The sequence below is a fragment of the Anolis carolinensis genome, chromosome 5 (assembly GCF_035594765.1).
Source record: "Anolis carolinensis isolate JA03-04 chromosome 5, rAnoCar3.1.pri, whole genome shotgun sequence".
Taxonomy (NCBI): Eukaryota; Metazoa; Chordata; class Lepidosauria; order Squamata; family Dactyloidae; genus Anolis; species Anolis carolinensis.
In genome coordinates this window covers 28551332-29095258 of record NC_085845.1, presented here as the reverse complement: position 1 = coordinate 29095258, position 543927 = coordinate 28551332, and the positions used below count along the sequence as shown (strand labels likewise).

Genomic DNA, 543927 nt, shown 5'->3' with positions numbered 1-543927 from the left:
TCCCCCATGTTTTGGAAAGGTTTGGAGTGGCTTTGAAGGTTCAAAGGAATCAAATCGCTGTGGTTTGCTTCATTGTTTATATTTTATGGAGATCATTAACTCTTACTTTGTGAGGAAGCTATCTTTTTATGATGAGTGGGGATTCTGGAAATGATAATTTCAAACAAGTTCAAGTATATTTTGCCTAAGGACCCAGGTAGAATACCTGGCATATTCTGCTGAGGCTAAACAAGATCCTAACTGAAACCCAGGAGAGGTTTGTTAGAAGGCAACTTTCTATGAGCCAATGCTTGTCACATCCAAGCTAGTTAAGAAGACCATAGAGTCCCAGAATTTCATTCTTTTCTTTTCTCCTTTTCCTTGGAGATCCATACATGTTTTGTTTAGACCAGAATATTTCTGTCAGCTTTCAGTATACCAGCTCTCCAGGTTGGTTTATTTTCACCCAGTATAGAATTGGAACAAAATGTGGGACTTTTAAATCAGTATGGATGCATCTTTAGTGTGTAACCCATAAGATTTCTTGCCAAGAGAAACACAGGGTGCATCAAAACTGTAGAATGAATGTAGTTTGACATCAGTTTAACTGCAATAGCTCAATGCTATGGAATTCTAGGAATTGTAGTTTTTAAAAGGTGTTGGCTCCACCAAACTGCACTTTCCAGGATTCCATACTATTGAGCCATGATAGCTAATGAGGTATCAAACTGTTTTCTACAGTTCTACAGTTTTATATGTATTCACAGTGGTATAGATAATAGTAATGAAAATAAAAGAAAAATTCTACTCCTTTTCACTTATCTTAAATAAGGCATCAATATGTCCACTAGGAGATGCTGCTGCACACCAAAGGAACTTGTAATAATGGACTTAAAAGTCACATTATAACATTTTTAGTAATGCTGAATAAGAAAAGAAAACAGAAGGAAAAATTTAATGAAGCATTGTACAAATCAGGGGGAAAGCAGACATTTTACCAGTTTTTTAAAGTACTGTTCCTAATGTTTTTTTTTAATTCTTTACTCAAAAAGGAATCTTTCCCATCTTTAAATAGAATAAACTATTGAAGAATCTTAGTATGTAAAAAAGCACAGAATATACCCGAATGTCCATAGCTACAGAGGATTTTCCCTTTTCTCCTGAAAGCTTTAATAATAGTAAAGTATTAAGTGGAAAGTAAGTAATAGTAGTACTGTAGTAGTAATAGAGCGAGCCCCTAGTGGTGCAGCGGATTAAACTGCTGAGTTGCCGAACTTGCTGACCAAAAGGTCGGCAGTTTGAATTCGGGGAATGGGGTGAGCTGCTGCTGCTAGCCCCAACATCTGCCAACCTAGCAGTTTGAAAACATGCAAATGTGAGCAGATCAATAGGTACCACTCAGATGGGAAGGTAACAATGCTCTATGCAGTCGTGCTCGCCACATGACCTTAGAGGTGTCTACGGACAATGCTGGCACCAACCTGCAGAGTCAGGGGAAAATCTTTACCTTTAATTAGTAGTAGTAAAATCAGTCCTCCAAATTCACTGGGGCCAGGAAAACAGAACCCCCATGAAAGTGAAAAAACTGCAAATAAATACTAATTTTTAAACTAATAGAACATCTCTCAAGAAATCTTTAAGCCCCTACTGTCAACCTCTAGCAGATGTTGCCTGTTGTTTTCACATACATGTGAGAAATCATGCAGAAATACTTGTTCAATGGATGTAAACAGGGTGGGATAGTATGGATTGATGGCTCTATGTCTGCAAACCAGCTGTGAGAATTGTGTGACTCTATAGATATGGTTGGATACAACTATCATTAAGCCTAACCAGTGTAGGCAATGCTAATGAATATAATCCAACAATGTCTGTAGGGTGCATGATTCCACCCTCCTTTGCAATAAGGAGCTGTGCGTGTTTTGCATTAGTGCTCACAGTGGTTATAGATGTCTTTCTTGTTTCTTTTAGACTGAAACAAGCTATCACCGACGGTTTGTCCATCATGAAGCAGGCACAGATGCTGTTTGCTAGGAGATGGACACTGGAAGGCTTTGAAAGGAAATATATTTAAGGAGGGATTAGAAGGAGGAAATGAAGGAAGCTTGGCATGTGAGGAGCTCTGATGAAGCATTTCGGCTAGATCCATAAATGACTAGAGAGCATTCAGAACAGCTTCATCAAAGGAGTTACAGGACACTTGATCTGCAAGTGTCAGACTCGGAAAGTCCCTTTGCTGGTTGTGTTGTCATTAATGTGTGGATCCACAAAGTTAGTAATCCAGCGCAGTGAAGCTGGAAAGAGACATGGGCAGATCCCTACTTTTTCAGAATGTGTAAAAATTGAGAAGGATTTATTGGTTGTATTTATTTATTGCATGTATTGCACTTTTAAACCACCCCAATAATCAGCAGTCTCTGTAAAGTCAGTAAAAAGATAAAATTCAACAATGCAACAAAACAATAAAGACAATACAAGATAAAACCAGCAAGCAGCTAATAATCATTCAAAACCAAATGTAAAACCAGGAGCAAAATAAGAGTGCAAAAGCAACCAACAGTTTTAAATGGATGGAAAAATAAAATGATCTTCCTCTAGTTCCAGCAATGTCATAATGTAGGCACTATGCAATCCTTAAAAAGAGAAAACATTCCACAGACAAGAACCATCACTGAAAAAGTCATTCTTGATACGTTTAGCCAATCATGTTGCCTGAGATGAGGACCTTGGGGTAGCTTTCAGTCTGAGATCCACTCAATTTACTCACTCCTGATTTATACTCTAGTCTTCAGTGAGGGAGGCACACAGAGTTGCTTGCAAATGAATAAAAACAAGATGGTGCACACTCTGAGGGCCCTTCCAGGCAGGCCCTATATCCCAGGATCTGATCACAGGTTTTCTGTTCATCCCAGATTATCTGGCAGTGGGGACTCATATAATCCAGTTTAAAGCAGAAAACCTGGAATCAGATCCTGGGATATAGGGCCTGTCCAGAAGGCTCATGAAGCTTACAGAGCATGGCACAGAAGGAAAGAAAGTATGGGGAGAAGGAAAATGACATGGTTATCCGAATGGCCAATTCCAATTAGAAAGAGATTGTACATGGTTAAAAAACAGATGTTTTTCTGTTAGCTTCTTGTCATCCTAACCACTGCTGGTAAGGCCCAAATGACCCTTACTCCAAGAGCTGAGAGCAGTTAGTTCAATCTCTGTGAGTATGAAGCAGAACCCCAGCCAAGGTGATAGAATTAGCAGCAGTCAGTGGAGATTCAATTCTGTGATGCCTCTTAGGTCTTTTCAATAATATGACTCTACAGCTATCCTCTGTAGCAACTTACAGAAGCCCAAGAGAAAGGAAAGAAACACTGAACAATGGTTTGTGAGAGAAAAGTGCAGTTTTATGTGTCACTGTATCATCCCCAACCAACCATCAACAGTTTTTGATTGACTTTCCTGGCCAAACCAACATTAGTTGTCCCCAACCCCCTCTTCACTTGTGGAAATCATTGTGGAGCTCCCTTTTTTCCTTCAGCACAGAAAATGCCAGTTTGGTCTAAAATGGCCCGCAACCTTTGTTTTGCTCAAGAATAGTAGTCATTTTCAGTGTTCTCCCCACAACTCTGAAGACGGAAAGGGTGGGAATCCATGTGCCATGGCCTAGATGATCCCAATTTCCCGCCTACTTGTCTAGCTTCAATGTTGGGAGATAATCTGGCTACTTGTCATGCATGCCACACTCTCCATAGCAAACATGGTGACTGGATTTTTTTCAGTCTATTGACAGGACCTATTTAATTTCTGTGAGTGGTGTTGCATAGAGGGTAACTCTGTCCCATTTTGAGCCTTCCGTGTATTTTATTTATACACATTTATAATTCTTCTGTCAGGAGACCTAATGCGTTTTATTCATTCTTCCCATGGCTCAGTGTAACCACTTTTCATTCTCCATTTACATTCTGTGTATACTTCACAGCTACCAACTGCTCTGTTGGAATGAGGATAAGGGTTTGTAAGGAGTCTCTCTTCGATTACTACAAACAGCTCTTTGGTCTCTTGCCAGCATCTTTAAGGCTATCCCACTGCGCACAAACCACTTGTGTTTCAGATCCTCAGGTCTGTCCTTGGCTATCCGATTCCATGCACTTGCTTCCCAGCAAGGTCTCTGAACAACATGATAGCACAAAACAGAGCTACGGGGCTTTAAACAGTTAAAAACAGGTCCTCTTATCTTAGCATGAAAACATTGCAGAAGTGAGGATATTGGCAGCAGCTTCTGGTCTGGTGATTTCATTTTCAGATACCATGGAAAGAGTGTCAGGTTTATAGCGCAATGCATTATAATGTAGTATTTAAAGGAATGCTGTGTTCCACCATAGGGACTGAAACACCATAAACAAAACAGTGATATCTTGATAGGTTCTTGGTCAAGCATCTTTATAAAAATGGGAAGGATGTTGAATTTCAAAAGACTGCAATACTTTCGAAAGCTATTCACTCAAGAGTAGTCCAAATGGCATCATAAGGAATGCTTCAACACAAGTTTATTTATTTATTATTATTTACAGCATTTATATTCTGCCCTTCTCACCCCGAAGGGGACTCAGGGCGGATCACATTGCACACATAAAGGCAAACATTCAATGCCATAACATAGAACAGAGACAAGACGCAGGCACGGGCTGGCCTCGAACTCATGACCTCTTGGTCAGAGTGATTTGTTGCAGCTGGCTTGCTATCCAGCCTGCGCCACAGCCCGGCCTTCTGGATTGCGCCTTTACATACAATGTTCACTTTGGTAGCATGTTTGTGGTTTGCTTCTTACACAGAAGATTATCCAAATAATTTTGTAAAGAACAGTACTCCACAACAAGCAAAAGGGAAAAAGAAAGGTTTGAAAAGGCAATTTGAATTGTGTTTTTATAAGCAAATCCCAATAATCTAACATAGCTTCCAGGTATTTTAGGAGTAGGAGATTCTTACACACTTCCTAACTTGATAATGATGATCTTAAGGTAAAGGTAAAGGTTTCCCCTGATGTTAAGTCCAGTCATGTCTGACTCTGGGGATTGGTGCTCATTTCCATTTCTAAGCCGAAGAGCCGGCGTTGTCCGTAGACACCTCCAAGGTCATGTGGCCGACATGACTGCATGGAGCGCCATTAATGATGATCTTAAGTGTAGATTATATAGCAAACAGATGCCATTATAAGGACTATTCATTTGTATCAAGGATGAGGAACCCTGTGAACTATCCCTGTTTTAGAAAGAGTGATTTGCTATGGCACAAGATCAATAGTAAGTTGAGCTTGTCCCCTCAGTGGGGACTTTTCTCAAAGTAACACTCTATCCATTATACAACACTAACACTCTTATACTCTGCCACCATATGTGCTATTATGCACTTTAACTGTGATGTATGGAAATTATGCAAATGTCACAGCGTTGCTACCTAAGACATTGCTCTAGCTTTAGCTTTATGGCTGACTTCCCACTTCCATAGGACAGTCCTTATAAAAATGTTTGTTTCCTCGAGAGCTCCTAGGCCAGAATTAACAAAACAATGTGTCTAAACAGGCTACAATAGCACAGCCATCAGCAGAATCCCTGTTTGAGTACCCACACTTTTTTTTAGAAATGAGGACCAATGGTTGTATACCTATTTTCATGTATAAAATGTGTAAATAAATCCCTTGGTGTATTTATGAAGTGGTACATTTATGTCACAACTGATATGATGTGTGTAATCAATAAATAGAAGAGCCCAATGTTTACGAGGACTATTGCCCATCTGGAAAAGCCCTGAATTGACCAGAATCATGTATTCCAATGAGCAGAGCTAGTGCAAGACAGACTGCTACTTGAGATAGAGAATGAGACAACACCTCCTCCCTAATTCACATAGAAAAGCAAACAAGACTAGGTAAAACATACTTTTAGGGTGGTACAGGGACAGCATCCGCTAGCAAACTAGTTTTGGGGAGGGGGGAGGATCAGGTTGTGCAGCAAACACTGCTTTGCTGTGTACCAACAAAGTCCCCAATACAGTAGAGTCTCACTTATCCAACATTCGCTTATCCAACGTTCTGGATTATCCAACACATTTTTATAGTCAATGTTTTCAATACATCATGATATTTTGGTGCTAAATTCGTAAATACAGTAATTACTAAGTAGCATTACTGCATATTGAACTACTTTTTCTGCCAAATTTGTTGTATAACATGATGTTTTGGTGCTTAATTTGTAAAATCATAACCTAATTTTACATTTAATAGGCTTCTCCTTAATCTCTCCTTGTTATCCAACATATTCGCTTATCCAACATTCTGCTGGCCCGTTAATGTTGGATAAGTGAGACTCTACTGTATCTGCCACCTGAAATGGTTGCCTCACTCTGACTAATGGTAGGGCTGGCCCTGACAACCATCTGGAGCTCTTTGTTGCATTGGGAGTGTTTTACTAACACTATTTATTTTGTGGAGCAAAGTTATGTGGTGGCATTATCAGAGTTGTGATCCTGGGTTTCCAAAGAATGTTGTTATTCCTCACTGTCCTTTCCATTCTGTCTTTTTGTCCTCATGGGTCAGCAGTGTCCTATATAAACAGAATGTGGTGATGCTCCACTAACACAATCCAACAATGCGGAATGAGTTCCAAATCTACCAAGAAGACATACACTGAACACAATAATAATTTAATTAATGTAAGTACATTTATTCAAAGTCATCCTACAGCTTGGAAAAGGTTGGGTTTTTTTTGGCCATAGCTTCCAGAATCCTTGAATTATTATGGCTGTAGCTGAGGAATTCTGGCTGAAGGATTTTCAAAATTGTGGCTAAAATAGCAATAACAATAAATGTTCCTGCTGCTGCTGCTCTTTCTAGACTTTTGCAAAATCCTTCAGATTTCAGTGGCATCAAAACCAAGTGTCTCTGCCTGAGATTTTCATAAGTATATGGAAGAGACAGATATCAAAGAGAGGTTTCATACCATGTGCTTTGATTAAAGCAACTCTTCATGTGGTCCTTTTGGGCTGTGCCATTTTGCCAGCAACCACTGGTGAAAGGGAAGGTGCGTAGGATGTCTCAAGGTGCCCCACACGTCCTCCCTCCTTCCCCCATCATATGGTGGGGATGGGGCAGGGTATCTTGGCACCGTGTCCCTGTCCCCATTAGATGGGAGAAAGAGCAGCAACGCGCATTGCCCTGCCATCCTTTCCACGTCATAAGGGGAAAAGGAGAGGAAGCGCAGATAGTTCAGTCAGAGCTACCCAAATGGCACTTTCCTCCCCGTGTGTCGTGTGATGGCAAATGGCAGGTCCGTCCTTGCAGCTAATAATAGCGGTAAAACGGCAAAACGGCAAAAATGCCCCATGTGAAGAGCTCATATGTCTTTGCAGTTTGGTTTACAGGCATGTTGCCCTATGCTGAGCCTGAATTGGTTGATGGTTTATGCCACCGAGTTTCTCTGATATTAAGGATCAAAAAAAATCACATGTGTTGTTTTTTCAGGGAATAACTGCAAAATCCTGCAATTGGAAACACTCCAACAGTAGAACCCTGTCTTAGATCGATTAAGCTTTATTGTGGTATGGCATTACCTTAGTAAAATGATTATAAATGGTAACTACTGAAGTGGTTTGTTTTGTCTTATGTTTATCTTATGTTCCCTTGAAGCCAGCTTATCTGGAGAGTAAATAATTGTACAGATTTCCTTTAGGCAAGATATATTCTTTGCACAGTGGCCATTTCTGATATCTCAGTCTCAGTAAATATGAACAGATTGTTCAAATGTATCCTGCCGTGATGAGAAAAACTTTAATTCTGTATATTCACATGGTACAGGCATCACACCCAGAATCCGTAACGTGTGTATGTGTGCATATGTTTGGGTCATGGATAGGCTTCATTTCAATGAGTAGCGAGCTTCTGTGAGCATTGATGCTGAGAGAAGAGTGTATACAGTGGGCCCTTAGTGTCTGCTGAGGTTTGCTTTCAGGACCCCCATTAATGCTCAAAGCTTATTATATACAATGACATAGTAAAATGGCGTCCCTTATATAAAATTGCAAATGATAAGAGGCTGCAGTAGGGCATGTCTGCATATCAGCATAGTAATTGGCACATGGCAAAATCAAGGCTTGCTTTCTGTAATTCCTCTCCCTGAATATTTTTGAGCCAATATAAGAATTAAATACATGGATGACTTTAAGAACAACTTAATTTTTGGGGTGGCTTTCTAAAAACCAATCTATGCTAAGACCTGAATAATATGTTTTGTTTCCTGGCTGGAGACATTAATTTAATAGTACATTGTAGGTGGTGTGGAATCAGATCTCATCACACATTGTTCTTGCCTTTTTCCCTGAAAATCACCCATTTTCAGATTTATCACATAAGTGAGTGCAGTTCCCGCCCACTCCATACAAAAAACCCTTGGAAAAAAACTTTGAGGATATTGGGTTTTCCCCTCCAATCCTGCTACTCTGGAATAGACCCAAGGCACTGATCTTAACTGGACACCACTTTGGGGATACTGAGCTTTCCTCCCAATCTCAGTACTTTCCATCATGGAAATCTGAACCTTCATAAGCTATCAGTCTTTCTTGGACTTTTGAGACACTTTCCTGATTATTTATGATGGGCGCAAATAGGAAGTCCCCTGCATTGTGGGATGGGTTCCGTCATACATCGTTATCTTTCTGTTTTAACAGTGTCTAGAACAAGGAGGGTGTGTGTGGGTTAACATTCTAAGGGGATAACATTCTAAGTCACGTAGAAGGAATCAGTTGTTTTGTATTTTTTGTGCCAGAACTGAAAAAGAAATCAACAGCTTGGCTGGATGAAAGGAATGAGAATCATTTGCACACTGAATATTATTATGATTTTTTGTGACTTGGAATTATGGAAGAATATTTAGCACACATTTCTTAATAGCTGGCAAATAGCAGAGTTAAAGTCTCTTTTGAGGAAAGGGAATGATGTAGATCTCTGAGTGTTTAATTGCTCTTACTGTTTTCTATCAGAACTGAGAATGGATGTCTAGGAGGAAAACTGTCTTAGCCACACAGTGAACTGCAACACATTGGGTTCAAGTGCTGTTTCTTTTCAAGGATTGAAATGTCTTATTTTTTGGACTATAACTCCTAGTATCTCCCAACCAGCATGAACACTGCCCAGGGGGTTCTGGCAGAGAGATTCTGAGAACTGTATTTCATATAAAGGGAATTCTTGGAATTTCAGAACTTTTTCAATCTTTGGACTCTCACCTGACTTATAACTCCAAGATATATTTCCATAGTTCTCACCTTTATTTCAAACCATTTGCATTTAGCAATTTGAGTTTGTCTTGTTCTTGGTTAAATATCATCACCAATTATTGTCTTATTTTCAATTGACACCTAAAAAATAAATTCAGCAAATAAAGAATTAAATGACAACTCCAAATTTCAATCTTAAGACTTTCTAGCACATATGTGACTTGGCCACTGATTTAAATTTGATTTGTGTGATATGGTAATTAGTACATTTATATTTCAACTCTCCTCCAATTATCTTACGGTCTCATATATGACTTTCCTCCTTATTTTATCCTCACAAGAGCCATGAAAGGGAGAATGACTGAACTCAAAGTTGCTCAATGCGTTATATGGCTTGTTTAAGACTTGAACTTAGATCTCCCATATTGCAGTCTAAACCTCTAACCACATTATGAAATCTAACTCACTACATTTTGAAATCTCATGTGAAAATCACAGAGGCCTATATGTGAGAAGCAGGTTTCTCCGAAATTCAACTACATAAATGATTTTAGTTGAATTGAAATTTTGCAAAGAACACATTATGCATACAGAGATGTGTATGTGTATATGTGTGTGTGTGTCTTTGTGTGTGTGTGTGTGTGTGAGAGAGATAGATATCTGGACAGTTGCACTGCTGCTGTTTGCTTTTTAGTTAATATAATTAATTATTATTTTATTTTTCAAGTATACTTTGCTTCTCATTACTAACATCTTATTCACACTACTGTTTGCATAACTTCATACTTTTCCTGGGCAAAATTGTGGCTACTAGGCTTCCTGAGTGAACACTCGAAGTTGTTGCCCAGATATTAACTTTTCCATGCTCTTGTTTGTTATTAAACTCTTTTGCCTTAGCTGTCTGGGGAAAACAGAAGCTCTGGGTTGCTGACCTGCTTCAAATGACTGTCGCCTCTCTGGTGAACCTGACAACTAAACGGGTGCCTTGTCAACTTCATTTGTGTCATTGTCTTTTTTATTACCCTCCACACTAGTGCGGATGCACATGCATGCCCTTTTGAACAAAAATATGCCTGAAACCGATGAGCGCTTTCATGAAGTTTATACCAAACTATTCTTTTCTGTCCCTTCAAAGACAAGGAATCAGCCTAGTCAATGTCAAGCTAGTTAGTTGCATGCCATCAGCAATGTCAAAGTTGGTCATAGTTCGTGTAGAAGAAAATATGGTAAATGGTGATTATAATGATGATTATGATAATATATTTTAAAAATAGACCCTTATTCATTACCTTCCCTGGGAAGCCACATTCGTCTCTTCCTTTTTTTTTTTTAATTCATGGCACACTTTTTTGTTTCTTGTTTCAAAGGATTTATTGTGTGGATGGGATGCATTACATGTAGGTTTATTGTTTTTGACATAGGAATAAAGCTGCAGAGTCTTCTCATCATGGTAGGGCAAGATGGCTGCAATCTTTCAAACAAATAGTTCCAAGAGGTTTCTGCTAGGCACCTCAGGTATTGTTTATTGACACACAGACCTGTCAGTTACAGCACTGGATTGCTCTTAGCTGCCCTCCTTGCCTGCCCCCTTGCTTTGTTTCTCCATTATCAGGAAAAAACTCCAGAGTTATTAAGTAAACACTAGTTTATTTTTTAAGTTTCCAAAATAGTACATTTCATCTAGAAGCAAAGGTCTGTTTTCCAATAGCTGAAGTTTCAGTCTTCATTTTAAAGTAACACTACATTAGCCTTTACTCATTTCAGACCCAAAGGTAGAAAATACAGCTATATCCAAAGCATCAAAGCATAATTGTACAGTCCTACTTTCAAGTTGGACTGTACAAGATTTCATAATCTATTTTGATTTAAATCAGTTTTTTGTTTAAAGAAGCTGTTATGCATGCTCTTCTCCCAGCAATACACATTTGTCCCTTTTCAAAAGGTTAAGGAAGAACACCCCAGTATAGGCTTAGGAAAAAGTGTTGTATAGTATTTGAATCCATTTTTTCAGCTGCTTTTAGAATTTTCTCTCTTCTCTTTCCAGTCTTCTTCTTTGTCTTCAGTGGACTTCATTTGATGCAAACAGGGTTCAAAGTGCACCAGTAGTTTCCAGTTAATTAACTCATTAGGAGAAGAGAGGAGGAAGCAGAATCTCTCCTTCCCAGTCAACCGAGTCGCCATCTACACTGCTGTGTAATGCAATTTCAAACTGCATTATTTGGCATTATAGGTGGGACTTCATATGAAAGCAAATTGTTGCAGCCTCTTCGACTTTATACATTCTTCCTCTGTTTTAATCCCCCGGATATCACTTTGAAAGAAAGGTGAGATATAAAGTCAGTAAATCAATAAAAAACATACTATTGTTCATTTTCATTTTTATGTAATGTTATTGTAAGGTATTTTGAGTCCTGTTTTGGATGGGAAGGTGAGAATACAAATCCAGTTAAAACATTTATAGCAGGAAACGTGAAGGGAATGGAAAGCTGTGGCTAAAGCATGCTGCACAGATGCCAATTCCCAAACCAATTATACAACTTTTCCATAAACAATGGGAAAATTGATAGCATAATGCACAAGACACTGCAAATTTGCAGGAGACATATAGAAAGGAATGTGGGCAATCCATAAAACCGTAACATTAGGTTCACAATTGCCTCATATGTTGCATTATTGCAATGTGAATGCAGACCATGTATATGCTGGCTTGAATTCCATTACTCATTCTACGACCACATCAGAAGGAAGGAATTTAGCATCCTAGGATGCTTTCACCCCATCTTCTGGGCGGAGCACCACGCCGGCCACCACATGACATTGTGTGATTTCCAGTTGAGACCCCATCTCCAACTGGGATGAAAGTATCACCAGAGGCTTTCTCCACAACATGGGAGACTTCCCGCGTTGTACTGGGATCCTCTCCTGAAGAACTATGCTTCTTCCATGTGATGGGGAAAGCGTTGCCAAGAGTAAGTTGTGTACAGGGCAACAGATTTGCCCCACTGCCCCTCTCCTTTGAGGCCCTTAGCTAGATAAGACCCACTTGCTGAATGAATTGTCTGTCTCGGTCTCTGTTTGGTGTGTTTATGGGCATTGAATGTTTGCCCTATGTGTGTATAATGTGATCCGCCCCGAGTCCCCTTCGGGGTGAGAAGGGCGGAATATAAATACTGTAAATAAATAAATAATAAATAAATTGTTGAATGGTAAATCTAGACTTATGGAAAACCTGCTTATTCATTAAGTTTGTTGTACTTGTGACTTGGAATTATTCTATTGTCTCTGAAAGGCAACACTTTTTGTAAATTTAAATTAAATTTTCTCTGCACTTTAGTTTGTAATGGATGTTGAAATATATGAATGGCATTTTGGAATTTACTTCAGTAAAAATATCCCAGTTCTTGCTAAAAGTCTCATAGGTATTCCCATTCCCAATTATCAGTTATAACTTCAATAATTTAATAGCTGCTTTTCAGCTGCAATCTCCACCATAAACCTATCTGTCTCAGTAAGGGTAGTAGTATATAAATGGATGACAGATAATTTGAGGTCTTTCAAATTATTCACTAGAGGGATAATTTTGTGTCATGTACTTTCAGTAATTTTTGCAGCAAACATAAAACAACGTAGGAAATGGACAGCCGATAAAAACATCCCCATTGTACTCATTTTCCTTTTACAATACACATGGTATAAAACTGCTCCTGTGTTAATCTACTCCACAGCTGTTTTCCAAAGTTGTGTAGTAAGTTATCCTCCCTAACCACTGGCATCTCTGAATCCTTTCTAATCCCTTTCCTTTCAGCCTAACTAAGATGGAAGAGCAGCTATAAGACATAGTTGAGATTGTGGCAACACTGTGAATGGAACCAATATGTGATTATAGTTATCATCTCCTCTTAATTCCTCCTTTTCGTGAATAGTCGGTGAAACATACACATTGTGGCTTTCCTTTCTATTCCATGCCTGCTTCTGTGATGATGACAAAAAGCAAGAATAGTACTATTTTCTCATTTCATTCTATCATTTTCTTCTCCCTGAGTGGAGGGCTTGATACCGGACTCTACGTAATGTCTACCCCAGGCAGACACACCATCGTTTATTAATATAGGCCATCACTGGGAAATATGAACAATGACTTATTGTGTAAAGGACTGTTGATGCTTCAGCTTGAGGCCCCAGAATTCCTCTCCCTGGCCCCACAGATGACCTATAGGATCGCTTCGATTCTTTTGAGCATTCTTTGTTGTGTGTTTCTATTAATAAGTGCACACATTTGCCTGCCAGTATACCCAGAATCCACCTCTATGTTTCAGACAATCTACAGCCAAGCTGTAGCAAACATGTGAGACTCATAGTCTGGAATACTTCTGGTTTCCCCCTCCAAAATATATATTTGGCCAATAGAGTAATGAAGACCACTTCCAGACCGTCATTCATTTTATATCCCATACTTACATCTTTAGAGTGTGCAGAGTGATTAATGTAAGTGTGAAATCCTTTTTAATATCCTTTCTTGAAAACTTGAGCAGGTATAGGGTTTCAGCACTGCACTCTTTTCTGTAATTTAAACTGAGTACTAACTTGTTATAGCAAGTCTGTAATAAATAATGGATTTTCCTGGGACCGAAATCCTGAGCAAGACAGACGTGCTGTATTATAAAAACCTTTATAGGATAGACACATTGTATTTATTTCATTGTTAAAAAGTTTTGCAAATGCATATTTTGGCTTTTTACCTGGAACATCGGATAGCTCTCATCTAATAAAAAACATATTTTTACTCTGCTACTGATTGTGGAATTAGAGTGAGTTGAAAGGAATACTGTGAATCTGGTTGCACAAGGGAAAAGTGTTGGGGGAATTTGTGGCAACTAACTTTAAGAACTAGATATTTGTTTCTGCTCCTTAACCTTTGCCATCTTTGTACCTTAATGGACATGGGCTCTCATAGACTTTGCTTGGGTAAGCACACAAGCCATCCCTGTTTGAAGAGCAGATTTATTGTGCGTTAAACTCTAAATTCCCTTGTCTAGCTTCTGCAAATGATATCACAAGCAACTTAAGTGATATTTCTCATACACCAATGTTGCCAGCATGCCAAACAGAACACTTACGTTTGTTTTGGAATAAACATGGAGAAAAGAATATTTACATTTCTCAACACAACTCTTAGGACTCAGTGATCCAAGTGACTAATGATTTCTTCTTTTTTTGGCAAATTTTTTATTTTATGAGGAGAAAAGACACACACACTTAGACTGTGAAGATTTCATTTCAAATACTCACATTTACTCGAGTCTAATGCACCATCAAATCTAACATCCTGAAATTAAAAAAAGTATTTGCTGGCGAATGTAACGCGCAGCAGCAAAAAGTGCATTCTTTGTAATTTGGTCAAAAAAGGTACACATTTCAGTAGCTGCCTGCGTAGAATTCCTTCTTTAAAGACGAAAGTGTCGGAACACTAAAGCGTTCAGTAATGGAAAATAAAACCTTGGGGTGCATCTATGCTCTCTAGAGTGTATCTATTTTAGCTGCCCTGGCTCAATGATATTGGGTCATGGGTGCTGTAGTTAGGGAACATGGGGGCTGCCAAATAATACCAATGCCTCACCAAACCTCAAATCCCAGGATTGCATAGCATTGAGCCATGGCAATTAAATTAGAGATGATGTCTCTCAAAGAGGAGCTCCAGTTCCTCCTCCTGAAAAAGCTTCCCCTTTTGCTTTGGCTCAGCACTAAGATTGCTGCATGATGCAAATCTAATGCACACCCCAATTTTGGCAAGGCCGTTTAGCCAAAAAAGATGAGCATTAGATTTGAGTAAATACGGTATCTAGAAATTACAAAAAGTAAGCCTGACCTATTAGTAGGACTCAGGAAGTAGCTATTTTGTTGTATCCATTTCTATCCCACCTTATCCCCTATAATGGGATCCAAGACAGCCTACAGATTATTAAAACTAGTACTGTATGAAAAGATACAAACATTCCTCCTTAGCTGTCTTTTTCTATGGATTAAGGCAGAGAACAGCAGATTAAAATATAGCAATAAATAAACATACAACACAGTTAAACATGAACACCAATTAAAAATACATAAACAGTCAAAAGAGTATTAACATCAGTCAGAAAGCATAGATATTTAAAACAATTGATCCATAATTTGAAAACACATCATTTAAAAGTCATTTAGATAGACCTGCAGGAAGAGATTGGTCTTTAATGCTGTTTTAAACTCAGACAGCGTATCCAGCTGTCACATCTCTTCCAGCAGGTCATTCCACAATTGGCGGCAGCTAAAGAAAAAAAAATCCTCTGATTAACAATTGCCAGTTTGGTCATGACTGCAGTAAATGTTCCCCAGAAGACCTGAGTGTATGGGACAGATTATGTGGAAGTAGATTATCCTGCATGTAACTTGGACCCACATCATGTAGGGCTTTAAAGAAAACAGCAAAACTTTGTACCTTGCCTGGAAACTAATCAGTGGGATGATTTTAATATAGGTGTACTATGATCACCCCAGTAACCAATCTGGTAGCCATGTTTTGCACCAAAACTTGGTACAGAGGGGGTCCAATGTACAAATCCAACATTGAGATTACTATGTGTGCACTACCATCTTTAGGTTCTCCAACAATAGGAATGGTTGCAGCTGTATATCACCTGAAGCAAGAATACAGATAGATTTTATTTATTTACTTACTTCATTTATACCCCACCTTTCTTACCCCATGGGGAACTCATAAATAGATAGATAGATAGATAGATAGATAGATAGATAGATAGATAGATAGATAGATGATAGATAAATATGACTTTTTAATTAAACATAACATACAATTAGAGTTTATCCCCTTAAAAACAGGTTCCTTCTGATTGAATACAGTGATTCCAACATTGCTGCCACTCTTTATAGTAGTGGAGGAAGTTGTCATGGATGGTACCCCTGAAGTGACTGACTTGACCTTGAAGGAGCTGCGGGTGGTGACGGCCAACTGGGAGCTCTGCCATGGGCTGCTTCATGAGGTCACAAAGAGTCAGAAGTGACTGAACAATAAACAACAAAGAACTTGTCACTTGAAATGTTGTTCAATGCTCTCATCACAGCTGCTTGGACATATTCAAGTGTCCCAAATGATGTTCTTTGAGATGAGTTTTGAATTTTGGGGAAGAAATTTCAAAGAGCCAAGTCAGGACATACGGTGAGTGGGGAAGCCTTCACACAAACAACCACATTGTTCTCATTTCTTGAAGGATGCTGCTCCAGACTCCTCTGCATTTTCACCTGTGACAAGACACAAAAATTGCTACACATTTTGCTAATATACTGACTTATACAAAGGCACAGACTCAACTGAGGAAGATGCCTGAGTTCCCACGTCACGTGCCTCAACCCCCACTTTTCTTTCCTGGCCATTCTGTGCTCCGCAAACCCCTCCCCAACATTTTCAGTACTTTTGGGACTGACCATGAAGATGATCATCCAGCATTCTCAACAAATTAAACCCTGATATCATCCTACATTTAGCCTTTACAGTATCTTCCAGCCTCAAATGTATTTGAGACCCATATTTCTGGGTCTTTCCACCACATGTGAAAAAATGTCCCAACACTGTGTTCATATTTCCACCATTTGTTAGAGCTGCCCATATACATCTTAGAAAGCCTTTCTGGTGTCATATAACATCTGTACATTCTCCCCCACTAAATCATTACTGTGCGTTTTCCCCAAATCACTACTCAAAGTAAATTTCAAACTCTTTGTCCATATTCTCTCCCATTGTTTTAACTGAATTTGTGTTCCTATACTTTGAACCCATTTGACCAGACAATCTTTCACTTCTTCCTCCTCGACTTTGTATTTTAACAGCAACTTAAAATTTTTGGCAACCAACTGTTTAAAACATTAAAACTTACTTTGCTTAATGGAAGGATTGCCTCTGTATGTCACTCAGAGTGTTCCCCCAAATATATTGTCAGTTAACTTCATTTTACCAGCATTAATTGTATGGTTAAATGATAAGCTATTTATTTCCTCCCCTCTGTAATCTTCTATTGTTACACACTTGTCTGTTTAACTTCTAGTTGTATATTGAAAAGTTTTCACTTTTGTGATTATTTTGTTATCTACCATCAAGTTGACTTTGACTTATGGCGACCCTATGAATGACAGACTGTCAGGTGTAGACAAGACTATAGCATAGAGGGGGTGGGGAAGAGAAGTCCTAAAGGGATTGTATCATAAAATACAAATTTCTCTCTCCTTTCAGATTGGCAAGTGATGTTATTGCTTGGTACAAAGTAAGAGGCATCAGAATTCCACTGAATGAGGTGTCATCCAAGACATTCACTTGCACTTACTAATATTTCTTGTTTCAGTTTGATGATTTGTGAAGATCATAGTCACTGATACTTCCTTTTTGATTCCAGATAACAAAAGTGTCTGGTTAATCCCCACTTCATTAAAAGAGAAAAGGAAAAAAAATCATCTAATGTTTTCTCCGACAGTCTTTCAGAATTAACGGAAGGGGTGTCACCAATGACATTCCACAGCTGTTGTCCTGTTTACGAATTGTAATACAGGAAGACAGTCTATCACTGTGGGACATATGGAGCATGTATGTTACATTTAGCATTCAGCAATGTCTTGTTAAATTTCAGTTTTATGGCCTTAGTTGATGTTTTTTTTTTAAGTATCCATAAGGCTTTTCTAAATGGGGCTGACAAGAGGGACAGGTGTGTCACAGATTCAGCTTGGTGACAAGTTTTCAAAATCAGCCACATTCTTTGAGGCACAAAGTAAAGGAGCAGCTGGTGGCTAGAGAGCCTCTCTCATTCTATTGGAATTTTTGTGGCACCAGACACATTTCTGTGGAATCGGACTAGTGTTTGATCTTGTCAGGTGGACGCTTTATAAACCTAGTGCTCTGGCACTCATCTGGTGCAGTCTTGTGTTGAGGATGCGGGCTGAATCTTCTCAACTCTTATTAAAATCAAAGGGCTTTGAAAGTGCTGAGCATGTTGAAAAATCCACAGTCCCCATGTTATCCAGGAAAATGTGACATGATAGAACAGCAGATCACACGGGTGCTATTCCATGTGTATGAGATCATTTATGACAGTTGTTTTAGCACCATTGCACTTCCCGCTGTGATTAATATCATCAGTAAAATTCAGAGGCAGGGTTTGGGTGGGGTTGGTTCTACAGGACAAAGACACCTGACAAGATACAAAGAGCCAAATGCTCTGGCTAGAGTCAGGTTGGCAGTTAGGTTTCAGAGCAAGAGATGGGGGTCTAAAAGGCCAAGGACAGCTGAGGCAATGGTAAGAACAGATTAAGATGGCTGAGATCCTGCAACAGTTGCAAGATCAAACATCCCCTGTTCTACGTGTGCAAATTCCTCTTCCAGTGCTCAAGGGATGGAATAGTCTGGACAGACGTCTAGACTGGGTGACTCTTCACTCAGTTGAAAAATGGATGGTAAACTCTACCACCCAATAGAAATGATGTGTTGAGCTTTCTTCTTCCAGAAGCATATCTTTTGACAGCATTATAGTGCAACAACCTTACCTATGTACCTGCTGTGGAGATGGCGGCATGGAGATCCTGTCCACGAAATGCTCTGGAGTATTTGCCCTAAAAAGTGTACCATCAGTAGCCCAACATTAGCTTTTGATAGATTCTGGAGCAGATAAGAAATGAGATAAAGTGGGTTGAAGTCTGTTTAGACACTCTCGGAACTACCATCAATAGGTAGGGTGGTTGGGGAATCTGACAAGTGTTCTACAGCTCAAAAGGATCCATTGCTTCCCTTTAGTAAAGATGTCTACAATAAAGTCGGGATTGGGGAATGACTGGAGGAGCGATTCTATATTTCATGAGTTATGGTTGTAAAGGAAGTAGCTGCATGAAAGGATGTGGCTGGACCTGGTCTCTTCTTCCAAGAACAAATTGCAGGGGAGTTGGATTTTGGAACTTTATTGCCTTGATGTGTACTCATGATTAGAGATGGAGCATAATTTCATTGAATTGCACCACGAAATACTTCTCACACCCTCCAAAATACATTATGAAACCAAGTACACCAAGCCTTAAAAATTCATAAATTGGCAATGCTTGAAGGGCATTGAATAAGTAAAATGCATACAAAATTTTACATCTAATGACTGCAAACTACCAGGGATATAAAAACAAAAACCTCCTGTAATAAGCTGTTACTCAGAGTATTCCCCTAGAGACATTTTCCCACAATTCTATTATTTTCGGGAGTAGAAGTGATAAATCACAGTGTTGTGATTGCATGCTTGATCACCAGAAACTATAACTTTCCCTATTGGCCATGTTTATTGAACTCTCATATCATGCCTTGAGAATACAGTGCAACCAAATATTCATAACTGTTTGGCTGAGTAAACAAACACAGTAATGTAAAAGCAAAACAGGATATATCCAAATAGCTATGTCATCAAAACCAGATTACTTTATCATGTTTCTCTCCATTTTTGTATGGCTTTTGCCATACGTTTGGATTTTGCAGTACTGTGTAAATGTCCTGACTACACATCTTTTGAAGGGTGCCTTGAGTAATGATCCCAAAATATTTTGAGAAGGAAGGAAAAAGTTTCCATCTCAAAGTTATCTAGAGATTTTACATGGTTATATAATAAAGAAAATCTGTGTCAAAATATGGCTATATACCAATCTGAAAAAGTATAGTTGTTCAGGAGGGCAAACAAACATATACACAAAAGTTATTATTCCATTGTATGAGTAAATAAATAAATAGAGAAAACTATTCCTGACACTGAAATCATAACTATTAGATTTAATGGTGTAGCTACACACCTCACAAAATTCTCATCCTTATGTTTCCTAAGACATATCTAGATTAATTGAAAATATGCCAGATTTTGTTCCCATTTTTTGCTGATATTATACCGGCTTAAATAAAACAACCAGGAAGCTAGTATGAAACAAATATACAGTAAATCCTATTATACTGGGAGTTGGCAGACAATATTCTGGAACAAACAAAATGCGTATATATTTTTAAAATAAAATCAGAAAGGAGATGAACAAAATATATACTCTTGACTTAAGAAACAAAGAATATGGAAGCCAAATCAGTTAAGTTCATTTGCAGAGGATCCCATTGAGCGTATGACTGGTCAAAGCAGTCTGGGGCTAAGCTTAATTAAAAAGCAGTCCAAGTGAAGTGAAAAACAAGTCAGGGATTAACCAAAGAGAAGAATCCAAAAAGCATGCTAAGGGTTAGAAAAATGAGAAAACAAGAACTATCATGATGTCAAAGGTATTGGAGGTGTTGTCCTGCAGCACAGGCAAGCTGTGGCCTGGCCAGCTATAATTCAGCACAGTTGGTCTTATTATCCCAGTATATGTTCTTTTTTAAGGCAGTCCAGGGCCTTTCCTGTACTTTTGATGCTGTTGTTTTAGTCTGTGATGCTCCAAAGATGAAGTATATTTCATCCATCTCCCTCTCTTTAAGGTAGTGGTCCAGAGTCTGTTTCCAGGACAGGTGACTGCAGCCTGTTATCTCCATTGGCTGTGGTTGCAACTTATCTCTTCTCTTTCCCCAAGTAGGACATGGCACCACCAATCCTCTGTGTCCTTCCTTTGTGCTATTCAGGCTCCAAATGCACAAAATTCAGCATTTGAAGCTTGTCCAACATTAGATTTTCAACTGTGCAAGTTGGAGGGATTTGTCTCACATTCCATTATTTCAGGTGGGCATCTCACCCAGCCTAATGGGAGGTGTATCACTATTTGTAGATTATATTTTTCATATATGGAGATCATGCTGTGTAGAGTAAAATTATGGACATATATGGAAGCAACCCTGTATAAGCTTTAAATGTCATTGTTTAACCCCACCATATGAATTTGGAGGAAAAATCATAAAAACTGTTCCCATTGTTCTGACAACATAGTTGAATAACCCTCTTAATTGCCTTAATGCATTTATTTTGGAAAATGAGCTACTCCATGCAGAGGACCAAACTCTTTCGAAACAGTGAAATGATGCTGCTGAGAAAAGAAAGAATAAGATTTTGGTTAAAATCTCAAGAGAAATTATAAGGTCCAAGAGGAAAAATTCCTGCATTGAATTAGCACCTTTTACAGTTACATCACTGTGCTCATCTGCAAGACAAATAAGGAGACTGAAAGAGACTCTTGAAATATAAACCAGAAGAGTGCATAATTTCTTTGTCAGATGATGCAAACTCAATAGCTACAATAACACAAAAATACAAAATTGGCGGCAGGCTGTTCATTGGCACATGCATTTCGTTTTGCAAATTAAAAAAGCAGTTGATTCTCAATCTGTCCTCCTTCGGTCTCTGTTGAAGGCTAGACTATAGATTGTGTTCTATCAGTGGATAGTAAGTGCTATAGTACAACTCTATATAATTATTTTATGATATAAATCATAAAAGAATGAGTGTTAGCTGAAAATAGATAAGTAAAGACCTTTTTGGTCTTTGCTTTGTGTCTTATTGGAGCTGGAAGAAGTCATCCCAATGCTTCTTTCTTTTTTCACTTCCAAACACTAGTTATATAACTTGACTGTATAGGAGGAAAATATTCTTGTTCTTATGGATCTTAGTATGTATAGATGTGCCCTCCCCCAAATTTTCCCTTTCCCTTCTTCTTAAAGAGCAGCAGCTGTGGCTGATACAGTCGCCCAGTGGATGAAAGGACAATGAATCTCTGAAGCCACATCGTTGCTTGGTAACCACCTGCTAGGAAGCGCAGAAGTGGAACACATACAGTGCCCTGGAGGCTCAGGGGCATCACATCTCATAGACAAATGGGTGCCTTGCAGTTGGCCTGAGGATCAAGCGTGTCAAGCACAGAGCTCTCTTACAAGCAGCCTCATAGAGATATATACATTGAACACAGCCATACTTCAATTATGTTGGAAATAAACAGCAAGAATTACTCTCCTGTGTCATTCATTCACTCATTCATTCATTCAACGTATTTCACATCTAATAAGAACGAATTCTACGAGTGACATACAAAAGAATACCCCCCTCCCCTTTAACAATCTACATAATCATTTTTGAGAATAGCAACATGTAAGGGATATTGCCATCCTACTGTAGTAGTGCATTTTTGGAGGCATTTGTCATGCCTGAACAAGGGTCAGGAATCCCATTCTCAGAGAAAGATTCCAGAAATGAATTCTTCATCAGTTGCCAGGATTTGGATAGTCCAAAGGTTATCCTTACACACTCCTTATGAAAAGGCTAGTTCTGCACAACTATGAAGAGTAAATCTCAGATGGGGCCCCAGAAGAACCTGCCTTATCCACAGAATCAGAGGATGAGGCTGAATGACCACCTCAAGAGGACATTGGTATCTGAATGTGCAGGAGTAGGCAAAATACATGGCTAAGGCTAAGGAACAGATGTATAGAAGAGATAATGTCTCAAAGTATTGAAAAAGATGAATTTATTTTTCCAATGAGCCCAACGCATTTTATCCAAAGTACACCAGGCTCCCAAAGAGTAAGTGAGCTTCTCAGAGGTAGGGGTTCTTTTGAAAATAGAAATTCTGTAGTCTTCATCCAAATACGAATGGACAATATTTCATTGTAAACAATTGGCTTGGGACGGAAGGATCAGTGAACATAAGCTTTCAGTTCTGACTTTTCCAGTTCTGCAACAATGGAATCAGTTGTTGGATGTCTTCAACTGTCTGTTGAATCTGCCTGCTGTAGATACTGCTGTAGGCAGAATTACCTAGAGACTCAGGACAGCCCACAACTTTCAGGCTACCTGAGAATATTCCATGAGAAACATGATGCTGGTTTAGATATGGGACAATAATCTCATTAGAGGCTGCATTTTCTTTTAAAACTTTTATTAGAACATAAAGGGTTCCACCTCCTGGAATTCTATACATGTTCTTGTGACTGTTCACATGTTCTTGAGAACAATATGGTGAACACTGAACAGCACTTTCATAAGAACATGAAGCTGTTGGCACTGCTCATGGTGCATCATACAGAGATAGGAAGGTCTGCAGAACAAGAACAAGAAAGTAAATGCATAAACAAGAGGATAGGAATGAGGGACAAGAATAATGGAGAATATGCTGAGAAGAGGGAAGAAAGACAAAATAATGGAGAGTTAGAAGATGAAAAGGAGATGCTGAACACAGTAGTATGAAAGTCTGATAGCTGCAGAGATGATATGCAGGCGAGGACAAGACAAGAGATGAGGAGCAACATGGATATGGACCACAGTAAGGTAGGTAAAGGTTTTCCCCTGACATTAAGTCTAGTCGTGTCCGACTCTGGGGGTTGGTACTCATCTCCATTTCTAAGCCGAAGATCCAACTTTGTCCATAGACACCTCCAAGGTCATGTGGCCGGCATGACTGCATGGAGCACCGTTACCTTCCCGCTGGAATGGTACCTATTGATCTATTCACATTTGCATGTTTTCAAACTGCTAGGTTGGCAGAAGCTGGGGTTAACAGCGGAAGCTTACCTCGCTCCACAGATTCGAACTGCTGACCTTTCAGTCAGCAAGCTCAACAGCTCAATCATTTAACCCACTGCGCCATCAGCGGCTCCAATGGACCACAGTATCCAACAGGAATTAGAATGAGACAGACCACAAGCAACTGAAGTGAGGTGAGTTTGTGATTTGTCCAAAATGTGCGTAAGATTCATGAAGTCAGAATTCATATGTAGAATTTGCATTATTCTTCAATCTTTTAGCAAGAGAGAGATTCAGGTTCTAGTCTCTAACGAGCTGTGAATGTCATTGGAAAGTCTTGGGCCAATTATTCTCACTCAGCCTGACTTACCTCTCAGGTTTCTGTATTAGGATAAAAGTAATAAGAGAACTATATATTTTGCCCTTTTTTATCAGAGAAAAGGTCAAGTAAAATATAAATATTAAAATAACTAAATAAATTCAGTGTTTTTCTCATTTTTTTTAAATAAAAAAATCCCACAAAGGAATTGAAGGAGTTTAATTGAAGGAGTTTCAGTGTTTAATTGTAAATTGAACCTATTCACATTTCCTGCAATCGGCAATTTAAAATTCTAGAGATCCACTTAAAAATCATACATATGGATATGAGTGTGCCTAATTATTAATTTCAGGGTCAAATGTTTCCATAAGAGGAAGTTAATATAGGAACTTTTATTTTAATACAAGGTTATGATTGTTTAGAAATAAGTTTGTCTAAATGAAAAAGGTAGAGCTTTATCTGTCTTTTTCCAAGTGCTGCAACAGTTGTTGCTGTTTCAGATATTAAAGAAGTGGAAAGTTCCCTTTGAGCTTCAATAATGAGGTATGGCTGATATGAGGTCAAAACAACTAACCCTTCTATAGTGAAGAATGAGAGAAAACTACTGATGAAGTCCAACTTCTGTCACTATCTCATATATCCAGCCAGATGTGTAAAGATTAGCTTTTTATCCAGCGTGGAACAATATTCGAAGGTAAGCTTTGTTCAGACCAGAAGTCTTCCTAAGATGCTTTTGGTTTTCATGGGTCAAAGAATGTTATGGGTGTTGTTAATAGAGGCTTTTCTTTCCAGTTTTATCTTATTATTTCTTTTTATTGGTTTTTCAGAAGTACGTCCTGGAAAATGGAAAGAAATAATGGAGGTCATTAGAGGAAGAAGGGCAAAGATAAGAAGACCTGGACAGCACTACAATTACAAACCGAATGATGAGTTGTCTAACTGCTGAAATGTTTGTTTCTCCAAAATATTTCTCAGTTTAAGGTTATTGTTCTTACTTGTTATCGGTGATGGTTGTTCAAGAAGTGAAGTTGGTAGACTTTGTGGTTCTTGCTTCAAAATATGTGAGGGGAAGTCATAGGAGGAGGGAGCAAGTTTGTTTTCTGCTGCCCTGGAGACTAGGACGTGGAACAACGGTTACAAACTACAGGAAAGGAGATTCCACCTGAACATCAGGAAGAACTTTCTCACTGTGAGAGCTGTTCGGCAGTGGAACTCTCTGTCCCGGAGTGTGGTGGAGGCTCTTTCTTTGAAGGCTTTTAAGCAGAGGCTGGATGGCCATCTGCTGGGGATGCTTTGATTGTGATTTTCCTGCTTCTTGGCAGGGGGTTGGATTGGATGGCCCATGAGGTCTCTTCCAACTCTAGGATTTTATGAAAACATCTTGTATCTAAGCAGGGCACCTGGTGCATCTGGCTTATAATTTATTTTCAATAAGCTTAGGTTTTCTGAATCTTTGTGTGCTTATTTTTAAACTCATCAGTTCCCTTTCAGTAGATTGGAGGATGAAAACTGGGGTTTCAAAAGCTGTTTTTTTCACTTTACAAAGCTCAAAAATGGGATCAGAGATAAGAGAAGCAAATTTAGGGATGAGATTTTTCACCTTTGTTCTGGTAAATAATACAGTGTAAAATAAAATGCCAGCTAAGGATTAACTTAAGTATAATAAATATCAGCTTATCAGTGAAAACATAAGTAAGAAAATTCAGACATAATAAATATGATATATGAGTGCTTCCCCTCCCCCCTTATTTTCCTATCTCTGCACTGGATCTTCAGGACAAATCTTACTGGATTCTTGCAATGTTTTAGGTGGACTCATGGTCTAACTTACTGTTAAACAACTGTATATGTTCATGTTTGGTCAAATGGTGCAAAATGAGTTTTCGTGACTGATCCTTCCACCAAACACCACCAGCACCATAGTGAAATAAAACACAGATCTGCTTTCTGCCAACAGCTGTTGACAATTTTACCATATACATTTTACCATCTATTTCGGCAGGCCTTCCCGGTCAATTTTCAGTTGTGAATTTTAATTTGCATTTTATCAGTGGATTTTAACTTGTATTTTAACTCTATGTAGCTTTTTGTATGTCTTTTAATAATGTTTAATTTCTTGTTTTAATGATGTTGTATGGCAACTCGAGCTACAGGGAGAGGCAGGCAATAAATTCTTCTTCATCACCATCATCACAATCACCCCCATCATTATTATGTAAAAGCAGGGGGAAATGAATTGAACTGGAAAGCAGATGACAAAATGAATAAGGACACATTATTTACCCAAGCAATTTTTTATTTTAATGTTGTTAGAGCAGTTCACCCTATTTACATTTTAAAACTTAGAAAATGTTGCATACTTTGTTATGGGTCAACTCTACAGGATTTGGATTTGCATCAGAGTCCAGATTATGTTAGTTACAGTTTGTGCTCAGTATGAAAACAAATAAGGACTCAAGGTTATATTTGAAAAAAGCAGAACACTTGCAAATGGGGGAGATGAGTAGGTCTTAGTGTACTTTAGCATTTTTCTCACAAGTTTTCAGGTTGTGGCCTTATAGTAGATTCAAGTATTTTATTGGCTTTTTCCAGCTTCAAAGCAAATCTGGAATTAGAACTAAATATTTCTCTTTCACATAGTTACCTGACAATAGGGTCATAGAATAATAGCCAATGTGTAAAACAGATATGTGATAACTAGTCTGAAATATTCACCTTTGTGTTTAACATGTGGCTTACTCTTCAGATGTTTAGATAACCATCATAATTCTTTGGTTTCACAACCAACACCTTGCCTGAGTATTAGGCAGGTTCTTTTTCTATCTTTCTATGCTGTTGTCTAAAATGAAAGGTTCAATCAGAGGGTGAGCATAGATTATTTTATAATGTATTACTATAAAAAAAATCTTAGGACACCATATGTGGTTCTCACCGGCTTTATCTTTAAAGCAACCCAAGGAGATTGGCTAAAGAGACTGAAGCCTCTTCCACACAGCTGAATATAATCCCACATTATCTGTTTTGAATTGGAATATATGGCAGTGTGGACTCAGATAACCCAGTTCAAAGCAGACACTATGGGATTTTCTGCCTTGATATTCTGGGCTGTGTGGAAGGGCCCTGAGGAGTGAAATTTTGAGTCCAAGTCTCTGTGGCCTCATTCAAACACTTCAGCTCAATTTCCCCACCTAGTATTTTTCAGATGGATTACAATTTGCACCAATCCAACACAGCTGGACATGTTGGAGAAAGCTGCCTTAAAAATCCTAATACTACACTGACTCTCCAAAACCTGTGAAAGAGCAATGCTTCAAGTGGAAGTGTCTATAATATATCCCACTTTCTCATTTACTTCTAAAATATCCCAGTTTCTCTCTCCTGTTCTCACCTTCCCTTTTTGTCTTGGCTTATTTCTATAACTGAAACTGAATCCAAAGTGCAAAAAGGATTTGCATTCAATTCATATGGTTGGGAAGGAGATGGAGGCTCCATTTACACTGCCATATAATCCAGTTTCATAATGCAGTTTAAGTGCATTGAGCTGCATTACATGAGTCTATTTATTTATTTATTTATTTATTTATTTATTTATTTATTTATTTACAGTATTTATATTCCACCCTTCTCACCCCGAAGGGGACTCAGGGCGGATCACAATGTACATATATATGGCAAACATTCAATGCCATTAGACAAACAACACAGAGACAGACAGACACAGAGGCTATTTAACTTCCCAGCTTCTGGCTTTGTGAGGGTATGCTCGATTCTGGCCACAGGAGGAGCTGCTGCTTCATCATCCACTGTGACTATGAGTCCTTTTTGATGGAGTACTTCCTCGTCCAGTGTTGTAAATCAGTTAAATTAGCCTCCCCGCATAAGCGGTCCCTAAATTTTCCTACTTGACAGATGCAACTGTCTTTCGGGTTGCTTAGGTCAACAACAAGCAGGGCTATTTTTTATTTTAATTGTTGGGTGCTCACTCCGACACGGGCTGGCCTTGAACTCATTACCTCTTGGTCATAGTGATTTATTGCAGCTGGCTACTAACCAGCCTGTGCCACAGCATGTGGCTTACTTTTCAAATGTTTAGATAACCATCATCATTCTTTTGTTTCACAACCAACACCTTGCCTAAGTATTAGGCAGGTTCTTTTTCTATCTTTGTATGCAGTTGTCTAAAATGCAGAGTTCAATCAGAGGGTGAACATAGATCATTTTATAATGTATTACTATATAGTGCAGTTCTATGGAGCTAAACTGCATTATGAAACTGCATTATATGGCAGTATAGATGAGGCCAGAGTCTTGCCATTCCTAGTAGTCTCAGGCAAAACAAATTGCTGTCAAATGGCATCTTGGAAGGTATGAATTCCATTTTGTACCATCTCATGTCCTGCTTTGATTTTGCCTGGCCAATGGTCAACCAGGGCACTTCCACACATGACAGAAATGCATGCCAAAGCAGGTTTTTAAAACCTGCTTTGGCGTGCATTTCTGCCCCCCCCCCAAAGACCTGGACTTTCCAGGGGGTGTCTAGACTCCATCCTGGTAAATACTGGGGTGATATCCAGCCACCCAAAGCCCCCCAAAACAAGCCTAAAATGTAAAAAAACATTTTAGGGCTTATTTTGGGAGAGGGAGTGGGTGCCTTTTGTTTTTCGGGTTCATGGAATCCAAAAAAACCAAGATAGCTGTGTTAATTGTGCCCAGGATGCCACACTGTCCCTAGTCCCAATCCACACCTGGTAAGGCCTGGGTTTTACCCAGGTATCTAATTAATTCAGGACATAGCAGGGAAACCCTGCTTTGTTCTGAATTAATTCAGGTTTACTGGAGGCATCATTTGGATGCCTCCTGTAAAATCAAGAAAGGTATCGGGTTAAAGGCTGTCTGCATGGTCCCCCACTGTTGGAATATGACCCCAAAGATCTTTCTCAAATCAAGGTTTTAGGTTTTAAAAACATATCCTCCCTATGTGTATAATACAGTGTCCTTAGTATTATGTCAGCAGCTGTGCATACTTCCCTTGCAAAGTGTAATGTATCAACTTTCACAGTGGAATCAGTATTACAAAATTGCATGCTCTTGTTCAGTTTTATCTGATGGTGGCGGAGCCCCCAGATGGCGTACTTGCTGACCTGAAAGCTGCCAGGTTCGAATCCCACCTGGGGAGAGTGTGGATGAGCTCCCTCTATCAGCTCCAGCTCCATGTGGGGACATGAGAGAAGCCTCCCACAAGGATGGTAAAAACATCAAAACATCCGGGCGTCCCCTGGGCAACGTCCTTGCAGACGGCCAATTCTCTCACTCCAGAAGCAACTCCGGTTGCTCCTGACACGAAAAAAATAAAAATAAAAAAAAATCTGATGGTGGCATAGAGAAATGAAGTAGGATTACAAATGCAAAATGTCAATAATTGGAACCTCTCCCTATACCCCTTTCCACTGAATTGCATGAGCAGGCAAGTCAGATTTCAAAATCAAATCATTTTCTGGAAGCACCTCATTACCATCAAACTTTCCTTCAAGAGGTGGCTTTCCAACACACTTCTGTTAGTTCACTCTCAACCTGTTTCAATTGGTCTAGTTTTCTTATGGATATCGTACTTCAGATGAGACCCATATGATTAGCAGTGTGCTGTTCCAAAGTTCATATTGCCCTTATATTTTTGGAAATGACTATTAATTACAACTTTGCCCTTTCCTTCCCCTTACACTAACAATAAAAGGCAAACTGAACACCTTGGCTATGTGATATGGCTGTGTTGCCTTTATTACCTCAGTAAAGTCAAAGGTGCCTTTTTATTTAGGGATTATCTATGACAACTGATATCAAATTTCCTCTGCATATTTACCTTTTATTGATTATAGTTTCACATTCTTCACATGCTAAAACTGCATTATTCAGAATTACTTTTAAGCACACAAGGTAAATGCAATTAGTAATTCTATTTTACACGTGTTTCACTGTATTTTTGCTGACAGTTGAAAAGCATTACCTTTTAATCCATTATTTTTTGTCAACGACAATTAGTAAACTGCAGTCAGAGGTAACATTTTAGATACTACAGCTCCCAAAATCTTGGGAGTTTGGGGAGTTGTCGCCTGAGCAGTAACTTTTCAAAGTTCTGGGTCCAATAAACGGTATTTTTTTAATTCATGTGAACAATAATCATGGATAACAATTGCTGGAAGAAATCCCAGAAAAATAATTCCAGGAATTAAAAGCATATTGTGTAAAAATGTGGAGCCAACTTAACATGCCTTATAAGGAACTATGAAAATATCTTGCAGCAATCATAAAGAAAAAACAGGAATTTTACCCCACTCCCCCTCCGCCCCCATAAATCTCCAAGAATATACTGCATTAAATTTCAGAGGGTTTCCCAAAATAAATTTGAAGTGTTTCAAGATCAGTTGTTTGACATGGCATGTAGCAATAAATAAAAAACCTACCGGTTCTCTCCTCTCTATATGTTTCAATAAGGCACCATAATGCATTTGAGTGTAATTGGAGAACAAGTTAGCTCTTTATATGGTGACTGTGAAGGAACAAGAGTGTTAGGTGGAGATACATGATTTCATTCCACAAAAGCCATGTTTTCAGTCATAGTAGCCCCATATTTTTCTTATTTGAGGGGGCAAAACGGGGCTTTGTCCATCCCTCTGTTCAGTGTTCACAATCTGATTAGAATGCAGTTGAATAATATTTCATTAGTGGGAGACAGTAGCCATCACTGTATTCTGGGCAGCCCCCTAATCTAACCCCCCTAAGGGCTAAGGTCCATCTACAATGTAGAATTAATGCAGTTTGACATCGCTTTAACTGTCATGGCTCAATGCTATGGAATTGTTCCGTCCCCCAGGACGATGGTTTGCCTTACCTATTGGTCGTTTGTTTGTTTTCCCTCCTTTGCATTTTGTTTCAGCCTCTGGCTGCAAAAGCCTAGGAAAAGTGGCTTGGAGTCTGCAAGAGCTGGCTGCAGTTTTCTTTGCAATGATTGGTCAAAGAGTACAACATCTTAGGACCGCCCTTTTTTACCAGGGTCTAGTCTCCATTTTAGAGTTTCATTCTGGCTATAGTCTTCCAACGTGCTGGAGCTGTGCAAGGCTAACTGGGACAAATCATCCTCAAAACCAGGCCAATCTAAGCCTATCCAAATTAGATAAGTATTGAATTATACTGATCTGGAATAGGAAATCTAGTTAGAGGAGCAGGGTTATTCCATCGCTTCTAGAACTAATCTTTGCTGTAAAGATAGGGAAGGAAAGAGTTTCTCCTTCTAATATAGACAGCGTGATTAGGGTATAGTGGTTTTATAATCACCTTTGCCTTCTGGAACCAGGGATAATTCTGCAACTAAAACCTATGGAAATTTGTTTCATTTTCTGCAACTTTAAGATCTGTGCCAGGTTTACAACCTTGTATGAATAAACATCCTTTTTTGAAGTTCTCCAGACTCAGTCGTTCAATATTTTAGGACAGCTTATAGGGATTTGCAGTTCGCCCGGATAAAGGACGGCACGTTTCAGCTTTATAGTTTTTTTTTATTGTCTGGCGGACGGCACAGTTTTGAGGACGATCAGCGGTTTTCCGCTTGAGCTAGCCTGCACGGCCATAGAGACTTTGATTTTGTTGGTCTGTTGCAGTGAAGCTTGCTGCCATTCCTTCAGCCTCTGCAGTATCCTGCTCTTCAGCTGCGGCTGTTTCTGCAATTGCACGGCTGTGCAAAACCCAGCAATCTACCCCGAGCTCCTTCGGTGGCAGGTATCGAGCCGCGGAGCTCCAGCAGCAGTCTTTGGGCTCACACAGAGGTGGTGAGTCCAGAAGCACCAGGCCGGGACCCAGATAAGCCTGGCAACTCCAAAAGAAAGTTCTGGCTGAGTCTTCACAGTGGCTAGGATCTCGGCCGGGACAGTCGCCCGGCGGTGGTGACCTGCCTCATCATCCTGCGGTGGTGACCTGCCTCATTGACCTGCGGCGGTGACCTGTCTCATCATCCTGCGGTGGTGACCTGCCTCATTGACCTGCGGTGGTGACCTGTCTCATCGTCCTGCGGTGGTGACCTCCCTTCACAGCGGGGAGGAGGCGTCTCTTCTCTCCTCCTTTCCAAAGCCAGCCTCGGTGCTCCTTCGGCGGCAGGCCTCGAGCCGCGGAGCACAAGGTGCTTGAAAATTTGGCGAAGTCGCCATTTTGGCAGTTTACGTCACTCGGGCAAGGGAGGTATCAAGTGGCAAGTTGCTGTCAGTTGGCATTTTGCAGCTTGCCTACCAAAGTTTGGCGCCAAAGGTCACAATCTTTGTAAAGTATAGTTACTTAGTGATATATATTGCTATGGTTAAGTGCTGTGAATTGTATTATATATTGAATTTGCTTTTATTGTAAATTTACTTGCAGGTATATTGCATTTGCCTTTGTTGTAAATTTACTTGCTATTAAGAATACATAATGTCTATGCAATTTCAAGATGATGCAGATGGTATACCTCCTTCTGAGGCTGAAAGTAGGAATGAAAGGCCCCAAAGGATAAAGCACCCTTCAGCCAAGATGCTAGCCCATCTAATAGATGAAAAGGAGCTCCTCCATGTGAGGTTAGGTTCGGCATGGGAGCGAATTGTAACATTAATGGACAGAATTGAGAGCTTGGGTATTACAAGGGTGCCATCCATATTACAGACAGACCTTGAAGAGACCTTCGGTATTTGGAGGGGTTTGGTGTCTAAGATAGTCCAGGTCCTCGAGCGCATTAACGCCAAGGATTCAGAGTTAGAAATAGTGAGTGTCTTAGCTGACACTAATGAGAAAGAAAATAAGGTGAGGGCAATTCTAGATGCCTTGGAATTTAGTTCTCCATCTGTTAATCTAAGGTCTGAGCCAAAAGGAAATCAGTCTTCCTTATGCAGCCATGAGACCAATTTTTTAAAATCACCTGCTGTGGCACTTAGTCTTAAGTCCAACCGCTCTAGCCAGGTATCTAAGCTAAGGGAGTGTGCATCATCTAAACATAGCCACTCTAGCAAGTCTTCTGCTGCTGGGAGTGCCATCTCTTCCCTAGCTGCCTTGCACATTAAGGAGGCTGCACGTCTAGAGCTAAAGAGCAAGGTAGCGGGGGCGGAGGCTGATGCTAAGGCAGCTGATCTCACCCTTCCCTTTAAAGAAGAAGAGCAACGACTGCAAATAGAACAGGCCCGTAGACAAAGCGAAATGCAAATAGAACAGGCCCGTAGACAAAGCGAAATGCAAATAGAACAGGCCCGTAGACAAAGCGAAATGCAAATGGAACAGGCCCAAAGGCAAGGTGAAATAGAAATGCTTAGAATAAGGATGGATGCTACTGCCAAAAAGGTAAGGGCTGAGACTTTGGCCAAGGCCCTAATTGAGCCACTCACAGAAGAAAATGTAAGTCAGTTGCCGAAGCAGGACCCTTCTTCCAAGGTGCTTGTGCATCTTAATAGCTTAAACAGCCAGTTTTCGGATGAGGAACAGGAAGACTTCTCTCCTTACCCAGAGCAGGGCCCCAAAGTCACTTTTGAGTTTCCTGCAGAGCAGAGCGTCATAGCGGGGAGCTCACCCTTGCCCGAGCTACCTGTGCCTCCTGCTAAATCCCTAGGTCAGTCAATCAGGGCCTCAAGGCCAAGTGCTAGTTGGCCCTTACAGACAGCTGCACAGGGAGCCACCGATTCGTCAGTGGTCGATGTCATCCCTCCAAGAGGCCAAAGGTTGACGCAAGGTGCACGGTGGGAGTCCACTCCACAACAGCAAACTCCTCAATTGTTCCCTTCGACGCCAGAGTCCCAGCTTGTCTCCATCATCAGAAGCCCCAGAAGAGATCTTAAGGACAAGGGTGTCGAAAAGTTTTCGGACAAGCCTGAGGAATTTCTTCTCTGGAAGGCCACCTTCCAGAGAGCAATCAGAGACTTAAAGTTATTGCCTGAGGAAGAACTGACTCTTCTGGCTGCATGGTTGGGCCCAGCCTCATCCTCACAAGTTAAGAAGATCTACGCAGCCCACGTAGCCGATCCCGACAAAGCCCTGGAAAAGGCCTGGGCCAGGTTGCAGCAGAGGTATGGGGCCAGCACAGAGATTGAAGCATCTCTTATGGACAAGCTCCAAAGGTTCCCAGCTTTGAAACTCAAAGACTTCAAACTCTTGTGGGACCTCAGCGATCTCCTTACGGAATTAGAGTCGGCCAAGGAGAATCCAGAACTGCCCGGTTTGAAGTGCCTCGATCAGCACCTGTCCCAGAGGCAGATCTTGACCAAGCTGCCCTTCACTTTGCAAGAACGCTGGGGACAGGAGGTCTTCAACTACAAGGAGGCCCACTCCCAGGCATACCCTCCATTTTCTCATTTGGTCCAGTTCATCACCAGGGCGGCCAGAGAAAGGAATGATCCGCAGACGGGCCTCCCCACCTTATACCAAGGGACCCAGCCAGAGAAGACACCTAAAGTGGAGAAAAAACCATCCAGAGAGGCCAAAAGACCGGTTAGTGTTAAGGCTGTTGAAACTCAGCACAGGGCCAACGAATCCAAGTCAGAGGTGAAGGAGGTGCTCTGCCCCATTCACCAAAAGCCTCACAGTTTGGCCAACTGCCGGGAATTTGGCAAGAAGCCTTATAAAGAAAGACAACAGATTGTACAGAAGCTGGGCATATGTTTTAGGTGCTGTGGAGCAACTCCTCACTTTGCATCCAACTGCAAAGAGGACGTCAAATGCGCAAGGTGTAATAGCCTTAAGCATTGCACCGCGATGCACAACTCTGACGCTGTCTCCCGCGCCAAAGGGGACACGTCTTCCAAAGAAGGGTCATCTACTGAAGCCACCAACATGCAGACCGCGTCACGGATGCAGGAGGATGCTCCATCGGTCGCCTGTACTGAACTATGCTCTGACGTGCACCAGTTCAGAGTCTGCCATCCCATCTGCCTAGCAGATGTATATCCAGCCAGAAGACCTTGGCTTAAAAAGAGACTTTACGTGGCTTTGGATTCACAAAGCGACGCCTCCCTGGCGACTCCAGAGTTTTTCCAACTGTTTGACATAAAAACCCAGATGGTCGACTACACCATGTCCACCTGTGTAGGGAAGAAGAAGTTGCAGGGTCGCATAGCATCCGGCTTTGTTGTCTCCTCTTGTGACCAGAAGAGACTGTTCGAGTTACCAGACCTCATTGAGTGTTCCTCTATTCCCCGGAACAAAAGGCAGATTGTCACCAGAGAAGTCGTGGAAGCCCATCCTCACTTGCGAAAGCTGAAGAACGCCTTACCTGCTTTCCGTCCAGATGTGGACATTGCCCTTCTGCTTGGTGCGGACTGTCCGAACTTGTTCTATGTGAACGACCAAGTTAAGGGACCTCCAGGGGCGCCCATTGCTCAGCTGCTACCACTAGGCTGGACAGTTACAGGCCCAGTGTGCATAAATAGGATGCACCCTCCATCGTCGGTGGGCACTCGTCAAGCGCACGTGCTTCAAGGCAGTCGCCCCACACTAATGCATAGCTGTTTGAGTCATATCTCGGTCTATTGTCAGGGGATAACACCAGAGTATTCTTCCATCTTTGAAGTCTCCGAAAGGGATGAAACTACAGCGCTTTCCAAAGATGAACAGAGGTTTTTAGAGATCATGAACTCTCAAGTTTCCCGGAGTCCCGAGGGAAATTGGATAGCCCCTCTGCCTTTTAAAGCAGAAAAACCCACTTTGCCAAACAACAGGCATGTGGCAGAAAATAGACTCTGGTCACTGAAGAAGAAGATGCAGAAAGACCCCAAGGTAAAGGAGCAAATCGTTGGCTTTATGGAAGACATGTTCCAAAGTAACTACGCCGAGGTCTCTGATCAAAGTGAGGTCAATGAAGAAAACTGGTTCCTGCCTTTCCATAAAGTCACGCATCCCCAAAAGCCTAACAAGGTCCGAATTGTATTCGATGCCAGTGCCGCATGTCAAGGCATTTCTCTTAATAATGTTTTGCTAAAGGGACCAGATCTTTTAAACAGTTTGCTCGGAGTCATCTTGAGATTTAGAGAGAAAGAGTTTGCTGTTATTGCAGACATCCACAAGATGTTTTACGCCTTTTTAGTTCGTCCTGATCATCGCAGGTACCTCAAGTTTTTGTGGTACGCGGACACTCAAAATTTGTGTGACGTTCGGGTTTTTCAGATGCGCGTACATGTCTTTGGAAATACCCCGTCTCCAGCCGTTGCAAACTACTGCCTCAAAAGAACCGCAGATGAGTTTGGGCACCAGTTCAGTCCAGAAGTCGCCAGCATAGTTAACCACAACTTCTACGTGGATGATCTTCTGGTTTCGTTTGACTCCGTTCATCAAGCCATCCAAATAGTGCATGAGCTGCAGGCTTTGTTAAAAGGTGCCAACATTCGCCTGCACAAACTATTATCCAACAGCAGACAAATCTTGCAAGCCTTTCCCTCCGAAGACTTAGCGGAAAGCAATGTTCATGAGTTATTCAAAGGGTTAAGCTCCCAGTCTAGTTTAGGACTTCTCTGGGATGTAAAATCGGACCATCTTTCGTTAAGAGCATCTAAATTTCAGTTTGTGAACACTAAGAGACAGATGCTTTCCGCCATCAATGGGATATTTGATCCCTTAGGCATAGCTGCTCCTGTCCTGATCACTGCTAAACTTCTGTTCAGACAGGTGATCCAAGAAAAAATAGGATGGGATCAAGAGCTGTCTCAATCAATAAAAACGGCTTGGTCAAACTGGACTGCCCAAGCTGAAGGCCTGGAAACCATCGCAGTTCCCAGACAATTTGCGCCCTGTAAGGTAATGATAGAACCCACCACAGAACTTCACATCTTCTGTGACGCATCTGAGCGAGCTATAGCAGCTGTGGCATACATGCGACAAAAGGACAGAGATTTTTGTCACGCAGGATTCATCATGGCAAAGGCTAAAATAGCTCCTATGGGAACTTCAATACCCCAGCTGGAATTGTGTGCAGCAGTTCTTGCTGTCCAGCTCTGGCGCATCATCCAGCAAGAGATAGGAGACTTGTTTCAAGATGTCAATTTCCACACGGACAGTACAGTTGTGCTTGGTTACATCAACAACACAACCAAAAGATTCAAGGTGTATGTGGCTAATAGAATCAACAACATTCTATCCAGTTCTACGCCTAGCCAGTGGCACCACGTCGCCACCAACAACAACCCAGCTGACATCGCTTCCAGAGGAGCTTCAACTCAACGAGTGTTAAGTTCAAGTTGGCTGACAGGCCCCAGATGCTTGACCGAAGTCAATTTTCCATCAGCCTTTTCTCCCACCGATAATACAGAATTGCCCGAGTCCGTTCCAGAGGTGAAAGTTTGCAAGATGACCACAGAAATCAAGATGGGCCAAAGATCTTGCCTGGAACCACACCGTTTTGAATGTTTTTCGGAGTGGCACAGTCTTCTTAGAGCAGTTGCTAGGCTTATACATCGTTTAGCTTGCAAAGATAGTGAGCCTTTACAGGTCCAGGATATGATAAAGGCTAAGAGCGTCATATTCAAGTCAGTACAGAGATCTGCTTTCAAGCAGGAAATAGCTAGGCTAGAGCAAGGGCTCAACATCCCTAATCAAAGTCTTCTAAATGAGTTAAACCCATTTCTAGACAAGGAGGGTATTTTGAGAGTTGGAGGAAGGTTAGCCAAAGCTAAACTCAAGGCATGCATAAAAAACCCCATCATCATACCCCCTAATAGTCACACTGCATTGCTGCTCGTTCGGCATCACCATGAAAGGATCCATCATCAGGGTAGAACTCTAACTGAGGCAGCCCTTAGAAATGAAGGTCTGTGGGTAGTTAATGCCAAAAGGTTGGTCAACAGTTGTATTTTCAAATGTGTTAAATGCAGGCGCCTTAGGCGAAACTGTCAAAGTCAGTTGATGGCAGAACTACCTCAGGATAGGACTTTGACAGACCCACCCTTTTCCCATGTGGGAATCGATGTGTTTGGTCCTTGGGAGGTTGTCACTAGGAAAACCAGGGGTGGTGTTGTAAATAACAAGAGGTGGGCAGTTTTGTTTACTTGTTTAGTAATACGAGCTGTCCATATAGAAGTCATAGAAGGGATGGACACTTCATCATTTTTAAACGCATTAAAAAGGTTCATAGCCCTCAGAGGGCCAATTAAGTCAATTCGGTCGGACTGTGGCACCAATTTTGTAGGTGCGACCAAAGAACTCAATTGTGTGTCTAGGTTTGGGAGAGACCCAAAGGTTCAGAACTTTACGAATACTGAACAAATTATGTGGACTTTCAATGTTCCTCACGCCTCCCACATGGGTGGTGTTTGGGAGAGGATGATTGGTATTAGTCGCAAAATCCTTAATGCCATGCTTTTGAGTCATAGGTCATTGACGCATGATGTTTTGGTGACACTTATGGCGGAAGTTACCGCAATTATCAACAACCGGCCGCTGGTTCCCCTTACCAGTGACCCTGAGAACTTACAACCACTGACTCCTGCACTTATTTTGACACAAAAGGTGCCAGGATGGAAGGACATCATGTTGCCAGTTCCGGACGGAACTCACCGTGCCCTGTGGAAACAGGTGCAGTCCTTGGCCAACCACTTTTGGAAAAGGTGGAAAGCTGAGTACTTAAGCCAGCTTCAAGCTAGAAGAATCTGGCAAAGCCCACAGGACAACATTGAGGTTAACAACGTTGTGTTGTTAAAGGACAAAGACTTGCCCCGCCATGCATGGCCCATGGGCATTGTATTAAAGACCTTTTCTTGCCCGGATGGTAAGGTCAGGAAAGTTCAATTAAAGACTTGCAACAGAGACAAAGTGTCCATTTTGGACAGACCAATTAGTGACCTCGTGTTGCTTATTGGAGATGTTTAAAGTTCTAGTGTTTGTATTGTCATATGTGCAAAGGTGTTTGTATGTTTTTGAGTGGTAAATTCCCACATCCTGGGAATTTAAGCGGGGAGTGTTCCGTCCCCCAGGACGATGGTTTGCCTTACCTATTGGTCGTTTGTTTGTTTTCCCTCCTTTGCATTTTGTTTCAGCCTCTGGCTGCAAAAGCCTAGGAAAAGTGGCTTGGAGTCTGCAAGAGCTGGCTGCAGTTTTCTTTGCAATGATTGGTCAAAGAGTACAACATCTTAGGACCGCCCTTTTTTACCAGGGTCTAGTCTCCATTTTAGAGTTTCATTCTGGCTATAGTCTTCCAACGTGCTGGAGCTGTGCAAGGCTAACTGGGACAAATCATCCTCAAAACCAGGCCAATCTAAGCCTATCCAAATTAGATAAGTATTGAATTATACTGATCTGGAATAGGAAATCTAGTTAGAGGAGCAGGGTTATTCCATCGCTTCTAGAACTAATCTTTGCTGTAAAGATAGGGAAGGAAAGAGTTTCTCCTTCTAATATAGACAGCGTGATTAGGGTATAGTGGTTTTATAATCACCTTTGCCTTCTGGAACCAGGGATAATTCTGCAACTAAAACCTATGGAAATTTGTTTCATTTTCTGCAACTTTAAGATCTGTGCCAGGTTTACAACCTTGTATGAATAAACATCCTTTTTTGAAGTTCTCCAGACTCAGTCGTTCAATATTTTAGGACAGCTTATAGGGATTTGCAGTTCGCCCGGATAAAGGACGGCACGTTTCAGCTTTATAGTTTTTTTTTATTGTCTGGAGGACGGCACAGGAATCATGGGAGCTGTTTTTTTACAAGGTATTTAGCCTTTCTTGTCAAAGACTGTTGGTTCTTCACTAAACTACAGTTCTCATAATTCCATAGCATTTAGCCATAGCAGTTAAAGTGTGTCAAACTGCATTACTTCTACAGTGTAGATGCACCCTTATCGAAGTGTAAAGTAGAAGAACATCTAACAATCCTATCATTACTGCTCACAGTTATCTAATTGTGCAATGACAGGATCACCACCCAGTAAGATTTTACTTCTTGCTATTTAACCTGTTCAATTGATTAGGATTTACGTACTTCATAAGAGTAGATTATATCCATAGTCTTTAACCCTAACAAAGTTTAACTATACCATGCCTCATTTATCACATATGTATTTCAGTACCTTGTATGTCACTGTTGTTGATTTTTAGACCATTGGCACTCTGAAAACAGATCAGATTGGGTTTTTTTATGCCACTTTGAAATGCATCGATAATGGCATTTTGTAAATATAAATACATTAATGAGTGACATATAAAGCACCAAAGGAAAATGCCAAGATGGAAGAAGGTGCAGTTATGCTTAGTGTTTAAAATTATTTTCCTTCTGTCTGAATACTTGTGTGAAAAAAATGTTCATGTTAATGGTCCCAAAATGTATGACTTTTTGGAACAACACTGTCACCCATATATTCTTATGAGAATTCTGTCACAAGAAGATGAAAAGTCACTAGGCGTTTTAAAGGTCTCGTTATTTTCAGGTATCTGACTGCACTTTTCATGAGGAGTCATTAAATAAAAGATTCAGCCTCTGATTCCTACTTGACACTCATTTTACCCATCAGGCTGTAAAAGTATTGTGTTTCACAAATGGGAAGAAATTTAGTACTCTAGTATAGGAATGGAATGCATGATATGGCTTTTCCACTGATAAAATATGAGGTCCAAATGAGTCATGACATTTATCTTGTAGTTTAACAGTGGATTGCTAATTTTTGTTCAACTAATAGCTGGGTGTCTCTGAGTCCCCACAGAGCCACCCTGAGTCCCCACAGGGAGATGGAGCATGATGTAAATAAAGTGTTGTTGTTGTTGTTGTTTATTAACTATATTCACAACATGACACTGTGTGTTTGTGTATGAGATTTTAAAAAAGAATTCACATTTTAGCCGCACTGCAGTCCTGATCAGAATCAAATGTCCAAGCTTTCTGTTCATTGTGAAAGGAAAACTCCTGTTGGCATCATTGCATAAGTTGTAGTATGAATGCAATATCTGTAGTGCTCTTTTTGGCATTGTTGGCAATAGCAGAGGTAGGGAATCTTAGGAGAGCTACTGTGCTGTAGTGGTTTGAGTATTGGACTAGGATTCTGGGATACCGGGGCTTGAATTCCTCCTCAGCCGTAGAAGCAAGCATCTCCAGAATTTTTTTTTTTGTCAAGAAATCTGTATGATAGGGACACCAGAAAATGGATCAGACTTAAAAGCTCATAATAATTTCAACGGAGAACCTCAATGAAGCAGCTCAGAAATTCATGTGGCCACATCATATGCTATGCTAATTTTATATATATATATATATATATATATATATATATATATATATATATATTAGACATGTCCAAAAATTGTTTTGAATTGTATATCGGAATTATTTTGGATTGTTCTCGCTTTTTGATACACATTCCGAGACATTGTCTCACAGCGCAACCAGCAATGTAATTCGAACCATTGTTGGCCCATTCTCTAATTGTCTCTTAATGTTTCGTTAATTCCCCCCCCCCCCAAAAATTTGAAATATATTTTTAAAAATATTTTTTAAATTTTTTTTGTTTCTGCAACCTACCTAGAATGGGAGCTTAGCACAGCCTAACATGGCTGCCGCTCCCCGGCCAATCAGAAGCTTCCACGATGGATGCAAAAGTGGGGGCTAGGGTTGATGAGGATAGCTCAAGAAATGAGGGCGGGCGAGCCCTGTAAAGTCCCCCCCCCCGGGTTCCTTTTTTTTTTTGGCGATTGCGCATGCGTGTTTGCCATTTTAGAAACATTTAGAATCATTACGAATTTTCAGAAATATCCGAAATTTTTGGGTGAAAAAATTGGAAATACTTTCTATATCGAAGCGCCAGCGCCCCCTACTTTAGAAACGAGAATTGAAACATTTTTTTATCGATCGGACATGCCATATACACACACACACACACACACACACACACACACACACTTTACAATAATATATAATAATATAATATATTGTATATCCATATAATATTGATAATATTATATTGCAATATGATATAATACTAATTAATACAATATAATAATATTATTTATTTATTTATTTATTTATTATATAGTACATATATTATTACATTTATATTATTATTACAATATATTGATATAGTACATTATAGTGATTTAATGCCAGTATTGTGCTATGCTAATAATATAACTTTGTATGTAAATTTAATTGTAAGCCGCTCTGAGTCCCCTTCGGGATGAGAAGGGTGAGATATAAATGTATTAAATAAATAAATAAATCAGTCATAGGATCATAACTGTGCGTATCCCAATATATTTTGTTCTCTGGAGCAAAAATGAAGTTGAGCCCTGTACAATTCTGTGTACCAAAGTTGGGAACTATGTGACCTTCTCAGCAGCTCCAAAAATTATTTGCCATTGACTATGCTGATGAAGGCTGCTGGGGATTGCCATTTAACAACATCTGAAATGTCACACAATTTCCATCTCTGTCACAAAAGAAACAAACTAGAGTTTAACCATCTTTTTTCAACTATGATGGTAAGACAGAATTCTGTCCATAAGCATCAGACAAACTGGGTGTGTTCCTACACTGGGATCTACATTGTGGGAAATAATTTCACCTCAGTCATTTTCAGTAAGATGAGAACTTTAACACCATTCATGACCCCTGAAAACTCACTAATAGTCTTCAGTAACCACAGCTGAGTATCAAAACACATGTTTTGCATGTAAAATGTCCCAAATTCAGGCCCTGGCATTTCCTCCAAATGGCTAGGAAGCAATTATTTCTAAAACATAGATGGAATTAGAAATGATGAAACAGAATAGAAATGGCTAGAATGGAAATGGCGCAAGTCTTGAGGTAAGTACAATGAAACACAAGTAACAGCCAAGTCTATCATAAGATTATGATGACAATGAAGAGGCAAAGGCATTTCTGCCACTGTTGCATCCTTGAAATGTCATCCAACAGATATGTTCTTAGAGGTTACAGCTTGCTCCAATTAGTCTTAACAGATGATATCTCAGAACATTCAAGAGTTTGCTATAAAATATTTCTGAAACCCTTTATAATAAGATAATAATAAAACTTTATTTATATCCCACCCCATCTCTCAGTGGGGATTCAGGGTGGTTAGCAAACATAGAAGTCTATTGCTAACAAATGTATAAGTCTCTTTAAAGAAAAGAATTACTTGGGTAACCATCATTTTGTCTACCCCTTTTCTGTGGGTATTTTAAAAGATGAAAACTAAAACATTGTCTAATTGTAATTGAATCCCCAAAACCAGGTAACATTTGGATTCTTAGAAACTCCCCAAATTCACAAGAAACAAAGATATAAAGAGAACATGAAGGGAATAATTCTCTCCCGCAGCTGGGCCAAATTCCGCTTGCTCATCTTGGTTAATAGCTGTAGGCCTGGTGGAAATCATGCAGCCCTTTAGCAATTGTTAGGCTGCAGTATCCCATGTTTCTGCATTGGTTGGGCTACTTAGGGCACTTGGGAGTTTATCAACACCTGATGACCTACACAAACACCATCTCTGCTGCAAAGGAATGACTGGGTGATTCCTTGCAGAGGAACTGATCCAACTACATTGAAGAATTTACTCCTTAAGAAAACAGTCTCTGGAGCAGTACAACCGTAGCTGCGGTTCCACCTCATATCTTTTGCATTTTCTTTGAATTATTTTTGGTCTGACTTGAAACAGATTATTTAAGTTATCTGGCTCTCAATTCAAACCTGATTTGATATGTGTGTTCTGTTGGGGCTGATAAAGCACAACATTTTTAATTCTTCTTGACGTCTTGGCATCTTTTGAAGCCATTGATCTTGGTATCCTCGTGAACTTGCTTTCTGGTTTCAGAATAAATCCCATGCTGCTCTAGAGGCTAGGACATGGAGCAATGGATTCAAATTGCAGAAAAAAGGAATCCACCCATACATTAGGAAGAACTTTTTGATGCAATGGAATATGCAGCCTTGTTGCTTGGTGGGGTCTCCTTCTTTGGAAGGTGGTGTCAGGGGTGCTTTAATTGTGTTTTTCTGCATGGCAGGCAGTTGGACTGGATGTCCCTTGTGGTCTCTTCCAATTCTATGATTCTATATTTATATAAAATATTTTATTTGTATTTACTTATTTATAAGTAAATATAAATAAAAATAAACGTGAAGTCTGGTGATAACTCAGTTACTGCAGAATATAACTACCATATGTAACATTTATTGATGTGCCCCAATTCATGCACAACTGATGGTTCTAAAAGAATTGGTAACTGTTACTAACCAGGTGCTGGTATTTACCTGATTAAATTTGAGCTTGAGACTCGGCACCTAAAATGTGGTAATTACTGAGTTAAAAGGGGTGTGTGTGGCTACATGACACTAGTGGTAAATCTGTGCTGATTCGTTGCAGTGGAAAAAAAACATGTTAGAAAGTTCTGCCTATATCCCTGTTCAAGCCAGAAAATGTGCATATTTGCATCACTGTCTTTCTCTGCATCCACAAAAAACACATGATTTCCTTCCTTCCGCACTGTAGAGACTGCTCCAACACACTTGTGCTTTAAAAAAGCCCAAAATAGCTGATCAGCTGATTAGGCTGTGGAACAGACACACAGGTGGTTTAAAGGAAGCACAAGCGGAGAGCAATTAGAACTCTCTGAAATGCTTTTATTTTACACTTTACAATATTTAGCAGAACTTGAATAAACAATTGGGGGAAGAGAGAAATGCAGCAGAAGTTTTTTTTTAGTTCACTCCATGATGTGCTGAACCTCATATGTGCATATGCAAATCTGCTTATATTTATATTAGAGATATTCACATGTGCGCATATACAGTCCAGCGGATAACAGTGATTCTTTTTTAAAAAAACATTCCACTGGATGTCCCCCATCCACCCTCCATCTTGTTCCGATACAGAGGAAGCCTGTGAGGACAGTGGGGGACCCAGTCCCGAGACTAACAGGTCTGTGTGAGAAGCTACAGTCAGGTCCAGTGCCCTCAAATACCTGAAATAGCAACTTCTTCCACATCAGCCAGCCTACAATGTAAGACTACTGTGTCCCTTCCCCATGTGCCTTTTCCACTGGTGTTTGATAATCATCTGTGAGGGGAGTTCTCTCTCAGTAGCAGTATTCTGGTTAATCAAATGCCTTTCCAAAGGTATTTGCTTGGCAGCCACATTGTTATTCTTTAGGTGTAAGGCAAAAACCATTTTCATGTTCCCAAGCACCTCAACTGATTTTATCTAATTTCTTTGGAACAAACCTTAACCACTTTTCATTTTTCTCCCAGTGACTTCCCATTTGTTTTATGCTGTATTATATTAATGTCATGTTGTACACCACCTTGCAATTTAAAAGAAGGGTTTATACATGTTTTATGCAAGCAAGCAAGCAAGAAATATACTAACTTTTTATGTATTTTGGGAGAAGTGTTGCTTGAACTGATGATGGCTGAAATATATGAGCTAGCAGGATAAGTACAGTTCTGTATGTATTGTAGATGTCAAATACATGTAACCTGCAGAATTACTACTATTGCTGAACATGGGTGGAACACAGAAATGTTTTAAATTATGAGAGATGATTTTGTCATCTCCCATCCGCACCAGACTTCCTTGGTTACTCAGAGATTATCTCCCAATAGCAAGGGTGGGTAGAGAGTAGTTTTCCGAGAAAGATTCAGTGATGGCTATTGGTTCCTATTCCACTGGGTTGATATCCCTGTCCTGGTCTTTAGTCTGAACTTTGAGTGAACTATCCAAGGTGCTGAATTCTATTCCCCAAATAGTTTCACACCCAATGCCTAGCTCAGGCATGGGCAAACTAAGGCCTGGGGGTTGGATATGGCTCCCTGGACACTTACCTCAGGCCCTTCTCATTTTCCCTGTCCTCTCAGCATAAGGACATAGTGACCAATCGTATCCTGATGAAGAAAGGACAGGGGAGGGAGGCATGCAACGGCTGAGAGCTCTCAGCCACTGCATGTCTCACCCTCCTCCTGGCATAAGGATGGTGTAAGCGGCCCTGTCCTTATGCCAAGAAGATTGCCCAAGAAAGGCACGCAGTGGCTGAGAGCCCTTCGAAGTGCTCTCAGTCATTGCCTGTCTCGCTCTCCTTCCGGCATAATGCCGAGAGGCCCGCCCGATAATTGTGGTGAGGAGGATTGGGGAGGAGGATCTGGGTAGTCACTGCATATCTCATTTTCCTCCTAGTATAAGTATGGGTGAGCAGGAGGACAACCTGAGGATGACCCGGGCCCTGGCTGCCTCCTCCTGCCTCCACCCTCTCATAGGCCCTCTCCCTCCCTGGACCACCCTACCCAGTGCATCCCATTCCAGCCTTCTCAGTCGGGCCCACAATGTGACCCCATGGCAAAAAGGTTTGCCCATGCCTGGCCTAGCTCATACTAAAAACCAGACTAGAGTCACACACACACTAATATGGCAGTTGGTGTGTGGTTTGTATACACACATGCAAACATATGCAAGACACACACACACACACATATATATATATAAATTAGATATGGATTAACACAGCTGCCAGTGTTTTTGAACTGTTTTTTGTGGATATGGGTGAAACAAGTAATCAGGATTAATTGCTTCTTTTAAAAAAAGAAGCTTCCAAGCTCTGCTTTTTGAGGCTATTCATTCGCACATGAGGAGTAATCATTGGCTTGCCACATCATTTCCTGTTCCCTTTCCCAGTGTTTATACTAAAGTCATTTTCTACATAAAGCACGAAAGGGCTGGACCTCTAGAGCTGGAAAGCAATACTGCCCTTGACCTGGGGGTCTTGACCTTCCCTCCCAATTGGCTCATAATTGTCCTCTCCCTGCAATTGTCTGGGGCTATGTACAAATGCCTTCTTCAAGTGTGGATAATTGTTGATTTCAAAACAAGGCAGAGTCTTCAGATGATCTCTGCTAATTCACATCAGCTGTACATTCATTCTCTTGCTCTCGCTCTCCCTTCCTCCCACCTCTTTTGTGTTAGTGAAAGAATTGTGCTGGGACAGGAACGGCAAGGTCAGCTACCATAACTATCTCTGGAGATGCCAGAAAATAGTCATGCATCGCCAAAACTGTTTTTCTGCCTTAAAGCATCTGATACAAGAAAGTTGTGCACTTTTTTTACAGCCAGGGCATAGTTATTTTAATTCCCCATTTGAAATGCCTTGTTAGATTCAGGATCAAACAATAAGACCAGATCTTTTGAGAAATATGTCTAAAGTTAAATGAATTTGGCCGGTTTTATGAAATATGTGTTTTATGACATCCTCTCACCAGAAATTGACCTGTTTTCAGTCTGTCACTCCAGAGTATGCAAGAAGATCTGGAAGGGGAGTGGAAAAAGCTTTTTTTTTCTTGGTAGAGATCCAACTCCCAGGCTTTTACTAGAGATATTTAAGACTTGGGACAATTTCACTGGTTAATGGAAGGGTGGGAATACTTGTTCTTTAGGATTATTCTTAAAGTGTTTAAGTAACGTGACACAAAAATCATAGATCACATATAATATTATTTACTTAAGTCCTTGAAGGCACAATTCTGGGAATTATGTGGCTTTCTAGATGTTGAACTGCCTTTCCCAGCGTTCTTGATTATGGACTATTCTGGTCTGAGCTGATGGGAATTTCAATCTATCTGAGAGCTACACAATTCCCATTCCTGGCATAATCAAACAAAGCTCAGAACAGGCACGAAATCATTCAAATCCAAGCAAACCATCTTGATAACACCTTCACTGTCAAAATAGAAGGTGGATTAGTCACTTAGAATTAGTGTTAATGAAGGGCTTATTCAGAAGTTACTTTTTCCCAAAACGAATAGCTTTTTCAGAAATAACACGTATACCAGAAAGCTTGGAAAATTACTTTTTAATCCTGCAATTATTTGCAGTTATAATATCCAAACCCCATAGACTAGAGTTATAGTGATGATTAAAAAGGAAACTCTTTAATTTCGTATTTCTCAGAGGTAACCTAAAATGAGGGTTGGGTTGATGAGAGATACTGACTTCCGCCTCCAAAAGCCAGAAATAAAAGGAGAAGCCTTTGCCTCATTTGTGTTTGTATGTCTCATTGTATTTGACTGTAAAGGCATTGAATGTTTGCCTATGTATGTAAATGCTGTAATCCACTCTGAGTTCCCTAGGGGAGAAGGGCAGAGTATAAATAGTGTATTAATAATAATAATAATAATAATAATAATAATAATAATAATAATAATAATAATAATGGTTGCTTTAAAAATCTGAACATTACAAGAGGCTGTCCTGTGTTATAATACAATCTTTCCTGGCAACTTTTCATTACTTCACAAAATCTCTCAAAATTACAACTGTGACACAATTTAGCAATACCTTAGCTCTTGTAACCACCAGCTAGTTCCATGTTCTGGTTGATCATATAGAAATAATCAGATTCCTTCTCCAGTTTCCTCAGCCTTTTGAGGAAAGAAAGAAAACAAAGTCTTTTATGCCATCCTTGCTAAGGAGGGCCATCTATCAACAGTATGAAAAATGTTTGGGTTAAATCTGATTGTTTATTGTGGTCTTCTACTGAAAAACCTCTCTCCCCTTTTTGTGAATGAGTCATAGAATCATAGAGTTGGAAGAGATCTCTTGGACCATCCAGTCCAACCCCCTGCCAAGAAGCTGGAAAATCGCATTCAAAGCACCCCCAACAGATGGTCATCCAGCCTCTGCTTAAAAGCCTCCAAAGAAGAAGCCTCCAAAAGAGTCTCACTTCGGTGTCCTGGGCCTTATTAATTGCTTTTTTTTAGGTTTTAAAAATATTATGCAGTATGATGCATGTCCTGTGGAACTAATGCTCGTGATTTCATCCATCTGCATTCAACAAAATATGACTTTTCTTGGAATATATTAGGTCATCCCGATGATCCCATAGTATGCTTCTTGCTGGAAGTTACCATAAAGTCTTACTGGAGGACCTAGCAAATTATTAGAGAAGATACCTCTAGGAATTTTCAAGATCTTCAAGGATAATTCTGTCCTAACTTCTAGTGGAAGTAATTCATTCTACTAGAGTTCACTGTTATCCAATCCATGGTTTCCTATTAGCATGGTAAGTTCAGGAATGTATCCCCTACAAATATGGAGGTCATAAATATACAAAGAAAACCAGCTATATACTATGTAAAAATAGCAAAAAGAAATAATAAAAAGAGTGAGAAATTTGTGGGGGGGGGGGGGAGAGAGAAAAGTAAAAAGTAAAAGTGACTTTCACTCTGTTCCACAGCTACTATAACTAAATCCTAATTACATCTCCTCAATCTTTTTTTTATCACTGAACGAAAACACACTGTTATTGCTTTTGACTTCTGGTCTCTTCCAATGTTTGTTTAATTGTGGGTCTTTTTCTTTTGCCTTTAGTTGTTATTTGCTGTCAATTCACCTTCAACTTACGCTGAAGCTAGGAATTAGATGCAACACCCATTCAAATAAGCATTATGCTTCACTCACACAATGACAGTCTTCCCTGTGTGCCAAGAATTTAAAAAAGCCTTTCAGCTTGTTGCCATGTGTTCCTGTTGACACATGTCTAAGTCACACCAAAGCATACACACAACACTTTAGAATGTGAAGTACAGTACACTTTTTATTTATTTACTATATTTCTACCCTGCTCTTCTCACCCTGAAGGTGACTTACAGTTTGGCCACTTCTGTGCCACATTACAAATATAGTGTATAAATATGATACAATACAAATCAAAAGACATTTAACATAAAATGCACTACAGCTGTATTTGGGTCTGTGAAGAGGAGTAAAAAGTAGGAGACAAGAAACCAATGCTTAGAATAATTAGGTGATATTTGTTATTTTGTTATTTGCCATCGAGTCAGTTTATGGTGGCCCTATGTATGAGCCCCAGTCGTAGATCTGGTCTTGGAAACTCAGGGCCATGGCGTCCTTGAATGAATCCACCTGTCGAGTGGTCTTCCTCTTTTTCAATGAATCATGTAAGATTCAATGATTCATGTGATGTACCTTCCAAATTACCAAGCATTATTGTCTTTTTCAATGAGTCATATCATTTTACAGTGTGTCCAAAATATGTTAGCCTCACTTCAGTTATATTGACTTCTAAGGAGAATTCGGGTTTGATTTGCCCTTGAGCCTAAATTTGCGTTTTTAGCACTCTGCCTACAGAACTCTCCTAAAGTACCACATTGCAAAAGAGTTTCCCCCCTGTCATCAGAGTTCACTATCCAGCTTTTTCAGCTAAACATAGAAAATAGGAATATTATAGCACAGCTGATTCTTACTACGGTATCATACTTTTACACTTTCTCCTTCATAGCTACACATCCAAGTCCCAGTGTGCATCTATGCTGTAGAAGTAATGCAGTTTGATACCACTTTAACTGCCATGGCACCATCACCTTTTGGCAGAGAAGGCTGATAATCTTGTAAAACTACAACTCCCATGATTCCAGGGCATTGAGCCATGACAGCTGAAGTGGGATAAAACTGCATTAATTCTACAGTATATATGCACCCTTAGTCTTCTTTCAGTTTCTCAATAAGAGTTTCCAATCTTCAGTTTTGATGTCATCATTATGTGCTTTTCAGTTACGCTAATCATTTGTGATAATTATTTGCATTCACTTAATAATGAACTGTAACTCTCTTTTGTCTTTGCTATATTCAAATGACTTTGCTCTATGTAAGATTCTTTCTATGTGGAGGAGAAAGAGGATATACATTTTATACTTGTTACTCAGCTTCCTGTGGCACAGCAGGTTAAACCGCTGAGCTTTTGAACTTGCTGACTGAAATGTCGGTGGTTCGAATCCAAGGAGCGGGGTGAGTTCCTGCTGTTAGCCCCATCTCCTGCCAACCTAGCAGTTCGCAAATGTGAGTAGATCAATAAGTACCACTTCTGCGGGAAGGTAACGACGCTCCATGACCTTGGAGGCGTCTATGGACAACGCCAGCTCTTCGGCTTAGAAATGGAGATAATATTTGTGTTGACCCCCAGAGTCGGACACAACTAGACTTAATGTCAGGGGAAAACGTTTTCCTTTACCTTTTTAATTGTTACCCAGGAACATACAAAGTTGCTTATATTGGGACTAAACATTGGTGCATCTAGATCAGTCCTCAACATGGACTAGCAGTAGTTTTGAGCCCAGCCTAGAAACGCCAGGGATTGAACCTAGTTCTTTCTGTCTGTAACACGTGTGCTTTTACCCCTGCATCACTATGCCTCTCCTGACCCAATTGAGAGAAGCCAAATTAACATGTACTGGGATCCATTCTCCCGTTCTGCTGCACACATCTGGCTGGTTGAGTCAGGATAGAGGCTTATGAATTGGGAACAGAATGGATTTTTTGTTTTGTTTTGGGTTTTTTTGCTCTGCAGAAATGGTGAGCTTTTGTCCAAAGAAAGCGGCTTTGAAAATGACTGTGTGAGGTAAAAGGAAATTTCTCAGGTTTTGGCCAGGGTTTTAACAATAAGCAAAGGGCTTCTTAATAAAAAACAGAATGTGTACAGAAAACAGTGTGTTGAAACAGTCCTTCCATCCCTCTTCCTCTGCTTCTGTAGTTCCAAAGAATTACAAAGGAAACATAAGGGGACCTGGTCTACAGAGGATATCTGTGTGGGGGGTTGTTAATTCACAGATGATGCAGAGTCCCATGGATTAAAATACAATTAACTCTGACAGCTGGATTTGAATGTCAGTGAAGTACCCACACACAGGCAATCCACAGGTGTGAATAAGATGTTATATAATAAATAAATTCAGCTCTCTAGCAGGAAATGCAGAGAATAGATTCACCTCTTGCATTTGTAAGCTCGTTTATTCAGCTACCTTAACATTTGCCACCTGCGACAATCTGACAGATAAAATGGATGCATTCCAAATGTATTAATCCCTTGGAACAGAGCAGAAGTGAAGGTTGACATAAACAAAACTCACAGGGCTTTTACCTGAAGCTGTAGTAGTATTTCAGAAATTCTTGTGTGTAAAAAATCTTTAATTGGAGATTTGCTCTGGTGAAAGTTTGCACAAGGCTAATTTGCATAGGAAACGGTATTTTCTGCATGGAAATATTTCAACACAGAACTATTAATTCCTTCACATAAAATGCTTTCAGCATGGACAGAGATTTCAGTTGGGGATTTGTTTTCTATATACTTCAGACATAGATTGCATAGAAAACTGCATTTTCTGTGCAGGAATAAATATTTCCATATTGAATTATTATTTTCCATGCTGAAAATGTTGTCTTCTGTGCAAAACAACCACACGTCAGTTTTGCACAGAATAAATCCAGAAAAGCTTTCAGAAACGGTGTGGCTTTTGAAGACTTTCTCACAATGTGAAGAAAACTGCTGAAATTATTCTCAATTATCTTCAAGAAGAAACTTAGAGAAGAATTGTATCCTTAAGGGAAAGAATAAAGCTTATTCACCCCAGGTGACTTCATGGTGTATATAAAAGAACTTCTACAAAATCAATCTGCAGAGAAAGCAAGCTAAGAAGTAAGCAAAATTTCGATCTAGTTTAACCTCCCACCTCCAATAGCCTGTTTGAAAGCTACAGAGAACATGGAGGGTTTTTTTTAGAAGAAGATGATCTACTAAAGAAATAGTCTGCTTTCATTCTAAGCATATGTCTGGCTATTCCAGGGAGTATAAATCCTAAAAATTATTTCCAGAAGAGACACTAGGGTTAACAAAATCACATTGTACAGATGGTGACAACATGGAAGCAAGACCTCTGAAGTAGAGGAGTTCCCAACCATGTAGACAAATTCACTGTGCCGATGATTGATACTCATGCTAATATTTGTTACATTCAATTAACTTAATATTTTATTGTTTCTAACAGTAGTACCTTCAGATGGCATAGACTATAGCTTCTATTATCTCTACCCTACATGGGTTTGGTTTTTTTACTACAGTTTCCAGAATCCCAAGTAAATATAGTTAGTGCACCCACTCATTCTGAGAGTTGTACTCTAAAAATAACTTTCCTGAGCCAGGAAGCAGTAGAAAGTGGGGAGGATGCAGTGGTCCAGGATACTGTATTTCGTCTCGCCAGCCATTTCTTATTTTTCATGGCTGCCACCACTACCAGTTTCTTGCCCAGGCATTCAAAAAGGCAAGAAGCAGCTCCATGGTATAGATTAGAAGGGTTTGGTGCTTCTTTTATATCCTTCCAGGATGGATGTAAGTTCTTGCCTTTCATCAGAGAAGCAGATGGTTCTTTTTCTCTTTTTATAAGCATTAAGGTGCAGTACTTACATTTTCCCATGGGTAAGTCAACCCAGGCCTTTGGGGTAGATTTTTTTGACAGAGGATGGATCTACACTGCCCTATATCCCAGGATCTGATCCCAGATTATCTGCTTTGAACTGGATTATATGAGTCTATACTGCCAGATATACTGCCTCTGGTGTGGGTTGGTTCATGAGGTCACGAAGAGTTGGAAGCGACTGAATGAATAAACGACAGCATACTGCCAGATAATCTGGGATCAGATCTTAGGATATAGGGCACCTTAGATCCAGCCTAACACTTCCAAATATATACATGGGTATACAATAGATAAGTTTCTGATCTGATTCAGCATAGCTCTTCATATTTTCTTATGATTGTATTCTTCCCCATTTGTGTTCCTGCTGTTGTAATTACAAATATGACAGGCTCTGAATTGGACTTGGAATTAATAAAGCTGTTATCAGATATAATGATGACGCACTCTGAGCTGAATTCTAAAAGGGGATTGAGATCAAGCATCACTCATTGATGTACACTATGTACTCATTTGTCACTTAAATTAACAACACCTCTTTAAATTGTTTCATTAGTAATGGCAAAATTTGTTGACTTCTCGGAGTTGTAGCTGTAGTCGTTAGTCATAATGCGGATTAAGGTTTCTCTTTGCTTTTTCCTCTAAGTGTAACATATTCTTTCCTTCTTTATAAAACAGTTTCTTGGTGTCACTGATTGTGAACTTGTTGCTAAGGCAGCCTTTCACACAGATGAACATGCATCTGTGTTTTGTACTGATGTTTTATTGTTGAATTCAGTCCAAATATAGTTAAGTGAACACTTGAATTTTACCTGGAAACCATCAGCTACAAACCATTTTTTTTGTGCATTTGTGTTCGGAAGAGTCAAGACAAAGGAATTCCTACAGTGTGAACGAGTAAAACATGACATACATGTATATGTCTATATATGACATATAGAGAGCAATACATGACATACATGTATATGTCTATATATGACATATAGAGAGCAATCCTGATTACTTTGAAATGTACACTATTTCTGTTAAAACTCTCCATCCCTGTTACCTGGTTGTATTTGGGGAAGGAGCATGCTATGTGTCAAGATTAGAGAGGTGTCTCAATGCAGGAGAAAGCTTCTGTTCAGTATTCATACTGTCAAAGTAGTTTTGGGAAACAGGAAACATACAAAAGATTCCAGTTTAAAGTGTCTCAGGTAAAAAAAAAGATTTGATTTTTGTGTGTTTCTTGTTCAATATCCCTGTTCAGCTTGAACACAAAACCTTTTTGTTGCTGGAAGTTATTTACCAGTCAGGGCCAGTCCTACTATTAGGCAAGATAAGGTTTTCACCTTAGATAGCAAATGTGGAAAACTTGTCAATTTTTTGGCTGTTTCTCATGAGCTCTCAGGGATTCTCCTTCAAAAGGAAGGCAAAGGTGGATATGTGGCACCTTGATTTAGGATAACCTCATGAATTTCATAGGGTTTCCTTAGAAAAATAAGACTCAGAAATGTTTTGCGAGTTTGCTGTCTCAGATATAATGGTGAAAACTACCCTGCCATTTCAACTGAGGTCTAATTCACAAGTTATAATCCTGCTAGTGGGCAACCTATATATCATATTGTTGGAAATAGCAACCTTCCCAAGCCTCCACTAGTTGTTTGTTGTGAATATAATTAAGATTGCTTACTGTATTGTATATGTGTATATTGGTTTGTAGTTTTTTCCTTGGCTCTACGTTGTGGGAGGGGCTGCAGATCATGTGGTCAGAACTGGGCTTGTTCAGGACTCAGACTCCATTTTAGAAACAGTATGCTTCAGACTTCAAGAACAGTTTAGTTTAGACTTCAGTAGGAACAGTATGCTTAGAGACTCAATTGGACTTTCAGGCTAGACAGAGCCTCTATCTCAGAACAGATAAATGCTTTGGACTTTGGACTGTTGATTATAAGAAAGATACCCTGTGTTACCTACACAGAGAAACTACTTTAAATCTACTTGTAACTGGATTGATATGCAAAGTACCTGTATGCTGAATACATGAAGTTTGTGAGCAAACTAACTATGCTGCCTTTAACGAAGTCTACTTATTTTTGTCTCTTGATAGCATGATTTAAAAGCAAATATATTTAAGGGAAAGTAGGGGTTTTTTTGGCAACTAAAAAAAGGACACTTCTGAAACTCCACTGAATATATATATGCTTGTGCATTGGCATATCTTTGTCCCTAACAGAACAAAGATATATCCAAGTTTATCAGTCTAACAACTAAGAAACCTGATTGCCTTGCATGAGTGCCATTTTCTCAAAGAGGTTATGACTCTTAATAGGTGATGCTTTTTACCAAAAGGTTATGGCATCATTTTTAAAAGGTTGTGATTTCTAACAAGGTCATGCCTTTCCAAAGATCATAAAATTTCCAAAAGTTTATGGAGATTTCCATTTTCCAAAACATATAAGTGCAGTAGACAGATTATTAAGGTTGCAGATTGAACAAGTGGAGAGTACACATTTTTGTTGACTTTGCAGAAGAGGGAATTTCAACAAGTCTTGCTTTTTCACCACTATGAAACAAGCAAAACTTGCTGAAATTATCTCTTCTGACACAGGCATTAAATGTACATGAGCCCTTCGTAACTTTTATTCTGGCAACTCTACAGAGCAGAGAGCTGGATCTACTGTTTGATGTCTCTGTTGTTTAAATCTGAAGTATTGATGGCTAGAACCTTTGTCCCCCTTCCTCATCCACTCTCTAGCCCTGTACTACCAAAAAACCGTCTCTAGAAAATTTCCTAGCATTCACTGAGCCATTTTTAGGAAACACATGAGTGCAGTGTGTGTACTCTCAGTGTGAACAAGAGAAACTTCTTGTTCTCTGGGATTCAACTATTAGTGGAAGCCCGTTGTTGAATTCTGTCTCAGACTAATAAGGCTTTTTTATCCTTGATTTTTAGAACTGTAGTCAAGCAACATCATTTGCTCCATCTTGAGCTTAGAAAGAATGGGGTTGCATTCTGTGTGCTTCAGATGCGCGCTGAAGTACAACAAGCACAGTGAACAACAGCTTCTCCTAAAATTCCTTTCTGAGCATTAATGAACAAGAAAGCAGACAATCTTCCATCACCAGCTGTCCCTAGTTTGTTAAAGAGCTATAAGTTTGGCCAACAAAATGGAAATGATCAGAAGAGTGGAGATTGAGGAAGGAAATGTCATTCCTGGATGCATTTTGGAAGAAGAACTCAGGTTCTCTCTGGAAAATTAAATATGTTTTTGTTTACTTATGCAAAGCTTATCTGACCTGATTGTTTCATTTGTTCCTGCGTGCATATTTTTAGTTTTGAATAAAATATTTGTTGAAACATGTTGAACTGTTCTTTTTTGCGGTGCAGGAACTTATCCGTATTCTTTTCATGTAATTTTTTAAACCTCTGTTATCGAATTTTTGGTTAAAAATTGAGCAATGCCCTGAAACACAATTATTTTACTGAGGTATACCTGTTCTGTTTAGGAGTGATACAAGTACATACTTTTTGTTTGTCTATAAAACTTTTCTGGCACACTAATTCCTGTTTTATTACAGTTGGAGAAAAGAAACACTAGTGTGTTATAAATGAGTCTGTCTGCTAGAAAGCTCAATTTCTGTGCTAATTTCTCCTGTTTCCTGTTAAAACTACATTAACATGTTACATTTTTTCTCATTGTAGCCTTGACATAATAAATCTGGTAGCTGATTTACCAGATGCTATAGGCATGAGTTGCTACAATGGTGTTAAGAGATTTCACCCTAAATTAAGTGCAAATGTTTATCAAAGTATCTGAAACCATATGTGGCCACTGCCTGGTTTTTTGCATTTCTGGATATTATTGCTATGCTGATGCTGAAAGCTCCAGGGATGTTGATGCCTTGGGGCTATTGCAGTGGTCCACAATTAGTTGTAGTCAGACATCTTAGCTTGGGCTACAAAATCAACATAGTGTCATAGGTCTTCATCTCCTATTGGTTTGTATGCTTTAACAATGTTTGTTGCTAGCACTGTTTTCAAAAGGCTAGGCTTTCATTCCTATAATTTGCACTGTTTATTTGTAAAATTACAAATAATTGTTATTTAAAATTATTTGTAGAATTACAAGAGTCTTATCATGAGCAATGTTCAGTTCCTTTATTAACTTTACAAAATTACTTCCAGTTGTCCTATGACAGTTGTAAGACTAAGGCATGTACAAATAAATTAAAAGGTGAGGTATACTGGATTAAATACCAATAGAATCAAAAAAATATAGTGTTGGAAGAGGCCACATGGGCCATCTAGTCCAACTACTTTCCATATACAGTAAAAACACAAACAAAGCACCCCCAACAGATGACCATCCAGCTTCTGTTTAAAAGCTTCCAAAGAAGGAGCTTCCACCACACTCCAAGGCAGAGAGTTCCACAACTGAACAGGTCTCACATTCTCCTAATGTTCAGGTGGAATCTCCTGTCTAGTAATTTGAACCCGTTGATCTGAGTCCAGGGCAGCATAAAACAAGCCTGCTCCCTCTTTCTTATGACATTCTTTCATACATTTATACATGGCTATCATGTCTCCTCTCAACCTTCTCTTCTGCAGGCTAAATATACCCAGCTCTTTAAGATGTTCCTCATAGGGCATGGTCTCCAGACCTTTGATCATTTTAGTTGCCCTCTTCTGTACATCTTCCAGCTTGTCAATATCTCTTTTCAACTGTGGTGTCCAGAACTGAACACAATATTCCAGGTGAGGTCTAACCAAAGCCAAATAGAGAGGCACCATGACTTCCCTTGATCTAGACAGTATACCCCTTTTGATGCAGCTCAAAATCCGCGAAGACTCCAAGATCTTTTTCACATGGACTGTTGTTGAACCAGGCATCACCCATTATATATCTTCACATCTAATGTTGCCAGCTTGCAAATCTGAAGTGGGCTTCTGTGCCCTTGATGGTTGTGTACAAGGGGTAATTTCAACTAAACTCACTTGTCACAGTACCAAGTAACAAACAACATCTGCTGAAATTGTCTCTTCTTTATATGCCTTGAAGTTGCCTGTCAAGTTATGGTGACTCCATGAATTTCAGAAGATTTTTGTGAATATTCAAAAGTGCTTTTTATCAGTTCATTCCTGTGCTTAGCCTCCAAGATCAAATGTGATACGGTGCCTTTAGGCTCATCTATACAACCATTAAAGAACAGGAGCCCACTCCAGTTTTCACTCTGGCAAGTTTATCCCCCAACCAGGAATCAACATACAGGTTGGCAGGGATGAAGGTCTGCTCAATCCCTCTGCTCTTAGAGTCCAGGCCAACCATCAGCCATCCCAAAATTGATTTGAAATTAGCAGTGTAGTCTTCTGCATATCTCCTTGAAAGATTCTTTGAATTCAGTGAGTTTGCCTCCTAAGGCTTGTCTATATTAACATTTTCTTTGTTTGGCAGCATAGTTTACTGGTGCACGTTGACCACTTTAATGCCACACGCATCACAAACATCATGGTGAGATCGCCATGACTAGTCACACATTTCTTCCTGGTGAACTCACCTTGCTGTTAGGAGATTGACCACATTTCCAATATTTCATATTTATTTTCAGTTACACACACACACAGCCTGGGAAAGAACCACTTCCTGGTCATAATACTGCCCACCAGAGTTTCACCCACCACTAACTCACTCCTCATCCCAATGACAAAGCGAAGTGATGCCATCTGAATGTCACACATCAATTTCATTTGTAAGCTGTGGGGTAGACTTTGGGGCCAATGCTATGAATTTTGATATGATCCATGGACAAGTTGAGGGTTATTCTGCAGAGAGGGAAATGAGCCAATACTGTCTCATTGGGGCAGCAACCCTTGGCCACAGCTGCTATTTTCCCTATCCAGACATTTCAAAATGTAAGAAGTGGCATCATGGCAGAGAGAGTAGAAAGGGTCTGTATTTCTTTTATATTCGCCTAGAATTAAGCTCTTACCTTTTGCCAATCTGCTCAGCGAAGGAGATGGTTCCCTTTTCTTTCAAAAAGAATGAATGAAAATACAGTTGTCACATTGACCTGTGGATAAATTGACTTCAGTTTTAAGGGTCCTTAAAAAAAATTAAAATGTCTGTTCTTATACATTAGTATGTTAGATATGTAAAAGTCTACATTTTCTGTAAAACATTCTTAGAATAAAAGACACTTTTAAAAACTGGAATGAAATCGAAAGAAATGTATTGCAAAGGAATCCCCACAGCTGGCATGTATTAGAATTAGAGTGCATACAAGGTATGCGTTTTTTTATGTAGCCTCTCCTTTAGTAAGTACCTTTAGTAACTGAGCAGAGAATGTGTTCTCAAAGGCTATCATGGCCGGAATCATTGGGTTGCTGTCATACATCAAGTTCTTACCATACATCAGAGGAACCACTGACTGCATAGGGAAGCCGATGAGAAACACAACCTACAAACTATCTGCAGACTCACTAAGAAAATCCAACCAATGCTACATTCAACAAAGGACAAGAGGGATCCTCCCACCTCTGCAGGAGTCTACCGTATACCATGCAGCTGTGGGAAAGTCTACAGAGAGATCACCAAATGCAGCATTGCCCAAATACGAATCAAGGAACATGAAAGGCACTGCAGACTAACTCAACCAGAGAAGTCAGCCATAGCAGAGCACCTGATGAACCAACCTGGACACAGAATATTATTTGAGAACACAGAAATGCTGGATCACTTGAACAACCACAATGTCAGACTACACCGAGAAGCCATTGAAATCCACAAGCATTTGGACAATTTCAACAAGAAGAGGAAACCATGAAAATGAACAAAATCTGGCTACCAGTATTTAAAAACTCCAAAATCAGGACAGTAAATCTAGAACACTCAAAAAGCAGAAGAATTCCAGACATGAATAAATCAGGGCCAGCTAACACCTCCCAACAAAGGATTCCCCCAGGCAGTAAACAGCCAGATCTTGAAACTGAAAGGCTATTCAATGCTAATCAAAGTGGCCAACTGAAACATTCACACCGGCCTCAAACAGACAAGAGTTCTTTCTACCATCCTGGGTATTCCACAGATATATAAACCCCACTTGCCTAGTTTCTAACATACCTCATTACCTCTGAGGATGCCTGCCATAGATGCAGGCAAAATGTCAGGAAAGAATGCCTCTGGAAGATGGCCATACAACCCAGAAAACTCACAGCAACCCAAGGTATGGGATTTTTTATGTAGAGACAAGCCTCTCCTTTAGAAAGTGCCTTTAGTAACTGAGCAGAGAATATGCATCCTGAGTGACTATGGGTGCTTAACAACCATGCTTTGTAAACAAACATGCCCCCATGTTCCGGACATGAAGCCTTCAAGAACATATAGTAAAGGTAAAGCTTTCCCCTGACGTTAAGTCCAGTCATGACCGACTCTGGGGGTTGGTGCTCATCTCCATTTCTAAGCCAAAGAGCCGGCGTTGTCCATAGACATCTCCAAGGTCATGTGGCTGGCATGACTGCATGGAGCGCTGTTACCTTCCTGCCGGAGCGGTACCTATTGATCTACTCACATTGGCATGTTTTCGAACTGCTAGGTTGGCAGGAGCTGGGGCTAACAGCGGGCACTCATTCCGCTCCTGGGATTTGAACCTGGCACCTTTCAGTCCGCAAGTTCAGCAGCTCAGCGTTTTAACACACTGTGCCACCAGAGGCCCTTTAACAACATATACACCCACTTTATTTATTTTTCCATTCTAGAGTAAAATACACTTTTTAAAAATCGGATTGAAACAAATAAATTCATTGCAAAGGAATCCTCAGAGATGGCATGCATTAGAATCAGAGTGCATACAAGGTATGGGATTTTTTAATGTAGAGACAAGGCTTTCCTTTAGTGAGCAGAGAATGTACATCCTGGGTTGTTGTATGTCTTTTGGGCTGTGTGGCCATGTTCCAGAAGTATTCTCTCCTGACGTTTCGCCCACATCTATGGCAGGCATCCTCAGAGGTTGTGAGGTATGGAGGTATGAGGATGCCTGCCATAGATGTGGGCGAAACGTCAGGAGAGAATACTTCTGGAACATGGCCACACAGCCCAAAAGACATACAACAACCCTGTGATCCCGGCCATGAAAGCCTTCGACAACACAATGTACATCCTGCGTGATTATGGATGCTTAACAACTATGGTTTGTGAGCATGTCCCCACTTCATTTTTTCCCATTCTCTAAAACATCCCAACTCTCTCCTTTCCCACCGCTGAGCAAAACTTGGAGTGACTCCCCCCCCCCCCCCCTCTTTCCACCTATTCCTTCCTCCAAGTAAGAGTAAGTGTTCCAGTCCCATAAGGTCCAGAAGAGAACCTTGCAGAAGCAGCAGCCGGCTGAGAAGGCGAAAGAGCTGTCGGAGGCTCTGCATATATTATGCAAAGCAGCCGAATCCCCTGCCTGCCTTCCCGGCCAGGGCGAGTGGGGGGCGCCCGCCCCTCGGTCTAGGTGAATACATTATGCTAATGAGCCCCCGCGAGAGGTCCTGGCAAGCGCTGGAAGGCGGCGTGCGCGGAGAACAGTCCGGAGAAGCCAGCAAGCGGAGGAGGCGACGGCTCCTGTTCCTGACAGCCGCTCCTGAGATCGCCTCGGCGGGCAAAGAAGGGGGCTGCAAGGACCGGCGGAGGAGGGGGCCGAGACATCGCTGCCGCAAATTGAGGTAGAGGGGGATTCTTGGAGTGCACCAAGAACTAGAAAGAACAAGAGCGGAAAGAAGCAACAAGTCTGTCTTTGCGCGCCATCGAGGGGAAGAAACTCATACCTGGGAATAGGGAGCGGGCTGAGATATAGATTGGGCGGAGAGCTCTTCTACGAAGGTCCCACGTTTGTGGGGCAACCCTAGGAAATCTTGCCATGAAGCCTGCGACGCGCGCCGCATTTCTGCACTGAAAGTTGCGCGCCTGGCTTGGATTTTCCGCTTTGCCTTTGATTGCTGTTCCCGGTCTTTTGGTGGCAAAAGAGGAAGAGAGGAAGGAGTGAAGGAGGAAAGGGAGCCCTTCCCTTCCCATCTCAGCATGGTGAGCAAAAACCCCGACGCCGGGGGTCAGGATGCCAAGGGGAAGGCGGGCTGCTTCGGGGACCAGCGCTGCTGCCCCAACTGGACTGCGCCCCTGGCCTGGCTCCTGCCCGCCCTCCTCCTCTCTCTCATCTCCATCGCTGCCTCTGTCTATCTGGGAGTGAAGACCGGTGACCTTCAAGTCAGGGTCTCCGCCATCGAGAGTGCCCGAGGGGACATATCTGCTGATGCTGCTTCTTATCTGACACTGCCCGGCTATTCTTTGGATCAGCTGAATTCACTGGTACAGGACAAAGTGGAGCGGCTTCTGGCTCAGGTATGTGCTGCTCACTGAGGTTGAGCCTAAGGCTGCATCTACACCAGTGGTTCTCAACCCCTTCATACAGTTCCTCATGTTGTGGTGACCCATCTCCCTACCATAAAATTATTTTCGTTGCTACTTCATTCCTGTAATTTTGCTACTGTTATGAATTGTAACATAAATAACTGATATACAGGATGTATTTTCATTCACTGGACCAAATTTGGCACAAATACCTGATACGCCCAAATTTGAATACTGGTGGGGTTGGGGAGGGGATTGATTTTGTCATTTGGGAGTTGTAGTTGCTGGGATTTATAGTTCACCTACAATCAAAGAAAATCCTGAACTCCACCCATGATGGAGTTGAACCAAACTTGGCACACAGAACTCCCATGATCAACAGAAAATACCGGAAAGGTATTTAGGTTTTAGAGTTGTAGTTCACCTACATCTAGAGAGCACTGTGGACTCAAACAATGATGGATCTGGACCACACTTGGCACGAATACTCAATATGCCCCAATGTGAACACCGGTGGATACATTTGGGAGTTGTAGTTGCTGAGATTTATCGTTCACCTACAATCAAAGAGCCCCCTGAACCCCACCAATGATAGAATTGGGCCAAATTTCCCACACAGAACCGACCCCTCTTACACCCCCTCATGACCCCCCTCAGTGGTCCCAACTCCCAGGTTGAGAAACGCTGATCTGTGCTGTGGAATGAATGAGGTTTGACCCCACTTTAACTGCCATGGCTCTCTGCTACAGAATCATAGGACTCATAGTTCTGCAAGATCTTTTGCTTCTTTGCCAAAGAGTGCAACTCCTACTAGTAGGATTGAGTCAAAATGGTGTCACACTGCATTCGTTCCACAGCGCAGGGCCAACCTAGGGCATCCCAGGAAAAAGGTGGGCCTGGGACATCCCATTTTGCCAGCCAGCCAGCCCAGGAATGTGTGTTTACTGGAAGCTTACTGGCCAGTTGTATATTTGACCCTCTAACTCACAGCCAAAGACAGCAAATAAAAGTAAGACTGTGGCATAAAGAGAGAGACAAACTGGGTAAATATTGAGGGAAGAGGTGTGGAATAGGTGAATGTTTGTTTTGGGATGTGTCTGAATTGAGAATTAAAGGAACTAAGGGATCCATTCAGAGTTTGTCCCAGTTAAGGGAGACATGCTGAGATTAATGGGATTTACATCCCAACTTCTTCAAGTTCCATTATTTTCAAAAAGGTCACTTTGAGATAGGACCAGTGTTGGATTTACCCCCAAAGCCAGCTAATACCTCCCCACAAAGGATTCCCCCCAGGCAGGAATCAGCCAGGCCTAGAAGCTGCAAGGCTTTTCAATGCTAAACAAGGTGATTAATTACAACATTCACACCTGCCTCTAACAGACAATCATTTTTTCTCCCATCCTGGACCTTCCACGGATATATAAACCTCCCTTTCCTAGTTTTCAATATACCTCACAGCCTCTGAGGATGCCTGCCATAGATATGGGCAAAATGTCAGGAGAGAATGCTTCTGGAACATGGCCATACAGCCAGGAAAACTCACAACAACCCATATAGAATTGATTTTAGATGACTTGATAGGGACACAGTTCAGGGCAGAGGTCTCTGTGGCCTGTGTGTCTTGTATGCCAGAGAGACCATCTCTTCATGGCTAATGTTATGTTGTTGATCATATTATGTGCCTTCAAGTACAGTCTAATTCTATTATAGAGGTTTTTTGGCAGGATTTGGTCAGAACAGGTTTGCCATTGCTTTCTTCTCTAAGGCTGAGAGAGTATGAGACCTGCTCAAGGTCACCCACTCAGAGATTTTCTTGGCAGAGAAGGAATCTGAACCCTGGTTTCCCAGAGTTCTGGAGGCCATCAACACTGCAGTGTGACACCAATTTAACTGCCATGGTTCCATGTTATGGAATCTTGGGATTTGTAATTTGGTGAGGCACTGGAAATCTTTGGGAGAGAAAGCGAAAGATCTTGTAAAACAATGACTCCCATGTTTCCATAGCATCAAGCCATGGCAGTTTTTTTTTTTAGTGTCAGGAGCAACTTGAGAAACTGCATGTCATTTCTGGTGTGAGAGAATTGGCCATCTGCAAGGACATTGCCCAGGGGAGGTTACTCTCATGTCCCTGCATGGGAAGCTGGAGCTGACAGATGGGAGCTCACCCCGCTCCCTTGTTTCGAACTGCCTATCTTTCGGTCAGCAGTTCTGCCAGCACAAGGGTTTAACCCATTGTGGCACCGGGGGCTCCAGCCATGGCAGTTAAAATGGTATCAAACTGTATCAATCCTATCTTGTGGATGTACTCTTAGTCCTGCACTCAACCCACTATTCCATGTTTTCTCTCAATGTTACTTTACAAGACAGTAATGCTACCAGAGTGCCTCTGTCCATGTACAGTGTGCTTTTCTCATGTTTTCCCATTACCAACCACTGTAACACATACCAGGTTATAAAGGATGATGATGTTCCTAAGCGATGTAGCATCTGGATAGAGCAGTGGCTTCTTTCTTCATAGAAATGAGGCCCTGGCTGGCACTTCCTTGAGGAAATTCATAAACGTAAGGCTTGCTGTGATGCTTTATGAAGTGCTGTGAACCAAAAGCAGGGTTCTGTTGTATTCCATGGAAATGGAATAAAGTGGGAACCTTATAAAACCAAAGACTTGTAAAAACAGACACAAGCTACATTATCAGGGAGCACTGTGTACATTTCAAAGTGATTCTGTTCCCGCTGAATCCTAAGAGAACACTGTTTTTCTTTTCTTTTTTGAAAAAACTCAATGTTTAATGTTGTGGCTCCCAAATGCTTTGCTGAGATCTTTGGAAAGATAAAAGAAATGTTCCAGGCTCAACCAGAAACCCATGCAGACATGTGGCAGTAAAGTGTGGATCCAAGTTTCAATGGGCTGCCAGGATCAGTCTCCGGGGACAGTTTGGCAGGCTGCCGCTAGAATTTTATTGGCAGCAGTTACTCCTATAATGTGCTAGTATTTGACCTTCATGTATAAAATATTCATTGCTCTCTCATCTCTAATTTACAGATATTCACCCCAAATCAAATTTTTCAGCATTTATTCTGTACTTCTCAAATGTTGTCAGAAAGGGTTCAGATGGAGGATCTAGAACACCAGTGCAAACTAATACAAAGAAAAGCTCTCGTTTTCATGTCTCTGTGTGTAATGTGTGTGAGGGATGATCGAAGCCATTAGTTGTCTGCGTGAATGAATGATGCAATTTGAATGAAATCCAACTGCAGAAGCTATTGCCAGTTTAGTGGGTTATGAAATAGCAGTAAATCATGATTATGCACACACAACTCATTTAACACTCTTTCTCAGTTTCTGCTGCAGAGCATTGACACTATTTACTGTATTTTCAATCAACTCCTCTCTTCCTTGCAGAAGTCCTATGAGCATATGGCAAAAATCAGAACAGCAAGAGAAGCTACTCCAGAATGCAACTGCCCACCAGGTAAATGGGAACAGCTGGGAAACACTCCCTTATAACCAGACAACATCTGTGTATTAGCAGTTGTTGAACACAGTGTAGATATGTGCTCCTTTGAAAAGTTGGGTGATGGTGAAGGAGGGTTTGAAAGTAAAATATTAAAATAATTTTTTGTCCTCCGGAGGTTGGAATTGGCAGCAGAAAGGGTGACATGATTGCAACCATCCACTTACCTGGAAATATGTCCCCTTGAACTCAATGGGGCTTTTACTTGTAGAGATAACCTTATTAACATATAATGGCAGCTCTAAGCTTAGTATGTGGAAGAACTGGCACTTTTGAGCACAATATTGCCATGGTTCGTTCAGGAAAAAATGACTGTATTAAAGGGTTGAGTGAGTGTCTTGAAATCGTATAACGTGCTTTAAAGTCCTGGCTTAAATTGTTTGAATCTCTACAATATGATCTTAAGCATGCAAATTGAAAATTAAATCACAGTTGGAGTCCTCCCTAATAACTTCATTTTTGAGGTGCAGGCTGATATTGTAATCCCATATTTACTTACCTGGGAATCAGTACCTTTTAATTTAGTCTGTTTTCTCCCTAGAGTAAAACTGTATAGCATTGCTGTGCGCAGCTGAAATCACACACACAGTTGTTTGGGATGAAACTCCATTGAACATAATTACTTTTAATCAAATGATCGAAAGACATGCATTTAATAGAACTATTTGGTCTGCATCAGTGGCTGTTCCCTCCTCTTGCCTGACTGTTCTGAACAGACCAATATGTTAAATACATCAGACAGTTAAACACAGATGCAAAACTAATTTTAGTGCTTGGTTTCATTTTGTGTTAAAGAATATATAAACATTTGGGTTACTGTTTCCTTCATCATTATGCAGGGATATTTTACCAAGTGACTGCATGTCTCATGTTGTATGTCATTATTCAGATTATGAAATCACTACTGAAATGCATTAACTTCACTGGAAATTCTTTGCAAGCAAAGCAACCATTTAATTTTGGATTCTCTGAACACAGGGTCAGTATTTTGTAACAGTTTATGATTTTCTTGCTACATATCTCTTTGTAAAGGGTTTAAGTGATGCAGTTTCTGCTTAGTTTTCTGCAGTGTGCTCTTGGGTGTATTAGATGTTATCAGAGGAATAGCCTGTTTTCTCCAAGCTTCTTGAAACTAGCATAGCCTTTAAAATAAGTTGCAGGTACTTGTATATGCTGTGTCCCATTGTACGTTAAAGAACAGCACAGAATATGGGATAGCTGTGAGTTAGTTCTTTGACCTTCTAAATTTCTGGCAGCTGGTAGGTTTATCAGGTACTTATTGGGAACAAATTGTCTCAGGCCCCTTCCACACAGCTGAATAAAACGCCCCACTTTCTGCTTTGAACTGGAATATATGGCAGTGCGGACTCAGATAACACAGTTCAAAGCAGCTATTGTGGGATTTTCTGCCTTGATATTCTTGGTTATATGGCTGTGTGGAAGGGCCCTTAGTTGTAGGACCCCCTAAACATGCAGTTTTTGGGGAGCAGGTACAGAGTTTTGATTCTGTTCTCAAGTACCCTTGTGGTCCTTTGTAACGGAAACTACTACATCTAAGAAGATGTTTTTACTGCAAAACAGTAATACAGTACAAACCACTTATCCAGGGATTCCATATACATCACTTCACTCACACATGCTCAAAAATTGCCCTTTGAAGTCTTTGTGGGCCTCACTAGGGACCTCATCACATTAGCTGCTAGATTCACCATGGATCGTAGTGAATCCTGTGGGGTCTGGTGTGGGGCATGGGGAACCCGTTGCCCCATGCCCCACATTGCCTGGCATCCTCCTTATCATTTTCCATGGGGGAAAGCACCTGCCACCCTGCTTCCCCCCATTCTTGCCAATGCAACACGGGAAGCCTTTCATGTCGCCATGGTGGTGGCATACAATGCTCCCTCTTTACTTTTACTACGGTGCCCCCCAGAAGTAGTTTGACATCGTAAGAAGGGAGCCAGTGGACTCTGTGGCACAAGTGGGCCATTGCATGCCATTGAGTTTAGCCCGTCTGATGAGGTTGTAGGTTCTCCAGTACCTTCTATGGCATGCTTCAGACCTAAGAATAGTCAATATTATCCCTGCTATCCATGGTTTCAGATACCCATGCATGTGTGTGTTTGTGTATGTCTTAGAACCTATCCCCTTGGATGTGGGGGTGGATGGGTGGGGTGGGGGTCGTATGGTATAAGGATTTGTGGAAGTGGGGATAGACAGTGAGCCTGACACCAGATCATGTAATATGTCATGAACACTTCATCTGTGACTCATAATGCAGTGGCCGCTACAGGATGATGGAGCCTCTGAAAATTCAATTATTTTTGGACTTTACCCAGTGATATATTTTGCCTAAAGTGTAGTAATCTGCAGCCAGTTGTGCTTCTTCACCTATATTATTGTTGTTTATTGCCATTAAGTCATTTCTGACTTGTAACAATTCAAAGGTGAGCCTAACATGTTTGGTTGCTCTGGCATGATTTGCCTCCCTTGGAGATTGAAATAGCATGACTTGTTTAAGATCACCCAGTGGGTTGTTTCCAAGACTTAAATCACTGTTCCAAGCTACCTGTATGCAATGCTATACATTTGTTAGAATCATACTTTACATCTCTAGATGTATATGTCAAATTTCTTGGGTTACACTAAACATGCAGTGTCTGAATTGGCCTTTACTGTAATGACTAGTGCCAATATTTGAGCTTCTTGTTATCATTTTCAACAGTGTTGACATCTCTTTGGAAGTGAGCTACAGCCAGAGACTCATTTTGGTAATCATGTTGGTCCTACAGACAAACGAAACAAAGCAAGTGAGATGATTCAGTTTATTGGCCCAACTACATTTCCAAATCATGGAAGCATAAACATTCAAGTAACATAAAACTCTTTTTAAAAATCCAAAACAAATGTTTTATGGCAGGTGACTAATGTCACAAAACATTTGTTTTGGGAGAAAAAGAGTTTTGCTTTTTTATAGAAGCAGAGGTGATTGTTAGATCAACATTTATGTTTGAAGATTCACTCTGTATAACTTGAATGGATACTATATTCATCAGACAAGGATACACAAACGTTTTGCTAGGCTTTGACTCAATAATTGTCTTTCATAAATGTTACCATCTCAAATGTTGATTTTTTTTCTGATGAAGTTTTCTTATGAAGTTGAAGAATGAGTATTTCCACCATTGTGCATCAGGCCTGAATACAATTCAGAATTATAGAATAGTAGTGTTGAAAGAGACCACATGGGCCATCTAGTCCAACCCCCTGCCATGCAGAAAAAGTAGTCAAAGTACGCCTGACAGCCATCCAGCCTCTGTTTAAAAGCCTCCAAAGAAGGCGCCTCCACCACACTCTGAGGCAGAGAGTTCCACTGTCGAACAGCTCTTATGGCCAGGACCATCTTCTTAATGTTCGGGTGGAATCTCCTTTCCTGTAATTTGAACCCCTTGCTCTGAGTTAAGCTGCTTTATTTCATTTGGGAGAGATAAAGCAGGGTATATCATAATAATCATAATAATATAATAATAAAGTAAATTTGCTGGAATTAATGAACCTAAGTATGCCTAACTGCATTAAATTTAGATCTAAGCATTTATTACTGAAACAAATTTGTATTTCAGGTTCAGCCTCCCTTATCTAGAAGTCTGAAAACCTATTAACTCAACAACTTTTGCAATCAGCCACCATCTCCTGCTTTCAAGGTGGTGGCTGCGATGGTCCTGTTAATTCAGCTTTCAGATCCTCTGTCTCTCTCCAGCCTTGTGAACGTAAAGCTGGAGAGAGACTGCGGCTCTGAGAGACAAATGAAGAGGCACTCCACAACTATGTTCTTGAAGGTATCTGGTTAGGTATCTCAGTATGCGTATGCACATTCAGATATGCCAAAACTGGTCATATGGAATGCTTCTGGTCCAAGCATTTCAGATAAGAAATAGCAATCCTATATCGATAAATGTTTCTGCCCTATTTTGAAGCCCCTATGCAGCTTCTTTATACAGTTACATTTATTCTACATCTTGCTCTTCTTCTTTGCCACCACTAGAGCTCCACATTATACCAACTATTACCTAAGCATCTCCTGCCCCTTTTGATGTTTTGTTATTGTTTTGGCACTATTAGATTTCTAGGCAATAGGACATATATCCCCCAAATGATGGATCAGCGTGCATGTTAAGAATGGCATGTGTTAGGGATTGAAAAAATTTAATTCTAGGATTTTCAGATCATTAGGATTGAAACATTCTTACAAAGAGGATTTAGACATTGTTATGAGATGAGCAGTGATCTTTTGATCAGTAATCATTCCTAAAACAGGTTAATGGTGTCTATGCATGTTCCTGTGTGCATGAGAACTACATTTCAGCAATCCTGTCACAGATTATATTTGAAGTGATCAAGTGTCCCTCTGAAAAATAGGTTTCCAGACATATGTTAATTTGTAACATGTGCACACTACATATGTTAATACAGGAATTCTTGCTATTGCACAAATAATGAAAGCAACCTTCCAGAGAGAGTTTTGAACCCAGGTAAACTGATTTATGTTAAGCAGATTCACACATCAATACTAACTGACTACTGTATCATCTCTCCCAGCCCTTCAAAACTTTTAAGACATGGAATATTATTTGCATTTTTCTGGATCATACTACATTCTGTCCCACAACTGTATAAATATACTTGATGTCTGAGACCTTAATACCATGTATACAGCATCCGAAGAAACGAGTTTATATCCAGAAAAACTCATGTGACAATAAAAGCCAGTTAGTCTTAAAGGAACTGCCACATTTTCCCCTCACATTGCTCCTTTTTATCCAGACAGGTTGAGGATTTAAGAAATATTTGGATAAAATTGGTACAAATAGTGCCCCATTATCTTTATGGAAAACTTAGGAGATACATTGAAGAGAATCCTTTATAGCTGATGGTCGTTCTGATGGGTATTTGCTGCTTAACCTTCCATCATGTAAGGCAGTCAGTTATAATATTTTATGTATGCCAAGTCTGCATAGGAGTCAGATTTCTGTACAGTTGCTAATGGTCTAATTGTATTACCTGTTGTACTAGCAAACAAATGCTTGTGAGGGATAGTACCAGCTGCTTTCACTACCATATCACAAACCATGAATGCTTTGCAGGGATTTAACTCTGACATTGCAGACAGTACAAATGTGCTAGGGCAGGGAGCCTTCAGCGAGGGAAATAAATGGCTTATGTGTCATAGTTGATAATAAAACTAAAGTTCTAATCTTGGCTGGGAACTGAAGCTTACTGGATGACTTTCAGTCTAATTTACTTTATAATGTAGAAATGGAACCAAAATGCTACTTGGAGGAAGGAAAATTGATAATTAAAATTACTGAGTGATTGCTATTGAGAGACAGGTTTGATTGTTTATCTAAAATTGGACAACTGTTCAACCAGGGCACCACTTAAAATAGAGGAGTTTTAATTAACTGTTCAAATCCATCCATACTCAATTTATGTATGCTTCTATAAAAGCACAACTGTCTCTGTCACAGTTGTGAAAATATACACATTCTTTGAAAAGGGATATTTAAGACCAACTAAGAGATAGGAGTTGGCAGTATAAGCTTTCGTAGACTTAACTCTACAAGTGAAGTGCCTAGGAATAGCTGTGAATGCAGGCTGCATGTGCGAATAGTAATAGAAATGCAAGCCTTGTGAGAATGATGATGAGATAACAAGTTCAGTTTAAATTGTGGTTGTGTCTCTTTGCTATTCACACACACAACTTGTTATTTCCTAGCTTTGAAGGCCTGTAGAACTCTGGAAAGCTTCTGATTGCCTCTGGGTGCCTTTGCTGTGTAAGGCAAAGGCCTGTGTGACCAAGGAGAAGGTTTCTCTTCTGGAGAGGGCACCTTTGATGATGACAAAGGACTCAGCAATGGCCAAGAGCTCTCCAAGGCTCTTTGCCATCTGCAGTGATAGCTATAAAAGTCTAAGGAAGGATAACTATTCAGTGAAGCTGAACCAGGTTCAACCTGACTGGATAGTCTGGGTTCATTTTCCATCAATTCTGCAGTTTGGGGAAGAGCATGTAAACAACTCCATTGAATCCAGACCTGGTCCCAAGCAGCAATGTTCTGGACCAGTCTCAGATTGTCGTGTACGTGTAGATCAGGGGTCCCCAAACTAAGGCCCGGGGGCCGGATGCGGCCCTCTAAGGTCATTTACCTGGCCCCCGCCCTCAGTATTAAGACTTAAAAGGTAAAGGTTTTCCCCTGACGTTGTCCGTAGACACCTCCAAGGTCATGTGGCTGGCATGACTGCATGTCCAAGCCTCGCTTATCCAAGCCTCTGGATCATCCAAGCCATTTTTGTAGTCAATGTTTTCAATATATCGTGATATTTTGGTGCTAAATTCGTAAATACAGTAATTACAACATAACATTACTGCATATTGAACTACCTTTTCTGTCAAATTTGTTGTATAACATGATGTTTTGGTGCTTAATTTGTAAAATCATAACCTAATTTGATGTTTAATCCCTCCTTATTATCCAAGATATTCGCTTATCCAAGCTTCTGCTGGCCCGTTTAGCTTGGATAAGTTAGACTCGACTGTAATTGAATATATTGTGTATACATACCGGTATAATATTGATACTAATATTATAATGTAATACAATATAATACTAATAATTATACAATATAATAACATTAATTATACATTACATATTAAATGTAATATTACTATTATTATTATTATTATTATTATTATTATTATTATTATTAACTTCATTTGTACCCCGCTAGCATCTCCCGAAGGACTCGATGCGGCTTACAAAGGCCAAGGCCTCAACACACAATATAACAATACAAAACAAAAGGCAAATTAAAACAATTAAAACAGTATAAACAACAAGCAGTAAACAATACGCTAAAACACAATAAAACTGGGCCGGGCCAGAGTAATGGGTACAAGATTAAAAGTGCTGATGTGACAGGTGAAATATTACAGTAGTGGTATAGGACAATATAGTAATACATAATGCTAATAATATATTGTCTGTACATACAACTTGTAAGCCGCTCTGAGTCCCCTTCGGGGTGAGAGAGGGTGGGGTATAAATGTAGTAAATAAATAAATAAATAGTTGTTGTTGGGTTGTTGTTGTTTTTTTTTTTTTGCACTACAAATAAGACATGTGCAGTGTGCATAGGAATTTGTTCGGATTTTTTTTTTCAAATGATAATTCGGCCCCTCAACAGCCTGAGGGACCATGAACCGGCCCTCCACTTAAAAAGTTTGAGGACCCCTGGTGTAGATGAACCAAAGAGAAATTCAGTTTGAGGAAATTAGAAGATACTAAGAAGATAAAGTAATATTTTATTTTGAGAAAAAAGCCAAACATTTAAATTATGGTTGGCCATCCACATTTTTGTGTTGGATTTGTGGATTTGATCATTCACGGATGTGATTGAAACATTGTCTCTAGGAATCTCTGGGTCCTTCAGTTCAGTTCTGTGGAGGTTGACCATAGAATCATGCTGAAGGAGCTAGAGTAGAGCTTTCCAAAAGTGTGGTGACACATTTTTAGAAATGTATCATTTCATGACACAACAGTAATTCAGTTTTACTAGCAAACCAGAGGTTTAACCAACCCCTAATAAGAGCTTCAGATACATACATAAATTGTAATAATGAAAAGTATGGGGACATAACACATCTCATGAACATATTTCATTTATCTATATTATTAAAATATATATGATTTATTGCTTATTTTGCATAGGCCCCATATGTTTGTGATGCTTTGTTTGGAAAGCTCTGATTTAGAGATTCTTAGAGAGATCTATCTCTTGTAAAAACAGCATTTTCCCCACTTCCATGGGGGTCCTGTGCCTCAGCGAATGTGGAGGGTCACCTTTACAAGGGAAATAAGCAGCAAGAGCCTTGGAAACTTCTTTCTTTTATATATTGAAATTACATTTTAGTAACTGATATCTTTAAACCTCTTTTGATTGTGCTGAACTTAGTGATGACAGAACATCTGTTTATTTCAATGGAAACAATTGTACAAAAAGCTCACTCAACAGTATATTAACAAAAACTCAAATGTCCCGTTCCCTAGTTAACTCTCTGTGGTCAGAGAAAATCAGAGGTGAACATATATTCTATTGGGAGTTTGACAGGAAGGTTAAAAATATGGAATTCTCAACATGGGATGAGTCAGTTTGCAATAGATACTAAAACTCAGTATGTGGTCATTTAACTGAGCTGTTCTGCAAACAGCTTTTGTATAACTTAATGGATAAAATTACATACAATTATTAATGTTTCAGCAACTTTAAAAAATCCCTTTAGAGTGTAAAACAGCCCATTCATTTCTATGCTGAGATAGTTTGTTCCAAACAAGCTAAACAACAGCGCCAGCATTTTGAAAACCATGTATGCTATTTCTAGAGTTTAAAAAAATACCTGTAGCTTGGAATAATTTCCGGTCTGTAGACGCTGTCATCATTCTGAATTGCCTCTTTCTTTTACCATCTGCATCTATTTTGTGCTGCTCCTCCAAGATTCCCATCATTTTCCAATTGAAGTGTTCTCGTGCTTACTGTGCAATTTGACATGGTAAGGCACCCAAGTCTGCTTCACTGTGTGCTGATGCATGAAAATGTGTATAATCAAGTAAATGTTGTAGGCAAGGACAAACTGAAATGTTCACTTGGTGTGCTCTATGTCCATAGCTTATGTTTAGAGGAAAATAACACTGTATTATGAACATACTATTTAGACTGATTAGTTGTTTGTGGCAAGAAATGTCTTTTTTAAAAAAAATACCATTATAAGCTTATATATATGCACATTTTTCGGGTTGCTGTTGGTTTTTGTTTTGTTTTTTAACAAAAATAACCCAAGTCTTGCGGCATTTTAAAGAATAATGCACATGTTTAGTGGATTGTCATCCACTCCATAAGATGCAAGAAATATTATGCCAGGTTATATATGTGTGTTTACCTGGCTGGAAATTGTTTTGCATTAAATTATTGTTGTGGAATTGTTCAATGTCCTGTTAGTGGAATTGTTTCCTGCTTCTTGGCAGGGGGTTGGACTGGATGGCCCATGAGGTCTCTTCCAACTCTACTATTCTATGATTCTATGATTCTATGCTTCTATGATATTGTGCATTCTTTTTTGCTGCTTTAAATGGCTTTAAATAGGTAAAATTGACTTTGTGTTTCTCATTGAGATACCACAACATAGGGCCGAACATCAATATTTTGATAAATAAAATGCATGTGAGAAAATGGAATATAGTGGGGCCTTGGATTTTGGTTTCAGGGAATTGAAATCTGTGGGAGCTCAAGTTTGATTAAATACAATGGTGTGGTAAATTGTGTTATATATAAAAAATGGCAAAAACGAGGTTGGCCCTTTAGATTATAAAATATTTTCAAGCTGTGGATGGTTGAATCCGTGGATACAGAATCTGTAGATACAGTGGACCAACTGTATATACTTGTAACAGATAATATTCATGCACTTGATGAAATGTTATAATAACCGTGCAGGTCTTTAAATTGCACAAAACTCCTTGATCTTAATGTACGTGACAGAATATAGGAAAAATACCGATGGGATTAAAAGAGTATACAGTCTCAAAAGAGGCATGGGGAAACAATGGAGAAAGGAACAGGAATGACAAGTAGTAAATGTAAGGAAATACAATTAGACATCTCAAAACTAATACTGAAGACACCATGCTTGTCTCCATGGGTCTAGTCACCTTTGCATTGGATCCTGATTCTCCACATAACATTCCAGAACTTCTGGTGGTCATTATGAGGTAACCCGGGTTAACTTGGCTTAGTACTTTGTTTAAAAAGGTTGGAGGATGCTACAGAGTTTGCCTGAAACTCTGAAGTAATCCAATGGCTTCAGTGCAATGTGGACAGCAGGATCTGATTTGAACCAGTCCATTGTCAATATAGGTCACCACCAACATCCCTTTTTTCTTTTCTTGTTGGTTGTATGTGGCTGCTGCTGTCAAGCAGCTGCAGAGTTCTTTCAGAGCTCCTGGCCATTGTGAGTGACCCTTCTGACATCAGAAATTGAGCCAAATGACCAGGAAGAAAAAGGGGGTCTCCCACAGAATTTTATGGTTGTTTGCCAATGCAACCTTGAATTGACAGGACCATCTGGACACCAATCTCCTGCCACCGCAGGTTCAGGACAGTGTACATGGATGTCTCCAGATCCAATCTGGAGCATTTCTGCCGCAGACTGACCCCAAATTAGCCAGGGTAGTTTAGATGAGACTTTAGCAATACACCCAAGGTGGATTTTGATGAAGCGCTTTGAAGGAAGAACATATATACCCATCAAGGCAGAATAAGAATGATTGTGATACAGAGCAATATGTGGGATTGCTAAAGAAGAAGAGCGGTATACAAATTAAATAAATAAATACAAATAAATAAGAGAGATTGTATACAAGAATATAATGAGAAGCAGGTGCTGAAAGATAATGTAGAACAAAGGCATGAAGGACATATCAGTAAATAGCCCTAAATGCCAATTTAACCTCAGTTGAATGAAAATCCTTGCTAGTGCAAGGTCTATAGTTTTGTGCAAGGCAGCCATTGAGCTGTTTGCCACAACCACTTTGCATAAATGTGTTTTAAAATGATGTCTTGGATACCAACCTTGTACCAACTCTGAAAATGTGCAACTGCTGCACGTCTTCAACTTACACAATGGCATAAAAGGAAACATGTTATGGAAGGGAATCATATAGTAAGAGTAAAAGAAAAAGCAAATGGTTGTTAACAAGACATGAGAATGACTTTTGGAAAAGGGCCACATTAGATAGAGCAGTTGTACTCTCTTATTTTAAAAATAATTTGTATTATTTCTAGTGTTGAATCCAGCAAAAGTGTGAGAACAATTTTTGATAGGAAAGGTGAGTGAAAGGATAGAATAGATCAAAAATAAAATTAAAGAAGAGAGAGAGAGAGAGAAAAACACACAACTCCCACCGACAGTTCACCAAAATCCAGAAAGCAAACAAAAAGAAGAGAAAAAAGTATGTATGTGTATATATATATATATATATATATATATATATATATATATATATAAAAAAAATTAAAATGAAAAATATTACTCATAAAAATGTATTTATAAAAAAAGAAAGAAAAATATAGTATATAAATGTTTGACTACCTCCTTCTGCCTTTAATGGTATGGGTATAAGCCTATAACCCTATTAAGCTCAATAGTCTTTTCCTCCCTTTTTGATATTCCTAATGCATTTAAGGTTATTTATTTGCTCTTGTTTATGTGATCTTCAAAAATTGACCAATCTGTCATTTTTATATCTTTACCATTACTCTGTTTTAATAAAAAAGTCAGTTTATCCATGTTCTTTATTTCCAGAATTTTGTCTAACCATTGTGTTGTACTATAGTTGTTAAGGTGGGAGCGGACTGAGAAATAAACCAGAGGTGACGTTTTTTCTGTAATTTCCGAAAAATAACATGATTGCTCAACCAACATAGAGAAGAAAGCTGCTTGACTAGAAAAACTTAGTGCATAAAGAAGAAAATTTAACAAATTCATCTTTTTATTTCCTTCTAGGCATTCTTTCTTAAGTAGTGCAAATATTCAGTTTTCAAAAAGAGATTAAGGACCGGTTTACAAAGTGATTTTTAATTGAAATATAAACAAGGACATGATGTTGACAATTCAATACTATAGCAACACATTTCTAGTTTTCACTGTTCCATAAAGACTGTTTCCTGAAGCACTACAATTAAGGAGATTTAGACAAGAGAAAACAAATCAATTTTAAGGATTAAAACTGTCCAAAAATTGATAGCAGCAGGGTATTGGCCAAAGCTAGACTGTGTACAGTGCCCATTCAAAAGAGGAGATAAAGCAGAAGTTGAAGAGATGAGAGACCTGGAAAAAAAGCACAGTCTGCAAAGCAAATCATATATCTCTTCTTTTTATTGGCAGAACAGTTCAAATGTAATTTTTCTATTCATAGCTGTTTGGTTATCATGATTCTTTTTAATAGTATGAGGTTTCCGTATTAGTGCTGTAAAGCTTCCTAAATAAAGATGTTTATTGATGTGTAGTATCGTACAGCCTTCTCTGTAATCCGTTTAAGGCTACTTATTTTTTCCTTTACCATATAAATAAATGGGCTTTATTGGCAAGGATAAAGCCTTTACATTATAATCACCATGATAGAAAAGTAATGTTGAAAAGAATGTAAAATGATCTGGCTGCATGTTCCAGTTATAACTTTGGGGTAATTCTCATCTGCATAGAATTGCACTAACATAGTTTTAGAATGTCTTTAACATTTTTGGCATTTTTCTCTGGTTTGGTAGAAAAAAAATTGCTACCAAACATTTTTAAAATGCCTTTCTTTGGCAAAGAGACCAGGACCAACTTTGTCATGAAGCAGCTTGCAGCAGGCCCCAAACTTCATGGGAGGATGCAATGAGCTTTAATTCTCCAGGTTTGTATGTTTCAAAAATGATCTTCAGCTGAGGGATACCAGTGTTGGCTTTATTTTTAATGTTTAACTTCAGATGCAAAAAATGCCTTAAGGAAGGCCAGAGTGTTTGAAAGAATAAAATAATTGATGCCGCTGTTTAGAGCTGCTTGAGCTTTTTTATCATGTCCTTAGCAAATTCCCAATCCAATCAGCACTGCTGAAAGGATATTATTTTAAAGCAGCATGCTTGTATCTTACTTTCCCTTGATTATTTCTTTAGATTAGCTAGCTGCATTTCTTAAAGGCCAGAAACCTTAATGAGGCCTGCAGCACAGTATATTTGTGTGTTTGAAAATCTGTAGAGTTCGTTACTTATCTGAAATTGTCAGAAAACAAGCTGCAGTTTGAAATATGGAAGAAGACAGACACAATATGTAGAAATAGAAAAAAAAAAGGTTTTCATTGGCCTGAACCTGCCCCCCTCATGGAAGTATCAGAGCAGCATAGATAACCATTTGCAAATTCCCTATCTAAAAACACTTTGACAACACAGCCAGCATGGAGTCCTCATCATATGATGCACATCTACTTCTGGCAGGGCTCCATGATGGCTATGTCAGCAAAGTGTACTATGACTGGGAATTCTGAACATAGGAGATTACCTGTCTTCAGATTGGAAATCATGGTGACAGCATAGAAATACACCAGAAAGGTACATTTCCAGTGTGTGATGGGCAAAGCAGGTGATGCGAGCAATGTGGGACGCTGAGTGATGGATTTGCCTCACAGTCCCATGATTTGCCCCAATATGCTCCACGTAAAGGACCTTCCAGTGATTAAGTCATTCCCATCAATTCCTCTTACCCTGGCTGGGAAAAGTTAACAAATTATCCTGATATCAGATGACAGCTTTGAACTTCTTTAAAAATATGCATAATATCTGCCTTCTCCCTAAAATTACATTGATATGATTCTTTCTTTGGGACACTTTATGAAATAACAGGGCATTCACCTGGAATAGTTGTGATCTAGATAATATGTTGTGGAAAGTACAGTAGAGTCTCACTTATCCAACACTCGCTTATCCAACATTCTGGATTATCCAACGCATTTTTGTAGTCAATGTTTTCAATATATCATGATATTTTGGTGCTAAATTTGTAAATACAGTAATTACTGTAACATAACATTACTGTGTATTGAACTACGTTTTCATTCAAATATGTTGTATAACATGATGTTTTGGTGCTTAATTTGTAAAATCATAACCTATTTTGATGTTTAATAGGCTTTTTCTTAATCTCTCCTTATTATCCAACATATTCGCTTATCCAACGTTTTGCTGGATAAGTGAGATGTTGGATAAGTGAGACTCTACTGTAGATTCTCCTAACATATTACAAAATTGCTATCATATTTGCTGCATTGGTTATAACACATGTCGAGCATTTTTGGTCTTCCATTATATTATTTTGGCTTGCAGTTTCCATCAGCTCCACCCAGCAAGGCCAAGAGCTTTCCAAACTGTATGTTGCGACATGTTGGTGTGTTGACTGCAGTATGCATGTGTGTCACATGACTATAACAAGGAACATCTGAATCTATGTGAAATAAGCAATACATCTATAATTTAAAAATATAAATAAAAGGTTTTCATGAGATATGTTGGGTCCCCATACATTTCATTACTGCAAGTTATACATGTGTCTGTATTTCTTATAAGGGGGTCGTTTAATCTCTGATTTGCTAGTAAAACTGAATTACTGTGTTGTGAAATGATGCATGTCTAAAAACTGTGTCACCATAAAATGTTTGGAAAACTCTGACTTACGAGAATGGTTTCTGAATTATATATCGAATGAAAAGTCTGGAAGTTGTCAGAATAGCAAAGTGAAACAGTTATCTTGGAAAACCCCAGTAATAAGGACACCTTCACGCTATTATAATTTTTGGCACTATCTTTTACTTCAATCCGTCTTGGATCAGTGACATCTGAGCCAATGGAGCTCATAAAGAAAACTCACTGCCCTGGGAATTGTTGACTGATGGTATGTTTGAGCTTATATTTGCTAGGAGATTCTTTCTCATTTGTGGTTCATTGTTGTTAGCATATTCTGTGTTTTTCTGCTTTCATTTAATCTGCTACTCCTATGCTTTTTACCATGTCTTCTTAGTTTTATCGTATTTTACATTTTACTGAGATTGGAGCCCTTTCTTCTGTCCCATGCTCCCCAAAAATGGTATGGCATGGCATATATATGTGTAGAAGAAAATATGTGTGTTTTAAAGATGTTATCATTATGTTATCATTGTAGTTCATGAAATCTATACATGGGTGTTGGTAGTGGAATCCCAATTCTATCCAGAAATGCATTGATTTTAGGCTATGAGTGACATTGGAATCCCACAGAATGGAAAGTATAGGACTTCAAGTTCAGAACACTATCACAGCATGTTCATCATGTTTGTCTGTGTATTTTTATCACTTTGAGCCTTTCTTTTCCCAAGTGCATTCTATACTGCTTTCATATGTCCATTCTATTTATTTCAATCTGTGTTTTGAAGGGACTGCTGTCTTGTTTACCACCTATATTATATTGTCCTTTAAAGGTCACTGTGCAGTAATCATTGAACCCAAAAGCTGTCCTACTATCCTTACCGAATTAATATTTAGTATATTAAGTTCTGGGTTTTATACCATGTTTTTAATCTAATGATTTATGGATGTTAAAGGGAGCTTATTTTTCATAACTAGTAATATAATTTGCAAGTGGAATAGAGCGTTCAGTATACTGAAAGATAGTAAAATTTGCTAGATATAATTGTTGACACAGTTGATATAACACAGAAAAATTTAGTTGTGCTTTAAGGCTTCTGTACTAAACACATCCTTATCATTTCACAGATGAAAACCAGGACACGTGGCCAAGCAACAGAGTGTGGCAAAATTAGTAATATGTAAGAGTACGCAAGCTAGGAGATGCCACAACTGTTCAATGTGCACAAACTTTATTTCATGCACAAAGCTATTAAAAGTATTGTATAAAATCACCGCTATAACTTCTATAAGATATATATGAAAAATAAATGAAATTTGTGTTTAGCCTTGGGTCCCTTCCTGTAAGGTATCCATTATATCTGAAATCAAAAACAATCTTGGCCCCAAGTATGTTGGATAGGGAACACACAAACTGTATTTACTTACCTGAAGCCTATTCATACTGCATATTTATGGTACTATTATTTTACTTTAACTGTAATAGTTCCATCCTATGGAATTCTAGAGTCTAGTTTGGCAATGCCCAGTCAATGCTCTGGCTGAGAATTCTATATGCCCTTCCCTATGCTGCCTATCCTAGGATTCCATGGGAAAGGATGGTGTTATAATTCTGTTGAAGGGTGTTACATATTGGGGCGGGGTGTTATCAATATGCTGATGACACCCAAATATATTTCTCCATTTCTTCAAAAACAGCTTCAACTAAGGATAGTGTGTCCTCTCTGAATGAATGCCTGAGAGAGGTAATGGGCTGGATGAAGAAAAACAAATTGAAACTGAATCCAGACAAAACAAAGGTGCTTGCCATCAAGGGTCCTAATTTGGGGAAGGAGGTGCGTCAACCAGTTCTGGATGAAGTTTCACTCCCCCCAAAAGACTGTGTTTGCCACTTGGGAGTACTCCTGGACCCGTCTCTCGGGCTGTGGCGCAGGCTGTTGAGCAGCTGCAATAAATCACTCTGACCATGAGGTCATGAGTTCGAGGCCAGCCCCTGGCAGGGTGAGCACCCGTCAATTAAAAAAAAATAGCCCCTGCTCGTTGCTGACCTGGCAACCCAAAAGATAGTTGCATCTATCAAGTAGGAAATAAGGTACCACTTATAAAAAAAAAGTGGGGAGGCAAGTTTAACTAATTTACGACCTGGAATGAGGAAGTGCCGTCAGAGTGGATGATGAAGCAGCTGCTCCCCCCTGTGGCCAGAGTCGAACATCCCCTCAGGAGAAGGTTAAATTGCCTCTGCGTCTGTCTGTCTTGGTCTTTGTTTGATGTGTTTATGGGCATTGAATGTTTGCCCTATGTGTGTATAATGTGATCTGCCCTGAGTCCCCTTCGGGGTGAGAAGGGCGGAATATAAATACTGTAAATAAATAAAATAAAATAAATGTCAGCTCAGGTAGATGCGACGGTTAGGAGTGCTTAATATCAGCATCGGCTGATATACCAGGTGCGCCCCTTCCTAGATTTGGAAGACTTTAAGATTGTAGTGCATGCACTAGTAACCTCAAGGTTGGGTTTCTACAATGTGCTTTATATTGGGCTACCTTTGTACCAATTTCGGAAACTTATTTTGAAATTATTCTAAATTCTCTTGGCTTATATTTCGTGGTGGCGGCTTAGTGGTGGTGATTTCAAGTCTGGATACAAAAGATAAGCCACTAGAAACCACTGGAAGTATTATGGAAAGCTTTCCTTTTCAACCCCACTCCAAAATATCTTCAGCCTCCTTTGGGAAGAGAAAGCCTATTTGGAGTTTCTTTTGCCCATGCATTCATGTCACACAAATACCTCTGGTATGCAAATTGCCCATATCTCTGAGATAATTCTGTCGGTAAAAGGCATCGTATGGCGCTTGCCACTGATCCTGCTTGAAACTGAAGTGGATTGGTTTATTTATTCTGTTTAGCCTAATCAGCAGCTATTAATAGCCCTTGGATTTAGAGTAATGGGTTCATGATTGTTCAGGCTGTTTGGGAAAATTCAGGTTGGCATTAAAGGGCATTTGTTTCTAACTGAAGCCTGATTGCCATTGCCCCACCTCCTCAATAATTTTCTTTCTTTCCTTTGGGTGCCTAGCCATACCCCCTCTGACTGCGCTGTGCCGTATGTAGCGCATTACAAAGGCGTTACTCACATCCCTTGCTTGCATTGTGACCAAACACACTAACCTTTTTGTTAAGCCATGATGGGTAACCTTGGTTTAAACCTTGTGAAATTTCTCTGTGTAGAGAGAACGCCTTGAGAGGAACTTTGTTTTACACACAAGGCATCAGTTCAAAGTCTGGGAGAGTCCTACGGCATTCAGTGAGAAGAGGCTTAAGGAGGGAAACTTTTCACAGTGAATCGACAGATGCTACTTGAAATCATACAGAAGATACAATGGCCCTACCACTTACATACTAATTGATCTGTATGGCTGGTACATGATGGGAATATACAGTTTTGATAGCCATAACAGTGGGGCATTTGTATAGTTCTATTGGTCTCGCCCTCGATTCCTTTATGCTGAGACTAAAACTGCCATATTTTTTGTCATGAAAGAAGTTTTGATACAACATTAGTTTCATAAACTTGTGTTTGTGTGTGCTAACGTCCTTTCTGGGAATAAAAATAATTCCTTATTTAAAATGCGATCAAAGGTGATGTTTCTGAGAATTGATCATTCTGCATTCTCATTGTTTGTATTTTGCAGTGCTATAATTAATTGTTTCAATTATACTAATACATTATACCCATAATAAACTGTTTTTTTTAACAGAGAAGTTTAATTATGTACATATATAGAAATCATACAAGAACAAATTAACTTTAGTAACCCGAAAAACAATAAATACTTACCACTCAAGAGGACTGTTCTTTTAAAGTATAGCTTTAAATATATTGCATTTTTCAGTTGTGCCTGTTTGCTTTTTTTATATTTCCAAGACCATTCATATGTAATATTGCAGTACTATAGAGGTTTAAAGCTGCACTGTGCTACACATGATAGAAATAAAAGAGGATTGCCGGCTGTTTTAATTCATTTTAATTTTATTATGGGAATTTTTGCACCATCCACTCAACAATCTCCAGGGATAGATTGCAAATAATCAAAGTAAAAGGTCTAGTAAGAATAATAATAACACTTTATTTGTATTCTGCCCTTTTCCTCAAGAGGACTCAGAGCGGATTACAGTATATAAACAGGCGAACATTCAATGCCTTGAGTACAATCAACATATATTGAGACAAATACACAAAGGCAATTCCAAGCTGAATAGCCTGCGTTGTTTGTAAATACCTCCTGGTTGTGTTGCCGGCAAGGCTGCTTGGAGCATCCTTTTGCTTTTTACCACCAAAGCAATACCTATTTATCTACCCACATTTACATGTTTTTGAACTGCTAGGTTGGCAGGAGCTAGGGCTAACAACGGGAGCTCACCTATCCCACAAATCCAAACTGCTAACCTTCAGGTCAGTAGATTCAGCAGCACAAGAGTTTAACCCATTGTGCCACCGCAGCCCTTTACCAGCACTAAAGTGAGAGATGTGGCATTAGAGTCTCAAGTGACAATGCAGCCAAAGAGAGTATTCATAGTCAAGGTGTTTCTATCAAGAAGGTAAAATATGACAAAATACGAACTCCACAAAAGATGTTACCTTGATTGGCCAACCAAAATGGATTTAAAAATAAGGAATCTGGGGAAATGTTAAAAAATGAAACTTTTAAAATAGGGGAATTTTTAAAGGAGGCAGCAAATGAACTTCATTCTTTAGCAGCAAAGGACTTCATTCTTTAAGGTTTTTATATCCATAAAAGGTAAAATATTTTCATTTGGACTACAATCTGCAAGTTTTACCTATATCAACTAATGGTTTTTCCTAGATATAACAATATAGCATCTTGAGAATTTCACTGTTCCTCGCCTAAGAATGGGGCAGTTAGCTTCACACAGGTCAGGCCAACCTGGAAAAGGAAATCATTTTTCTGTTGCTAATGAACATGAATTTTTATTACTAATTTTTTATTGTTCTTTAGCCGGGTTCTTAGTGGTCAAGAAGAAAAAAATGGCCAAGGGCTGTGACTCTAATATTGTCATTTTTCTTCTCCTATTTGACTTTAAATGTCTTTTCTGATGAAGAAGCCCATAAAATTTTTCAAGGTTGCAAAATACATTTTCTGCATTTGGTTGGCTAGTAAAGCTTTTCCTCTTGTGTGGATTATGTATTTTGATGCATGGCGAATATGGCCATGGCATCATGACTCCGGAAATTACCCACAGTATATCAGATGGCAAAGACTTCCCTGAAAATGATTTCTGACAAAACCCATATATGATCTCATTGTACCCAGGAAATAGTTTTTCATTGCGATCTTATATGATGTAACGGTAGACAATTTGATGCGTTGACGATGTCTTGGACTATTAGCACCCATAGGCCAGAAGTCGAATGGTCAAGTAGTGTGAGAGTTAGCATGAAACATTTGGGGAGGACCAGGTTGCATCCATTTGATAATAAAATTTTTATATTTTATATAAGGAGAATAAAAAAATAAATATAAGGAGAATGGAGCCCCCAGTGGCACAGCAGGTTAAACTGCTGAGCTGATGAACTTTATGGCCGAAAGGTCAGTGGTTCGAATCCTGGGAGTGGGGTGAGCTCCCACTGTTAGGGCCAGCTTCTGCCAAACTAGCAGTTCGAAAACATGCAAATGTGGGTAGATCAATAGGTACTGTTCCAACGGGAAGGTAACGACGCTTCATGCAGTCATGCCAGCCACATGACCTTGGAGGTGTCTCCGGACTTAGAAATGGTTTTAGCTTAGAAATGGAGATGAGCACCAACCCCCAGAGTTGGACATGGCTAGACTTAACATCAGGGGAAAATCTTTACCTTTATCTATAAGGAGAATAATAATCAGTTAACCACATTGTGAATAAGAGAAAATGTCAGAAAAGGGAGGATTCTACATATTTCTGTCAAATCTGTATTGTCATCTAGTAAGAATTACAATTTATATCTAGCAAATGGTAATGTATGTGGTTAACAGGACATTTCTAAATATCTTTTGCGGTGTGGAAATAGATCAGTGTGCCTTTTTTTTGACATCTCTGAACAAAATTGAATAATTTCATTCTGAATGCCACTTGCAAAGTTCAGCCTCGGGGAGATGAATAGTGAAGTCTCTTGGATTTGCAGTGATTATACTTCATCAACAGTTATTATCTATTTCTTGCTATGACCTTTTTGATCAATGGGTTTTAAAATCCCCACTACGTAGTAATTGCTGCTCGGGATAGCAGACTCTCAGGTTAGTATAAATCCATTAGCAGTTTTTTATGGTTGGGTTTCAGTGGTTATTTTATCAATGTCGGAAAGGTAAAATGAGTAGTGATTAGACATTACTCTTTCATTTAAGGAAAGCATGCAAGGAAGGAAGAAAAATGCTTCAAAAGATTCTTACTCATACAACTTCATTGACAGTAACTTTGTTTCGTAACATTGAAGAAATCCTACAAGAGTCTTGACATAAATGAATTACCTTGTTGCAGAAAGCTGTGAAATACTTCTAGAGGTACTTATTTGGGTTTCCTCTTAATAAAATAAAATGGGAGCAAGATGTGCAAATTTAAACCTCCCTTTTACACATATCTAAATGAGAAGGGGCAACAAGGTTTTTTACATTCATAGCTTCAAAGGAGTTAAAGGATGGAGCGTGTCCTGGTAAGACCTCCTGTCTTGGTGTCTTTTTGAGATGTATTGTTATAGTCCCAGTTGCAGGAGTGGCTTCCTGATGGATTTCTGAAATCTTAATGGTGCTATCTCCAAGAAGAGAGAAGTCATGGCTTCCTTTTCCTCCTACTCTCTTTTGCAAAATATTCAATATTGGCCAGTTCTCCACCATCAAAATTCTCATTTACATGTTCTGGATGTAGTTAAAAGATGGTGTAGACCCATACTTTGTTTTTGCATGTGCTTCTATATACCCCCAGTGATGTACTGTGATTGATGGCAAAATTCATCACAATTTTATCCTCCATTTAGGCTGAGGTTGTGGGAGGATAGTTTTATTGGCTTTGCTGGCCAGTACACTAAATCTTGAAAGCAAGCACCATATCTCCTCTACCATTACACTTGCCAGTTCTGTCTCATCTGTTCTCTTGAGCTAATGGTGTTTACCAATGCAAGTGTGAATACTACATTGGTGTAAATTATTTGGGCCAACATTTTTATCAGGGCAAACTCTGGCAGAAATGTACTATAGAGTGGTACTGGAGGACATAGGATAGGAAATGCTTAGAGAAGGCATATTTTTTCAGATGTGGGAATATAAAACCATGGGTAAGGGGTTGTACTATACATGGCTATCTTTCTTCTGTGTGATATTACTGAACCTTATATACACTAAGAGCACACATGACAGCATGTTAAAAATCAGAATTCTTCCTTGATTGTCATTTTCCATTTTAAAAACCTTTCAGTTGTTTCCTGAGGAATGTATCTTGCACTTCTGATTAGCTCGAAAATAATTATCTTTCAAAAGTTTCCTTTATAAAATAACCACTGTCTTGCTTGTCTTATTTATTATTGTTGTCTGCCAAGATTTTTTCCTGTAAGTAAATGGATGTTATATAGTTCAGGTTTACATGACCTTCCCATCTCCCACTAGTCATCTCAGTGTCTTACCAACAGCTATGTATGTAATATTATATTGTCTGAAAAATTATGAATGTATGTTTGTCTGACAATGTGTGATAGTTCCCATGAACAAATGTTGATAAGTGAATAATTTGCATTCAAATTTTGTAACCCTTTGCGCTGAAAGGTTAGGAATGTCTAACAAATCAAAGTATAGGATGAAATAGTGTATATTTTGTGGTGACATTTGCAGACAGAGAATAATGATTATTCTTCCTTTTCCTGGCACGTGACAGGAATAACAAAGAAAATTATCAGGAAAACCCTTGACTCCATATAATTTCACATAGTGATAGCTTAACTATGTACCACATTTTAGCATGTTTTGTTGTTAGGATCCCCTCTCTAGGCTGATTTGAAGCTCCAAACCCTTGGGCTCCTGGCAACCTTGTCCTTTTCTCCTCAAGACCCCTCCCTAGATTGGGTACTTGGGCCACAATGTGATCCTTATATGGACGACTGGATGTATTGTTCTGTGAGTTTTGCCATGGTAAGCATGATTAGAATTAGAACTCAACGGAACAGCCAGACACAGTTATGAAACAGAATGAACAAATAGAAGTTTGTTAATACACATCTAGATCACACAATACCTTCTGAAGTAGTTCAACATTCACAATTCCCCAAACTCTGTTCAGTTCTCCACCCACCCCACAGTTGACTGTATAATCCCTATTATTTCCCTATTCCCTATGTCCTTTATCCCCAACTTCCCTGTCTCCCTACAATCTTATAATTATCTCTCTTTTTGTCAGACACAAATCTCAATGTTGTGTCATTTATCCCTGTAGGTCCCACTGAGCTGTGATTGTCTTGCACCAACCAAACCCTGCTGAATGCTTTCTTTCATAATTGCACATTATGTTCACATAATTATTCAAGATGTAGTTTAGGTTTGTGCTCATGATTTTGTAGCAGAAGCTGTTTCTAAAGAGATGCCTTCTTTGAACTGGATTATCTGTTGGGCATGTGTTTATATCGGGCTGTCTGTGGCATGACGTATCACATCTTGAAAATAATAACAGAAGGTAAATGATGTAGCAGCAAACACTATTTAATAAATGCCTTTAGAAATACAACACAACTGAAGGAAGAGTCAGCAATATGCCTTTTATGGTGAGATTTTGACACCCCAACGAATTTTTCTGTCAATACAATGCTCCCCATTCCCCCAAACTTACAAATGGTAGCCAACAGGCATGTAGCTGGGGGGGGGGGGGGCTTGAGGGGCTTCAGCCCCCCCCCCCATTTTCAGGGTGGTCCGCAAGAAGGCCATAGATTTATTATTTAAAATTTTATGTCTATTCATATCATGATCTGATCACCAAGCTCAATATATCCCATGTGCATGGGGGTATTGGGATAACGATACAAAAGATTTGCTAGGGTAGATCTTGTCTCACCCAGACTCAGCACCCCCCCCCCCCCCAAAAAAAAAATCAAAATCATGGACAATGAGAGAGCTTAGAGTAGGCTGTGTCTAACAGATTAATTCTGCTCTCTAAGCCTTTACTGTTGTTCCTTATCATTTGACATCTGTTGCATAAACATCTTGCCCAAGTGTGTATCCAGCCCTGGTTCCTGGATGCACTTTATTTCTAAGAAAATGGGTTCAATATGCTAGGAATCTCAGTTGTTGGGGCTCATTACAGTCATCATAAAAGTTCTAAATTATGAATAGTTTTTTGAAAACTGAAGTTTTTAAAGGCTTTCTTGGACTGGAAGGTAAATTGCTAAAACTACATTGCTTCCGTCAGGAACAAAATCAGTGCAGAATTACATCCCTACTGTGATGACAGTGGACCTGATAGAAAAATTCCCTAAGGATCACACATCTCAGATAGGCTGATATAGTGAGATAAAAGTTATCCATGGTGTCTAAACCCAAAGTCAATCGACTCACCATGTGATTGAGATTGCACACCTATATAAGGAAAGGGAACACAGTAAGGAAGAAGTTTGTTCTTACATGCAATTTTTCCCCCTGGAGATTCTCATGGTAGTTGTGACCAAAATGCAAAGACGGATTGTTATACCATGCCCCATAGTGGATGTCTTTGAAGACTGTTCAGAATCTGTAACTGAGCTTACTATAAAACATCATGGCTATTTTAAACCTAAATGCTCTGATAGGGAGTGTCATTTATCATTATGGTATAGGATCACCCAAGGGGCTTTGTTCTGGGTTCTGTCTTAATCCAAAACTATGCTAGTAGCTTCTTTCTTTAATTTTTTTTCTATGTCAGGAGCAACCAGAGTTGCTTCTGGAGTGAGAGAATTGGCCGTCTGCAAGGACGTTGCCCAGGGGACGCCCGGATGTTTTGATGTTTTACCATCCTTGTGGGAGGCTTCTCATGTCCCTGCATGGAGCTGGAGCTGATAGAGGGAGCTCATCCGCACTCTCCCTGGGTGGGATTTGAACCTGGCAGCCTTCAGGTCAGCAACCCAACCTTCAAGTCACAAGGCTTGTATCCCCTAGGCTATCGGAGGCTCCGGGTCTTTCTTTAATGATGGAACTGAATGTGATGGAACATCCTCAACTCCAAAACAAAACCCTTCTCCATGCCCCTGTATTCTAATTTTAGAAAGTCATTGAGAAATTCTTCATTCAGCAAATCTTCACTTTAAATTGATAGGCAGCTTGAAGATATACACACACATATATATTAAAAAACCAAGCGAAATACATTGTTTGGAAGTATGCCCTGTGTTATTACTTTGAAATATATCCCACTGAATTTTTGGATCCCCTTCCAAACAGCTGTGCATAGCTGAATGAACATCTTTGAACACAGGTATATATATGTACTGCTCAAAATGTATTCCACCTTTTGTTGGCATCTCAAACAGCAATTGACAATAAAGCAATTTTAAGAGATGAATGATTCACAACAGCAAGCCAGGCTTTTGCCATAGGAAATTGGTAAATAGTTGGTTGAATGTAACCCATTTACAGAAGTATAGTTATAGTACAGCATTTGTGTTCTCTTAAATCTTTGTGGCTGGACTTTAAAAGTGCTTTGTGGAAGGCTGTTACTTTTTTTTGGCACAGAATGTGTATGTTATATTCCAAATAACATGTCATTCTTTGATCAGGCTATTATAATGGGCAAAGAGTTATGGAATCATCATGCAAACAGAATCCCACTGATTGAATTTTCCTTTCTGAACAAGAGGCAATATAAATTGTCTTGGAATTGGATTATTGGTGATGTTACATATATCTGCCAAATTCAAAAAGTATTGTAAATTATTAAATCAATATTTTAATTTACAACAAGAATATTATCACAAAAGGTATTTTCATTCTCATGAATATTTCATTCTTTGACTTTTAATTACTAGTGAAGGATTTAGCCAGTTGATGAACAGATGCATAATATTTTATTGTTTTTTATAGTGCTTTTGGCCATAGGCCTTAAACATGTGGACTTTTTTATTGCTAAGAACCAGTAGCAAATTTTTTTCATCATACAACTAGGGACCTCATCAGACAGGCAGGAGGAAAGTGGAGAAAACAATCTTCCTTCATTCCCTAATGTCTTTCCCTATCTTCTGGGATGGCCTCCCATCCCACATGGTTTCCCGTAATTTCCCTGTCCTTTCCTTGCTTTGTCTTCCTGTGTTTCAGTTAGGAATCGGGTAATTAAAACCTTGTGATGGCAAACTGATGACTTGAAGGTTGGGTTACTGACCTTAAGCTTCCCAGTTCAAATGCAACCCGGGGAGAGTGCGGATGAGCTCCCTTTATCAACTCGATCTCCATGCAGGGACATGAGAGAAACCTCCCACAAGGATGGTAAAAACATCAAACATCTGGGCGTCCCCTCGGCAACGTCCTTGTAGACGCCCAATTCTCTCACACCAGAAGCGACTTGCACTTTCTTAAGTAGCTCCTGACACAAAAAATCTTGTGTAATTGTGAAAACTGAAGTTTGGGATAGAATTAAAAAGAGGAGGAAAAAACTGCATCAGATACAGATTATTGACAGAGATAGAATCTCATTCTCTAGTGGTAGTTATCTTTTTAAAAAATAATCAGAATTGAGATTTAAGCCATGCAATGATAGGTCCATCTTTTTCCTCTCCTGACTAGCATGAAGAAAAAGTGAAAAAAGGGAAAGGCAATTAGCCATCTCCCAACATGTTTTAAAAATAGATGTACAGTAGAGTCTCACTTATCCAACATAAATGGGCTGGCAGAACTTTGGATAAGCGAATATGTTGGATAATAAGGAGGGATCAAGGAAAAGTCTATTAAACATCAAATTAGGTTATGATTTTACAAATTAAGCACCAAAACATCATGTTATACAACTAATTTGACAGAAAAAGTAGTTCAATACGCAGTAATGCTATGTAGTAATTACTGTATTTACGAATTTAGCACCAAAATATCACGATGTATTGAAAACATTGACTACAAAAATGTGTTGAACAATCCATAACATTGTATAAGCGAATGTTGGATAAGCGAGACTCTACTGTATAACTTTCTCATTAAAAAGTGGAGGCTCGAGAAAGAAAAAGTCATCCTTGGATGCATCTTGGAAAAAGCTTTCAGGTTGTCTCTGGAAAGGTCATAATGTTATTGTTGTTGTAGGTAGCTTGGTAGGTAAACGGGCTTACCTGATCTGATAGTTTTATGTGATTTATATAGATTGTAATAAAAAAATATTCTGAAAAACATTAAATGGCTCTTCTTCTTTCCAAATTTTCCTTCACAAAAAAGAGCTATTTCCCAATTATTTATCTCTTTGGTACCAAATTTTATGTTAAAGGAGTAATGTCTAGGAACACATGTAAATTATATGTGGAGTTCAAAAACAATTATGTTTTTCTCCTAAATATACTAATATCCAGTGATTCCTGCAATGTTACTTTTAAAAAAAACCCTTAGTATGTAAACCGAGTTCTGGAACCAAACCCAAGTGGAGACCAAAGGATCACTGCATTAGCATGTGAGATATAGTTTGCTGCACAGTGTGTTCATGTTGGCCTACACCTATTGCCAGATGCTTGAAGTGTCTATTTCTACAGATTACAGAATGTTGGTAGGAAAGACAATAAATTCCAGCAGAAAGAGTTCTAATTAATAGGGACCTCAATGTTAAGATGAGTTCGTTGTTTTATTATTAAAATTGTTTAGTTGTTTTTCTTCCAGCATTAATGAAAAGAAGAATAATGTTGCAATCTGAAAGGCTATTGTAATACTAGATATGCATTGAAACAGAACTCATTAGGTTAGCGATAGAGAAAAGCAAGCTATCAAGGGTGGAAATTAACCTCCTCCATCTGATCTCGGCAGTCATATGTCTTCCCAACCTCTGCCAACCTAATGGAAAAAAGTATCAACCAAGGTCACTAACACAAATGGACTCTTTCTTTACACTCTACAGTGTTAACATTTGGTCCTGATGGTAACATGGATTCCAAAGCCCATCTGCACACCGTAAGCAGTTACGAATTTGACATTAGCCTCCTTGGTCCTTCTTGAAATGTTAGCCCTTCTGAACCACAGCATTCCTTGGGTATCAGCTAAATTTTACTGTTAACTTCATAGTGACACTTCAGATGTCTCCTAGGATTCTGTGGTTGACAGACATGTTATTGACATAGGATAAGATATGATGCTTTTATAACAAAGTTATTTCATGCATTTCATTACATTGCATGGGCCCCCCCAGTGGCACAATGGATTAAACCCTTGTGCCTGCAGGACTGCTAACTGAAAGGTTGGCGATTCAAATCCGGGGAGTGGGGTGAGCTCCCTCTGTCAGCTCCAGCTTCCCATGTGGGGACATGAGAGAATGGTAAAACATCCAGGTGTCCCCTGGGCAACGTCTTTGCAGATGGCCAATTCTCTAACAACAGAAGCTACTTGCAGTTTCTCAAGTTGCTCCTGACACAAAAAAGTTGCTTTCCTGAACTGTAACTTCCAGAATCCCTTAGCCAGGATGGACTATGGCTATGCTGGCTGGCATGCTCTGAGAGTTGTGATCTGAAAGGTTGCTGTTTGGCACTTTGTTTATTCTTTGCTTTAAAACATTAAAGTGATTTTCCTTCAACTAGTCCACACTGCTTTTTCTTTTTTTAAAAAAAAAACCCATATGTAACACCTTGGACATACCCAATCTCATTTAGTGCTTTGATGAGAAACCACTAGAAATACTAGCATCTGAAGGTAGGGCTATTTATTTATTTTATTTATTGCATTTATATACCACTTATCTCATCCCCGGGGCAACTGAAAGCAGTTCACATCAAATAAATGCCAAAATTCAATGCCTCACAAATAACAAAACAGTACATTATACACCTGAAACAGTGGCAAATCATTGTAAATTAGACCATAAAAACTATAAAACATCTGGCATGAACATAAAACAATTCAAAACAATTCCATTTGTTACACTATTGTTGTCAGTAACTGAATGCTTGTTTACATAGTGAAGTTTTTTTTTGTTTTCTAAATACCGGGGGGAGGGGGCCGATCTAATCTCACTGGGGAGATTCCACAGCCGAGGGACCACCACTGAGAAGGCCCTGTCTCTTGTCCCAGCCAATCTCACCTGCAATGGTGGCAGGACCGAGAGCAGGATCTCCCCAGCTGATCTTAGTGCTTTAACTGGCTCATAAAGAGAGATGCGTTCTGAAAGGTAAGCTGGGCTGGGACCATTTAGGGATTTATAGGCCAAAGCCAGCACTTTGAATTGTGCTCGGTAGCAGACTGGCAGCCAGTGGAGCTGACACAATAGGGGGGTTGTATGCTCCCAGTATGCCGCCCTGGTTAGAAATCTGGCTGCCGCCCGTTGGGCTACTTGAAGCTTCTGAACAGTCTTCAAAGGCAACGCCACGTAGAGTGTGTTGCAGTAATCTATTTGGGGTGTAACAAGAGCGTGGATTACTGTGGCTAAGTCTAACCAAAGACAGAGTCATGCCCAAAACTTTGGAGGACTAAGGTGGCAGCCTATCTTCCTACCTATATATTAGGATAACCAGATTTTTTTTTTCGTGTCATGAGCGCCTTGAGAAACTGCAAGTCGCTTCTGGTATGAGAGAATTGGCCGTCTGCAAGGACATTGCCCAGGGGACGCCCAGATGTTTTGATGTTTTTATCATCCTTGTGGGAGGCTTCTCTCATGTCCCCGCATATAGCTGGAGCTGATAGAGGGAGCTCATCCGCGCTCTCCCCTGGTGGGATTCGAACCTAGGAGCTTTCAGGTCAGCAACCCAACCTTCAAGTCACAAGGCTTTAATCCACTACGCCACCAGAGGCTCCTAGGATAACCACATAGCCCCTATCTTGATATGGCACTCTTGCCTATTTGCCATTCCTTAATATGCACGCTCTCTTATCTATTAAGTCCTTTAATATGAGGTTTCTAGACTGGAACTCAGCTAAAAGCTTTAGTAGTCCTTACTGTATAAGAATGTGAATTAAAGAGTCTGCTGGTCAAAGTTCACTCCAGCCATAGATTATAGCTTTCAGTCCCTTCTTAGGCTCTGCTTCTAATTTTAACTGCACTCTGGTTCCAATTTTTAATGCCACCTGATGATGTATTCTTAAACAGTTCTCCATTTATGACATGGCACTTGTTCTTCAACTTTGACTTTTGTCCTCTGTGTCATTTGACCCATAGTGCATTGAATCATATATTTTGCTTGTCTTCTGTGACCATGTCATCCTGGTTTCCATTTCTGATTTTTAAAGAGTTAGTGTTTTTGAAAGTGGGCTTTATGGTGATGCAGTTGCAAAGAGTTATTAAACTTTGATTAAGCTAAGCATTCCAGACTCAAAAAGACATTTTGTTCCTTTAAAAAATGTACATAATGAGGAACAGCCTTTTGCTCATCAAAATTCTTTGGTTGGGGAGAAAGGAGAATTATAGAATAGCTTTCAAAGCAGCAAGTTGTTTTGAATTAATTTTAAATGAGGGAATGAAATTTACATAACAAGATTGTAATGATATAAAGACATTAATTTAGAAATTCCAAGGAAATGTTTGGGGAAAAAGGCAGCAGAGATGACAAAATGAACTGAGAATATTGATGGAAAGTAAGATGAATTTTACAAGGTTAAAGTTCCATACATTTTTGAATTTGTATCTTTGGCCATGTACCTCGCCATGTGAGGTTATATTTATTTATACATCTGTCTGGATGTTCCCAATGCGCCCAACTGTTCTGCATCTTAATTTGGTTAACTGTGTATACATTCCCAATATAGGCAAAAGATCTCTTGATAGAACATACTTTTCTTTCAAACAATGTATTGTTTACATTTTTAAAGGGAGATAGCAATGATCAAAACACAGAATTCATATGGGACTGAATTGTATTGGGGCCATGGCACATTTTTTAAAAGTATGACTTTTACTCCTTCTGCAAGAAGAATTTAATGTGCTTTTTCAAAGTAATTATTGCAATTTATGGTGTAGAGTGAGAATGATGAATCTGTGGCAAGTTTAGTACCAAGTGTCAATGGAAAAACAACCATCAATTCATCACCCTGAAAAAGCAACAATTTCAAACTGGAATTTTAAAGACAAGCCATAGATCAAATGACCAAAATTGATTATGTTCAAATGATAAATTTGTCCCTTATGTTAATATGAGACTCTTGACTGGAAGATTTGGAAATTGTGTAGGACTTGGTGTTAACCTTTTTTTCTGCCTTAAATTCTTTTTGTGGAACTGTAGCCTTCTTGTCATAGCATTCTTATAACAAGAGTCTTTGATCCTGAAGATGATGTTGTTAAATTCAGTAAGGGATAATAAAATCTTATGAATGGTGTAGGTTGTAACTTGTAAATCTTACCTTCCAAGAAATCTTAGTGATTCATTAATAGCATTACTAAATGTGCTCCTGTCTCTTATTTCTCATACTATATATTGCGGTTGCAGAAGATTCATTTTTCAGACTTTAACAGAAAGCTGTGCTCTTTTGAAACTGGAGTTTAGGCAATGAAACCTAAGTTTGTTAAGTTAAAAATCTTGTTATTTTAAAGTTTTTAATCATCTGTGCTCTGAATTTCTTGGGATGAGAAGTATAAACATTTCTATACAGCATAACAGAAAGCATCTTACACAATTGTGCACTTGCATTTATTTATTCATTCATTACATTTATATACAATTTTTCTTAAGTGAGTGGAAGTCAGCACATATAATTCGCTTTCTTCTTTCTTTCATTTTCACCTTTCCCCGAAAGAAGGAGGTCACTTTCTGGAACTACAGATGTATATGCAATGGTGAATACAGTTGCAAACTGCTTATGTTCTCTCCCTTTTGAACTTACCTCATATTAACTCAAATGCTTTCTATCTGTTTATCCATCAGGAATAAGGTTTACTGGGCTTTTTCCCTCTACAGTTAGGGATGGGTTTGGCTATTTTTTCTTTTTTGAAAGGGCTAAGGAACTGCCAGGAGCCCCCGATGGCGCAGTGAGTTTAACTGCTCAGCTGCTGAACTTGCAGACCGAAAGGTTGGCGGTTCAAATCCAAGGAGTGGGGTAAGCTCCTGCTGTTAGCCCCAGCTTCTTTCAACCTAGTAGTTTGAAAACAAATGTGAGTAGATCAATAGGTACTGCTCCAGCGGGAAGGTAACAGCACTCCGTGCAGTCATGCTGGAGGTGTCTATGGACAATGTCGGCTCTTCGGCTTAGAAATGGAGATGAGCACCAACCCCCAGAGTCAGACATGACTAGTCTTAATGTCAGGGGAAAACCTTTACCTTTAAGGAACTGCCAAAGCCATCTCTGAGAATTCCTTGTCCCAGAACGCTATGAAAATCACAGGGTCACCATAATTCGACAGGTGACTCATCTAGTCACTTAAAGATTTACTAAAATCTTTTCACAAGTCACCAATCAGATAAGATTTTAACTGGTTACCTGCCATCAGGTAACTGTAAGGCTCAGTTGCACCTGGGCAGTTTTTTGTTCTTGCTATGACTTACACAACCTTTCCTTATTGTTGACATATATTTATCTAATTGTTGATACTTACGTGGCTTAAATGCCCAGAACTGATATCATTTTATACCTGTCAACTCTATAAAGACACAGATTGCACTTATTTCCTTTCCTCCATTCAATATATAATTGAAGGGCCTTAAATTTAGCAAAATATATCCCAAATATAGTATACAGTCTATAACACTTTGGAGACAATAGAGTCCTAATTAATTCATAGCCTGAGTAAAATTTGACTTGGGTCTTCTTAAATCACGTTTTTAGCCACTATAGTGTGTCAATATACCTTTTATACCTTTCAGATGTGTTTATTTATCGTATATCTGAACACATGGCTGAAAGCTTACCTCTAAACTGAGGTCTCTATTGTATTTCATCTCTGAAAAAGAGGGATCTCTCCCCCTCCCACCGAGTGCCAAACCTTAGCACTCTTTTGAAATCCAGGCAAATGGTGCATAACTGTAGTTTCCACAACTAAATTTATGAAGGGCAGTGTGAAATTGAGCAAAGCTGCAGTGATATGATAGGAGACAATGCAGAACTAAGAAAATCCTATTTCTGAAAGTAATATGCCTGTAAATAGGATCTATTTTTCCTCCACCACTACCATGAGATGGCAAAGCTTTGTTGAACAAATTGTCTGCCATGATGAAAGGAATCTGTCTGAAGAAATGGAAGAGCGGTATATGCTTCCAATTCATTCTAGCCATTTAGACATACCTGCAACTTTCTTTGTATTTTTTTTATCCTGACACAAAAGCTTTCAACAGCAACTGCTTCTGTGGATGTGTGAGGGCTTCGTCTACTTTTAAAACCACCTTGAATAATTGTAAGACTTTTCATTTTTATACATCTAAAGGCCCATAGTAATTGCAGTTGATCGTTTAGTTCAATAGCATGGAGCTTAAAATACATATTTCACATACCAACTATTGCTTTTAGTATATTGCCATGAAATATGTTTTATGCAGGTTGTGTAGATAAATCATTATCAGGATAAAGGCTAAATCAATTCCATAAATTAGTGTGTATGGAAATAATGTGATGAAGTAACAGCACAGTAAAAACTTCATTAACACTGGCCAACACACATTTTCGTGTCTCATAATGTTAGACCTGTTTCTGGGTCTATTTGACTTGGCTAATCCAAAAATGACACCAGTTTTACCCTATCAGCTCTAGTTTTTGAGATACAGAACATATGCCATATACCAGCCTTTGTCCGCTATCTCATAAGAAATCATGATAACCATATCGAAGAAATTAGAACTAAGGCAGTCTGCTCAATGCAATTTTCTGAATTGGTGCCCCAAATAACCCGAGGAACAGGCCTGAAAACCAAGACTTTATTTCTTAGGCTGTGTAATTTGGGATTTAATTAAAATATTTTCTCTAGGAATCTTTAGGCCCATTATTGTAACTCTGTAATCAACTTCCAGCAGAAGTTGATCAAACATTCATGTTGATCTATGACCTCATCAGACAGGGTCCACCTTCCCTTTTACCATGGAGTCCGTCAGCTCCCATACAACACACGGCTACTTCTGATGGGGCTCCATGATAAAAGGGAAGGCGAACCAGCACATGCCACCATGGCAGCAACACAGGAGGCTTCCTGTGTCCAATTGAGATCAATAGAGAGGATAAGCCGGACGGGCAATGCTTCCCCCTGCATGATGGGATTGCTAGAGATTTTCCCACAGGGTTATGTGTGGTTGACTATAATGACTTACAGGACAGAATTATATGACCTGTGTCTAGCATAGGACATTTGTTAATTCCAGTGTAGTGGTATAAGCATCTCATTTAGCTGAATCTACAGATAATATTTTTTGGCAGTGTAGGAATACATCTTCACTTTTAGTGTCCTTTGGTAATGCCTTCAAAAGAAGTTGCCTATTTAGAAATGATTGCCTCTTTAATGACCTTGACTTCAGTGTAATCAGTAGGGAGCCCCCTGATGGCTCAATGGGTTAAACCTTTGTGCCGGCTGGACTGCTGACTACTAGGTCAGCGGTTCGAATCCGGGGAGAGTGGATGAGCTCCCTCTGTCAGCTCCAGCTCATGTGGGGACATGAGAGAAGCCTCCCACAAGGATGATAAGACATCAAACATCCGAGTGTCCCCAGGGCAACGTCCTTGCAGATGGCCAATTCTCTCACACCGGAAGTGACTTGCCGTTTCTCAAGTTGCTCCTGACACAAAAAAGTGTAATCAGTATAAAGCCAAATGTAATTGGCTATGAATTGTGCCTTCATCATGTTCAGTAGAGTTTGTTATTACTGCCACTTAAATATTATTTATGCATCGGGCTGAATGGTAGTATGTACAGTGACAATACCGTCTGCTGTCCATGCATGGGCCATTATCTCTGAGAAATTCAGTATCTTCTGAACTGTTAAACTAAATGAAAGCTACAGTAATTGTTTATAAATATCTATTGGGATGCAATCCATTTAAACGTTCATGGGCTTAAGGTTGATGACAACAGGCAATTAGAGTATCCCAACAGCCTCATTAATTGAAAACTATCATAGCCTCTATTTTCATTATTTCTCTAGATTTAAGACTGAAAGTGATTTGAATTTGAGGAAGATGTGTGTTCTAGGTATACTGGACATCATAACACTTTTTAAAGGAAGAAATTGGCTACTTCAGCTTGTTCTTGTCAATGTTGAATTTGTAATGCCTCTTTGCAGGCAGGCAGCCATGAGAAGAGGTCATGCTGAGTGGTAACTTTTTGGCTGGAAGTTATGATTTCTGTTAATTTTGTTTAAGAAAAATCTTTGATATTCACAGATGTTCAATGATATTCCTGTGTTGTGAAGTCTTATGGGGCAATAGTGTAAATGGACACTAAGCCTTGTAAGTTCCAAAGAGAGTTATACTTCAAGGTTGGAAAAGAAACACTCATCATTTATCACTTAAGGAGCCAAAGATCTTATTCTGTATGCATTCAAATGTGTATCATTTAGTAATTGCTTCCATTTGGACACATTGTTTTGTATTAATCGGTTGCATAGGCTGATTAAGAAGCATAATTTCTGCTTATTGCATCCTGTTTAATTTCATTATAAACTGGCCTTATTTTTCCTTCTTTCTTTTATTTCTTTGTTATTGTATTTTTAAAAGACAACAGTAATAAAACAGACTAACAAAATGAAAACAAAAACTGTTGTTCTACTGAATATTTTGCAGAGTTATTACATGTGGAGCATGATGTCCTTGTCCGTTTGTCTTCTTTTTCAAGAATGATGATGAGTTTTTGTTGATCTTTTAACAATTTCTAAAACATCCCAGTATGGTTATTATTAATATTATCATCTCTGTATTACATGTTGGGGAACTGAGGCTGAGTATATGACTGAACTGAAATAGGGAATGTCTCCTTTTATCCCTCCAATGCTAAGGTATGCATTATAATACAATTACGATATTTTACATAAAAGCCTGAAGATCATTTTGAAGATCAAAAGTGGCTGATTTTTGCATTTTGCACCCAGTAGATTTACACAGTTTCTACACAGAGAAAGCAAAACCCGCATTGACAATAAAACAAGTTGAGACGCTACTAGCACTGAAGCACTCGCATCCAGCAACATTTAAAGCATCGTCTAATATATATTCAGAATAATACAATACCGACATCGTTCTTTTGGTAAATGTAAGAGGTGGGGGGGGGGGGGGGTAAAGGGGAAGCTATTTCTAAAGGGAAATTGTTTAAACACCAGATTTTTACCTCTGCAGGGATTGTATCATACACCTACTTTGTGCTGGCTTATTAAGTCTTCCTGTTGGCTAGAGGCCCAAAGCTATAAAACTACCATTATGTATCTGAATGCAAAGTAGGAGTGTTCATGCTTATGATTTATGGGGTGGCTGTCGATTATTTCTGGTGTGTAAGGTTGGCTGAAATAGGGTTAAATATTTGAACTCCAAAGGAGAGTGGTTGAAGGGCTGTTTGCATGATTATATTCCAAATGCATATAGACATCACACATGGTGCAAAGCTGAGGAAACACAGGGCACTTCCTCAGCTGTTTGTATATCGGAGGATCAGCCTGGGGAAAAACATGATAACCATGTGCAAAAAAAGAGAGTGGTATTCTACTTAGGCACAATGGTGATGTCACACCCGTAGAATGTGGTGTGTATAAGGAAAGGGGAGAAAAACCCATCTTCTATGCATATTCCAGACCAGAATGTAACTTGTGTTTTGGCTTCCGCCTCCTGATTGTTAAGAAATGCAAGGCATCTTGTACACACAGGCATACACCTGATATTAAAAGAATGGCTTTCAAAAATGAATTTGCATACTTGAAATATGAATGACATTTCCAAGGTAGAGAACAGAGGTGAAATCAGAGTTGTCAAGAGCTTCACTGATTTTATTGTATCAACAAGTTTAAAGTATTTCCTGTGCTGTAAATAAGAATTACACTCTAATTAAAACCACATGGGTTTGAGGGTTAGAAGAGAGAGAGAGAGAGGAGAAATCAGAGTGGCAGTACTTCTAGCATTATAATTCCACCACATTGTAACATACAAAAGAAAGCGAGGAGGATCTAGCAGCACCTTTATGTAGTCTGAGCTGTGTAAATTCCATTCCCCTTCTTCAGATGCTCAATATATACGGTTGTCTTTTTGGAAACTGCTACAGTAGGAGGCACCTTGTTCAATAGGAGCCTTGAGTGACTAGGATGAAATGTTACGAGTCATTGCAAGAAGACCATTTTGCCAACCACCTCCTTCCCAAGAACCAATGTGCCTGGCTTGGGCTTCTCTGAGGGTGAGAAGAACATTCAATTGAGCTCTTCTAGATGGCAGAGGAATGGGTCTTCTGCCACTGGGTGAAGTTTTCTTTCTGGTCCACCTCACCACTAGAAATACTGGCCACCAGTACTGTCAGACTTAATCTGTGCTGGTTGGTTATGCATTTAATATAGTACCAACACTTACTTTGGCACAACTTTAGGCAGTTTTGGCATGCGACCAGTTTCATCTGGAAGAGAAAAGGGACAAGTCTCCCTTAAATAATTGATTAGAGTTTTCTTTATGGCACCTTGTGGGTGAAGTAAAAGGGAATCATGCCAAGTTCAGGCTTAGGAGACCCCAGCCTCACTCCCAGGTGGCAGGAAACATGCAATGGCTTCTCTCCATGTAGCACCTCAGTACTGTCATCCCAGATATTTCCCAGCCATGCAGTTGAGTATTTGACTTACATTGGCTGGCACTCCGGTCAGCCAGTGTTTGGATCTGGATATGTGCTAGTGCCAACCTCTGAAGGTGTAACTTGATGCCTCTCCTGGCAAAAGTTGGTTCTTTGTGTGTTCTTTAGGGAAGCTGTGATTTGTCATTGATTCAAAATTCATTTCTCTGCTATACATATTTTTTACTTCATGTATATTTTAATCTTTGTTACTAAAATATAGAATAAGGCCTCAGAATTTTGAATTTTGGACTTACTCTGAGAATATAAAATATGAAATCTTGTAATACTACTGATGTTTTGAACTGAGAATACTCAGATGACTGAAAATGTCCAGCTCTTTCACCCAATATCACTTTATTTGAGCAGGAGATAAACTGCATAGTTTTCAGCTTCTCCAATATCATCTTTTTTATGCAGAAGTTTAATTCTCATAAGTGTTCTAATGAGTGAGAATCTCCTTAAAAGTTCTTCACTATTGATGATGTTGAAGCTAAAGTGTGGTGTCCTAGCACTGGAAAACAAGGATGCTTCTGTATGATAGAATTAATGAAGTTTGACACCACTATCACTGTCATGGCTCAGTGCTATGGAATCCTGGGATTTGTAGTTCAGTGAGGCACCAATATCATTTGGCACAGAAAGCTGATGACTTTGTAAAACTACAGCTCCCATGATTCCATAGCATTGAGCCATGGCAGTAAAAGAGGTGTCAATCTACAGCAGGCAAGGGCAAAGTTTTTGCCTTGGGGCTGCATTGTGGGCTCATCCAGGTGGACCGCGCCAGGAAGGAGGGTGGCTGGGCACATGCTGGATGGGACAGGCCCAGGAGGGGAGGACCTGGGAGAGGGCAGGGCTGGGAAAGGGTGGGGCAGGGTGCGAGTCATCCACAAGTTGTCCTCCTGGCATAAGGATAGAGCTGTTCGCCCCATCCTTATGCTGGGTGGCCCTTTCAGCAGTATGCTAGGAGGAGGGTAAGACACGTGGTGGCTGAGAGCATGCCACAGTGCCTTCCTCCCCTGTTCTTTCTGCATTAAGATGTGGTGGGCAGCCGCATGCTCATGCCGAGAAGACAGAGAAAATGAAGTCCTGAGGTAAGTGCCCGGGGGCTGCATCTGGCCCTCAGACCTTAATTTGCCCACGTCTGATCTACAGTGTAGAGGCACCCTTAATCTTTAATTTTGGATGTTACAGCAATACCTATCAATTTAAGAATGGATATTTTATGCTTTGCCAGTAAGGTTGTCAGCTCTTGAAAGTCACAATTCTGAGAGAGCAAGGGGTTTGTAATCAAAACAGAGCTTGGAAAGTTTCTTCTAAAAGGTTTCAGCAAATATTCTGAATACCTCTTGCAAGGTGGCATGCAGAGAAAATTTGTTAAAACAATACAATATATAAAACAATTGTAATCCCAACTGCAGTAGATCTACTGATTCAATAGGATTTCCACATATTTCACTTGACTGTTTTATCTAGTGAATCAGTGGGTTTGCTCCAGTTGGGGCTACCGAACTAGAAAATTACTGTAAATGCCTTTGTCTTTGTGAAGCAGAAATGAAAGGCACCCTATAGACATTGTGAGAAACCAATGGGAAATATTTACTTTTTGTGCAAAAGCTGGCAATATTTTTCACAATCTTTCAACTTCCTCATTGACTTTAGATGTGAATTTATTGTTAAAAAATGCAAATGAAGAACTAATTTGTGGTGAATGATACAGGCTTGAACTATTCTTTAAAATAAACTGAATCTAATGATGGGGCAATGAATGGTGGAAACTAGTGGACCTCTAAAATATGTGAGATGGAACAAGGAAGGGAGGGGGATTGTCTTTAAAGTAATTGATGTAATAGCAACTGATGTATTAATTAATAGTTAGTGAAGAGGAATGTAGCAGAGCATTGCTGTTCATTTAATTGTAGTGCCTTGGGGCAATAGTCACAGACCAAAGCTTCATTGTCTTGCAGTGTTCTCCAGCATCACCGAATGAAAGAGATGGGACATGACCCCAAACATTTGCAGACAATCTGCAAGGGAAAACAGATGACACAGCAGGCAGACAGAAGAAAATTGGGAAACAGTGAAACATTAATAATATGGAGTAAAACAGCTGCATAGGAATAGTATATTGTTCATTAAGAACCAAGGGAGTGTTTGGTGAGCAGAAGGTAATTATACTAATCTTCATTTAAAAAAGTTCTCTATATAAGGATATGTATGTGGTGTGGGTGAGGCATCACTTGGTAAATATACAAAGAACACATATTCCTGAGCACTTTATTCATGATATATAGCATGACACCTGTATCTCTGAGGCTATTTTCCACAATTGTATTTATTCACATCTGACAAAATATGTCCTCTAGACATTTTCTAGGTCCTCTAGTGCGGCTATGTGGTATTTTTGGGCCCCGAAGCCCTTCACTGTAGCAGGATTCACTATTATACAAGGTTTCATGTATCCACACAAAGTCTGGGAATGTATCCCTTGTGGATATGAGGGTTATACTGTATAATATATACTGCTCATCTTTAATTCATGAATGATAATCTGTGGGAATCTGTGCCTTCCTACCATTTCTTTTACCACAAAGAAATTCATCTGAATAACTGCATTCAGCAAACCAGACTTATTATTCTAAATACATCACACTCAAAAAATGTATATGTGAAGCTATCTAGTTACCTATACAAGAGACAAATGTTTTGTTACTAGTCTCCCAGGACAATTCTATGCATTGTGAATAAAACACGACACATTGTAAATTGCACTGGCTTTACATGATTGATCTGATCATACTAGATTCCAGTTTATATTACAATCAGGTTCCCTTTGTAAGTCAGTAGTTTGAGTCATATGGCAATGCTTTAGCATACCTTATTTATCTAATAGTCTCCTTTTAGGAGCTTGAAACAATGATACCTTATTTTTTTATCTTCAGTGAAAATACCTAACCACAACTTGCAATGATCTTCAAATCCTTTCCTCTACACAGAGTAAAAAAGCAATTACACAAACAAGGCAATTGTGCTTGGCCCAAGATGGATTTAGATGTCTGGTTTTCTTTCCTGCTGATATTTGCACAGTGGAATCTGTGGACTAGGGTTGTCTGAAAGGGTGCAACATCTGTTGGAATATGATGCCTTTACCAAGCTGTAAAAAGCTTGCTTCTTGGAAGTGCAGGAGAATCAAAACAGGCTCACCTTAGTCCAGAAGAGTGGCAGTTTAGAAGTTTCTAATAACAAGCAGAGGAAGGAAGATGCTGCTGCTGAGAAGGGACAACCTGAAACACTTTCCTGAATGAAAATGTAACAAACAACCAATGTGGTCGTTAATCCTTTTAAGTTTGAGGCTACAGGGAGCTATGATGGGTATCTAAGATGGTAGTTGACAGCCTGCATCTCTGTCTTGTCTAGAGAACCTGTAGGCAGTCCTCAACTCCATCAGACCTAGTCTGTCCTGTGATGAGTGTAGTGGATCATTCACATCTGTAGGATTAAAGATTCACCATCTCTAGGATAAGGATTAGCAAAAGTGGTAGGAGAAGAAAGACAATAGGAGAGAGGTTGCCTTCATGTCCTGCTTGTAAGCTTCCCAGAATCACTTTACCAACCTTATGGCCAAAGGATGCTCACCTAAATGTAGCTTTGAAGTAATTCAACAGGTCTCTTCTTTTCTTCCTGTATCCTTAAACTCAAAGTGAGCTCCTATGCATAAAATTACTGTCATGTTTATGCAAACTAAATTGAAAATGAAAATCATCCTTTACTTTTGAAAGATACCAAAAGAGTAGTGCATATTAAATAATTTAGGTTTGCTAAATGATCTGAAAGCCTGAAACATGAGTTAATATAAACAAAGAAATCATGGACTCAGTTTCTCAGTGCTAAATTAGCTAAATGAGTCCCCAAGGGGAGATAGGGCAAGATATAAATAAAACGTTGTTGTTGTTGTTGTTGTTGTTGTTGTTATTTGTTGTTGTTGTTATTATTATTATTTATCCCATTTGTTCAGTAGATCTAGAATCATAGTTGGAAGAGGCCACAAGGGCAATTCTGTCCAACCCCATGCCATGCAGAAACGCACAGTCAATCCTCATTAGGATTAGCCATTAATTTAGGTTGTGTACCCCTATGTTATGGAATTTAAAAATCTGAATGCATCTAGACATAAACCCAGTTTGGGTCCCATTACAACAACTAAATTTATATAAGTGAAATTTACTGTTCAATAGTTGATTGAGTGGATCTAATCTAATTGGGATTAAGAAAATATTCGTTGTTTCTAATGCTGTTACAACAATAACAAACTACTGTTGATTAAAGAAGTGCTTTACATTTCTGGTATGAAGCATGTTGGAAGTTTGTTGACTCCCAGGATGAACTTGAAAAATTATAAAGTGAACCTGCATTAGTTCATTCACAGCCAGGTAACTCAAGTATCTTCTCTAATTCAACCCATAGAGAACTTCCTCTTTCTTACTTAAAGGAGTAATTAGGGCTTTCCTTTATGACTTTGAAATCTTAGAAGGAGATGCATGATGGATATCACTGAACATACTTGAACTTTTTTTGGAACATTCTTTTCACATAGCATTAGTACCAGCTGCTCCTTTGGCTCTGCCTGAACACTTATGTTCTGTTGCTGTTCCTCCAAGTGTGCACATGCCAGACTTAGAGCAAGGCATCAATGCAACTACGGTGTTGAAACTGTATCGCAAACAGCATCATAAGTGGATACTTGGCAATATGTTTTTGTTTATGTGAGTGTTTGCTGAATTTCCCCTTCAAGTGATTTCTGCATCCCAGATTCATTACTGCAGAATCCTAAACATAATATAGAGAATGTGGATGTTTAAAATAAAATAAAGCTGATTTAATTTAACTAAATGATATTTATATTTTTAAAAGACATACTAGAGTGTCACTATCTTTTTTTCAATAACAACCATTTGGTACATCCTCTTTTCTTTCAAAATCTTTCTCCTTTGTGAAACCCTTGCATTTACCACTTAAGCCTGATCTCAATTTCCAACTATAGGAATGTAGACATATGCATGTTTGTGGTTTTTTGCATTTATTCGCTACTATCCTTTTCCCTTATCTTCCTCTTTCAATTACCATACAAGTAGAAATCTTTTTTATCATCGATTACTACTATCATGATTTTTATACATGTTGGGAATTGCATTACAGGTCAAGCATACTTACAGGAATATAGGATTTCAGAAAAGAATCAAAGCTTCCAAATGCCCTAGAAAGCTAAATATAGAACTAAGCCTACCATTATGAAAAACGAGATGGCTGTTTTAGGCAGTTCATTTTGGTGGTCATAAAAAGGAAGCAGATTTTTAAAATGTTATTATTGTTGAACTGTTCTCCTAGGGAAATATACTTGTGGGATTTTCTGGCTCGGGTGTTGAAACAACTTGGCCAGCTTCAGACACTACGTAGCTTGTGTTGGGAAGTGCCATTTGTTAATCTGCTTCAGACAACAATATGTCTTGGGTCAGACAGCCAATAAAAGCCTAAGTTGAATTTTCTGCCTTAAATAACATGTCATATACGTAAGCAATAAGATATTCCATGATCTTACCAATTTGCCTGCTTGTCTTTTGCCCCTTTTAGTCTTAGTTCTTCTTCTCTGTAGGTTTCCTGAAGCTGAAAAGTTTTGTCAAACATCATATAAAATTTAATGTTAAAAAATAAAGTTCTAGTACTTTTGAAAAAAATGTCCATTTTAGTTTTTTCTTCTTCTGGGAGGTAGTAGGAAGCAAATACTGGTATCTCTACTTGTCATGTGTGCTTTCAGTGGGTCAGGCTTGTATTCCGAATCCACTAAAAGGTACATCTGATACCATTTCCCAAGAAGCATTGTGCAATACATAGGGCAGAGTTGTCAAACTTGTGGTCCTCCAAGTGTTTTGGACTTCAGCTCCCAACATTCCTGGCCATTGTACAATCTGGCTAGGGCTTCTGGGAATTGGAGGCCCAAACATCTGGAGGACCACAAGTTTGACACCCCTGTACTAGGGATGTATTACATATTTAAGGAAGAACATTCAAGACATTTTGCTGCCTGAAATGGCACACTCTTGGCACACATTTATCACCTCACCTCAAAGACAGAGGATATAGAGGCCAGGTCAGGATATGATCTGTCTTTCGGCAGAGTGGCCCTATAATAGCTGCGCAATGAACTACAATTGTGCAAAATGTTCTAATTATTTACATAAAAGTTGTTTTAAAATCAATAGATTTCCCATTTCCAGAATCTTACACTCAAATTAGCACCCCTTTCTTACTAAAATGCTTCAAACTTGCATTCCCTACTTTCATGTGTATATATGTGCCTTCAAGTCGCCTGAGGAATTTCATAAAGCTTTCCTAGGCAAAGAATACTCAGAGGTAGTTTTGTCATTTCCTTCCTCTGAAATATAGCCTAACACACCTTATTTTCATTGGTGGCTTCCCATCCAAGTATTAAGTTGAACCGACTTAGCTTCCAAAATCATAAGGGATCTGTTGTCTTTAAGGTATTTCAGCACTATGTACTTGCATATACATAGACAAAATTTCATTTCCTCTTTTCAGCTAGAGTAAACTTAATATAATATTTTATTTTATTTATACTCTGCTTTATTTCCCCTGAAGGGGATGCAAAGCAGCTAAATCAATGAGATTTATATAAGTACTGACTTATTCAGAATTTGATTCAGTGGATCTACTTTCATGGTACCTAGCCAGGAACCTAGCTTTCGTTTTTCCATTTTGCAAGATTCCCACTATTCTCCTCCACACCAATGCTTACTTTCCTTTCTTCCACTTTCACTCTTGCCATCTCTTACTCATTCCATTCTGTGTTTGATAGGATTAGAATCACTTATACCAAAAACATGCATGCACATTTATGGATAAATGTAGAAGTGGTAGAAATTACTTAGCCAGCAGTTTGGAATAATAGCAATAATATGAGTCAATGAGGAAGGCAGTCCAGTGTGACATCCATAGAGAGAGGGAGAGAAGAGCAGTTGGTAAGAGTTTCAGTATTCTGGACAAGCAAGGGGGTTATGTGCAGGCTTACAGGACCATGGACAGATCAATAGGTGCAATGACTTCGTTCTAGTAGCACATTCCTGATGACAGTGCATTGTATCTTTCCTGGTCCTGACTATCTTTCCTTGGTTGCTTATCCCTTCTCCTGGTTGAGGGATGGATAACTCAAAAAGTACTAGACTCACTAGCTCTTTGTTACATTCCCTGAAATAATTCCAAGCACTAGTTTATGAGAGGTATCTGGCATGATGTATTTGAGTTCTTATGTGGATTAGATTTCAGGATACTGGAATAATAAAGCTCAAGATCTTGCTTCTGCTCCATGGATGAAGAAGAAATGGGCATGATCAGATTCCTCCCCTTTGTATAAAGCATGTTGGGTGAGCCCACCGCTTCTCCATTAACATCTTTTTTTCCTAGTTGCAAACATGGTGACATATGTCATGGATTACAGAAGACAATTTCCATCACTCCATCTAATCACATGAAAACTGTAAGACAGTTTTTCAATTTAAAAGTCTGTTATGTATTTTCAAAAATCAAAGTCTATTATGTATTTTCAAATACACCCGAAAGGCAGATTTGATTTCCTCCCCCCTGTAGACTACTCACATATTATCTTCAGTAAAAAAAAAAAAAACCCTTAAAAATGTTTCCCTGAAGATTTTCTCCATGCCAGGATTCATAGTAATTACTAGACTAGCAATCTCACTTTGAAGAAATAATTTTTCCATAGTTTTAAATGAGAAGGCCCCCGTGTCTCTTTTAGTTATCAGAGATTATATAATTCTTATGATTATTTATTTGTCAATTTTCTTCTTTTCTTAAATTATTTTTTCTGTTCTTGTCACTTTTTGTTATACTAGTACAACATTCTGCTCATTATTTGCTTTTCACTCTAAACAGTGGGTTAAATTGGTGTAGTAATATGAGGCAGTTTTGTGGTAGTTATGCTTCATTGTACTAAGTAAGATGTTAAAATGTTACTAAATCATAACTATAATTTGAATTGACTATAATTTTTAAGAAGTAAAAAAAATTATTTAAAATCCAAACTTATGGTTGGTACAGCAAAGACTGATTTCCAGTTAAAATAGAAGCTAGACAGCTTCCAGACAGATTTTTTTGGAGGGGTGGGGAGTACATGACATATTTATACAAAATGGGCATATAAGACTTTCTTAGCACATGTTTCTAATTCACTCAGAAACATAGCTTGTTCTTAACACAAGGGAAAACAATTAGTATAGGATGCACTGATGGTGAGTAGCATACCTCATATTGGGCTTTTTAGAATAACATAAAATCAGATTTCTGCTGTATAGCCATGTTAGTCTGTGTAAGCATCAATAGCTACAGAAGGACTCTCACAGTGCCTTTGAGACTTATGGAAGGAAAGAGGGTTGTAGCTTAAGTTTCTCATCAGACTTGTGTCTGATGACATAGACTGAGTCTACAAAGGCTTAAGTTCCAATGAATGGTTAGAGTGTCTGATAATTTTAGTATTTCTATTATGAACTAAGACTCGAATAACTTCAGGTCTCTCCAAGAGATTCATATGATATTAAGACTGGTACAAACCCATGGTGCAAAATAGGATTTTATTGACTGGTGATGGATTCAGTACGTTATTTCTTCTATTTATAGGGAGCCTACATAGCCTCACAATGTGTGGTTGACTGAGACCACCAGACAGGACACACCCTTCGGACAATCATGGTTTCCTTAGGGAAATATACTGTATATACTCGAGTATAAGCCTAGTTTTTCAGCCCCTTTTTAGGCCTGAAAAGGCTCCCCTCGGCTTATACTTGAGTGAGGGTCCTGGCCGGCTTCTACTCAGGTCGGCTTATACTTGAGTATAAAGGTATTCAGAGTTGGACAGTCTTATCTTATTAAAGTCTTATTATCTTAAATTACAGTTTTATATAAATATTCAAAAACATTTAACCTACTGATGCCTCAAATAATGCAATTTTATTAATATCTATTTTTATTTTTGAATTTGACCCGTAGCTGCTGCATTTCTCACCCTCGCCTTATACTCGAGTCAATAAGTTTTCCCAGTTTTTGTGGTAAATTTAGGTGCCTCGGCTTATATTCAGGTCAGCTTATACTCGAGTATATATGGTACATCTTAATTCATTTCTTAAAGTAAGATCCACAGGATCCTTATCTGTCCCTAACTTCTATAACTCCCTAGGTTTCTGTTCTTGTTCTTGAAATATTCAGTCCTACTCAAGGAGGCATATAGGATAGAAGGGGTGAATTACTCCACTCTGTGCATCAAAAAACATAATCTCTCTAGCAAATGGGCAAAATTTTCATATTATTCCCTGAGGTGATATACCAATTTAGCTAAAATGTTTGGCTGTTCTTATTTGGTGATGTCTATTGTGGCTATATGCCTTCAAGTTGATTCCAACTTGTGGTGCATCTCTCATAAGGTTTTCTTGGAGAGATTTTTTCAGAGGATTTGCTGTTTCCCCCTCCTGAGGATAAGAGAACATGACTTTCCCAAGGTCACCTAGTAAGACTTTAAAATATATATCTGGGCTAGGAACCTCTTGGTGTGTGTGATGTAACTATGAGTTATGTGAGCACAGTGGTTCTCAACCTGTGGGTTCCCAGATGTTTTGGCCTACAACTCCCAGCTGTTAGGATTTCTGGGAGTTGAAGGCCAAAACATCTATGGACCCACAGGTTGAGAACCACTGTGCTAGCATTAAGCACTGTTTTTATATTGCATAAAGGGGTATCCAGTACCTTGTTGCTCAACAGTTTCTTGCATGACTCCCATACGGTTACCAGTACAGATCTACTTTCCATTCAAATGGTCATTGATTAGGAAGGGGGTGGTGCTGGCCAAGAGAGGTCTGTTATCCATCTGGGAGCCATTGATTCCCTGAATGACAACGTAAGTAGAACATGACCTATTACCTTTAAAGAGGCTTACTCTCCTAAATTTAAGCAATACTAAACAAAAGCAGCACTTTGAAAGGTGCTTCAACTATTTCCAATGGTGATTATAAATGTCCTACCTGTCTGCACCAGTATACCATTTTTACACTTTGAAAAATTCAGTAAGAAGGTCATGCATTCAGATGAACGCGTAATCTTTTTGTAGTAAACATACAGCTAAGTTTTAGAAACCAATTAGAACCAGATATATTATTCAGTAATAGTAAAACTATTGTTGGAAAAATAACTGAAATGTTTGTGGACAAAGCTGAATAGTGAATGCAAACACTGATTTGCAGTTAATTAATAGACAAAATGTCCACATTAGCAATATGAATTATTCATCATAAACAATTTGGCTATTCATGGCATGAGACTAAAGATCTGCCGTTTGTATTAACTTGAATCTTCTGATCTAGAAAGACATCTGTTTTACCGTGGTAGTGTTTTCTCCATGGACTTGGGTTCATAGTCCAAGCCGGCACAGAGCTAGACATTCATATTTGCCTCATTTGAGATTGGATTGTCACCCCAAAGAGGATCAGGGGTTGACACAATCAGGCACCTTTTGAAAGCCCAGGAACTCCAAAGGGGCTCATTGCTAATCCTGCTAATCTGGACCTCTGCGCCTCTTATTACATCAGAGCTGTAGCATAGTACAGGCTTTTGCCAACATAAATGTAAAGCACTGGACCTTGGAAGATCTAACATATTAAACATGGAAAGGAGATGAATAGATGCTCTCATAAGTGCTATAGCCATGTAGCCATGTTCAGGGGAGGAAACTAATAATAAGCAGCAGTAAGTAATCCCCAAATAGTGGTAGGGGAAATATTACCAACTGTCCCAAGTGAAAAACCAGGTTGGCAACAACTGACTGTACATTTATTATTATTTTTTAAAAAGCTTTTCTGCCAAGCAGAGCGTACAAAGCTTTATTTATTTATTTATTTATTTACATCACTTTTACCCCGCCTTTCTCCCCGAGGGGACTCAAGGTGGCTTACAATAAATAGGCAAAAATTCAATGCCTAAAAACAATGTACAAAACAACAATTCATATAAGACAATGTAGAAAACAACAATTCATATAAAAACAGATACCATTACAAAATAAAATCACATTATATAAAATTTTAGACATGTCTAAAATTAGAATCTGTTCATCCAGAATCCTCAATAAGTCTTCGTACAGGTCATGTAAAGTCCATGTTCTCATTCATTAAAAGCTTGCGTGCACAACCATGTTTTTAAGGCTTTCCTGAAGCCTAGGAGAGTTGGTATCTGCCGTATGTTGCTGTTTGCTGTTTGTGTTTGCATTTTAAAGGTGCAAACAGTTGGTGCTCCACAATTGCAAGTTTGACTTTTCCAGATTTGAGTATTTGTGGATTTGATTAAAATTTTCTCTCTAGGAATGTTTTAATTTTTAAGGCAACGTAAATTCACCCAATTAGAAAAAACAGACACTACAAGTGAACACACCGATACTAAAATAAGCTCAGAATTCTCCCTCTCCATAGCTTTTCCCTACCCCATGTATCCAGAGCCATAGCCAGAAAAAATTTTCGGGAGGGGTTTTGAAAATTTCGGGGGGGGGGGTGTTGAACCCCTAGCACCCCCTCCCCCGGCTACAGACCTGTCAATATCTGCTTGAGATAGTGCCTGGAGGGACTCTTAATGTTTTGTGTCTCATAGACTTAGCATGGAGATTTGGTTAACCAGTTAAAATTCATGAGTAAACCAGGTTTTTTTTAACCTGAAATTTGGGGGGGGGGGGGTGGTTTGAACCCCTAACCCCCCCCCCCTCGCTACAGGCCTGCCTGTATCCCCTTCCTTTAGAACACTTCTCTAGGAATCTCGAGATCTTTCATTGTTATTCTGTAGTCAACATCTGGCAGAGGTTGATCACAGAGTTGTGCTGGAAGAGATTCCTTGAAGTGTGTACCCCCAGGTTTTTCAAGATAGAACATTTTAGCATTTGCATTTATTCCACCTTCACAGGGGTCCTGGGCCCCAACTCTAGCAAAATCGAAAACAATTTTGGTCAGTTAAGAGAAATAAAAACTATAGGCATAATATAGTTTTGACTATTCACAGAAAATTCTGCAAGGATAGATCCAACCTGAATTACCTTGGTTTTGAAGTGCTTCATATAATTGCCAATGTAGCTTCCTAATGTAGCTTTGAGATCTCTACTGAAGGTATTACATTCTAAGCTGACTCTCATGAGACATAAGACCTCATCAGATGGGGTTAATGTAGCATCCTAGGACACCTCGTCTAATGGATGGAGCCCGACATTGGACATCACACGACATTGTGTGACATCCGGCAGAGGCCTCACTCACAATTGGGGTGAAAGCGTTGTTGGATGTTTTCCCCCAACATGGGAGGTTCCCCGTGTTGTTCTGGCTCAAATGCAGCCAGCTTGGTGCCTCTCTGCGAGGGCAGCACTTTCCCCTTGTGATGGGGAAAGTGTCATGGAGAGGGAGCTGCTCTTGGGATGACAGATTCTCCCCGCAGCTCCCTCTTTTCTCGCAGAAGCTTTCTGATGAGGTTATAAGAAGTACTTCCACTAGCCTTTCATTAGTAATGGACTAAATGAGAGTGAACAAATTGATACTATATACACAAGACAGTGCTCCTGGGCAGATGAAAGGCAGATCATTTCTATGTCTAAAACAACTGTTGGTGCAATTTCCCATTTAGAATAGCAAGATCCAAGCAGTAATGAAACAAACAAAAAACACTGAAGGAAAATGTGTACTGTTAATAATTTTCAGAACAGACCTACTGTTATGTTATTATGGTCTCTGCTGCTGCAAAAATGCCCCACAGTGAAGGGCCATTGTCTGTACCACGACACCAACACCAGAACATGTCACACAATATTGCAGATATTTCCCAAATAGAACAATGGTTCCATATTGTCATTTAAAAATTGTCCAAATGACAATTTCATAGAATGCACACGTTGTAAATCCAGTTCTTTGTAGACTTTGCAAAAAAGAAAGAAAGAAAGAAAGAAAGAAAGAAAGAAAGAATAATGCTAAAAGGATTAAATTGCTTTTTTCTGATGCATAAGGGCTAAAGGTAACTTTCCAAGATCAGCAGAAGAGGTTAGAAAGCTATTTGTAGTGAATCTGTGTAGGTCATTTCTGTTATTTCCTGGAACCATCATTCAGTTAGTAGTGTTAGAAACATCTAATCAGGAAGTGTGGATATTCCTGCTCAATTAATTGTAACATACATAAATAAGCTATTGAATACCATAATCATTTTATTTGACTGTATTGCCAATGTGTCATGCTTGATGCATAAGGTGCACCAAACAGAAGTCTGAAGCTTGTTTTGACTTAAATTGAAATTGATTATGCAGTTAGATATTTCTCCCTATCAACTGCTGACATTTCCCTGTCCAGGCATTCAAAGAGGCCAGAAGCAGCACCACAGCAGAGAAAGCAGAGGTGATCTGTGCTTTTTTTCCCCTCCTGGTATGAACTAAGGTCAATGCAGGTTTTCTGGACTGATTTTTTGGTTACATTTTCTAGACTTATACATGAGTTTATAGGGTATATCTAGGGAACAAAGGTTGGAAGCCAGTGATTTAGAGAGAATTGGAACTGTTTTATAGGTGAGGGCAACCCATATTGTCCTCAGCTACAGCATAGCATACTGTCACGATGCCAGGGTTCTGCCGGTACGCAGGCAGAGGTGAACCAAACAAACACCCAGCTTGTGTCAAACTGTTTAATTAAAGCAGAACTTACTGTCTGGGTGTTTTCAAAGTCCCAATGTAAAACATAAAGATAGCACACAGCCACAGAATCAAAACAAAACTGATAGCAAATGCCAATGCAAGTACAGGAAGACACCATAGTCCAAAAAAGGTCCAGTCCAATAGTCAAACACCAAGAATTCAATGAGTAAAGTCCAAGGATCAAGAGTCTATACTGTAGTCAATTGCCAGTCCAGAGGCTCCAGATTTCAGGGTTTTAAGAGTTCAGGAAACAGAATCAGGATACAAAAAATCCATAAACCTGGGAGGAGGGGGGGGGGGCGGGATGCAGCAGCATCCACAGCCAAAGTAAAACAAATACTTTTCTCCCAAAGATCATTCTCCAGGCTAGCTCCTTATATCCAGTACAACCTAGCTGCAACCTGTCTCTTTACTTGCTTTTACCTGTAACTCCTACTTACAGATTACTCAGCCCTGTAGAACTAAAACTTACATTAATCTCTTCCATCACCAACTGCTAGGCCTGATATCCCCAACTACCATCAACTGCAGAACATGATACATGGCACATACCATGTCTATTAAAATACAAATTCCATGAAAACCCTTTGGAATCTTTTAAATGTGTATATTCCTGTCCTGTTTCTTCCCAAATGAAAGCTCACCTTTTTGTAGGAGCTATATACAGTTAGGTGATTTTCATGGGATGGAATTAGTAACATCACTATCAGGTGTAGGCCACATACATATATTTGACTTTATAGGTGAAAATAAAAACCATAGAAGATTTTAAGGCAGAAAGTATAGATTGGTTTGCTGGTCAGGTTTTACTCTTGCAATGCCATCTTGGAAAAAAATGTTTTGATATCACTTTACCAAAGGAAAATGGCGCCTTCTTGCCTCATATAAGAACATATATGTTCAGAAGTTCTTGGAAAGCCCACCCATATAGTTTGGTCACAGTGAACAAGCTCTATGGAGCTATTTCATAATAATGCCATAACATAAGGAAAGAAATGTGCTTTCCAATACATATTCTCCATTCATTCCAGAATTTAAATACAAATAATAATTTTGTAAGCATTCCTTTCCTCCCACTCCCACACAAATAAGTAATGGCTGAAAAATAACCATTTATAACATCTTGCAACAACCGTTCTTTTTCAACAAGTCAACAGTGGAGCTCAATGTATTCTTGTTCAATAAAAACTTTAATCAAACATGGTATTTACTGCTTTTAAACTTAAACGTGATGGATTGCCTGAGTATGTTCAGTTTGTTTAATGTAATTAAGATTGCATGGTTTAATGTATGTGTTTTAAACTCTAACATTCCAAAAGTCACAGGACGGCCTTTGTATGAAAGCTGTTTGTCTCAAATAAATGGCCATTGTGCTTTAAAAACCTGTTTTCCACTGTCATTTCTGAACGTCTCTTCAATGTGAGATAAATGACTAATACAAGTACCGAATGGGAATTGGAGGCCTGTTTATTCTCAAGGAGCCTTAAAGCTCATGAAGCTTTGTCTGTTGTAGCCCAAATTGGTTTTTTTTAAAATGTAAGGAACCAAATAAAGAAAGCATAGTTCTCGGGGCTGACATCATACACTAATATCTACCAGACAACTCAAGAGCTCTCATGATGTGTGTGTGATGCATTTTCTCTCTTTTCCCGCTTCCATAGACATACAAAGATTCCAAATGATAAATCCTTCATACGTATTTTGGAAATGTTTTGAGCAAAGAAGGATATGTCACTCAACTTTCTTATTTTCTTCCTTTTTTGACTACTGAAATTCTAAAAAATACAGAGCATATTCTCGTGAGACTTGGAATTCACTGCATTTGGTAGCACTCAGTGGGAAAGATTAAAAAACAAGCAGTGAGAGTAGTGGGGAATGAGAAATCTACGGTTGCTGTGTCCACACTTTGTTATTTCAACCAAATCTCCAACTGGGCCTTTCTCAACAGGTGCCACCCAAATGTGCTGGATGAAAGCTTCGGCCCTTTCATTGACTCAGGGATCTACTGCTGCTTCCCAGTATATGCTGCCTGAAACGGTTGCCTCACTTTACCTCATGGTTGAGCCAGGCAGCAGGCTGGGAAGTCTGTCGTATTTGATGTGGCTTATGAGGTGAAGTAAAGAATCAAAAAGTCAGAATGTTCCATATTTAAAACATAGATCTTTGATTTGTAATTTAGGGTTTTGTTTATACAGTATTACATCTTCCATACTGCATATTGAGAGTCTAGATCTAAAATGATAGCTAGAACATGGAAACATTACTCTTTGAACTAAAACTTCCATAAACCCTAAAAAAATTAGTATAGCCAGTGGCCATACTGGTGAGGGAATTCCACAAACTGTAATAATAATAATAATAATAATAATAATAATCATCATCATCATCATCATCATCATCATTTATACCCCACTGCATCTCCCCAAGGGACTCAGGGTGGCTCACAACATGAATAAATACAGTAAAATACACAAAAAATAAAATAACAAATAATAACACATCAAATCAATAGAAAAAGAAACAAGATAAGAAAAACACAAGTAACCAACATTAACAATAAAAATTACAAAACATCAGTTAAAACACTGTCATTCCTATGAGGTCCACATTAAAGTGCTGACTAAGCATCGCCAAAAGCCTGTTTAAACAGCCATGTCTTCAAATCTCTCCTAAATGTCGTAAGGGTGGGTGTAATTCATAATTAATACATTTTTTGTAATACAAAAAGGTCACTTCTCATTTTTTTATTATCATGACTGTATCTCTAACACATCTTACATGTTATTCATATTAAGACATTCAATAAAATTAGACTATTTTAGCTTTTTTTGTGTGTGTCAGGAGCAGCTTGAGTCGCTTTTGGAGTGAGAGAATTGGCCGTCTGCAAGGACGTTGCACAGGGGACTCCCAGATGTTTTTGATGTTTTTACCATCCTTGTGGGAGGCTTCTCTCATGTCCCCGCATGGAGCTGGAGCTGATAGAGGGAGCTCATCCGCGCTCTCCCCGGGTGGGATTCGAACCTGGCAGCTTTCAGGTCAGCAACCCAACCTTCAAGTCACAAGGCTTTAGTCCACTACGCCACCAGGAGCGTATTTTAGATTATTCAAATTGACTTAATTACATTAATGTTATCTTTGCTAAATATAGCATGGTATAGATACATACCCTTTCTTTCTGTTTAATTGCAAGGTATTAATTTTTCTCTTTTGAAAGAGCAAGCAATTTTGAATTGGAAAACTCCATGGGAGCAATTGGAATTGCTGCTGTGATTAAAGAAGTAATATCCCTCAAAAATGGTCTGAGGCCTGATCATACCTAAATCATATTTATTATGGTCCTGAGTGAGATTATAGTATGTTATGCATGACGTTCTAAACTCCATCTTTCCTGGCTATTTATTTAAGCTAGTGTTTCTTAGACTTTGGTCTCTAGTTGTTTTTGGATCTCAGTTCCCAGAACCCCTGATGATTGGCCAAGGCAGCTGAGGCTTCTTGGAACTGAAGTTCAAAACACCAAAGTTTGGGAATCGCTGGCAAACCTTTTGAAAAAAGTCTTATATTAGAACACATGCACACATATAGAGCACTCCACAGACTCAAGCAAGGAAGCCAAGGCCCCAAGTCTGCAGATCTGAGCTGAGCTGTTGGTTGGTAGAGGTCTCTCACGTGTGGGGTCACCATAACTCAAAGGCAACGACAGCAATCAACAACATCATCACAGCTAAAAATTATTTGTACAACAGCTAGAAAAACTCCAAACATTTCATTTACGTACATACACAATGGTAAAACAATATAAAATATCATTAAAACACAGCACAATCTTATAGAGTTCTTTGCCACAAGAATGATAATCCAAAGGTTTGCCTGAATAAAAATTTCTTTGTCTGCTGACAGAAGAAAAGGAGAGAAGGGTCAGTCCCACCTTTCAATGACAGGCATTCCTTATTATGGGTGCAGCCATTGAGAAGGCCCTGTCCCGTGACCTCACCAACTGTACCCATAATGATGAGTGAATGCCTTGGTGTCAGACTTCAGATCCCATCATCTGAAACCACTGTGTATTCCAACAACATCTGGAAAGTCACATTTCACTCATTCTCTGGTTTAAGCAATATAAAAGACTTACACAAGCCAACAAAATCAAACTTTTTGTAATCATCAGAACTGAGAGTAGCACAGTTTAAATCAATTTTTATGCTGATTTTAAATATTTCTTTATTTTCCCCCATCATGTCAACTTTTTAAAATATGATGAATGGTACATTTCAGTGGACTACTGTAAAGTCTGCACATTTCATATCCTCTTTGTGTAACACAAGCCAACAAGTATTTTTCATCAGATATAAATTTAGGTCATTTTAATAGAATTTTTTACACTGAATTCTGATCTATGTTTATTTTTTCTCTATCATGTATAGTTTTTGCAATGAGGCTAATCGAATAATTAATGCATTTACACACTGATATCAATAGAATCTAATTGATAGCAGTGGGTAATGCATTTATTATTTGATTAGCCTCATTACAAAAACAACATATGATAGAGAAAAAATAAATACAGATCTGAATTCAGCACAAAAAAATCTATAAGAATGACCTAAAATTATATCTGATGAAGAATACTTGTTGGCTTGTGTTATTTTAGATAGACACATGAGAGAACACTGTAATGGAAAGTTATATGAAAACCATATTATTATCATTATCATTATTATTATTTATGATGATGACGAAATCATGTTCGTTTGACCTGAAGATCAATGCAATTTCTAGGAAACTGTATTTATTATTATTATTAAGATATTTATTTTTTGAGAAGAAATCAACCCAATTCCTAGGAAAACCTATTATTATTTATTATTATTATTATGAAATCATGTTAGCTTGATCCAAATAAATCAATGCAATCTATAGGAAATTGTATTTATATTATTATTATTATTATTATTATTATTATTATTATTATTATTATTATTATTAAATTATTGATTTTTTCAATCAAACAATTAATGCAATCTTTATGAAATATGGCTATGTGCCCAGGCTTTCAACGAATAAATGACAAAAATGACAAAGACGACACAGACTGACTTATGGATATAGCATGAGGTTTTTTGGATGAATGCATCTGATCATATGTTTTAAATTTATACATTGTATTTTATATTGTATTTAATAGTCTTAGCTGATTTTATGTATTGTTTGATATTGACTTTGTGTAGGCATTGAATTGTTGCCATTGTTGTAAGCTGCCCTGAGTCCCTTCGGGTGAGAAGGGCGGGATATAAATGCTGGAAATAAATAAATAAATATGGAAGTAGCAGAAAATGCCTGTCATTTTATTCTAGAGAACATAAATTAATATTGAAAAATGAGCTTAAAATAATGAGAGTGTGAGTTCAGGTCAATGGACGCAACTATCTTTATTTCTCAGCACTCTCATATCAGGCTTTTTATAAAGTACCATTCAGCATTTTAGTTTTATGATGGATTATCTTTCATCAAGATTCCAGATGAGGCTTTAAAAAGGGAGGCCATATGTTTCAGTTGCACTGTGTTATTATCAGTTGGGGGCTCAATTATTTTTTCTTTTCTTTTTTATTTCCTATTTCAGTGTTGCAAAAAGCCCAGCACATCAGTCTTAGAGTCTTATTTTACTTCTAATTGTTTCAAGAAAACCTAGATGCATTGTCCCTTTTAGTAGAGTGGAATCATTTACAGCTGGCACTATAAACCTCCTCCCTTAAGAGGGGACAGGAAAATAGGAAATGGAGCCAGCACCTCAAGTACTTCCCTGCTCCAAATCATACAAGGGTCAGACCAGGGAAAATCAGTTCAAGGGACTTATTTCCTGTGGCTCTTTTCCCTGGATCAGATCATTCACAAAAAATGTGAGAGAGTAGGGAAGACTTGCAGGTCTTTGTAGGACAGGGAGAAAAAAATCAGAATTTACTTCCTTAGGAATACTGATTTATGGGGAGTGGTAAATCCTTCAGATTCTCTAAAATCCTGAAAAACAGAAGGCAAATAGACATAGTTTATAACAGAGTGAGGAAAGTTGTTTTAAAAGATAATTACCTATTATTCGTGCTTTAGGTTGCCCACATCTGTTTTTAGTTACCACACCTGGAATCACACTGTGTCCAGTTCTGGGCATTGCAATTTAAGGCAGATGTTGATAAGCTGGAATGTGTCCAGAGGAGGGCGACTAAAATAATCATGGGTCTGGGGAACAATTAATTTTATTTATTTACCATATTTATATCCCACCTTTCTCTACCCTGAGGGGGACTCAAGGTGGCTTACAAACAAGCCCTATGAGGAGTGGCATAAAGAGCTGGGCATGTTTAGCCTGCAGAAGAGAAGGCTGAGAGGAGACATGATGAGGGCCACGTATAAATATGTGAGGGGAAGTCATAGGGAGGAGGGAGCAAGCTTGTTTTCTGCTGCCCTGGAAACTAGGACGTGGAACAATAGCTTCAAATTACAGGAAAGGAGATTCCACCTGAATATTAGGAAGAAATTCCTGACTGTTAGAGCTGTTCAGCAGTGGAACTCTCTGCCCCAGTGTGGTGGAGGCACCTTCTTTGGAGCCTTTTAAGCAGAGGCTGGATGTCCATCTGTCGGGGTGCTTTGAATTCAATTTTCCTGCTTCTTGGCAGGAGGTTGGAATGGATGGTCCGTGAGGTCTCTTCCAACTCTATGATTCTATTATTCTAGTCAGAGACAAAGAAATGGAGAAACTATTGTCAAAGTTGTATCTTTGGCATACTGACTCCACAGTCTTGGAATAAATGCAACTTTCCTTTTCGTTATTTCAATTTCACCTCATCATCAGAGCCCCCGGTGGCAGTATGGGTTAAACTCTTGTGCTGGCAGGACTGCTGACTTGAAGGTTGGGTTGCTGACCTGAAGGTTGGCGGTTTGAATCTGGGGTGAGTGTCAATGAGCTCCCTCTGTCAGCTCCAACTCCATGCGTGGACATGAAAGAAGCCTCTCACAAGGATGGTAAAACATCAAACAGCCAGGCATCCCCTAGGCAACATCCTTGCAGATGGCCAATTCTGTAACACCAGAAGTGACTTGCAGTTTCTCAAGTCACTCCTCACACACACACACACACAGAAACCTCATCACCCACAAATGAACATATTATTCTTTGTTGGGTTATAACACGAATTGTAATGTAGTTATTCATATGTTATCCTTATGAATACCATCACAATTTTAATTACAATTAAGTTACTTCAAACTGGTGATTTTTATAACTGGCTGGATAATTCTGAATATGCGTTGTACCATTTTATGTTGTATTGAACAGTTCATGTGATTTCTTTATAACTTTCATCCCAGTGAATTAATAAATATAGTCAAAGAGTATTTTAAAGGGGATGCAAGGCTAGGAAGTCACTGGGTTCTATTTAAGGATAGAGTACCAAGGATCAAGGTAGACACTTTCTCCTTATATTTTCAGTATTTTAATGAAAGCACAGATTTCTTTCACTGGCTATAAGTACCGTGTATTAAGTCAAATCAGTATGACATTTTCAAGCATTTTGCAATATGCTTACTAAATTTCAGGGAAGAAATGATGCATTGGGTTTCAATGTTTGCTTAATTGCGTGAGTTTGAAAGCTGATATATTTTATAGTCTTAAATCCTGGCTACTAACAGCATTTCAATTATAACTAAATAAAGTGGAGAGAAAAGAGATTATTAAGGTTACCAGGATAGTGAATGAAGCATGTGATGCTTCAGTGCTGTGGGAGAAATAAGATGCTGCAGGCTTTTGATCCATAAGATCTCTGGATGCTGTGCATTGCAAAAATGTATGTCCCCTGCCAGGTAATTAGGAAATTTGGTGATAGCAGTCCTACAGTGTCACACTGTACTACATGGCTTCCTATAAAATCTTTATTCTCTGTTTCAAAGGATTGCACCCAAGGCAATAAGAGAGAGTGGTATTTTCCCCTTCATGGGTTCATTTAAACTGTGCTGTATTTGATCTTTCAGTTTAAAGCATGACCAAGCTGGACATTCACTTGCGTGCACATGTGGTCTCTTTTCACTGCCTTTCTTTCAACAGGATGCACATCAAAGTGTATATTCTTTTGAAAGTGATACAGATAATGTAGGCAGTCCAGATGCCCATTTGGGTGTGCACCTAATTTAGCTGTAGTGTTTCCGATCCAGCAAATGATACATGCAGAAGAGGAGGAGAAAAGGAAGAAAGCATCTCTCCCCCTTTGTTCTGTCTCTCAGGGACAACAACAAACCAAAAAGCAACGAAGGACACAAATTGCAATACCCCAAAGCCGCATTTCCCTCTGTGGAATTGTGCTTGCTTTTCTTATTATCTCACTGAGGTACTTAATACTGCATTTGCCAGAACAGGGTGTTGGAAAAGAAGAAAGTATGTGTTTTTACGCTTTTGAAAAACTCTTGAATGACAGTGAAATGCTTAAGTGTCAAATCTAACGGGAACGCTAAAGTTGTCATCACAGTAGACTGTGGAGCTCACTGAAGCTGATGATAAGAGGATTTCATAAGCATTTATTGTTTCATTGCCTTGGTGCTGAAATAGGCCTTCAAACCAGTCATATTAAAGAAAAAAAGAGACATCAATACATAGGGAATACTGAATTTGTTAAACTTAATCAGGCTGAAAAAAGTACTGACAAGGGTGATGGAAATGATCAAGTGATTTGTGTGAGGAATCACTAGTGTGTTTGGCCTGTATAGTTTAGAAAAAAGACAAAACACAGATGCAATAGATTTTTATATAAGCAGGAATATTGTAGGTTGTTAACTGAGAATTTTCCCCTCCAAAATACTAGAACTTTGAATAACTTCTTACAATCATTGTTTGTTATATGAATAGCATTGTTGTTGTCACACCAAATGCAAAATATACCTTTATTAGGTCAATCAGTGAGCACAAAAATGACATGCTAGCTGCTGAGGCTTACTGGCTTCTTAATGCAAAAAACATAATTAATGTACAGTGAAGAAAATGACTTTGTTGACATCAGAAAAATATGCACCTATACTTCATCGCTTTTGGATATCGTAGCAGGAGTTGCAATGCAGGCAGAAAACAGAGTCCCCCCTCTCCACCTTCTCTCCAAAGTGATGTCAAGAGGACAATGGGAAAAGACAAAAAAAAAAATCATACAATTTCCATTTTCCTTTGTAGCAATAAGCTGTCTTCAGTTGAGATCTTATTTGACTATGTTCAGTAAAGCCAGAAAACCACTATTTTGGCAGAATTCAGCCCAGGCAAAGTGTAATACTATATAGACCAGTGGTTCCTAACCTGTCGGCTGTGGCCCAGCTGTGGACCACAAGAATGAAAATCTGGTCTGTCAACTTCCTTCCTCTTTATTTATTAATTTAATTTAATTATTTTATTTCCACTCCTTTCTGAATCAGCCTCCCAAATAACCAAACCAAATCTGAAGTTGACCAAGGGTAAGGTTGATTCGTAACCCCTTTGGTACTATTGTTGGAGAGTAGTCCCTGGTCAAAGTGGTCCCTGGTCAAATGGGTCCTGGTCAAAAAAGGTTGGAAATCACTGATATAGGCATACCTGGAATATGTTGCTTAAACAAGTGAAGAGGGGGATGCAGTAGCCCCCTGTCTCCCCATCATTATTTTGTTTTCATGAAAGTAGTAAGTCTGAAGAAGAGAACCCTTGAATCCATGGAGTCTCTGCCCTTGAGCAAGAATGTGGGAGGATATCTGAGATCTTGCATATGTGGAAAATGCCCATGGATAGAACGGGTCTCTGTTGCTTTCACATTAGCAAAGTGACATTAGGAGAAGCAGGACTAGTGTGTTCTCATCTTTACAAGTTTCATGTTTGGTTGGAGACTTCTATGTCAATTGTATACAAATCTGTTCTATTGCAGATTTTAAGAGCTGTCCAATTGGTGGTTGGGTATCAGCACTTTGGATAGCACTATTAAAGTCTGGAGTAAAATTGAAAGAAAATTCACTGCAATTCTGTCATGAAAGTCGGTGGCCATTGTAAAATATTTAAACAACTTCAGAATTCTTGAGTATACATCAAACTGAACCTATTATGAGGATAGAGTCTGACAGTTTGGTTAGCCCCTTTAAAGTTTCTGCAATGGTTTCACTGCTAGCAGCTACCACTATTTACTGTGTGGATAACATATTGTGATGGACCCATTATTTGTGAAGCTCAGATCTATATTGTCCTCATTTTCTTGGAAGAAATGTGAGATACCAATGTTCCAAATAAATGAATACTTTTTGGGGGAGTAAATCAGTTTATAGTTTAAAGGATGGCATAGGGTAAAATAAAACTATGCAGATATCCACTGCTAATGGATTTCAAAAAGCTACACTTGCCTCTCACTGCAGATGACTAGTTTTTCCCTGTGTTTTTTTGAAACTCTTTGGGTTTAAGCTGTTTTGGGTCCATTTGGCATGGACCACTTCAAATATAAGTATAGAAGTCCATTTATTGCAATGAAACCAAGTCAATCTGAATTGGGGTTCTTAATCTCAATTAGATTACTAATCCTCCTCAAGATTAATTACAAAACTGTTTTCTTATAACTGCTAAATCAACATAGCATGATGTAAAGTAAAATAGACAAAAGACAGAGGGAGGGAATTATAAGATATGAAGAAGAGCTGCAAGTTAATTTGGGAAAATTAACTATCTTCTGAAAATGACACATCTTTTTCAGTGAAGTCATCAACCTTTAAAAAGTTAAGATTAGCTGCAGGCTGGAGCAAAGGGGAGGATGCTTTTGGGCTATGGTACTGGAAGTATTAAACTTATTCAACTGTATTTTATAGCCAGAATAATCCAGAACCTGCTCCTTGTCATATAAGGGTACGTTTTGTCCATGCAAGACAATATCTGTGTTGTGAGTTTAGTTGAGAAAAGGTGCATGGAAGCAAAAGATTAATCACTTTTCCTGAAAAACTATCACCATGATCTGGTTTTGATCTGAGATCAGCATGGCATGTGGCTACGGTCCCATTTGCACTGAATTTTAGCCTAACTTTCAATGTTTCCGACTATCCAAAACCACAATTTTTTAAAAGGAAAATTGGATTAATTGACTCTATAATAACCTTTTGGAAATAAGGTGGAAAGAGTGCTGGGGCACAAAGCTACTTTTAGCTGCTGACTATGTCTCCTGCTATTCATTCAGGGTTTGGTGGTTGAGTATGGTATATAACTGCACTGTTGAAGACCTTGATAAATATTTCCGCTCCTGGCTGTTTACTTTATCATGCCAACCGATTACCTGAAATGTAATCCTTTGACTGGGCAACATCACATGAATTCAGTGAAGACTTAGGGCCGCTGGCACATTTCATTTCTCTTTTTGGCTGATGGAAACATTTGGCATTTCACTCTAAAGTTTTTCCTTCATCCAGTAAGGAAGTAAGCAGAGCATAATTCAGGATGCTGGTATCAGTGATAAGTGTCATGGCTTTTTGAACAGGATATAAACTCCTTTGCTTAGATTCAAATAGCATTTGAATCTCAACAGCCTGTGTATAGTCGTTTCTCTCCATTTCTCACATACTCTACTTGTTTAGTTAACCATGACAGATACTGGAAGAAAATAGCTTATTTGATCTAAGGACAAATTTATTTTACTGCCTCAACTCTGTAGAATGATAGACATGCTGTTCTAAGCAATATATACACTTGCAGCTTCAATGTTTTTGTTGTGTCACCTCTGTTCCCTTTTGTGGCTTCCTCACGTATCCACAGGATCCGTTTTGCTTGAAAGGGAAATGGAAATCACTTTCAATGTTTCTTTTCGTGAGGTCTTCAAAAGAGGCAGTGAAAAAGGTAAACAAACATAAAGGCTGAAAAATCCATACCCTTTACCTGAATGCTGTAGGAACAAAGAAAATAGCTAAGGATGTTATTCCTTATCCCAAGTATGAAAGAAAGGATTGTCAGTTCAACAAACAGGTAACACAAAAAGGGCTTATCAAATGCAAAGCGAGCAGCAGAGTGTTACTAAGGATCAGAGCTGTCAATGGATTGAATCATATCATAGTTTTTCCTGGTTACAAAATCTGGCTCCCAGAAGTGGCTGAATTATAATGCCCATCATTCCTCACTATTATGTTGGCTACAGTTGACATGCCATGTTTCGCCTCTCCCTTTATGCAAATCACTCTCTCTTTCCCTCAAAAGTATGGAGGGAGATAATACTAATGTGACTTACAAGGTTGTTAGATTAAAATGGGAAAGGGCTTGTGAAATGCTCTAAACCAGGGGTCCTCAAACGTTTTAAGCAGAGGGCGAGTTTACAGTCCCTCTGACTATTGGGAGCCTGGACTATAGTTTGAAAATGCATGAATGAATTCCTATGCACTCTGCACATATTTTATTTGTAGTGCAAAAAACATGAAAGAACAATACAATGTTTAAAATAAAGAACAATTTTAACCAACATAAACTTGCCAGTATTTTAATGGAAAGTATGGGCCTGCTTTTGGCTGATGAGCTAGTCAAGTTAATTAGGATTGTTGTTGTGTGCCTTCAAGTCATTTCAGACTTAGGGTAACCCTAAGTCTAAGGTTTAGAGAGAGGGCTGGCTAAATGGCCTTGGAGGGCCACATGCAGCCCACAAATCTTAGTGTGAGGACCCCTGCTCTAAACACTTGAAATAGTTGAACAAAGGCAATATTGTTAAAGATGACGATAAACAACATAATGTGAGGTCTTGCCAGCCAGTTGAAAAACTATTAGCACTATGTGTTTATAAAACATTTATATCCCACTCTTAAATATTTACGACCATTCAAACCTTCTCCATAACCACATTTAATCTTAAAGTACCCAGTATTTCAGTACTGAGCTAGTTCTAATTAATAGGAGAGGGCACATGGCAGCCAAATAGGTGTGGAATGGGCCCAAGATGGTGGAGGACAGCTGGCACTGCACCTATTTGTCCTCAAGGTCCATGGAAAATGTTGTCCTTTCAACCATTTTGAAAAAGATGAAGAACATCCAGGAAATTAAGGACTTGCTATGGTCCTTGAGCAGAAGAAGAATTGATCATAGAGAGTTTGAGCGAAAAGAAAAATCGTTGCATAATTGTGACTGTCATTCAATAAAGAAATTATTTGAGTTTACATAGGATCTACACACTGTTTCTTAGTGAAAAGTAGCAAGATAAATCCTGTACCTACCCACTTGATTGGGAAGTATACCCACTGAATTCACTGTAATGTATTTCCACATAAATATGCATATGATGTTGGGTAAATAAACTAGGTTGATTGATTCTCCTTCCCAACCTTTTTCTCCTAAGCACCTTTGCTCTGGCCACAAGGGGAGAGGAAGAGCAGCCAGGCATAGCTTCATTGTGTCAGGACTTAATTTCCCCAGCTCTCCTTCTTCCCAGTTTTCCCTTGTGTGTTAGGACTTGTATTGATGTTGAGCCTGGGGGCAAAGACTTGCAAATGAAGACTGGGAGCCTTTTAAACTAAAGAGTAGGTATAAAGTCTTTAAACAAACTTACAAAGAGAATTGAACTGCACATAGACCAAATGCTATTGCCAATTTGCATAGCATCAAATCATTCTTGCGATTATTCTTGTGCAAATGTTTATGGGAACCTTGAGACAAGAGATTATGGCATGTTGATGTTCCTGAAAAGAAAATTTATGTTCCCTGGGCACACAGGTATGGAATTGCTAATGTTAACTGTTATCCAAATTGATGTGTTATAACACATATGAACTCCAGACAGTTCCTGTAGCACTCAGCTCTTGAGAGCATGTAGGCATTTGCTGAGCAGCATGAGGAAGGCAATGTTTATTTGCATGGTGCATGTCTGTTCAGGATGAGCTTTCCCCAGTGATCACTCAAGCTAAATATGAAAGCAATTGCTTGTGGAATTCAGCCATTGCACTTCATTTTGGAATAACTTTCAAGCAGAGAAAAGAAATCCTGCAAAATATTACTTACTACAGCATTCCATATATCATTTCACTCTTTTGGAGCTTTGTGCCAGATTCAGATCATAGTAAGCTTCTGGAGTATTTTCCCTTTGTAGTAAGTCTCGGATATGTAGCCAACATTTTTATACTACTGGCAGAAGTCATGTCCTAACTAAATATATATGGCCATTTGAAAGGTTTATATACATATATAATAAGTATATATATTATAGATGGGATATAACTGGAATTTTAATCTGATTTTTTTCTTAGTGTTTTTATGCTCATTTGTCATACCATATGATAAATGACTTAGTGGAAGTAGGGGGGAAATCTACCTTTCAGCAAGATCCATATAAAGAATGTTGTGAGGCAATGTAATATTGCACAGATTTGCTCTTTACTTTATATTGCAGATTCACTGAAATCTCTAAGAGCTGGGAGTCTGAATTTCAGTGGCCTGGTGTGTAACATGATAGGTAAAAATGTACCAGTCTCTTTTATAACTGTAGTCCTCTTCCTTATTTTGCCATTAGGATACATATGGAAGATAGACTTAGCAAAATACTGAAACTTGATATTAAAGAGTCTGCCAGACAGGGAAGTGGGACTTTGGAAACCATTCACTTAATATTTTTCGTTCTCCAGATTTTTCTCAGTGGATTTGTGATAGCATGTAATTAGGCGTTATTACGTTTTTGATAGCAAACATGTTTCGTATGTTTAGGGCTGGGATTTTAAACTTGTTAACTGATACTGGTTCTGCTGACTTTATTTTAACTTGCTCAGAGAGAGACTCCTGCTTTCCCCAATTTAGTTTTGTCTAACTCCATGGGTTCCTACTCACTTACACCTGCACCTGAAACACTTTCTCTCAGATAGTACTCTGTTTGCAAAAGCAAAATATTTCTTATTCACAACCTTTCATGTTTTCTCTTTTTAGTTTACTTAATTGATTTACACATGACTTCTAAGTTCAATAAATAGTTCTTGGGATGTATATATTCTCTTGCCCCCAGTCCCAAGTCCTGGTGCCTACCATTGTAGGTGACACACTTATTCTCCAAACCTTTGTTTGATAATACCCCTCGTTGCTGCATTGATAGCTCTCATTCCACATGTGAACTTGACATAAAACAATCTTGTGATGATTTTGCTGAGTTAAAAAGGGCAGAAATACGTGTCAAGTACCCAGGTGCATATACTCCAGACAATATTCCAAACTTGCCTTTCTTAGTCCTTCTGTGCACAGCTTTTCATCTTCTACTGCTAATGTCTCTCAAATGCCATCAAGATTTATGCAGGATTCTTTGCACATTTGTTAAAACCCTTGTTTCTTTGTTTTTGGCTGTTAGATAAAGTGAAATTTTCTGGAGGCTTAAGGCCATTTTAAATCTGAGTCTTCAACACTATTGCAGAATGTTTTAAGGAACACTTCTGAACACCTCTTGCCAAAAAACTCTGTGATAGGCTCACCTTAGGATAACCATAGAAACAAATGAGGGCATACAAGGACAGCAAAAAGGTCCTCACCGATGGGATTTCTCACCCATTTCCTCATATGTTGGCTTCAGGCCTGTAGCGAGGGGGGGGGGGTTAGGGGTTCAACCCCCCCCCGAAATTTTTCAAGTTATAAAAAAATCTCGTTTACTCATGAATTTTAACTGGTTAACCAAATCCCCATGCTAAGTCTATGAGATGCAAAACATTAAGAGTCCCTCCAGGCACTATCTCAAGCAGATATTGACAAGTTTGTAGCGGGGAGGGGTATGTGCTAGGGGTTCAACCCCCCCCCCCCGAAATTTTTCAAGTTATAAAAAAATCTCGTTTACTCATGAATTTTAACTGGTTAACCAAATCCCCATGCTAAGTCTATGAGATGCAAAACATTAAGAGTCCCTCCAGGCACTATCTCAAGCAGATATTGACAAGTTTGTAGCGGGGAGGGGTATGTGCTAGGGGTTCAACCCCCCCCCCCGAAATTTTCAAAACCCCTCCCGAAATTTTTTTCTGGCTATGGCCCTGGTTGGCTTGCATGTATGTGGACCTCCCATATCTATTCTCACACAGAGATGGTTCAAGCAGTGGTGCATATTATAGTCAATAGGCACAATTTAGATACTCTAATGCATGCATGGGCAGACTTTGGCCCTCCAAGTGTTTTGGACTTCAACTCCCACAATTCCTAACAGCTGGTAGGAATTGTGGGAGTTGAAGTCCAAAACACCTGGAGGGCCAAAGTCTGCCCACACCTCCTCTAATGGTTTGCATTCGTATATGCCTGGACACAGTTAAGACCATCATTCAAAGTGCAGAAGAATATTATTCTGGCCATTCCGTATTGGGCATTGAGGGTGTTTTAGTCTGAAAAGTTGCTTTTCCAGGCTGTGATGCCTCTACCCTTTCTGCTGTCCTTAAGTTCTCAAGAAGCTGACTTTACCTTAGATCTCTTCATACAATGTTGTTATGTTTCTACAAGTCTACAAGTTGACTTAAAATGACCATCAGGTAAACCTTTAATACGGTTTTCTAGGCAGGATTTATTAAAAAGGCCTTTTTTTGGCTTTGCCCCCTTTCTGAGGCTGAGAACATGTAGTTTGTCCAAGGTCGCCCAGTTGGTTTCCACAACCAAGTGGGGATTTGCATCCCAGTTTCCAGAGACCAATACTAAAACCACTATACCACACCGGCTCTCATAGGCAGCAGAATCCCATATTTGTGAAGGATACATTCTTGGACTTATTGAGGATAGCAAAAACTGTAGGTAGTAGTGAAGTCTACGGAATTATTAACTTCTGGTGTGAACATACTATAAAGTTACACTGGAAGACTTAGAGCATGCCTACAAAGAGGACATCATTGTAGACATTGCTAAGTCCTCCTGTGCCATCTTCCAGTGAAATGTATCATAAGGTCATGCTGAAGGACCCAGGGCATACTTAGAGAGGACATATTTTGTCAGTTCTGGATAAATGAAACCATGGATATTGATCCCATGGATTAGTGGTTTGCCTTGTTTATATATGAGATTTCTTTGGTCAAAGTCAATGAGTTTTTGATTACTAGATGCCTAACTAGGACTACTTTTGAGAGTTTAAAAGTGTTGTGGGTGGTTTAAGAGGGCTGCTGTTGCCTTCAGCCTCTGTTGATAGGGTTGATAGTGGCTTTAAGCAGTACAGTAGCTAGGAGCTGTGATATTAATTTGTGACAATGTTGCTTTGGAGACTTAAAAAATCAGCAGGTGTATTTGGTGGGAATCATAGTTTTGGAGAGCTCAGTAGTCATCCAGAAATCCCAAGTGCTGATAACAATCCTGCTGGAGATGGAAAGGGGATAGCCATTCCTACCATAACTACCCAGATGGTATCCCAATGAAAACACGATACCTGGATTAAATAGACAGTTTTTAAAAATTTGTTCTTTGGGGCTCACAGAATGAAAGTAGTGGTCAGAGTCTAGATATTGTAGTACAAAAAGTAACATTTCGACGATCTCACTGGATGGATCATGCTAGATGGAACAATTCCTTTGGGAGTAACTGTTTTGATGTTGAGAGAGGTTTATAACCTATTTTACTAAAGCCTTTGGTTGGATAATATGTAAGAAGTCTGAGTATGTTGGGAAAGTAAAAAGAATCTAGCTTTCTTTCAAAACTGAAGTAAACTGGCTTCAAAGGCAAAGGTAATTTGAGATACCTGTAGATCTTTAAAACTCTGTTTTACATATTTTAAAAGCAGTTACCAAGGAAATAGAATGTTTTTGCTTTAATGGTACTTCAAACATTGCACAGTGAATTTAAAAACATAGTATATCAGCCTTAAAAATAAGCTCACAAAAGTTCCTAGCCTGCAATTTCTTTATTTTTTAACTAGACGGCTGGGGGATTACAAAGGATGGAGAACCTGAATATCACTGCTGCCTGCGGATGATTAAAAGAGACAGTCTTCCAATAGCAGTTTTCTTGGGTTTATACTGACTACAGAGAAGGGCCAGAGCTATATGACCCTTCTCCAATAGCTTTATTATTTATTCTCTTGTATACTGTTTGGTCAAGTTCTTTACAGGCAATTCTTGGTCCCCGGTGGGAACCAAGACATTAAAAAATAGTTTCAACAGACAACATTATTTATTATTTATTTACAACATTTATATACCGCTTTTCTCCCCCTGAGGAAACTCAAACTGTTGTCTGTTTTCCGGGCTGTAAGGCCATGTTCCAGAAGCATTCTCTCCTGACGTTCCGCCCACACCTATGGCAGACATCCTCAGAGGCTGTGAGGAACTCAAAGCGGTTTCCAACATTATACAGGCAAAATTCAATGTCGTACATACATGTGAAAACCAAAGGATAATGGCAAGACAATAACATATAACTGTAAATTAACCTAACCAAATTAAAACAAACATAAAATAACATTTAGACATAAAGCATAAATTTAAACCTCGATAATACAATAACATTTATATTAAAACCCACTGATAAACAACACAATTTTAAAACATTATTATTATTGTTATTGTTATTATTGAGCCCCGGTGGCGAAGTGCGTTAAAGCACTGAGCTGGAGACCGAAAGGTCCCAGGTTCAAACCGTGGGAGCGGCGTGAGCGGCCACTGTTAGCTCCAGCTCCTTCCAACCTAGCAGTTCGAAAACATGCCAATGTGAGTAGATTAATAGGTACCGCTCCGGTGGGAAGGTAACGGCGCTCCATGCAGTCATGCTGGCCACATGACCTTGGAGGTGTCTACGGACAACGCTGGCTCTTCGGCTTAGAAATGAAGATGAGCACCAACCCCCAGAGTCGGTCACGACTGGACTTAACGTCAGGGGAAACCTTTACCTTTACTGTTATTATTATTATCCCAGTTTTATCTCAAAACAATTAAAAAACAATGCAGTTTAACATCTCTAGCATATAAATATTAAAATAAGATTACACATAAAAATAGGTTACAATAATTTAAAATATTAAAAAGTTAAATTAGTTTAAATACTGTACTGCACCTTTCTGGCTCATTCTTAACAATGTTTTTCTATTAAAGCCTGCCTGAATAAAACGGCTTTATCTTGCTACTATAAGGACAGTAGGGATGGTGCCATTCTGGCTTTCCTAGGCAGGGAGTTTCAGAGTCTAGGAGCAGCCACCAAAAAGACTCTCTCTTGGGTCCCCACCACCTGTACTTGCAATTGTGGTGCCACTGAGAGAGGGGTCTCTCCTGATGTTCTCAGGGCCTGGGCAGGTTTGCACAGGGAGATGCAATCTGAGCCATATAGGGCTTTATTGACCATAATCAGCCCTTTGAATTGTGCCCAGAAACAAACAGCCAGCCAATGAAGCTGTCACAACAGGAAAGTTGTGTGCTCCCTATAACCAGCTCTAGTTAGCAACTTGGCTGCAGCTCTTTGGACCAGTTGAAGCTCGTGAACATTCTTCAAAGGCAGCCCTGGGTACAATGTGTTTCAGTCATTCAAATGGGATAGAAGCAAGGTATATACCACCATGGCCAGATCCAGCATCACAAGAATATGTATGCAGTTGGCACACAGGTTTTAAATCACTTCCCTTTCCCTTTCAGCAATCACAGGAGTTGTAGTTTTACAAGAACTGAAGCTTTCTCTGCCAAAGAGTGCTGGTGCTTCATCAAACTTCAGCTCCCATGATTCCATGACTTTGAGACATGACGGTTAAAGTGGCATCAAACTGCTTTAATTCTACATTGTAGATGCACCTTGAACCAACCTTCTCAAACTTGGTAGCTTCTAGATCAATAACTTACACAGAAATCTATAAATTAAGTGTAAATACAAGGTTGTCCTGTAATACAGGATAGAATAATAATTACAAACTGATTATTATTTATAATTCAAGAAACGTAGGGAATAAACACATTAGGACTGTTTTACAACAATGTACCAAACATTATATTCATATTTGAATGTTTTCCAGAGTAATTGATAAGTTCTTCCATAAACCGTGGTCAACACTTTAAATAGATTCAGTATTGTCCCATGCAAGTAAAAAGTCTTAGGAATGCGTGATCAGGAAAACTACAAGGGTTCCCGGGTGTTTATAATCCTTGTTTCAGGAGTATCCCCTCTTCAGGTTTCTTTTGAAGGTTTCTTGAAGATATGTTCGTAACCTTCTCTTCCAAAGCTTTATAAACTAAATTTTAAAGAGAAAACATAATAGATATGCTGTTGCCAGCACCCAGTAACAATAAACAATTCATAATGATTTTGTTATAAATTATTAAACAAAAGAAAAACACTTACTTCCACTTTAGGAGTTTGTGGCTCTGCTGCAAACTTTCACTATAAGACAATACTCAATCTATTTAAAGTGTTGACCACCGTTTATGGAAAAACTTATCAGTTACTTTGGAAAACATTCAAGATGAATATAATGTTTAGTACATTACTGTAAAACAGCCCTAATGTGTTTGTTCCCTACGTTTCTTGAATTTTGAATAATAATCAGTTTGTAGCTTCTAGATCAGACATGGGCAAACTTTGGCCCTCGAGGTGTTTGAACTTTAACTCACAGAAATTCCAGCTAGCTTACCAGCTGTTAGGAATTGTGGGAGTTGAAGTCCAAAACACCTGTAGATCCAAAGTTTGCCCATGTCCGTTCTAGATGCAGTGACCTATAACACCACCATCCAAAAATCATTCAGAAAACATCAGCCTTATCTCAAAATTGGAAAATCAACTAAAGAAATATCTACCGAATGTAATCATAGGGAAATTGCTATATTTTTTATATGGGAAGCTAGATGAAGTAAGGCTCCCACTTTCTGAGATCGAATTTATCTAGAGCAGAGTTTCTCAAACAGTGCTCCTCCAGATGTTTTGGACTTTAGCTCCCACAATTCCTAACAGCTGGTAAACTGGCTGGGATTTCTGGGAGCTGAAGTCCAAAACACCTGGAGGAGCATGGTTTGAGAAACACTGATCTAGAGCAACAGAACTCCATGTCCATTCACATGGTCTTCCCAGTCCATACTGTTTCCTGTCAACCTGCTCCACTGAAGCATGATTGAGAAGACACATTGAAAAGACTGCACTGTAAGTGTGAGAATAAAGTCCAGACTTTCCCAAAGTAAAGAAGATAAAGTGAATCTTCTGAGGATATGTTTGACTCAGAGACAATGCATATTTTAACTGAAAAGGAAGCTGAATTTTCCCAGCATTAATAAATGCAGTATGTGGAATATAGTGTTGAAATGTAAGCCACATGGTGAAAAAAAAAACTGCAGTGCTATTTCATTTTATGTTCTGTTTCCAGAATGCATGAAATATGAAGATGATCAATTTTACTGGTATCAGTAAAATACAGCAGCCATAGTCTGGCACAGACTTAAGTGGAGAGCCTTATTAAAAGCAATACACCAGAGTAAACTAGAGTGCAGCTGATGGATTAAATGTGGGTTTGGTTGCAATGAATGCTTATACTTCTTAACAGAATTCATGCAGGACAAAATATGTTCCTCAGTGAACTATCTCAAACATGGTTTAGAGATCTTTCTCTTTTAAAAAACTTTATCATTTTCTATTCTCATAGACAACATGAGTTAGCTGAACACTTAGTTGATTGTAATTATTTTGACATGTCGTTTTATGCTTTCATATTGCATCCATAAACTCAAATTGAGCTGTGAGTACCAAATAGAATAGATCCATTGAATCAATCAAAATTGGTTAAGTCAATCAAAACTTAGATAAACTTAATTGATTCAATTACTTTATTCCAGTTAGAATTAGCAACTTTGATTTTTGTTCTGTGTATTCTTATTTAAATGATGTGGAAAAATTGATCTTCAGGTAGTAAAAAAGGTAAAGATTTTTCCCTGACATTAATTCTAGTCGTGTCCGACTCTGGGGGTTGGTCCTCATCTCCATTTCTAAGCCGAAGAGCCGGCATTGTCCGTAGACACCTTCAAAATCTTGTGACTGGCATGACTGCATGGAGCGTCGTTACCTTCCCACTAGAATGGTACCTATTGATCTACTCACATTTGTATGTTTTCAAAATGCTAGGTTGGCAGAAGCTGGGGCTAACAGAGGGAGCTCACCCCACTCCTCAAATTCGAACTGTTGACCTTTTGGTCAGCAAGTTCAGCAGCTCAGCAATTTAACCCACTGAACTATTAGGGGCTCCCTTCAAGCAGTAGTTATCAGCTAATATCCAAACCTTACTGGTTGTAGTTTAAAGATATTAACGATGACCTGTATTCTTCTATATTTATTTTTATTTCCTTCCTCCCCAATATGTGTCTTTTTTAAAACAAAGAACCTATGTGAGAGGTATCCGAACAGTCCATATATCATAGGCACATTATATGTGAATGATTGTTTCTCTGTTTTTAACATTTGTTGGATGAGATTCTGAAGCACTCTGTGCTCTGAAAGCTTTGCCTTTCCTTTCCCATTGTACATGGCTTACAAGATTGTTCAAGTATAAGAAGAACAGAGGAAGAGCTATGTTCGAAACTTAAAGTGAAAGGCAAACAGAAGAATTTTTTGGAGGTTTACAAAATGTGCATACTATATACCACATTTCCCTTCCCCTACAGACTTTAGCTCAATGAAAAACATATGGAGTGACTTGTTGAGTTGTCTTTGTTCCGTGCTCCATCCTTGTTATGGATTTGTTTTCTGAATCTATGGTTCTGAGTGTTTCTTGCTGAATGCTTAGCAGGCTTGGAAATATCGCAGCATGTGGGACCCAGTAAAACATGAACTTCATTTGTTTTCCTTGGCTTCTGTGTGTCATGATGTGTTCAAGATGACCGGCTCTGCAAAACTGTAAATTTTAGTTAGGTCTCAACTGAATCCTGAACTTTGTCCTGTTAAGCTCAGGATAGTTTGTAAGTGGTTGATATGATATTTAGCTCCATCCCTAAGGATGCATTTAATTCAGTATTAAAGATACGTGGATCACAAAGGTTGGTGGACCTTAAACTGAAATAAGAATTTAAGATGTAGTCCATATCCAGCTGAAATCAATGTCCAAACACTTTTGTCTTTGTGGCTTAATTAGAGTATCTAAGGGTGCATCTGCACTGCAGAATCAGTGCAGTTTGATATCACTTTAACTGTCATGGCTCAAAGCTATGCTGGGATTTGTAGTTTGGTGAGGCAGCTCTGCAGTCTTTGGCAGTGAAGGCTACAGACCTTGTAAAACTACAACTGCCATGATACTATAGAAGTGAGCCATGGCAATTAAAGTGCTGTAAATTACATTAATTCTGCTGTGCAGATGCACCCAAAGAGCTCTCAATGTTTAATGTCAGGGCATTATTCCCACACATTGGGTAGCAGTGACAAACAAGAGTAACCAGATGAAGATGATATCCAGTTATTGCCTTTGTTATCTTTAAATCTCATCTATGTACTAGAAATGTGAAGGGGAATACATAAAAAATCTAGAAATAATAAGTTTTCGCATATTCCCCAAAGCCTTTTTTGAAGGAAAAAGTGAAAATTATAGAATGTATCTCCAGTTAGAATCATGAATAAAATATTTTGTGCTAAAGTAGTCACATATTTAGTGATCAAAATACTTTCCATAAACTATGTGAGGAGACGTTTGTAAGACTTTGTACAAATGATGTCTGCCATCCTGTTGGTTAGTCCTTACTAATTGGCTGTCTTCAATTTGGAGAAGTCATTTTTGTTAGCCACAAGTTCTTAATTCCCTTAGGCAAGGAGCAAGTTAGAACTGTGTTGTTTACAGTATAATGCACATTTAAATTATAACATTAAGACTGTGATCAAGTAATTTCTTAGTTATGAATAAAGCCTACTGAATTCATCGAGACTTTCTTTTGCATAAACACATATAAATATGATTTTTCATACAGAAAGATCTTCATGTAGTGTTGTTTGCATGAGTCTATTCAGTGGTCTGAACATGGTGTCAAAGAAAAACCAGTGATGTTCTTCTGGAAAATAGTTGTTCTCTGTCTCAGAATAAATAGTGAGAGATTTTCAATTTAATATTAACAGAAACTAGAAAATGATGAGTTATATGTGAGGGAATTTCTGTATTCATTCCACTAGCAATGCTATGATGCCTAGAGTTCATTAAAATGGCTGTTTTTTGTATTTTTTGTATTTTAAAAAAATTACAAAAGCAAACATACTCAGAAATGTCTGGGGAGGAGAGTCTGGGAGGAAAACACAATCTGTTTGGTGGCTAATGAGCCTTTGGCCTTTTAGAGCAGCTGCCCAGCTTTCAGTGTTTTCCATTTCTGTTTCATGTGTGTGATGTGTGCCTCTTAAAGCCAAATGGAGAGAAATTGGGCCTTGGTGCCTCAGCTGTTGATGTTCGTTACCCAACTTAGATAATTAGGATTTTCTTCAAACCAGTCTTCAGGATTTCTCAAAAGGATTTTGTTTTGCTTTCCATCTCCAGATAAGGTCAAATGTATAATTTGAGAGCAGGAGGACACAGTGGAGTGTTTTGTTTTTCTTGGGTCTCTTCTAGTCAGATAAAAATATATTGAGTCACCTCTACCTACAAAAATGGACTACTCTTGCAAACCAAGGAAACTGCATAGCTAAATTAGCAGTTTGCAGAAGCATCTTCTTGGGGAAAATGATTAAAAATGGGAGCCATCCAGTATGTGAAGTGCATGATGCCTATTGGTCCTATGACTCACCTATGTGGTTATTTCTATCCTTACAACCTGCATCAGATATATACAAAGCTTACATACATTATCCATGTTGATACAGAGCCTGAGGGAAGAAAATTCAATCAATACATGGAACAGCAGGCAAGATTTCAGACTCATTGCCTTCACTGATTACCTCTGCATTTGCTTTCTGTATGCTCTGTAGCATCTATTTCAAGCAGAAATTGGTGACAACCAGTTTTTCCTTTTTGGTAAAAAAAACTTCCTCAGATCCTTTTGTAAATTCCTTTTTCAAGTGTGAGAAAGAGCAAAACTGATAGATTTACCATCCTGGCTAGTTGAGCAGCTAGCTATTAGACATCTGACTTTGAAACTCCGTGTATATTACTTGCCATGCTGAATTGCTGTCCCTTTTTTTGGTTAAGCTTCTCATCTAAAACAGTCATTTTTATATTTGATTTGATTTATATGACATCATTTTCTCTGAATTGAGGCTCATGAGAGAGAGAGATCCTTTACATCAGTGGTTTCCAACCTGTGGTCCGTGGACCACCAATGGTCCAAAGAACTAAAATATGGTCTGCGGCCTCACTGTTACTACACCATTGCAACGAGAGCGACTGTTCTCTTGAAACCCTCTTATAGTGCTGAGGCAATGGGGATGTCTAGAGGGGAGAGGCTGACTACCCACGAAAGGTGTGACAACAAGCCTCCTGACTGCTGCTTCTCCTCCTCCCCCTCCCGAGTGGAGCTGTTCCATGCGGCGCCTGGAAGTGGGGGCGGGCGGCTTGGCGCCTTCCTTTTTAAGTCTGTTCCTGGGGTTATTTGGGGTCCTGATTGAGAAAATTGCATTGGACAGACCACATCAGCTCTAGAGTATTAAATATGGTTTTCTGTGGGCGAGCAGATGGTGACTACTGAATGGCATATGTTCTTTATCAGAAACTAGAGCTGATGGGGTCTAGCCAATGCAATTTTCTTAATCAGCACCCCAAATAACCAAACCAAATCGAAAGTTGACCAAAAACTGATTTGTAACCCTTTTGGTACTAATGTTGGAGAGTGGTCCCTGGTTAAAGTGGCCCCTGGTCAAATGGTCCATGGTCCAAAAAAAGGTTGGGAAGCACTGCTTTACAAAGTGAAAATAGCTGGACCTGTTGAATTTGCTTGAGACTGATAGTTGGAAATTTCATTGTTTGCTTCCAAGAAGAACTGACCATTATTTGCAAGTCTGACTTCGATTCTTTTTAAAGTACAACTGACATTCACTCATTCTACTTTCCAAACCTAGCTTCATATTTTCTACTGCACTTACAGTAGCTCTGCAACTCATGGAGGAAACAGATTTCCCAGATCTATTTCAGTTTGGTTTCTAGCCAGATTGTGAGATGAAAACAGATTTAGTTGTGAATGACCTAAACAGAGAACTAGACAGGGGGAATGTGTCCCTGTTGATTCTGCTAGACCTCTCCGCAGCTTTTGATGCCATCAACCATGGCATCCTTCTGGGTTGCCTCTCTGAGATGGAACTTAGAGGTACTGCTCTACAGTGATTATGTTCTTTATTAGAGAGACATTCTTAGAAGGAAATCCTGTTCAACTTCTTTGCAACTGGCCTGTTTTCTCCTCTATGTGGTTTAAAGCATACATGCAACTGCTGAGAAAAAGATTTTTGGAGTTTGAGGGTCAGGTGTGACATGTATGCTACCTAGCTTTTACTCATTTCGACTATACATGTATGCCAGGCTGTTTCACTTCATGCACATAAGATTATTCTATTTTGCATGTGTATATCATTAGTTTGGATTACAAAGTTTGCTGATACATGTTCGACTCTTCTTTTTTGGATGGGGGTGTTATGAAATCTATTTCCATTCTTCCCTACATCTGCTACTAAATTTTCTCCTAAAGAAGTAAAGCCCAAGAACATGTCTGCGTTGTTAAAGAAGACATATCTGTACTAAGAATAGATAATCCAGTGTGTTTGATCAGTGTATTCAGACCCGATAATCCAGTGTGTTTGATCAGTGTGTTTCTTAAATTTTGGTTTCTTTCTTTTGAAATTAAAAACTTCATACAGTACTGATATTGTGCTGTCGTTTAGGATGACTTTAAAGACAGATGGCATCATCCCCTTTTGTTGCCTGCTTTTTAAAAAAGCTTGTAAATTCTTGAGCTAATGATTACAGCAGAATTAAAGTTTTCCAATTCATTATCTGATAACTTTGCATCACAGAAGTTCTCTGTTGTAGCCATTTGTGGAAATAGGATCTAGTTGAGGTAAAGCTCAGGAAAAAATGGATGGAGATAAAAATGACAACATTGAGCTGTGATATTTATCACTTATAATACCTAGCTGTCACCTGCTAGGAAAGCACCCATACCGAAGCGAGACATTTGCTTTATTTATTGATTTTATTCAGTCACTGCATATCTTGACACAACTTTCAAAAAAAGTATTTTTAGTCATACTAAAACATTCAGAATGTACATCTGGAGTTACATATTTTCTCTCTTGCAGCAATACAGATTAAAATGCCATAATTTATCGGGTTCAGTGAAGATTGTGTGCCTCCACATGGAATGTAGTAGCTTTATTACATTTGACTAATAAAGCTCATTTATCTGGCTTGATAGCTTATCTTTGACCATGGTTAATATGAGATGCAGAGCCCAAAGCACTGGGATCTGGCAGAGTTAGTTGAATGTGATAGATAGCCCAATGTCTGGTGACACTGATCAGAGGGATGTATGCTTGGACATACTAGATAATTCTCTTTGAAGGTTCTCTAATCCAGTCAATTAATGTAGCCCTGAAGAATTTTTGTATGACTATGCAGCCATTGCTAAATCCCAAGGCAGTTGTCTACTCAATCAATTGTTCGTTGTAAATGTTTTATGTTAAATCCTATTTTATTTTAACGTGTTTAGCTTTTTTAAAATACTTCTACAAACAAGGTGGAAACAATTATCCTGTTTTTCCTCTTTCTATTCAATGTTGTTTACTGTTGAATCTCCCTGCTGGCATACCTGTTTGTTATTCTCCTATTGTATTTACTCTGATACTATGGGGTTCTTAATATTCCTTCCATTGACATGTTTCATACCAGAGCCATCAGTAACATTAGCAAGTCGGTTGCCTTAGTCAGTAAATCTGCAGTGTTGGGAAAGGTAGGAAATAGTTGTTTATTTACCTTGTTGTTATTATATTTTTGCTACCAGGGATAGGGAGAGGTTCATTTGGGATTTTCTACATCGTGTGCCAGAATAACTTGACTGGCTGTGTCCTTAAACTTCCTTTAAATGGCATTTTCCTGGGTTACTGCCAAAAATGTGGCAGTTTCCCTTGTTGCTGAATTTTTTAGGCCCATTTTTCGGGGTGTTATTGCGTGGCTGTAAAAACAGCCCTGGGCTGTGCATTCACCACTTCCTGCTTACATCCGTCCCAGTCATTCATGTTAGGATATAATGTAATTTTAGCATGAGGAGATGGTACAGGATCCCTGAACAATTATCAGCATGATGATAGAAGGATGTCCTCTTATAAACCATACCTGTTTCTTTTTTTACAGATGAACATGTACAGAATTAAGATGTCTATGACAACATGTCATTCCAATGAAACGAAAGTTTGTCGCTCAAAATAGTTCCTACCATTTATCAAAGAGTGAAGTTCTTGAGGGGTTTCAGTCATGTAATGTTTGTCTTTAACAGTTTTCTTTGTTAAAGCAAGGAGTTAAGCTTTATTTGGCTATTTGTTTTTCTGAGCATGATGAGGAAGTTAAGAATGCATAACTCCTCCAATTTATAGCCAGCTTCTCCATGTTGATGCCAGTAAAGAATCTGCAACTGTGTTCAAGTGGATGTAATTATACTCTGTAGTTGACAAACAGGTTAGTGCAAAAGGATTAATGGAATAAATCCATCTCAAAAACTAGCTGTAGAACAGCCCAGCCTTCCAGGAAATACAGTAAGGGATTTGCAGATCATGATCCTTAAACAAGGAAATTACAAAGGAAGAATTGAAAGAGAAACTGATGGATTGAATTAATTTCGCAAATTCCAATCCATTGGCATGGTTTGAATGAGGACAATGGCTTCATGGCCCACAACATATATTAATACAAGAATCCTCACTACTGTATACGCATACAAAAGGAATCCTTAGAGAAAGTTTTGGACCCAGGGAAACTGACTTTTGGTAAGCAGATGTATTGCTTTCACACATCTACACTAACTGACCACGGTAAAGAAATGAAAGACCAGTATCACCCTGCTGAGCTCTTTGAAAATGTAGGGCAAGGGACAAGATTTGCATCTTACTGGGTCATACTTCATTCTATCCCATTTCCACAACTGTACAAATATACTTTATAGCTGATGTCTTAATATCACTTAATATCCCCCTTTCTCCTATTTCTAGGATTTGTGTCTCAGGTATAACAAGTAAATAAAATAAAAATAATAAAAAGTAAAATTTCCCAGTAATGTGAAAGAAGAAATGCATATTTTCCCATTAATTTTTTTTATTTGCTGTGATGGAAGCAAGTATAGGTAAATCTATTGCATCATAGATATCAAGGAACATGGTGTGTGAAACCATTATGCGAACTAAAATGTATTGCATCTGGTGGCTGCATATTCAGTTTTCACAGTAGGATAAAGTTTCCAAAGTCAAAAGAAATTGTAGCAAATGGTTGAGATCATGACAACATATCAGAGGGCTCATATGACTGTAGTGTAACCAGGATGGGGCCAATGGTGCATAGTTTAACCGTACAGGGCTTTGAAATCAGTAGGGCCGGTTGGAGCTGTCCAAACAGTTGTTGTGTCAGGTGCAACTGGGGCCAGTCAAGTTGGATTGCCTGGAAGGCTAGCTATGACGTGGTGGAGGATGTGCTGCTCTTGCCAGCTTGGAGAAATTCCAAGATCAGCTGTCTGGGACATCAATCTTGCAGGATGCAGATGGTGTCACCTTTGGTGGTCATGTTGTAGTTAGAGCAAACTTGGGAGTCTCTGGCACATGCTAACGAGGATTTGAGGATATGACACTCTGCATTCCTAGACCAGGGTGGCAGAAGACATTCTAAGGATGTCAAGCATTGACCTTCCTCTCATAAATGACTAAAAGAAGTGACACATTAGTCATGCTGCAGGTTATAAAAGCTGGGGACTGTCAAGAAGTGATCTGAAAGTTCCTTTATTTGGATTCTCTGGATGGTTAGGGCAGTATGCAGCTCAATTACCCATTGTAAAAATGCTATTAAAAACAGAATGGAAGTAGAAACAACAATAAATGTAGTAAATACAGCTGATTTTATCCTTTCCAGGGCTTACAATAGGTTATTGCTATAAGACATGCTATGATAACAGCATACCACAGACCAACAGATGGTTTCAGAATGAAAGCTTCACTTACACACAACCTGTACTAGTTATGTGAAATGACTACAAGTAGTTACTAAATCTCCCCAACAGTTGCCTGACCCTGTCGATTAAATCCTCTAATAAAATAGCTAAGCTTGCCATGTCTCAGTTATGGGAGTTTAGAGATACATGCCAGGTTGCCTCTGTCATAGTGAGCAATATCAGTTTGTCCAAAGTGTGTGCCTACATTTCTAACTTGGGTTTCTCCTTTAAACCCTCCCTGCATGTTTGTTTAAATGGAAACAAAGCGGAAGGACATTGCAAGGTACCCAGCGGTGAGATATGATATGTGTGGGAAATATGCAGAGAGAATCGATTCCTCTTCAGAGTATTATCTCCATTGCCAGAAGCAAAATGCTTTTATATATCAATTGCTGAGGAACATGAAGAGGAGGATATAGCACTTATATTCTGCTTGTGGCTCTTCCATTGTTGAGCACTATGTGAACAGAATGTGGGACAAGATAAGCTGGACAAGACAGACATCATATATGGCTTTTCTGCAGTCTTAATAGTTCATATATGTCCTTCTTGTGGCCTGTGTTATAGCTATATATGAGAATACTCTAATCCGTTAAGATCGTTTTGAATTCTACTCCTGTCTTCTGGAGTATTAGCTATCTCTCCCAATTTGGTGTTGTCTGCAAACTTGATTATCGTGCCTTCTAACCCTTCATCTAAGTCCTTAATAAAGATGTTGAACAGAACCGGGCCCAGGACGGAACCCTGTGGCACTCCACTTGTCACTTCTTTCCAGGATGAAGAAGCATCCTTTGGGTTTGTTCACTTAGCCAATTACAGATCCCTCTAAACATAGTTTTGCCTAGTCCACATTTGACTGGCAAACAAACTAGTAAAATGGGACAAATGCAAGATACTCTACTTAGGCAGAAAAAAAAATGAAATGTAAAGATACAGAATGGGGGACGCCTAGCTTGACAGCAGTAGGTGTGAAAAAGATCCTGGAGTCTTCATGGACAACAAGTTATATATGAGCTAACAATGTGATGCAGCAGCTAAAAAAGCCAATGGGATTTTGATCTGCATAAATAGGAGTCTAGTGTCTACATCCAGGGAGGTCATGCTACCCCTCTATTCTGCCTTGGTCAGACCACACCTGGAATACTGTGTCCAATTCTGGGCACCGCAGTTGAAGGGAGATGTTGACAAGCTGGAATGTGTCCAGAGGAAGGCAACTAAAATGGTCAAGGGTCTGAAGAACAAGCCCTATGAGGAGCAGCTTAAAGAGCTGGGCATGTTAACCTGCAGAAGAGAAGGCTGAGAGGAAACATGATAGCCATGTATAAATATGTGAAGGGAAGTCATAGGGAGGAGGGAGCAAACTTGTTTTCTGCTGCCCTGGAGACTAGGACATAGAGCAATAGCTTCAAACTACAGGAAAGGAAATTTCACCTGAACATTAGGAGGATCTTTCTAACTGTGAGAGTTGTTAAGTAGTGGAAATCTCTTCCTTGGAGTGTGGTGGAGGCTCCTTCTTTGGAGGCTTTTAAGCAGAGGCTGGATGGCCATCTGTTGGGGGTGCTTTGAATGTGATTTCCTGCTTCTTGGCAGGGAGTTGGACTGGATGGCCCATGAGGTCTCTTCCAGCTTTATGATTCTATGATTCTGTACCTCTATCAATGAAGTAGACGTAGAGGTGAAAATAATCTGTAAAGAGTAGGCATATATCACAAAAATGAAAAGCAGTTTTGAGGCTTATGCCAGTGTTTTTTCACAGGACCTGAGGTTCACCATATGTAAAGACTTCCATCACTGCAACCACCAAGAGTGAGGGCTTTCAGTTGTCCTCACCTCTGCCACCAATGTAAAGACTTCCTCCTGTCCCGTTGCTGTAGGAGACCTGCGAGAGGCCCTTCAGGTTCTTGTGCAAGTTCTGTCTCCACTGGTCACCATCTTTCTCACTTCTCTGCTGCCAACAGAGAACCAATCCTTACGTCCCCTGAGGACAAAAATTAACAGTGTAATACAATAAAACAGATTACTGCAATTTCACACCTTTAAAATAAGCACTTCACTGTCACTCACACTCTTCTCCTAGATAGGCATTTGTTCCTTTTTATCTAAAACTAAAGGTAAGTGTATGCAAAATGATGCAACCAGGTTAGGCAAGCCTTTCATAAATAAACGGAAACATTCTGAACTTTCTAAAGAAGATTTGAAAGTTTCTTGAAAAAACAGACCATTGTAAGCACACCACTCCATGTATCTGAGGAAACAGTATTAAATTTAGGAAAGTAAATGCTACCAACTTCTTTCAGTTAAACTCAAAGGTGTTAAAAGATCTCTTTGCATACTAATACTCCAGACTAGCATGGCCATGTCTTTGAATTCTACAATTTCCTTTTTTGTCTTCTTTTTCACATTATGGTGGAGACATAGGAAAGGAAAAGCTTTTCATCTTTCCCTTTATGCTCTTAGTTCTTAAGAACGTTCAAATTAATTCTTAGACTGCAACGTTCACTTTGTAATACGTTGCTAGATAGTGGAATAATGATATCATATCCACGGTTGAGTCCCTGAAGTATTAAAGCAGTGGCTGGAAATAATAGTACTAAAAAACAAACAAACTATGTGAAATTTATAAAATCCGTTTTAATGTTGATCTGTCAGACATATTCCCCTGGCAGTGGCTTGGCTTGATAAAATTGCCCTTGGCTAGCAACACAAGACAGGCAAAATCTATGAAAATGATTTATTATGATGCTGGTTACACAGGCACGGGTTGGAGAGTTATCTTTACCCCAAAGGACTTATGCACAGTTTGGGAAGCAGGAAACAGAAGCCTTGTTTGTTTGTTTTTCCTAGGCTGCTTCTTTCTGGCTAGTTGCCCTAGGTAACATTTTGAAAGGAAACATCCAGGGTTTTCAATAATGAAGATTGACAGCTTGACCATTTCATTTTGCATCTTTCCAATACATTTTGCAAGTTTCCAATACATCAATTTGCATTTTAGACCAAGCAATTAGCACATAAATTGAACACCCGAAGATTGGTTATATGCTCCTTTGGCATAAACTTCACACATTGGTCATTTGCTCTCACTTCAGGTCAGTTCTCAGAAATTACTAGTTGGGAAGTCACTCCCAGTCCTCATTTAGAAATACAAATGAGCAAAACAAATGCTGCTATTGATTTTTGAGCTGCTCCTTTGCATTTGCTGGGCTTGCCCTTCTTTTTCTAGACTGAGACCTGTGAACATACTGACATAGAATCATAGATGAGAATTATAAAATCATGGCATTGGAACGGGTTCCAGTAGTCACTGAGGCTGGTACCTGCCACTGTAGTAATGCACAGCTAAAGCATTCCAGAGAGGGTAGCTATTGAACTTCTGTTTTAAAACTTTCAATGAAGGAGAGTCCAGCATTTTCCAGTGTAGTCTATTCCTCTGCTTCTTAAACTATGGGTCCCAACCCCCTAGCTCAATGCTGTGGTCCCAAAAAGATTGGCAACAATAAAAGTTTTTGGAATGTCACCTATGATCTCATCACATTGGCAAATTTCCTCATTGTAGAACACTTCACTGATGCAGCTTGCACGGAGCCCACCGGCTATCAGCACATGACGCACAACTACTTCCAGCTGGCTCCATGGTGGTTGCGTCAGTAAAGTGTTCTATGACGGGGAACTCTGAATATGGGAGACTATCCGTGTTCAGATAGTAAATGCTGGGGGCAGCGCGGGAGCAAGCCAGAAAGACATTCCTTTGGGTATGTGATGGACAAGCGAGTGACACAGGGTGCTGGGTGAAAGATTCACCCTGCTGTCTCATGATTTACCCTGCTGCCCTATGGATTCCCCCACTTTCCCCTGCATCAAAAGCCTCCATGTGATGAGGTCCCTAGTGGCTGTAGACATTTCCACAAAACTGTTGTACAGTGTCTCAGTGGACACTGCAAAAGATGTTTAAGTTGTACTTCATAAAAAGGAAAATCAGCCTGGTTAGCAAGCCTTTCAAATGCTGATTCGTATCAATAAATGTTTGGTTTTTATATCTGTTTTATTTACCTGGTTCCCCGGGATCATGTAGAAATTTCTTGGGCAAAGAGGGGTCATAAGTGGAAATGTTTTAGAAACCCTGGTCTAGTCCATTGCCAAATATCTCTTAGCAACAGGAAGGTCTCCCTAATGTTCCCCCCCCCCCAAAATCTCCTTCTTCATTCTTCCCTTCAAGTACATTGGCAAACATTATTTATTTATTTATTTATTTATTTATTTATTTATTTATTTACTTACAGCATTTATATTCCACCCTTCTCACCCCGAAGGGGACTCAGGGCAGATCACATTACACATATAGGCAAACATTCAATGCCTTTTAACATAGAACAAATACAAGACAATCATAGGCTCCAAGCGGGCCTCGAACTCATGACCTCCTGGTCAGAGTGATTCATTGCAGCTGGTTGCAGCTGGCTTGCTCTCCCGCCTGCGCCACAGCTCGGGCCCTTATTATTATTATTATTATTATTATTATTATTATTATTATTATTATTATTATTATTATTATACTACATTGTATGACACAGCAAACAAGATAGGTATGCTGGAATTCGTATCACAAAATCACAAGTCGAACACTTCCCAAGTGTCTAGGACTGTGTGATGTATTTTCAGATGATGTGCACAGATCCCAGTAGGGTGGCCTTTTGCAGTTGGCAGATCGTAATTTATTATTATTATTATTATTATTATTATTATTATTATTATTATTATTATTATTATTGCTAGTGTGTCCCCTAACTAATTACCACCCGTACATTAATGAGAAACCAGTTCCCCATTATGAATAATTTGTTTTGAATAATTATCTATGCTAAAAGCTAATGACCATAATGATAGTGTCATACCTTAAATTAGAACATAATTGTTCTTTAACTGACATTGCTTTCTTTGGATGAACTTTCTAACAAGACAGCCTAAAAGGATTTTCAAGGTTTTTTCCATTTACTGTTCTCCACATATGAGAGTGTGCAAATCAGCAACAAAATGAAAAAGTGAGAAAAGAGCCATGGAGAGAGCAAAGCAAAAACACAAAATTAAACTGCTGGAGCTGTGGTTCTCCGTCCTCATGAAAACATCCCTTTCTTCGAAGGGCAAGTTTGAAATGTCACTATTCTGGAACACAGCTCTCAGCAGCTGCAAGGCAGCATGACCATTATCAGGGATTCTTGAATTGAAATCTCCCAACAACAACAACAACAACAACAACAACAACAACAACTTCTTTATATACCACTCCATCTCTTCAAGAGGACTCAGGGCAGTTTCCAACATGAACATAAAAACATTCAGTTGTCAAAAAACACCACACAACAAAGTTCTAATCTTGTTCAAAAACCTGCAAGAATCACCAATATAACTTTTCCATGCTCTACTTTATACGGAAGGGAAGTTCTGAAGTCCAGATAAGCTGATTGACTTCCTGTCCATTTAGTGTCACAAACATTGACTGAAACTGCAAGTACCCTTTTCTGGCAGCTCTCCACAAAATCTAAGGACACTTTTTGCTACACTTTCTAAATCATGAAATGGACGCTGGAGAGATTGTGAAGTGTGATTTTGCCTAATTATCATGATTTATTCATGCAGGTTCGTGGGAGACCAAGGTACAAATTATTGTCAATAAATGTGAGAGGAAGAAATTAAACGACACACTGATGTTAGTGATCTTTCGCACCATGAATATTAGGATGTCCTAGTATTCTAAACATTAAGTGCTGTTTTTGAATTGCATTTTGTTTAGATTATGTTAATTTTTGAAAAGTCACATACTCCAGACTGTACTCAGCTTTATCGAGCTGGCATCCTGTAGTGAAGAGAACAAACACTAGCTCTCTTCAGATACAGATTTAACAGATTTCCTCTTTTTGCATTATTTATGAAATTAATTTTGACAGCTGGCAGTATTTTTTTTGAAACCCTAATGTTTGCTGTGGATGCGTGAAAGCGTAGTAGCTACTTGTTTGGCAATTAAACAAAGAATAGCATTATCTGCCACATCAAGCTCTAAAGTTTTCAATAATTCAGAAAATGGGTTTTTGTTGTGATGAGCTGTCACATCCTCATTAACATGGATCTGTTCTAAATTAATCAAGCAGAGACAATTAATGGACTACCAGGATTGTCACCTCCAGTTAACTTACAAGAAATAATTTGATCTGAACTAAAGCATTCAGACAGTATTGATAGCAGATGGTATCCACAATGATAATCTTGAGAGAACCAAATTCTTCTCTGGTTCATAAATCATGGAGCAACATGGATTCCTACTTGAGCAAACAAATTGCAAGAACCTTAGGACCATCCTTTCCCCCCGCCCCCAAAAAATGGGATAAGAAGTTTACCCCTTAAAACTGGGCTCTGTAATTTTTAAACATATGGAACTGGGGTTTGAACTTGGCTTGATCATGGCTCATTCTCACTAACCATCTTTAAAGTCAGAGATGAGTAACTTGACAGTCTTGAAGTAAACCATGTCACAATTAAATTTTAGCCTCCCGGACCTGGCACATGTGTATGACTTCTGAGCAGGCATGTTTAAGGTGGTGCTGTGAGAAACAGTCAGTCATACTGTCTTGAATATCATGGAAATAATAATTCTGCATTAATACATTTACTCTAAAATGAATATAACTTCAGAAGGTGTTTTACACTGCTGTAGACTCTAAACCAAGGGTGGCAATTGTGTGACCAGCACAATGGATTAAACCCTTGTGCCAGCAGGACTGCTGACTTGAAGATTGACCTGAAGGTTGCCGGTTCGAATCCAGGGTGAGCGTGGATGAGCTCCTTCAGTCAGCTCCATCTTCCCATGTGGGGACATAAGAGAAGCCTCCCACGAGGATTGTAAAAACATCAAAACATCCAGGTGTCCCCCTGGGCAACGTCCTTACAGATGGCCAATTCTCTCACACCAGAAGTGACTTGCAGGCTCTCAAATTGCTCCTAGTATGAAAAAAGTGCTTCCCAACCTTTGGGCTTCCAGGTGTTTTGGACGTCAGCTCCCACAGTTCATAAAAGCTGGTAAGATGGCAGGGATCTCTGGGGTTGAAGTTCAAAATACCTGGAAGCTCAAAAGTTGGGAACCACTATTTTAGATGTTGTTGGATTGTCTATCTATGCTGGCCACTTAATCTGGGGCCGTTCTGAAGCAGAAATGTTCTGGACTGGTCCCTGAACTTTCATCCCCCCCCCCCCAAACACTTAAGTCGTAATACTGAAGCTCATACTTATTTTCAAAAATGAATCAACTGATTTGGCCACCTCTGATACTTTTGTCACATCTCTTCTCCTTTAACATAGAGTGATATCGGCACTTTTAAAAGATCATTATATAGACCAGCGTAAAGTACGAATTATAATATGTAAAAGTAAAATATAGACTACCAATAAAGTCAGATTCTTTGTCTTTGCTTTATATCTACTAGTTGTCCTAAACAACCAATGACTGGTTGAAATGGCTGTCATTACATAATGGGAATTTATTTCAGTAATTGTGACTTTTAATGCAATCGTCTGGTGAAGGAACTAAGTGTAATCTAACTTCTTTATGATGAGGAAAACATCAGGAAAATGTGTATAGGAATACTTGTTTAATTTCCTCCATGCTTCTACGCCTACTCAGGGAAATTATCAAGAATCGTCTGGGAAAACTATTAATCATAATGACCATGTTAAATTGTTCCCCCCACTCACTTAGAGGTCAGGGCACTAATTCATCAGCGGTCATTCAGGTCAATAAGTGGGTCACACTTCCCTCTCTGCTTGACTACTGGCTCACTGTGCTAGTTGTCACTGGATTTACAATAGCCAAATTATCTGGTAAATTTAAGAAAAGTGGTAAATATATACAGATGAGAAAATACCAGACAACAAAATAATTAATAGGTAGAGATTTATTGATAAAAACAATTTATAAGAAATGTTCATTCAGTTTATCTTAATTTGTGTATTGATTCTAGAAAGGTATCTAGATTTGGCTTTGACCTTTTTAAGATAGCAAAAATACGTTTACAAATTAAAAAGGAAAAAATGTTCATAGTTCCAGTATGCAGGATTCATGCTTTCATATAAAATTTGAATAATGACTCAAATCTGATGAATCAGACCTGATAAAATAATGCCTAGTAAATCCAGTACTAGTTATTAAGTAATTAACCCAACTGTCATTCTTGTTAATATTACAAAGGACTTATTTTTAAAAAGCACAAAAGAGATTAATGTGTATGATTAAGATAAAATGAATTTCATATATAAAGGATGTTTAAAATAATAGTTTCAGATCAAGGAAAAATGTTTAAGATACTTTTAGACCACACTATTAATTCATAAGATTTCTAGGAAGCATAGAACCAAACTTAATTGAGCATAGTTTGGGAATTTATTTTGAATAATAATAACTCTAATGGCATCTGTAACTGAGCAGTGATAGTATAATGCTGTGGGATTCAGAGCAAAATCCCATTACTTCTTAGCTACATATGGCTTCAGTGCATAATTATATTTATTTTTCTTGAATGTAGCATTCCAGAATTGTCAATACAGTAATAAAAATCTATAACAATTAAACATTTACAGCAGATTAAAATGCCTGGGAAATACAAACATTATTGTTTGTTGCCCATAATCCAGTTGATTCTTTGGTGAATACGGTGGAATTTTAACTTTTGGTACTGTTTCATTATCTGGGTGGACTCCAAAAGGGGAGCTAGATAGAGAAGGATAGTTCATTTTATTTGGGGGAGTTGAAGGAGGGAACAATTTTCTCCATTTTGCTGTTTATTCTCTCTCTCACACCCCCCCCCCCTTCCTATATCATAAATTATGGTTGTTTCGATGACAGTGACATGAGTGGAGGGAATAACAGGAAATCAGGGGGAAATGGTTTAACTCCTTCAACCCCCCCTCCTTAAATGGAATATCTTTCTCTCTCTTATTGCCTCCTTGTGACCCCCTGACCAGATAATGAAACTTTTGATTCCCAAGATTAAATTGTATAAATATATAATTCTCATTATGAAAGAAGTAGGGATGTGAACATCTTGCCTAAACTCATTTGGGGTTGTTTATGCCTGGTTGGAGATCTGGAGCTTAGCACCACTTACTGTCTTGGCTATAATATAAACTTTATTTTTGATTTACAGGTGATAAGAATTGAAGCCATGGTTTGAGCTTCCAAACATAGAAAAAACAAGTTGTGGTTTTAGACAACGTTTTGGAATTTGCTTCCTATCTAAAGATTTGGTTTTTTAGAGTCAAACTCATGTCCCATGTGCAACTCTTCAGGTGAATGAACTTGCACTTTGATGTTTCAGCAGCTTCTTGTAATGTCAGACATAGCATAGTTTGAGATCTTTGGTAGTGATTATCATGATGTCTCTCAAGACAACAATGTTTTGCACACAGGTTATAGTTCAAACTAATCCTGTATAATAGGGAGAAACAAAGTTTGAATCTATTTTAGAGAAATAAAATATTTTATACACCCTAAGGTGATGCCCCTCCTTTTTACATTGAATTAAATCCCTGTTCCCCTTCTGCTGTATTTCAAAGTTGTTGAGGTTGTAGGTTAAATACTGCTGCTTCACTTGGCTTTCATACTCAGTCTCAGTTGTTCTTAGTAGAGCAGTGGTTCTCAACCTGTGGGCCGTGGCTAAGAACAAAAATCCGGTCCACAAACCTCCTTCCTCTTCATTTATTTTATTTTATTAATTTCATTTCCACTCCCTTCCGCAGAGCTGACAGTTGCATTGGATAGACCATGTCAGCTCTAGATTATTACATATGGTTTTCTGTGGGCACCCCAAGTAACCAAACTGAAACTAAAGTTGACCAAAAACTGATTCATAACATTTTGGTACTAATGTTGGAGAGTGGGCCCTGGTCAAAGTGGTTGTGTTTAAAGTGGGCCCTGGACAAGTGGGCCCTGGTCAAAGTTGGTCACAGGACAAGTGGGCCCTAGTCAAAAAAAGGTTGGGAACCACTGTAGTAGAGGGTATACTGAAGTGCCTGCATACTGAGAGTACATGCTTAGAAACAATCTAGGTGCATACTGACAGTGCTAAATGTGTCCTAAAGCAGGTGGAAAAAAGAACCCATTGTCATAACTTGGCTCTTTTCTTTGCAAGACTTTACCTCAGTCTTTATTTATTTGAAGATGGAAAGCCATCAGTTCATCATTAATGTCTGAAATGGTCAGGGATTTTTGAATGCCCCAAATAAAAAATTGCTAAAGTTTTTTGTATGTGTGTTCAAGCACTTACAGAAGCCTCTCTGAAGGCTTGCTTTCCATGTCCTTTACCTTGTGAAAGGTAAAACCTACTTTCAAAGAGATGATGGTAGCTACTTCAATGATGCATGGGTGGGAGCAACCAATGGGAATATTCTCTCAAGCCTTACCAAGCAAGTCTGTGATGCTGGTTGGGCTAAAAGAAAGTCTTCTCCTATAGACCTTAGGGATCTGGTAGGTTCATATGGGGAGATATGGTCTTTCAAATATTAGATTAGAGTGAAATGGAAGTCCTGTCATGCACATCCTCTACCTACAACATCAACACGACTGATATCATGAGATTGCTCATGTTACATGCATCATCTCAGTAATTCTAGAAGAATGTTGGAGGTTGACCAGTGTTATTGTCTGATACTACAGACAAGGGCTGATGCAAAGGGGCATTTTATAATTTGCAAAGCCCTTGAGCAATAATACCATCTCTCTGGAGCTTTACAACAAAGGCAATGCAAAAAACAAACAAACAAACAAACAAACAAAAACCTAAACCAAGCGAAATAAGCAACTATATTGTATATTAGAAAGGGAGCCATCCATATATGTGTGTGTGTGTGTGTGTGTGTGTGTGTGTGTGTGTGTGTGTGTGTGTGTGTGAACATCTAGAAAGGAAGCCATGCCCAGACAGGTGAGACAAAGAAGCCATATACATTTTATGCCTTCTGACCCAGGGTGTTTTGTTAGAAAAAGAGCTTTGCAAGAATAGCTTTAGAAAGGCATTCAGTGAAAGGTGGCCTCACAAGGGCACAACATTGCATAGGGTTTTTTTTCTTCTAGTGACAGGTGGCTTGTCAACATACCATAACTGTAACTTTATATGGAGGCATTAGAAGCTTTAGTACACAGGCTGCAGCATTTCAATTATGCCCTTGCCTTTGATACTATATGACAGTGTCAGGAATGGAATAGGATTATGAAAACATGGCATATGTCAGTGTTGGCTGCATGGATTAATGCCACCTTGATGCTTTCTTGTGTTGGATGCACGCGTGTAACAAGAAGCTATAGCAGAGATCGTTATACTTATTTATTTTTGTGAGTAATACAGGTAGCCCTTTATTAGTGAAGTAGATAGGCTACTGGGCATTATTTCTTTAATAGAAACTTTGTTACTAGAAGTAGGAATAACTTGGAAATACAGCAGAGTCTCACTAATCCAAGCCTCGCTTATCCAAGCCTCTGGATAATCCAAGCCATTTTTGTAGTCAATGTTTTCAATATATGGCGATATTTTGGTGCTAAATTCGTAAATACAGTAATTACAACATAACATTACTGCGTATTGAACTACTTTTTCTGTCAAATTTGTTGTATAACATGAAGTTTTGGTGCTTAATTTGTAAAATCATAACCTAATTTTATGTTTAATAGGCTTTTCCTTAATCCCTCCTTGTTATCCAAGATATTTGCTTATCCAAGCTTCTGCCGGCCTGTTTAGCTTGGATAAGTGAGACTCTACTGTAATAGAGTTAAGTTCCTATATCAGCAAAACACTAGTAGCTCAATGTGTTTTAGCAAACTTTTCATTAAAAATTACGTTATACACATGTGAAACGAAATAACCAAGCCTCAATTCTTCTCAGTGCACTCGGTCGCCCCCGGCTGATGTCATGGCATGTGATGTCAGACGGGTAGGATCCAAATCATGGCCAGAGACTGTTATGACACAAAGGGCAGGGGGAGCATCCTGTGTGCTAAAGCCTCATCAACCAGGGAAACAAGGATAGCAGTGGAGACAGTTGTGGCCAACTCCATTTTGGGGCAAAATCCTAATTCCACCACAGAATTCAGATTTCCCTCTGACTTTTGGCTAACATAGGGCAAGGTTGTTCGACCTGTATCACCCTAAAAAATGGGATCATAGCATGGTAGAAATGTTTAAACCCACCTCAGTGTTTCTTCTGATGCCAGTAATTATGAGACCCTCCCAATAGCAGCTGTATGTTAAGAATAGCTGGACATTAAAATTACTTATTTACTGCTGTTAATTTGTTAAATTGACTTCAACTTACAGTGAATAATAGACTGCCAAGTCAGCTATCAGGTGTTGTAGATGCAGAACTGACTTTATTCACTTATAAGGCAGATTTCCTAATTCCCCATTGCTTTCCACCTTTCCAAACATTATTGTCTTTCCTAATGAGACATGTATTCTCATGCTATGTCTAAAATATGATACTCTCAGTTAAGTCATTTTGGCTTCTAGATAGAATTCAGACGTAAAAATAGAAAATCATATTTAACATCAAATATAGGCTTATCCTGAGTGTTTTCCAGACAGAAATGGGAAAAATCCTTGAAAACCTGGACAATAATTAACAATTAGTAGGCAGTAGTGAACTAGGTGAAGCTGATGTCTAAATATAATACAGCTTTCTCTGTTCCTATGTCTTGGATACAACTTTTTATAATTTTAGCCTTTCAATAATTTCTATGGAATATTCATTTTTGTTCTCTTAAGAATATTGAAAGACACCCTAAAATAGTAAGACTAATATTTGTTTTATTATTGGAGAAATACCACAAAAATCTGGCAATGGACACCTACGCAGCTGTAGCAGAAGACAAAACTTCCAAATTATCTAAGCTGTTCTAATGAAACTTAATATATAGTTTGTTCATATAATTTTTATAAGATTTACCTTTAGAGTATCCTTTAGAGTAATGAATAGACCCATGGCATGAGTTGTGGATTTTATAATTGGAATGGAGGAGGAGGTTATGGTCTTAACTGAAATGTGGGATTTTGTTGATTGTTTTTTGTCATGGTTTATCTATTTTTTTCTCCTGATTGAAGGATTGTAATGTTTGTATTCTGTTTGTAAGCCGCTTGGGTCCACGTTGTGGAGAAAGGCGGGATAGAAATATCCTAAATAAATAAATAAATTAATTAATATGCATCTTTTACAACTGCATCAAGTACAATACTCTTCCTCCTTTCCTTTCCTTTCCTTTCCTTTCCTTTCCTTTCCTTTCCTTTCCTTTCCTTTCCTTTCCTTTCCTTTCCTTTCCTTTCCTTCTTAATACAAAGCATTTTCCCAGGATTGGATGTTTAAAATAATGTACATCAATATTTGATAAAGCAACACAAATTCCAAATATTATTATATCAGCTTCCCAGGCATTCAAAACGTGAAGAATTGCTTTCATCTAGTGCAAGAAAACAAATGCAACAACAATGGTAGTACCAGAGAATATATGCAAAACTTCAACATAAAAACCAAATAGTTTATGATAAAATGGATGTTTATTTGCAGTTATGTCCTTCTGATTAGGTTTATTAATACTATTATGCCTTAATATTGTCCTATCCATGAATAGATAGCATTCCACAATCATCAGCCTGGATGAAAAGTTACTGCTTTTTGCATGTTTATTGAGTAGGTAGGTAGCCCTGTTTTGTTCAGAAGGAAACACTTTGAAGTAAGTGAGCGAGCACAGAATTGCACCCATAATCTAGTACACTGTCATACTGCATTCTCTGCACAAGGAAAACTGATTTTTCTTTTGGCTTGAGGGAATAAAGGAAAGTTTGACAATAACTGAATTCCAGATAAGAGCCTATACTGTCAGTTTGAACATGGTGCTTATTTGCCTATGGACAAAACATATTGACCATAGATCAAAGGTGCTTGGTAGGATATGAAGTTGTAGACAAATAATAATAGGAGGAAGTTCAAAAACAAGCGAATCGGATTTAGGAGTAAGTTTGTCATCTGTGGTATTTATTTGAAATCACAGGTATTTCCCTTAAACATATATAACCTTTAAATGAAATTGCTATGAAAGTAGGCTTGCCATGTACTCTTGGATGACGTGTGTATTATGTGCACCAGTTCTTACTAGTATTTAGGTTTGAGATATCCTACAGGGTCAATCTCAGATCAGGTGGAGACCAAACAAAAACCAAAGCTGTATGATGGGAACATATATAACACACATTTGATTATTTTTTAGAGTGAACTTGGAAACCTTCTATGAGTTGCCCCCAATTACTACTTTTTTCAGTACTTGTAGAGTTGATTTTTTACAAGTTTTTCAAATGTACCGTTGCACTCTTATCTTATTCTAAGAAGCTTTCAAAAGCTGATTCTCAAAAGGTCTTTAGCTTTTATCCTAAAGAAACAAAAGGCCTTTAGAAAATGCTTCCAGCTTTTACTTTCACTTGACACCTACACAGTAGGTCAGCTTGTGTCCCAGAGAACCATGTCTAAATGGTTTCTTTTATGGATTCCTAATTGCTTTTCTTTCTCAAGAGGGTCAGGCTGAAATTCATGTTCTTCAGACTAGCTGGCAGGGTGAGCTGCGTTCTGCCTCTTGAGATACGGAAGGCAGTGATTGGAAAGTCAGTTTAGACCTAATTTTCATAAACACTCTCGCTTGCGAAGAACATAGCTTGAAGAAATTCTCACTGGCTTGTTGTTCTGTTGAAGTAAAGCAGTCTCATTCAAAAAACATAAAAAACTGTTCCATTAGATTTCAGGTTAGGAGGTGAACTTGAACTTTTTATTTTATTTATATATATAGAAAAGCCATGTGACACCCTAGAGATCAAGGCAGGCATTCTCAAACTGTATCCGTCCAGCTGTTTTTGATGGAAATGGCAACCTTATTCAAGCTTTCTCTAGTAATGTTTATCTATGATCTTGTTGCTTACTGTTTTTTTATGTATGTTTTGGTATGCAGCTTCCTTTACTCTATGGTTCTTGAGAAGTTATAAAAGGAGATGCAGACCACATGCTTTCTCTCTCCTTTTGACTATGTGACCTGTTGATAGCTGTTTTGTTATAAGACATGTCCTGGCCAGAATTATCTCAAATATATCTGAAACTGGACTGATAGGTTTTCTATCTGTGTGTGTTGAACACATGAAGGTTGTGAGTAAACCATAAGTTATTTTTTTAAATCAAAGTCTACTTCATTTTTGTCTCTTGAGTACATGATATAAGTTGTTTTATGGGAGAGTGTGTATATTTGGCACTGAAAAACACTTTTGAAGCATTGCTGTTTTTATGTATTGGCAAATCTCTGTTCTTCTAACAGATCAGAGATAACAGGTTATTCAGTCTAACAACTGAAACCACTGCCTTGCATAATTATATTTGGTTATATATCACAAGAGAAGATTCTACTCTTAAGAAAAGCATGGTCTTTCAGAGAAGAGCCAAAAGGTTATGAATGCCATTTCCCGAAGGTTTTGGCCTCCAACTCCCAGAAGCCCTAGCCAGTTTGTTCAATGGTCAGGAATTCTGGAAGTTGGAGGTCCAAACAGTTTGAGGGCCACAGTTTGAGGATGCCTGGACTAAGGGTTTGTCTGTACTAGCCACTTAATCCACACCAGTCAGGAGGTGGCCACTTATGCTATCCTTAAGCTGCCGTGGCAGGGGGATGCAGACCATCCAGACCAGCTAGAGAAAGAATCCCCTAACTCCACCACATGTCTCCTCGGGGAATAGACAAGGGTCATTTCATGTGCTGAATCTTCCAAGGCCACCTGTACTTTTTTCTGAGAAGAGACACTGTAGCTCTTGTTTCAGTTCCTCATCATCGCTGATAATGAAGAGAGAGATTCTAATTGATTCTGTAGTTCCAGACTCACAGAATGATCCTTTCAACTGTGAAGAAATGCCTTTTGGTTTGAAAATGAACTGTTTGGCTGCATTTAATGCCCTCAAATGTTCTCCGAATCCATTGACCTATCCCAGCTTAAGTTAGGTAATATGCAACCACAGTACACCAAATGAGTGACAGAAATACTTGTCCAACCGTACAATTCAGTTAAATTGCATGCCATAAGTTCTTGTTCTGTTAAACATCAGAGCTGATATATAGTGCTCCCAGTCTACATTAGATCCCTTTACACTCAATTTGGAAGTATTGATTCAGCGGGTGTGACAAAGAATAAGACTCAGGTCCCCATTTACTTTTTTTTTGTGAGGGGATACCTATATGTAGTTGAACATGTGGAGATCGGGTGAGGCTGGATGAGAAACTGCACAATAATGAGAAGAGTAGAGATGGTACTTTTCTTTCATCTTCCTCATCTTTTTTTGTATAGTAATATGGCCCATGAGTTATAGTGTCTCTAAAACATTATGATTAATTCAATTACACAAAAAGTACTATTCACATTCAGCAGAAGATTTAGGCTCAGCTGAGTAATACAAGAACCTGAGTGAAATCCCATATATTTGCAATGACAGCCTGGCTGAAATGAGTAACAAATGAAACTAGAGAATTTATAGCTTTGAGGCCACAATGAGAACTCCTGCAGACTTAAGCACACACCTCAGACTGTGAAAGGGGAGAAACAGAGAATATGAATATAGGAAATTTCCATGCGTCACCTTTGCAGTATGTTCTTGTATAAGCGATTCAAGAACTAAGGTTAATTCATAGTCTTTGGTCTACTTACTGAGCCAGCCAACAAACTGCTTATTATGATGAGAGTAGGGGTGGTTGGTTGTCATTGCACACATCCAAGTGGAGAGTGTGAGATGACCTAAAGACTACCGATTTATTAAGCTGGCTCAGAGCAACAGAGAATGAGTCTTTCTGTAAATGCAAATGTACTACTGCATCTTTTAAACAGTTGTGGACTTCATAATTAGTTTTCCAGTGGAAAGTTTTTAATCGACACAGTTATAGCATGCATTAAGGACATGTTTTATATAAAATTATAGCTAAACACTTGCCATAGTGTGACAGGGAGATCCCTGTTGGTAAGTAATTTCTCCTGTAAAACATGCAGCAGCAGGGTAATTTTTTGCTGTCTGGAATGTGAAGGGCTATGAAAGGCCATTTGTATCAGCAGAATTTCTGCTAACTGCAAAGCAGTCATTTTATTCATCCGCTTTACACCTTGTTCCAAATTGCACATTCAGTACATGGCTACAGAGAGAGCTGCAGCAGTTTCGGGGAGGGAGAGAAACATGTCATAGAGGGACGCTCAATTTTTCAATGACCTTCCCAAAGTTGACTCCAAGAATTTTCCCCAAATTGGATTATTGACAGCACCATCCCCACATTATACAGTTACACTATATATTTTCATTTATGTTAGCACTTTATTTATTTATGTTCCACATAAATAAATAAATTCATTTCTAGTGCAGGATACAAAGTGTTATATATTAGCAATTAAAACAGAAAAACCAATCACTGAAGAATATTTTTAAAAAGAGGTTGTATGCAACTGTGTTAAAACAACAACTAAAAAAATTGAAAACATATACAGGTTCCAGGACCACCCGTAATAAGTGAAAATCTGCAAAGTAGGGATACTATTATTTTAATATTTATACATTATTTTAATATTTATACATTATTTTAGTAGTTATACACTATTTTAAGTCTTTATCAACCAATTGTGTGTTGATAAATCGCCTCCTTCTCCCCCCGTTGCCACTTGAGCTCCCTTTCTCTCCCTTTGGCTTCTCCTTCCTCCCTTCCTTAGACTGTAAATTGTAATTTTTTATGATTTATAATAGTATTTTAGAGTTTATTGACAAACCGCGAAACAGCAAATCCGCAAAAAGTGAGCCGCGAAGTAGTGAGGGAACACTGTGTATGTATGTATATGTGTGTGTGTGTGTGTATACACATATACACGCATATATATACACACACATACATATACAACATGTGCTATCAAAATACCTTTACATGTGTATTATGTACCTTCATGTCATTTCTGTCTTATGCCAACTTATTACGGGATTTTTTTGTCAATATTTATTCAGAGGATTGCCATTGACTTTGCTTGAGGCTGAGAAATTATGAGTAACTTTGGTCATCCAGTGGTTTCAGTGCCCAAACAGGGATTTGAAATATAGCCTTCCTGAATAGTAGGAAATGATCACATGAGGCAAGCAAATCTCATTGGCTGCAGAAAAACAGGGCCTTTGCTTTGGACTTATCACATGATGTTCCTTCTTTCTCATTGCTCTCCCAATGGGAAACAGCTTAGAAAGTATTTCTTTTACTAAAACAAATAATTAATTGGGTTGCTGTGAGCTTTCTGGGCTGTATGGCCAAGTTTCAGAAGCATTCGTTCCTGACGTTTCACCCACGTCTATGGCAGGCATCCTCAGAGGTTGTGAGGTCTATTGGAAACTACTCAAGTGGGGTTTACACATCTGTGGTATCTCCAGGATGGAGAAAAGCCTCTTGTCTGTCTGAGACAAGTGTGAATGTTGGAGCCAGGCTTTGAAGCTGCAAGGCTATTCAGTGCTAATCAAGGTGGCCAATTGCAATATTCACACTTGCCTCAAATATACAAGAGTTCTTTCTCCCACCCTGGACATTCCACAATTATATAAACCTCACTTGCTTTGTTTCCATCAGACCTCACAACCTCAGAGGATGCCTGCCATAGACGTGGGCGAAACGTCAGGAGAGAATGCTTCTGGAACATGGCCATCCATCCCTGAAAACTCACAGCAACCCAGTGATTCCAGCCATGAAGGCCTTCAACAAAATAATTCATTAATGACTTTGTTTTCTAAAAGAAACACCTTCCAAAGGTTTCCTACCAGTCACTCCACCTCCCATTGAAGATCCTTCTGGTAGAACATCTTCATTGATAGAACATTTTACTTATAATTGACCAGTCAGGCATCTGAAGCTAGTGATGAAAATCAGCTGCACCTAATTAATATCTGGAAATCGGATAAGGATTGATTAAAGAAAATAGGCTGGATGATATCCGATTTCTCAAATTCCTGTTAGCATAAAGATACATTTCTCAATAGGATGTTGAGCTTTAGGAAGATAGAATTGTAAAAATGTAAGAAGAGGCATGCTGGCTGAGATGAAAGGTCTGTCTAGACAGGCATTCTTTTAAGACAGTAGCCTCCCAATTGTCGACAAGAAGCACACAAGTAGGACATGAATGTAAAAACACCCTCCTGAGTATGTTCCCTAACAACTGAAATCCTGAGTCGTACTGTCTCTCTTACACAAGAAAGAATCATCCAAGCATGTAGAAAGCACTGTCTTCTCTTTAGGAAAAACCACTTCTACTTCCAAACTGACAGGGAGCTGGTTAGAAGGAATAATTTAACTCTGATGGGCTTGAAATGGAAATTGTTAATTTATTATTATTTATACTGTACAGCAGCTATCATCTCAGAGCTATGAAACTATTTGTTAAACATTTGTTTGTAGGAGATAGGTGCAGGCACTCATGTGGAACCTTCAAAGAAGTAAAACAACCTTAAAAACAGCATTAAATATATATGAAATTTCTGTGAAAGGGCTTGCATATATATAAAAATAAGCAGGACGCCTTCTCTCATCAAGCCTAAAAGTTTTCAATCTTGAAAAGATAAGTTCATAGCTCTGACACAATTGCAACATTTAATATGTGTTCCATCTTAAATAATACATGGTTATTTTTTATGTACTGCAAAAATGCAAGAATTATTTGGCGGCTTACACATGGGGCAAAATGCCCTCAACACAAAAAAATAGAAGCAATCCATTAAAACAAAAAATAATTAAAATAAACTTCCGGTAGTGGCAAGATGGCGGATGCAGCAGAACGCTGAAGCTCTCTCAAAACTTTAGCGTTCTGACCTCTCCTATCGCTTGGCAGGGCTCGTCCCTCCCCCCAAAACTGCTGGACGGAGGCAGTAGGGAGCAAAACCGAAGACCCTGTGTGACCCTGTGTGAGTCAACAGGTGAAGGTGGGCAAAGTGAGGAGAAGGTACCTTTCAGCTGGCAGGGGCAGAACGCCGCCACTATTTTAAAACACCCAAGAAGCAAGGGGAGGAAATTCCAAAGAAAAAAGCGAAGCTGCTTTGCGAAGGTAATTTACCCGTTCGGGAGATGATTGGAGTAGATCCCGGGAGTGACTGGAGACAACTTGGGACCGGCGGGTCGTAGAAGGTGAAGGACCGTCGGGAGGAAAGAAGTGAAGGGCGCGAAGGGCGCTCGGGAAGAGTTAGTGGGACTTAGCTGGCCCAAAAAGAGTGTACGGCGTACAGTGCGTGGTGGTGAGGCTGGAAAGCGAGGGCTGGAAAGCGAAACAAAGCGAAAAAGCGAAAAGCGAAAACATAGTGGCGTGGACACGGTAGAAGGAAACTAGGCTCACTGAAGGTCGATATCTGTCTGGATCTTCTGGACTCGGCAGAGAAGCGCCCGATGGGGAGGCTTTGAGCGGCAAGCGGCGAGAGGTGCCTCGGGAGAACGGGAGCCCCCACAGGCGCGGAGCGCGAGCGTGAGCGCGCGCGTACGTGCACAGTGACGCACAGTGACGCACGCACAGTGACGCACGCGCAGCAGCGATCACGGACGCGGACGCGCATGTTACACAGAGTATAAAGCAGAGCGTGCAGCTACATGGAAGAGAGTGGTGTGGTAGGTGAAAGGAGAAGATAAGGATTGGTGTGGTAGGTGAAAGGAGAAGATAAGCCAATCTGACTGTGCCATGGTAAGAACAAAGCCGATTTAAAGCGGGAAGCAACTGCTGGAGGGACGGAATAGCGCTGTTATAGAAGAGCGAGAAGGGTTATACAAACGAAAGACTATTCCCATAAAGAAGTGAAGAGTTGTGAAGAGAAGACATCAGGGGTCTCGAAAGAGGCTGGGACTGGTCTATGGTTAGGTATTACTGATAGCAGTGTATGGATGGATATCACATGTGCTGTCTTGTAATATATTGTATTGTATTGTGCGGTTTTGTACTGCTCAGGTGGGATCAGCAAACTTCAATTGGGATTTGGACTAGAGAACCTATAGGACTTCTAAAAGATTGGCAAGGTTATATCAGGGGTACAATGGAAATGGTCCAGTGTTTATAAGTTCTCTAACGAAATATCAAATAATAGATAGCCAACAGATAAAAGCGCAGACAAATTAGTTGGGGGGATTGAGTGAGTAGGAGGAAGCAGAAGGATCATAGTGAGTAAACAAGATTAGTTAACTTTAGTTTTATTCAACAATAATTTTACATTTAGATCTGACAGGCAGGGGTCAGTAGGATCTCGGAGATTCAGAGATGAGTGCTGTTAAGGGCAAAATGGAGAAAGAAAAGGAGAAGGATAAGGAAAAAAGAGGGGTAGGAAGAAAAGATTCGTTGTCGGATGAGTACAGTATTAAAGATGTAATGTTTGAAATCTTAAAATTACAAACAGAGGTGATTAAAATTCAGGAAAAGCAAGATATACAATTTAATAAAGTCAAAGAGGAGATGTTAAATATGAGGAAAGAATTGAAGGACGAAATTCAAACACTGGTGAAAGAAGAAGTCAATAAGCTGAGGGAAGAGTTGGAAATAACGAAAATAGAAGGTACAAGGAGGGCTGAAGAAAATAGATTGATTCGTAATAATCAAATAGAAATGAGAAAGGAAATGAAAACACTCGATAAAGAGATTAAGGCAATTAAAACGCAGCAGGAAATTATGGAAATAAAAGAAAAAGAATCATTTCTCAGATTACGGAATGTACAGGAAGGGGAAAGTGAAAACGTCAGAGATGTATGTGCAGATATTATAGCCGAAATAATTAAAAAAACAAAGGAGGGGACAGAGCAAGAGATAGAGAGTGCATATAGGGCACAGTCTAGCTACTCAAAAAAATATAACACTCCAAGGGATATTGTGATACGTTTTAATAAGAAGAAGACGAGGGATGATATTCTGTTAAGTAACTCCAAGACCCCAACATTCTATAAAGGGGAAAGAATAGCAATATTAAAAGAATTGCCAATTTCGGTCTTGGAAAGAAGACGCAAATACTTATTTCTAACTGATGAACTAAAGAAAAGGAATATTAGATTCAGGTGGGACAGAATTGATGGTTTGATGTTAACGTGGGAAGGGGCGAGGAAATGGATAACAAAGTGCAAAGTCGTTCTACGAGAAATATCTGAATAAGGAAAGCAAGATAGACAAAGTTAGCAAGGAGGATAGAAAAGAAGAATATCAAGGACAAGGTAAAAACGAGGATGAACAGAGAAGTGAATGGTTTATGAGTGATAAGGATGACTCAGGGAAAATGAAAAAAAGAATTCGAGAAAAATCTCCAGAGGACCTTATTAACTTAGCGGCAATTAATATGGAAAACAAGGAGAGAGGAGAGGAAACTAAGAGAGAAGATGGCAGTTCATAGGCTTAAAATTTACTCAAATAATGTAAATGGTTTTAATTCATCGAATAAAAGAAAGAAAATTTGGCATCATATAAAAAAAGGGAAGTATGATCTAATCTGTTTGCAAGAAACGCACATAGTACACAAACACGGAGCAAATTTAATTCAAAATAGTTTGGGAAATATGTATTATGCGTCGGACTCAGTAAAAAAAAGAGGGGTAGTGACATATGTGAATAATAAGATTGTATCGGACATATCATTTAAGGATCCGGAAGGAAGAATTCTAGGTATCACACTAAAAATAGGAGATAGAAGAATATTAATTTGCAATATTTACGCCCCAAATGGCTGTAAAACTAAATTTGTCAGCAATTTATACCAAAAGATTCTTGAGCATGAATACGAGGATTTAATAATAGTGGGGGACTTTAACGGAGTCGTAGATGTGGAGCTAGATAGGTCAAATACAAAGGGAACACCCAAAAAGGGGGGAAGCGGAAAGCTGCCCCCAAGCTTTATCCAAATGAAAGAGGACCTAGGGCTACAGGACGTCTGGCGACATAGACACAGTAGAGAGCGGGACTACACGTTCCTATCGCAAAGACATCTGACATGGTCCAGGATTGATATGGTGTGGGGGACCAAACTGATAGCATCACAAGTAGTTTCCATTCGAATACTACCAAGATTATACTCCGACCATGCCCCTATCGAAATTATATTGGAGGAGAAAAGGCACTCAAAGGGAGAGTATAGATGGAGGTTAAATAATATGTTGTTAAAAGAGCCTACGGATCAAAACAGGTACAGGAAGGCTCTGACTGAATACTTTCAATTGAATAAAGAAAAAGACAGTGATATAAATTCTATTTGGGATGCAAGTAAAGCATATATCAGAGGACACTTCATACAACAAAATATAAGAAAGAACAGAGACAAAAGAGAGAAACAAAAGGAACTAGAAGGAAGGATTACTGTCTTAGAAGAAAAGATTAAGACTAATCCGAAAGACAAGGAGTCAACTTTCAAATTGGAGGCTGTGAAAAGGCAAATAGAAAGTTTACAATTAGAAGAAATAGGAAAGAAAATGACATACACAAGGCAACAAAATTTTGAAAGTGCGAACAAGATAGGAAAATGGTTAGCGAGAAAGATAAATAAAAGGAAACAACAACACTACATTGACAAAATTCGAGAAGATAATAACACATACTTGGAATGGAAAGTAATAGAAAATCAATTCGTTATGTACTACAGGAAACTATACACTGATGATAATATCTCAAGGGAAAAGGTTATGCAATATTTAGGGAGGCAACATATCAAGAAAATATCAGAAAGTCAAAGAGAACGTTTGAACAAAAAAATAGAAATAGAAGAAATAGAGAAAGCCATTCAAAGACTACCCCCTAATAAAGCCCCAGGGCCGGATGGGCTAACATCTATCTACTACAAAACATTCTACGACATATTATGTTCTCCTTTACAAAGGGTTATGAATAGAATTCTAGAGGGGGGCAACGTCCCGCAAACATGGGAAAATGCTAATATAGTATTAATCCCAAAAAAAAACACGGATAATGTTAAAGTCTCAAATTATAGACCAATTTCACTGACAAATGTAGATTATAAAATCTTTTCCAGCATTCTGGCGGATAGATTGAAAAATGTTTTGGTTGAAAGAATTCATGAGGATCAATGTGGATTCTTACCTGGCAGACAACAAAAAGAAAATATAAGATTACTTCTAAATGCTATTGAGTATTATGAAAAAAATAGGCAAAAAGAGGTAGCCTTCTTATTTTTAGACGCCGAAAAGGCATTTGACAGTGTAAACTGGTTCTGCATGTTTGAAATAATGGCAGAAATGGACATAGGGTTTTTTTTTATGAACGCTATAAAAAAGATCTACTCACAACAAAGGGCAAGAATTATAATAAATGGACAACTATCAGACACAATAGAAGTAGAAAAAGGAACAAGGCAGGGGTGTCCCCTATCCCCTCTTCTTTTTATCTTAACAGCAGAGATTCTTCTGGAGGCAATTAGGAAAAGCGAGGATCTGAAGGGACTGAGAACTAAAAATAATAGTTTTAAAATACGAGCTTATGCAGATGACATAGTGTGCATAATTGAGGATCCCATGAATCAGATAATGTCATGGATGGAAGTTATTGAAAGCTTCGGGGAAGTAGCCGGAATAAAGATAAACAGGGATAAAACTAAGATTTTGACAAAGAATATGTCACAAACACAAAAAGCGGTAATACAAAAAAAAAACAGGGATTGAAGTAGTCAAAAAAATCAAATATCTTGGGATCGAGTTTACTGCAAGCAATACCCAATTGGAAAAAAACAACTATGATAAAAAATGGAGAGAAATGAAGAAGAAATTAAAGAGGTGGGAGTCATTACCGATTTCTCTCCTAGGAAAAATAGCAATAATAAAAATGAAGGTCCTAGCTGAAATTTTATTTCTATTTCAGAATTTACCTATTCTGAAAAATAAGAAACTATTGGGTGAATGGCAGAGAGAAACGAACAAATTTATCTGGGGCAGGAAGCGCGCAAGGATTAAATTTCAATATATGAAGGACGATACACAGAGAGGGGGTCTGGGAGTTCCGGACTTTCAATTGTATTATGACGCTGCTGCACTAGAATGGGTTAAGGATTGGGCCACCCTGAAGAAAACCAGGCTTCTGGCTTTAGAAGGCCAGGACTTGAACAAGGGCTGGCATGCTTATCTATGGAAAAGGGAAGGTTTTAAAGAGAGGAACTTTAATAACCATTATCTTAGAAAAGCACTATTATTAATATGGGAAAAATACAAATCTAGATTCCTTAGTAAGACTCCATTATGGCTATCGCCACTTGAATTAGAACATAAGAGAGAGATTCCCAGGGAAAGGTGGTTGACATACAAGCAATTGCTAAAGATAGACAACTCTGGAACACAACTTAAACCCTTTGAAGAGATTAAACAAATTGAGCCATCCATAACCTGGCTAAATTATTGGCAGATCAGGGAACGTTTTAAAGCAGACAATCAAATAGGTTTTGAGAAAAGTAATACAGTTTGGGACAAGGTACTAAAACTTGAGACAAGAACAATAAAAATGCTATATCAGCAACTGCTAATATGGGAAACCGAAGAGGTCTATGTCAAAGAAAATATGATTACATGGGCAAGGGAGTGCGGGCACACCATAATGTTGGGGGAGTGGGAAAGATACTGGCAAAAGAAAATAAAATACACATATTCAACTTCGTTAAAAGAAAGCTGGTATAAAATTTTTTACAGGTGGTATATCACACCAGTCAAACTAGCAAAATTTAATAAAGGAAAGTCGGGAGACGAATGTTGGAAATGTAGGAAATCAAAGGGGGATCTCTATCATATGTGGTGGGGGTGCAAGAAGATAAAAGGTTTCTGGAGATCAATTCAGAAAGAGATGGAAATCATTTTTCAAAGAAAGTTTGTATTAAAACCTGCATACTTCCTATTAGGTCTAACAGATTTCTTTAAGGACTTGAACAATGAAAAACTGTTCATATACATGATAAGTGCAGCCAGATTGGTGATTGCGAAGAAATGGAAAACATCGGAAGTCCCGTCACTGGAACAATGGATACTTAAATTGATGGACATTCAGAATATGGACATCTTAACGCAGATAATTTCACAAAACACTCACAAAAGAATGAAAACGGATTGGAGTAAACTATGTACATACTTAAAGGAAAAAAGGAATTTGGACACATAAAGGCGGCATTCTCGGGGATTAAGTTTATCGTCACGGGACATGAGAATAAAAGAGAATTTTTCGAATGTCAAACGCAGAGCAGGGGAGCTGGAAGGCCATAGATGGTGGGGGGTATAGGGGAAATGTAGTTGTGTATCGTATGTTCTATGTTTCCTTATCATCTTTTTTTTTTCTCTCTCTCTCTCTTTTCTCTATGTCTATATGTGGTTCGCATGTGTTCCCCTGTTTTATTCTATCTATATAATAATAAATAAAAGGATTAAAAAAAATAATTAAAATAAGAACATTATAAAATATAAACAATCTATATAAAACACGCACATGCACACACACCCCGGTGACGCAGTGGGTTAAACCACGGAGCTGCTGAACTTGTTGACCGAAAGGTCGGGCGTTCAAATCCTGGGAGTACTGTGAGCTCCCGCTGTTAGCCCCAGCTTCTGCCAACCTAGCAGTTCGAAAACAGGCAAATGTGAGTAGATCAATAAGTACCGCTCCCGCAGGAAGGTAACGGTGCTCCATGCAGTCATGCCGGCCACATGACATTGGAGGCATCTATGGACAATGCTGGCTTTTTGGCTTAGAAATAGAGATGAGCACCAACCCCCAGAGTCAGACATGACTAGACTTAATGTCAGGGGAAACCTTTACCTTAGATAAAACACAATTAGATAAAATAGCAGAATATAAAACAGCATTAAAAGCTTAATCAAACAAGATGCAACAAACCAATTGTACAATGGGTGTGACCATAAAGTAAGGTGTTAAAATCTCTCTTTTTTACACCTCCTCCCCATTACCCTGTTGGAAAACCTTAAAATACAGATAATTCATTTTAATGAATAGGATTACACGGACACATGTATTTTGAGACTTATTATTTTACTGGAATGCATATTGCTATTCTATACTTTTTGAAAAATCAAGTTATACTTGTACTATAAAATTCACTCTTTGGGCGGAGCCCCCGGTGGCCTAGGGGATAAAAGCCTCACGACTTGAAGGTTGGGTTGCTGACCTGAAAGCTGCCAGGTTCGAATCCCACCCGGGGAGAGTGTGGATGAGCTCCCTCTATCAGCTCCAGCTCCATGCGGGGACATGAGAGAAGCCTCCCACAAGGATGGTAAAACATCAAAACATCCGGGCATCCCCTGGGCAACGTCCTTGCAGACGGCCAATTCTCTCACTCCAGAAGCAACTCCGGTTGCTCCTGACACGAAAAAAAAAAAACCTCTTTGGGCAAAGGACTGTAAACATATAAGATATGCATGTGATCTCACTAGAACTATGGCATGACAAAGAAAGAATTTGCAAAACAAAACAGTGGAGTGTACGATTTTCTAAATGGATTTTAACAGTGGCTTCTTGACGTTGCTAGAACATTATTCATGAAATGTATGCTATGCTTGCTAACTTCAAGAAGCAGAAAAGTAAATTCCTGCCATGAATCTTCCATCTTATTAGCAATAAAATGTCTCTGAAATGAAACCATGAAATGTTATTGTTACAATATAAACATAATTGTCTATATCACAGAATGTGCATTTTAAAAAGTTGTATCCAAAGCATGTTTATTGGAGGCAAGTCATAATGAGTTTAATGGGACTTATTCTCTGATAAATGACTGTTCCAGCCCAAGATAATCTGTTGCTTCCACTCATACGGTGTATTTTGCAAAACCATATCTGGAGCTGAAAGAACATTTGGCTACAACTTAAAACTTGGAAAGTGACGTTTTGGACTCAAACTCCCAAAACACTCTATCCATTCATCCCTTAACAAACCTGCTTCAGGAATTTTGGAGGTTCTAATTCCAAAAATAACCTTTTCCCAGTGTTGCCATATTTTCCCGAACACAGCCACAATAGTTTTATTTTAATGTCAGCTAGCTCAAGGTGGCTTATAACATGAAAGAAACAGAACAGGACATAGCAATGAAAGTTCAATGATAATACCACACTGTAAAAATGAACTTTAAGAATAGAAATTATAACAGTCATACATTCAGAAGAACCATTAGATAAATGCAGTAAGCATTTTAATGCCTCTGAAACAACTTTGGAAACACATATGTGCTTGCACTTATTGATGAGATAGATGTATATTCTGCACGCTCAAAGTATTTGACAAAACCATCTTCAGTCCTACATTGGTTCTTATTTCCATTTTTAGTGAAACCTTTGAAAAGAGTACACTGCTGCACTGCCATTGTGCACATTGTCTCAATCTCCCCAAACGATAAGTACTTTCCTTTCACATAAAATGTCATCCAGTTCTATGGTTTCTGAGGAGCCCCCCAGTGATGCAATGGGTTAAACCCTTGTGCCGGCAGGACTGCTGAATTGAAGGTTGGGTTGCTGACCTGAAGGTTGCCGGTTCGAATCCAACCCAGGGAGAGCACGGATGAGCTCCCTCTGCCATCTCCAGGTCCACGTGCGGACTTGAGAGAAGCCTCCCACAAGGATGGTAAAACATCAAAAACATCTGGGCATGTCCTGGACAACATCCCTGCAGACAGCCAAATCTCTCACACCAGAAGCGACTTGCAGTTTCTCAAGTTGCTCCTGACACGAAAAAAAAACCAGTTCTATTAATGACATGGTACAAAAGGTTCCAGGTGCATGCAGCTCAAGGGTTTAAATATGGGTGCAGGAGCACAATTTCTGACATCATTGTAGTTCACAGAGACCTCCACAAAACCACTGTGTGTTGTAAATGGGATTTACATTGAAGTTTGGAAGTCAGATTTCCAGAAGAAATAGGATCAGAGGATTTCAAGCCACACATGCTGAAATCCCTTCTAAATCCTTTGCCGGCTGGACTGCTGTCCTGAAGGTTGGGTTGCTGACCTGAAGGTTGCCAGTTTGAATCCACGTGATGGGGTGAGTTCCTGTCTGTCAGCTCTAGCTTGCAGGGACATGAGAGAAACCTCCCAGCAGGATGGTAACACATCTTAGCGTCCTCTAGGCAACATCTCTGTAGACGGCCTATTCTCTCACACCAGAAACAACTTGCAATATGTTCTCGAGTCACTTCTGACACAATAAAAAAAATCCCCTAGTAGGCATATGACCAAATTGTACAGCTACTTCCAGAATAAGCCCCTGTTCTGTTAATGCTAATAAAACCATTTTTTTGGGGGGGGGGGGGTCTTAGTTCATCTCTGAAACCCAGAATTTCAGACTTTAAAGAGCTGAAGAATCAGATCTGTGAATGTCATTTACTCCTACATTTATCTATTTTTTGTGTTATATCTTTCAAAAAAAGATGAATCCTTCAAGTTGCATGGCTCTCAAACCTCAAGAGCGATCAGATTGATTCAGGATTCTGAAACACATTTCAAACCCATCAATACAAAATATGAAGTCCTTGAAGTGGATACCTTGAACTATGCATTAGTGGAAATTGTATTCTCCAGGATTCCAGCTATCTTTATACATAGCTCCAAGTTCAAGTGTATTTTTTGAATGGATGATGTTTGCAACCAACTTATAATTATTGAAGAAATGTTTTAAAGGAGTCATTCAACTTCCTTCAAAGCAGGTGGGATTTCTCCCCCTCATAGAGAAGTATTCATCACCCACCCTCAACAAGTCAACCAGCCAAGCCCCTTTTCTGGATGTCATTAGCAATGGAGGGCAAGGGTCAAGCAAACAAGTGGTAGGTCATGCCCCTCCCAGAACCTCAAGACACACCAAGTGAAAACCATCTCACAAAACCTAACCATCTGGTGCTCTGGACTTATTCACTGATTGAATTGTTTCAAGAGTAGAGTCTTTCAGATTGGATGTGAGTAGCTTTATCCTCAACATCTTTTGAAAATGTATCTGAACATGGCCTCAAGGCTTCCTGTATCATATCACACAGAGGGGAATGAGTGTGCCATATCTCGTAAAAAATGATCTATCAGATGACATTGTGCCTATTAATGTATTCAGCTACATGCTCTGTGGGTTGTTTGCCACTTATATTCTTATTCTCTCTCAAGTTGTGTCATCACATCAAACTGCAATGGGAGATTGCATTGAGAAGAAAATGTGTCAACCAACCAAGTAATCTCTGCATTCCAAAAATTAGGGCTCTCCAAGAACTTCAAGGAATCTCACAGATCCAACTAATTTCTAGATGCTTTGTTCCTGTAGAGCAGTGGTTCCCAAACTTATTTGGCCTACTGCCCCCTTTCCAGAAAAAATATTACTCAGCGCTCCCTGGAAAGGAGGGTGTGGCTTAGAGGGGTGGGCGTAGTCCCTGCTCAAGAGGGTGGGGCTGAGCCTCTCCCCTAGTCCAAGATGCAGGGCTGAGAGGGGGCGGGGGAGGTGGGTGGGGCCACAAATGGGCAGCCAGGACTGGGATGGGCAGAGTTATGAGCTCTGAGGCAGTCCTGAGCTTTTATCCCTGTCCTGCGTTGCCTGCCAGGACACGGGGGCAGGGCTAGAGGAGGGGGCGGAGCATCTTCCCAAGTGACTGACGGGGCTGAACCTCTATACCCTGCCCCCGTGGTCTAACAAGCGCCTCAGGGGAGGTATACAGAGGCTAAGCCCTGTCTCATGCTCTTGGGAAGAGGCCCCGCCCTCATCCCTAGCCCCACCCTTTAGTCCTAAAAGGCCTCTCAGGAGTAGTATAGAAGCTCAGCCCTGTCTCGGGCTCTTGGAAGGAGGCCCCGCCCCCTTCCCTAGCTCCGCCCTCTGTGTCCTAACAGGCGCCTCAGGAGAGGTATAAATAGATTCTCAGCCCTGTCACGGGCTCTTGGGAAGAAGCCACACCCACTCCTCTAGCTCCGCCTCCTGTGTCCTAACAGGCACCTCAGGTGCTCAGCCCTATCTCCGGCACTTGGGAAGAGGCCCTGCCCCTCCCCTAGCACCGCCCCATGTCCTAATAGGTACCATCACCACCCCCCTGGATCGCTACAGCACCCACCAGGGGGCGGTACAGCCCACTTTGGGAATCACTGCTGTAGAGGAATAGCCACTTCAGGTCTACATCTCTGATAATGACTATTATACATGGCATTCCCCATTTTTATAATCTGAATAAACATTGCCTTTTAAGTGAATTTTCTTAACATTTGTTAGTTCTAGTTTAGACTCACATCATAGAATAGTAGAGTTGGAAGAGACCTCATGGCCCAACTAGTCCAACCCCCTGCCTTAAAGCAGGGAAAATCGCTTTCAAAGCACCCCCAACAGATGGCCATCCAGCCTCTGCTTAAAAGCCTCCAAAGAAGGAGCCTCCACCACACTCCGGGGCAGAGAGTTCCACTGCCAAACAGCTCTCACGGTGAGGAAGTTCTTCCTGATGTTCAGATGGAATCTCCTTTCCTGTAGTTTAAAGCCATTGTTCCGCGTCCTAGTCTCCAGGGCAGCAGAAAACAAGCTTGCTCCCTCCTCCCTATGGCTTCCCCTCACATATTTATACATGGCTATCATGTCTCCTCTCAGCCTTCTCTTCTGCAGGCTAAACATGCCCAGTTCTTTAAACCGCTCCTCATAGGGCTTGTTCTCCAGACCCTTGATCATTTTAGTTGCCCTCTTCTGGACGCTTTCCAGCTTGTCAACATCTCCCTTCAACTGCAGTGCCCAGAATTGGACACAGTATTCCAGTTATGGTCATAGAATCATAGAATCATAGAATAGTAGAGTTGGAAGAGACCTCATGGGCCATCCAGTCCAACCCCCTGCCAAGAAGCAGAAAATCGCATTCAAAGCACCCCCGACAGATGGCCATCCAGCCTCTGTTTAAAAGCCTCCAAAGAAGGAGCCTCCACCACAGTCTGGGGAAGAGAGTTCCACTGCCGAACAGCCCTCACTGTGAGGAAGTTCCTCCTAATGTTCAGGTGGTCTGACCAAGACAGAATAGAGGGGGAGCATGACTTCCCTGGATCTAGACACTAGACTCCTATTGATGCAGGCCAAAATCCCATTGGCTTTTTTAGCAGCTGCATCACATTGTAGGCTCATGTTTAACTTGTTGTCCCCGAGGACTCCAAGCTCTTTTTCGCACGTACTGCTGTTGAGCCAGGCATCCCCTATTCTGTATCTTATTCCATTTTTTCTGCCGAAGTGAAGTATCTTGCATTTGTCCCTGTTGAACTTCATTTTGTTAGTTTTGGCTCATCTCTCTAGTCTGTTAAAACTTCAATATTCTTTGTTTTATACTACTTAGAGGACAATTTTTGGATGGTGGAGAATTATTTAGTGGGTTTCCAGTCTATAAAGCTTGCTGTGTTAATGATCAAGGTTTATGTAGGAAACATCTTATTTTGACTGCTTTATGTGTTGAGTGATGACCTCATCAGATGGGGGAGAATTCAGCACTATGCACTGGTCCGCCTAACCCAGTGGTTCTCAACCTATGAATCCCAAGTGTTTTGACTTACAACTCCCAGAAATCCCAGCCAGTTTACCAGCTGTTAGGATTTCTGGGTATTGAAGGCCAAAACATCTAGGGACCCACAAGTTGAGAACCATGGGCCTATCCTTTTATGATGGAGCCTGACGGCTTCCATCCCATGATGCACTGCAACTTCTTGCGGGGCTCCATCATGAAAGAGAAGGTGAAATGGCACATGCTGCTGCTGCAGTAACGTGGGAGGCTTCCTGTGTTGCCTTGGACAAATGGAAAAAACCAGGCAGCAGGTTCTTCTCCCCCCACCCATGGGATGGGAACTCAGGTGAATCGGGTAATGTGGGGCAGGGGATACTGGGTTCCCCATCCCCCTGGAAGGGCACCACCACAATGGAAATGGAATCCATGGCGATTCCAGCTGCACGTTTGATGAGGTTGTGAGTGTGATAGTTCGGGTAATCATCAATGCAGGTTCCTTTCCTTCAATCCTTCTTTCTTTCTTTCCTTCCTTCTTTCATTTATCTAATTCTGATCGTTATTTTTCTACCACCTATTTGTAGAGATCTATCATTATAAGTTGAGAAAATGTATATATGTAGGGCATATGAATAAAAAATAAATGTGACAAGAGAGACAATTGATCTAAAATTGACACAATGGACACTTAGCCCTTGGTATTTAAATTATCAGCTGTTACATAAGGAAAAAAAGGGGAGGTTAGTTTTAATCTCTCTGAATGAAATGCAGATGTGAAGATTGGTTAGCCTACCCCTATTAATTTGCTGGATTTTTTAAAAAAGTCACCTAAAAGTTGGAGCCAGGTGTGAAAAATCTGTTGGGTTAACAAGATCAGTTCCTGTGAACATAATAAGGCTTCTCGTTCTATGAATATGTACTTTGAATGCCACTCTGATTGAGTGAAACTAGACTCCTCATTGTATTCTTTGCTGGATGTTCAAAGCTATGCTCAAAAGCTGGAGCGTTTGGCTTTCTTTTTGATATCTCTGTATATTAATTTTAGCAGTTTGTAAGGTGGGTGCAGAGGTTATATCAAAGACCATTTTGGTCCTCAGTAGAGCATTGTGAGATTAGAAAATGAAATTTGCACTTTGAACGTACTCTTTCCAGAGGTGAAAGAAGAGGGAGTAGATTCTGTACCTGGTTAATACTAGATTATGAAAGTCTTGGAGGCGTCTAGGGACAATGCCAGCTCTTTGGCTTAGAAATGGAGATTAGCACCAACCCCCAGAGCCGGACACGACTAGACTTAGTGTCAAGCGGAAACCTTTACCTTTACTATGAGCAATAAAAAGAGTACATCTAAAAAATACTCATTAGTTAAACAGAATGATGGCTTTTCTTCACTGCCTCTTTCTGTCGTGCTAATGGACAAACTCAATCTGTTTCCTTTCTCCTGTTATTTTAGTATTTAATACAGAGTTATTTCAGACAGACTCCAGCTTAAAATAATGCTATATTAAAAAGCAAACACCCTTTTGCCTTTGATTGCCTTTTTATTGTATGTATATCATTTTACGACTTCATGCTAATTTCATATGGAAAAATACTAATTATCTGCGGAATCTGCAGGTTAAGGATCGTGTTTTGACCTTGACACGGTTCTGTGTGCCAGAAATCCCTGATGTGAAATCTTAGAGCAGAGTGTTTTGTTTTGGGTCTGGGCTCCCCTTCCCCCCATCAAATGAGTAGCAAAATGATAGGAAATGAGGAAAGGAAACCCCATATATCGCAACTGCATGGAAACCCATTTCTGTGTATTTAAGGGAAATTGTTTGTCAAGACATGGTATGCTTCACTGGTGCCTCATGACAGGTTTGCCATGGAGAGACACAAATTAAATTCTTTCAGTTGCAGTTTTGAAGCTAAAAGTGTTTGACTGATTCAGACTCTGAACGGTGTTTAAAGAATAAAGTGAAAAGAGCAGGAAGTTCTAATTGGCGAATTACTCCTTGTTATTTGGTTTGGCTTCCAAGTTGGGAAATTACAATAATGAGGATCTTTGTGGGACATGCCCTTGAGCAGATCCAGGAGGCCTTTTCTTCAATTACTATTTAATGTGAAGATAGCCCAGCAACATATTGTAACATTTAAGCCATCACTTTCTATTAAACAAATATTTTAATGTAATGATTTTAAAAAAAAAAAAACCTCAGATGCTTTTATGGCTTATTAAATGACCAAAATGAAATGCAAACAAAACAGAGGATCCCCTTCTAACCAAAATGTATAAGACTTTAAATTAATTTGTGTTTTTCTAAATAATTAAATGAAAATATTATGTATTTATAATGAAAACGTGCTATGATCTGCCAAATCGTATGCTTCATAAGAAGGCTTACTCAGTGTGCAAGAGCTCACAATGTATTTGCTGGCAAGATTTCTGTCAAACTTCTGCTACTCCTTTGGTGTGTAAAAAGCTGGGCAAGTAGCTTCTTGTCTTATGTCCAGTTGGTTTTCTGTGAAACATATAGGCATGTACCGGTATGTGTGTGGCATAATATTTTTATTACTACTGTAATAGACCTATGAAAGAGACTTTACTACACAATAATATTTATGACTGTCTGCATATACAATGATCACCCATCATTGCATTTGATACATATACTGTACACTAGGGATGATCATACTTCTACCATACAGTGTCTTCCTTGTTTTTTATTAGAACATCAGTGTTCATTAAAAAGGACCTGGTAGAAAAGACATATGCTGAGAATTGAAGAATTCTGAGCCAATAAATTGTTTTGAGAATCAAAAATGAATACAGTCTCTCCACACGAGATAATCCACTTAACTTTAGTTTAACAGGATAAAACTCAACCTCAGATAATATTTATTTATCATGTCAGAAGCATAGTGAGAATACAGCCATAATGTATTAAAAACCACAAACAAAGTTAAAAACTTGGTATTATAGAAGCTGGGCCCTTCAAGTGCCTCTGGTGTCACTGCAAGAAGGTTTTATTTATTACAATATTTATATCCCGCCCTTCTCACCCAATAGGGGACTCAGGGCGGCTTACAATAAAACACATATATGAAATTGTACAATACATTGTGAGTCAATTAAAAAGTTATTAAATTACATCAGATATTCATAAAAACATAAAACACAGATGGGCATGTTCGAGTCTAAAGGACTGGGTCTGTCAATTGGGTTCCAATGTACATAATAATAATTAGTGCTGCTAATTCTTATTCGAAAGCCTGGCCCCACAACCAAGTTTTAACTTTCCTATGGAAAGATAGGAGGGAGGGAGCCTGCCTGACTTCACTGGGGAGGGCATTCCATAGGCGGGGAGCCACTACTGAAAAAGCCCTGTCTCTCGGCACCGCCAGCCGCACCTGTGAAGGTGATGGGACCGCGAGCAGGGCCCCACCTGATGATCTTAAGCTTTGAGGTGGGTCGTAGTGGGGGACACGTTCAGACAGATAAGCTGGGCCAGAACTGTTTAGAGCTTTATAGGCTAAAGCCAGCACCTTGAATTGTGCTCGGTAGCTAATCGGCAGCCAGTGGAGCTAGCGTAACAGAGGAGTAGTACGCTCCCTGAACGCCACTCCAGTTATTAACCTGGCAGCCTCCCATTGGACTAATTGAAGTTTCCGAACAGTCTTCAAAGGCAGACCCACGTAGAGTGTGTTGCAGTAGTCTAAACGGGATATAACAAGAGCATGGACCACCATGGCCAAGTCCGACTTCCCAGATGGCGCACAAGTTTTAACTGTGGGAAGGCTCCCCTAGCCACCGCCGAGACCTGGGGTTGGGGGGCGCAGTAAGTCTAAACCTGATCAGGTGATGGTTAGTCCATGGCAACGGAGCGATGGTGAGCTCCTCCACACCACCACCTTCCTCCCATCCCTGACAGAATACCAAGTCCAGTGTGTGTCCCGCACTGTGGGTGGGGCCTGTTACTAATTGGGACAGCCCCATGGTTGCCATGGCGGGCATGAAGTCCTGAGCCATACCTGAGAGGCTGGTCTCGGCATGGACATTGAAGTCCCCCAGCACTATGAGCCACCGGGACTCCAACGCCAGGCCTGAGACCACCTCAGCTAGCTCAGGCAGGGAGACTGTAGTGCAGCGGGATGGTCGGTACACTAACAGAATCCTCAATCTGTCCCGGTCTCCTACTCTCAAGTGGACACTTTCAGGTCTTCCATTGTGCATGTGGCGGGGCTCAGGTTGCATTGTAGTAAGTAGTCTGTGGTTTGCTCTTCTCCACACTTGCATGTTGCAGTCTCCACTTTGTAGCCCCATTTCTTAAGATTGGCTCTGCATCTTGTGCATCTCAGATAATAAAGTAGATGTGTTGCTACATTACTTCTTTAACTGAGAATTTGGTATCAGAGGGAGAAATAACATGGAAAGAAAAGAGATAGAGCCCCACAGCACAAAAAGGAACAGCAGTTCAGCATATTTATCTAGAACTGACCTTCAACAAATTAAGCAAAACATTTCAAACCGTTCCAGAGAGCACTGAAGCTTCAGCAAAATTCATCCAAAGATAGTTTACAATTTCATCAGTCTCTACTTTAATTATGATTTCAATTGCCAAACATATAGATCTTTCAATGTTCAGGGCAAGGCAGGCTTTCTTGTCTTCCTTTTCCAATCTTCCAATCCCAAAATAATACTAATTCTAGATATAGATATACCAAAATGCACCTTTGATTTTTATTTTTATTGCCCTCTGTGAAATACATCGCACAATGTTAAAACAGTGGATATGGGTCTTAATGAGACATGCCGCATTTTCACAGGATGTCTACACCCTACACCACTGGAGAAATTATATTTCCTAGCCGATATTGCACCACCTGACATCCGTTGGGAAGTAGCAGCCTGCAATGAAAGGACCAAGGCACTGATATCTCCGGCCCATCCTCTGTTCGGATATTAGCCAGCAAGGCAATGCCTTAAATCAAGAAATAGCTTCCTAAGATCAACACCTCAGCAAGCGAGAGTCTAAAAGTGGCAGGCTAAAACCCAGAACCTCAATCCATGGCTGATACCAGATGAGAAACTGGGTGACTTGGAAGGCACTGAACAGACTGCGCTCTGGCACCACAAGATGTAGAGCCAGTCTTAAGAAATGGGGCTACAAGATGCAAGTGTGGAGAAGAGCAACTTACCACTTACTACTTATTACAATGCAGTCTGAGCCCTGTCACTTGCACAATGGAGGACCTTCTTCCAGCGACAACAGAGGCACTCCAAGTGGCCAGCTTCTAGTCAAAGGAAATCTAATATAATGCCAAGTTTTTAACTTTGTGTGTTTTTAAATACCTTATAACTGTATTTATATCAATTTGCTTCTGATACGATAAATGCATTTCCGAGCTTCTGATTTCTATATCCAGACTTATAGATTGATGATTTTTAACTTTCTGAGGTGAGACAGACATACTCGTTTTCCCATTGCAATCTACCTTCTGCCTATCCCAAAAGAATACTAGTCCTAGGCCATAGCTTTAGCAAAATTCACCTCAATTTCTGACCTCAATCCAAAGAGATGGACAGATAATCTACAATGTTTTGAATTAACAATGACTTCAGGGACAGTGTGCAATATTGTTCAGTAACCTGCCAGGTGAAGCAAATAGAACTTGTACAAGGTTTGTGAGAGGTCTAGCTATGCTCAAGGGAGCTCTACATTTCCCAGTCTGTGGTAATGTTTTCTAATCTGCCAGCAGGATATGAAAAGTACAAATTGCACTTAATGCATTTTTGTTGACAGAGTTTGAAAATAACACATTGTAAGTAACACTGTAATGAAAAAGTACTGAGGGGCAATGTCATCGAATAACTTAATGAAAACAATGAAAAAAAATGACAAATGTTTGTTATTAAATAAATGTTTCTTTTGGAAGGATGAGAGTCCTCTTTTCAGTTTTCATTATTGAAAATAAAGAAGTCAACAATTCATTATCGGCTAATAATCAACTAATGAGCAATATGTTGCAATTTGAATAAACATTCCAAGTTCTAAATGTTGAACTGCTTCAAGATAAACATATGTTTTGGGTGGGGGGAGCATTTATCTATTTATTTATGTTAGTTATATCCTTCCTTTCTGCCAAAATGGGATCCAAGAAGACTGTAATACATATATGGCTTCTTCATGCTGAATCTTTGAATTTGACATTTGGATTTCTTGTTTTATATACATTTTAATATACAGTTTTAAGTGTTGTTTTAAATGTATTGTAATATTTTTTTCTCCTTGACACAAAATATTTAATATTTTTTATGCTGCATTTAATATTTTAATGCATTGCTGCATTTTTAATTGCATTGTGCCGTGTTTGCTGTTAGCAACATTGAGTTCCTATATATTGGGGAAAAGGTAGGATAAAAATAAAGTAAATAAAATAAATAAATTTCCTTGCAACCATAGTATGTAACTATCAGAAAACATCAGTGGGGCAAAGGGTTAAACCCTTGTGACAGCTGAACTGTTGACCTGAAAGTTGGCTATTTGAATCTGCGAGACGGGGTGAGCTCCTGTCTGTCAGCCCTAGCTTCCCATGTGGGGACATGAGAGAAGCCTCCCAGCAGGATGGTAACACATTCGGGAGTCCCCTGGGCAATATCTTTGTAGACGGCCGATTCTCTCACACCAGAAGCCACTTGCAGTTTCTCAATTCGCTTCTAACATGATAAAAAAAAAACATGATAAAAAAAATTAGAAAACTATGTCATTACCAGTTTGTTGCTGTTGTGTGTTATCAAGTCATTTCTGGCTTATGGCAACCCCAAAGCAAACTAGTCATGTGGTTTTCTTGGCAAGATTTTTTTCCAGAGCAGTTTTGCTTTTGCCTTCATCTGAGGATGAGAGAGTCTGACTTGCCCATGTTGCGTTGCCAGCACTCAAACCACTACATCTGTGACACCCCTGGCTGCGAGAGCACTGGAAACCAATACACCGAGGCCAAAAAACAATCTAATATCTTTATTAAAGAATTAAAGCGAAAACAAGCAGAAGATATAGTTCATCAATAGACCTTTCAGGAAAGGTCAAATATAGTCCAATAATATATTGTCCAATGTCTAATATTAGAGTTTAAAGTGTGTAATCCAAAAACTGAAACACACACAAACTTCCAAGCAGTTTGAGTGGGGAAAACGTCCAAGTCTTTTACTAGAGTTCAATGTAAGTCCAAGGCAAGGTATTGAAGACAAGGCTGGAATCACGGCGAGGCAAGGCAAGGAAACACGGCTAGGCAAGGCACGGCTAGACTGGAAGGTAGTGGATCCAAACGCGGTCCACACTTGGCTGGAAGTGAAGTTAATCCTCCAACTGACACGTTGACTCCGCACTGGCTAGCCAGCGCACAGAACTTTTAAGGAACTTCAAATCTTTTCACAGAGCAGGTGTCCAAATGCTCTTTGCCCAAGGGAAAAGAGCTAAAACAACATCTTCAACCAGATGCGATCCTCCCTGAGAATTCTCAGAGGAAAACAGGTTAATCAGCAGATTCTCTAGCTGCTAATCGCGCGCTCCTTCTCCTGCCAGCTTTCTCAAACCTACTAGTTTCCCAAAACATTCGTCTATCAAAGGGAGGGAACTGGTGGGAGAAGGCTCCGTTTCAAGGGCCTTTTTAATGAGCTGTGGACTAGAATTGTCAATAGGGAGCATCTGGAAAGAGGCAGAGTCTTGCTGAATCGGCACAAACCCCATGTCCTCGTCACTGTGGTCCATAATGGAGACAGGATCACGGCCCAAGGGTTCAGGGGACATCACAACATTGTACTTGCTCTCCATTTTCAGAATATCTTTGTATTAATCTATGGCATAATTCATTGAAATAATTTGGAACTGGGACATTTTAAAAACAGCTGAAAAGTGGGGTGACAGGCTTAATAAAGACTGTCTGCCAAACTGGGATAGTTGGAGCGTATAATGATAAAGTACACAAAAGGCAAGAAATGTATTCATGGAGGCAATGTACTTTCTCTTTAACATTATGGAAATGCTAACATATAGGGCAAAGACCACTATGCAATCTGATTTGTGACCACTCAGAAGTAAGTTCTATTTAGTGCTTAGTCCTAGGGCTGAGTGTGTATGTATATAGCATTGTCACCTAGGTAGGGTATGTAGAATGCTGCATACTAAGGCTAAAATAAATACAAAAATATTTACATATTTTCTGTTAGTATTAATAGTCAGGGATCATCCGTTGAAAATCATTAATACCATAGTAGTTACAAAACCTAGAAAAGTAAGTACTTTATCCACAAGACACTAATGAAATTTTGTGCCATTGATTAGGTTTATGGTCTCTGACTTGGATTAAACCCTTGTGCCGACGGGACTGCTGACTTGGTTGGGTTGCTGACCTGAAGGTTGCTGGTTTGAATTCACAAGACAGGGTGAGCTCCCATCTATTAGCTCTAGCTTGCAGGGACATGAGAGAAGCCTCCCAGCAGGATGGTAACACATCTGGGCATCCCCTGGGCAATATCTTTGTATTTGGCCAATTCTCTCACACCAGAAGCAACTTGTAGTATGTTCCCAAGTCCCTTCTGACATGATAAAAAAAAAAACCTGACTTTAAATCTGGCATATTATAGAACTTGGAAAATTCTTTTTTGAGATTAGAATTGCCAGAATTCTCCCACGAGCATGGCATGGCCACAGTATTAGAAAGGTTTTTTCTTTTTGTCTCTCTATCATCTATCTACCGATCTATCTACTTAGTATTTGCTAGCAGGAAGAGGTGAAACCAGGGTTGCCAATCCAGCAAAGCTGTGGAAGGTAGAAAATAAATAAATAAGCCTAAGGAGTCATCCTTGGACTGTTCTTATGTGCTTGTGTATTAAGACGTGAAGAATATCTGAAAAGCTTTTTAGTCCCTCTTGACTGGCTTGTATATTATCCAGGAAAATTACTGGCTCTGTTATTGGATTTACTCCTACACGTTTGCTGAGTCAAAACATTTAAGAATGAATACATAGGTTTGCTTTGTAGTATGGGCAGTTACAGTGTCTGATATAAACAAATGTCAGACTGGCAGTCACTCTAATGTTGGTGTGATTTGAGAGATTTTGCAGAGACCTTTAAGCTATTCATTACGAGCTCTGAGTTTTAGAGTCTAATTAATAACAATGTTGCTCAAGCCTTCTACCAAGAGCTCTGAACACACAACTTCCTACTGTGCAAAAGAAAAGAAAAGAGCAGCATTAAGAAAATATTTATTAAAATAAGTATGTATCCAAATTTATTTCTAAGTTTCTCTGTATCTAGTTGCATTCTTCATTAAATTTAATAGATATGTCTGAGGATGATGGAATTTCGAAATCAAGAAATAAATGAGATTTCATTGTTTCATAATGATAGCCAAACCAAGTGGGGTTTTTTTTTTAGTACAATATTAGCTATTTTCTTTCCCTCTGTCAAGCTTTTGCTGATAATCAGATGCTATCCCTAATTTCTGTTCTGGCTGTTTTCCAGAATCTGTGTTACAAAATTAGATAGCTCTATACTAGAAATGCACATATTTTAACTACATAAGTAGCTCAGTGATGTCTTGTTTAGACTGGAAAAATCAAAGTTATCCTTTGAATATAAAAAAAGGTGATCGTATTCTATTGTTATTTCTGTTTCTCCATTTTATAGGATTAATGGTAATGCTTATATAGCCAAAATGACCTTCACAAAAGAGGGAGGCATCAAGAGTCATAGGAGTAAAACAGCATTTTTCAAGATACTTGAAAACAGTAGAAAGAAAAGGGGTTCAAAACTACCCAAACAATAGGGTGGGAAATATACTTTAAGTGTTTGTATGTGCACCAAGAATAAGAGGGAGCATGGAATGAAAGCCAGTTCAAGGCCTGATCCCAGAGCTTGGATCATTACTTTTGGAAAACAATTAATAATTGTTAATATTATGTTGTTATGTTCTTTCAGATTGACTCCAATTTATGGTGACCTTATCACAGCATTTTTATTATCAATATTTATTTAGAGGAAACTTGTCATTGCCTTGCTCTGTGAGTCAGAGTGTGACTTGCCTGGGCTGTAGCCAAAGGGGGGGGGGGTTAGGGGTTCAACCCCCCCCCCCCCCATTTTTCAGGTTTTTTTTTTAACCACTGGTTTACTCATGAATTTTAACTGATTAACCAAATCCCCATGAGTGTCCACTGAACTTTACCTGTCTTGAGTGTCCACTGAAGTTTATCAGTGGAGCCTGATTTATAAATTATTTTGTGTTATATGGAACTACTCTTCATGATTCGCTAAAAAAAAAATTCAACCCCCCCCCCCTTTTGAATTTTTTTGTGGCTATGGTCCTGCTGAGAACACTCAATAGGTTTCTATAGCTGAGCAGGGATTCAAATCTTGGTCTCCCAGACTCTTAGTCCAATGCTTAAATCACTGTGCTATCCTAATTCTCTTTAATATTGATGATATACATTGGTAAAATAATAGCTTGTTACACTTAAAAAATATAAAATGGCCAAACTTCCCCCAATGATTCCCAAAAGCAATATTTCAAGAGGAACAGAAAAGTTCTATGCCGAAATGTATAGTTATCTCCCAATGGTATCACACTACAGTAGAGTCTCACTTATCCAACATAAACGGGCTGGAAGAATGTTGGATAAGCGAATATGTTGGATAATAAGGAGGGATTAAGGAAAAGCCTATTACACATCAAATTAGGTTATGATTTTACAAATTAAGCACCAAAACATCATGTTTAACAACAAATTTGACAGAAAAAGTAGTTCAATACGCAGTAATGCTATGTAGTAATTACTGTATTTACGAATTTAGCACCAAAATATCATGATGTATTGAAAAGATTGACTACAAAAATGGCTTGGATAACCCAGAATGTTGGATAAGCGAGTGTTGGATAAGTGAGACTCTACTGTACTTTTGAAAGTTAAGTATTCCAGGACAACATGATAGTCTGGACAGCTGTATTTGCTTTGATTCAGCCTTATTCCTGTCCAAATGGACACCACCCTGATTAGCACATGGGAAGAAGATGGTTCAGTCCCTTGTCACTTGCCATGGAGCTCTGTGTGAGAACCTAGCTCTTGTTTTTGTGATGCCATAATGGGGTCCCCTCTTTCTTGCTGGTCACACTGGTGCCCCATTATGAAATCACAGATGCAATAGGTGGAGTGGCAGTGACATGGAGAGGGAAATAATGATCCACTGGGATCACTACTCTCTTGGTCTGTCTGGATGCCAATGTGGATTTGGTCGGGTGCATCGGGCCCTGGCTGAAGTGGCCAGTTAAGTGCCAATTCCTGGAGTTTTTCCATGAAAGAAAGACATAGTTGTAGCCAGTGGAAGTAAATATGGTGCTGGTGGGGATGTATGTGTCTGTGTGAGACCACTCTTTCTCAGAATCTAGCTTTGCTAGAATAATCTATGCAGGATGAGATTCTGGCAGCTGCAGCCCAAAAGAGGAACATTTCCAAGTTCTGCACTCTTTCCTCTCTGGTAGCAGTGCTGGAGGACACTCATTGTCTGAAATTGGCAGTACAGCAATAGAGATGGAGAGCAAGACAGCAGGTCAGGGCCTTGGTAAAGAGTGCAGAATGTACACTTTTGTTTTAAAAGATAATGTTAGAAACTTCCTAGTGTTGGCTACTGTTCAACAGTGGAACAGACTCTCCTTTGGAGGTGATGAGCTGTTCTTTGTTAAACAGAAGGAGGAGAACCATCTCTTGAGCCATCTCTTGTCACAGATGGCACGCTTAGTAGAAAATATACATTAGTTATATCTCTCTTAGAAATGTGGATCTGTAGCAAAATCTCCTGTAGCAAAATCGAAGTAGAAAATCATACAAATTAATTTATTAGTATCACCACCAACCCATCGGTACATTTCATCATGGTGTTATGCCCTGAAGTGCTGAAGATCTCTTTGCAGAAGGAAATAATCACTTGTATGCTAAATAGATTACAGAATTTACTGGAACACCTTTTTATTGCTAAACCCATTAGTCATGCGGCGACATCAAAGTCTTCCTTCCTAATGGATAGCTGTCTGTTTTTTCTGTTCCTTTTCTCCGCATGGAAGCCAGTAAGGAAAGCATCAGTTTACAAAACCCTTTGATACCATGTAATATAAAACACAAACCATGTTCATCAGATTCAGTAATGTTGCTGCTATTGATGGGAAGTCCAAGGTGACATTTCTCTCCACTATATTCCATAAAGTTTTAATTTTTTTGTAAGTAGGGAGGAACCTAAGGTTGATTTATGAGAACATTTCAAAATGACAGAATTTGGGAAACTGCAAAAAGAAGCATTACGGAGAACTTAAAGGTCAAGATCCCCAAAATGCTGCTACTAGTTTATTTGCACTTTTCTTTTCTTTTCTTTTCTTTTTTGATAGGGTTGTCTGTTCTATGTCATGAGCTTTTTATTTTAAATTAGGGAGCTTTCAAAAGCAGCAAAAAGTATGTTGTTCAAAAAAATTCATTTGAAAAATCCCTCTCAACATGCATAAAACAACTTAGTGGCATCTACCACATTGTAGGAATATATTCTCAGCCAGCATCTTTGTTTCAAACATGGAATATTCAATTTAGATTGAAGCTACCTGCTCCATTGAGCTCTGTGTCAACCTTCCCTTCCATGCCTGTGGAAATTAGTTTCTAGAGCAGGGGTTGACATTCTGTGGCTATCAGATGTTTTGGATTTTAATAACCAGCAGCCCCAGACATGATGACCAGTAAAAGATAAAGGTAGTCCCCTGACATTAAGTTTGGTCATGTCTGACTTTGTGGGTTGATGTTCATTTCCATTTCTAAGCCGAAGAGCCGGTGTTGTCCGTAGACACCTCCAAAGTCGTGTGGCTGGCATGACTGCATGGAATGCTGTTACCTTCCTGCTGCAGTGGTACCTATTGATTTACTCACATGCTTTTGAAATGCTAGGTTGGCAGACCCTCGGGCTAACATCAGGAGCTCACCTCGCTCACCGGATTCAAACCGCCAACCTTTCAGTCAGCAAGTTCAGCAGCTCAGCAGTTTAACCCACTGCACCATCGGGGGCTCATAGTGACCACTAGTTGGTGATGATTTTAAAATCCAAAATGTCATGAGCTCCAAAGTTTTGAGAGCCACTGCACCAGAAGAAATCATAATTAGAGGGAAATATGGTAGGTATAAAAGTAAGACTCCTGTGCCAAGTGAGTTTCTCTTGCAACTGCTTTCACAAGCTACTTTTCTCCTCAAGGGAGATATCTGTTTTTCTTTTAGTGAGAAAAAGGAGAATGGCTGGCAGATATTTCTATCTCCTCTCTGTTCTTGATTGCATTATTTAGTATTGGCTTTTCATTTTGAAAAATGAAATGCAAATTGTTTCATTTGTTTATTGTATTGACGTCCCCTGCTTTTCCTCCAAGGAGTTCAAGGCATTTGTATGGTTCCACTTCCCCAACTTTATCTTCACAAAAAAACCTTGTGAAGTAGTTAGCTTGGGAGAGAATGACTGACATAGGTCTTTCTAGTCCTATCCTGGTTTTAATATAAATTATGGAGCATGCTTTATGAGTTCTTCAAACAGTTTATGAGTGGGTGTAAAATTAGGATCCACTGGTTGATCTCTGGGTATTTGCAGTAAACATTTCAGGATTTTTTTATTCCAAATTGTTTAACCATAGCAACAACAAAAAGGCTTTTGGGTGGGCAGTTCTAAATTCTCTTTGAAGAAAGAGAAATAGAAGTGGGTTTTATCGCACTATTCTGTTCTAACCAAGATAAAAGAATATACTGGATTAAGCATGTAGTCATTCTGACACTTAATTCCATGAGTTTGTTCCCATCTTCTACAGGAGTAGCTTCAACTTGGAGCAAAGCTTGGGGTGATATGGATTGAATAAGAGCCTTTTTGAATACAAAAATTGTGTGCCATTACTATGTTATAGGATGTCCCCCACCCCGTTACAGTGGCTGTGTGGTGATACTGCAATGCTTTGAATGTGCTGATTCATTAATCCCAATCCCATGTATACTACACATTTTGGATTCCACATCTTTGAACAGTAACCTGTATGTTTGAAGCTGGTTGTGCATCGTAGGCTTAAAATCTTCACTTCAAATTCACAAACTTTAAATATCTTACACAGTAGTGCAGTTGTCTTGGAAAATAAGTTCTCAGTGTTGGAAGATGAATATTACTGCAGGATTATGTATATGAACTGCAGGATTATCCAATATGGAACATGGGATGTTATCATACTACTTTTGTGGTATGTAATGGAACACTGTTGTGGTATGATCCACTGATTCCATATGGAATGTAAGAAGACAACATGAGAAGCTCAGATAGTTAGGGCCTGTCTAGCTTTGCATACTGATTCTAACAAAAGTCAATCAAATGTCTGTAGGGCTTGACAGACACAGAGAATATGTTTTCTTTTTCCATTTCCAGGTAAGATGCACATGTATGCTCCAGAATTATGTTAATGTGGGATTTGTGTATTGATAGTGTTTAAATGAAATTTGTGTCATGCTTGTATTGCAACTGATTGCATCATCCAGAATGTACCATAGTGTGGAAAGAGTTAATTGCCAAGAAGCTATGATGACCTTGATGTGTGGCTGGAACTGGGGAGTATCCAGACACAAGTGTGTGTGCATTATTGATTGCGTCAGTTCAGTTGAGATCTGTCTGCCTAGGAGTCGAGTTCTGTCTGCCTGTTTGAGTCAAGTCCTGTGTTTCTTCTGTCGTCTGTAAGTCTGTTTGTATTGATACAGTAAAACTTTGTAAATAGTTTTACCAAAGTCTCTGAGTGTCTCTTCGTTCTGCGCTCCACTGATTCCATCCAACTACTGCTGCACTGCTAATACTCTGACAAATTATACAGGGTGGATCTCAGCTTTCTAGGTGGAAAATGTTTTGAAATATTTAATATTTCATAATTCTGGATAAGTGATGGTAAACCTGCAGACCCATATCCAGCATAGGAACCATTATATCAGTGATTTCTGACCTTTGGTCTTCCAGGTGTTTTGAACTTCAACTCCCAAAAATCCCAGCCAGTTTATCAGCTGTTAGGAACTGTGGGAGCTGAAGTCCAAAACACCTGGAGGGCCAATGGTTGGGAAGCACTGCATTATATTATTCAGAGCTGAACCATTATGTTATTCAGAACTTGAAAAATACTGCAACAGCCTAGAATCTCCTAGCAGTCATACTGATGAGTGAAATTCTGAGAACTGTCTTTAAAAAGTAACTTTCCCAACCCTTTATATTACTATATTTGGTTATATGTGGCAGTGAAATCACGAGCAACTTGGCAGATCATAAACTGGCAAATATTAGATGAGTTACACATATTTGGATTCTCTACTATAACCATCTGAAGTTTTTGATTCCCCATAGATTTATTAAATTTTGTTAATTTTTTTTTTTGCTTGATATTGGATTTTAGCTATTGGCATGTTTCTTGTATGTCAGGTCACTAATGAATGCAAGGTGTGTAGGTTAAACTTCAAAGAAAGGAACTGACAAAACCACCTCTGAGTAATCCTTGCCCAATTAAACCCTTTGAAATTCATGGGGTCGCCATCAGTTAACAGGCAGTTTGACAGCACACACACAAATGCACATGTTAATGGAAACAACTAAGCAAATCTAAGTGGAAAATGTAGCTCATAGACCCCTCATGTTTTGGACTATAAACTCTGTACCGTATTGAGGACGACATGCCAGCTATGAACACAACATATTTTTTTAGAATTCAAATTCCTTTACATGCCATTTTGTTTTCTCATCTGTTTTGAAGATAGTAAACTTTGAATACGTTTAATACAAGTCTTCATTAATGTCCTACAGATTAACTTACCAAGGAGACTGAGGAAAGGAGAGAGGAAGCAAACAAGTAAAGGCAATTTTTGTTTAGTGATTCACTGCTGAGGTACATTACAGTTGAGCCCTGCTGAGTGTTGGTACAGTGCTTCAAATTGTTTCCCATAGTCCTTGTCATCATATCATATTGCAGTGAGCAGGATCTAATCATGGCTTTGGGGGGGGGGGGGGGATAGATAGAATTTTTTCCTAGTTGTGCTTTCCCCCAAACAGAGTTATAGAGTAGTGGCTTCCATCATTGCATTTTTGGCAGCAAACTGCACTTCTGTCAGATGTTCTCAAATGTTTCCTTCCTGAGCCTCTCTATATAAGTGATGAAAAGTACATCATGAGTTGACACTTTCACTAGTATTTTAAACAATTTAATTTTCTCCCCAGGAAGGGGGTGCTTTGAATGTGATTTCCTGCTTCTTGGCAGGGGGTTGGACTGGATGGCTCATGAGGTCTCTTCCAACTCTATGATTCTATGATTTGTGTTGGTGGCAAGAAATCCTCATAGAATCCCGCAAAGAGCTGTTGCTACTGTCGTTTCATGAATTTATACTCAGGTTTTCCTTGTAGTTCTTCAGAAAAATAAAAAAATATATTACAAATTTATAATTAATTACAACATTTTAAATTGCATCTATTAAAATACAATAAACAAACATTTTAAGAGTTACACATTTCTACCTGGTGTCTGAAAAAACAGGTGGATGTCTGACAGTAGGACTTCCATAATGGGAGTACCACCTGTTATTGAGAGTTCTTTCTGTCTGAAGATTTAGAATAGCTGGAAGGAAACGTGGGCAAATGTTATGAAATGTTGGCTTATCAGTCCTCAGTGCCATAACAAGGAAAAATAACTTTTTTTAAGGAAGTAAAGTTGTGCATGAGGTAGGCAAAAGTATGAGAAGACACAGAAGCAGTCAACTCACTACATAGGCAGTCAATTCACCATTTCTTTATTAGATCTGTCCAAATGAGTGGCCCATCATTGGAGTTGGGAATATGTAGTTTAACTACATATTATGTGAAGAAGACACTTCCTTTTATCATAACTGAATGAATTGACATTTGCGGACTCACTTCAATGCCTATAATTGTTTTGTTCACCCTGAGTAAACAGTGAGTGGAAGTGTTTTTGGCAATTAGGTGAGTGCTCCAACACAAACTATCAGTTTTCCACCTGCTAATAGATAGATAGAATAGGAATGAAGAGAGAAATTAAGGAGAGCTTGGACCAAGATCTTTAATAAGATCTCAAAGTAATGGATTTCAGATCAATCAGGCACCAGTGTATGAAGAATGTTATGCATATTGCCTACCGGGAAATATTGCCATTGGAAATACCAATGATAAAGAATATTTTATGTATGAAATGTTGCACAAGACTCATTTAGTAGTTATCTGAATTCTTTGCAGGAAGTCACTATTCTCATTTTACATATCAAAAACGTATATCGAAAGAGATTTGGTTTAGAAAAAACAGTCTATGTACCTTTTCATTGATCTAAACAGAGAACAAATTATATGTACAGATTCAGCAATAATCTAGTCAAACATATTATCCAGATGTGATGAAAAAAATGAGGAACATTAATGCAGAGTGATTTGAGCAAAACATAGTTTTCCTCAAATCAAAGTTGCATGCTTTACCAGTGTCATATTCAAAAATGATTTATTTGTTATTAGGTGTACAATTATTACTTCTATAGTAGTAAACCTAGAAACTCCCTATAGTGAATTAAGGTCTCTGTGTATTATTGTGTTTATAAATTCAAGCATCAAACTGCAGGAATTGCCTCCTCTTAGATGTGAGATGTTTATGTTCACTGTATCCAGTACTGTTTATGTTTACATCATTGTCCCTGTCGGATTGTGTATGTGAATGTTGGGAGGATTCCACCAGAAGACGTTAATTCCTTTCCCAGTAATAACATAAGGAGCCGTATAAGATCGGTCCAAGATTCCACCTTTTCTAGCTTCCTGTTTTCATTGGCAATCAGTGATGTTCATCTTATAGACATGGAAAGATATCAGACAATAATCTTCTGTTTGTTCCACAGATGGGGAAAATGTAGGTTTTTACATGTTGGGCTACAACGTCACTTTCCACTGAAGTTTAACAACATCTGGAGGTTACCAGTTCTGTTTGAAATAATGATCAGCTAAATTCTGGTTTAAAGATAAAGAATCACAAGAGGCATGGGTTTGGTTCAGGATTAAATTTAAAACTTACAGTCTTTCCATTTACACTGATTACTTGTCCACAGTCATCCTTGCTTTGCTGAAATTATTATATTTCAATTTAAATTGTAGTGAGTACTTATCAGTAAATTAAGATTAATTCAGTATTTGCAAATGTTATGCAAATCTAAGGGTGCACCTGGACAGCAGAATTAATACAGTTTGACAAACAAGTCCTTACGATGCTATGGAATCATTGGACTTGTAGTATTACAAGGTCTTTAGCCAAATAGTGTTGGCACCTCACCAAACTACAACTCCATAGTATTGAGCCACAGCTGTTAAAGTCATGTCAAACTGCATTAATTCTACGGTGTAGATGCAGCCTAATAGAAGCTACTGTTGTCTCTTTTTGAGCAGGGAGATGGGATGAAGGCCATAGCGCTGCCCTGTTTTTTGTTTCCCAGCAACAGTTTATTCACAAACATACTGCTTCTGAACATGTGTATTTAATTTTCTACAACACAGTTTCCATAAGTATTCTGCTTTGCATTATTTATACATTTTCTTACTTTGCAGAATTTAATAATATTTTATACAGATTATATGCAAATTATATTCTAGTGGTTGATCTACACCCTTGCTAGAAATAATGTCTATTCATTGGGGTTTTTTTTTTTAAAAAAAAAGAACATGAATTAGAAAGTAGAGCTCAGTCACTTGTGATCTTGATCCATCTTCTGACCCTCTTTCAGCATCCAAGAGGAAACAAAAAGGATTAAATTCCCAAATGGATCAGCATTTATCGATGGAAAGAGTTCTGGGCCCCATTGGAAATCTTGAGGAAAGATTTCAGGGGATGTGGAAAAGGAAAATATACATAGAAATCACCCCTATTTTTTTACCATCAATTCCAATTGATTTTGATAGGAATTGGGTTTAATAGGAAGTGTGTTTCTATCATCAGTTAAATTTTGCTAGGTTTGTATGGAGTAGTCGCAGTTTTGCTTCTGAACAGCTAGTGAAAATGCACTGTCTTTTCAATTGACTCCCTCTGCCCCAAAGCCATTTGCGTCATTGTAATGTATTCAGCAGTGACACATTTGGGTTCAAAGTAGTCATTTGTGTATACATATTTGTTTCCCTGTTGACTTTAGGAATGCCATCATCATCTTCATAAATGGCTGGTGGAAACATGGTCTGGCATTTCTGATAACACCATTTACATTTTCTTTAAAAAGCAAGGATAGGTTTGCCAGATAGTGCCTCCTCCTCCTCCAGCTTATCTCAGTGTTGCAGGAACATGCCTCAAGTTCTTCAATGAGATTTTTTGTGCACATTTTCTATCCAGTATGCTAATTTGGTATCATATTTTTCATCAGATGCCAAAAGACAATTGCAAAATTTTAAGAGACAACTTAATGATGCAGTAATTACTTAACTTCACCTGCAAATCATTTCCAGCTTCATAAATAGAGTTGGGATTGAAAACCTCATTTACTTTTTAATTTTAAATTCCAGCCATGCATTCAATTGGTAGCGATTAGTGTGAAATATTATTGGGAGGGGGAAACAGTTGTCAGTGGCTCTTATTTTTTTGGTGGTGTCAGCAGTGAATTGGAGAGAGTAGTTTAAAACTGAGGAAAAGTTGTCTTGTAACGTAAGTTCTTCATTAAAGAAGATTTAGTAGCAGAGAGAAACAGTATGCCTCTATTTTATGCAGACCAAAAAGCTGAATTTATTTATGGCTTTTTTATTACTCTGAGCTGGACCTACAGTGATGCTGATTCTTGCACCAGATTATTTTCTGGAAATCTGTGGTTTAAAAGACTAGACTATAAAACAGATGGCCCGTAAATTAAACCACTCTTTAATATTGCCTCTCTAGAGTGAAGAAGCAATGGAACCTAAAATCTCTTTTCGTAATATTATCTATCTGAAGCCCTATAGTTATTGGGAAAAAACTTCAGCTATGATTTCATTATTTGGATGAATATTCCTTCCATTTTTGGACAGTAATTTCATATTATAAATTAATAAAAAATCAGGAATACATATTTCTTTTTGTCAAAGATGGGAATTCTCTATTTATGGAGAGTAATGGTACTTTCAAATACTGCATTTTTCCCAGGTGAATTTCTTTTAATGCCTTGCATATACCTTTAGAAAACCAGAGAATGAGCTGGCAAAGTCTAGTGGTGTTTTCCATACTCCTGGAAATATATTTTAAAAATATTTTTCAATCAGGTGAAGCTGGACAGCAACCATAATCATCTTCCTAATTGTAAATGATATCAGGTATTCAAGGGCAGCTATATATGAGAAGGTACTGTCAAAAACTGTGGGGGGAAATCCTGCAAAATTAACAATTTATATGCCACTCTGAGAACTGTCATCCTCACCCTCATTTATCTACATAGCACCATCACCACCCTCAGATTTACAATCTAAATAATGCATGAAACAAAGGGAAAGGGGAACTGCAGCATGGGAAAGGATTAAATCTAGTACATTCTGCTTCTAAGACCAGGGCAGTGGAAGCTGGAATAGAGGAGAAGACTTTTCATCTACTTCTTGCTCTAGGCATGGTGGGCTGTGCCTGCCTTTTCTTCTTTGCCTCTGAGGCCAGGACAGTGGCAGTTGGGATGTAAAGGAGGCCTTTCATTTTCTTCTAAATGTAGACATGATAGAGCTGGGCCAGCCTCTTCCAGCCTCATCAGACAGGGTGATTTTAGCACCCTAGGATGCTTATTATCATTATTTGATACACCACAAGATTAATACACAGCAAACAAGATTACTATGCTGGCTGTTGTATTGGATCACAAGTCACTTATTATATTATATTTATTATATTTATTTATACCCTGCTTTATCTTCCTCGAAGGGGACTCAAAGCTTTCACCCCATCTGGGGGACATCATGTGACGTCCGGCGTAGGCCATGCGCCCAACCAGGGTGAAAGCATTGCTGGATGCTTCTCTGGCAACATGGGAGGCCAGGTACTCCCCGCTATGCCAGGGCCTTCTCACAGTGACGACGCTTTCCCCATGTGATGGAGAAAGCGTCGCTGAGATGGAGCAGCATGCAAGGTGACAGATTCACCCCATGATTCCCTCTTTCCTCCCCAGAAGCCCAGCGAAGCAGGACGTTTCACCAGGACTTTATGATGAGGTTCTTCATCTCTCCCTTCAAGACCAGGGCAATGGCTGTCTGGGTAGAGGAGATGACCTTTCATCTGCTTCTTGGCCTAGCCATGTTGGAGCTGTGACTGCTTCCTCTTCTCTACCTCTGATATCAGGGCAGTGGGAGTTGGAATGGATGGGAAGGCCTTTCACCTGCTTCCCTGTCTATGCATTAAGGATATGTACCTGTCTCTTCTTCTCTGCCTCCCAGACCAGGACAGCAACAGTTGGAATAGAGAGAAGTGACTTTCATATGCTTTTGCTTTTTAGCTGAAGTGTGGGGCGATTTCAGCATCCACATTTTATTTCTTAAATGTTTTTCTACATTGTTGATCGTAGTCATTTCTTTGGATAGATCTGGATGAGTTCTAGTTTTTCTATCAGATTTCTGTTCTGTTAAGGCCTTTGCAGAATTGTTAAGTGACATGCTGTTACGAGTCAGACGCCAGCCAACATAAATAACTCAGTTTATTGCAAAAACAAACAAACAAACAAACACACACACACACACACACACACAAAAGAACCTAAGAAGCAACCAAAAAAGGGCTCAAAACACTTTCTCTTCAGTGTGAAGTAACAATGTCCAAAAAGAACTCAAAAAACCCAAACTCAAGATATAATCTGGATTATCCTGGGAAATAATCCAGATTAAAACAAACTTAGTTGAAAAGGCTGGGAACTCGCTCCACCTGCTGGTTGGAGCTAAACAAACACAGGAAAGCTACCAGCAATTACCCACAGTGACCAACGGCCACACAATGCCCCAAAACGTAGTTACAGCTAAACCGTGTCGTAAAGGAGAAGTCACAGCCGCCACATCCGGTCCGCGTCGTTAGGAAGAAGTCACAGGCATCGAGTTCCAGTTCAAGTCGTCAGGGAGAAGTCACAGTCACCGAATTCCAGTCCAAGGTAAACACAAAGAGCCAAAGCGACGGAGGCAAGCTGGCAGCTAATGCATAAAGCCAACACAGGACAATCCAGTGCAAACCCACACAATGCCAGCCCCCGTTGCCACTAAAAACCCGAGTTAACACTTAGGTCCCAAAGCAGTCTTCCAAACACGTCTTCTGAAACAGAGATCCTGAAAGCGCCCAACAAACACCTTGCTGATTGCAAGGCCACATTAGCAACAAACTTACTTTTATTTACAAGTCCTCCTCAGAACTTGAGCCAGCTAATGCCCCATCCACAGCTGAACCTTGGTGCTACAAATCCTCATCAGAGCCGGAGCCGCCTAACGCCCCATCTCCAGCTGCTGCCCCTCTACGATCTCTCCAGCCAGTCCACCTTCTATCCATACCCATAACTCCCCAGGATCCATCTGTATCATCTCTGTGCCATCCCTCAAATGTACCACTGCTTGTGGGTTCCTCAAGAATCTCCCGGACTCCTGAACCTTAGTCCACTCCATCACTTCACTCCCAGTCTGACATCCCATCCTCCTGACTCCCAGCCCCATAATCCCCTTCAAAGCCCTCAAAGGTATCATCATCAGTGGGCTCCATAAGTATTTCCCGGATTCTCTTCCTTTGTTGCTCCTCATCAGAGTCTTGCTCATGAGCAGTTTTCCTGCCTCTTCTAATATAACTAGTAGGATCTCTAATCGAAGACTCCATCACAACACATGCTCAATTCTATCCTTGCTGCTAAGAATCTAGAAAGTCCTTATCTGTTCACTTTTTCCTGAACAGAATGATTTAGGCCTGCCAGAAGTTTTCCCTGCAGATTTTGCAGACCAAAAGCCAGTGGGAATGGGGACACTGTAATCTGTTAATGTCATTCTTTGGGGACAAGTGAGAGTATCCACTGGGCTCCTGCACAAGATCTGGGCTGGTAAAACTCATGTGAAAACTAACTTCATGCTAGATCAAAAGTCTGTTTTTTATTAATTCCAGTACATACAATGGGTTCAGAGGACTAATAAAAGTCAGGCCCAGAGTCTTAGTGCTTTAAAATTAAAATTATTCATAACGGATGTAGAATTCCCTCAACCTAAACACTTTCCCCTTTTTTCCCACTGTCTCATCTGACTGATCTGTTCTGTGTTTAACTTGTTATTTTTCCACTTTCTTTGTCACAAAGACCATTCCACCTAAAATGGAGAAAGTTAAAAACTTCAATAATTCATTTTATTAATAGTTTCAGACTTCAGAGTCCAACTTGGTGTGCACAGCATATTCCTCCATATTCTTATTTAATGCCAGTAATTGGAATTCATATCATGCAATAATATTTTGATAGAGAAGTTTATGGTTTCTGGAAGCCAACCATCTGCAACACGGAGGGAAAATGCATTGTGTATCAGAGCAAGAATAGAAAAATACAGGAGTCCTGAATTGAAAAATCAGTTCTTTGCTGCATTAAGATTATCTGATCAGCAGGATGTCAGTTCTGATGTCAACAACTTCATGGGGATATGTGGAAGATGTTCCATTAAATACATTCCCTTTGTTTGCTTAAACATTATTGTGGCTATTACCATATATACTACTATATAGGTCACTATCAGATATGAGCAAATGGCTCAAAGAACCAAGAGAGAAGGTAATAGTTCCTTTACACACACACACACACACAACTTACAAATGATTCATAGTTAAGAACAAAGGTGAAACAACAGGAAGTGAGAGAAATCTACCTCTAGAAAAGGGACTTCACACCTGAAAAAGTTATCATTGGGAAAAAGTGTCCCACTGAAGCTTTATCCCCAGTCCTTGTTAACACAACCAGCCATTTTTTTCAAAATTCAATCATCACAGGGACAGAAAGTGAGGTGAAATCTTCTGAACAGGGGCACAGACAGCAAAACAAACACCACTGTTAACCCTTCCTTAAGCTATCTAAATCATGTGTGTGTGTATTGCTGGAGTTACACTTTAAAATGCATGTGTGCTGATTTACATACAAATTCAACTTATGAACAAACCTAGAGAATATATCTTGTTTGTAACTTGGGACTGCCTGTTTATATAAAACAGTTGAGGTATAGTACCTACATTGATCTGTCAACCTAAGATTTTTTATTTGACCCAGGATATTAAAATTTTCTTAACATATATATGAGAATATGTAGTACTATTAATATAGCTGAAATAAAACCAGCAATAGTGATTAGAAGGATACAAAATGAAATCCCTTTGAAGAATAACTGTGTTGAGATGTTCATGTATTACATTAATCAAACAAAAATTGCCACGATCACTTAAAAGCGTGCTACTGTTTGCAATGAACCTTGTTCAGGCATTTAGAAATTTTGTGCCAATATGAGAAGTGTGATTTTGACGACATTCATGCTCTTGGGTGACACTCTCTTTGCTTTCCTTATGCTCAGGTCAAAATCTGAAATGAGGAGGCTCCATGCTAGCATATGAGAAAAGAGAAATAGAGGGCTGTATGGGTTTTGTGTGCTGATATAGGCACATGCTCTGTTTTCTTATGAACCAGCACTGTGGAACATATTCATCAGTTTTCATTACTAAGCATAGTATGAAGCTAGAGTGGTAGAGGTATCTATCATTGCATTTGAAATTTATTTTAAAGAAACATATTAACAGCCCTATATGGAATTTCTGTTTCAATGTACAGTAGAGTCTCACTTATCCAGGCCTCGCTTATCCAAGTTTCTGGATTATCCAAGCCACTTTTGTAGTCAATGTTTTCAATATATCATGATATTTTGGTGCTAAATTCGTAAGTACAGTAATTACAACATAACATTACTGAGTATTGAACTGCTTTTTCTGTCAAATTTGTTGTAAAACATGATGTTTTGGTGCTTAATTTGTAAAATCATAACCTATTTTGATATTTAATGGGCTTTTCCTTAATCTCTCCTTATTATCCAAGATATTCGCTTATCCAAGATTCTGCCGGCCCATTTAGCATGGATAAGTGAGACTCTACTGTATTTTTAAAAGTTGGCCTAGCTCTCACAACAAGGATACATATATACACTGAAGTAATTGGGAACTCCCAGTAATGTTTAATACAGTGGTTCTCAACCTGTGAGTCCCCAGATGTTTTGGCCTTCAACTCCCAGAAATCCTAACAGCTGGTAAAAATGGCAGGGATTTCTGGAGTTGTAGGCCAAAACACCCGGGGACCCACAGGTTGAGAACTATTGGTTTAATAGTATTGTTAAGCCCCTCTCCCCATATGTGCAGTTATCACTTTCCTATGTTTAATCTCTTTGTTCAGGAATACTGAGATTTGTATATGTTGCAAATAACTAAACTGGTCAAGATGCATAATAAAAAGTGGTCAGTTATTTTGCCTAATGATATCTATCCCCATTAGATAGCATAGTGCTGCCATTTGACAGTGGGTGGATTTGCTAATGAAAGTGCTAAGCATGTTCAAAAAATTTGAGTTCTTCCAAAGAATGTTAGTAGGATAAATGAATATTAGTAAGAGTTCTATGTGACAATGTTTGGGAAAACATTAATCTCAAAAAATAATTCAGACCTTTTACTTTACACTGAAATGAATTAACCTTTGTACACTTGTAATCATCTCATTTTTAGTGTGTGTGTGTTATAAGGATTTGGGTGTTGGGACACTGGGAGACCATGATTCTAATCCCTTCTTGTTCATAGGGAAACCCCTTGGGGAAGTCACACTCTCCAGCCTCAGAAGAACACAAAGACAAAGCCCTTTCAGTAAATACTGCCAAAGAAACTGCATTATGTGTTCAGTTTAGAGTTGACTTACATTAGAAATTACTTGAAGGCACACAACAGCAACAAAGTAGTCAGTCAAAATTCTTGAAAATTTACATCTAAACTCTTTGAACAGTTGGGTGCTTTTTACAAACTTTTCATGAAGTCTTCATTTGTGGGCAAGGCAACATTTTACCAATAGAAACAGCATTGTCCTTTAAAAAAATACAGTAATAGTTCCATCCAAAGTATTTAATTGTAAAAGGAAATAATAAAAAACTTTAACAACATAAAAGGAATATGTTCCATGTGATATATTAAAAGTTTCCGTCTAATGACATTTCAACCTTATTTTAATGTTCTGTGTTTTTATAGGGTGAGGTGTTGTGAACTGTTGCTCTTATGCGTTTCCCACTAGGGACAGAAAAAGAAAAACTTCAGTCATAGTTTAAATGGCTTAGTGTGTGTGAAGGGAAGACCCAGGAGGACCACAGAGTGTCTGAGTTTCTATGGGAGACAGCCAGATGTCAGCGCAATGAGAAATTTGTGTCTGTTTTTGTGCGAAGGATAATAAACAGATGGAACATTTTACTGGAGAAGGTTATTGAAGCAAGGAGTACAAACGAGTCCAAAAGAAACTGAGATGTGTTTCTGGAAGCAGTTGAGATAGGTAGGTTGGACTTTTTAGCCTTCTCCTTCTGCCAAGTTAAGTAGCCATGATAAGATGAACCGGAATGAATATTTCTGACCTAACTTTTTCCTCTTTTTCCTCAGCTTCTTGAATCTCTGAGTGACTTATTAATTGGGCACATATGAGTTATAATTATGATCTGACCTGGTAACCTATTTAAGAGCCATTTTAGAAGTAGACTCCACTTTAGTTACTGAGCCTACAAAACCACTCAGAACTGTTGCACATGTAATCAGCTTGAATTTTGAGTTTTTCAATTTCATATTAAGTTTTTACCTGCACAGAACAATATGTCTTTTTATTAAATTTCATACTCAGACTTATCTAGGAAATGATGTTGTGACTGTTTGTCTTTCCATCCTCCCCTTCTGTATTTTCAATTAAAAATGTGAATCCTCTTCTTCCTCTTCCTCTTCCTCTTCCTAGCTCGCCAATGCCCTCTGGGTTTTGCCTCTGAGGCATTTTAGACCCAGATGGCATTTCCAAGTGGAAAAAATGCCTCGGAAGTCAGCTTTTTGGATCACTTATCTGGTACTAAAATGGCCAAGGGGCAGGAATTTGGCAAAATTAAAAGTGCTTGTTTTGACTTGTAAAGCCCAATATGGTTTGAAGGACAATATTGTTCTGAACTGGAATTGATAAAAAAAAAATAAGTCATGGGCTGCACTTCCCCTACTTTTAATTTAACATGAGTCTCTTTTAAAAAAAACTTAAATAAAACCTTTAAAATATGACATGGAGTTCAATAAAATATTCATCTGTTATTGTCTGGTTAAGGTTGTTCATATCCTCTCTAAATTATGTAGTCGTTGGAATATTGGACTAGGATGTTGGGAGACCAGATTATGTTGTAGTAGGATGTTGGGAGCTATAACAGTTGGGTGACCATTAGCAGATCACAGTCTCTTAGTGTAGGAAGGAAATATATCTTACCAACAAATTCCTATTATAGGGTCTATATGGTGAACTTGACTGTAGCTGCTACATGGTTTTGATTTGTTTCCTGCAAAGTAGAGATGGAATCCAAGAAACCAACCAACTAACAAACCATGGATTCTGTCTCTGGATTGTTGCAGCAGAAATTGGACTTAGTCAGGCAAAATAAACAAACCGAATCAATGCTCAATAATTTGTGTGGCTGTTTCCTTGGCAAACAGGAATGATTCATTATCTTTATGGTCCTGTTGTTTATCCCATTGTTTCCCTATAGTAGGAGTGAAATCAAAGTTGTAATAGGTTTTATATATTTCGTATAGGGCATGTTTATACAATTCTTTTGCATCATTATGATTACTTTTGCTAGCACGCAACAATATACGAAAAATTCGTCTGCTATCAAGTGACTTGGTTTGATTGGTTAAACAAAAAGTTCCTTCCTTTGGCACATGAGGGAACAGGCCAGAGACATACGCAGAGGTCTGTATGTTTTTTAAAATCATCTATTTATGAAAAGGTTTAGGACTGAATATAGTTTATTTTCTGTTTTTATTTAAAAACCACAATTGAACACATTTGGGGAGAGAAACGGAATTGGCTATATACAGTTGTCTTTATTTCTGACATAACCTTTGTATTACCTCATCTACTTGCCCAGATTTGTCAAGAAGAATTTCTTGAATTTCTCTCATTGTTTGGATATGACAGAATTTATACACACATGATCAAATACAGGCAAACCATTTGGCTTCTTGGAGATTATCCTAGTTACTTTCAGTATAACAAACATAATGCAATCATCTTAACAGACAGAAATCTATAGCAAATACTGGTGTGTATGTACAAGCCCCTAGTGGCACAGCGGGTTAAACTGCTCAGCTGCTGAACTTGCTAACCGAAAGGTTGGCGGTTCGAATCTGGGGAAGGGGGTGAGCTCCTGCTGTTAGCTCCAGCTTCTGCCAACCTAGCAGTTTGAAAACATGCAAATATGAGTAGATAGATAAGTACCTCTCTGGCGGGAAGGTAACGGCACTCCATGCAGTCATGCTGGCCACATGACCTTGGAGGTGTCTACGGACAGTGCTAGCTCTTCTGCTTAGAAATGGAGATGAGCACCAACCCTCAGAGTCGGACACAAATAGACTTGATATCAGGGGGAAACCTTTACCTTACTATGTATGCCCGTGTTTTTGTACCAGTAAATATTTGTTTGAATAATCCATACAAACCCTGTTTTCCTTCACATCACTTGATTTTACTGCTGAAGCATGTTGTAAGATATTTCTTTTTATATATTCTAGGTTTTAAGACTTTAAAAGGGCTAAAATGGATTCCTCAACAATGTCTTACAATTACTAAGAATGAATTCCAGCACAAAGTTATCTGATTTTTTTCTTTTGCCCAATTGTCTTTTAAATCTAGAGTTCTTAAAAATGGGTTATTATTATTGTTAATTTGTTCTTCCTTTAAGAAACACAAAGCAACATAGATCGTCTTCAAGGCTTTATATGGCTGACACAGATTGACTCTCCCCAGGTCACATATTTGCCTTTGTGAGTGAACCAAGGATATGAGTCTCAGTCTGTCAAACCTTGCTATAATGCTCATGTTGGCATTAGCCATATCTACTGCAAGGATCATCACTTGACTTGTTTGAATGGTACCATTTTCAGTGGAAAAGCCAGGACTGGAATTTGCCACAATATTATCAAATTTCTGGATTGCTGAAAAAGATATTATAATGCTAGGAAATGTACAAGGCAATCAAAATTATTGGGATATTGGAATTACTTGCCTATGAAGAAAGGTGGGGCTTTTTAGCGCAAGAAAAAGATACAAGGATACATAGTAGACATGCAGAAAATGATATATGTTGCAGAAAAAGTTAATAGGGAGAATGTCTTTTTAATTATTTCATATTTCTGAATGCTAGACAATCTACTGAACCAGAAGGCCTGGAGATGCAGGGCACACAAAAAGATGCATTTCTGTACATAACTGTTATTGTTGGCCTTCAGCTTATTTCTGACTGATGGAAGCCCTATTATGGGATTTTCCTGGCAGAATTTGTTCAGAGGGGGTTGCTCTTGCCTTCTCTTGAGGCTGAGAGGCAATGGGTTTCCATGGCTGAGTCGGGATTTCAAACCCTGGTCTCAACACTAAGATCACTTGACCCTGCTGACTCTTTAATATATTCACTTTGTATATAATGCATAAACTTAAATATTGGCATTTGCAGCCATAAGAAGTAATTACGGTTGCCGACTTGAATAGCTACCATCCAAGTGATTGGATGAACTCATAGATGATGGTTATAATCAGTGACTATTGCCAAGATCTTCATACACACTTTAGTACCAGGCACAGTCTTACTGTGTCCTGCCTGTGGATTTCTCTTGGGCAGATGAATGTCTCAGTGTGAACAGAATGCTGCATTTTGGTTTGGTTGAGCACAGTGCTTATGTTCTCTGTCCCTATTGTGTTTCTTACAAACAGGTGCTAGTGATCAGAGCTGGATGAAAGCAGCATTCCAACTCAGGCTAAGAACTTGAAATAGCAGAAGTTCTTTCAAGTGATGGCAATCAAATCTGGTGTAAAGATGGGATCAAAGCTAATGCATTATTTAAAAATAATAATCTTAATTATTATTGTGGGAAAAAGAGAAGTGGGAAACGATACATCTGTTAGAATGTCTGTGATAATTAGTTCAGATTTGAGGATATTTCCTGGCATGTTCAGAAACTTTAGTTAACAGTGACTGCAGCTGGTGGTTATCCAAATATCCTAAATCAATGTCTCTGGACAAGGTTTTGCTGATCCTTAGCTAAGCAAGCTGTGGTTCTTTAAACACAAAGCATTTTTGCCAGACTCTCTGAACTCTGGTTTCCCAGACACCCTCTCTCTATTTCCTGGTGTAATGTTCCTGCATTACTCACTTCTCTCCAACAATCACAGACCACCTCAGGTTTGCAACAGTCACTTGTATTTCTGTGTTCAGACACTTTCCAAAACAACAGCTTTTAAGTTCTTCAACCCAGGTCCAGACTGTGACTATTTTAAAGAAAAGCATCGTGCTATAGCACCATCATTTTTCTCAAGGAGTTAGTGATTGTGATGAAGGACTACAAATGCTGTACAAACCAATGAAAAGCCCTTTTCACATATTCCACTGAAGAATGATAAAGTGTCTTGTTGTGGAGGAGCTTTTCTTAAAATTGATAAACCATCTGTGCCCCTGCGGATGCTGCTGCCTCATTATTTCCAATGAATGTCATTTACTGCCTTGGGAATGAAATTTTCTTTTTGCTAAGGTTGAAATTATTTCAGTTAATGAAACCTGCCTGGCCAAAACTGACCAATAATTAAAAATAAATATAGTAATTGGAGTTACAATTGAACAATAGCCCTGGCTGCACACTAAAGATTTTGTTCCTGTCAGTATAGATAACCTATTCCTAGAAAACAGGAAATTTCAGAAATCATCCTCCATGAATATGGGGGTGGTATCTAATGACTCTATATGCAGGTTAATGTAATACTGTAGTATCCACTGTACATGAGGGTAGAGTTTCATATAATCTTCTAATGTAGGTTTGGATGTGTGTTGATATGCATCATTAAATTAGCTTTGACTTGAGGTGGCCTTGTTAATGAGAGATCTCCAAAATATACTGTTCTTAAAATCATTATTCAGGTCTTATAAGCCTAAGCCCATTATTTCCTTTATTGAAGTAATCAATTTGTAATGTAGTCTTCATCTTTACTACCATTGTCAACATCTTTAGGTTGGAGGCATATGGATGTCTTGTCTGTATTGTCCTTTCATTGACAGAATTGGAAACAAGTTATTACACCTTAAAGAGCAATGTAGTCTAGCATATATCAGACAGGTTACAAGCTCCTTAACCTCAGCAGGCTGAAATCAAAAGCAAGGTAACAACAACCTCTGTTAGAACTCCAAAATGATGATGATAACATCGTCTGTGTTCTATCAGAGGAAGACCTTACAAGCCAGTTTAAACACCTTTGCAGAAGCATGTGAAAAGCTTGGTCTTTCACTGTATATATAAAAAACCAAAGTGCTCTTTCAGTAGGCTTAAACTAACCTCTTTGCAATGTCAGAAATACAGATTAATGGCGTAATGCTAGAAACTCTTGACCACAGTAAGGTAAAAGTTTTTCCCTGACATTAAGTCCAGTCATGTCTGACTCTGGGGGTTGGTGCTTATCTCCATTTCTAAGCCGAAGAGCCGGCGTTGTCCGTAGACACCTCCAAGGTCATGTGGCCAGCATGACTTCATGGAGCGCCGTTACCTTCCCGCCAGAGCGGTACCTATTGATCTACTCACATTGGCATGTTTTCGAACTGCTAGGTTGGCAGGAGCTGGGGCTAACAGCGGGCGCTCATTCCGCTCCCGGGGTTTGAACCTGGGACCTTTTGGTCCGCAAGTTCAGCAGCTCAGTGGTTTAACACACTTTGCCACCGGGGCTCGTTGACCACAGTACCTCTCCACAAAATACAATAGCATCTGAGCTTTGCATACATAGCATTTTTTCAAATCATGCATAGTGCTTTTTTAGGATTGGGACATTTGTAAGGATATCAAGATGCTATTGTCCTTCCAACTCTATTGTACACTTGCAAAACATGGAGTATTTACAAACGTTACTTTTGGCTTCTGGAAATATTCCATCAGTGTTGTCTTAAAAAAAAAATCCCGCAAATTTCTTGGAAAGACAGGAGGACAAACATCAGCATTTTGGAAGAAGTCAAGACCACCAGCACTGAAATCATGATTCCCTGCTATCAACTTGCTATACTGGCCATGTTGTTCAAATGCTTGATCATAGTCTTCCAAAGCAGTTACTTTAGTCTCAGTTTAAGAATGGAAAATTGAATGTTGGTGTACAGCAAAAGAGATTTGAAGATGGGTTTAAAGCTAACCTTTAAAAAGTGGTATAAACAAACACTAAGAACTGAGAAGCCCTAGCACTTGAACATTGAAACTGGAGAGATCAGCTGTTACCAATGGTGCTATGAACGGAGGGTGAAAGGGAGAAACATGCAGAGAGGAAGATGCATCAAACAAACCTTTGTCCTGACCGCCTTCCATCTAGAGATCTATGTCCTCATTGTGAAAGACCATGTGGATCCATAATATGTCTTCACAGTCATTTATGGAACCACTGCCAAGACTCTACCATTGGAAGACAATCACACATGGCCACAAGTGATCACCCATGATGATGACTTTAGCACAGTTCCAGACTAACATGACTACTATTTTTAAGTTTTTTTAATGTGAAAGATATTGCTTGACTCTTTTTCCTTGCTGCTGTTTTTGCTACTTTCCTTTTCTCTAGTCTCCCTCTGCTTAAGGAAAATTATAAGGTTACTTTGCTAATATCTGGAGTGCTTTTCATGTATTTTGTTTTCCAGTGGGAAGTGTTCTTAGAACAGATATTTAGGGAAATAAATTTTAAAGTAATGACAAGGTGGCCTTATACCTAGGTGAAAATGCATGATATTAACCAGAAAATATTAAATGAAAGGGTGCGTGGCAAGAGCAGAATATACACATTTATAAGAAAACTTAACTCTGTCATAGGGCATTTGAACAGCTTGAGCCCATGTACTGTTCTACTGGATTATTTAGAGAAAGCTATATTCCAAAAACACAGCATGACTTAATAGCCCTTGTGTCAACAGCAGCTGCATGTGTACTGGCTTCATGACAAAAATGCTAGTTTGGGATATTACTCAAAAAAGTGAATATGTTGCATTACTTGTTGCACCTGACATTGTTAGTGCTAACATTACTTACTAGAGAATGTTGCCTGCCATCCCAAGCCGAGTTCACCCTAAATCTGATACAAGATGTAGTTGTTGAAAACTGTTGAAAACTCTTATTTTCCCACCTCCTTTTCCCACCCACCTCCTTTATGAAAAACATTAAGCAACATCATTTAAGCAGTGCAGTAATCATATGACTTATCTGAAAAGCTAAAAGTAGCTTCCAGACTTTCAAATAATATTCATGGAAATGCACTGCACCAACAGCACTAGTGCCATGTGATGGCTTATGCTTATTCAAAATATTGATGCAAATATTGATGCTTTGCATCTCATTTCAAAGGATACATATTTCTTGGGAAAGTGATTCCTATTTTGGGGATATGTAATCTATGAAAGGGGATTTGCAAAAAAACCCAACAACCCTACACATACTTAAACGCAATCTGGACCATTTTATTGTGTGTCTGGCAGATCAATACAACAAGGTAAGATTCAAGGTGTGTGTGGTAATTCTGTTGTGCCTTGTCTTCTTAAGTAAGGCACAGCGAAAGTGTGGATACCTTCTCTGTACATTTCTGTGGGTCTTTGCTATGCATTGCAACCCTCTAGAGCAGGGGTCCCCAAACTAAGGCCCGGGGGCCGGATGCGGCCCTCCAAGGTAATTTACCTGGCCCATGCCCTCATTTAGAATATAATATTTTTATATCAGTTTTAATAATATAATATATTGTATATACATATAATATTGATAATAATATTATCATTTTATACAATACAATACTAACAATAATATCATATAATAATATTAATTATATGTTATATATTACATATAATATTACAGTAGAGTGGTATAGTTCAATATAGTATAATGCTAATATTGTGCTATGCTAATAATATAATATATTGTATAATAATAATAATAATAATTTTATATTGTTGTATTGATCCCGCCCCATCTCCCCGGAGGGACTCGGGGCGGCTTACATGGGGCCATGCCCAGACACGACAGCACAAATAAGATAAAACATTAAACCGAGCAGTAAAACTTCAACATGATTAAAAACAGTCATAAAAGTCAATATACACAATAATATTAAAATCCCGATTTGGGTCAAAAGATCCAGGCCAAGGTGCAAAGCACTATTGTATGTACATATAGCTGCTCAGAGTTCCCTTCGGGGTGAGAAGAGTGGGAAATAAATGTAGTAAATGAATAAATAAATAATTTTGGACTTAGGCTCGCCCAAAGTCTGAAATGACTTGAAGACACACAACAACAACAACAATCCTAATTAACCTGACTATCTCATTGGCCAGAAGCAGGCCCACGCTTCCTATTGAAATCCTGATAGGTTTATGTTGGTTAAAATTATTTTCATTTTTAAATATTGTATTGTTCTTTCATTGTTATTGTTGTTGTTTTACACTACAAATAAGATATGTGCAGTGTGCATAGGAATTTGTTTGGTTTTTTCCCCCAAAATGATAATTCGGCCCCTCAACAGTCTGAAGGATTGTGGACCGGCCCTCTGCTTAAAAAGTTTGGGGACCCCTGCTCTAGAGAAATGAAGAACCACAAAAAACTACCCAAGCTGGTCCTTTCTATCCTAGACTAGGACCAACCTTCAGATCCGCTTAGCAAGAATTTATGTTAGTACTGAAAATGCTCCTGAGGATAGTGGCTTGCACCACAGTGGCCTTCTAGTGTTGACAGGCAACTTAGGGTCCTTGCAGACAAAACAATTATGCTGAACTTCAGGATTCTGTTTTGTTCCTCTTGAGTTTGACAAGGCTAAGGATTTTCCTTGTTTCATGATAGAAGTGGATAAATGTCCCAACCACTGTTACTTACTCTATGCAGAAAGGAAGTGGCTTTGAAGTCCTTTCTACTTTTCATAGTCCATATATACTGTCTAGAACTTTGAAATGTACTATTCAGGGAATTACTAATTACTCTGTTTTTATATTGGAATTAGAACTTGGAAAAGTAACTTTGGGGGACTGTAGTTTTGGGAACATCTGAACCAACAGGCTTCTGGAAGTTACATTACAAAAAAACTAATTCCTCCAAGATCTAATGGGAATACGAAGTGTTGTCATGTAGAATTCTGCAGGAAAAAATGGTTTGGCTAAGCAAACATTTCTCACACTTTCCTAAAACCATATCTAAACTTTTAAAATAGCTAAAATATGGACAATGTAAGATATTGCCAAAACATGGTTTCTCGGTATGATCTGCTACAGATTATTTAATTGGACTGACAATCTGATAGCAAATATAAACCTTACATTTCAAGCCTTATGTATATGAAACATGCTTATGCCTTTTGGAAATAGTAATAGGAAAATAAAGCAGTGAGGAAAAAAGCAATTTCAAATCTCCATTATTTTATGTGGACATCGGTAACTTTAATGGAGTTTCTCTCTAGTTTACCATTCCCTAATGAATATACATATGTATGCATTACACATATGTATTACATATATGTTTAGATTTATTTTAACACTCAAGCTAACACTTCCCTACAAAATCTATTGACCTCCAGATATGTTGGACTACTACTCTCACTGAAGCACAATATACTTCTCAAGGTTGGGGTGATTTTAAGAAGAATATATTAAAACAAATAGGTTTGACTGGTATTAAAAGGCCATCTAAAATAAGTAAAACAGAGAGGGGAACGGAAAAAACAGTGGGAGTTTGATAACCTTTTGATAATTGTAGGAGAAGCTAGCAAAACATGTAGTCGACATGGTGCAGCAAAATGTAATGCGACAATCATCCCTTCTTGATATGATTCTTATATGGAATGTCACAGGTGGTCTTCCCATGGGATTATAATTTGTTCTGGGGATTGTCCTCAATTTACCACTTTAGGTCCTAGCTCCTGCTTTCTGTCTTTCAAAAAATATACTCATGTTACAGTTCACTGGCTAGCTTGTGCTTTTGTGTAAAAAATGAAAAATAAAATTCAGTGTATATATTGAAAAGACGATACTTACTGAGTCACTAATAAGTGAATTAGTGGAGCCATTTCTAGAAGCAAACATCGAGTTGTCAAATAGTTTAGCAGTATTCTCAGATTACTTTTGAGGGGAGGGGAAGATACTGGATACTAGGCATGTGCGATCGATAAAAACAGCGTTTCAAAAGTCATTACAAAATTAGGGAGCACTGGCTTTTCGTTTCTAAAGTAGTTAGTGAAAATTTCATTAATAACTAGAGTAATGAAATTTCATTACTTTTTCATTGTAGTAATTGTGCATAATTAATTACTATAATTGGGGAAATTTCAGGGGCTCCTTTCTCCCTCATTTATACAGCTACTAGCTGTGCCCGGCCACGCGTTGCTGTGGCGAAGAATGGTGGTATGGGAAATAAAGTATTGAGGAATTGGTGGTAGTTAAGGTCAAGGGTAAACGTTTTCCCCTGACGTTAAGTCCAGTCATGTCTGATTCTGGGGGTTGGTGCTCATCTCCATTTCTAAGCCGAAGAGCCGGCGTTGTTCGTAGACTCCTCCAAGGTCATGTGGGATGACTGCATGGAGCGGCGTTACCTTCCCGCCGGAGCAGTACCTATTGATGCACTCACATTTACATGTTTTCGAACTTCTGGGTTGGCAGAAGCTGGGGCTAACAGTGGGGGCTCTCTCCGCTCCCCCAATTCAGCGCTTTAACATGCTGTGCCATCAGGGGATATTATTTCCTAAAGGTTGTGAATATACAATATTTCTGATTGTTTTTTGTTTTGTTTTTTTGTCTGTTGGAGGCAAGTATGAATGCTGCAATTAGGAAAAATGATTAGGATGTAATGGCCTTGCAGATTTAAAGCCTAGCTGTTTCCTCCCTGAGTGATTTTTTTGTTGGGAGGTGCTAGCTGGCCCTGATTCTTTCCTGTCTGGAATTGCCTTGTTTTCAGAGTGGTGTTGTTTGCGATATTTTATGTGCTTCTACTGTCTGTGGCCCTGAGAAAACAGAGGATTGGCCAGACTTTGATGATGGGAATACTTTGTTGGGAGGTGTTAGCTGGCCCTGATTCTTTCCTGTCTGGAATTGCCTTGTTTTCAGAGTGTTGTTCTTGATTTAGTGTTCTGATTTTAGAGTTTGTATTGTTCTGTCTTATTATACCACATTAATTTTTATATATTCTGATTTTAGTGTTTTTGAATACTTGGAGCCAGATTGTATTCATTTTCACGGTTGACCACAACACAATAATAATAATAATAATAATAATAATAATAATAATAATAATAGTAATGATAGTAATGATAGTAATAATAATGACTTTGGTAATACATAGTGCTTCACTGCCTTCTCAGCTTCCTTTCTGGAAGAATCCTTTCTTGGGAGGTGTTAGTTGGCCCTGATTGTTTCCTTTGTGGAATTTCCAATTTCCTTGCTTTATTTACTTTCTTTATTTTTTTATTACTGTCCTGGTTTTAGAGATTATATTGTTCTGCATTATTCTATCCTAGAAATTATTTCATATCAAAGTAGAATCTCACTTATCCAACATTCGCTTATACAATGTTCTGGATTATCCAACGCAGTCTGCCTTTTCATAATCAATGTTTTTGTAGTCAGTGTTTTAAATTCATTGTGATATTTTACTGGTAAATTTGTAAATACAGTACAGTAAAGTCTTACTTATCCAACATAAGTGGGCTGGCAAAATGTTGGATAAGCGAATATGTTGGATAATAAGGAGGCGTTAAGGAAAAGCCTATTAAATATCAAATAAGGTTATGATTTTACAAATGAAACACCAAAACATCATATTAGACAACAAATTTGGCAGAAAAAGTAGTTCAATACGCAGTAATGCTATGTAGTAATTACTGTATTTATTAATTTAGCACCAAAATATCACGATATATTGAAAACATTGACTACAAAAATGCGTTGGATAATCCAGAACATTGGATAAGCGAGTGTTGGATAAGTGAGACTCTACTGTAATTACTACATAGCATTACTGCGCATGGAACTACCTTTTCTGTCAAATTTGTTGTATAATATGATGTTTTGGTGCTTAATTTGTATAATGATTACCTAATTTGATGTTTAATCAGCTTTTCCTGAATCCCTTCTTATTATCCAATATATTTACTTATCCTGCTGGCCTGTTTATGTTGGATAAGTGAGAGTCTACTGTATATTGATAATCTTATATTATCTGCTTAGAACTGGATTATATGAGGCTCCTTCTTCACAGCTGTATAAAATGCACACTGAAGTGGATTATATGGCAGTGTGGAGTCAAGATAATCCAGTGCAAAGCAGATAATATAAGATTATAAATGGGTTCTATAGCTGTGTGGAAGGGCCTTGAGTCTACACTGCCATATAATCCAGTGCAAATTAGATAATCTGTGGAAGAAGTCTAAGTGAGGCCTAAATCTGCCTGTCCCCTAACTGAAACCTGGCTGTCCCTTGGTTGCTAGGCAACGAAGTGGGCAGAGATTAGCCCTCTAAACTGGCAGCAATTGGATAAAAACAATTATTGCTCTCCCTCTAATTAGGACTTTATTTTTCTTTTCTTTTTGTTGTATCAACCCTGAGGCATGTGTGATGGGTTGTGTTGTCAAATTTCGAGGTTGGGGGGCCTGTAGTTTTGTTGCTTTGTCCGCTGCCCTGATGCCATCACTCTTTTATATATATAGATTGGGGTGAACAACATTGCTTTTTCGAAAATATAAGAGCTATTTCCTTGAATTTTCTATACAATGACACAAGATAACAGGGAATCATGCCCCCAAACTTTCAGAAATATCCATACATCTGATTTTAGGTATTTTAAAAAAGTATTGACTGAAACATTTTTTAAAAGCCACAACAGCTATCTCATTGAATGTTTCTCATATATTAATAAATAGAAACCAATATTAACCAATTCTACATTTTCATAGAATCCTAGAGTTCGACCCCCAAGGGCCATCTAATCCAACTCTCTTCTTCCAGGCAGAAGGGCACCATCAAAACTGTCCTGGCAGATGGCCATCCAGCCTCTAAATCAGGGGTCCCCAAACTAAGGCCCGGGGGGCACATGCGGCCCATCAAAGCCATTTATCCGGCCTCTGCAGCGGCAGCTCCCTCCTCCTCCTTTCCCGTCTCCTCCCTCGCCTGGTGCGTGCCTTCCAAATTTTTGCTTGTTTACAATGGTATTTTAATTATTATTTAATTAATAATTAATTATTAAGGGGTGCTTTGCTAGTGCCTTTGGTGCACAAAGGCAGAAGGAGGTTGGACTAAATGGCCCCAAGAGGTCCCTTCCAACTCTCTTTATTATTTTTATTATGATTATGATTAACATTGAGGCTGTATTTATTCCTGTTTTACTTCAAAATAAGATACGTGCACTGTGCACTGCATAGGAAATTGTTCATAGTTTTTTTAAAAATGATAGTCTGGCCCTCCAACTATCTGAGGGTCTGAGGGACCGTGAACTGGCCCCCTGTTTAAAAAGTTTGGGGAGCCCTGCTCTAAACTAATTACAGTAGAGTCTCACTTATCCAACATAAATGGGCCGGCAGAATGTTGGATAAGCGAATATGTTGGATAACAAGGAGGGATTAAGGAAAAGCCTATTAAACATCAAATTAGGTTATGATTTTACAAATTAAGCACAAAACATCATGTTATACAACAAATTTAACAGAAAAAGTAGTTCAATACACAGTAATGCTATGTAGTAACTACTGTATTTACGAATTTAGCACCAAAATATCACGATGTATTGAAAACATTGACTACAAAAATGCGTTGGATAATCCAGAACATTGGATAAGCGAGTGTTGGATAAGTGAGACTCTACTGTAATATTATTCCCCTGTTGAATTGGAACAGATCCCCAAGGGCTATCCATTTTGGGATTTCTTCCCAGCCCAACACTGATTTATTTACTAGAAGTATCAGTCAATAATCTTTGCAGATTCAACAGTTTATTGGAATTCTGGCTGGCTGCTGCTATGGAGGACAAATCTCTCCCCTCTTCTGATTGGGGCTTTCTCATGCAAGCAGAATTCTGAGAAATGTAGTTTAGGGCAGGGCCTCTGCATTCTCTGCCATAGGGTTCCTTGCCTTCTCAAACTACATTTTCCAGTTTTCTGTGCTTTCTTTCCCAGTGATCTCTGCTTTCTCCCTGAAGTTCCTCTCCTAATGGTAATTTAAAGAGGAAAGGCAGCCCTTTTGGCTTTGCTTTGCTTCCTTGTGCTGAAAATAAAACTGACTTTGGGAGGCAAAATGGCAATGAAAAGTATTGGGTACGTTTTGCGTCTTAAGTTTTTGGCACGGGCCACACCCACATGTCGAATATTGCCTCGTAAGTATAAATGTAACAAATTTGATACAACTTACAAGGACTAAGGAAAAATGCACACCTCTATTGGATACCTACATCTCAGTTTGACTTTTCTGTAATGCAGGAGTGGAAAAAATATAATCCACACAGCTGTGTTTGCAGCCATCACTTCCTTTGGATATAGTGAAATGAACTGACCCAAAGAAAGGATGATTTGTTTGTTTTGAAAGCCTCTTATTTTAAATAGGTCACAAACTTTTCTACATTGTTGAACATTATAATTGCCAGTTTTTCAAAACTAGAATTAGAATTCCTGGCACATCTGTGTTTTTTCTTTTTCTTTTAAACATTTTTTTAGCTTTCTATCTGTCACTCATCTTGATATTTTAAAGGCATAAAGTTGTTCCACATCCCACTGCAGTTGCCCACCTATGGTATGAAATGGATGCTCTCAGTATTCAAAATTTGCCCACCATAATCCTTATGGAGATGAAGGGGGTTTGAATATATTGCATCTGTTCTTACATTTGCACCATATAAACTATATTCTCAGATGTTTCTAGATTAAAGTTAAAACAGTGTTTTAGATCCATTTTAACCTGCCTAGGTTTGAAGACAGTCTGCAGTAGTCTAGCTTTCAGATCCATCTGTTTTTGGCCTTGTCTCAACTGTTCCCTATCTTGATAACCAGAACTTGGAAAAGCTCTCTTTTTGGATGATCGCTCTGAAAATAGTATGTGTTTCAGTGTTTCATGAGAAGTCAGTAGCAACTTTCCTTTCAACAAATCCTCCCAAGAAAACCAAGAGTCACCACAAGTCAGAAATGACTTGAAGGCACATAACAACAATAATTCCTGAAGACGCCAGGTCCTGTCAGATCTTGAAAGCGAAATAGGGGCATGTCTGGTTAATATTTGGATGGGGACTGCCAAGTGCCTACCAGAAATTGTATGCTATATTTTGGAGGAAAGTCTGTTTATAGTTGATTACAGCATTTCAATATAAGATATGAAAAGCTCTGCTATAGATATGTCCTTGAAAATCCTGATATCAACTTTTTTCTCAGCTAGTCTCTAAGGTGCTACAAGATCCCTTTGCATCCATTTGTTCGCAAACATACACCAGCCTTTTCAAAGATAAGAAGTGAGGTGTCTTTGCTTAGTCGGGATTAAACTAGTTCCTCTGGAGGGAAGATGTTAAAACAAGGTTTATCTCGAGAGCAGTTGTCTGTTACACGTTGAATACAGAAAGCCCTGTCACAGAATTGGAGTGGTAGGCTATCAACTGATTTGTTGTTTAAAGCTCTGCTTCCAAGAATAAAAGCTTTTAGACACAATATATTTCCTTGTTAGAAGTTGATGAACATTACAATATAGTTAGCTTGCTTCTTTCAGCGGATATTTGAGTGTTAGAAGGTGCACTATGTAATTCAATTGGTGACTGGAGTTGTAGAAAGGATTTATATTCTTCTTCCCTCGGTAACACTGTATATGTGTTCACACACGTACACACAATTGCCCATAATGGTATCATTAATATTGTCCTTGGTCAATTTAAAGTGAGGAAAATTCAATTTTGGAAAGCAACAAATCATTCTTGCACTGTGCTTCAAAGACATGATTTTTTAAAAGCTGTCACCCAATGTTACAATACCCCAATAAGAATGAATGATGGCAGCTGGTTGAAAAAAAAAACTTTGGAATAGAATGTAAGCTGTATAAATTCTGTTGGACTTGCAACATATGACATGTCATGTTTGAAACCAAAGTAGCAAAACAGTATGTCTTTATAAACTTAAAGATAAATGATACATGAGCAATTTCTCTCATACCAACAAGCTGCTTTTAAAAGGGAGGCACTCCAATTTTTGGCACTTTAATAGGTGCTTTTATAAGTAGTATTTTTGTTACTTACACATTTAATAGATTAGAAATGCTACTTTAATTTAAAACAAACAAATCTTAATTCTTTCTGGATAGAGGTAGGATCTGTTAAAGTCATACTTCTCTCTCCCATTCAAGCCCCATTGAAGCAAATGGGAGCATTTATATAGCATTTCTGTTTCTTTAAATGAGAACAATACATAAAAACTCAAAGCTGAGTAAATAAATTTGGGACATCATATACATTACTTATCAGTGAGCTACTTACAGAGAAAAAACTTGAAAAGAGAATAAAGCAAATCTGTGAGCATGTAAGTGATTTGCAGATGAAACACTCTGATAGCAGCTATAAATAAATGAACAGAAATTTAGCAAGTTCTCAAGGTTTGAAAAAACATGGAAAGTCTTGGATTAATTTTGCCGTGTGAACCATTAAATATTTGTATGTAGGTTATGTATACACAGAGAGAGAGACACATACAGGAGGAGATGTAATTGAAGCTTTGTGATTTCTTTCAGTTTTTACAGGCACTATATCATATAAACGTATAGTAATTAAAAGGTGCTTTGTTTGTAACTAAGATCAACTGCATAGGATGGTATGACCAGATTTCTAAAACAGTGTTGCTTATAGTACGGTACTTGCTCACTTTTCTAAAACTAATACTATTGCTCACTGGAGAACTAGTCAACTAAGATGAAAAGCTGGACCTCTTATAAGCACTTGAAACAAGTAACCAGACCACATGTTTTAAATTAGCCAGAATTTGTGACTGAAGTACATACGTCTACAATCCTAAGCACACTTAATAGAGTTAAGTCCCAAGGAGCTCTGTTTGACTTCATGCTTAAGATTATATTGGAAATTCACCAGGAAAAATACTTACCTCGTTTCCAATATTCCAGTAATTTTAAGAAAGAGCTGGTGCTTTTATGTCTACCATCATAGAAATAACAATAATGTGGCTAGGATGCCCCAACTTATTCATGGTTTCGCTTCCATGTCACCTCAGTAAAAGATTAAACTTTGATCGCATAGGGTTGTGCTAATCACATTAGGGCTGTTGAGAGTTGGCACAGGGCCCATGGTAAGATGCATGACTGGGCCTCTCCTCCCCATAACAAACCAGATGTTACTATTCACTGTGGGGCTTAATAGTCCTGGTCTCAGGGTGTATGTTGTGGTTTGTCACATGTAAATCATATTCATAAATGTTGGCAGTTATAGAAGCCTTGGATATTCTGAAATTTACCAACATATATTGCAGCCATTCTGGTCTCTTGAGATACATTTATTTTGTGATGTACCATTTACTTTTTCACTGATTCTGGACCCCAGAAGCCCAGACCCTTCAGAAGTATGGGCTCCAGGGACTCTGCTATCTCTCCTTATCCAAAATCATATTACAAGAATTGCAAGAACTGTTGGATCATACGAAAGGTCTCATCTATCTATTCACTGGTTCCTTGTCAGATGCTTCCATGAAACTCACAAGTAGACCATGGAAGCAATAGTATCTCCTGTTTCCATTCTGCTCAAACACTGCTGCCAGGAATAGTTTTTGAGCACATCATGGTTACTGTGTTCACACAACCATATGTTCCCACAGCTCGGAAACATTATTTCTTGGGCCTAAGAATGGTCATTGGAAGTGCTAGGACTTATCTAAACAAAGAACATTTCCAAACTCTGGAAGAAACAGCTTGCTAAATGTATTCAGGGAGCATTTCTCTCCTGCCACCTTTTTGGAATAAGTAATGCTGCAGCTTTTATGTGGATGTAGATCACTATCATATAGCAACATATTAAACAACTGTTGAGACAAACATGTGTAAATGGTGACAGCCGGCCTAGAAAGTAATTATAGTTTGCATGCCCCCCTTGGTCACTATCATGCTTATCAAAGTTTTAATAGATGCAACTGAACACTTTTCTTAATATGATTTGTAAAGCTTCCCAATATCTCCATCACTGTTACTTGTAAGCCATCTGTACATGTCTTGAACTCAAATGCTGAAGACAGGAGAGCAAAAGAGTTCCTGGAACAGAAATAATCATTCTGTGCCTGACAGATGAGAAGCACTCCTGTTGTATCCACAGGGATTGTGCAGGAGCACCAGAGACCTTGCACCTGTGCAAACTATTATCTGAGTAGGTGGACAGTAACTATTACAGTCTCAGATACTGGCAGCTGATCATGTTGGTATTAGCTAGGAAGGGTGGTGTCTGGATGCCTTGAAGCACTTTCATCTGCCATTATGTTTTGTGTTTCAGCTGCAGGTTCTTAGTTTCATGCCTGCAATAAATTCAACAGGACATGATGAGGAATGGGAAAGGGGGTGGGTGGGGTGGATTGTGTAATCTCAAGAGCCATATTGACCCAGTATATGCTGCATTATTACAATGAAAGCAGTTCATAGAAAACAGGAATAATGTCACAGCATGAATTGCTAAAAGCTTTGCTTAGGGATGAGGTTCCAACCATGTTTCTTGCATTTTCTGAATATCACAGCACCATCAGCTACATGGGACATTTTGTTCAGTCACTGGGTGGTTGATAGACAGCTCCATATTTGGCCTTCAAGCATTAATTACGCCTCAGTGCTGTGAATGGTGAAACTGTATAGCATGGATTTGGAGAGACTATAGGTGGCAGCAGGTGTTCCATTACTCACTGTCTGATAAGCCCATTCTTGAGTCCTCCTTCCCCTGCTGTCCAGTACAATGCAGCACACTGTGCCTGTAGCCCATGTTAGCATTATGAAAATGCTGGGGGAAATTCTATGGCATTTTCTTGAGAAGGTGTGTTAAGATATGTCACTTTAGAATCTACACTCCCTGGCACAAACTATTTTAAGGAAGAGCTCTCAGTATCAATCACAGAATCCCCAGCCAGCACAATCCATGGTAATTTGGTAATTTAGAGACCCTCTTTTCTAATCAGTTCTAAGGTTCTCCTGGAGGTCAACAAGCTAAAGTATTGTAGTCTGTTGTTCTTTTCACTGATTTCTAGACTTATGACTAGATTTCACCCACAGCCTTCACAAAATAGTTATTAATTTTCTAAAACAGATACAAGTCATGAAAGTCAATGAATCTATGCAGATAATAAATAGATGGTGCCCATAGTGTCAGGATTCATATCCAAACAAATGTCATGTAGTTGTGCAGGCATGGGTATCATTATATTAACTTGCATCTTTGTCCCTGTGCTAGAGAAAGTAAGAAATGTAATGAAGTTCTCTAAAAGAAATGTGCATTTTAAACTTTTTTGGAGCACGTACTTGAATTCTGTCAGTCTCCTGATTTCTTGTGCTGAATCATTAACAGATGATTATTGTTCTAAAAAGCCTCTTTAAGATGCCACTGAGCCTCTCTTTCAGAGTTTGTTGTCTAGACAAAAATGAATACTTGAAGGAAAGGAAAATTGCATTTTGCTTTCACATAAAGGTGTATGATATATTTAATACATGGATAGCAAGGTAGATCTATAGAATGGGTAGATGGAAGACTTTCTTTTATATACCAGATTTGGGCTGTGCTTTTTTTTAAAGGCGGAAAGAAAGGTTTGGCAACAGGCATTCTCGGTGCATGCTGTGCTAGAATAGATTGCACTCATAATTAAATACCAGGGCATACCTTTCGTTGGGTACATTGACTCTCCTATGCAGTTGTGGAAACTAAGTCTTGAGATGGTGTCTCTATTTTTAAGAAGCTTGCAAAATAGTTTCATTAATCGCCTGCTGGTGCTACAATAGAAAACCAGCAGTAAGCAGTGATTACTTGTTACAGAACTGATTAGACCTTGTACAGGTCTACAAGGACTTGCTGTTCACCTGGAATGAGAATAGCAAACAATTTTACATAATCAATAGATAGCACTGATAATTGCCTGGTTTGAAGTATCTGCTCTATGCAAACTGTTTTGTACTGATGTGATTGGAAGCAAATACTCTTTGAAAGTTTTTTGTGAAAAACTTGTTTCTGCTTGGAAGGTTTTAAAAAGCTAGAATGAACAGGAAAATTGTTCTCTTCTGAAACAGGGATGGTTCAGGATGGATGTTCATCGAAACATACTCTCCCTCAATTCCCAAGCCACCTTTGATCCTCCTGTAGTTTTAAATTGGATTTTAAGCACATAGAGCTAAAGTGTTGATCTCAGAATGTAATATAAAGGAATAGGATAGAACAAGTTTGGTGGATTTAGGCAGGCTTGGATCTAGACATTGCTTGGATTTAGACCAGCTGTAAAGCCTTTCTATACTAACATGAGTTAAAAATTTTCCTACTTCCGTCCACTTTATTGAGCATTATAATATTTACCATCAAAATACAACAGCCTCAGTTTAGTGTTCTTGTCTGGGTTAAACCCTTGTGCCGGCAGGACTGATGACTTGAAGGTTGGGTTGGTTACCTGAAAGTGGCTGGTTCGAATCCAACCTGAGGAGAGCACGGATAAGCTCCTTCTATCAGCTCCAGCTCCATGTGGGGACATGAGAGAAGCCTCCCACAAGGATGGTAAAAACATCAAAAATATTCGGGCATCTCCTGAACAACGTTTTTGCAGACAGCCAGTTATCTCACACCAGAAGCAACTTGCAGTTTCTCCACAAAACATTGGGAAACCATTGTTTCTCTGCATTGTGTCTTGACATATATAAGTTTTACATTTCTTTGAGATCAAACTGTATTTCAGAGTAAGTAAGGAGTTGGCAAAACCAGTTGTGAGTATTTCTTGTGTAAGAAAGCCCAGCAAAATTCATGGGATTGTTGTAAGTCAACAGGTGGCTTGAAGGCACATAAGCACATACATCATTTCTCATGATCTACACATTCAGAGTCTTTGTATGTGCAGTTTTATTTTTACTTCTGAATGTATAGGCTGCTTTTCTTTTCTCTCTCGCTCAAATATGAAATGAAATGTGGCCATTGAAAATAATAAATGAGTAAGAAATAATTCTACTTGTATGGAAATCTTCACACATATCTGCACACAGCTTTTATCATAGGCTCTTACAACTTAATCATAGTCCATTAATTTTTGTCAAGATTTATGTTTATACATCTAGCATGTAAACATGAACCAGTTATGTAGATAGTGTGTTGTGACCTCCATCTAGGCCAACACATGAATGTTGAACACAGGGACAAAGTGCAGTCTCCATGTCCCCATAACACATTGACCCTATGCAATTTTTAAAAATGTGCGAGAAGGGATTTGTCAATGGTAACTGGTGTGAGCAATTGAATTATAATTAAATATATCTGAGAGAAAGAAAGTTTTCTTAGCCATGGTGAAAGGGTAGATGTAACTAGCTTTTGCATATCTGTTAAAGTAGTTTATGATTTTGTACTGAAACAGGTTATTGTACATGAAAGAGGTTCCTTTTTCCAAAGTGATCCCCTCCCCCCAAAATACAATTGGAAAGTTTGGAGTTAGAAAATTATGAAGAACTGGGAAGCAGTAATAACAGGAACAGTAATAACAGTGAGTGGCAACATGAAGTTCTGTTAAAGCAATTACATACACTGAGTATCAACTATATGAATGAGTTGTTGAGGAAGAAACTTGGACTGCTTTCAGCAGCAATGTTCTGGACACATCCAAGTTCCAAATACTGCTCTCCCATGTCTTTCCCACCCATTCCTAATATAGCTACTGTGGGCAATGCATAAATCTAGGCGTAACGCTCTATTAAAATAACCTGAATTCATTATGAGTTTCATACTGAGTTGCAAAAACTCTGGAGAGTATCGACTCTGGCTGTGAAGGTTATAAATGACCTTTTTACGTTTACTTGTTTTGTCTACCCATCTATCCGCATCCTAAAGCACTTAATCATAGTACAGCTTTCAACATGGTTGATTATTATATAGTTGTAAAAATGCATGAGGGATTTTACTGAGTTGCCTGGTTCCGTTTTGAGATGGTTTCATTCATAACACACCTGACTGTTACAACAGATGTATCAATAGGTGGCCATTGTTCTCCAGGAAGAAAAAGTAATTAATAGCAGAATTCTGGAGGCTTCTGATCTATGTCTGCCTCTTTAACATTTACATCTAGATATTGTCAGATTATTTGCAGTCAATATGGTTTTTGTTATTAGTATATAGCTATAGCAGCAGTACAAGCTTTTTCGTATTGGCAGGCAGCATGACAGAAGAAAAATATCACAGAATTATTATATTTTTATCATTTTCAGTGATAAAAAATTGTTCTTGAGTGATATGTCATACTGGTATATTTTGTAGATGCAAATCAAGTATGGGCAATTGCAACAGGTTTAAGGGTCAATTTTCTGTTTTGCGGTGTCCATGAGTAATACATGAACTATTCTGAAATGCCCTACCCAAGCCTGGAAGTATCCAGAAGACACTCAGAAATAGTTATTTTTAATGTGTTAAACAGCGCAGATGGCCCTGTAACTTATTTAAATGGTAAATTGCCACTATTGGGTTTTAACTTTTTAAAAACCAGTATTCACAATAGATTTCTGGCTACTTCCAAGTTTGGAAATGGGCATTCTTGGGTATTCTATGTGCCTACCAGAGTATTTCGCAAGCATAAAATTGGCCCCTAAATCTGCCAGTTATAATGCTCCATCATACTTGATTTCTGCCACTCTGCCTACCAGCACTGAAGGAAGATTTAACTTTTTTTCACCAAAGAACAGTCCCTGCAGAAAAAATACTTTTGATAGGAGGTTCTGCTCTAGAGCTACATTTTGTGCATTGTTGCCCTTAATCGAATTTTGCAACAACCTCTCTTTTGCTTATAACCATTAGTGGATTCCTTTACAGAAAAGTTTTGAAGATCATAAAAGAATTTCTTCTTTTAGGTGGTGTGTTCCTTCCATATGGACCCAATTTCAAAGCAATATGCCAGTATTTCACAATAGCAGGATGTTACAATTACACAAAAAGGTTGCAAAAGGTTTAATGAATTATCAAGTTTTAATAAGCATTTTGAGCCAGCCATAAATCTAATGAAGCTCCTTCCCAAATGGTAAAACTTCTTTAGGTCTTATGTGGCAAGGTTGCCATCTTGCAAATGACCAAGACTAGGGGCTGTTTGTGTGCTGAAAGACATCTAATGGTAAATATTTGAAATTCAGTGCCTCACCTTTTTGACTGGTAAGAGATTCATTTATGGGTGATTAGGTTGCAGAGATAAAGTGATTTCTAATCAAATTCATCTTTTTGAAATTCCCTGTGTACACCATCGTATGTGATTATTATGTGAATATGACAACATCAAGAGTAATCAGACTTTAATGTTTTCAGTTCTGTTCTATATTTTAAAACAGGTGTCTCAAGTCACCACGCAAAACCCTATTACAAATTAGTGCATGGACAGGTATATGCTAAGAATTAAGGAACAGCATATCATTTGCTCAGAAATGTGAGAATATTACTGCTATGCCTCAGTTTATTGAAGTAGATGTTTTCCTGAGCTTTATTTCTTTAACAGATACTTTGATGCCAGAGGTATACATAATGTGGGGAAGAATGGGGTAGGTTCCTACATCATAAAACAGAACAGCAGTTCAACATGTTTCAGCAAAGTTTTGTTCAAAACTAACATGCTCACGTGAAATGAAACCCTCCAGATTTAGATGTCTCTTGTTAGTAATCATTTTAATCTTCTACAGGCAACTTGAAAGCATCCCAGTGTTGCACCCCAAGGCAGCGTCAGCACTGGAAACTAGACAGAGACCAATAATCATATAATATCTTTATTAAAGCAAATATAAATTCAGGAATGCATAAGTGGAAAGGATGAGTGGGGAAATAGTCCTTTGTGAAAAGGTATGAATAAGTCCAAAAAGATGAAGAGAAATGTCCAAAAATCGAAACACGCTCAAACTGTTGGAAGGTTTGAGCGGAGAACAACAAGGAAACAAGGCTGAAAAACAAGGTCCAAAATCACTACAAGGTCGTGGAAATCAAGGCAGGAATGAGACAAAGTGAAGATCAAACTTGATTCAGGAACAAGGCAAGAGAGAGGATTTACTCTGGTTCTACTTGGGAGTCACGGCTCGGCTTAGCCTCCAGGAACAGGAAACTTGGCTGGATAAACACCAGGAGCTAAAGTCGGTGAACTGTTCTTAGGTATTTGCTACGTTGACACCGCAAAATGTTTGCAGTGCAAGACACTTTTATGGAACGAAGATCAGATCCCAATGAAGGGAAACCAAACTCCCCAAAAGTTCCCAAGGGAATCTTCTTATCCACAATCCCCTCGCGATGCCACGTAGTTACTCCTTCAAATCCCTTGTTTTTCTGAATGCAGAAACTCCCTTCGGTTGAAGTGCACGTTCTCTGGGGAACTCTGGACATCTGGTTCAGCCACGGGAGTCACATCTCCATTATCTCTCCCAATTAAGGAAGCATCTGAACTATCAACAGCTGGCAGCTGTAACTGAAAGGAGCTCTGTGGACTAGGCAAAAGGTCAGAATAAGCTTCATCCTGGTCAAAGTTCATTTCTGAATCAGGTTCAGAAAACAAAGGTGGCTGGGGTATGACACCCAGGATGATTTTTCTTTCTTTCAACAGTTCCATTTTTATGTTTTTCATTTTGGTAGTGAAGCATTTATATTAATGCTCTTTACAACATGCCAGGGTAACTGGTTAGGCAGGCCAGTCTGCTTTCCTCCATACTCTTCACAGAGATTCAGTAATTGATCCTGGAGGTAGCAGTTTACCTTGCCTGTTGTATGTAAGCCCAAACAGCTATAGTAGGACCACCATTCTTTTCTAGACCAAACTTTATTTCAGAAATGCTGCTTCGGGGCAACATTGAACGTCTGTGTTTCTCCTTCACTATCCTCCCGGTGTCAACTCCCTAAAACAACTTTCAGTCAGACAAAAGACAAAAAAAAAAAAAAAAAAAGGAGGGAGCTGGATTTGAATCAAAACGATTGTGTAAAATGGACCTTCTTTGACAGAAACTGTTAAATGAAGTATCCTTGTACCCCTCTCCACTTTTCCTTTAAAGCAATATGATTTTTTTGGGGGGGGGGTGTTAATTACTACTATTGTTAGCATTTTCCAGTGAGCAACGATCAATTTCTTACAACATCTGCAATGCTGCTTACAAATCTACACTGATGACTGGCTGGTTTCCTGTTCCTATAAATGATCATGTGAATAAATATTGAGCAAAAACCTTTTGAGGAGAGTGTCTGCAAATATGGAGCACAAATCCATTTCCACATTTTTGGATTTTCGATTTAGTGCATCCATTGTACTTAACTCATTTCTTTTTTTATATATTTTGTTTGTTTTATCTGTCTGGCTCCTTTAGTGGATTTTTTTTGTCAAAAATGATCATACCAGTATATTAAAACAGTATGACCAATTCATTGATTTTTTGAAATCCATATTATTTCACAAGAAAGACCTTGATAAAAGAAAAAGGTCCAAGCTACAACTGTGAAAAGACAATAATAGAGCGGATTAAGTTCTCAGTGTCCAACACGTGGATACAGATGGCTGTCAGAAGTTCCCACACTGGAGATCTGCCAAGCTACCAGAGGTACAGCTGGTGAGAGATAAGTAACTGAATGCATCCAATCTTTTGTGCAGCATTTTGAATTTGAACATAAAGGCTTTGCTGGATCACAACAAAAGGTAGATCTACTTCAGCAGTCTGTGTCCCACCAGAGTATTTCACTTGTTATTTGCCTCCCCAGCAATTGCTGTCTAGAGGTATATTGCTTCTGTACCAGAGCTCTGAAAAGTTACTTTTTTGAACCAAAATTGTCCCAAGCCAATTGAAGTTTTAATTAAAAAGGTAACTTTTCCCCAAGCTGCACTCTATATGTGAAAGTTCCAATTAGCTTGTCATGGTTAATGGACCAGACAACGGCCATGGAATTCTCTAATATATGTTTTTAATAAAGTAAACCTTCTGTGTGAAAGTAGGTGTTACATTCAAACTATTTTTGTATTTTTATCACTCCCTGCCCCAAACACATTTCCTCTTCATGAAAATCACTTTTAGATTACTTTGCCTAAGGAACTGTTCTGGACAGGATAAAATAACTTACTTTCTATGACAAATAAGATTTGGGTTGCTGTATGGGAAAATCTATTTTGAGGTTTCTGATGAGGTTTGTTTCCCACCCTTTCTCCACAGTATGATCTCAATTTAGATTAGGGTCCACTATCACAGGGACTTCAGAAGTGTTTTTATGTAGAGAGTACTCAACTTAATAGGAGGTTCATTCATTATTAATTTTGATGATTTCAATGGCATCACTAAGGGAGAGAGTGCTGACTGCACTGAGTGACACCATCAAGGGAAGTGACACTAAAACGACTGTCTATAAAATTTTTGCAGTGTTTCAGAAGAAATGTGTTATTTTTCTAAAATATCCCTGTAGTTAGATATTGCCATAAAAAAATCTGCAACCCCAGTTTATATGTAGTGTATCAGTATACCTACCTCCATGGCTAAAACTCTATTCTAGTATGCTTTTTGGATGCTCTAATACACATGCACAGTCGTTATTACCCAATTACAATGATTCTTTGAATCATGTGGTTTTGTCTGCATGTGCTACAAATATGTACTGGTGTTTTTATTGCTGCTGGGTTTTTTTTTCCCATATGACCTCTTCACATGGGCTTCTTTTGGCTGGCAGCGATGGGGTTTTTCAGGTTCGGCCACAGAACCCAACAGCTCTCATTATACCCATTACAAGTACTTTGAGGGTGGTTCCATGGCTGAACTGAAAAAAACAAAACCCTGCAGCTGCCAAAAAAAAAAGCTGGTGGTGCACAGTAGTTTATTGAGGCTTGGCAGGGGGAAGCCAAGATGGTGTTGGACGTGTGATGACAGGTCCCCACGCCCTGGGCAGGCTTATGGGACTGTCATTTTGGAGTGGAGACAACAGCAGTGAGTGGAGAGAGACAAGAGGAAGCCAGTGTACCAGGAGTATGAAGTGTCAGTTCTCAATTACCCTTCAAAACAGGGTGGGGGGGGGCAGCCCCATGGTGGTGGTGGCAGCTTCCCTTCGTGCTGGGGCCCCGGGTCCAGAGATGAGAGAGTCATCTATCTGCCTTGCCCTCCAGAGAGACTGGGGTGGGCAGCCAAGTCTGCAGGTGACCTCCAAAGTCCTGGAGGAGTGGCCTCCCTGCGCTGGCTACCATTGCTAGGCAATGTCTATGGGAGGCTTGGACAACAACGAAGCCAGCAGGCTTCTCCTCCTCCAGGGAGTGATGCCTGAAGCAGAGATGGAGGGGCTTAGGCAAGCTGATGCTGTGAAAAAGAAGGAGACATAGAAGGGTCAGTGCCATGGAGGAAGGAGCCTGTGTGTGTGTGGAGGTGTGTGTGTGTGAGGGGGGCCTTCTCTCACCAGGGGCAAGGGGCTGCCATCCGCACAGAGCTTCAGGGCTAAGGGCATGGCCCCATGTTAGCCGCCCCGAGTCCCCATTGGGGAGATGGTGGCGGGGTATAAATAAAGTTTTATTATTATTATTATTATTAAGGCATTTTAGGCAACCTTCCTGGCTCTCCTTCCTTCCCCATGTGATGAGGGGAAGCTGGGACGGAGCGGGACGTGGGGCAACAGGTTGCCATGTCCCCATGAGCAGGCACTGCCAAAATGCAGCGAGACTGGCTGATTCCAGTGGTATATGTGACAAGGTCCATAGTCACTGATTTTGTCAAATTTTCTGATTATTTTTAGCTGCAATATTGTGGTATGGTCTAGTATGGAAGGAGATCCAAGAGGGTGATAATATGAAGGACCACAGTATATTATACCAACCCTAGTAACACTACTGAACTACAGTAGAGTCCCACTTATCCAACATAAACGGGCCGGCAGAATGTTGGATAAGCGAATATGTTGGATAATAAGGAGGAATTAAGGAAAAGCCTATTAAACATCAAATTAGGTTATGATTTTACAAATTAAGCAAAAAACATCATGTTATACAACAAATTTAACAGAAAAAGTAGTTCAATACACAATAATTAAGGTTTCCCCTGACATTAAGTGACCGAATCCGGGGGTTGGTGCTCATCTCCATTTCTAAGCCGAAGAGCCGACACCTCCAAGGTCATGTGGCCGGCATGACTGCTTGGAACGTCGTTACCTTCCCACTGGAGCGGTACCTATTGATCTACTCACATTTGCATGTTTTCGAACTGCTAAGTTGGCAGAAGCTGGAGCTAATAGCGGGCACTCACTGCGCTCCCCGGATTTGAACCTGGGACCTTTCAGTCTGCAAGTTCAGCAGCTCAGCGCTTTAACACACTGAGCCTCTAATGCTATGTAGTAATTACTGTATTTACGATTTAGCACCAAAATATCACAATGTATTGAAAACATTGACTACAAAAATGCGTTGGATAATCCAGAACGTTGGATAAGCGAGTGTTGGATAAGTAAGACTCTACTGTACTTGCAGGTGTGTGTGACATCAGCCCTAAAAACCTGCAAGTACATGCTTTATAAATGAAAATACACAGTACATAATGAATTGCATTCAAATAGCATCCATCATAACAACTAAATGAAGCATGAAACAATCTGAGCACCATCAAAAGAGTGGAAAAAGAACAAGTGAAATATTTCAAAACAGAAAACAAAAATAAAATTAAAATGTGAAGCAAATAATAAAATACGTTAAGACCCTATCTAGTGAGTACAAAGATGCCTGTATTGTCTCCTTTCACATCCATTTCTTGACTACACTACTTTAAAAACAAATCTGTGGAGATATGTTAGAAGATACCAGTTCACACACTGAATCGCAAAAGAAAATGTAAAAAATGTGTATTTAATAAGTTTGAGATGTAGACAATTAATTACAAGGCATAGAATAGTCAGTGAAAAACAAACCATTTTTCTCATCCATAAACATCTAATCATCTCATATTAAGACTCTTACAAACACACAGTGGATTTAAAAGTTCAATGTAGCCTGCTCCCAAATCAATGTGCACAGTATAAATGTCACACAGCCTTTGTTATTCCTGGGGGACTCAACTATAATAACTGTACTAATATTAGTGTGTCTGCCCTTTCTCATTTTGTAATTTTCTAGTCAATAATTCCTAAGGAGACTCAAATTCTTTATTTATTTATTTATTTATTTATTTGTTGCAATACTTATATCCTGCCCTTCTCACCCATAGGGGACTCAGGCGGCTTACAATAAAACACAATATAAAAATATTACAGACAATTGAATCAATTAAAATTAAATACATTAAACATTGATAAAATATACATATAAATACAAAATTGGCGCATTTCGAGTCTGATATCTGGTCTGTCATTGGAATCTCGATGGTCCAATCTGCCTGACCAGTCTTAGTCCCCCCCCCCCCCGCAACTTCTCACAGCTGAATCTGGAGGAGTGGGGTTTATTTCTCCCATGTCCCCCTTTTCCAGGGTTCATGCACCATGGTTTTTAATTTCCTCCTTTATATTTAAATAATGTTGAAAACCCCAGTGGTACTTATATTATATATACTCACACTAGCTTTGCCCGGCCACGCGTTGCTGTGGCTTATGGGAATCCTTTGTTGGCCAGGTGGAATAGCAGTGAATAGCCTTGCAGTTTCAAAGCCTGGCCGTTTTCTGGAGTAGCTGGAGCTTTTTGTTGTATGAACGTAGAGGCATGGATGAGGGGTTGTGCTGCCAAGTTTAGTGTTTCTGGGATGTGTAGTTTTGTTGTTTTGTCCTAGGCCGAAATTTCATTACCCTTTTATATATATAGATATAAGTCAACCTCATGTATAAATTGAGTGCAGACTAGTGGGCAAAATTATGATTTTGGTGTGACCCATGGAGAAGTTGAAGGTTATTTCATGGAGAGGGATGACCAACTACCCCTTGTTGCCATCACCACTGCCATTCAGGAAGCCCAGAAGAGGACCTACAGTGGAGAGAGTAGTGCAGATTGGTACTTCTTTTCAGGTTCTCCCAGGATGGACTACGTTCTCACCTTTCACCGTCTCCTCAGGGAAGGGTATGGCAAGAGCAGTCCTTCCCATGGACAAGCTGATCCAGGTTTCTGGAGCTGATTTTTTAAATAATGTTTCCACACTTATTTTTTACCATATGTAGTATATTTGGATAGATGTTTAAGACTGCACTTTTGCTGTTTAATTGCAATTTGCATATCCATTCCATTTTACCTTTGGCTCCCAAGAACTCACCTCTGCTATTTCCTTCCTTCTTTCAAAATTCCTCATTGTCAGACTTTGAGTTTATGGGATTGTTTTCTTTTTAAAAAAACATATGTTACTTAACAAGGCTTAACTATAGAGATAACAGATAATAATACAACATTTCTTTTGAAAACAGGGAACTATTTCTCTAGGAAGGAAAGAATAGGTATAGTAGTCTAAAATGGATTAATATTTCTTAATGACAGTAACAATGATTTGTACAACAGTGCATAAAAGTGAGAGATAAAGAATATGAACCAGACTGTAAGCTGTCACTTCGAAAGTCTGAAGTCTGAAGTCCATATCATTTAATTATGAATGATGGGACAGAATGTGGTGTATGCTTCCATTTATATCTTTGCAGACTTGCCATTTACTTCAGATTGGATGGGGAGCCTGTTTCCTGTTGTCTTTTTGTTCCAAAGCTGCTGGCTTTGTTTAGCCCAGGGAAAGGTCAAATTAATGGATTTTAATTTACTGATGTAATCACAAACTCAGAGGTTTTTCCCCTCCCTAGTTTATTAATGAAGTTGGAGATTATTATCAGTTAGATATGGATCACAGTTATACTGACTGAGGCTGATGGGATTTGTAGTGCAACACTGAAAACTGAACCAGAATACTGTCCCAGGTTCTTGGTTCATGGACAAATATAACACTACCAGACTTGGAAAAATTACTTCTTTGGACTGCAAAGAAAAGTTGAAATAGTTGTAGGTCAACTTTCCAAAGCTCTAAATGTTGTTCATATAATTTTGTGGTGATAACCTTTTGGATCTTGAGATCTGCCTCCCCTCTTCTCTCATCTTGTGTTATTCCTTTCTTGTGTGGCTCTCAATTCATGATTGTTATGTAATAAGGGGATTAGTGGACATAAAACTTTTTAAAAGCTCACTTTTGCAGCTGTCACTAAGCTCCTTTTGGGTGATATATTTATTATGATAGAAATGGGAGGGAGGATGCTTTTGTGAAACGTTGAAAGTAATATGCCTCGCTTGGCTAAAGCAGAGACTTATGCTAAATGGATAGGCCTGCCTCTGTGGGTTTCTCTGAGATTATTATAGTGCCAGTGTTCCTGACTTACTGAGTGCTGCCTTTAATCTTAAAATATTGGGTTTCACTCTCACTGAAATGGGAACCCGCTAAGTTCAGTGTCCACTTTAAATTGTTACCATCATCACAAAAGTATTGTCAATCCTGGCTTAAAAATAAAGCCAGAATATCAAATTTACTGTAAGCAAAGATACTTCAGCTTTACAGAGCAACAGAATAGTTAACAAATATTGATCCATGGCAAAATAAATATACCTTTAAAAAGTTTGTAATAAAAGATGGTATCAAAATAGAATGAATACATATTTATGAAGTATTGCAAACATGTGTGTGTTTGCAGACATTTCTTTACCCGGATGGAAGCTGGCAGTACAAATGATGCCCGACTAATTAGAAAATTTGGAACCAGCAGGAACATTATTTTGCTTATGTATAAAAAGTATTTTAAAGCATATTCTATCTAAAGCCCACAAAGGCTCCTAAGTGGGCTTACAGTCATAAAATGCATAATTTACATTATGGCCATAAAAATACAATCATATTACAATCTTATCACTTCATCACATGGGCTTCAGGAAGCGTCCTAGGATTCTACCAGGATGCTTTCTTGATAGAGCCCGATGGAGCCCATCATATGACATAAGGCTACTTCTGAGGGGCTGCATAGAAGAAGCAGCCTTCTTCCCAGAAAACACGGGAAGTTTCCTGTGTGCTCATTGAGAAGAACGAGGGGAAGCCGGGTGGCGACACTTCCCCTCCCCGTGGGATAATGTAAGGGGAGATGCGGGTGATGCAGGGCACAGGGCAATAGTTTTCCCTGCTGCTCGCTGGATTTACCACACTGCATGGCGAATCCCCCACTATTGCCCGCCATATGGACCTCAGTGTGATGAGATCCTTAGAAACAAATACAACAACAAAGAATAGAGACTGTTAACAGATAATATTGAACTGTGCATCACAGATAACATGGCATAAAACTAAGAGGGATTAATGTCTTTATGATTCTTCAGCAAGTCATAGTGGAGTACAGACTGAATATTGGTAGGGGGACAATGACTTAGGCCACGGGTGTCAAACTGATTTTCACTGAGAACTACATGAGCCTTATCATTGCCTTCAAAGGGCCAGTTGTAATTGTAAGACTGTAAATGTAACTATGTTGCCCTGATATTGAAAACCTCATGAGACACAGAAAATGATGTGGTGGGCCAGATTCTTTTGACCCGTGTGGCCTAGGCTGTATCTACACTGTAGAATGAATACAGTTTGACATCACTTCAACTGTCACGGTCCAATGCTATGGAATCCAGGGATTTGTAGTTTAATGAGGCACCAGCAATTTTTGGCAGAGAAGACTAAAGACTTGCAGCTCCCAATGGTGGTTTTATCTTCCATTTTGCATGTGGCACATCACATGTTAAAAGACAAATGAATTGCACAAAATAGAATGTACAACAAAGATTTTTAAAATCGTAACAATCCTTTAATTTTTATGTTTTTAATATGTCACTGGAATAAATTGATAAAAAACATATATAGGCTGAAAGCCATTTGTGCTTTCTCTATTACAGAAGTGCCATGTATTGAGCATTTTAAGATTTATTTCTTGTATAGCACATTACAATATTTTATACAGCACTCTAAACAGAAGTGCTTGGAATGAAGTCCACTTACTTTTGTTGAAACATTTGCCTTCTTGTGCAAAGGTATGAGAGGACTGCTAATTTCATATATGTATTTATTTTTTATTGGGTGACATTGTCTGTGTGCAGTTTCCATTAAACTTATCTGGCAAATCTGCCTCTAAATCCCTGATTACCAATGCAAATCGATTAAGCAGTTGCTTATGGAAATGTAAATGAGGCTGTTGGTGTTCTCTTCTTACAGCATGTGCTTCAATAAGGAAAGTATTTGCTATGGCAGAGTAGTAATACAATGGAATGGCAAACTGAAACTATGAGAAGGCTTTCATTCCATGGTAGTATAGAATGACTATGCCTGCTTATTTCAGCTGTCCTTGAGCCATGTCTATCAAGTATGTGACAGCAGCTATTTCTGTTTGCCAAGAGGGCTATGTGATCTTGTTCCTTTGTGTGTCTGCTTTTAAAAAGGCATATACACTTCAGAAAACTTTTTCCAAGGGTTGGACTTTTGAGGGTAGATTGCTGGATTCTGCCATGCAAACTATTTCCAAGCTTGAATTTCAGTGACGATTTTCTTTCTTCTGGTTCATATCCATTTGAGATTTGTTCTCTCTGTGTCTCCAGGGCTGAGGACACGATTCCTGGGATCTGGATAATTTCTGCAGGGCATGGGCCTCTGGAGGGCAGGACAGGGAAAAAAATCACTGCAAAGGAGCAGCAGTAACAATAGTATAATGTCTGCTGAGTATAATGTCTGTTGCTAAATTTAGGAATGGGGAGACTTATCATGCATATTGCCCTAGGCCTAATGCCAGCTCTCAGTGGCTGTGCATATATAGTTACCTGAAACCTAAGGTCATTAAGTAAAGTTTTCTCTGAATTCCTCCCTCAATCTAAAGTCTGGAGCTTGATGATGAGGAAGTTGGCATTTTGCCATTTATCTACTGACTCTAATTTGCAAAATACCCTAGAGCAGGGGTTCTCAAACTGTGCTCTGTGGAGCCCTTGGGCCTCTGTGGTTTCATGCTGCTTCTTGCTTCCTTCTCTTTCCTCCTCCTGAGAAATGCAGGGCAGGGAAATTAAATCAATTTAATTGTTAGAGGTTGACATGATTTAATTGATTCTATGACCATTACCTCATGAGGTTGGTGGCATCCATTTGAAGGTCCCTAGGCAAGAATGGAAAACCTCACCATCTCAAAACACCATCATGAAGTCACTGCAACCTAGTCTTCAACTAGTCTCATGATGAAGTGTTACTTTTCAAAAATTGGGAACTTCAATTTTTAGGAAGCTGAAAGCCCTTTGATTCATATAAAAGCACTTCAGCTTTTTTATTATGTGTCCATATGAAAAAATAAGTTTGGGAACTGTGACATATCACTGTGGGTTTTTTTTTTGGGGGGGGGGGGTCACTTTGAACTGCTTCACTTTCCCATGACCATAATGTTAGTCATTTCAATTCCAGTGATCAGACAGGAATTTTGGCTGCAAAGTCATAACTTTCCTCATTCGCTTCCTTTTTAAACATTAATTTTATAATTCACAGAACTGCAGCTTCACTGCTGATTCCAGCCATTTCCAGAATTCCTCTTTTTAATTAGGCATTTCCATACCATTGGCTAACTTTCCTTTGTTCCTTTGCAAATAATCCAGCAATTTGTTGGAAGCAAACTGCTGCAAACTTCAGGCTGAGCTGAAAGCAGACCTCTGCCTTGCAGAATATACAAAAATGCATCTTTTCTTTTTTTTAATTAATATTTAAAGTATTTAAGCAGACAGTGCTTCTGAATTTATGGAATTATCTAATTGTGGAGCCCTAGTCTCATGGGATGTAAAATTCTTTTTTGGAAAAGTGTTTGCAGATTTCTTCGAGTGCTTAAGGAATGAATTGGTGTGATAAGAAGAGTATCCTGGTATGCTCCAGCAAAAAACAAGATGGTTTTTCAACACTAGGACCCATGTTTAACGCCCTATGTGTTCATGTTCTGTGTTATGTTTCTCAGAAAACTAATATAACAAAGTGACTAAGAGATAAATTGGTATGTAACTAGAGTCTTGAATAATAAGCCAAGAAACACTATTTTCTTGTCTTCAGAATTTGCTACAACAGTGGCCTGTGAGAAATACAGGGACAGGGGCTAGGACTTTCATGCATACCTGAAGCCATAGGTAATTTTCCACATACATGTGAATCTGCAAGTGATAGCAAATGCTCTACTTTTACTCCTAAAGCAAAAATAGAGCATTTGCTGTTCTCGCCCTGCCTGCACCTCACCTCCTGCTCTGTGGAGGTAAGAATTACTGCTTGCATTTTTTCTCATAATTTAGTAAAAAAAAATACCGAGAGTTTGACATTCTGATGTCATATGTTCTATTGCAACTTGATTTGTGTATTTTTTTAATTTTATATTTTAATTTTATTTTATATTTTATCAGTCTTCAACAGCATCTTTACAATTGGTTAATAGCAGGCATTTTTTCAGATATGTAGTTTGTCCATGGCAACATTATAGTTGCAAAGTTCCTTCCAAATATTATTTCTGCCAAATACTTTGCCCAACTATCTTCTGCATATTAATAACCTTCCTGTTGGACTGCAAGTATGACAACAGCTGGCTATTAATTGCATTTTAATCAAGATTTTGGCGACAGCAGTACAAAAATCAAATAATCAGATTCTACTTTAGCTGTTGTGCATTACCAATTATATCTAAACCCTTTATCACAATTCATAGGTTGCTTACCCAGTGTCCTTGCCACACACAGGAGGAATTGACACCCAGCAGTAGCTTCCACTACAGTAGATAAAAGAAGCAAGTTCTCATAAATCCATTCAACAGCTCCCACAACTATTTTCTACATTGGTAAATTGGTGGTTATGCAGGTGGAGCAGAAGGACGGTGCATATTTGGTGGTTATGCAGGTAGAGTAGCCAGGTCTTGATTTCAAAAGAAATGATGGTTGAACTGTGGCTCCTCAAATCCTGAAGCATTTTCAAGTTGGACATTGCCTTGAGGGATGTCTCAGGAAGATAAATCCCCCTGACCTTTCCAAGAAGCAAGATCATTAAAAGGATATCCTTCCTACTCCAAGATCTCATTCAACTTTGGATTGTTTCTGCTGGGAAAAACAGTAGGACATGACCATTACTTTTGCAAAAGGCTTTTAAAACTGTAATGGCCGGAAAACAATACTAGCTCTTGATATTTTAGTTAAAATACTGGTACACTAATATAAAGTTGTTCTTTCTTGTTTTGCTTATTTGGCATCATTAATCTTTACAACACCAATTTGGTCCACTAAGGAAGAAGTCACATCCTTTTTTAGAGACTTGAAAATTGAAAATGACATTTTAAGGAAACAGATCTCTCTTCAGCGCTTAGTGAAGGAAAAATATGGCTTGGCCCAGAATTTGCTAACTATTTCTAAAACACATTAATTTTGTATTGGACTGGGAAGTGCAATACATTGCTTTCTACATGGAGTATAGTACGTGATAGAGCGCAACTGTTTTGCATACACAAAATTCTTGCCTTATATATACATGGATTTCCCTCATTTCCCTACAGGTTCTTTGTGCAAAACTTTAACCAGAAGATAAAAAAATAGAAAACAAAATCTGGCATTTTTAGCTAAATTGGTTCATTACCTTGATTTAACAAGCATGATTTATGTGAGCAAGCATCAGGCTGGATTTTTTTTTAGTTGAATTTACAGAGCAACCAGGCAAGTATCCAAAGTATCCAAAGTATGTTACGCTGTCCACACTTCAGGTACAAATACAGTAGAGCAAGTACAGTAGAGTCTCACTTATCCAACATTCTGGATTATCCAACGCATTTTTATAATGTTTTCAATACATCGTGATATTTTGGTGCTAAAATCATAAATACAGTAATTACTACGTAGCATCACTGCATACTGAACAACTTTTTCTGTCAAATTTGTTGTATAACATGATGTTTTGGTGCTTAATTTGTAAAATCATAACCTAATTTGATGTTTAATAGGCTTCTCCTTAATCTCTCCTTATTATCCAACATATTCACTTATCCAACGTTCTGCTGGCCCGTTTATGTTGGATAAGTGAGACTCTACTGTACTCCACATTTTATTGTCTGCCTACTACATTGCCTGATGTTACTTTTCATATTTTCTGGCACGTAATACCATCTTATGAGTTATGATTGAACATACTTATGATCTCAAAGAAAGCTCACCTACAAAGGAATACAAATTTAAAAGCAAGGTTTTCAACTTGAATTCACTAACCATTATCACTTAATTTGAAGAATGATGAAAGTATTGAAAACATTTGAATCCACGTTTCAAGGCATCTTATTTCTTTTCGAATTTGCTGGGTTTATCACTTCCTCTTCCTGGCTAGGTTTCCTTATGTATTCCTTCCTTCTTTTTAACAAGTTCATTGTAAATATTCAGGTAATTACTTTTGATATTCATTGATGGGATTGTGGAGCTGTGGTCCAGAAAGTTATCTCTAAGCTCTGTTTATTAAAGGAAATGTTGAGGCATGATTCATACCTATTTATGTTATTTCTATGTAAGGCTAAAATCATAAGCACACCAATTTGGGAATAAATACAGTTGGACCTAATCAGATTTATATCCAAGTATGTTTGTGTGTATATATATATTCTTACACTATATAGGAAAGTAAAATTACACAAGAGTGTAAAAAAAGTGCTTCCTCTGATAGAGAGGCAGGAAACATTACTTTGAAATTGGTGAGTTTTTGTTCAGCCTAGATTTAGTTTTGTATTTCTTTTGACTGCTGCTTTGATTATATGCCAGTAATGTATGCTCAAAGTCATTTTTAATTCAACTGCACTGTTACAAATCAAGAAATGTTTACTTTTTAGGTCCTCCTGGTAAACGGGGTAAACGAGGAAGAAGAGGAGAGATTGGTATGTATTTCTAAATCTTATTTGTTGTTTGTGTTTGTATTTTGTAAAACATGTTTGCTAGTAGCTTGCTGCATTAAGGAATTCAATTCAACGAAGGTTAATGGAAAACAATATTCTAGGAGCTGGATGGGTACTAAGATAGAGTTAACTAAAACTAACATTTATAAGTAAACTACAAACATGAGACAAAAGAGTAAAAGCAAACCAACCACCCCCTCACCTGGGATATACAAGTATTAACTACTACGATATATACATTACAGTATATAAACTACTATCCTAACTAGAAATGACTTCCAAATAGGTTTTCTGAGGTTATACTCTTTTTGTCCAGCCATCCAACTTCTTTCTCAACTTAACTGAGTGTTACACTGCTAATAAAAGATTCAAAATTAATAGTTGCTATTTCACCTTCATTGTTTTTCAAAAAAATCTATTATGGATTTTTAATCTTTCAAAAAGTTTAGTAAAGATTAACTCTAATCAAAATTTACAATGGCACATATCTGCTAGCACACTCACGTTCAGCAGCTATTCTTCCCCAGAAGAGAGAGTGTTGTTCTTCCACCTCTGAGTAAACAGTAGTCTCACTGCTATAATCATAGATTGAAATAGGTTCTTGTGATTCTTTTCTAGGTTGTTTGTCCATCAGTCCCAGTTTGATCTTTCAAATTATCTACATTAACACATGTATTTGCATCAAGTATTTTTTGACCACATATTACTAAATGACTTAGGAAAACCATTGAAGATCAAAATTCTCTGTTATATTCTCATTGGTTCTCCATATAGTCTTGCTTTCTTAACCATTTTTCCTTCCCTGCTGTTTCTTATCTACAGAAATCTTCTTATGTCAAGAACCATAAAAGTACAAGAGGATATGACTTATACAATGACGATTATAAATCTGTATTCACAAATGCAGTATTCACAATCTGTATTCACAAATGCAGATTTTCCATTTCTGCATATCTTTTATTTCATGCCATGTTTTCACATATTTTTTAAAAAAATAACATGGAATTCATATTTGTAATTGCAATGTCTAAATCTTTTACTTTTTTCTCAATTTTAAATCCCATATTCCCCATCCATTCTTAATCTGTTTAATTTATACTTTAACCAACATTACTATTTTTTGCTTATTTTTAAAAAATCAATCAATTCTCATTTTTTTAAAATCTTTGTCATTTGCCTTTTTGCAGAGTCTAAGATTTCCCAAAGTAATCACCAAATCATCTGCAGGAGACCTTAGTTTGTAAGATTCTTTCTTTAACTCATATCATACCCTAAATATCTCTATCCACAACTTCAAGTAGTGGTATAAACAAAAGAGGTAATAAAGATCACAATTGTCTTGTTTCTTTTTGTATCTCACATGGAATAGATAACTCTTCATTTAATATTATATGTACGTTCTCCATTAAGCTATTTAATAAAATTGTCACCATTTTTATTTAGAATCTTACAAGATTCCAAATAAAAATGTTCAATTCAAGTTGTCAAAGGCCTTTTCTGCATCAAAAAATCAATGCAGCCTGTTTCTCATTATGCCATTCTAAATATTTCCATGTACATTTTAATATCTCTAATATTTTGTAAAAGTCCACATTGAATTTTGTATGTAAAGACTATCAGGCAAAAGCATTATGAACAACTTACAGTTGTTATTCATCAATGATATTGGTCCAAAATATTTTATCAGTTATGTCTTGATCTTTTTCAGTTTCAGTGTAAAGGTTCCTATTATCTGTTATCTGAAATCTTTCCTATTTATAAAATTGAATTCATCATCTGTTTTCATGGCAGAAGCTACTCATCTTTGAAACAGCTATAGTAAAAGGCTGAAAGCCTGTTGGAACCAGGTGTCTTTCCTAAAGTTGAATTCTTAATAGCTTCACTGATTTCTCTTACAGTTATAGGGGTATTCAAAATTCATCCTAGTCCTCTGAAATTTTGGAGAGTTCTGTCTAAAAAATTATCTTCAAATGTCTTGTCCCTTATAAAACACAGGATCAAAATGGTGAAATGCACTTCATTTTTTCTTATTATCAGTCATGATAGTGCCCGCTTGTAGTTTCAAAATATTTTCTTTTTCTCTCTTTTCATGACTTATATGTCAATAAACTTTTGAATTTTACATATATTAATTTTCCCATCTCCTCCACCATGAACATTTCTAACTATGTCTGCAACATCTTAAACTGATTATCAATTGAGGCATTCTGTGATTTTTTTAAATCTCTGCAAGAATTGCTCGAATCTTTACTTGCTTCTCTTTTTGAATTTTTTCATTTCCTTTTAAAACTATTTTACACTTCCTTTTGTAAAATAGAGGTAAATATTCTCCATACAAAACTATTCCTTGTTCTCTTGAGAACTAAAACCATTAGGTTGTGATCTGAAAAGATATTTGACAATACCACAATTTTTTCACTCATGTGGCTGTGACCAATTCCTGTTAAAAAAAGACAAGAAGTGAACTGAAAGTGATCTCTTATCAATTTCTGTTGTTAAAGGAATCTTTAAAAGTGAGATTTTTAAAAGTGGCAAAAATGCCTACATAGTCCCTAGAGAATATTTTGGGGTAATGAAAATGTGGTGGGGAGATGCATCCCTCTAAGGTCTCCTACTATGCTAACACAAACTATAGACTTCCATACTTGCCATTCTTTTCTCAAGGGCCATTTCTATGGCTGCAACCCCCATAAAAGACTTAATGTTTGAATGAAGCCATCTTCTCTCCACACTGATGTGAGGAGGGGAGATGAGGGAAAACCGTAGTGGTCGGTGCTCCAAGGTCTCAAAAGTTGCTCTATTCAAGGGAAATTTATTTACTAGAATACACTACAGAAGGTTTCCTCTAGTGAGGAAAGTGCTGTTTCCACTTTCACAAAAAAGCATAGTGCAGGACAATTTTATTCAAATTCAGAGAACTCCTGTTTAAGTTCCTTCACTAGACCTTTTAATGGCTGGCTAGCTACAGCTTGCATTTTTATTGTTTGAATTCAAGTTGTTTCTCACTTACGGTGTCTGTAAAATGACCCTATCACAGAGTTTTCTTGACAAGTTTCTTTGTGGTCATCGAGTGGGTTTCTGTGGCCAAGTGGGCATATGACCCTTGATCTCCCATAGTTCACCACTCCAACTACTTCATTCACACTGGATTTGTCTTTAATTGACAAATTCACACCCCCACATTCCATGTGATGAACACCTCCCATACATGATAGTGCTGCACTGTAAAGAGACTTCTGGTAACACCTCCACTTGGAAGAGTACCATTGTACTCAGAGTGCAATTAATCCAAGATAATTTCAAATTTATTTTGATAAATTAGTAATCACAATGCTGTTTTAAAAAGCATCCATATATTTTTAAATAATCCACATTGTATTTTTGCCCAACTGTTATAACTAGCACAATTGCGTTTTTCTCATTTTCCCACTTTCCCTACCATCCATTGTCCTGCTTGGAAAGCCATTCTAGAGACTTTCTTAACTCTATGCAAGTGCTGGGCACTCTAGAGATGAGGATGGTTTAATCACCTTCCAGTTCTTCTGATGGAAACAGTTCTGTCGGTGGAGCCATCCTGTTAGGTATTAGCAAAGGCTGCATTTGTACAAGATGCTAAACCATGCTTTGCATTCTGAGGATAAGCTACAACGGGACTTGTATTTGTACATGCTGTCTACTGTGATGTTTTTTTTTTCCAGCATGACCTCAAGGAGGATTTAGAAACATTTTGATTCCATTTTATATTAACTACAGCTTGTCATTTAATTTAAACCCCAGTCAATTATAGTTCACTGAAACAAGTCAACTTTTAATCATAATGAACAAACTTGGCTTGTTTGAATAAGCCATTGTAAAAATTAACTGAAATTTACAAGTTTGACACAATACCAAACTTGGTTAAACTCAAATGGAAGATCATTTGTGAGATCTTCTTTGTGTCTCTGTCAGAGAAGAGGAGGAACAAGGGAATGAATAAGCACAGTGCTCTCTGTACTCTATTATGTTAGTGCTAAACCAGAGTTTTGTTTTATATGGGAACACTAGCCCTGTGAATTTGATGTAACATTTCAGTAGCCCTTAAGTGTTATAAACACATGGCATTATTAACAAAGGAAATGAATTTGCTTTCCGGTAGAAAAAGAGTCATTACCTTAAAAATCTCTTCAGGACCACTTACTGGCATCAAAAATTACTTAGGTTAACTGGACAATAAAACCACATTGTTAAAAATGAAAGCGTAGCTATATTTAAAACAAACACCAAGGACAGCAGCTGCTGTTATATGCCCCCTTTGCTATGCGGTGGAATGAGAAAGAAAGGGGAAGCAGAAAAGCTAATGAAAGTCATTGATTTGATGGCTACAGCTGCTGTTCTTAATAAGCCTGAAAGAAATATTAGATGTGATTTGCAGACATTTGATTATGTTCTTGATAACTGTTGTACAAAAACCTTTGGGTGTAAATAATTGGAAAAATGTGCCAATACTGCTTTACAAAGTGTGACATTTTTGAATAAGGAAGTATTTTCTAAGTGGGCCTTTAAAGAAAACAGTAATAAAAAAGTTTTGTTCATTTTAGTGACTAATTGAACTTGCATATCATTGCAACAGTAAACAGTTTGAGACTTATAAATCTAAACAGGTCTGTTTTATACCTAGAGTGAAATGCAGAAATGCACACCTAGTTAAAGCAAGGTAGATATAGATAAACCATAGCTTATATTTAAAACAACTAAAACGAGACAGCTTGGATGCTACTGGATGTAGCATCATAAGCTTTATTATATCATGAAAGAATGAAAATGCCGCTGAAAGTGTTGCCATCAAAGTAATTGTTGTATGGATATGATGAACTATGACTATGTTTCTGAACACTGCATATGAATCAATTTACAGCCCTCATAAACTTGCATATATTTATCTTTTTTTCTTTTTTTCTCTTTTCATAGGACCCCCTGTAAGTACATCTCATATCCTATTGGATCTTCTGTATTATCAAGAATGGGGCAGAAAGTCTTAAAGAGCTGGTAAAAAAAACCCCCAATGACTCATATGTTAAATATGACAATTACCATGCAGAATATGGATGAATTTATTGATCTTATAATTTAAAACACAATGAATTTTTCAAAACTATTTTATATTATTTTATATCAAACAACATTTAAAATAGTGTTTGAACATTTTCAATCAGTGCTGGATATGACATGCCAAACATCTTTGCTATGACTCATCCCATAGTAGGCAACCAGTTCCCTTTCGACCCATATATCTTTTGTTATGTATGATGCACTAGTGTGATGGCACAATCTGTGAGATTAAAATATGAGAAAAGTAACACAAACTGAATCACAGCATGCCCAGAGCTCTTTAAATAGTTTGTGGTGATGAAGAGTACACCATTTCCATAACTGGAGTTGTATGATTAGAACCACTAGCAAGATTTTTCTAGGCAATTGTAGCTTTCCTTTCCCTTGTAATTTCTACCCACTCTTTTGCCCTTACTGACAGTTTAAATAATAAATGAATGTACAGAAGATACAGTAATCAGAACATGTCTTATTCTCTCTCTTCCTGGGAAATTAGGCCCAGAGGGAGAAACAGGTAAATGAGCAACTAGTAAATGGGAAGAAGGCCAGTGATTCTCAACCTCTGAGTCTCCAGATGTTTTGGCCTTCAACTCCCAGAAATCCTAACAGCTGGTGAACTGGCTGGGATTTCTGGGAGTTGTAGGTCAAAAACATCTGGGGACCCACAGGTGGAGAACCACTGATTTAGGCCATCCTTTAGAAACCTTTCTTGATGATCCATCTTGATATGAAAGCATATCCAAATTCTATTCTCTTAAGAGTTGGAATTTCTGTCTGTACCTGAAAAATCTGTCATCCCATCATGCCACACTGCACCAATTCTGAGTAGTATTATTCATTGTTTTCTCTCTTGAAAAATTAAGGATTTTAGCATATGCAGTGGGTTGACTGGTGCCAAAAAGATCCATTTGTGGACATCAGGAAGATCACAAAACATGGAACAAGACATTTTTGTCCTTTTCAGGCTGTGTTCTCAGTGGGAAAATTATTTTATCATACTGATGCCCATAGAAAGCTGGTGTTTCCTTTGTTAGTGAATTAGTGAATCTACTCCTTGCTTCAATGCCAAGGAGCTATCCAAGGTGCTAATCCTAATCTGAGGATGAAGTAGATCCACCACCAAACATTACCAGGCATAAATAGTGGCATATTTGGGACTAAGTTTGATTCCATAAAAAAATTAGGCACTGCATTCTTACATTGTAGACAAAAGCCAGGCTCATAACTGTTTCTTTATTATCATTTCTGATATATAGTTAAGGCTTTTGTTTGCCTCCCCCCCCCCTTCTCATGTGCAAAACACCTGTGGCTGCCTGAATCCCACATAAAAGACCATGTATTTTCATGTGGGTTGGGCACGCATATTGTGGACTTTGATTGACCCTTCTCAATGCTAAAGTCTTGTTTTGCTAAGACTGGGTTACTACAGGTGCCTCGCAGATGCATGTAAAAATCACTTAACTGTTAGTAATATTCTTAAAGTTAGCATCTCGATTTAAAAAAGGAATCTTCTTCTTTTTCTTTCATGTTTGCTATTTATAGGCCAGTATTTTCATTTTAGATTAATAAAATTGTAATCCTATACATCTAAGATATTTGCAAGATGACATTTCAATTACAAAATTCTAATACAAACCATTTCTGTTTTTATTGGTATGAAATTCATTTTTAAGTATGTCAACATGGTTTTTCTTAAGTGTATATAATAATTTCAGTGTTCCAAAATGTAAAGTATATCAATTCAGTTTTCTCTGTGCTATGAATTTGATTCTGCCTTTAATACTATATTTAAGTATCTTGAGCACAAATGTCATGTGATTAGTTCTTGATTAATTAAGCTGATGAAATATTTTATTTCGTAAACTCAATTTATTTCACTAAGATTTACTTATGAATAAACATGCATAGGATCTGGTTATATTTTCTGCAGCTTTTGGTTGGAGGAAATCTTGAATTTTGAGTGCCTTCGGATATGAATTATGATATGAATATACTTACTAGTTTAAGATGAAGTAGCTAGTTGTAAAAGAGGATAATAGGGATGGAAAGTTCCCTTTCCTATTGATGTATACAAAGTATGTATATTATGTCACATATCACTCAATGTATGCCTAACATATATCATTACATTTCATCTCCTTCAACCAGGGTCAACCAGGGCGAAATGGCTACCCGGTAACTGTCCTGCCATATATTTATGGAATGCATGCTCCACTTTCAAACCATTATTTTCTCCCCTGTCTTTGTCTGTGGCTGTATACTTTTCAGTGAGTTATAGAAATTATCCTTCCTTGTTGTCTCCAGTTGAATTCAGAATGACACTTTCTCTGTATTTTACTTAGCAGATCTTTACCCAGAATCTAGCAAGTAATGCTGATTCCATAATATATGCTTGGAAGATGATATAATCTTTATTTGAATTTCTCTTTATTGAACTTGCATATTCTTGAATAGAGGTGCCATTTTTCCATCATGATATAAAACATTACTTAAAGTACATTCATCTCATTTATCAGTTTACTTTATGCAGATGTCATTTGGCTGTCTCATTGAATCTCCCTTGGTAGGATTTTACTGAGAAATTATCCAGCTTAATTATATGTGCAATCAGCCATGTTAACCCCAGTGCTACTTGGAACTAGCAGTTCTTTGTAAAACCTACTAAAATTGCACATTTTATAATAATTTACCTCTGTGCTATTTACACGTGCATGTTTAATTTTTTTTCTAATAATTTTAAGTATATGGAATAATGCATCTCTCAAGGGTAAGAATAAAGAATACAACATATCCTTTCATGTGGGATATGCTGTATTGTGTCATCCCTGTGTGAAATTTTCAGTGTAAATGCATTACTAAATACGTGTTAAAATATAATAAAAGCATTGCTGATCAATATCCTATCTAGAGCTACCTCTCATTTCCCAAAATGGGCATGCAGGGACAGAACATTTTTTGTGGACAGGATTTATAGAATCTCTCGGCAGCATGGCCATTGGCTAGTGGCCATGGTGGCTAGGCAATCTGGGAACTGTAGTGTAACCAAGGAACTTTCCTGAACACTAGCCATCAAGAAGTCCAAAAATAGGATAGAAGGACAATAGCTTCTGATACTAAATAGACTATGTATCCATCAAAAAGGTCAACAATTGTTTACTAATAAATGATCAATATATTGCTTGAGACTATAGGCAACTGCAAAACGTAATGTGTTACAAAACTACAAGCAATTTATGTGTGTGGTATGTGTGATCTATCTAGTAAAGAATATTATACATACACAGCCCTTAAATTACACTAAGTTAGGGAGCTTGTTTTAAAAACATCCTATGAATAACAATACATCAATAAGATATCTTTTAAAATATCCAGTATAACTGTAATGCTTTTAGTTATGTAAATGAACTGAAGCACATCACAAATAATTTCCTTTTACATTTTTTTGGTATGAATGCAAATATTATAAGAAATCCTACTATCAATATTCCTCCCCAATAAATTTTCACAATCAAGAATTCTCCACTAATAATAGAAAAAAGCATAACCACCCCACCATCCCACCTTTTCGCCTTACTGATATTATCTGATAGTGAGAAACACTTCATATTGTCCACCTTCTCCAAACCAATAGTCTCCTCTGCTTTGTTTTTAAAGAAAAAATAATATCCCAAACATTATAAACTGTCCTTGTAGGGACATGATCAAAGCTCCCTGATCATGTTGGCTTTTCTCCACTTACTAGATATCTAGAGTGTTGCACCTCAGCAGGGTTCCACCTTGCTCACAGCACCCAGGAAGACACCAAGTGTAAAAGTCAAAATAATTTTAGAAAGTATATATAAAAAGGGTAAAACTCTATGAAGTAAATAAAAAATAAGCTCCAAGAGTCAATATTGTAGGCAAAAGTCATAGGCAAAAAGCCAAGCCAAACTGTTTACAGAAAATAAACCACAGGCAGCATACATCCCAGAATAAGGTTTTAAACTGGAGCATGAAGGCAAGATAAATCCAAAACAGAAGGATTAAAACAAGGGGCACAACAGGAGCAGAAATCCCAGAATAATCCATGGAACAGAGAGCCAAAAGATGAGCATGAAACATGAGTCTCCAACCCAAACTTGAACAGAGAACAAGACCAACAACCCTCCTAAGTTTAGTGATGTTGGAAGATCTAAAATCCTCTCACAGACCTCGCTGCTTTAAGGGCTGCAAAACATGAACACATTATTCTGCACCCCGCTTGTTCCTATCTTTCCCATGAAGTCTCTCACTTTTTCTGCACCTGATTCCCTCCTTCTTCAGAGCCAGCCGGAAATGTTTATCCAAATCCACTCTTCCCTCAGATGAGTTCATAGTATCTCGACTGCAATTACTAAGTGAGAGTTTGCCTGCCTGACTGCTGTATTCCAAAACATCAGTATTTTCACATGGTTGCTCTAACAGCACCTCCTGTTCCCCCCATTTTGGCTGTATCTGAATCCAGCATTCCCCCAGCTCTGAAACTGCATCTCCCAGTCTCCCAGGCCCTGACACCACAAACCCCTCATTGTCATCAGGCTGAACCACTACATAGAGTTGTTGAAATCAGAACCAGAAAGATTACAAATTGAATGCAAATCATTTCAAAAAATTTCAGAATTCCAAACATAAGGATGCATTTGTGCAGTGCAGCATTAAGATTCCTCTGAATCATTTTAAATTAACCATCCAAGTGGCAAATGTATCTTCCTGGAAGCCAGCATGGTGATTCTAGAGAAGGCTAGGAAATTGTGCTAAGCCTGGTCAATAGACTAAGAATGCCAGGAGCCCGTTTGACCTACACAATTCCAGGATTCCTCTTTAACTTATTTCAAGCTGCTTTGAGTCCCTTTTGGTGAGATAAAGCAGGGTATAAATAAATATAACAACAACAACTGCCATGGTTCCATCTTGTAGGAAATTAGGATTTTTAGGCCCTTATACACTACCATTTAAAATCTAAATTATCTGTTTTGAACTGGATTGTATGGCAGTGTAGATTCACATAATCCAGTTCAAAGCAGATAATGTGGTTTATCTGCTTTGATCATTGGATTATATGTCAGTGTAGAAGACGAAGTCACACTGTTTCAGCCTTTCATGCCAATGTAGAAGAGGCCCACAATTGCTAAAGGTCACCCAGCGCTAAATAAACATTCTCTGTACTTCTGTAAAATCTATTTGATTGGGAAATCAAAAATAAATAAAGCAGTGGTTTTGGACATGCAGTGCAATGTGTGAAAAACCTACCATACTTTGATATAGCTTTAAAGCATGCCTTAGTACTTGATAAATGAAGCTTTGTGTTTATTAGTTTGTTTGATTTGACACAGCTATTCTGTTTTGTGATTGGCAGTTACCAATATTATTCCATCTTTCTGCTTTCACAGAAATTAACATTTATTCAAACTTGTTATAGGTGTTTGCAAATGAGCGGATTAGACTGTGCTGAAGACAGCTATGATCATTCATGAATGTAATGTCTTTCAACAACATAGTCTGCACATATATTTCTAATGAATGACATAATTAACTTTATAAAGAAATCATTGAAACCATCTCTTTAGAATGGAACTTATCAGCTTTAGGTAGTCTAAGGCCATTAGCCAGACCTTACTATATTCCCATATAGGAAATGATCTAAACATTTCCACTTCCAGCTGTGTGGATCCGAGGTTCTCCGGCTCCTTGCGATCAAAGATCACTCATTTTTGAGGTTTTGACCTTGAAGTGTGTGGAGTGCAATCCGGTATTATTATCATGAACACACATTAATGAAGTATAACTCTCTGGAAATGACCAAAAGCATGTGGTGTTTTCAGATTCTGCAGTGAGTCTACATAAAGCTTACATGGTAGAGTTTTGTTTTGGGTCACCAGAATTTGATTTTTCCAATTTTTGTTTAAATTGCTTTATTAAATCCAATTTTAGTCGTAACAAGAGTAGAGCCATTGAAATTAACGCAACTTGTTAATCAACATCAATACAAGTCCCATTGATATAAGTGGATATGAATTAGCAACATTCTTGCATTTAATCCAATATTTTAACTAGTTTGTTTATGTATCAACTTGTTTTTAGATGGCTTTGCATTGTTTATTTGCTGTCTTTTTAAATGGATCTTCTTGCTGTAAAGCATTTTGAGAATTTTTTATAATTAAAATTAGGACACACATACAACGAATGAATGAATGACAAACAGTGTTTTGTAATGAACTCAGTGACCCCAATGTTACTCCATGATAGCCTTGAGATCTAACTGTACAAAAAGAATTATTTCCTGTTTCCAACCACTATAGTGCTACCTAGTAACCTGATCCTTCCCTATACATCAGACCACCAGGTCATGATTTTGTTTCTGGCAGATGCCCAAGGAGGAAGAGAAAGGTGGATTTAATTCCTAAATTGCCGTGAGACGGACCTGTTGTTGGTATAGAGTTCACAAGTTAGTGGAATTGAGAAACTGCATGTGATTTTCTTCCTGCTGTGTCTTTCAAAGGAGCTCCCCTATAAAACGGAAATGGGGAACACAGCCATGCTATTTTGAGTTATTTGGATAATTTCAGAACTACAGCTACTTTTTTGCTATCTGCAATCATTTACTTTAAGTATTGTGTTGAGGGTGAAATGCCACATGTTGATTTTTTTTTTTACCAGCAGCATAAAATGGAAAGAGATGTGTATTGGAAGAAAATTGTTCATACACAGATTTGTTGAATGAGGACAATAGTTTTACTCTGAATCACAAGGAAGAGTTTTATTGTAGATGTTTTATAATTCCAAATGAGTATTAAGTCAGAGCCAAAGAACTGAATGTTGTTCCCCAGAATAGCACTTCACTATTCCATTTTAGAAAAAGAATTTCCAGATCTTGAAAAATCAAGCAAAAGAACATGCAGTTTTGTTCAGAAACATAGTTTCACCATGTTTTAACAGGAAAAAAAACATTGGAGATCCAGAGTCCAGGTTAATTTATTGCACACTGACCTTTCAAAGTGTGTTGTATGTCAGTTGCTCTGAGTATTTATCCCAGTGGAAATGGATTTCATTGGATCATAAAATGGGCTTATCATTTAATAACAAACCAACCAACTGGTTCAAAGAAAGCCTAAAGGTAATGATAAAGAGAAGGTTATGATATTTATTTATAATCCAAGAAGACAAATGTTGATTTCATTTCTGATTTGCGGTGGCTCTAATACAAACCTTTAACATGGTTTTCTTGGCATCATTTGTCCAGAAAGGATTTACTCATGCCTTCCTTTGAGGCTGAGAGAGTATGACTTGTACAAGGTCACCCAATGGGTTACCATGGCCAAACAGGGGCTCAAACCATGGTTTCCAGTACTCAGACCACAAAACCATGCTAGCTCTTGAAGGACAGTTTATAACAATGGGAACCAACTTGTCGAAAATTTACAGGATACAAAATTTTTGAATGTATTTGAAACATGAAAGAGTGAAAACCTGTTGAAACATGAACATTTAAATAGAAAATAACAAATAGACAATCCAGTACATTGAGCATCTATTGTTTACCAGTCCCCAAAGGCAGTAAAACAAAGAATTCTGAGCAAAGATGATAGCCATGTATAAATATGTTAGAGGAAGTCATAGGGAGGAGGGAGCAAGCGTGTTATTTGCTGCCCTGGAGACTAGGTTGCGGAACAAGGGCTTCAAACTACAGGAAAGGAGATTCCACCTGAACATTAGGAAGAACTTCCTCACTGTGAGAGCTGTTCAGCAGTGGAACTCTCTGCCCCAGAGTGTGGCGGAGGCTCCTTTTTTGGAAGCTTTTAAATAGAGGCTGGATGGTCATCTGTTGGGGGTGCTTTGAAAGCGATTTTCCCTGCTTTAAGGCAGGAGGTTGGATTGGATGGCCCACAAAGTCTCTTCCAACTCTATGCTTCTGTGATTCTAAGATAGCAAAGAGGGTGCAAACCAAAGTTCTTTGGATTCACCAAGCATCAGAATTCCAGTGCCAAATTATAAAAAGATAAAATATATTATAGGATATTCACTATGAATGTTAGGAGGAAAGTCACCCATTTTCTGTTATTTATATAATGTTTTGAAGGCAGGGATTCACAACAGCTAATTTTGAACTGTAACAGAACATGCAAGAACAACTTCCAGTTGCAAAATAAAGCTATACATGGGTCCTAAAACACATGACAGAGGGCAGAGACAATATATCATTTAAGTGTAAAGAGTCAAGAACTGCCTCATTCCTCACATTGTAAAATTATGTCTGTATCATAGCGGAGACTACTAGGGGTGGTGGTGGGGGGGGGGTTAAACCCTTGTGCCGACTGAACTGCTGACCTGAACTGAAGGTCGTCGATTCAAATCTGCAAGATGGGTTGAGCTCCTGTCTGTCAGCTGCAGCTTCCCATGCGGGGACATGAGAGAAGCCTCCCACATGATGGTAACACATCTGGGCATCCCCTGGGCAACGTCTTTTTAGACGGTCAATTCTCTCACACCAGAAGTGACTTGCAGTAAATTCTCATACTGCTTCTGACACAATAAAAAAAGCAGACACTACTGAGATTTCATGGCCAACACTGTTAAGAGAGCTTGGCTTTCCCTATTCGCTAAACCCCTTTTTAAAGTATTTGTTTTCTTGCTTGATGTCCTTGCATTTTCATGGTCTATAACTTAAATCTTATTAATTTATGGATGTGACCCTATTAATCATATTTTCTAGAAATGGTGTTTTGATAGTAACAACCTAGGTGTTTTATCTACCCTTTTCTTTTAATCTTAAGGGAGATATTTTATTTAGGGATGAAAGTAGTTTCTTATCATCTGTCCAGACTTAATGCATCATTAGATTCAGAAAAAGTGAGGCAGAAGGAGGGTTCTCAGAGCACATATTTCAATGTTAATATAATGCTTCAGATATATGTTACAGTAGGAAGCTTGTGAAGTGAGAAATTATTCTTTATACCATCCGTTCATTTTAATTTGATAGCAGCTGAATAAATGGGTTCAAATCATAATGAAGTCCACACCATTAAATATAATCCTGCTGAATGATACATTTAGAAAGGATAGGTTCAGAATTTGAATGAATGTGATTTAAATTTTATTGTCAGCAGAAGCACTAGAATATAAAGTGTAAGGGACTGTTATGCTGTGAAAACACTTCCCCCAACATACAGCACTGTGATGGTACTCATTCTGGTATTTCAGTTCTTTGCAGAAATGAACCTTGTTTTAGCCAAAGTGACATATAGTACATTTGTTTGGCTGAAAGAGCATTGTGCTCATAGCCGAGTATGATTGCCTTCCAGAGGTGAAGTCTTGGTGGTGAGTCTGTAAATGAGTAGGAAGACCTATTCTAGATCCGCATGGTCTTTCACAATGAAGACATAGTGTTCCAGTTGGAAGGTGGTTACAACAAGGCTTTTCTTGACCCGCATTCCTCTTGGCACATTTCTCCCTTTTGTATTTTATTCGTGCCTTTTAAAGATTCATAGCAAAGTTGGGAACAGTTGACTTTCAGGGTTGTTGTATGTATTCCGGGCTGTATGGCCATGTTCTAGAAGTATTCTCTCCTGACGTTTCGCCCACATCTATGGCAGGCATCCTCAGAGGTTGTGAGGCATGGAGAAACTAGGCAAGGAAGGTTAATATATATCTGTGGAGAGTCCAGGGTGTGAGAAGAGTTCTTTGTCAGTTGGAAGCCAGCATGAATGTTGCAGTTAATCACCTTAATTAGCATTGGTTTGTTCAGAGTCATTAGCCGTCCCTGGAGCTCCTCTGCCCTCAGAGTGCTGCTTCCCATCTACTGTTCTGATTTTTGGGTTTTTTAATACTGGTAGCCAGATTTTGTTCATTTTCATGGTTTCCTCCTTTCTGTTGAAGTTGTCCACATGCTTGTGACTTTCAGTTACAACAGGGCTTTCCAGTTCTCTGTGTTTATACCATTTTTAAAAGTTAGATTTAAGCTCATATTTAAATCTCTTTTGTTATACTTCGACATTCTGTTTTCTGTTCTTAAGTTGAGAATAAAATAACTGCTTTGTGAGGCGGTGGTTGGACATGTGGACCAATTCCACATTATTAAGTCATGGCAGATAAAGTTGTGTCAAGGCTGCAGTGTAGATGCAGCCTGGCAGTTCTGTTAGAAACAAAGGGTCTTTGCAGATGAACAGAAAAACGAACTGACAATTGGGAGAGAAGCAGTTTTTTTGTTTTTGTTTTGTAGGCAGGAAGCACACACCTACAATGGACATCACATCCCACACACTCTGCTTCTTTGGTCTAAGATGGATTATTTTTTCCCCTAACAGTGAAAGGATAAAGCGTTGGCAAAAAGGTTTTGCGTAGTAAGAAGATAGGCTAGGTGGCATCCTCCCATTTTAGCCAAGATGGGTTTATGACCGGTAAAGCCATATTAGGAGGCAGGTGTGATAATGTCCAGAGATTGATAGGTCTATTGTTTGGAGTCTTAAAAGGAAGGATGGGATAAAAATGAAATGATTAAATAAATAGTAACCCCAAGGACGAGCAGTTGAATTAATCACATTGGCTATATCTATTTGCTCCCCTGCACTTGTTTCCAGGGTGTCATGGGCTTTTTTGGCATAAGGTTTTCAGACAGGAGCCATTTTGTATCACGTTATGTCCATTCATGGTACCTAATTGATTAATTAGTTGGTCCGTTAATTATTTAATCATTACAGATATTAAAAGGATACTTTAAGGACCGTGGATGCTGTTACAACAAGGAACATGGTGGCAGCTGTAGAATTAGGAGATTTTTGCCCCTATTCTATGTAGAAAACCAACATTCTTGATTTCACTGAAGTTTGCATACCATTCTCTAGAAATTAAAATATAAAAGGATAAAAGTTTAGCCCTTAACAAAAAAGAGATGTCATCTATCTCTCACTCTCTTTCTGACAAACACACGCACACACAATTATTGGAGATAATGGGTATGCACTTTGCAATGCTTTTTGGTTATCAAATATGAGATATCAGAACAGATTGTTGCTTAATATTGGGTTAAGTGTACTAATGGATTTACTCCAGAGAGGGTAAGAAGAGACAGTTCAGTCAAAATTATTCCAGGAAAGAACAAAAACCTAATTAATCAAAGTCATTGTGCCACAGCTGTTGCAACAATCCATCTCCTGCTGAATTCCAGCCAGCTAATTTTTGAGAAGTGCCATTTTTCACAGTTTATTGTTTTCTCATCAACAAGACACTACTCACATCAGATATATGCACAGATGACATTGGCATTGATGAATTAGTCATGTGCTTTCTATTTAAGGATATAAGAGCATCAATTTCTTCAAGATATAGTTCAAGTACAGGAAGGAAGAAGGCTGTTCTCTGCTTTAAAATTGCTACATATATGCTCACTATGTCCATGCATCTGCCAAAAGACAATACAGATATGATAAATTAAGTCCTTCACAAAAGCATTTATCACTATCCTGGTCTGGGAGGTCTAGAAACTGTAGTGCATAAAAGTAACTTTCCCAAAGTCTTCTTCAGGATGTATGTGTTCTAAGACTGAGCACTATTCAGTCAAGCAAAAGTGACCTTTTGTTTTATTCCAACCTGAAACTTCTGTGAAGAAATCATGCTTCCAATGTAAATGAGGGGAGAGTAAGAAAGGAATATGAATATTGTGTTTAAGCCAGTGTTTCCCAATCTTTGTGCCTCCAGGTGTTTTGGACTTCAGCTCCCACAGTTCCTAACAGGTGGTAAGCTGTCTGGGATTTCTGGGAGTTGAAGTCCAAAACACCTGGTGGCCCAAAGGTTGGGAACCACTGATTTAAGCTGAAGAAAGTAATATCCATTCAGTACTTACAGTTCTTTTGCCTTTCTGTTTTCATGACTGTCCCCAAATTAAATACAGTAGAGTACGGTTATCCAACATAAATGGGTGGGCGAAATGTCGTATAACCAGAATTTTCGGATAATAGGGAGGCCCTATTATCCCCCCCCTGGCAAGTGTGGGAGTTGCTGGAGGGACTAGCCTTGTCCCTCCGGCTTCACCAGAATTGAAGGCAACACGCACTCGGCTTCTCCAAAGTACAGGCACTGGCCAGAGGGACGAGCCTCGGGTGCTTGCCGAAGGGAAGAGTCTCCTCCCTCCGGTAAACATGTCGGATAATATGGTAGGTCGGATAACTGGAAGTCGGATAACTGGAATTCTGCTGTAGTTGCTTTATTTCATCAGATGAGTCATTGGTCTTTAAATGTTTGCTCATAAGCAAAAGCAATATTTCTTAGGCAGAAATATTAAGCATATGTGTATTGTAGTAGGCATTATAGGCAGTTCCTGAGTACCAAATATCTGATTTACAAAGGACTCATAGTTAATAATGGGGGAGAGACAACAGGCAAGCTGGCAAGAATACCACCTGTGCTTCTAAACATTTTCATGTCTCAGGCATTCATAATTTGAAGAGATCTGCTCAAAGGTATTTTTGTAGTGCTGTAGTAGCACTGTTGATAGTCACATGAAGAGAAAGGGGCATTTCTCTGTATTCATGATGTACTTTGGCAGTTTTTCAGTGGCATATTGGATACATGTGCCTGGAAGACAGAATATTGCATATACAGTAGAGCAGGGGTCCCCAAACTAAGGCCCGGGGGCCGGATGCGGCCCTCCGGGGTCATTTACCTGGCCCCCGCCCTCAGTTTTATAATATAATATATTGTATATACATATAATATTGATAATAATATTATAATGTAATACAATATAACACTAATAATACCATATAATATTATTAATTATATATTCTATATTACATATAATATTGCTAATAATATTACAGTATAGTGGTATAGTTCAATATAGTAATATATAATGCTAATATTGTGCTATGCTAATAATATAATATATTGTATGTACATATAATTTGTAAGCCACTCTGAGTCCCCTTTGGGGTGAGAAGGGTGTGATACAAATGTAGTAAATAAATGCAGTAAATAAATAAATAATAAATAAATACATTTTAGACTTAGGCTTGCCCAAAGTCTGAAATGTCTTGAAGGCACACAACAACAACAACAACAACAACAACAACAACAACAACAACAATAATCCTAATTAACTTGACTATCTCATTGGCCAGAAGCAGGAGCACACTTCCCATTGAAATCCTGATAAATGTATGTTGGTTAAAATTGTTTTCATTTTTTAATATTGTATTGTTCTTTCATTGTTGTTGTTGTTGTTGTTGTTTTTGCACTACAAATAAGACATGTGCAGTGTGCATCGGAATTTGTTCGTATTTTTTTTCCAAATGATAATCCGGCCCCTCAACAGTCTGAAGGATTGTGGACCGGCCCTCGGCTTAAAAAGTTTGAGGACCCCTGCAGTAGAGTCTCACTTATCCAAGCTAAACGGGCCAGCAGAAGCTTGAATGAGCGAATATCTTGGATAATAAGGATGGATCAAGGAAAAGCCTATTAAACAAATTAAGCACCAAAACTTCATGCTATACAACAAATTTGACAGAAAAAGTAGTTCAATACGCAGTAATGTTATGTTGTAATGACTGTATTTACTAATTTAGCACCAGAATATCACAATATATTGAAAACATTGACTACAAAAATGGCTTGGATTATCCAGAGGCTTGGATAAGGGAGGCTTGGATAAGTGAGACTCTACTGTACTTGCAGCAAATGCAAACTAGTGACTCTTTTGGAAGAGAAAATCTATACACCACTATTACTTGACCTCAAATTTTCCATTTTGTCCAGTTTTGGCTCATATGTATGGATGATACAACTTAATATTATGTTTCTTCAGTCTTTACACAGCTGTAGAATTCATGCTTAACTCCCAAGAGATATTCATCTGGCATAAAATGGATGAAAAATATCTGCAGGTGTTTACTGCTATTGATGTCTTCAACATTGTCCCTGGCAGTAAGATCTAGCATCTTAACTACAGCAGAAGTAAACAAAATATTTAGGTTCTCTTAGCTGGGTAGCTACTTAGCCAAGACTTCCTAGTCTTTGATAAATGCTCTTGTCACACAAAAGAGGAAGCAATGTTGTACACAAGTACAATTTGGTGAATATGTTACATTGTAGCTTCTCTGGCAAGGTTTGTACAATGCTAATGCTTTACCCAGCTGGATAAATGGCAGAACGTTTCAGGCAAGAGGCATCAGTGTTCCTCTAAAGACTATTTCACCATCTAGGAGCCAAAATATAAAGCAGAATTTATGGCTGATTGAACTTGTGTGCTGTATTTAGACAGTACAGCTCATATGAAGGAAATATCTTTGGAAGGTTGTTGTTGGTGATGACCTGGGAAGACCATCAGAGTTTCCTCATGGGTATTTATTTACTCACTTCATGTTTACACACTCAAATCAGAGAATATACATATATAATAGTGTGACACTGTGTTTTAACCTCATTGTGCACCAATATGATGAGAGGAAGATGCCGTTACCTTTTTCTTTCCCTCTTACTTAAAAATTTAGTACTACAGTAGAGTCTCGCTTATCCAACGTAAACGGGCCAGCAGAACGTTGGATAAGCGAATATGTTGGATAATAAGGAGAGATTAAGGAAAAGCCTATTAAACATCAAATTAGGTTATGATTTTACAAATTAAGCACCAAAACATCATATTATACAAGAAATTTGACAGAAAAAGTAGTTCAATACACAGTAATGCTATATAGTAATTGCTGTATTTACGAATTTAGCACCAAAATATCATGATATATTGAAAACATTGACTACAAAAATGCGTTGGATAATCCAGAACGTTGGATAAGTGAGTGTTGTATAAGTGAGACTCTACTGTATCTTAAACATCAAATTCTTAAAATTTGAGGATTATCTGAGCTATCTGAATTCCCTGTAAATTGTGATGTACAATATTTTGAAGGGCCACTTGTACCTGCATGAATTTATTGATATTACTGTCTGTTTAATAGTGAGAGTAGTGGTATGAGTCTTGGAATACAATTCTGAAGACCAGGGTTTGAAAACCCAGCCATGAAACCCTTGGGCAAGTCACACTCATTCATGTCAGAGGTTTTATACAATAATAAAATAAGTGTATAAAGCTGGACTTTTAATAACTCCAGCTATGGAGCCAAATACACAGATAGGTATAGTGGACTTCTACAGGAACAAGAACATGCAGACACAGTTGTTCTTTCCAAAAATATGCAGGAAGGTTTTTTCTTCTTAGTTGCAGCGATATATACAGCATGAGAATGTACAATATATACAAATGTTACAGTTTCTCCCCCCCCCCAACAACACTCTCCCAGCTTTCTGCAGCAACCACCATCCGTCTCTCATCAGCCCTCATTAAGGAGAACACAACTTTTATATCCCTCCCATTGCATCAGCCTCCACATCCTAATTACAGTAACAAGCCTGAGCTATTAACCCTGTTATCACTTAAGAAATGCTAGGCAATTTACAAGTCCTGACAGGTCAGCCTCAGAAAAAGGCAATGGTGAACCTCTTATGAACAAATATTGGCCAACCCCCCCCCCCCCCCCCCCGTGATATGTTCACCTTAGGGTCACCATAGGTTAGAAAGGACTTGAAAGCACACAACCTTTGCCTTTCCAAGCGAGCTGGAAAATACCCTGCTTATTAGACAGATGAGATTTTGCAGAATGAAGAAAAGAAATTACAAATTTTTGGTAGAGCTGTCTGCTGAATACTCCCCTAGAGATGCCAAACATTATGGAAACCACCGTGAAGAAGTATAGACTAGGTGTTAGAAAATATGACAACTCCTCTAATACTTCCCAATTAACTTTGTTGGTAGGGACTGTGGAGATGTGTGGGTCAAAAATATCCAAAAGCCATAGTTGCTGAATATCAAGTAACACCATTGATGACTCTACCTGATTAGTCCCTAAACCCATGAATAGAATATGTTTGGGATTTTAAAGAAGAATCTAACACTCTTGAGATGCTGGAGTTGAAACCTTGAAACTTTTGTATGCAGAGCATGTATTCTAATATTCCATGTTGCAATTCAGTTAATAAGCTTGTTTTTTCCCAATTTTTATTTTAACAGCAGTAAGTTTTAGATTTCAAAAGTGGCAGAAGGTTTTATTAACAGGAATAATTAGGCATTAAGATTTACCAAGAAACTATTCTTTGAAAGGCAGACAGCGGGAAGAGGGAGGTTGATGTGCCTAGAACACATTCACTGTGCACTTAAATTCTAAATCTGTAACAAAGAAATCTCATCAGACTATTAAGGCATCACATTAAAGTAACTAGTTTGAAGGCAGTCTTGCTAAACATATAATTACTTAGGTAGAAAGAAGAGATGGAGATAACACATTTTTATGGTTTTGTGATGAAGAGTAACAGAGTAAATTGTGAACTAGCAGGGAGAAGGTAACAAGAAAAAATGTTCCATCTTTAACTTACCTGAACCCAAAGTGAATAATTTGAAAAGTCTTGCTTAACACAGAGAAATGCTTTTAAAAGTGGCATTTTAATACTAATGTAATACCATGGTATAAAGGTGAATATTGCCCTCTTTCTCTTTTTAATCTCTTAATAAATTTCCTTTCATTGAGGCATGTGGTTATATCAAAATGCTAAGTGTTGTCATGGTACAATGTATGAGTATTTTGTAAATTCAGATAATTTGCTTAGATAATAACCCTGTTCCATTTACTGATCAGTTGAAGGGAGTGAGGTATATGAGAAGTGCTGGTTTATTTCCAAGGTAGATAGAGGCTCTGAAGTTATGATAAATGTGGACCTAAAAATAGGAGAAATACTGCAGAGATGAAGACTGATAATACAGGGGCAGCTGCCAACCTTTTTTTTTCTAGCAATGCTTCTGTAAGAAATCCAACAATTAAAAATTCATCAGTCTATCAAAGAATCCACTTTACCTGTTGATCTCTGGCCTTTTTATGCAGCATGACATTGCTGTTAGAGGGGTAAAGTGATAGATTAAATTTTATCTACTGTATTTTTGCTCTTAAAGCAGAATTCGGAACTTGGAAAAGTACTTTTTTCAATTACATCCCAAAGATTTCTCAGCTAATTTAGTCACAGGCTAGAGGATTCTGAGAGATGTAGTTTATAAAATCTCATATTCCCAAGTTCTGATGAAAGTTAAGAAAATGCTGCTAGGAAGAAAGCTATGAGAATGAGTGCCTTAAAAGTTGCTAAAGCAAGAGGCAGTGTCAATATTATTCCAATAAAGATTATGAGAAGATAGGATGAAGGATTCTTCTGGGTTGCAGATTTCTCAAGCATAGTTCAGTCTTATGCCTGCCTACAGAGACAAACACCCTACTGAATTCAATGTGATGTGTAATTAGTTAAGAGAGTGAAACTCATTGTCTTTCCCTCCAAAGATACTTTTCCATCCAACCATACCAGAAAAATTAATCAGGAAAAAGTTTGTAGTCAGATTTTAGCAAAAAAAAAAATAAATAAATTATGAAATGTAAGCATCTGAGATAAGTAGATGATGGATGAACTGAATGGCATTTCATCTTGAATTTATGCCCCGTCTGGCATAAATCTGCCCACGTGAAGCAAGTGAATATAGCACTGAATGAGACATGCAGAATAAACACAGGATGTCTTAAACCTACACCTGTTGATAGACTCTATAAGCTAGTTGGCATTCCCCCCCCTCCCCCACAACCCACTATATGGCTATCAACCTCCTCCCAGTAGATTTAAATCAAGGAAAGGTTTCATGAGAATTCGAGTCCTTTCAATGTTTCTCCAGAAACAGCAAGAATATCCTTATGGGCAATAAAATCAGGCAATTCCAACTGGGTGGTCCCCCATGAGGGTCTTCTTCCAGGGGCAAACCAAGAATGGGCAACTTGGAAATCCCCAAACAGACTCAATTGCGGAGTTGGCAGATCAAAAGACAATCTGGCAAAATGGCACTACCTAGAAGAATCCTCCACCTTGTGCGACTGTGGAACAGAACAAACAACTCAGCATCTGTATGCTTGCCCACAATGTCCTGCCTCATGTACAAAGCATGTACATGTTTAAAGCTACAGAAAATGCAGTTGCTATTGCCCGTTTTTGGTCAAACTATTTAGCAGCTTTTGAGCCCTTTATTTTATCTGTTTTAAACGTATCTATTTATGCCATGCTTTTGACACAAAATAAAATCTTGAAATGGATGTTCATCTTCCTCATTTCTCAAGTTGTGTGCCATAATAATAATTGACATTGCAATCTACCTAGTGCTGGATCTCCATGTGTTAATGGGACCTACTATACGGAAGTAGGTGAATGATTGTTCTAGGCACAGATTACCTTTACACACTTTGGTGGGAGAAAGCATAATTAAGAGCAGTGGGACATACCTCTGACTAGACATAAAATTGCACTGTAAGATAGTCTGTAATGGACCACAGTGTTAAAACACACTGGTGTGAGCTATTATGTAGCTGGCTCGCGCCATAGAGTCATTGAAAGGGCTTATCCCAATTATTTGCCTAACAGATAATGGCAAAGATAGGTTAGTAAATATCCTTTCAGAAGACTATAGAAATAAGTCTCTCTCTCCATCCAAGAATAATTCATACATCTTCCTTTAGTACCTATATAATTGCCCAGGACAATAAACCAGCATAATTCTAAGCCACATTCATAGCCTTGTTTGATTTTACTGGAATGTAGTCCTTAGTAAATATGTTTAAAGTGGGAGCCAATCTTTAATTACTGTATTTGTGTGAAAGGGCCAGATTTTCCAAGTCCTCTAGGGCTCGATTTTCGAGTGTTCAACATCCAAATTTACAGACATGCTTTCAAAAGAGTAAAGCTTCAATTCAAGGTCAGATTTTTCAAAAGTGGTTGGAGCACAGTAGCTTCCTTTATGTCACTCTGGGCATGTTGTCAGAAATGCTCTCTGAGCCTGAGAGCTCTTTTGAATTCTAGCCCCAATTGTGGTTGCTGATCTGTGAATGTAATTATGCAAAAGGCGTCAACAAAACGGCTACCAAGTTATGCTATTATTTGTCATTATGTTATAAGACAACTTAAGATGTGTTGAGCTGAGAAGCAGTTTTGCTGTGCTTGGTCAGTTCTTTTCCAAATATTTTAGACGTTAGTACTCATGGAGCATTGCTCTTTTTCATGACACTTGCCCTTAAGATTTTCTGGAAAACCCACATGATAGCATGTAAACAGCTTCCTTCTCTAATTTTCACATTATTTTTCCCAGCTGTGAGATTTGTAGTGTCTGTTCTCTTTTTAAAATATTAGACTTTAAATACTATCATCTTAAGCAATCTTTTCAGCAGTATTTTAAATGTTACAATTAAAGCTGCTTTACAAGAGATAAAAACATGACATTTGTGAAAATCCTTTAATTGTTTATTCTGCATATTGCTCATGGTCATCAGAGTTAATGAATATTCAATAAATAACATGCTTGTGAATCCACTTCGTAGAACAGTAGAAAACTCAAGGAGTGTAATGCTTACCCAGGTAGGATTTCCTTACATGGGAAATGGTAGGATTTTCACTGACATTATGTTTTACTCTGTTTATTTAATAAATATATAGCTTGACTGTTGGTGGAAAAATATAGCTTAAATACACCAAACAATAGCTCCAAATATATTGATCTTGCATGAGGGGTGTTTCACATTACACATTTATAACATTGTGATTCCACTTTTACCACAATGGCAAGAGCCTATGCAATTTTAGGTTTTGTAGTATGGTGTAGACACGTCTCCATATCATTACAAAGCGTAAATAAGCCATGGTACTGTAGCCTTTTCCACAAACATAAGAGGGGGTAGTGAACTGTATGACCTTAAAGTACTTCAGGTCAACATCTTTACTGCTAAATCTGACACAAGATGTGTTTCTCGGGGCCCTTCTACATTTCCTTAAACCCCAGGAGGAAGCTGGTTAAAATAGCCTGCTGCCTTCTGGGTTTCAACCCCCACCCCCACCCCTGTGATGACTCATGGGCCTTGTAGTCCTGCTTATGACACTGTAATGCCTGATGATGAAGAAAACTTGGGTTTTTTACCTTCCCAGTCTGAACTGGAATTTTCTCAGCCAGATCTTTCCCAGGCAGATCTGGGAACCTTGCACCTGCAAGAAAGTTGTGACCCAGAAGTATGTCAAACAAATCCGGAGCCCACTTCTCCTGTGTTCTCCCGCCATGAGTTTTGTAAACAACAGAGAGGTTTGGAAGCTGCTTCGCGCAGGAGTGCGAGGATAGCAGCCAAGAATTCAGCCAATTAAGTCTCCTTTTTCGTGAGAATCCTTAAGGAGTCAAACATCTGGTCTCAAAGATTAGCTTTCGTTTCTGGTTCCCAGAGAACTGTTTCGGCGGGAAAGTTAGACTCTATATAGGTGATTTACCCGCGAAGTAACTTCGCGGAGTCAATTCGTCAACCTCCGGAGCGAATTGTGTCTGGACAGCGCGCTCCGTTTCAAGCCTCGCTACTGCTCAAGCCTTGCCCTGCTTTTCAGCCTTCGCTCCTGTTTTTGCCTTTGTTTACCTACGGACCTTGCTTGTTTCCCAGGACTAAACATTGCCTTGTATCACGGATTTTACCAAGTTCTTCCACGGACCTTGTTCTTGTTCCTTGTTACCTTGTTCCACGTTTTAAGCCTTGTTTCAAGTATCAAGTTATTTCCTAGCCTTGCTCAAGTTTATGGACTAAAGGACCTTGTCATCTCCCCTCACTTTGCCTGGCAAAGTGAGTGTTTCGGTTATTGGATTACAACTTTGGACCTTAATATTTTATATTGGACATCGCTTTTTTGGGCTAATTGAGACCTTTCTTGAAAGGTCTGCTTTTGGACAATTTCATATACTTGCTTTTATTAACTTTATATATTCCTTCAATAAAGATATTAGTTAGATTCTGGCCTCTGTGTTTGGTTATTGGTGCCTTTGCAGCCTGGGTCCTGACAGTTTGACTCCGCCACCCATAAGCACCAATTAACCAAGGCCAGAATGTCGACCGGAGCCGCGCCGGCTGGGCAGCCGCTCAGCTACACCATCAGCAAAGATGAAGTGGATCGCATCCGTGACAGACTCAACGCGCAGGATGGAGAAATAAAAGGATTGAGGGAGCGCGGAGTCCGCCTCCCGGCCATGGCGTTGCCAACTAAGTTTTCTGGAGAAGCTTCCAAGGTCCAAGTTTTCCGCCGCCAGTGCCAGGCTTACCTAGAGGCCCGTGCCGCCGAGTTTCCCCAAGAAGACATCAAGGTGGCGTGGGTTTACAGCCTTCTAGACGGACCAGCGGCCAGCTGGGCGACGGCCCTATTCGATCAAGCCTCTTCCCACCTAAGAACAGCGCAACGCTTCTTGGATCACCTTAAGGAGACCTGGGGAATCGAGGACAATTTGGAGGCAGCCGGCCATAAACTCCGGCGCCTCTTTCAAGGAGACAGACCCATGTCTCAGTACATAGCTGAGTTCCGAGTGCTGGCCCACAGCACCGGCTGGAACGATGTAGCCCTCAGGGGGCAATTTCGGGAGGGTCTCAACATTGAAATGCTGGAAGAAATCTCCAAGGTGGACCCTCCCCAGTCCCTCGAAGCACTCATTGACCAATGTTTACGGGCTGAAGTCTTGATTGCCAACAGGAAACAATGGGTACGTGGTCAGAGCGGTAGAACTGGGGCAAAACCCCCCGCTCCCGCCAGCGTCCAGCCGCGTCCAGTATGGAGACCCCCACCACCAACCCCATACCCCAGAGGGAGCGAGGAGGTGCCGATGCAGTTGGGCAACGTGCGACCCAGGTTAGATGCCGCCGAGAAGGCCCGTCGCCAACGCTTAAATCTCTGCTGGTATTGCGGAAATGGGGGCCACTTCGCCAGAGAGTGTCCAGCCAAAGGGAAGCCCGCCGCCCGTCTTGCGACGGCGTCCTCCACGGAGACGAAGGCGTCTGAGGCGGCTGGCACACAGCCGGCGGGGGAAGCCAACGACCGGGCGTAGAGAGGCTCGCCAACCCGGTCAGAAAACCCATTCAAGAGCCGCCAACCGGGGTCCTGTTCCTTCTAGTGGTCACCTTATGGTCAGCAAAAAGGGGACCCGTCATGATCCACGCCATGATAGACTCCGGAGCCACCAACAACTTCATTGACAGAGAGTATGCCGACTCTCTGGGATTACAATATCATGACTTCAAGAATGCCCGTGTGGTGCAAGCCATAGACGGCCGCCCCCTCAAGACGGGGCCCGTAAGCCAGTGGTCAGAACCCACCAGGATGTGGATAAGGGAACATATGGAAGAGATTTCTTTCTTTGTTACCGAGGTTCCCCATTTCCCTGTGATTTTGGGAATCCCGTGGCTGACTCTCCACGACCCAAACATCTCCTGGTCCAACAGAGAACTGCAGTTTGCTTCAAAGTACTGCCAAAACCATTGCCTCGTAGCCAAAGTCTGCCATGCCACAGAGACCGAGCCCATCATCACCCTGCCCAAGAAGTACTCCGAGTATTGGGATGTATTCAATGAAAAAGAAGCCGAGAAATTACCCCCACATAGACCTTATGACTGTGCCATTGACTTGGTGGAGGGGGCCCCGATCCCGCGAGGGCACCTATACTCCCTGACTGAACCGGAGCAAGAAGCTCTCAGGGAATTCATAGAGACAAACCTTCGCAAGGGATTCATCAGACCCTCTCAATCCCCAGCCGCCTCCCCAGTGATGTTTGTGAAGAAGAAGTCAGGGGAATTACGCTTGGTGGTGGACTACAGAGCATTGAACAATATCACCAAGCGGAACAGTTATCCCCTGCCCTTAATCTCGGATCTACTGGACCGACTTCGAGGAGCCAAGGTCTACACCAAGCTGGATCTTCGAGGGGCTTATAATCTAGTTCGCATCAGAGAAGGGGACGAGTGGAAGACTGCCTTTCAGACTAAATTCGGATTATTCGAGTCCCGAGTTATGAATTATGGATTATGCGGAGCCCCCGCAACGTTCCAGCATTTTGTCAATGATATTTTTCAGGACTATCTAGATCGGTTCTTGATAATCTACCTGGACGATTTTTTGGTGTTTTCTAGATCACAATCAGAACATGAGAACCACGTCAAAATGGTGTTACAACGTTTGCGAGACTTTATGCCAAGTTGGAAAAATGCGCTTTCGATCTACAAGAGGTAGATTTCCTTGGTTACCGTATCTCGCCTCTAGGGCTCTCCATGGATCCAGCCAAGGTTTCAGCAGTATTGGAATGGCGGGCGCCAACTAACAAGAAAGAGGTGCAGCGTTTCTTGGGGTTCGCGAACTATTACCGCAAGTTCATTCCAGATTTTGCCCGCTGGTCTGACCCAATCACTAGCTGCATCCGTGGAAAACAGCCCTTCCGCTGGACTGATCAAGCAGAGAAAGGGTTTCAGCAACTAAAGAAATTATTCACGTCCCAGCCAATTCTACAGCACCCAGATCCTGGAACCCCTTTTGTTGTGCAAGCGGACGCCTCGGATGTGGCAATTGGGGCTGTACTCTTACAACCGGTGGGAGACCACCTTCATCCCTGTGCCTTTTACTCCCGTCAACTAACCACACCAGAGAGAAATTACACCATTTGGGAAAAGGAACTACTGGCCATAAAGGCAGCCTTTGAAACTTGGAGACATTGGCTAGAAGGGGCCAAATTTCCCATTGAAGTCCACACTGATCATCGAAATCTAGAACATCTAAGAACTGCCCGCAAACTAAATCAGAGGCAGCAACGTTGGGCTTTATTCTTTGAACGTTTCAACTTCCAGATCCATTATGTGACCCCAGCCCAAACCAAGCAAGCAGACGCCCTGTCACGTAAACCGGAATACGCTGCAGGACGCAAGGAGACCTTTGAATCCCAACTACTACAACCCGAGAACTTTGCCACGCTCACAGTGGGGAACACCAAATCCACTCCCATTGGTTCAACTTCCTCTACTCCAGGACCCATCTGTGCTCAAGAAATCAGGGCTAGTCAGCAAGCAGATACCTGGGCGCAGGACCAACTTCGTCAAGGTCTGCATTTCCCCTTTTCGCTTAAAGATGGACTGCTTTGCTATAGAAATCATGTTTATATCCCACCCGGACCGAGCAGGGAAAAAGCGCTTCGTCTGTGTCATGACTGCAAACCAGCAGGGCATTTCGGACTATTTAAAACCATGCATCTGATCCTAAGGGATTTTTGGTGGCCCAAGATCCGCAAGGATGTGGAAAAATATGTCAACACCTGCCCAGTATGCCAACGCTCCAAGATAAGAAGGGAGAAACCCTCAGGGCTTCTACATCCCCTTCCTACCCCATCTCGCCCATGGGAAATAATTTCTGCGGATTTCATCACTGACCTACCACCTTCCTGTGGATTCACCACGATCCTAGTGGTGGTGGACCTTTTCACCAAGTTAGCCCATTTCATACCCTGTGAAGGTCTCCCCACGGCCAAAGAGACTGCAGACCTATTCCTTCAACATGTTTTTAGACTACATGGATTGCCCAAGAGTTTAGTCTCAGACCGTGGATCTCAATTCACCTCTCGTTTTTGGAAGGCACTACAAAAACTATTGGGCATAGACTCTCGCTTATCTTCAGCTCATCATCCTCAAACAGATGGGCAAACGGAGCGCACCAATGCCACCTTGGAGCAGTATCTTCGCTGTTATGTAAACTACCAACAGGACAATTGGGCTTCTCTGTTACCACTGTCAGAGTTTGCTTATAACAATGGAGTTCAAGCTTCTACAAAAGAAACGCCGTTCTTTGCAAACTACGGCTTCCACCCACGTTTCTTTCCCCCTGTCATTGAAACTTCAGAAGTTCCCGCAGCAGAGGATTGGCTGCAGGAACTCACAGCGGTACAACAACTTTTGCTCCAGCAACTGGACCAAGCCAAGGAGGACTATAAACGCCACGCTGACAAACATCGCCAGCCGGGCCCCGAAATCAAGGTAGGAGATCGGGTTTTCCTGTCCACTCGCTTTCTGCCCTCCCACCGCCCTTGCCGGAAGTTAGATGCCCGTTTCATTGGCCCTTATCCAGTGGTGGCGCAATTAAACCCCGTGACTTTCAAACTCCAACTTCCGCGTTCAATGCGCATCCACCCAGTGTTTCACCGTTCCCTGCTCCTTCCGGCGGATGGTGTGCGTCCTGATACAGACCAACCGGCTCCCCCTCCTGTTTTGATGAATGGGGAGGAGGAGTTCGAGGTTGAGGACATTTTAGATTCTCGCTTTCACCGCCGCCGCCTGCAATATCTCATTGACTGGGTGGGTTTTGGCCCTGAGGAGCGCTCTTGGGAAGACGCCTCCACAGTTCACGCTCCTGATCTAACCCGTCGCTTTCATCAGACCTATCCCACCAAACCGCGGCCTCGCGCTTCGGGGAGAGAGTCCCAGTTTGGGAGGGGCCCTGAGGAGGGGGATAGTGTGATGACTCATGGGCCTTGTAGTCCTGCTTATGACACTGTAATGCCTGATGATGAAGAAAACTTGGGTTTTTTACCTTCCCAGTCTGAACTGGAATTTTCTCAGCCAGATCTTTCCCAGGCAGATCTGGGAACCTTGCACCTGCAAGAAAGTTGTGACCCAGAAGTATGTCAAACAAATCCGGAGCCCACTTCTCCTGTGTTCTCCCGCCATGAGTTTTGTAAACAACAGAGAGGTTTGGAAGCTGCTTCGCGCAGGAGTGCGAGGATAGCAGCCAAGAATTCAGCCAATTAAGTCTCCTTTTTCGTGAGAATCCTTAAGGAGTCAAACATCTGGTCTCAAAGATTAGCTTTCGTTTCTGGTTCCCAGAGAACTGTTTCGGCGGGAAAGTTAGACTCTATATAGGTGATTTACCCGCGAAGTAACTTCGCGGAGTCAATTCGTCAACCTCCGGAGCGAATTGTGTCTGGACAGCGCGCTCCGTTTCAAGCCTCGCTACTGCTCAAGCCTTGCCCTGCTTTTCAGCCTTCGCTCCTGTTTTTGCCTTTGTTTACCTACGGACCTTGCTTGTTTCCCAGGACTAAACATTGCCTTGTATCACGGATTTTACCAAGTTCTTCCACGGACCTTGTTCTTGTTCCTTGTTACCTTGTTCCACGTTTTAAGCCTTGTTTCAAGTATCAAGTTATTTCCTAGCCTTGCTCAAGTTTATGGACTAAAGGACCTTGTCATCTCCCCTCACTTTGCCTGGCAAAGTGAGTGTTTCGGTTATTGGATTACAACTTTGGACCTTAATATTTTATATTGGACATCGCTTTTTTGGGCTAATTGAGACCTTTCTTGAAAGGTCTGCTTTTGGACAATTTCATATACTTGCTTTTATTAACTTTATATATTCCTTCAATAAAGATATTAGTTAGATTCTGGCCTCTGTGTTTGGTTATTGGTGCCTTTGCAGCCTGGGTCCTGACAACCCCAAACCTTGGGCCTTCCCTTGAGGAGTGGTTAGATGCCATCCCAGGTCAACCAGAGGTTGATCTGGGATGGCATCCAGCTCTCCATTCCCCCCAAAACCTAACAAAAATGACATCAGGAGATGGGGTGCGGAGGGGAAATCCCCCCCCCCACTTCCTGGCATACCATTTTCATGGGTTAGGACAACTCTGCAGAGGGGCCTGTGCTACTGGCAGACCCTCCCTGATAAGTTTTGGGGGGCTGGAGGGGAAGGGCAAGCACCCTCCCTCTCATTTGGGCTGCAAGAGCCTGAAGAACCAGGATGCCTGTGGGAATTGACTGCACAAGCAATCCCAGGAGTCAGTCCCCACAGGCCCAGCACTTGGAAAGTCCAGACCTTAGCTTAAGGCCTGGACCTTTCCAGGTGTTTAATTAATGTAGAGCAAACTGGGAAAACCCAGCTTTATCCGTATTAATTCATTTTTAACTGAGACATCATTTGTACTGCTCAGATATAAACGAGACAGGCCCCACGTTTTGGGTCTGTCTGGAAGGGCCCTCAAAAGGATGTTGGTCAGAATGAGATCCTAAAGTCTCAATATTTATTTTCTTCAGTAAAATTAACCATTCTAACACTACTGCAAGAAATTTACTGATAAAAATAGGATTTTAGAGTGTGGTAGAAACATCAGCCAAAGGCAGAAGGGAGATACTTGAGATACTCAGTCTACTTGAGTTGATGGCTTAAATATCAAGAATCTTTGGGATAAAGTTCAAAGATTCAAATCAAACCATAACTTCAACAATGACTATTCTTCCCCTGTATTTAAATGTCAGGGTCATGATTGCATTGTATATAGTTGAATAATGCTGGGAGGAAAGCAAAACTCTTGAAATATTAAAAATAGGGCAAAACACTGGTTTTTTTCTTTTAAAAAAATCCAATGAGACCCTTAGATGCAAACCAACTCAATTAATATTTTATTGTACTATTTATTAGCTCCAGCTGTCAACATACATTATTTTGTAGAATATGTGACATTTAAAACAAGTCCTCTGTTTACTTCATTTGTTCTTTGAGTAATTTGGTACTTGTCTAATTTCAAATGATTAATAACAGCATGATGAATGATGAATAGCAGGTAAGATTCTGAATTACAGCAATAGAAAATCAGATCTAAAAATTTATACCTCTCACTTTCTAAACTTAGCTGTTGCAGCATGCTTTCAAGTCTTAGTGTCCAATTTATGGTGATCCTAAAGCAAACTTACAACAGGCTTTTTGGGCAAGATTTGTTCAGAAGTGGTTTGCCTGTGAGACTGAGGTTCAAAGACTGAATTTCCCAAGGTCACCCAGTCCGTATCCATGGTAGAGTGAGGATTCAAACTCTGGTCTCCACAATCTTAGTCCCATGTTCAAACTACTATATCACACTGGCTTATACTATCTGTCTGTTGTACATTCAAAGGTATCAAACGGTCATATCCATAACCAATAATCAATGATACAGTAGTCACTGTCAAGTATGAAAGATTTCAGAAGTCGTCCAAATTTTAGGTTGTTATCCTTCATTTATGCATTATTTTTATATTGTATTGTATCTGGGAGTAAGTCTAACTGAAGTGAATGAAATTTCCTCCTGAGAATATATGCATAAGATTGGACTGTTAGACATTCAAAAATGAACAAGAGGACAACCTTTCTATCCTAATCGGAATCATTTTAATGACTGCAACTAAAAATTGAATTACATCCAAGAACTGAGAGCCATGCTTGCACTTGACATTTGCTCCCAAAACCATAATTGCAATAACAGCCCTACAGTCCTGGACTTACATCATCCAGCTACCTAATTGTTCAAAAAGAAATACAAAATCCAGATGCATTATTTCATATATTGCGATGCAGAATACATTTATGGCTTCAAGTCTAGCTTTCCTGAACTCCTTCTTCTTGCGCACAAACAGCCACCTGGTAACTTTCCAACATCCTGTTCTGATTAATACCTTTCTATATTTGCTTCTGCTGCTGTTCTCGTCTCTCGGCCTTGGTGACGAAGATGCCCCGAGGAAAGAAATAACATCTAACTGCTGCCATTCAGCAAATAATAGCCTAAACTATTCCACAAATTTGCAGTAATTTGATTTAACAGTTTTATATTGTTTTGGCTTTTTGGCTATCCTAGGGTCCAATTGGTTTGGATGGAAAGCTGGTAGGTGCCTTTTTTACCCCTTCCCCCAAACTGGGCCTTTTCAGGAACTTTTCTATTTTCTTCATGATAATACAGAATTTAATATAATCCACAATTCGCTACTGTCAAGAGACATATTTCTATGTACAATTGTTAGTTCCAGTTAGAAAAGACCCATTGAATAAATAGGAACAGGTTTAGTCTCTTTGAGCTAGCAACCCAACTTTGAGCTAACTGTTGGGTTGCCCAAATTCAGCTGAAAATAATCATTCAGAATTTTTGGCCAGTTTGATAGTCTTCTTTTTTTCAAAAGCCAGAAGATAAATCTAAAACATTTAATGCTAGAATGCAAATACGATTTGACATCTCATATAAAATTTATGAGGTTACTAAATTCCAGAAGAATGCTAAATGTGTAAAATTAATTTGTTTCCTCATTTGTGGAAATTATTTAATAATGATTGACACTTATTTATAAATAAACAAACTGAAACCCACCCACAAATAATGTAAAACCAGTCTCTGCTTATTTTAAGGGAAGAATTTCCAAAGAAGCATTAAAGTCAAAGCTTATTTTCTCCAAAGAATTTCACTACAATTCTGTTTTCAAAACTTTTGAGATAACAGAAAAATTGGCTGCTTTAGTTTACACCTGTTAACAGAAAATTATGGTTTTATTATCTACCAGTGATAAAAGTTGAGATATGTCTTAACAAAAGCTATATATTCTGTTAGTGACTGTTGGCTCTCATGCCAGTGGAGCACTAAATTCATCCTTGCTTTTAGACTGAATTTTAAAGATGTTACTGAAGTTGCTGAAAGCCATCTTCAAACAGGTGCAGAATGTTGGATAACTTCTTTAAGGTTCAAACTGTAATCCACTGACACACTGAAATTGGAGCCATCAACCTGCAGTGGCGTATTCCAAACTGGAATAAATGTGATACCATAAAATTGTCTATAAAATGCTATCTGGTCATTAAAATCTTTATACCTAGCTTCAATTCTCAGCAAAGTGTCCTTTGATGCCTTGAAACAAATCGTTCTTTATCTTCAAGTTATTTCTGATTTGTATATTAGTATATACTGGCAGTATACCCTAAAATATCTCAGGAGTTGGCTTCAGTAGGATATATCTTCATTGTAAAACAGTGAGACTTTTTAGTCATTGAATAGTATATGGTGAATATTTGTCTTTTTACAACATTGCAGCACAGAGAACCCAACCATGTCAAGTTCCAAGTTGCAGGGATGTGGTTGGAAAGTGTTTGCAAATATTTATGTATATACACACACACTAAAATAAAATTACTACATTGTAGTACATTTTATGTAATGAATTTGAGCACCCGTGGCTTTTTTTATCCATGGGGACCTTGAACAAAGGCTCACCGTACTTCAATGTATTGATGATTAATTCCATGTGTTATTCTTTTTGCCCTAATTTAACCATTTCTATATTTCTATACTGTGGATAAAGTAATTTTTCACTGGTTCATATACTGAAGGAACATATAAATCATTTCTATCTTCCTGTTATAATATTTATATACTTTATTTTCTGATGGACCATCTCTTTGGCTTCTTTCCTACTTCTGAATTTTAAGAAATATGCAATGCTTGATTTCATTTTTTTTTTTGCACAACGTCAATCTGGAATATATGGCCAATTTATATTTGTTTCACTGAATGTTTTTCCAGTGCCGAGTAATGTTAGAACCTCAGTTAAAGTGCAAGATAGTGATCTTAATAATCTAAGAAATCATACCTTATGAAAACAGTATATACAGTTTCTAAGACAAATGTCCCGAGCATGTGATATGATGTCACCGTTGTATGTGACAATAATATTTACAGAAATAACAAATGAATCTAACACCTAATTAGAGACCTCTTAGATCTTGAGAATTACTTGGTAATGTTAGATCCCCCCCCCAAGAGGGGTTACATACAATCTACAAGCCTATAGTTGTCTTATAAACTAGTTATCAATATTTACTTTTTGCAACGACATAATTTATAGGAATATGTTTTAAGGCCCTGCTGCAAAGCGCACTAGTTCCAGCTTAAGATGCAAACTCTAGAATATTGTGGTTTTGGGTTCATAACTTGCTATGTGAATTCCCAAGTAGTTGTAAATGACTGGTTTACTTCCAACTTTGTCACTTGGATAAATGCATTTAAGTAAGTCATTAACACCATATTTTGAAAATATAATCATTCTGTTCCTATACCACATATTGCAAACCAAACATGCTTCTGAATTACTTTAAACTTACTGCAACCTATAAATAAATAAATACATACATACATACATACATACATACATACCTTCTTAACTGGAGTTCCTTGTTGAAATAATTCCGTTAGTCCCTTGTGTATCCGCTACTTTTAACCAATGCACTCATTGCCATTTTAACCAAGAGTTCATAGACTTTGGGGTTTGGTTTTGCAGTTTGCCTTTATTGTTCTCTTATAAGATTCTAACTGCTCATTCTTTCTTTAAAAGCTGAGATCATCATATTTTGGCAAATAAATCTGCACCTTTTGTAATTCTTCTTTTTCTTTCCTTTGCAGGGTCAACCTGGCCCTCAAGTAAGTGACTTGGATGATTATTGTTGCTATTATTGTTATTCAAATCAAAATGTGGTAATGTAAACTTGTGCGCCAACTGCGACCATACCTCGTGAAGTCTGACTTGACCACGGTGGTGCATGCCTTAGTTACCTCTAGACTGGACTACTGTAATGCGTTCTACGTGGGGCTTCCCTTGAAGACGGCCCGGAAACTACAATTGGTCCAGCGCTCGGCAGCCAGATTAATAACAGGGGCGAGCTACAGGGAACGATCTACTCCCCTGTTTAAAGAGCTCCACTGGCTGCCGTTCACTTTCCGGTCCCAATTCAAGGTGCAGACCATCATCTATAAAGCCCTAAACGGTTTGGGACCCACCTACCTTAGGGACCGTATCTCCTACCATAAACCTGCTCGTTCCCTTCGTTCATCCGGGGAGGCCTTCCTTTCGCCACTGCCTCTGTCCCAGGCCCGTCTTGTGGGAACGAGGGAGAGGGCTTTTTCTGCTGTGGCCCCCCGACTGTGGAATTCATTGCCCACTGAGATTAGGCAAGCCCCCACCTTGTTAGCCTTTAAGAAAGATCTAAAAACATGGCTTTTCCGATGTGCCTTTGGGGAGTAAATGTACTATATTACTCTGGCTATTCCCCTTGGTTTTTATCCTTTAGACTGCTTCACCATTTTATTTCCCTGTTTCCCCTTATTCCTATGTCTCTCTCTCCCGAGTTTTTAATTAAGTGTTCATGTGGCCTGCCCTGGTTTTCATTGTTTTCTCCGATTTGGGTTGTAATATATATACGATGATTTTGCACTGTTATATTGTGTTATGATTTGCTGTTTATTTTGTTATATTGTATGGTGTCTGGGCATGGCCCCATGTAAGCCGCCCCGAGTCCCCATAGGGGAGATGGTGGCGGGGTATAAATAAAGTTTTATTATTATTATTATTATTATTATTATTAAAGTATTTCGGATTATTGTTTTAACTAAACAGTGTTGCCTTCTTTTGGAATAATTAATTCATTCTCTCTCCCTGCTAGTTTTCCATCAATACCATTCCTGACATTAAGCCACCTGTGGCCATGAATATGCTCCATCATCACTGAACAGTGATGTGTTTTTTCCTCCCCCACATACACACTAATGCAAACCATGGCACTTCTCCAAACTTGCTGATCCTTCTCTTTTAATTCTCAGTAACCCCAGTGCCAAAACCATCACAGTTTTGCTCTGGGGTTGGATGATGATGGTGATGATGATCACTATGAAGTGCATGGAACAATGCTGAATGTGGTTGGATTACATTAAAACCACTATCAACTGGCCTGATCATTACACAACCTATATATTTCCCAGGAGGAACAAATGGGGTCTGATATGTTTGAATTCTGTCAGCTGTTTGGCCAGATGGTATTTTTAACAACTATTCCTAAGTAAAGCAGGAGCCTTAACAATGGCTACAAACATTTCTCCGCAGAACTTTGAAGTAAGATAAAATATCCTAACAAATGTGTTACAGGGGCTGGTTTTCATTAGCTGCTTGCTAATCACATTCTAATAATGCTGCTAAATCCAAGAAGCCTTCAGTTATTTATGATAACATTGGCTACTTTGATTAATTATATGCATGTCTGAACTGACTACTCTGTTGAAGAGAAGCCAAATTTAGAGTATAATGAAATAAAGGTGAATTTATTGACTAGCAAACCTATTGGTTAAATGTCTAAAAGAAAAGCACTCAGAAAAATCTTGTATACAAGTTACCAAATTATTGCCAGGAAGAATGATCAAAATCACATCAGGCTTTTGTTAAAGTAAAATTAAAGGCTTGCCTGTATGAGGTTTGACGCATGTTAACAACTTTCTTGAAACATGACTTTAGCCAGCACAGTTTCCCTCACCAGCCTATAAATTTTGAGAAATGTGGCCACATTCAAGCACTTAGTGAGAGCTGAACATTCCTTTGGGTTCAGTAATGTGGCACCGCTCACGTGGAGGGCAAATGTTCGTCTAAAATCAAAGACATATTTGGGGTCCTTGAATTCAGGTTTTAGTGATCTCCATTGAATTTCCCCTATTATTCTGTTGAAATATGTGTGTTCATTTATTAACCAAAAATAATTACTCCTTCATTATTTTTTCATGCTATTACATTTGTTAGCGAATTGTGGGTGGGTTGTTGGGGAATGCTTCTCTTCGGTGGTTGCAATTATCATGAGGTTGTTGAATGAAGTATGCCTATAAGTACTAGCAAAGCATGCCTTTTACACAAAGCATTTTGCTGTCCTTCAGAGCAAGATTGAAACTTGCTGGCAACACTTCTTCTCGGATACCAAGGAAAGTAATGAATGTCACCGACTCCACTTGCATTTCTGAATTACACTTACATCCCACATTTTGTCCAAAAACTATAAGTCAGTATACATGGGTCCTCTCTCACTTTACCCTTCCAATAAGACTCCAAAGTAGAGTAAGCATTGAGTCAAAGGATGGCCAGTGATTATCTTGGCTGGAAAGGGATTCGAACCTAGATTTCTCTGCTCCTATCATATACCACACTACAGTGAAGGAGGCGATTTATCAACACACGATTGGTTGAAAAAGACTTAAAATAGTGTATAACTACTAAAATAATGTATAAATATTAAAATAAATATAGTCTCTCTACTTTGCGGATTTTCACTTATTGCAGGTGGTCCTGGAACCTAACCCCCGCGATAAGTGAGGGAACACTGTATATGTTAGGAGCACCACTACATCATGTTGTCTATAATACAATATTGAACATACTTTATTTATTTATTCATTCATTCATTCATTCATTCATTCTGTAATTGTACTACACTTCCCCAATGCAAGCAGAAATAAGGATGGATATTTTGTAATGGTTTTAGCTGAAATGGCAGTGGACAATTTTGCCAAGTTAGATCCAACCCAGCGATTAGAAAGTAGGCAGCTCATACTAAATGTGAAGATGAACCAATTATAAAATATCTCCCTGTGTTCCTATGCTCTGATGTAGGCATCCTCTATCCTCCTACGGATTCTTCAGAGGCAATGTCATTTTCATATGGTGGCTATTGGAACATAGTTGGCAGGATCCTTGACTGCCGTCTCTCACACACACTCTTGGCCACTAGCCATGGCCATGTTGGAGAGAACAGGAAAAGGACATGACATTTTCTCCCTTCTAAGAAAACATCTTTTGAAACTGTGCAATGTTTGAAGACATTCTTACAGTGGGGAGAAAACTGATTAAATCATTTGTACTCCTTTGTGAAAGGAATGATTTAACTTCAACTATTTTTACCCGATAGTCTTGTGTTTTGTGAAGTGTTTTTTATATTTGTGCAGTATTTTTATAAATAATATAATGTAAAAATGCAGCATCTATTTTAATATTTTGTTATATTGATTTTATGACAAGTGTGACTTCAACAAAAAGCAATATGGGGACACTTTATAGATGGCTCTGTAGTTGGTGTTTGTTTTTGCTTTTGTCCTTCACTATTTTTGTTCAATAACATGACCTTCATATTTCAAGATATAATATTTTCCACTAAAATTGGCTTTTTCTATTTTTTTGGCAAAATAGCAGCAAAACAATACTATGAAATTTCTGCCCAAGTCTTAAAATGATTATGTACATTGTCATTTGAGTTTTATTAGCTCCTTGAAAGGAGTTGTTTTCTTCGCCTAGTCGGTTATCATATTGGGAAAATAGAGGGGGCGTTCTAAATAATGTTTTGTTTTATGTGCATATTAAAGCTTTAAGGCCATAAAATAAAACTAATATATTAAGTTGCCTGATTAATCCTATCAAAAACATCTGTAGTAATTTATGGTGATTATTTTTATTTAGATAATTACAGCATTTTTTGAAATAAATAATGTAAAAAGACTTTTCCACAATAAATTGCCTAAGCAAGTTATATGAAGGGATGAAATGAAACAAGTCTGTATTGTATTATACATAACAATAACAAAAGAAATAATGTAAACTCCAGGCAGATGCAAAAGAAACACTGTGCAGTTTAAAAAGTCATAAATAAACCACATTCTGTAGGATGAATCAGAATAAACATGATTTAAAATTCATCCAGACACTTGATACTCTAAAAATTAAGAGATAAAAAAAATGAACAGTGCACTTTTATGTTTCAAGCACAGAATATAGCCATCGACTGGGAAATGAGTGTTCTTAAATCATCAATATTGCGCTGGTGACATTAACTCACACCACAATGATAGCTAGGATGCCAACAAATTCAGGAGCCAATTACAGCACACCACGATGCATGTATAATAAGGAATGAATATCTTTTAAAAACTTCAAATTGATTCTATCAGAAATATGAAGAGACAAATATACTGTTAAATTGGAGATTCATTTCAATTGAAACAAAATTCTTCACCATTTTTAATTGAATTGCAGCAGCTGTTTCCAGCATAGAAACCATGTTGCATTAGCAGCTATATAAAAGTTAAGGGATTAATGTGGCAACCGTAATTGAGCATGAATTTTGAATGCAATTTTCACTCGATTTCTGTTCAAAGATAATGATGACTAATTTCAACTATTTCAGCAATTCTCTTCTGCCTGAAAATAAGGCTTTGAAAACCATGGGTTTTCAAAGGTTATTCACGATTCAAGATTTATTCAGAGCTAAATTTGCATGTGGCTATTTTATTCAAAGGACTGCAATTTCTGCATAGAAAATATTTTCTCTGTACACATTTTCTCCACAGAAATCAATATTGAAAATAATATTTTCCTGTCACCTCAGCAGACAATTTTGCCGAAGCTCTGGCTGACTTCTGGAATGGGGAAATGGCCAGGGTCGTAGACACAATCACTCCTGGACTTCCCCTCTCATGGACCAGAGCCAAATCAGACCCTTGGTTCTCCAAGGGGCTGGTGATGATTAAGCACGTGAGATGGAGACTAGAGTAACATTGGTGGAAAACTCAAAGCGAATGTGGCTGAACACGGGGTGGAGCAGGCATGGGCAAACTTTGGCCCTCAAGGTGTTTTGGACTTGAACTCCCATAAATCCCAGCCTGCTTACTGTCTGTTAGGAATTGTGGGATTTGAAGTCCAAAACACCTGGAGGGCTGATGTTTGCCCATGCCTGGACTAGAGCATATTGAAAGCTTACTCCATGGCAATGGAGGCAACACAGGAATCATTTATTGCTGCTACCATTGCATCTGGAAGAAACCATCCAGCTGAGCTGTTTCGAGTGGTCAAAGGACTACTACATACTGATCCTCAAGGAATAATTTCTGACCATTCATCAGCCCACTGTGAAGAATTTGCATGGCACTCAGATCCGTTCTGACTTGGATGCTATTATTGATACAGTTCCAATGGATGTAACTCTGGCTCCTGCTTGTCCAGTGTTGATGGATACCTTTCAATTTGTGCAGCTTGAGGGTGCGGACAGAATCCTTGAAGAGGTGAGAGCTACCACATGTATTCTAGATCCTTGCCCTTCCTGGCTGATAAAACAGGCCACAGGGGGACTGGCAGAGTGGGTGAAGGTGATGGTCAATGCCTCCTTGGACAAAGCAAATTTCCAACTTGCCTAAAGGAGGCAGTTGTGAGACTTTTATTTAAAAAGCCATCCCTGAACCCTTCTATAACTATTGACCAGTGTCCAACCTTCCCTTTTTGAGCAATGTCTTGGAGCATGTGGTGGCCTCCAAACTCCAGGAATTTCTGGATGAAACAGATTATCTAGATCCATTTCAATCTGGTTTCAGGTGTGGTTAAGGAACAGCGACGGCTTTGGTCACCTTGGTAGATGACCTACGAAGAGAGCTAGATGGGGAATTTATCCCTGTTGATTCTCCTGGATTTCTCAGTGGCTTTTGATACCATTGACCATGGTATCCTCCTGGGCCATCTCACTGGGATGGGACTGGAAGGTACTGTTTTACAGTGGCTCCGTTCCTTCCTGGAGGGCCATACTCAGAATGTGGTGCTGGGGGACTCCTGTTTGAACTCCTGGCCATTATCTGCTGCGGTTCCTCAGGGTACTGTTTTGTCTCCCATGCTATTTAACATACACCTGAAAACCTGTGTGCCAAATGTGCCCGTTCCTTAAGAAGCCAGATCTGACACAGTGGTACATACCTTAGTTGCATCCCATCTAGATTACTGAAATGCACTCTACATGGGGCTGGATTTGAAGAGTTTTCAGAAACTTCCACTGGTCCAAAGAGTTACAGCCAGTTTGTTAACTGTGGCTGGCTACAGAGAGTAGACAACCCCCTTTTTTCAGCAGCTCCACTGGCTGCCAGTTTGTATCCGGGCACAAGTCAAAGTGCTAGTTAATGGTTATGACCACTAAAGCCCTACATGGCTTAGGCCCAGGCTATTTGGCTGACTGCGTCCCCTTATACAAACCTATCTGGGACCCTGAGGTCTTCAGAAGAGGCCCTTCTCTCAGTCCCACCTCCATCTCAAGCTCGGTTTGTGGGAACAAGAGAGAAAGTAGAAAGCAGTATTTTGCCCAACATTATCACATGAGGATTTTATGTAGAATAAATCTCAAACTACGAAGATTCTCATTAGTCAGGAATTTTTCTTGTCCACATTTCTCAAAACTCAAAAATATGTTTTTCAACCATTTTCTAAATATTACCAAATATTATTTAAATCCCTAGCATGAATTTGGTTGAATATAGAAGGAACTGCAGATTTTAAAGCTACATCTAGAAAGTACAGGTCATATGTGACATGACAGTACATCACTGTACCCTTCCGTATAGTGAAAGATCACAGAAATCTGAACTTGTTAATAGTATGAGTGATAACACTATTATTCTGCATATGAACCTAAAGACATAAGTTATAGGTCCCAAACTTTGATGCAAAAATAGATATTTTAATCTTAAAATCAAAGATGCCTTTGTTAAAAAAAAACTTGTTGATGATTTTGGGCTTTATCATGCAAACATGTAAAAGAACCTATGAAGCAACAGGGCACTCAACTTTCAGTGCAAAATACACACAAACATGTATTTTCTTTAATACCTCAGGGGTACATCATTTAGCAATCTTGTGTACTGACAAACAGATGCTCAAGAGCGGTAACTACCTTACTAATAGTTAAGATGTTTGTGCTGACTAATCCTTTTAAAGGTAATGACTACAGTCATAATACATGTAACATTTTTGGCATCTCAACTTGATCTCATCCAGACAACCATATATATAGTGCCGTATGTATCTGAGGCTTGAGTATTTACTCCATGCATTTGTGGAAGTGGTTTATAAAATATCTCATGCTAAAATAAATCAATTAGCATTTAAGATGACACTAGAGCTCTTTTTTGTTTGTGTTCCCAGGGCCACAACAACAAATAGCAATAAAAAATATTTTTATTTGGTTAGATGTAAGTAATTTGTAACAATTTTATACACACAATGATATAATATTATTTTACCCCACATGACACATTCTACTGATTACATTCCTTTACAATTCGATACAGTTGTTACTTATACCTTTCAATTTTCCCCTCCTTCTTCCTCCCTTTCCCTCCCTCCAGGAACAGTTATGACTCTACTCAATGCTTTATATTATTTGTTTGATCATGAAGATTTTTTGGTTCAGTTCTTTATATTTTTCTTTCCCTTTTGCCCTGGCTATAAGCTACTTCCACTTCAACTCCCAGTTTTCCTTTGGATAACCATTCATATATTTTGTTCTCCTTTCAGTTATGTAGTTTTGAAGCATATACTCTGATAAATATTTGAGCCATTTTTTAAATTCCCATTTCCTTTCATCTTTACATTGCAATGCAACTGTTGCTTGGGTTGCTCCTATCATATATTTTGCAATTTCAATCTGGTCTTTATTCCTTCCATTGCTTACAATTCGCTGTGTAAATAATAATTTTTTGATTAGTTCAATTCTTCTCCCTAGAAATTCTTTCATCTCATCCTTACTCTTTTTATAGAATTTTTTTAACTTTTCACAGTCCCACCACATATGGATAAACCCTCCAATTCCCTCGCAGTTTTGCCAACAAAATTTTGACAACAAAACAAACCCAGTCACACTTGACTAGACAAGATATTACTTAGTATACATAAAGCCAACTGAATGAGAACAATGCTTCCTAGCCAAGCTACACGTCTTGGTCCAATCAACAGGAATTATATTATGAAAAGAATTGTATCATAACACCATGTTGCCAGTGAGATCTGAGCAGATGTCACTAATGCCAAAAGTAGCCAACTCAGTAATTGTGAGAAGACAAACACATTGATGTAGTTGCTAAAAATGTTGAAAGTTATTTTCAGAGGTGCAGTAAACATTTACCAAATAGTGTTGGTATTCTGGCTGCTAAAATATTATAAAATACAGTTTTTGTGCTTGCATACTTTAACAAGACCCGTTGACAGTGCTGTGATATTCTTATGGGAAACTTTCACTGTTGGCCATTTCTAAATTACAACTGAAGGACCTGTTGCCAAACTTATTAGGGAATCACCTTGGCCCACAGCTCTGGACAAATGCAGCCTTGCTACAGTGCCAAAAACAGCATGTAGTGTTCTTTCCTAAAATTCCTAGAAAGAATCTACGGGAATTATAAAGGATAAAAAGAGGCTCTTGTTGGTATTCAAATGGTCTAGCCTGTTTCCAGCCACAATCTTCAATCAGATTCTCTACTCTGACTTCAGGGAAGGATTACTATTACTAACATCCAGGAAAACATTAAAATTTCCTCCCAAAACACACAAGCAAAGATAACTATATAGATAAATCAAAAAATCAAAAAGAATGATAGAAAATCTATGGATAGAGCAAATGATAAGACTTAGATAATGATAATTTAGATTTATCCTGTTTGATGCTGACACCGGGGAGTTACATAAATATCTGAAGCCTAAGAAGAAGACCAGCTAGGCTATCATTTCTAAACTCTACTTTTATTATGGCATTAATAGGCTCCTTCTTTGGAGGCTTTTAAGCAGAGGCTGGATGGCCATCTTTCAGGGGTGCTTCTTTGCAGGGAGTTGGACTGGATGGCCCATGAGGTCTCTTCCAACTCTATGATTCTATGATTGAATTATATGGCCATCAATATAATGCCATAAGAAATCCCCTCTTCAATTATAAATATACTAATGGGATAATATAAGAGTCATAATACAATTGATTAAAAAATTGAACATTGGCCATGCCATATAAAATATTTAATAGTTGCTGTTGCTAATGTTGTGAAAATTTGGATGAAAAAGTCAGTTTTCTAGTGGCACCTGAATGATAAAAGAAGAAAATATCTTTTTTTTTTTTGCTTACAGTTTTTCTCTAAACAGATAATGGTATTTATCATAAACTGGTGGTTCTCAACCTGTGAGTCCTCAGATATTTTGGCCTTCAACTCCTTGACATCCTAACAGCTGGTAAACTGGGTGGAATTTCTGGTAGTTGTAGGCCAAAACACCTGGGATCCACAGGTTGAGAACTACTGCCCTAAACCCAATTGCTTGTATCAGTTAGAGGCTGGAAGAAATTTGCATAACTTGTGACAAATCACTTGGCAACAGGTTTAATGGATCTGCTCAACTTGGGATAAGCAACCAACCTTAGTCCTTTTCAAATATTACATTTCAGAATTTAAATTTATCATTATCCTATTAAAAGAATTGGAAATGCATTATGTTCTCATATGCAGAAAACTAGAGCAGCATGCCATTTTATCCTTCAGAGCACTCACTGTTGCGAAATATTAACTTAATATTTTTATCGCCTCTGAACTCTACTCTGAACTCTGCTGTAACTGCTATAACGTAATATTCTTTTAAGTATTTCTTTTTAAAGCAACAATTGTTTCCACTTGCAATAGCCACAAATACCACTATAAAATTTAACTGTAAAGGGTTGCATCCCTGAAGTCATAACTGGTTTGCAGGGCAATGGTTGTAGTAAAATATTGATGGGAAACAATTGGTGCATAAAGTGTTTCCCAAAGCACAAAAGGATTACTGAGATGGCTATACAAAACATAGACAAAGGGTTCAGCAACCACTCTCCCCGCCCCACCGCCCCATATCTAGGGACTACTTGGAACTACTGGAAAGACCATAGAATATTGGTCTGTAACATTTGGTTGGCAAAGCATTATTCATGTAATTTGGCTGGCATTCTGATTATCTAGTTGAACCCAAATTTCAAGGGATATATCTGGCACTGAAAAACTAAACAAAAGTAACCAAGTCTTTTGGCCTCTTATGTCTAAACAGTTCTATTTGATATGATTTTTCAAGGACTACAGCTCATGCATAAAGTGGGAAACACCAAGCAGGTCCTGCAAGCTTGAAGCCTGCCCACTCTTGGGTTAATTCAGGAGTATCCAGACTTTTTAAACTGAGGGCCAGTTCACGGTCCCTTAACTTGATGGGGGGCCAGGCTATAGTTTGAAAAAAATGAATGCATTGCTATGCACACTGCATAAGTCTTATTCGTAATGCAAAAAAATAAAAAACCATGAAAGAATAACACAATATATAAAATGAAGAACAATTTTAATCAAGGTAAACATACCACGCTTTCAATGGGAAGTGTGGGCCTACTTTTGGCTGATGAGAGAGTCAAGTTAGTTAGGATTGTTGTTGTTGTGTGCCTTCAAGTCGTTTCAGACAGTGGCATATGCTTCCTCAGAGTCTGGTGGAGTCTCCTTCTCTAGAGGTTTTTCGGCAGGTTTTTTTGGCCATCTGTCTAGAGGGCTTTGATTGTGTCAGGGTGTGCTCTCCCCTTTTCTTCCCAAGGCAGGAGCTGCAGCAAGGGGCAACCTTTTTGAAAAAAATGTGGGGGAGCGATGTAGGACATAGGGGTGAAGGAAGGAAGGAGGGAAGCCAGGCAGGTGCTCAGCCTGCTGTTCTCAGCCATGCAGCAGCAGTGGCGGCAGCAACAAGCTGAGCAATTGGGGAGCCATCCTTTGCAAAGAAATAAAGAAAAAGGTGCAGGGAAAGAGAGAGAGAAGGGGCTATTGGGATGGGATGTCCAAGGCCAGAGCCACCTGAGGAAAAGGCGACATTTAATTGGGAGTGAAAGGGCACAAAAGGCCACCAAGTCTCTTTCTTTTCTCCTGACTAGTCTGCCTTTCCCAGGGTCCTGATCCCCAAGAAGGAAGGAAGTCAAGAAAGGGAGGGAGGGAGGGAAGAAGTGAGTGAGGGAGGCCTGGAGAGAGAGGGCCAGTGGAAATTTAAACAGGGGCCACAATTGGCTCCTGGGTCAGACTTTGGACATGCCTGTATAAATGTATTCAGCAACAGAAGCTTCCTTAGCACCAATTAGCCAGAAATGAGCAGTTGGGGTAGTGGTAGGAGATGCTCAGTATCTCTGCAGTCTCACGCCTTGAACATTTTGGAGACAGCAAAGTGAGTTTCCTGAGCATTTCTCTGTTTTGCTTACCTGTGTGGAATACCTTTTTCTTAAAGCCCAGTAGTAAGAGTGTAGTTGAGGCTTTTTCTGCACTGCCCTGTATCCCAGGATCTGATCACAGATTATCTGCTTTAAACTGGATTATATGAGTCTCCATTGCCAGATAAAATGGGATAAGAAGATAACCTGGGATCAGATCCTAGGATATAGGGGCAGTGTGGAAGGGGCCACAGATTCCTAACTATGTTGATACTAGACATTCCAAGGCAGGATAACTTTAAGGATGCTGGGAAAACTAGTGTTGCCCGCTGGGAAAACTAGTGGTGCCCATATGTGGTGGGACTGTGAAAAGTTAAAAAAATTCTATAAAAAGAGTAAGGATGAGATGAAAGAATTTCTAGGGAGAAGAATTGAACTAATCAAAAAATTATTATTTACACAGCGAATTGTAAGCAATGGAAGGAATAAAGACCAGATTGAAATTGCAAAATATATGATAGGAGCAACCCAAGCAACAGTTGCATTGCAATGTAAAGATGAAAGGAAATGGGAATTTAAAAAATGGCTCAAATATTTATCAGAGTATATGCTTCAAAACTACATAACTGAAAGGAGAACAAAATATATGAATGGTTATCCAAAGGAAAACTGGGAGTTGAAGTGGAAGTAGCTTATAGCCAGGGCAAAAGGGAAAGAAAAATATAAAGAACTGAACCAAAAAATCTTCATGATCAAACAAATAATATAAAGCATTGAGTAGAGTCATAACTGTTCCTGGAGGGAGGGAAAGGGAGGAAGAAGGAGGGGAAAATTGAAAGGTATAAGTAACAACTGTATCGAATTGTAAAGGAATGTAATCAGTAGAATGTGTCATGTGGGGTAAAATAATAATATATCATTGTGTGTATAAAATTGTTACAAATTACTTACATCTAACCAAATAAAAATATTTTTTAAAAACCAAACAAAAAAACAATAACTGTGATTGGCTTTGTAATACTATTACAAATGTATATTAGCCATTATGTGATTCTGATTGACTAGGATCATCCGTATGCCTAATTGAAGAAGTATGAATATATAAGTATGCATATACCTATATATTCATGTATACGTTGCCCTCATGCATTATTTGAGGACTGGTTTGGGGGTCAAAATTATGTAGTTTGATATAACTTGTGGATATGTTGAGGGTCATTCTGCAGAAAGGGGAAACTACCAATGCTGCGTCAGGAACCAGCAACCCTTTGTTGCTGCCATAATTTCCCCATGCAGGCATTCAAAAAGGCCAGAAGCAGCACCAAGGTAGAATGTGGAGGATGGTAAGTGCTCTAGGTAGATGGATAGATAGATGGATGTGTGTGTGTGTGTGTGTGTGTGTGTGTGTGTGTTAAGATTTTATGTAAAGCTGACCCAAGTTTGTTTGTTTGTTTACTGAAATTTCTAGGTTTATGTGTTAGTACATTGAAGGTAGTTGAAAACTGGTAATGAAAAATGAGTAGAACATACCCATACTTCAGGGTTTTATTTCCCCCCCCCCCCCTCAAAAAAAAAGTCTCACACTGGTTTCAACATGAAAGAGGGAGCATTTTTATTCTGACTTCCTTGATACCACATCAGTTGGCTTAGAGATCCTAATAAACAGGAACTTATCTTAACGTTATTGAGAAAAAGGAAGTATTTGAAAGACCAAGGGCTTACGTCTCAGGAAAGGATAAAGTAAGGTCCAGCTTGGGGAAAAACAGTCAATAAATACATCTGGAAAACTGCATTGAATCTTATTTCTTAAAAAAAAAAAGATGGAAAGAAATCTGGAAAACATTTATACAGACACACATTGATAGAGACAGTAGAGGGTCAGCAAAATTGTAGTCTGCAAAAGCAGAATCTCCCTGCTGGAAAAGGAACAGGTATACTGTTGTATGTTGCCGTTTGAGCTCTACTATCCATCTTCATTTCCTGCTACTCAATATATTCAGTAGAAATGGTAGCATTATTGGCTCCCTTTCAGAGTCTTTGGTATACCAGACTGTACGCAGAGGCATCCCACAGTCATATCTATTATTCTAGTGCAGGGGTGGGCTATGTATGGTCTTAGGGCTGCATATAAACCTTTAAGCAATTTTTGTATTTCCTCAGATCATACTCCCCCGCCCTCCAAAGGATAAACATCTTCTTTGGAAGACTCCTAAAGCAACTATTGCACTTTATAGAAGTTATAGTGGTACCCTATATTATTAAACAAAATGGGCTTCTAGATAGTTTCAGGTAATTGCAGCTGTTGATGTTTGCTTTTTTTGAAGTCCATGTACTAGGGGGGAAATCATCTCCAGGATTCTAACATTTGTCCAACTCACTTCTGAAGACTCCAAAAGTGCCACCATGGGAATGGATATTTGTTCCTCCCACGTATTGTCTGATTCACAGTGTTTTCCTCGGTTTTCAATATTTTTACCTTTTCCCAGACACAGGAAGAATCGTCAAAGGCTTTCATGGCCGGAATCACAGGATTGTTGTGTGTTTTCCAGGCTCTATGGCCATGTTCCAGAAGCATTCTCTCCTGATATTTTGCCCACATCTATGACAGGCATCCTCAGAGGTTGTGAAGTATATTTTTCCAATATACCTCACAACCTCTGAGGATTCTTGCCATAGATGTGGGTGAAACGTCAGGAGAGAATGCTTCTGGAACATGGCCATACAGCCCAGAAAACAACAAAACAACAACCCACAGGAAGAATCCTACAGAAAAAAACACCTTGTTTCCTTGTATTTGAATTAATCTGTAGAATTCTCTGACCAAAACCTGCCTAAATAATGCTCACCAGATGTTTATGTTGCCTGCTCTTAAAAAGTTGATCTATGTTCTTGAGAATGGTATTGTGTCATTCAAGCATTTTAAAAATTAACTTTAATATATTGTTCCCTTGAGTTTATTTGTGGAATTCCACAAATCGTTGACATACATTGGTCATAGTTTTATAGATGAAGCCATAGTTTTGTTGCTGAAGCTTAGTGGTACAGTTCTCAAAACTCTTCTGTTAATCATTCTATGTTATTGTTATGAATTCCAGATTGAAATATGTCAATGCCTCTCTCTCTCTCTCTCTCACACACACACACACACACACACACACACACGTGCGCGCGCACACACACACACACACACCCTGACTTGGTCTGTGCATTTGCTGAGTTTCACATTCTTGCCTGAATCCATTTTAGCCTGTGATCTGCCATTACTGTCATTCTTGACCTCAATCAGTACAGTACAGTACAGTAACTTTAAATATCACATCTGAAATTTAATATTTTAGTGTTTCCAATTCATCAAAGTCATTTTGAATTTGCACTCTAATCTTTATACCATTTCTCCTTATGAATTATGTGTGTAATATTCATGCCTCCAGCTCCTTCATCCAAGCCAATGTTGAAAATGTCATTTGTCTTACCATTGTTATTAGCCCAATTTCTTGTAGATTTTCTACCCTAGACTACTTTGGCTTTTTCTGTCATGATGTCACTCTGAGTCTCATTTATTTCAAAAGGTTCATATTATGCATACGTTTGTTGAGATTTACTGTTTCTTAACAAATACAAGTGAGAGCCTTATTTGTCTGTTGTTTCTTATAATTATATCATAAGTATACCATAGTATTTCCAAAGTCTTATTTTTTCAGTTATTCCAAGATAAATATGAGCGTTTCTGTATATCTATGATATTATTGAGAGTCAACAAGATGTAGTGGATTGAATGTTGGAATAGGACACTGAGAGATCATAGTTTAAAGCTCCATTTTACAATGAAAACCTACAGAGTACCTTTGGGCAAGTCATATTCTTTCATCCTCAAAGGAAGTCAAAGGCAAATCCTCTCTGAACAAATCTTGCAAGAAAACCCTGTGATTAATGTATTATATGATGTTTTTACTTTTCTAGTTTTAATAGTTTTAATTATATTGTTTTACTGTTTTGTGTTTTAATTATGTATTTTTATTGCTTGTTTATGTTGGGCTTGGTCCCTATGTAAGCTGCCCCGAGTCCCTTCGGGGAGCTGGAGGCGGGTTATAAGGGAAAAAAAAATATTATTATTATTAGCTTGCCATCATAAGTCAGAAATGACCTTTTTCATGTCAGGAGCAACTTGAGAAACTGCAAGTCACTTCTGGTGAGATAATTGGCCATCTGCAAGTATGCTGCCCTGGAAACGCCCAGATGTTTTACTATCCTGTGGGAGGCTTCTCTCATGTCCCGGAAATGACTTGAAAACATATAACAAAGTATTTTATTACTTATAATATTAGTTGAGCATGTAGTTCATTGATTATTTGATTAAAATCCTAGTGGATTCTAATGATGCATGTTTAAATAGTCAATCAAATATCTAGGAAATATATAAGTGAAATAATAGTTAAAAGCGCATACATTTTGGGTCCATGTGTGCTGTCTCTATGGGAGCTTCCACATTAGTATGTTGCAAACATCTCATTGTGTTAGGCTTCTGGATATGCAATATTTATTTATTTATTTATTTTATTTACAGCATTTATATTCCGCCCTTCTCACCCCGAAGGGGACTCAGGGCAGATCACATTACACATATAGGCAAACATTCAATGCCTTTTAACATAGAACAAAGACAAGACAAACATAGCTCCGAGCGGGCCTCGAACTTATGACCTCCTGGTCAGTGATTCATTGCAGTTAATTGCAACTGGTTTGCTCTCCCATCTGCGCCACAGCCCCGGGCAATATGTATCAGTGGCTAGATGTTTAAACCCATGGTTCTTCTCTTTCTGCCCAGGGTATTTTGCCACATGGCTTTCACTTTTTTCTTTCTTTTGGGGGGATGAGATTGTCAGTTGAACCTGATGTCTGAAATAGAGCTAGCCCACTATATTTTTCTGCCTTAGGCACCAGACAAGATGGTGCCACATCCCATTTCATGTACCAAAAACAGCTAACTTATTCTATCTAATAGCAGGTCCGCCCCTGCCTGGGAATAAATAAACTGGGAGACAGCAAATAGGAGGGAGCCCTTTGTTGACTCATGCCAATAAAACTCATGGCTTAATCAAAATACCTTGAAGCAGTGGTTCTCAACCTGTGGGTCCCCAGGAGTTTTGGCCTACCCAGAAATCCCAGCCAGTTTACCAGCTGTTAGGATTTCTGGAAGGTGAAGGCCAAAACATCTGGGGACCCACTGGTTGAGAACCACTGCCTTACACAAAAGTATCTTACCCAAATGTATAGTACAGCATGTACAAAAACAGGTGTCCTTACTTCTTCTAGATATGATGAATGGATGTAGAAGAAGTTATAATACCCAAAGTCCCATTCTATTGGAAACCTGCCTGTCTTTGCTTGTGAATTGAAAGCCAAGATTTATTGTTTGCAGGAGATAGCCTTCTTTCACACAATAACTGTTACCTTTAATATCTATATTCTAGCACAGGGGTCCTCAAACTTTTTAAATGAAGGGCCAGTTCATGGGCCCTCAGACTGTTGGCGGGATGGACTGTGATGAAATAGTCCAAAATCAGGATTGCTGTTGTGTGCCTTCAAGTCATTTCAGAGTTAGGTCAACCCTAAGTCTAAAGTTTAGGACAGAGGCCAGGGCCATGGGTCTTAGTTTGGGGACCCCTGATCTAGAGATCTCATAAGACCATAGGTAAGCAAAGAGACCTCCAAAGACCATCTAGGTGGTCTCATAAGACCATAGGTAAGGAAAGGGACCCTCAAAGGCCATCTAGATGATCTTATCAGGCCACCAGAAGACCATAGATAAGGAAAGGGACCTCAAAGACCATCTAGATGGTTTCATAAGACCAAAGGTAAGGAAAGTGACCTCCAAAAGCCATCTAGATGGTCTCATAAGGCCGTAACTAAGCATAGAGACTTTCAAAGACCATCTAAATGATCTCATAAGATCATAGGTAAGCAAAGAGACCTCCAAAGACCAGGTAGACTTAGGTCAACCCTAATTCTAAAGTTTAGGACAGGGGCCGGGTCAATTACCTTGGAGGGCCGCATCTGGCCCCCGGGCCTTAGTTTGGGGACCCCTGTTCTAGCATTTCAAGGGGAACAATCATTTGATCTAAAGTTGGGATGTATCAAAAATGCTAATCTGGGCCACAAAACTGTGCTGCTGAGATGTGTCTGAGATCTCTGGGCAGTTGATCAAACTTCAAGAAGCTTTTAATGCAGGATCTGGTATTCACATTTAAATAAAATAATGAAATATCCCACAGTGAACTTCAGCTTTCCTTAAGTATGTAAATGGAAGCATATGACAAAGAACCAAATGTAATGGTATGTTGAGATCTCAACAGTCCTTGCAAGGAAAGGATTTCATTGCTTTGATTGGCAGGAGGTGTTATTTTACTCTGTTTAATATCGCTTTGTCTTGGGAAAGAAAACCAGACTGCACTTTCCTCATCCCACCAATCTTATAAGCCTTAAATTCCATTTGACTTGATCAGTCCACTTTTTAATCCTCCTCCTCTTTGCTCTTATTTTTCTTTCAGACCTGGGCTATGTTAATTGCTTCCATATGGCCAAGTCTTGTGATTATCGTAAAGCTTCCCATGCCCAACAAGCTCTCACAATACAGTTCAGACACATGTTCCTACCTATTGCAGAAAATGCTGGGTAGTAAAAGTATCACCACAGTGCCTTCTCCAATCCTGCCCCAAGTAATGCTGATTTTTCCCCATGTCGGTGACCTTCTGATCAGTGGGGATGAGTGAGAGATTCATGTTTATTTCTCTCTCTCCATCCCCACCCCCTTTCTCTTGTTCCATGGTACCTTTAATCTTCAGTGCAAAATGGAAGGTGTGAAGTTATAAATCCGTTTATAGCTGTTGCTCACTTCCTCAGCTTAGCAGAGTTTGACAGTGTAATAAACACTAGTCTTTCTGTGGAAAGCTAGGAAAGAGTACTTTGATAACTTTCTGCATAGCATCTAGTTCTTGGATTATAAATTCTATGACAGACTTTTATTCCTTCCTGACTACTTGTGTTCTGGGGGCTCATTTTTCCCCTCTTTCCCTCCCTAGCTCTCTTTCTCTAACGCGCACACATGCAGTTCTGTGGCTGGTTGATTTATGGTTCTGCTTCCTGAATTTCAATGTAGTCATTTCTGGTGACTGCCCTGAATATATATTAATAATACTATACCCTAGTCAATTGAACTCCTTCTTACTGTTGATTTCTGCTGTTGAATCCTATCCGCATACTTTCCCATCTCTGATAAAGATACAAGAAGTTCATAATGGCAGTTTAGTATGTCTCCAAAACTTCATAAAGTATTAAGAGGAAAATGCACTTCTTCAAATAATGAAGAAAATACATATTTTAGCTTTGAAATATTATCCAGATGTGATAGTAGTCCACTAGTGGCCACTGGTGAATTGCTAGTAGACTGACTTATGCAGTTAAGTTATCCCTAAATTTGGATCCTTAGATATTGTCTCCAGGTTCCAGAATTTCAGGACATTAGCTATACTGGCCAACACTTATGGGAATGGAAGTTGAACAATATGTGGGAGTTCGGGTTTTGCTTAAGCTAAGGACTGCAAATTTCATGAGCCATAGCAAGTAGCCACCAGTAGTCAGTGATAAGTGGCTACTGGTGATAATGTGTGACCATACATGCACACACAGCTGTAAATTCATATTTATTTTTGTACACAACAGGTTTTACATGCACCTTTTCCTAATAAACACATTTTTACCCAAAGTTCCTTAATTCCTGTGTTCTACACACAACTTTTACTAGCATATCATTTATGGTGTGCATTTTTGAGCCAAAAACTACATTACAAAATTCTGACAAGTGTGCAATCTATAATATAGTGGTTTCTGTTCTCAATATTGAGAAAGTATATATTAGGGCAAATCATTAGAGATCTCTCTTGGGAAGAAACCTTATTTACACTGGTTTTTCCCCCAATCCACATAGATTCTCCCTGGGGAAGATAATTCTTTTCCCTTCTTCTTGTCTACTTTGCCAGGAGATGTCTACCTAATCTATACAATGGTAGTGTCAAAGAACAAGGCAAAGTACAAGGCAGTGGGATTTATATGGCCCTTGGGACCTCAAAGTGCTGCCTTGAAAACTATCATCCCAAAATGAATCAAAATTACTGCATAATGCAAATGTTTAGCCATCTAGGCCTGTTGAATAACTTCAAAATTGGGAGGAAAAATAAGAAAAAAATCACAGATTTTGAAAACAGAAATGACATAGCATCATTTTTGGTTGCATCAGATTCACCAATGCAGCCCAACTTCCAATGAGGTTCCAGAGCGAAAAATGGCTCCTATCTCACTATAGTTGCCTGTCATGCTTGGTTTTCAATTTAAAAATGTGGTGGTAGTAAACTGAAAGATAAAGCTCCATGAATATTCAGGATAAACTGAAAGATAAAGTTCCATTAATATTCAGGACAAACATAAGACATTTGCCTGCAAAAATGTATATACATGTATAAAAAAATCTATTGAATTAGTAAACAAATTAATAAAGGCAAAAATGAAACAAGGGAGGGAGGGACATATTACACAGGGCAGTGTCTGTAAACTACTGTGTAAAGGTGTCTTTTTCAGTGAAGGTAGTAAACCCTAACGGCGCTCCATGCAGTCATGCCGGCCACATGACCTTGGAGGTGTCTACGGACAACACCGGCTCTTCAGCTTAGAAATGGAGATGAGCACCAACCCCCAGAGTTGGTCATGACTGGACTTAACGTCAGGGGAAAACCTTTACCTTTACCTTAGTAAACCTTTTATGCTACTATTATCTGGACTGATCATTGAGAACACCAGCCTTCCTTGGCATTGTGCCTTCCAGGTGTTGGAGATGACATGATAGCTGTGGCCACTATACCCAGCCCTATTGAGCTGCCAGAACTATAGTGTCACCTACGTGAGAAGAACTAGACTGGCATATGTAGCAATGGCAGAACAGCAGTGGTTGTGATAGGAGTAAAATGGTTACAGACACAGTAGTGACCAGAGTTGTGATGTAGTGTAGTGGTGACAGAGAAAGGAGAAACAGTGAACATTGTAATTGTCATGGGATGGAGCTCCAAGGTAACCTCAGAGCTGCTCAGCAGATAGCAGAACAGTTTTCTCTTCAACAGCAACTGACTCCTCCTCTGCCTTTGTGAAAAGTTCAGAATGGACTGTTACAATTGTGTAAATTGCCACTAGGATTACAGCTTAAATATTTATGTAAGAACAATTCAAAAAATACAGTAAATGTCAACTGATATGTAAGTAATTGGCCAGAATTGGATGCTTTCGTTTAAACCTGTTTGGACATAAAAAGTTTATTGGCCCAGTACTTAACATTATAAAATATGACCCTCTGGTACTGAAAGTTTAAAAGAAAAAATGCATTAAAAGCTGAACTGAAAAATGAAAGAATATTTTAGTCTTCTGTGCCCTTCTAAAGCATTTGAAAAATCCAAAGGGAGTGAGCTATACATGTGGAATTGGAGGAAGCAGTACTGAGGGACAAATGAAAGCTGCATAAGACCACCGGAAACTTTTATGAGCATTTGCAGATTTGATCCAAAGCAAGATGTTGGCATGGTATAGCATCTAGAGTAATGTTTTTCTAAAACCATTGCCAAGTCCAATAAAGTCAAAACCACACCATAGGAAACGTGAAGGAAAATAATATTGTAAGAAATAAATAATGTGGTCTTTGCTATTCCAACTCTTTTCGTATGGTATGGTTCAAGATTCGGATGTTTGTTTACTAATGTCTGTTCATGGGATCGTGGCAATATAAACTATTAAACCAATTACAATACATTAATGTCACATGAAATGGATTACTCATACTTGTGGATAAAGCTATAATGAAGAAAAACATAAGCTATGATTGAACTTGTCAGTGATTTCATTTGTGTTTGCAATCAACTGAAACTTTTTTTCTCTTGTAAAACAATGTTACACATACTAGTTAATTGTCCACAACAGTAGAGATATGTGTTGAAACTATAAAGGAAGGCTACAGCTGAACCATATCCCAATTTCTCCATCTTATTTTCTGCTGGAATTGATCTGTCTCTTTCCATTCTTTCCCAATAGTCTTTGTGTTTCCTCCAGCCATGGGATAACCATATTGTTCTACTTTAAAAGTATTTTGTAAAGGACTATCAGACATCTGTTATAAGGCATGGTGGTACTCTTTCAGGTGTTTCCAGGTGGATTCAAAAAAGGGGCATAGACAGAGAAGGAAAATCCATTTTATGATGGGGGAGTTTAAGGAGGAAAACCACTTCCTCCCTTTTTGCTGGTTATCCCCCCTCCTCCCATATCATAAACAATGGTTGTTTCAACAACGGCGGTGACATGGGTAGGTGGAATAACAGCAAAATAAATGAAGAAGACTAAATGAAGGTTGTAGATGGAAATGAACAGTTACAGCTAGTTAGCTTAACAGGCACATTCATCACCTGGGTTAGGTTTTTACACAATTCTATTTGAAATGAAATAACATGCATTTTATCCCCTTTGAGTATTCTGTTTGGCACAGTGTACATGGTCACCTAGTGCACTTGTCTCTTCTGTATCTCCTTCACTATCTACCATTCATCAGTTCTCTGCTGATAATGTTCTAATCTGGCTCCTTTTCTGAGTCTTGTAGTTCACCTGGGTCCCATTTTATTTTTAATTTGGCAACCCTCCCCTCCCAGTATTCAAAAAGCCAGAAGCAGTATTGGTGTGGACAGAGTAGAGCAGTCAATTTTTTATTTTATTTTTTAAAAAGCTCTTCCAGGACATAATAAACTCTTGCCTTTTCCCACTCTACCCAGAAATTATTTCTTTTTTGATAAGAGTTAAAGTATGGTACTCATATTGACTTGTGGATAAGTCGGCCCAGTTTTTTTCAATTGGCAGAATGCCCAGAGTTACCTGAATACATAAACTGAGCAAGATTTAGACCTGAAATAAATTACCATCAACGTGGGTAAAAACTTATTTTGTAAATAAATTTTGTTCATGGCATAATAATGTGTCCAAAGACCTTTTTTAAATGGTTGAGAGCTGCAAAAGGCTGCAATATATGTGGAAATAGTGCCCTGTATATAGGCTATAGTTATGTATATGCCAGACTTGTGTCACATCAATGATCGATTCAGACTTTTTTTCTCTTCCACATAGAAGCCAACTCTGCATCAGGAACTGACAGCCATTGCAAAACTCTCTTTCCATGCATGGATCATTTTAAAGAACACATAAACATAATAGACCCAAGGCCTGGGTGAAACAGACACATTTCAGAGCAGCATGTATATACGTGGTGCATTGCACCAGTTAATCCCCTCCTTTCCTGGTTGAGAGAATGTGAGGTTCAGGCCAGGGCGTTTGTTAACTTACATCACAGGCTATATAAAGGTCAAGTTAATAAAAAATTTAGTATGAACACCAGGAATTTAATGACTGGAATATGTTTTCTTTCACAAGGAAAAGGCTATTAAGGCTGTACAACAAGTAAAGCAGTTTATACTATATCTAGAAAATTAGAAACTGATATGGAGCATGTTTATGCAAAAATGTAGTTGTAATCTTGCATCATGACAACATCAACAGAAAAAAAACACCCTTCAGGTTTAGGTATGGATTGAGAGCACAAAAATGTAACCTAGTATCTTTTTAAAAGTTGCCATTGTAGGATAAACTAACTCTTTCTTCTTATATATGGCAAGCAAACATGCTTCTATATGCTTGCTAGGTAGCTAACACAACAAAAACTGAAGATCAGAAGAAAGGAAGGCTCAAGAAGTAGAGTCTTTTTTAGCAACATTCTAATGCTTAATTCTTCAAAGTGCTCTGTTCCTTATTTGATCCTGTTCTTAAAGCAAGTTGTGGTTCTTCAAATGGACCTTTCATTTTCTGTCATTTTTCAAATTAAAAAGAAAAATCTCCAAAATAAATACAGTAGAGTCTCACTTATCCAACATTTGCTTATCCAACGTTCTGGATTATCTGACGCAAATTGCCTCCCACCCCGACCCACAGCTGTTTCTCTAGGCAGCAAGGATTGAACTGTTTATGGATTTAATTTCCAACAGTGTTGTTATTGTAAATTCATTTTATGCAATTCTATCTTTATTTGTAGTCATTTTGTTAGTAGCCAATGTATTTTAATCAATGTTTTCAATATATTGTGTTGTTTTGGTGCTAAATTCATAAATATAGTAATTACTACATAACGTTTCTGTGTTTTGGACTGCTTTTTCTGTTGATTTGTTGTAAAACATGATTTTGGTGCTTAATTTGTAAAATAATAGCGTAATTTGGTGTTTAATAGGCTTTTCCTTAGTCTCTCCTTATTATCCAACATTTTTGCTTATCCAATGTTTTGCCGGCCCGTTTATGTTGGATAAGTGAGACTCTACTGTACATCCATCCAGATATATGTGTCCCACAGTTTGGGGGTGGATGGGTGTTGGGGTTTGTAAAAGACACCATGATGTAATGGGTTAACTGGAAAAGTACGTGTAAGCAGCTGATTGGCTAAGCCTGTGAAGAGCTGGCAAATCTGATTGATTACTTTCTCTACTATGCTGCTGTGGAAACCAGTTTGAGCAGGTTTTACCTCATAGAGTGATAGAGAGTCCTGTATGGAGAGAAGATGGCTGCCAACTCTCTAAAGCCTTGTTATTTCTAAGGCACTGAGGCAAATTTATGGACTATTTAAAAGGACTGTTTATTCCCTCTATTCTCTGTAAAGCAATCAGAGAGACTATTGTATATATTATTGCTCTGTTTGATCTTTTGAAGTTAAGTAAAGTTCCTGTTATTTGTTTCACAAAGCTGAGTGACACGTTATTACACTGCAGGGTGACTTTGGTTCAGAAGTAGACGTAAAAGCATCCATTTAATACTATCTACAATACACAACAATGGGTACTGCATCCATTGTCCCACTTTAACTACAGGGCTGCAAGTGGATGTGTTGTCGACCGCGTTTTAGGGGATCGGGCCCTTAAGGAGAGACCCGATCCGGTCCTGAGGGAACGGACCTTGGCGAAGCCAAAAGGAGAATTACAAGCCGCAATACAACCTGAAGCCGAAATGAAGAAGGTCCGCCAAAGTTGAAGGAAAATCCGCCAAGGAGTCTTTATTGAGCAATTCAGCTGAAGAGGACTCTAGTAGCGATCATTCGGTCTACTAGGGTACCATACAATCAAAATAAAGCCATATTTATACAAAATTTCAGTCTGACAGCCCTTTGAATTTCCCGCCCTGCTCCCCCGCCCATCTGATCGTTGATAGGCTAGAAGGTTGAACGAGGCGGGCTTTTGTTTCCCGCCTTGCTCCGTTGGCCCAATAGGAAGCTGCCTTTTGGCTCTACTCGGGCCAATCAGGAAAGAGAAGGCGGGAGTTATTGAAACAATGAGGTGACAGGGCAGGAACTAGCGGATTAAGTCCTTTCTAAAGGGTGATTAATGGCAGCAATCAAGGGTGTCCGGGTTTCTGTCACGTATACAGATTTTAGATATGCCTTGGGGTGTCAGAGGTGGAAGCAAAGATGGGTGGTGATGAGCCATATTGACAGGCTCTGCAGGGCGCCTTCCTGAGGTGTCCTGGATTTTCCTTTGGGTGAGATATGACAATGTTTGCCTTGGGGCGAATCACCTTTAGGTCAGCAAACTCCGAATTCGGCGACTCAAGCCCTATATTGTCCATGCAATTTGAATTTGATTGGATTTAGCGGTGGCAGATTATCCTTTTGTTTTTGGAAAAGGAAGCCTGGGTCATAGGAAATGGGATAAGTTCTGGGGTTCAGGTTGAGTTCAAAATATTTCCTATTTGATTTCATGACTTGACAATTATATGAAATAAAATGAAAAATAAAATAAAGTTGGAATATAAACCATGCTGGGAAAAATACATATTTTCCGGGGATCCCAAAGAGTACAAATACATATAGGCAGATAGATAGCTTTCATGGAAATAAGGGAGAATCCATAAAAGTGAGTTACATTGCATAAAGGGGAATCATGAATGATATAAACAATTGAAAATATTTGATAAGAACGAAGTTCATAACATCTGGAGAACCCAGCATGGAAATTCATAAAAGTGGAGTTTTAGCAGCATGATTGTGATGACCCATGGGCCTTGTAGTCCTGCTCAGGACATTGTAATTCCTGATGAAGATGAAAACTTGGGTTTTTTACCTTCCCAGTCTGAACTGGATTCCTCTCAGCCAGATCTTTCCCAGGCAGATCTGGGAACCTTGCACCTGCAAGAAAGTTGTCTCCCAGAAGTATGTCAAACAAGCCCAGAGCCTACTTCTCCCGTGTTCTTGCGCCGGGAGTTTTGTAAACAACAGAGAAGTTTGGAATCAGCTTCGCGCAGGAGTGCGAGGATTGCAGCTAAGAATGTAGCCAATTAAGACTGCTTCTCGTGAGAATCTTTAAGGAGTTTAACATCTGGTCTCAGAGTTTAGCTTTCGTTTCTGATTCCCAGAGAACTGCTTCGGTGGGAAAGATAGACTCTATATAGGTTTTTTACCCGCGTAGTAACTTCGCGGAGTCAATTCGTCAGCCTACGGAGCGAGTTGTGTCTGGACAGCGCGCTCCGATTCAAGCCTCGCTCCTGCTCAAGCCTTGCCTTGCTATCCAGCCTTCGCCTTGCTACCCAGCCTTTGTTTATCTACGGACTTTGCCTTGTTTCCCAGGACCAATCCTTGCCTTGTTCCACGGATTTTACCAAGTTATTCCACGGACCTTGTTCTTGTTCCTAGTTACCTTGTTCCACGTTTTAAGCCTTGTTTCAAGTATCAAGTTATTTCCTAGCCTTGCTCAAGTTTATGGACTAAAGGACCTTGTCATCTCCCCTCACTTTGCCTGGCAAAGTGAGTGTTTCGGTTATTGGATTACAACTTTGGACCTTAATATTTCATATTGGACATTATTTCTTTGGACTAATTTTGACCTTTCCTGAAAGGTCTGCTTCTGGACTAACTTTTACATTTGCTTTTACTAACTTTATATATTTCCTTAATAAAGATATTAGATAGAATCTGGCCTCTGCGTATGGTTATTGGTGCTCTGTAGCCAGGGTCGTGACAGTTTGACTCCGCCACCCTAAGCACCAATTAACCTCGGCCAGAATGTCTACCGGAACCGTGCCCGGTGGGCAGCCACTGAGCTACACCATCAGCAAGGACGAAGTGGATCGCATCCGCGACAGACTCAACGCCCAGGATGGAGAAATAAAGGGCTTGCGGGAGCGCGGAATCCGCCTCCCGGCCATGGCGTTGCCTACCAAGTTTACTGGAGAAGCTTCTAAGGTTCATGTTTTCCGTCGCCAATGTCAAGCTTATCTAGAGGCCCGTGATGCCGAGTTTCCCCAAGAAGACATCAAAGTGGCGTGGGTTTACAGTCTTCTAGACGGGCCAGCGGCCAATTGGGCGACGGCACTGTTCGACCAAGCCTCTCCACACCTAAGATCAGCGCAACACTTCTTGGACCACCTCAAGGAGACTTGGGGAATCGAGGACAATTTGGAGGCAGCCGGTCACAAACTCCGTCGCCTTTTCCAAGGAGACAGACCTATGTCTCAGTATATAGCCGAGTTCCGAGTGCTGGCCCACAACACCGGCTGGAACGATGTAGCCCTCAGAGGACAATTCCGAGAGGGTCTCAACATTGAAATGCTGGAAGAAATCTCCAAGGTGGATCCTCCCCAGACCCTCGAGGCACTCATTGATCAATGTTTACGGGCTGAAGTCATGATTGCCAACAGGAAACAGTGGGTTCGAGGCCAGGGCAGTAGAGCCGGGGCAAAACCCCCCGCTCCCGCCAGCATTCAGCCACGTCCAGTGTGGAGACCCCCACCGCCAACCCCATACCCCAGAGGAGGCGAGGAGGTGCCGATGCAGTTGGGCAATGTGCGTCCCAGACTAGATGCCGCCGAGAAGGCCCGTCGTCAACGCTTAAACCTCTGTTGGTACTGCGGGAACGGGGGCCACTTCGCCAGAGAGTGCCCAGCCAAAGGGAAGCCTGCCGCCCGTCTTGCGGCGGCGTCCTCCACGGAGACGAAGGCGTCTGAGCCGACTGGCACACAGCCGGCGGGGGAAGCCAACGACCGGGTGTAGAGAGGCTCGCCAACCCGGTCAAAAAATCCATTCAAGAGCCGCCAACCGGGGTCCTGTTCCTTCTCGTGGTCACATTATGGTCAGCAAAAAGGGGACCCGTCATGATCCACGCCATGATAGACTCTGGAGCTACCAACAATTTCATTGATAGAGAGTATGCCGACTCTCTGGGATTACAATATCATGATTTCAAGAATGCCTGTGTGGTGCAAGCCATAGACGGCCGCCCCCTCAAGACGGGCCCCGTAAGTCAGTGGTCGGAACCCACCAGGATGTGGATAAGGGAACATATGGAAGAGATTTCCTTCTTTGTTACCGAGGTTCCCCATTTCCCTGTGATTTTGGGAATTCCATGGCTGACTCTCCACGACCCTGACATCTCCTGGTCCAACAGAGAACTGCAGTTTGCTTCACCGTACTGCCAAAACCATTGCCTCGTAGCCAAGGTCTGCCATGCCACAGACACCGAGCCCATCATCACCTTGCCAAAGAAGTACTCCGAGTATTGGGATGTATTCAATGAGAAAGAAGCCGAAAAATTACCCCCACATAGACCTTATGACTGTGCCATTGACTTGGTGGAGGGGGCCCCGATCCCGCGAGGGCATCTCTACTCCCTGACTGAACCAGAGCAAGAAGCTCTCAGGGAATTCCTAGAGACAAACCTTCGCAAGGGATTCATCAGACCCTCTCAATCCCCAGCCGCCTCCCCAGTGATGTTTGTGAAGAAGAAGTCAGGGGAACTACGCTTGGTGGTGGACTACAGAGCATTGAACAATATCACCAAGCGGAACAGCTATCCCCTGCCTTTAATCTCGGATCTACTGGATCGGCTTCGAGGAGCCAAGGTTTACACCAAGCTGGATCTTCGGGGGGCTTACAACTTAGTTCGCATCAGGGAAGGGGACGAGTGGAAGACCGCCTTCCAGACCAAATTCGGATTATTCGAGTCCCGAGTTATGAATTTCGGTTTATGCGGAGCTCCCGCAACGTTCCAGCATTTTGTCAATGACATTTTTCAGGACTATCTAGACAGGTTCTTGATAATCTACCTGGACGATTTTTTGGTGTTTTCTAGATCACAATCAGAACATGAGAACCACGTCAAAATGGTGTTACAACGATTGCGGGATCATGGACTTTATGCCAAGCTGGAAAAATGCGCCTTTGATCTACAAGAGGTAGATTTCCTTGGTTACCGCATCTCGCCTCTAGGGCTTTCCATGGATCCAGCCAAGGTTTCAGCAGTATTGGAATGGCGGGCGCCAACTAACAAGAAAGAGGTGCAGCGTTTCTTGGGGTTCGCGAACTATTACCGCAAGTTCATTCCAGATTTTGCCCGCTGGTCCGACCCCATCACTAGCTGCATCCGTGGAAAGCAGCCTTTCCGCTGGACTGATCAAGCAGAGAAAGGGTTCCAGCAACTAAAGAAACTATTCACCTCCCAGCCAATTCTACAGCACCCAGATCCTGGAACCCCTTTTGTTGTGCAAGCGGACGCCTCTGATGTGGCAATTGGGGCTGTACTCTTACAACCGGTGGGAGATCACCTCCATCCCTGTGCCTTTTACTCTCGTCAACTAACCACACCAGAGAGGAATTACACCATTTGGGAAAAAGAACTACTGGCCATAAAGGCAGCCTTTGAAACTTGGAGACATTGGCTAGAAGGGGCCAAATTTCCCATTGAAGTCCACACTGATCATCGTAATCTAGAACATCTAAGAACTGCCCGCAAACTAAATCAGAGGCAGCAACGTTGGGCTTTATTCTTCGAACGTTTCGACTTCCAGATTCATTATGTGACCCCAGCCCAGACCAAGCAAGCAGACGCCCTGTCACGTAAACCGGAATACGCTGCAGGACGCAAGGAGTCCTTTGAATCCCAACTATTACAACCCGGGAACTTTGCCACGCTCACAGTGGGGAACACCAAATCCATTCCCATTGGTTCAACTTCCTCTACTCCAGGACCCCTCTGTGCTCAAGAAATCAGGGCTAGTCAGCAAGCAGATGCCTGGGCGCAGGACCAACTTCGCCAAGGTCTGCATTTTCCCTTTTCGCTTAAGGATGGGCTGCTTTGCTATAGAAATCATGTTTATATCCCACCCGGACCGGGCAGGGAAAAAGCGCTTCGTCTGTGTCATGATTGCAAACCAGCAGGACACTTCGGACTATTTAAAACCATGCATCTGATCCTAAGGGACTTTTGGTGGCCCAAGATCCGCAAGGACGTGGAAAAATATGTCAACACCTGCCCAGTATGCCAGCGCTCCAAGATAAGAAGGGAGAAGCCCTCAGGGCTTTTACACCCCCTTCCTACCCCATCTCGCCCATGGGAAATAATTTCTGCGGATTTCATCACTGACCTACCACCTTCCTGTGGATTCACCACGATCTTAGTGGTGGTGGACCTTTTCACCAAGTTAGCCCATTTCATTCCCTGCGAAGGCCTCCCCACGGCCAAAGAGACTGCGGATCTATTCCTTCAACATGTTTTCAGACTACATGGATTGCCCAAGAGTTTAGTCACAGACCGTGGATCTCAATTCACCTCTCGTTTTTGGAAGGCGCTACAAAAACTATTGGGCATAGACTCTCGCTTATCTTCAGCTCATCATCCCCAAACAGATGGGCAAACGGAGCGCACCAATGCCACTTTGGAGCAGTATCTTCGCTGTTATGTAAACTACCAACAGGACAATTGGGCTTCTCTGTTACCACTGTCTGAGTTTGCCTACAACAATGGAATTCAAGCTTCTACAAAGGAAACGCCGTTCTTTGCAAACTACGGCTTCCATCCACGTTTCTTTCCCCCTGTCATTGAAACTTCAGAAGTTCCCGCAGCGGAGGATTGGCTGCAGGAACTCACAGCGGTGCAACAACTTTTGCTCCAGCAACTGGACCAAGCCAAGGAGGACTATAAACGTCACGCGGACAAACACCGCCAGCCGGGCCCCGAAATCAAGGTAGGAGATCGGGTTTTTCTGTCCACTCGCTTCCTGCCCTCCCACCGCCCTTGCCGGAAGTTAGATGCCCGTTTCATTGGCCCCTATCCAGTGGTGGCGCAATTAAACCCCGTGACTTTCAAACTCCAACTTCCGCGTTCAATGCGCATTCACCCAGTGTTTCACCGTTCCCTGCTCCTTCCGGCGGATGGTGTGCGTCCTGATACAGACCAACCGGCCCCCCCTCCTGTTTTGATGAATGGGGAGGAGGAGTTCGAGGTTGAGGACATTTTGGATTCTCGCTTTCACCGCCGCCGCCTACAATATCTCATTGACTGGGTGGGTTTTGGCCCTGAGGAACGCTCTTGGGAAGACGCCTCCACAGTCCATGCTCCTGAACTAACCCGTCGCTTTCATCAGACCTATCCCGCCAAGCCGCGACCTCGCGCCTCGGGGAGAGGGCCCCAGTTTGGGAGGGGCCTTGAGGAGGGGGATAGTGTGATGACCCATGGGCCTTGTAGTCCTGCTCAGGACATTGTAATTCCTGATGAAGATGAAAACTTGGGTTTTTTACCTTCCCAGTCTGAACTGGATTCCTCTCAGCCAGATCTTTCCCAGGCAGATCTGGGAACCTTGCACCTGCAAGAAAGTTGTCTCCCAGAAGTATGTCAAACAAGCCCAGAGCCTACTTCTCCCGTGTTCTTGCGCCGGGAGTTTTGTAAACAACAGAGAAGTTTGGAATCAGCTTCGCGCAGGAGTGCGAGGATTGCAGCTAAGAATGTAGCCAATTAAGACTGCTTCTCGTGAGAATCTTTAAGGAGTTTAACATCTGGTCTCAGAGTTTAGCTTTCGTTTCTGATTCCCAGAGAACTGCTTCGGTGGGAAAGATAGACTCTATATAGGTTTTTTACCCGCGTAGTAACTTCGCGGAGTCAATTCGTCAGCCTACGGAGCGAGTTGTGTCTGGACAGCGCGCTCCGATTCAAGCCTCGCTCCTGCTCAAGCCTTGCCTTGCTATCCAGCCTTCGCCTTGCTACCCAGCCTTTGTTTATCTACGGACTTTGCCTTGTTTCCCAGGACCAATCCTTGCCTTGTTCCACGGATTTTACCAAGTTATTCCACGGACCTTGTTCTTGTTCCTAGTTACCTTGTTCCACGTTTTAAGCCTTGTTTCAAGTATCAAGTTATTTCCTAGCCTTGCTCAAGTTTATGGACTAAAGGACCTTGTCATCTCCCCTCACTTTGCCTGGCAAAGTGAGTGTTTCGGTTATTGGATTACAACTTTGGACCTTAATATTTCATATTGGACATTATTTCTTTGGACTAATTTTGACCTTTCCTGAAAGGTCTGCTTCTGGACTAACTTTTACATTTGCTTTTACTAACTTTATATATTTCCTTAATAAAGATATTAGATAGAATCTGGCCTCTGCGTATGGTTATTGGTGCTCTGTAGCCAGGGTCGTGACAATGATTTTACAATTCATGAAGTTGTTATCTCTTGCCTCAGAGTGCAGGGATAATCCACAGTAAACTCCAGTAAAAAGTCTCAATCACCTTCTACTATAAATATATGGAATATAGAACATAAAGTCTTGATTTTTGAACTATCTTTTACAAAGTCCTGGGGGGGAGGGTGGTCACCTCGATCACAGATGTGGCTTCCATCCTCATAACTCCTCTAAAAAGACACTTTCATTTTCTTGCTCATTCCATACACCCCACAACCAGCCAAGTGTCAATTGTGGGGTTTCCCAGACCTTCACAGAAAATACAGAAGGTACACGTTTGGGGGGTAGGCGGCATTGGGGAGCCTAGTTCTGGAACAGTCTTCTATTGTTGTAGGTGCTTAGTATGATCATGGCCAGTAGGAATAAAGTGGTGAAAAGCAGGGTTCAGCTCTGCTGACCTTGAATGCTATGGCAAGGACAGTCTATTCAACTGATAACTTGTTTGGTATCTATACATAACATTGGACCGTGCCATCTTGTTTTTCACTTTTGGGAACAATATCATTTTCCCTTAAACAATGGATTAGAAGCCTAGGCTTGTGCGTCTGTTACTGAAAAAATACAGCGGCTTAAATGGGGAAACAGACTGAATCCCCATGCTAACAAAGCACAGTCTTGGCCATTTTGTACACACTCTAGCTAGAAAAAGCATCCCCAGTTCTCATTATGGGCGGCTTATCTTTGCTTAAATGTTTTGCACTGTGCTTTCACATTAAAAACTACTGGGTGCATCAGCTAAATATTTCAGAATGAAGCACTTGGATTTCTTTTTTGCGCTGTAGGGAAACTATCAGCATTCATGAACAAATTCATAAAACTGAATCTCCATAAGCTATGTTTGCCAAGGCCTTTCATGGTCAAGCCATATCCATACCATTGAACACAGAGATTACTGAGGATGAATAGCTGTAATGAAATCAGTCAAATTATTCAGAAGCTGCACATTACTTTCTATTGTCTTATATGGCAAACATTACTATTTGTGTTTGCCTTATTGTTCAGGTTTTGTAAGGGATATTAGGAGCAATTCACAGAATGCTACATTCATTGCTTTGTGTGGTTAAGTATCATTGTTTAACTTGAATTATTACTATACCAGTACAATGGTCATTGAGAGTATACACCACCACCACCATGTGATTTTAAAGGCAGCTTATTTGCATTCAAGAGTTGACTACATTATTCGGAATGTTGTTTTAATCTTTTTCTTACTTCTAGTTTCTCCAGAATCCTGAGAATAAATGTTGAAAGTTCTTGCCTTTCAAAGGCCTTCGTTAGATTGTCCTTGTTTTAATTGTGGAGCTTTCAGGGTTTTGTTTGGTATGTTCAAAGTAATCCGATCCAGGTGCAACTTTGCTACCGCATCTTTTTCTTGTCAGTGCTAGGCCTTTCTGAGTTGCTAAGTATATCTGCAAGTTGATAATGGATGTTTTCTCTGTTTCTTTCAGGGCTCACCTGGTCCAAAAGGTGAGAAGGTGAGTAAGCTTACTGTTGCTACTAACAAAAGAAATGCAAGCCCCCCTAATGTTAGCTGGTGGCTATTGAGACTTTATAATGTGAGATTATTTAAGAGAGCTGGGGTAGCACACAGATGTTGTGTTAAAACTATCATCTCATCTTTCCACTTTGCAGGGAGATCAAGGTGATCAGGGCCCACGGGTAAGCATATTAACAAACATGTCCCACTTCCCCTTTCCCAACTAGGCAATTAGTTCTTAACACAAAACTAAATTGAATAAAGTGTCACGGCTAATCATGCTTATCAGCTGCTTCTACCCTGCATGTTGTTGCAAGTATCCTAGGAAAGCACTTGCCAGAAATAATTTAACAGACTGAAATAACTCTTTGAGTAGAAATATTATGTGTTACTTACATTTGCTGTGCGCTGAAATGTAAGCTTTCTGCTGTTTGGAAGCAGAATTTTTGTGGTCTTCTGCATTAAAAAACAGTTTCACTTAAATAAACCTATCTGCTTTTAGGGGAGGGAAGAGGTAGATCTGCTTGAGTTTTGATAAAGAAAAAGGCAGATAGATTTTTTACAAATGAAATCCTTGAAAAATTGTTCTCAACATTTACTTATTCCACATATCCAGATCATAGGTGTAGAGATTATCAGAGTTTGCATAGTTATTTTATGAATTATTTGTTGTATGAGTCATTGGCTTACTTGCCAATTAGAAAAGATTGAGGGAATCCCCTTGCATTATTTACTATACAGGGAAAGGGGCAAAACGCATTCTCATTTTAAGAAATGTTATCTATGTATTACTTTTTATTGTTTTTACAGTTTATTTTTTAAAAAAGTCAACTACAAAGTGAGAAAAGAGTTTTACGTAATGAAATCTCTTCAAAATCCTATTGGGAAACTATTTCAACCTTCCAAACTACAGGATGACTCCTTTATCTATGGATTCAATATCCATGGCATCACTTATATCTGCTCCAAAATATACACACACACCCCGGAAAGTTGTTTTTTTTTTTTAAATTGTGTCAGAAGCTAATTGAAAACGTACTGCAAGTTGCTTCTGGTGTGAGAGAATTGGCTGTCTTCAAAGATGTTGCCCAGAGGATGCCTAGATGTGTTACCATCCTGTGGGGGGGCTTCTCTCATGTCCCCTTTAGGTCAGCAGTTCAGCCAGCACAAGGATTTAACCCATTGTGCCACCACGGCTCCACTGCAGGACCTAGAGAGGCACCCCCGAAAGTGATGGTGTGCCCCTCTAGGTCCGGCAGTAGGATTCTATGATGCGTATGGTTCAATTATAGTCAAAATATACAGTTCGCTGTAACCCATGGTTTCTCATATCTGTCTCTGTGTGTGTCTTAAATGTAACCCCTGTGGATATGGGGGTCATACAGCAACAATAAAAATGAATGAATTCATGTTGCTTTTTTCACACAAAAAGGTTGTTCCAAATCTTTATATTATAGAACAGTCATGTGCACACTTTGGCCTTGCAGGTGTTTTTGACTTCAACTTCCACAGTTCCCAACAGCTGCTAAGCTGTTAGGAATTGTAGGAGTTGAAGTCCAAAACACTTGGAGGGCTGAAGTTTGCCCATGCCTGTTATAGACAAGTGGAACCCCTCTTTACTCTCTTGTAATTCCCCAAAAGTAACATATTCTGGCACTGTATCTGTGTGCTACAGTTGCAAACATGGAATATAAACAGGATCGTATAGTGTTTTTTGTTCGAAAATTGAAAGTGCCAGTTGTATATCTTTATCTATGCAAATCATGGTAAAAATACAAAAAAACACCACATGGTTTCCAGAAATAATTTAAGGAACAGTGAAATATGTCTTCCTTCAGTTTTTCCAGTGGATTTGGCAGAGTTGGCTCCATATCCGTAGAAGGGCTAAGCTAAGGCAAGATCCCTAGATAGAGATGAATTCATTTCTTCTTTCAACATTGTTAGTCTGTAGGCTGTCTCTCTCTGGACCTAATATAATGCACAGCAAGGGGGTGAATAGGCTAAAGACACCACTATCTGAGTTTGGAAGCTAAGCAGGGTTAGCCTTGGTTAGTTCTTGGATAGGAAACCATCAATGAATACCAGCTGCTCTGGGCTATATTTCAGATAATTGAAATGGTGAGACCACCCCTGAGTATTCCTTGCCTGTGAAATTCATGGAGTCACCATAAGGCAACTTGTTGGAAAAGTTACTTTTTGAACTACAGATCCCAGAATACCCTACCTTGTTTGACTATATACTGGCTGCAAAAGTTCATTAATAAAAAGGGGAATCTTTCTAAGGGTCTCCTGGAACTGTGCCTGATGGAGAACCTTGAAGGAGTGTTCCCCTCTTGGAGTCTCTCTTACTACTTCAGGTTTCCTCCTCCTGCTTACTCCACCTTCTTCTGTGTTTTGCAGGCAATTTTAACAAGAAACTGACTTGGGAAGGCATCTAGAAGATATTATCCTACATAATATGTTTAATATTAAATATTACACAGCCCAACAATTAATTAATTCTGGGGTTATTTGGGGCACTGATTCGGAAAATTGCAAATTCGGTAGACTGCATTTGCTCTAGTTTCTTAGATATGGTTGTCATGATTTTTATAGGTGAGCAGATGAAGGCTGATATATGGCATATGTTTTGTATCTCAAAAATTAGAACTGATGGGGGAAACCAGTTCCATTTTCGGAATCAGCAGATCAAATATACCCAGAAACAGGTCTAACATTTGAATCAGCACAATGTGTGTTGACCAGTGTTACTATTTTCTCAGGATCCTACCGGATCTTCCCCTGCAGGATTTTCTTCTGTGATGGATGGAATCCAATGTTTCACTAATATCTTAACTGTGCTGTTCTGCTGTTTGATGTAGTAAGTTGTCTTCTAATTAAGGGCTAACTATTCTATGTGGGCTGGTGATGAGTTTGGAGTTCTGGCCTTGTTCCATATGATGTAGATTGCCAAAAGCCACTCCACCATTCTCTTCACTGGGGGGAACCATAAGAATAGACACCCTGATTGATTTCTCTCCCCCTGCCACATAGACTGCCTCCACATCCCCGTTCCTGCCAGGTGCAGAAGCAATGAGCCAGATTCTTGCTGAGCTTGTAGTTAGAAAATAGTGATGAGGAAACTCTGGTTTGGAAACCTTTTCTTCTAGAGTGATGTGCTCAGGGCACTTCAAGACCACATTACAGCTGGTTTTATACTTTTACAAAGGCATGGTGTTGCCAAGGATAGAAAGAAAGTGATGTTAGCTTTGAACTACACTAAGACATTAAATAGAAACAAAGAGATTAATTGCAAGTGGTGGCAATTTTGCTTGAGAGTCTAATTGTTTTACACTATTCAAAATGATTATGACATTCCTCTCCTTTTCAGAGCCTTGCGATGCAATATCATCGCCTCTGTCCATAATTGAAAGTAAACACATGCATCTCATTCCCACTGTGTACGAAAATATAACTTAAGCTTCTTTTACAAGCTTGAATGACTTTGATTGCACCTCAGATTCCAGACGATCGTGCTTTCAGCTATTTTCTGAAGCATTTTATCTGTACCCAGAAAAGAAAAAAAAAACCCATGGAAATGAATTTGGCATTTGAGTGAAAACTACCAAACATTTAAGCAAGGCTGGTTTTTGAAAATGTGAAATCCCCGTGTATTTATCATGTCAGAAGCGAATTGAGAATGGAGTTATAATGTATAAAAACCACAAACAAAGTTAAAAACTTGGCATTATACTAAATTTCCTTTGACCAGAAGCTGGCCACTTGGAGTGCCTCTGGTGTTGCTGTAAGAAGGTCCTCCATTGTGCATGTGGCAGGGCTCAGGCTGCATTGTAGTACAGTAAGTGGTCTGTGGTTTGTTCTCCACATTCGCAAGTCAGAAATTTCACAGGAAAAAACTTCACACAGTTTTGAAAGCTGAGCTTTTTTAGGATCGTATTACATTAATATTCTTTTCTTTCTACATTAATTTCACTGAATGGAAAGAACTGATGGGGCAGGCAAATGGCTGATCTAGGTTGTGAATCTATCAACAGAGAAATGTTTAATCCTTCCATGACTATGAGTCTTCTACCTCCCCACCCCAAGCAATCAATGGCATTAAAAATCTCCAGTTAGTGTAGATGAGGCAATTTTAGAGGAAATATGGAAGATCACCTTGAGTTGTGGATGCCTGCCATAGATGTGAGCGAAACGTCAGGAAAGAATACTTCTGGAATATGGCCACATAGCCCGAAAACAAAATACAACAACCCTGTGATCCCGGCCATGAAAGCCTTTGACAACACAACAACAACAACAACAACAACAACAACAACAACAACTTTATTTTTGTAACCTGCCTCCATCTCCCCAAAGGGACTCGGGGCAGCTTACATGGGGCCAAGCCCGGGTAATTACAATAATCAGAAGATAAAAATACATCAAAATGAAAATACAAATTATACACAATAACATAGTAAAAATAAAATAGTGACCATGGTATAGTTAAACATAATTTAAAAACCAGAACAAAGTTAATAAAAACAAACTGGTCCAAAGTGCGCAACGTGAATAGTGTAAACTTAGAGGATGAGGTAAATGACTAAAGTGCTACATTTAATAGGAGACTTGGGATGGGGTAGACGCTGGAATTATTACCAACTGATGGAATAGAATAAAGTGCATGAAATATAGAAATAGTCGCTGGAACAGAACCTGTCATGGGGATGAATATTCATTCTCCAAAAGCATGCTGGAAAAGCCAAAATTATTATTATTATTATTATTATTATTATTATTATTATTATTATTATTCTTTCCACAGTCACAGTTCAGATGGGAGTACCCCATACTTTTTTCTGATTTAAAATGAAAATAGAAAGCATACTGCATCTTTGAAGTAACACTGATGTCCTTCACCGATGGAAGGAATTCAATCCACTCAAGCATTGAGAAGGGAGGTGATTTGGGGCAATCTCTCTTGACGAGCACACCAATCCGTGCTGTATCCACAGGATCTTCCAACCCTCCAGAGCAGCTTTTGATGTTGGAGAGGAGAAGAGTCAGATGGTTGGAGAAGTGTCACAAAAAATCATCTTTTCCCCAATTTTGCTGACAGAAACCTTCCATCAGCAGAGGACATCAATGGGATATCATCTGGTATGCCTTAGGCAAAGCTTCTTGGGATAAAAATATGAGTGTTAGAAACATCTCCCTATTTTTATCCATGAAAGAGTGGGATAGATTGTGTTCAACGATTTCACTGATCTAACAGTTCACTCCTTAATATCATACTTTGAAGTATCCCCACTGGTTCTGTCAGGGATCTAAATAGCTAGTATTCTGCCACCCATGGGAAAAAATTCTTCTTCGGTTTGTAGTGGAAGCATGCAAAAGAAAAATAAATTATTTGACAGAGATTTTGTTCCAACATGCAGATCAAAAAGAGCAGTCACTTCTTTCACTGCCTTCATTTCTTACATCAGGATTTGCATGTCATTGAAGACATCTGCAAATAGTACTTTCTTTTCCACTTGTTGCCATACTGGATCTTGGCCAATTATGTTTTAAACATAATTACTATGATGTTTTGGGGAATTCATGAACAGACCATATATAGGCATGATCAAGCTTTTGCATGCTTAAGGTTTCTAATTGTGGTGTTTTTTATCTAGACACAAGTCATATGATGGATTTGGAGTATGGTCTTTAAAATAGCTCAAGAAAAAAAATAATTTTCAGGGCAGGAGTCTGTCTCCTTCCTCTTTCTAGATGCTTGGCCCCTTTTTGCTTTTATGGTCACAATTTTTAGTTTCTTTTTTCAAACTTTCATTTTTAGTCTTAAAGAGAAAATTCTGTTATGAGCTTAGCTATCTTGATCACTGTGATGAATGGTCTTAATCGTACTTATAATGATCCAAAAGGTATCTTCCTCGTGGCTAGAAATCCAGATTTCAAAAAGGTGCTTCCTCCAGTGCTATGGGGTGAGCTCAGAAAGAGAGAAAAATAGCTAGATTTCTAGTTTAGTATTGGGAATACTGTGTAAACAACATTTATGTAGACTAGAGTTTTAATATTTTACCTTTTGGAGTATAGCTCCACAGGTCCTCAGGACTGGCCATGCTAGCTTGATGATTCTGAAAGCAATTCTCCAAAAATGTAAGTTTAGTTTAAAGTTTTGTTTCAGAGGCATAGTGAGAGGGATCAAGATCTAGCATGGTGCTTTCACCTTCAAACATGCAGTGTGTTGTGGAGAAGCATGGGACATTTGTGCTGTGTACAGAGCTATTTTATATGTATAGGCTCACGGAAAAACACAAAAGCTCTTGGATGAAAATTGTTCTTAGTTTTACCAAACACACCAAGAATTCATGTCTGTCTGTCTGTCTGTCTGTCTGTCTGTCTCTCTCTCTCTCTCTCTATCTATCTATCTATCTATCTATATATATATATATAGAGAGAGAGAGAGAGAGAGAGAGAGAGTGAGAGAACGAACTATTTGGGATACAGGGCTTTCTGTCACTAGGATTACATCTGGCAGTCACAATGCAGAATTCATGCTGTTTGACACCATTTTAACTGCCATGGCTTAATGCTATGGAATCACGAGAGTTGTTGTTTTATAACGTCTTTCTGCTACTTTGCCAAATGCCAGGATTTCATAGTATTTAGCCATGGTGATTAAAGTGGTCTCAAACTGCTTTAGTTCTGCAATGTGGATACACTAATCTTTATTAAAGGCTTTCTTTTCCTCACTTTTTTGGGTGTTTGTTGTCTAGCCACTACAGTTTGAGGTTAGCTTCAAACTGCTTTAAATGGTCAATGTCAGTGGGGCTACTGAATTATTCTTTTTGTCAAATGCTTTGTTAGTGAAAAGTCTGATCCATTCTTAACCACTAAATTAACCGAGAAAGGGAAGAACCAGCTACGTATGGCTGAGATTTTGTGATATTTATTTGAGCCAAGCTTAAAGCTTTGGCACTAGAAAAAGATAGCAGGTCACTGAAAGGCTTCAAAATGACTTTGACTTACTTTGCCACCTGAAGATCGTTCAAGATTTCTTGTCAAATCAGAGCAGTAATTAATGCAAATAGACCTTGAATGTGCACTAAATGGCATAAAGGCATATGTTAATCTATTTGTTATCTTCTTCCTGCAATAACAATAAAGAGCTACTGCCATTCAGTCCTGATATAGGAGAGATTTATTGTTTATCAGTCCTCAGAATCATCACCCAGCAGCTGAATTTAAATTGGTTTGGAGGTCTAGGTGCAATAAGAAGCCACACGGGGTGCATACTTAACTATTTTCATAAAATTATTTTCTCCCCATGGTGCATTCAGAGTAAATTTTTTTAACAGCTGGGGTTACATGCAACTGATAGCATCTTTCAAATGTCTTCAGCAGGAGGGATTAAGTTCCAGAAAGTGAAGGCATTCATGACTTTCTTTTATTATCTTAACCTTTGTTAACTTGAGTGATTAAACAGATTATTTTACTCTGGTATTGCTGATAGGACTCTCTAGTTAATATTCTTATATGATTAACTCTTGTTATTTTTCTGATTGCTTCTAATGGGGAAATTGCACAATCCCATAATAAAAGTAATGCATTTTAGTAGTAGTTTGTCACTCACACTACATTCATCTTAATCCCAGCCTTGAGTCATCCCTGGTTCATGGATAGGGAACTAAAGCTGAAAGAGACTCCAATCCATTCATTAAATTAGATCAGATTTGAAGGCTTTTGACCCCAGATCTCCCAATTCCAATGGGACCTAATATATCAGAATGTGTTTTCTATATGTGTCATCTTCCCATAGAATTAGGTTTGTAGATGAAATGCTGATGCCGGATTTAATGTGAGAAACAAGCCACAGCAAAAGTCAACCTGTCACTATAATGTTAAAAAATTCCATTATATTTCATCATGGAAGAATACACATTCATTATTAAGAAAGGTATTGAATAAAATGGTAAAAATAAGAGTTGATATTAATACTGTGACAAGAGAGGTTTTGTGGACACTGAAAAGATTTGGAGATGTAACTTTCTGTATTGGATTGCTGGGCCCTTGGTGTCTACTGGGATTGGGTTCCATGGACAACCAAAATCCATGAATGGCCAATCCTATTAAATACAATGGAGTAGTAAAATAGTGCCCTTATATAAAATAGCAAACCCAAAATTTGCTCTTTGAAATTTTGTTTTTTTAATATTTTCAAGCTGTGGATGGTGGAATCTATGGATGCCAAATTTGTGGATATGGAGGGCTATTGTGCTGATCTGCTAAAGTGTTGGAATATATTTTTCCTTCATAGTAGCAATGGATCTTGTATCTTTTAACAACATGGTAGCATCATTGTGGGCAAGAAAAATTAATGATGACTGAGAACATTATATCCATAATAATGAATATTTTCACTCTGAACTAGTGGTTTTATCTCATTGCCAAATTTTAATGGCTGTGTGATAACAGCACAGTTACCAAGAACAAAAATTATCTGTTTTTTCTAACAGATAGGGAGCCAAAAATAGCAAAAAGGAATGTTACATCTGAAAAAAAAAGTATGAAGGGTATACCATCACATGACACACACTATCAGTCTGAAAATTACTGAAATGAGAAGCATTTTGCATAGTAAAAAAAAATCACAAAACCTCCAACCCACATGAGCTCAGCTTTGACTGAAATATTTGCAACCGCATGTAAATCAGTATGGTTTTGTTGGAACATATAATGGAGTAACTGACTTTCTTATGTGTTATATAGTAGACCATGAGTTGCCAGTGAAACCAAGGAATAGAGTCAATATAGTAGAACTTTAGTAGAATATTTATATGCTCTGCTGCTTATTTCATTTTGGCTTTTTTTTTCCGTGTAAGGAGTGACTTGAGTAATGCAAGTCGGTTCTGGTGTGAGTGAACTGGCTGTCTACAAGGACGTTGTCGAGGGGACACCTGGATGTTTTACCATCCTGTGGGAGGCTTCTTTCATGTCTCCACATGAGAAGCTGGAGCTAACAGATGGGAGCTCAACCCGCTCCCTGAACCACCTTGCGGTCAGCAGTCCTGCCAGCACAAGGGTTTAACCTATTGCTCCACATTTCATTTAGGTGTCAAATGAAGACTTATCTTTATCCAGATCTTAAGGCTTCATTTGTTAATCCCAAATACTAGTGAATATAGTTTTAAAATCTTTAAAATCCATTTAACAAATTATTACCATATTTACACATGTATAAATCGACCTCATGTTTAAGTCAAGAGCATAGTCTGGGGCCAAAATTATGAATTTTGATGTGACCTATGGATATGTTGAGTGTCATTCTCAAGTGGTCAGCCACCCAGCCGCTGCCAGGGTTTCCCACCCAGGCCTTCACAAAGGTCAGAAGTGGTGCCAAGACGGGGAGAGTAGAGGGAATTGTTGCTTCTTTTAGAGTTTCTCAGGATGAAACAAGCCCACACCTTTTGATACTCCACTCAGAAAAGAGGAAGGTTCCTTTTTTTCATGTGCGAAGTTATAGCACTTACATTGATGTGTGGATATGTTGGCACAGGTTTTAGGAGTTAATTTTTGACTCACGTTTCTAGACTTACCCATAAGTATATACTACAGCAAACGTAATGTTTAATGCTTAGCTTATTTGAATGTTTAGCTTATTTAAATTACTTTAAAATCTTTTTTTGACGTTATTTGTAAATTCTCCTAGGATCTTTTTTATATTGCGTGGACATAAATATTTAAATAAACATTTAAGTAAATAAGTAAACTAATGTATATTTAAATGGATGCACCATATTTAAACCAAATGCTGTTGTAAAGAAAAGGTCATGGAAAATGACATTATCTAACACAACTTTGTGTTCCATTTAATTGTCAGTTGATTGGTATGCAAATGGGTAGAAATGCATTCAATGAGTAATAATTAATCATAATTATCATATTAGATTTAGAGAGCTGATATGGTTTAACCCCCTCATTAATTTTTTGCTTGAGGAATTTCTTCTATCCAATACAGTAATACAGTAATACAGGTCTGTGGAGGAATGCTAATTCTTTTAGACTTGAGGATCAGCTGCTTAAAAGTCAATGGGTCTCATTAGAAATAATGTCTATAAAATATTATAATGTAATATTTATTCACTGCCAGGAGCATGAGAGCAAATAGATTACTGGATGCACCTTTTGGGGAAAATTTATCCCTTAGAAAATAGCCCTCTCATGAGTATTAACTGTCTCATTTTATATTGTTTCTTGTGTTTACGAAGTTTCCATAAAGCCATATTCTTTCTGTTAAGATCATAGTTCTGTTTTGAATGAATGCACATGTTGGGAGGAAGAATGCCCTTTGGCCTTATCATACTCTGCAGTGTATTATTGTTTTGGTTTGGCTGCTGATGGAGAAAGCAGCAGTTGCAATAAAAGGGTTCATATAAAGAAGCTCCTGCTGTGATTTCTTGGCACTGTATAGGAATTGATACAAGACACTATATTCCCTCGAGCAGGTACCATAATGAGCACCCGCTCAGAGAGATTAATTAGAGCTTGAGGTGGCTGTAAGGGTGGGGGAGGCCACCATATAATGTGTCAGGATCACTCTGGCCTACAGCTTCAGTGATTCGATGTGAAATAGTAGCAGCTGGCTATAAACGTACAAAGTGCAATTGGGCAGCAGGTGGTAATTCCTGCCTTGTTTGCCAGATCTTCACAGGAATATGTAAGCTGATGCAAAAAGGTCACGAGCAACCAAAGGAAGAAAAAAAGAAAAGAAAAAAAAGGCAGACTTCATGGCTTCTGCTGTGAGTGATAAAGCAAAGAGCCAAAGATCTGCTCACATCCTACAAGGTTCACAACAGTAGCTCATAATCAGAGTCCTTTATGACACAGAGAGGTCTTCCTGTTACTTCCTTTTCTATTTTGTTTCTATGGTGCCCAAGGTAGAGGATTCTGAAAAAATGAGTTGGCCGCAATGCAGCAGTGTGAGCATTCATGTGGCCCCCTCCGAATGTGAGTTATCCCTTATATGTGAAGCGTTCTTTGCCCCAAGCTTCATATGTGCATCTCATTTGGGAAAGAGGGATATTTTATATGACTGTGTTGAAGGGGCAAAGATGTAAAAGATATGTAAAAATACTCCTCTTAATCCAAAGTCAAAAGCAGGTGGCCCCTTTTCTGTGAAGAGGGCGAGGAAGGACACCACGAAAGTTGGATCTTCAAACCGCAAAAGAACTATTTATTGCGAGCTTAGCAATAATGACAAAAACGTGCATACATCAATGCAATCAATAAAAGGATTTGTCACATTTTCAAAATGGTTGCAAGGGTTTTTATCATTTCTACAAAAAAAATAGTAAGCATATACTTATTGGCTTACAAAGATCATTTACCCCATTTGTCTAATGTTGGCTACATCACAAGCATCTTAACCATCCATTGGTTTTCTATGCTGTAACAACATGTGACTCTTTAGACCAGGGGTCCCCAAACTAAGGCCCGGGGGCCGGATGCGGCCCTCCGAGGTCATTTACCTGGCCCCCGCCCTCAGTTTTATAATATAATATATTGTATATACATATATTATTGATAATAATATTATAATGTAATACAATATAACACTAATAATAATACCATATAATAATATTAATTATATATTCTATATTACATATAATATTACTAATAATATTACAGTATAGTGGTATAGCTCAATATAGTAATATATAATGCTAATATTGTGCTATGCTAATAATATAATATATTGTATGTACATATAATTTGTAAGCCACTCTGAGTCCCCTTTGGGGTCAGAAGGGTGTGATACAAATGTAGTAAATAAATGCAGTAAATAAATAAATAATAAATAAATACATTTTAGACTTAGGCTCACCCAAAGTCTGAAATGACTTGAAGTCACACAACAACAACAACAACAACAACAACAACAACAACAACAATCCTACTTAACTTGACTATCTCATTGGCCAGAAGCAGGCCCACACTTCCCATTGAAATCCTGATAAATGTATGTTGGTTAAAATTATTTTTATTTTTAAATATTGTATTGTTCTTTCATTGTTCTTCTTCTTGTTGTTGTTTTTGCACTACAAATAAGACATGTGCAGTGTGCATCAGAACTTGTTTGTATTTTTTTTCAAATGATAATCCGGCCCCTCAACAGTCTGAAGGATTGTGGACCGGCCCTCGGCTTAAAAAGTTTGAGGACCCCTGCTTTAGACAGTGGTGCTTTCATGTTATTGACCCTGATCTCAGTACCTCCTTATCTTCCTCTTGTTGCAAGTATAGGTTCAAAACCGTATGGGAATCTAGGAAGTACTGGGTAACCTTTTCTGACTTGATGTATTGTTATTATCGAAAGTAACTTCTTTTTCTCTGGAACAACTCTTTTTCCAAACATCAGCATTTTCTCTCAAGCACAGGCCTTTCTCAAACATAGGCCTTTTGCAACTTAGGTCAATCAAAACATATGGGACTTATAGACATTGGAAGTATCTTTGAAAACTCTCTTTTTAACCCACGTCCCCCTCAGTGTCATGGATTTAAATGTTTACTAACATGGAAAATCAGAGGAATTCCAGCAAACCTCTGGAGCATCCCGCACTTTGGGCAGAGTGTGGACAGCAAACAAGGTCCATGTGAACTGGTTCACTGCCAATACGTGTCACCATTCCTTTTTTCCTGCACTTATCAGCATAAGGAAAAGGGGATAGATAGGACCAATGTCACCTTTGCTGCTGATTGATGGTTGCAGAGCTCCAGGAAATGTTCTGGCCATCATGGTCACCTGTGCTGACATTAGTGAATTCATCTACGTATGTGACCAGAGATACAAAGTGGGGATACCGCCATTCCTTATCCGGAGGTTTTCTGAAATAACTGGCTGGTATAGACAAACCCTGTCTTAGGTTTTTTCCACACAGACCTATATCCCAGAATATCAAGGCAGAAAATCCCACATTCAAAGCAAATATTGTGGGATTTTCTGCCTTGATATTCTGAGTTCTATGGCTGCGTGAAAGGGCCCATAGAAGTAAACCTCAGTGAGAACATATTTCTCAGTTAGATAGATAGATATATATAGATATATGATTGCAGTATATCATGTACTCAAAATTACAAATGCCAATCTTTCCCACAAATAGAAGAACATTAGGTCCTGTTCAGCCAAAGTTAATGAAGCTACATGAAAGCAAAAGATGATCAGAACATTGCTTTTAAGGGAAAAGTTGCTCAAAGAAGTTTCTTCTTCTGGAAAATTTGGTTTTGATACTAGGGTCAGTAAGCAACTAAAAAAGACACCATCCATTAACAAGATAAATTAAATCTCAGGATCACTTTGTATAACATTCTGCCCTGGAGATTTTGGGGAAATAATCTTGACTATATTGTAAAAGTTGATGGCCTTTGCTAAGAGGTCAGTTCTCTGGAGTTCTCTAACCCACTTCCCTCCCCTGTGCAATACCACAAAGCTATACCATGTTGGATGCAGAATGTTCCTTTCACATCTGATAACCTTTTCTGAATACAGAAGGTCATTGCTATCTAACAGTGAGTCAATGGGGAATATGAGGGAATATGAACCTTTGCCCTTTTCATTAAAAAAATAGGTCTATAATACACTGTAATGTTGACACAAACTTTTTAACTCTCCTGATTGAGCAGCAGTTAAATGTTCAGTGTTTCATTGTATATGTACTTTGCATGTTTTGTGTTGCATGGGAAAGAAAACATTTTAAAATGTAGTGAAAATATTTATTATTAACTGTTTCACGGTTTGTTGTTGGTGTCTATGTGGCTCACTAAGCACAACATGTTGTAGAGAACGCTATCCCAATCCAATCCCAGACTATGTTGGGCTACAACCTTTACCAGTCCCATCAATTCTCTATGGTCACTCATGGGAACGATAGGAGCTATAGTTCAACAATGTCTGAGGACCCTAGGAAGCTGCTCTAGATGAAGGTGGCTTATTTCTGTTTGACTAACTGACCAAATCTAATAAATGTTTGTAGATGTTACTTGTGAATGTGTATTCCTTCTGAGCATCCTCACTGTTTCTGCAAAAAAAAATTAAATATCTAACATGTGCCATCTTCAAGAACATATCTGAGAGCAGCTTTTTTCTTTAACCCCCCCCCCCCACTAAATTACATGTCTGTTATTAAGTCGTCATTCTGTGTGACATTTTGTGTCGTGTTGTTTCGGTGTATGTATGTGTGTCCCCAGGGTCTCCCAGGCTTTCCCACAGTTGCTGCCCTTCACAGTAATCAGATCCTCACCGTCAAGGTTTGTGGATGACCCATATCAACTAGCCAGTCTTACCATACCAGCACAGAAAGGCCATGAAGAATTTGTTTGCCTCTAGAAACTTGCCATGAGCATCAATTGCCTGATCATTACCAGATTTACTGCTTTAGTCTTCTCCTGTTATACTGGTACCTATGGAACTGCTCACTGCATGAGAGGTATAAGACTGTATGGTGGTATATCAACAGTGAGCAGGCATTTGTGCCCTTCATCAGAATTTCAAAAAGTCATATTTCTGGAGCTCCAATTCCTATAATCCAGAAAAGTAATTTTTTCTTGATGAACATTTGCGATTCTGCTTGCAAATAGTTTAGAAAGATGTACAAAGCATTTAAGTGAATGGATGGCAAAACACTGGTTAATTTATTAATCAATGTTTTTGTGCCTTTATTGTTCCACACAAGCACATTTGCTTTAAATTATTTTAGAATTAAACAGAAATAATTTAAACCACCTATAGGTTGGCAGGCTCAGCTATACCATTGAGATGACAATATTCTTCATGGCACAATATGCTGTTTGGTATGTCTGGCTAAAAGCTGAACTGGTGCTTTGTCTCCTAGAATCTTGGCTTATGAACCAGGCAAAGTACTCAATATAGATTTTCCAGATACTGAGTACACTAAAAACCTATAGCTACAAAAGATGTTCAAGAATAAGAGTGACTTTATGCCATCCGTAATTTCATAAAAGTGATTATCTTATTAATATTCTGTTTGACATTTTATGGATATTCTTTGTTTTTCAACGCACAGATTCTTGTAACAGACACAAGCACCAGTTGGTGGTTATATTTTCTACTTGCAAGTCTAATGTGTAAATTTCTATTTCTTTCTCGGGCCTTCTGATGTCTATACTTCAACTCTTTCACCTCTGAACCTCAACCTTTGACCTCACCTGCCTGATCAGATGGTGTTTCCTAAAATCAATCATGGGTTTCTCTCTGCTGATCAGCAGCTCATTAAACGCCGCCTCATTAAGGTAGTGGTTAATCTCTCCCTCCACCTTTTGCCATGCTCTTGCTTGCAGCTGAATGCTGAATTCTGAACATACTTCTTAATGGCATTGATTTTTGTTTTTAGGGGGAAAAATGAGAAGAAACTGCATGGAACTTTGCTGTAAACTGCATAATTAATTTTATCAATTGTTTCCCACTATGTATTTTTATTGGAAACTAAGCAAAACTTAGTAGTTTTGAAGGGAAGTGATTATGATTTAACAGATCATTACCCAAGTAGATTAAATTATTGCAAGATGGATAACATTGGTGCTATAAATGTTGATTTTCAATGTTGCCATAAAATGGTTGCTAAACAGAGATTAAATATTTCTTGAAAAGTCCTGTACACTTTTCAGTGTTCCCATTAGAACTTAGTACTTTTTTGCTGAGTATTATGAACTAGTTTTGTTGGCTGCCATTAAAGGTTGATAGTCCTCATGTAAAACTGATGATCCAGCCTTCAATATGAGTATGGCAAATCAATTTTTCTTGTAAAAACACTGTACTGGAATGTTTAAAGTTTGTTTAAACTTAAACCAGTTCAAACATTTCTGTGTATCCTTCAAGTACAGGAATTGACATTTACAAACTGAAATAATTCTAACAGGCTCTCAGAGTACGATTGGAACACACATCCAATGTAGTGTCCCTCATTGGACGAATATGTGTTGGATTATTATATATATAAAAAACTCTGTGTGCATTGCTAGGCATTGTAGACTGTACATATGTTTTGGATTTTGCTCCTGGATACAAAGCCTTGGGTGATGTCCCAGTCAAGATAGTGGCACTGTCAGTTTCCAAAGTATCTTCAAACAGCTCCATATGGAGCATATTTTAATAATCCAAGGGAAGTAATGAAACATGGAATGACTGATATCAGATCCATGTCTGTGATGAGAAGTCATCTACTGAGTAAGCAGTATTCCTAGCCAATATCATAATTACCTAATGCCAATAATTTGGGAATGGGTGACTTGAATCCAGTTCCCTCCCTCTTCCATCTTGTTATTTTGTTAAAGATATGTGATAACAATGTGCAGGTAGTTCTGCACATTGTGAAACAAGACCATTTGCTTGATAAACATTTTTAGCAATTTTGTTCTTTTACAAGCTCTTCCCTTGAAAATTGTATCTCTCTCCTTCTTCTTTTACTGAATTTTTGTTCAATGAAAACTTGCATGCTAAGAGCTGAAAACCGCTTAGTAATGTTGATTTTACTGACTGGTGTTCAGGGTGACCAAGGACAAGCTGGACCACCCGGACCTCCAGGGCCTCCAGGACCAAGAGGCCCTCCTGGGGATACTGGCAAAGATGGCCCTCGTGGAATGCCAGGTGCACCGGTAAGTGGACTATTAATGTATATTAACACTAATGACCTAGATGAATGAAACCATGTTAGGCCCCTTTTACACTGCCATATAATCCAGATTATCAAAGCAGATAATTCACGTTATCTGCTTTGAATAGGATTATATGAGTCTACACTGTCATATAATCCAGTTCAGAGCAGATAATCTGGATTTTATAAGGCAGTGTAGAAGAGATCTTAAACTGTCAGAACATAAAACTGATCGACCTCTGTAGTTCATAAAAGCCTGTGTTCAATGAAATGCTTTAGTCCTTAAAGTGTTGTTTTTTGTTATCTAGACTTAGAAAGTTTATCTATAATAGGCTAAGATTATTTCCATTTTATCAATGGGGAAAATATGGAGATGATGGGAATAAGGTTTCACTGGAAGTATGTACCAAACATGAATACTTCTTTCGAAAAAAATTGGGTAATTGTTGGTCTTTCACTTTATGAATATTGGGCATATGATTCACTGTCATCACAAAAGCATTTTTGCAGATCCTTTTATTCCAGCATGCTATTGTGTTTCCATTTCTATTCCTCCAGTGATCATTGCTGTTAAGATAAATAATAATATAGTAAAATAATATGCTAAATAATAGAAGGCACAAAATGTTCCGTTATTATGTTTGTTTTTTAGTTCGGTCCATAAACAGTATCACATTCTTTGATATCATGGTTAATGAAAATGGTTGTTTGTTCTTTAAACTATGTATTTCATATAACTGATTTTCAAAACATTTGCTGCCTCCTTCACAGATCACAATGGTTGATTGAAATCTTAGCAGTTTTTAGTATTTCCCCTGATAATCTAGTTAGAGAAAGTCTGATTAACTTCTAGATAAGATGTGTAGTGTGTTCATATATAAAATTGTACTTCATATAAAGATGAGAAATGTAATACCTAACAACTTTGACTAGTCAAGAAAAATAGAAGTGTTTATGTCATTAAGAAAAGCAAAAGACCTTCTTCTCAATGTCTGGGGAAAATGAAAGTGAAAAAGAGGATTTCAGGGGATGAGGGACAATCTAGTTTTCAGTTTATCATGAAAGCAGGGGAAAAGAGCTTAACCATAATGTTCCTTGAGAGATGATAAATTGAACTAACTGCAGCTTGGTCAATAGCAAAAATCCTCTGACTTCACACTTCTACGAACACACCCACACACACAACTCTCCTTGGGTATGCATCATTATACTACTGAATAATACAATCTGAGGTTTTTTTCTGAAGCCAAACTGAGGAAAGGGAATCAGGACATTCATTCCATAACTGTTTATCAAGTTATTGACATGCATATTATTTTAGAATGTTGCCATATCTGCAACACTCCAAATCAAACCACTTTCCTATAGATGCTAGTGCTATTTTATAGTATAGATGATCTTCAAGGAATTACATATTATTTTTCAATATATTCTTCGTTGCAACATGATAAAGATAAATTAAGGGAGACAGGAAGGGGAGCAGCTTAGGTTTTCCTGGAGAATTAGGTAACTATGAGGATGAAATTGTTTTTGTTTCTGGCCAAGGTGTCCATTCACACTACAGAATTATAGTATTATTCTTCACTTTAATTGTGATGCTTCCATCCTGTAGAATTCTGGAGTTTGTAGTTTAATAAAACTCTGGTTGAGAACTCTAAACACCATCAATAGGTTTGCTCTCCATAATTTTGTCTAACACAGTACTCTTAAAAACAACCCACATTACTGTGTCCATCACCATATAGTAATACTGATGATGATGATATTTTGTGTTGAAGGGTGATCCAGGAAAGCCAGGTGAACAAGGCTTGATGGTAAGTCTTAATTTTTTTCAATCAGTTAATAAGCTTGCAAGAATTGTTTTTTTCTCTCATCCATTTCTCTTTTGCTGTGAGATACATGGTGGAGTTTTGCTTGTAGAGCCCATGGAAGCGAGGGGTGAATTGATTGAGAAAATCAATAGGAAAGGCAGCAAGGCTGTTTTGTTTCCAGATACTTAATGAAAACAAAACTTAAATAAATTTCCAGTTTCCAACAAAGATAATAGATATATTTTCCTTATACAGTAGAGTCTCACTTATCCAACACTCACTTATCCAACGTTCTGGAATATCCAACGCATTTTTGTAGTCAATGTTTTCAAAACATCGTGATATTTTGGTGCTAAATTCGTAAATACAGTAATTTCTACATAGCATTACTGCATATTGAACTACTTTTTCTGCCAAATTTGTTGTCTAACATGATGTTTTGGTGCTTAATTTGTAAAATCATAACCTAATTTGATGTTTAATAGGCTTTTCCTTAATCCCTCCTTATTATCCAACATATTCACTTATCCAACGTTCTGCTGGCCAGTTTATGTTGGATAAGTGAGACTCTACTGTATTTGTAAAGCTTTTATGTTCGTAGTGGATAGCATTTAATTTATTAATCATTATTTTACTAAAAGAATATAAAACTATATTATCTACAGCAGTGGTTCTCAACCTGTGGTCCCCAGATATTTTGGCCTTCAATTCCCAGAAATCCTAACAGCTGATGAACCGGCTGGGATTTTGGGAATTGTACAACCACAGGTTGAGAACCACTGATCTACAGCAATGTAGTGTATAGTTTCTGTAATTGGTTCTAGACAAGCATGGGGCCCATAGAGCCTCACTTTTGTTCTTGTACTTCTGGGTTTTGTATTCCTTAGTGATTGTGATGTTGTTAAGTAACTTGTTCTGCTATTTGGACAAGATGGGGATCTGTGACTTGGCAGTTTTTAATTGCTTCCTGTATTAAACAGTAATCTTTAAGCACATAGGAACAAAGGCTTCTTCCTGTCTTTTGGAATAAGCCATCCTTATGGTCTGGTATTTCAGTTCTCACAGTGCCAAGCCATTACTTATTAGATTTGAAACAGGGAATAGACATAATTATGTTTTTAATAGCAGTTACCATTTTTCATGGTTATGACAACTTGACAGGACATCAACAAAATATTGCATGAAAGCCAGATCTTTAGTGAAATGTAAACAGAATAACAAATGCTAGGTAGGCAAAATTGGGCATATCAGAGATTAAGGAAGCAAGACACTCTATGAATAGAGGCTGCCTAATTGCACACATTGTGAGACATTCTTTCTGTGATTTCTCTTTTCTGACATCTGAATTTATGATCTGGATTGCATGTCCAATGAAAAACCAGTGAAAAAAAACTAGGGTAAACCATGGATTATTTCTCTGACATGTTGGACAAGAGCCAATTGAGACTGCCAAATTTTGACAAAGTAAGGCAGCCACAGTTAATACATTTGTGGTTGTTCAGCCACATCCACATTTGCAACACTTGGGCAGCATGCAGCAGCACCCTGCTTTATTCCTGAGAGACATGTTGATGATTAATATATTATTTGTTGAAATAATAAAAAAAATTCTTCAGCAAAACAAAGAACTAGAAATCAAGATTTGGTCTGTCCTAAATTGCATGTCCGAGAATGCTGCGAGTTCCCCAAGCTTTAGGACTCATCTACACCTACTAAATATTCTGGGAACAGACTGGAGCAGAAATGTGGAGGTGTTTATATGCTTTGTTCTTGATCCACAGCAATGGTGGTGTAGAATCTACACTAACCAGCCAGGGAAAAAACCAATTTAACCTTGTAGGACTATCAACGTTACCCTCTCTGTGGCCATCACTGTTATCAGATAGCTGCAAACCTCCGGGAGAGCTCTTGACCATTGTTGCTGCTGGGCACCTCTTCGTCCTTGGTCATTCAGGCACCTTTGCTGGTGTCAACAATAAATAAATAAATAAATAAAATGCTATCCACTGTGAACAGAAAAGCTTTACAAATATAAGGAAAATATGTCTTTCTATTACCTTTGCTGATGTCAGCAAAAGTCACCATTGAAGGCAAGGAGCTATGCAGAGCCTCATAGCTGTCTGCCACAGTGATGGGGCCAACACATCCCTGATCCATCTCCTTTTCCCTATGTGGATACAAGACTGATTCACATACAAGCCAGTCTGTTGTCCACACACCCCTCCCTCAAAGTACTGGGTTGATCTGGAGTTGAAATTCCAGAGCATCCCCCAACATTCCTTAATGTGGGGTTAAACTGGGTCACCTTGATTTATGCCATGTTAAAGATTGAAAGTCCCTAGACATCATGTGGACTTCCAGGAGCAACCTCTGATTTACTTAGGGTTTTAGGGCTAGTATAGACAAGCCCAATGTCCTGGAAAAAAATCCATAGCTCTCCTGTTTATATTTTGTTTGTCCCAATGTCTAAAGTCACTTTATCTTTCCCCAAGGAAGTCAAGAGAAAGAATTTGCAGCCATTTTTAAGTTTATTCATTTGGTTTGTTGTGAGAAACACAAGCCAGAAAACGAGCTTAAGGCATGGAACAACCTTCCCAACCTTCAGTTGTTTTGGACTTCAATGCCCAGATATCCCAGATAGCATACTAGCTGTTAAGAATTTTGGGAGCTGAAGTCCAAAACACCTGGTTGAAAACCACTGGGTCAAAAGATATTTTTTTCAGCTTTTCCTGCTTGCAGTGGGAATGATTAGGCAGGGTAAACCAGCATAGTGCTTCATCTCGAGAAAACCACATAGACTTTTGGCTTGCCATTCTGTGAAATCACATTTGAGAAATATAAACCCATCTTATATCCATTTAAACATCTGTTACACAAGATGCTAAAACAAGTAATATATTGGCTGCCATTTAGCTATCTCTAAGTTCTCCCCTTTGGTGTTTTGACAGTTAGCATTCCATTGTTCTGTCTGAGAACCTGTTGTATTGAAAGGCTGGGCAGGAAAACAGTCATAAATAGATCATGGGCTTATCATTTGCAAAGGATTCATGGCTCAGAGTGCCAAACCTCTCCTACATGCATGGGAGAAATCCCTTCAAGGAGTATGGCTGCTGTTTGGCTCAACTCAATGAGCTGGAAGTTCACAGTCTACGGAGAACTTGTCAGTATGAATAAATTGTGAAATGTATTTTTGAAGGAGTTTTTAATTACAATTGGCATATCCAAGCTCAGATGCTGGAGGCAGCCACTTTATTCAGGAGTGTGGAGAGCTACACTGTGTGATTCATATACTGTAATAAAAAAACACGCAACAGAAGCAAGCAATCACAAATATATACAAGGTCCTGGTGAATATTATCATTCATTAAGGCACTTAATTTTGAAAGAACCCATTATTTTCCAGACTGGTAAATAATTATCGATTTTAATTCTGCTATGATTATGGATGATACTCATGCATAACCAAATATTAGAAAATCACCTGTCATTTAGACAGAACAGATTTTGGTCCTTGTCTATGGTCTTTAGTTTGGAGTATACATAATAAACCAGCTAAGCCTATGCTATACTGTATTACAATAGTAAAAAGAGGCAGCCTTTTCCCAATTTAGCAGCCCAATGCAACATTTTGCAACCAATATGTGGCTGGCATGAAAAGACCTACAGTGAGAATGGAGAAAAATGCTGCCTTCCAAACTGTGTCTGTCGGTCCTATCAGCCACCCTAGTCAGTGGCAAAAAATATGGGAGTTGCAGCCCCTCAAATTTTGAAGGTCTTAACCACTAATGACCTGAAGGAATATGAAGGATGGGTTATATTAGGTATTTAGTTCCATCCTGCATCTAATAGAAGCAGAGACAGGACCCACAGGAAGATTAAGTTGACTTTGGTCTATTCCTTTGGGTGATGGCGTATTTTAAGAAAGCAAGCGAAACATGAAGATACACAAACATCTCTTAGGCTGGATCTGCACTGCCCTATATCCCAGGATCTGATCTCAGAGTATCTCATTATCCCAGATTATCTGGCAGTGTAGGCTCATATAATCCACTTCAAAGCAGATTTTTGTGTGTGTCAGGAGCAACTTGCGAAACTGCAAGTCACTGTAGGTATGAGAGAATTGGCCGCCTGCAAGGACATTGCCCAGGGGAGGTCCGGATATTTGATGTTTTACCATCCTGTGGGAGGCTTCTCTCATGTCCCCACATGGGGAGCTGGAGCTAACAGAGGGAGCTCTCCTGCTCTCCCCAGATTCAAACCGCCAACTTGTCGGTCAGCAGTCCTGCCGGCACATTGCGCCACTGGGGGCTTCTTCAAAGCAGATAATCTGGCATCAGATCCTGAGATATAGGGCAATGTCGATCCAGCCTAAGTGTACTTTCCTTGATTCATTTCTGCAGCTGCAAAGGCTGCAAAATATGTAATTACTTATGGGGACCTGGTTTTAAAACCTTTTATTATTTGTCCTCTATGAGCAACCTCATATTGTATGTACACTACAACAGTGACTAAGTTGGTAAAAATGGCTGCCTTCTTCCTCGCCTAATGTAATATTTTTAAAAGTTCACATGTAAGCCAATTGTTAGTCCCAACTAGAGTAGATCTATTCAGTAACAACTTTTGAGACAACATTTACGTACATTCCCTTGATTCAGAGAGTCTTCTGCAGTTGAGTGGAAAAACTGAAGTTAACCCTAAATTTCTCCATGCTGGTTTTTACTTGACCAAAATGCATGAAATCGTTATCATACAGAAAGTACAAGCCAGATTTAATATTGGTAAAAAAGACAGGTATCAATGGAAGCAAAGAAGGGGTAATATAGAAGACTATCTAAATGGAAGAAAGCAGGATCTGAAATCTTGCAGCCACTAGTTGATACTAAGGAGGGAAGAAAAGCATTCATTGTACATTTCTGACATGTGCAAAACAGCTTATTTTGGCCCAGTTTATAAAAGTTTGCACAATGGGGCATTTTAATTGGGCATTTAAACTTAAATTGGATGCATTATTATGTTAATGGAATTGTTTTCTCTTTTCAGGGGCCTCATGGGCCTCCAGGACAAAAGGTACAGTATAAACAATGCTGTGAAACTGATTATACGTTCTTGTGCCAAATGGCAGGCTGAAGGAATGAAGGCATTAGCTACTGTATCCCACATTGAACCAGTTGGTTTTGTTTGTGAATTTTGTTTTCCCAAAATAAAGCCATGGGATATAAGATACCTCATTCTCACCCTCATCTCCTCATCCCCCATTTATAGAAAATGCACGTAGTGGCAAACAAGGTATTTTTCCAGTCCATCTGTTAACATTCAGGTTTAAAAACTACAATAATGTTCTAACTTGAACACTGGAAAAATGATGAAACCAAACTTCCAAACATAGTGGGAAATGCAGATAGAATTTCAAGTGGAAAATATAGTCTTATTCAAGTTGCTCTCTGCCATCATGGGGGAAACCCCGTGAAAACATGAGAAACAAAGGCTTCTAGGTGTTACTGATAAATGGTGCTTGGTGGCTAGCCAGGGTCTTCCTATTTCTAAAGTAACCTGAGAGTTAACTTCCTATGAAGGCTTCCGATATTACTTACACTCATCAGAGATGACAGCTAAAGCCTGACAGAGGCAATCCAAGATTTATGGACTGTGGCATTAGAGCAGTACTAAATATATCAGGAATAAAAACATTTCAAATGGATTTTTGCAAGCCACTAACTGACACCTCACCCTGCTCTCAAAACAGCAACCCAGACCAGATCGTTGTAAAAGCAATTTTAAAGAGATAAGATACCATAAGGGTGTTTCATAACACCAAGTGTTCAGAAAAGAGCTGAAGGAAGCTGGAAAGCATAATCAGTAGCCTCACGGCTGAGAAAACTTCAACCCAGAGGTGAAATTGTCTTTTTTCAAATCACCATCATTCCAAAATAAAGTAACAGACATGGGGTTTCAGTGAAATGATGTGGTTAGCAGACAGAGTCCAGATTTTAAATTTTTCTCTAATCTACTTATTTCCACTTTAAAGCTCTATCAAGTAATGGACTGGTAGAGACCCCATTTAGCAATCCTGATATATTTTTGGTCTTTTGAAATTCTTTAGTCCAGGGAGGAAAATTGGAAGTGCATATGAGAAACCTGAATACTTTTAACATGTCATTTCAAATACCCTGGGATTTATATCACATATTAGATTTAGAGTGTTTCTATGTTACAGAGTTATAACAGCTTAATATTCTTTTGTAGGCTTCATCCTACAAAATCCTGGAATGTGCAGTGAGGCAGTCCTAAAGAGCTCTATTACTGTAGTTTAGTGGAGTTCTCTAACCAAGTATTCTGAGTACAGGTTGGGTATCTGTTATCTGAAATGCTTGGAACCAGAAATGTTTTGCGTTTTGGATTCCCCCCCCCCCCCCCCTTTAGAATACCCATATAAATACATGAGATATCTTGGAGATGAGACCCAAGTCTTAATACAAAATGCAGTTACGTTTCATATAGACTGGAGGCAATTTCATAAAATACATTGAATTAATTGTGTGCATGAAACAAAGTTGGTGTACATTGAGCCATCAGCAAGCAAAGGTGTTATTATCTCAGCCACCCATGTGAGCAAGTTGGGATTTTGAAGAATTCTGTAAAGTAGAGTCTCACTTATCCAAGACTCGCTTATCCAACGTTCTGAATTATCCAAGGCATTTTTGTAGTCAATGTTTTCAATATATCGTGATATTTTGGTGCTAAATTCATAAATATAGTAATTACAACATAACATTACTGCATATTGAACTACTTTTTCTGTCAAATTTATTGTATAACATGATGTTTTGGTGCTTAATTTGTAAAATCATAACCTAATTTGATGTTTAATAGGCTTTTCTTTATTATCCAAGACATTTGCTTATCCGAGGTTCTGCCGGCCCATTTAGCTTGGATAAGTGAGACTCTACTGTATTTCAGAATTGCAGATAAGGGATGCTCAACTTGTATTTGGTGTATTTTGTAGAATAGAGACATGACGGTTAAAATGGTATCAGGTCGTTTCAGCAGTGTTACACAGATACACTCTGTGGCTTGTATCATTATATGTGTAGAATGGCAATAGCATACGTGAGAATATTCAGTATGGCCTATGTTATTAAATGTTACATTTTTGGTATTGGTTCAAGTAACAACACACTTGAGAGTTTGCTGCCAGACAAGCATCAGCAGGTGCTTGGGAGGCTTCGCCTTGCCAGATAGGGATGAAAGATTAATTTTGTAGGTCTAACTCATGTGCCTTGATATGAGCTTTATATGCTACAGAGGGAGCCCCTGGTGGCACAGTGGATTAAACCACTGAGCTGCTGACCTTGCTGCGAAAGGTCGGCGGTTCAAATCCAGGAGGCAGGGGTGAGCTCCCGCTGTTAGCTCTAGCTTCTGCCAACCGAGCAGTTCGAAAACATGCAGATGTGAGTAGATCAATAGGTGCCACTCTGGTGGGAAGATAACAGTGCTCCATGCACTCATGCCAGCCACATGACCTTGGAGGTGTCTACGGACAACGCCGGCTCTTTGGCTTAGAAATGGAGATGAGCACCAACCCACAGAGTTGGACATAACTAGACTTAATGTCTGGGGGAAACCTTTACGTAATGCTACAGAGACTACCCCACCCCCATTTAAAGAAATCCTCAAATTTAGGATATGTCCCATTCAAATTTAGATTAAAGAAACTCACACTACGAAAGTGGGGGAGGACAGTGAAACTTGAAGTTGCATCCAGTTATTGTTCAGATAGTAAGTGTATCTGGCACACTGGTCACAAATAGCACATTCACATTACACAATTACACTGTTATCATTCCACTTTAACTGCTATAAACACATTCTGTGGAAATTCTGAGGTTTGAAATGAGGCCCAAGAGCTTTCTGACTGACAATTTTACCTGTTCCTCCATAGACTGCCAATTCCAAAATCGAAATCTATTGGAATGTAGTGCTGTTATTGAGTAGAATGAGGGAAACCCTTGGTCATTCATCCCTACCTAACATGTTAGAGGTACTACATTTTAGGTATTTTACAGTGGTGGCATTGCTTCTAAAATTTTATAAGTACACATTTTATGTTATTTTGGGTTCCTCTGATTATTCAGAAGCAGCCAGTGGAAGATCTGAGAGAACATCCATCGGACACAAAGAATATTGAATGCGTTATATGTTTCCTCTAACCTTTTCACCATACAATAAAAATGAGAAAAACATCCTTTACTCAGTTAACTATAATAGGTATTTCACACAACTAGGTGGAATGCTTGTTTAGAACCTGAAGAAAGCAAAGGTGTTTTGGAAGGTAGTAAACAGTTAATGGACTTTCAGTGCTTAGACTTCCCATAGTAACACTTTTGTTCTACAGTAACATTTCCTAATTTTACTTTCATATTCTTCAAATATCTACCACTGAGTTAAGTCTACCAATCTAGAGTACAATAGCAAAAAAATTAGCTTTCATCTTGTAGATGAATAATCTTACTAAAGTTTCTTAGAATATTTGCAATAAGTCCAGGCTAATGATATGTGTTATCACTGGCAACTTTTCCATCTGTTCCTTTTTTTCTTTATATTAAGTAGGCCCTTTGAGCAGATGTTAAGTCACATGTGGTACAAGCTGATGAATTGTTTAGAAATGAAAAATGTAGTGATGGTTCTGATTTACTTTTTCTCTAAAGCTTACTGGCGTGCTGTTGAACATTGCATGGTTATTTTCTTCAAATTTCAAGCTGTCATCAAACATGCATGAGGGCCAACACACAAGTTACTCTAGAAAGATAGAACATCTAACAACACTTTGAAATAGTGGCACAACATTTTAAAAATTAGATCTGTTTCAATTCTAGTTTTATTCCTAATGTGATCCCCCTCAACCCTCCAAGGATGGTGATGTAAATGAAACTCATGGAGTTACAATGGATAGCTACATTTTTATAATTATAGGTAAAACTGATTGCAGTTGAAATTAACTTCCAAATTCAACATTCTCCACAAAATTGTAGTATTATGAATGCTAGAGGTGAAGGGTTACTTTTCATATTGGATACTACTAAGTAGGGATAATACTTAGTATTATTCAGTATATGGAGTGGTTGAGAGAAATATACACATTCAGCATATTGAATCAGATTGGTTCACAAATGCCTCTAAAGAAAATCCAGGACACTCTTGATGAATACTGTTCTTAATATCTTATACAACGAGGAAAATTTCATCTTTTAAGTAGCAGCAGCTGGGGGCTTCCATGTCAGCTGGATGAATCTGCTCTGAGTTTTAATTTGAATGTTCAAAGAGCTGGGTCATATTTCCAAAATAGGGTCTGAACCTCTGATAACTCCTTTAAAGTTCATGCTAAATCTGGACCCAGTTCACTGCCACTCACATGGAAGCCACCAGAGATAACTGCTTATAAATGTTTAAAAAATTACTAACATGCATCATTTTAAAATGAGATCGTGCGTGAATTGTTAAGATTGAAGTAAAATCTAAAGAAATAAGAAATAAGTCTTATTTTGCACGAGACTTCTCACTTTACAGGAAAGTTCCTCTGAATGTTCATTGAATTAGGGATATAAATTGAGTATCCCTTATCTGGAATTTTGAGATCCAAAACTGATTTCCAAAACTGGAAATTGTCTTCATGGGTGGCTGAAATAATAGCTTTGCTTTCTGATGGTTCAATGTACACTAACTTTGTACAAGCATGAGTATAAAATTGCTTTCAAGTTGTATATATAAGATGTACATGAAACATATAGGAATTCTGTATTTTGATTTGTGTCTCCTCTCTGACATCTCATTATGTATATGCAAATTTTCCAGAATCTGGAATACAGAACACTTCTGGTGCCAAACATTTTGGATAAGGGATACTCTGCATTTAGAAGAGTTGACTAATTTGGCAGTGCAATCCTATGTATGTCAGGCCAGAATTCAAGAGATTTGCTCCCTGACAACAGGTTTAGTACTGTAGTCTTAAGCATTGCATTACATTGAGAGATTTCAGGATCCACTTGATACAATCTGCTGAAGTGAAATATATGGTTCTGTGCAGGGTTCGTTTGGTGCACCTGGTGTTCCAGGAATGGACGGAAGTCAGGTAAATACCATGCTATTTCTGGTCTATTTGTTGTTGAAATCCTAGGCATATCCACCCAGGCAGGATCTACACTGCCATATAATCCAGGCCATCAAATCAAGAGAATCCACATTATCTGCTTTGAACTGGATTATATGAGTTTACACTGCCATATAATTCAGTTCAAAGCAGATAATCTGGATTTTATATGGCAGTGTAGATCCAGCCTCAGATATAAGTCCCCCTGAATGTAATGGGTTTTACTTTCAGGTAAGCAAATGTGTGTAGAATGTTATTTTTGCAAATGCAAGTACTCATAAATTATTTTGTTTTGCAATTTTAAAAAAGCAAGCGAATTAGTAAATCACAAAAATATATTGGCTTGTAACTTTACTGGATTTCCAAATACAGATGACAACCAATTGTGCCAGGAAGAAGAACAAGCACTCTGGTTTTTTTAATGGCTGCAACCCAATACAGTGTTTCATGTGTACAAATCCGATTGAAATGTGATGGGTTTAAAAATGCAATGGTGTTTTGGGATTTTAGCCCTTCCTGATGGCTAAGAGATTAGAGGGGAATTTAGTGAGATAAGAGACACATGAAGAAAATCAACTCCATCCTATTGAGAGAGCAAGAGAGCAAACAAATGCATTTGGCAGGAGGTGAGCTGAAGATGATGTGAAATAAAGCTAAATGGGAAAAGAAATAATCTTGGCTTAAATCGCCAGTGGAATGTGTTCAATAGTTCAGTTTCCCCCCAGTTCTGTCACCAAATTGTGTCACAGTTCACTATGACTGGCAGCCCGCATTCAATGCTTTACTAAAACAGCAGGGGCATTTCACATCAGCACTATAGGCTGTTGGCAAAACTGTTGACAAAGCTGGCATGAGAGCAGAAAAGTACTGTGCATCTGTTCTCCCCAGGAACATTAAGCTTTATATCATACTCTTTGTTTAAAATGCTGGGAATGCCATAACATAATGGAGTCATTGCACTTATACAATGGCAAGCCATTCTACACAGTGGTATTTGCCTAAATACATAGAACATCAAGCCAAAAATGGTAAAATACCATGTTGTTTAAAAGTGTGGTTAGTAGCATTAACATTTATAGAACCCAGTGTGCATTTTTTTGGCTATAATTAGTGAATAGTTTAATAACTTGCTCTATGTAGTCTTTTTCATAACTATTATACTGAAGGAGTTTAAAACCCCAAACATTGTGCTTATTGACTTACACTGAAGAAAATCCTTAACACATTGAACAGGGTTGGCCCAAGACATTTTGTTATCTGTAGTAAATAAAAATGCAATTTTTGTCCCAGTCCATGTAACTATGCTGACAGTCGAATCGTCAATATTTTGATTCAACATAGGCCAAAAGACCCATAAACCTTTTTTCAATCTTTGTCATAGGACTAGGTTTGCCAGATCAGGACTATCCCTTGCCCTGAGATTTCAGAGCCACAACCTATTATATTGAGATGACCCTTTGTGATGTCACAAAAGGTGAACCTTAGTGATGTCATTATACATGATATCCTAAACATCAAAGACACAGAATAAAAATTACTACACCAACCAGTGGTGAAAATATATACAGTGGCCCCTCTTACCCAAGGGGAAATGTTCCACCACCCCCACCCCCATTTTTGTTTTCACCATTATTCATATTTCATTTTTATTCTTATCATTTCAAAGTAGAATATTCATATCTAGAGTCTCATCAGATCTGGAACAGATGTTGGCATTCTACATTTTAAGATGATTGTTGGAATACATTAATACAAGTGGTATAACAACTCTGGAACTCCTTCTTGTCCCTTTAGTTTACCTAGCATTATAGTACACAAAGGCACATAGTAGCTTCTGAAAAGGTTCTAGTTTCTAGTTGTGGACTAAATCATTTTTGAACACTGTGATTTACTACAGGGTGCTTGGAACAGTACTCCCTGTTTGTTGTGTGCCACCCCATTGTATTGGCCAGTCTAAGGAAATAGGTGATTAATGAGTAGGTCATTTGGTCATATCAACTCAGTATTGTATTGTGTCTGAGGCCTTCAGCAGCACTATGGCTGAGCCATGTGACTCCAAGTTAGGTAACTGTGTAGGTGATGACTATAAATCAGTGCTGAGTGAGAGTTATAAAAACATGATTTCAGGCACCCTTTTCATTGAGGTCTAGATCTTATTCTCAAAAGCATGGACACAAGCCTGTTATAGAAAACGATGTCACAAAACCTCTACCTCTACATGATAAATAACCATAAGTGGACCACTCACATGCTAGATAGATTACAGCTAAAGGATCAGGGCCATAAGGTAGACTGATGCAAAAGAGTTAATAATATGTCCACACAGGTGTTCTTTTCTAAACATAATTCTTCAGTGTCTGGCAGCAGGCCAGCATTTCTAGTCTAAATTTTGCTGCCAGAAGGTTAATCCTTCAGATAGGATGGGAAGCCAAGGTTCTGCCAGTTTTGTGAGATGTAGGGTATTGTTATGCAAGACATGATGTCAAATGAAGCTGGAACAATTTTAGTGCCTGTCTTAATTCTTCTATTGTCCATTGCAGACGTCTGCAGTCTCAGACTAGAGTTTAAGCCTATTGAGAAATCAATGTTTCCCTTTCAAAAGCACACTCTCAACTAAAGTTGAAGGCTGCTATGGGATGCCTGCTAGTGCTTTCTGGTACTATCTATACGGATTTCCTGGTATTTAGTGTAAATGCAAATAGAAGGCCCTTAAGAAGACACACAGAAGGTTAAATGCGTATCATTCTGATGTGTGTGCATTATCTGAATTCTAACTTTCTGAGAAAGTTTCAAAGCAGTCTGGAGTGTTTCTTGAGTTGGGTAATTATCATTAATACAGAACAAAGTTTTGAAAAGTTACTTTCCTGAATTAGAAATCTTACCTCTCCGCAAAGCTATCAGTGAAGGCTCTGGGCTAGATCTAAACCAATACACTTAAGTGTCATTGAAGTCAATGTGAAAAATTAACCATTATTAACAGGTCCTACTGATGTAAATGGGAAGTTCAATCTCTTTTTCTTATTATTACAACCCACTGTATCCAACCCAGTGATTTCAAACTTGCTGTGTTATAGTTTCTGTCATTGAGATTTCCGGCAACAAACTGATAAACCTCAAAACTATTTCCATTATTTTAAAAGCCATCGGCACATGCACAGTATGTGCCTTAGATGTACCATTATCTTTTTCTGGGTTGATTTCTTAGTGTCAGTGCAGCAAAGTAGATTTTTCTTCAGTGTTATTTATTACACTTGACTCATTCTTACCTCTCTCCCTCCCTTTCTGAGAAGGATTTTCTCCCTTTTCTCCCCCTTTTTTTCTTTTAAGGGCCTAGCTTTAGTCTTATATATAAATCAAAGTGCTTATACTTGCCATTTATTAAAAGTCAAAATCAAAAAGATTGAACATCACTGTATATAGTTCACAAATTCTCAGGCAGGTTTTGTGAGCCATCAGAGTATTGTTGAAAAGACTTCTCGCTTACTTTCACTTGGTGAGTGGGCCAGAAGGGATTTCCAGCCTTAAAACAAATAATTTAAAATCTCAGGCAGGTGGGAAGGAGAGAGGAAAAGCAAGTTGAAAAGAGGTAATTCAACACCACCTTGAATTGAAATTGGGGCTGGAGTGGACAAAGGGCATATCTAAAGAAACATTTTTGTTCTCCCTGTGTTGCTTATACAGTTTAGAGTAAAACAAGTGTGATTAGACTGTGGGGATAGGTGGGATGGTGTGAGGCAGCATTTCTATTTTGGTAGTCTGGAATTTACGTTCTACTGCTATATTTCTCAAACTTTAAACCTCTTACCCTATTTTAAGGAACATGGCAGGGGTTGGACTGGATGGCCCATGCAGTCAGGCCTGTAGCCAGAAAAAAAATTGGGAGGGGCTGAAACTGTTTAAAGAGAATCATAAAGAGTCATTCTATAACACAAAATCATTTAAATTCTATGACTTACTCTATATTTTATATTTAATTTCTATTTTAGCTACAAAGTTTCAAGTCTAAAAAAATTGAAAATAACTCTTAATTGGTAATTTAGTGGTTACAAAAGAATACCACAATGCCTGTTGAAAACACTTGAAAACGATGGCAATACACTTTGACACAAACCAGGCTCCATCGACATACTTTGGTGCACACTTAGGAGAACAAGTCCAGTCAGTCTTTCTTGCCCCATTGTGTGTCTTACGTATGTTTTCAATGTTACTCATGTTATTTGGCTTCTGTATTCCTTACAACCACATCTTTCAACTGTATTGTTGCAGACTTATGTGTGAAGTGATTTCTGGATAAAGTGCTAAAAAGGGGAATGCGTTCACAGATCTTTTGTTTGCTTGTTGTTGAGGTGAGGTGTCTTTTTAGAGATTAATGGCATATATTTTCACAGCATTATATATCAAAGCAAAACATATAATGTAATTATAAATATTGCTTCAAGAAATGAGCCAAATCATTTCACTATGGAGTACTAAAAGCAGATACAGTTAAGGATCAAGAGTTTAGAATTTTCATCCACAAAACATTATATAATAAGCCCATCCATAGCAAGATGACCTGACAATAAATAAATTGATTATTAGAGTCAAGATGCATATAAGGGATAGAGAAAAAAGCTATCTAATTGTTGTTAAGAATGGTGGCCTTACACACTTTAAATCAATATAATCAGTATACATGGGTTTTTTTCGTGTCAGGAGTGACTTGAGAAACTGCAAGTCGGTTCTGGTGTGAGAGAATTGGCTGTCTGCAAGGATGTTGCCCCGGAGATGCCCAGATGTTTGATGTATTGCTCTCCTGTGGGAGGCTTTTCTCATGCCTCCACATGGGGAACTAGAGATGACAGACAGGAGTTCACACTCTCCCCGGATTTGAACTGCCGACCTTTCGGTCAGCAGTCCTGCCAGCACAAGGGTTTAACCCATTGCACCATTGGGGACTCCAATATACATGTTAACCCTAAAAGATATGCAAAAATTGCTAGGACTGCAGAAAGAATAGAGATATAGGTCAGACAGGAAAAAGAACTCTGTGTTACTGTTAAGAAATAACAGATATAAAAATATCACTATTTGTTTATATTTCCCTAATATAATATAATGTCTAAATAATAATAATAACTTTATTTTTATACCCCGCCACCATCTCCCCAAACGAACTCAAGGTGGCTTACATACGGGACAGAAAGTCCAACAGACATAAAAGCAAACAGCAAACAATCCAGTAAAACAATCGTAAAATACAACAATCCGTATAAACACAATTAAACATAAGAGAAAAAACAGCAACATTGAGACTCCATCAGACTGCGTTCAACAAAAACCGATGACCATAATTACAAAAATGGGCATGACCACTATAAAAGGGTCAGCCCCAATGTATAATAAAATAAATATTTCATTTACATTTACTATAAAAAAGTGAAAGATTAGAATGGGGGAAGCACATTCAGTAGACAAATGTTTATAGGCCAATTAAAAGGGTTGAAGCAAAAGATGATTATTTTAGAGATTCTGAAGGGAAATAGAATCATGGAAAACAACTCAAGCTGGTGATTGACAATAAAAGTAGAGTTTTGGAGAAGCTCCTTTTTGTACTAAAAGTTCCATAATACTCCAAACAACATGGTGTCTGGCATGTAAGCTGGAGCGTTTTACCAGTTGTGGCTTCTGTTTCTGTTTTTTAAAACCACACATTTCCAAGCTCTGATTAGGATTGAACACAGTACTATTCTTACAAACTTTATCTCACTACAAACTCTATATTATCTGCAAACATGAAGGAAGTTGTTACTCACAAATATTTTTTCATTTACTTAGGCTTAAACTTGCCCAGTACTCACTAATGTGTGTTTATTGTTTTAAAATGCAGCATACTTGGAGAGACATTGTAACAGAGTATGTTTATCTATATATATAAAAGAGTGATGGCATCACGGCAATTCACAAAACAACAAAAGTACAGGCCCCCAACCTTAAAATTTGACAACACAACCCATCATCCACGCCTCAAGGTTGATACAACAAAAAGAAAAGAAAAATAAAGTCCTAATTAGAGGGAGAGCAATAATTGTTTTTATCCAATTGCTGCCAGTTTAGAGGGCTAATCTCTGCCCACTTGGTTGCCTAGCAACCAGCCAAGGGACAGCCAGGTTTCAGTTAGGGGACAGGCAGACTTAGGCTTCACTTAGATTTCTTCCACAGATTATCTAATTTGCACTGGATTATATGGCAGTGTAGACTCAAGTCCCTTCCACACAGCTATATAACCCATTTATAATCTTATATTATCTGCTTTGCACTGGATTATCTTGACTCCACACTGCCATATAATCCACTTCAGTGGGCATTTTATACAGCTGTGAAGAAGGGGCCTCATATCATCCAGTTCTAAGCAGAGAATATAAGATTATCAATATAGAGTAGAGTCTCACTTATCCAACGTAAACAGGCCGGCAGGATAAGTGAATATGTTGGATAATAAGAAGGGATTCAGGAAAAGCCAATTAAACATCAAATTAGGTAATCGTTATACAAATTAAGCACCAAAACATCATATTATACAACAAATTTGACAGAAAAAGTAGTTCCATGCGCAGTAATGCTATGTAGTATTTACAGTAGAGTCTCACTTATCCAACACTTGCTTATCCAACGTTCTGGATTATCCAACGCATTTTTGTAGTCAATGCTTTCAATATATCGTGATATTTTGGTGCTAAATTCATAAATACAGTAATTTCTACATAGAATTACTGTGTATTGAACTACTTTTTCTTCCAAATTTGTTGTCTAACATGATGTTTTGGTCCTTAATTTTTGAAATCATAACCTAATTTGATGTTTAATAGGCTTATCCTTAATCCCTCCTTATTATCCAACATATTCGCTTATCCAACATTCTGCCGGCCCGTTTATGTTGGATAAGTGAGACTCTACTGTACTGTATTTACAAATTTACCACTAAAATATCACAATGAATTTAAAACACTAAAATATCGCAAACAACACCACTCTGAAAACAAGGGAATTCCAAACAGGAAACAATCAGGGCCAGCTAACACCTCCCAACAAAAAATTCACTCAGGGAGGAAACAGCCAGGCTTTAAAGCTGCACGGCCATTACATCCTAATCATTTTTCCTAATTGCAGCATTCATACTTGCCTCCAACAAACAAAAAAAACCTTTCAGAAATATTGTTTATTCACAACCTTTAGGAAATAATATCCCCTGATGGCGCAGCGTGTTAAAGCGCTGAGCTGCTGAACTTCTGGACTGAAAGGCCGCAGGTTTGAATTGGGGGAGCGGAGAGAGCCCCCACTGTTAGCTCCAGCTTCTGCCAACCCAGAAGTTCAAAAACATGCAAATGTGAGTGCATCAATAGGTACTGCTCCGGCGGGAAGGTAACGCCGCTCCATGCAGTCATCCCACATGACCTTGGAGGAGTCTACGGACAACGCCGGCTCTTCGGCTTAGAAATGGAGATGAGCACCAACCCCCAGAGTCAGACATGACTGTACTTAATGTCAGGGGAAAACCTTTACCCTTTACCTTAACGACCACCAATTCCTCAATACTTTATTTCCCACACCACCAGACTTCGCCACAGCAACGCGTGGCCGGGCACAGCTAGTGTCATTATAAGGATGTTATGGAAATTTTGTTTGACTGTAAGACTTTTTGCCTTATGTATCTTTCAGAAGGGAAAACGCATGAATGAGATTGGAAACGGGGTCATTTGTTGTCTCACCCAGACAAGCTGGTGGAATGATTTGATTCTCTTTTTAAAGGTGTGGACCAAATCACAAGATAGTCTCACAAATTTGTAGTGGACAAGCTTGCTCATGCCAGCTGTTCAAAATCTAAGACACATTCCATATGTCCTGTTAAAAGGAGAAGCTATACATAACACCATAGACAAGATGTTAGAGAATGTCATTATAGAAGGAGTACATGAAAATAATAATATGATACTTGTGCCAAAAAAGATGATAGCGGCTCATGAGTTACATCAATGAACTCTGCAGACCTAACAAGTTCTGTGTGCCGATATGGACTCTGACGTGGAACACTTCATCAGAATCCTTGCTGCTTTGTATTCAATCCCAATGTTGACGTGAAGATCATCCATTACATCCTCTTCCGTTATCATGCTGTGCTTGCATCTTACTAGGCATTGATAGTGGGACATATACTCAAAACATAGAATCAGAGTTGGAAGAGAACACATGGGCCATCCAGTCCGACCCTCTGCCAAGCAGGAAAAGCACAATCAAAGTACCCTCAACAGGTGGCCATCCACATCTGTTTCAAAGTTTCAAAGAAGGAGCTTCCACTACACTCCAAAGCAAAGAGTTCCACTGTTGAACAGTGTTTACAGTCAGGACGTTCTTCCTGATGTTCAGGTGGAATCTCCTTTTCTGTAATTTGAATTCAGAACAGTTGGGATCTCAGACGATGATGCATTCACCATTCCATTGATTTGCTTTGTCCTCCTCACATAGCTTGCATAAACTATGCTGAGCAGGAATGGAGAAGATATATGTTTATCTTTGGAGAGTAATCACTACATACATCCCTTTTGCTGCTCTCCTTCAATATTTGTCCTCCAGATTGCACCGCCACTTTATGACCCTGTCCTCTGTGGTTTTTACTCATACTTCCTTTCTCACCCCGAGTTTTAACCTAGTGTTCATGTGGCCCGCCCTTGGTTTTATTGTTCTTTTGATCTTGTTTAATGTTGTGTATATTTTCGTTTATTGTGTTGTTTAATGTGTTATGATTTGTTGTTCTATTATATTTTGTTATATTGTATTGTTCTGGGCATGGCCCCATGTAAGCCGCCCCGAGTCCCCGTTGGGGAGATGGTGGCGGGGTATAAATAAAGATTATTATTATTATTATTATTATTATTATTATTATTATTATTATTATTATTATTATCTGAATGTATAGGTATGTTTTCTCTCTACGACAAGCAGGAGGCAAGAGTATTTTTATTTATAAATGTAAAACTTTAGAGTTGGGGAGTGCCTCCTCCATGCACTTAAAGAGAACACAATACTAAGAGTTATGCAAAGAAAAGTGAGTTATACTAAGAGTTATGCAAAGAAAAACACATACAAATACAGGGTTTAAAGGCTTACAAGTTACATAGCTTTGCAAATATAGTTCCATGGATTTGTTTTAAGGGCAATATGATATTGGCAGTTTTTCTAATTATGCCCAGTACGGTATTTCTCTTTTTACACAAGCCAAATACAGGGTCAACATTTCCATCCAGCTATCTACTACAAGCCCAAAATCATCTTTCTTGTCCAATTACTGCCAACTGAGATCCCACATGTAAAATTAGGAGAGAAAATGTGCTGGCAAGTACTTAGAATCTTCCAAGCTCTCATATAATTTGTATGCAACTAGGAAGTATATTTTCTGTATACTCATTCTTTATCTAAAACCCAGCAGTGAAAAGATTCAGATGTATATCGTGCTTTCTTTCTGCATTTCTAATTCAATCCAAGAAGTAACAACTGTGGGATTTTATAAAAATAACTAGGGTTTTTGTGGCATCATTAAGACTTATAGACTCTCCTTTCTTCCTCTTTTTTATTTTGCTACTGCTATAAAAGACTAATATGTCTATTTATGTAGAATATAAGTTTTCATACATGCTACTTGGTTAGTCTATGTATCTCCTGGTCATCATAGAACTGGAAAAAAAACAAGAAAGTAAGTTGTACTGTAAAGGTAACCGGTATTCCCTAACAGTTTGACAAGTCTATGTATGCTTTTGAGAATGTGTACAGAAACTCTGCTACCTCCACTTCCACCTCTGTAGCTGGAGACCTATATACTATGATATAAGGTCCACTAAAATCAGAAACTTCACTTAATCATTTGTACTGTCAGTTTTATACTGGTAATATGAAATCTGTTAACTGCATTACTGATCATGTTCTTGTGCTTATCCTCTATATTAACTTGGTTATTCTCACATTTATTATTCACGTTTCCACAAAAGGTTGATGTTAAGTTACAAATATAATCTATGGAGATTTATAATTCCAATTTGTGGATTACTGCTTATTGTGACAGTTTTTTAAATCATTTGTCACTTATCCATAGATTCTGATGATGTGGTTGATATCACTTTCCCCATGTGACATTTTAGGGAGAACCTGGTGAAGTGGGAGAAGGTGGACCACCAGGGCTTAAGGTTAGTCAAGAAAAAGCGTATGTCTGTCTGTCTCTCTCCCTCTCCCTCTCCCTCTCTTTTCTGTTAATAGAGACAATGCTGTTTTCCTTCCTCCCCCCCCCTTCATTTGTTTCAGTGGTGGTGGTGATCGTGGTTATTATTTTATGCCGTCAAGTGATTTTTGACCTACCATGATGCCAAAGCCAACCTTTCACAACGTTTTCTTGGCTAGACTTTTTCAGAAGGGTTTGCTGTTGTTTTCTTCTGAACTAAGAGAGTGTGATTGCCTATGTGGGTTTCCATGGCACAGCAGAAATTCAAACCTTCCTACTGGTAGTACATAGCTTCTATTAGATTTACTGGCATTTCTGTACCTTCTCTGATGGTATCATATTAGTGTTTCACAGGGTACCTATCTGTCAGCAGAATTTTTACATCATGTTGATCAGGTATACAGATTAGAGCGATGGTTCTCAATCTGAGGCCCCCAGATCTTTATGGCCTACAATTCCCAGAAATCCCAGCCAGTTTACCAGCTGTTAAGATTTCTGGGAGTTGAAGCCAAAAATATCTGGGGACGTCAGGTTGAGAACCACTGGATTAGAGGCTTTTTATTTGCTGATTAGAAAAGAACATTGACCTCCAGAGAAAAATCATTTCTCACTTTTAGAATTCCATAGATCACACATTATTTATTTATTTATTTATTTATTTTTCAAACTTATATGCCGCCACTCCCCTAGGGCTCGGGGCGGCTTACAAGAACCGGCTAAAATCAACAATTTAAAAACATCTTAAAACATCTTTAAAACATCTTTAAAAATATCTTATGCTTAATTAGTTTCCACAGATAAATATTTCAGAATTGCAGAACAATGAAATAGAAATTGAATGAGCCTGAGGAGTGAAACCTCCATGTAGACAGAGTGTTCAGGGTCAGAGAACTGAATGGAAGCTTTCAACTTACTAGCTTGTAAAGCAATGAATAATGTACAGAACCAGGAATCAGAAGTTGTTTTGTATAATTTCTGATGTTATATGAATTTCTGACAAAATCTGAAAACCTGAAGGGTCTGTAGGGATCTGCTCACTGAAATGTATGCATTCCCACTTATAGTTTGGGGTTTTTTGAGTGAAAGAACTCTATAGCAATTCTAGTATAGGACGAAAGCATAAGTTGCATTTGAAATGTGGGAGTTATTGTTACAAGAAAGAAGGTAAATAACTTCATACATAGAATTGATATTGGACAAATGGATAACTGAGTTCAGGTATGTGCAAACAGACCCAAAAGTCTTTGTCTTTGAAATCTTTAAAAACCGCATATGCAATGTTATACTGGAAAGGGGCAATCTAGATCAGCTTTGAAATAAACTGGGGAAAAAGATTTCGCCTTTGTGGGCTGGAGTCCACGTCATTAGTTGCAACCCATGAAAGCTTACGCTAGAATTTTTTTCCTGGTTTATCTTAAATGTTGGATTCTTTTATGTATTTTAATGCTAAAGCAGACTAACACAGCAGTTTCATTGAAAACTAGTAGTATGGGTGGGAAAAATGCTGTCCTCAGACCCCGTTTGTGGACCCCATAGCTGTCTGCAGGCCCAATGTTTTTAGGTGAAAATGTCCTGTAGGCTAAAACACCACACAAATGTGACAGATTGCTTTGAACACCTCCCTAACTCCTCATATCTCCCTTAAGCTTCAAAAACTGACTAGAATACCGCAAATGGATTTCAGTCCATGTTGGATGACCTTTTGATACAATTTTAATTCAAAAACGTGTTGGTACAGCCAGATGCCAGCAGTACTCCTGCATTACACTTATGTAGACATGCACTAACCACTACTTTTGGAAGTGGGAGCTTCATGTTACTGACATATTTATTAAAATAATAGGAATAATGGTAATAATAATAATAATCTTTACTATAAATCTACACATCTTACATAAAGATTTTACAATATGATGGTTGTCCAGTGTCTACTGTTTGGAAGCATTTATAACCTATCATTTTGCTGGTTTGGTTTCCATTAGGGTGATCCCGGACAGCAAGGAGAAAAGGTAAGTCCAACATCTGTTTTAAATATTCATATGAAGACATTTAAAATTAAATAAAGTTAAAATCTTGCTATAAAGTTGAAAAGTCATAAGCTTAATTTTGTAAAATGTATAGTCATTTTGCTACAGGAATAAACAAAGAAATGTCATAGTACACTGCTTAAGTTCATAATGAAGAAAAGAAAAATAATTTGCCTTCAGGCTGTAGTTTGTCTTATAAATCTTAATTACATTAATTTCATGCAACTAAAAAAAGTGCAAATTCACTGTGGGACTCAAGGTCAATGTTCTCTGAACAATTATGCTCACCAGATATGTCTGACTACAATTCTTAAAAAATTTCAATTAGTAACTGGCTAGAAGATTGTGGTGATTGAACATATGAAGGACACCAGGTCGGAGAAGAAGACCATGGGTCTTATCACAAAAGCCAGGTGAAGCATCCTGCTTTGCCTGGCTTTGCTGAAAAAAAAGGAGGGACAGCAGGGTGAATCCATTGCCCTGCACACAGCTCCCTCTTGGCAATGCTTCCCCATCACACATGGGGAGCATCACCTGAGCGCCGATGAACAACAAGTGTTAAGAAGGAAGCATCATATGACGTTTCCACTCAACTTGTGGGCGGGACCTCCAATGGAAGTCCAACAATTTCATGGAATGGGCAGCATGGCCATCTGTCACTGGACTGCTGGTGTATCCTATGACTTTTAAAAAGCCCCATATGATGAAGTTGCATAACTAGTGATATGATGTATCTTTTATGGGCCCATGGTTTCAGTAAGGCATCATCTTAGGTGTCTGATACTTTAATTACTTTCTCAAGCTGATTCAAGAATAACATTGGAGAGAATCACTAGCTGCTGGAATGCTGTGGGGTATCACATTCTATTTTGATGAATGTATAAATATAAAGAACCTGAACACCTATTTATTTAGAAGGTTTCAGTGTGGTAATATTGCACATTTTATTTTTGGAATTGGTATCTAGTAAGGGAAAATGGGGAGACTTTTATCAGGTGAAAGGCGATAAAAGAGCCAGAGTGGTATAGTCGTTTGAGTGATGGACTAGGACCGCTGAGTTTGGATCCTTATCAGCCATTGAAATGAACTGGGTGATCTGGCCAAGTTGTCTTCTTTTAGCCCAAGAGCAGAGCAAAGTCAAACCTCCTCTGAACAACATTTACTAAGAAAACCTCAGGATTATTCAGAGGGTGCTTGCCATTGTTTCATCTGAGACTACAACTTCCCAAGATCACCTAGTGGGTTTCTATGGCTGAGATTCGAACCTTGGATTTACAGAATCCTAGTCTACTCAAACAATTACAAAATGTTTGATTAGAACTATAAAGTAAAACAATTGTAAAATAAATCTACATACTTCATAGGAGGCTGCTAGTGAATGAAAAAACACTCTAAATGTTTTGTTACTCATTTTAATTTGTAGGGTGATGCTGGAGATAGTGGACCCAAAGGTGACACCGGAGAAAAGGTATACTTTGTACTGAATTCAGTAGTAGTAGTAGTAGTAGTAGTAGTAGTAGTTTGACTCCAAGTGATTTCCAACTTATGCCAACTTTAAGGAAATCTATCATGGGGCTTTCTAGACAAAGTTTATTCAAAGGGGGTTTGCCTTTGAGTCTGAGAGAAATTTGACTGGATCAAGGGCAGCCAATGGGTTTCCATGGCTGAGTGGAGATCCTGGTCTCCAGAGTCATAGTTCAACTGGTACTTTTGTACCAATACCCTGATTTAAAAATGCATATCCATATTTGTAGAGAAATAGTAAACCAGACATTAGAGTAAATGAAACTAGGAAACTAAATTGTCCTGAATCCTGAAAGTCTCCAGAGTGGCTTGGAGTTAGTCAAAATATTTAATCAACTGCATGACAGCATATATATCGCTGTCATGACAACATAGTCTCCAGTATTTTGTTTGTTAGAATAAAAGGAGATAATGATGTGTATTTTCAACCCCTGCAAATACCCAAATCCCTTGTGTGACATTAGAAAAGAACTCCAATCTATAAATAAATTATAAATAAATATAATACCATTGTTTTTCACAGCTGTTTCTCTGCACATCAATAAGCTTCTTTATTTCTGTGTTTGATAATAGCAGAGCAATTTACCGTATGTGTTGTTCTCAGTTCCAAGGCTATAGCTAATTTGAGATTTGCAATCAAATGAATGCTGTGGATACTTTGCGCTTTTCAATCTCTCTCTTTGATTATATAAAGTTCCTTTTCATTAACTGGATTTTTAAAAAAGTCTCTGTGGTGTTTACAGAACAAGGTTTGAGAGCATTCTATTTGCAAGATATGCTAGATACACTACTAATGAATTTGTGCTCCACCAGTGAGAATAACCCCCTTTCTTTTCTTTTTCAGTGAACACAACATCCCTGTCATTAAATCTTATTACATTAATATTGTCAAGATAAATTTCATAAGCCAAAAATGGGGGTGATCACCTCAACAGATTTAAAGCTAGGGTACATAGATGATAATGGGAGTTGTACAAACTAAACTTCATTAATTTAGAGGCTCTGATGAATTTTAGACCCAGAAATTCACATTCTTACCATGAGGAATGTTCTTATTTAAGGAACAATTTCTTATATTAAATATATCAGATCTCACTCTGGAACAGATAAAAATACATGAATATTGTGGTAGTTGTTTCTGCAATTGTTAGGTCTTCGGTTCCTTCTCACGTGTGATTATTGTTTCTGGAAATTTTTATTTTATTATGTAGGGTGACCCTGGATCTTCTGCTGCAGGAATTAAGGTAATGAATAAGTGATAAATAATTTGCAGTAGAAACAGTACTAAGTAACATTTTAACTTAGTACTGAGTCCCCTTGGGGAGAAAGGACAGAATACAAATAAAATTATTATTATTATTATTATTATTATTATTATTATTATTATTATTATTATTATTATTATTATTGCATTTAATTATGTTTTCTGTACATTGAAATCTATCTTAAAGCCTGATTTTTTAATTGTATATTTATTCACCTTTTTCTAGGGAGAACCTGGAGAATCGGGGCGACCTGGACAAAAGGTAAGACTTCAAAGTAATGAATGCAGACACTGCTAGGAATTTTCAAAATGAATGACTAAATGCTGAGGAAATATTTCCTTTAAAAACTTACTAAACTGCTATGGAACTGCTATGAGTCTCTATATTGGGAGAAAGGCAGGATAAAAAGTAAGTAAGTAAATAAATATCTGGCAATCTGATTGCTACTAGGAGACCTACCTTAGTCTGGGAAATGTTGAATGGAATTGTTGAGTCTTTTGCTTTTGAGCAGCAGTAAATAATCCATAGCCATGAATTTTTGATGTGATGATAGAGTAATGCCTGATTCCACAGTAATAAAATAATTCAGTGTCAAGTGCACAATCACTAGGACCTGTCCCAACACAAGCTCCTTTCCAATAATAATTAAAAAGAAAAAAAACATGAACATCTTGTGCTTTTATTGAGCACCTTATGGTATGTGTTTGCCAGTTCTGTTTATTCTCATCTGAATTCATGGTGGGGGGGGGGCAGGCCATAGGATTTGAAAAGAAATAAAATGTTGCTCTAATAATATTGAAGATATATATTTTTAAATTTGTCAAGAAGTTGAATCATTTGCCTTAAAAAACAATGTTGTTCTTTCTTGTTTTATCTAGACTGTTAGAGTTCTGCTGTACAAAAATGTAGCATGCATTTTTCCCCATCAATAGTTTGAGTGGTGCTCAGCACTTTCCAAACTTTGTTGCAGACGAAACTCCAGACATAGAGAAAACTGTCACAGACTGAGCTCCTGTTATATCTCTGGCTCAGAGCAATTAAAATCTCAACTTCAGACTTCTGAATAGCAGAGAGTCAAGACTATCAATTAGCATTAACTGATGGCTTTGTGATGGTATCTAACATATCCCAAGAATCGCTCTGACTGTCTGACACCACAAAATCCATTTCTTTTATGATGTACCATAAATGATGTATGAACTCAAAGCAAAAGTAAATTTATGTACCGTGCCACTCGCTTCTTCATTTTCAGTGTGCATCAGTCATAGATACATAACTTGGAAATTGAGAGGCCAGATAGATTTTGTTGGCGGCAAACCTTGCACAGTAATAGTTCATACACTGATATTCTGCAATGTCTGGTCCATTCCTTTCTGGGGTGCTTGGCTTGGTTTTTTTTATGGCCAGCTGAAAACATTTTTCTGCCTGAAGTGGTAACAAACAAGTCCCCCTATAGTCAACGGAAGCTGTGCAATAGCAGAGTTTACTGAACTGACTCCAAGAACTTTAAATTAGATCAAAATCTATTTCCCAAAGTTTTCACTTCAGTCACCCCCCCCCCCCCCCCCCTATTTGTCAAAACTGTGAATAGGGTTCCCAGACCTTTTCCCAACTTCAGAGTAAGAAGGACAAATCCCAGGGCAGGAGCATAGCCTTGAAGTATTTTATGTGTACATTTTCTACAGATATAAACTTGTTATTTTCTTACTGAAATGGCATCCTCAGTTTAATTGTGGTTGATGCTTAATGTATAATGCAGAATTGATTACCAGGTTCATATTTTAACTGGACAATCACTTTGAGTTTACCATATATGCAATTTTGATTAAACCCCCCATATAGCTATTTTACTGGATCTGGAACCTAGTTTAATGTTCTCATGTGATGCTATGTCATTTCATTTATAGGGTGAACCTGGACTACCTGGGCTACCAGGATTACCTGGAATTAAGGTAACTATATAGAAATACTGCTGTAAAAACATTGGGAATAGTGTAACAAACTAATGAAACTGAAGACTTTTAAAAATTATTCTTTTTCCTTTTAAAATTAAAGATTGCCACCCACTACACTATCCATAAATGAATGAATTGTTGGATGGATGTGAAATCATTCCTTATAAATATTACAAGTGCTTTCATTTATGTAGCATAAAGCAAGTTTGTGAAACCATTGTTAAAAATTATCAACATTCAAAATATTCAGTAAACCAGACTGGATATTTTGCTGAATTCTAAATCCTTGACCTTCATTCAGCCTTCATTTTACTCTGGGCATTTTTTTTTCTTAATTGAAATAGAAGCACGGTACAGCAAAATTGACAAAAGTGAGGAATTAGGAATTAGCATTAAAAGTTAACTGAAACAAGTCAGAGAGGTTATTATTCAACTATCAGGAACAAGAGGAAAAAATTAAAACAGGAGGGAAAAATAAAAATTAGAGAAACAATTAAATATCTAGGAATAAACATATCCAAAGAACTAGAGAATTTAGAGATAAACAATCTTACTAAATTAAGAAAAGTAATAAACATGAAACTATTAGAATATGCTAAACTTAAGTTATTATAGTTTGTAAGATGATATTATATTCTCACAAGAAGTGAAGGAATTAATTTCCAACCTATTAACAGCAATGAGACTGGTAATTGCAAAAAAAAAAAAAAAGGAAAGATAAAAGGGAAAGTCAATTGGAAGAACAATATAGAGAAATCTGTAAAATAGTGATTAATGACAAACTGACTTGTGACATTAAAGTTAAAAAGGGAATATGGAAACAAACAGACTTTTGGAAAATCTGGGGAATTTTTTTTATAGAAGGACAGGGGGACAAACCTGCAACAGAAAAAAATGAAATTTTGGAAATAAAAATAATAAGATGGTCCAGGGGAAGGGGCACAAGAAAGGATAAGAGGGGGCAAATAAAATTAAAATGACATAATTAATTTTTAGAAGATAAGTTATAAGGCTAATGAATAAATCTTTGCTCTCTTAGTAAGATTGAGATTCTATGTCATTTCTCTGCTCATCAGCTGCATCTAATGTGCTTATGTTGACTCCAATGCTATATAATTTTTATATGTGCCAATCTTGTAGGTCTGGAGTGCAATTCTATCTGTCTTTCAAGAGTATGCTACCTTAATTTCTTTCAATATTATAATAATGCATTCTGCTAATATTGACCTATTTTTCGTTTTTGTGATGTCATATATTACCAACTAGTTTGTTACAAAAGGAAAAAATGCAGAACATATCTTGCAATTATAGTTAGTTGATCTGATTTTTAAGAAAATGTGATGGCTTTTACATCAAAGCTAGTTAAGAGGATAAAAGTGCAGAAAGTTATAGCTATACATTTTGTCTAGTTAGATTTGATAGACTGCTTATGCCTTCATCAAATCAGCATAATGTCTTAGGGAATCATGCTGCAGTGATTTGAGTAGTGGTAGCCAAAATTGCAGTCAGAAGCTCAGAGCCTAGATCCAAGTGTTATTTTAAGTTCTTTTTTAGAGCCGACCCAGGATTTTATCATAGTATATTTATTGTATCTTGACCTATGACTTGTTTTATTGTTGATTGATTGTTTTATTGTTATGTTTTTATATTGTTTGTGACCTCGGCTTGGCCCCATGTAAGCCACCCCGAGTCCCTTCGGGGAGATGGGGCGAGCTATAAAAATAAAATTATTATTATTATTATTATTATTATTATTATTATTATTATTATTATTATTATTATTTTATTATGACACAGCAAACAAGATAGATATGCTGGATTTCATATCACAAAATCACAAGTCGAACACTTCCCAAGTGTCTAGGACTGTGTGATGTATTTTCGGATGATGCGCGCATATCCCAGCAGGGTGGCCTTTTGCAGCTGGCAGATCATAATTTTGTCAATGTCTATTGTTTCCAAATGCTGGCTGAGATCTTTTGGCACGGCACCCAATGTGCCCATCACCACCGGGACCACCTGCACTGGTTTCTGCCAGAGTCTTTGAAGTTCAATCTTGAGGTCCTGATAGCGGCTGAGCTTTTCCTGTTGTTTTTCGTCAATGCGACTGTCACCTGGGATGGCGACATCAATGATCCAAACCTTTTTCTTTTCCACAACTGTGATGTCTGGTGTGTTGTGTTCCAGAACGTTGTTGTTGTTGTTGTTGTTGTTGTTATTATTATTATTATTATTATTATTATTATTATTATTATTATTATAGACCCACTGAATCAGTGGAATTTAAATAATTCTGACTTATCACTGATTTTATGGGCTTTAACATATTTGGGGTAACAAATGGATGGAAACCAATACCAAAAAGGAAGCAATACATGAATGTGAATCATATAATGCTGGACCTTATTTGAAACAAAAATGTCTTAGCCATTTCTTATGCACAGGTCCTGGGATTTGTTTGACACAATCTGTTGAACTGAGTGATTTCACTGCACTTTTAAAGCGTAATGAATATGAGATTGAGAAATTGGCATTAATTGAGTGTATGATTACGAACTATCAGAGCATAGAAATTAATGGTCTTAAATAAGAATGCAGGCTGCTCTGGCAATTATTTTGTTAAAATGTGCATGCAAGTACAGGTTATATCCAAGCAACTCTTTACAATAAAGGGTTTTTTTTCTAAAGGATACATGCCATACTTACAAACCTTCTCTGAGATACATGTACACTTTGCTATCCTCTAGCAGCTCTTTCCTTTTTATTTTTTCTACATCATGAGAATTTTCTTCCCAAAGGAGACAAGAAATGTCAGAAAAGCACAAGGAAAATGAATATAAGCTGCAAAGTACTTGCCTTGCTTTCTACATTACTGGATCATAACAGAATGTGTCTCTTTCTGTTTTCCTTCTGTGCTGCAGAGGAATCAGCATGCCTTTCTAAAATGAATTACTTATTTACTTTGTTTCACACACCATTAACAACGCTAATCTGGATAGAATCCCATTTCGTTTCTGCCACCTCAGCAAAGTAGTTGATAACAAAACAAAACAGAAATGACAGAATGTTTGTAGAAGAGAACTTCAGAGGCTTCCATTCGTTTCCACCTTGAATAAACCTGAAACAGAAGACAAAGTGGCTGCTTGAAAGCAACCAATGTGTTCTGATTATGATGGCATTCTTTAGAACAGTTTTGGTTGAGAAACTTAATACAGCTTCGACAAAATGTCAGATATTAGGGAAGAATCTGTGGTGGCTTAAGTATACTGTGCCTTGAATATAATCTATCTTGCTTTTTAATAAGTTATTTATTTGTATTTCTAGTTTATTGGAAGAAACATTAGCTCTCAGTTTTCCAATCAATGGAAGCCCACAAATACATGTAAACACTGCTGTATTTTGGACAATATTGTATTACAGAAATAATAGATGGTAGTAGACCACAGCCTTCTTCTGTTGATGGTATATCAATAGGGTTGTACATGGATCCATTTTTCAAAACAGGCTCCAGCTGATTCGGCTTTTTCGGCCAGCCGTAAAGGCACGGGCACCACCACCATTTCTTTCCAGCCACAACAGACCAAATGGCTGCTAACCAAAGCTACTTCCGGTTTCATTTAGCTACATGTGGAGTGTGTGGAGGCCTCCCCGTGCCCGCCTGGGGGTTTCCCTATGAGTCCTGCCTGTTGAGCCAATTGGAGCAGAAGAAAGCCATGATGTGTCTTTTATCCAAGCAGGGCCTCAATTTTTCTGTTGCGAGCAAGCTTCTGAGAGAGACAGATCGTGCTCCAACCTGTTAGTGATCTAAATTGTCAGTACCACTTGCAGCTCTGCATCCCTTGCCTTGCTTTTTGACTCAAATAGCAATAAATAAGTATTTCTATACACCTAAGAAGCTAGAGCCCCCAGTGGCACAGCAGATTAAACCACTGAGCTGCTGAACTTGCTGACTGGAAGGCTGGCAGTTCAAATCCAGGGAGCGGGGTGAGTTCCTGCTTTTAGCCCCAGCTTCTGCCAACCTAGCAGTTTGAAAACATGCAAATGTGAGTAGAGCAATAGGTACCACTTCAGCAGGAGGGTAACAGCATTCCATGCAGTCATGCTGGCCACATGATCTAGGAGGCGTCTACAGACAACACTGGCGCTTTGGCTTAGAAATGGAAATAAGGACACGACTAGGCTTAACGTCAGGGGAAAATCTTTGCCTTTACCTAAGAAATTGTCACTGATTGTACCCTTCACACAACACAATCTTCAAATGTGGGGTAGAGGGGTATCTTGCCATTTCTAAAACCGCCATAAAATGAGGAGTTAAGTTATATATTTTAAAACAATGGCTAAAGCTCCTTCAGGTGGTGTGGCTCGTACTGAAAGTGTTTTAAAAAAGGTGCCCTAACTCAATTTCATTGAAAGGTGTTGAGGGCAAACAATCTGTCCTGTTTTGCCCCAAGAATAGCTTTAAAACCAAGATTAAAAGAACTCAAAAAACTTTACTACCGCAAAGTTTAAAGTAGCAAAATCAAATATACAAAAGCAAGTTTACAAAAGGCAAGTTTACAAAACAAGGCAAAAGTCTATTGGTTGAGCAAAGTAAAGTCTTCGGCAGTTTCTTCTCATGACAAAAAAACACTTACATGGGACCAAAGACTAGGTAATTGGATCAATTGCTGCCCATAATGGCTGTTTCTCCTGCTCCTGATTTATAACCCTCAGCCCACAGCACATGTGTCTCTAGGGAGAAGCCTGATTGTTGCGAGTCTCTCCAGCAATCCTGGCTGACGTAAGCTTTGCTTGTTGCTCCCTTCAGCTTTTGAAAAGTAGGAATAACCAGCATGCCGCCTTCCTCTTCTTCCTCCTCCTGAACTGGCCTGACCATCTGCGCAGAATCTCCAGTCCCTTCAGTCTTCTTATCTTCCAATTCCTCCTCAGAGGCAGAAGAGGAAGATACAACACAATCCCAGAAAAAGTGGTTTCTTAAGTCTGATGCCTTAACCCAGGTCTTACTGAAGGATATGAGGAGAAACTATCTCAGAAAAAGTGGTTTCTTAAGACTGATGGCTTAACCCAGGTCTAGTTGAAGGATATGAGGAGAAACAATCCCAGAAAAAGTTGTTTTTTTAGGACTGATGCCCTAAAAATGACAGAAAGGGAAGCCTTGGGAATTCTCTCATTGTTGTCAATGGAGCAAAAATTAATCTTTTGGCTGCCTGATTTAAAAAAATGGTTTTTTTTCCTGCCTGAATTCAGGAAGCTCCCAAAAAACAGATGTGGGGGGGCGGGCGAAATCAGGACATGGATTTAACCAAATTGTACACCTCTATATATCAAGAAGACAAAACTCTGCATATAGCAGGAGCAAAACAGCAGATGGAGCTGAGCAATGATGACCAGGATTTGGGAGATGAGCAGATTGAGTCTCTCTTTTCTGAGGTAAAATGTCAGAGGAAAATATTAGAAATGCAAGATTAATATTTGTAATCTTTACCATTACCAGGCAACAGAGGTAAAAATATAAGATAGGTCAAATGAATGAACTGAAATAAAGGTTGGGTCAGAGGAAAGAAACAGGCAGGTTCATTGGTACAGTGAATCACAATGTCTTCAGATCTAGTCTCTGTGCTTCACTGGAGGAATTATGAATGATAGAACTCCCTGCTGCAGACTAATCAGTGAAGCAAAGAATGCAGCCATTTCCAAAGCAGTGATCTGAATGTGATTATTACAAAGTTCTTATTATGTGATTGCCACCACCTGTTGACTGCCATTTTGTATCACATGAGTCCTCTCAAGTGGTCTTCTTGGCTAGAAAGCGTAAGAAACCTTGATTTTGCTTACAGTTGTCCATTGCACAGCTACAGCTGTACAGGGCTTCGGAAACAGAAATTTTCTAGCCTGTGACCTTTTATCTTGTGACCTTTTGAGTGCAAGGCATGTGGTTTTCCATTGAGCGAATGCTCTATGCAAATATAAGGCTACAAAATAATACCATGAGCTGTAGAGGCTGTTTGTGCATGACACTTTACAATCTAAACATGGTCCTAGGCTAGAGTTCAAAGATATTCATTGGCTCCTGACTTGTTTCTTGTGTCATTTCTCAGTTGAGACTTCTCATTATATCTAAACATTATTTATTATGGATTAAATGACTTTAACATCCAAGAACAAGATTCTGGTTTGTTGTATTATCCAAAACTGTCCTTACAAATAAGCTATAGTTTGCTTCTATTGTTTTTGTTAGCTTCCAAACTCTGACTTATTTAAACAGGAGCACCAAAAGAATCAGGAGAAGAACTAACTATAAAAAAGGGAGTGCCATTTGTTTATTTTATTGCAAAATATTTCATTCTGTTGTTAATGCAGTGTATGGGTTTCCATCAGATGTAAAGACAACCAGAGCTTCCCAGTACACTTATTAAAATATACTTAATCATGAGATTAATTCTTTTTGTCTCTTGAAATCATAATTAGATAAGTTAACAAAGCAATACAGTTGGCCTTATTATAACTTGACTTTATGATTACTTAATCACTTTGGAAATTTCAAACACATTTTAATTGTTTGTCAGTGTTTACTTTTTTGTTTTTTTCAAAACATCTGGCTGCTGTTTTCTCTGACACCTGTTAGTAATGCTTGGTTACAACAAATTAAGTATGAACATGTCAAAATCTAAGAAAATTGTGTTATTCTCTATATTACTAACAATATATGAGTTTTCTGTTGTTTATAACCTATTTCGTGACAGCAGTATAATACACATGCTTCTCATGCATTAATTTCCACCTTCATTTTTCTTGGCTTTATTTTGCAATTTGTCAGTTCTAGTGTCTTATGAAAGACGGTGCTCTATGTGCTCTTCTAATTTACCCAAATTTAGCATTGTTTTCAGAAAATGTCTTTGCTTCATAAACTGGAGTTGTTTTTTCACATCGCCATAAGATATTTGTTAATGGCAATCTCACGCTTCCCTCTCTTTTCACTACATAATGAAATCTGAATCATTGTGCTCTTTTCATAATAATGTCAGCAATTACATAAATGAAATGCAGAGTGTGTTTGTTATATTTCATTATTTTGAGGGCCTGTATTTTTGTGATATCTGTAATTATAGGTTTTGCCCCATGAGATGTGTCTTACCTAACAGTTCATGCTAGTACAAATTGAAATAATGTCTACATTTATCAGAGAATAGGCTGCACTGATCACAGTGGACTAATGTCTCGGTTGAACAATATTGCACTGTTAGACTTCGTTACTGTTCTAAGACCTTTTCTGCAGTGGTGGTCCATTACACAAACAGTGTATATTTAGCATTTATGTAGGCTGAATCTCACCTGCAGTCTTTTATAGGATGAATTAAATAATTTATCAGACATATTTCTCCATCATGGCTCCGTTTATTATAAGAAACCTAATTGTGATGACTCATGGGCCTTGTAGTCCTGCTCATGACATTGTAATGCCTGATGAAGAAGAAAACTTGGGTTTTTTACCTTCCCAGTCAGAACTGGAATCTTCTCAGCCAGATCTTTCCCAGGCAGATCTGGGAACCTTGCACCTGCAAGAAAGTTGTGTCCCAGAAGTATGTCAAACAAACCCTGAGCCTACATCTCCCGTGTTCTCTCGCCATGAGTTTTGTAAACAACAGAGGGGTTTGGAAGCAGCTTCGCGCAGGAGTGCGAGGATAGCAGCTAAGAATGTACCCAATTAAGTCTGCTTTTCGTGAGAATCTTTAAGGAGTCAGACATCTGGTCTCAGAGTTTAGCTTTCGTTTCTGGTTCCCAGAGAACTGCTTCGGCGGGAAAGTTAGACTCTATATAGGTGTTTTACCCGCGTAGTAACTTCGCGGAGTCAATTCGTCAGCCTCCGGAGCGAGTTGTGTCTGGACAGCGCGCTCCGATTCAAGCCTCGTTCCTGCTCAAGCCTTGCCTTGTTTCCAGCCTCCGCTCCTGTTTCCCAGCCTTTGTTTACCTACGGATCTTGCCTTGTTCCCAGGACTAACCCTTGCCTTGTTTCACGGATTTTACCAAGTTATTCCACGGACCTTGTTCTTGTTCCTCGTTACCTTGTTCCACGTTTCAAGCCTTGTTTCAAGTATCAAGTTATTTCCTAGCCTTGCTCAAGTTCATGGACTAAAGGACCTTGTCATCTCCCCTCACTTTGCCTGGCAAAGTGAGTGTTTCGGTTATTGGATTACAACTTTGGACCTTAATATTTCATATTGGACATTGTTTCTTTGGACTAATTTTGACCTTTCCTGAAAGGTCTGCTTCTGGACTAACTTTTACATTTGCTTTTACTAACTTTATATATTTCCTTAATAAAGATATTAGATAGAATCTGGCCTCTGCGTATGGTTATTGGTGCTCTGTAGCCTGGGTCGTGACAGTTTGACTCCGCCACCCTAAGCACCAATTAACCTCGGCCAGAATGTCTACCGGAACCGTATCTGGGCCGAGCGGCCAGCCGATTACCTACACCATCGACAAGGATGAGGTGGACCGAATCCGTGATAAGCTCAATGCACAGGATGGGGAAATAAAGGGTTTGAAGGAACGCGGAATCCGTCTTCCGGCCATGGCGTTGCCAACCAAGTTTACTGGAGAAGCTTCTAAGGTTCATGTTTTCCGTCGCCAATGCCAAGCTTATCTAGAGGCCCGTGATGCCGAGTTTCCCCAGGAAGACATCAAGGTGGCGTGGATTTACAGTCTCCTAGACGGGCCAGCGGCTAACTGGGCGACGGCTCTGTTCGACCAAGCCTCCCCACATCTAAGGTCAGCGCAACATTTCTTGGACCACCTTAAGGCGACCTGGGGAATCGAGGACAATTTGGAGGCCGCCGGGCACAAACTCCGCCGCCTCTTCCAAGGAGACAGACCCATGTCTCAGTACATAGCCGAGTTCCGAGTGCTGGCCCACAACACCGGCTGGAACGATGTTGCCCTCAGAGGGCAATTTCGGGAGGGTCTCAACATTGAAATGCTGGAGGAAATCTCCAAGGTGGATCCTCCCCAAACGCTGGAAGCACTCATCGATCAATGTTTACGGGCTGAAGTCATGATTGCCAACAGAAAACAGTGGGTCCGAGGCCAGAGCGGTAGAGCTGGGGCAAAACCCTCCGCTCCCGCCAGCGTTCAGCCGCGTCCAGTGTGGAGACCCCCACCACCATCCCCATACCCCAGAGGGAGCGAGGAGGTGCCGATGCAGTTGGGCAATGTGCGTCCCAGATTAGATGCCGCCGAGAAGGCCCGCCGCCAACGCCTAAATCTCTGCTGGTATTGCGGGAATGGGGGCCACTTCGCCAGAGAGTGCCCAGCCAAAGGAAAGCCCGCCGCCCGTCTTGCGGCGGCGTCCTCCACGGAGACGAAGGCGTCTGAGGCGGCTGGCACACAGCCGGCGGGGGAAGCCAACGACCGGGCGTAGAGAGGCTCGCCAACCCGGTCAAGAAACCCGTTCAAGAGCCGCCAACCGGGGTCCTGTTCCTTCTAGTGGTCACCTTATGGTCAGCAAAAAGGGGACCCGTCATGATCCACGCCATGATAGACTCAGGAGCTACCAACAATTTCATTGATAGAGAGTATGCCGACTCTCTGGGATTACAATATCATGACTTCAAGAATGCCCGTGTGGTGCAAGCCATTGATGGTCGCCCTCTCAAGACGGGCCCCGTAAGCCAGTGGTCGGAACCCACCAGGATGTGGATAAGGGAACATATGGAAGAGATTTCCTTCTTTGTTACTGAGGTTCCCCATTTCCCTGTGATTTTGGGGATTCCATGGCTGACACTTCACGACCCAAGCATCTCCTGGTCCAACAGAGAACTGCAGTTTGCTTCAAAGTACTGCCAAAATCATTGCCTCGTAGCCAAGGTCTGCCATGCCACAGACACCGAGCCCATTATCACCTTGCCAAAGAAGTACTCCGAGTATTGGGATGTATTCAATGAAAAAGAAGCCGAAAGGTTACCCCCACATAGACCTTATGACTGTGCCATTGACTTGGTGGAGGGGGCCCCGATCCCGCGAGGGCATCTCTACTCCCTGACTGAACCAGAGCAAGAAGCTCTCAGGGAATTCATAGAGACAAACCTTCGCAAGGGATTCATCAGACCCTCTCAATCCCCAGCCGCCTCCCCAGTGATGTTTGTGAAGAAGAAGTCAGGGGAATTACGCTTGGTGGTGGACTACAGAGCATTGAATAATATCACCAAGCGGAACAGCTACCCCCTGCCCTTAATCTCGGATCTACTAGACCGACTTCGAGGAGCCAAGGTTTACACCAAGCTGGATCTTCGGGGAGCTTACAACTTAGTTCGCATCAGAGAAGGGGACGAGTGGAAGACCGCCTTCCAGACTAAATTCGGATTATTCGAGTCCCGAGTTATGAATTATGGATTATGCGGAGCTCCCGCAACGTTCCAGCATTTTGTCAATGACATTTTCCAGGACTATCTAGATAGGTTCTTGATAATCTACCTGGACGATTTTTTGGTGTTTTCTAGATCACAATCAGAACATGAGAACCACGTCAAAATGGTGTTACAACGATTGCGGGATCATGGACTTTATGCCAAGCTGGAAAAATGCGCTTTTGATCTACAAGAGGTAGATTTCCTTGGATACCGTATCTCGCCTCTAGGGCTCTCCATGGATCCAGCCAAGGTTTCCGCAGTATTGGAATGGCGGGCGCCAACCAACAAGAAAGAGGTGCAGCGATTCTTGGGGTTCGCGAACTATTACCGCAAGTTCATCCCAGATTTTGCCCGCTGGTCTGACCCAATCACCAGCTGCATCCGTGGAAAACGGCCCTTCCGCTGGACTGATCAAGCAGAGAAAGGGTTCCAGCAACTAAAGAAATTATTCACATCCCAGCCAATCCTTCAGCATCCAGATCCTGAAACCCTTTTTGTGGTGCAAGCGGACGCCTCTGATGTGGCAATTGGGGCTGTGCTCCTACAACCGGTGGGAGATCACCTTCATCCTTGTGCTTATTATTCTCGTCAACTAACCGCACCAGAGAGGAACTATACCATTTGGGAAAAAGAACTATTAGCCATAAAGGCAGCTTTTGAAACTTGGAGACATTGGCTAGAAGGGGCCAAATTTCCCATTGAAGTCCACACTGATCATCGGAATCTAGAACATCTAAGAACTGCCCGCAAGCTAAATCAAAGGCAGCAACGTTGGGCTTTATTCTTTGAACGTTTCAACTTCCAGATTCATTATGTGACCCCAGCCCAAACCAAGCAAGCAGACGCCCTGTCACGTAAACCGGAATACGCTGCAGGACGCAAGGAGACCTTTGAATCCCAACTACTACAACCCGAGAACTTTGCCACGCTCACAGTGGGGAACACCAAATCCACTCCCATTGATTCAACTCCCTCTACTCCAGGACCCATCTGTGCTCAAGAAATCAGGGCTAGTCAGCAAGCAGATGCCTGGGCGCAGGACCAACTTCGTCAAGGTCTGCACTTTCCCTTTTCGCTTAAAGATGGACTGCTTTGCTATAGAAATCATGTTTATATCCCACCCGGACCGGGCAGGGAAAAAGTACTTCGTCTGTGTCATGACTGCAAACCAGCAGGGCATTTCGGACTATTTAAAACCATGCATTTGATCCTAAGAGATTTCTGGTGGCCCAAGATCCGCAAGGATGTGGAAAAATATGTTAACACCTGCCCAGTATGCCAGCGCTCCAAGATAAGAAGGGAGAAGCCCTCAGGGCTTCTACACCCCCTTCCTAACCCATCTCGCCCATGGGAAATAATTTCTGCGGATTTTATCACTGACCTACCACCTTCCTGTGGATTCACCACGATCCTAGTGGTGGTGGACCTTTTCACCAAGTTAGCCCATTTCATTCCCTGTGAAGGTCTTCCCACGGCCCAAGAGACTGCAGATTTATTCCTCCAACATGTTTTCAGACTACATGGATTGCCCAAGAGTTTGGTCACAGACCGTGGATCCCAATTCACCTCTCGTTTCTGGAAGGCACTACAAAAACTATTGGGCATAGACTCTCGTTTATCTTCAGCTCATCATCCCCAAACGGATGGGCAAACGGAGCGCACCAATGCCACTTTGGAACAGTACCTTCGCTGTTATGTAAACTACCAACAGGACAATTGGGCTTCTCTGTTACCACTGTCGGAATTTGCCTACAACAATGGAGTCCAGGCTTCTACAAAAGAAACGCCGTTCTTTGCAAACTACGGCTTCCATCCACGTTTCTTTCCCCCTGTCATTGAAACTTCAGAAGTTCCCGCAGCAGAAGATTGGCTGCAGGAACTCACAGCGGTGCAACAACTTTTGCTCCAGCAACTGGAACAAGCCAAGGAGGACTATAAACGTCACGCGGACAAACATCGCCAGCCGGGCCCCGAAATCAAGGTAGGAGATCGGGTTTTTCTGTCCACTCGCTTTCTGCCCTCCCATCGCCCTTGCCGGAAGTTAGATGCCCGTTTCATTGGCCCCTATCCAGTGGTGGCGCAATTAAACCCCGTGACTTTCAAACTCCAACTTCCACGTTCAATGCGCATTCACCCAGTGTTTCACCGCTCCCTGCTCCTTCCGGCGGATGGTGTGCGGCCAGATGTAGACCGGCCGGCCCCCGTCCCTATTTTGGTGGATGGGGAGGACGAGTTCGAGGTTCAGGACATTTTAGATTCTCGCTTTCACCGCCGCCGCCTGCAATATCTCATTGACTGGGTGGGTTTTGGCCCTGAGGAACGCTCTTGGGAAGACGCCTCCACAGTCCATGCTCCTGATCTAACCCGTCGCTTTCATCAAACCTATCCCGCCAAGCCACGACCTCGCGCCTCGGGGAGAGAGTCCCAGTTTGGGAGGGGCCTTGAGGAGGGGGATAGTGTGATGACTCATGGGCCTTGTAGTCCTGCTCATGACATTGTAATGCCTGATGAAGAAGAAAACTTGGGTTTTTTACCTTCCCAGTCAGAACTGGAATCTTCTCAGCCAGATCTTTCCCAGGCAGATCTGGGAACCTTGCACCTGCAAGAAAGTTGTGTCCCAGAAGTATGTCAAACAAACCCTGAGCCTACATCTCCCGTGTTCTCTCGCCATGAGTTTTGTAAACAACAGAGGGGTTTGGAAGCAGCTTCGCGCAGGAGTGCGAGGATAGCAGCTAAGAATGTACCCAATTAAGTCTGCTTTTCGTGAGAATCTTTAAGGAGTCAGACATCTGGTCTCAGAGTTTAGCTTTCGTTTCTGGTTCCCAGAGAACTGCTTCGGCGGGAAAGTTAGACTCTATATAGGTGTTTTACCCGCGTAGTAACTTCGCGGAGTCAATTCGTCAGCCTCCGGAGCGAGTTGTGTCTGGACAGCGCGCTCCGATTCAAGCCTCGTTCCTGCTCAAGCCTTGCCTTGTTTCCAGCCTCCGCTCCTGTTTCCCAGCCTTTGTTTACCTACGGATCTTGCCTTGTTCCCAGGACTAACCCTTGCCTTGTTTCACGGATTTTACCAAGTTATTCCACGGACCTTGTTCTTGTTCCTCGTTACCTTGTTCCACGTTTCAAGCCTTGTTTCAAGTATCAAGTTATTTCCTAGCCTTGCTCAAGTTCATGGACTAAAGGACCTTGTCATCTCCCCTCACTTTGCCTGGCAAAGTGAGTGTTTCGGTTATTGGATTACAACTTTGGACCTTAATATTTCATATTGGACATTGTTTCTTTGGACTAATTTTGACCTTTCCTGAAAGGTCTGCTTCTGGACTAACTTTTACATTTGCTTTTACTAACTTTATATATTTCCTTAATAAAGATATTAGATAGAATCTGGCCTCTGCGTATGGTTATTGGTGCTCTGTAGCCTGGGTCGTGACACTAATCTACGTAATGCTTCAGTTTAGCTTCTCAGACCATACAGTTGGAGACCTTTTGTTTTCAGTCCGTCTATCATTCACTTCTTTAATACTCTTGTCCATTGTACTTGTTTATTCACTTCCCTTTCTTTCATTCAAAGCTTGCTGTTCTTAAATATATTTTTTTCAAAAATGTTCTTAGCACCACTAAACTCTTGCTTCCAGTCCTACCTGTCTGCTCATTATACACATACAGTCATACACCCAGAGGTCCATCCTGTTTGTATAGCTTCACACCCATATTTTGTTAAGAGCTTTATTTACTATAGGATGATTACTTACAGATGAGTATGTAAAATGACAATTAAGGGCCATAGTAATGTGATATGGCAGCTTCTCTTTGGAGACCTTGGATTTCTAATCAGCAGAATTTAGAAAGTCCTAATTTACGAACAAATGTGTAAAATGTCTATTAAAGGAAATAGTAATGTGAGGCTTTTCTTTGGAGACTTTAATCATCCGAATTTAAGACCCTTCGACACTGCCGTATAAAATTCAGATTGTCTGCTTTGAACTGGATATTATGGCAGTGTAGATCCAGGTTTAGAAGGTCCCACCAGCTATCAAGTGGTCAACATAAAAGTCTTGTTCCTTTTTCTTGCTTGCTATGTAAGAGTTGTATCTATGTTTAGCATCATGTACAAGTAAAAATGAGCTATGTTGTGTTTCTTGGAACACAGATCACATTGAATGTTTTTGCTTCTTCCTGTATCAAAATAAGTTCCAAGGAAACCATGTATTTCGCTCTCAATTCTAACTTCTTAGAATTATCCCATGAAATCAACTCCCAAATATTAGTTTATCAAGTTTTTGCCAAAACCAGAAAATATACAGTACAGTATTTTAAATTCTAGGTAGACATCAATTTTTTTCCAAAAAAAAAAGTTTTAAAAGAATCGGTTTTGTAATTGAACATAGTACAGATAGTTAATGTTTTCTCATTTGTCAATAAAATATAACCAGAATCACATAACTTTCCTTTTCAACTGAATTCATTGCAATATTAGCTTTGCTATGGTAGATCTTTTATCTTGATTTATATTCCAGGAAGAATAATGTGTTAATTCCACAAAATACAAGATGTAAGAGCTTACAGTTCATTTGATTTCTTAAACTCAATGAAACTTCTCTTTGAGAATGCTATGCTGCTGGAAATCAAACTTGATTAATCATACCTGTCTATAACTGTTGGATTCCAGCTAGCAAACCACAGGTAGCTAGTGGAACTATAATTAAAATTGAACATATTTTACAGTAATTGTTCACAGTGAAATTAACAAAGATTTAATATGTTCATTTTTCAAAAGGGTGAGCCAGGTTTCTTGGGTCCACAGGGAGAACCTGGATTACCAGGATTACCAGGGACAAAGGTATGCTTTATATATATTTTTCTTTAATGTGTGCACCTTATTTCATATCGATTAATTCAAAACCTAATCCTTAGCCTAGGACAAAACACATTAACCCATCTGACCATTAAAATCAAACTGAAATATTAAAGAATGAGACAGATGTCTGTTTTTTTTGTTTTTTTTAGAATAGCATGTCTAGAAATCTACTACTGTACAAGTAATTACTTCTGTTTTTTTTCTATATAATAAAATAAAGCTAAGTGCAGTTTTGGACAATATAGCATTTTTTCCCATCTTTACTCAGTGGCTGTACACTGATAATGGATAATTATTTGACTTTTTAGTAGATGTAGAAAGTTCTTCTTTAAAAAAGGTAACTGAAGCTTTTATTTATCATGTCAGAAGCAAATTGACAATACAGTTATAATGTGTAAAAAAAAACCACAAACGAAGTTAAAAGCATGGCATTATACTAAATGTCCTTTGACCAGAAGCTAGCCACTTTGAGTGCCTCTGGTGTCGCTGTAAGAAGGTCTGTCATTGTGCATGTGGCAGGGCTCAGACTGCATTGTAGTAAGTGGCCTGGAGTTTGCTGTTCACCGCATTCGCATGTTATGCACTCCACTTTGTAGCCCCATTTTTTAAGGTTAGCTCTGCATCTCGTGGTGTCAGAGCGCAGTCTGTTCAACACCTTCCAGGTTGCCCAGTCTTCTTTGTGCCCAGGGGGGAGTTTCTCATCTGGTATCAGCCACTGATTGAGGTTCCGGGTTTTAATCTGCCACTTTTGGACTCTCACTTGCTGAGTATCTCTGTAGATCTTAGGAAGCTATTTCTTGGTTTAAAGCATTCTATTGCTAGCTGATATCTGAATAGAGGATGGGCCAGAGATGTCAATGCCTTGGTCCTTTCATTACAGGCTGCTACTTCCCGGTGGATGTCAGGTGGTTCAATACCGGATTAACAGTATAATATCTCCAGACATCCTGTGATAATGTGGCATGTCTCATTAAGAGCCATATCCACGGTTTTAACATGGTGAAAGGTTTCCACACTGGGCATGCATATTCAGTAGCAGAGTAGCAAAGCGCAAGGACAGATGTTTTCACTGTATCTGGTTGTGATCCCCAGATTGTGCGAGTCAGCTTTCATATTATATTATTTCTAGCACCCACTTTTTGCTTGATATTCAAGCAGTGCTTCTTGTACGATCCAGGGTAACTCCCAAGTATTTGGGTGTACTGCAATGCTCCAATGGGATTCCTTCCCAGGTAATCCTCCAAGCTCGAGATGCTTGTCTATTCTTAAGATGAAAAGCACATGTCTGCATTTTAGATTAATTAGGAATCAGCTGGTTTTCCATGTAATAAGCTGTAAGAGCACCTAAGGGCCCTTCCACCCAGCCCTATATCCCAGAATATCAAGGCAGAAAATCCCACATTATCTGATAGTGGACTCAGATAATCTAATTCAAAGCAGATATTGTGGGATTTTCTGCCTTGATATTCTGGGATATAGGACTGTTTGGAAGGGCCCTAAAGCTTCGGAGAGCTTCTGTTCAACCATTTCAAAGCTCCGCATAGATGAAACTCTCTGTCCCTTCTGGCAGATAACTGAAGATTATACCAATGGAAACAATGGCAGTTCCAGGTGTGTGTGTATGTGTGTGTTGGTATTTATTGTAGTGATAGGAGTCAGTCTGGAATATGTATTTTTTTTAAATGCACACAGTTCATACCAAATCTTTGGACTTTAATTCCATATACCATGACTAGAAAAACAACACAATATCTTAAGGTAAAACTGATTCTAAAGCTGTTTTTCCAATTTCATTTCCCTCTAATATTCATGATTCATGGAACATAATATTTAGCTCCTTGGAACAGCAACCTATTCGCTTATGCTACTTAAAATTCAATGCACAATTATATGACTGTGTAATAATAAATAATGCTGGAGCATTACATGTGCAGCTGGGGCTTTCTATCATTCTTCCTTTTATTGAGACTGTCCAAAGCTTCTGAATGTCCTGATCACTTTGCTGGTTAGAAATAAGCTTTGGAATATTAAAGACCAAATCCAACTTTAATTTACTACTTTTACATTTAATTATTTAATGACCCCAAAGATGAGCAACTTCAGTGCATCTTAAGCCCAATTTCTCCCCTGCACCTAGAATCACAAAGTTGGAAGACACCACAAGGACCATGTAGTCCAACCTCTTGTCAGTGATATGATGCCATACTGGCAGAATTTGTTAATGGAATTACATGTATTGGAAATGCAATAATGTTTGGCACTTAATTAGAGCAGTAATTATTGGTTTTAATAACCCAAAGATGTCTTACTACCTCATCACATTGAGAGGGGAAAGCATAGGTGACCATCCCTTTAAGAGTACAGAATCTCCCCTCTTATATTGTCAGGAGTCCCAATTCAGGTTCTGCCTCCCTATCACACTCAAACATAGAAACTTTAGAGCTGGCAGTATATTCATCTTAATTTACTTTCATGTTTTTAATCAGGAGAAACAACAATATCCAAAAACCAAACAATCCCTTGCCCTATCCAAAGCCCCTTACATTAAAAGAGACCAACACCAGTTTAAAACCACTTCTTTCCATGGGATTCTATGGTTTTACATCAAACCCCATAGGATACAAGAGACAGTGATCCAGGTTAAATCATTGCTTTCCATCGGATCCTATGATTCTGCATTATACTCCATAGGATGCAAGAGACTGCTGTCGACTGGGCAATGATACAGGATGGGAAACTTAACGGTTCCCATCTCACCTGTTTTTCATATGTAAACATGAGAGTAAAGTGGAATAAGAGGTAGGAGCTCTGAACATGATTGCTGGCCCGTGTTCAAAGTTCCCTCCTTTCAAGACATTTCTGTTTCTTTTCACCCCTGGAACATGTGATGAGCTCTGTGCCTCTTTATGTTTGAAAAGAGGCTGAAATGTCCCATGAGGGGGACATTTCTCAACGTGATGAGGTCAGATTGCTGGAGTTCCCTCTTTTCAGGACACTTCTGCCTCTTTTCAACTACGGAGGACTATGAACGACAGCCGGAAGTAGTTTAACTCATGTGGTGAGCTCAGTGCCTCTCCATGCTTGAAAAGAGGCTGAAGTATCCTACGATTGGAAATTTCTCTATGTGATTAAGGCCTTTGTAGTTTGGGGAGCCACTAGAAATCTATGGCAAACAATTGTGAATACTCTGCCTTGAATGGCAAATTCCAGAATTCCATGGCAATTAAAATGGAACCATAAAGCTATAATTGTGTAGTGTGGAAGAACCTTTAAAGGGAGCAGCAAAATTAAAGAGGTTTCGGTGGCCCAAGCAGAGTATCTTCAACAAGATGAAACATTGTAAAAATCTAGAAATCTAGAACTAATTACTTCCCTGATTTTCAACTTTTCTGAAAAGGCTAGTTTAATGGAGTTCTTCTAATAAAGCTTTAGTTTGTTTTGTTACCCATGAATATATTTACTTTATTATCCAAATAGTTTGCTGATGCACACATGACTTGCATTTAACAAAAACTCACTTTGGTTTAAAATAAAGTGTGCAAAGAGCACGTGCCTGATTTTAAAGGCAAATTGTTCATTCAATTGTCCTTTAAAATGGCAAAAATTGTAGGGTGTTTTACCATCACTAACTTTTAGCAGAAACATGATGAGAGAGGGGGAAGTAGGCGAGGCTACATTTTGCCCATGACTTTGCCAATGGGAGAAGCAATGTAATTTGTTCTTAGCTGCCTAGTTGCTTATTTTGAAAACAATATGTAAAGTTAAAACTGTACAATAAAACAAAGCCATAGTGACACCACTTCAAAAAGATGTCACTTTATCTCTTCATTTTTATGTGCTTTATATTCAGCTTGATTTGTAGGAGTTTTGTAATGGTAGTATAATAGTGACAAAACAGACAAAGTCATAGAAAACATCTACTTCAGGTATATAATTTATTTTCCCAGGGAAAAGCTTGTCACTGTGCTGAGCATTTGTCAGTTTGAAATATGCTGTGATGCTGATCACTTTGGTTTTTCAAAAAACTGCTTGGTACCACACCACAGTTGTTGCATTCTGTAAGGTTTCTGCATGCTGTGATTTTTGACAGGGTGAACGGGGAGATGTGGGGCCTCCGGGGAAAGGCGAACGAGGTGAGCCTGGAGCTCCTGGACCAAAGGTCAGTCTGGTTTAACTTTGGAAATATTTTATGAGCTTTTTGGAGCAGTGGATTTTTTTGAAAAGAAAACTTTTGCTAGCGGAAGTTAAAGAACACTGGTAAAAATAAAAGTTAGTGTTATTTAACCTATTCCAGAATTTATTGAAATGTATGCCAATCACCTTGGGACACAACAATAATTTATGTAAACTTAGGAATTTAGCATTAAAAAACAGCAATGCAAGTATGAATGGAGTTTGGGTTTTTAAAGTGTCAAATGTTCCTCGAAATGCATAGCACATTTCTGGAGCACATCTATGCAGAATCCCACTATAAAGTGCAAACGGTTGCCGAGTTTAAAGCAGAATGAAGTCAGAATAATTTGCAATTTTCATTCTGAAATTAAGAGAAATAGTTCCCCCTTTCTCAATCTGTGTATGTATGTGTATGTGTCTGGCATGAGAACTTTAAAAAACACCAATGTTTACTATGAGATGTACACACAATTTTTCTCCTAACGAAATGGGGCTGAATATGGGTGACAATGGAATCTGATAAAACAAGTACAGAAGATCTTTGAAAATCATTATCAATATCTATGTAGTGGTTACAGTGGTCAGTGGTCCCCGAGAACTAAAATATGTTCTGCAGCCTCACCATTACTACACAATTGCAACAAGAGTGACTGGTCTCACAAACCCTCTTACAGTACTGAGGCAACGGGGATGTTGGGAGGGGAGAGGCTGACTACCTAAGAAAGGAGCGACAAGTCTCCTGACTGCTGCTTCTCCTCCTCCCTCCCTCCCTTGAGTGGAGCCATTCCATGTGGTGCCTGAAAACGGGGGCACCATGGTGTCTTCGTGTTAGGCCTGTTCCTGGGTTTACTTGGGGTGCTGATTCAGAAAACTGCATTTGATACATCACATCAGCTCTAGATTTTTAAATATTGGTTTCTGTGGGCAAGCAGATGACTACTGGATGGCATATGTTCTGTATCAGAAACTCGAGCTGATGTGGTCTAGCCAATGCAATTTTTGAATTAGCACTCCAGATGACCAAACAAAATCTAAAGTTGACAAAAAACTGATTCATAACCCTTCTGGTGCTAATGTTGGACAGTGATCCCTGGTCAAAGTAGCCCCTGGTCAAGTGGTCCTGGTTAAAAAAAAGTTTGAAACCACTGTTCTAAAGGTCTGCTTTTCCAAGTTCATTATTTGAATAATAGCTTCCTATTCATGATCCTGTGAAACTCCATATATGAATGTCATCACTTGGGATATGTTAGTAATTGTGCCAAATATTGAAATGCCAAATGTCTAATTCTGTACATAGAGATAAGAGCACTTTAAGTGTTTTCTCAAGAAATTTATATTGGGATGGACTTGTTTGTATTTTGGGGGGAGGGGGGGTTGCTAGTTGAAAATATGGCCTTCATGAATATGACCCAGTCCTTTGTGACATCAGAGTAAACATGACTTCTTGATTAGATTAATTAAATTTTAATTAACATTAGCTCCATTTACATGATTAATGTTAGTTTTGTACTTTTACACAATTCTATTAATGAGCTTTCTTTCAATACCATGTGCTGAACCATTTTGATCTTTTGCTCGATATATTTGTTAGTTCATTAGCAGGAGTAGGTAAAAGGCAGGTCCTTTCAGAATACAAAATTCTGTGAAGTGCTGAAAGAGAACACACTTTGTTATACTTGAAGGAGACAGCAAGAGATGAATCATAATCATAATCATAATGCTAAGATTTGATTTCAAACCTGAATTTGGTGGTGTCATTGTTCTAACTAAAGAGTTATTGTACCAGTTCATAGAAATTTCCAGATTTAGTGCAAGATAGGGGTTCAAATTTTCCATTGCAAGAGCCATTTACACATAATGGTTACAACCTGCACAGTTATGCAAGATGATTTTTTGTTCTAATCATGTCGTATCTACCATATGTACTCAGGAATAAGGACTTCATCACATGTGGGACTCCCCCCCCCCCAAATGCTGTTTCACCAGCCTTCATTGTGAAACGGCACAGTTGAGGGATGACTGTCACCCCACACACCTCTTTGTCATGGTGACGCTTCCCCCATCACATGGGGGAAGTATCACCGAAGTGGTGCAGATCTCTTCTGGCTCCATTGGAGCCAGCACAACAGGCAGGCTCCCATGTTTGGAGTTGTGGCTGGGGCCTCCACCGGAAGTCCAGCAACATTGTGTAATGGGCAACATGCCTATCCATTGCTGGACTGGCAGGGAAGTGTCCCAGGATGCTAAAAAAGCCCCATGTGATGAAGTTGTAGGTCAATGTCATGTATAAGTTGGGGGCAGGTTTTGAGACCAAAATTATGGATTTTGATATGACCACTGGGTAAGTTTAAAGTTATTCTGTAGAGAGGGGAAAGCGCCAATGTCGCCTCAGGGGTGCCACTGACATCCCCCACCCAGGCATTCAGAAAGGTCAAAAGCAGGACCACTGCAGAGAGAGTAAAGAAAGTTGGTGCTTCTTTTAGGTTCTGCCAGGATAGGTTAAACTCTTGCCTTTTGCTACTCAGGGAAGGGGAGGGTTCCTTTCTTGATAAGACACAAGGTTCAGCACTCACATTGGCCCCAGACATAAGACAACCCAGGTTTTCTGAATTGGTTTTTTGACTAAAATTTCTAACCTTTCATATGAGTTTATCTGATAGAACAAAACAGCAATTAGCAAATGATTATGCTACATGTAACAAGTTGATGTCTCAGTGGAGAAAATTCAGAAAGTTCAGGAAGGTACATAAAAAATTCCCCAGTGCACAGAGAGAACTGTTGTATCAATGTCTTTCATTCCTTTTTCAATACTTCTTTTCAAAAATGAATTTCTTTCAAGTCATTGTAGTAAATACATCATTGTAACATGTGCTCATTACTATAAGTAATTTAGCATTACTTTACCTATACTGTATACATCTTTGAGGCATAGATTCATCATAGTAATCATTTTAATACAAAATGTTTCCACTACATTTTAACTACTAGTAGGCCATGCTAATTCTTTTGACTGCTCTCTTTTCTTTTTCTATCTTTATTTCTACTGTCCATCTTGTATGTGTTCCATCATGCAGGGAAGATCAGGTGAATCTGGAGCTAGAGGTCCAAAGGGGTCAAAGGTTAGTAGTAAGAAAACACATTTTGGTTTTATTTCCCTAATGATATGAGGTAATGAGGTATGGGGATGTCTATCTTTCTGTGTATTTGATATATGTATATACTTACAGCACCAGGATGATTTATATTAACAAAATAAAGGTGAAATAAAATTTCACATCAATGGCCAAGGAAAAAAACTAGCACTGGCTGCACCAATTCCTTGAGATGCTAGATCTGGCTATGGCAACACATGCTTTGAATGCATCTCAGTTGGATTACAGTAACATACTCAATGTGGGACTGTCTTTGGTAACAAGCTCCTGACAGATATTAGTCACAGGGAGTACATAACCCTGCTCTTGAAATAGCTTCACTGGCTATCAGTCAATCTCTGTTAGAATCAGAGTTATGACATTTAGAGATCTATCTGAATTGGATCCACACTGTTTGAAAGACCATATCTCCTTGTACGAGTCTCCCAGACTTTTAAGAATTAGTCACACTAAAGCCCCTTCTACCCTGCCCTATATCCCAGGATCTGATCCTATATTATCTTCTTATCCCAGATTATATGGCAGTGGAGACTGACATAATCCAGTTCAAACCTGGGATCAGATTCTGGGATATAGGGCATTGTAGATCCAACCTTGCTCAGCCTCAAAGGCTTACTGTCAATGCTGAGATAAGATAAAGTATCATTCATGATGTCCTTTGCCACTTTATGTAGAAGAATACCCTACCACTCAGCCCAATATAAAAACAATGTGATTTTTTTCTTACTGCCCCTTGGTTCATGTCTGACTTTCATATGTCTTGCTTTAATCCAGTTTCATCACATAAGCGGTATGCTGTTCTGCAGATATGGATTTATATCTTAAACATCACAAGAAATTGGCTCTTTCTAAAATTCTTGAATTGAAATGTGGCTATGAAACAGGGGTGGCACAAGATATTAATTCCCTTAACAGTGGCTGCTCAAATCCCATTATTGTGCTTTATTGTTTACAACGACACAGCGCAGGTAACAGCTTTTGTCACAAAGCCAGTGATATAAATTGTGCATTTAGAGCTTTTAATCAGGGATGGACAACTGCAGTAAGTCCAGGGGTGGCATGGAGGCCTTATGGTTGCCCACAAATGGTGAAAAACAAAAATGAAGAAAAATGGAAATGGTCAGAAGTACACTTCTGTTTTTGAAAAAATGGCATTTTCAATATGAAATGATATTGAGGAGATTGCAACATATTTCAAAAATGAATTGGATCTCCTGGACAAGTGATTTACTTTTAATGGACAGGGAAAGGACAATATGGATGAGTTAAGGAGTTTCAAGAAGAGAGGGAAGGGGAAAGACTGCATAGATCTGAAGTTGTAGTCTGCCATCAGGCATGTTTCTATATCCCCAGAGTTAGAATTATGTTCCTCTAATGACATTTTCTTTCTCTCCCAAATATTCTAGCATTGTAGTAACTTAAAACTTTAATCGAAGATTTAGAAATACAGCTTAGGCATCCAAACTAAAGGGACGAGCAAAATCGCAAGCTACAATGGGAACATAAATATAAGTGTTCTGGGAGTAGATGATTTGCAGTGTCTTACTCTCTGCAATATTAAAAATTTGACACCTGAAGAAATATTGCATTTGATGGGTCAGAATTCATATTTGGAGATGCAATACTTTCATTTCTCTCCCTTCTGTTGTCTGTGCTGGTCTAATAGACTGGCCCAGTGAATGATGGACCACATCCTAGCAAAGCTGCAGATGATCATAGATGAAAAAAGGACAACCATAAGCAGCCCATAATGTAAATGTCTGGCCCTTGGGCTACACCTGAGGATTCTGAGATGTTACCCATGTTTCTGTATAGATTGGGGATAGACTGAAAAAAAATATCTTTTTTCTCATTTCTTTTTTCTTGAAATATGGAGTACAAAGTATGGAGTAAAGTAAATACTTGTATTTTTATCAACCAATATTTCTTTTTCAACAAGGGTGATCCTGGAGAGAATGGTGGACTGGGAGCCACAGGCCCACGGGTGAGTAACCTTATTGAGTTTGGTATTACTAGTTGCCTTTCCTTTTTCACCCACCAAACTCCAAACTTAGATCGAGTCCCAGGCTTGCTGTTCCATTTAAAACTATTCTTTTCTCTCTGCATTGGCAGTGTCACATTTACTTTGACTCCATAAGTGTGTAAGCGATAGAACATGACTATGTATACATTTCTATAGGTATGTGCATAGATAAACATCAACTCACTCAGCAGTTAGGGCTGGAGAGATTAGTTCCATTAATTTTAGTTTGAGAATAGAGTGTGTAGAGAAGAATCCATTAATCCTTCTTTTTCCAGCTGCATTCTGTTGTTGTTTATACAGTTCCACACACTGCAATTCAGCTTCATGGAAATCTTCAATGTGAACATGTCTGCAGGCTAGACCAGTTTTATTATTGTAGACAAGGGGACTGATCCTAAGGAACATTGGGTAGTGGACTTCATTACAACCCAATCTCATAGACATCACAATGTCACTACATACCAAAGAATGTTTTAGCTTAGAGTAAAGTATGTTGTCATTGTGTATTTTGCTCTTGGTTAAATTAATATTGCGGGACTTCAGTGATGGGATAAATATGTTACAGGGCCCACCTGGACAAAAAGGTGACCAAGGTGCCACAGAGATCATTGACTACAATGGCAATATTCATGAAGCCTTACAGGTATGTGATCAGAAAAAATACACAATATGCATAATTGTAGATCTTTAGGAATTTAGTAATGCTGTCCATGTTGATAGCATTGATCAAGAGTGATTTTAAAATACAAATTGCATTGTTCAATTACTGCTGATTATTTCTGGAGAGCTGAAATAGACAGTGGGGAACAGATAGTGGTCTAGGAAAACAAATCTGTGTGTGTGTGTGTATGTGTATATATAATAATCTAGAATTTTCTTTTGCAGAGTATTTTTCCTTTAGTTTTTTCATATCTGCATTAAGGTATATCCCAGTCACAGTGGTTTTACACTACTTTAGGTGCCATTTCTTCACCCTATGGAATCCTGGGATGTGTAGATCTATAGTCTTCTCTGCCAAAGAGTTCTGGTTCCACACCAGAATCCTGGTGAAAATATCAGGATTTAGGCGTCATGATGGTTAAAGTGGTGCTGAACTCCCATAATTGTACAGAATGAAAACAGAAATGAGGTGACCATCCATCTCCAGGTTTTGCTTTGCATCTTGTGATAGGGAAAGAACAGATTTGCTTTATAACTCTTTGTTCTGATATTTCTTTTGATATTGTTCCACTGGAACAATCTGTATTTTAGGTCAAATAATCATTATTAAAACCAGAATGGTTTTTTTCTTGACATTCCCTGTGCTACTTCACCCATCTTCTCTTCCCCATCTCAATGGAAAAGCTGATTACCTGAATTTAGGAGCCATATAACTCAATTAAAAAAATCACAAATGTTTATATCAAGACCAGCCAGGTTCCAAATTAGTAAATAAAATAGATTAAAATTGACCTTCATAATGCCTTTGTTGGTTGCTTTGGGATGCACAATCTGTCAAAGCAAAGAGTAGAACACTAGGAATAATATGAGAAAAGAGATGTGCAGAAGAGGGGGTGGCAGGATGGGACAATTGTTCATAAGCAAATTGACTGGCAGATAAAGGTACTAGCCTGCATACTTGCAAGTATATTTGCTTACAGCTGGGTAAGGTAGAAGAAGTGGTGTCATAACATGGACCAGCTGCAAGTCATTTCTGAGCAGACTATATTGCTGATCTAAGCTTAATGTGCTTTTAAAAGAGTAGATTACAGTAGCATACTCCACAACCTTATGAGGAGCAACATCATTTCAATCTTACCTTATGTAGTGTCCCTTTGCTCTTTGCATATATTATTTTCATGTATCAATTAGGCCTGGGAACCACTGACAGAAATAGATCTAAAAGCATTTATACAGTCTGGACCCCAAAAAAGTAAAGATCTGGAAAAAAAAAACACACGTAGAAGATCTTTGAATTTCCGTTTTTGAATATTAAAGGGAGAAATGAACAGTAGTACTGCCCTGTATCAGTTGTACCTCTAAAATTGGCAGTGATTTTCTGTTCTTCTCTGTGTTAGAAGTTCTGACATTCATCAACTTACAATGAAGTTAAAGAAAATGTAATGTTTGGCAGCTGTTCAACTCCTCTAAGGATCTGGAATGCTGTTTCAAAAAGAAATTGGCACTGTTCCTCTCTAGAAGACAATTCTCCTAAATGTGTGCTTGAAGATTTAAAAGATAAACCACAAAGGAAGTTAGAATTTTGCAAGATGGTTTGCAATTCCACTGAGTAATTTCTTCTACTTTGTTATGTGAGTCATTAGCATGTAAGTCATTTTTATGCAGTAGCACAGAAATATGCAAGGCATAAATAAAAATGTTACATTGGGGAAGGCTATTGTGTATAATATTGTATAAGTCTAAAAATCTTAGTCTTTAAGAGTCGGTATAAGTACTCTACCTTACCTCTTATGAAAAAGGGAATTATTCCTTTCTCTGACTAGAGTGGCAAAAGGCAAGAACTTAATCCTTCTTAGGAGAACCTAATAGAAGCAGTTTTTGAATACCTGGGCAGGAAAATGGTGGTGGTCAGAGGTGGGTGGCACTTGTGGTTTTCCTTCTCTGAGGAATGACCTTTGATTTATCCATAGGTTATATCAAAATCCATAATTTTGACCCCAAAACCTCAAACTACAGGCATGCAACCTGTAACACTCCATGTGTTGTTGGATTGCAGCTCTTGTTCTTGCTCACTATTGCTCACTTCTGTTCTAACCCATTCACTCCATGATATATAATTGGTATAAACATTTGGACTCTTAGAAAGCAACTTTCCACATATACTCTATGAGTAAAATCGATACCTCACCGGGAAGTGCATATTGGATTGCAGCTTTAGGCCAGACTGTACATCACACTATGTTAGTACCACAGCAGTCAAAAGGAAGTCAAGCAAATCTATAGATGGGCAGGGGGAAAGCAGAGGACAGTGAGGGACAGCAGAGGGAACTGTCTTACTCTTTTCCTTCCCATCCAGGTCCTTTGATGTCTGCCAAATCATGTCCTTTCCCCCTTCAGATCTGTCTTTCCTTAATGTTTCTCCGCGTTGTGCCATTAGGAATCGGATAAAACCCGACTCCTCCAAATGCACTCTGGGCTCCGTTTCTCCATGCTCCCTAAACAAAGCCTCACAGAGTCCCATCTAAAGTTGCCCTGTGTCATGTGATGAGCTCTGTGGAACTTTGTTTCGGCAAGTGGACAAAACAAGGAGAAGACACAGAGACTGTGTCTGATGAGGTCCTTGTCATCTGAGAGGAAAGCCATTGACACTGAGCAGCTACTTTCTCCTGTGTCTGGTGTCTTGGTGGATTCTTGAAGCCAGGATGTTCTGAAAAATTGCATGTGCCACAAGACAAGTGGTTTCAAAAGCAGCCCTTCATACAACATCATGGGTCTAAGAACCCATCTGGAAGCCAGTCATAGGAAAATAGCACAGTGATGCCACCTTTATTTTCCTGGTCAAGGTGAATTTGTCTAATTTCTCTCGCGACTACTGAAATCTGTTTTTATCCTGTTGCAATTGTGCCACCACTAATTCAAATGAAGGGCATTAATAGTATTCTGGCTTTTGCTAAATTTGTGTTCTTCATAAGAAACTGTCCATGCCTAGTTTTGCAAGGTGCTTTTCAAGCTCTGGCCATTCTGTATTGTTTCATACTTTAATAAACAAAAGCTCCAAGATACATGCCCACCATTTACCCATACTTCTCTATCTCAGGATCATGAGTCTTACATTTCATAAAGTATATGCACCAAATGCCCTATTTTGTTATTTAAAATTGCTGTATGTAATTGCTTGGTATACAGGAATTATTAAGAGAGCATATATATCCATTATTAATCACTAAATAATGAGAAGTGGGTATTACAAATTAATACATCACAAAATGTAATAAAACTAACAGCAATTAAAAACTCTACACAACACAAGACCATATGCTCCATCTTATCCAGCTAGGCAACCTTTAATTATTATGCCAACTGTATGTCATTTTTTATGCAATTCCAATATTTTAGTACATTGCCAAATCCCACTGCCAATGTCTTTTAAGCATGATATGAGACTTTTTGTTTGGGCAGTATTTAATATTTGGGAATTAGCTTTGCTTTTGCTACACATTCATCTTACTCTGACAAATGTATTTCTAATCCTTTTTCTTTAATTCTCTTCGGTAAACATTGTTATAACTTCTTGGCTTTCAAGAAACTCTTTATATAACTTACAAAATAAACAAGCATACTATTGTTAAAGCCATTTGTCATAGAGTTAAGAAGAACTGCATATTAGTACACTTCATTCATTATAACTATACTTTGTGTGAAGTAAATGTAGGTGTAAAGTCATCTGTTAAAGAGAGCTTACAAAAGCTGGCTCTTAAATCTTTATTATTCTGATCTCTATGATATCAGTCTTTTATTGGAGACATCAAAGTAATTCATTCTTTGATGTAGATATGGATGACCGTGTAGTCAGCTTTGATACTATATAGCAATTTATATGTAAACTATATGTTATTCTTCCCTTATTATTATGAATGAGTATCAGGGGGAAAGCATAAGCAACACATTGCTTTTCAGAACTGTTTGGTCATTACTTTTTACTGAAAAGTTGTCAGTAAAATCCAATGTTAATTCTGCCCAAAGACAGTGCATGGGAGATGAACTCTCAATTCCTTCCTCCTTCTTGCAGTAGTTCCCAGAAATTCTACACCAGTGGTTAAGGGGCCCTCCCATATGGAGTGGTCTGTGGTCTGTTTGGACTAAAAGAAAAGAAAATTGGGATGAGTCACTCATGGTAGATATCTTTGCCCAATTGTTGATGATCAACCCTTTCTTGTTACTACTCCTGAATAATTTTCTCAGCTCCATTTGCCATCTATATAGAGAAGTAATGAAGAAGCAGTAGTGAAAACAGAATCTGTTAATTTTCTTCTCTTGACAATAACCATGTCTATGCTCCCCCAATATGTTATTTCACCCACTCTTTTGTCATGTGTAGAACTATGTTTCAACTAGATCAGTGTTTCTCAACCTGAGGTCCCCAGATGTTTTTGGCCTTCAACTCCCAGAAATCCTAACAGCTGGTAAACTGGCTGGGATTTTTGGGAGTTGTAGGCCAAAAACATCTGGGGACCCCAGGTTGAGAACCACTGAACTAGATTATGCTTAAAGATAACCATGTCTTAGCTTGTTAGTATATCACTAAGATGGTAAAAAGTGTGACCGTTATGTGACTGATAATATACTCACTGGAAAACTGTAGTAATATGAAGATTGCAGTAAAATATTGTTTAAAAATGGTTTTCTAACTAAGTATGTGTCTACAGAATACGTACATTCAATACGCTTATTCTTAAGTCTAATTTTTACTCTTATTGCTGTCTTACCTACAGTTTATTAATTTCATTAATCTATTTAGAGTACATATACTCCACTCTTCAGACACAGGGCAGCTTGCAAATTGTTAATTAGGTAGTTCTTTGCTCACAGATATACTAATTTAATTAAGATATGGCACACAAGGAAAGGGGAATGGCAGTGAGAGAGGGAGTTGAGTCTAGCAGATACTGCCTCTTCTTCTCTCCCTCCGAGGCAATGGCAGTGACAGTTGGGATATATGGGAGGCCTTTCATCTGCCTCTTCTCTTCTTCCACAGTCAAGGTAGTGGCAGTTGGGAGGGCCTTTCATCTGCTTCTGGCTCCAGGCACGAAGGAGCTGTGCCTGCCTCTTCTCCTCTCCCTTTGGGGCGGTGGCAGTTGGGATGAATGGAGCGCCTTTAATCTGTTCTAAAACGAATAATGTTTAATTAGCTTATGGGTAACCTGTTTACTTATTTAAGGTATTGTTTTTCTTTTAAAACATTTAAGTACATTTTGTCCTATGAGAAGATGTAACATTTTCAAAATATGCAGAATTGGTGTTTTCACAATCTTTATTTTCTCAGAGAGAGTCAAATATTTCTTTCCAACTGCCCCCTAAATTCTGTTAAATCCATTACTAAACAAGCAAAGTATTTTATTTCAAACTGAACATCTGGTAACATTGTCTTCTGTTAATACATTTTGCCAACAGAGGATTACCACCCTAACTGTCACGGTAATTCCAACTGCATGACTTACGGTGCTTTATAGCTGTTTTCTTCTGTAGTGTTGCATGTTCATAACTCTTCTGATTTAGAGTGTGTCTTTGTTCATTAGATATTGACCTTGTTTGTCACCACATATATTTCTACATCAAGTATTCTCAGTGGGTGCATTGTTGAAAGCCAGGGTTGCAGTTCCTTCGGAAATTAATATCAAATCTCTCCTTCATTTCAATAATAGAAAAAAGACTCAAAGTCTTGTTAGTATTGAAACATGTATATGATTATGGTTATTATAGCAGTATATCAGCGCATGTACTTTGCTGCTTATTTTAATGAGCATTTTTAAGGACTGGGATAGTTTCCTCTCATTTTATTTTTAAGGGTACTTAATAAAAAGAAATCACATTTTATATCCCAGTTGTAACGCAAAAGATATGGGCCACACTTACATCTGAATAGTTTTTGATTCACTCAATGAAGTTCAGTAACATCTAAATAGCAGTGGTTCAGATTATGTATAAATGGCATCCAGAGCTCAAATACAATGTCACTCCATTAAAATATTTTTCTCAGTCCAGTGATCTATAAAAGTTGAGAAGGAAGTTACTAATCTTAGATCTGGGAAATATCATTAAGGACATTTCAATTGAGCAAGCTGAAAGTGTAACCCACCCTTCGGGTTTAGTACCTTCACAATGGCCATGCTTTTTCTGCATTCTGCTTCCATAATCCTCAGTGGAAGCCTGCTGGGTTAGAATTCAACCAAATATAAGCAGCAATGTTCTTAGGAAAAATGTTCTTGGGATTCTTAAGGCTTCCATATCCTTTGTGCATTTCATACACTAATTAGCTCTGGTGCTTCAGTCAAGGCTCGCTTGTCTGTACTTCTTGCATCAGTGGAATTTCTTCATTTAGGGTCCTAGTGCAGCAGAGCAGTCAAAAGATTAAGTACCCATGTGTAAAGCTTTTGTTGCAAAAACCTCCACTAAACCTGCTGATATCAAACATCTTTACTTCACACTCATAAGAAAGTTAAGACCTTGGCGACATTACAAGTTAATGGTTTTCGACAGAGACCACAAAAAGTAGTGTAGCATGGAATAAAAGTACTAATCGTGATTGCAAAATGTTTTGTGCCCAAGCCCTTTCATCTTCTGTAGTTTACAAGCAGGAAACTACTTGAAAGAATGGAAAGATGCCTATCTAACTGCTATCCTAACTTGCCAAGATGCCAAGCTAAACCAGCTTTAGGATAGCTGAAGCTGTGCTGAATCCTTAGTTGTGAAGTGGCAAGAAGATACTTTTATTTCTCTATTTTTCACTGTTGTGTCTCACCCCAAGATCCTTTCCCATCTGCAGGATATCTTCTAATGATGCCTAGAAAAAAGGAATCCACAGCCCTGAATCTTTTGACATGTCCCACATTATTTATTATGGTCCATCTGGTGGCCAAAAAAGAGGGAAGACAGTGGAGCCCTTGATAATCAGTATAATTGAATCATGAATTATAGTATACTCCAATATATGACCTTAATTGAATCTAGTGATCCTAAATATGATGTGAGGGAGCCAATTGCTGCCATATACAGAAATAGGTTCCCCCTTTCCAGCATGTCATGCTTGGCTATATAAATGCCAAGCTGCCCATTCCTGCTCTTTCAACTCATAGAGATTACAGTCTAGCTATTGGAAGATAGCTAGATGATTGATATTTTAATACGCTGTTTGTGCAGTGGCCAAATCAGATATCTAGTTTGCAAAACACAAATTATACATTATTTGAGAATTAAAATATAACTAGATGGCTGTAGTCTTGTTTGTTTGTTTGTTTCATGTCACCATGGAGTTTAGTTGTCACATAGTATTGCACTGTCTGTCTATAGAGGATCTTTTGATGTCATAGATACTATTGGTTTGTGTCTATTTTCATCTAATTTTTTGTCATTTTGGTTTGATTTTGTCATTATTGGTTTGCATTGTTGATGTTAACAACGATTAGAATATGTATGTCTGACAATTTGGGAATATGAAAGATGGTGTACTAAAACATAAATTATATTTGTTTTAGGGTCCTCCAGGCCCACCTGGACCCCAAGGGTTGCAAGGGATAAAGGTGAGCTTTCATTTTTTTCTAATTTTTACTATGAATATGCTATTGTGTTACTAGTTTATATACTGTATACTGTTTCTAGTAGTATAAACAAGAACTGAAGGATGTGTGGGCATGTGTGAAATATCAGACATGTTGTCCTCACAGTATTTTTTTACAGTTCAGACATCACCAAGAAAAAATGTTTCAAAAATTATTAACATTGTGTAAGTCATTTATTATCTTTTCAAGACAGGTGTAAAAGAATGGTAGTTTTGTTAATGTATTCATTGTTCTGAACTAACTTTGCCTTAAAGCAATCTTTTGATAAGATACCAAACATCATAAAAGGATCATGCACAGCCTCTTGGGGCCATTATCTAAGGAAGATCTGTATTGTTCAAAGTGCAGCGGTTTTTGAGTCAGGCCAATAAACTATTGGATCCTCTCCTGAAAAAAAGACAGTGTTACCCCAACATTGTTCCTAAATATCTTCTCCATTATGAAATGTCTTTATATCTTTTAGTGATTTGTTTTCCTACAGTAAATATCCTTGACATGTGGATGTAACATCAAATGTGAATGTAACACAAAACCATAGGTTAGTGTTGCCTGTCTAAATTTTCTCAAAAGCTGGATTAACATCTTATTGTCAGAACCTGGAAACTTTTGGATATGCTCACAATGAAGATCACTAGAAACTAAGTCTTTATTTCCTTCTTGCCAACATTCAAGAAATTTTATCCTCTGATTATCCTCTCTCTGCCCCTGGTATATATTAGAAGCGAATTCCCACCCACCCCTGCCAGTTTGTATTCTCACAGTCTAAACTTTTGATTATCAAAACATTGCCATATGCTCTTGTCTCTAACATTCCCCCAGTTCCTTCCCATCCTCTCCCTTTTCTCCAGCATGGCCTCTCTTCATGTCAGGATAACCCCAGCAGCTGCTTCATACGGCTGCATCAGACTTCCTGATACTTACGCCCTTTATCAAGGTCTTGAGAAGGGTTTTAGATACTGAAGCCATCCACTACAATAGTTTGCCATTCTGCTGAAAAAGAATAAAATTTAGTTGCTGGTTAACTATGGCTTGTTTTAGAAATCTATAGTTTAAACCAGTGTTTCTCAAACTCTGCTCCTCCCATTGTTTTGGACTTCAGCTCCCAGAAATCCCAACCAGCTAGGGATTGTGTGAGCTGAAGTCCAAAACATCTGGCGGAGCACAGTTTGAGAAACTCTGGTTTAAATGAATGGGAGTTCCTACTTCTGATAATCCTGCTTTTTTCTCATATTTTCCTGACAGTCATTCCGGATAGGGCAGAAGGAGAAACACATGAGCCCAAAGCCCAATCTTATTTACATAACATTATACAATAGAGTAATAATGAGACTAATTATTGAAACTAATGTTGTTGAATTTCACTTTGCAGGGTGACCCTGGATCCCCAGGATTACCTGGTGCTGAGGGGGAGCAGGTACTTAAACAATCCTTCTTGTGCCTGATCAAAATAATAACACAATTATTTTTGTGGAATAGTAATGTTTACCACAATATTTTTTCTGGTTACAGTTATCATTAGGGAAGGAAGATACAAAAATATGTGATAATAACACCAATAAATAACTCATAGATGTTCCTGGGTTCTCTTCTGATGTTGATAAGTTTCATTTTCATAAATATTCTTTTTTCAGGGGCTCAAAGGGTCAAAGGGTGATATGGGAGACCCTGGAATACCAGGAGAAAAAGGAGGAATTGGACTTCCAGGATTGCCAGTAAGTTTGTTTTAGCAAATACCAATGGTAGTAAGTCATAGTACTTTTCATGACAATTTCACTTGTTCTCAATCTCAGACTTAGTTCAGCAAATTAGTATGATATTTTACAGAAAGAATAATATAAAAAGAAGGATCTTTTTTCACAACAAAGAATCATTGTATTTTGATAAGGAGAACAAGGACAAGAGAACCTTTGTCACTGATTGTAATGTCATTGAAGCTGGAATGTTAGGCTGGAATATTTCACATTTTCTGATCTAGAAGTGCAAGTGATGTTGGTCATTTTTGTTTGTGTGTACTGTAAATATGTCTTCCAAAGCTTTCATATAGTTTCATAAGTGCTATGTATCCTGAAATCCTAAAAATTAAACCAATAGGTTGAAGGAGGAAAAGACAGCAGAGGAAGGAATATCCCATATCTATTATGTATTATTTTCATAATTAATTACCATCAAGTTGGCCTTGACCCTATGAGTAGGAACCTTCAACAACCCTGCTCAGATCTTTCAAGATGAGTGCTGTGTTTCCTTGATTAAGTTAAGTTAATCTTAATTTCAAGCAATGAGGGCTAAGAGTTTAATCCAAAACCTTTGGTGAAATGGCCAGTGGGTGGGAGTGTGTATAGGTTGAGAAAAGTTTTGAAAAAGAAGGAGGTGGAAAGGGAGTTTTCAGACTATGTGTTATGAGTCAGACACCAGCCAATATAAACAACTCAGTTTTATTGCAAAACAACACGAAAGAGCCTAGAAAACAACCAAAAATGGCTCAAAACACTTTCTCTTCAGTGTGAAGTAACAATGTCAAAAAAAAAATCTCCTGGGAAATAATCTGGATTAAAACAAACTATGCCGAAACGTCTGGAAACTCGCTCTACCTACATGTTGGAGCTTAGCAAACACAGGAAAGCAACCAGCAATAACCCGCAGCAACCAGCGGGCACACTGTGCCCCAAAACGTTGTTGTGAAGCCAATCCGCGTCGTAAAAGAGAAGTCACAGCCACCACATCAGGTCCACATCATTAGGGAGAAGTCACAGGCATCAAGTTCCAAACCGCATCGTTAGGGAGTAGTCACAAGCACCGAGTTCCAGTCCGCATCGTTAGGGAGAAGTCACAGGCATCGAGTTCCAATCCACATCATTAGGGAGAAGTCTCAATCACCGAATTCCAGTCCATGGTCAACACAAAGAGCCAAAGCGATGGAGGCAAGATGGCAGCTAATGCATAAAACCAACACAGGACAATCCAGCGCAAACCCACACAATGCCAGCCCCCATTGCCACTAAAAACCCGGGTTAACACTTATGTCCCAAAGCAGTCTTCCAAACACGTCTTCTGAAACAGAGATCCCAAAAGTGCCCAACAAACACCTTGCCGATTGCAAGGTTACATTAGCAACAAACTTACTTTTATTTACAAGTCCTCCTCTGAATTTGAGCCAGTTAATGCCCTATCCACAGCTGAACCTTGTTGCTGCAAATCCTCATCGGAGCTGGAGTCGCCCAACGCCCCATCAAACCCACCTCTAGCCCATAATCCCCTTCAAAACCCTCAAAGGAATCATCATCAGTGGGTATTTCCCGGATTCTCTTCCTTCATTGCTCCTCATCGGAGTCTGGCTCACAAGTAGTTTTCCTGCTTCTTCTAACACAACTAGTAGTATCTCTACTCGAAGACTCCATCACAACACTATGGGCTTCATCTTCATCAGATCATTCGTATTTAAAGAACTCAAAGCAGTTCACAGCAACCTCAGAAATATTTATGCAATACAATATTTAAACATTTTTAGATTATTCATTAACCATTACCAGCCACAATAAGATTTAAACAAACACACAATAGGCTAATCAGCATGTTTTCTAATAAATAATAACTATATACTCTAATCTAATAAACATTTATACTAGGGCCTAATGAAAGAGACTCTCCAAAGTCATATAGCTAATGATCATGATGTACCTGAATCAAAATTAAAAATTTCTTCAGTTATCATCCTCAAAGAAAACCCTGCTGTAATAATTTCTAATCACTTTCAATTGTCACAGCAGCAGGAACTGCAGGCTTTGCAGCTGAAATCTGTCAGCTCCCCAACATCCCAAATCCAGAAAGCATGAGCTAGGGAACTATATCTTGCAAGATTCAGTTATGATGCTGCAAGAAAATACCAGTTCAAAATTATTTGAAAAAAACATTTTCAACAGAATTGGAAGGAAATAATGAGCAAGGGATTAAAAACATTCCATATGTCAGAATATGGCTATCTTGATAAACGAGATCTAGACAAACTTTAGCTCTGGGGCTGCATGATGCCCATGAAAGGTGTTTCTTTTCCATCCCATTCCCTTCTATAGATAACTCATTTTCTGACCAAAACATTATAAACTGCTTTATTCCATACAAAAAAGAGTATGTACCCTGAGGCCTCTAAGAGTGGCTGTTCAATTTTTTAATAAGTTATATAGCCCCCTGAATTATTTACCAAGCTTTTTAAAGTGAACTTTTCATTTTTGTTTTTGGTCTTTGGGCCGTCCATGCCGCTGTTGGAGGGTCTTGGTCAGTGCAGTTAGTACCCACTCCACAAGATCACTGTTTTAATGAGTAATCCAACTGGCTTGTTTTCAGCTAATCATGCAAAAAAAAAACCCACCATATTCTAAATTCTGAGCATGAAACAAAAGGGTTGCATAAACATTTATGCAGTCTGGACTCTTTGACATGTTTGCATGAAATGTTTTCATTATTGGCAGCATTCAGAGCACAGCAGGTTCCTGTTCCTGTGAACAATTCGTTCTATATTAGCAATCTCCTATGGGATCTCACCACATCCAGAAAACAAGAAATCCTACCGAGCATAATACCATTGACTTGTCCATCAGTTCTTGTGTGCCTCTAACTTATGATGTTGCAAAATTTTAGCATTACTTAGTTCACGTACAAACAGTCCTTGCCCATAACATTTGCAGATAATACATATTTTATTTGAGAGAGCCTTGACTAATTTGGGATGTAAAATGAACGCCTGTACAGGCTGTACATGCATTTAGAAATCTGTAATAAGGCAGCAAACTGTGGGTACCTGCATCAAAAGTAATAACTTGGGTATAAGCAATACTGAACTGCAAGTCAAAATAAACAAGCTAAACCATAATATGTGAGATGCAAAGTATGCCAGACATTCTCAGCTTTTGGCACCCAGATGTTATAGGCTAGTTTATAGCGTTAGTCAGCAGAACCAGTAGTCATTCTTAGTATTAATGTCTGAAGTATCTGGATAGCCAAAGGCTGAAAACTACTACTGTATGTTGCTGTAAAGAGGGATTGCTAATATGTTAAACTTGCAATCTTATACATTTTTCTCTGGGAGTATGTCTGACACAGATTAAGTAGGAGCACTTATAAGGGTTCTTGAGAGATCTAACACAAAATAAAACATCTTTTCAAGTACAATTGTAAGAAACATCCTGGAGTTAACTTGATGTGGAAGTATTGTTCAATTGTTCAATAATGATTTTGTAGGGCTCCAGTGGCACAAAAGGAGACAAAGGAGACGTTGGTTTGCCAGGTCCACAAGGTCCTTCTGTAAGTCTTGCCATGATATGTCAGTATTTCTGTAAACATAGACTGTTGGTTCTCCAATCCTTTATTGTGTCCTTCTGCCAACAGGGAGAGTGAAAGATGGTCCTCCATTTCAAACAAAGCAATAATGCATTAATATTGATCAGATCTAATTAGGAAAAATAGAGGTTTGCGAGTACAACTCTCAGAATTCTCCAGGTAGCATGGAGAACTTTCCAAAACTGTGTATTGATGGCATTACACAGAGCTTACTTAATGTTTATTATCCTGTGACCATGGTAGCACATATGGATCTCTTGAACTGGAATGTCCAATTTTGTCAAATATTTTCATTGATAATGCCTCATTATTGTTTATTAAATGGTCTAGCAAAGGAAGACTATATGATTATATTTAGACAGCAATCCTAAGTTTGACCAGGCTGAGGTTCTGATTCCTCAAAATAATTTATAGGCTTTGACTTTTGTCAGCAGAAGTATAAATGTTGTTGCTGTTGTTTGAGGGCAGGAGTGGTCCTTTTACAGAAACCCCATCCCCTTGCAACTTAGCCTTTATGTCATTCTGTGATGGCCATTTTCAATCCATGTTGAATATATGTTTGGACTAATGAATCCAATCTCATACCCACCAATCTCACCCTGTCTTCAAGTCTGGAGTTGGGAGGAGCCACATGAGTGATACTTACATAATCTCTTTGAGATCATAAGATATTCAGATATGGAGATTCTCTTCTTTTTTTTTCTTATGGCCTCGAGGATGCACTTCTGTGACTCTAGGATTGCAATCTTTAAAGGATTGCAGCTTTCAAAAAGAGAAATGACCAAATAACCATGTGTTCTTATGAACTAATTATATTGGTTTCATATGTAGATTATAGGACCACCAGGACCTCCAGGCCCACATGGTTCACCTGGGCCTATGGTGAGTGTTTTCATGTTATTTCAGTTGCAGCTAGAGTGGATTGTTGTTATATCCTAGGCAATTCCAGACAATTAAAAGAAAAAATGTTTAACCTTCTGAAAGGGATGTGTTGAGGAGGAATGGAAACATCATACAACTTGTTGATGAGGCAGGTAGGATTGTGGAATGCTGCAAAGTGGTAACTGGTCAACTTCTGAAGCGAGGGTGGTTTTTGTCCGGATCAGTTTTGATAAGAAGGTGATAGTCTAGTTTAGCCCTATGAGCAAAAACATGTAGAAGTTGACATTTCAGTAGTGGGTCAGAGACAGTGGTTTTCCTTCTGCTCCTCCTATTTTCATATTGCAGAATTTGAAGGGAATTTCAGTACTAGATTTCATTCTGATTCTCTTGAGTAGTTAATTCTTCATTGTCTACAACAGAGCTTTGAGGTCAAACTTACTTCTACTAATGCCTACCAAAATGTATCTTTTGAGCTAGGCAGTGAAACACCTGAAGGGTTTCTTAGGTCCTACAGATCAAGACACTGGGAAAGGGTGATTGCTGGGTGTATTAATTCAGACAGCTGGAGAGACCTTTCAAGGTCCTATCACAGCTTCCTGTCTCAGTGTACTCCATGATGAGAGCACTACTTTCATCATCTGCAAAGTTTCCAAACTGCAGAGCCCAACTTAGAGATAGGTTCTGGGACTCAACTATAAACACAGATTCCAAAAGTTGCAAAATTTAGCTTGCAGTCTTATAAATATTGAACAGCATGCCATCTTGCATTTGCTAATATTTGGATAGCCAGACAAGAAAAGCTGATATTAGTGAAGTGTTTTCCCTGCTATAGTAATGATTTTAGTAATATTTAATTTCTCTTTTTTTAGGGACCTCATGGACTGCCAGGCCCAAAGGTAAAGAATCCAGACCACAACTAACTTCATTCTGTTAATTTGTTTTGTTGTCATTCTCATGAATCATGTTGAAGCATTCAGTCATGTTTTGTTCTTTGTCTCCCATTTCTGTTAATTTTTTCCTGATATTCTTAAACCTTTAAGCAGCTGCTTAAAATAAAACATTAAGACATACTTTTGAATATAAGGATTTATGGCAATTTCCTGTGTCTGTTCCACATCACTATAACCCGAATTAGCTTTCTATAATGTTAATTATAGCAAGCCAGTAAAAACATCTAGTTGTCTGGTGAGAGTTTCAAGCTCTGCCATTTGGAAGTACTTTACACTTAGCCTTAGAAAAACAGAGGATGAATGTGTTATGCACTTAAGTTAAGTAAATAATTTCCAGATTGCTTTCTTCACTCTTGTCTTCTTATTCAAGCTTCCCACTTTCTCTAGCTTTATATATTCTGCCTCATTTTTTTCCAGTTGTTGTATTTGAAAACCCATCTGCTTAACTATATTTCTAACAATTATTGATACCAGCCAAGGGTTTATTACTGTTCCTGAAAGCATTATTCAAAATATATGAGGAATATACATGTGCAAGGACACACATATTTTCACATTTATGTTGCTTCAGAAAGTATAATGTAAGGAATATATACATGAAAGAATTGTTATGCAATAATTACAATGTAATTTTAGTCATTCTAGCTTTCTGTAAAAAGTGCAATTTTATAAGTTGCTTTTCAAAGAAAGAGTGAAATGAAGGAAGGAGTTACGACTGTAACTTCACACTGGAGACTCACAAAATGTGCCACATTTTCAAGCCACGTCTCCTCTGCCAGTACTAGGTCTAATCCAACCTGAATTATTTTAATCAAGCTCATGCCTCTCTGAGAGTCCCCAAATCCCAAATCTCATGGCTTTTGCTTCTAAAACTTTAATAGTGCGAGATTTCTACTCAAGGCTCTCAATAAATAGTAAGCTGAAGAAACCAAAAATGGGTATTGTGTTCATACAAAATTATTAATGTCAATTTTTGGATGACCAATTCTGCAAACTTAGCATCATTTTTGTATTGGATGTAGTATGGCACTGGGAACAATTGATGGATAACATGTTTGAGTCTACTATAACTGTGCAGAAGGCTATATTTGCCCTACAGCACTGAACTGGGTTGATGCCTATTTAATTGTCCCAGCTTCTTGCAAAAATAAAAATCCTCAGGGTTGCAGCTTTGTAAGCATACTGGTAATTACTTGTCAGAAATCACTAGCTTATTTCTAGTAAAGGAATCTTGGCATTGTAGTTCTCTGAAATGTCTGCCCTTGTTAACCAATGTGGCAAAGAGGACACTGTCCTAGATAAAAGTTCAACCTCTGGTTGCTAATGTAGCATCTCATGTGTAATTTCATGAACATAAATGGCATATTCTAAATGTATTTCAGTTAATATCAGCCTAACTATAGTGTTAACATCAGGGGAAATAGCAGTATTACACTATTCAGGTACCCAGACCTATAGAATACTTGGTCAATTTCTGGGCAATTCAAAAGTGGTTTTAACAAACTGAAGTACATCTAGAGCAGTGGTTCTCAGCCTGTGGGTCCCCAGATGGTTTAGCCTTCAACTCCCAGAATTCCCAGCCAGTTTACCAGCTGTTAGGGTTTCTGGAAGTTGAAAGCCAAAACATCTGGGGACCCACAGGTTGGGAATCACTGCTATAGATGACAATGCCATCAAGTTATATCATACATTCCATGGCCATCTATGAGGTATTCTACTTAATATCAGTTGTTCCAGGCACTTATTAGTGGTACCTAACAGCTGGTAAACTGGCTGGGAATTCTGGGAATTGTAGGCCAAAACACCTGGGAATCCACAGGTTGAGAACCACTGATATAGAGGGTGGCCAAGATGGCAAAAAGTCTGGAAACAAAGCTCTTTGAGAAATGGCTTAGGGAGCTGGGTATCTTGAGCTTAGAAGAGAGAAGACAGAGAGGCGATACAACAGCCATCTTTAAATATTTCAAGGGACATCATGTAGAGGATGGGACAAGCTTGTTTTGTGCTGTAGCAATGAATTTCAAATGACAAGGGGGAAAAAATCTTAAACATTAGGAAGAACCTCTTGATAGTGTAATACAGTGATTCTCAAACTGTGGGTCCCCAGATGTTTTGGCCTTCAACTTCCAGAAATCTTAACAGCTTGTAAACTGGCTGGGATTTCTGGGAACACCTGGAGACTCACAGGTTGAGAATCACTAGTATAATCGATTGCCTCATAGGGTGATTGCTTCTCCTTCATCAGAGGTTTTTAAACAGGTTAGAAGACCATTTCAGAGTTGTACTTTAGTTGTTTATTCCTGCATAGCAGGATGTTGTATTAGAGGGGCCTTTTGGTCCCTTCTAACTCTATGATTCTGTGTGTTGCAGAATGGATTGCACAGTGGCTACTGTGATATTGAGTTCAACAAGCAAGTTAGCTCACCACTCTCTAAATCAGTGGTTCTCAACCTGTAGGTCCCCAGGTGTTTTGGCCTACAATTTCCAGAAATCCCAGCCAGTTTACCAGTTGTTAGGATTTCTGGGAGTTGAAGGCCAAAACATCTAGGGACCCACAGGTTGAGAACCGCTGCTCTAAATCAAAATGAAAACTACACTCGGTGTTACACTTATTCAACCGCATCTGAAAAAGTATAACAGCCTTCACAACTAATATAAGTGCCACAACAGGATTCCAGCCAAATGGGTATTTAATTTTTATTTGCAATAAGAGTAGTGTATCATGATCTTTGTAATTGTAAGCCACTTTGAATCCTGTGCAGGGAAAAAGGTGGGATATAAATTTAAATATGTACTTGGATGCATACATCCATTTGTTTTTGGAAGCCATTACATTATGGTTCCTTAAAATGCAGTCTCCAATAAATCACAACTTTCCTCTGTTTTTCTGAGCATGCTTAAAGGTTTTGAATATTTTCCCACAAGGAGCAGCATAATCCAGTTTGCTGTAAGAAGCCACTTAAGGCATCAAAATGCATCACTGGCAGCATAACTCACAATTTTTTTTGGCCAGTGAAATTCCCAGTTCTGATTTCGTTAATCAGAGTCCTGCAAATTTCAAGTGGTCTTGGGATACTCCCAGAATCAACAATATGTTTCTACAATTACAAATGACTGCTTTATTTAGTACATTATTATCATGGTCTGAATGGACAAGAGTAATATGTTAGTTCAATGTAATCTATTTTAAAATGGATCTCTACCAGTTGTCTCCGTAATTTATTATATTCTAGTGAAGATGAAACTGGAGATATCTCTGAATCAAATGAGTTTAGAGAACTGGGAGTTTGCATTTGTGTCCTTGACTGGCTGTCTTCTGTTCCATCTTAAATAACATTGTCAAAACCCCTGCAAAATAGCATTTATACTTTTATATTTAGGGTGAACCAGGGTTAAATGGTCTTAAAGGACTGAAGGGTGAACCAGGTCACAAGGGTGACAGAGGGCCCCTAGGTCTACCAGTAAGTAAAATACCTATTCCGTTTCAGTGCAAATTGCAAACTTCTCTTTCTATCTGCAACCAAAAACTCTGGTTTACTCAATAGCAAATATAACGCTATCTCATGCTGAAGTAAAATATCAGTCTTGTTTTGATTTTTAAGTCTGTTCCCATATCATCCCTAATACACAGTTCTGTCAGTTGTTGGTTTTAAATTTTTTTGTCATCTGTGTCAACAGTGTTACATTTAATTATTCACATTAATCATATCATTACTGGAATGCTGTGTGGTGTTTGGTTTTACTATAATTTTTAAATATATATGTACGGCTTCAGAATTTTGTTGTTGTTGCTTAAGTTCAATGACTACAACTAATAAGTAGTTCAACTTCATTGAGTACGAGTTGAGTATCCCTTAACTGGAAATCCAAATTCCAAAATACTCCAAATTCCAAAATACTCCAAAATCTGAAATTGTCCACATAAGTGGCAGAGACAGTAGTGTCTTTGCTTTTTGATGGTTCAATGTATGCAAAATTTGCTTTATGCATAAAATAGTTTAAATACTGTGTATAATATTACCTTCAGGCTATGTGTATAATGTGCATATGAAACTTCAATGAATATTATGTTTAGACTTGAGTCCCATCTCTAGTATATTCATATAAAAATACAGGCATTCCAAAATCCAGAAATATTTGTACTACAAAACACTTCTTTACAAATCATTTCAGATAAGGAATATTCAACCTGTATTGCTGATTTAAGTCTTAAGATTTTAGCATATGCACCTTTAAATATTTTGCAATCACTTGTGGATGTGAGAACTTTCTACTTTAATGACTTCAGACTCACTATTGTTAGTAGCATTTATACTATATGTATTTTCAGTGAAAACTAATTTAAATCCCATTAAAATATTATCCAGGTTGCCGTAGTCAAAGTAAGGGAAGAAATAGCAATATTTGTCGTGGGAGCTTCCTGAATCGTTAATTATGAACAAATGCTTTACCTTTTCTTGGTAGTAGCAATTTTATGTAATCCATTCAGGACACAATCCATCCAAAGCAAAGTGCTTTTATATCTGCTGGATTTAATGGAAGTTGAGTACATGTTTAACTCTCTTTTGCCAAAAATTGAATTAAAATGCTTAACTTTGGGTGGATTGTGGTCAGCATTAAAAAAAAATACTTGAAGAAAACAGTGCTGGGATACTGAGTCTTTCAAATGAAGTATTCTGACTACAGATTGGCGGATATTGTTCACATAATATCCGCCAGTGCTCATCTGTTACTCAGCAATAGCGAAATCAAGCATACAGACTTGACCCATTAAAAACTCCACTCTGGACAATGTCTCCATCCTGTTGAAGTCGTGTTGATTTGGTGGATGTGCATAGTTCAAATCATTGGCAGTGCAATGTATCTCTTTCCTTTGCCCAAATAGACACTCTAAATTGTAGCACAGTGGAGCAACCCAAGTATTCTTTTACAAGCTGAGTGTTTTTCTGGTCTCATTTTAGGGCAATTCTCAGTGAGGCCATATTTCAGAAAGCGGATCTATCACTGTTTCATTCCAATTACAAAAATACAGCCAGACCTTGGAGCAAAATTCTTCATTCCTTTGTTTTATCTCCCACGTCACAAGTTTTTCATACCAGATGTGTGTACGTTAAAGTACAAAAAACACTCCATGATAACTTGTGAGGTTTGTAGCACTAATGCAGTGGTTCTCAATCTCCAGATGTTTTTGGCCTACAACTCCCAGAAATCCCAGCCAGTTTACCAGCTGAGAGTTGAAGGCCAGAAAGTTTGGGAACCCCAGGTTGAGAACCACTGCACTAATGCATCCAGGGTCTCAATATAATCTCATGAAGGACCCCATCACATGAAGATCCAGATGCCAAGGGACAATGTGGGACAGTGTGAGAAAACATGGGGCAGCGGCTAGCTTTGTCCCCTTATCATGGTTGGTTGTGGGCTACTAGCCCACGACATTTCCCGGCTGTCCCCAGCATCCTACCATGTTGTCCCTGACTTCTTCAATGAGGGCACAGGCTCAGGCCTCCTTCTTAGTGCACGGCCAGCACACTACCGGGACGGAGCCAACCTGACCCCTGCCAGAAATAGGCCTGCAATGTGCCAGGACAGGGAAAAAAAACCCTGTCTGGTGAGGTTGGAAATGAAGTACAAATCAACTAAAATTGTGGGACAGACACATTGAAAAAGGAATCAGAATCAGGCCCTTCATGTTGTGTGTACATTATAACTAACCTAATGCAGTACTGTGCTACTTATTCTGGGACCCTGTAACAATGTGTATTCTTGTGTATAAATAGAAGTTTTTACATGTTCATCACCACCACTTACTAATCTCGCATTCTTGTCGTTCGTGTTATCCCTATCATCTGTGCTTCCACTTAATGCTTCCATACAGGGAGCATCTGGCTTAGACGGAAAGCCAGGACCCCGGGTGAGTCCTTTGTGTTCCTTTGTCATACTTCACTACCAAATCTACATGCTTCATCGCAGACAGATTTGTCTTGTTTTGTGGTATTAGTGCCATTCCTGCTCCTTCTAATCAGTAAAAACAACTGTTATAAAACTGACTAGGCAACTTAAATGATGTTTCATTGAGGTCCTTCATTAATGACGGGGTGGTAATCTTGGAGACAGAAAGGACATTAGAACAATGTGAAGTGTTGGCTACACCATAACAATGTGCCATCAACTTGCTTCTGACTTGTGACAACCCTAAGACTCTTTCCTGGGGTTTCCATCATAAGATTTATTCAGAACGGGTTTGCTATTATCTTCCTCTGAGGATAAGAGAATGTGACTTATCTAAAAGCACTCAGCCAAGCAGAAATTTGGATATTAGTTCAACGCTCAAACACTGGCCTTCAACCTGCTATATAATAATAATAATACCAGCTTAGATTAACATGATTTAAAACAAGCCAACAAAAGGGTCGACTGATGATATACTGCAAAATTGTTCTAACAATACAATAATCAAGGAAAGAAAAATCGTCATGTGAATAAACTATCTGTAGCTTTTTCAGTATATGCTATTCTGATCATACTGCCTATTAATCAATCCATCTATTCAAAGACAAAATGGCTATTTCATATTTCATACTGTTTTGTGGAATAGACTTTATCTGCAATGCTTCCTTTTGCTTCAGCAAGTATACAATGCTCAGATCAAGCCTGGATTGATATTTTAAACCAGATACATTATGCTGGATTTATATTCAGAAGAGATTATGGCTTTTTTGATCCCTTTTTGGCATGTGCAAGAAATGCTCCAGGTTTTTGATCATGGGAAAAGTTTAAAAAAATAGCATAGCTATGAATTTCAATGTTTCTTTAGGCTTGTTGTGGTGTCTATCCTTGTGAGTCTTTATGTGAATTCTGCATGGTTTTTTGTTTTTGTTTAAAGTCCTTTTGTTTTAACCCTTTAACAGTTCCTAAAAGAAATCTGTCTCTAAAAATCAGCTCAGCTAGAACAACAAAGTAAAAATGAATGAGATGGGAGGAAGGCTATGGAGTTTAACAGACAGCAAGTGGAATTTTTTTAAATCTGCCAGGTGGATTTGGACATTAATTCTCCTACAGTTAAACACTAGCTTGTATTTTCAGCTATTGGCGTGAAACTTGATTTTATGGAACTTATCTTCCAAAGTATCTAAACATTTGTTTTAAGAATTTTGAATCTTCTTATCATGTCCTGATTCTTTAACCTTGTAGGGTATGGATGGTCCAGTTGGTCCACATGGCCTTGCAGGTCCAAAAGGAGACAGGGTGAGTGCCTAACTTCCTATATGTCTCAATAAATGTTTTATTTTATTTTCCTGAGAAATGTGATAACTTCAGTGTGTTTAGCTGTATTCATTATGTGAGATATTGCAACATAAATATATGGGATTCTTATACTCAAAATTGTCATGTGTTCAATGACATAATAAAAGAACCAAGCATATCAAGGTTAAAAATTCTGTTCATTTTTTAAGCAGATTTTCTCTAGCACAAATGAATAACAGGTGTTTGGACTTTGACTGATAGTTTATCATTATTATTTCTTTTGCTATTATTTGATTTAGTAAAGGTAAGTATTTTCCCCTGACATTAAGTCCAGTCATCGCCGACTCTGGGGGTTGGTGCTCATCTCCATTTCTAAGCGAAAGAGCCGGCATTGTCCGTAGACACCTCCAAGGTCATGTGGCTAGCATGACTGCATGGAGTGCCGTTACCTTCCTGCCGGAGTGGTACCTATTGATCTACTCACATTTGCATGTTTTCAAACTGCTAGGTTGACAGAAGCTGGGGCTAACAGCGGGCGCTCACTCCACTCCCCGGATTCAAACCTGGGACCTTTCGGTCCACAAGTTCAGCAGCTCAGTGCTTTAACATGCTACACCACCATAAGCAACATGGCTCGTTTAAGGGCTGCAGTAGCACAGCACTTAAAGCTGCTAGCGGCAGGAAAGGCTGCTGACTGGAAGCCACGAGTCGGGGTGATCGCCCGATTGTCAGTCCTAGCTTCTGTCAACCTAGCAGTTAGACAGCATACAGTAGATAAATAGGTACCGCCTTGGTGAGAAGGTAAAAGGGCGCCCCACATGCCGGCAAAAAGATTGGAGATGTCTATGGACAGCAAGGCTCCTACGGTATGGAGAAAGGAACAAGAGCTGGAATTTGAGCACCGCCTTCAGACGCCAGAGATGGGAAAAGGGGGGAAAGCCTTTACTTTATCTGTGCATTGTATGTCGTTGTTTGTATAAATAGGCATTGAATGTTTGCCTTATATGTGTCCTGTAATCAGCTCATAGCCCCTCCGAGGAGATAAAGCAGAATATAAAAGTGTGTTTATATTTATATTATTTAGTTTAAAAGTCATCAGTAGGTATTATCCAGTATCTCAAATCATCTCTTAAAATCTGATAAAAGATTCAAAGAATAATATTCTGGGAAGTGTCTTGTTCCTTGCTCTGTGAAACAGGTATTATTTATACACAGAAGTACAAGCTAAAATATGGTTATAATCCCAGAACGCTGGTATGTTTGCATGTGTGTCCACATAGAAGCACATCAGCATTTTATCAATCATGAATGATGAAAAATAGCTCCTGCTTTATAGGACCTCCCCAGAAAGTTCAAGTTTTTTTGTTCTGCAGCTTCCAGAATTCCTCAGTTAGTGTAGTTCTAATATGTCACTCTGAGTTTTGAAAAAAGACTATGATACATATGTAATAAACAGACAAACTGCCATTTGGAGTGAGCATTTGTGATATTTATATTTTAGGGTGAAAAGGGAATTCCAGGAGATCCTGGGCCCAGAGGACCATATGGCTTGCCTGTAAGTTAACGACAAAAAGTACAATTTTGTGAAAACCATAATTATTTCTAGGTTTTAATGGATATTTGTCAAAGAAAAATGTCATTAACAAAGGGTCATTACTTATAAGGTCATCTCTTATCTTGATTTAGGCAAATTAGGCAAACTTCTCTGGGAAAATAATACAGAAGGTCTGACAACAATGAGAAAAGTGGCTCTATTTTATAACCACTACCGTTTCCTTCCTTTTTATAATTCCTACTGTTTTCGTTGTTATATGTTTTATGACATTGTGCATGCATTATTACTTTTCTTTCTAGGCTCCAGAATGTAATGGTGGGAATTCAAGCAAATACCATATATTTGGAGGATGCCCCCCCCCTTTAACCACTAAAATGTCTCCCTAGATTTTATTAATGCAACTATTTTGCCAAAGAATCACCATTTCATACCAAATCACTTTTACAAACAGATTTTGTTCTGTGAGATTTTAGAAATAGCAGTTTTGGATATTGCAACCTAGTGATTTTTGAATGTGTTCAGTATACAATAGCTTTCTGCCATATACTGTCCATTGGCATTATGATTAGAGTGCCTAGTATAGCAATTGAAAAAATACCCGTTTTATGGTATTTCACTGAATAAATTTCCCATTGTTCAAGCTGATGATGTACATTTTATTCAGTGATGTGTTACATGCTTCTATACATAGAAGTGTTCTTCTATGGAAATCCTTTGAAGCATTTTTTCATGGACTGGAAGGGTTGCTGGGGGAGAGAAAATTTCTTCACTTTCCATTACAAACTACAAACTACAAACATACTTGTTCATGAACATAATTCTTCTCATAAGAATCCAACTGGGTGATCTAAGAGCCATGCTAATATTCACCTTTGTGTTGTGAACAAAGATGTATTGTACTAAGTCAACATTTGAAAGCATAAGAGTAATCGGTGGATGAAATTATTGGGGCTAGTTTTAACTTTCTTCTTTATAGAAGTATAAATTCAGCCAGATATTTTTCAGTGTTAGTGAAGTTGTATAGCATAGATTTTTTTCCCCACTAACCATGGCCGTGTATGTATGAAATCTGGGAAGAAACTAGTAGTCACATCAGTATTTGGTGTGATATTTACATATAAAATATTTCCATTGATTTTTTTTTTAGGGGATCACTGGTTCAGAAAACAATCTACTTAAATTTCCCTTCCACCCGCAATTAAAATGGAAATTTCCATCCTTTCCCACCCGCGTACTCACACTCACGAAATTACTTTACAGATCGCAAAAGATAAATCAACCTGTATACTCGTTTCCTCTGTGCCTTCAGAATAAATAAATAAACATTTTTGAAGAATGAAAACATGTTTTTTTATTAGACAATAAAAATTAGGAAATCAGTTCTCCATCTTCTCCCATCTATCTCATATACACACATCTCACACAATCATGCATTCTTTCCCATAGCCCTGTTAGCCCCTGGGAAATCATCCTACACACAGGCTATGAAACCCAAACAATATACCAAACATCTACAAAGTATTGCATTGAAAATATAGTGGGATTAGAACTCAATAAAGATTTATTTTCCCTCCAAGCAGCCCAAAATATCAATGTAGCCTTGGATGAGTTTCATGTCTTTTTCTGTTCATGTTCAGATTGTGTAAATATGTATACACATACTGAATGAGTTCTTAATATATCAAATTTTGATCCTGGGGAAACAGTGCCAAATCCCGAATGACCTAAAGACCCGAATGGCTTAAGAGCAGGCAACCATACACGTCAGTGATTATAGACAGACCAAGGAGCTGCCATAGGGCCTTTGTGCATATTTCTCCACTCCATAACTTTTCCCACAGCTAAAAATTGGATAGAAAATGCCATTTTCACTCAAAGTCTACCTCTAAGGGATGCACATTGGCCTTTTAGAGGTAATTCCAGATTTTGGGGTTCATAGCAAACAAAAGGTTCATAGGAACCTCCTACTCTGAAACAATAAAAACCAACCCCAAAAGGGATGGCAAGTGACTAGAACATCACTGCAGAAAGTGGTTGCAGAATATGGTGGACATGTGACATGTCAAGCTGGTTTGAAAATAGCCCTCTGATCTTCTGTGCTGACACCAAATTGGTGTAGTGGGTTTCACTTACTGCTGAGCTGAGGATGTCTTGTTTAAATTATCTAACTTCATGAGGATATAGGATTGTAAACGTTGTGGATTCTGGTTATTCCAAAATTTGTACAGGTATACTTTCCAATAAATGGGAGAAATTCTATTGTCCCACCTTTAGAATTCTCCCCACAGTACACTAGGCACCAAACTTGCTGAGCCTATCTCTTTGACAAACCCATTTGCCCCTACTGTGCCGTCCGCCGGACAATAAAAAACTATAAAACTGAAACGTGCTGTCCTTTATCCGGGCGAACTGCAAATCCCTATAAGCTGTCCTAAAATATTGAACGACTGAGTCTGGAGAACTTCAAAAAAGGATGTTTATTCATACAAGGTTGTAAACCTGGCACAGATCTTAAAGTTGCAGAAAATGAAACAAATTTCTATAGGTTTTAGTTGCAGAATTATCCCTGGTTCCAGAAGGCAAAGGTGATTATAAAACCACTATACCCTAATCACGCTGTCTATATTAGAAGGAGAAACTCTTTCCTTCCCTATCTTTACAGCAAAGATTAGTTCTAGAAGCGATGGAATAACCCTGCTCCTCTAACTAGAATTCCTATTCCAGATCAATATAATTCAATACTTATCTAATTTGGATAGGCTTAGATTGGCCTGGTTTTGAGGATGATTTGTCCCAGTTAGCCTTGCACAGCTCCAGCACGTTGGAAGACTATAGCCAGAATGAAGCTCCAAAATGGAGACTAGACCCTGGTAAAAAGGGCGGTCCTAAGATGTTGCATTCTTTGACCAATCACTGCAAAGAAAACTGCAGCCAGCTCTTGCAGATTCCAAGCCACTTTTCCTAGGCTTTTGCAGCCAGAGGCTCAAACAAAATGTAAAGGAGGGAAAACAAACAAACGACCAATAGGTAAGGCAAACCATCGTCCTGGGGGACGGAACACTCCCCGCTAAATTCCCAGGATGTGGGAATTTACCAATCAAAAACATACAAACACCTTTGTATACACAACAATACAAACACTAGAACTTTAAACATCTCCAATAAGCAACACGAGGTCACTAATTGGTCTGTCCAAAATGGACACTTTGCCTCTGTTGCAAGTCTTTAATTGAACTTTCCTGACCTTACCGTCCGGGCAAGGAAAGGTCTTTAATACAATGCCCATGGGCCACGCATGGCGGGGCAAGTCTTTGTCCTTTAACAACACAACGTTGTTAACCTCAATGTTGTCCTGTGGGCTTTGCCAGATTCTTCTAGCTTGAAGCTGGCTTAAGTACTCGGCTTTCCACCTTTTCCAAAAGTGGTTGGCCAAGGACTGCACCTGTTTCCACAGGGCACGGTGAGTTCCGTCCGGAACTGGCAACATGACGTCCTTCCATCCTGGCACCTTTTGTGTCAAAATAAGTGCAGGAGTCAGTGGTTGTAAGTTCTCAGGGTCACTGGTAAGGGGAACCAGCGGCCGGTTGTTGATAATTGCGGTAACTTCCGCCATAAGTGTCACCAAAACATCATGCGTCAATGACCTATGACTCAAAAACATGGCATTAAGGATTTTGCGACTAATACCAATCATCCTCTCCCAAACACCACCCATGTGGGAGGCGTGAGGAACATTGAAAGTCCACATAATTTGTTCAGTATTCGTAAAGTTCTGAACCTTTGGGTCTCTCCCAAACCTAGACACACAATTGAGTTCTTTGGTCGCACCTACAAAATTGGTGCCACAGTCCGACCGAATTGACTTAATTGGCCCTCTGAGGGCTATGAACCTTTTTAATGCGTTTAAAAATGATGAAGTGTCCATCCCTTCTATGACTTCTATATGGACAGCTCGTATTACTAAACAAGTAAACAAAACTGCCCACCTCTTGTTATTTACAACACCACCCCTGGTTTTCCTAGTGACAACCTCCCAAGGACCAAACACATCGATTCCCACATGGGAAAAGGGTGGGTCTGTCAAAGTCCTATCCTGAGGTAGTTCTGCCATCAACTGACTTTGACAGTTTCGCCTAAGGCGCCTGCATTTAACACATTTGAAAATACAACTGTTGACCAACCTTTTGGCATTAACTACCCACAGACCTTCATTTCTAAGGGCTGCCTCAGTTAGAGTTCTACCCTGATGATGGATCCTTTCATGGTGATGCCGAACGAGCAGCAATGCAGTGTGACTATTAGGGGGTATGATGATGGGGTTTTTTTATGCACGCCTTGAGTTTAGCTTTGGCTAACCTTCCTCCAACTCTCAAAATACCCTCCTTGTCTAGAAATGGGTTTAACTCATTTAGAAGACTTTGATTAGGGATGTTGAGCCCTTGCTCTAGCCTAGCTATTTCCTGCTTGAAAGCAGATCTCTGTACTGACTTGAATATGACGCTCTTAGCCTTTATCATATCCTGGACCTGTAAAGGCTCACTATCTTTGCAAGCTAAACGATGTATAAGCCTAGCAACTGCTCTAAGAAGACTGTGCCACTCCGAAAAACATTCAAAACGGTGTGGTTCCAGGCAAGATCTTTGGCCCATCTTGATTTCTGTGGTTGATTTGCAGGCTTTCACCTCTGCACTTCGTGAGACTTGAGCATTCATAATGTCCGAAAACCTTTGCTCATCTTTCGAGAGCGCTGTGGCTTCGTCTCTCTCAGAGACTTTGAAGATGGAGGAATACTCTGGAGTTATTGCTTGGCAGTAGACTGAGATGTGACTTAGGCAACTGCGCACAAGTGTAGGACGTCCACCTTTAAGCACCTGTGCTTGATTGGAGTCCAACGACGATGGTGGGTGCATCTTGTTTATGCACACTGGGCCTGTAACTGTCCAGCCTAGTGGTAGCAGCTGAGCAATGGGCGCCCCTGGAGGTCCCTTAACTTGGTCGTTCACATAGAACAAGTTCGGACAGTCCGCACCAAGCAGAAGGGCAATGTCCACATCTGGACGGAAAGCAGGTATGGCATTCTTTAATCGTCGCAAATGTGGATGAGCCTCCACAACTTCTCTAGTTACAATTTGTTTTTTGTTCCGAGGGATGGAGGAACACTCAATCAGGTCTGGCAACTTGAACTGCCTCTTCTGGTCGCAAGAGGAGACAACAAAGCCAGATGCTATGCGACCCTGCAACTTCTTTTTTCCTGCACACGTAGTCATAGTGTAGTCAACCATCTTGGTTTTAAGGTCAAACATGCGGAAGAACTCTGGAGTAGCCAGGGAGGCGTCGCTCTGTGAATCCAGGGCCACATAGAGTCTCTTTCTAAGCCAAGGGCTCTTGGCTGGATATACATCCGCTAGGCAGATAGGATGACAAACTCTGTACTGGTGCGAGTCAGAACACAGCTCTGTACAGGCGACTGCTGAAACCTCCACCTGCATCTCTGGTACGACTGGCTTGTCGGTGTCTTCGACTGCTGACTTTTCTTTTGGTGAAACGTTCCCTTTGGGGTGGGAGATGACACTGGAGTTGTGCATTGCGGTGCAATGCTTGAGGCTGTTGCATTTCTCACACTTGACGTTTTCTTTGCAGTTGGACGCAAAGTGTGGAGTTGCTCCACAGCATCTAAAGCAGATTCCCTGCTTTTGAACTAGCTGTTGCCTTTCTTTGTATGACTTTCTACTAAACTCCCTGCAGTTGGCCAAGCTGTGAGGCTTTTGGTGGATAGGGCAAAGCAACTCTTTTACCTCCGACCTGGGTTCATCAGTCTTGTGTTGAGTTTCGACTGCCTTTACGCTGACAGGTCTATTGGCCTCTCTAGGTGGTTTCTTGTCCACTTCAGATGCCTTCCCTGGATGGGTCCCTTGGTATAAGGTGGGGAGGCCCGTCTGCGGATCATTCCTTTCTCTGGCCGCCCTGGTGATGAACTGGACCAAATGAGAAAATGGAGGGTATGCCTGGGAGTGGGCCTCCTTGTAGTTGAAGACCTCCTGTCCCCAGCGTTCTTGCAAAGTGAAGGGCAGCTTGGTCAAGATCTGCCTCTGGGACAGGTGCTGATCGAGGCACTTCAAACCGGGCAGTTCTGGATTCTCCTTGGCCGACTCTAATTCCGTAAGGAGATCGCTGAGGTCCCACAAGAGTTTGAAGTCTTTGAGTTTCAAAGCTGGGAACCTTTGGAGCTTGTCCATAAGAGATGCTTCAATCTCTGTGCTGGCCCCATACCTCTGCTGCAACCTGGCCCAGGCCTTTTCCAGGGCTTTGTCGGGATCGGCTACGTGGGCTGCGTAGATCTTCTTAACTTGTGAGGATGAGGCTGGGCCCAACCATGCAGCCAGAAGAGTCAGTTCTTCCTCAGGCAATAACTTTAAGTCTCTGATTGCTCTCTGGAAGGTGGCCTTCCAGAGAAGAAATTCCTCAGGCTTGTCCGAAAACTTTTCGACACCCTTGTCCTTAAGATCTCTTCTGGGGCTTCTGATGATGGAGACAAGCTGGGACTCTGGCGTCGAAGGGAACAATTGAGGAGTTTGCTGTTGTGGAGTGGACTCCCACCGTGCACCTTGCGTCAACCTTTGGCCTCTTGGAGGGATGACATCGACCACTGACGAATCGGTGGCTCCCTGTGCAGCTGTCTGTAAGGGCCAACTAGCACTTGGCCTTGAGGCCCTGATTGACTGACCTAGGGATTTAGCAAGAGGCACAGGTAGCTCGGGCAAGGGTGAGCTCCCCGCTATGACGCTCTGCTCTGCAGGAAACTCAAAAGTGACTTTGGGGCCCTGCTCTGGGTAAGGAGAGAAGTCTTCCTGTTCCTCATCCGAAAACTGGCTGTTTAAGCTATTAAGATGCACAAGCACCTTGGAAGAAGGGTCCTGCTTCGGCAACTGACTTACATTTTCTTCTGTGAGTGGCTCAATTAGGGCCTTGGCCAAAGTCTCAGCCCTTACCCTTTTGGCTGCGGCATCCATCTTTATTCTAAGCATTTCTATTTCACATTGCCTTTGGGCCTGTTCTATTTGCATTTTGCTTTGCAGTCGTTGCTCTTCTTCTTTAAAGGGAAGGGTGAGATCGGCTGCCTTAGCATCAGCCTCCGCCCCCGCTACCTTGCTCTTTAGCTCCAGACGTGCAGCCTCCTTAATGTGCAAGGCAGCTAGGGAAGAGATGGCACTCCCAGCAGCAGAAGACTTGCTAGAGTGGCTATGTTTAGATGATGCACACTCCCTTAGTTTAGATACCTGGCTAGAGCGGTTGGACTTAAGACTAAGTGCCACAGCAGGTGATTTTAAAAGATTGGTCTCATGGCTGCATAAGGAAGACTGATTTCCTTTTGGCTCAGACCTTAGATTAACAGGTGGAGAACTAAATTCCAAGGCATCTAGAATTGCCCTCACCTTATTTTCTTTCTCATTAGTGTCAGCTAAGACACTCACTATTTCTAACTCTGAATCCTTGGCGTTAATGCGCTCGAGGACCTGGACTATCTTAGACACCAAACCCCTCCAGAGACCGAAGGTCTCTTCAAGGTCGGTCTGTAATATGGATGGCACCCTTGTAATACCCAAGCTCTCAATTCTGTCCATCAATGTTACAATTCGCTCCCATGCCGAACCTAACCTCACATGGAGGAGCTCCTTTTCATCTATTAGATGGGCTAGCATCTTGGCTGAAGGGTGCTTTATCCTTTGGGGCCTTTCATTCCTACTTTCAGCCTCAGAAGGAGGTATACCATCTGTATCATCTTGAAATTGCATAGACATTATGTATTCTTAATAGCAAGTAAATTTACAACAAAAGCAAATACAACATACCAGCAAGTAAATTTACAATAAAAGCAAATGCAATATATAATACAATGCACAACACTTAACCATAGCAATATATATCACTAAGTAACTATACTTTACAAAGATTGTGACCTTTGGCGCCAGATTTTAGTGGGCAAGCTGCAAAATGCCAACTGACAGCAACTTGCCACTTGATACCTCCCTTGCCCGAGTGACGTAAACTGCCAAAATGGCGACTTCGCCAAATTTTCAAGCACCTCGTGCTCTGCGGCTCGAGGCCTGCCGCCGAAGGAGCACCGAGGCTGGCTTTGGAAAGGAGGAGAGAAAAGACGCCTCCTCCCCGCTGTGAAGGGAGGTCACCACCGCAGGTCGATGAAACAGGTCACCACCGCAGGACGATGAAGCAGGTCACCACCGCAGGACGATGAGGCAGGTCACCACCGCAGGACGATGAGGCAGGTCACCACCGCAGGACGATGAGGCATGTCACCACCGCCAGGCGATGAGGCAGGTCACCACCGCCGGACGATGAGGCAGGTCACCACCGCAGGACGATGATGCAGGTCACCACCGCAGGACGATGAGGCAGGTCACCACCGCAGGACAATGAAGCAGGTCACCACCGCAGGACGATGAGGCAGGTCACCACCGCCGAACTGCTCCGGCCGAACTCGCAGCAGCGTTGCCAGGCCTGTCCAGGTTCTAGCCTGGTTCTGGTGGGCTTCACGCCTCAGAGCCAGCCAAAGAACTGTCGCTGGTGCTCCGCGGCTCGAGGTCTACCGCCGAGGGAGCCCTGGACGTTGCTGGGAACTGCACAGCCTGTGCAAACCCAGAAAGCCACTGGGCCACGTGCGCACACGCGAGCCAAATAGCAAGGAAATAGAGCCCCACTATTTGACTCCTTCAGGTCTGAGAGCGGGCTCCACTGCCTCAGACGCTGGTAGAGTCTTTAGGTATGCAGACTGAGCTCAGGCGGAAAAGCCGCGGCCTAAACTAAACTTCCTAAACTATAAAAAACTATAAGCCGTGCAAGCTAGCTCAAGCGGAAAAACCGCTGATCTTCCTCAAAACTGTGCCGTCCGCCGGACAATAAAAAACTATAAAACTGAAACGTGCTGTCCTTTATCCGGGCGAACTGCAAATCCCTATAAGCTGTCCTAAAATATTGAACGACTGAGTCTTCAAAAAAGGATGTTTATTCATACAAGGTTGTAAACCTGGCACAGATCTTAAAGTTGCAGAAAATGAAACAAATTTCTATAGGTTTTAGTTGCAGAATTATCCCTGGTTCCAGAAGGCAAAGGTGATTATAAAACCACTATACCCTAATCACGCTGTCTATATTAGAAGGAGAAACTCTTTCCTTCCCTATCTTTACAGCAAAGATTAGTTCTAGAAGCGATGGAATAACCCTGCTCCTCTAACTAGAATTCCTATTCCAGATCAATATAATTCAATACTTATCTAATTTGGATAGGCTTAGATTGGCCTGGTTTTGAGGATGATTTGTCCCAGTTAGCCTTGCACAGCTCCAGCACGTTGGAAGACTATAGCCAGAATGAAGCTCCAAAATGGAGACTAGACCCTGGTAAAAAGGGCGGTCCTAAGATGTTGCATTCTTTGACCAATCACTGCAAAGAAAACTGCAGCCAGCTCTTGCAGATTCCAAGCCACTTTTCCTAGGCTTTTGCAGCCAGAGGCTCAAACAAAATGTAAAGGAGGGAAAACAAACAAACGACCAATAGGTAAGGCAAACCATCGTCCTGGGGGACGGAACACCTACACTGGCTAAATTTCATATATAGCTGAGTGAGATTGACATGAATGGTAGACTTTTTAAAATTTAATTGCTATTTAATTAAAGTTGCAGTTTTCTTAATGCAAGATAAGGTGCAAAAGAGGTTAAAAGAGGTCATGTTCCTATTCCCATTTTGCTGTTTGTGATGAAGAATGGTTGAGGGATTGGTAGGCTGTGTATTTGTTTGTTGTCAGGGGATTTTAACCAAGGATTTCCTAGTTCAAAGGAACACTCTAAAGCATTCATGTATGTGCATTTTCAAGCAATATCCTTGTGCTGAGAACTATACAAGCCTTTCTCCAGCAGAGGAATATGCGGGTAGGAATTTCAACCAAGTTCTGATCTGAAGAAAAATAAAATATTTGTAGGCATTTTAGATACATGATAAATCTATTTCCCACAGGCTGGAAATACTGTTGAACATTTGAAGCAAAATAGTATTTAGTGGGGTGAAAAGACCCTTGGCGGTTGCAAGAACATCCTTGGCCAAACCATGGGTCGCATATTGGTGATTGCACCAGTATCATTTTAAGCTGACTTGAAGGGATAGCAGTTGGAGGATATTAGCTTGGTTTCAGACCTTATTGAAAAGCAGGTCTCGTACAAAAGTGCAGGATTATCTATGGCTGTTCTGAACAACTTATGAGGGAGTTAATTGTTTTCTCAAGTCATTAACAATCATATCTTCAGCAAATGAAAAAATGAAAAAATATTCACTTTGTTTACAAGTTTGTTAATGCTCCTGGAAGTTTAGGCTCTTTGTAAAAGAGTTGCCTCTTCTGCAGAACATAAAAAGAAACAATCAACCTCTTGTTTGCAAGGTGCATAGTAGCTCTGGGGCAGTCATGAATTTGTAAACAATGTCTGTGCCTTGCATGACACATTTAGATAAGAAAACAAGGCTATTTGTTGTAATATACAGTAAATATAATATGCCCTTGATATCCTTTGAGGTTTGGGCCCAGGACACATACAGACATGAGGATAACAAAAATTTGTGGATGCATAAGTCCCATTATATACAATGGCATAGTAAAATGGTGTCCCGGTGGCGAAGTGTGTTAAAGCACTGAGCTGCTGAACTTGCAGACTGAAAGGTCCCAGGTTCAAACCCCGGGAGCGGTGTGAGCGGCCACTGTTAGCTCCAGCTTCTGCCAACCTAGCAGTTCGAAAACATGCCAATGTGAGTAGATCAATATGTACCGCTCTGGCGGGAAGGTAACGGCACTCCATGCAGTCATGCCTATGGCCACATGACCTTGGAGGTGTCTACGGACAACGCTGACTCTTCGGCTTAGAAATGGAGATGAGCACCAACCCCCAGAGTCAGACATGACTGGACTTAACGTCAGGGGAAACCTTTACCTTTACCCTTATATAAAATGGCAAAATGGTATTTTCTTTCCATGGCTCATGGGGTTTGTGGATACAAAATCCATGTATACAGAGGGCTAACTGTAGTCTTCAATGATCATGCCATGTGCAACCCATTATTACAATGTAACTGAATCCTTGACTGTGCTCCTGATCCTTAAAGGGAGATTGAGAACAGCTTGAACAGTACCCCACTATCCAGAATGGGAAGAAAACATTGATTTTTATAAGATCTATTAACAACACTACAAGCCAGTTTAACAATTCCACAATTCCATCTGATTCATTTTGTATATGAAACTTCAGATCCTTAATAGTACCCCAAAGCAGTTTGCCCATTACTGGCCTACATTGTAATCATTTCAATGATTGTTGTTACACCAGACACAGAAGTTCAGGTGGAAGGTTCTGTTTTGTGCTCAGTATATTTGCTGCACATCTGAACAGTCCTGGAAGATATCTCAGGCAACCTGAATGAAGAGTTGCAGAGCTTAACATAATTAATATGGTTCTTTAATAGGGAAAAGATGGCGAACCTGGCCTCGATGTAAGTAACATTTACCATCCATTTATTTGTGTGGTAGGTGAGATTTGTTTCAAGTAACAACTGCATGCTCGGAGCATGTTGATATTTTTCCCATTTGATGTGCATGGCATTCATGCAGAGAATATACTAAACATTGCATTATTGTTTTCATTTTAATAATGACAGAGGGGACAAATGAAAACTTTTGGGTGTGTGAAGAGAATAGTACAGGTCTTATAAATCTTATCATAAATAGGTACCACTAATAAATGTCTGGAGCAACTGATACTAAATAGAGTACCTCGTAGATGGCCAAGGAATGTTTAATATAACTTGATGGCATTATCATCTGTAACAGTGATTCTCAACCTGTGAGTCCCCAGATGTTTTGGCCTTCAACTCCCAGAAACCCTAACAGCTGGTAAACTGGCAGAGATTTCTAGGAGTTATAGGCCAAAACACCTGGGGATCCGCAGGTAGAGAATCACTGATCTATAGAGACCTACAGATAAAGTCAACAGTGTTGAAAATGCAACTCCATGGAACTGCATGACTGTATTTGTGGCAGCAACACTTAAAAGATACTGGCAATTTTCACCACCACAAAAGACAAGGTTGCTATTGCATGTTAAAAATATTTATAATCTCATAGTAGGTTGTTTTACCCCAGTGCATTATACATGGAGCACTTGTGTTTCCAGGCTGCTATAATGCATGCATTATAAACTTATTTCTGAAGAAAAGCTGCAGTGTGATATTCCATGGTTTTCCATGGAAGAAGATTGGTGTAATCCTTTCTCCAATCAATTTGGCATCAGAGGTGCCTAGCTAAAGGAATTTTTAACATTGCCAGCAGCAGTTTGCATGTAGGAAATAGATATAACTTAGATATATGTAGGCATTTTCTATGTCACCGTTATGCAGAATATGGCCTTTTTAAAAATAAAAAATAACCAAATTTATTTGGTGAAATATTTGTGCTCTGTGTGTTGGTGTGTTTGCATATCCTTCAGTTGTACAATAAAGACAAACTCACATAAGCCAACAGAGGTAATTTTGTTCGTTTTTTATAGGGTTTCCCTGGGCCTCGTGGAGAAAAGGGTGATGTAGGAGAAAGGGGAGAAAAGGTGACCTCAATTCTATTAACTGTTGTTTGATTACTTAGCCTAGTCAGCTATTCTGTCCCAGTCCTATAATTTGTCCCATTAAGCCTGACTGTTCCTCCTTCTGTGTGCCAAAAGCCATGTCATGGATCTTTGCTAGACAAAGTCATCTGTCAGAATGTGAAACAAAGCTTCTACACAGATCCCAAAAGGTCAGCGGTTTCCATAATGGGAGAGGAAAGGCTCTCTCCTTCCAAGACTCCTGACAGTCTGTGTTTGTTTATACAGTCGTTACCGACAAGAGACATTGGAGGAGCAACAAGATAGGAGCCAGTGGCCCAGACTGACAGCTCATGTAAATCAATATAGGCCTATCGACTTCAATTAAGTGTGTGGTGTATTTATACCTTGTAAGCATTTGGTCCATCACTTGAGAAGATGGAAGCTAAACTAAAAACACTTTTGAGATAATCCAAGGAAAGCTAGACAGTCCTATTGAAAGTCATGCTGAGTGCACAATTCAGCAAATTAGTTGTTTAGAAGGAGCTCTGGTGCACTACAAAACATGTGTGCTTTTCTAGGCTCCTTTGTGCCAGTCCTTGTGCATTTTTTTTCACTGCACACATGCAATGAGGGAGCAGGATAGCTCAGAACTATTACGCAAACAAGGAATTCAATATTATGTGCAGATCAAACAAACCATGCAACTTTCTGTGCGAAATAGCAAATGGCTTTTAAAGTAGAACTATCAAAAAGTAGCAAATGCCAAGGATTTAAAGTTTATTGTTCTGAGTTAAGAGATGTCCAGAAAAGCCTCTTAATGTATCTATTGAAAACACGGAGGAGGAAAAAACAAGATTTTACTAACCTGCTTCCAGCATCAGTGTGCCCACTGGTTGTACCCAACTGCCCCATGATATCTGTACTTCTGAAAGAGGTCTCTATTGTTGCAAATGTTGGTCATGATCATTTTAATTTGAGTGTCTAGCATGGCTTACAACACAAGAACACTATAAGAAAAGAAATTTAGAAACAAACAGTAATATAGTCAAACTATTTTAATGATTACATACATTTCCAGAGATGAGGAAATTCCCACATATATGTAATTGCATGCATATTAGGTGCCTTTTGGTGTTCAACCAAGGTATGACTGATGGATAAAAGGAGGTCAGGAAATGGCCTGCAGGCATGGTTCCACTTCCTCCTCCATGCAATTTGTACATAGAGGCCATTCAGATTTGGGGGATTTTCTTGTAACTGAGCAATTATTTGTTATCTTTATCTTTTGCATAATTTGAAATATGTATTAAAATATAGGTCATTTTGTGATTAGGAAAGAAAGTAAATGTCTTGAAAGACTTTTGGTTGGTGGCAATTGTAACCTATGGCAGCAAAACCAAGAAAGAGTCTAGGAATCTTAAAGTTTTCTTTGGCATAAAGTTTCAACTCTTGTAAGACCTGGGTTTCTGTCCAGGAAAGCTTATGCCAAAGAAAATGAGCTAGTTTTTTGAGGTATTATTAGACTCTTTGCTGTTTTTAAAGAAAGAAGGAAATTAAATAATAGAGCAAATGTTCAGCTCTATGAAATGACAATACCAGCGAATCATGTATGCATTCTTCTGCTACTGAAGTAAATGCACTGGTGCTCTGTCTTTATGTTGACAGAGAACTCTAAACCTTTGAATTGGGAATATTTCCCATTTTCCTTATCCCAGAACTTTGAAAGTTTTTGTTTATACAGCCAGAGTTTTTTGGATGGCAAAAACTGTTTTGTAATCCAAATATGTAATAATGCCTCATTCTCATTAAAGTGTGGTCAGACTTACTTTGGAAACATGAAAGCGTAAGTAGTAGTGAACATTATTTTTTTCAGTGGAAAATAATAGGAAAAGCAGGTGGACCTTATCGGATGCTATAGCAGTACATAGAATTGCCTAGCATGGACCATTGGTGGCATGGCAGTTGGATGGACAGTAGAAAAGCCGCCCTGAGTCCCCTCGGGTGAGAAGGGCGGGGTATAAATGTTGTAAATAAATGTAAATAAATAGAAAAGGAGGGCCGGAGGTCAGTCAACAGGCCAGAGAGGAAAAGACAGCCTCTCCTCTGTCTGGTCCAACCTCAGCCAGGGATGAGGAACCAAACCAGGAGGGTTCTTTGATTTCCCTTCCTTCCCTTGTTCTCTGTCCCAAAGTAGTCTCTGGAAAACCTGCACGATCACCTCCTATTAGGCATAGGCATCTAATAAGGAAAAACCAACAACTTGAAAGTTCTCCTGGATTTGTAATCCAGATAATCAGAGTTTTACTCCCAGGGAAGGCTTCACTATGCCAAGGTCCATGTCTGATATAACCTCTGTGGCTGGGGAGATCCATGTAGCCTTAGAGGCGAGGGCCACATTTCAGCTGTTTCACCCTTTTCAGGTATAATGAAGGGAAGGAAGTAATATGGGGCCAGGAAGTAAAAAAATATGCACTGCACAGTAAAAGTAATAGTTTTTAGAGGCATGTATGGGGCAAGAGAAATTGAACCAGAATCTAGTTTAGTACTTTATATAATGAATTACTTCAAGTTGGAGCGTTGAATTCTCCAGATCTGAACAAGTGATGTCTCAGTTCAGTTCATTTTTAAAGGTTTGGGAGTCATTTACTATGACGGGAAAAAGCAATTGTGTCTAGTTTTTCTTGTAGTTGATAGTACTGGATCAAATGGGCAAGTGCAGTCACCTTTATCTGAGTGAGTGAACCGTGACCAATTTCAGTCAAATAGATGTAGGTAGAAGGTCGAATCTTTGAAGGTTTTTTGTTTGTCTGTTGGGGATGCATTGAAATTGGATTAAATGGCTAGGCATAGCAAGAAGGAATTAATATTGCTAAATATGAGACAAAGGTATAGCAGTTAGGTGGTTACTAATAAAAGCAGTATTTTATTGTGGAATGGAGGACTGATCTTGCTTCTTCAGCCTCTAGCACACACCAATATTTATATGCACATTTGGCTTGGGAGAAATGCTATAGTATATTTGCTGGCCCAACAAATCATAGTCTTTCTCAAATCTATTGTTGGGAAAATGGCCTTCCCTTTCGCTGCAGTGTTTCTTTATTTACTGGAGTCTAATCCTTGATGCAGAGCATGATACAAACTGTGGACAGGTGGAAATTTCCTACAATAGGAAGAAAAAGGAGGGATATATGTACATTGATTTTCTAGGAGCCAATGAAATGACATTTGTCTTAATATCTTTTAAAATCCACGGATGTTTGTGCAGTAAAGTCTACACAAATTGAATCCAAATCTCAATCATTAATCAGTACTGGGAATCCTCTACTGCTTACAACTAAAGTTCAGGTTTTGTTACTTCCATCACTTGTCACCATTAGCCATGCTGGTGAATGCCAATGGAAACTGGAAGTCAAAAACACGTCCTGCAAGCTTGTCCTGCATTAAAAAAAATATCAGGTGTATAATCCTTCCTAGTCATGAATTCAAAAGATTGTCAAAGTGGAGCTTTGTCTTAGACACTTTTCATTTGTTTATTTGTTTGCATATTATTTAAACATTTGAGTCCTACCATCCATCCTGAAATCTCAGATTTGGCCACAGTTATTAAATGGACTGATTTCCCTTCATTTTCCCTCAAGCTCTACAAGCTATTAACTGGGCTCTTTAGCCCCAAACTATCTTTCTCTCAATACACTGAGATAACTTTGTGTTAAGCCATGTTAGTGTTTGCATTGAAGTAGTGTATAAATGTATAAATAAGTTAGAAATAAATAAATAAATAAATAAATAAATAAATAGTGTCTCACTTAGAGTGCCATTCCACATACTGGTGATATCATTTAAGCCAACTAAAGAACAGCCCTAGAGAGATCATTAACTCATTTTTTGCCTCTTACAATAGTACAGAAGATATTATGTCCATCATTTCTATTACAGAAGCAGTGCTTGAAACAAGGTTCTGTTTCTTAATTCATGGTTTTCTTGTGTTGTGTCCATTATATTCTTGACATTTTGCTTTTTCCCCACCTCTAAAGCACTTCAAAACATTTTGGCACACAGACAAGATAGATGAATACTATTTTGTGTATGATGTAATACAGTATATCTCTCCATGGAAATGTGCTTGATTCTCATTGGAATGCTTTTTCTATGTGTCACATTATATCATGTGTGTTGTGTAATGTCACTTCTAAATATATATCAACACGATAATTGATGTCTTAAATCAACTTAAGATGGAGGCTTCTGTTGGAGTCATTAAGAGTTTGTTAGTGACTTTATAAAATTATGTATACTCTGTTTCAGATATTGTGACTTTTAAAGTGTCTCAAACATTTATTTTCTGCTGTAATGAATGCGTAGTATTTTTGGTGAAAAAAATAGGTGAATGTCCATTTGCTACGTGCCATTGTAATTCTGTCTACCTTTCCAGAGGTGCATCCATTCCTTCTCCTTTTACCTTGTAATTCCTAATAATTGCATTTGTCTTTTTTATCCTTTTCCCTACAAATTAGATACTTCCTTAGAGTCATGACCTCAACATTCTTCCCTTGATTGCTCTTTATTCCATTTTACTAATTTCCTTCTCTTTTTCCATCTCTCTAATATCCCTAATTTGCCACCTTTGTTCATGCTGTTTTTTAAAAAATAAAATACAATCATTATTAGTTTTATTGGAAACTGTTAAGTGAGCCTGAAACTCATTTACCATTGTGATTAAGTGATGACCGGGTATGAAATCTGATTTAGATTAGCCTCAAACTGTCTCTTGGACACTGAAGATGAAGTCATTTTCTCATATGGCAATTCTACATACTTCTCTGAACATTGGATTTGTTTAGTTAGATCTGTTCCATTAATTCTCATTCTGGAATTCCCATAATGCACATTTCTTTGAAAACAGTTCCCTTTTTTCCCACCACATGGCTGATTTTTACAGTTCCAACTCAGGCAGATAGTTATGACTTGAAAAAGATATATTAATTCATGGAGGGTGGCTTTTTTTATTGTACTTCATGTTAGAAGTTCCCTTTGGGGAAGCATTAGACTATCGTAAGAGCAAGAAATGTGATGCTTTTGAGTCTTTTTGAAAGATCAGAAAAGAAATCCAAGTTTGATTTTTGAGACAACTAATGGCTCCTTTATCAAACTTGAAAAGAATGGGATGAAAAGAACATAGGCAAGACTAAGAGAAAAAATCATTTCAGTAAAGGCATGTTGCAGTAAATTCATCTTATTACCACATGCCACACATTTAATTAATCTTACTTTTTCATCTCATTCCATTTCATTTGGATCCCTATAACTATCCAGATCTGTTTGGTCATCTTAAACATCCTAAGCTTCTGGAGAGCGCACCCAGTCCTGAACACTGGGATGTAATACTCTTGGGACATTAGCTTCCTCAGCCATAAAGGTGTCTGAATTTCTAAACAAGAACCTCATCCAGAGCCATGTATGCCACTTAAGATACATGTGGGATACCTGTACAGACCAGATTCTCCATTCCTTTCTGTAATGTAGCAGTACAAAGGCATAGGTTTACTTTTTCATCAAGTGGGATGAAGAAGTTTGGATCTAAATCACATTGCACAGTGGCAATATGGCTGAATTCTACACAAATTTTAAAAATATGCTCATGCATATGCCGAGCGTGTAGTTGTGGGGAGTGCTCATTCACAATCAGATATCATTTCAACTAGAAGAGAAAACTTTCCTTGAGAAAGAACGGATGTCCTTGCTGTGGGAAATCAAGGGCAGATTAGCAGTTTGAGTCTCCAATGTAATATTCAGAGTCTGGAAAGTTTTTGTTTGCACTACAGCTCCCTGAATTCCCAATTAGAATGGTTAGTGGCTATGTTGGATGTAAGGTTCTCAGACTTAAGAGTCCAAAAAAGCAACCTTTCCAAGCTCTGGTAGTCTGTGCCCTTAGAAAATGTATTGGAAGCACCATAATTGTCAAGAGATATCCAAACGGTAGAATTTCTATTTGTAGATACCTTTGAGAAATACCTTACAGTTCCAAGCCCTGGTTTAATATTTTTTAAAAATCCATAATAATAAGATTGCTGCAGAAGCTCAGGACAATCAGATTGATTTAGCTCTTGCTTATGATCATACTATAATTTATTTTTCCATATAATGCATCATGCAAACTAGAACACAGTGGTAAGTGTCCTTTCAGCCCTCCATTGGCTATAAATATAGATATAGATATATAATATTTTAAGACATCTCTCTTTTTTTTACTTCCCTGAAAAGAATGAAACATTTTGTTTTTATCCAAACCATTGTGTCCACAGGGGGAAAAGGGAAAGAAAGGCAAAAAGGGGCCTAAAGGGGAGAAAGGAGAACAGGGTGCCCCTGGATTAGATGCACCTTGCCCGTTGGTATGTCTCACTCATGTATTGAAAATGTCTCCTTGTATAGTAAATGTATTAGGATATCATAATGTTAAAAGAGGAACAAGCTGCAACTTTTGTGTAATGTTGACATTTATTCAGACAAAAAAACACAAACAGATCAATCTAAAAGGAAAAGAAGAATAATTTTTGTTACTTGACCCAAATCTATTTAAGATATCATTTGAAATTCATGAAATTGAATAAATATAGATACCCATTGCAGAGTTTTCTCTAATTGGTGGCATTCAGGATTCTAGCTGATATAGGCCACATTTAATGACATGGCATATTTCCAAAGTTTGGATCATTGACTAGGGGATTATGGGAGTATTACTCCAAAACTGTAACTTTTCCAATATCTGCTTATCTCTTAGAACCAAAATATCAGCATTATTACTGGTCACTCTTCCTGTTGGCTTGTTCCTCTTTTCTTCTTTTAATGTTTGCTTGTTCCAGCGAAGTCAATGTGAACGATATTGTATAGTAACATTGCAAGTTAATCTTTACAAACAGGGTTTCCGTGGAATTAAGGGGGAAAAAGGGGAGCCAGGCCAGCCAGGCCTGGATGGGCTGGATGCCCCTTGCCAATTGGTACAGTATTGCTCTTTCCTTCCAACCCTGCATGTGAATCCTATGTTTCTAGTCAATTATTCCCAATGTAAAGTTTACGATGCCCAGACTTTACATTCTAACATCTCCATACATGCATGTGCATGATCTGACTGGCTGCTTTGGTGACGATAACAGTATCCAGAGATCTCACATCCTACCAACATCTGCAATGTAACACTAAGCACTTTGCACCTGCAACACGACTGAGTTCTGAGTTTGTTTGACTCCAACATTTACAAAATGTATAATTTTCCCTTCAGGAATTGTTTGTCTCTTCCCCACCCCCCACCCCCGGTCCTCATCACCACCATCCAAAGGGTCCTGCTGTACTCACAGCGAATGCAATCCCTTCTTTGCTGACACACAGTAGGAACATGTTTCCTTTGACTGACCAACTGACCCAAGTATGCTTGCCCTATGCATAAGTTAGTTATACACTTAAACATCTTACACTTCTGAGCCTTGAGTATGTTTGAATGGGAACAATGTGATTGTACAGAGAAGTGAAAATAAAAAGCCATATCTGATCCAAAACACATGTAAACGCAGGGTTATTTAAACATAAAAACCAATAAGAATACCAATGTAGTGGCTAACTGTGAATAGAGGCATTCCAAACCAGTAAACTCTCTTGTCTCTATAAAGGCCCTTGAAGACTTCCTTAATTTTAAGAGAGGCTAAGCATAGAAAAGTTACATTTAAACTACAAATCCTGGATTTCCCTGGCTAATATGATTCATGGCCGTGCACACTGCAAGATTGTGAAAGCTGTAATGGAAAAGAAAAACTCCCCATATTTAGCATAATTGGGTTGCCGTCAATGCCCATATTCTCATAAGGTCTCCACTGCCAATTTCTAGAGCTTCCTAGTTTTTATTTCTTCTCCCCCTTTTAGTTGTTGCCTTTTCATCTCTTCATTCAGCAAGTGAGTAATGACTAGAAGGAAGAGATGACACAAGATCCTCTACTTGCTTTGGTATTTTGCCCTAGGCAGCTGTTACTATTGAACCCAAATAGAGAAGATATGTCAAGTGCCACTCCTTCCACCTATGGAAATATCTTGGTTAAGGACTATTCAGACCCTGAATGCAGGCTCATTTGTTTAATTGAATGGAAAAATAATGTACATGCTAGGAAGTTTCTTTGTACAATATCCTCCCTTATCTATGGTGGATACATCCCAAGACACAAACACACACACGCCATGGATGACTGAAACTGTAGATAGTATCAAACCTAATGTCTGTAATATTTTCAGACTGCAGTTGACCATGAGTAACTGAAACCATGGTAAATGAACCCACAGGTAAAGAGGGACTCCATATTTTTGAACTGTAGTTTTTTTCTGGTATCTAAAACCACATAAAATGAATTCATAAATAAGGGTGGGCTGCTGTACAGATAGAATCATGGTGCTGGGTTTCAATGTGAACATATATCATCGGCTGCCTGGGAACTCCTCCAATATGTTCAGTGTAAGGAAATCCTCCAGACATATATACAATTCTGTGTGCAAAAATATTACCCTGATATCGATACTAGGTACTGATTTTTAGTGTATAAGATAAGCACTTCAGTCAGAATGTTCCATTAAATCCTTCTACTGCAACCAGTGGATTGGATCCAGACAGTTGTTCATAGAATAGACTCATTTAAGTCAGTTGGACTTAACTAGGAGTAAAGTAAATCCTTTCGATTTCAACATCCTAAGTATGAATAAATCTGGATACAAAGCAGTAGTTTTTTTAAAAAAAAATCAGGGAGTAAGTCTATTTGCCTCAAATAATGTAGCCAGCCACGCAGAATGCTTTGACCCGAAGCCTGTGATCAGAATCCTGCATCTATGCGTAGTCTTTATGATCAGTTCCACTGCAGACTGGAATGCAATGCACATTTGAAAACACTATCATAGACCTACGTAAGGAGTTAATGGCCTGCAGCCCAAAGCCTTCACTGTCTTTGTTTCTTAAATGTTTTCAGTGTAACAAGTCTTTCCTTTGAAACTTAATTTCCCACAATATACACGACAATTCTCCCAACTCTTTGTTAGCATGAGTTCAAGCTCCTCCCTATACTAAAATTCTACTTGTTCATCCCTCTCCCTTGTACCAATCTGGCAACACTTTTTTATTTTCAATATTGTCAAGATACTTTTTTTCAAAAAAAAAAAAAAAGTCAACATTATCTACACTTTTTTAAAAAAAAATGTGAAGACTTAATGGTTAGCAGTTAGATTTGATCTGCATGTTCTGATACTGTTTGAAATTTAAGCATGATTCTTTAAAAATGAATGTTAAAGTTAAATAGCTTTTCTTTTGAGCAAAATGTTTCTAATCTAAATTGGCTAGAGAGTCTTTATCTAAATACAAAGTCCATGCTATATTTTGTTTGCAAGTGATTAATGATACCCTATATATCATGTATTTCGCTGTGAGTAAACAAAGCATGCCTTCATAAATTCTTAAGAACCGTTTTGTCTTTGCTGTTATCATTTCTATCTGGAAATAAAGGAAAATACTCTTATGAACAGATAGCTGTAAAACGAGACCCTCAGTACAATTGCTAAACCCATCCAGAGTAGACTCATTATTACTGAATGAACCTCTATTTGCATTGCTGGTTCCAAGAAATACTGCTTAGCTTTCAGGACAAGAGAGGATTGGGTGCTTTCTGGATATCAGAAGCAAAATTCTTGAGTTTAATTTGATGAGCACCCTGATGCTAACTATTATTATTGGACAGTCATTCTGCAGTGCCAAAGTAATTTTGCAATGTTTCTTGGTGCATCAGTAATGTCATCTCTAACCACATGCTCCAGCAGATCTAAAGACAGGGTGACAGAGTGACTCCATTAAACCCACAGGAAAAAAGTCAGTAAAGATTATGGCTTAAATGCAGTTGTCCGTCTTAATTAGAGTAGACACACCAGGTTAATTTGCATTGAAATGTTGTATTACCATTGAATATTTATTAAATGGGTCTTCTTTAAATTTAAGATTATAGTACTTAAACTCAAGTGCTACCATGCCACCCTGAACATACCTGATTTATCTGATTTTAAAAGCTAAGCATAGTGAGGCCTGGTTAGAATTTGGATGACAGACTACCAGGGATCTCCAATAAAGAATCCCATCTAAAACTCTGGAGAGCTGTTGACACTGCCAGAGTTGAAAAAACCTGGGCTAGATGAAACAAGGATTTGACAGCTTCCTATGCTCAGAATTAATTTGTGGATCAGGCATGTACATTTTGGAGTCAGGATCTAAACTGATAAAAGTTTAAACTGTTTAATTCCATTGTATGGTGTTGTTAAAAATAACCAGATAACAAAGTGTTGTACAGATAAATGATCAATTTCAGTTGTAGCTCTCAAAGACCCATTTCTAGTATGTTCTCTCCAACAAACAGCTCCTAAACCTTGAGGGACTTTCAGAATAATTTTCAAAACACATGACATACCAACTGTCCTGATTAGGTAGTGCCTCAATTAATCGTCTGTCATCCTACTTTTGTAGCTGCTTTTAAAATATTACAGTTTCTCGCCCCTCCTTCTACTTTCCCTGTGTCCTTAGTTTTCTTTCTTTAGTGTAAACTCAGTTGAAAGCGCATTATTAACTTTTGCCATTTTGATCACACTCTGAAATTGTTTGACCACACACACACCAATTTTCATCTGCAAAAATGTTGGAGAGTACAACATGGAACTATTTGAAACCAGCTGAATAGAACTATATGCAACCTGAAAAACAATATATTTATCAATATAGAAATTTATTTATTTACAGTATTTATATTTCTTTGAACATGAATTATATTCAGCATTGCACCTGCCAGCACAACACACTCCCCCTCTGTTTCGCAGTGGTTTTCCTCCACATCAACTGAAAAGTAATTCAATAGAAATGTCCATCCTTCCATCCAGTTTGGGGTGTACTACACTTTAAAGCAGTGTTTCTCAAACTGTGCTCCTCCAGGTGCTTTGGACTAAAGCTCCCAGAAATCTCAGCCAGCTTACCAGCTGTTAGGAATTGTAGTCCAAAACATCTGGAGGAGCACAGTTTGAGAAACACTGCTTTAAAGAGTTGCTATCTCACTTTAAATCAGTGGTTCTAAACCTGTGGGTCCCCAGGTGTTTTGGCCTACAACTCCCAGAAATCCCAGCCAGTTTACCAGCTGTTAGGATATCTGGGAGTTGAAAGCCAAAACATCTGTTTTAAAACCTGTGGCTACCTTCTGCAGAATTCTGGGGTTTGTAGTTTAGAGAGGCCCAGGACCATTCTGGCTGAGAATATTAAAGGCCCTCCCTAAAATGTAAAACCAAGAATTCAACAGGAGGCAGCCATGGGATTTAAAGTGACACACCTACTCTTTAATAGTAGCTGGCATGGTCAAACTTTGGCCCTCCAGGTGTTTTGGTCTTCTACTCCCACAATTCCTAACAACCAGTAAACTGGCTGGGATTTCTGTGAGTTGAAGTTGAAAATACTTTATCAATTACCGCAACCTTCTCATTTTCTCAGAGTAGTTTACGGAGCTCAGTTTTCTTTGAGACAGCTCTTACTTTTAGTTTGCCACAATGTTTTGGTGGAACTAGTCTATATCTATTTAAGCATAGATATAGGTGTCACTAGCTTCTTCCCAAAGGAGTTATTCCAATGAAGTCCAGATAGTAATGATACGTTTTCACTCATGGGAAAAGATGCCTTGAATAAATTCTCATTTTCCATGCCTATCTAGTTCTGCCCAAATGGACTGTGTAGTCCAGCTCAACTTTACAGTTGATGTGAGGCAGTAAATTAGTAAAGGCAACCGATAGCATGCCTATTGCTGGATTGGGATCCTAATTGTTATTCCATTCCATTATTATGTATGGATAAGTGTGGAAAAACAAGCCATAAATATGTTTGCATGAAATAAAGCATTTGTTGAACTTTAAGGTGTTTCTGTGATTTTACACAAACCATTGGTGGTCATTGCTAATCTTCAGAAATCTTGAAGAAAGCCATTTTATAGATATATTAAGAAGATCCACATGCATCCCACCCATTCCTTTTTATTGAATGTTTGGATTATATTTGTCTAAGAGTTGTAATTTGGATGACATGAAATGATGTGAGAGTTTGGAGAAATACATTGTCAAGCTCAGTAACAAATTTTGGAACTTTGTTCTTCACATAGGGGCCAGATGGATTACCAATGCCTGGCTGTTGGCAAAAGGTGAGACTCTGAAAATATTCTTCGTAGTCTCTATATCATCCCTATACTATCAGGTGTCAATAGATAAAATGTGAGCAGCCAATTTAGGGGAATGACAAACCATAAGGAATGTTTAGATGTGTTCCCCTTTCACACTTCAGTCTCTCAATCTCTTCAGAAAAGTGAAGTCTTCAACCCTCCAGAACAGATTTTCAGGGACGTGAAGGCTGCAAGAAGAAGGAGAAAATAGTGAAAAATATCTCCCTTCTTTTGTTGATGGGAATTGAAAACACACTTTTTTTCTGAGATGAACTCCATTTTCTTTTTATCTAGCCATAAAATGTGCACACTGTTGAAGTAGCCATTTCAATATTGCAATACTAACCTTGTTCAAATGTCTCTTTTTGTCTCTTTGCAGTGACGAATCTAACTTTGCAAGCATGAAGTTGTGTATATAACGCTCCACCTCTTGTATTTATAGTTGAAATGGAATCATTGATTTTACAAGTCTGAAAATATGTTTACACATACCTGCTTCTACTTGTTTGCAGTAGTCCATGTGTACATCTATTCCTCACGTACATCATCAATCTGGCAAATATAAACTGTGTGACAAACTTGCAAAATCAAGTATTAGTCTCTCTACAGAGTTTACCTCTGTAGAGTGATCATTCACAGACATTTGTGTTGCTATCTGAATTTTTATCAACTTTTTTTTTTGTTTTGGCTTGTGAACCTGCATGGACAGCAAGTGCCATGAATTAGTTTACATGAAATTGTGACCAAATTTGAGCTCTGTGCTATGAAATATACTGTAAATGATTGCAGTTGGAATATAGTAATTTTGTTTCCATATTCATTTGATAAACTCATTTTTACTGGGTCATTCCTGGCCTGCTCCCCATTTTCTTGTGCTGACTAAAATTGAAAGCATGACTTGTGTGCCAAAATAGCTTGCTGTGTGATCATCTTGTATGCTTAATGGTTGCTGGCTGTCCAAGTGAATTTAGGCATCTGAACTGTTCTTTTTATCATCCCAAGGGAGTTACACCATGGCTCATTGCAAAAAAATGATAAGACGAGGAGTTTAAGACAATGGTCTTGAATTTGGAAGGAATTGCCGTTCCTTCCGATGGTGGATGGCTCTGTCTTCTGGGTTCTGAAATCACCTTTGTCAGAAAAAGGTGATACCTGTTCATCAGCCTCCATTTGCTTGCACTGCTCACAGTCACAAGATAGCCATATTGGGTGAATTTCAACACCAGGCCCTGCTGATTATTTAACAAAGAAGAAAAGAAGATCTTGTTTTGTGAGTCAGATGACAAAGTTGCAGAGAGATGCCAAATGGATTGTTTGATGATGGATCTCCATATCAACTGGAGGATGACGGTTTTCTTCAAGGATTTAGTACAATATGCATTTCACATATTGTATTTGGATATTATTCTATGTGAGAAGATTTCTTGACACAAGATACCATAAAATGCCTTCCCCCAAAATGATGGAACAACGATGATTTCATACGGCTTGCCATTTGGATTTTAGACATTCTTGATGAAATGGCAACTACTTGTAGGATACTGGAAAATATATTTAATTTTATTTGTTTAATACTTCCATTTGCTAACTTCTTATTCATTCATGCTTACGGACACTTAAGTTTTGAAGAGCACCCTGGTGTTCACCGCTTTTCAGTACTGTGTTTTTGGAGATCTGTTGAATCTTGACTGCTATAAAGCAAGTTGTTTGCATTTTTTACTTGCTGGTTTATTAACATGTCTTTTTTCCTTCTGCAGTTGACATATTTTGGGGTCTCATACTCCAGAGGATGTGGAAAAGGGAAAGCGAGAATTGTTATTGTATGATAGTCGCAGTTCATTGTAAATTTTAGCTCAAGTATGTTCATTTTTTCACCTGCAGTTTTGCAAATATTGACATTGCAATGGACTCCATTGAATTCACAGTCTAACTTTTGAGTAGACACTCTTAGAGTCCCACTGCATTTTGAGCACATCTGTTCAACATTTTTATGTTTAGCTATATATACAAAAGGGACAATTGTAATCATTCTGTGAAAAGAATTTATGTTGCATGCTATACTACTTGTTTTGAAGAGTAATTTCACATTTCTATACATTCATTATTTTTTAAAAGGCTGACCAAAAATTTCATACACAAGTAAAAATGATTTCAAAAGGATGTTTTCATTATGCAATCACATTTTTGGAAATAAGCATTGGTTGCCTTCATCATCACATGAGTTTCCTTTTGAAATAGGTTATAAGATGACATTACCAAATGTTAGTTTCCTACTGCCTTGTAGCTGTGAATCAATATGAGATCAAAACCTTATGTATTCTTTCTTTAATATTCAAATTTAATTTTCAGAATGCCAGGGACATTGAAAGGAAATTTCATGTTTTCCTTGGGGATTTTTTTACCCTCATCAGCAGGTTTAACAGTGAAGCTTTTCATCTTAATATTTCTAACCAAAGTCTCAGCAATGTCCTGTGAGCAAAAGAGGGAGTGAGGAGGATCAGTTGCTCAGGGAAAACAGAAAAAAGGAATGCTTTTGCTAAATACTTTCTTTGCACTCGTGACTTTATTTTTGCTGTTAGCTGCCTCAATTGCAGGATTAATGTTCATAACTTAGAGAAATGAAATTGGTCAGATGATGTGTGCATGTAAATATAAACATCTATTAATAGAAAACCAACTTGCAAATGAAATAGTAGACTTTACCTTGTGCAAGGAATCTCCCATATTCATTTATGCACCTGAACCCCTTTATTCCATCCGGATCTCTTGCAGAGATTTCCCAACACTTTTATAAGACATTTTGGGGTTATGTAGGTGGCTGAACCGTGAACTGAAAATCCATTTTGTCAGTGATGTCTTAGCAGATGAACACCTCCGAATTTCACTCATAGTCTTCCAATATATTTATCTTTGAATCACTTCTTTATAATTTGTGATACTACTTATTACATCCTGGTATACACTTAATGCGTACTTTTAGATCTGGTCAGATGTTAGACATCATTACATAAGCAAGGAGCCTGTTAACTGGGCAATACATTCCAAGCATACATTTCCATAAGAGTTTTGTGTTGCAGGACATTAAAGCATAAGTGTTCCCATTTATAACTGCTGGTATTTTGAAACACCAAGGGTACAAACCTTCCCTGTCTAGGTGCAGCTCCTGCTTATAGTCAGTTCCATATAGAGGTAAAGAGAGCTCTGTTGGTCCTCTGTACTCCAGTAGACAGGACATCAAGAATGGAGAGTCTATGAATGCTTTCCCTATCCCTATTCAATCTGGATTTTAGAGGTCAAATTGTACTAGCTTAGAATTTGGAAAATTATTTGATTACAGCTAGCCATGCTTGCTAGAGGGGATTCTTAGACCTGCAGTCCGAAAAATACTGTTTTAAGTTTTTCGCTAGCTGTGATCACATTACATGGAGGGAAGTCTAAGAGAGCTGCACAGTTTACATTGTTTGCAGTGTCCTAAACATCATGCAACTTGCAAGAACAAAATAAATCTTGTTTAAGGTGTGTTTATGAATGAATCCATCTCTGCCCTAGGTAATGCAAGATATTTTGTCTTGTGCAAAACATGTCCTAGTCCACCTTGGGCATGGATAGATAACATGAAATGGGAACTCAGTCTGTGAGCCTATATAGAACAGGAATTTGTTGTTGTTATGTTTCTTCAAGTCAACTCAGACTTAGTGCAATTCTAGCTGGTTGATGGCAGTCTGCATTCTTCTGCTGGCCCTTAACTACAATGACAGCAGGAAATATTAGTTGCCATATTGAGGATATATACCTGGCAATAGTTGGGTTATTTTCTTCTCCTTGAATAATTTTCCATTAGTTTGATGCATCTGCCTAATACAGGTTACTCATTAATTTTTATTCACTGGAGTTAATTACATACTTTTTTGTTTCATGGGAGGAATCAGCAATGTCTAAATAGATTTGCATTGTCATTTATCATCTGTAGATTTTGAGTAAGAGCAGATGAGGACGTGGTGCTTGATTCATTAAAGGATCAAATAATGAAACCCTGTCATCCATAGGATAACATCTAAGCTGCCCTCCCCTCCAAGGTTGGATACAGAACTCTGATTTGAAAAGCAATTATATGCTTTCCTGATTTCAAAAAGTAACCTATTTGTGAAAAGTCTTGAAGAAAGAGATTCAAAATCTTTCTGCATTTTCTAGGGAGAAAGATTCATGCCTCTTTGCCATTTCAGGCATGACATAGATGGAGTGGACGAGGTTTCCATTCTGTACATTTCTCTCTATATGAAGGGATATTTAGACTAGTGGATCATGTGAATGAAATGGTTAAAATGATTTAAAGAAGAATGAAAAGCAACAAGTGATAGTGTTCCAACCTCAGCATGTTCTGATACAACAATAGGATTACACTGTAAGAGAATCCATATTGCCTGATGAAAGCCCAGATGTGCTCAGTCTAAATATACAATCATATTCTGAGCATTTGCAGTGCCTTTGTGTTGTTCTTTAAGGGTTATTTGGTGCAATTTTAAAAAAACCCTCATTTTTCAGTATTGATGATTTAGTTTGAGCTATTGCAGTTTTAGTAATTGTTTCTATCATTTTCTTTTTTAAAAAAATGTAGATATCTATTTTTCATATCGAACATTGAAAAATGCCCTGAGCTTATTTAAGTTGTGCACCCATGGCTTCTCTTGAGTGTGTGACTATTACTTTTGTTTGCATGTGTCTCCCCACTATTATCTGGTATCAGATTTCATGGGTATGTTTTCTGTAACAAAGCTACAGAATGCCTGGAAACAACATGTTTCAGATTAACCTTTCTTTAAATGCCACAAGCTTTCCTTTTATCTCCATAAACAGGAGAGTTGTATCTATCAAATTGCTTCAAAGACAGATAATTGTAAAGGATAGGTTAAAACCCACAATCTTTAGATCATTAGTAACTAAACATTTTTTCCTCTAATCTATTGGTAATTTTAGAAATTCTGAAAGTCATTACAAAGATCAGGAGGCTAGGTAATCGAGTTCTCTCTGATGTATCTGTTCAAAATTAAGGTCATCCTAATTCAAAGACTCCAATTATGTGCCCCGGGCTCTCTTGGATCCCCCCCCCCCATCCTGCTGCTATAAATACAAGCTGAATGTGCAGATAATATGCGCTGTTTCATTCAATCCATATCCATGTTCATCACCACAAAGAAGCTCCATGTGTATATCAAAATCTCCCAAGTTATATTTGTTTCTCATTTCTCATTTTCCTTATGAAAAATGTTGAGAAAACAACTCTTTATATTGCCCATATAACAACTACATGTCCTACAAAGACATGTAATACTTTGTTTCCCAAAACCAGTGTAGTGCATAATAATGAAAAAAAATCAGATTTACAGAGAACAAGAAAGATATCTGCTAGACTTTACAATTGCATTATTTGAGTTTGTTTGTTGGCTTTTTGTTTGTTTTAAATTTAATTTTGGTGCAATAAAAAGTCCCCAAATACTTTGGTTGTTGAAGAACCAAGCAAGCAACAATTCAGTAATGTACTTGTCGGTCCTGATTCACCATTTGGGATCAATGGATGAAAGTCTGGTCTATAATAGGGCATTGTTAACAATGAGAATAAGTTGTTCGGTTCAGTTTGTTTTGTATAATATAATTGTATGTAATATTTTTGAGTGTAATAAGTGCACAAATGGTCACACCCAATCACAAGGTGGGACAGCACATATTGTCTTTGCAAGCTTTCTAACCTCCATTATGTGATTTTTGTACAGTTGAATCCTTACATCCATATTGTTTTGTGTCTTACTTAGGAAAATAATTTTCATTTTTCAAACCAAAAGTGACTTTTTAAAAAAGTATTAAAAGTATGCTTTAAATAGTGGTCAGTAAATAGACCTGGATCCCCAGATGGTGCAGCGGGTTAAACCACTGAGCTGCTGAACTTGCTGACCAAAAGGTCAGCCGTTTGAATCTCCGGAGTGGGGTGAGCTCCCATTGCCAAGGTTTTCCAACCTAACAGTTTGAAAACATGCAAATGAGAGTAGATCAATAAGGTACCACTCTGGCAGGAAGGTAACGGCGCTCCATGAAGTCATGCCACATGACCTTGGAGGTGTCTACGGATAATGCTGGCTCTGTGGCTTAGAAATGGAGATGAGCACCAACTCTCAGAGTCAGACATGACTAGACTTGATGTCAGGGGAAAACCCTTACCTTTACCTACTACTTATATCAGTAACAACGCCATCATTTTTCCTTTCTTTTTATTTATTTTTGTGTGGTCTTTCAGTTTTGATCCAAATGACTCTCAAGACATATTTCTCAAAATATCCAGTACTTCAGGTACTATATATATATATATATATATATATATATATATATATATATATGCCATCTTGATTTCAGACTTTTGCTGTCTTGATGTAACAGTATCACCAAAACAATGGATGTATTAGGGGACGAGAGTCCATTGGCATTTTAAAAATTGGTATTTGAAACAAAACCTGTTCATTATGCACAAAAATATAATTGTATTTCTCTGGAAAACGGAGGGCCGTATACAACCTTGAACCTTCAGCATTTACCTCTTTACACTGAGCTGAAAATCAGGTCAGTCACATAGTACTGATCTGAGGTGCTTTGAAAGTATTTGACTGGGGAAGACTCTACTGTTGACGTTGGCCACAGTCCCTTGACCAGTTTATCCTGTGCAAAACCCAATGAAATGAACGGGAGGTAGAATATTAACAGATTATTGTGTACTTTTCATATATTTGTGTATGGCTTGCACAGGACCACTTGCTATTGAATTGTGCCTGTTCATTGAGGATATGATGCCATTGTACATGTTTGGGAATTATAGTATCATGCAACTTTGTAACTTTTTAAAAAGGTGTATGTATCTATTATATTATTTTGGAAAATATTATATTTTTATTTGCATTTTTTTTTACTTTTTAAAATTGTATGTGTGGTTATTTTCATACTTTGTAATGATCTCTTAAGAGGAGAAAACAGCCTGCAATTTTGCTGTGAATTGTCACTATTTGTAGGATACATTACACAGGTCATGACTCATTCTGAGCGTCATATCACTGTAAAAATGGTTGTGTAAATATTTCAAGATTTAAATCACTGTTTCTTATTTGTTACACATCTCTACTTTATTGTGGCCTCTAGTTCAGGCTTAATTCAAGACCGAGCATCATCAAATGGTATGAATTGTTTCTTCTTTTTCTTGTTTTTTAAAAAAAATCCCTGGTTTCTTCTGTTCTTTCCTTTTTTTTATTTTCCAGTTATTTGAGTTTTGTATTTGTTTTTTGTTCCTAGCTTGTGAGAAGTTGATCTTCAGAATTATTTTTACACTATTTATGACTTATTTTCATAATGTAAAAAGTGTGTAATTATTAAACTCTTAATCTTACTATTCAGGCTGGTGTGCGTTGCTATAAAATATTTTCTTTGGTCTTTCCAACTTTTAAATACAGTAGACTCTCACTTATCCAACATAAACGGGCTGGCAGAATGTTGGATAAGTGAACATGTTGGATAATAAGGAGGGGTTAAGGAAAAGCCTATTAAACATCAAATTAGGTTATGATTTTACAAATGAAGCACCAAAACATCATGTTAGACAACAAATTTGACAGAAAAAGTAGTTCAATACGCAGTAATGCTATGTTGTAATTACTGTATTTACGAATTTAGCACCAAAATATCATGATGTATTGAAAACACTGACTACAAAAATGTGTTGGATAATCCAGAATGTTGGATAAGCGAGTGTTGGATAAGCAGGACTCTACTGTAGTAGCCTCCTATAGAAAAGAGGTCACATCTTACACAATTTGGATGCTCTGAATAGTATCTTTCTTAATGACGCACTGTGAAAAACGATTAATGTGAATATGTTATTGACTTGAGCATCATTTTTCTTCCCAATTACTCATGAATTACATTAGATAACAGTTGCCTTTTTCTAGACCAGATATGGGCAAACTTCGGTCCTCCGAGTGTTTTGGACTTCAACTCCCACAATTTCTAACAGCTGATAGGCTGTTAGGAATTGTGAGAGTTGAAGTCCAAAACACCCAGAGGGCCAAAGTTTGCCCATACCTGGTCTAGAGTATGGAATTTTATAAATCCACATCTCCAAAATATATCTTTAGGTACGTATATGTGAATACAGGTATTCCAAAATACACAAGATTTTTGATCCCAAGCCATTTCAGGTAAGGAATGCTCAACCTTTATATGATACAGTATCTCAACTCTAGTGGGATTTACAAAAACTATCAAAATTTCATCCAGAAGAACATCAACATTCATTCCAGGCACAAAATTCATTCCAAGCTATCCCACATCTACTCTATACAATATACTACATTAATCGCATGCTGTAAACCACTGCCAGAGGCTTTATCATTACAGTTTTTATTTTCCTCATTCAATACAAGTGCTAGCATTTCACAGAATCTTCAAAAGACTCCTTCTCAAACATCAAACTCTAGAGTTTTCAGAGATTTTTTGACTGTTTATACTAATTGGCCAGACTGCATTTATGATCCTAACTTCCCAACATCTACAGTTTTTTCGTGAAAGATTTTGAAACACAGTTAGTACAAGAGCTTACATCTAGCAAACTGCCTTTTGTTCTTTGTTTTGTTCTTTGTCATACATGTTTTCCAAAGAGTAAATTACTTAATGGCAAAGCCATATTTATTTTTCATCTGAGTTTTTTGTTGTTGTAAATTTATAATAATTGCACTGCAATAAAGATTCCATAAGTACCTGAAGAAAACTCATATTTTGTTCCACTAAAACCCACTCACATATTGCCATCTAGTGGCTCAGTCATAAAAAAAAATCTCTAGGTTGTGTATTCGTCATCTTTCGTTGATGTAATGACCCTTACTTTGTCAAAAATATCGTCACTGCTGGTAAAAAGGTGCACTGTGAAATTTAGATTTGATGTCCCATGTTTGGAATGATTTTTCACACCCTAAAAACCATATTTATCAGCGTTTGTGGATATAATTCATGGGTTTTTTTGTGTCGGGAGCAACTTGAGAAACTGCAAGTTGCTTCTGGTGTGAGAGGATTGGCTGTCTGCAAGGATGTTGCCCAGGAGATGCCCGGATGTTTGATGTTTTACCATCCTGTGGGAGTCTTATCTTATGTCCCCGCATAGGGAGCTGGAGCTGACAGAGGGAGCTCACCTGCTCTCCCCAAATTCGAACCTCCAGCCTGTTGGTCAGCAGTCCTGAGGGTGCCAGGGTTTAACCCATTGTACCACCAGGGGCTCCATCATTCATGTGAAAGAGTGATAAAGATTTTAAATTCTCAAATTCCTCAGAATGAAAACCAGCATGGTGTAGTGGTTTGTGTGTTGAACTAGTATTCTAAGAAACCAGGATTCAGCTCAGCCACAAAAATCCACTGGATGACCCAAGCAAATTACATTCGTACAGCCTCAGAGAAAGGCAACATCAAGCCCCCTCTGAACAAAGTTTGCTAAGAAAACCTTGTGATGACTTTGCCCTAGGGTCAGCATATAACTTGACGACACTCAAAATAATGCAGAGCAATAAGAGAAATACTTTTCAGCATCCTCTTTGCCTTGCATTCAAGTGATGTTTATTATGAGACATATGGAAGAATAGCCAGCAGATGGAGCACAAAGAGAGCATTAGGCTCAGTGTCCCTCTGTCCGCATCTTCAAGTTGCTTGTCAATTTATAGTGAGCTCATTGATTTCATTGTTTTTTTGGTTGTTGTTGTTTTTTTGTTTTTTTGCAAGGAATACTCAGAGATTTGCAGCTGTCTTTGGGTGCATCAACATTGTAGAATGCATGCAATCTGAAACCACTTTAACTGCCATTGCTCAATGCTATGGAATACTGGGATGTATAGTTTAACAAGATCTTTCGCCTTCTCTGCCAAAGAGAAGAACTAAAGTTTTGTGCCTCACCAAACTGCTCCTCCCAGGATTCCAAAATATTGAGCCAGGACAGTTAAAGTAGTATCAAGTGGCATTAATTATACCATGTAGATGCACCCTGTGTCTGAAATACACAATACTTAGTGGTTACAGTACAACACACCATTTCATTCAAAAGGCTTTTTTTTACCAGTTAAGAATATTGTTGTAGTGTCTGCCAGCCCTAGCCTCCTGACCCCTTCTACATTTAACTACAAAATACTCACAGTTGTTCAAGGGAAAATTATTTTTTTTCATTCCCCCACTGGCTGTCAAAAAGCTACTGGTTTGCCAATCATTGTCACATAATGGAAAACCACAGCATAGTGGGTGGGTGGGTGGGTGGGAATTACCAGACAAAACATTCTGTATTTTCCAGAATGAATATAGCTGACTCTTCCGACCGATTCCTGAATGAAATTACTTTTTGTCTCAAAAGTGCCCCAGAAGCCTCTATAACTGTCATCAGAGGGCCAATATTGGTAGTTATGTTTTTCCAGGTGGCAGGTTCATTTAAAAGTGTCACTATGCAAAAAAGCTCTTGCTTTTAGGTTCACACACACATACCCACAAGCTTCTACACTGACTTCTGAAGACAAACATGTTTTATTATGACAATTTTGGAAACAGACTCAGACTAGCTGACCCTTTTTTGTACTGGGTGTGCCAATACCGAACATCTCAATAATGGCCTTATTTATGGCAAGCAAGGTCTTGCCTGTTTGCTTATGATAAAACATGCAGTGAGATCCAGTTAATGATAGTTAAGATGAATCTCCTACTGTGTTCAGTGGGATTACAGTTGGCCCTCTGTATTCACAGGTGATGTGTGATTCACCGTAGCATCATTCAATGATGAGAGGCTGGAGTTTTCTGTCTGATAATCTGAAATAGAGTTGGCCTTCCATACCCATGGATTCTGTATCCATGGATCCAATTATCTACAGCAGGGATCCTCAAACTTTTTAAGGTGAGGGCTGGTCACAGTCCCTCAGACTGATGAGGGGCCAGACTATAGTTTGGAAAAAATGACCAAAATCCCTATGCACACTGCCCATACCTTATTTGTAGTGCAAAAAATTGAAAAAACTATACAATATTTAAAATGAAGAACAATTTTTACAAAAGCTTACCAAAATTTCAATGGGAAGTGTTTCCCTGCTTTTGGCTGATGAGATGATCAAGTTAATTAGGATTGTTGTTGTCATTTCAGACTTAGGGCAACCCTAAATCTGAAGTTTAGGGCAGGGGGTGACCTTGGAGGGCCGCATCCAACCTGCAGGCCTTAGTTTGGGGTCCCCTGATCTACAGCTTCAAAATATTCCAAAAAAGAGATGCAGTGGACCAAGCTTTAGGAGGATCACAATATATTGTAACAAAACATAGAGCCCTGCATTTGCATGATGCTTTACTTTTTTACAGAGCCAGCACAAGGACTGTGCTGCCTGAGATACAGCTACAAATTATTTCCTGAAGTGAAGGTATATACATAATACCAAAAAAGCTAGACAAGTTTTTTTAACACATGCAGTGTTAACACATGAGGTAACTCGACCCACTCAAATTGTAAATGGAGCTCAGTATAGACATCATAAAATCATGTGAAAGAGAACACACACTCAAAACACCCTTGACAGATGGATATCCAGCCATGGTAGACCCACTACTATTCCAGAAAGCAATCCACAAAGACAATATGCCACTCAATAGCACTTACGTCTATTGTTCTCATGCCATTCCCAGGGACCTCCAGGAAGAATTTGGCTAGCCATGCAGAAAGTAAAATTGTATACTTGATAGATCTAAGAAGGGTGTTCTAATTTTCTTACAGTCGTTAGCCTAAATACAACCACAAACTGCAACTCAGGTCAATGTATTCCAGTTCTCTACATTTCTATTAGGGTTTTTGTCTACATTGTGCATTTTTATGCTCCTAATCTGAAATTTACAGTTTTGATGCTCTTAGGCTGACATCTATCATCAGCATGAGGTTAATTCTACAATTTGAAAGGAGGAAAAAGACAGATCAATATTCCATATCTGATGTGGGAGGCTGGTATTTTTCCTCCCAATGTCCTAGTTACAAGTACTGTGTTTGTGACTATTGCCCACCGATGTTTCTTTCCCAGAAACTCTCTAAGAACTGCCATCTGATGGCTTTTGGTTGTCAATAGTCAGAGAACCACCATGTTTTTTTAAAGTATTTTTATTAAGTATTTCTAGACATAAAAAGAGTGGGAACAATGGTAGGTATAGGAGAGATTGAATAAGAGAGAAGAGAAAGGGGAAAAAAGAAAGAAAGAAAAAGAAGAAGAAAGAAAAAAGAAAGAAAGCAAAGTCTTCCAGAAAGGAAGAGTTGTTGAGGAAAAATAATAATAATAAAAAGTATCTATATCTAAAAAATAAAAATAAAAATTGAATTGTTCAACTTTCTTCTAGTCCTTAGCGGTTCTATTCTTGTTTTTCCTTCCTTCCAGTCCTTCCACCATGTTGAATAGCACCGTGGGAAATAGCCCAAACCCCTTGAAACAAGCAATGGTGGACTGGCATGTTATTAGCTTCTCTTGGGGATGTTTGATGCACTGTACCATGCTCCTTCTCCAGCTGTCTGGAAAAATACTGCCTACATAAGATGCCAAGCCCACAGGGCAATTAGTCACATTGTCAGAAGTTGTTTGGGAACTATTTATCATGCCAGTTTGTAGAAACCATTTATATTATGTTGGGAATTTCCTCTATCAGCCCACAGAAGATTATACCATGCTGATATGCTCCAGAAAAGCAATAACCATTTAAAAGAAGAATTTTCTGATTATTAAATTGGGCATGTGGTAATTCTTGGTTTAACGCCTCATTTCTGCTTTTTATTTATTGAATCTTAATTATATATCACATAGATTATATCACACAATGGTTTGGTCTTTAATTAAGTGATAGTGTTAATTATTCTTTTCACTCCCTTCATGGCGTGAAAAGAAAATCCAGCCCAAAAAATTGCTTTGTGTTATTTTCTATTGTGTTATTGTTATCTTAGTCTGATAGATTTTGAAATTGCCATTTTTGTATTATGTTTTTATTTTTGCCTGGTTTTTGTATTGTGCTTTTTCTGTTACTTTTTTGAATTTGAAAGTCCCAGAGTAGTTTTGTGTGTAGTCCATCTGTGCAATCTTCTGTTGTTGTTGTTGTTGTTGTTGTTGTTGTTGTTGTTCACACAACTTGTTGTGGAGAGTGAAATTATAATATTTAACTCAATAGAGAATATGCAACCCTGGACTACCACTCCGATCATTGAAGTAACACTTGCATCCTTACCCATTGGCTATGTGATAACAAATCCAGCCAAATCATGGAGGGCTTCAAGTTCCTTATCCTAGATTCATTGTGGCTGGACTGTATGGATCTTCCTTCCTCAAAATGGCATGTAGTGACTTTTCTACGCTTGTGAACTTTAACATGACTGCACAAGCAGGAACCAACAGCCACATTCAGCCAAAATCAACAAACATTATGAAGCAAAGCATAAGCCCAGCAGGCAAACCTGTCCTCAGAATGAGGCTAATCACATGTGCTCTTCTTTCTGAGAAACTCCACCCTGTTTCAGGAAATAAACATTTAAACATGTAATTTGGATATTAATTTTTGAAATAAGAAGCCATGGGATTACATGACAAAGTAACTGTCTAATTAGCTCCTTAAAAGAGCCTTTGTTGGATCCCACCATATTGGACAATGGACAGTCTCTAACATTTCATTTTTCAGCAAGGTTCTGAGATATGTGGTGACCAGAATGGAGGCAGCTTTTAGGGTGCATCTACACTGAAGAATAAATGCTATTAGACATTTTTAAAAGGCTAACAATCAAGGAATGCAAATGCGCAGGTGCACACTTATGTAATTACTTTTCTAGGCAGCACTCTTACCCTGAGATTCCTTTTCCATGTCCTAAGGACAAGAGAAGAAGGTCCAGGCTTTGAGAGCCAGAATCCCAAGTTGGGTTGATGAAGGGAGTGAAAAGTGCCCAACTTCTTAAAGGGCACTGTTGTGTCCCAAGAAGACCCTCACTGTTTACCACTAGTTAAGCCATATGTAGTTAGAGGGATTAATATTTTATGTACAGTTTCTTTGGGGTCAGTCTAGACAGCCTCTTTGCATTTGAAGCCTTTTTTCCCTGCCCCTTTAAGAATCTCCTCAGGGGCAGAGCCTCAGGCAAGGCACTTCTGGTGCTTGGAGGAGTCAGACTTTTTTGTAACTAAAAGGTGAAGAAAGAGGAAGCCCAGAAGGTTTACAAATAGAACGTCCAGTAGAAGATGTATTCAAGTCCAGTCAGAGTTAAATATTGAGACCGTCTTAGAGACAGTTGAACACCATACAAGAAAGAGACAATAAGAAGAAACAAAGATTCAAGAGCTTCAGTTCGGCCAGAACTGTGTCTATCTCTCAAAGACTTTATCTCTTCTCATAAATATTTGTAGTGAGGCTCAAGAGAAAAGAAAGTCTAAAATTCTTGTCAGTTAATCAATTCCGGTTTGATTCAACAATATAGTCTCTGATTCATTTCACGTGCAGCCAGTTCACCTTCTAAGTAGTTAAGATAGTGTGGGAGCAGAATAGGCACTGTCTCTTAAACTGTCAATCCCAAGCCCAAATGGGAGGCCCTTAACTCAGTGGTTCTCAACTTGTGGGTCCTCAGATGTTTTGGCCTACAACTCCCAGAAATCTCAGCCAGTTTACCAGCTGTTAGGATTTCTGGGAGTCGAAGGCCAAAACAGCTGGGGACTCACAGGTTGAGAACCACTGCCTTCAATGTTGGGGTCCTGAAAAATGTGGCATTACCAAACATCTTCTGAATGTTACCTGTGAGTGTTTTAGACATTTATGTGAATTTGTTGCAGTGTTTACAGTGGACTCTAAAAAGATGCTTCAGCTTTATTTCGTAAAAAGGAACATCAGCATGTTTTAGCAAATGTTGATTTATTATCAGTAAATGTTTGATGTTTATACGTATTTTATATACCTATATACCTGGAGTCATGTGAAAATTTCTTAGGCAAAAAGGGGTCCTGAGTGGAAAAGTTTAAGAAACCCTGATGTAGGGAAGTCCTGCAGGTCTTCAGGTGAAAGACAGACAGTTAATCAGTATGCTTTTGCATTGGGTTCTCTGTTTCAAGCAAAGGAGTGCCTAAAGTGGACTAGAAATCTTGTTCCCTTCAACTGTATGCTTTTATGGGTGCATCTACACCGCTGAATTAATGCAGTTTGACACCACTTTAATTGTCATAGCTCAATGCTATGGAATCCTGGGAGTTGTAGTTTCATAAAGTCTTTAGCCCTCCCTTCCAAAGAGTGCAGGTGTCTAAGCAAACTACAAATCCCAGGAGTCCAACAGTGTAGATGCACTTTATGAGACACCAAGAAAACACTTGGAAGTAAAAGCTGCACAATGAAGGGAAAACTGCACAATACAGCTCAAAGAAAATGTGCAAATGGGAGGACACAGGATTGGACCAAACTCCTGAGTTTTTCCAACAGTCTGAAAGCTGCCTGCCAGAATTGTGAAACAAATTGGAAGGGGAGGCAGCTGAGAGAACACTATCGGCCGTGGGTGGTTTGAAAAATAAATCACTCATGGAAGCATTTTTATAGTATTTGCTTATTTATCTGTAATGCCTTGCCATCAGAATAAAGTCTGGTAATGAATTAATAAAAAATGAAGGACAGAGGGAAAGGAGCTGGGTGTGTTTTTGGAGCTGATATCAGAAGCTGGCTGTCAGCCACTTGCAAAGAGAGCTGTCATATGAGGACTCTTGTGAATATTAGTTTCTTGGGAGAATTTTTTTTAGCACACAGATATGTGTATCCATTAATGGTATATTTTCCATTCAATTTTTAAAAAGCAAAGAATATTCTTTCTTTGTTGCTTATGCTTATATCCTGCCTTTATTCCAAGGTGCTATTTAAGACTTTCTTGCTCCCCAGTTCATCCTCACAACTACTCCGTAGGGTACGGTAGACTGAGAAAGAAAGACTCGCCTAAGGTTATACAATGGACAGCTGAGTGGGCACCTGAATCTGATCTCCAAAAGTCCATTCCAACTCTCTATGCAAGAACACCACACAGGCTCCAGTGTTTATTTCTTGAGTTGCATGTGGTGCCATCTATGTACATGTAGTACCAGCTCCTCCATCAGGCAAAGAACCTTCCTGGTTCATTGAATGTGCAACTTGATTTTGAGAATGCAGCTTGACACCATTGTAACTTCCATGGCTCAATGGTATGGAAGTTGTAGTTTTATAAGGTCTTTAGCCTTCTCTGCCACTGGTGACTCATCAAACTAAAAACCCCATGATTTCATTGCATTAAGCCATAGCAGTTAAAGTAGCATCAAACTGCATTAATTCTACAGGGTTGATGAACCCTATGTTTGATAGAGTGTTTGCACTGGAAATCAGGTTGGGCTTTTGGTAGTTTAAGAGTGTTATTCTGATATCCCAGGCTGAGGAAAATAATACAGTTGTCCCTCTCTTTTACAGTTTTGACTTTTGTGAATTTTATTATTCACAGATTGTATTTCAAATGTTATCTTTAGGAATCTCCAAGTAATTTTATGGTCAATATCCTTCAGTCATGCTGTGGAGCTAGAGATTTATGGAGAGAACATCTCCTTAAGAATCTCTAGTACTCCAATGCAATTCTAGTAGAAGTTGACCTTAGAGCAGGCATGGGCAAACTTGGGCCCTCCAGGTGTTTTGGACTTCAACTCCCACAATTCCTAACAGCCTCAGGCCCTTTCCTTTCCCCCCTCAGCCGCTTAAAGGGCCTGAGGCTGTTAGGAATTGTGGGAGCTGAAGTCCAAAACACTGAGAGGGCCCAAGTTTGCCCATGCCTGTCATACTGGAAGATCCAGAAATTCCTAAAGAAGTATTTTCATTTTCTTTATTTGCATTTTTTGACTTTAACAGAGATCATTTGCCCCTAACCACAGCAACTGTAATAATAAATAAACTGGCAATGTCATTCAAATTGCAACAATATGCATTCTAAATGAAAACAAGAACAGCTTTCTTGTCACATCTTGGACTCTTCTAAATTGGTTGCCCCCCAAACCTTACCACAATTTTGCAGATGTCTCATTGCCCTTTTTAAGGAGAGTTCTGCAGCTATGGGTTGCCAAGTGGTGGTAGGCACCGACAAGAAAGTGCTTTGTCCTTAAGTGACCTAACCAATCCCTTTACTTGTTTACTTTCATGATAGAGCATTGAAACAAAGCCCAGACTTTGTTGCAGCTTGTTTACATTTAGTTCAAAATCATAGTTTGTAACTAGGTCAGCATCAAGCATGTGAGTCCTGAACAACATCGCTTGCATCATAATGCAGTCCTTATATTAATTCTCCTGAAGGGTAGATAGAAAAGTGGATAATGCAGAACACCACAGTCAGTGAAAAAGAGCACTAGAACAGAATCTGAGATTGCTTGAAATTTAAAATAGAGCCAATGTGTTGTAGACCTTTGAGTTTTGAACTAGAACTCTTTAAGACTAGGGTTCAAATCTCAACTTGGTCTTGGAAACCCACTAAGACAGAAGTCCCCAAATGAAGGCCTGTGGGCCGGATGCGACCCTCCAAGATTATTTACCTGACACCCACCATAAATCTTACACTTATAGTCACCTTTCGTTTGAAACGACTTGAAGGCACACAACAACAACAGTCCTAATTAACTTGACTATCTCATCAGCCAAAAGGTGGCCCACATTTCCCATTGAAGTACTGGTAAGTTTCTGTTGGTTAAAATTGTGCTTCATTTTAAATATTACATTGTTATTTCATGCTTTGTGTATTATGAATAAGATATGTGCAGTGTGCATAGGAATTTGTGTTTTTTTCAAACTATAGTCCAGCCCCCCAACAATCTGAGGGACCGTGAACTAACCTTTGGCTTGAAAGGTTTGAGAAGCTTTGCACTAGGGCAAGTCACAATCTCTCAGACGAAGGCAGTGGCAAAACTCCTCAGGATAAATCTTTCTGAGAAAACCCCATAATAGCTTCTCTTTAGGTTTGTTGTAAGTTGGATGGAACTGTATGGCACACATCAACACAGATGTCAAGAAATTGGTTACCAGTGCAGCAGCTCAGAGCTTGGAAAGGTACATTTTGAATTACAACTTCCAGAATCTCCAGATGCCATGCTGGTTGGTGAATTTTGGATGCTCCAGCCACCCCAAAAATAACTTTGAAAAGTTCTAGTCTGTTTTCAAGCTTACTTTTTCTTTTCAGGCTTTCATATGCAACCAAACAAAAGCTGTGAAAACCAAATCAGAAGAGAAAACAGAAATCTGTTCCTTAAGACCGTGCAGGCACCAGACAGAACTTCAAGCCACAGACCCAAACTGGACCAGTCTACATTTGTTCTAGAAATGGGCATTGCCCGTAGTTTTCTCCTGCTGTACTATATATTTTATCCTGTATACTGTATGCACCATTCTATATAATGGGACTTGAGCATCCATTGATTTTAGCATCCAAGTGTGGTGCTGAAACCAAACCCCAACAAATATTGACCCATTATGCAACATGAAAGGGCTCTCAATCCATGCAAGCCTACTAAACCTTAGGTACAATAAAACACTGTAAGGCTTTTTTGTTGTTTTTCATCTAACTGACTTAAGATGATCCCTGTTCTGGAATTTACTATGGCAGTTATTTATGCCAGAGTATGTGTAGGCAACAAGGCATAATGATAACACCCAACTCTATTATTCCTTTCCACCGAAAGCCAAAGATGCTGACCTGCCCCTAAACCAGTGCCTGTCATCAGTAATGGACTGGATGAGGGCTAATAAATTGAAATTAAATCCAGACAAAATAGAGGTACTCTTGGTCAGTCAGAAGGCAGATCAGGATGTGGGGTTACAGCCTGTGTTGAATGACACACTCCCCCTCAAGACCCAAGTTCACAGTCTGGGAGTGATTCTGGACTCATTGCTGACCCTGAAACCTCAGGTGTCAGCAGTGGCCAGGAGCACCTTCACACAATTAAAACGTGTGTGTCATCTGCGCCCATATCTTGACATGCCAGACTTGGCCATGGTAGTCCATGCCTTAGTTACATCCCGTCTGGACTACTACAACACTCTCTATGTGGGGCTGCCTTTGAAGATAGTTTGGAAACTGTAACTGGTTCAGAGATCAACAGCCAGGTTACTAACTGGAGCACCATACAGGGAGAGAACCACACCCATGTTATGGCAGCTCCACTGGCTGCCGATCTGCTTCCAGGCTAAATACAAAGTGCTGGTGATTATTTATAAAGCCCTAAACGATTTGGGCCCAGACTATTTGAAAACCTGCATCTCCATATACAAACCAGCATGAAACCTGTGATATGTGGAGGTGGCTTTGCTCTCAGTCTCACCCCCATCTCAAACATGGTTGTGGGGACAAGAGAGGGGGCCTTCTATATGATTGCTCCCTGCCTCTGGAACTCCCTCCCTAAAGAACTAAAAATGGTCCCCTCTTTTAAAAACTCATTTATGCACATTAGCTTAGAAGAGGACTAGTACATCTCTCTCTCTATATATATATACTCGCCTAGATATTGGACACCTACCTCAGCCTGTTGGATGCCGTAAAGCATCTGATGCTTTTAATGTCTTTTTAGCTGACTTTATAAGAGCTTATAATGTGGTAAATGTGTATGACGTGTTATATTATGTTTATTTAGGTTTAGTTTTTGGTTATTTTTTGTTAGTTTTGCATGTATTATGAGTTCATATTGAGATTGCTTTATCCATTGACTTGATTTGATTTGTTGCCTTGTCTGTTTTTGGCATTGAATGTTTGCCATTTTGTTATTTTTTATTGGAAACTGCCCTGTGTCCCCTCAGTGAGATAGGTTGGGTTATAAATTATTATTATTATTATTATTATTATTATTATTATTATTATTATTACTACTACTACTACTACTACTACTATCATCTGTATTCCTTTCCAAAATGTGTTTTCCTCTTAAGCAAGTTACTACTTGTATTACCTTCAAGTAATGACTGCACATAAATGTATCCTCTTCCCTAATCTAACACTACTGAGATATTACATTATCATTTTATTGCAGTAGGACCATCCACACTCATTATCAAATACTGTTGAACCATATCTGATATAACTGGTGGCTTAGCACATGTCTTATATATCTGCAGCAAATTGTGAAAGAGATTTTCTTAATTACTTTAATCCGAGTCCTGGTTTATAGTTAATGTAACCTAATGTTAAATATTCACTTAGGATCATTGATCGACACTGATGTCAGGAAAACAGTGATCTTCATCAAGGTTACTGAGGAGGAGGCAAGGCTTTAGCCTTGCCCCTTCCCACCGATCCAATGGCTGCCTTCTGTTCAGGGGCTTGCCCCAAGTTCATATTCTGAAGGTTGACTTCTGTGGTTTTGCATTCAGAATTGAGAAACGAATGGTGGCCTTCTCTTAAACTTAATAAGGGCCCGGAGGCTGAACTGATTAGATGATTTGATAGAAGACTCCCGAGAGCTCCATGTACTTATGCAATAAAGCATTGGCCTAAATCTAGCAAGCACACCAGTGGATCAATATCCTCACTGGTGTCCTTATGCCATTATTATCAGAGAGATAGCCATAGTCCTCTTATCACTATTTGGTGCACAAAAATACTCAAAGGGCTTCCATGAATGGCTTGGTTATTCTGGCCATATTTGATTATGATGCTGTGGCTCTGCACTTTGGCACATTTCTCGCTGCTCTTACACGTCCTTCAACTCTCCCAATTTGAAAAGTACGCTCCTGATTAATCCTTGTTGTCCCACTTTTTCAGAAGCCTTTAAAACATCTCAGTTTTTCTTTCCTCCTTCCATGTCCTCCTTTTGCCAAGGATTTGAGTCTCCACTCAGGCATGGAAACCCAGTGGGTGGTCTTAGGCAAATTGCACTCTCTTGTCCCAAGAGGATGGGACCGCTGAACCTCCTCTGAAATAACCCTGCCAAGGAAACTCTAGGATGAGTCCAAATGGGCTTAAAGGCACACAACAGCAGCAGCAGATGTTTGAATCTTCTAGAAAAAGATGCTTTCATCCATTTTCTTGGTTTCACTCCAGATTTTAAAGGAACTATCAAAGTGCTGAATTTATAGCCTTTTCATGGTTGCACTGAGGCCCCTTCTACACTGCCATAAAATTCAGATTATCACAGCAGATTTTCTTTTGTGTCAGGAGGGACTTGAGAAACTGCAAGTCGCTTCTGGAGTGAGAGAATTGGCCATCTGCAAAGACATTGCCCAGGGGATGCCCGGATGTTTTGATCTTTTACCATCCTTGTGGGAGGCTTCTCTCATGTCCCAGCATGGAGCTGGAGCTGATAGAGGATCTCATCCATGCTCTATCTGCATTATCTACTTTGAACTGGATTATATGAGTCTACATTGCCATATAATCCGGTTCAAAGCAGATAATCTGTATTTTACAAGGCAGTGTAGAAGAGGCCTGATATGGCGTTTCTTGACAGGGTAAAATTTATGCAGTTTGACATTACTTTAACTGCAGTGGCTCAAGGCTATGGGATCATGGGAGCTGTATTTTTTCAGGAACGTTTGACTTTTCTGCCCCAAAGTGCTGGTGCCTCACCAAACTACAACTCTCACAATTCCATAGCATTGAGCCACCACCATAAAAGTGGTATCAAACTGCATTAATTCTCCCATGTAGATGCACCTGTGGAAAAGACCATTACTCAATCTTCCTTTCAGATTTTACTCTTCTTTTTTATGAAACCTGTGCAGTTTTGCTGTAACAGACTTGGCTACCCATTGACTGGCTGACTCTCTGCAACTTTCAAGTTTGAGATTAAATGTTAGTGGCAAAGTGAGGGATGGTGGTTACTCCCGTTTAATGGATGCAGGCACCCTGTTGTAATCGAACTGGAGGTGCTCCCACACTGTCGAATTAACGCAGTTTGCCACTACTGTAGTTGCCATGGCTCAGTGTCACCAGCTGATTCCTAATCCTTCTAAAAGACAGATGAGTGCTTTTCATTTTACGAACAGACAAGCATCTCAAGCTCGGAGGATTACCTGGGAAGGAATCCCACTGGAGCATTGTAGCACTCCAAAATACCTGGGAGTAACCCTGGACCGTGCTCTGGCCTACAAGAAGCACTGCTTGACTATCGAGTAAAAAGTGGGCACTACAAGTAATATCATACAAAAGCTGACTGGCGCAACCTGGGGATCACAACCAGACACAGTGAAGACATCTGCTCTTGCGCTTTGCTACTCTGCTGTGTGGAACACATCTCACCACATTAAAACAGTGGATGTGGCTCTTAATGAGACATGCCACAGCATCACAGGATTTATACGCCTACACCATTGGAGAAATTATACTGTTTAGTTGGTATTGCATCACCTGACATCTGCTGGGAAGTAGCAGCCAGTAATGAAAGAACCAAGGCAGTGACATCTTTGGCCCATCTCCTGTTCGGGTATCAGCCAGCACGCCAACGCCGTAAGTCAAGAAATAGTTTTCTAAGATCTACAGAAATACTTGCAGGAACACCTCAGCAAGTGAGAGTCCAAAAGTGGCAGACTAAAACCTGAAACCTCAGTCAGTGGCTGATATTGGATGAGAAACTCGTCCTTGGGCACAAAAAAAACTGGGCGACTTAGAAGATGCTGAACAGACTGCACTCTGGCAGCACGAGATGCAGAGCCAGCCTTAAGAAATGGGGCCACCAATGCAAGTGCAGAGAAGAGCAAACCACAGACCACCTATTACAATGCTCAATGCACAATGGAGGACCTTATAGCAACACCAGAGGCACGCCAAGTGGCCAGCTACTGGTCAAAGGACATTTAGTATAATGCCAAGTTATAAACTTTTTTTTTGTGTTCTTAAATACATTACAACTGTACCCTCGGTTCGCTTCTGGCACAATAGATAGATAAATAAATCAAGTGTCACACATAATAAAGTTGTTATTGTGCTTTTCCTGCATGGCAGGGGGTTGGACTAGATGGCCCATGTGGTCTCTTCCAACTCTATGATTCTATGATTGTATAAGGTCTTTTCTGGCAAAGAGTGCTGGTGCATCACCAAATGACAGCTACCAAGATTCAACAGTATTGAGCCAGGGAAGCTAAAGTGCTGCCAAAGTGCATTAATTCTGCAGTGCAGATGCACCCAAGGATAGATGGGTTGCTAAATAGGTAGGAGGTTCTTGAGCCTGCCAGGCAGTAGGCAGGAGAAAAGCTACCCTTGACCTTGGCAGGGAGAGGCTCCTGCCCGGGGTTGTTTGTGCGGGCAAGAGGTGGGCGGATCAGGGCCAGGCGGGAAAGACTGACGAGCGGATTAGACAGGGGAGGAGGAGGAGGAGGAGGAGGGCAAGGAGGAGGGCTTTGGCACGGACCGGACCGAAATAAAAGGAAGATGCGCCCGTCCAAAGCGGACGCCGACCCAGAGCCCAAAGGTTGCCGAGGAGAGTCAGCCAGAAGCGCCCCAGAGCCAAGGCGATGGAGAGATACAGCAAGGCAGAGACCCTGGAGCTGCGGAGGAAGCATATCGGGTGAAGATCCCGGGGCAAAAGTGTGGGGTTTGGGGCGGGGAAAGGCATAGCGAAGGGGAAGGGGAATGGGAGGGCACCAATTGCCAAGCCCCTCTGAGACCCCAGGAGAAGGCTCTCCAGAAGACACCCTTGCATCCCTCTTTTTACCCACCGGCGCGCTCTGTCTCCAGTCCCACCAAAGGATGGGTGCATCTGCACTGCAGAATGAATGCTGTTTGACACCACATTAATTGCCATAGCTCAATGCTATAGAATGTTGGGAGTTGGCAAAGAAGGCTAAAGACCTGGCAAAACTATACGTTCCATGATTCGCATGGCTTTGAGCCATATCAGTTAAATTGCATTCATTCTAGTCTAGATCAGGCGTGAGCAAACTTCAGCTTCCAGATGTTTTGGACTACAACTCCCACCATTCCTAACTGTTAGGAATTGCAGGTGTTGAAGTCCAAAACACCTGGAGGGCCGAAGTTTGCCCATGCTTGGTCTATGCACCCCTTGTCTACTCTATAACTCTCTTTGGGATATCACTCCTGACATGGCATCCCCTTAAATTAAACTTCAGCCAGTGCCAGAAATTGAAGAAGTACACCAGGATTAATAGGTTGCCATTGTGAGCCCCCAGTGGCGTGCAAAGTTGGCGGTTCAAATCTGGGGAGCAAGGTGAGCTCCCACTGTTAGCCCCAGCTTCTGCCAACCTGGCAGTTCGAAAACATGCAAATGTGAGTAGATCAATAGGTACTGCTCCAGCAGGAAGGTAACAGTACTCCATACAGTAACGCCAAACACATGACCTTGGAGGTGTCTACAGAAAACGCTGGCTCTTCGGTTGGGAGCACCAACCCCCAGAGTCAGACACAACTAGACTTAATGTCAGGGGAAAACCTTTACTTTTACTATTGTGTGCAGGAGCTTTGACAGGTTAAAAAAAGTCAGTTTAGGAAAAAAGCAAGAGGCATATTATGATTATGATTATTATTTATACCCCACTTCTCAAAACACTACACTGTTATGGCACTATTATTCCATTTCAATTGAAATTGCAACATGTCCTGCAATTCTATGGTTTGGAGTTTAGAGGGGCTCAAAAACTGTCTACCTTGGGATTCTAAATGCCCCTTCCTAAACTACACATCTGACAATTCCATATGATGTTATGACAGGTAAAGTGAAATAATAGTGCCATAACAGTATAGTGTAATAAGGTGGAGAAGCAACCAACCAGTTTAGCACATTTCTCCCAACTTTTTCTTTTCAGTGGTTTTGACACCCAGCTCTAGACTTGTCTCAAGCCGTAGCGTTTAAAAGACATTTAGGGGAGGGGTGATGGAATCCAAATGAAATCCTAAGCAAGCCTCTAGCAGAGATTTTTCATCCTTTGTGATTTGTTCCATTTTCTCCTTCTATAGTTTCTCCAAAATATTATCTTCAGAACTATGAGACATTTATAAGGGTGTACTCTGTATTTTGGAAAATGTATACCTTTGGACAATCACAAATATAAGCTACTTTCCCAGAACAAAAAAAATCATGAAGACATGATTCACCGTTAAGAGGTTTTACATTTTATTAATTACAGTTGGATATCTAAGCATAACTTGACATTTTTCTGCTGAAATCCATACACTATGCAGTCTCTTTATTGGGGGGTTTTCTGCAGAGCAATAGGGCTTATGGTGCAACTTGTGCATTTTCACTTAGAGGTATGTGAAATAAATGCTTAAATTTATGTAGATCAGATTTGGCAACTTTAGAAAATTTGAAGGGTTCATATCCTTGTTTGGAGAGCACCTTCATTTTTAAAAAATCTTGCATTTTATTCTCCTTTATTCTAAATAATCTTATTTTAATTTAAGAGAAGTTGTCTTTTGAACCCCCTTTTAAAATGTATTCTCATTGAAAACAAAGTCATTTACAACCTCCTTTATTTGCCTTGCTGAAGTTGCTGTTGTTGCTAATAATACTGGCAAGAATCACTCTTACAACAAATTATTATTATTTTCTTATTAATATTTTTTTCATAAAATTGATTCTCTATACCTAAAATACACACCACATAACACAGATATATATACTTGTCTCCCCAAACAACCTTCCTTGCTATTGTAGACCAGGTTTCAGTGCCCTTAAGTCAACCCCTGTAAAAATAGTCAGATTAACAACTTGAAAGGTAGAGCACAAGAAACCTGGCCAAGTTTAGCTGATGCACGGAGATTCCTATCCTAGACTAGCTAATGTTAGAGTCCAGGGTCTACATGTCAGCATGTGAGATTGTATAACACTCACCGATCCCTCTACTCATAGTCCTTGCATAACTGGAGTTATGTAAAACGGAGCCCGTGTTTCTGCTTGTCTAAAGGGAAGAAAAGTTCTGTATAAACTCTTTGAGAGTTTGTTGATTCCCCTGGTTGTTATTGAAGCCCTTATTAAGCTGGCTTGGCTCTAGCTGGTTTCAAAGTAGATCTGGGAACAAACTAAAAATAATAGAGGTCAGAGCTTTTAGAGTGCTTTTGTTTTATAAAACTGAATGTTCTGCAAAATCTGTTATTGCTTCTTTGTCTCATGAACGCAGCTGAATACATGTACAGCTAATTCCCTTCGTACATAGCATTAGCTTATCTGCTGTGGAAAAAAATCTCTCATAAAAGCGCCATAATGTGAGGCTTTTTGAAAAAGCATTTCCTCCTTAATAATAATAACTTTATTCTTGTATCCTGCCTCCCCGAAGGGACTCGGGGTGGCTTACAGGGACTAGCCCAAAAACAACAACATAGCATTACATATAACAGTAATTAAAACAGTAATTTAAAACAATATAAGAAAGGTAAAATCAACATAACATAACAGTTACTTTAAAAGCCTTCATCTTACTGCCTCCGGATTCATATATGCCACATAATACAGGTAGAAGAGAAACTGAATCGGTCTGTTTTATGTAACTCATTTGATTCTATATTAGTACAAAATTTCTTAATACTTCCCAATCTTTGATACTTGGATTGTTCTGAGGAAGGAAACAGAAGCAGAACTCTGCACATGTACAGAGGCATTCTGTTTTTCTGAGTGACTACGCTCTTGAAATGTTTTTTCTTAAAGTAAATCAATGGGTTACATGAACATCCTGTTTAGGTACAGTCTGGATGGGAGAGTTTTCTCTCGGATAGTTCTTGCTCTCAATTCGTGATTTCAGGCCAAGTGTCCCAAGATCTAGAAGGCTGATATGCCCATTTAGGTGCATTGTGATATACTGGAGCCAGAATCTTCTTGCTGCACTTAGCATTTCCAGGTTTTCAAAATGGCAAAAAGGCACAGTGAAAATTTATGACATGCAGTTCTGAAAAAAATAAGGCATTGGAGGTAGCAGGCTTTGGAAGTCTTCAGATCTTAAAAACAATAATGAATAAGATTTGTCTTATTTTCATTTACTGTATTTCCTCAGTTATGAGATGCACTTTCCCCCCTATATTAACATCTCTAAACCTGGGGTGCATCTTAGAATCACAGGTGTGTTTTATGTATTTTTGTTGGTGGTGGTGGTGGTTGTGAAATAAGGGTGCATCTTAAAGTCAATGGTGCCTTACAATCGATGGTGTCTTACCATTGAAGAAATATGGGTAATAATATACTTTATTTATAGGCTACCCTATCTCCCCAGCGGGACTCAGGGAGATTCTAAGATGCACCCCAGTTTTAGAGTTGTTTATATAGGGGGAAAGTGCATCTCAGAATTGAGGACATACAGTTGTTGTGTTGTGTTGTGTTGCTGGTGGAGTCTCACCATGACAATTCTTGAGGACTCATAAGTGATTGGCATTCATGCATGCATACAGGAGGCCGTTCCAAAAATAGGCTAAACTAAAATGCCATTATTATATTATTTTCAGGCCCTCGTGCAAGGTGTTCTTCGCTAAGGATCCCATTAAGATTGTACAGGCTCAAGGGCAATATATGTTTGACGAGAATGGAGAAAAATACTTGGACTGCATCAATAATGTAGCACATGGTAAGAACTGTAGCTTAATTTGTGTGATCTCTTTATTGTGTTTTTATCAGATACTTTTGTGTTGTGGGCCACCTTATCTTTATAGCTAAGAAAGGTGGGCAATAAATCAAATAACTTATGTAAATAAATTGCTGGCAATCTTTTGAAAGGTCCCATGTGTTTCCAGATTTGGATCGGGGTGGGATTCTCACAGATTCTCCTTATTACACCCATTGGCTCACACCTTTAATTTACTTACTTGGTCCTATTTAGTTGGGCACTGCCATCCAGACGTGATCAAAGCTGCAGTGAAACAGATGGAACTTCTCAATACCAATTCCCGTTTCCTCCATGACAATCTGGTCCAATATGCCCAACGCCTCACAGCTACACTTCCAGAGCAGCTATCAGTTTGCTATTTTGTAAACTCTGGGTATGTTTGAGTGACTTTTCCTTATCATTATGTTTTAAAAACATCTGTAAATTCCATTCCTTATTTTAACAACTTTAATATCGCATTACTGTTATAGTGCTAAATTCCACTTTCACAGTTAATGCAGTGGCAAAAAAAGCCAATGGGATTTTGGGCTAGATAAATAGAAGCATTGTATCATGGGAAGTCATGCTCCCCCTCCATTCTGCCTTGGTCAGATCACACTTGGAGTACTGTGTCCAATTCTGGGCACTGCAATTGAAGGGAGATTCTGAAAGGCTGGAATGTGTCCAGAGGAGGGCGACTAAAATGATCAAGGGTCTGGAGAACAAGCCCTATGAGGAGCGGCTGAAAGAATTGGGCATGTTTAGCCTGCAGAAAAGAAGGCTGAGAGGAGACATGATAGCCATGTATAAATATGTGAGGGGAAGTCATAGGGAGGAGGGAGCAAGCTTGTTTTCTGCTGTTCTGGAGACTGGGATGCAGAACAATGGCTTCAAACTACAGAAAAGGAGATTCCACCTGAACATTAGGAAAAACTTCCTGACTGTGAGAGCTGTTTGGCAGTGGAACTCTCTGCCCCGGAGTGTGGTGGAGGCTCCTTCTATGGAGGCTTTTAAGCAGAGGCTGGATGGCCATCTGTTGGGGGTGCTTTGAATGCGATTTTCCTGCTTCTTGGACTGGATGGCCTATGAGATCTCTTACAACTCTATGATTCTATGATTCCTATTGAATCCTGGAATTTGTAGTTTAGGGAGAAGCATTTACAATTCTCAGCCAGAGAACTCTTAGGCCTCATTAGACTACAAACCCTAGAAGTCCACAACATGTTGCCATGCCAGCTAAAGTGGCATAATAGCACTATAACAGTGCCATGTGTTAAGGACATAAGACCTTGTAAAGTTTGACAGGTGTTCTTGTTTTAACATTCTCTTGCAGATCCGAAGCAAATGATCTCGCTTTACGTCTAGCTCGACAATATAGTGGTCACCAAGATGTGATTACTCTTGATCAGTAAGTATCCTGAAGGAAGGCAGGAAATATTTGTGCTTGTAATGGAAACTGAACATAGCTCAGAGCTATCATTCTCACAAAAGGGAAAAACTGTTGTCTTATTGTCTGATAGGAGACTCCAGCCCATGGGATCAGTTTATATTCATCTTTCATTTCAGTGCTTACCACGGCCATGTTACTTCCTTGATTGACATCAGCCCATATAAATTCAATCAGTTGGGGAAAGATGGCAAAAAGGAATTTGTCCATGTGGTGAGTATTATATTAGACTTTTAGTTGCAATTTCAACACATAGAGACAGACGTGTGACACTGCTGTATTCCTGTGTGCATTCTTGGTCCAATAAAGTGCCCCAAGTGATAGCAATAAGTTACATGTGATGATTCAAAGCCATTTATGGAAATAAGAATGTGAAGAAGTTCCTTTTTAAATACAACATATTGGGAAATTCTGGGATCTCTCACAATACTTTTGCTTCCACATCTGCCAATATTCATGCTGGTTGCGAGATTCTGAATGTTGTGAAATTCTATACCAAAAACTGTGTATAGAATAGCTCCAACTGTATATTGGTTGAAATAATACCTTCTGATCAGGGTCTCTTCCACCTTTGCCAAATGTATTCTAGTCACTTTTTTCTTCTTGTTGCTCATTGTTCCTTCAAGTCATTTCCACCTTGTGTTGACCCTAAAGTATACAACAATAACATGTCTCAACTAGAAACTGTCAGTAAATACATTTAATAGATGAAATGTAACATTCTGTACCATATTTGTTACATGGTACTTTAATATCATGATTTTAATCTATTTTTGTCTCCACTTGCTTACATATGGTTTGAATTTTATCTCTTTCAATATTGCTGTGAACTTCCTTCAGTTTCTGTTCTGAGAAAAACACTCAAACATAAGCCATATAACAAAATAAATATTTGGTATGATTTCCTGCTTCTTACTGAGAACTAATCTTTAGATGGGCTTTTGTCTTTCATGACTTCTGTACTACTTGCCCAAGTACAAGTAATACATGGTTTCTTGAAAACCTTCTTATTTCTTAAAAACCACAGGCAGTAAGAAATGGGGGGAAAGAGAGAGTATGTGAATTTGATCCTGAGTTGATTTAGATGAAATTAATGGAAGCTTAGATACACCTTATTTAAATCCCATTAATTTTAGTAGGACTGATTTATGGCTAAAGCATGATCGTGGATGAACGGATTTAACCATATTTATTTATATTTTTATATTGTATTGTTTTTAATGGATTTTATATATTGTTATGATTTTAATTATGTGTCGGCATCAAATTGTTGCCAATTGTGTAAGCCATCCTGAGTCCCTTCGGGTAAGAAGGGTATAAATGTTGTAAATAAATAAAATAAATAAATGTTGATGTCTTGATCATCCAACCCATTAAGTTTAGGGAACTGTATTAACCTACTATGTAAATGAGAAAACAGCAGGTGTTATATAGAGAGTCAGTGTAGTTTAGTGGTTTGAGCATTTGACTATGACAGGGTTCAGTTTCGCCTGCTCAGCCACGGAAACCCACTGTTTGACCCTGGGTGAATCACATAGTCTTGGCACCAGAAAACCCATGATAGATCCACCATAAGTTGCAAATGACTTGACACACAGCAATAGCAGTAGCATCAACAACATTTTATATAAACCTTTCTATAGCCACAAACGTGAAAGATAATTATTCTGTTTCTTTTGGAAGATAATAGTCTAGAAGATTGCAATTACAAATGGGCATTAAAACTGTTGTATTACTTTTTTAGGCGCCTTCTCCAGATATATACAGAGGAAAGTACAGAGAAGACCATCCAGATCCAGCAAGTGCTTATGCTGATGATGTCAGAAAAATTATTGAAGAAGCTACAAAGAATGGCCGAAAGGTATGTAAAGAGCAGAAAAAAAAATCAAGATGTGTTTAGATTTATCTACCCCACCCTCCCAACCTTGGAAAAATGCTTATCCTGATTAGGTGACCTCTGCAGCCTTTTTATTTACTTGAAATGCATTTCATTTCTATGGGATTCCTGGATTTTAAGGTGCTTCCTTGTTCCTAACCCTTCATTCACAACTCTTACAACCACTAACACAAATAATATGTAGAAATCAATTAGAAAAAAAAGAACAATAAATAAGTCTAGAGCTCCCATTTCTTATTTGATGTCAGGAGTAAACTCAGCAAAAAATAATTCCAAATTTGTTGTCCATTCACACATCAAAGTCCTGTTGACATCCATTGGGCAATGTAGGGGGCATGTAGAGAAATGCATGAAACTATTTACAATAGCAAATGGCTTCTCTGTCACCTAAAAACATGGCAATATGTGCACCAGTGATACTTCTTTATAATAACAAAGGGATCTAAGTGTTCTCAGAAGGCAGTATGCAAAGCTTTTTAGAATTTCTCTTTATACTCTTCCAACACAAAGTAAACTTTCCATAAATAATACAAGGGATACAGCGGTGCACTGCCATCCAAAAGACATAGAATTAAGTTCTAGTGTACCTTTGCATGTTCTAATTCTGGTTCTTATTACCATGTATTTTCTCCAAAACTGGAGCTCAAGGCAGCTGGTTGCCTTTTGTAAGTTATTTTATTAGTGATCATTCCGGGTTGTTAAATTTGATGGTCATGGTGCTAATAACTTAAGTGTCACAAGGAAACTAGATGATCTAATATATGGATATTGATAACCACAGGGATTATTGAACCAAACCCCAATGGATACAGAGGGCCCACAGTATCAGAAAGTACCTGATATCTCCATCTGGAAACAGCAAATGGTTTCTAAAATCAAAGAAAGTGAATGGATATGTAAAACTGCAGATATAATATTAGTCTAATTTATATTTTGATATTAGAAAAATAGTAAGGAAAATGAATGGGAGCAATAGAGTGCAATGATTAAGAAATTAGAATTCTAAAAACTAAAACGAAAATCAAAACATGCCATATTTAAAAGCCAGAAAGAAACTTAAAGTACAAAATAGCCATCAATTGTCTTAGATGAGATTTTATAAACAAAGGTATTAAGGAAAGGAAGGGAAGAGGAAACTGAAACTATTGTGCATAATTATGACGGAGATAAGGGAGCCCCCCGGTGGCGCAGCAAGTTAAACCGCTGAGCTGCTGAACTTGCTGAATGAAAGGTTGTCAGTTTGAATCTGGGGAGCAGGGTGAGCTCCTGTTGTTAGTCCCAGTTTCTGTCAACCTAGCAGTTTGAAAACATGCAAATGTGAGTAGATTAACAGGTACTGCTCCGGCAGGAAGGCAACGGTGCTCTATACAGTCATGCCGGCCATGGACAACGCTGGCTCTTCGGCGTAGAAATGGAGATGAGCACCAACCCCCAGAGTCGGACATGACTAGACTTAATGTTAGGGGAAAACCTTTACCTTTACCTATGATGGAGATGACTGAATTGTCTTGCGGTTGCTAATAAACATTGTTCTCAAGCTGACAGATTTTAGAAAAAAATAGACAATGAACAAACTAAAGCATAGAACACATAATATTAAATAAGAATTAGCTATGAATTAAATGTGCAAACAGTTAAAAATACAGCTCCCATGGATGTTCAGAACTTTTTAAAAAATGGACTCTTATTTGTCTATTTCCCCAAAACTTTTTTTAGCCACCTTAAAATCCAAAGGAGTCTACCACCTGTCTTGAATTTGTTACTGAGATTTTCAAAAGAAACTAACGGATAGTTTTTATTTTCTTCTCCTTTTTCTGTTTTTCTCCCCCCTCTCGCATATCTTCATAGGTTTTGGTGTCGTAGACCTTGTGCCAGGACACGTTGATAAAAGTTTCACAACTATAAGGAACCTTCTACTGCCTGCCTGTAGCGTACCTCTTCGAATATAGTGTACACTTCTTTACACGTTACTGCCTCACCTTCTTTCCAGGAAGACTGCGTTGCCCAGCTTGCTTGGACCCTGCATATGCTGAGGGAGGGTTGTACAAAAATATATTAAAATATTATGGGAGTCAGTCATTTAAATAGCAGATGTGGGCTGATCCTCCCGAGAGATTTGGGGGAAAGGAAAAACAGAGAAAAATGTAAGCTTCATGTTCCAGTCTGATCTGAGCTGCAGATCTTGATTCAGAATAATATTGATGTTTTGTTTTCATTTCTAGCAACTGGAATTACTTCAGCTCTAGGCTCTTTCTTTTGCCAAGTGTCTCGTCTTGATATGTTATTTGCTTAAGTTACCTTCTTGAGCAGGGGTGCCCAAACAATTTATGCATATCTTGATATTTTAGGCCTTGGTTCATTTGCAATTTTAACACCTAAAGGTGATGAAATAAGCCAGCACATAATGCTGATACAAGGAGTACTGCCAATTAAACAACTATTGTGGGAATAATCAGTGAAAATAAACAACGCATCAGAAGAATGAACATTATAGTTCATTGTACAACCTAAAAGTAGATATTTATTTGGTATACTCATGCTAAAGTGAAAACTTATATATAGATGAGTACTTTGAAAGACCAAATCCAATTGTTTTTGAACTTGAGGTCATATCATTGACTTTGTGCTGATATTGGTAAGAATTAGAATGGTTTCTTATCCTAGCATTGCAAAATTGGGCATTCCTGGAACTTTATTTTGTGCTTGCTGTTGCTGCTCATAGTTGTTCAAGGTACAAATTAGATTCCCAAACCATTTGCTCATTTGTTTCACCTATTTTATAGGGTTCATGCCTGTAACGGTTTGCTTGTTTGGAAAAGAATAGGTAGAGGAGCTCTCTTCTTATGACATCTTCTCTTATATAGATCGCTGCTTTTATTGCTGAGTCCATGCAGAGTTGCGGAGGCCAAGTAATTCCACCTACAGGCTATTTCCAGAAAGTGGCAGAGTATGTACAGTGATTGGAATGGGTTAACTGTAGTGGGTTACTTAATACAGAAAGGTGCTGAAAGAGTTGATGAGGCACAGAAAGAGTAAAAAGTATACTTGCTCATCTTACTTCTTTGGGAATAACTGTTTTTGTAGCTTGATCTTTGTACAACACATGGCCTTTTACATAACCATTAACCATTATTTAGTTGGGTTGATGGGAGTTGCAGTCTAACAACATCTGGAAAGCAACTAGTTGCCAACTTCTTTACATTCTAAATTATTAACTGTTCATATATTTTAAAATAAATATAACACGACAAGTGAATAACCTTTCCCAGAATGGAATTTGGCAAGTAATTACACTCAGCAAGTAAATAAATTGGAAAGATATCTGTGGATCTGAAGTAGTTCAAATATGCATTTTATTACATAATAGGTAAGAACAGTTGCACATATTTAAAAAGGTATCCATATGACATGCTTAACTCATTATTGTTCTGTGTTTTTACCAGTTGATGGGAAGAAAATCAGATTAGAGCAGTGATTCCCAATCTTTGGTCTTCCAGGTGAACTTTGGACTTCAATTCCTAGAAGTCCCAGCCATCATACCAGCTGTTAAGAATTGTGGGAGCTGAAGTCAAAATACCTGGAAGACCAAAGCCTGGGAACCACTGGATTAGAGCCTTTTTCTTTACCATATTAGTCTGTTGTAGGCAGGAGGTGTCTTAAATAAGGTAGCATTCAAACCTGGGCTTTCTATCTTTATTTTGAAGTACAAGGATTAAACCACATAATTTTTCTAAAGACATAATAATAGTATCATAATACAATTTTATTTATATATTATTTTCTAAAAATATGTTTTCTAAAGATATGTTTATTTTAAAAATAGTCAGCTTTCCAAGGTTAAAGTGATGAATAGTAATCATCCCTACTGCAATCCTATGCATGTCAACACAGAAGTAATCTAGTGGAACTTAATACTTAAGGTATAACTTATAATGCAACAAGTCATAACGTAAGCATAACACTTTCAACAATCATTTTATTTAGCTGTTTGATTGTTGATGGTGAACAAGACTATCCAGTGTGTCAAACCCATCCTATCCCATTGCCTCCCTCTGTGTCTCTCATTCAACACAGATAGGTCTCTGACCTGCTGGAGCACTCAAGTCAGTTGTATCTTGTCATGGTACAAATAAGATATACAAATAACATATATCATGATAAAACTTTGTTGTTTTTGTTTATTTTGTGGACCATGCAATATCCATTGTTTGGCTAGAAAGGGATGTACTTAAACCAATTCTGTAGAGCTGTGTAATTCTGTAGAGTTGTGTAAGATGGAGAGGCATCTGAAATATTCCTCTTCTTTAATTTGCAGAGCTGTCCATAAAGCAGGTGGTGTTTTCATAGCTGATGAAGTCCAGGTTGGTTTTGGACGAGTTGGAAAATGTTTCTGGGGATTCCAACTACAAGGTGAAGACTTTGCGCCTGACATTGTCACTATGGGAAAGCCAATTGGAAATGGCCATCCAATGTCTTGTGTAGTTACAACAAGAGAGATTGCTGAAGCCTTTGGAGCCTCTGGATTGGAGTACTTCAATACTGTGAGTATTTCCTTTCATACTGCAATATAGAGACTAGACTTCAGGCTAGATTGTATATGCTTGATAATCATCAGTTGACCTGTACATATTAAAATTGTTGTAAGAAAACATTTCAGATAACCTAGTAGCAAGTCAAAATTTATTTTCCCACTGTGACAGTTCAGACATTCAGCAAGAATGGAAATAGCTGGTTCTGATATAACCATTCACCTGGCACATATAGGTATACCCATTTTGGGCTTTATGCACAGAGGTATAAATATTACATTCTTTTGAGGATATCTGTAAACATTGCAGATATAGCAGACATACAAGCTGGCTGAGATGGATAACTTGCATCTTCACTCACCATTACATAATATTTGTTAACACTATTACACAATTCATTGAGGTTTGTTCAAGTGTTGGGTGATCAAGTGGTGTGCATGCATTCTCAGCATTCCTTTTTGGAACAAATATTTAAGATAAGTTTTTCATAACTCAGTGAAAAGTCAATAGAAAATGTATAATTCTATTAAATACACAATATTGAGAAGGGGGAATCAACAGTCATTCATAGAGTAGAAATCACTGAAATTAATGGGATTTAAGATAGGCATTATTGTCTGAGGTCCCATGGATTCTATCAGGTTTTATGAAGCTGACATATTATGAGGACAGGACTCAGTAGAAAAGTGTTTAGTAAGATTGATAGGAAAAGAGGAAGACAGTGTTACAGATGGATAGATACAATCAAGGAAGCCACTGCCCTGGGTCTCCAAAAATGGAGCACAGCTGTTGATGACTTGGAGATCTCTCATTTATAAGGTCACCATAAGGCAAAGGCAAAACAAAGGCTGATTACATCTGACTCCACCAATTGTTTTGTTTGTTATCATGAAAAACATGGGAAATAGCATACCGAGGTCCCGAATATAGAATCATAAAAAAAGAACACAGATTTGCATGCGTTTAATAGATATTATCTAGATATACTAATATGCACACAGATTTAGAAATTGTTGCTACAATTTTATCAGAAATATATGTTTTGCTAGAGTGGGGAAGACTGCACCCAAGTGACCTTTGTACTTGTTCAGCCTGCTGTTCAAGTATTAGCTCCTAATAGGAAACAAGTGTCATTGTCTTATTGGTATTTATCCTTAAGAGATTAACACTATTCAGCTTTTCAAACAAAGCTTGACTTCAGATAGAGAACTGTCCTCTATAAAGAAAAACCAATGACCACTCTGATCAAGTACTAACCTCTGTCTTGCTCACAATATTCATGAAACATAGAAGATGACTGAAGCAACCGTAACTTTCTCCTATTCTCACTCTTAGTTTGGTGGCAATCCAGTATCCTGTGCAATTGGCTTAGCTGTTTTGGATGTAATAGAAAAAGACGATCTCCAAGGGAATGCCACACGTGTTGGGAACTACCTCAATCAACTACTGATGGAACAAAAACAAAAACATCCATTGGTGGGAGATGTCAGGTAGGATTAACTGTATGTATTTGTGTTATGCCCAGATCCAGAATAGTGTATAGTAGGGTTCCACATAGGAAGATAACTGCCTCCACCAATTCTTCTTAGCATCCATTGTCTGTGTTGATCGCCACACTCCACTTAATGGTGAGGCTACCTCTGTCATCATATCATCTCTCAGCAAGTGGTTCAGATAAGGGCTGTTATACCTCCATAGACAGGGAAAACATACCAAGGGGAGGCTGACAGGGATAAAGAGGCACGGCCAGCACGCATGCACTCCCTCTCTTCCTATACAATATTAATCATGTGGCATCAAGAATGCACAGACAGAGCTATTGGAAGTTACCTTATTGGGGAAAAGCTAAAGCTATTCTCATTTTCTCTGATATCTCGTTTTATGTCTGGAGGAAGGCTTTCATTGTTATTTCTATATCTTTGAGTCATGGTTCTCAACCTGTGGTTCCCCAGAGATTTTGGCCTTCAACTCCCAGAAATCCTAATAGCTAGTAAACTGGCTGGGATTTCTGGGAGTTGTAGGCCAAAACACCTGGGAACCACTGTCTTCGAAGACCTATTCCTTTGCTGTGCACAGCCCTTAAACCAGCCTGCTGTCTCGTGCAGTGGTTGAGATTATTCTAATGACAGCATTGAAGTAATATTCAACTTCCAATCCAGTTAGCTTTTGGACATGGAATTAGGGCAGTGTGTGTCACTATTTTGCCTTTAAAAATCTCAGTCAACACGTAGTATTGAGTCTGTCCTGGTGCCCTTTATACAACAGTGTGGATTGATTGCTGAACTACTGATGTCCCCTGATGTCCACTCTTCTCTTTCTTTGCATTTTAGAGGTGTTGGCTTATTTGTTGGTGTAGATCTTGTGAAGGATCGACAAAAAAGAACACCGGCCACTGCAGAAGCGCAGCATATAATCTACAAGTAAATATCTTGATGTGATTACAATAAATATTCAATTCACTGGTTAGGAGTTAATAGATTTTCAAGTTGGACATATCTGGACTGAAAGTGCTGACACCAATTGTAAAGCTGGGCCTGAGTAATTTAATAATTACTGACCAATCCCATAGCTCACCACTGGGTTCAATGTTTTTGTCGAAAAGTTGTTAACACAAAGTTATTTCTGCCATTAGCAGACTAAGATAGACACAGATTTTGGATGACTACAGTCTTGAAAACTGACCACAATAAAAACTATATTATTTTCTTTTAGAGAGAGGTTTTATACCTCAAATAACTTGACCAGCCTTGTATTAATCTTCTGCCATATATGAAAGTGTTGTTACCTTCATATAAAGCTCACATATGTTGCTTAAATTTTTTAATCATACTTGTTGCATGACCCTCCAGCAAAGATCAAAATATGGATTGGGAGCCTAATTTGAGTAATTTATAGAACTAAGAGTTGGTGTTAACACATCAATAAAACATTGAACATTGATTGAAAAAATAACTAGTCCTTTCTGAGTATGTCATAATTAAAAATAGTTCTCCTATGTTCACTTCAATTTAAAATACACCTTGAAATAACTTGCATTCAAAAAATACCTGTGTTTTTCCTTCTGAACAGGCTAAAAGAGCAGAAAATTCTTCTGAGTGCAGATGGTCCTTACAGAAACATACTGAAATTCAAGCCACCCATGTGTTTCAGTATGGAAGATGCAAAGTCTGTGGTCATTCAAATTGATAAACTTCTCACTGGTAAGCATTCTTGCTGATTCCCAAGCCATGTCTACCTGCTGGCTTACAAAGCTAGTCTCTAATTTTGTCCTATAACAGATACGTCAGGGAGGAGTTGGACAAGATGCAACAGCCAAAGTCTTGTTTGTGTCTTGGCACATTCAACACTATAGGTGCCATCCTTTCAGAGAAGAGCAGGACAAAACAGGAGAGTCTAGCACTGTTGTAGCCATCTGGGGAGATTTTTAGAGAAATCTTCTGGTGGATTTTTTCATAGAGAGAGATAGTTATGACAAACCTGAATTTAAGTGAAACATTAATGTTGTCACCAATTTTTATTATGTAATTAGAAAACTCAAATCTAATTAAGAAAAAAATTCTCTCTTGTCCTAGATTTAGAAGAAGCAACTATACACAAACCTAGAAATGGATTACCTACAAGTACACAATGCAAGCGAAAAGTAAGTTGTCAAATCTGGAAAGTACTTTGCTTTAAATCACATCAAATTTAGGGATAAGGACAGAACTTCCAGCATGCAGTGAAGATATTGCCTTATGCTTCATTAGACTGTTAGTACTTAACTGGCACAATTTCAAAGGTTAAATATAAGAACCAGCCCTCAGTGGTAAATAATCATATGAAATGCAATGATAAACAGAACAGGCACTTTGTAGCCAGAATGTGAACCCAGGCCATTTCTGCTCCCTTAGACTACCCTCCTGGCACTACCAAAATCCCATCCATTCTTTGGCAAACATGGTACACCTGGCTGCAATTCAGTATTTATCAGTGCAACATTCTGCTTGTTACTGCATGTTCTGATGGAGTCTAAATAATGAGGGGGTGAGGATGAAGGGTTACGTGAGTGATTTTCCCATGTGACCTTTCTTTGTGAGATGTTATGCAGCTAGTGAGGAACAGAGGAGCTGGCAACAAAGAGGCCATACGTAACATTGGCAGGAATGGGACAAGAAGGAGGCAAGAGGAACAACACTGAAATATGTGCTTTCAAAATACACATGGATTTCATTAGGTTTTTCTGTCAAAATATAGTGGTATATGGTTTGCCATTGCAATCTTATAGAACAGTGGTTCTCAATCTGTGGGTCCCCAGGTGTTTTGGCCTACAATTCCCAGAAATCTTAGCCGGTTTACCAGCTGTTTGGATTTCTGGGAGTCGAAGGCCAAAACATCTGGGGACCCACAGGTTGAGAACCACTGTTAAAGAGAGACTAATCTAAGGTTATCTAATGTGTTTTATGGCTGAATGGAGAAGTAAACTTGGAGCTCTCATATTCCAACCCAACCCAGCCCTGTCTTGGTGTTAAGTCTAGTCTTTTGTAATGGACTGACCTCAAGTATAAATGCTGATGGCAACTTATCTAGTCAAACTGTGTGTTCATTTTAGGTGCCTGCTGAAGAGAGTTCACACTCGGAATGTATCAGTGAAAACATCAGCCACATCAACAGGAATGCCTGCAGACAAGAAAATGTTTTTTCCACCGAAAGCCAGACAGTCTCTTGCAAAAGGATCAGGACATAAATTAAAGACTTACAAAAAAGAACAATAACGTATGGTTGGGTGTGTTTAAAAACAAATGGATATGTCATATTGCTGTACATGTTATACTGTCTGGGGGGAACATAAATGTTCATCTGCTTGTAAGCTACATTTGGACTATATCCTAGCATAAAACTAGCACAGTTGCTTTTGTTTAAAATGTCTAACATAGGATTTGACTGAACCATCTTCTATTTGAGATTTAGTGTTCATTGTCAAGATATTAATAATATTCCATGTTTTAATGGATGATGTACTACACTGCGCAGCATTCTGGTGGGGCCATTCATGTCAATGCTGATATTTTACAAAACTGTACAATTAACATTTTCTCTCTAGAAACCCCACATCAGCTATTTTAATAAGGGAGAGGAATGAAACTAGCCTAAACTCCTTTGATTTGTTTAAGAGATTTCATTTTCTTGTTGTCTACAGCATACATGCCACCTGTTTACTCATGAGATCACCTCCTCCAGCCTCAGATATGTGCAAGGCAGTGATCTAGTTGTTTTTCTGTTCCATGTTGAAGATGTTATTATTGACTAGATTGTATTGTGGCTGAAAATCTGAAAGAACAATTGTTTGGATACATCAGCTAGAATACTATTAATGACAGATGTGAGTGTGACCTAGGGTTATGTGTACATGTATCTTTTTAACTTAGCAACATAAGGAGGTATCCAATGCTACTTGCACAGCTTGATTCAAAGGGGAAGTATACAGCCTAGGGGAGAATAAAACATCCAGCAGCAACCAAGAGAGAAGACAAGACAAAATATTGCCTTCCTGGATTTTCACTGTATTCACTGGATATCCCAGACCACAATGGCTATTTTTTCGTCTCAGGTGCATAGTTGTTGCCAAATTCTTCCTGGGCACCCTGCACCCTTCTCAGTCACTAAATGACTTTTAAGACATGAGTTGCAACTAGAAAAATGGTGCAGCATGGGCAGTGAAGCATACTTATGCAGAGCAAAGGGTTATGCCCTGTCTGCATAGATATAAGATCTTGACACATGTCTTCTAATTCCATATATCAGTTGTGTCTTTAATGTTATCAGCATTCTTTATGAACTCTTGATAGAAAGCTCATTTGCTCTATATTAGCCACCCCCATTGTTTATTCCAAAGAATAAAGCTATGTTGACCTCTGAGACCATGTGTTCTGAAATAAATAATTTTCCATCAGTTTATAACTATTACTGCTTTGTAAGGTTTTTCAAGTTGATCTTTACCCTTGTTTTCTCATCTCAAACTGGTCTTAGCTATAAATTAACATGAATAATGTATAGCAGTATCACTTCCTTGGAGAAGATGAGTAAGAGTCCAGAGGCCACTTTTGCCAGCACTTGTTGCTGTGCTGCATCAGCATTTTTGAATTATGCATCGTTACTAGTGAGCAGTCTAGCAAGGTTGTTTGGGCTGACTCCACATTACCCATAGAAGATAATCCTAGATATATAATAATAATAATAATATAACAATAAATTTATTCTTATATCCCGCCCCATCTCCCCAAGGGGACTCGGGGCGGCTCACAACAATAATAAAAACAGTGACAAATTACACATTGTAAAATCAAACATGAAAAGCAGTCATACAATCAATATATACATCACATGTTAAAAACAAGGAGATAAAACTGTTCTAGGCCGAAATAGAGGGCTTCTGTAGCTTCGTGGCAGAAGTACTCAGCAAGGTATCAATAATCATGGTAGAACACTCTCTAATTAAATTAAATGGACAGACAAGTCAACCCCCAAAAATTAGTCGTCGAAGGCCCTCTGGAAAAGCCAGGTTTTAAGGCTTTTTCGAAAGGCAAGGAGGGTGGGGGCCTGTCTAATCTCCCTCGGGAGTGAGTTCCAGAGGCGGGGGGCCACAGCGGAGAAGGCCCTCTCTCTCGTCCCCACCAGCCGCAACTGCGAAGGTGGTGGGAGCGAGAGGAGGGCCTCCCCCGAAGAGCGAAGAGATCGTGCAGGTTCATAGGGGGAGATGCGGTCTCTAAGGTAGGTGGGTCCCAAACCGTTTAGGGCTTTGTAGGTGATAACCTGCACCTTGAATTGGGCCCGGAAAACAAACGGCAGCCAGTGGAGCTCCTTAAACAGAGGCGTAGAACGCGCCCTGTAGTTTGCTCCTGTTAGAAGCCTGGCTGCCGAACGCTGAACTAATTGCAATTTCCGGGCCGTCTTCAAAGGCAGCCCCACGTAGAGCGCATTGCAATAGTCCAGTCTAGAGGTAACTAAGGCGTGGACCACCGTAGTCAGATCAGAGGTATATATAAGTATGTTATCTGTACAATGATTTTAGATACATGATACCTAAATGTATCAGTTTCATAAAGAACTCATCACTCATCACTTTCAGTGATTTCACCTATTTCTCTGGTCACATAACTTACTGTAATTTCCAACTGTATACAGTACAAACCCAGTATTCACCATGGATAATGGTTTCAGACTCCATGTGGATAAGTGAAACCATAGATAGTAGCAAACCTTATTGAGATTACAGACTTCTTTCAAAATGCCATAGTGAAATGCTGGAAGACCTAAAAAATTTATAGGGGGCACATATTTTATTGCATTTAAATAAAATAAACTGTGTATACTGGACCCTCAGATACAAGGGTCATACATTATTTTCAAAATGCCACCATTATGAATTACCAAATATAACATTGCCCAAGTTGCTGGCTTGTTGATGAAGACATTCTATGTTGTTAACAATTTATTTATATATCTGCTATAAAGAACCAGCTGTAAATGCTTACTTTCTTTTAGAATACTATGATAAGAATTTGCTCACCATCTTATTGGTGTCAGCATAGTACAAGGAGTGTATCTTTTACAAGATATGCTTGCAAAGAAAGATTTCTGATAATACCAAGAAGTGACATCACAATCTTTGCCCTACTACTAGTTCTGCTTATTTAAGCAACTGTCTTGATTGCCTTTTTAAAGAATAAAGAAAAGCTTGGCATTTTGTAGCATGAGGCTGGCTTAGCTAGATACTGAATACAGGTATAATAAAAGGGATGTGCAACCCACCTAGAAAGTAAACATATGCCCAGGAAATAAGATGAGCCAGCCCACTATGTTCTGCTATCTGAGTAACAATTATAATAATATTTATTTATAAAATGTTTCCAATGAAGGGGGAAGATCATACAGCAGAGATTAAAAATAAAGAACTATGTTAAAGCACAAACTGGCAGCCCCATCAAACCTCATTTCACATACAGAGGTTGTCTGGATAGTCTAGTCCAGTGGTCCCCAACCTTTTTTGACCAGAGACCACTTTGACCAGCGACCACTCTCCAACATTAGTACCAAAAGGGTTACAAATCAGTTTTTGGACAACTTTGGATTCGGTTTGGTTATTTGGGATGCTGATTCAGATAATTACATTTGATAGACTACATCAGCTCTAGTTTCTGATACAGAACATATGCCACCTGCTCACCCACAAAAAACCATATTTAATAATCTAGATGAATATAAGAGGTTTTCAGTCGCTCTTGTTGCAACAGTGTACTAACTGTGAGGCTGTGGACCATATTTTAGTTCTTGGGGAAAACAGGCTGGGAACCACTGGTCCAGTCCCTCAATTTTACTTAAATGTCCATCTTTCAGAGCAATGGTTCCCAATTTTGAGAGCCAACAAAGTTGAGAACCACAACTTTGTTGTCAAGGAACTTAAATCTCACCATGATAGAAACAAAATACTTTTTCTTCTGAGAAGATAATGTATGTATTTGCAGACATTCTTGTCATATGTTGACCATTTAAGGAGTATCTTAATGGCATTAAAACTGCAGTAATGTTGGGAGAAACAAACAAAAATGTGCCCATTAGTTGTTTAAAGTTATAATAATTCTGTCACATATCAGAATTATTTTTTTACTTTGTGCTGAAGGATGGAAAAGATGCTTGAGGCTCTGAGATCTGGGCACCCTAGGAATAAATGGCAGTACAGATGAGGCTTCCACTAGTTCACTACTGAATTAGATGAGCAAGAATTTTCCATGGCTGCTAAATCCGAATTGGGTAGAGAAATGAAAAAAACCTTAATAAGTATTTGGTATTGAATTATTCCTAATTCTTGCAGTTTAGAATTGTTGCAAAACATGGCACCTAGACTTGTACAGTGGCTCTCCAAATATTACAATGGCTTACAGTTAGAATAAAAAGGTGACACCAGAGTCTTTAAAATTGGTGCCAGGACACTGCTTTTCTGCTTGTGATGCAAAATCTGATTGTTTAAAAAAATCTGCCAACCTTGTTGCAGCATTATTTTTATCAATCCTCTTAGGTAATATAATCAGAGGGCAAGGTCAGGTGCAGGAGGGAAACTGCTTGCCAAGCTTGGAACAGCTGCTCGGAAACTTAGTGCTCAGAAGGGTCAAACTGCTCTGTTACCTCATGTGATGTGTGAGCAAAAGGCAAAATACAGCTTTGTGTCACCAAGTGGAGCAAAGTAAACATTAATGTTAATGATAAAGTGTAAATCCTCCCATCCTATCTCCATATGGTATAATTTAAACCAGAACTTGGAAAGTTACTTTTTAAACTATTGTTATTTTTTACAGTATTTGAAAAGCCCATATTCATTGTAATATTTCAAGAGATGCTTTTTCACATCACTTGTTATTCTCTGTTAATTTTCAACACATTTTGAAGAGTACCCCTTGCCTACCTTAACCCTGATAAGAAAATGCCATACACCTTGTAAAGAAATACAGTAGAGTCTCACTTATCCAAGCCTTGCTTATCCAAGCCTCTGGATTATTCAAGCCATTTTTGTAGTCAGTGTTTTCAATATATCGTGATATTTTGGTGCTAAATTCGTAAATACAGTAATTACAACATAACATTACTGCATATTGAACTGCTTTTTCTGTCAAATTTGTTGTATAACAAGATGTTTTGGTGCTTAATTTATCAAATCATAACCTAATTTGATGTTTAATAGGCTTTCCCTTAATCCCTCCTTATTATCCAAGATATTCGCTTATCCAAGCCCGTTTAGCTTGGATAAGTGAGACTCTACTGTATTGAAAAATGTCTCTAGAATGCTTTTAAAAAAGTAATTTTTGAAATACCCCCATGACATCCTTTCCCACTCTTGCTGAGGGGTTTCTTTTGAAATGTATCTCCATTGCAAAATGAACTATTATAGTTACTAGGGCTGTGCAAATCTTCATTCATGCTTCATTTGTCATATCTATTTAGTCAGATGGTACATACCCTGTGATATTAAGAAACACGGTGGGCACCTACACAAAAAATGTAAGATTCAAAACACTGACCTATGACTTTTTGGAAGAGTTATGTAAGTCTCCTAAGTGGCTCCAAGTCTCTGTTGTGAGTGCCGTTTCTCCCCTAAAAGGGATGGGTTTGGTTCCCCCAAAGAGCCCTGGGGAGGACGGTGAGGCTGGAGTGGAGGAAGAAGCAAGGGGGACCAGGCCAGATAGGAGGCCGGGTGGGAGGGATGGCAGGGCATGGAAGAAGTCCCTCTGGCACATGGCCGGCCCAGGGAGAGACAGAGGCAAAGACCATTACATTGATGCTTTAACAAGGGCAGCCCCAGTATTCTGAAGGGAGCAGAATTCTGGGAAATGTAGTTTAGGGTGGGGCCTTTTGAATATTCTCACCTTCCCAAACTACATTTTCTAGAATTCCTCCCTAAAAGTTTTGATGTTCATTCTCTAAAGGGATTTCTAGATAAAAGGGGATTGTTGGGCGCTGAATGAACCCTTCGGAGTAGACAAAGTTGACAGGCAGTAACTTCAAAGTTTACCTAGTAGGTTTCCTATTATTTTCTTCCAGTGAGATAGTACCATCAAGTTTAGGTTGGTTAAAATTTCCTAAAAATCAGTGGATGTGCAAATCTTTCTGAAACTTGGGGGGAAAGATGCCCTGGTTATGTTGTATAATTGAAAATAGAAATTCAAAGGGATAGCTTTTGTGTTGTTTATAAAAACATTTTTAAAATTCCCAAAAATCAGTGGATGTGTGAAATGTTCTGAAACTGGAGGGGTGGGGTAACACTGGTAAATGTGTTCTACCATTGTAGCAAGTTTCATCCCGACAGCTCTAAAAACGAGGGAGAAAGGAGCCCTAGAAGCTTCCCCACTTGCATAATTACATAACGAAAAAGTAACAAAAATGTCATATGATTATAGTTATGATATAGAGCTCTTATGATATTTTAAAAACACTTAAAAACAATTTGCCACCCTCCCCCGCAATTTAGTCATGAGTATTGAAACTTTTTTTATTGATCACACAAGTCTGATAGTTATGTTAAGTAGATTGTTGTAAAGGTTCGCCTTTTTTGGGATCAGATCCTCTAATTAGGTGTGCCTAAAATGTGGAGGATATCTATTTGTTTCTATATTTGTGGAGGAGTGGTTCTAAATCTGTGAAAGTGATCGGATTCCAAGGTTTTTAGCTTAGCATGAATTTGAACATATAGTCAAAACATGCTGCTATAGTCGCAGCTAATCCCAACTAATAATAATTATTATAATAATAAAACTTTATTTATATACTGCTCTATCTCCCCGAAGGGACTCAGGGCTGGTTCCAACATTAGTGCGAAACAACATACAATAACTTAACACAGCAAAATAAACACAAGACAAAGACAATTCAGTTAAATTAAGCAATCACTGTCAGAACCTTCAATAGAGGGGGCGGGAATCATTACTCAAGGCAAGGTTGACACCAGGACTGGCCCGAGGAAATTCAAAGGGGTACGCAATTTTTTTTTTGCGCCCCCTCCCCTGCACCGCAGGAGGCGTGGCCAGGACTGGCCCCGCCCCCCGCGCCCTAACCCCGCCTCCAACGCCAGGCGGCCACGCCTCCCGCGGCACGGGTGGCATGGGAGGTGGGGCCAGGGTGCGCGGCGTGGGAGGCGGGGCGCGCCCTGGCGCAGCCAAGCTGCGGCAGGAGTTCTTCCAGGCCGCAGCCTGAAAGGACTCCTGCTGCAGTGGGTGTGCGCCGTGGGAGGCATGGCTGGTCCTGCCTCCCGCGGGGTGCGCCCTGGCGCAGCCAAGCTGCAGCAGGATTTCTTCCAGGCCGCAGCCTGAAAGGACTCCCGCTGCAGCGGGCGCGCGCCATGGGAGGCGTGGCCGGTCCCGCCTCCCACGGGGTGCGCCCTGGCCTGGCTGCGCCATGGCGCTCCCCACGGGAGGCGGGGCCAGAGCTGGCCACACCTCCACGTCACATGGCCCCGCCTCCACCAGGTGTGGCCCCGCCTCCCAGGGGTTCAATAGCGCCCCTGGGAAGGTGGCGCCCAACGCGGGGGCGTGGCCAGCGTGCCGTGTTGGGCCGGGCCTGGTTGACACTGTCCATTTTTAGGGATAAGTAACTATATAACATGTCTTAGGGCTAAGAGATGGGCAGTGTACCAGAGTAGAGTCTGATTTGACTAATAAAACTAATCTTATTCAAAAACCTGCTGAAACAACCAGGTTTTTAATTCCTTATGGAAAGTGTGTAAAGTGGGGGCGTTCTGATCTCTTTAGGGAGGGTATTCTAAGAGTAGGCCTATTGAATGCTGGAAGCTAAATCAACACTTACACAAATTCCTGAAATTTCCATGGCTTTACTTTGATTGGGACTAATAATTAGATTTAAGCTTGTCCAAATTTTCCCATGAATTTTTAAGTGGTCCAGAGACGGCAGAATATATAAATATCTCAATTTCCCTACTAATTTGCCCATATCAATTTGGTACATGCTGTCCTACTCCTGCACAATGACTTTCTCTCCCTGGGATGACAAAGGTTCAGACCATTCTTGTTCTCACACTCTGCTAAAAGAAATGTTTTCAGTTCTAATGAATCTCATCTTTTCTGTTACTATTTTTTTTCTCATTTCCACTTCTCACTTTGCAGCATGTTTGGAAAACATAATTAGGTTATATTTTGCATTTTCCTGTTTCCATATCCATAATATAGTCTTCTTAATGTCAGTTGCATAAACCAGTGCTCATGATGCTTTATTACATCTATCTGTATAAGTATTACAACATTTAACCTCCTTTGACTCAAGACCCTTGTAATGGGCATGCTGATCATTCTTGCTGCTGTCCCATGGCTCCTTACATTCACCTCCTGTCAACTTTGTCTCTACGCACTTCAGCATGAGGCAAACAACCAGCTCAGCTTCTTCCAAGAATGGACATCTGCCATGCCTAAATGTTTTCCCGACTAAACTCATGCCCTAGTTTCAGACAAGATATTGTAAACAAGAACTCTCACTTCCATGTTTCTACCAGTTAAAATCTTTGCTGCTGCCAGAGTCCTGTAAGTTGCATATTTCCATTGTTTTCCTGCCTCACATTTGTGCCAGATTAGATGGAATGACAGGAAATCTGTGATTGCAACTCATGTGTTTGTTTTTTACAAGAGCAGTGGGTAATTGAGACTACAACTGAAGAAGGGGGTGATAATGCCTTTTGCTTTGCAACATTATCTTAATCTGAATTAAGATAATGCCAGCAAGGGGATTCTATGGGGCGGGAAATCACAAAAGAGCCAGTTATCACGACTCTAACCTTCTGACCCCCTGAGCCAACATGCAAAGTTCTGAGAACTTGCTGTTCTTCAGGATTAAAATAGCGTCCCCCAGCTCTGGTTTATATATAGGAACTGTTCTCTGACATAACCGTGTGAGCTTCTCACCATGTCTGTCCAACTGCTCCATGCACAAAGCTGGGAAAATGTTGTACTCTAAAATATTCTTGGAATTCTATATGTATGTAGAACATTTACATCTTTCATGATAGTTTGTTTTAACCCCCAGTACCTGAATGTGTGAACTGGCTTCAATGGGAAATACTGTATCATGAAATCAATGTCGGATCAGCAAGGATTGCTTTCTACCTGGAAAACTATATTGCAAATATTAAGATATAAACACACCATTGAATAAGTAGAAAGTAAGATGGGTTGTGGGGAATATAAGAATCACTGCCTATTTGGTTTACAACTTAGAAAACTTACTTCTGCTGGAATCTCTTAGTCAACATGCCCAACAGCCATGCTGGCAATGAAATCTGGAGACTTAAGTTCCAAAAGTAACCTTTTCACGTTCAAATGATGTAAAAATTAGAAGACATATACAACAAAGCTATAATGAACTTTGATCCAGGGTCCATATATAAATCTCAAATGCCACCCATGGTCCATTCTATGTTCACTATTTATCCAGTTCTTTCACAACCTATTTGCAAAGAGCTTTGGACTTCAACCAGTTGTTTCCTGCTTGGTAGAAGACTTATGAAAGAGATAATGTGAGAATTGCATGAATGACCACAAATATAAGCTCTTAAAGAACCCTATCAACAAAGTATTACCACAAAGGACTAATTCTTCTTCCTTGCCTCATTCTTTCATACAGAGTGAAAAATTGTCACAGTATCATCTTTGGCCAAAGTAGATGTCATCATTACTAAGAGACAGTGAGATCCTATTCAGACAGATTGCAAAATATCAGTTGTCTACTTCTGATTTCCAGCAATTTGCTAAAGTCTTAACAAGTGCCAAAACATCCCTGTACCATAGGTTTACTCAGCTTAAACTTTTATTCTTTTTCACATTTGTTTCTCACTACAGTTATTTCGTGGCCATAATGCAGGGTGATTGAACTCTCTTTCCCTTTTCGTTTTAGACTCTTGCTCAAAAATGCATAATGGATTTGTTATATATTAATTCCTGAAATCTGTCTCTGACGTTCAGTTTGAAAACTTTCACAATAGAAAATCAATACTTTTGGGCAAACATGTGACCTTGCACAGAAGCCAGAATGTTGTAATTGCATCAAACAAGCTCAATTGCACATATATGGGAGTTTTGTAATAAATATTGCAAAGATAATGTTATATTGCTTACATGTGCATAGGATCCCTATGTTAATCAAAATTTTTATTTATTTATTACAATATTTATATCCCGCCGTTCTCACCCAACAGGGGACTCAGGGTGGCTTACAATAAAACACATATATAAAAATTGTACAATGCACTATAAAACAGTTAAAAATTATTAACTTACATCGGACATTCATAAAACACATTCTAAAATACAGATGGGCGTGTTCAATTTTAAAGGACTGGGTCTGTCAATTGAGTTCCAATTAGCGCTGCTAATTGTTTTTCGAAAGCCTAACCCCACAACCAAGTTTTAACCTTCTTACGGAAGGATAGGAGGGAGGGAGCCTGCCTGACTTCACTGGGGAGGGCATTCCATAGGTGGGGAGCCACTACTGAAAAGGCCCTGTCTCTCGTCCCCACCAGCCGCACCTGTGAGGCTGACGGGACCGCGAGCAGGGCCTCATCTGATGATCTTAAGCTTCGAGGTGGGTCGTAGTGGGAGACACGTTCGGACAGATAAGCTGGGCTGGAACCGTTTAGAGCTTTATAGGCTAAAGCTAGCACCTTGAATTGTGCTCGGTAGCTAATCAGCAGCCAGTGGAGCTGGCGTAACAGAGGAGTGGTACACTCCCTGTACACCGCTCGAGTTATTAACCTGGCAGCCTCCCGTTGGACTAATTGAAGCTTCCGAACAGTCTTCAAAGGCAGCCCCACGTAGAGTGTGTTGCAGTAGTCTAAACGGGATGTAATGAGTGTGGACCACCGTGGCCAAGTCCGGCTTCCCAAGGTACGGTCGCAGCTGGCGCACGAGTTTTAACTGTGCGAAGGCTCCCCTAGCCACCACTGAGAACTGGGGTTCCAGGCTCAATGATGAGTCTAGGATCACCCCCAGACTGCGAACCTGCACCTTTAGGGGGAGTGTGACCCCATCCAGCACAGGCTGTAACTCTATACCCAAAAGGTTTGTTTCATACAAAATGGGGGAAAAACTCTCCTGTTTCTTGTTATTAAATAAATATTTATTTTTCTTTCCTACTTTAAATAAATATTGTTATATACGCTGCCTGTTGTCTTTTCTTGGCTGGGTAATGCTGTAAACTGACATGTGAGTATATGAAATAGCATTGTGATTGGCACTTGCATGGACTAATGCAACACAATCTCTGGGGAAATATGCAAGTTGGATAGTTGGATGTATGTGCAATATTGGACAGTTACATTTTATCACAAGTTGGCTGATGATTGAGAACGGGACACATTCTAGGTTGTTTTAGAGTATGGCTGAAACATGTTGATGTTGTTTTTTATGAATGTTTGATATCAAGCATAAAGTATCTTCAGCTTCCCCCCTCCTAAATGATTGAAGCAACCAACCAAGTAGAAATGTTCTTAAAGATTCATATTCATGATCATGAAAAACGTTTCCACTTTATTAGTTTGATGAAAATCCATTTAAAAGTCAATTTCCCAGTATCTGAGGAGCTAAATATCGAATCACTCAAAAGTCCAGAATGCAATGAAGTTGAAAATGGTATAGGCATAAAAATTGTTGAAGAACAGACAGCAGGTTTCTCAGCTGTCTATTACATATAAGACAGAGGGGAAGTTTGTTGAAGAGTTTGCATGCTGATGGGAGCATATCCATATTGTTCAGAGAATGTACAAAATTACATTTAGTATGCATATTCCACAAAAGCTGTTGAGACATATTTCCAGGAGAACCTACCTGCATTTTCCTTCAGACCTATTGGAGATTCATAAGAACATATTTACTTCTGTCAAGACAAGTACATTCCCAATCCATAGGTAATGTTGAGTGTGCAAACTCCCACATGTCAGATTATGTGTCCATTCTCCATAAAATGTAGTCTGAATGTGCTCAGTGTCAAATTATATTTTAATCATGTTACCCCTAACAAAAGAATAATGAAAGTTACAACTTTTTATTGTTTCTTTGTCTACTACTGAACTTCTGCTTCCATGCTTGCTTGTCTAGAAAGTGTTAAGAGGAAATTAATATAAAGAGATGTAGGGAAGGAGGGATTCCTTTTGGGGAAAAGAATGCATTTGTGGGCAATAAGAAATGTAAAATAGTGTATTGCTTGATGTGTTGATCAAAAAGTATTTCAAAGGAAGTGCAATTCATGTTAGAATTCTGGAGATGCAATGCAATGCTTTATTCAACACCTCATAATCATAGACTTTAAAAAAAGTTTAAAGTACAGCTAAATTCCCAGCAAATCAGTGATCACTCTGTCTGAAAAAGCTGGGATCCACAGAACAACTTTATAAAATAACTGGTAGCTGGATATTAGGCAAAGACGAGGGATCTCATCTTATGTATGTGATAAATAGCAGGCGTATATAAATCCTACAATAGCTTCGTATTTCGTCCCCCATCTATATAAACGAGATGCTTCCAAACCACTATCTATTTTAGCAGCTTGATGAAATGCTGTATGTCTCTCTTTCCCTTGTGCTGTAATTTTGTAATTTAAGATGTTCCTAGTAGTATTGAATTTTCAGCCCTTTGACCTTTTGGCTGCTGGCTGGAGAACACACTAGTCCTATCCTGTCTGTGATGGTTTCAAGTTCAGGTACACTGATAGGCTTTCAAAGCAGAAACACACAGCCTACTGCTTAAGTCTTATTATGAGCTTCTTAGAACATGTAGCATTCTAAACCAGGTCAGGATAATTACGGGAGTTGCCCTCTTGATTATATTATTCCAAACGGAGTTCCAGGTGTACACACTTCTTATATCTTTTTCAGGGCTCGTCTTTTCAGCCCCAGATCATCTTTCCATGAAAGAAAATAAAAGTTTGCTTGATTATAGTAATTCATGCAAGTGAATCAAAATGTTAAACATGCTCAGTGTCTCTTCTTTAAAGAGAATTTGCAAACCAGATCACAGGCATCAAGGCCATGATCATAGTTTATCACTTACTACCAATAATGGCTATGTAATCATGAAGCTCCCATATACATTTGTCATGGATCAAGTTGTCAACCGAGATTAGCTGCTCCCTTGTTAATTTTAGCGTCTTTAGTCATGTTGTAAATAGAGTAAAAGCAAGTTTGGCACAGCTACTTCCACACAGTCACCTCAAATTCTTGTTCTTGACAGTGTCACTGTTTTTATCTGGCTTCAAGTGGACTCAGGATTATGGCAATACTATCACAGGTTCTCTTGGCAAGATGTATTCAAGGGAGGTGTATATTTCCTTGGGTCCCCATATAACTCTGTGATTGTTATTTAAACTGGGTTAACCATCATAGTTCTGATGAAAATCTTCATAACACTTGTGCAAATATTTCATCGAAAGAAATTGTTCCCAAACTTTGGTTTTCTAGGCATTTTGGACTTCAACTCCAAGAAGACCCAGCCATATTGGCAAACAGGAATTTGGAGAGCTGGATGACCAAAGTCTGGATATTATTACTCTGAAGGGTCGGATAGCTGATTCTGGAATTGTAGAATTTTGATCAATTAGATGGATAGGGAAAAATTCTATAAATTGGCACTGTATTTCAGCATAAGCCAAGGCTTCTTGTAGTTGCTTTCTCTAAGAAATTACCATGTATGTCCACATTAAAAAGTCACTATCATGGGGAATCATATCTTTGTGGAACAATAGTAAAAATGGACTTGTTTCTCAGAAGCCTTCTTAATATTTCTTCTGCATTTGGAAACATTATTCTGAAGATATATTTAATTTTGCAATGTTGAGCTATTTTGCTATAGTTCAGGGTGACCTCTGCAATAGAAAGCAGTTCATTGTCTGAAGTTTGTTCTAAAGAACCGTAAGAAAGGAGAACAGCAGGGACTGTGTCATTGCATCTCAACAATTAGTGCCAGGACTGAGCACAGTGTCATCTGGTCCAGCTGTCCTGAATTGCAAGGTGTTTCATATATTTGTTTAAATTGTGATAATTGCTACTAAATTAGCAACAACACGTGCAAAGCTTGTGCAACACCTTGCCCTTTTTTTCTGGGAAAGGTATTTTCCTAGTATGCTTAAGTTATCACCCCACTTCATTGGGAATTTTCAATACAGTACTGAATTATTCCTAAAAATACAGTATATAAGAAAAGCCAATAAATTAAAAATTCTGATTATAAGAGACTCCTCACCACCCCATGGATTTTGTAGTGTTTTACCCAGATGGATTATTTATTGATTTGGAGTATTCCTACCCTGATCTTAAGTTTCAAAAACTCTCAAAGTAGCTTACAAATAGTTAATTTGACAGTTCAGTGTCCTCAGGCTTAAAGTCTAAAGGACAGTGGCAGTTGGGATGGAAAGAAGCCCTTTTGTCTGCTCCTGTTTCAATGTTTGGCTGAAAACCTGAGAGCTACAGTGGAGAAGCAATCCATATGTTCCATTATATTTTGCTGAACACATTTTAATAAGAAAACAATTTTGTTCAAAATCACATCATGCATCATTTTCTTGATGGCTGACCAGCACAGCACAATAATATTTCTTACCCTGTCTGAGTTGAAGGCAGCTTCAAATTTATAGACACAAATATTTTAAAAAATATTTCCCATGAGTGGAAAAAAATTCTTCTAAAATCCCCAGGCAACATTATATCCCAACCAAGACCATAACCTTTGAGGTCTGGAGGAAACCAACAGCAGCAAATCATTAAACCAGTAGCGGCAAGAAAATCTTGAAGCCAGAACAAGAGCTAAAACAAAGTGTGGATTTTTGTGGTACCAACAGCATATATAAATATTCAAAAAGACATGAGGAATAAGTGTCAGAAAATAGCCAATAAAAAAGTAGAAATAGGCTTCTCAGTAACATCACGAGAATAAAACAGAAAACATATACTGCAATTTGCAATATTAACAAGAAGGTCTGAAGGTGTTTTCAGGTATGGGGAGAAGCCAAAAATAATGATTCAAAAAGAAATTATAGAAAATCCATTGTGAATTATAAATGCCTTAAAATGAGCTTCTCCCATCCTGATGTCCTCCAGCTGTTTTTGACTATAATTACCCCAGCTACAATTGGGTGACAAAAGTTGTAGTACAACACATCTGGAGGATTCCACGCTGGCGAAAGCTGGCCTGTTGAATGTAGTGGTGACAGACATTACGAACTGTGCCTATTCAAAATTCAGCTTTGGAATCAAATACCTGAAGTCTCCTTTAAGGGGAGAAAAATACTCCATACGGTAAAGTAGCAGCAGCACCAGGCTATCTATGACCCCTGTCGCATACCACTGCAGTACTAATTTATCATGCGAGTACTCATTTATCTGCTTATGTAGGACAGAGTATTTCACCTATGCTGTGGGTCTGTTCACATTCACTCTCACTGTTCAATCTATAGAATCCTGCAGTTTGCAGATTAAGGGAGGTTACTGAGAATTCTCATCCAGGGAGCTCTGGTGCAGCAGTTCTCAGCCTTCCTACGTAATACTGCAACCCCTTAATACAGTTCCTCATGTTGTGGTGACTCCCAACCATAACATTATTTTCATTGCTACATCATAACTGTCATTTTGCTACTGTTCTGAATCGTAATGTAAATATTTGATATGCAGGATGTATTTTCATTCACTGGACTAAATTTGGCACAAATGCCCAATATGCCCACATATGAATACTGGTGGGGGGGGATTGATTTTGTCATTTGAGAGTTGTAGTTGCTGGGATCTATAGCTCACCTACAATCAAAGAGCATTCTGAACTCCATAAACAATGGAATTGAACCAAACTTGGTACACAAAATTCCCATGACCAACAGAAAACACTGGAACGGTTTAGTGGGCATTGCCCTTGAGTTTTGGACTCACTTACATCTAGAGAGCACTGTGGATTCAAAGAATGATGGATCTGGACCATACTTGGCACTAATACTCAATATGCCCAAATGTGAACACCAGTTGTGTTTGGGAAAAATAGATCTTGACATTCTAGAAGGTGTAGTTCACCAACATTCAGAGAGCACTCTGTACCAAACTGGTGATGAAACTTGTAAACATCGCAAACTTTAAATACTGGTGGGGTTTCAAGGGGACTGACCTCAGAGGTTGGGAGTTATTGTTCACCCACTTCAACAAAGCAATGTGCACCCAACTGATGGATTTGGACCAAACTTGGCAGAAATACCTAATATAACAAACTTTGGAGGTCTTGGTCCTCAGGTTGAGAAACGTTGCTCTAGTGGCTTTCCAAACTACAAATCCCTGGATTCTATAGGAGGCACTCGTGGCATATAAAGTGAAATTATAGTGCTATAATTATATAATGTGAAAACCCCTGGATCTAAAAACAAATTTCACCCTCCAGAGTATCTACTCTATGTCATATGCTGGATTTGACTGATTGATACTGAAATGGTTTCTTAGTGGGCACTAAAGTCTTTGTAAAATCTTTTTGTCATGTTCTGTGTAACAAATGTGAGGAATACAACCCTCAGCAGTTCTTTCAACATTGAGAGGTCCTCCTCTAAGACAAAGCTTCAGCTTGTTGGAAGAAGGAGCAGGAACATTTTGTTACCACCTCTTGAATCTGTTTGATCCTTCCTTTAAGACTAAGAAAAACTAATTCCTGCATCATACAGGATGAGTATTTTTCTTTTTAAAAATATGCATATATTAACATGATCTGACATGGATTTTTCTGTTTATATTCTATGGTAATAATTACTCATTTGATCAACAACACAGAGCAAAAAAGCAGGGCCCCTTCTCATAATAAAAGGGGGAGAGAGCTCGGTGCAAAGCCCCAAGAGAGCACAAGGTTAGTTCAGGACAAGGAACAAACATATGGCATCATCATCACGGGGGTGCAGTGGGTGCCAGCAGAGGGTGTGTGTGTCCTTTTTGGTTTCTAGGCAGGAAAGAGCTCCAAACCAAAACAATGTGGATGTGACTGACTAGCAATTTGCCTGAAATAAAGGCGGGTGGGGTGTGTGTGTGTGTGTGTGTGTGTGTGTGTGTGCATGTTAAAAGAGGGCAAGCATTCCAGTTAGCAACAGCATATCAGTATTTTTCAGGCAAAGGGCAAAGGAGGAAAAACACTGATAAGTGCATGGAAAAAGTCAGAAATGTAAATGCATGGCCACAGGACGGCATAAAATGGGGATACTGCCATCCAAGTAAGAATTCTCTCCTCCTCCCCATTAAATTTTTCTTCCAGAACGATAGATAGCAAATCATTAAACATAGCTCACACTTGGATATCCCTATATTTACTTTGTTCATATTCGGCTGGTTTATTTTGCAATTCCTGGTGATTTTTTAAATGTGCCATTTCATGCTGGGTGCGTGTTTCAGCGTACATTGGGAGAGTACATTTTGTAGACACCCCAATCTCGAGGCAGCTTCATCTGCATTTTAATACTTGTCTGGAAGTGCTCTGTTAGTCTCAAAGATGCTTCAAGGTCCCAGACTAACACAACTAAGTCTTTGAATTTTGGAGAGTGTTAAGAGTTAATATGCCTCCCCCCCCCCCCACAACAAAACAAGGAAGGAAAAATAAAACTATCAAGTGCATATTTTCTCTTGCTCATGTGATCACTGACAATAACATTCAGTACTGCATTTTAAACATTGGATTGCTCATTAGCAAATAATTATTCAAATGTATAGTTTGGACCTCAATGACCAATTCCTCTGTGTTTATTCCTTCATATCCTTGTCACTGTTGGTTTACATAGAATATCTCTGGTAAGTTGCATAAAGAGTAGTGATAATTGTTGACTTGCTTATGCTTTATTCGTTTTATCTGGCTATGGCACAAATAAATCTTATTAACTTTTAAATACCCGAGAATCCATGTGGTGTAGTGGTTTGAGCATTGGACTATGAAGGTGTTTGGCCATGGAAACCCACTTGGGCAAGACACCTTCTCTCAGCCTCAGACAAAAACAAGGACAAATATCCTCTGCACAGATCCTGCCAAGAAAACCTCATGATGGGTTCACTTTAAGGTCACTGTAAGTATCTTAAGTCACAGAACAAACTCTATACTCCACTTGTGTAAACCAAATTTGTGGAAGCAGTGCCATCTTCTGGCAAAACTATGTAATAATTTCTACAGTTCATATCTACTCTGTCAGTCCAAGTGCGCACCTTGTGCTGCTGTTTGGAACTAGAACTTAGAATATTACTTTTTTTAAAACCAAGTTATGTGAGCCATCATTGTGATTACACAAACAGATCATTGTTGGCTACAGTAAATTGTTGTTACAGGGGAAATTAACTTCTTCCTTTGTCAGTTCACATCTACTCATCCAGTGCACCTATGCATTCTGTGCTAATGTCTGTACCAGCCAACTTTCTTTCTGATAGTGGTAGCCACCTCTTTCATATGGACAAAACTGCCTGAGCAAAATTTGATAACTGCAACTAACAAGCAATGAAAAAAGAGTGGTCAGTGGTTCCCCTGATGTATGGCAAGAACACTTTTGCTCATAGACCCACTAAGAAAATCCAACAAATGCTACATTCAGCAAAGGACAAGAGGGATCATCTCACCTCTGCAGGATTCTACTGTATACCATGCAGATGTGGAAAAGTCTTCACAGGAACCACCAAATGCAGCATTACCCAAACACGAATCAGGGAACATGAAAGGCAATGCAGACTAACTCAACCAGAAAAGTCAGCCATAGCAGAGCACTTGATGAACCAGCTTGGACACAGCATACGATTTGAGAACACAGAAATGCTGGACCACTCTAACAACCACCATGTCAGACCACACAGAGAAGCCAGTGAAATCCACAAGAATGCGGACAATTTCAACAGAAAGGAGAAAACCATGAAAATGAACGAAATCTGGCTGCCTGTATTTAAAAAAAACTTTAAATTCAGGACAGTAAATAAAGAACATTTAGAAAACAGAGGAATTCCAGACAAGAAACAATCAGGGCCAGCTAACACCTCCCAACAAAGGATTCCCTCAGGCAAGAAGCAGCCAGGCTTTAAATCTGCAAGGCCATTAAATGCTAATCATGGTGATCAATTGCAACATTCACACTTGCCTCAAACAGACAAGAGTTCTTTCTCCCAATTTGGATTTTCCACAGATTTATAAACTCCATTTGCCTAGTTTTCAACAGACCTCACAACCTCTGATGTCTGCCATAGATGTGGGCGAAACGTCAGGAGAATGCTTCGGGAACATGGCCATACAGACCAAAAAAATTCACAGCAATCAAGTGATTCTGGCCATGAAAGCCTTCGACAATTCATTCAACATATTGATTTAAAATTCTCATAGATGAACTACACATGCCGTAGGTACCTAGAAGACTTGTCCCAGATGAACTGGCAAGATGAACTGACTTCAGATATTACTTTTGCGATACCACAGATGCTCTGCGATTTAAGGACCCTCAATCACAGAAGGCTGCAATACCATAAAAGGAACCAGACTCTGAAATTCCTTCTCCCACATAGCCAACATAGTTGCTTTTTAAAGTTATTTCCGTGTCCAAGATCCTTTGCCTTTTAAAATGATCAACCTTTTCCTGTTTTTATTCAGATCTTAAATCCTATTATGAGTTCTCTTGACATTTTATGTGACCGGATAGGGACAAAATCTTATAAATATCTTAACCTTTAAAATAACTTCAGAAATTGTTATTTGGGTGCTGCTTCTGAGGTGAAACAGGCCTGTATCAAAACAGGGCCTTTTCAGTGATTGACACTCTTCTGCAGATTTGGGAGGTATTAACTATTGCTGTTTAGCCACCCCATTATGATTTTTGTTTCTTTTTCCCAATTTTTACATTAATTTTGTCTTGCTATGTTATGATTGAGCCTCATGGCTCTGCTTCTGGCAGACGTGGACGTAAGACTCCTCGAGAGTCAGATACTCTCGAGGAGCGAGAAAGAAAGAGGCTGCGAGATATCTTTGCAGAACCATCTGACGAAGAATCTTTTAAGGGGTTCACGGAGAGAATGGAGGAAGAGCTGGTTAGCTCGGAAGAGGATGAGATGGATTGGACTCGGGTAAGGGAGGAGTTGGGTGCCACTGGCAATAATGGGATGGAAGATGAATGGGGACCTTCAGGATTAGACCCATGGACAAGCTGGAGGGATGGGACGGGATCCACAGCTGGGGATGCTGTGGGGCGTAGTCAGAGGTGTTTCAGCTCTGATGAGGAAAGTGATGAGGAAACGCCCGGGTTAAGGAGGGCAGCTGATAGTGATGAGGATTTGTAACTGGCATAAAATGAGGCTTGGGAGCAATTGCAAATTGCGTTGGGCAAGGTAATCTGGACGAACGCTTGGGATCTGTGTGGGACGCTTTCCTGAAGACTGGTGTGTTTTCGTGTGCTGATACGTAAGTTGTTTTGGAATTTGGGTTCAGACGGCGGGAGGAATTGTGTGGGCTTTTGTTTGTGCAAAACCTCTGCTTAATCTCAATAGCTTTGACCTTCCGTCGTCTTTTTGACGGACGCCATCTGCTACTCTGGATTTACGGACTGAAACCTGACTACGGGCTCGCTTTCTCCTATTGGACTTGGAAAACTGCAAACGTCTGATTCTGCCTCTCGACCTTCGGAACGAATTGGGACTACGCTACTGCTTCAATCCTTGGCTGCTGAGTTTGTATTGGAAATTTGCCTTGCTGTGTGAAGGAGTGACTCCTAGTTACTCAAAACATAGTGCTGGCAGCAGAGAGGCATCTGCTGCCAATTAGTTGCATTCTTTTGAACTCTTTGTTTCCCAGCTTCTGTTTGTTTATCCCCAGGCTGAAGCAAGCTGTTTTGATTTTACCCGGATTAAACTCCGGTTTAATCGGTTTATCTTTTGAACGTTTTTCTTGCCCCTTTTTGTTTTTAAAGGCTAAAGTTGCCTTGCCCTTGTCTTTTACGGGCATTTTGAGTTCTGTAAATCCAATAAACTCTGTTATCTTTGATCTTGTGGCGTTCTGTCCTTGACAGATTGCCCAACGCCCATAAAAAAGTTTACTGCAGTAATAAATCTCGTCAGGAAGACGATGGATGAGTTAAAGGCTAAGTTTGACCAATTACAGGCGGCCTTTAACGTCAGTCAAGCAGCCCATGCTGTTAAAGGACATGTTTTGACCCCAGAACGCTTTGACGGATCCAGGTGCAAACTGCCAACTTTTTTGGCACAAGTTGAGCTTTATTTTTCTCAGCTTAGTGCTCATGCTTACCCTACGGACACTAGCAAGTTGGCATTTATTTTGAGTTTGTTGACTGGTCCTGCAGGACAATGGGCCACCAATTTGATTTTGGGAAATGACCCAGTCAAAGACAATTTGAATAATTTCAAGAAGCTTCTAACTGACACTTTTGGGGATCCCCTCCGTACGGAGAATGCTGGGTGGGCTCTGTATCGGTTGAAACAGGGAAAGGGGACTGTTTTGGATTACTTAAATAAGTTTAATTTGTACCGTCACCAGCTGGATTGGGGGGGAAATGCATTCATGCTTTTGTTTACTGCTGGTTTAAGTGATTACCTCCAGGACGAATTGGCACGCTTGGAGCCGGCCGAAAATTGGGATGCCTTAGTAGCTAAAGTGCTGCGTTTGGACGCCAGGTTCGAGTCCCGTAAGCACTCAAAAGCAATGTGTGCGCCACCTATGCATGTAACCAAGGCACCTGTGGTGATGGGGGAAGAGCCTATGGAGCTTGGGGTCTTTAAAAAGCTGTCTACTGAAGAAAAGAACCGTAGGAGGCAGCTGGGGTTGTGTTTGTACTGTGGGAATGCTGGGCATTTTGCCAAAAACTGTAATGTGAAACCTTCCCAGCTGTCGGGAAAAGGCCAGCCCTAGTGCGACGTGAGTCCAACGCATTAGGGCTTCTAAAGCAGTCAGCTGAGGGGAAGAAGCATGTTTTCATACCCATTACGTTATCTGTTGGGGGAAAGGAACTTGTTTCTACTTTGGCACTGCTGGACTCAGGGGCTACGGTCTCTTACGTAGATATTGAGTTTGCTAGGAAGCATGGCATTCCTATAGTGCGCAAGGCATGCGACGTGTGGGTGGAAGGTGCGGATGGGAGACTATTGGAGACTGGGGTGGTTAACCATGAGACCTCAGCAGTAATGTGGGAAGTGCAGGGAGTAACGGGAACGTTTGTGTGGGATATTACGAGCTTGCCCAGATACGATGTGATCTTAGGGATGGATTGGCTAGCCGTAGTAAATCCACAAGTGGATTGGGTGGCACGTAAGCTGACCTTAAAGAGGCAGGGTTGTTGTACTCTGAATACTACTCAGCCTGATATGGAGGGAGTGCCTGATGAGTATGGGGAGTTCGCTGATGTATTCTGTAAAAAGGAAGCGGACAAGTTACCGCCGCATAGGCCGTATGATTGCGCCATTAAACTAGCGGAAGGTGCAAGATTGCCAGCGGGAAGGCTGTACGCCTTGACTGTACCGGAAAGGCAAGCTTTACGAGAGTTCCTAGATGAGAATTTAGCCAAGGGGTTTATTCGCCCATCTAGCTCTCCAACTGCGGCGCCGGTATTCTTTGTGGCCAAGAAGACTGGGGATCTTAGGTTGGTTTGCGACTATCGTATCCTTAACAAATACACCATTCGGGATAGGTACCCGCTACCTTTAATCTCGGAACTGCTATCAAGGGTGCAAGGGGCTAAGGTCTTTACCAAACTTGACCTGCGGGGGGCGTATAACTTAATCAGAATACGGGAAGGTGATGAATGGAAGACGGCATTTAACACGTGTTTCGGATGCCACGAGTTCCGAGTCATGCCTTTCGGACTTTGCAATGCGCCCGCGGTCTTCCAGAGGTTCATAAACGATGTGTTTAGGGACCTAATTGATCAATTTGTGGTAGTTTATTTGGATGATATCTTGATTTTTTCTAAGGACGAGAAAGAACATCGTCAGCATGTCAAGCAGGTTCTGCACCGCCTGCGGGCTAGTGGGCTCTTCGCCAAGGCTTCCAAGTGCGTTTTTCATGTGCCTGAAGTGGAGTTCCTAGGTCATGTAGTGTCAGGTAGGGAACTTAAAATGGACCCACATAAGGTTGACGCAGTCAACTCATGGCAGGAGCTCAAGACCAAGAAGGATGTGCAAAGGTTCTTAGGGTTCGCTAATTACTACCGGGAGTTTATCCCGAATTTTGCCAAGCTCACGGTGCCTTTGACGCAGCTCCTGCGTAAGAAACAGCCATTTGTGTGGGGGCGGGAAGCTCACGACGCGTTTTTGCAACTAAAATCTAGCTTTCAATCAGACAACATACTAACACACCCTGATGTAGACAAACCGTTCGTGGTAGAAGCGGACGCTTCTAGCTACGCGTTGGGGGCTGTATTGTCTCAGAAAGATTCTTCAGGGACCTTGCGTCCCTGTGGATTTTATTCGCGGCAACTAACACCATTTGAGCAGAACTATACCATATGGGAGAAGGAGTTGTTGGCGATTAAGGTGGCGTTTGAGGTGTGGCGGCACTGGCTAGAAGGGGCGCGACACCAAATCGTGGTCAGGTCTGATCATAAGAATTTGGAGCACTTGCAAACAGCTAAAAAGTTAAACCAGCGTCAAATCCGATGGGCTTTGTTTTTCTCCAGGTTTAACTTCAAGGTGCAATTTGTGGAAGGGAAGGCAAACTTGCGGGCCGATGCCTTGTCCCGCAAGCCGGAGTTTAAGACCAATGAGCAGGTAGTATGTCAAACCATCTTGCCTACTGCCTCTCTATGTGTTGTAGATAATGAGCCCGGGTTACATGACCAGATCATTGAGTCTCAAAGAGAAGATGTGTGGACTCAGGAACAACTCATGCTGTTGTCAGCAGGTAACCGTACAATACTGCCTCACCTACAAGACCAAGACGGAGTATTGGTACGCAGGGGGCAGGTCTATGTACCAGTGGGGGCCCTCAGGTTAGAGGTAATTAGAGCCCACCATGATGAACCCATGGCTGGGCACTTTGGCAGATTCAAGACCGTGCAGCTCATTACTAGGAGCTACTGGTGGCCAAAGATGCGGCAAGACATTCTGCGCTTTTGTGACAGCTGCGCTGTTTGCCAGCAGAGTAAGACGCCTGTGGGGCGCCCTAGAGGGTTGTTGTCGTCTCTACCTGTTCCTGAGAGGCCATGGCAAATCATTTCCATGGATTTCATTTCAGATTTGCCTAAGTCTGGGGGTTATACTTGTATTTGGGTGGTGGTGGATTTATTTAGCAAGCTGGCTCATTTTATTCCTTGTTCGACCATTCCGGCGGCCCCTACGTTGGCCTTATTGTTTACTAAGCATATCTACCGTTTGCACGGAGCTCCTGAGGTGATTATTTCGGATAGGGCTCCACAATTTGTGTCACGCTTTTGGAAACACTTCCATGAGTGCTTAGGTACTAAGTTAAACGTCTCTTCAGCGTTTCATCCGCAAACGGATGGTCAGTCGGAACGGGTTAATGGGCTCTTAGAGCAATATTTACGTTGTTTTTGTTTAGATCAACCCACTGCTTGGGTGAAGTGGCTACCGGTGGCGGAGTTTGCTTACAACAATGCGGTGCACACGTCTAGTCAGCATACGCCATTTGAACTGACTTATGGTTTTCACCCAAGGGGAGGTGTGGCGCCGTCGACCAATGTGGTCTCTTCTGACCCTGTGTACCGCTCCTCGGAAATGGCTGCGTTGCATGATGTTGCCCGTCGCTTGCTGTTGGAAGCTAAGGCAACGCAAAAGACTCAGGCCGATCGCCGCAGGCAGGCAGGGGAGGAGTTGGAAGAAGGGGATTTGGTGTGGTTGTCTTCCAAGCATATTAAACAGGCTGGGGGAAAGTTTGCGCCTCGGTATTTGGGTCCCTTTCCTATAGTTAAAAAGATCTCTTCCGTTGCGTTTCGTTTGCGTTTACCGTCTAGTTTAAAGGTCCATCCAGTGTTCCATCGTTCGCTGTTGAAATTGGATACCTCCAGTCGTCGTAATGCTATAGCGGAGGATATCACTGCCACCTCTCCGCCTTCGGGGGAGGAGGCCTTTGTGAGAGGGGATAGTGTTATGATTGAGCCTCATGGCTCTGCTTCTGGCAGACGTGGACGTAAGACTCCTCGAGAGTCAGATACTCTCGAGGAGCGAGAAAGAAAGAGGCTGCGAGATATCTTTGCAGAACCATCTGACGAAGAATCTTTTAAGGGGTTCACGGAGAGAATGGAGGAAGAGCTGGTTAGCTCGGAAGAGGATGAGATGGATTGGACTCGGGTAAGGGAGGAGTTGGGTGCCACTGGCAATAATGGGATGGAAGATGAATGGGGACCTTCAGGATTAGACCCATGGACAAGCTGGAGGGATGGGACGGGATCCACAGCTGGGGATGCTGTGGGGCGTAGTCAGAGGTGTTTCAGCTCTGATGAGGAAAGTGATGAGGAAACGCCCGGGTTAAGGAGGGCAGCTGATAGTGATGAGGATTTGTAACTGGCATAAAATGAGGCTTGGGAGCAATTGCAAATTGCGTTGGGCAAGGTAATCTGGACGAACGCTTGGGATCTGTGTGGGACGCTTTCCTGAAGACTGGTGTGTTTTCGTGTGCTGATACGTAAGTTGTTTTGGAATTTGGGTTCAGACGGCGGGAGGAATTGTGTGGGCTTTTGTTTGTGCAAAACCTCTGCTTAATCTCAATAGCTTTGACCTTCCGTCGTCTTCTTGACGGACGCCATCTGCTACTCTGGATTTACGGACTGAAACCTGACTACGGGCTCGCTTTCTCCTATTGGACTTGGAAAACTGCAAACGTCTGATTCTGCCTCTCGACCTTCGGAACGAATTGGGACTACGCTACTGCTTCAATCCTTGGCTGCTGAGTTTGTATTGGAAATTTGCCTTGCTGTGTGAAGGAGTGACTCCTAGTTACTCAAAACATAGTGCTGGCAGCAGAGAGGCATCTGCTGCCAATTAGTTGCATTCTTTTGAACTCTTTGTTTCCCAGCTTCTGTTTGTTTATCCCCAGGCTGAAGCAAGCTGTTTTGATTTTACCCGGATTAAACTCCGGTTTAATCCGGTTTATCTTTTGAACGTTTTTCTTGCCCCTTTTTGTTTTTAAAGGCTAAAGTTGCCTTGCCCTTGTCTTTTACGGGCATTTTGAGTTCTGTAAATCCAATAAACTCTGTTATCTTTGATCTTGTGGCGTTCTGTCCTTGACATGCTATTTCTGACTGCTACAATTCTACTTGATACATAGAACTACATAGAAATGAAAATAGACGTTCCAAAAGCCTTCTGCCTATCTCATTTTACCCAAAGGGGAGTTTATGTATCCAAGAAAAAAGACCATTAAGTTAAAGCCAATTAGTCATGCTTAGAACAGACAGAAAGTGGCAGGACTTTTATTAGTCATGAACAATTTGTCCCAGGGATTTCAATTGAGGTCTCAAGTCTCAACTCAGCCCAATGTGACCATTAAGTGAACCTAAAACAAACAGAAAGACAAAGGCAGACAAGCAGAGTTGGCAAAGACAAGGTGAGAAAAATGGATTGCTACATCTAAAAGAAGCATATGGTTTTAGCAAAAGGTACTTATGCCCTGAATACATTACTTGTCAGAGACAGAACGCCAGCAAGTAAAACAAAACTCAGTTTATTGAGGTTACAGAACTAAAAACGCCCGTAGGAAACAAAGAACAGGGCAAACACTTGACTTCAGTGTGATAAGTAACAAAAAACAGCTCAGTTTGAGTTTAAACGGTTCAAAGGGATAAACCGGGTTAAACAGAAGTATAATCCGGATTAAATAAAAGTGCTTACTTCAGCCTGGCAAACAATGCAAACAAAAGGGAAACAGCAGGAGACAAAATGTAAACAACAGACTGGTGGCAGATTCCTCTCTGCTACTCAGAAACAGCAGGGGAATAAACCAGGCTTGTTTATTCCTTCCTGCAGCGAGCGAAAGAGTGGTCGTAGTCAGGATTCAGTTTAGGGTTCAGCAGCCAACGATATCCAGGTCCAGGCACAGCAGTCAGGGTAACGGCAGTCAGCAGGGTCCCAATCCGGTCCAGAGGTCTACAGCCAAGCGAAGTCTTCAAGAAATCCAAAGGTCTCACCGATAGCCAGCAGAAGGGATAATCCGGAATCGAAGTCAGTCAGTCCAGCGTCAATTCAGTGCGAGTAGGTATTGCCCGTCAAAAAGACGACGGAGGTCAAGCTATCGAGATTAAACACAAGTTGCACAGAGAAAAACCCCACACAGTTCCTCCCTCCGTCTATGCCCAGTGTCCTTGGTAAACTTACGTATCCAGTAACGAATCACACCCGTCTTCAGGAAGTTCCCAAACAAAAGCCCAAGCATCCGTCCAGATCACCTTGCCCAACGCAATTAGACATTGGTCCCAAACCCCATTTTATCCCAGTTCAAGCTCATCATCGCTGTCAGCTGCCATCCCAATTCCAGGCGCCCCAACATCATCATCCTCATCAGAGCTTAAGCACCTTTGACTACGCCCCACAGCATCCCCAGCTGTGGATCCCGCCCCATCCCTCCAGCCAGTCCATGGGTCTGATCCTGCAACCCGCCAATCACCTCCCATGCTTTCATTGCCTGTTTCCCCAACACCCAAATCCTCCCTCACACGAGTCCATTCCATGTCGTCCTCCTTCGAGCTGGCCATCTCTTCCTCCAAACCCTGAGAAAAACCCTCAAATGACTCCTCATCTGTCGGGTCTGTAAACAAATCCCGGAGCCGTTTCCTTTCACGCTCCTCGAAAGAGTCTGACTCTCGAGGAGTCTTATGACCCCTTCTTCTATTACCGGAGCCCGAAGGCTCAACCATAACATTACTCTTCCTTCCACAACTGTACGACAGTAACAAAGATACAGTAAAGAAAACACTCATGGCAATTTATTAGAAAAGATGTTTAATGTGTCATATTTTTAATATATTTTTGGAAAAGGAAGAACTACTTTCACAAAATTTTGCATGTGTCTATCAATCTCTTAATGTATTACATGTGGCTTTTTTGTGTGCATCTACCAGCATGAAGATCAAAAATAAGGTTGCCAAGACATGTTTATATTTGAACACACATGCCCTAGTACAGAGAACCCAATCCATCTGCAAAAACATGTCAGACCCACACTTTCCAGTCACCCATCATCTAAACTGAGATGAGCTATGCTCTTTTTCATTCTTTGTACCACATGACAAAGCATGGACCATCTATTTGGGCGGGTTAGGAGTGGAGATGTAAACCCAAATCAAAATATTTTCTGCAACATTCCAATTCTAGCTACTCTTCCATGTTCTAAAAATGGGATTAGCACAATCAGGTTGGATTGATGGGACACAAAGCCACCCATTATCCTTAAGGTTTTGGTTTTTTTTTGTTTTTTTTTGCTTCTGGTCATGGTGTTCAGCCTTGACAAACTCTTATTTCGAATATATAGAGACATGTTAAAAAAACTATTACTATTCTCTCCTTTCAATTTACACAATTTATTCTCTCACGAGGAGACGAAACAAGTCATGGTGTAAAAAGGATGCACAAAATTATTACTTTTAGTCATGAATTGAGGGAATAGATGAAGGACAATGTTTTTACTTTGTAATGTAATTCCATTTACATCAGTGTCACTTTAGAATACATTGTTTTCTTTTTCACAGTTGAGAAAAATAGACACAAATTTATTAATAAACTAATTGCATGTAACAAATATTGGTATTTATAGTAGAAGAAATGAGAAAACAGTCTCTTCCTTAGTCCCTCTTTTTTCGTTGTCTCTTTGGAGAGGCATTTGGGCTGTGGAGGTTTTATTATCCAATCTTCTTCACAGCTAAAAGCAAATCCAATCTGTGCTTCATAGCAGTCACAAAAAGGCACTAACCCATTAAGTAGCCCCTAGAATATAAAACATTTAGAGTTATATGTGTATAAAATGAAAGCAATACTATATCGGAATGATCCTAAAGGAAAAGAAAAAGCCCTTCAAAACAAGTACTTTTTTGCAGGAAATAGCAGGAAAATTACCTGTGGATCACATGTTTTGTTCATTTTTTTCTCTTTGGTGTTTCGGGTTTACTGTGACTCAAAGTTTTATTATATTCTACTAATAGCTATGAAAATCCATGGACATCACTTTCTAACACCAAGAATAGAGAGCTTCCTGTCTATTGAAAAATGTCTATGATGCAAACTGTATTGTTAATAACCATGGCCTTTAATTTTACTTATTTTGTAAACACATGCTCACAAACATCTACTACCTCTTTCCCAAGGTGGGAGGTAAGGGACTGAAATGACTTACAGATATTTAAAATGAAATCCAGTTAAAATCTTATATATAAAAGTTCAAAAATAGTTAAACAAGCAATTTTTTAAAAAACACAAATTGGAAATTGAAAGTTTAAAAATATTTAAAAGTTAATGAAAAGATGTAAGTACAGCACACCACATCCAAAACACACTCCTGTCCCATAATGTAAGCACCAAAGATCTGTCTAAATTAAAAGGTCTTTGCCTGTGACAGAAAGACAAAGGAAGAGCCCCAACAGAAACTCTATTGCAAAGGTTTCAAATTTATGGCCTTCCGGGTGTTTGGGACTCCAACTCTCAGAATCCCTAGCCATCTTGTCCAATGGTCAAGAATTCTGGGAGCTGAATTCCAAAACATCTGGAGGGCCACAAGTTCGACACCACTGCTGTAGTGCAGTGGTTCTCAACCTGTGGGTCCCCAGGTGTTTAGGCCTACAACTTCAAGAAATTCCAGCTAGTTTACCAGCTGTTAGGATTTCTGGGAGTTGAAGGCCAAAACATCTGGGGACCCACACGTTAAGAAGCACTTCTCAGAAGGCTCTCATTGCATCTCTTGTTCCTGAAATGGAGGCGGGGCAGAGTAAAAACCCTGTGCCAAAGATCTTAAAATTTGGGTCAGCTCATATAACAATACATGGTCTTCTAAATAGTCTGCACTCAAACATTGTAGAGCTTTAAAGATCATAACTAGTGTGCTGAATCTGCCAAGAAATAGACCAGTAGCTAGTGAAGCTGCTTCAATTAGGGTGTGTTTGTGTGAGAGAGATGCTCCCTATAACTAGATCCATCCAACAGACAGTGCATTTTTTATCTGCTGAAACTTCTGAACAGCTTCCAGAAACAGTCCCTCATACAAGAGTGTGACATAATCCAAACAAGATGTAACCAAAACACATGTCATTGTTTTCCAATCTGACATTTCCAGGAATGAGCACAGCTGGCACCCAAGCTTTAATTGCACAAATGCATTCATGGCCATTGCAGACATGTGCATATCTAGATATGAAGCCAAATATATATCCTAGATGTGGATTTAAAATTTCAGGGATAATGTAACCTCTTCCAGCATAGACGAAATCCCTATTCCCTGATCTGCCTTATGACTGACAATAAACAACTGTCTTCCGTGGATTAAATTTAAATTTGTTTACTACCGATAACAGAAAATGATTTGGTATTGAAACAGGTTCCTTGGGATTAGATGGAAAAGACAGCATATTGTTGTTATTCTTGTTATTTAAACCTGGCTTTTCCCTAAATTGGACCCTAAAGCAGCTCACGACCTAAAAAGCAATACAATTAAGGATCACTCTTCCAAGAAGGAAAACAGTGTTCCTAAATCCCATTCCAGAAGTGTCCCAGAAGAATACCACTGCCAACGGTATCAAAATGCACTGAGAAGCCCAGCAGAACCAACAGGGACACACTCCTCTTATCTAGTTCCCTGCACAGGTCATTCACCAACATGACCAAAGCCAGGCCTGAAAACAGGACAAAACTTCACAAACCACATGTGACACTTCAGCCCAGATCATTTTCCTTTTCACCATAGCCCTAGTTATGCTTTTGGATTTTGATGAAGTTTGGAAGGAACAATTAAAAATATAAGAGGGGAAAAAAGTTGACTTACGGTAATTTCATCCGCATGAACACTCTTGCCATAAAGAAACTCAGCAGAACGCTGACAAAGCCAATAAAGAGCAGCAGAAATCTATTCAGCTTTGGTATATTTGGTGCATTGGAACGATCAAGAATAATGAAACCAAGGCCTCCCATTGTGAAGAGGAAGCTGGAAGCGAGCCCTTCCATTATATACTGTCCATTTACTCTGCATACAAAATGAATAATATTAGAAATGAAAAAAGAAGAGATATAGAGAAATACAAAGCAACTAACCAACTAGTAACTTCAGGGAAAATTCCATTTCAGATACGAAAGGCAGGATATAAAACTACCAGTTTCTATACTTGCTGCAGGGAAGAAGATAATGTTATTCAGAGAAGGTGAAAATGTCTCAGAAATAGGAAAGAACTGAACAGACTGACTGTTTTCATTTGATTATGCATTTGGCTATTATTAAAAAACGAGGTTTCTTTTCAGGAAGAGCCATTTCAAATGTATCAACTACCACTGATCTCTAGCCTTGAATTTCCAATTTCCAATTATGACCACCTTGCTAAATCATTGCTAAAACACAATGATTATATGACTTCTTCTACCAACAGATGGGCTGAATCATAGTGAAAATCATTTTGGTTTTCATTTTTGACAGTAGTTCCATACATATGTAGTTAAGATTTCTATTCTAGATGTTGAAAGGGACTGGTTTGTATACTAAGCATCTACCAACCTGTTTAATACCCATTAGCGAGAATGAATTCCAAGCAGGTCAATGACCTAGAAACTAAGAAGGCAAACCAAAGAGGAACAGACTCCTCTCTGTCCACAATAAGCCTGTACAGTCAGCCCTTCACATTTGCTGGGTTGGAGGTGGGGGGCAGAACTCTCATGAAAGTAGAAATACCACAAATAAATAGCTATTATTTTTATCCAAGAGAACACCTCTCTAGCAATCTCTGGATCCTTCAGCATGACTGCTTGTTTGCCCTATGTCTGTTGGCTAACTTTACTAATGAATTGTTAGGTGTCCTTTTCTTTTACTTCCAATTCCTAGCAATTTCTTTGTTTTCTGTAAGGATAACTTACGAGTATAAACAATATAACTGAGATGGACATGAAAATTTGGTAGAAGCCATGCATTTTTTTTAATTAGCTTGCTAATACTTTGTATTTCATTGCTACTAACCTCTCAGCAGTATATAAATTTTGTAGACTAATAACTTCTGTGAGTGTTTAGAAAGCAGAAATAAGATGGCACATGAGTTTCTACATATTTTTCTACATGCAGAACAAAAATGAATCTAGGTCATGGTATTTTGGCACACAGCCAACATGCAAAGAGAGGTTAACGGTAAAAACAGCACAGAGAAATTGTATTAATATAAAACCTTTACCTGTAAGCTAAGAATGCAACTGGCCTCTGATGCCCATGTTCATCTGTCATGGAGCCAACACTGGGAGGTTCTACAATCACATCATAAATAATTCCTAAAAATAAATAAAAGTATAATGAACTTAAATAATGTGTCTTAAACAATTTTATTAAAAGTTTTCTATGAAAAATCTTCATTTGAACTGATTGGTAACATGTTGTCAGGCTTGAATACAAAATGTAAAATTGATGTGTATTTCGGATGGCAATGGAAGATGAAAGACTCTGAAGGTTTACTGTGCCTCTTTGTAAAATTGGCAGAATGTGTTCAGGACCTTTCAGTAGTTTTGGAGTCAAATTCAAATATAAATAGAAGAGAAAACAGTCGTGTTTGGTAAGTTACATTTTCAAGAAGATTTATAACAGAGTTTCTCCATCTATGCTCCTGCAGATGTTTTGGACTTCAGCTCCCACAATTCTGCCTTGATCAGACCACACCTGGAATACTGTGTCCAATTCTGGGTAGCGCAGTTTAAGGAAGATGTTGACATGCTGGAATGTGTCCAGAGGAGGGTGACTAAAATGATTATTGGTCTGGAGAACAAGCCCTACGAGGAGCGGCTTAAATAGCTAGGCATTTTTAGCCTGCAGAAGAGAAGGCTGAGAGAGACATGATAGCCATGTATAAAGATGTGAGGGGAAGACATAGGGAAGAGAGAGAAAGCTTGTTTTCTGCTGCTCTGGAAACTAGATTGCAGAACAATGGAAAGGAGATTCCACCTGAACATTAGGAAGAACTTCCTAACTGTGAGAGCTGTTCACCAGTGGAACTCTCTGCCCCAGGGTGTGGTGGAGACTACTTCTTTGGCGTCTTTTAAACAGAGGCTGGATGGCCATCTGTCGGGGGTGCTTTGAATGCAATTTTCCTGCTTCTTGGCAGGGGGTTGGACTGGATGGCCTGTGAGCTCTCTTCCAACTCTACGATACCGGCTGTGTGGAATTGTGGGAGTTGAAGTCCAAAACACCTGGTGGGCCCAAGTTTGCCCATGCCTGACTTAAAGTGTGGCAGGTGTACCTCCCGTGATGAGGAAGTAGGAGACCACCACCAGCGCGTAGACCGTCATGGCGGAGGGCATGTGCACCCAGCTGGGCCGCTTCAGCTTGAGGTTGGGGCATTCTAACACCGCGAACGGGAGCCGGTACAGCGCCTCCATGCCGACTCCGAAAGCCCCGCTCTTCCTTCAGGCCGCAGCCTCAGCTCTCACGCCCACCACCACTTCCGTACCAGATTGACCCGCCGCCGCCACCGTCCCAAGGAGGCGGTAAGGAATAGCCAGGTCCTGGAAGCTCTATAAACCTAACTTCGCCGAGAAGAAAATAAAGCGCAAAATACCTGACGGCGAAAAAAACGGGAGAATAAACTACATTAGTGTAATTATATAAGAATTAGGCGTTTTTTCCCTCCTCTCGCATGTTTCTGGGTAAAATGCCCCACGATTGTTTATAAATCTGCTAGGATCTACGAACGCACGACGTGGCCTTTTGATGGCTCGACGTGGCTTTAGGGCCTTTAGCGAGTGGGCGGGGCTAGTTGAGATGTAAGCCACGCCCATCAAGATAAGCCACGCCTACATTAGGAGCAGAAACGCTTGGTTCCAATCACACTGCTGAACTTTCTGTAGGTTCGTGAATCTACATTGTAGAATTCATGCTGTTGTTTGGCACATTCTCACTGCTATGGAATAGCGGGATTTGAAATTTGCACTCTTTGGCAGTGAAACTTCCAATTCCCATGATTCCATAGCTTTGAGCCATGGCAATTCAAGTGTGGTCAAATCGCATTAGTTCTCCAGTGTAGATGCACTCCAGGATTCTGCACTTTCTGCGTCTTCTGAAGCAAACCCTGCTGAAACTTATAGGCCTTGATCATGTTTGAACAATTACGCTATGGGTTGTTGTGCATTTTCTGGGCTGTATGGCCGTGTTCCAGAAGCATTCACTCCTGATATTTCACCCACATCTATGGCAGGTATCCCCAGAGGTTGTGAAGTCTGTTGGAAACTAGGGAAGTGGGGTTTATATTTCTGTGGTGGGTGAAAGAACTCTTGTCTGTTGGAGGCAAGTGTGAATGTTGCAATTGGCCACCTTGACTAGCATTGAAAAGTCTTGCAGCTTCAAAGCCTGGAGAATCCTTTGTTGGGAGGTGTTAGCTGGCCCTGATTGTTTCCTGTCTGGAATTTCCTGGGTTTTTTTTAGTATTGCTCATTTTTTACTATCGTGATTTTAGATTTTTTAAAATATTGATAGCCAGAATTTGTTCGTTTTCATGGTTTCCTCCTTTCTGTTGAAATTGTCCACATGCTTGTGGATTTCAATGGCTTTTCTGTGTAGTCTTTGACATGCTAGTTGTTAAGAGTGGTCCAGCATTTCTGTGTTCTGAAATAATATGCTGTGTCCAGATTGGTTCATAAGGCTTTCATGGCTGAAATATAGCAAAATGTGCTGTAGGATGTCCTGCAAAAACAAGGTTTTTGCAATTTAAGAAACCTTTTTCCATGTTTTTATGATCTAACCAATTAGGAAATGACATTTATAACCCAGGAACATATATCATGTTAGTGTTATAGGTCAAGTCATTTCTTATTATATTTATTACTAGTTTGGGAACCTGGTGATGCCCAGGTTATTAGAAGAAGGCATTGTTTATTTTGGAATGTTAGGTACTGTAATATCACTGAAGTTTGGTCCAGATCCGTCATTGGCTGGGTTCAGTGCCGCCTGGATAAGGGTGAATTACAATTCCAAGATTCCCAGGGCAATCACCCTCAAACCATGCCAGTATTCGCAGTTGGCCATGTTGGGTCTGTGTGCTAAGTTTAGTCTAGATCCGTCATCTGCTGGGTAGAGCTCTCTGGATAAGGGTGAACTATAACTCCTAGATCAGAAGTCAATCACACCCAAACGAGGCCCGTATGCACAGTTGGCCATGTTAGGACTGTGTGCCAAGCTTGGTCCAGATCTGACGACTGCTGAGTTCAGTGATTTCTGGATGCAGTGAACTATAATTCCCAAAATCAAGGTCCATTCCACTAACCCCTATAGCATGTTCAGTTAGTCATGGGGCTTCTCTGTGCAAGTTTGGTCCCAGCCCATTGTTGGTGGGGGTCACAGTATCAGTGAAGGTACTGCAAGTCCCATTCTCCATGGTAAGTTTGGTCCAGATACATCGTTGGTTAACAGTGCTCTCTGGATGTAGGTCAAGTATAAGTCCTTAAATCATGATTAATTCTCCCTGAACCTCTTGTTCAGTTGGTGATCAATTCCTCTTTTAACTGTGTGCCATAGGAAAGAGTTAAAGCAGAGGCAGTGGGGGGGGGGGGGGTCATGCAAATTAAGGAACCCTGGGATATCCATTTGGGAGGAAAAATAGAACATCTAGGATGAAATTGTCCCTGCATGAAAGCCTTCACTTGGGTGGGGGGCAGAATGGTGTTTGTAGAGGACACTGGCAGGGTTTGGGCTACATGTTCATGGCACTCACTATAACCTGCACGTCAGGTTATAGGTGCAGTTATGTTGTATTTCAGAGCAAGAAACTGGCAAAACCAGAGGATTCCTTGCCTAAGCGTGCACCTACACTGTAGAACTGATGCAGTTTGACACCACTTTTAACTGCCATGCTTCAATGCTATGGAATCATATGGAAGGCACCACCAGGGTATCTGGTGGATGAGTATTGGTTGAAGACCTATCAAGACCAAGGTTTGAATCCTCACTTTGCCATATACATCCAGTTACAAAAGGCAATGGCAAATCTGAATAAATGTTGCCAAAATAACCCTAGGAGTCACTTAACAGGAATTAACAGCATCCAGTGACCAATCCCTAGGCATATCCATATTCTGTACTTGCAACTGGAAAGAATTTGAAACTGCCCGATATACACTTGATGACACTTCATTGTTCTGATAAAACAATAGGTAATCTAGTGAAATGATTTAAGAGATTCAAGTAAACAAATAGATGACGATTCAAATACTTGTTAAGAGTATCTACCTTGACTTTTTGATTCCCATATCAAAAGGAGTACAATATAAAGGATACTGATTTTAAAATCTATCTTGACAAGACCTGGTGATAGCAGTTAATAGTTCCTGGGACTGGCCACAATATGGCAGAACTGTTCTTCAAATACAAGGCCTCTGTATTTTCACCATCTTGAATTGTCTTACAGCATGAGCTGTAAAGCTTTCTGGCTTTTCAAATCACTGGCCAACACATATTTGGATGCTTCAAACATTAAATCTATTTCTGGGTATATTAGAGCTGCTGATTCCAAAAATGGCACCTGCTTTCTCCTATCAGGTCTAATTTTTGAGATACAAAACATTCATTGGCTTGCCCATAAAAATGATAACCACATCTAAGAAACTAGATCTGATGAAGTCTTTCCAATTCAATTTTCTGAATCAATGCTCCAATTAACAGATACATTTTAGAATGTATGGCAATTTTTTTAGAAGCTAAATTCTGTCCTAAGTAAATAAATATTCACCCTCTCTCTGATTGAGCAAAATTGTGATCTACAAGCAAGTACCTTAAAGCTACGGACAATGCGATTGCTGTTGCCCGCTTTTGGTCCAAAACTATTTAGCTGTTTGTGATTCCTTTATTTTATCACTTTTAAACTTATTTATTATGCAATGCTTTTGACACAAAATAAAAAAACCTTCATGTGACTGACATTCTCTTCTTCAGTATTTTAGTGGCATTACTTGGCCCTTTTGTTATCCATAACTGTTTCCAAACTGAGACACCCGTTACAAAAAAAAAAAAAATCACACAGGGAAAGTTATTTTTTCATTTATTATTTGGCAGACAATACAAATGTTCACTTTGATTTCTGACTTTGTGCTTGAGCCTTCAGCACCTTGACAACAATTTTCTGTTCCTCAATAAGGAATGCTCGTTTGATCCTAGGAGGAAAAATAACATCGTTTCAACATCAAGCATTTATCTCATTACTAAGGATATATTCAGACACAACACAGAAAGAACAAAAACAAATCCTTTACTTGATTTGCTCATCTTCCTAGCATTCATCCATCTTAATACATCACTTCTCAATCTGATTGAACTGTGCCCACAAATCGGGAGTTGTGTTATGTTTAGAGGAAAGCTTAAAGAAGAGCAAATAAGTGAGGCAAGGGTCAGCAGGATATTTATTGATCTAAAGAACATTAGTAATTTTTTAGCTAGACAGTTGCTGGGTCAGGTATTGTATCTATTGTATCCTGGCATCCTCAAGATTTTGGCTTAAATGCGCCATATAAATGGTTCAAAAATTGGAGTGACAGAGTGCCAAGAATGTTTATGTAACCTATCATACAGACTACTGATGTTTTCCAGTTTCTGTTCTCAACTACTAGATAAGTCACAGAAAGTACTCAAGGACTGTATCTAGTGCCCAAAGCACAAACTAAGCTGTAAGGCATGCCAAAGTACAATTTTATTTGTAGCATTAAACCTGTATAAATTTGTTTTACGGATCAATGAGAATTTGAAAGTGCTTTTCCATGAGCAATGAAGTGTTGGGACTGTGGAAAATTTCAAGAAAGAAAAGAAACTATGACTAATGAAAAAAGAATACTGTGCCAGCACAACATCAGAAAGCTTACATAATGATCTCAGTTATAACAGGCAATGAAGTAGAATTGAGGTTCATTGGGGTTATTTATTTTTTTCAATTTATGCCCTGCTTTTCTCCCATCAGTACAGGATCAGCAGCATTTACCACCTTTTGTTCGTATCTCAGTTGTTCAACAGGGTAAGGTTACCAATTGCAATCCAGTTCATACATTGGTGACTTCAAAATTTCCCTATTGTAATGGCGTTGCAGAGATTGCCTGTGAATCTGTTTTCAAGGCAAGGGCAAGGCATTAATATTTAAAGGTCTATAAAGCTATGCCCCCTTCCTCCACACCAACCACACACAATCTTTGAAGATGGGAGAGGGCTTGATGGTTTTAGAGATTTATTATTTTATAGCTTATTGCTAACCACTCTGAGATTTTTAAAAACAATGATATAGAAGTATTGTAAATAAATATGGAGAAGGGTTTCAAATTTGAACAGAACTCAACATAGTTATGTAGAAATCCAGTTACAACTGGGAATTACAAAAAGAAATTAACTACACATTGAAAATGAATAACTATAGTCCATGGAGTTCAGCAGGAAGATAATTAAAAGCATCCATTACCTGTCACGAACGCACTTAGCGCACATGGACCCGCCATAGGCTCTGCTAACATGTTTCTTTGTTTTAGAGAGCCTCATAAGAACCTTGGGACGAACAGCCCGAACCTGTAAGGAGTGAAAAGACATTCCTATAAAAACAGCCCACCACTTATAAGACCTAAAATCTGAAGTTTATTGAAAGGTAACTAAATGAAAAGATGGCTTGCACACAATTGTGTTGCTTCTTCGCCTAAATCCATCACTTTGAGTAAAATTATCTTACAAGAATGATTATGATTTCTTATTATTATATGTATTTATACTCCACTTTATCTCCCCAAAGGGGACTCAAAGCAATTTGACATAAAAGCATTAGTATACAATTTAAAATATACAAACATTAAAACAGAATTAAACACAAACAGCACTAAAAATCCAAAGTTAAAATCAGCTGTTAAAAAGATACACACTTTATTTGGATTCAAGGGCTTTACGGTTTTATCATTATGCTGTTTTATACTGATCCAGACTTGGTGGAAAAAAGAAAATATGGAAACATTAATAGTATTATTTTTATCTCTTATGGGAAAGAAGTGGACAATCAAAGACTATAATTTTCTTTTGAAATTTTCACTTTTCACACAAATATACACCCCCATAGATCACAGCTTTCCAAGAAATGAAGAAAATAAATCCACTAAATTCAAATTGTGGGACGTATTTCCTGATGCAAGATACTAAGCAGCTCAGGGCACCAGCGCTCTAGGAATGATCATTTACTGCCTACTCACAGTTTTAATGATGCATTTTAAACTTCCACTATGTCTAACTTTTGTTTTGTGTATTTTAATATGTATTTTATGGAAATATCTTTTAATGTGTGTATTCTATGGAGTCTTTTTAATGATTGTGTGCTCTGATTATGTGTTTTAGTAATGTTGTAACCCACCTCGAGGAGAGGCAGGTAAGAACTAAATTATAATTAGTATTATGAACAGTCTTAAATGGCTACAATGATTTCCTTCCATTTTATGTGAGTGTCGTTCCATTAAAGATCCAGAAAGAACTCACTGGACAAATAAATAAATGCACTGCTAAAATTGGTTGTGCAGAGTTTTATGCAGAACCTCAGCTGTTATGCACCTTATTTGTTTCATAGATTATGATTATTTCAACTATCTTTTTTATTTTGTAACATCCTAAGCTTCAAAAAAGCTTGATTTCTCCCAAAAAAACCTTTATTTAGTTCAAAGCAAAAATAAAATCTAGTTGAAATTAGAATACACTCTCACATAAATATATGACTGGAGTAGTAAGGATAGTCTTACTGTTTACAGGACTATGCTCAAATCTGGTTTTAAATGTTGGTATTATCAATACCTGCATTTCATTCCCATGGTTCCACATCACTAGAGGTCAATATATTACTTTATATTTGGATGGCTATTAAGGTAAAAGCAGCACTGATTAATGTGCCCTGTGAGTTTCTAAAGGGAAGCTGTTTCAATTTCTTTGCTAGGATTTTGTTCTGAATAAAAAATGTGTCCCAGCCCCTCCTATCTATATAGTATAGACTTGATTTTTTTGGCTTGCTTAAATACAGGATTTACAGCTCAATTACAATGGATCAAGCATACACATCTAGTAACAGATCCAGCTCTCAGCTGCTTGTGCAAACACAATACTTTACAAACTAGTCTCAATACTGCACTAAGCACAAGAGTAAACAACAAGCTGTGGGAAACATGTACAATGAACATGAAACAATTATCCTTAAATTTGTTTCAATCTTCATTACTAAAAAAAAATCAAGCTGATCAATTCAGAGCCCACATCCATCACATTTTCCCATACATCCCACTATTTATGTGGAAAAAAATTAACACACATGAAATAGAATAGACTTACACCACGAAGTCTTCCAGGGCACACACCACACGCAGACTTTGGTGCCTTCCCTACTTTCTTGGTGTAAAGGTAAACAATCCTGTTACCTGGTGTTCGAGACCTGTATGGATCAGAGAAACAATCATTTCACCAGTGTCACAACATAAAATAAATGAAATTCAACTACAAGATTTGTCAAGATCATACTTACAGCCTTGTTTTGTTAGACGCTGTGTTGTAGGACAGCCTACGACGGTATGTCAAACGCTGAACCATTTTTTCTGTGCAAAGAAAAATACATATACAGTTAAGAAAGCAATTCTTTAAGATGGCAATATAACATATAATTACCACAGTAAATGTGTCTTTGGCAATGTTTTTTGTACTGTTTTTAACTGAAGCAGTATGCTCCAGGATGTATAGATGTTTGCCTTCTACCATATTGTTTTTGTTGTTATTATTTTACATGTACATTTTAAGGCGCTATATAAAAATGATGGTGATAGCAGTAATAATAATATACATTGCCTGTATAAATATTTCAGAAAATTCTCAGGTAAACAAATTTAAAGAAGAATGGAACAATGCTTCACATAGGCATATCTACACAGTACACTAATAGTACAGTAAAAAAGAAGTTTGTTCACATAACAAAGTTACATGCAATCCTTTCCTCAAACTAATTTTAAAAACTGAATGAAGCAGAAAATACACAAATGCTGGGTCTAGTTGTGGTTCTGAGGAAGCAGAAATTAATTAAAATTCACAGAACATATAGAGGGGGAAAGGATTAGAAATATATGATTATTAATGTTTAGTTTTACATATGCAAGTTGAGCATCCTGATTTCCAAAATTGAAATTGTCCACATGGGTGACTGAGAGAGTGACCCCTTTGTTTTCTGATAATTCAATGTACATAAACTTTGTTTCACACACCAAATTATTAACAACATTGTATAAAATTATTTTCAGGCTATGTGTAAATCATACAATTTCAGGCTTGGACTTGGGTTCCATCTCCAACGTATCTCATTATGTACTTATATACAAATATAGGTTAAAAAAAAATCGAAACCCCAAAATACCTTTGGTCTCAAGCATTTCATATAAGGGGTTCTCTCAACCTGTATATTCATAATTGATAGACTTTGTTCTGGAAATATGTATATAAAATCTGAGTCGAATTATCAATACAGTAGAGTCTCACTTAACCAAGCCTCGCTTATCCAAGCCTCTGGATTATCCAAGCCATTTTTGTAGTCCATGTTTTCAATATATCGTGATATTTTGGTGCTAAATTCGTAAATACAGTAATTACTACATAGCATTACTGCGCATTGAACTACTTTTTCTGTCAAATTTGTTGTGTAACATGATGTTTTGGTGCTTAATTTGTAAAATCATAACCTAATTTGATGTTTAATAGGCTTTTCCTTAATCCCTCCTTATTATCCAAGATATTCGCTTACCCAAGCTTCTGCCGGCCCGTTTAGCTTGGATAAGTGAGATTCTACTGTACTTGTATTTTATAAAAAGAACTAAGGCATCATGTTTCTTATCTGGAATTCCCCTTAACAAAATCTGGCTATCAGTATTTAAAAAACCTCTAAAAAGTAAATAAAGGACAGTAAATAAAGAACTACGCTCAAAAACAGGGGAATTCCAGACAAGACACAATCAGGGCCAGCTAACCACCTCCCAACAAAGGATTCCCCCAGGCAGGAAGCAGCCAAGCTTCAAAGCTGCAAGGGTATTCAATACCAACTAAGGTGATCAACTGCTTCAGACAGTTCTTTCTCCCATCCTGGACATTCAGATATATTAACCCCACTTGACTAGTTTCCAAGAAACCTCACAACCTCTGAGGGTGTGTGCCATAGATGTGGGTGAAATGTCATGAGATAACAGCCGGTAGGTTGTTAAGAGTTGTGGGAGCTGAAGTCTAAAATACCTAGAGGGCCCAAGTTTGCCCAGGTCTGCTTTAAAAGATATCATATACTGCACTCACAATTCTACTTTTTGTACCTTTCTACAAATTCATAAATCCTACAAATGCTTCAAATGCTGTAGTGAAATATTTGCAGTATTATGTAATGTGTGTGTCTTTGGAGACTCGAAGGCCTCCTTTAAACCGTGCGAGGCGGACAGGCCTTCCCTTGACAGCGCCGTCCAGGCTCGTTTCCCTTCGTTTTTTCCCGTTCCTCGAAGGCAAAACCCCCTTCGTTCTTTGCCCCAAAGTCCTGGCCACCCCATGGGTCACCCTGAGGCCCGCCCAACCCTTTTACCTCACCCGATGGAAACGGATTGAACTCAAAGAGAGAAGCAGAAAAAGGCCTTACCACCAGCTACCGCCGACGCCGGAAGAGAAAGGAGGGCTTAGCCGGAACAGAAGGTTCAAACACACACGGAAAACCCGGAAGTATACTTACGCGTTCTCCGTACGCAATAGAAGGACGACAGGGCGCCGCCATCTTGTACGGAAATAGGAAGATATATGGGAGTTTGGGAGGGAGTTATGCAGCTGTGTTATACTTCGAGATTTTAAAAGCGTGATGAAAAAGTAAGTATCTTTAATACTTATTGTTATAAGGGGGGGGGGGATAGAGAACATAGAGTGAGTTATGCAGAGTGAGTGTTGTTTTAAAAGGCATTTAAAAACTTTTTCTGTAGGAGTATTAAAAGTAAGCCAAATGAAGTTCTAAAAGAACAGCACAAAACATCAGAATTAAAACCAAAATTATTTCAAAATTAATGCATTTAGCTTGCATCAAGTGACGAAACATGTATACAATTGTGTTCTCATTTAAACTTGAAGTACATCTACACTGTAAAAGTAATGCAGCTTGGCACCACTTGAACTGCCCTGATTCAATGCTATGGAATCATGGGAGTTGTAGTTTAGAGAGGCACCAGCACTCTTTGGCAGAGAAGGCTAAAGGCCTTGTTAAACTACAACGCCCTGGATTCATTGGACTACAGCAGTTAACGTATATTAATTTTAGAATGTAGATGCACCCCAGGTTAAGTTCTCCAACTCGTAAAACTTCTCTGGTCTTCTACTGCATGGATGCGGAAGCTCAAAAGCAATTTATGACATGATATGGGTTTTTTTCCTGCAGAAAGGATTTTTGCATTTGCTTGTCATTACTCAAAATTAATTACCTTTATTTAATGGCCTCAGTGCGCGCTTAAGTAAATTGGGCTAATTGAATCAATGCCATATTTTTATATAAAATAATTTTTATTTGCATACATACTTTGACAACTTTCAGTAAAAAAGAACACAAAACAATGAACATTTCACACATAACCCCACCACCAAGGCCTGAACAAGTATCACTTCCTTTACCATAAGATTTATAAGTCAACCATTAAACAAATGTCATATCCAAAGTTCCTGACCAACAAAGTTGTATTGTTTTCCTTTTCAACTTTCTAGAACATATTTAATAAAAACTGACCAATATAAATCAAAATCAGATCTATTAGTTTCCCCCCTGAACACCCTCATTTCTATTGATAATTTATCATTTAAGGCAACATTCCATACCTCCCCATACCAGGCTTCCAGTGTGAGATTGGTTACTACCGGTATCTTCCAGTTCCTTGCAATTATAAGTCTCGTCACTGTGAGTAAAATAATCACCAATTCTTTTTTTTCCATTTCTAAGTTCAACTTCGTGGGATTCATTAGTAATGCTAACCTAGCATCCGGGGTGATGTTTAATCCTCTAATGTTACCAATTTCTATAAATATGTTGTTCCAAAAACTCTTCAACTGGGGACATTCGCACCATAAATAAAAATATGTCTCTCTATGCCTGCCACATCTCCAACAGAGGTTACTTTGTTTCCTATCCATCTGATGTAGTTTAACTGGTGTGGTATACCATCTCCATATGACTTTGTATACATTTTCTTTTAATCTTATTGACAGATTTGATGCCATATTACTCAAATGTAAAATCATCCTTTACAAATGGGTTCTCTGCTATCAGATTACCACCCTTAGGAAACATACTCCAAATACATGTGCATAATAATAATAATAATAATAACAACAACAACAACAACAACAACAATAACAATAATATACTTTATTTATATTCTACTCTATCTCCTCAAGGGGACTCAGGGCGGATTACAGAACACATATATGGCAAGCATTCAATGCTGTTGTTCAATTAACATGGACAGACAATAATATAAACAGAAATAAAGGCTTTTTCCATGTTTTCCATTTCCGGCATCTGGAGGCTGTGCTCAACCCTGGCCACTGGGATTGGGTGGGGTGTGCTTTCGCTCCATCTTCCATGCTGAGGAGGTTTGTCATCCTTAGATGTCCTCCTGATCGAATCGCTGGCATGTTCCTATGGCATGTACCTCCCCGCTTAAAGCAGTGCCTATTTATTTACATTTATGTTTTCAATCTGCTAGGTGGGCAGGGAGCTGGGGCTGATGGCGGATGCTCACCCCAACCCAGGCTTGAACTGCCAACCTTTCGATTGGCAGGATTTTCTACAGCTTAGCGGTTTAACCCGCTGTGCTAAGCAGGTTAAACTGCTTATTTAAATTCAAGTAAAAATGCTAACCATTATATAGGAGAGCTACATTGAGTCTAGGACAGGCAAGGGCAAACATTGGCCCTCCAGGTGTTTTGGACTTCAACTCCCACAATTCCTGCCTATGCCTGCTTTAGAATATCCATTATTTAAGTCATTGTTTGTTTGGATCTCCCATCCAAGTGCCAACCGTGTCAGATCTTGCTTAGCTTCCAAGATTGCATGGGATCTGGTGTGTTTTTGATAATCAGGTCCTAGGCAATACAGTGATCCATGTGAATGACTTCCACTGGTTAAGACATGGCAGATGTAGATCAAACCCAACACGAGAAGGCCATCAGTTTGCCCCAACCTGGGTGAAACTGCATTAGGTGTCTCCAGCATCGAAGAAAGAGCAGGTGTTAGACCTTCTCATTCACCATACACTACAAAGAGAAATGAGAAATAGGGATAGGCAGAGGAGGTATTTGCACGGGTTGCTGGGCAACACAAAAGCACCTTGTGGTCCTGCGATAATCCAGAAGCAGAGATGATCGCCATGTGGTTGGTTACTTAGCAACCAGAAGAGTGATTTCTCTCCTTTGCACCTTTTCTGTCTTCAGTTGTGCCAAAATGAATTTGATTGAAAGTAGTATATTACTACCGACATCTGCATGAAAATGACACAGAGGTAAAACTCTGACCAACTAACTCAATAAACTTGGTTTCTTGGGAACAAAGCCTTTAATCTGTGTTATCATTCACTGCTGGGTTGAATTCAGGGGATAGAGGCCTGCATGCTTTCCCTCACTTTAAAGGGGCATCTTAAAGAACTGGGTATATTTAGCCTGCAGAAGAGAAGGTTGAGAGAAGACATGATAGCCATGTATTAAAGTATCATAAGGGTGTCATAAGGAAGCAGGAGCAGGCTTGTTTTTTGCTGCCCTGGAAATTAGGATTCGGAGCAATGCGCTCAAATTACAGAAGAGGAGATTCCACCTGAACATTAGGAAGAACTTCCTGACTGTGAGAGCTGTTCAACAATGGAACTCTCTGCCTCGGAGTGTGGTGGAAGCTCCTTCCTTGGAAGCTTTTAAGCAGAAGCCGGATAGCCATATGTCAGAGATGTTTTAATTGTACATTTCCTGCATGGCAGTGGGTTGGACTAGATGACCCATGTGGTCTCCTCTAACTCTATGATTCTATGATTAATCCCAGATTTGATAAAAAGGTTGTATTTAGGAATTTCTAGGTCAGCATTTTTCAACCTGGGGGTCGGGACCCCTGGGGGGATCGCGGGGGGTGGGGGATTGTCAGAGGGGTCACTAAAGACCACCAGAAAACACATTCACATTTGAGCATATTGAGTATTCATACCAAGTTTGGTCCAGATCCAACTTTGTTTGAGCTCTCTGGATGTAGGTGAACTACAACTCCAAAACCCAAGGTCAATACTCACCAGATCCTTGCGGTATTTTCTGTTAGTCATGGGAGTTTTGTGTGCCAAGTTTGGTTTAATTCCATCATTGGTGGAGTTCAGAATGCTCTTTGATTGTAGGTGAACTATAAATCCCAGCAACTACAACTCTGAAATAGCAAAATCAATCCCCCCCCCTCAACCCCACCAGTATTCAAATTTGGGTATTTCTGCCAAATTTGGTCCAGTGAATGAAAATACATCCTGCATATCAGATATTTACATTACAGTTCATAACAGTAACAAAATTACAGGAATGAAGTAGCAACAAAAATAATTTCATGTTTGGGGGGTCACCACAACATGAGGAACTGTATCAAAGGGTCATGGCATTAGGAAGGTTGACAACCACTGCCCTCGGTTCTCCAGAGTGACTTTATTGTCAACTTTCTCAGGTCATTCTAGGAGACCTAGAGATTTCTAGAAAGAACACTATAGATTCCATGTTCAGCTTCTATACAATGTTCATGATGGTTATGTGTTTTTAGATATGTTGAGTGGCGGGTAAGAAATAAAATCGTTATTACTATTATTATTAGAGAATGTTGACCACAGAGTCATACTAGAAGAGATGTGTTCTCTCAAGTAAATAATGGGAACGACAATGATTAGAAGCAGGCCCACCATTTCAGGTGATGTCAAGTCTAATTCAAGAAGAAGGAGAAGAAACATGATTCATATGAACTGACTAGTGACTTGGTTCTTGAGACTACAGCGATCAGGCAATCTGTTATCTTTTGCAAACATTCCCATCAATTGAGGCTCTTGAATCCATTGAAATTCTCATTATACACACACCTGAACTTGCAACTGAGCAGCAGAGAATTTGATTCAATTTTTGATCACAGACTTCTTCCTTTGTCTCGTAGGAAATTGTTTCTTCTAATTGAAAGATGAATTGAACATCTTCTCCCATTCTGCCTTGCTATTGCTAGGATTGGCTCGGGCTAATGGTGATTTGGAGTCCAACATCAGTTACATCAAGGTTTCTTAAATGTTTACTCAACCCCAGGCATATAGGTATATATAATTAGTACACCCACCAAACATATATTGATAATAACTCATAAATAAAATTATTTTAAAACAGTTCTTTGGTATACATATGATTTTACTGTTTCTTAATGATGAAAGCAAATTTTCATACTAATGAGATGGATTGTTTATTTTCATATAGGGAATTAAATTATGGCAGAATATTTGAGATTTTAGGATGTAGAGCATCTCCAAAATGTTGCATGCCATGCTGGCATGCCTGGTTTGCAGCATCAAATGGCAGAATATCCTCTGTTTCTTTTTTCTCCTGAATTCGGAAAGCACAATGGGGTGTTTTGGGGGTCTGTACTTCCAACTTAAAAGGTCCCAGGTTGCAGAGTGTGCCATCTGCCTTAAGCACCAATTACACTGTCATATAAAATCCAGGTTATCTGATATGAACTATAATATATGGCAGTGTAGGCTCATATAATCAGGGCCGTCCCTAGGTAATTTTCAAGTGTAGGCGAACAGAATTTGGCGCCCCCCCACCCCAAAAAAAACCAATCACTGAAAAATAAAAGCGTTGGATAAGCGAAAATGTTGGATAATGAGGGATTAAGGAAAAGCCTATTAAACATCAAATTACATTATGATTTTACAAATTAAGCACCAAAACATCATGTTTTACAACAAATCAACAGAAAAAGCAGTTCAATACATGGTAATGTTATGTAGGAATTACTATATTTGTGAATTTAGCACCAAACATCGAACTGGGATATAGGGCAGTGTGGACTCAGATAACCCAGTTCAAAGCAGATATTGTGGGTTATTCAGCCTTGATACTCTGGGTTATATGGCTGTGTGGAAGAGCCCTGAGGGTCCTTAGGAATTCATAGGAATTAAAAGGCCACCGAAAGGGAATCTGGCCCCCGGTATACAAAAAAAAAAAAATCAAAATCAGGACAGTATATAAAGAACAACACTCAGAAAACAGAGGAATTCCAGACAGGAAACAATCAGGGCCAGCTAACACTTCCCATCAAAAGATTCTCCCAGGCAGGAATCAGCCAGGCTTTAGAGCTGCACGTCCATTTAATGCTAATCAAGGTGATCATTTGCAACATTCACACTTGCCTGCAATCAGGAGAGAATGCCTCTGCAACAGATTGTTTCCTGGCTGGAATTCCTCTGCTCAGGGTGAGGCGACGCTGTGAAGGAGTGCGGGGCACGACCATTGGGACTTCCCAGAGCCCTTCTACACTGCCATATAATCTAAATTATCAAAGCAGATAATCCACATCATCTGCTTCGAACTGAATTATATGAATCTACACTGCCATATAATCCCGTTCAAAGCAGATAATCTGGATTTGCTATAGCAATGTAGAAGGGGCCTCAGTCCTACTGTAGGAGGACAATATGGGGCCTATCTATGCTGTGGCAGTGTAGAAGGGCTCTGGGAAGTCCCAATGGTCATATAGATTACTGATTCTTACGGCCTCCTCACATGGGGCTAAAATTGGCACATGGATTTTATACGGCAGTATAGATGGGGCCATGGTTGCAGTGTAGCATATTTAAGGGGGGAGTCAACAGGTCTTGAATTTTTTAGGATTCAACTTTTGTTGAGACATTGATTCTCAAAAGTAAGTTGTCTTTCTAGACATCACGTGGGTCTGATGCCATCATTAGCTGCTGCTTCTTTCGTCTTATAAATAGTGTGCTTTCCAAAAGCTTTGATGTCTTCTCATGGCCTTATTTATAAATTTGTTACTTACAGCTTGTTGTGAAGTAGCCTGCCTGTCTGATATCTATATAATTATTATTTTGGTTAATTATTGACTGTTTTTAAATGCAAATTTTAGACACCAAGGTTTCCCAGTCTCGCGAAATAATGAGAAAAATATGTATGAACTAGATATGCAAGCTCATTTTAAAAGGAACACATTTTAGACCACAAGTGAGTTTCAGAGCAATTAGAGTATTTAATTTGAACTTTCTGGGTCCAGAACCCTAAGGGGAGGAAAGAAGCCAATTAAATTAAATTAAATAATAATGCCCTAAATAGAAAAATGTAACAGGATCCAATTGTTAAAGAACAACACTTAAATTGCTGATAAAGGAATTTGGAAATATTTTATAAAGGCAACACTTTACCAATGTATTAATATCTTAAACAATAGTGCTGATGTTAGTTGGACATGACAGATTTGGGCCACACGTTCAACCAGAAGAAATTTTAAATTAAAAGAGAACAAAGATAAGTCCTAGCAATATTAAAAGAAAAGAGAGGAATTCCCATTTACATTTTGAACAAAACACCTTGATCCCAGTATTTAAAACAGCTTTTTGCTACCTGACACTATCTAGACACCTTGGATTACAATTAAGTTGTTCTCAACTTGCACAACGTACTGAGGATGATGATGGTCATAGTGCAACAGAGCAGACTGGGAAAGGCTGGTTTTAAAAACAGCACATACAAATATATGGTACAAAGTTCATGGATTTAATCCACTGCATAATGGTAATACTATAATTAACACATTGGAAATGCAATACAACCCCTGTATCCACAGGTTCAGTATCTATGGTTTCATTTATCCACTTCCGACAAGTATTTTCTAGGTATTCTTGAGACAGAAGTCCTTAATTTAATTTTAATTCACTATTATATGCATGTTTTCATGTTCACAAAAAATCTGGGGATGTATTCCTGTTGATATATAGCTTCAGGCCCCTGTTTTCCCTTTTAATTGTTATTTTTTATCTTTGAAGCAGAATATAGGCAGACCCTGGGTTAAGAACAAGATAGATTCTGTAGGTTTGTTTTTGAATTGAATTTGTACGTAAGTCAAAACAGGTGCTTTTAAAAATGTAACTCTAGCCAATAATTTATTGTTTTGTTTTGGATAGCATTGGGAAGGGTTAACACTCCTGTGGTGTTTGTTTTGTTATATGTGCCTCTGTTCAGAAGATTTCACTTCTTGTCTCAGTGACAATTGGATTTTTGAAATGTTGGGTTGTTGTGGAAACAAGGATTGGTGATAAAGTTTCAGTGGAAACACTTTTTCCCTAGGATAATTCTTACAGGAGTGAATTTACCTTCTACTGGGTAGATTTCCTCTCACTTCCTGTTGTTTTAGCCCCATTTGTTTCTGGGAGTCAGACGTAAGTTGGATGATTGTAGCTCAGGGACTGCCTGCAAAAATAAATAACTGTTTCATGAAAGAGCTTAAGGTAGAAGACTATTATGTGTAAGGTAGGATAAGGGTGACTGTCAGTCATTGGGAATATCTCAATTTGTTAACATGAATGCAGACACAGCATTTTCCCTATTTTCCACAATTTGAGGGCTTAAGATTCTCATCAGTAGCATTTTGGGGTGAGTGAGAAGGCCAGAACAAGGATAAGAGCACCATCCTAACTGGGAAAGGACCAGCTGAAAGGACAGAAGCAGAATTGGAGTTGTGCTGAATCTTAACTCCTATCAGTCCAGGAAAATATGGACCTACTTAGAATTACCTTCACCTTGGCCTGTGGACTTGTCTACAAAACTCTGTATCCATTACAAATGGACTGCTGGCTGTCCCCATAACACATCAGCTTCCAGTGAGTATCACAGGTTTTTGACTCTGCCCTTCTTTTGGCAAAGTCAGGGGATAGTCCAGGGTTTCCATCAAACTCTGGAGTATCCTGAGGCTTTGGGGCAGTTTGGACAGCTAGATTTGGTCTGATTCTGCCCAATCCACTGTGCAAATGGACACTTCCTCTATCACTGATCAGCATGTGAAAAGAGGATGAATTGTGCCCATGTTGCCATCACTTGAAACACCTCTGCTGGTGTTGGAATGGGGCACCCTCTTGACCAGTGAGAAGGCAAATTGACCATCTCCTTTTTATTGGTGGCATAATTGTATAATTCTGACATCAGCAGAGGTGCCCACAATGGCCAGGAGCTTGGATGGAGCTCCATAGTTGTCTAGAAGCAGTGTTGACATGGGGGAGATCATGGTCCAATGGAACAGATGCAGTCCCAGGTCTCTTGAACAATGGGCTGAATCCGATGTAGATGAGCCCTATGTTTTCACTGTGGCGTATCTTTTTAGTCTCTTCTGAGCATGTATAAGGACTAAAGAATAATAAAAGGATGCTGGAACACATAAGAAATCTGGATGTTCTTGTTGTTTGAACAAAGATTTACCTGATGGAAAGATCATTTCTTTTCTTCTGTTTTTTCCCCCAGAGGTTTAGAAAACTCTGCTGTTATATGCTGTAATATTTTAAATTACACTTCTACGTAGTTTTACCTTTAAGTTATTACACTTTCTCCCTAGTTATTGTTTATGATTTGTATGTTATATTTGCAAATGCTTTGTGTACACCCAGATAAATTTTGTTATCAAATAGGGCAAAAGGTGAAATATAAACAAATAAATAACTAGTTAGTGGGCTTTTGTGTTCTAGTGTTTAAGTTGCTACAACAGAGGCTGCAACATGTGGGTAAATTACATACCTGGTTATATGTCATCAGGACAAAAATTCCAGATCTGTGACCCAAACAAACTCAGATTCTGTGACTACTTTATGCATAATTTAAGAGAAAGTTCTTTTGTATTGGGTCATCTTTTATGGCTCCTTTCCATTTAAGTCGGGATTACTCTGAAGATCTTCTTGTTTGGATTTCGAACAGCAATAGTATAGTGCTGTAAGTGTTCTTTGTTGTAATGCCAAGTATAGGAAGCCCTTGCTTACTGTAGCACTGTCAGAAAATGGAATTGGTTGAAAAGTGGAATCAAAGTTTTGCAAATGCATTTGGGTTGCTTAATAGTGGAAACAGAACACCACAGTATACTGTAGCATGTGTGTCCCAAGTGAGCCTCTTAGGCATGAAGATCTGGTGAAAGATCAGATCACCCCTCAAATTAATGGAACTTGTCAGTAATTTACAAGCATTGAAAAATGAGACACCAGAAAACAAGGTGTTCAAAGCTGGGCAAAACCTTATTACTTTGGACTTCATTATGTCTTATGTATTACTTACTATTGATGATCTTGTATGAACAATTACAACCCATTCGTATGACTGAACTGCCTCATAGGAATGTTGTAAACATTATCAAAAAATGTGTAAAGTGTTTGCAACACAAATCGTAAATCACAATCTTCGCCACCATCACCACCACCATTGGTAATGACTTACTGAAAACATTGCATACAAACCAACTATTTTCTTTCCTGGTTAGCAAACTAGCATTTGCCTGTATTGGCTTCTGTTGCGTTAATTCATTTTTGACACAGACCTGTGAAGACTATGTGTCATTAAATGGATGAAGCATTCATTTCCACTTCAGTAGTGCTTGTTCGACAAACAAAATAATTTTGTAGCAAGGAGGAAAACAGTTTAGCAAAAGGCAGCCCCCTCACATACAAATGTACATAACATCACATTTGGGCTGAAACTTTTTTCCTGTCAGGGGGATTTTTTTTTTTTTAGAAAAAAAAATGTCATAACCCCATAAGAAAGAGAATTAAAATCCTGTTATTTTAATTTACATCTACCCACAAGATAAGTAAAGTTATCATTGAAATTCTAATTAAATAGGATGATTGACTAAGGTAGGACATCAAAGAAAAAGAGTGAATATGATAAGTCGAAGTCTTATTAATTAGTCCGCATGGAAGAAATTCCAGAGACGTCAAGCTGAGGCTGCTGCAAGGAGGAAAAATAGCAGACAAGAAAATGTGTGTTTCTTTGAAGTTAGGAATGGAGATAGTGATGGAGGTAATTGTGTCTGACTGGATCCAGTAATGAAGAGCCGTAAATCAGACCTTGGAATCACAGGCAAGCGTCTGGTAACGAATACGGAGGCCCCTGCTGTGAAGAAACAGAATGCCGGGCTGACTAATTGACCCAGCCTATCTCCCAGTAGCTCCCTGTTATTATTTATTAATTTTTAATTTCTGAATTATTTACGTCCTGGGAAATTATTTTTGACAGCCTGTTAGGAGCGCCAAAGTTAATGGAGGATGAAAGGGCTGCAACCAGAATTAGCAGGGATGCAGTCACAGGCTACTGGATTTAATGATTTTGGAAAAGGAAAATTGATTTCACACAGCGTGTCACTTTATACTACTTTAGGGATACACCAGCTATTTTATTAATTGAGGAATAACCAACTCAGAAGTATATTTGAAGTGTAAATGAATTGCACGGCTCAGCTATTTATTCTCAGTTCTCCCCTTCACTTCCACATCTGGGGGGAAAGCAATGAGTTGGCTTAAAGTTGCTGATTAAAACAAACACTGGTGCCAATTCCCTTATAGACCTAATCCTGTTTTTTTTTTTTTCTTGTGCTAGTTTGTGGTAGGGAGTAAGAAGGGGAAGCAATCAAGTCATCCTGAGAAAATTGGAAACGTGTATTTGTTCCAATGAAATCTATTTCTCCTTGTGACACAGTTCAATCATGTAAAAAACTCTTGTTTTTCCCAGTAATAGATAATTACAGTGGATGGATGGAACCCAGGAACCATCTCTAGGACGAGAAGTTGGTTCCCAACACAAAGAAAAAAGAAGGACATGGGAAGGTTGAGAGGGTAAAGGCAAAATCTCAAAACAGTGCTAGAAATAGCATTTGATCAAGTATTAAAATACTCTTATAAGATCTGGTAAGTTTTGTAAAGCCTTCTTCAGCAACAGTGAAACAATACTATAAATCATTACAAATACATGTGACTGTATACATACATAAAAATGGAATTAGAGCCAATTAGCCATTTTGGCAATTTTATGTTTTTTAAAATACTGTTTGTGAAATTTCCTTAGAAAAATTTCATTGATAACACATCCCAACAACAAAAATTTGGTATTTTGGGTTTTAGGCCTATTCCTGGGGTTATTTGAGACACTGATTCAAATAATTGCATTGGATAGACTGCATCAACTTTCTTAGACATGCTTATGATTTGCATGGGCAAGCAGATGAAGACTGCTATGTGGCATATATTTAACTCAAAAATTACATCAGATAGGGGAAAACTGGTGCATTTTTAGATTTGGCAGATCAAATATACCCAGAAATATTTCTAACATACGAGACACCCAAATGTGTGTTGACCAGTGTAACCTATTATACTTTGATTGAGTGTGCAATTATGATTATACAAGTATGGGAAGTGCTTGAGAGGGGTGTTTTCTTGGACTATAAATCACTGAATCCACCAACCATCTAGGGTATTGACTATTTTGGATGAGGAATTTTAAGAGCTGTAAAAAAAAACCAGCATAGTATTGATATTGGGACATTGGGAGACCAGAGTTCGAATCCTTTCTCAGGCATGGAAAGCCACAGAATGACCTTGGTCAAGTTATGTTCTCTCAGCCTCAAAGTAAAGCAAAGTCAAACCTCCTCTGAACAAATATTACCAAGAAAATCCCACAATAAATTCAGAAATGATTTGAAAGCACACAGCAACGAGTAAAAAAGAAAGCTAATCTTTCAGATAAGCTGTGATCATTAAATTAGTTCCAACATCTCTGTCATAACTGTTGAATGTTACATCAGATAGAAGCAAAACTTTTCTTGACTTTTACAAGTGCTTGATTGAACTTTAGGTATGGAAAACAATGCTACATTAAGATAAAAAGGCTGGAAAAGATAGGATCTTTCTTAGGAGGCAAATTTCTGATACTATTACGAACATGGTGTTTGGAGATAATGGTGACAAAACTGCTCACAAATAAAGCATATGCTTTTTATATTTTTAAAAGAAAAAGGTTTTTTTGGCCCTCATGTGGAGATAACTGTGGAGACAGAGAAAGGTTTTCCTCTAAGGGGGTTACAAGTCATTTAAGCACATCCCTTCAGCTTATTTCTCTGAGCAGTTCATAGCGCTGTGAACATTCCTTTTACTGACAAGAACATGCAAGGCTAGTCTGGGTTTATCTGTTACTTTGTGGATTATACTGGTGGCAATTAATGAAGCAAGAAGGATCAGCTATTAGAAGGAGTTATGTGAGATGGTTGACCCATGGCCTATACTTCAAGGATTGCTTCTTTATCGCGCTCTCGCAGATTTACAGTATTCCTGCCATGTCCTCTTTGGGCTGGGGATCCTACCATTTCAAGACGTCATCAGAGAGCCAGAAAGAGGCAATGGTTCCAAGGAAGTGAAAACTCTTAAGTCAAAAGATGCCAAAATTATCAGCCAAGCCCAATTAAAAGTTACTTTGTTTGTAACAAAACAAAACCCTTTGAAACCCAAGATTTTTAAAAATTCTGGTCATAGCTATGCTAATAAAATTTATTTATTTATTTCTCATTATTGTTATCTGCTTTCAAATGGTTTCTGACTTATGACTACTTTAAAGCAAACCTATCGTTGTGTGTGTGTTAGCAACATTTGTCCAAAAGTAGTTCGTCAACCCACAGAGTTGACTATGGATCCTATACAGAACATTTGAATCAAATTCCCAAATAATCAGATCTCCAAATTCAAATCCGCAAATATGGACAGATGAATGCATTTCTTTATTGAATTTATATCCCACCGGTCTCCCAAAATGGGATTCATGGTTGCTTACTGTCATTTTAAGATATCAAGCTAAAATATTAATTTACAAATGTTAAGAATTAAACAGTATTTTTAATGATTAAAACAGTTACAAATGCTGAAAATATCTTTAAACTATAATTTCAATAAAATGTTTAATAACAAGATTTTCTATGAGAAGTACTTTTCTGCTATTTTTGCCTACTTAACTGAGATATGTGGTGATCGGAAATGAGAGTTTTTTATGTGGTAGTGTATCAACAGTATCAACAGGGAAAATGTTTCCAGATTTTGCATGAATACACTTACTGGTAACTGTGGATAACAGTGAGTGCTATTGTAATGATGGACTCGTAGCTAAATAATGCCATAGAGTCATACTGGAGAACCTAGAAAATGCCGAGGGAGGACATGATTGGTCATGGATAAATTAAACTGTGGATATTGCTTCTGTGGATACAGGGGTTGCATTGTATGATCTTTGATGGATATTGAGGTGCCAGATGAAGTCAGTCCTTTTCTCTTGTGCTCCTAATGCCATGTGAGATTTTTTAACAGTTCTAGAGTTCTGTTATGTTTTATTTGCAGCTTTTCCTATTTTATCTCTGAGGCTTATTGTTTATTAAAACAGTGTATCTTATTGTTGTTTTTAGTATTGTGAACTGTCTTGAACTTGCTTAGCCACAAAGAACAGAAGCTATGATAGGAAATGTGAGCAAATCTTGACTCTGGGATTGTGACCAGTTGGCAAAAAGCAAGACAGATGCTATGATGTGAGATCACATCCATCTAAACTGGTGGATGAAGTGAACCAAATGGAGAAGATGAAACCACACTCAACATTAGCCCAAGCAGAGGAAGCAGGCAATTGCTTTAATGAACCAAGATACACTGATAGGTAGAAAAAGATTAAGGCAAAAATAAAAAATGGTGAGCAAAAAGAACCATATCTTCAATCATTTCATGGATGAAAACTGGGATATATTTGAACAAATTGGCCCTCCTCATTTGTTAGTTTGACTTTTGTGGATCTGGTTATTCATGGATATTATTAAAAAGGCCTCTATAGGATTTCTAAGTCCTCCAGTATGGCTCTATTGGCCTACTTTCCCTTGACATTAACCATGGAGCCATAATGAAGGACCAAGAGATTCCTAGAGAGAATTTTTTCTAGGAATCTTTAGGTCTTCCAAAGTGATTTTTCCAGCAGAATTTGGACACAGGGTTGTGCTAGAGGATTTGTAGAGAATTGGTGTTTTTTTGGTGTGAACAATCCTTATTGCAATACAAAAAAATGTGGAGTGATTTGATATTGATTGGTCAATTAAAATCCATTGCTTTTGCAAAAGACCTCATGGAGATGAAAACTGTTGTTGCTGTTTTATTGCTATGGATCAGCACAACTGCCTGCATTTTCCAACTTCCTGGAAGTGTGTGTGGCAATGGTGATCGTTATCATAATTATCTGCACTGAAATATTTAATTTTACCCACTGTTTGGGGGCATGCTTTTAAAAGTTGGCCCCCAAAACTGTGGATGCAGCTTTCTAGACTTTATTTAAAAACCATTGATTGAAGGAATGAAGGCTTTTATTTTTAGCATGAAGAATTGTGTGCCCTGTTGCACACATGGCAGAACAATCAAACTTCCCTAGACCATTAAGCTGCCTCTTCTCTGTTTCAATATTAAAACAAAGGGTATATTTTCCGTTCTGTACTGCGTTCTGGGAATTAAGCCCACAACTCCAATTAACAGAAATGAATTCCCCACACAGAATATTTACCCTTAAGAGTTGGCTTGATATAATGAGTCATGTGTTTTGTGTTTAAGCTCTTAATGCCTAGAGGATTTAAAAAACCCACTTCTATTTTGATCACTTCATGTTTTCATCATTTGAAGGGAGCAGAGCGGCTCATTCTTACCCCTGGCAATTAAGCATATACATTACTTGATTAATAATGTGCAATCGACAGCTGCCTTTCTCCTTTCTCCACATCTATGTCTGTCAAGAAAAGGACAAGAATTAGATAACTGGAATTTTATTTCTTTTAATTATTTACTACTCAACAAATATTAAAACTATAGTGGAGGCTGAAGGATGTTTCTGAGATTAGCCTGTGAAATTAGTGATAGTTAAACAGAACTTTTGGGGATTTTAAATTATAGGTTCAGAGCTTGGAGAAGCAACTTTATAGAAAAAATCTCCCAAAATGTCCCAGCCACTCTAGCTAGCAGGGCCACTGGCTGACCTTGTGGGTTGTTGCATTCTGGGAGTTATTCAAAAAAACCTTTGTAACCTTTAAATAAGTTTCTTGGGTAGTACATTGTTTGTATGCCAATAAAGGCTGTGTCTGTTTGAGAGAGTAGTTCATTGTGTGCACCAGAATCAACATCTTAGGAGTTTGCTTTTGAACTTTCCAGTGCTTTCCCCCCAGTTTTCACGTGTAGAGGCTGAAACTAAGAAAGATAAGTTACGGGTGATTTTTGCATATGGATTGTATGAGGCCAACATGGGACACCTTCATGTACTTAACAGAAATAGGCAGGATGAAAGATGCCTTAGACAACTGCTTCTTGAACTATGGATTCCAACCCTAAGTGGGGTCCCATTAGCTCAATGTTGGGGTCACGAAAACATTTACAACAGTAAAAGGTTTCTGAACACCACTTATTTACACAACTATATTAGCAACAACATGCAGTGTTTACAGTGGACTCTGCAGAAAATACTTTAGCTACAAACCACATAAAGGAAAATAGGAAGCCTTTATTTATTTTTAATTAATGTGCGATTTTTATACCAATTTTATGTACCCATATACCTGAGGTCACATAAATATGTCTTGAGCCTAAAGGATTCACATGCCCACATGCCCCATTACTCTGTCCAAAAATCAAATATTGAAGATTGATTTGTATTTGTCCAGTACACTGGGGTCTAAGGAAGGTTTTTTTTAGAAGTGGTCTTATCACAGCCTATGAGGACTGCAGGGACTCTGCACTGATACAAGAGAAAGATCATAGCTTGTGGCACATAGTTTGCATGAAATATCATAGTTACCAACTATGTCACCATCAGTTTGACAGAGAGATTCCAAATAAAGCATCTACCACCTCACTTTTCTGACTGCTTTTAAAAGTCTGTTTTTTTTTCTTCCTCTCCCATGTTACCTCTTTGTCCTGTCTTACTTCCATTTGTGCAAAATGAGTTAACAATGTGAAGTTAGTTTGCACACAGTTGCCACAGGCTGCACACGCACTGTAGAATTAATGCAGTTTGACACCACTTTAACTACCATGGCCCAATACTGTGGAATCATGGGAGTGACTGTTTCATGTCTTCTCTGCCAAAGAACTGGTGCCTCACCAAACCGCAACTCCCATCATCCTATAGCCTTGAACCTTGGAAGTTAAAGTGGTGTGAGACTGCATTTGTTCCACGGTGTGGTTGTACTCTTAGTGGGAGGTAAGAGGGGCAGAATCTTGCCCTTCCCTGTAGACAAGTGGTTCCCAAACCTGTGGCCCACGGCCCAGCAATGGGCCACAAGAAGAAAAATCCAGTCCGTGAACCTCCTTCCTTTTTATTTATTTTATTTCATTTATTTCCACTTTCTTTCCACAGAGCTGACCATTCACTTGGATAGACCATGTCAGATCTAGATTATTAAATATGGTTTTCTGTGGGCAAGCAGATGGCAACTACTGGATGGCATATGTTGATCAAAAACTGATTCATAATCTTTTTGGTACTAATGTTGGAGAGTGGTCCCTGCTCAAAGTGGTCCCTGTTCAAAAAAAGGTTGGAACCACTGCTGTAGAGTATGATAAAAGCAAACTCCTGCATCCTTTCCTAGCTTGTGATCTTCTTCATCAGTAAGGTTTGCTATTTTGAACACATCTTGGTCTTATTTGTCTCAGTTTTCATCTGTGAAATATTGGAGATCATTTATATAGGGTTGCACCATGTAACAGGCTGAGGTAGAAGGATATGCAACATGTGTGCAGGCTTAGACTTTGATTCTGGGTGACGTGTTTTAACATTGGAATGTATTTTAATTATGCTATATTATGTATGTATTAATTTTAATCCAATTTTATCTCAAGTTTGTTTTTATGCTTTAAGGCACTGTATAAGTGATGTTTGTAAGCCACCTTGAGTCCCCCATTCGGGTAGAGAAAGGCGGGGTATAAATAAGGTAAATAAATAAATAAATAAAATGTAATATGTTATATGTATTAATGTGTTTACATTGTTTTCGATTAATTCTTTAATTGGATTTTTTTAGAATGTTTTTTGAAAAATTCATACTATAGGTTATTTTTGCTCTTTTAACTTATAGGGATGCCATATTGGGAGAAAAACAGGAAATAAGCCAAGTAAATAAATAAACTGGGGGAAAAAATCACAGATCATCCATTGGTATCTTTAGCTTAAAGAAAGGATCAGCCATGGTTTTAAATGTGTCCTATATGTCCCCTTTTCCCCTACAGTTGACAACAAACACAACAACAAAAACAGAAAGACTGGAGAGGCAATTTCCAGGAGAGAGTAAAAAAGAATCAAATTAACGTGGCACTTCAGGTCAAACTTCCTCCCTGAAGAAAAACCAAAAAGAAAGTGGCAACGCTAATTACTCTTTTTCTATTTAAAAGCCTCTGAGTTCTTAAGAGCTTGGAGGAGATGGAAGGAAAGTATTAAATTTTCATTAAAGGGACACTGCCAAATTGGACATAGAGTTTTCTTTGAAAAGAAAGGAAATGAGTTTGTGGTAGAAATGAGAACTTGTACTCTTAAATAAGTGCCGTTCTGCATCTCCAAGCAAAGTTGTGTTTACTCTTTTACAAACTGCATCCATTGAAGTTGCAAAGTTTCAGTTGAAATAGATTTGTAGTGACCTTCATTTACCCAGTATCCTCCATAAGAGAAATAGGGGTCAGTCTGATTAAAGACGCCTTTGCTCTTAACATTTTGAAAAAGAAAATGCAAACAATATCATTTAAGGAGGCTCATCATCAGGGTAGAAGGGTTCAGCAACAAATAGAAAGGGGAAATTTAACTCTTTAAATTCCTGACCAGAGAGGGAGTCAAAATACCATGTACAGACACAGTAGTGCTGAGGAGCACACAGAGTTCTCTGCAAACAAAAGATTCCCAATTTCCCCTCTCTTTACTCACAAGGAGCCTCCCTGAATGGAGTTCTACCGAAATACAGAGATTTTAAACAGCAAATGTTACATACACATAAATCTGCACAGCATGAGCAAGGTTGCATTTCCTCACTATAAAAACATCCAGGTGGAGGTGAAAATCCTGCCACTATCTTTTGTATGTGGGAGGAAGGAAGCAATTGTGTCTGCTTTCCAAGCCGGAATCTTGGCTAATTTGTTGCTTTTCCATTTTGCTAATGATTGAGAAGCTAACCTTGCCTACCCTTAATTTAATGTTGTCATTTACAAACTGTGATCCTGAGACCTGTGGGGTTATTCAGACAGACATTAGTTGTACCTCAATGAGATGATCACTAATGACATATAATCTTCTCTGCAGGCAGTTAGCCCTTAATTACCCAACTTCCTTCTGCAATGCAGAGCTACAACGGAGTGGCAATGGGCCACTTGAACTCTTCAAGGGAAGGGATCAAGCCTAGTCAAAATGGCAAATGCCTACATGAACTTGCCTTAGAATTTTCCACAGTACTATGTAATTCTATGTACAAAGATTTTGTGATATATGTGCTAATATGGAAGATGTTTTCTTAAACGAAGTGAACTGACACATACATGGCTAAGAGGAAATTAAATTTATACTGAGGAAAAGTAAGTAACACAGCACATCTAAGGAATATATGAATCAAAATATATTGGAATTGGCTGATTTCCATGGTGGAAGCAAACCAAATGATCAGTTTGCGGAGGATGAACTGCAGAATTAATGCAGTTTGAGTTGCTGTGAGTCTTTCAGGCTGTATGGCCATGTTCCAGAAGCTTTCTCTCCTGACGTTTCGCCCCAACCGGAAGAAGCCAGACCTTAAGGCCGCAGGGCCATCAAATACTAATCAAGGTGATTAATTACAACATCCACACCTGCCTCCAACAGACAAGAGTTCTTTCTCCCACCCTGTACCTTACACAGATATATAAAACTCCCTTGCCTAGTTTCCAGCATACCTCACAACCTTTGAGGATGCTTGCCACAGATTTGGGTGAAACGACAGGAGAGAAAGCTTCTGGAACATGGCCATACAGTCCAAAAGACGCACAGCAACCCAGTGATTCCAGCCATGAAAGCCTTCAACAATACGATGCAGTTTGATACCATGGCTCAATACTATGGAATCATTAAGAGTTGTAGTTTTACAATATCTTTTCTGCCAAAAAGGGCTGGTGCCTCCCTAAACTACATAGTTTGAATCCAGTGGTGCAAGAGAAAATAGTGCCACTGCATAATCATTGGGGGAGAACCACATGAGGCACACCGTTCTTAATGTAGGCTTGAAGAGTATGCATTATGTAACAGGAGAAATAAAATAACACACAGACAGAGCTCAAAAGAGCGTTAGAGCACAAATTGAACGCTACTTGTTAAACAAGGTTAATTTGTTCCTATTCCACTTGAAATGGCTTCAAACACTTCTAAACTAGGTCATTTGATTGCTATGAAAGTACATGTCCAAGGCAGCTGTCTTTTCAGCAACAAGTTTATTGGAGAGTTTTGATTGCATCCCAAAAGCATGTGAGATATTTCTGACCATATCAAAGAAAACCTCAACTGCATTATCAAGGCACTCTAATGAGATGGTTTGTTTAATTGAAATGCTTCAAATTACCATCTGGTACAGCATGAAAAAATCATTATTTTCATTAGAGGAACTCCTCGTTAGCTGGAAATTGAAGTTACAAAATATCACGGCATGATATACTTGAAGTATTGTAAAGTACACTCAAATTCGGGTTATTAAGAGACTTTTACATATAAATGGTGCTTCGGTATTAGTTAAGTCATTGCAATCACCCAATTTATACATTTGAGTTTATTTTTCAAATCGGCTATAGCTGAGGGAATGAAGTGGCATGGGGATTATTCTGCAGATCTGTGGAAGGCCATAGGTATTTTAATGGGAGGGGAAAAATGAGCTAATATGAAGACATTTTAATATGCACAAAATACAAAAATTATACTAATTCCTATTACATTATGATTTCCAGAGCTTAAAAAGGTGTCTTTCCCAAGCTCTGGCTAAATTCATTATTTGGGCTTCAACTCTGAACACATAGAAAAGCCAATATTATGCAAGAGAGGAGATGTCCCAGCTGAATCTATCCTTTATCTTCTGAATCATAGTATAAAAGGCATTTTCAAGATTATATATAAAAAGCCTTTGTGGACACATTGAATGTTTTCATGTGCTGGTTCATGTTCTGGAAATAGGTAACGCTTGGAAAGACCCCTGCCCTGAAGCACCAAATAGATCTTAATACAGATTGAGCATCCCTTATCCAGAATTCTGAAATTCAAGATACTGCACAATCTGAATGTGTCCACATGGGAGGCTGAGATCGTAAGACCTTTGCTGTGTTCACAAGCTTTGTTTCATAGGCAAAATTATTTAAACGGTTGTATAAAATTACCTTCAGGCTATATGTGTGAGTTGTATATGAAGCATAAATTAATTTCATGCTTAGACATGGGTCCCATTCCAATCTCATGATGTGTATATATGCAAGTATAGGTGTTCCAAAATCTGAAATCCAAAATGCTTCTGGTCCCTAGCATTTTGAATAAGGAATAATCAGTCTGTACTCATGTAGACAGAACAGTGGAAGAGTAAAGGTATCAAGTCAGTTTAGTGTATAGCACTGGATACATTATTTTGCTTACTTATGATTCAGCTCCTCAACAATAAAATATCCATCATAAATTTTAGACAGCAGATCTCAAAAAACTATAAATGAATTGCCTGCTTGTTACATTCTTCGATAACTCTACATCCCAGTATGCTTCAACATAACTTGACAACGTAGTGTAATCTCAGTATGAAACAGATCCTTTCAGGTATGAAGGTGGTTCTTATGCATTTTGGTGCTTCAATGCATTTTGATGTCACAGAGCAATGTCTTGGCATCTGCACCCCTTGACCTGGAAGTCTCCATCACCACAACAATCGGATCCAAGCACCCATCATTGCTGGGATTAATCCATCTCTATTGATCCCCATAACCCTGACTGTGCAGAGAACGACAGGATCCATAAGCCGGGTCACCCAGCCTTTGTGCAGTCAGTCACCTGGACATAAAGAAAACACTCCTTACCCAGCACTCCTCCAGTATGCAAGGAGGTCCTGCTCTGGTCATTCACAATGCCATTTCCCCTTTCCCAGGAACAGTCTTTCTGATTTGATATTCAATGGACACTAGTGCCAGGGGTGTTAGACTCATTTGCTGAGGACTCATGACAAAATTATCTTCACAGTAAAACCCATGGAACCCAAATGGCTCCCTTTGTTCATTCCAAGGCTGAGACATGGTAATCCTCTCAAGACACTTTGATTTCCTTTATCCAGCCAGTCATCCTGCCCCGTTAGCCATTGGAGAGTGTAAATCTGCAATTATGGGGAATGCCCTATAATTGGCCAGCGGGCACCACAATCCTGCCTCTTGAAGGGAATCCTCCCAGATGGCTGTGACGTCAGGGCCGGCTCCACCAATCAGCATGGAGCCAGCTCCAGCTGGGATGTGAGTGGGAAAAAAACAAAGGATTTATTTGTATGAAGTTGTATGTTTTGCCTGTAAGAAGCATCCCCCTTGATGGATTGTCACCTTGACGTGGTGAGGGGGCTTGCGTGTTCCAATGAACTTGAGGGCACAACCACTGGAGTCATGCACTCCCAGGAGTGGCCACAGGGGAGGATCCAGACCAAGAACAATCCAAAGACCCAAAGACCTCAACGGCAGAGCAGGTGGAAAATAACATGGTACATGTTATAATGGCTGTGAAGGCGGAAGAAGGCTGCAACAGACTGAGAAGCCACTCTCGTTGTGTTAATCACACCACTGTTGGGACCTCACTCTGTGAAGACTGTGTGTTGACCGGCCATGCACCGACCTCCACACATTTTTAAAAAATCACACACAGACATCTTCCAAGAAATGGAGGAGATTGCCAAAGGAAGGTAAGAAGCATCTCAGCTTCCTTTAATGGCTTACCACAAACGGTCATCTTTTCCAGCCATATCAAAATGAAATACCTCGGTGGCATTCTTCTTCAACGGGTGAGATCTTTTGATTGGGGAAAATTGGGTTTATAACTTCTCGATCTTTCCAGGCACAGATCCACAGGCAGACCACTGCTGGTACTGAAAACCCGCTTAATGGACCTCTGTACTCACGCTTTGGGTTTCTGCTATCCGCGGTCCAGATCTCACTATCCGCAACCCATTAAAATGGTTCAATTTCACCATTGGTTAATCTTGCAGGAATTTGTAAGCCCAAAACATCTAAAGGGCCACAGTTGCCCTCTTTGGTCTTGTTATTTCATTTTGGGAGTAAGGATTTTGTCTGGTTTTAAAAAATCTTGACTTTCCTTCCTCTCTTGGAATTGGAAGCAGCAGGACCATTGCTTGAAGATTAGTATTAGCTCTATTTAACAGTACCCCTTTTTATCCCATTTTATGTTGAATAAAGAAGCTTCATTTGTTAGCTTTAAAAAATTCTGAGATTTTAATTCTTTATCATCGCTCTCTAGAGAACCCAGTTGGAGTCCTCTCATCATCACTGATCACTTGTGAACTTTTTTTATTGTTTGCTCTTCACTGTTCTGTGCTTTCATCATTTTAGACAGAACCAGCAGGCATCTCTCTGCTGCAGAACAGAGCACATCCCTTCCGCACTAGGAAAAAACATACATATAATTCACTCAGGCGCAGCTCTTTATAACTTCCCCAAATGATAGTATTTGCATTAGATTAAAATGAATGTATTTTCTGTTTCAATCATAAGGGTAACTACCCGGATTCAACTAGAGTCAACAACCAATTTCAACTTTATTTTCAGTAGGTGAGAAAGGCAGAGTTGGCAAGATAACTAATCTGTAATTGAATGAAGTTCCATTTATGCATTAATAGGTGATTTCAAGATACCTTTTTGGATTACCTGCTATTTAAAAGGCTTTGGATTTATTATTATTATTATTATTATTATTATTATTATTATTATTATTATTATTATTACATTTACAATAAAATGCAACTTAAATCCACCCAATCAAAACAAAATAAAAAAGCGCAGACACTACACAAAAACAAACTCGGCAATATTAAAACAATCTCCTAGTTTTCCCTTACTATAGCTTTCCCCATTTCTGTATCCCATTCTTTTTAAAAAAATACATTAAAACATTTTTTAAAACAACTGACTTCTTCACTCCTCAAGCCAAGATATCTCTCAAAATATTACAATATACTTCTATTGGTTTCATTAACTTCTGCTAAATATAGACAAACAAGTTTAAGATTGAAACATACCCACAAGTAATATAATACAAACAATTTGAATATTTTGACTAAAATTAAAATCTTTGGTCATTTTAAAAAGCTTTTAAAAAGTAAAGTGGAAGCTGCACTAAAATCATTTGGGAGAAATAAATCACCAGGCACAGATGGTATAGCAATAGAGCTGCTTCAATGTACAGAGATAGAATCTACCGTAGTTCTAACTAAAAGTGGTCAACAAATATGGAAAAAACAATGGCCCATAGACTGGAAACACTCAATGTACATTCCAATCCACAAGAATTGTTACGCCAGGAATTAAAGTAACTGCAGGACCATTGCATGTCCCAGGTAAGTAAAGCAATGCTCAAAATCCTACAAGAAATACTTTTATCAGATATAACAACAACAACAACAGCAATAATAGTTTTATTTCTTGCCCATCTGAGAAATGCCAGATGTCCTACTAGATGGGTTCAGTGTGAAATATAATGAAGTTATGTGGTTATGCGGACTGATCCAGCCACACACACACACACACGGAGAAGAAGGATACCAATGCCTATGGACTTAAGAAAAAATGCACAGTACCCAAAGATGGTCATGTGATTTTTGATTGCTGGGGAGAAAATCTCATGAGTTCCTCTCTTATTTCCTAGAAATAGCTAACAGCATGCTATGACTCTACAAATCTGCTGTTCTGAGACTGTATAAAATCCACATTGAACTGGATTATATGGTGTTATGGTCTCAGATAATCCAGTTCAAAACTGATACTGTGGATTATCTGTCTTGATATTCTGGGCTATATGGATATGTGGAAGGGCCCTGAAACTTCCCTCTCCCTAATGGTCAGACCAATTTTGGTTGAGTCCCTTTTACACATGTGGGAGTCCATGTAGTGAAACTCCCCCTGTGTACACGAACCATAGAAATAGTTTGGTTTTGTTTGTTTACAATATGTAGTATCACAATTAAAGGGCTTTTCTCCTGTAGATGGCACTCCAGAGCTAAGTAAAAAATGTAAACCCTTATCTAGTTTCCAATCTTGGCGATTATTATGTGTGTGCCTTCATGTCAACTTATGGTAATCATTTTTGTAACATGCATCTGCACTGTAGAACTAATCAGTTCGACACCACTTTCACTGGCATGGCTCAACGCTATGGCTTCTATTCAAGTACAAACTCGGGTTGATGTGGTTAGTTTTCAAGATCAGATGAGATCCAGTGTGTTTGGGGTATTTAGACCTAGGTAGCTAAATATCAGGAAAGATAGCCAGGCCTGTAGCGAGGGGGGGGGGTAGGGGTTCAAACCCCCCCCCCCGAAATTTTTCAAGTTATAAAAAAAAATCTCGTTTACTCATGAATTTTAACTGGTTAACCAAATCCCCATGCTAAGTCTATGAGATGCAAAACATTAAGAGTCCCTCCAGGCACAATCTCAAGCAGATATTGACAGGTTTGTAGCGAGGAGGGGTATGTGCTAGGGGTTCAACCCCCCCCCCCCCCCCGAAATTTTCAAAACGCCTCCTGAAATTTTTTTCTGGCTACGGCCCTGATAGCCATGTGTAATGAGTCAATTGTCAGCCTGCTGACTTAGGCCTTTCCACACAGCTGAATAAAATACCACATTATCTGCTTTTAACTCAAATATATGGCAGTGTGGTCTCAGATAACCCAGTTCAAAGCAGATATTGTGGGATTTTCTGCCTTGATATTCTGGGTTATATGGCTGTGTGGAAGGGCCCTTATGGTTATATGTGTCATTCTTTACAGAAGCATCCAGATAAGTCTGAATGAAGGTAATGTAATCAAAATAAGAAAGCTGTCCCGCCAGGATGATCCCATATGCTCGTTTGTTTCTACATCGCTGCAAACTCTAAATACTCTTTGACCTGCAGGCTAAAACAAAAGTCTGCCTTAGATATACTGTATATCCAAGGGCCTTTCCACACAGCCATATTACCCAGAATATAAAGGCATATCTGGGTAATAGTCTTCTTTTTAGGAGGATTTTAAACAAAAAAGATCATATTTCAGGAGTGATTTGGTTGTGTGTTTCTGCATGGCAGGGGGCTGGACTGGATGGCCCTTACAGTCTTTTCCAACTATTTAATTCTATGATCTCGAGTACTTTCATTATATATTCTTGCATGGCAGGGGGTTGCAGTAGATGGCTCTTGGTGAATCTTCTGACTTCAGAACTCTATTTTAAAAATACACATTTCCTCCTCATTTCCATTGAGAACATTACATATGCAAACAAACTGGAACATCACCATGAGCAGCAGAAAATGAAGGTGCTGAGAAATGAAACTTTTCATTCCAGGCTCAAGGCATTTCAGAGTGTAGTCCATCTTTGGGGGCTCTGTATCCATATACATAAACAGAAATGAGATTTTAAATGTATAAAGGAGTTCAGATATTTTGAAATGTTGTATTATGAAATAGTAATTAAGAGCCAACCTTAAGAAATGGTACCACAAAGTGGAGTCCACAACGTGCAAGTATGGAGAAGAGCAAACCACAGAACACCTATTACAATGCTGATTGAGCCCTGCCACGTGCACCATGGAGGACCTTCTTATAGCAACACCAGAGGCACTCCAAGTAGCCAGCTACTGGTCAAAGGACATTTTTTTTAATTTACATCATGTTTACCCCGCCCTTCTCACCCAGAGGGACTCAGGGCGGCTTACAACAGTCAGCAAATTACATTGCCCAAAATGCAATCAATAAAACAACAACATATCAATAAACAATAAAACACTACCACATCAATTAAAACTCTAATTAGACTCTAAAGGTAAACGTTTCCCCTGACGTTAAGTCCAGTCATGTCTGACTCTGGGGGTTGGTGCTCATCTCCATTTCTAAGCTGAAGAGCCGGTGTTGTCCGTAGACACCTCCAAGGTCATGTGGCCGGCATGACTGCATGGAGCGCCCTTACCTTCCCGCCGGAGCGGTACCTATTGATCTGCTCGCATTGGCATGTTTTCGAACTGCTAGGTTGGCAGGAGCTGGAGCAACAGCGGGCGCTCACTCCGCTCCCGGGATTTGAACCTGGGACCTTTTGGTCTGCCCGTTCAGCAGCTCAGTGCTTTAACACACTTCGCTACCGGGGCTCCTAATTAAACTCTATTAAACCTTAAATTATAAAATTTAAAATGCATGTATAGTTAAATTTGTCCACTAACACCTTCGTGTGCACCTTGATTCATGTCATATCAACCTCAGATGTTACTAAAATTAGTTACTAAAATTAGTTACTAAATTTAGTAGATTTAGTTTTTAACTTTATGTTTTTAAATAAAATTACAACTGTAACTTCGGTTCGCTTCTGACTCGATAAATAAATGAAATCATAAAAACAATAAAGACAAATTACCTGGTGTCTAGACGATTCTGAACACTGCATTACAAAAATGTACTTTTCCCATTTTTTTCTCCCATCATGGTATTCTAGCAGTGAATGGTGGAACTTAAGTGTTCACTTATTTACACTTGCAGCCTGAAAAATTAAACATTACATTGACATAAATTTGATCAAAATCTATTACTTTGCTTCTTTAAAGATTATCTGTATTTCATCTTTTGAACTGAGTTGTGACATCTCTTTGGCCTCCTGGAGGACCAGTCCAAGACTTCTCTACCCTTTATCCATTGATACCATCATCTAATGATTTCCTTTTGTATGCCTCTCCTGCTAGATAGTTGAAATGCCTTTCCTAAGGCTTCATTAAATATAGCAAGAGCTATGCACTAAAATATGCTGATATTTTATATTCTGCTTTTGCCTTTGACCCATAATTGAAGATCACTGGACAGAACATATTTGAAAAACAGAAAAAAATATATTTTTAAAAAAAACCTTTTGTGTTTGTGTGTGTACTTAGAGTTGTCTGTTAGCTTATGTGACCCATGAATTCCATAGAGTTTTCTTAGGCAAGGAAGATCAAAGGTAGTTTTTTCCCTAGTTCCTTTCTCTGAAATATAGCCTATAGAATCATAGAGTTGGAAGACACCGCATGGGCCATCCAGTCCAACCCCTGCCAAGAAGCAGGAAAAGAGCATTCAAAGCATTTCTGGCCATCCAGTCGCAATTTAAAAGCCTCCAAAGAAGGAGCCTCCACCACAGTTTGGGCAGAGAGTTCCACTGCTGAACAGCTCTCACAGTTAGGAAGTTCTTCCTAATGTTCAGGGGAAATCTCCTTTCTTGTAGTTTGAAGCTGTTGTTCTGTTGTTATAGCACCCAGTATTTGTTGATAATCTCACATCCAAGTACAGTAGAGTCTCACTTATCCAACGTTCTGGATTATCCAACACATTTTTGTAGTTAATATTTTCAATATATCATGATATTTTGGTGCTAAGTTCATAAATACAGCAATTACTACATATCATTAATGTGTAATGAACTACTTTTTCTGTCAAATTTGTTGCATAACATGATGTTTTGGTGCTTAATTTGTAAAATCATAATCTATTTTGATGTTTAATAGGTTTTTTTTTAATCTCTCCTTATTAT

At 39.0% G+C, this 543927-nt stretch overlaps 5 protein-coding genes and 5 long non-coding RNA genes across 16 annotated transcripts in view; 6 read left to right on the top strand and 4 right to left on the bottom strand.

The window, feature by feature from the left end:
• Positions 1-16314: 16314 nt before the first annotated feature.
• LOC134299670 (uncharacterized) lies at positions 16315-22207 on the top strand. The gene is made up of 2 exons (XR_010006931.1): positions 16315-16447; positions 21923-22207. It is a non-coding gene; the product is annotated as an uncharacterized LOC134299670 (long non-coding RNA).
• Positions 22208-22791: 584 nt separating this feature from the next.
• Positions 22792-26409, top strand: LOC134299783 (uncharacterized). Its single transcript, XR_010007041.1, has 3 exons — positions 22792-23911; positions 24537-24730; positions 24864-26409. It is a non-coding gene; the product is annotated as an uncharacterized LOC134299783 (long non-coding RNA).
• A 10786-nt stretch (positions 26410-37195) lies between these two features.
• On the top strand, positions 37196-56867 carry LOC134299740 (uncharacterized). Its single transcript, XM_062983552.1, has 2 exons — positions 37196-39725; positions 56185-56867. Exon 1 carries the CDS (start codon positions 37372-37374, stop codon positions 38887-38889), a length of 1518 nt encoding a protein of 505 aa, XP_062839622.1. The 5' UTR covers positions 37196-37371; the 3' UTR covers positions 38890-39725; positions 56185-56867.
• Positions 56868-61605: 4738 nt separating this feature from the next.
• col25a1 (collagen type XXV alpha 1 chain) lies at positions 61606-440373 on the top strand. Its single transcript, XM_062982969.1, has 38 exons — positions 61606-62605; positions 66018-66087; positions 243854-243898; positions 248864-248871; positions 280134-280151; positions 313575-313601; positions 313759-313785; positions 328817-328888; positions 330143-330250; positions 332028-332063; positions 337101-337127; positions 342142-342186; positions 352374-352418; positions 354433-354459; positions 355901-355945; positions 357213-357245; positions 357492-357527; positions 359174-359218; positions 374405-374467; positions 378576-378644; positions 381733-381777; positions 383750-383794; positions 384399-384476; positions 389945-389968; positions 392026-392070; positions 393479-393523; positions 393741-393821; positions 397342-397404; positions 398272-398322; positions 399192-399218; positions 405148-405183; positions 406464-406517; positions 408019-408072; positions 419591-419617; positions 420670-420723; positions 427620-427697; positions 432897-432935; positions 433333-440373. Exons 1-38 carry the CDS (start codon positions 62288-62290, stop codon positions 433333-433335), a joined length of 2013 nt encoding a protein of 670 aa, XP_062839039.1. The 5' UTR covers positions 61606-62287; the 3' UTR covers positions 433336-440373.
• Positions 238815-314085, bottom strand: LOC103279053 (uncharacterized). The gene is made up of 3 exons (XR_506521.3): positions 314000-314085; positions 241718-241768; positions 238815-239646 (listed from the first exon to the last, which is right to left on the bottom strand). It is a non-coding gene; the product is annotated as an uncharacterized LOC103279053 (long non-coding RNA).
• A 15982-nt stretch (positions 440374-456355) lies between the features above and the next one.
• etnppl (ethanolamine-phosphate phospho-lyase) lies at positions 456356-474342 on the top strand. The gene is made up of 13 exons (XM_003221796.4): positions 456356-456514; positions 460396-460514; positions 460767-460926; positions 461866-461940; positions 462099-462192; positions 463724-463840; positions 466741-466823; positions 468192-468417; positions 469741-469895; positions 470736-470825; positions 471475-471605; positions 471978-472045; positions 472994-474342. The coding sequence occupies exons 1-13, from the start codon at positions 456462-456464 to the stop codon at positions 473126-473128; spliced, it is 1506 nt and encodes a 501-aa protein (XP_003221844.2). The 5' UTR covers positions 456356-456461; the 3' UTR covers positions 473129-474342.
• Positions 474343-500825: 26483 nt separating this feature from the next.
• Positions 500826-506673, bottom strand: ostc (oligosaccharyltransferase complex non-catalytic subunit). Its single transcript, XM_003221754.4, has 4 exons — positions 506305-506673; positions 505252-505345; positions 503868-504065; positions 500826-501823 (listed from the first exon to the last, which is right to left on the bottom strand). The coding sequence occupies exons 1-4, from the start codon at positions 506441-506443 to the stop codon at positions 501805-501807; spliced, it is 450 nt and encodes a 149-aa protein (XP_003221802.1). The 5' UTR covers positions 506444-506673; the 3' UTR covers positions 500826-501804.
• A 3403-nt stretch (positions 506674-510076) lies between these two features.
• Positions 510077-515793, bottom strand: rpl34 (ribosomal protein L34). The gene is made up of 5 exons (XM_062982954.1): positions 515698-515793; positions 513568-513637; positions 513378-513477; positions 511492-511595; positions 510077-510205 (listed from the first exon to the last, which is right to left on the bottom strand). Exons 2-5 carry the CDS (start codon positions 513630-513632, stop codon positions 510121-510123), a joined length of 354 nt encoding a protein of 117 aa, XP_062839024.1. The 5' UTR covers positions 513633-513637; positions 515698-515793; the 3' UTR covers positions 510077-510120.
• LOC103279055 (uncharacterized) lies at positions 515769-533640 on the top strand. 6 transcript variants are annotated; one of them, XR_010006853.1, is made up of 3 exons: positions 515772-515918; positions 516895-520396; positions 526851-533640. It is a non-coding gene; the product is annotated as an uncharacterized LOC103279055 (long non-coding RNA). The 6 variants fall into 6 exon arrangements; XR_010006854.1 differs by lacking the exon at positions 515772-515918 and having other exon boundaries at positions 515937-520396; positions 526851-527026; positions 529564-533640; XR_010006855.1 differs by lacking the exon at positions 515772-515918 and having other exon boundaries at positions 515937-520396; positions 526851-527026; positions 528433-533640.
• Positions 533641-536370: 2730 nt separating this feature from the next.
• LOC134299626 (uncharacterized) overlaps positions 536371-543927 on the bottom strand; it is a 10784-nt gene continuing 3227 nt past the window's right edge. Inside the window, exons 2-4 of one of the 2 annotated variants that reach the window (XR_010006856.1) lie at positions 542788-542910; positions 541679-541767; positions 536371-538796 (exon numbers count right to left, since the gene is read on the bottom strand). This is a non-coding gene — a long non-coding RNA (uncharacterized LOC134299626). The remainder of the gene's footprint in view (positions 538797-541678; positions 541768-542787; positions 542911-543927) is intronic. The other variant, XR_010006857.1, reaches the window with a different exon arrangement.

What these genes read in the sequence shown, in the direction of transcription:
- rpl34 (XM_062982954.1), bottom strand. Translation starts at nt 513,632, where the DNA reads ATGGTTCAGCGTTTGACATACCGTCGTAGGCTGTCCTACAACACAGCG. An exon ending in GCGTCTAACAAAACAAGGCT is followed by an intron (nt 513,478 to 513,567) that starts GTAAGTATGATC and finishes TGATCCATACAG; the next exon opens with GTCTCGAACACCAGGTAACA. An exon ending in GCCCTGGAAGACTTCGTGGT is followed by an intron (nt 511,596 to 513,377) that starts GTAAGTCTATTC and finishes CACTCCTTACAG; the next exon opens with GTTCGGGCTGTTCGTCCCAA.
- etnppl (XM_003221796.4), top strand. Translation starts at nt 456,462, where the DNA reads ATGGAGAGATACAGCAAGGCAGAGACCCTGGAGCTGCGGAGGAAGCAT. An exon ending in CATCAATAATGTAGCACATG is followed by an intron (nt 460,515 to 460,766) that starts GTAAGAACTGTA and finishes GGTCCTATTTAG; the next exon opens with TTGGGCACTGCCATCCAGAC. An exon ending in GCGCAGCATATAATCTACAA is followed by an intron (nt 470,826 to 471,474) that starts GTAAATATCTTG and finishes CCTTCTGAACAG; the next exon opens with GCTAAAAGAGCAGAAAATTC.
- col25a1 (XM_062982969.1), top strand. Translation starts at nt 62,288, where the DNA reads ATGGTGAGCAAAAACCCCGACGCCGGGGGTCAGGATGCCAAGGGGAAG. An exon ending in CTGGAGCTCCTGGACCAAAG is followed by an intron (nt 378,645 to 381,732) that starts GTCAGTCTGGTT and finishes TCCATCATGCAG; the next exon opens with GGAAGATCAGGTGAATCTGG. An exon ending in CAGGTCCACAAGGTCCTTCT is followed by an intron (nt 397,405 to 398,271) that starts GTAAGTCTTGCC and finishes TTTCATATGTAG; the next exon opens with ATTATAGGACCACCAGGACC.
- ostc (XM_003221754.4), bottom strand. Translation starts at nt 506,443, where the DNA reads ATGGAGGCGCTGTACCGGCTCCCGTTCGCGGTGTTAGAATGCCCCAAC. An exon ending in CTACTTCCTCATCACGGGAG is followed by an intron (nt 505,346 to 506,304) that starts GTACACCTGCCA and finishes ATTTATTTTTAG; the next exon opens with GAATTATTTATGATGTGATT. An exon ending in GTTGCATTCTTAGCTTACAG is followed by an intron (nt 504,066 to 505,251) that starts GTAAAGGTTTTA and finishes TTTTGTATGCAG; the next exon opens with AGTAAATGGACAGTATATAA.
- LOC134299740 (XM_062983552.1), top strand. Translation starts at nt 37,372, where the DNA reads ATGACCACAGAAATCAAGATGGGCCAAAGATCTTGCCTGGAACCACAC.